Here is a 576,716-nt window from a genome sequence, read left to right as displayed (position 1 = left end):
TGTAAAATAGATAGCTAGTGGGAAGCAGCCGAATAACACAGGGAGATTAGCTCGGTGCTTTGTGACCACCTAGAGGGGTGGGATAGGGAGGGTGGGAGGGAGGGAGACGCAAGAGGGAAGAGATATGGGAACATATGTATATGTATAACTGATTCACTTTGTTATAAAGCAGAAACTAACACACCATTGTAAAGCAATTATACTCCAATAAAGATGTAAAAAAAAAAAGAAGCTATCACAATATTTTATGTGGTTTATTTTTGTAATACTGAAGGGAGACCACAGTTGTGATGGGTAAAGAACAGGAAGAAGAAAAACAGGTGGATACGGACATTTTGTTATTTCCTATCATCTCTTGATCTCAGCCAGGGCCCATTTCCATCTTCTCCAAACCCCTCTCTCAGTTGTGCACACACAGAGGAGAAGGGGTGTGGTCAGAAGCAGGGCACAGATGTAACCGACCCACAGGATGAGACCTTTACCCTGCCTCATACACTCCGAGCTCCACACAGGGAGCCAAGCAGACTCCACTTTCCTCACGAGAAAGTCTGCTCATCACAACCCCCAGGGTCACACATGTACCATATACCTGAGAAAGATGAACAATACTCTGGTTTAGAAGTGATAACCCAGCTGTGCTGTCATTTGTTATGAACTATCAAATGGCTTTGGAATGACTGTTCTGCAGTATTAACCCTCTTGGTGAGTAGGAGCTGGGGAGGAACCAGACGGTACTGTTTCGTGTCAACAGTTAGTACCTGGATGAGACACGAACACACAGGAAGAGTGCTCCAGGGCCTGCAGAAACCTGCAGCCTTCTGAGAACAAAGCTCCTGCCCTCAGAACTGCTTCTAAAGGTATGTCCATGACCAGCAAGATCAGAAATACCGACTCAGAGCCACGTAAAAGCCATCACTGATTAGAGCAGGCTAGGAATCTGCCAAGGGTGGCCATCTGTTTAGAAAAGGAGGTTCGGCAAGTATACTTAAGAATACCCTAGTCAGAAAGGAAACAAATGTGCTAAGCTTTTGAGTGGCATGGACAGGATGTCCTGCATCTCATGTGGGTCTTTAAATTACATGGTGATTGGTAGACATACATCAGAGCTGCTGTTTCCACTGCAATCTGCTTCACAGCCATTAAGTTCTGTGAATTCTCCTACTTACATCAAACTGAGGTGAGCTGGCCTGGGCATCCTGACCACACGGCTCCCTGAAGCAGTCACCGAAAGGAAGAAGGGGTCCCATGGCAATGATCCACGAGCAGAACTTCTCTGCTTCTTCTGGAGGCCCGTTCTCCTGCTGGCTGAACAGCTTCTCCAGCAGAGTTCGCCCTGCAGGGGAGACACGGTCGCTAAGCGGGTGCACTGGCGGGTCCCCTGCCTCAGACTCCCGGAGGAGAGGCCGACAAACACAGCTGGGGTAGCACTGTTGCCAAGGCTTTGCTGTGCACAGGAAAGATTCTGCAGGTGGGCCACACGGGAAAGGGCAGACCTGGGTCGCTCTCCCATACTCCAGAGTATCTCCTGCCCTCAAAGAGAATGGGCCATGTGATCAGCCCTACATCCTCTTCCATCTGAAGAAGACCCAGCCTTCTGGGTTTCACTGGAAATCCTCCTTCCACTCTTTGTCAACCGGCCGGCAGCTCTCTGAAGAGGCAGCGAGTAGCCACCATTTGGGCTAAGAAATGTCAGTGGCTGCCTCACAGTCTGAGAGGTGGCTGTCGGGGGGCAGGAACGGGGCGGGCAGGCACCAGCCACTGGAAGGGGACAGGGCTGGCCCACAGAAAATGACTCCCTGAAGACGAGAGTGACAGAAACTCAACATCTTCTCATATGAGCCTCAGAAACATCACTCAAGGGTAGGTCTACACTTGAGGTTTCTATTACTTCCCGAAGAGAGACAAGAGAAGAGAGGCACATGGAGAGAAGAACGCCAGCTGTGGCCCAGGCCCACCTTGTCCTGTGGCTCTGAGTCCCACACTCTGCGAGAGCAGGGTGATGATGGAGGAATCCAGGCGTCTGCTCTCACTGGTCACCCAGAGCTGAGAGCCACAGGCCAGCCCCTCATCCCTCTGATTCTCAACTCACTATCCAGAGAGCAGTTCTGCTGGCTTCTGCACTGATCATCTACTGTGGAGGAAACAGGAAGTCTCCAGGGTCACTCCCCACTGCCCCGGCCCTCCCTCTATCAGCAGGTTCAGTCTTCAAATTTAGAGTAAAGCCCCTTATCCAGAAAAGCTCCCAGTGACCCCCTTCTGCACTCTTCCGGCTCCCTTCAGAGCTCCTCTGTGTCATTAATTACTCTAGTTAATTATTTGTTTAATGTCTACCCCCCTCACTATAATATAAACTCTCTGACAGCCAGCAGACATCCTGCAGACGCCACTCGCACAGAAGAACCAATGAACACTTCCAGGAATTCTGAATGAATACAATGCTATGATTCTGTGACGAAGACTCATTCATGTCATGGTCAGAGCTGAAAACGAAATATCCGTCTAGACCAGGGGTCAGCAGACTTTCGCTGCAGAGGACCAAATAGAAAATATTTTAGGCTTTAAGGGCGAGTAAGGTGTCTGCTGCACATTCTTCCTTGGCTGAGTTTGGTTTGGTTTTGAACAACTTTAAAAATGTAAAAAGCACTCTCCGCTTAGGGCTGTGCAGGGCCAGGCGTCACTCCACACATCAGTCACATCTAAATTTCACACGTATAAACATTCAGCTCTGCAGGATGGTTTCCATGCAATTTTAGTGCCTCTTCCTATGTTTGTTTGTAAAAGAAAACTGAATTCAAAATCTACCTCTCATACGTAGAACGACAAAGCAGGGCAAAGAGGCTCTCTGTTTCCTCCGTTCCTGTAGGTCACTAGAGAGCATCTGCAGGTCTCCCAGGACATTTTCTGAGGGGAAATTGAACTCTTCTCCCTACATAACTTACTGGACCCACACACCTAAGAAACCACAGCTCCCGGTTCTCAAGTGATTAATTGTCATACACTAAACTAATCTTATGCAGACCACCTTACAGTAGCTCTGCTCATGGCCAGAAATCTAATTCGTTCCTCCCTACAACTCAATCTTGCATAGGACATAAAACAAAGGAGACAGGATCGCTTGTGTGTGTGTCCCAGAGTGAATGAATGTGTGTGTGTTCATCAAGCCGAAACACTATCAGCAGTGGTTGGGGAGCGGCATGCAAAAGAGGGAAGCACAGCCCCAGAGCTTCGTGCCCTGAGGGGCGAACACCCTTCACCCCGAGCACCTCGGCCACAGCCACGACCCTGTGCTGGGGGCTGGCCCGCCGCCGCCCCCCTGGGCCACACTTCTAGCTCTAACAGCCCTGAGTGTCCCCCTGGTGGCAAACTCGCCCTGGGCTGGGAGCCATGCCCTCACTTCCCTGCATTCACAACAGCCCGGGTGCCCAGGGGTTTCCTCCCACAGGCCTCTCGGATGGGGATGTTACGTCCAATCCCACACACTTAGGGACAGGGAGTGGGGGTGACTTCTTTATCCCACAAGAACTTTCAAAGGTTGTGACTCCTCCAAACCCTCTGCACCCTTGACACTCCCGCCGGCCCTCTCCTGCAGCGTCCACTCCTTCTGGCCCTTCCGTCCGTCACTAAGCCCTCCACCTCCTCACTCACCACCCTAGTCTCCACTCGACCCCATCATCATCGTCACTGATGCTCACGGAGGTAACTCACCCGTGACCTTGAGTCCTGCCTTCACCCCGCAGGACCCGGCCCGTCCATCCCCCGGCTGGGCCGCCTGCGCCAGGCCCGCATCCAAGTTCACTCAGCCCTCAGGGCTCCCTGTCCCCCTCGGGCTGAGGCTGTGACACAAGGCCCACCTCCTGCTGCCTCTTGCAGCTCCCTGGGCACCACCCGGCGCTCCCGCACCAGAGCACTCTGCCCCGGGACTTGCATGACCAACACTTTCTCACTCACCCACATCTCTCCTCAACTGTCACTTCCCCCACCCTCCCTAAAACAGCACCTACCACCCTGTCCCATTATTCCCTTCAGCCTCCAGAGCCGGGCCCTGAGCTCCTGTGAGCCCGTGGGCTACTCCTCCTCACGGAGTGTCAGCTCCATTTCAGCAGATGCTGGTGTCTGTTCACCACTTTCACCCAGAACCTCCAGGGGGGCCTGGCCCAGAGCAGGTCACCAGTGAACCAGTGTGTGGACATCTAATCCCCGATATGACACTTTCGGCTCTGCCTCTAGAATCCCCGCTAAACCTCCAGCCTCCACATGGGCCTTGAAGCAGTCATGGTTACACGGTTACTCCCACACTCACCAGTCGATCCCGGGCTCCACCACCACAGCACAACCAGGCCCCCATCCCCCTCTCCCTCTCTCACATCAGCCTGGAAACTCACACACCTTCCAGCCTGGCCCACCCTCCCCTCCGCCTGCACCTGACCACCTCAACACCCCAGGAGAAAGACACACACGCTGCCTGTTCTCACTTTACTATCTTGATTGTAAACTCCAATCAGACCCAACCCTGCTCTGCGTTCTCAGCTCAGCTTCCAGTTGCCTCCCTCATTCCACTCTTTCCAACCAGGAGATGATGACCCTCTCAAATAATTTACTGAGAAAATGCAAGAAGCCGGGACAAACTGTATATGCAGAACACCCGCACGTACACCCGCTACTGCCTATGCTTCAGGGTGGAAACCCTGCTCCAGACAAAAGCAAGTTCTTCCCTCTGTGTCCTGGATCTAATTCCTTGTTGCATGCATGGAACTTCACTCTTTAACTGTTCCTTCTCTCTCTGAATCATGAACACACCCTTCTTGACTGGACCTTACCAGAATCACAAATACATGCTTAACTGTAAAAAAAGAAATCTCCCTGAGCCCACATCATTCCCCACCGCCAGCTACTGTCCCATTTCTTGGTTCCCTTCACATCAAAACTGCCAGGTATATCATCACGAAGTATACAAATAACAAATGTCGAAGAGGATGTGGAGAAAAGCGAACCTTCATACTCTGTTGGTGGGAATGTAAATTGGTGCAGTAACAACAAACAACACTATGGAGGTTTCTCAAAAAACTAAAAATAGAACTACCATATGACTTAGCAATTCCAATGCTGGGCATATATCTAAAAAAAGATTCAAAACGATACGTGCACCCCAATGTTCACAGCAGCACTATTTACAATAGCGAAGATATGAAAGCAACCTAAATGTCCATGAACAGATGAATAGATAAAGATGATGTGGTACATATATATAATGGAATATTAATTTGCCATAAAGAATGAAATAATGCCATTCGCAGCTACACGGATAAACACAGAGATTATCATACTAAGAGAAGTAAGTCAGAAAGAAAAAGACAAATACCATATGATATCACTTATATGTAGAATCTAAAATATGATACAAATCAACTTATTTACAAAACAGAAACAGACTCACAGACATAGAAAAACTCATTGTTACCAAGGAAGGGGGAGGGACAAATTAGGAGTATGGGATTAAGAGACACAAACTACTATATATAAAATAGATAAACAACAAGGATTTACTGTATAGCATAAGGAATTATACCCAATATTTTGTTATAACCTATAATGGAATACAACCTCAAACATACTCACCTTGCTGTACACCTAAAACTAACGCAACATTGTAAATCAACTCTACTTCAATTAGAAGAAACCTACTAGCCAGAATTACCTACACCTGCCACCCCTGGCCCCTCCCTCCTGGCTCAGCCCACTCTGCGCTTAATCCCTCTGGAAATTCTCGCTGTTGACTCACTCTGACTCCTTAGAACACTTTCCTCTCACCCCCTGATGCTTCCTCTGTTCTCTCCACCTCACCAGCCACGGTCTCTCCAGGCCCCTTTCCTGGCTGCTCTGCTCAGCGTGTTCGGGCTCATTCTAAGGCCTCCTCTCAATTCTTCCCATTTTCTTTTCTATGCTATCTCTCCAGCTGCAAACGCTCCTCCCCTTAAAACCAGGCAGGCCGCTGTGACTGCGTCTGCCGGCAGAGGATGGGAGAAGCGGCATCCCCCTCGGGAAGAAGATGAGAAATCAAAGAACCTCCAACCAGGCACTGAGAGTTTTTCCCTCCAGGGTCCCTCAACCTGGACTCAAGGAAACCTGAAACCCAGAAGTGGGTATCAGAATTGACTGGGAAAACTCTCAGAGGCAATTTGGCCATCGTGTCAGTAATCTTTAAAAATTCAGCCCTTGACCCAAAACTTCCACTTTGGAAAACATGTCATAGGAAACTATCCCAGAGTGATGCATCGCAGGATTATTGAGAAAATTAGATGAGATAACACATGTAAAGTGCTCAGCACAGTTCCTGGTACAATAGTAAATGGACCTTACTAGTAAAAAAAGAAAGAAAGAAACGAAAATGTCCAACTGTAAAGACATATTTAAAAAAGGATAGCTTTATATAGATGACAGCTTACTATACAGCCATCAGAAGTCATGTTAGTATAGAAAGAATAATGACTCAATTAATTTAAACACATTGAATATATGAAAAGGAATAAGAAGAGTAAAACTAAATAGATGTCACTGGAGAATGCTACTGTACCAATCACCACAGATAACAGAGAATTAATGGGAAATAAATAAAGCATTTAATCTGCCTTTCCAGTACGAACTGGATTTTGGGTTAATAATCATACCTAGTGATTAAAGTTTTCAGTACAGGAAAATTCCAGCCAAAAATGCAAAGAAATGACAAAATTAGAAAATTGCAATCCCTAGTGGTTCACTTAATGAATAGATGGGAAACCCATTATAAAACAGTCAACTGAAAAATCTGCAAAGAAGACATCAAGCTGTCATCCCCAAAACCACAAGTCATTCAGAGTCAACACAGGATACGGGTAAAACTGGTAAGCCCTTCGATGGGGGGGGACTGTAAAGTCCACAGAACTGCCAACCAAGCACCCCACCTGTCCCTCCGAGAAGAGAGAGAAGAGGGCCGAGCATGGGTCACACCATGTCAGCCTGGACCTATTCTCGCCCAGGGTTTCAGACAGTCTGTGAATGCCTAGTTAACAGGTTAGTGTTGTCTGTGGGGTTAGGGCTACCCTAACACTAACCCTAAACAATGAGTTCTATGTGCCTTCAATATAATGATGCCATTGTAGCGTATTAAAAAGTACATTTTTGAGATGCAGACTTAAGTATGTGAATACTTAAGTATTCAAACAACATGATGCCAGGAATTTGTCCAAATTAGTCCCTAAAAAAAGGGTGGTGAGGGGTGGAGGTGATGAAGCTATTACAGGGTAATAATGCTGATAATTATGGGAGGTCAGTAGTGGGCCCATGAGACTTCATCACACTCTGTTTTATGTATGACCAAACTTTCACAGTTAATACCTTCAATCATGCTATTAAAAAGGTTTAATGACATGGAACAATGTATCAAAAATGTTATGTGGGGCTTCCCTGGTGGCGCAGCGGTTGAGACTCCGCCTGCCAATGCAGGAGACACGGGTTCGCGCCCCGGTCCGGGAAGATCCCACATGCCGCGGAGCGGCTGGGCCCGTGAGCCATGGCCGCTGAGCCTGCGCGTCTGGAGCCTGTGCTCCACGGCGGGAGAGGCCACAACAGCGAGAGGCCCGCGTACCGCAAAAAAAAAAAAAAAAATGTTATGTGAAATACTCAAGATTCCACAGTTTAACAAGGTATGCTCCTGGCTCCGCAAAAATAGCAGAAACAACTTCGCTTTAAAAGAGTCAAATCACTGCAGTAGGAATATAACAAGTTTTTTCCTTTTCTATGACTTGCACACCAGCTGGACTGAACTGAACTCCCTTTCTGACCAACGGGATGTAATTTGACCAGAGCAGGGGAACGGACAGAGACACGACCTTCTGTTTTGCTTCTTGCACTGATGGCTGGGGATTTAATGCTTGTGCATGGAGTGGTCCAGTTTCCCCAGAACCATTCATTGCAAAGGCTATCTTGTCCCCATGGGACCTTCTCACCTCCTTTGTCAGAGACGAATTGACCGCACAAGTGTGGCTTTCTTTCTGGGCTCTCCATTCTCTTCCCTGGATATACTGGATGTATTGTGTGCCAATATCATGCTGTCTTGATGATGATAGGTTTGCAGTCTAGTTGGAAATCAGGCAGCGTGGGACGTCCGAAGTCTGCACTTCTTTCTGAAGAGCGTATGGACACACTCTATGTTCTTTTGGGTTTCCAGACACATTTGGTAATTCTGGGTTATACTTGTCTGAGAAAATCCGTGGGTATTTTGAGAGGAATGGCATCAACTCTCTGGATTGCCTCGGGGATGTGGAATTATTTGCACAAGATGGACCCTTCCGATCCATGAGCACTGCCTATCTTTCCAAGTTGGGTGTGTGTCCTCTTACTTTTCTTTCATCAATATGTCTCTCACCCCATTTTCTGAGTTATGGGTCTTGTAGGTCATGGGTAGGATGGACTCCTAGGTATCTTCTTTGTGTTGTTACCGTCACTGTCCATGGGGTTGTCTCCTTCCTTTCTCATTAGGATAGTTTGTTGTGAGTGTACAATAAGGCAACCGATTTCTGTAGCATCAATGAAGCTTGTACCCTGCAACCTAACTGAATTTCCTGAGTTCTGTTTTTTCTTTTTTTGGGGGGTGGGGGGAGGGGGGTCGCCTTCAGGATTTTCTGTGCAGAGAATTGGTTCCATTGGAGTCCTTCCTCTGCCTTCGGATACTACTTCTTTCTTCTTTCCATGCCGTTATTATGGCAAGGACTTCCTCCACCCTGGTGAATGAAAGCAGCCAGCGTGCCACGGTTAAGAGTTATGCGTATGCAGTAACTGGCACTCTTCTGCTTCCACCCTCTCCATCTCTATGAGGTTTCCAAGAAGCGCAGGACTATGCCAGGGCCCCACGGGGCTCAGCTTGGTCAGCTGGACTGCTGTACATCTGCCCCTCCATCCCAGGTGTAATTTTCTCTACCATCTGTGACCCTTCTGTGGCTGGGATTGGGGGTGTGGGGGCCTTCAGACCTTTCCCTCCGTTGAGACCAATCCTCTGTTCATTATGTGTCAGCAAATTGCAGTCTACCAGACAGGTGGTCTGAGGCCAGCCTTTGGCCCAGGCCCAAGACCAGTCTCTGGGGACTCGTCCTGTGGGACCCAGCATTTAGCCCTAGCCTGCTCACCTTCGTGCTCCACCTTGGTGTGCTCCGGGTCCTGTAGCTGACACGGGGGGAAGCTTAGCACGATGCTCCGGGTCAGAACTGACCATGCTGAGCTCTCTTTGTGGCCCTGGATTGGGCCCCATAGACCCTTGGGCCTTGGTTCTGGGGAAACCTCCATGGCCACACTAATCCCGAGCCTGCAGTGGCCCTTGTGGGCAGTGAGGGCTGGGCGTGGGGTGGGAGAACTAGCCCTGCACTTGGGGAGATGCACTGGGTGTCCAGACCAATGAGCTCCTCGCCAATCTCCAACGTGGGGCTCTGCCATGACAGTGACCAGCAGATGGGTCTGCTCAGCTCTGAGGTACCAGGGCCCTTCCCGGCCATTATCACTGCTTCTTCTCCAATTGACCTTCTGCTTCCAGATCAGGCACAGACCTAGGCAGGATCACATATCCACCTGGGACAAAAGAGGTCCACCTAGAGGGCTTGGCATAAACCTTGGGCTGAAGGGCACTGCCTGGGCTTCTTCCTCCATCCCAATCAGCCAGCTTGGGACAGGGCTGTGGACGTTTCTGGCCCACTGAGTTTCTCACCCCTCATCAGCCTGCCCATACTGGAGGCAGACCCACCCCACAGGAGAGGAACACCCACCCTCAACACAACTCCACACATCCAGGCAAGGGACAGAGAGCTACCTGGCTGGCATCAGGGTGGTGGCCTGGCCTGGGGCTCCAAGGCTTGCCTTTGGGGTCCTCCTGGATAATGGCTCAAGGCAACTCACGTGAGACCTGACCCAACGTCAAAAGCCCTGGAGGAACACCCTGACTGTGCCCTTTCTTCAGGCCACAGCCCCAGCACATGGGGACACAGCAGAACAATGAGAAGACATTAGGCAGATAGACGTAGAAGCACCTACAGTGCCTGTCAGACCTATAGGCTGGTATCACATGGAGGGCTGGTATCACATGGAGTGCAGGCACACACTGCACAAAGGAAGGATTGCCTCAGGGGCTGGCCTAGCGCAGAATCCAGCTGAAACAGGCTTGGGCCTGCCCTAGGATCTCGGGAGAGTCACGCATCCTCTGGCTTACATCCCACTCCTGCCAAGGGAGGGCTGAAAGTCAAGAAATTTCAGACATCGCCCCCTCTGGCATACAACCTTCCAGGTCCTTCTGGTGCAGGTAGTTTCACTTCCACATGTCTTCTTTTGGCCTCTTGGTGGGCTGCCCCTGCATTGGCTCCCAGCTGTCTTACCTCCAGATCACATATCCTTGTGGAAATGCCCACCCCTCCAGAATGGATGGACATTGTGATTTGGTCCTCGCCTACAGATGGACTTAGGAAAAGTCTGTGACTTCTATTCAATTCCCCTCTCCTGTGATCGTGTGTGCACAAGTGCAAGCGTATTTGTATCTCTATGTAGGATACATAATATGTATGTATTATGTGGAAAATTTGATACATAATATATATTATACATATTGCCCTTAATATATATTATGTATACTGAACTTAGTCTACATATTAAATTCATGATATAGAATATGTTTATTATATATAATCTAGGTATATTATGTATAGAACACCTACAGGTGCACCTACATACACAAACACATATTGTTAGGTTAAGCTTCTGTTTAGGGTTTTTGTTCTCGAAGGTTTGCATTGTGCGACTTCTCGGTCTGTTTTCCAGATGATCCCTTCTCAGTTATATCGTTTGCAAATCAAGTTTTCGCACGTTCTCTCCACTGCCTTTTGGTCATTCGGACGCTTTGCCTGTGCCGTCGAAACCCTTTTCAGTCACCTGGAGGAGCCCCACCTGGCTTTTTTGTGCTTCTGTTTCCCTTGCCTGAGGAGACCGATCCACACACACGGTTCTAAGACTGAGGTCCAAGAACGTACTTGCCTATGGGTTTTTTCTAAGCCTGGCTTCTGGTTTTACATTTCGGTAGTCGATCTGGTGTTAGGGTCTTGTTTTAGGTGGCATGAGAAAGGAATCCAGTGTCATGCTCGTGCATGGATGGAGCGGTCAGTTTCGCCACCACTATTCATCTCACAGGCTATCTTGTCCCCATGGGACCTTTTCACCTCCTCTGTCAGAGACAAATTGACCTCACAAGTGTGGCTTTCTTTCTGAGCTCTCCATTCTTTTCTATGGATCTATGTGGATGTCTTGTGTGCCAATACCATGCTGTCTTGATAATTTGTAGGTTTGCAGTCTAGTTGGAAATCAGGCAGCTTGGGACGTCTGAAGTCTTCACTTCTTTCTGAAGAGTGTATCGACACTCTCCACGTTCTTTTGTGGCTTCTTCTGTCCCTGGGATGTTCTCTTCCTCTGGCGTCATTTTATGAGAGGAATGTTTTCACCTTTTTTGTACGGGGTTATTTTTCCTACTGCTTTCTTGCTTCTTTTTGGTAGTTTTCTTCCTTTCACGACAGGAAAAGCTCAGCATTTTCTTTCTTCTTCTGTCTTGAGTGTCACACTTCGACTAGCAGTGCCTCTCCCAACATTATTCACACATTTGCTAAAAGGGCTTTGGGCTAAATATCGTCTTTTTTCTGTTTTGTCCTCTAGAAAGCCTAGGAAGAGATACCAGGAGAAATAGTATATTCGTCTCTCCTTATAGAGAAAGATTCTTGGTCATCCCCTTGAGATGGATGAGTTTTCATGTACTGCTAGGGAAGAACTGGCTCTTCAGACAGGAATTTCAGAACCTCAGATCCAGGTAAGGCCTTAGTGGGTGGAACATGACTTGTCCCAGGACACGGCAGTGTTACCCCTGCTACACTATTGTGATGAATATATTGGGTTGACCAGTAAGTTCGTTTGGGTTTTTCTTTAAGATGACACAGAAAAACCCAGCCAACTTTTGGGCCAACCCAATACAGAGGCCTTGCGGGGTGTGGAGAGGTTTTTCTCTTTTCCGTACAATTCACCATGGGTGGCTGAACTGAAGGTATCCATTTGCAGCTTGAGTAGCCTGGGAAGGGCCATATATTGTAGCCAATCAATGTGGGCTCTCCTCCAAGCTAGGGACCTAGTGTTGCCCTGACATCACCCCTCTTTTTCAAAGGTCAAGGTGGGTAAAATTGCCCTGAGGGTAGGCCCGCCAGACTTTGCCCTCAGCCTGACAGACTGGATGGTGGTAAAGTGGCAGCCGCAAGTAGATCTAGATTGTTGCACTTCTGATGTGCCTGTCTCCTTTTGCTTCCTCACACATGGTTTCAGAACCAAAGAGCTCAGCACCTGAAGCAGAGCACAAGTCTGCCTGTGAATGCCCCAGCAGAACACCGAGGTGCCAGGTCAGCCATGACTGCTTGAGCAGACCAAAGCCCCTTGCCCACCGTCCACAGCAGCTCTCATCATTTCCCTCCCTCTCATCCACCAGAGAGCATGCAATCTTTTTTTTGCCTCAGCTGCGCCTCCTTTCTCCCCTACCTTCTTTGTGCCCAGGCCTTCCTCTGGGGGCTGTGCAGGCCAGCCATTCATGTTCATCATGGTCAATCCCAGTCTGGCTCAACAGCTCTTGAGGGAAGCAAAAACCCATAACCCCCTCTGGGAATACTGTGGTGGAGGGAGACCCATGGGGTCACCACCAGTGGGTAGTCTGGGCAAGGGGCAATCCTTCCACCTGCACAGCCTGAGACACACCTCTGGCGGCAGCAGCGACCCTCAAGTGAGGAGGTGTCCCCTCTGCTGGTGCAACAGCCTCAGCACTCAGCCCTTCCACGCTCATCAAACCTCCTAGATGAACTCTTGTTGGACACAGACATTCTGGAAAAGGCAAGACCTTTTCTGGATGTGGATTTAGAGGAAGAAGGGCCTCTTGGGACCCTCTCAGCACCACTCAGCAAGGAGCAATTCCAGGCCCTGCTCTACATCCTGTCAGTCTCTCTGGGCCTCAGGCTCAGGAGGAAGAAGGAGAGCTTTCCCCCAAACCCACCTCTTTCAGCTTCTTCCCTGGGATGCAGAGCTGTCAAGGAGAGAAAGGAGAACAAGAAGCAACAAGCAACACTCATGATACTGTCCTGCAGCAAGACCAAGAAAAGACTTGTCAGTGGCAAGCTCGCTGGCTCAACAAGCATGGCCAAGGTCCACACGGAGCGTCAAAAAGCATGGGCACCAGGCGGGGCACCTCCCTCAAACCTTCAAGAGTTCTAGCATTCCAGTGATAAACAGGATGATCTCCCCCACTGTATTGTACCTGACATTCCAGCACCCCAATAAGTAAATCTTGGCACTCAATACAAGTTTTTGGTTGTGTTTTGGTCCCCTTGTATTCTGCCCCATCTTTCCTGCCATTCCTCAGAGAGGTGAAATCCCTCTCATTGCTGGGACAGCTTGGGAAGTTGGTCCAGATGCCCATGTCCAGTCTAGTAGCTTCTAGCCACAAACACACCCTAGTGGAATCACTAAAACAGTCTTTCCGTGACAACCTGTGGCACGTGATCCCTCCCACTGCTCTTTTCAAAAATGTTTTCCAAGGTATTTCCCTTGTACACGCTGTGAGTGATTTCTCTACTCACTCAATCCATGCCCCATGTCCAGCATGTGTGTGTCAGCAGGAGTAAGTGGGAAAACAATCTGATACTTGCCACTTGAAGGTGTATACACCAAGGTATCTAAGTCTCTAGCTACAACTACATCCAGGTGTCTGGGTCTATAGGGTGTATCTCTGTGGATACATCTAGTCCTCAAATCCCTCCCAGTCACTCCCTTTTCCTAGGCTCCCCTTTCTCCATAGCTAGCTCTATAGCAAAGGACAGATCTCTGTTTTCCTTCGACAGAAAGGAAGTCTGTTTCAAGGGCCACACAGGGTGAGATGATACTTCTGGGAAAAGAGTCTGGACATGGTAACCTTAGGACAAGTAGGACTGGATATTTGGAAAGGGATACCTTGTGGAAAGGATGGCACTTTCAAGAAGGCAGGAGGAAGACTGGATCGGCATGTTCCAGGAAACACTCAGTTGCCCCTGGGCAGTGACACGTGCACAGACTGTAGCTAGAGCTAGGAGCTGTGGCTTAGCCCCTCTGGGGTCCAGTGCCACCTATTCCAGAGAAACCTCAGAGCCCAGAGACAGAGAGTAGAGCCCCCACAGACAGTCCACTGGTGGCCTGTGCAGAAACACAGCTGCGGTCTCCCAGAATACCCTGGCGGCCACGCAGAGCAAAACCACCACTCTCCCAAGCAACCTTCCACCACCTGGGCTGTCTATGAGGAAGCCGATGGAGGTCTGACAAAAAGTGCCTTGGTAGGAGGAGCCACCAAATCTGATGTTTTAGCAGATTTTATCAGCCCAAATTCCACCTTCTGGGGAAAACCACCCTAATCCAACAAGATGGTCCCATCACCCTCTGAACTCTGGCAACTGAGGAAAAGAGACCACAATCTGGACAACCTCAAGACATTCTCCTGGGACTTGCAGAGAGCTAACAGTCCCAGGGGCATCCAACCACTGGTACCACCTGACAACCACCTTTACTGTGTGTAGAAAATCTAAACACAGGGATCAACAAAAAGCCAATAAACACACACACCCCAGCATTATTTTAACAAACTGGTGCCATCAGTCCCACTCCCGATTGCTCCTGAATAAGCTCACTACCCTCATGTTCGTCTACATGACTCAGATTTATAAAGCTGGGTGGCGAAAAAATACATGAAAGCTGGTTATGTGTCTGTGTGTGTTCTTCCCTTCATCTTTTTCAATTTCCCAGAGCCTGAACATAATGAAGATTCAGGGCTGGCTGTGCTTTGAGTGCCCAGCATTCCTTTCGAGCCCAGCTGGCCGCCATCCGTCGTCTGAGCTGCTCTGACTGCTGCTCTTGCTTGTCGTTCCTGTGCCTTTCTTTCTTTTCGAAACCACACTACCTTCTCATGTAGATTGGCCCTTCAGGTCTTCTTTCTGTTTTCATTTCACAGAGCACTCAGTCTACCTTGGATGGTTATCCCTGTACTTCTCCTCTCACTAGAGTCATCTTTCCCTTCTCCCAGGTGGTTGTGCCATGACCCTTCTTCATTGCACTCATCTGTTTTGGGGTCTTTCTCCAACTAGAGCAGTCCAGACAAGGAGCAAGCACCTACAGGTAGTCTGGTTCCCTGCCAGCCAAATATGAAACGATTAGCTCTTCCTCCTCTTTGAAAGGTTTTGTCAGGGAACGTTACTTTTGAAAACATTGTATTGGCTGGGGATGGGGTCCCCTCAGCCACCGGCCATGTATCTTTTCAGTTCCTTGAGAGACCCTGACCTTGGTAGAACCAAGAGATGGACCCAGGCCCCTGAAGGCACCTCAACCCCCTCCAGAGCTTTTGGAATTGCTTCCCCAGGACAGACAGGCTTAACAATACAGCTCTGAGACAATGAGGTGGACAGGATAGGTGCACACCTTTGTGCAGTATAGGTGACCGGACCCTCTTCAGGTCTCTATAGAAACTTTCTTTAAGATGATGCTGGACTGGTGGGGGAAGACCTACTCATCTTGCGGCCACCCAGGACAAACATTGGAAATAAGTTCCTTGGCTTGTGACACCTACTTCCTAGCAATATAGCGTGGTCTACCCCTTCTCGAGTCTCTCCATGGTACATGAGCAAGGGGGCAGGCTTCAGATTACACTTGAAAAAGCCCCAAATTGTTGAGGACTAACAAGTAGACCCTGTCTCAGCAGTCAAACTTAGTATATGAGTTATCAGGAACTCAAAGCCCAGGAAAGGAAATGCTTTAGGGGTTGGATGCAGTGAGGTCCAGGAGATGATGAGAGATGTGGGAAACATACACAAGGAAATCTAGGCTTTAGGCTTTCTCTCAATTCTGGGGGCACGGGCAGCTGAAGGGTAAGGGGGTCACATGATGCCGCACTTGGCCTGAATCTTTGCAGCAGGGAGGAAAACCCAGTGGTAGACCCCAATTGCCAGACCCTTTTAACCCACCACCCAACCCTCCCACATGTCCACCTAGCAGCTGTAAGACAGGGTGTACTTTGTATTTTATCAGTTATCCGTTTGAGAATCCCCTTTAAAAGGAAAGAATGTTGTTCTTTAACTTGCACCACACACAAAACTCAACTCCATACCAATGAAAACCCGAATCAAGGACCTGAATCTGTAACATTCCTAAAATAAAAGCCAGTTCCTATGGTCCTTGACAAAACTGTCCATCTGAGGATAAATGGATTTTTAAAAAAAATTAACAAATACATCTTCAAAGGAAAACTATGCAGCCAGGACAAAGATGAAGTCTCTCTGGATTCCAAAAAATGATGGACTTAGAATGTAGTATGGTCCCAAAATAAGTCAGAAGCAGAAGACAAATTATCTATTATTTAAATGGTATGGGGACCACAAGAAAGAAAGAAAGAAAGAAAGAAAAGAAAGAAAAGAAAGAAAGAAAGAAAGAAAAGAAAGAAAGAAAGAAAGAAAGAAAGAAAGAAAGAAAGAAAGAAAGAAAGAAAGAAAGAAAGAAAGAAAGAAAAGAAAAAAGTAGTCATGAAAAAAATCAAACTACAAAAACACAAGTTTAAAGATTCACAGGGCTGAACTCTGCATTTCTACTGGGAAGATTTTCAAAGGAAGTGCCCTATGAGAAACTGGAGAATAACAGTATGATATCAGAAAGAAACAAAGTGCTTTTGTTTGCTTGTTTTGTTTTTGGTGAGCATGTATATGAAAAAAAGAATTTCAAATACAGTGTTGTAAAAATGAAACCTCTAGACGACTGTTCCAGGGATTCCTAGGTAAAAACATAATACCAAAAGGCGTTACTCCATTGCCTCAAGACACCTCACTACTTATTTTGAGTACTGTTCTACTTCTCTGAGGAATAAGGGGAACCACCTTATTTAGAAGAAACCAACCTTAAATGCACCTCGGCTTCTCCTATGTGTCAACAGGTTCTCAGAGAAGTGGGTGCTCTACCACCTCCACTGGAAATGGTGTAGCAACCAAAGGACTCAAGCAGGATTAACGGGGACACTCCTTGCCTAGCTGATTTTTACAGGGCTTTAAGGTCACGTGATCTCCTTGAGAATTTCTCACCCAAGGAACCTCATCTCTCACCTTTCTTCACACCTTACATCAAAGGATGGGACTGCAATTTGTGTTGCAGTGTTTTCATGACCTTTAGGCTTAGCCAGACAACTGTGTCTCATTTCCCCAGTACATTTATTTCCGGAAAGCGCAACTAATTACTTTTTACATAAGCCTTTTTTTTTTCTGAATTCCACAACGTTTATCATGGTAAAAATATACATAATATGATATTTACTACTTATGTCACTTGAAGTGTGTTTCACATGGCTTCCGTTATCTTCATATACTCCTGCAACCAGCAACATCACTGAGTTCCTACACTGTAACGACCACACCACCATCTAATTGAATAGCATTTTTATTCACAAAAACGGGAATCATAAAAACATGGGATGGCTTCATTTAATGTTCTGGCAAGGGCTTTTGGAAATCAGAGAGAGTATGCTTCCTTCTTGAAAAATAAGTCTTCCCATATGACATCAGAGTAGTCTACTGTCATTTACAGGCGTGCTTAAGGAAAGCTTTTCTCCTCCACTATAGACTAGTAGAGCTTCACAGCCATGTACTTGAACTCTTTCAATTGATCTTTTGCCTTTCTTTGCAAGTTCATTTCCTTTATCGTATGGTCGAATGAAGAGGTTTCAGGTAGGAATGAATAAACTGTGTTTTTGGCCTTTCAAAGTTTATAGAAAATATTTTCTCCAGCATTGCATCATGGCTCTTCCAGTGCCAGTTATGAATTGTAGTTGCTGATTTCAACGTCATTTCACGGCCATGATTCATGAAGGCAATGCCATGGAGAATGATTTCCCAATTACCTGTAAATAGGAAGGATTTGGGTCACACTCCTGCAACTACCCGAAACACACATGAAAGAAACTTAAGGCTGCAAACCGGACCAGAATCAGTACCATATCTAGAAGAAAAATTAGGCGATACAACCCTTCGTATGGCTGCCCATCCATGGATAAATGCATAAATGAAGAACTAGTAATAAAGTAGCCATGTTCATTATACTGAACCATAAGCAGGATGGAATCTAGCCTGATTTCAGAAAAACGAGGAACCTTGAATGGACGAAGACACATACATGCACCTTCACTGGTAGGAGAAACGCCAAGAAAAGAAACCATGAATTTAAATTCAATAAAGAAAACAAGCTTCCAAAAACAAGCTAAAGATACACAGGACAGAACTGGGCATAACTTCATGGAAGTGTCTGGGGGGGTGGACACAACGAGTAAATGTCTTGAAGAGCATGCTGTCAGGTCGTAAGTATGAATGATGGGTGGAGCGTGTGTATGGAAGAGAGACATTCAGATAAGCATTGTGTATATAAAACCATTCTTCCATTATAACAATAAGGCATACGTAAGACTTCAAAAACAGGTAAATATATTTAAAAAAAAAAAAAAAAGCAACACCCATAGTCCATTTCCCATACACAAGTCACGAACTAACTGGAGTACTCTTCTATTACTCAGATGCATAAGCTGAAGAGCAAATTTATAAGAAACCAACCTGAAATTCAGCCCTGAGTCTCCTACCCGTCATGAGGTCCTGAGCAAGGTGGGTGCTGGAAAACTCCCCTGAAGGAGGTGCAGCTTCCAGGGTGGCAGGGACAGTTTCAGTGGGGAACCTTCCTGACTGCAGACCTACAGAGGGCTTTAAGATCACGTGATCTCCGTGAGTCTTTCGCACCCAAGGGACCTTCTCTCTCACCTCGTTTTCACACCTTACATCAAAGGATGCGAGTGCAGTTTCATGGTCGGCTTGTCCGGACATCTGGGTCTATTTTTAGCCATATATGTATTTTCGGAAAGAACTATATATTTTTTTACAGTAGGTCTATTTTTTTTTTTCTGAATTCCACGACGGTTTTCATGGTAAAATATACAGAATATAATATGGACTATTTAAACATCACTTGGAGTATATTTCCCAGGGCCTCCCTTAGCTTCGTATACTCCTGCAACCAGCCACATCACCGAGGTCGTAAACTCTCAGGACCACACTACAATCTCCACAGATAGCAAAGAGTTATAGAATTTTTATTCTCCAAAACGGCAATTGTACAATCACGGGATGCCTTCATTTAATAATCTGGTACAGGCATCTGAACATCAATGACTGTATATGCTCACTTCTTGAAAAACAGGCTTTCCCATCAAGGTCACACCCAGGGGAGTCTAGTGTCATTTACTGGTTTACATAGGAAAACTTGTCTCCTCCTCCTACAGGCTAGTAGCTTTGTAGCTGGGTGTTTGAACTCTTTTATTTTTCACCTCTGTGTGTGATTACATTTCCTTTATCATACTGTCAAAAGTGGAAGTTTTAGGTAAGAACGAACCAAAAACTATTTGGCCTTTAAAGAATCGCTGCAGGATGGCATCATGACACTTTCAGTGCCACTACTGAATCACGATGTTGATTTTCTTGTCGTTGCATGGACGTCTCCATGAAATAAAGAGCATGGAGGACGACATACCTTATCAAGCTGTTTCAGAATTACCCATAAATAAAAAGAATTTCCATTATTTTCTGGCAAGCGAATTTTGGAATGTGAAAATGTGTGAAAACGGAACCCAATCACCAGGGACAAGGACTGACAATAGCAGCAGATCCAAAAATTCCTGTGAACCTCTGAATTTGCCTTTCATCCCACTGCCCCCTTGCTTCACAGGACTCCTTCCAGGTCCTCAATTTTGAAGGAAGGGTTTACCCTCCGTGGGCAGCTATTTACATAAATAGGAGCAGGGTACCCTGTGTCCTTTATAAGTCCTGTGCGTCTGGCCCCTGAACAGTCGGCCAGCAGTTTTTGTGCCATCTGTGTGAATCGTGGATTCACCCAGCTCATCAAGCTGTATGTTGATTTCGGCCTCTGGGCTCTGTGGTTGGGGTCATCCAAATGCCTTGATGCCCTCCCAAGGGTTGATCGTCAAGACATAAATGAGCACTGAGGCTGCAGGGTCAGATCTCACCAGGGCCGTGTTTCAGGAATCAGCCCGGCAACACGGTGGACAGTGGCTTCAGCACTTTATCTAAGCTGGTAACCCTGCTGCCCCTCAATAGCTCCTCTATTGATTTGTTTTCTTTTGGTTTGTTTTCCATTTGAACTGGCTAATTTCTATTGTATCACTGGAAATGCACAACATCCAATTCGTATGAAGATGGGAAGAGAGTGTTCCTTCAGTGAAACTGAAAACTAGAGCCCAAGAGACACAAATTCCAGAAGCACGTGAATTGTCTTCCCCTGGAGTACAATGTGGGCAGGTGGGGGAGACTTAGAAAAGCAATGTCTGCAATAAGATACTTCACTCCGTGGCTCCGTGAGTTATTTCCAAGAATTATCATTGGAGTTGGCAAGAGAAGGAAGGGCCCCTGTTAAGGAAGTCTTGGTTGGGGCCTGAAACCCTTGCCTGGCCCCTTCCAGTGAAGACCTTGAGACCATGGGTTGGCAGCTGCTAACAGGTATTCCTTGGGATAAGGGTGGTGTTGGTCCCAGAGTTGGATAGAGTTCAGGAAATTAAAGGTCTCAGGGATTCAGGGACATGCCTGAAACAACACCCACCTTGGTCATCCCGCTCGGCTCCCTTCGGACCACCTGAAACCAACACACTGCTATTCCTTATCACCACAAAGACCAAACATCAACTGGGAAAGCGTCCAGGACTTCAGGGCTTTCAAGGAGAAGGAACAGCACGTACCCACAGCAAGTCAGCATGACCTTGATGCCTACAAAGTGAGAGTCCGATTCCGAGGAGTACAGCAGGGGGTACCATCAGAAATGGTACCACATTGGTCCTTACCTTGAACATGGATCTTCAAAATAACTGAATAACACGTTCTGTATTTTGTTCTGTTTTTGGTTTTATTTTGTCTCCTTTCCTTTCAAATCGTGAAAGCAGATGTGCCCTGTACGTATGATATGCCATAAGACAGGCTTCTCTCATTAGCATAGAGATCAAAGTAAGTCTTGTAGAAGCCATCAAGGGTGCTTCCCAGGCATCCATAAGATGGAAACCTCCTTCTATCTTGTTGCCCTGTTTCTCTGGGCTTTCCTTTTTTGTTGCTGTTTCTGTTTTGGCACGGATTTCTGTGGATTATCAGTGAGTGGTAGGGATAACCTGACCCATAACCTCAATGATCATCTTGTCTAATAGTAAGCATAGCTTCAACAACCATGGTCCCATTCAGCATGGCTTTCACTGTACCCAACTTTGTTCCATATGCAGAGTCAGCTCTGGACCCAGCGGTCTTCCACAGGTCACAATGGCCACAGCTGAGAGGGCACCATAGTTTCACATCTCTATGGAGTCACCCCCCCCCCCCCACCATAGTTTCCCCTTGCCTCCTCTCAAGAGGATCACAAGAGAAGGAAGCTTGTTCTGAAGCTGAGTCAGAGGAACACTCTACAAGCACTCTTGCAACAAAACCCCTACCCTAGGATAACGGCCAGAGAATGACTGGCCTGAGAACCGGGCATTCCAGAAAGTAGGATGGATTCAGTTGCATTTGAGTGCCTTGATTCATTTCCTCTTAGGGTCCACATCCAGCTGCAATCCGGCTTAAGCAATGTGAAGTTCTTTCTCTTGATGCTTCCCTTCTGGGTGCCTGAGACATCATGGACTCAAATCTTGTTAAGGTAGTGCATCCCTTGTGTAAACGTTGTCAGAATGTGTTATGTGGTGAGAGGTCCATTTGAATGAGTTGCCAGGGAAAGGATCAGGGAACAAGAAGCTTGAGATGCCAATGGTGCCACGGAATTTCTCCTGTATCCAAGACTTCCCTCTTTGGTCAGGCTGGAGATCAGTCACAAGAGGAAGATGGCTAGCATTGGAGCACAGCACCTGGGACCTTACAAGGCCTTGACTTTTACTGGCATTCCAGTGAGCCAGCTTAAGCCATTGAAGTTTGAGAGTAGATTGAAAATCCTTTTTCTTATTTCCAGTAAAGCTTCCATGGGCCTTAGTGAGAGCACTAGCTTTCCTGATGGAAACTTTGAGGACCAGCTATTAGGTGGTTCGATTTGCCATTCTCCCCTTTACTGAGGTTGGAGGACCAGTTGGTATGTCAGGAATGCTATGGTCCTCCACCAGGCTTTCCTCTCGCTTCACCCTGCCAAGGTATCGTTCATCATCTTCAGTTATCTTTACATGTGCGCTCACGCTTCACCTCCCCAGCTTGGGTTTTTGACCTGGACCTCTGCTGCACATTCAGGATCCCACCTCAACCACCGAGCAGCCTTTCCCTTCATTGTGCCTTCTCGGCTTTCACCTACACCCTTATTCATACATGTGTTACACACTCTGCGGTTTGTCTCTCAAGACAGGTCATGCAGGTTTTCCAATATTGCGGCTGACCCCGTGTGTGCCCTTCACTCTCACTTTGGTCAGTTTCTAGGAAGGCATATATAGGACGGCATATATATAAGAACAGTCATTCTAGTGAGAGGTGGCCCAGCTCCCTTTGTGAAACAGGCAGGCACAGTCACTAGGAAGGGATAAGATTAGCTCCCTCAGCCACTGCCAGTGGGCCTGTAATACTCAGGGAATGGGCCTGCCACCCTTGCTCCTCTTGAGAAAGAGGAAAAGATTCACCCCCCAAACAACTTTCCCAGTGGCCTTCCAAGCTGTCCCAGAGCCAAATGTATTGCACTTCTGCAGTAGAAATGCACCTGAATGTGGCCAGTCACCCTCAGGGGGATGGCTCCCCACTGACCCCACCCTTGGCCCCAACCACCTACTGCCATAAACCCCAAACTCTAGGGGAGGAAATAGGAGGAGGGATCATTGGGAACAGGGACCAGGAAAGATGTGCTGGACCACCGACACAGCCAGAGATACCACTAGGTTGAATCATCTGTGCAGACCCCACCTGTTTACATCATAATGGCTTTGCTGCATTCTTGATCCTTCTACAAAGTTTTCATCTTTTTCTTACAGTACTTGACTATTGGTATCCTGCCAGCATTTAGCCTTAGAAAGAACTTAACTCCCACTTTGGGCTGCATGCCCAAGGCAACCTGATTCCAGGAAGACACAGGCCTGGGACACTTAGTGGCCACTTCCACCCTTACCCAATCCAGAGGCCGGGCCACAATCAGAAGCCCTTGAGGCCCCCATGGGCAACACTAGACTGTGGACCTTCTGCCCACCACGTTTCGGGGTCCCACTTGCCATTACTGAGGGAAGTCTGGTTACGTTCCTTTCCTCCCCTGACCAATGTCACTAAATTCAGCAAGTCTCTACATCTGACCTGAGGTCACATCTCAGAGGGCAGAGAGGATGGAAGGTGGGTACACGCACACCTGGTGCACACATGGACAGAAGGGGCTCCCAGTCACTAATCCATGCATGACTAAGAGAGCCCACAAGAGGGACAGAGAGGCTGGTACAGGCTTCAGAGGAGGACCTCCACATCTGGTGGCATACCAGGTCAAGCCACAATCAAACACCTTGGCCTTCACTCAAACACAGGTCGGGGGGGGAGGGGGCGGTGTCACACGATGCTGCACGTGGCCTGAGACATTGCAGCAGGGAGGGAAACCCAGTGGTAGACCCCAACTGCCAGACCCTCTTCCCACACCACCCAACCCTCCTACATGTCCCCCTTGCAGCTGTAAGACACCCCAATGAGCAATGAACACCAGACACCCCCGGTCCTGGGCTGGCAAGCATGAAGTGTGGTATGGCCACAACCGAGGGAACAGCATGTGGTGATGGACAGAGAGGCATCCCCCATCACTGCCAGCCACACAGCCCTGGGGCACAGCCATGCACAACATCAACATGAGACACCCACCCAAACAGGGCTCACCAAAGAGCGGGGGAACGCAGGGACTCTGTATGCACAGAAGACCTGGTCAGGGCTGACCGGATGCATGGCAGACAGGGCCAGTATGAGCTCTCTTCTCTTTGCAGGCACCCCAGGGCTTTATCACCCTTACCTCCCACATGGCACAATACCAAGCAGGCAGTAGTGTCACGCCAAAGGGAAACTGGGCATGGGTTGGGGGCACTATGGCTGTACTTATGGAGACTGAGGGCACAGAAACCCTCCAGTAACCACCACCCCCACAACCCCACAAAGGCACACAGCATGAGAGGGTAACTGATCACGGGATGTTCAGGCAGGTAAAGAACCCAGGCCACCAGTGTGTCTGAAGTGTCAATGACCATTGATTTTATCCTGCAATGCACATTAATTCTCAAAGCTGCCACATTTTAATGAACACAGGAGCCAAGTGATCCAGTGCTGATTTTACAAGCCCTTTTTATTTTGGCAGGGTCCCCCCAGAGGGGAAGCCTACCCAAGAATGGCATATCCCCTGGAGGGGTGCCTCTGCCAGCCACGCCTGACAAAAGTCAGAGCAGAGGGCAGAGGTTTCAGGACAGGGAACCCAGCCCAACCCCTGGGGTAGACTCTGATGCCCCACCAGCACCCTGGGGTCCCCACCAGCGTCCCCAGACAGAGAGCATGTATGCACACAGTGTGGCCCAAAGATGCAGTGTAGATCTCTCCCAGCGGTCACAGTGTGGCGCCCCGTGTGGAGGCATGGTCTGTGGGAAAAGGGACAGGCTTCCCAACACCCTTGGGCCAGACTTCCCTGACACCAAGGCAGGAGGGTGACCCTCAAGGGCTTTTAAACCTCCCTCCACACCTGGGTAATGCAAGGTCCCTAGAAAGAGGAAGACAGGCAAGGCAGGGCTGGCGGCACCCCACCGCCTCTGTCTCACCACTGACAGCCACACTCCTGTGGCCACCCAAGGGAAGCAGACCTCAGCACTGCAGGCCTGTGACAGGGACCCACCAGGCACTATCCAACCCCTTCCCAAGTCCTGCTGCTCTCCAGTGCCACCCCAACACACTAATGCCCGTACGCTCCTTTCCCCTCAACTCCCAGGCCTCCCTGCACCCACCCCCAGGTCTTACAACAGAGAGTGGGAGCTATAAAACAGGAAGTGGCACACAAGTGAGCAGGGCACGAGGGGAATACAGACAGACAGGCGCAGGCCCAAGGTTCAGAGGGCAAGGAGAAACGGGGGGCAGGATCAGAGCTGATGACCAGGGAACCAGCCCAGCGTGGGCAGCAGCAGGCAGTGGCAGCCCCATGGCAGTCAAGGCCCTGCGAGACCTCCACCACTGCACCACACAACGCAAGAAGTACTGAAGTCACCACATGGGTGGTCACAGCTCACAGGGGTGACCAGGCTAGAGACAAAGGTACAGGGGGCACAGCCCCCAAAACCTCCACCCACCTCCCAGGAGAGACATGCCAGACATGCCTCATGGACAGGGGGTCCAGGAGGAACAGGGGGAGACCGGCAGGGAAAGGCAAGAAGCCTTCTCCCCAGGCCCTTCACACCACCCCGTCTCTCCCCGTGTTGAGTCAAATTAAGACACAGGCTCCACTCCTCGTGGTATTCTCTCATCATTTTAAGTTTCAGCTTTGCAACCATACTCCCCCCAGAACCCAGAAACTTTGGTTTTCCAGAAGCTGCCCGGCACATCATGGGAATAATGCCACCACATCACCACTCAGCATCACTTATGGTCAGAACTATGACTATCTGGTCCTCTTTGAACCTCCGACTTTCATTCATGCTTAATGAAAACACTTGGCAAATGCTTTCACTCTGGTACATCTTGCACCAGTCCACGAATTTCACCTATAGTGGCACAATGTGAGCATCCCACGTGTCTCTTAATCATGGCCTGTTTTGAAAACCAACAAAATAAGACCACAGTCCCAGTCCATTGTTCCTAGCTCTAGCATTCCAGGGGATCAGACCTGCTTTGAACACTCAAGTTTTTTTCAAAGTAAATGCTTCTGGTCCCACAGACACTCAGCTAGGAATATTGAGGGAGCAGCGAGAGGCAAGGGGCAGGGGTGGGCAATGACTCTGTGTGGTGCACCACTGCCCGTTCCCAAGATCCAGCTACAAGCTTTTCAACTGCAGCATTAGCGCTGGAATTACTGCTTGCCCTCCAAGGGATCCTTGTGGAAGGATTTAAACTGGACTCGTTCCATTTATAGGCCTTGAAAGAGTCCTGTTTTATCTCTACTTTCCTGGGCCAGGGGTGTGCCAGTTGCACACCTGCTACCTTTCTTGGATGTGGTGGCCATTTATCAGGCTCCCTCTCCAGACTCAAACCCTGATTCCCCACCACCCATTGTAACCATGGTAGGTATGACAACTACCATCAAATGTTGATCAGGCAGGTGCCTGAATGAGTCACCACCATGGTGGAGGGTGTGATTGGCACGAGTTACCTAGTGTCACCAAAGCCAATGGCACCTGCCCCCCAGGGAGGGTCATGGGGAGGCTGAGTGTGGTGGTTTGGTCTGATAAATGCATGCATTCCCCCATGAAGGTGATCAGCATCCATTGGCAGGTATTAGCTCTGAAATTGCCTCAGTTATCCAAGTAGGAGAGGAGCGAGTGACCAAAGGAACCATACCTGATTTAATGGGCCATTCAGTTTCACACCCATGCATACCTCAGCATTCATGCCTTCATCTTTGAGAGCAGCATATGCTACTGGCAGAAACAACCAGGTAGATGGGCACACTGCAAAGAACCAGAGGGAGATAGCCAGCTCTAAAGCACATCAAGCATGTGGAACACAGGGCACTGGGAATCCAGCAGCGGGTGGCAGCACTCTCCTCAAGGTGAGGGAGGCCAACGCCCTGCCCAGGACAAGGATGGCTCCCCACCCACAAGCAAACAAAAAGGCCTTGGTGCATCCCCAGGCACAGCCCCCACTGTGGCATGGAGTGGGTCTGGGGCACCAGGCAGTCTCCTCAAGTCTAGCCAGCACATCCTTGCTCTTGTGTGGACAGGGGGCAGTGCAGCTATAGTGGCCAATCACAAAAACTAGCTGGAACCCAGCTTGCACGCACATTCAGGAGAGCCCACAAGAGCCAGGCAAGTCAGGGACAGCAGTCCTTCACCCATAATGCTGCCAGCTGTCCAGGGCAGCAATGGACATGGAGGGGGGCCATGGTGGGCCCAGGAAGCAAGATGCACCAGGCCACAGAACTGAGGCTGGCAGAGTGGACAGACGGAGAGAAGGCTGGCATTGAGGATAGGCACTGGGAAAGCAGTGGAGTAGGTAGGCTGAGTGCTGCTGCAAGGAGTCTGGGGCCATCTAAACAACCTGGACACAAGTCAGCTACCAGGGCACAACACCAGGTCTCACTGTCACAGGCCTCCAGCAGGGCACAGCCCAATCCATGCACAACCACAGGCTGTGACTCTGGACAGGAACAGGCAGGACAGCTGCTCACAGCAGTGGGACAGGGGAGTCAGGATGCAGCATTCCACCCCCCCCCAACACCAGCACAGCATGGGGGAAACACACATACATACAGACACACAGCCCTACACTGGATGCCAAGCTCTCAGAACCCTGCCCTGACTCAGAATGGGGAGGCACAGTTTAGTTTAGACAAAGCGCCATGCTCAGCCCCACCACAGGGCCAGCATACACTTCACAGGAAGGTGAGGGGCTCTGCCCACATGTTGTGCCAGTTGCAGCAGTGGCTACTGTATACTTTGGAAGGGAGAAGCAGGCAGGGCGGTTGTCTAGCACTCCAAGGCTGCCTCTCTGATCACTAGAGACTTTCTCAGCAAGGGCACATTTTCTCCTACACTCAATTCTCATCTCACAGGCCAGCAGAAGCACTTCAAGAGATGGCAGGACTGGGCTGCACCTGGGGTGCTTGGGGTATGAGTAAGCGAAGGGTCAACCTGAGTATTTATGGGGAGGACTCTGTGCTGCCTCAGGCTCACCTGTTTGTCACATGAGGGGGCTTTTCTGAAGTCTGACTGAACCCCCTCTGCATTGCCCAGCCTGCCACTATTGGTCACGTATCCTGGCAAAGGTACTCATGGCATTCACCTTGCCAAGTCAGTCCCCCCAGCACAGTGAGGATGACCACGATGAGGTACCTGTCCCACTTTTGTGCCCCCCTTACCTAGGCCCCCAAGAATGCTACTCACAGGACACACCACCACAGTTGTGATACAAATGGGAAACAGCACTGCTTGGCTTAGCACCTGAGGTACAACCTGGACAACTCCAGGATCACCACAGAGAACAGGTGACACAGGTTCACACACCAAGGGGGGCATGCTGCACAGCAGTGGGAGGGCTCTCCCCAGGACAGGGAAGGCCACTTGCAAGACACACACCAGGAAGGTGCAAAAAATCATCTGTTGTGTCAAAGGACCCCAGCTCCACTGATGCCCTGAAGCAGAGGACAAGAGACTGAGGTCAGGCTAGATTCTGCACTCCTGCCTTCCACACACCACCAACAGGCAGTGGGGAGAGGCCAGGGGCCCAAGGGCAAGACAGAAAATGTGGCCTCCTTTGCTTTGGAATTCCAGTACTCATCTTGTTCAACTTAGGCCCAGCCCTGGAGAGTGTGACCCCACCACCAATCCAGGTGCACGGAATCCCCAACGGGGAGACCCAGGGAGACCGTCACCAGCAGAGCCTGCTTCAGCCTCACCAGCCACATTTTCTCAGGTGACAGTACCCAACAATCCTGAAAATTTACATCTGATACATGGCCTGACACCTATGAGATGGAGTTCTCACAGTCACAACAGGGTAGAGGACCCACACTGCCTGGCCTCACTGCCCTTGGGTTGCCAGATATCAGAGACTGAGTATGACGCAGGGTTGGGTCAGCTGGAAAAGCACCTAAGAGAGCCAATGCACAAGCCCAGGCAGACAGCTCAAGAAACAAGGGCAGAGCCAGGTGTAAAGTTGTGGTCAAACCCAGAGCCCCATGTACATCCAGAAGGCCAATGTCCCTAGCAACAGGTACTGAAGAAGACTGAACTTATCTGGTGGCAAAAAATGTCCACATTAGGTGAAAAAATGACCACGTCCAGCAATGAGGCCTATTCACAAACTGCAGGGGGGCCTCCGGAACCTCAGTCCAGCTACTGGTCCCCAGCACGACCCCGTCACTGCCAGCTCCAGAGCTCTCAGGGCCATCTCAGAGTACTGTGGTGACAAAGGGGGTAGGGGTGGGGGAAGGAGGACATAAGGGAAACAAAATGGGCCAGGTATGCCCTCTCCAGTTTGCCCAAGTAGGCAGGTACCGGTCCATCCAAGTCTCTAGATGGGTGCTTGGGGAAAATTCTGCAAAGACACCTCTGACGACTGGGCCCCAAGTGTGACAGAGCCCAGGCTCTTGCTACCCTATCCAGGTTCTCTCATGGCCCGGGGCCGTCCCCACCTACTGAGGGCGGCTCTGACAAACCCATCATAAAGAATCCAACCACCAGGACTCAAACGTGCCCACCACTGAGCCCACTGCATACTCCACGGGCCACACAAAGGTTTTTGCCTCAGGAGCAGGAAGTGTAGAGGGAGTGGGGAAATTAATAAGGTTGACACAGAACACCCGGGCCTCAGGCATCTGAGGGCGGGACACTCTCCCTTCCCCCCTCAGTGGCCTGGCTATCGTAGGGTGGGTCCATGCAGCCTGAGGGGCGCTGGTGGATACTGGTAGACCCGGCCAGGTGGCCCCACAACCAGGCAGGAGCGCGGCGCCCATCACTCCCCCATAAGCCTGCACTCCCAGTCTCCAGCGAGAGCATGACACGCCCACGTCCCTGTGCGACCAGGACAGTTGCTGCCAGCGCCGCTGGCCTCCAGGAACTCTTCTTCGGTCTCGGTCTCGGAGGCCGACTCCCATCCATCGCAAAGATCGCCAGAGCTCCAGAGGGAAGAGACGATATAAAAGAGACCGCCAGATGGCGCCAGACAACCGGCGCAAACGTAAACGGGACAGATCCTGAACGCCCGGGGTCGAGGACGCAGCGCTGGCCGCCCCAAAGCCATAGCTTGTCCCGGGGCGGGTGGAGGGCGTCCGCCCCGGCCCTGAGGCATCGTCGTGGGAGTTAGCTCTAGGTTTGGCATGGCACATCACTGCACGATCCGACCCCGGCAGCAGACAGGGGGAGAGGGGGCAGGGGGAGGAGGCTGGGAAGATACTGGCTGGCGTCTGCCCCCGTGGAGACACACTCCCCACGCGATTCCCTGGCTCCGGAGAGGGAAGGAAGATGGGGACTGTGAAACAGAAACCAAACAAGTGCTCAAAGAACAACAATGCATGAGTCGGTTTTGATTCCATACTTTCCAACGGAGACAAGGTCTTTCGAAGGCAGACGGAAAGCCCAGAAGCTAGAAACGAAAAGACGATACGCTCAAAACCATACAAGTGGAAATAAAATCTCTCCCTGCATAGACCGTGACAAAGTCCAAAGACAGCAAGTGGGTGTGTGGGGGACACTGGGGAAAATACACCTGTGGTCATGAGAACATGGATTTCAACACGACTTACCACAATAACAGGGAGAAAACAGTGTGTGTGTGTCAACAGCTATCCACTATAAACCGAGTTCCAGTACATCTATATAATACAACACTGTGTGTTGTGTGCGCTTGAAATATGTTAAATGATGATGATAAACTGTAGTCCAATAAAAAACAAAACAAAACCAGCCAAACTCAAGTTGTAGAACTTCCAATGTCTGCCATTAAAAAGTAAAAAAATAAAAATGGAAAAAAATATATATCTGATAAGAGGTTCCTATCTAAACTTCCAATGACTGCCATTAAAAAATAGGGCCTCCCTGGTAGCACAGTGGTTAAGAATCCACCTGCCAATGCAGGGGGCACGGGTTCGATGGCCTGGGAAGATTCCACATGCCACGGAGCAACTAAGCCCATGCGCCACAACTACTGAGCCTGTGCTCTAGAGCCCATGAGCCACAAATACTGAAGCCCGTGCACCTAGAGCCCGTGCTCTGCACCAAGAGAAGCCACCTCAGTGAGAAGCCCGTGCACCGCAATGAAGAGTAGACCCCGCTCGCCACAAACAGAGAAAGACCACGCACAGCAATGAAGACCCAACACAGCCAAAAATATAAACAAATAAATGTATTTTTTAAAATAAATAAATATGGAAAAAATATGTATCTGATAAGGGGTTCCTATCTAAAACAAACCAAGAACTTACACAACTCAATCTCCAAAAACTAAACAACCTGATGGGGGGAAAAAAAATGAGCAGGAGATCTGAACAGACCTATACCTCACACCTCTGACAAACAGGGACCCCAAATGGATCACGCACTCCACATTCTCATTCGTCACACCATCTACAAAAATAAACTCAACAGGGATGGAAGGGAGACGCAAGAGGGAGGAGATATGGAGATAATATGTATAGCTGATTCACTTTGTTATACAGCAGAAACACTACATTGTAAAGCAATTATACTCCAATAAAGATGTTAAAAATAAATAAACTCAACAGGGATCAAAGACTTTTCCTGAGACCTGAAACCATAAGTCTCAGAAGAAAACACAAGCAGTATGTGCACTATTTTTCTCTTCTTTTTTATTGATGTATAGTTGATGTACAATATTATATAAGTTACAGGTGTACAATACAGTGATATACAACTTTTGTCAATCCTAATATCCCTAACTATCCCTCCCCCCATCCTTCCCCCCTAGTAACGGTAAATTCGTTCTCTGAGTCTGTGAGTCTGTTTTGTAAATAAGTTCATTTGTATCCTTTTTTTTTGGTTCCGCATATAATTGATATATGATATTTCTCTTTGACTTACTTCACTTAGTATGAGAATCTCTAGGTCCATCCATGTTGCTGCAAATAGCATTATTTCATTCTTTTTAATGGCTGAGTAATATTCCATTGTATATATGTATCACAACTTCTTTATCCATTCCTCTGTCGATGGATGTTTAGGTTGCTTCTATGTCTTGGCTATTGTAAACAGTGCTGCAATGAATATTGGGGTGTATGTATCCTTTTGGACCATGTTTTTCTCTGGATATATGCCCAGGCATGGGATTGCAGGATCATATGGTAGCTCTATTTTTAGTTTTTTAAAGAACATCCAAACTGTTCTCCACAGTTGCTATTCCAATTTACATTCCCACCAACAGTGAAGGAGGGTTCCCTTCTCCCCACACCCTCTCTAGCATTTGTTGTTTGTGGATTTCTTGATGTTAGCCATTTTGACTGGTGTGAGGTAATATCTCATTGTAGTTTCGATTTGCATTCTCTAATCATCAGTGATGTTGAACATCTTTTCATGTGTCTTTTGGTCTTCTGTTATGTCTTCCTTGGAGAAATGTCTATTTAGTCCTTCTGCCCATTTTTTGATTGGGTTGTTTGTTTTGATGATATTAAGCCTCACGAGCTGTTTGCAAATGATGTGTCCGACAAGGGATTAGTATGCGCACTTTTTGACATCAATCTGAGCGAGATTTTCTTTGGATCTGTATCTTAAGGCAAGGGAAACAAAACCCCAAATAAACCCACCCATGGAACTCCATCCAACTGACAAGCTATGGCACAGAGAAAAAAAAACATAAACAAAATGAAAAGGCAGCATGCTGAATGGGAGAGAAGATTTGCAAAATATATATCCAATAAGGGGTTCTTATCCAAAACAGACCAAGAACACACAACCCAACCTCCAAAACCCAAAAAATCCAATGGAAAAAAAAATGGCAGAAGACCCAAACGGACAGTTTTTTTTTGTTTTTTTGATTTTGTTTTTTTGTTTGTTTGTGTGTTTGTTTCCCAAAAATCACATACAGAAGGCCAACGAGCACATGGAAAGATGTTCAGTATCACTCATCATCGGAGAGATGCACATCAAATCCACGGTGAGATATCACCTCACACCTGACAGAATGGCTATCCTACAAAAGACAACAAATAAGATGGGTTGGCAGGTGAGGATGTGGAGAAAAGGAACACTTGTGCACTGTTTCTGGGAATGTCCATTGTTACAGCCACTATGGAAAACAGTATACTGGTCCTTCAAAACACTAAAAAATAAAAAAAAATTTAAATCTACCTTATGATCCAGGTAGATATCTGGATACTTTTCCAAAGAAAACAAAAACATGAAAAAAATACATGCACTCCTATATTCATGGCATCCTTAATGACAATAGCCAAGATACAGAAACCATCTAAGGACCCATGAATAGATCACTGGAAGAAGAGTAAAAAGAAGTTAATGTTTATAGAGCTTTGCCTATGGATCTCCCTCAGAGAAGAGAGATTAGTTTTATTCCCTGTAGTTCTTACTAAGGAAAAAATTATGTGAATCCAAGTACCTGTCAGTCTCTACTTTCTGTCCTTCTTAGAAAATAATCAGATTAAAAGAAAAAAAATGTGAAAACTGTTTTCGAAGTGTATTTGACACAGTTATCTAGATTCTAGTAACCTTCCCAACTCTCAACAGTTTTGTACGTAAACAATGAAGAACTGTATATTATGATGTAATCAAGAATCAACTTTCTAAATTGACACAATTACACACAGTCCTCACTTTGCAGGGTAGTTCAGGACCATAAAATGACCATGAAAGCTAAAGCTCAAAAAAGCAATTGTGTTAATCAATGGGAAAAATATAATTGTTCAATGATATTCAAAACTTTTGTCAAAACATTAAAAACCCTCTTACTTGCAATTAAAAATGTATAGACTATAAAAATACCAAAAATATTGTTTACTTATTATAGTATAATTGAAAACATTTCAATGAAATCATCTTATTAATTTATAAAAAATATATTAACAGTAGTTTGTACAGTGCTTGCCTTACTTATGCAATACCTTTTTCTATGGCTTGATGAACACACGTTCCTAAGTTAAGATCAACATTTTACCCTTTGGGCTTTCCATGTCCTGAAATATCTGTCAGTGCTCCTTGAATGGGAAAGTTTTCAGCAATGTCACCTCCCTGAGATGTCTTCAGCCTGTCCTTTTTCATGTTGTTGAGCTCTCTTGCAGTCAGTACTTCTGATGGCACATCTATAGCCTCATGCGTGGTGGCAGCACTGCCATATGCATGCTTAGCTGTCTCCTAACCACATCTAGTGTCATTATTTTTTGTTTCTTTGCTTCCCTTCCCTTTTCCTTGGGCAATTCTTTTCAGCTTCATTTTATGGTGGAGACAAGGTGGCAACACAATTCCACCTGGAAAACAGATACACACCTAGCAATCAACAAAAGGCTCTGAAAGAGGACTGCTCACTGATCATGTTACACATTTGTTAGTTATGTAGAGACTGCAGACTGAACAGGCAGCAGCAAGCTTTGTACTTCATGCAATTACAGATGATAATTTGTGGAAACTGAAATATGAACCACATTGTTAGGGTACTGGTGCCATTTAACTAAGCTACAGTTATTGAACATTTTGCACACTGGAACCATGCAAAGTGAGATACCTCTTTCTCTTTCATTTTCTCCATCTGTATTTATATTAAAACATCTGCAGGAATGTGTTTTAGAATTAACATTGTAATGAAGAATTACTAGGCCAAGATCTCAGGTAGACTAGAAATCCAGAGAGTTGAATCTGACATTTCGAAACTGCCTTTGTAAATATAGGAGAAGCTGATGAGAGACTGACCTTCAATTTTGACAGAGGCATAGAGCGAGGGGGACAAATGTTTGAATCAGACCCAGTAAGGCTGGAATGTCTGTGATCCCCTTTCCAGCAATTTGGAGTGGGATGCTGAACAACCACATTATCAAAGTAAAGGTGAACCAGAAATAACTATGCTCTCGTGAAGACTGCAACTCAACTTGACCCTTCTTGTTTCCCACAATAATCTCAAGTCTCCAAAGTTGGATTAAGAAGATTCCAGATTGATGGTGCCCCCCGCCAAAGACCTAAAGAAGATGTTTTAGGCCTCAACTTACCTCTACAAACAAATTTACAAAAAATTAGTTTTATTCGTGGTTTTTTTTTTTTTTTTTTGAAGATGTTGGGGGTAGGAGTTTATTAATTAATGAATTTATTTTTGCTGTGTTGGGTCTTCATTTCTGTGCGAGGGCTTTCTCTAGTTGTGGCAAGTGGGGGCCACTCTTCATCGCGGTGCACGGGCCTCTCACTATCGCGGCCTCTCTTGCTGCAGAACACAGGCTCCAGATGCGCAGGCGCAGTAGTTGTGGCTCAAGGGCCTAGTTGCTCCGCGGCATGTGGGATCCTCCCAGACCAGGGCTCGAACCCGTGTCCCCTGCGTTGGCAGGCAGATTCTCAACCACTGCGCCACCAGGGAGGCCCCAAAAAAATTAGTTTTAGATGAGGTCATGAGGGTGGAGCCCCCACGTGCAAATTAGTGATGAGGAGGAGGAAGAAGAGACCTTGTGAGAAGAGGAAGAGCTCATAGCCCCTCTCTACCATGTGAGGACAGAATGAGAAGATGACTGTCAATGAACCAGGAAGCAGCTCTTACTAGTAACTGACTCTGTAGCACCTTGATCTTGAACTTCTAGCCTCCAGAGCTGTGAAAAATAAATGTTTGCTGTGTAAAACAACCAGTCTAAGATATTCTGTTATAGCAGCCGGATGGATGAATGCACTGTGTGTGACGTTTTAGGCCTCACCACAGGTAATTACAAAGGCTTTTATCTAACTGGCCTCATGGTGGAAGCTGCCCTCAGGACCCTCTGGCCAGACATGCTCTTCCCATATTTTCTAAATTTATTTATGTATGTATGTATTTATGTATGTATGTATGTATGTATGTATTTATTTATGGCTGCACTGGGTCTTCGTTGCTGCACACAGGCTTTCTCTATTTGTGGCAAGCGAGGGCTTCTGTTATTGTGGAGCATGTAGCCTAAGCACACGGGTTTCAGTAGTTGAGGCTCGCAGGCTCTAGAGCGCAGGCTCAGTCGTTGTGGCGCATGGGCTTAGTTGTTCTGAGGCATGTGGGATCTTCCTGGGCCAGGGATCGAACTCATGTCCCCTGCTTTGGCAGGCGGATTCTCAACCACTGCACCACCAGGGAAGTCCCTCTTTCCATATTTTCATTTCCAGCCCTGATACCTCCATTCCCAGGTTGCTTCCTCTGAGGCTTTGCACATATGTTTTCCTTAGGCATTTCTCCTGAGGCTTCCATATGGGGGAAGGAGATAGGGGAAAGCCTGAAGCCATTTTTTATTGACTCTGAGTACTTTTCCACTCCTAGTCCTTCAACCTCAGCCTCTCCATTACCCTAGTGTCTATAAAACTGCTGGGCCATATTTTTGGGGCCCCCCTCCACAATGAGATGGCCCTCATGTCTGTGCTGATCCATATGACCCTCAACTAGTGTGCTGTTCTAGGGGGCCAAATTAAATAGAAGCAGTTGGCATTTTCTGCATTTCTGTACTACTGGTTACACATCAATAGTACACGTCACAGTATGCGATTAAAGGATTAACTCTTTCATTTTTGGCTTTTTCTTTTAATAAGCTACTGCAACAAAGCGTCCTTGAAGCAAAAGGACACTAAACAACCACACAAAAGCATAAGAAAGTATAAATTTTACTGGTAAATATAGAGACAAATAAAAAACAATGCAATACTGTAATGGTAGTCCACAAATCACTTTTAACCCTAGTTAAAAGTTTAAAAGACAAAAGTATTAAGAATAACTATAACTACAATCAATCATTAGTTTAAATTTAAATGGATTACACTCACTAATCATGTTTTTTTAATTTTTCTTAATTTTTTACTTTAATAACTTTATTTTATTTTACTTTCTTTTCTTTCTTTCTTTCTTTCCTTGCTTCCCTCCTTTAGACAATGAATCATCACAAATTGAGGAGGTGGACTTTGAGAGCAAGATTTATGATTTTTTTCCCCTTTTCCTCTTTTTGTGAGTGTGTATGTTCATGCTTCAGTGTGAGCTTATGTCTGTATAGCTTTGCTTCCACCATCTGTCCTAGTGTTCTACCCGCCCGCTTCTTTTTTTTCTTAATAATTATTTTTTTATTTTAATAACTTTATTATATTTTATCTTACTTTTACTTTGTCTTCTTTCTTTCTTTTTTTCGTTCCTTCCCTCCTTCCTTCCTCCCTCCCTCCCTCCCTCCTTTCTTTCTTTCTTTCTACTTCTACTAATTCTTTCTTTATACTTTCTCTCCCTTTTATTCTGAGCCATGTGGATGAAAGGCTCTTGGTGCTGCAGCCAGGAGTCAGTGCTGTGCCTCTGAGGTGGGAGAGCCAACTTCAGGACACTGGTCCACAAGAGACCTCTCAGCTCCACATAATATCAAACGGCAAAAATCTCCCAGAGATCTCCATCTCAACACCAGCATCCAGCTTCACTCAACAACCAGCAAGCTACAGTGCTGGACACCCTATGCCAAACAACTAGCAAAACAGGAACACAACCCCACCCATTAGCAGAGAGGTTGCCTAAAATCATAGTAAGTCCACAGACACCCCAAAGCACACCACCAGATGTGGACCTGCCCACGAGAAAGACAAGATCCAGCCTCATCCACCAGAACACAGGCACTAGTCCCCTCCACCAGGAAGCCTACACAACCCACTGAACCAACCTTAGCCACTGGGGACAGACACCAAAAACAACGGGAACTACGAACCTGCAGCGTGCAAAAAGGAGACCCCAAACACAGTAAGATAAGCAAAATGAGAAGGAATTAGAAAAACCAAATCCACATCTAAAGCCACACCAAATACATTATTTGATGTAACTAATATCATAAAATATGAATGGAATCATCTCTAGAAACCTTCGCATTTAAATCAATCTAACCATGGGATGCAAGTCAAACTCTGTGTTTGTCGTGCAGACTCAGGATGAGGCCACGGTCCCCAGCAGGTGGCCGGAGCTGAAATCGAGCCATTGGTTTCCGGGTCACTTCAGACACGCCCGCTGTGAAGGGAGGTCGGCCTGCGGCATTAGGAACACCCCACATCACGCTGAGCATGATGTTCTTTTTTTTTTTTTTTTTTTTTTTTTTTTTTATTATTTATTTTTTATTTCATTCTGTTTTTTTTTTTTTTTTTTATGCGTTACGCGGGCCTCTCACTGTTGTGGCCTCTCCCGTTGCGGAGGACAGGCTCCGGACGCGCAGGCTCAGCGGCCATGGCTCACGGGCCCAGCCGCTCCGCGGCATGTGGGATCCTCCCAGACCGGGGCACGAACCCGCGTCCCCTGCATCGGCAGGCGGACTCTCAACCACTGCGCCACCAGGGAAGCCATGAGCATGATGTTCTTGATTTGGGAGGTCCGCTTGCCGCAGAAACGGTGAAGCCCCGAGGCAGGGCTGCTGCGGAAGCCTGCACAGGAGGGGCTCGGCCCCCTGGGGTGAGGTGAGTGAGGCCCTGCACCCCGCCTCCTCCTGCCCCTCTGCCGGGTTTACTCAAGCAGGGAGGAAGGAACAAAAGAGAGCACAGCTCACGAGGGAGCCCCAGGCCCAGTCGGGGTGTCACTGTCTGTTCCTTGGTTTCTCTTCCACCCAGAAAGCCTGACCTGGGGTTCCTCACCCTAAGGAAGGTTTCCCTCCCTAAGGAAGGCTCCTAGGTGCTTTCCAAGTGCCTAAATGTTGAAGCCGTTTAAAACACAGGGCTGGGCAGCAGCAGACTGACAGGAACAGTACCGTTTCTCGTGTTCTGACCAGATCCCCAGTTTAGAAAAGTGCCGAGAACTGCACTTCCTCTACACGCCACCGGGGGAGCGCGTCAGTCACTGCTCCAGAGGCTGTTCTCTAGTAAGCCCAGGATGCGGATGCCAGGAAGGGCCGGCGTCTCCCCTAGGTCCGGGCTGTGGACACAGGGCTCCCTCTGCGCTGAGCATGGTCAGAACACGGCTCACTCCGGGGACAGCGACAACAGAGAGTCCTGGCTCTCAGCAGGGCGGCTCCTATTCCCCTGCTATCCCTGGGGTCTTCTTTCATGTCATCAGGAGTCTGTCTCCCCAAATCCCCTGGCCTGGAACTTGAACTCTTACAAAGACTTTCTTACATACACTTACTCAGCCTCATGCGTGATGGGCCCACGATAAGAGATTATTCTGTGATGCGATCTTACCATATTGATCCAGACTCAGTATTTCAAACCCGTGGTAATTTCAACATGACAAACAAAAGTTTAGTTTTCTACTTGTGAATAAGGACGTGCCATGAAAATTAAGTCTAAAGTCCAATATTCAGGAAACTGTAACTGCCAGTTGATTATGCACTGCATTCAAATAATAAATATTATTACTCAGTCCCTTAAAAATGTTTTTGTCACAAAGCAGATTATAAAGGTTTTAGAAAATACTTAATTTACAAAAATTGAAATAAAACATCCAGAAATAACCAAGTTTAAGTACTGGTGCCTATCTCCCCAATCTTTTTCTCATACATACACATGTACATTAGTATTCTTCAAACTGGGATCAGATGGTACACACTAATGCCTGGTCTGCTTTTGTAACTTTAAGTCATAAACATTTTGCCATATCAGTATATTTTTTTCTGTAACACTACTTTTATTTTTTTGGTCACACTGCGTGGCATGTGGGATCTTAGTTCCCGACCGTGCATCAAGCCTACGTCCCCAGCATTGGACGTGCAGAGTCTTAACCACTGGACCACCAGGGAAGTCCCGGTAACATTACTTTCAGAGTATGAAATAGAGACTGTTTAACCAATCCCCTATTTCATGTATTTTTCAGTGTAAGAGTATAAAAAACACCTTTGAATATGTATGTAAATTCCTATAAGGAGTATTTAATGAGTATTTAATCAAACGGTACATACCATTTTAAGGCTTTCCATATATAGTAAATGCCAAACTGGACTCCAAAAAAAGTGCTATCAAGTCACACTCCCATAGCAGTGTCTGAGGGGACGACGTTATCTCCCTGATCACCTCACAACAGGTGGTTCTTATCCCCTGCACTGAGAAGCTGTAAAAGCACAGAAACGCCCAAGCTTCCTTTCAAATCCCTACTAGAATCCACATAAAGGGACACAACCGCATCTCTTCAAAACGACACTCTTGCTCATCAGACAGCATCCGCCAAGGACACGAAGCCATCAAACACCTCCCGCTCCGGGGGCAGAGCCAGAATTCCAGCCCAGGACCGATGCTGAGGCCACGTTCCAGGCCGCTTCCACCAGGCCCTGGGGATCACGGTGGGCAGGTGGGCTCCGCAGGGAGGTGGACGAGGTGCTTGGATTCTTAGACATCCCGGACCCAATATAGGATGGCCCCCAAACTTAGCCCAGACATGTTCCCAAAGCAACGTGGGCCTGAGCAGGACCACCCAGGACAGCCCTCCACACGGCAGCTCCTTCCACAATCGCAGCCAGCCAAAGCATGTCTCTAAAACCCAGAGAGCAGGTTAAGAAGAGACCTCAACATCGGGAGATGTCAGTCTTGAAATAAGTTAATTTCTCAAATTATATTCTTTCTTCTAAACGGACTAAACTGCTATTTCCTGACCTAGTGATATTCTGCCCTGGGATACTTGTTCTGTACAGCAGCACCGTTGTCTCGCCAGGTCGCCACGTCTGCTACCTCCCCCATGGGAGGAGGGGCCACCCTCACTCAGCAGCTCTGAGCAGCTCTGCGGGAGCAACGGCTGAGGCAGACACTGAGCTGCCAGACTTGCGGACAGTCAGAAGGAGACCCGGCTTCGCCACTCCAAGGAAGGCCCCCTTCGGCCACGTCCATGCAGAGAAAACCTGAGCCATCCATAAAACAGTCCAAATCAGGTCTCCCTAAATGAACACTATGCAGAGCTGAGGGAAATTATATCTGGTTTTATGACATTTTAAAAATTGCATGTAGGGCTTCCCTGGTGGCGCAGTGGTTGAGAGTCCGCTTGCCGATGCAGGGAACACGGGTTCGTGCCCCAGTCTGGGAGGATCCCACATGCCGTGGATAGGCTGGGCCCGTGAGCCATGGCCACTGAGCCTGCACATCCGGAGCCTGTGCTCCACAACGGGAGAGGCCACAGCAGTGAGAGGCCCACGTACCGCAAAAAAAAAAAAAAAAAAAAGAATTGTATGTAAACTTACTTTATCATAGCAGATTTAAAACTAAGACATTCTTCACTCTATGACATAAATCACAGCAAGATCCTTTTTGACCCACCTCCTAGAGAAATGGAAATAAAAACAAAAATAAACAAATGGGACCTAATGAAACTTAAAAGCTTTTGCCCAGCAAACGCAACCATAAACAAGACAAAAAGACAACCCTCAAAATGGAAGAAAATATGTGCAAATGAACAACGGACAAAGGATTAATCTCCAAAATATACAAGCGGCTCATGCAGCTCAATATCAAAAAAACAAACAACACAATCCAAAAATGGGCAGCTGACCTAAACGGACATTTCTCCAAAGAAGGTATACAGATTGCCGACAAACACATGAAAGGATGCTCAGCATCACTAATCATTAGAGAAATGCAAATCAAAGTTACAATGAGGTGTCACCTCACACTGGTCAGAATGGCCATCATCAAAAAATCTAGAAACAATAAATGCTGAAGAGGGTGTGGAGAAAAGGGAACCCTCTTGCACTGTTGGTGGGAATGTAAATTGGTGCAGCCACTATAGAGAACAGTATGGAGGTTCCTTAAAAAACTAAAAATAGAACTACCATACAACCCAGCAATCCCACTATTGGGCATATACCCTGAGAAAACCATAATTCAAAAAGAGCCATGTACCAAAATGTTCACTGCAGCTGTATTTACAATAGCCAGGACATGGAAACTACCTAAGTGTCCATCAACAGATGAATGGATAAAGATGTGGCACATGTATACAATGGAATATTACTCAGCCAGAAAAAGAGATAAAATTGAGTTATCTGTAGTGAGGTGGATGGACCTAGAGTCTGTCATACAGAGTGAAGTAAGTCAGAAAGAGAAAAACAAATATCATATGCTAACACATATATATGGAATCTAAGAAAAGAAAGCAAGAAAAATGGTCATGAAGAACCTAGGGGCAAGATGGGAATAAAGACACACACCTACTAGAGCATGGACTTGAGGACACGGGGAGGGGGAAGGGTAAGCTGGGACAAAGTGAGAGAGTGGCATGGACATATATACACTACCAAACGTAAAACAGATAGCTAGTGGGAAGCAGCCGCATAGCACCGGGAGATCAGCTCAGTGCTTTGTGACCACCTAGAGGGGTGGGATAGGGAGGGTGGGAGGGAGACACAAGGAGGGGATATAGGGATATATGTATATGTATAGCTGATTCACTTTGTTATACAGCAGAAACTAACACAACAATGTAAAGCCATCATACTCCAATAAAGATGTTAAAAAAAAAACAAAAAACTAAGATGTTCTTTCCAGATTCCCAAAATGGTTGGTTACTGTTAACTCCGAAACGTATTATTCTCTATTCTGGTCACGTAGCAGAAGCGAGGGAAAGGGAAATCAGAATCCCTGTGTTCGAATCTCACCCCTGCCACCAGCGGTGTGGCGCAGGGCAGGTCGCTTGAGCTCCGCAGGGTCCGTACTGCTCTGATTGGGACAGGTCCTGCCCACGCGTCCTCCTCAGGACCACCATGATATCTGGCCCCGGACAGTGGGAGGCCAAAGGATGCATGTTAAATTCTTGAGAGACAAAACTTGAAGGCATGTTGTGTAATGCAGATGAGGAAATGTGCTCCGTTACTATTAACTTAGGCTAAAGAGTCCTAGATTATCTTCATTATACGTTATAAATCATCATTTAAACAATCAGAAATAGCTAGTTTTCCAGATTGGTGAGTCGCTACCACATTTTAACAGAAATCTCCGTTTTATAAAACTACTTACAAGTGTTGCTTCATTGTACGTAATGAGTTTTAAATTTTATCACCGCAACTGGAATTAATTTGCTATAAGCCACAGACAGGAGACAGGCTTCAAAATTCAAATATCCTGATTCTGATTTTAAAGTGTTAGCTTAACAAAATATTACATCCCATTGGAACTAACACTAGTGAGCACTGGAAGTCATCCATATACATTGGTTTTTACCAAACAATAGGAAAAAGACATAAAATAATTTTTCAGTTTTGCTGATGTTCCATTTCTTCCTCTTATCCTAAGCAACTGCCTCATTTCTCAGTTCTGCAGGGTGATGCTGAGATGGTGTTTATGATGTCCACCCACACAGGACAAGTGCAACTCAATCATGACGGGAATTATGATGCAGGATGCCTTTGGGAGGGTAAGAATGCAGGCCTGCCAGGACCTGCACCAGCTGTGACGTCCAAACACAAATGTGGGTCCTCACTGACTACTGACCCTGACGGAAGTCTCGTTTGCTTCTCCCCTTTCCAGAATGGCAGACTCAATGCACTGTGGAAGAAAGAACTGTGAAATGACAACTGAGACCACACCGGCCTCAGGGAGACACTGGGAGCTGGGGCAGCAGGACCACCTCACGGCATCACAGGGGCCAACTCCAGTCTCCATGGGCGTCATGACAAGGCCGCACCAAGTGCAGCCCGACCCCAAGATGCTCTGCGGGGTCCGCTCTGTGGGACAGAGGTAGCAGGAGGGCCGTCCTCACCTTCTTGAGCTCCAAGCACACGGAAACTTAAGTGCCCCAGGTCTGTTCCCACAGTGACATACTGAGCTGGAGACAGTGCCTTGGGGAAAAGTACCAGGCTCAGCAAACATTATCTTTGCCAATTTTGATTACTACACCAATTCGAAACACAGGAGGATTTTTACAACTTTAATAAGAAAGTTTAAAGTATGAATAAATAAATTTTAACTTTTGTTTTCAACGTCTTAAAGGCAAAACAAAGCAGACAGAATAAAGAAATAATATGAAGAAATGTTTATCCAACTGTGTTTCATTAATTCAATTTCTAGTTAAAATATTATAGAAGGGAAAGAAAAGTAAAAATACATAGGATTTCACTGCTGTGGGGACAGACACAAATGACTTAGAACACATCGCCCTACGGCCTCTTCGGGTCCAGACCAAAGTCCCTGAGCTCCCCGATCCCATAGGTGGGGTTACGACAACGCTGGGATGAAATACTGCAGGGAGACGTCTTCATGGAGCAGGTCAAAATGAACAATCTTGTTCTTCACAATATCTAGGCAGAGAGGAAATCCATTACCGTCGAGACCCATTCCACACACACACTTTCAACCCTGAACACTGTAGCAGCTTCTCCCCCGAGCCTCTCCTGGAGCACCCAGGCCCTCTCAAGGTGACTGGTCTCAACTGGCCCAGCCGATGCCAAACCAGGGGCCTGGCCCAGGCTGGCTCACCTGCTGCCGAGGAACAGGCCAAGGTCTCCAAGGAAAAACCCACAGGGCAGACTTCCCAGAAGCCACATGTACCCAGGTCATCATCCTTCCAGGAAAAAAGCAGCTTCCCATCAGCAGGTGCCCTGAGTGTGCTGAGAAGAGCCAAGCATGCAGGGCCTTGTTAGAGAGCAGGAGGCAGCCTGCAAGGGCAGGCACCATGCAGCCTAAGGTGAGCACCGAGGCATGGGGCCCAAGACCAAAAAGAGAAGCCAGACAAGAGGAAGAGGAGTGGCCGCAGCATGAAAGCAGCCCAGCTGCCAGGGCCACACCACTGAGGGCAGGAGCTGCAGGGGGAGCCATGGGGAAGGCCACACCTGAGGAAAGCTGGCTGAAGCTAGAACGAGCCAGGCAGCAGGAGAAAGGCAAACAAAGAGCACATGCCCAGGCTGCTGAGAGACCAGTCCCAAGAGAATGGGAGGTTGGGAAGGGACACAGGGGACCAGCAGAAGGACACTTCAGAAGACGTGCTGCACACACAGAGGTGGCGGTGGAGACTGAGGGTGGCGGGGAGAGCTCCCCAGAGGCGGGCAGCAGAGCCAACCACTGTTAAAAGTCAGGAGTCAAGAGGAAGCACAGATGGCAAGACACTGGACTACTGCAACAAGTCAGGCTCAGACACAGGAAGGAAAGAAATGCTTTGAGATGGAAACTTAAATCCAAGCCCAGCGGTATCAGAGACTCCACATACGTAAGGTTAGAGAAACACAGCAAGACTGGGCTGGATGTCCCTGCCCACATGCAGCTTCTCTCCAGGTGCAGACTCACACATGACGCCAGGCAAAGCAGCCCACACCCATTGGCCGGGAAAACCCAAATACCCGACCACCCCAGAAAACTGGAGTCCACCAGTGACCGAGCTGTTCCCTGCATTTACGAAACTGCACACAACGCTTAAGACTACAGTTGATTAAAGTACTTGAAGTGTGAAAAATGAATCAAAATGCAAACTTACTGCATGTGGCCTTTGTAGGATTTACTTGTTGTCCAGCAAGGAACTGTAGGAGCTTCCTAATGTCTATGTGCACTTCAGCCATTTGTTCTGAGTTTCTATATTGAGAAGCATTTTCAGAAGCTAAAATGACAGAATATTTTAAGATACAATTATCTTCAAGTGGAACAGGGAACCCAGAGATCGTACGATGACTGTTTATCAATAAATCATTTAAATAAATGATTTACATGACCACTCACTTTAGCAGCCTAGAGAAATACTGCATGATATAAATGCAATCACTCACTAAACAAACATTTATTAAGTACTGACTCTTTTAAGATGCTATGCTACAGGAATTCCCTGGCGGTCCAGTGGTTAGGACTCCATGCTTTCACTGCTGAGGGCCAGGGTTCAATCCCTGGTCAGGGAACTAAGATCCCACAAGAGTCACAGCCCCACAAAAATACTACGCTAATGTACAGGGAATCTTCGATTATAGGGACCTGAAATATGACCCAATCTCCTTCTTAAGGTCAAAGAAAACAGTTTCTCTTAGAAACATATACAGGACTTCCCAGGTGGTCCAGTGGTTAGGACCCTGCACTTTCACTGCTGAGGGCCCATGTTCAATCCCTGGTCGGGGAACTAAGATCCCACATACCTCATGGCATGGCCAAATAAAAACCCCAAAAAGAAAAAAGACCATATACATCTAAAGCAAGGCCTCTCATTATAAAGTGGAATGAATGGGAAGAAAACATCCTTTCATCTCTGGGAAGGTATCAAAGACCCTCTTTGTTACTTATTAAAATAAACAAAATGAGGAACACCAAAATAAGTCATTTCATACAACTGTCGTCAAAGCTTTATTCACATGGATTTCACTTTGCTCCAGAAGCATGCCCACCACTAGGAAGTCAAATTCCCTCGCAACGGTAAGCTACAACGTGTCTCTAATAAGCAAACTTGTAGTAACGAATTTTAATTCTAAAAGTGGCAGGAGCCTTACTAGATCTACTTTGGAACACACGAGTGACTAAAACAGCCTTCACAGAGTGAGCACCGTCCCCAGGGCCTCTGCCTCGCTCCCTGCTGGAGCTTCCCTCCCACAGCCTGCCCACCACCGTGAGCTCCACAGCACAGGGCTCTGACTCCTGAGCCGATCTGCTCAACCACCCCCTCATCCACTGCTTGCTGAACTGATTCCTAGTCCCTTACCACCTTGTATGGGACAAGAAATTTGATGATGCACGAAAAGCTAATATTTGCTAATATAGTTCTGTAAGTACCAAAGACAGTAAAGTAGGAAAAGTGGGTGGGGTTGGAGATAAGATAGTGGAGTAGGACTTGAGCACACCTCCTTACCTCCTCTCATGAAAACACCAAAATCACAACTAACTGCTGAAAAACCATCAACAGAAAAAGAATAGAACCTACCAAAATGATATTCTACATCCAAGGACAAAGAAAAAGCCGCAAGGAGATGGTAGGAGGGGCACATTCACAATACAATCAAATCCTACAACGGCTGGGTGGGCGACACACAAACTGGAAAATAACTATTATCCCAGAGGTTCTCCCAGAGGAGGGAGAATTCTGAGCCCCACATCAGGCTCCCCAGCCTGGGGGCCCAGCATCGGGAGGAGGAGCCCCCAGAGCACCTGGCTTTGAAGGCCAGTGGGGCTTGAGTACAAGAGCTCCACAGGACTGGGGAAACAGAGACTCCATCCTTGAAGGGTGCACACATAGTCTCATGCACACCAGGACCCAGGGGAAAATGCAGTGACTTCATATCAGCCTGGGCCAGACCTACCCGCTGGCCTTGGAGGGTCTCCCGAGGAAGTGGGGGGCGGCTGTGGCTCACTTTTGCGGAGAAAAGGACACTGGTGGCAGAGGTAACACTGAGTACTCATCTGCGTGAGCTCTCCTGGAGGCACCAAGACCCGGCCCCACCCAACAGCCTTAGGCTCCAGTGCTGGGACACCTCAACACAAACAAGCAACAGGATGGGGGAATGGCCCCGCCCATCAGCAGACACGCTGCCTAGTCATCTTAAGTCAACAGCCACCTCAAAACACACCCCTCCACAAGTCCCTGCGCACCAGATGGACAAGACCCAGCTCCACCTGATAGTGGGCAAGCACCAATCCCTCCCACCAGGAAACCTGCACAAGCCTCTAGACCAGCTTCACCCACCAGGGGGCAGAAATCAGAAGCAAGAGGAACTACAATCCCGCAGCCTGTGGGATCGCAAACACAAAAAGTTAGACAAAATGGGACAGCAGAGGAATATGTTCCAGATGAAGGAACAAGATAAAACCCCAGAAGAACAACTACGTTAAGTGGAGATAGACAATCTACCTGAAAAAGAAATCAGAGTGATGACAGTAAAGGTGTTTCAAGATCTCTGAAAAAGAATGGCAGCACACACCGAGAAGAGACAAGAAATGTTTAACAAACAGCTAAAAGATATAAACAACAGAGTAGAACAATTGAATAACTGAAATGAAAAATACACTAGAAGGAACCAATAGCAGAGTAAATGAGGCAGAAGAACAGATAAGTGAACTGGGAGACAGAATGGTGGGAAATCACTGCTGCACAAGAGAATAAAGAAAAAAGAATGAAAAGAAATGAGGACAATTTAAGAGACCTCTGGGACAATGTTAAAAACACCAACATTCCCATTATAAGTGTCCTAGAAGGAGAAGCGAGAGAGAAAGGGTCTGAGAAAGTATTTGAAGAGATAATAGCTGAAAACTTCCCTAACCTGGCAAAGGAAACAGTCACCCAAGTCCAGGAAGCGCAGAGTCCCATACAAGACAAACCCAAGGAGGAACTTGCCGAGACACACTGTAATCAAGTTGACAGAAATAAAAGACAAAGAAAAAATATTAAAAGCAACAAGGGAAAAGCAACAAATAACATACAAGGGAATCCCCATAAGGTTATCAGTTTATTTCTCACCAGAAACTCTGCGGCCCAGAAGGGAGTGGCACAATATATTTCAAGTGATGAAAGGGAAAACCTATAACCAAGAATACCCAGCAAGGCTCTTGTTCAGATTCAGTGGAGAAATCAAAAGCTTTACAGACAAGCAAAAGCTTAAAGAATTCAGCATCACCAAACCAGCTTTGCAACAAATGCTAAATGAAGTTCTCTAGGGGAAAAAGAAAAGGTCACAACTAGAAATGAGAAAATGAGGAATGGTAAAGCTCGCTGGTAAAGGCAAGCATACAGTAAAAGTAGGAAATCATCCACACACAAACATGACATGAAAACCAGCAATCATAAGAAGACAGAGTACAGTTTTGTATAAATGTAGCCTGCCATATCAAAACATCATGGGAACTGCAAACCAAAAATCTACAATACATATACACACAAAAAAGAAAAAGGAATCCAAACACAACACTAAGGGCAGCCATCAAATCACATGAGAACAAAAGAGGAAGGGAAGAAAAAAAACCGACAAAAACAAACACAAAACAATTAACAAAATGGCAATAAGAACATACATACCAGTAATTACCTTGAATGTAAATGGATTAAATGCTCCAATTAAAAGACACAGACTGGCTGAATGGATATGAAAACAAGCAAATAGAGAAAGAACAAACAAAACCCAAAGTTAGTAGAAGGAAAGAAATCATAAAGATCACAGCACAAATAAATGAACTACAGATGAAGGAAGTAGAAAAGATGAAACTAAAAGCTGGTTCTTTGAAAAGATAAACAAAAGTGATAAACCTTTAGCCAAACTCATCAAGAAAAAAAGGGAGATGATCCAAATCAATAATATTAGAAATGGAAAAGGAGAAGTTACAACAGACACCAAAGAAATACAAAGGATCGTAAGAGACTACTACAAGCAACTATACGCCAATAAAATGGACCACCTAGAAGAAATGGAAAAATTCTTAGAAAGGTACAATCTCCCAAGACTGAACCAGGAAGAAACAGAAAATATGAACAGACTAATCAGGAGTACTGAATTTGAAACTGTGACTAAAAATCTTCCAATGAACAAAAGTCCAGGACCACAGGTGTGTTCTATCAAACACAAAGAGGAGGAGAGTTAACACCTATACTTCTGAAACTCTTCCAAAAATTCGCAAAGGAAGGAACACTCCCAAGCTCATTCTATGAGGCCACCATTACCCTGATAGCAAAACCAAAGATACCAAAAAAAGAAAATTACAGGCCAATATCACTGATGAACATAGACACAAAAATCCTCAGCAAAATACTAGCAAAAAGAATCCAAAAACACATTAAAAGGATCATACACTATGACCAAGTGGGATTTATCCCAGGGATGCAAAGAATTTTCAATATCCACAAAACAATCAGTGTGATATACCACATTAACAAAAAATAAAGAAACCATATGATCATCCCAACATGCATCAACAGAAGCAGAAAAAGCTTCTGACAAAATTCAACACCATTTATGATAAAAACTCTCCAGAAAGTGGGCACAGAGGAAACCTACCTTAACATAATAAAGGCCATATATGACAAACCCACAGCTAACATCATAGTCAATGGTGAAAAGCTGACAGCATTTCCTCTAAGATCAGGAACAAGATATGGATGTCCACTTCTGCCACGTTTTTTCAACATACTTTTGGAAGACCTAGCCAGAACAATCAGAGAAGAAAAAGAAATAAAAGGAATCCAAATTGGAAAAAAAGTAAAACTGTCACTGTTTGCATATAACATGATTCTATACATAGAAAATCCTAAAGATGCTACCAGAAAACTACTAGAGCTCATCAATGAATTCAGTAAAGTTGCAGGACACAAGATTAATACACAGAAATCTGTTGCATTTCTACACATTAACAATGAAAGATCAGAAAGAAAAATTAAGGGAACAATCCCATTTATCATTGCATCAAAAAGAATAAAATACCTAGGAATAAACCTACCTAAGGAGGCAAAAACCTGCACTCCAAAAACTATAAGACGTTGATGAAAGAAATCAGAGATGACACAAGCAGATAGAAAAATATACCATGCTCCTGGACTGGAAGAATTAAAATGACTATACCACCTAAGGCAATCTACAGACTCAATGCAATCCCCATCAAATTACCAATGACATTTTTCACAGAACTAGAAAAAAACATTTTAAAATTTGGATGGGAACAAATAAGACCCCAAATAGCCAAAGCAATCTTGAGAAACAAAAATGGACCTGGAGGAATCAGGCTCTCTGACTTCAGACTATAGTACAAAGCTACAGTCATCAAAACAGTAAGGTACTGGCACAAAAACAGAAACACAGATCAATGGAAGAGGATGGAAAGTCCAGAAATAAACCCACATACCTGTGGTTAATTAATCTTTTATAAAGAATCCCAAAATATACAATGGAGAAAAGACAGTCTCTTCGATAAATGCTGCTGGGAAAACTGGACAACCACGTGTAAAAGAATGAAATTAGGACACTCCCTAAAACAGAAGTGAATAGGTGAAGGGGATGGATAAACCAGGAGTTTGGGATTAATGTATATAAACCAGTATATATAAAATAAATGACAAGGACCTACTGTATAGCACAGGAAACTACACTCAGTACTCTGTAATAACCTATACGGGACAAGAATCAGAAAAAGAAATATGTGTGTGTGTGTGTGTGTGTACACATATATATATATATATGTGTACACACACACACACACACATATATATAACTGAATCACTCTGCCATACACCTGAAACTAACACAACACTGTAAGGCAACTATATTCCAACAATTAAAAAAAAAAAATGAGAGGGCTCACGCCAAGGAGTACTTCCCAGAACTTCTCCTCTCAATGTCCTTGTCCCCATGGTGAGGCACAGCCACCCCCCACCTCTGCAGGAGACCCTCCAACATTAGCAGGTGATTTGCTATTATAAATAACGTAACAGGGAGAGGACTGGGGTTGGCGGCATGAACACAGCCTGCACAGAGTTAGTGCACCACGGCTAGCCCGGAGGGAGTCTGGGGAAAAGTCTGGATCTGCCAAAGAGACAACAGACTTTTGCTTCCCTCTTTGTTTCCTGGTGCGTGAGGAGAGCAGATTAAGAGCGCTGCTTAAAGGAGCTCCAGAGAGGGGAGCGAACTGCAGCTAACAGCACGGACCCCAGAGATGGGCATGAGACACTAAGGCTGCTGCTGCCGCCACCAAGAAGCCTGTGTGCGAGCACAGGTCACTATCCACACCTCCGTTCCGGGGAGCCTGTGCACCCCGCCACTGCCAGGGTCCCAGGATCCAGGGACAACTTCCCAGAGATAACTCACGGTGCACCTAAAGCTGGTGCAACGTCAAGCTGGCCTCTGCCGCCACAGGCTCGCCCCGCATCATGTCCCTCCCATTCCCCCAGCCTCAGTGAGCCAGAGACCCCGAATCAGCTGCTCCTTTAACCCCGTCCTGTCTGAGCAAAGAACAGACGCCCTCTGGCAACCTACACGCAGAGGCGGGGCCAAATACAAAGCTGAGCCCCCGGAGCTGTGCAAACAAAGAAGAGAAAGGGAAATCTCTCCCAGCAGCCTCAGGAGCAGCTGATTAAATCGCCACAATCAACTTGATGTACCCTGCATCTGTGGAATACCTGAATAGACAACAAACCATCCCAAATTGAGGAGGTGGACTTTGAGAGCAAGATTTATTATTTTTTCCCCTTTTCCTCTTTTTGTGAGTGTGTATGTATATGCTTCTGTGTGAGATTTTCTCTGTATACCTTTGCTTTCACCATTTGTCCTAGGGTTCTATCCGTCGGGGTTTTTTTGCTTTGTTTTGTTTTATTTACTTTTTTAAAAAATTTTTTTCTTAATAATTATTTTTATTTTAATAACTTTGTTTTATTTTACCCTACTTTATTTTATTTTCTTTTATTCTCTTCCTCCCTCCCTCCCTCCCTTCCTTTCTTTCTTTCTACTTTTTCTACCTTTTATTCTGAGCCATGTGGATGAAAGGCTCTTGGTGCTGCAGCCAGGAGTCAGTGCTGTGCCTCTGAGGTGGGAGAGCCAACTTCAGGACACTGGTCCACAAGAGACCTCCCAGCTCCACGTAATATCAAACGGCGAAAATCTCCCAGAGATCTCCATCTCAACACCAGCATCCAGCTTCACTCAACAACCAGCAAGCTACAGTGCTGGACACCCTATGCCAAATAACTAGCAAGACAGGAACACAACCCCACGCATTAGCAGAGAGGCTGCCTAAAATCATAATAAGTCCACAGACACCCCAAAACACACCACCAGACGTGGACCTGCCCACCAGAAAGACAAGATCCAGCCTCATCCAACAGAACACAGGCACTAGTCCACTCCACCAGGAAGCCCACACAACCCACTGAACCAACTTTAGCCACTGGGGACGGACACCAAAAGCAACAGAAACTACGAACCTGCAGCCTGCAAAAAGGAGACCCCAAACACAGTAAGATAAGCAAAATGAGAGACAGAAAAACACACAGCAGATGAAGGAGCAAGATAAAAACCCACCAAACCTAACAAATGAAGAGAAAATAGGCAGTCTACCTGAAAAAGAATTCAGAATAATGATAGTAAAGATGATCCAAAATATTGGAAATAGAATGGAGAAAATGCAAGAAACATTTAACAAGGACCTAGAAGAACTAAAGAGGAAACAAGCAATGATGAACAACACAACAAATGAAATTAAAAATACTCTAGAAGGGATCAATAGCAGAATAACTGAGGCAGAAGAACGGATAAGTGACCTGGAAGTGAAAATAGTGGAAATAACTACTGCAGAGCAGAATAAAGAAAAAAGAATGAAAAGAACTGAGGACAGTCTCAGAGACCTCGGGGACAACATTAAACGTACCAACATTGGAATTATAGGGGTTCCAGAAGAAGAAGAGAAAAAGAAAGGGACTAAGAAAATATTTGAAGAGATTTTAGTTGAAAACTTCCCTAATATGGGAAAGGAAATAGTTAATCAAGTCTAGGAAGCAGAGAGAGTCCCATACAGGATAAATCTAAAAAGAAACACACCAAGACACATATTAATCAAACTATCAAAAAGTAAATACAAAGAAAACATATTAAAAGCAGCAAGGGAAAAACATCAAATAACACACAAGGGAATCCCCATAAGGTTAACAGCTGATCTTTCAGCAGAAACTCTGCAAGCGAGAAGGGACTGGCAGGACATATTTAAAGTGATGAAGGAGAAAAACCTACAACCAATATTACTCTACCCAGCAAGGATTTCATTCAGATTTGATGGAGAAATTAAAATCTTTACAGACAAGCAAAAGCTGAGAGTTCAGCACCACCAAACCAGATTTATAACAAATGCTAAAGGATCTTCTCTAGGCAAGAAATACAAGAGAAGGAAAAAGACATACAATAACAAACCCAAAATAATTAAGAAAATGGTCAAGGGAACATACATATCGATAATTACCTTACATGTAAATGGATTAAATGCTCCCACCAAAAGACACAGACTGGCTGAATGTATAGAAAAACAAGACCCATATATATGCTGTCTAAAAAAGACCCATGACAGACCTAGAGACACATACAGACTGAAAGTGAGGGGATGGAAAAAGATATTCCATGCAAATGGAAATCAAAAGAAAGCTGGAGTAGCAATTCTCATAACAGAAAAAATAGACTTTAAAATAAAGACTATTAGAAGAGACACAGAAGGACACGACATAATGATCAAGGGATCGATCAAAGAAGAAGATATAACAACTGTAAATATTTATGCACCCAACATAGGAGCACCTCAATACATAAGAAAAATACTAACAGCCATAAAAGGGGAAATCGACAGTAACACATTTATAGTAGGGGACTTTAACATACCATTTTCACCAATGGACAGATCATCCAAAATGAAAATAAATAATGAAACACAAGTTTTAAATGATACATTAAACAAGATGGACTTAATTGATATTTATAGGACACTCCATCCAAAAACAACAGAATACACATTTTTCTTAAGTGCTCATGGAACATTCTCCAGGATAGATCATATCTTGGGTCACAAATCAAGCCTTTGTAAATTTAAGAATATTGAAATTGTATCAAGTATCTTTTCCGACCACAATGCTATGAGAATAGATATGAATTACAAGAAAAGATCTGTAAAAAATACAAACACACGGAGGCTAAACAATACACTACTTAATAACGAAGTGATCACTGAAGAAATCCAAGAGGAAATCAAAAAATACCTAGAAACAAATGACAATGGAGACAGGATGACCCAAAACCTATGGGATGCAGCAAAAGCAGTTCTAAGGGGGAAGTTTATAGAAATACAATCCTACCTTAAGAAACAGGAAACATCTCAAATAAACAACCTAACCTTGCACCTAAAACAATTAGAGAAAGAAGAACGAAAAAAAATCCCCAAAGTTAGCAGAAAGAAAGGAATCAGAAAGATCAGATCAGAAATAAATGAAAAAGAAATGAAGGAAATGATAGCAAAAAATCAATAAAACTAAAAGCTGGTTCCTTGAGAAGATAAACAAAACTGATAAACCATTAGCCAGACTCATCAAGAAAAATAGGGAGAAGACTCAAATCAATAGAATTAGAAATGAAAAAGGAGAAGTAACAACTGACACTGCAGAAATACAAAGGATCGTGAGAGATTACTACAAGCAACTCTATGCCAATAAAATGGACAACCTGGAAGAAATGGACAAATCTGTAGAAATGCACAATGCTGCCAAGACTGAATCAGGAAGAAATAGAAAATACGAACAGACCAATCACAAGCACTGAAATTGCAACTATGATTTAAAATCTTCCAACAAACAAAAGCCCAGGACCACATGGCTTCACATGCGAATTCTATCAAACATTTAGAGAAGAGCTAACACCTATCCTTCTCAAACTCTGCCAAAATATAGCAGAGGGAGGAACACTCCCAAACTCATTCTACCAGGCCACCATCACCCTGATACCAAAACCAGACAAGGATGTCACAAAGAAAATTACAGGCCAATAGCACTGATGAACATAGATGCAAAAATCCTCAACAAAATACTAGCAAACAGAATCCAACAGCAAATTAAAAGGATCATACACCATGATCAAGTGGGGTTTATTCCAGGAATGCAAGAATTCTCCAATATATGCAAATCAATCAATGTTATACACCATATTAACAAATTGAAGGAGAAAAACCATATGGTCATCTCAATAGATGCAGAGAAAGCTTTCAACAAAATTCAACACCCATTTATGATAAAAAACCCTCCAGAAAGTAGGCATAGAGGGAACTTTCCTCAACATAATAAAGGCCGTACATGACAAAACCACAGCCAACATCGTCCTCAATGGTGAAAAACTGAAACCATTTCCACTAAGATCAGGAACAAGACAAGGTTGCCCACTCTCACCACTCTTATTCAACATAGTTTTGGAAGTTATAGCCACAGCAATCAGAGAAGAAAAGGAATTAAAAGGAATCCAAATCAGAAAAGAAGAAGTAAAGCTGTCACTGTTTGCAGATGACATGATACTATACACAGAGAATCCTAAAGATGCTACCAGAAAACTACTACAGTTAATCATTGAATTTGGTAAAGTAGCAGGATACAAAATTAATGCACAGAAATCTCTGGCATTCCTATACAGTAATGATGAAAAATCTGAAAGTGAAATCAAGAAAACACTCCCATTTACCACGGCAACAAAAACAATAAAATATCTAGGAATAAACTGACCTAAGGAGACAAAAGACCTGTATGCAGAAAATTATAAGACACTGATGAAAGAAATTAAAGATGATACAAATAGATGGAGAGATATACCATGTTCTTGGATTAGAAGAATGAACATTGTGAAAGTGACTCTACTACCCAAAGCAATGTACAGATTCAATGCAAACCCTATCAAACTACCACTGGCATTTTTCACAAAACTAGAACAAAAAATTTCACAATTTGTATGGAAACACAACAAAACCCGTATAGCCAAAGCAATCTTAAGAACAAAAAACGGAGCTGGAGGAATCAGGCTCCCTGACTTCAGACTATACTACAAAGCTACAGTAATCAAGACAGTATGGCACTGGCACAAAAAGAGAAATATTGATCAATGGAACAGGATAGAAAGCCCAGAGATAAACCCACACACATATTGTCACCTTATCTTTGATAAAGGAGGCAGAAATGTACAGTGGAGAAAGGACAGCCTCTTCAATAAGTGGTGCTGGGAAAACTGGACAGGTACATGTAAAAGTATGAGATTAGAACACTCCCTAACACCATACACAAAAGTAAACTCAAAATGGATTAAAGACCTAAATTTAAGGCCAGAAACTAGCAAACTCTTAGAGGAAAACATAGGCAGAACAGTCTGTGACATAAATCACAGCAAGATCCTTTTTGACCCACCTCCTAGAGAAATGGAAGTAAAACAAAAATAAAAACATGGGACCTAATGAAACTTCAAAGCTTTTGCACAGCAAAGGAAACCATAAACAAGACCAAATGACAACCCTCAGAATGGGAGAAAATATTTGCAAATAAAGCAATGGACAAAGGATTAATCTCCAAAATTTACAAGCAGCTCATGCAGCTCAATAACAAAAAAGCAAACAACCCAATCCAAAAATGGGCAGAAGACCTAAATAGACATTTCTCCAAAGAAAATATTCAGATTGCCAACAAACACATGAAAGAATGGTCAACATCATTAATCATTAGAGAAATGTAAATCCAAACTACAATGAGATATCATCTCACACCAGTCAGAATGGCCATCATCAAAAAATCTGGAAACAGTAAATGCTGGAGAGGGTGTGGAGAAAAGGGAACACTCTTGCACTGCTGGTGGGAATGTGAACTGGTACAGCCACTATGGAGAACAGTATGGAAGTTCCTTAAAAAACTACAAATAGAACTACCATATGACCCAGCAATCCCACTCCTGGGCATATACCCTGAGAAAACCATAATTCATAAAGAGTCATGTACCAAAATGTTCATTGCAGCTCTATTTATAATAGCCAGGAGATGGAAACAACCTAAGTGTCCATCATCGGATGAATAAAAGAAGATGTGGCACATATACACAATGGAATATTACTCAGCCATAAAAAGCAATGAAATTGAGTTATTTGTAGTGAGGTGGATGGATGTAGAGTCTGTCACACAGAGTGAAGTAAGTCAGAAAGAGAAGACAAATACCGTATGCTAACACATATATATGTAATCTAAGAAACAAAAAAAGGTCATGAAGAACCTAGGGGTAAGACAGTAATAAAGACACAGACCTACTAGAAGATGGACTTGAGGATATAGGGAGGGGGAAGGGTAAGCTGTGACAAAGTGAGACAGTGGCATGGACATATATACACTACCAAATGTAAAATGGATAGCTAGTGAGAAGCAGCCGCATAGCACAGGGAGATCAGCTCGGTGCTTTGTGACCACCTAGAGGGGTGGGATAGGGAGGGGGGTGGGAGGGAGATTCAAGAGGGAAGAGATATAGGAACATATGTATAACTGATTCACTTTGTTATAAAGCAGAAACTAACACACCATTGTAAAGCAATTATACTCCAATAAAGATGTAAGAAAAAAAATGAAAGAAAGAAAGAAAAACTTTTTACTTTTTAATACACACACAAAAAAAGTAGGAGAAAATGAGTGTCATCTACATGTCTAACTCCACCCCACGTGAGAAACTACAATCTTTGGGAGAAGGCACAGGATGTGAAGAGCTGGAAGGGCTCTTGGAGACTGAGCCCAAGCCCAGGTTTTATGGATGAGGAACGAGGGAGCCCCAGGGCTCACCCTTCAGCCACTGGTGGAGGCACAGCTCCTCATGCCCAGGAGGCTCACCTGCCCACCACAGTGCAGTAACAAGTGATCCAGCCCCATTATTTGTTCCCTTCCCAAGCATGAAACACAGGCACCCAAAGTTCAACCATTTTCCATCTACAGACCTCGGTATGGTATGTCATCTGAAACAATTTATCAAAAGCAAAACATAACCCAGCAGGAAACTTACCTAATGGAGGATTTCCAAGATCTTTAAAATGAGTTGTAACACATACTAGTTCAGTTTCTATTTTCAAGTTCAATTCTCCATTTAGGTTTGCTTCAATAATCTGCAAATTGAGTATTTTGCAGTGTTACGAAAAGGAAAAAGGAAAAAAAAAAAAGTGAACATCAGCTTCCAACAAACCAGGTGACAAGGTAGCCCCCCCAGACCCAGGGCACTCCTGACAGCACCAAGCCCCACATGGCATCAGCAAGAAGACAAGGTCTGAGAGCCAGAGACTCAGAAATCCCCGGAGAGCAGCCCCTCTGCGTGCAGAGCGCCATGGGAAGACCTGAGAACAGGTGGGGCTGGGGGTCCCTGCTAGCAGCTCTGACAACACAGACACTGTGTGACTCCTGCAAAACGGAGGGAGGAGAACCGGAAGAGAACGTGAAGTTAGAAGCTCACCACCTGCCTTATTTTATTTATTTATTTATTTTGCAGTACGTGGGCCTCTCACTGTTGTGGCCTCTCCCGTTGCGGGGCACAGGCTCCGGACACGCAGGCTCAGAGGCCATGGCTCACGGGCCCAGCCACTCCGCGGCATGTGGGATCTTCCCGGACCGGTGCACGAACCCGCATCCCCTGCGTCGGCAGGAGGACTCTCAACCACTGCGCCACCAGGGAAGCCCCACCTGCCTTATCTTTATAAATGGACCAAACCATCTATTACAACTGCCAATTCCACATAATCAGAAAGCCTTCAGAATATCAGGAGAACATAACCATCTACCTGAAAAATAAACTCAGACATTGGGAAGTGAGATTTCCAAATTCAGAAAGGCCCGAAGATGCCGTCAGGCGTCCAGGACTCCAACAAGCTGCAGGGACCCGTGGCAGCTGGGCTTTCCACACTCAGAGGACAGCTGGGCTTGGTGACCAATTGCCGTGGCCCCTACTGGCCACACCTCTCCCCGCCCCAACAGTGCCTGGAACTTCTCCCAAGATCAGAGGGGCCCTTTCCTTTCAAGCTCTGCCCTCCACCAACCAACAGGGTCTATAAACGGGACAGAATCTAGAAATGAAGTTCAGAGAAAGATACAGGTACCACGACGTGATACAGGTACCAAGATTTGGGCAATCTGCCCAGGGCACGCTGCATTTCGCCTTTTACCGTCGGTATCTGGCCATCTCTAAAGCCTGGCAGGTCTTCGGAAAGCCCGTGCAGCAGCATGCAAGCCAGCATTTTGCTCAACCAACAATGCAAGAGGCCACCGAGCCGCCGCAGGTGATGGTGGTCATCTGGCCGAGGAGCCATTCCAGAGGCGCGGCAAGAGGGGCAGAGGCCGTGGGTGAGCGGAGCACGGCCTGCTCCGCAGGGCTCAGCTGCAGCTAAATCTCACACAGATTTACTTCCGAGTGTCACCTAGTAGACCTTATTCTTGTTCCTTAAAATCAGTGAACTCTGAATAGTTTCCATCCTAGTGACAAAATCAAAAAATGTTTTTAACTTGAGTGAGCTCTCATTTCTAAGGCTTTGACGTTACACAGAAAACAGCCTCTACACTTCCTTGCTGCATCATCTAGTAAACGTACCTCTGAATGAGAAGAATTCATTATTCTTTCACTACCCAGAAACACACGGTGATGTTTCTAAGCCTGCTCTCTTATCCGGACACAATACTTGACTGAAATATGTAAAACAATCCTTGTGCTTACTGGGACTCTAAAGCTAACACATAACACAGGCCCGTCTGCTTTGAGTAAGCACACACTCAGTGTCTACCTGTAGATTCTCCCCGCTTTTGAAAAACAGGTTTTATATAAATACAGATTTATTCAAGAAGGCAGCTTGCAAGGTTCTAGATTCACTCCAGACTTCAAACACTCACAACTTTCTTCACATCCCCACCGCCTGAGTGATCAAACAGTAGCTCCACGCCTCTGACCACACCCGGTGCCTGGTGTGGGCAGCGTTCAAACAGAACTTGCCAAGGGAGTTCAGGAGCGACACTCTGAACACTGGTCGCCGTGTTTATTTTGTGAGCGATGGCCAGAGTATTAGCCACATCAACATACTTTGCTTCTTAGGGACTTGGACAAAGTCCTACCTCTTTCGGAGATTCCCCAAATGACAATTACCCACCATTTACGGAAGAGTGGCTAAACGCACTGGGAACCTAACATAAATGATCTCGATTCACAAAAAGTCACAGAGCCACTGTGACAGTTAGGCTGCCATTCCCGTGCTGGATAACACCCAGCACCGGGGCGCACCGCTCAGCGGGGGGCCCAGGGTGGCTGCAAGGACTCGGCTCCCGTGAGGCTGAGACAACGTGTAAGGTGTAAGCAACAGAGCACCGCTCCGACCACCAAGCGCCGCCGACCCACGTGTCCACCACAGCAACAGCATCCCTGCGCACCCGTCAGAAACTCGGGCTGACCCCACCGCAGACCTCCTGAACCAGAACTGGCATTTGGTTGGAGGGGATCCCAATGCCTTAAAACCTGGCAGAGACTCCTGTCAGTCCATGCCTGTTTTTTCTGTTCCTACCTGAGTCGTACACGCAACCCACCCCCACTGGCCACGTCTCTCATTAAAGGAAGTAAGGTAAGGATGGCATCTCGTCAAGGGCCGCTGGGGCATCTGACGGGACAGGGATATTTTTAATGTGTTAAGTCCTAGTCATTTTCCTTAGTTCTCTTGCCTGTAATCTTCAGACACAGAATTCTGGTTACTCAAGTAGATCTCGTTATGCATTTGGCTACTCCAAATTTCCATATGCTTGATAACTTTCCCCTTAGTATTTCACAGTGCAGTAGCCACTTCCACAAAATTCTGGCTTTTAAACACTCCAGGGAAGAGGAAAACACCTCTGATGATTTTATCTAAGCGACTTTGCTGACTCATTTCCCTTGGACCAAAAGAACAAACAATCGGATCCTTGACTTACTCGCCCTGCCTTTTCTCTCCTGGGCCTCTCAAACCTCTCTGGAGGTCCCCAGGTTATCCTCAGAGGAAGCTCCCAGCCTGACAACTGGATCAACATCAAGGCAGGCAGAGCAGAACACCCATGTCTGCCCAGGACACACTGCTTCATCCGAAGCCATCCTAAATTAAAGTGAAATCTATAAAGATGAAGTCATGGAAGAAAATTACTCTCAAGCGAGCACACCTGCGGCGATAAAACAGCCCATCAACGTTTTCTAGGCTTCAGGAAACTTTTGAAATTCCGAAGATCTCTTGAAGCTAAGTTTCATTCCAGGTCCGTGCGCAAACACCTATTACCCACGTGCTAACTAGCAACCCCACAGTGGGTGGCTGTCACGCAGAGACGGTTAAGACAATTTCCCTTTTCAGGGAAAGCTGCCACTTTAGGAGGGGTTCCCAGGTGCTAGCAGGTAACTTATGTAGTGCTGAACAGAGCAGCTCGGCAGAGGAGGGGCTTACAGCCAGTGTGGTGGTAGAAGGTCTGGGAATTCTGACGAGCAGTGAGAAGGGCTAAGTGCTTTCCAGGGGACAACGGGAGAGAAGCAGCCAAGTGTGAACGGCAGAGACGGGGCCTGGGAAGAACCGGTGCTGTGGGGATGGACAAGAGTCTAGAGGGGTCCTGCAGGGAGGGGGCAGCCATGCGGCAGGTAACCGGCCTGCAGACACCGAAGAGCAAGGGTTTCACCAGGTGGACAGGGGTTTCTATAATGAAACATCCAGGGACACAATCGAATGAGTTTTGGGGGTGAGTGAAGAACTCAGGAGAACCCTGGGAGGGAAGGAGAATGACCCACACGATCCCCCAACACTGTCACTGTCACATATAGCGTTTCATGACATTGGCAGAAAACCTTCACAGAAGAAAACAGGGAAGTAAACATGACCTTCGACCTGACCTAAGAGCTGCCTACAGGAAAAGGGGTGTGTCCTGGGGGATCTCCGTCCTGGGCTCACAGAGACATCTGGCAAGTAGAGAGGCCAGCATCAGTGATCATAAGAAAATATGTACATTATCAGATAAAACATGTAATATGCTGTCCAGAACACATGGAAAGAAAGCCAGAACTGTTGAATATATCCTTAACATACTATTAATATAGATATGAGGGACTAGGGCAAATGCGAGTGAGGAAAGCTGAGAAGACCTGAGCAGGTTGCTACAGGCACCTGTAAAACTGCAGGCTCTCAACAACCAGCCAGGCCCCCAGAGCCGGGGGGTGAGGGACGCCCCACGCGGACACCACATGGTGAATGGCAGGGCACCAAGACTCCATCAGACGAGGCTCCTCCCAGGACACGCAGCCGAAACCACACACTTGGGAGCTCTTTTCCAAGCAGTTAGGACTTACAAGGTGATTGCTGATGTTTTTCATCTTCTCCACAATGCTCTTCATAGTCTTCAAGACTGGTAAATAAATACTAACCTATAAAGCAAATGAGAAAAATCAGGAGTATTAACACATTGACATAACATGGTCAAGTACTGACAGGTGCTCATTACCTGTTCGCAATGTGTGTACGCTTAAAAGCTCTGGAATCTTGTTTTTAAATTGCCTGAATACAGGTCCTTTTTAAAATATAAAAAGAAAAACAAGTTTACAACTTCACTCACTCATGCCTGCCTCTGGTGACATCAGTGACCATGTCCCTGTAGGCATTCCCTGCTTCCAAGACTGCAGCCCTGCAGCCAAGATGCCTTGCACGTGCCCCAGGGGACTAAGGCTCAGCACCGGGGGAGGCCGTCCTCCAGGGGTTCACACCCAGGCTCAAGGTCCGCCTCCTACCCTTTGCAGAAACACTGGGGGCCAGTCTCTGCAGCAGTGCCCAGACTGGGTTGCAGCAGTACTTGGTACGATGCTGGCTTTTTCCCAGCAAAGATGTCTTCGAGCAAAAGCCAAGTAAATATTCCATTCGCTGTATTTTCATGGTCTCTTCTTCAATACATCGTGAGCAAGAGTTTGACCCTTGGGCATCATCTTTACTTCCAGTGGCTCTGGGACTCCTGTCAGGAGAACTAAAGCAGGCTCTCCCACACACCCTGGGCATCACTCCTTACGAGACAAAGGAAAAAACCACGTTCTGTGAAACCCAAGCTGGCGCCTAGGACCGCTACTCCCGATACATGCGATGGTCCTCCAAAATACTACCTTAGTTTTACTTAAGCATTACTATTGGGCAAGACTTTCTCTCTCCTAACTGTAAAGAATGTGGCATTCCTATTATGTAAAACGCTACTTTAGGATGCTTTATGTGAACAACTAAAGACAAATACTGCAAATTTTTTTTTTTCTGGGAGTGTCCTTTAAAAATGACTATCTCTTGGGCTTCCCTGGTGGCGCAGTGGTTGAGAGTCCACCTGCCGATGCAGGGGACACGGGTTCGTGCCCCGGTCCGGGAAGATCCCACATGCCGCGGAGCAGCTGGGCCCATGAGCCATGGCCACTGAGCCTGCGCGTCCGGAGCCTGTGCTCCACAACGGGAGAGGCCGCAACAGTGAGAGGCCCGCGTACCGCAAAAAAAAAAAGACTATCTCTTTTCAGGCACTATACAACTTTCAAATAAAACCTACGGCAAGACTTTATCTAAGGTCAGAGAATTCAAATCACACCATTTAATACGTGGTGAGTGACAGGACGCCAGGCATCACTCACGTCAGCGTCCGGGACCGTCGGTTCTTGTAAGTCCTTCCACAGTTTTCGAGGAATAACCTTTACAGGGATGTCATGTGTCACAACACGACTACTGCTTGACACGGATAACTGCCAACAGAAAAATTAAAAATTATTTGTATCATCCCGTCAACACTTAAAAAAAAGAACTGAAAGACTAAAAAAGTTGATACCAAATCTAAGTGGAATGTTCTCAATTCAACGAATATTTATGGTGTGCGCATCCAGCTCGGGGTCCTGTTAGGAGCTGGGAAGTGTGGTGAACAAGAATAAGATAAGGTTCCCTCTGTTCCAGAGGTACAGGTGGGTAAGGAAGGAAACACAAACTATACAAGCTGGGTGCACTACATATAATCACTACAGATTTGAAGAAAGCAAAACAGCAACCAGGTGAGCGTGTGAGGAGGGTCTTAGAGTGGGAAGTCAGGAAAAGCTTCTCCGAGAGGTGACGTTTCAGATAGGACCAGAACAAGGACGAGCTGCCAGTCATGGGAAAATAGAGACGAGGGAGACAGTGTTCTCCCAGGCAGGGAGAAGAGCAGTGTAAAGTCGTGAAGCACAAGCTGACCTGCTATGCAGAAGCGACCAAGAGACCGTTCTGTGTGCACAGGACACTCGTGTGCTGCTGGAAGGATAAAACTCGACCTGTCTATGTGCATGGGCTCCTCTGAGACTCCACAGACCAACATATTCTGCACTTTAAGAAAGAAAAGCATGATATGTTACTCTCTTACTTTTCCCTAAGTAACTTTAGAACCACACCACACTTATATTGTGAGGTGAAATACAGATTAGCTCTGAGAACCGCGTGACTGCAAAGAGCTGAGAAAAAGGAAGGAAGGTTGAGGAAGAGAGTGATCAAGACAGTGGAGGAGCAGCATGCGGGCTCACCACCCCCCAAGATGCATCAGAACTACATCCACATGCAGAACGGTGCTCACAGGACACCTACTGAAACCTGGCAGAGGACCTCAGGCTTCAGAAAGGGCGAGAGAACCTCCACGCAACTGGGTAGGACAAAAGAAAAAAGAACAAAACAGAGAGGGGAATTGGGATGGGGCCTGCACCCCAGGGAGGGAGCTGTGAAAGAGGAAAGGTGCCCACACCCTGGATGTCCCCTCACAGGCAGGGAGATCAGCCTGGACAGAGGAGGAGCTGTAGAACCTTGGAGGAGAATCCAGCAACCAGTTTACAGAAGGCAGAATGGAGAGAGACCTACACACACGGGAGATGCCACTGCCCTGCACTGCCCAGCCTGAGACACGTGTCCACCGGGGCGGGTGGGGGCTGGGTGCTGAAGCGCAGGCTTCGGAGCTCAGACCCAGGGAGAGGACTGGGGTGGGCTGCCTGAAGGGGCTGGAGTGTGGTGTGGCCACGACCAAGGACGTACCTGGGCCCGCCAGAGAGGCAACGTGCCACTGTTGGAGGATGTGTGAAGGGAGAGGCGGGGCCGCCACAGGAGCCTCCTTCCACATGCACACGCACTTTCAGGCAACACAACACCACCTATATGCATCCCAGGGATGGGCGTGAGCCACCGCTGCTGCTGAGAGCGTCAGGAGTGGGCGCCAGCTGCCACTGCCATCGCAGGCTCCAGGAGCACGTGCAAGCCGCTGCAGGCTCTGGGAAGACACGTGAGCTTCTGTTGTGGGCTCTGGGTGGGCAGGTGCCAGCCGCCGCCACCGCTGAGAACTCCAGGAGGGGGCACCAGCTGCCCTCACTGCTGCGGCTCCGGGAACATGCAAAAGCCACCGCGTCTGCACACTCCCTATCGAGGGGATAGTGGCCAACACAGGCTGAGGAGCGGCGAAAGGCATCCATACTAAAAGCAGCCCTCACACCAAAACTATTGAACCTACACAAGCTACATAGGGATACTCCCGCATGTAAACAGCCTTCTAAGACCACAGTTGGTAACTGTTTCTCCTAAGCTCAGAGAAAGAGAAATACAAGTAAAATGAAGAAGCTGAGGAACCACTCCCAGTTAAAAGACAAAGAGAGAATTCCCCAAAGGAACAAACAATGAAACAGACTTCTTCAGTCTAACAGAGAAAAAGTTCAGAAAGGTGGTGATGATAATAGTGAAGGTATTAAGAAAGGCTTTTGACAGAAGTGCAGAGTACTGTAAAAAAGAACTAGAGACAACAAGGAGGAGCCAAGAAAAATTACAAACTTAATTTGCCAAGATGAAAGCTGAGCTCAAGGCAACGGATAACAGAATGAGTAACATAGAAGAATGAATAAGTGAGCTGGACGACAGAATAATGGAAATCACTCAATCACAACAGCAGACAGAAGGCCAAAAGAAAAAAAAAATGAAAGCAAGATAAGAGATCTATGGGATAATATAAAGCATGCCAATCAATGCATAATACTGATTCCAGAAGGAGAAGAAAGAAAAGTGGATCAAAAATGTTTGGAAGAAATTATGGCTGAAAGCTTCCCAAACCTAAAGAAGGAAACATATATCCAGGTACAGAAAGTACAGAGGGTCCCAAGTAAGGTGAACCCAAACAGACGTACACCAAGACACAATTAAAATGGCAAAAGTTGGGCTTCCCTGGTGGCACAGTGGTTGAGAGTCCGCCTGCCAATGCAGGGGACACGGGTTCGTGCCCCGGTCTGGGAGGATCCCACATGCCGCATAGCGGCTGGGCCCGTGAGCCATGGCCACTGAGCCTGCGCATCTGGAGCCTGTGCTCTGCAACGGGAGAGGCCACAACAGTGAGAGGCCCGCGTACTGCAAAAAAAAAAAAAAAAATGGCAAAAGTTAAAGAGAGGATTCTAAAGACAGAAAGAGAAAAACAAGGAGTATTACAAGGGAACCCCCGTAAGGCTATCAGCTGATTTCACTCTGGAAATGTTGCAGGCCAGAAGGGAGTGGCAAAATATATTCAAAGTCTTGAAAGGGAAAAAAATCTGCAACCTAGAATACTCTACCCAGCAAGATTATCATTTAGAATAGGAGGAGAAAAAATTTCTCAGACAAGCAAAATCTAAAAGAATACAGTGATACTAAACCTAGCCTAAAAGAAATATTGAAAGGTCTTCTCTAAATAGAAAAGAAGCAACAAGCTATAGGAAAGAGGGAATAACAAACGGAAAGTAAATCACTTAAGCCAACATACAAATTAAAAAGAAAAAAAATTTTTTAAATCTATCTGTGAAAGCGATAACCACAACAAATTACAAAAGAATAAACATGAAGATGTAAAACAGGACATCAAATTTATAAAACGTAGGGGAGGAGAATTAGAAAATGTAGATTTTTTTTAAAATGTGTTTGACCCTACAATAACTATCAGTCTAAAGCAAGTAGATATAGAAAGGGGTTAACATACTTGAAAAACAGGGTAAACCAAAAATCAACAACATACGATACAGTCACAAAAACCAAAAAGAACAGAACACAAGCATAAAAGGAATCAAACCACAAAAAGAAAATCAAGAAGAGAAATAAAGGAACAAAGAAGAAACATAAAATCAATTGGAAAACAAGGTTTAAAATGGCAATAAATACATATTTATCAATAATTTCCTCAAATGTCAATGGACTAAATGCTCCAATCAAAAGACAGAGTGGCGGACTGGATAAAAAAGAGCCTGCAATATGCTGCCTAAAAGAGACCCACTTCAGGGACTTCCCTGGCAGTCCAGTGGTTAAGGCTCTGTGCTTCCACTACAGGGCACAGGTTCGATCCCTGGTTAGGAACTAAAATCCTGCACACAGCACGGCATGGTGTGGCCAAAAAAAACCAAACACTAGAGACCCACTTTAGGGCAAAAGAAACACAAAGACTGAAAGTGAGGGAATGGAAAAAGATATTTCATGGAAACAGAATTGACAAGAAAGTGGCAGTTGCACCACTCGTATCAGACAGAACAGACTTTAAAACAAAGGCCATAAAGAAGGATAAATAAGCACAGTATATAATGATAAAAGGATCAATACAAGAGGAGGACTTTATACTCGTCAACATATATGCAACTAATATCAGAGCACCCAAATACATAAAACAAACACTAACAAACATAAAGGAAGAAACTGACAGGAATACAATAATAGTAGGAGACTTTAACACCTGACTTGCATCAGTGGACAGCTCTTTGAGACAGAAAATCAATAAGGCAACAGAGATCCTAAATGATACAACAGAACAGCTACACTTAATTGTTGGTTTTGGGACATTACATTAAAAAAAAAAAAAGAAAACACATTCTTTTCAAGTGCACATGGAACATTCTTTAGGACTGACAACATACTAGGGCACAAAACAAACCTCAACAAATTTAAGAGTATAGACATTATTTCAAGCATCTTTTATGACCACAGTGGCATGAAAATAGAAATCAACCACAGCAAAAGAAATGAGAAAAAAACAATTACATGGAGGCTAAACAACATGCTACTACGAAACCAACGGGTCAAGAAGGAAATCAAGAATGAAATTTAAAAATACCTTGTGACAAATGACAATGAAAACGCAACCATACAAAATCTAAGGATGCAGCAAAAGCAGTTCTTGGAAGTTCATAGCAATACAGGCCTTCCTCAAAAAACAAGAAAAATCTCAAATAAACCTAACCTACTGCCTAAAAGAATCAAAAAAAGAACACCACCTAAAGTCAGCAGAAGGAAGGAAATAATAAAGATCACAGGAGAAATAAATAAAATAGAGAGTAAAAAAATAGAAAAAAATCAATAAAGCCAAGAGCTGGTTCTTTGAAAGGGTAAACAAAATTGACAAACATCTGGCCAGGATCACCAAGAAGAAAAGAGAGAGAAACCAAACAAAATAAGAAATGAAAAAGGAGAACTATCAACTGATACTGCAGAAAAAAACATGAGACTGCTATGAACAATTATATTTGAACAAATTGGACAACCTAGAGGAAATGGACAAGTTTCGGGAAACATACAGCCCACCAAAAGTCAAATCAAGAAGAAATCGATAATTTGAACAGACTGATCACTAGAAGTGAAATAAAATCTGTAATAAAAAAAAAAATTCCCTACAAGCAAAAGTCAAGGACCAGATGGCTTCACAGGCAAATTCTACAAAACATACAAAGAACTTTTACAGATCCTTCTCAAACTCTTCCAAAAGACTAAAGAGGAGGGAACACTCCCAAAGACATTATATTAAGCCACCATTGACCCAATACCAAAACCAGACAAAGATACCAGCAAAAATGAAAATTACAGGCCGATATCTCTGATGAACATAGATGCAAAAATTCTCAACAAAATATTAGCAAACCGAATCCAACAACATGTAAAAAAATCAGACACCATGACCAAGTGGGATTCATCCCAAGTTAACAAGAATGGTTCAACATACGCAAACTGATGTTATACACCACATCAACAAAAGAAAAGACTGGGACTTCCCTGGCGGTCCAGTGGTTAAGACTCCACGCTTCCACTGTAGGGGCATGGGTTTGATCCTGGTCAGGGAACTAAGTACCGCATGCTACACAGCACAGCCAAAAAATTTAAAAAAAATTTTAAATTTAAAAAAGAACAAAAGAAAAGACAAAAACCACATGATGATCTCAATGGATGCAGAAAAAGCATCTGACAAAATTCAACATCCATTCATAATAAAAACTCTTACCAAAGTGGGTATAGAGGGAACATACCTCAACATAACAAAAGCTATTTATGACATACCCATAGCCAATATAATAACAATGAAAAGCTGAAAGCCTATCCACTAAAATATGGATAAATACAAGGATGCCCACTCTCACCACTTCTATTCAACATATTACTGGAAGTGTTAGCCACAGCAATCAAACAAGAAAAAGAAATAAAAGGTATCCAAATTGGAAGGGAAAAGGCAAAACTGTCATTATATGTAGATGACATGATGCTACACATAGAAAATCCTAAAGACTTGACACAAAAACTACTAGAACTGATAAATGAATTCAGCAAGGTAGCAGGATACAAGATTAACATACAGAAATCTGTTGCATTTCTTTACACTAACAATGAAATATCAGAAAGAGAAAGTAAAAAAGCAAAAAAAAAAAAAAAAAAAAAAACCTTTTAAAATTGCATCAAAGAGAAATACAATAAAATACTTAGGAATAAACCTTACCAAGGAGGTGAAAGACTTACATGCTGAGAACTATGAAACATTAATAAAGGTAATTAAAGATGATTCAAAGAAATGGAAAGATATCTCATGCTCTTGGATTGGAAGAATTAATATTGTTAAAATGGCCATACTAAGCAAAGCAATCTACAGATTTAATGCAATCCCTATCAAATTACCCATGACATTTTTCACAGAACTAGAATAAATAACCTTAAAATTCATATGGAACCATAAAGACCCAGAATTGCCAAAGCAATCCTGAGGAAGAAGAACGAAACAGGAGGCATAACCCTCCCAGACTTCAGACAATACTACAAAGCTACAGTAATCAAAACAGCATGGTACTGACACAAAAAACCAGCCATATGGATCAATGGAACAGAACAGAGAGCCCAAAAATAAACCCACACACCTAGAGTCAATTAATCTTTGTGACAAAGGAGGCAAGAATATACCATGGGAAAAAGCTCCTTCAGCAAGTGGTGCTGGGAAACTTGGACAGCTGCATGTAAATCAATGAAGTCAGAACACACCCTCACAGCATACACAAAAATAAACTCAAAATGGCTTAAAGACTTAGAAGTAAGACATTGACACCATAAAACTCCTAGGAAAGAGCATATGCAAAACATTCTCCGACATAAATCATAGCAACATCTTCTTAGGTCAGTCTCCCAAGGCGATAGAAATAGAAACAAAAACAAACAAATTGGATCTAATCAAACTTACAAGCTTTTGCACAGCAAAGGAAACCATAAATAAAACCAAAAGACAACCCACAGAATACGATAAAATATATGCAAATGATGTGACCGACAAGGGATTAATTTTCAAAATATACTACAATGAGGTACCACCTCACACCAGTCAGGATGGCCATAATTTAAAAATCTACAAATAACAAACACTGGAGAGGGTGGGGAGAAAAGGGAACCCTCCTCTACTGTTGGTGGGAATGTAAGTTTTGGTGCAGCCACTATGGAGAACAGTATGGAGGTTCCTCACAATACTAAAAACAGAATTACCATATGACCCAGCAATCCCACTGCCGGAAATATATCCAGACAAAACTATAATCCAAAAAGATGCATGCACCCATATGTTCATAGCAGCACTATTTACAATAGCCAGGACATGGAAACAACCTAAATGTCCATCGACAGATGAATGGATAAAGAACACGTGGTATATATAAATATACAATGTTATAATACTCGGCCATAAAAAAAGAATGAAATAATGCCATGGCAGCCGCATGGATGGACCTAGAGATTATCATACTAAGTGACTGAAGTCAGAAAGAGGAAGACAAATACCATATGGTATCACTTATATGTGGAATCTAAAACATAACACAAATGAACCTACCTTCAAAACAGAAACAGACTCACAGACATAGAGAACAGGCTTGTGGCTGCCAAGGGGGAGAGTGGGTGGGGTAGGGATGGACTGGGAGTTTGGGGTTAGCAGATGCCAACTATTACATACAGAATGCATAAACAACAAGGTCCTACTGTATAGCACAGGGAACCATATTCAATACCCTGAGATAAACCATAGTGGAAAAGAATATTAAAAAAAAAAGAATGCATACATATGTATAACTGAGTCACTTTGCTGTACAGCAGAAATTAACACAACATTGTAAATCAACTATACTTCAATTTAAAAAAAAAGTTGAGAAATCCTCTTCCATAAAGAGCATTGAACTGAATACAACATTCACCCGAAAAATAAAGTCCACAAATCACAAGGAGGAGAGGTGCCAGGATGAGGGAAGGCCAGGGAGGAGGCAGCACTGGCGCTAAAGGAAGTTAAGGCTTCAAAGAGTAAGAGGAGAGACTCCAAGGAGAAGACACAGCATCCCCAAAGCCTGGGAGTTGGGAAAGAACGGGACACACCTGGGGAACCACTCAGAGGGCAGGTGTTTACAATTTGGCTCTACAATGGGTTGGGCCACATGTCAAGGGCTTCGGACAGTAAGTTGGAAACGTGAACTTCATTCTGTGAGCAGTGACAGCCTGTGGGGTACACGTGTCCTGAAGAGAGCTGTGCATTGGATTCATCTGGTAGTAGCGTGGAAGAAAGATGTATTATTCCTCGAGAACCAGAGGTCATTTTAAAGGTGTCAGCAACAGAGGCGTGGGAGAAGGGAGGGACACACAAATGCTTCAAAAGTGAAAACAGAGAAACCATGGTTTCTAGACTAGGTGACAAAACCAGTAAAAGAAATGGAGATGCTGGGATACGCAGATAGAGAAGAAAGACGCAGAAGTGTTATTTCATAGGAAAAGGAGTATCCTCGTTGAGTATTATGGGATCACAATGCTATTTAAACATGAGGAGGACATGACTCCAAGGGAAAACAAATACTGACGTGCAGATCTTTCATTTTAATAAAACCAATTAGCTTTCCACATACTGTTAGAAAGCCTAGGCTTATAACTACTTTTGAATCCTCTGGGAAGTTTCAGAAACGCTCCCGTCGTACTCACCAGCTCTATAGAAACTGTGAGGCAGGGAAAGTGTTTATTAGTCAGCTTGATTTTCAAGACTCGGGCATTCTGGGCAGTTTTCAAGGCTCGAGATAAATTTTCCGATGTTAGCTCTAAATAAATCGCATTGTTTTCTGCGGAGACACCTTCCATTTGAAATTCGCTGAAGAAGTTCTCCTAAGGGAAGAAAAAGGGGGGACATCTGTGCTCTTTCCGTTGGCATTCGTGGCGGGCGAGGGTGGGGGCGGTTTGCAGGCCTCAGAGAGCCTCCGCTCACCTGCTCCAGTTCACACCACATGCTCACCCCTCCATTGGCCACCTTGTCAGAGAGAATGAAGTTCAACTTATCCGGGCTGATACGCAGAGTGCAGGTTTTGGCAAGCTTGGCTATCGTGTTACTAACTCCTACAGCGAAGGATTCGAGTAAGGAATTACTAAGAAGCACGCCAAGTATCCCAGACGCTAACTTAGCTCGCAGAACTCCCAGTTCGGCCCGACGAGCTTGCCGGTGGGAAAATCACGTTTACGCTGGTACCCACCGGGAAGCCTTTAATGCCGCTGAGGTCACGCCAGCCTCCCACCAAACCCTGCGCCGTTCACATCACCAGCCATCAGGGCTGGAATAAGGAAACCGCGGTATTCGGAAGTGAACTGGCGCCTACCGGCCACCTTCATCCCTCCCACGTCCACTCGGGGCCGCCGGGTGCTGCAGGGAGCGGGGGAACCAACGGGGCCGGGCTGTGAAGGGCGGTCTGCGCCAGATAAAGGTGTCTGTGCCGCCAGCGGCCAGGTTAAGAAAAGACACGAGATAGGACTCAAACTGCGGGGACAACCCTCGGCACCTGCGCCCGCCCCATCCTCCAACGGCCCGCCAGCCCAGCGCGCCCCCATCCTCCTCGCGGGGCCCCGGCCGCTTGCACTGCCCCTTCCGGGCCTCCCGCCCCCCCCCCCGCCCTCCTCCCCGCCGCCCTGGGCCGACACGGCCCCCACTCACGCGTGAAGTTGTTCAGACAGGCCGCATCCACGAGCTTAGCCCGAAACTTCATGGCGGGACGCAGCCCGTGCGGGGCACCCGTAGGCGGCCGACTCCAAGGACCCCAGCCTTACGCTGCCCGCCGGAAACGCCACCGCTGGCCTGGGTTCCGCCTGGCTCGGCCGGACGCCAGCCGCTGAGGGGAGGAGGGCTTTCGGGTCGCGCCCCTGGGTGACGCAACCTCTGCCGGAAGTGACGCGTCCTCCGCCCGCAGGTACCGGAAGTGGTTCTGACGATGCGGAGTTTGACCTCCGTGATCCCTGTTTCCAACTCTCTTTTACAACGTGAGAAATAAAATCAATCCCTTATTTATAAAGTATTGAGTAGAGTTACCGCTTAAATACACACCTCTCTGGGGTAGGGGAGCTTTAGAACCTCCCTCGGCTCAGACGTTCGCACTAGTACCCCAGCGGTGCGGGACCACGTTGGATGATGCTGTGAAATTGTTTCAGATCTAAACTTTTAAACTGTGCAAAACACAGGATGTTTAAAGAACACTGATGTTAAGTGGTAATTTTGTAGTCTTATCTCTAGATGAACTTCACTAGAGCCTGTTAAAAAAATCGCACAGCAGAGGGGCTTTCCTGGTGGCTCAGTGGTTAAGAATCCGCCTGCCAGTGCAGGGGCCATGGGTTCGAGCCCTAGTCCGGGAAGATCCCACATGCCATAGAGCAACTAAGCCTGTGCACCATAACTACTGAGCCTGCACTCTAGAGCCTGCGAGCCATAACTACTGAGCCCACGCACCTGGAGCCCATTGTGCTGCAACTACTGAGCCCGCGTGCCACAACTACTGAAGCCCCCACACCTAGAGCTGGTGCTCCGCAACAAGAGAAGCCACCACAGTGAGAAGCCCCCGTGCAGCAAGAAAGACCCAACGCAGCCACAAATTAATTAATTTTTTAAAAAAAATCTCACAGCACAAATAATATAAATGATATGGTAGAATTTTGAAAAACAAAACGAGAAATAGAACAATTGTCTCCGACTTGATTTTTCAGAGACAAGATTGTCCCTGTTAAGAATGTTTTATTTTTAATGTGCTTTGCAAATAGAAACCTACAACCTTGTTTTTACCTTGGTGTATAGAATCAAGATATGATAAACAGTAATAACAGATCCTTTTAAAAGTGCAAAATATGAAAATTACAAGCAGTTCTGCCTATTTTAAGACTATAACACAAGGTAGACTCCAATCTACATTGTTACAAGTGTTTGCCAAGCCAAACGTGATTAATGTCACATTTAAATTTTTTAGTAACAAAACATGCTTTTTAGTACTTCACAAGTTAATTTTAAAATAGATAAATCATTAAATGAGGTGGTTGCTATGGAGGTCATGAATATGATTAAATACTAAGTAAGCTTTGTAAACAATGTTTCATAATATATTGATATTTACTTCAAATCACTTATTTTTTTGCCATAAAATAAAAAACCTGATTTGTTTAGTCATAACAACATCAATGGTGTTGGGTGTTGTGGGGAAAATTGTCTAACCACGGATGATGAGTTGTTTTGTTCAAGAGGAAAAAAATTAAAGCTCTTTGGCAATATTAACCAAAAAAGATTTTTTTTAAACTTCCTAAGAAGATACGTCAGTATACATTCTGCACAAAGGGCCCAAATGATATAGGGGATTTTGACCCAACAAATATAAAATTAAGTTGAAATGATCTTTTCTTGAAAGATAATAGGAATCTTATGTTTTCTTGCAGTTTTCTTAAATAGGTTTGGCAAATTAATAATTCAGGCTAAGCCTGTCATTAGGACTCAAGTGCTATTGTTACTTGGTTCCCATTCTTGAAAGAGTAGCAAAGATTGGTGATCCAGAAACTAGATAATAGTCTTTGGTACAGGGAGAATTGGCAAGCTTAAAGCATTTGAAATGATTATAAATGTATTTGGATCAATTTTACCAAAGTAAACTATATTTTGATATCTCTCTAATTATAGGTATTAGTTGATAATCAATACATACTTAATGAACTGAGTTGAATTTCATTACACTAATGAGGCTGTGTCTTGCTTCAATCTTTTGGACCTTTTTGCTGTGGTTTGCTCTGTGCCATACCATCTCTCAGAGAGGCATGCCATCCTGGATCCATCTTTATTTATGAAGGTCATAATCCATACGATAATATCATTATAAATCAATAAAAATGGACTTTTTGCATGCTTCTTAGAAAAAATAATAATTCAATAATTTCAGTATTGATAATTAAATATATTGACACTACTTCCTTACATTTCTTCCAAACGTTTTGAAGGCAAGGAATGAGGTCACCAGAGCTCTCTAGAAACCTGTGTGGTACTGAGTTTTCTAATGCAATGTGTAGTCATCTTGTTGTCTGTCTAGCTAATAAATACATAGTCTTCTAATGTATATGATTATAAGATCCGGGGAGCAGTGTTGATGTTATTCATTATGTTTGTTTATTGTGCAAGGAAATGCCCTCATCTTGAAAACGGAAATACAATGAGTGAAGCATACAAAACATCAGTCAGGGTGTGGAGCTGGAAGTAAGGAACTAACCTCTTTATAGCTGCAGAGATGGTAAACTCCACCTAGGTAAGTATCATGCATTTAGTAGCTGTCACCCAAAGCTGCATCTGCCAGTGTCTGTCAGGTGCCTGCTTCCCCCTGCAGTCCCAGGGGAAGGCTATTTGCAGTCCTATTGTTACCAGTTAATGTTGGAAAAATTACCCAAGGGGAAAGATACTGGCATAGCTCAGAGGTTCTACATCAGTCCTGATGGGCAATATTTGTCTTTTTTTTTTTGTTTTACATGGGAAAACTGTAAAATGGGGAAAGCATACTGCAGAGGTGGCATGAGTGAATCTCCTTCGAGAATTATACTAGTTTAGGGGTGGGTTTTACTTAAACAATTCTTCAAAGACTCTTGTCATCTTTTAGATGTTAAAAGAAAAATACTTCAATACATTTCATAATTTTTTAAAAATTGACATCTGTGGAGCCTGTTAGAAGTGTCAGGTACAGTGCCTGGGGCTCGTGCTCTGAGGAGGCAGCTCCTCCACCCAGGAGAGGGAAGACAGACGTTTGTTGAGTGACTCTGTGTTTCGTTTTGATGTAGTAGAACTTTTTTTTCTTTTGTGACTCCTGAAGTCTGAGTCATATTCAGAAAGGTGCTTCTCTATCCAATGCCATACAGGAGTTTTTCCAAGTTTTCTTGTTATATTTTTATGGTTTTTTATGTTTTTTTTACACCTGTAAATCTTTTCCCATATTGGGAATTCATCATGTTTCAAACGGAGAAGTATGGATGCAATGTTCTTTTCTTAATGAGGAGATAATTGTTCCAAGCCATTTGTTTTTTCCCATCCCTTTTGAGATGCTACCTTTATCATGTATACTATGTTCCAACATAGATATTAATCTATTTCTGAATATCAGAAACAGAATTTTTTGTTTGTTCCATTGGTCTGTCAATGTTCCAGTGTCACACAGTTTAAATTATTTATATCTATGTCATTAATAATTCTGGGACACCAATTCCAATGTGTGGGGCTTTTTCCCCCACCCCAAGAAATTCTCCAAGACCAGCTGGGTGTCCTATGATTCAAGTCTGACACTACCTACCTGGAGATAGCATCAGAACCCACAGGTCCCACAAGACTGCCTCCCCCCATTCAGATGACAATCACAGTCCAGATGTCATCTGTGCTTCTGATCAACTGGCTGTAAATTGGGGTACCATGATCCCCTCCTCGGATTTGAATGTTTTGCCAGAGCCACTCATGGAACTCAAGAGAATCATTAGTAGTTACATTACTTACTAGTTACAAGAGAAACATTTTACTCACTGGTTTATTGTAAAAGGATATAACTCGGGAACAGCCAAATGGAAGCAATGAATAGAGCAAGGCATGATGAAGGGGCTCAAAGCTTCCCTACTGCCTCAGAGCTGGCCATTGTTCCCTAATCTCCATGGGTTCACCAAACCGGAAGCTCTCCAAACCCCATCCTTTTGGATTTTTATGAAGGTGTCTTACATAAGCGTGATTGATTTGATTTAATCACTGGCCTTTGGCATTTGATTCAGCATCCAGCTCCTCTCCTGTCCCCAGATGTCGAGGGTTGAGACTGAAATTTCCAACCCTCTAATCAGTGGTTGGTTCTCCTGGCAACCAGCCCCCATCCTTCCCAAAAGTCACCTCACTGACACAACAAAGACACCTTGATCACTCTTATGCTCAGGAAATTCCAAGGGTTTTAGGAGCTCTGCACCATAAACTGGGGAGAAAAACAAATGTATATTTCTTACTGTAAATCACAGTATAACAGTCTTAGAGCTATTTCCCTTTGCTGATTGTCTTAATTTCAGGGGTTTCCTAGCTTCTCACTAAGTTTATATTTCCATGGAAACTTTAGAGTCAGTTTGGTTGAAAACACAACCCTTTGGTTTCTTATGCATATGTGTTTTAATCTTTTTAAACCTTTCTAAAACTGAAAATGTCAAACATGTATACATGTAGACAGAATAGTATTCAGTGAAACCTGTGGACCAACACCTGACTGCAATGATCATTTCATGACCAATCTTTTTCATTGATCCTCCCACCCATTTCCTCCTATATTATTTTGAGACATATCCCAGGTATATCATTTCATTTGTAAATTTTAAAACATATATTATAAATCTAAGTGATAAGAATTCTTTGTTGTAACAAAATCATAATACCATAATAACCTAAATATTGTTTTTAAAAACAATTCCTTAATATTCCATAATTGTCTCATAAATACCGTACTTTTTTTCTGGCTTTTAACTGAGATCAAATTGAGTTTGTAGATCAATTTAGAGAGAACTGACTTCTTGACAATGAAGTTTTTGCATCCACAGATGAGTTAATGAAGTTATTGAGTTATGAGTTATTGAAGTCTTTTTTTCATTATCCACTTCTCTTTCATTGGCTCTTCATACAGGTTAATTCTTTCATTTGATTTTTTTAAATCTTTGTTGTGGCTTTTGTAAATTATATCCTCTTACTGGCTGTGGTTTGCATTTATGAATGATTTTGATTTATATACGATAATTTTGTCTCCATCTGTGTTTGTAATGTATTTTTTAATCGAATTTATTGCATTTCAAGGAATTCATCAAGTCATCTGCAAATTAGTCATGGTTGGACTTCCTCACTAATTTTTACCTCTAATTTTATTAGCTTCTCTAATTGCGCTGACAGTGTATCCAGATCAGTGTTAAATAACAGTTTTAACAGCAAACATCCATTCCCGGTATGGATGAATAATAAATGAAGGCAAAGATGCTATTATGTGAAAGACTGTTGAACAATACTATCTTCTTCTAAATGCAAACTCATTTTTTAGTGCTTCAACAACATGATTCATCCTCAGAAGCTACACTAACATGGGACTTCCCTGGCGGTCCAGTGGTTAAGACTCTGAGCTTCCTCTGCAGGGGGTGTGGGTTTGATCCCTGGTTGGGGAGCTAAGATCCCACATGCCCTGTGGCTAAAAATTTTTTAAAAACACAGTAATGCAGAGAGATTGAATTTACTTTTTTATTTTTTTATTAGTAAAATTCATTCACTTTTTACTGGCAGGTAGCAACCACTTGGAGGTTTCTTTCTCACTTCTGATTTTTTATTCCTATAGGTGTGGTGTAAACTAAGGGAATCACTTGAATATTTTGGACATGTGGTCATGGGCTTCTGCACCAGTTCTTCTAGGTGTCATCTCTTGGGGTGCCATGAACCCTGAATCTATATAAACAAGTATACTTCGGGTGTCCCCAATTGCTAAGGATTTTAAGTTTCATATATAATAAGAATTCAGAAACTTCATGCTGAAAATACAGAAAAGATTGAAATTAATGTCTTATAAAATAAACCTTCTCAAAGAACCCTGAGTCATGCTGATGTAATAAAAAATTAAAACACTGTCTTTCCTTCTAAGTCAAGTACTTTCAAGTGCCAGTCTAATGGATGATGTAATGAGCTACTGTCAGTAAAGAGCTCGTAAAAAGGCAAATACAGGGGAGGGAGATAACATGGTGGTCTATACTTCGAGGCCTCTCACTGCCTTGTCCAGCGTCCGTGGTGCTCCTTGTTGGCTGCCCCAGGGAGGGATGTGGGTATACAACTGAATGTGAAACTCTACAAGTACATTCATTTCTGACACATATACTGCTTTCAGCTTAGATTTTCTCACCATTGGCCAAGAAGTGTAGTAACACACTTGTTTTTACATGGTTTGAGATGCCTTCTGCATCTCTTCATTACTTCCTGTGACTAACGAGAAATGCTTAAATATATCTCATATGCCTTAATGACTTTCAAGGGTTTCTAAGTTACCAGTTGGTATTCTTTCCCCATTGAGTTAGGGTGAGAAGTGTTACTTATATTATTTGGTATTAAATATTTATTCTCTCCAAGTTCCTCTCTGCCCCCAACCATCTCATTTTGTACCATCATCATCCCCATCCCTTTTACGGAAAGAAGATGATAGTGACCATCACACCTAATCTAATCAAGGGAATCTAACAAGTAAGATAAGGATGAGAAAGAGAATATATATATATATATATATATATATATATATATATATATATATAAGTGATAGCAAATGATGACGAATTTGGCTTAGAAATAAATTTTATATTTGCCTATTTTTTGCATTAAAACTTATGTACATGATTGGAGCTAAGAATTTAAATTCAGACAAGCTTTGCTTATCGCATACTTTTGTCATAATTATTCTCACACACACCACTTTGCATCAAGCAATCCCAACAAATCCCTCCCTGGGATGGAGTCACTGATACCCTATCTTTTCCCAAGGGTCTCATTACCTGGAGCACAAATGTTTGAACGGTGGTTCCTGTTTTATTATATATAAACTGACCTAGGAAAATTTCTTCTCCTTCACATTGTTTCGAGACTCCCTGTAAAGAAAACAACAGACACAGAGGTTGTAATGAATGGGTGTTCAGTTACAGTAAATGGAGGCAAGGGTCTGTTCAAGTAGCAACTATTCTCCAGACATCTTTGGGTGTCCTCCGGGGCACAGCGCTATGCTAGCTGCCAGTACTGCCCTATAAACCCAAAAGGTGTTTAACTCTGGTGGGGGAGCCCTTAGGCAAGAAACAGGCTAATCAAAGGGCCGAATAGATTCAGATAGAGAGATAAGCAAAGAGGTGAGAAAGAGAGATGACAGAGCAAATTCCAAAATTGACTTTGGCCTCATAAATGTATTTGCTATACTTTGAATAAAATAAACACCAAATGAGTCCCCATATTGACCCAATATGCGTGAAACTTAACCAGTTTGCCAAACTTTGATCACACAAATAGCTCCATCCAAAAAGTAAGCTTTTGTTGATTTGTGTATGCAATTACCCTTGTGCTTTTGACCTTCCTTCTCTAACCTTTATTTATTTTTTTCCACTATCAAATATTTTTTTTCTTATTAGTCATCCATTTAATACACATCAGTGTATACATGTCAATCCCAATTGCCCAATTCATCACACCACCACCCCCACCCCACTGACGCTTTCCCCCCTTGGTGTCCATATGTTTTTCCTCTACTTCTGTGTTACAATTTCTGCTTGGCAAACTGGTTCATCTGTACCATTTCTAGGTTCCACATATATGCGTTAATATATGATATGTGTTTTTCTCTTTCTGACTTACTTCACTGTGTATGACAGTCTCCAGATCCATCCACATCTCTACAAATGACCCACTTTCATTCCTTTTTATGGCTGAGTAATATTCCATTGTATATATGTACCACACTTCTTTAGCCATTTGTCTGTCGATGGGCATTTAGGTTGCTTCCATGACCTGGCTATTGTAAGTAGTGCTGCAATGAACATTGGGGTGCATGTGTCTTTTTGAATTATGGTTTTCTCAGGTTATATGCACAGTAGTGGGATTGCTGGGTCATATGGTAATTCTATTTTTAATTCTTTAAGGAACCTCCGTACTGTTCTCCATAGTGGCTGTATCAATTTACATTCCCACCAACAGTGCAAGAGGGTTGCTGTTTCTTCACACCCTCTCCAGCACCTGTTGCTTCTAGATTTTCTGATGCTGCCCATTCTAACTGGTGTGAGGTGATACCTCATTGTAGTTTTGATTTGCATTTCTCTAATAATCAGTGATGTTGAGCAGCTTTTCATGTGCTTCTTGGCCATCTGTATGTCTTCTTTGGAGAAATGTCTATTTAGATCCTCTGCCCATTTTTGGATTGGGTTGTTTATTTTTTTAATATTGAGCCACATGAGCTGTTTATATATTTTGGAGATTAATCCTTTGTCCGATGATTCATTTGCAAATATTTTCTCCCATTCTGAGGGTTGTCTTTTCGTCTTGTTTATGGTTTCCTTTTCTATGCAAAAGCTTTGAAGTTTCATTAGGTCCCATTTGTTTATTTCTGTTTTTATTCCCATTACTCTAGGAGGTGGATCAAAAAATATCTTGCTGTGATTTACCTCAAAGAGTGTTCTTCCTACTCTAAGAGTTTTATGGTGTCCGGTCTTACATTTAGGTCTTTAATCCATTTTGAGTTTATTTTTGTGTATGGTGTTCGGGAGTGTTCTAATTTCATTCTTTTACATGTAGCTGTCCAGTTTTCCCAGCACCACTTATTGGAAAGACTGTCTTTTCTACATTGTATATCCTTGCCTCCTTTGTCATAGATTAGTTGACCATAGGTACGTGGGTTTACCTCTGGGCTTTCTGTCTTCTTCCATTGATCTATATTTCTGTTTTTGTGCCAGTACCATATTGTCTTGATTACGGTAGCTTTGTAGTATAGTCTGAAGTCAGGGAGTCTGATTCCTCCAGCTCCGTTTTTTTCCCTCAAGACCGCTTTGGCTATTCAGGGTCTTTTGTGTCTCCATACAAATTTTAAGACATTTTGATCCAGTTCTGTAAAATAATGCCATTGGTAATTTGATAGGGATTGCATTGAATCTGCAGATTGCTTTCTGTAGTACAGTCATTTTCACAGTATTGATTCTTCCAACCCAAGAACATGGTATATCTCTCCATCTCTTGGTATCATCTTTAATTTCTTTCATCAGTGTCTTATAGTTTTCTGCATACAGGTCTTTTGTCTCCTTAGGTAGGTTTATTCCTAGGTATTTTTTCTTTTTGTTGCAATGGTAAATTGGAGAGTTTCCTTAATTTCTCTTTCAGATTTTTCATCATTAGTATATAGAACTGCAAGAGATTTCTGTGCATTAATTTTGTATCCTGCAGCAATGCCGAATTCATTGATTAGCTCTAGTAGTTTTCTGTTGGCATCTTTAGGATTCTCTATGTATGGTATCATGTCATCTGCAAACAGTGACAGTTTTAGTTCTTCTTTTCCAAATTGTATTCCTTTTATTTCTTTTTCTTCTCTGATTGCTGTGTCTCGGACTACCAAAACTATGTTGAATAATATTGGTGAGAGGGGACATCCTTGCCTTGTTCCTGATCTTAGAGGAAACGCTTTCAGTTTTTCACCATTGAGAATGATGTTTGCTGTGGGTTTGTCATATATGGCCTTTATTATCTTGAAGTACCTTCCCTCTATGCCCACTTTCTGGAGAGTTTTTTTTATAAATGGTTGTTGAATTTGTCAAAAGCTTTTTCTGCATCTGTTGACATGATCATATGGTTTTTATTCTTCAGTTTGTTAATACGGTGTATCACATTGATTGCATATATTGAAGACTCCTTGCATCTCTGGGATAAATTCCACTTGATCATGGTGTATGATCTTTTTAATGTGTGGTTGGATTCTGTTTGCTAGTATTTTGTTGAGGATTTTTGCATCTATATTCATCAGTGATATTGGTCTGTAATTTTCTTCTTTTGTATTATCTTTGTCTGGTTTTGGTATCAGAGTGATGGTGGCCTCATAGAATGAGTTTGGGAGTGTTCCTTCCTCTGCAGTTTTTTGGAAGAGTTTGAGAAGGATGAGTGTTAGCTCTTCTCTAAATGTTTGATAGAATTCACCTGTGAAGCCATCTGGTCCTGGACTTTGGTTTGTTGGAAGATTTTTAATCACAGTTTCAATTTCATTACTTGTGATTGGTCTGTTCATATTTTCTATTTCTTCCTGGTTCAGTCTTGGAGGTTATACCTTTCTAAGAATTTGTCCATTTCTTCCAGGTTGTCCATTTTATTGGCATAGAGTTGCTTGTAGTAGTCTCTTAGAATGCTTTGTATTTCTGTGGTGTCTGTTGTAACTTCTCCTTTTTCATTTCTAATTTTATTGATTTGAGTCCTCTCCCTCTTTTTCTTGATGAGCCTGGCTAATGGTTTATCAATTTTGCTTATCTTCTCAAAGAACCAGCTTTTGGTTTTATTGATCTTTGCTATTGTTTTCTTTGTTTCTATCTCATTTATTTGTGCTCTGATCTTTATGATTTATTTCCTTCTGCTAACTTTGAATTTTGTTTGTTCTTCTTTCTCTAGTTCCTTTAGGTGTAAGGTTAGATTGTTTATTTGAGATTTTTTTTTTGTTTCTTGAGATCAGCTTGTATAGCTATAAACTTCCCTCTTAGAAAGGTTTTTGCTGCATCCCATAGGTTTGGGATCATCATGTTTTCATTGTCATTTGTCTCTAGGTATATTTTGATTTCCTCTTTGATTTCTTCAGTGATCTCTTGGTTATTTAGTAATGTATTGTTTAGCCTCCATGTGTTTGTGTTTTGTTGTTGTTGTTGTTGTTTTTTGTTTTTGTGGTATGCGGGCCTCTCACTGCAGTGGCCTCTCTCGTTGTGGAGCACAGGCTCCGGACATGCAGGCTCAGTGGCCATGGCTCACGGGCCCAGCCGCTCCGCGGCATGTGGGATCTTCCCAGACCGGGGCACGAACCCGTGTCCCCTGCATTGGCAGGTGGACTCTCAACCACTGCACCACCAGGGAAGCCCTGTTTGTGTTTTTTACATTTTTTTCCCTGTAATTCATTTCTAATCTCATAGCGTTGTGGACAGAAAAGATGCTTGATATGACTTCAATTTTCTTAAATTTACTGAGGCTTAATTTGTGACCCAAGATGTGATCTATCCTGGAGACTGTTCTGTGCACACTTGAGAAGAAAGTGTAATCTGCTGTTTTGGGATGGAATGTCCTATAAATATAAATTAAATCTATCTGGTCTATTGTGTCATTTAAAGCTTCTGTTTCCTTATTTATTTTCATTTTGGATGATCTGTCCATTGGTGTAAGTGAGGTGTTAAAGTCCCCCACTATTATTGTGTTACTGTTGATTTCCTCTTTTATAGCCGTTAGCAGTGCCTTATGTATTGAGGTGCTCCTATGTTGGCTGCATACATATTTTTAATTGTCATATCTTCTTCTTGGATTGATAACTTGATCATTATGTAGTGTCCTTCCTTGTCTCTTGTAACATTCTTTATTTTAAAGGCTATTTTATCTGAGATGAGTATTGCTACTCCAGCTTTCTTTTGATTTCCATTTGCATGGAATATCTTTTTCCATCCACTCTCTTTCAGTCTGTTTGTATCCCTAGGTCTGAAGTGGGTCTCTTGTAGACAGCATATATATGGGTCTTGTTTCTGTATCCATTCAGCAAGCCTGTGTCTCTTGGTTGGAGCATTTAATCCATTCACGTTTAAGGTAATTATCGATATGTATGTTCCTTTGACCATTTTCTTAATTGTTTTGGGTTTGTTTTTGTAGGTCCTTTTCTTCTCTTGTGTTTCCCACGTAGAGAAGTTCCTTTAGCATTTGTTGTAGAGCTGGTTTGGTGGTGCTGAATTCCCTTAGTTTTTGCTTGTCTGTAAAGCTTTTGATTTCTCCATGGAATCTGAATGAGATCCTTGCCAGGTAGGGTAATCTTGACTGTAGGTTCTTCCCTGTCATCACTTTAAGTATATCATGCCACTCCCTTCTGGCTTGTAGAGTTTCTGCTGAGAAATCAGCCGTTAACCTTATGGGAGTTCGCTTGTGTGTTATTTGTCATGTTTCTTGCTGCTTTCAGTAATTTTTCTTTGTCTTTATTTTTTGCCAGTTTGATTACTATGTGTCTCGGCGTGTTTCTCCTTGGGTTTATCCTGTATGGGACTCTCTGCGCTTCCTGGACTTGGGTGGCTATTTCCTTTCCCATGTTAGGGAAGTTTTTGGTTATAATCTCTTCAAATATTTTCTCTGGTCCTTTCTTGCTCTCTTCTCCTTCTGCTACCCCTATAATGCGAATGTCGTTGCATTTAATATTGTCCCAGAGGTCTCTTAGTCTGTCTTCATTTATTTTCATTCTTTTTTCTTTATTCTGTTCCACAGCAGTGAATTCCACCATTCTGTCTTCCAGGTCACTTATCCATTCTTCTGCCTCAGTTATTCTGTTATTGATTCCTTCTAGTGTAGTTTTCATTTCAGTTATTTTATTGTTCATCTGTTTGTTTGTTCTTTAATTCTTCTAGGTCTTTGTTAAACATTTCTTGCATCTTCTCGATCTTTGCCTCCATTCTTTTTCCGAGGTCCTGGATCATCTTCACTATCATTATTCTGAATTCTTTTTCTGGAAGGTTGCCTATCTCCACTTCATTAAGTTGTTTTTCTGGGGTTTTATCTTGTTCCTTCATCTGTTACATAGCCCTCTGCCTTTTCATCTTGTCTATTTCTCTGTGAATGTGGTTTTTGTTCCACAGGCTGCAGGATTGTAGTTCTTCTTGCTTCTCTCTACCCTTTAAAATTGAAGATTTTTGAGAGGAGAGCACACTGGTGGAAGTTAATTTACCCTGTAAATCTAAAGTTTATTGTTAGGTTCCCTGAATCATAGTAACACAACAAAATAAAGATTTCATGAGTTCAGTCATTTTATTCAATATAATGAAAATCATAATATCAACATTTAAACTATTTATAAATTAATTTATTAAAAGAATTGGATACATAATGACTAAATAATGCACTCACAATTTTATATAATATATATTCAATTATTTCTAATATATCTTATATTCAATTATATATAATATATTCAATTATATATATTATATATAATATATACATTCATCTATATATTGACATATCAATATACATATTTCACATTTTATATATATATAAAGTCTCATATAGTTCCTTTAGCCTGTTGAGAGGCATGCTACTTTTATTTCCACCTTCTTTATCATTCTATTTTAATTTCACTTGGTTCAGAAATTCACTAATATTAGAGAAAAACAATGAGAAGTAATTTTTCTTACTAAAGGATTCTTGCCTGAAGGATTCATCCATAAAATCCCTCTATAATGAGCAACTGTGCACACTTTTGTGAGACAGGGTTTGATCTGCTCAAATCCAACATAGCTCAACTATAGGTGTCTGCAGACACTGACTGTGGATGGCATCAGGCTTGCATCAAAGGACAGTAGTCTCTGTGTTTTATAACTCCAGGACCATGGCATTTAATGGTTTGAATGACACACAAGGCAGGCTGAGCACCCTTGTTTAACTCTGAGCCCTCCTTTGGATAGGAACACGAAGGGACTGAAGTAAGGCATAAACCTCTGAGGAAAACATGGGAGCAGACACTGAGAGAAAAACATCTGGAGGTGGCCAAATGGTGACTGGTATAGTGGCCTGGAAAAAACTCACGCTACCCTGGCTGTAGGGGGAATCAACAGCATGCTGGTGCTGATGTTTACTGCAAGGGCCCAGAAGGGGCCAGAGCTGGGGCCGTGCAATGGGGCCCAGCATGAGGTTGAGGGGTCCCCACATCTGAGAGTGGGCTAACTGTCTTTTTAAGAAGCAGTTATACCCTGGTCATCACCCCTGCCCTTGTCCAGAAAAGGATTATCTTTTTCCCCCCAGCTCTAGGAATGTTAACCTCAGGAGCACCCTGCAAAACTAAGAGATGAAGGTATAACCTCTGCATGAATGGTGGGCTGTGCACCTCCACACCCAGCACATTGGCCAAGCTGAAACCCCCCTGGGCACAAGGTTGCAGGATTCCTGGGGTCAAACTTCTGGATACCACACTCTGCAGTCTCCAACCAGACCATCTAGCCGTGAAGCTCACTGTTGACTTGCCTCTCATGTGTGCAGCAAAAGCCAGCCACCAGACACATGTGGAAAGCAACTAACAAGAAACATGGAGCCCCTGTTAACAAATAGGAAAGGGGGTACTTGGGAGTAAAGATGTGAGGGAGCTAAAAACATGGAACAAAACTGTAATTGCATCCAGTAATATAGGAAAACATATACACTCTAGAAAAAGGAATATTTATAGAAAAAGAGTCTTAGAATAATCATGACAGCAGAAATGAAAAATTTAGCATAGGGTTTAAAATATAAATTGATAAAATATTCCAGAAGGTGGAACAGAAAACAAAGAAGAAAAATGAGATAGAAAAGATTTTTAAAATAATAGATTAGACAAAACTACAATGAGGTATCACCTCACACCAGTCAGAATGTCCATCATCAAAAACTCTACAAACAATAAATGCTGGAGAGGGTGTGGAGAAAAGAGAACCCTCTTGCACTGTGGGTGGGAATGTAAATTGATACAGCCACTATGGAGAACAGTATGGAGGTTCCTTAAAAAACTAAAAATAGAACTACCATATGACCCAGCAATCCCATTAATGGGCATATACCCTGAGAAAAACATAATTCAAAAAGAGTCATGTACCAAAAGGTTCATTGCAGCTCTATTTACAATAGCCAGGACATGGAAGCAACCTAAGTGTCCATCTGCAGATGAATGGATAAAGAAGATGTGGCACATATATACAATGGAATATTACTCAGCCATAAAAATAAATGAAACTGAGTTATTTGTAGTGAGGTGGGTGGACCTAGATTCTGTCATACAGAGTGAAGTAAGTCAGAAAGAGAAAAACAAATATCTTATGCTAACACATATATATGGAATCCAAAAAAAATTTTTAAAGATGGTCATGAAGAACCTAGGGGCAAGACAGGAATAAAGACACAGACCTTCTAGAGAATGGACTTGAGGATATGGGGAGGGGGACGGGTAAGTTGGAGCAAAGTGAGGGAGTGGCATGGACACATACACACCACCAAATGTAAAATAGATAGCTAGTGGGAAGCAGTCTCATAGCACAGGGAGATCAGCTCGGTGCTTTGTGACCGCCTGGAGGGGTGGGATAGGGAGGATGGGAGGGAGGAAGATGCAAGAGGGAAGAGATATGGGAACATATGTATATGTATAACTGATTCACTTTGTTATAAAGCAGAAACTAACACACCACTGTAAAGCAATTATACTCCAATAAAGATGTTAAAAAAAATAGATTAGATAAGTCAAATCCCCAGGATGTGGACATGAAACCCCCTGACAACAATTGTGCATTAGGCCTGGCCAGCAACCAGGTTGGAGCAGATGAGCAGTGCTCCAGAGGATATCTTTAAAAAATAAAAAAGAAATTATTTATAAAGTATCTGACATGAATGGGCAGAATGGGAGGATATTTACACATCTGAAGAAGAGGTTGGAAATGTTTTCATGATAGAAATATAGATAACTAAGCAAATTAAATTAAAATGAGGCAATTATCCTCAAGAACATCAAAATTTTCATGTAAAGAAAATAGTATTCCAGTGCATTGTATGACTCAACTAAAACAATATTGTTCACAGAGTCACAGTGAAAATGTTGGCTATGGATTGAAACTGAGATAAGCCGTCTGGCAGTGTCTCACACATGAAACACGGATTCATCATGTGATCTAGCAATTCCGCTCTGTGGCACAAACCCAAGAGAAATGAAGCCTGAGGTCCACAGAAAACCTTGTACACAGCTCCTCACAGCAGATTTATTCATAATAGTCAAATGGGTGGGAACCATTCAAATGTCCAGCAACTGATGAACAGATCAATAAAAGGGGTCTATCCATATAAGAAAATATTATCCAGCAATTAAAAATATGAAGTACTGACATATTATAACATACATGAACCTTGGAAACATGCTGAGTGAAAGAAGCCATTCACAAAAGACCAGTACTTCCCTGGTGGCGCAGTGGTTAGGAATCTGCCTGCCAGTGCAGGGGACACAGGTTCGAGCCCTGGTCTGGGAAGATCCCACATGCCACGGAGCAACTGGGCCTGTGCGCCACAACTACTGAGGCTGCACTCTAGAGCCCGCAAGCCACAACTACTGAGGTCTGTGTGCCTAGAGCCCACGGTCTGCAACAAAGAGAAGCCACCACTCGCTGCAACTAGAGAAAGCCTGCGCACAGCAACGGAGACCCAAAGCAGCCAAAAATTAAGTAATTAAAAAAAACAAAAGACCACATATTATATGATTCCATTTTATACAAAATATCCAAAATAGGGAAAGCTACAGGTACAAAGTAGATTAGTGGTTGTCAGCGGCTGGGGGAGTGAGGTGGGGGATGGGAAGTGACAGCTAAGGGGTGCAGGCTTTCTTTGGAGAATAGTAAAAATATTCTAAAATTGATCGTGTTGGTGGTTACACAACTCTGTGAATATACCAAAAGCCACTAAGTGTACACTTTACATGACTGAATCATCAGAGTGTGAATTATATCTCAATAAACCTGTTTGGTTTTTTTTTAAGTTAAGACATAAACATTTTGGGAGAATGGGAGAGGCATGGAAGAGAACTAATCTCCATTTTCCATTAGAGGAAGTCAGTAGATAATAATCAAAACTGAAAAATCAAGGAATAACAGTAAAAGCAAACATGAAGTCAGTAATGACATAAGCAGCTAAGACTGTTGCAAGTGGAAGCTTCCAGAGAGTAAAAATTGGGGTGGGAGAAGTGAGACAAGGGGAAATCATGTTTCCTTATAAACATCGAAATGTTTCTTTTTAAATTATACTCGTATAACTTTGATAAAAGTAAACAATAGAATTAAGTAATAGTAATCATCTGGTCCAACCCTTTTACTTTGTAGATGACAAAACAGAGATCCCGGAAGTAAGTGATTTTCTTACAGTGATACAAATGGTTAGCTGCACAGTTCAGATGAGATCCCAGCTCCCAATTCCTAACCAATCATCTACTATAACCCCTTCTGAATGAAGATTTAGACAGCTTCTCACATAGACAGAAAATTCCTTGGGTGCGCTGGAGATGTTTCCTGAGGGAGACACCTTCTCTGAGATGTGTTCCATGGTGACAGCAGTTGGTATGATCTTCCTGGCAAGCTTGATTAGGGCATGACCCTGGGAACCTGGAAAGGCCCAGCACATCCCAGGGTGGACATCCGGCTGGAAAGAAAACACTGCATTAATCTTTTACCTGCTTATATAAATCCACTCCTACAATGTTGGCCAGCTAATCACTATTGACCGAAGAACTTGCTTATGCCTATAATATGAAGGCACTGCGTGGGATGTATCAAACAAGATAGCTTCCATGATACCCATAGTTTTGGTTGTGCTGATGTCAATCAGAGCCTTTTATTGTGTGAGTATGTTTTCTTTTATTGCTCTAACTGGACTGTAAGTTGCTACAGGCAGCTAGTTGGTATGAGTGGTGAAGGCACTGGTGAAGACAGTGCCGGTGGTGGTAATGAAGAGGGTGGTGGCAGTCACTGTGGTGACAATGATGGCAGGTGATGATGGTGATGGAGGTGGTGACGGTAGGAGTGGTGATGATAATGGTGGTGATAGCGAAGCTGGCTATACTGGTGGTAAGGAAGAAAGATGATGTCTACCATTTTCTAGATCTAGACTGTACTCTGGAGTGAGATCTATATATTTGCCACTGAAGATATTTCTAAACAGGAAATAAATGCAGGTGTGTAGTTATAGGTAAGAAGAACTGCACTGTCAGTTGGTGTCTAATGCCTTTTGAATTGAACTGAAATGACAGTGAAAATCTTACTTGGAAATTTCTCCTATTATAATTGGACTTTATAAGAATGTGTTGGCCTGAACAGCACATAGCACGGTACTTGCACTTAGGGGTCATGCGTCTTCAACAAGTGTTTGTTGAGTGACTGAAGTTTTCAGTGGAAAAGGAAGACCACAGAATCAACTTAAAGAAAAGATATGGAATGTGTATGTTTTATTTGAGAAGTACATACTGTAGTTCACTGATCTTAGAATAATAAATAATTATTAATTAATTAATTAATCATAGTTCATTTCCCATAAGTAGGAAATATTTCACGTACTTTGATGACTGTAAAAATGCAAGAGTACAGTTTCAGTTTCCCTGACAAGTTCAGAGTTGTTGCCATTTCAGACATTAAAATTTTTCCTGGTAAGTGATAGGAACAGAATCCTAAAATATAAACAGGTTATTTTAAATCTAGCTTTTACCTGGAGAATGATATCTGGAGGCATTTCATAATTTAAGAACCCAATCCCATGCCAGTAGAGTTTTGCTTTATTATTTTTGTAACTTTCTGAGGTCCCAGCTTCAAGAACAGAGGCTCCTGAAATTATAAAATAATTTTTAAAATTAAAAAATCACACAATTCAAAACACCATTTAGATTTTAATGTTGTTGGGAAACTATTACCGGGCAACTTACAAATAAGGTAAAATTCATACCAGGAAACTGATAAGAAAAGTATGACTTTCAGCTTTCACTACCACTGAAATTTTGTCACTTTGAGAAAACCATTCTTACTATGTGTAAGAATTCCAAAATTTCTGGAACTGATATTACAATAAAAAATTGAAATCTGGAGCAATTGATTTAGATATGGAAATATTATGTGTACTGTATTTATTAGCTAAGGAGACATATGGATCCCCATACTTCAACAAGTCATGTGATAAATAAGCCCAATTCAATCAAAAACAAAAGCAGAATGACCAGCAATGTCATAAATGTACTAACAAGTTGTATTCATAACAGCCATTCTGCAGATTTATTGAGCTTTCATTTTAATCAAAGAAATATAAAATATACTCATCAAATATTATCCCTTCAGGTTACTTCATTTTAGAAGCAAAATGTATCTGATACATAAGAAATAAAGAAAATGCAAATCACTTCCTTAAATTCCATCTGGATATCACAATGCAACATTAAAAAGACACATACGTGGTGAATATCAGATCACCAGTGCCTTTTCTAAGATGGTAGGATTTGAAATAGTGAATGTACCCAGGGATGCAGGACTTAGCAAGTAGAAACACAAGATTCCCAGTTAAATTTTAATTTTACATAAACTATGAATAATCAGTTACGTCCCATACAATATCTGGGACATATACTAAAAAATTGTTTGCTATTTACCTGAAACTCAAATTTCACTGAGCATCCTTTATTTTACCTGGCAACCCTGTGAGTACCTTGTTTTTGAGTGCTGATACAGTCTGCTTGGTCAATGAATTTTCCTGCTGGACTGACTGGTTGGATGGGAATTAAACTTCCACATACTGATGTGAGGACTGACCCCACCCCAGCCATAATCTAGTTCAGAAAATGCTAATTGTGGCAGGTAGAGTTTTTAAGTAATTCAAATTCACTTTTCTCATTCTCATTTTTTAAGTTTCTATTAAGCTTTATTGAGATACACATACTACCCAATTTACTCATTTAAAGTGTACAATTCAGTGTTTTTTAGCATATTCACAGAGTCGCACAACCATGACCGCAATCAACATTAGAACACTTTCAATCAGCACCCAAAGAAACCCTATTGCACTCAGCGGTCACTCCCCCGAACCCCACCTCAACCCTAGGCAATCACTGACCTACTTGCTCTCTACTTTTGCCTATTCTGGACCTTCTCTCTTGCCGTCTCTTTGTAGTCAATCACAGTAGTAGCCTTTTGAATATGGCTACTTTCACTTAGCACAATTGATACATTTGAGCTTCCTGGCAGGTATAATGAATGTGTTCCTTCTTATTGCTGAGTAACATTCCACCGTATGGATACATCACAACTAGCTATTCCTTCATCTATTTCCAGTTTTGGTGACAATGAATAAAGTTGCTGTAGACATTCTCAGACAGGTTTTATTGTGAACATAAGTTTAAACTTCTCTTAGGTAAATATTGATACATAGAGGTGGAATTGCTGTCTCATACGTGTTATGTTTAACTTCATAAGAAATTGTCAAATGTCATACCCTAGTGAAGTAAGTCAGACAGAGAAAGACAATTATTGTATGTTTTCACTTATATGTGGAATCTAAATAATAAAACGAGTGAGTGACTATAACAAAACAGAAACAGACTCATTGATACAAAAGAGCAAACTAGTGGTTACCAAAGGGGAGAGGGCTGGGGGGAGGGGCAAGATAGGGGAAGGGGAGTAAGAAGTGCAAACTACGAGGTATAAAATAAGACACAAGGATATAATGCACAGCACTGGGAATATAACCAATATTTTATATGTAATGACTTTAAATGGAGTATAAGCTATAAAAATATTGAATGACTGTGTTGTACACCTGAAACTAATGCAACATTGTAAATCAACTATATTTCAATTTTTAAAAAAAAAAGAAAGAAAGAAATTGGCAAATGGTTTTCCAAAAATGGCTGTACCACCGTTACGTTCTCTCCAGCCCCGTGTAAGAGTTCTGCTTGCTTTCCATTGCTGCCGCCATTTCACGTGTCAGGTTTTGTTTGCTGTTCTAATGGGTATGTCTACATTTCACTAATGGATACTAGTGATGAGCATTTTTTCATGTGCTTTTTTGACATGTATATATCTTCTTTGATGAGGTGGCTTTCAAATCATTTGCTCACTTTTTATTGGATTGGCTGTTTTCTTACCACTGAAATTTGAGTGTTTATAAATTGTGGGTATAAATCCTTTGTCAGGTATTTGGTTTGCAATCCTGTCTCCCAGCCTGTGAATTGTCTTTTCATTCTCTTCAATGGCTTTTTCCAAGCAGAAGTTTTAAATTTAGATGAAGTCCAAATTATCCATTCTTTTCTTTTTCCGGATCACATTTTGGGTATTGTGTCTAAGAAATCTTTTCCCAACTCAAAGTCACAAAAACTTTCTCTTATTTTTTCTTCTAGAAGTTTTACAGTTTTAAGCTTTATATTTAGATCATACTTTTTACATTTAACGCATTTTGAGTTAACTTTTTTAAAGTGTGAGCTGTGAGTCAAGGTTTATTTTTGCATACGAATGTCCAACTCTTCCAGCACCATCAACTTGCTTTTTCTCCTTTGTCAAAAGTTAATTAGTGTGGGACTATTTCTGGACTTCTTATTATGTTTCATTAATTTAATCGACATCACATTCCCTCATTACTGTAACTTCATAGTAAGCTTTCAAATCAGTGTGAGTCCTCCAAATTTGTTCTTCTTTTCAAAACTGTTTTGGCTATTTTAGAAAGAGCTTGTAATTTCTACAAACAATCACGCTGAGATTTTGACTGGGATTGTGTTGAATCAATAGACTGGTTAGGAAGAATTGCCATCTTACCAATATTGGTGCCTCTAATACACAAACTTGGAAGATCTGTCCACTTTTTTAGGTCTTCTGTTATTTCTTTCATTAGTGGTCTTTTGGGTTTTTTTTTTTTTTTGCTTTTAGCATGTTTTTCACTGCTGTTGTGAATAAGACTGTTTTTAAAATTTATTTTTCCAATTTCTTATTACTAGCATCTAAAAATTATATATATACAGTTGAACTTACTAACTTCACTTATTAGTTCTAATAGATTTTTTGATGATTCTCTACATAAATCATCATGTTGTCTGTGAATACAGTTTTTTATTTCTTCCTCTCCAATTTGCTTGCTTCTTTCTTCTTTCCCTCTCTTCCCCTCCTCACCCCCACTCTTCCCTCCCCTTCTCTCTCTGATTCTTGTCTTAATTTACTGTTAGGAATTCTAGTACAGTGTTGACTAGGACAGAGTATAGTTCTTTCATCTTCTTAGTTAAATTTATTCCTAGGCATTTTATTCTTTCTGGTGCAATTGTAAATGGAGTTGTTTTCTTTATTTCTGTTTCTGATAATTTGTTATTAGTGCATAGAAATGCAGCAGATTTTTATGTATTAATTTTGTATCCTGCAACTTTACTGAACTCATTTATTTGTTGTAATAGTTTTTTGGTAGAGTCTTTATGGTTCTCTGTATATGGTATCATGTCATCTGCAAATAGTGACAGTTTTATTTCTTTTTCTCCCATTTGGATACCTTTTACTTCTTTTTCTTCTCTGATTGCTGTGGCTGGGACTACCAATACTACATTGAACAAAAGTGGTGAGAGTAGGCATCTTTGTCTAGATCCTGATCTTAGAGGAAAGTGCTCAGCTTTTCACTGTTGAGTATGACGTTAGCTCTGAGTTTGTCACATATGGCTTTATTATGTTGAGGTGTGTTCCGTCTGTACATACTTTGTCTCTGTATTTTTTTAGTGGTTGCTCTGGCAATCTTAATACACATAACTAACCTTTCAAAGTCAATTTAGAGCTAATATTTTACCAAGAGGTCCCTTTAACTTCACCCATTGACCTTTCCTTAAGAATTGTCCATCTACATATATTAAAACCCCATCAGCTAATGTTATAATTTTTCTTTTCAACAGTCATACCTATTTTAAAGAACTTAAGAAAATTGTCTCATAGTTATAGATATTTGTCTTATCTGTTGTTCTTTCTTCTTTCCTGAAGTTCCAAGTTTCATTTTGGTGTCATTTCCCTTAGCCCTGAAGAACTTCCTTTAGCAGATCTGTTGACAAAGAAGTCCCTTGGTTTCCCTTCATCTAAGAATGACTTCATTTCACCCTCATTCTCTTTTTGTTTTTTTTTTAATTTGGTTGCACTGGGTCTTGGTTGTGGCAGGTGGGCTCCCTAGTTGCAGCACACTGGCTCCTTAGTTGTGGAATGTGAGCTCTTAGTTGTGGCATGTGAGCTCTTAGTTGCAACATGCATGTGGGATCTAGTTCCCTGACCAGGGATTGAACCTGGGCCCCCTGAATCGGGAGCATGGAGTCTTAAGCACTGCGCCAACCAGGCAAGTCCCTCATCCTCATTCTTAAAGGATATTTTTACTGGATCTGCATTGGCATTTCCTTTATTTCAGTGCTTTACAGTGTAGTTCCCTTCTCTTCTGGTCTCCTTGGTTTTTGATAAGAAATCTGCAGTCATTTGTATCATTATTCTCCCATATTAATGTGTGTGTTTTGTTCCTCTAGCTGCTTTCAAGACTTCCTCATCTTTGGTTTTGTGAAATTTATGATGTGTCTGGATATAATTTTCCTTGACTTTATCTTGTTTCTGATTTCCTCAGTTTCTTGACTCTATAAATTTACTTTTTAAACAAAATTTGGGATGTTTTCAGCTATTATTTCTTCAAATAAATTATTTTTCTGCATTTATCTCTTATTTGCTTCTGAGACTACAAGGATGAGAACGTTAGACCTTTTCATATATGTCCCATAGGTTTCTGAAGCTGTTTCATTTTTTTCAAAATTGTTTCCATTTTTTCCCACTTCTTCAGATTGGATAATTTCTACTGATCTTCAGTTTCACTAATTCTTTTCTCTTGTCATTGTCCTATTATTAAGCCCATATAATGAATTTTTTTCAGATGTTGTATTTTCATTTCTCAAATTTTCATCTGGTTATTTTCTATAGTTTCTCTGTCTTGGCTGAGAGATCATATCTTTTCATTCATTTTAGCTGTATTTACCTTTACCACATGAAGCCTAGTTACACTACCTGCCTTCAGAGTCTCTGTGTGATAATCCAACATCTGTGTCCTGATGGAGTGGGTTGGCATCTGCTGGTTCTCTTTCCCCTTGCAAATTGGTCACACTTGCCCAGGTCTTGGTATGTCGCCTAATTTTGAACTGTATCCTAGACATACTGAATATTATATTGGGAGACTCTGGGTGCTTTTGTTTGTTTCATCACACAATCAACCGGAAATGTTCAGACCATAAATGCCCCTCCTTTTCTATGGGAGGTGGTAACAATCTCAGTTCCATTTTCAGAGCCTTTACAATAGGCATGTTCTGCCCATGTGCCCCTCAGTGGACAGTCTAAGACCCGAGCTGTGGCTAAATCTTTGTCAAAATCTCAGAGCCGCTGCTGTGCTGCCGTGGGTCCATCTCCGTGAAAGAGAAGCTATGAGGCAAGCCGGCATCAGGCCACACGCATGAGGTCAGGGCGTCTGCTCTCCTGTCCGGCCTTCTCAAGCCTTCCTCCTACACTCTCTGGCCAACAGGACTATTTTGTTCTGGTTCTTTCTAGAACGGTGGAGTTTCTCTCATAATTTTAGTCACCCACCGCGCTGTCACCACCTTGCGGCTCTGTCACTGCAGCTCAAGCCTCAGCTCAAGCTTTGAGAGAAAAGAAAAACAGTAAACTCACCCCCGCATGGGCCACATTTCCAGTCTTTTACTTCCCTCCACAATCTGCCTCCTTTTGTTTACTTTTCATCATACTCAGGTAGCAACTTTTTATATTTTGTCCAACTCTTTTAGTTGTATGTCATCAGCAGGGAAGAAAAGCTACCCTGGGCTTTTCTCCATCTCATCCTAACCAGAAGCTGGCTGTGCATCACGCTAACATTTATTCAAAAGCCATAACGTTTTCTGCCATTCCTTGTTTTACACAGGGTATCTACGGACCTTTGTCATTATGGTTTTTCCAAATGGAATTGTAAGTATATTCAACAGAATAGGAAGAAGGCATCAAAAGGCTGTATCAGAATGCCAAGACTCGGACTTCCCTGGTGGTGCAGTGGTTAAGAATCCGCCTGCCAACCCAGGGGCCACAGGTTCGAGCCCTGGTCCCGGAGGATCCCACATGCCACGGAGCAACTAAGCCCATGCACCATAACAACTGAGCCTGAGCTCCAGAGCCCGTGAACCACAACTACTGAGCCCACGTGCCACAACTACTGAAGCCCACGCACCTAGAGCCCATGCTCCACAACAAGAGAAGCCACCGCAATGAGAAGCCCGCACACAGCAACGAAGAGTAGACCCCGCTCGCCGCAACTAGAGAAAACCTGTGCACAGCAACGAAGACCCAATGCAGCCAAAAATAAATAAATAAATTTATGCCCAAGGAAACAAACAAAAAAAGCATGCTGTGAGTTACCTTCCCACCTTATTTAAGCTCATGCCTCTCAGGCTTCAGGGAATTCAAAGTCAGACGTCTGTCCTCTTGCTCTGTCTCTCAACACACACACACACGCGTGCGCACGCGCGCACACACACACACACACACACACACACACGACTAATAATCATGCTGGTTCAAATGTTCTCTGCTCCGTGCAGGACACAAATTTATTTCTGCAATATTAGTTTGACTTTTGTCACTTGATAAAAATTAGCGCTCCTCTGTGTGCTTTGTATTTCCCCCCTCTTTCTCTTGCATCCTTTCCCCCTCCTCCCTCCCACCCCCCCCCCCCCCACAATGCTTCACTGAGCACATGGTCATACACTGCCACAGGCAGGGGCTTCTAGGCAATATTAAGATTAACGATTCACAGCCTAAGCACTTAAGAATATATTTTTGGAGGATACTAAGAACATTCTATACAGTCTTGAGACACTATCACTTAATCACTAATAATGCATTTAGATTAGTCATTAGTAGTCGTTTTAGTATATGGAGGATAGAATGTTGTAACGTTTGTGATGCATCCCCAGCCTCCCTGTGGCAGGCGCACTTTCTCTGTGGTGCTTTTACCCACACATCTGCACTCACAACCATTTCTATTCTCCTCTTCATTGTCTAGGTTTGTTAGTTTTTCCTCCCTCTCCAGTTACCAGATAGATAAACACCAGATAAAGTAACACAGAGGACATAGATGCTTTTGAAGCCTCGACTTTTTATACTGGCCTTGTCACTCCTTCACTCACCTGCAGACTTAAGGGCATAATCGGCCATCTGGACTTGATCTCCTCTCCACTTTTTAAGTACATAATTTACCAAGTTTGACATTTCCTGTACAAATTTTAAAAAGAGTTTCCTGTTAACAATCTCTGTCAACTGCTTGAGTTTTGACAATTTACTTTGTTGATTTGGACCCAAATTCCCTAATCTGCAAAATGATAACAACACTGAACATTGACCAAGCTGCAGATGGAGCCCAGCACCGCATACAGATTCTTAACATCACCTTCCCAGGTCAGTGGGCTCGGTGTTTCTCAGGCAGCTGAGTTATCTAACCTGCGATGTTCGGCCGTTCACCAAGGCCACAGAGCAAGGCTGGACTCAAGCCCCTTCTGAAGGCCTGACAACTACTCCATCACGCTGTCATGGAGGGGCAGTCAAATGTGGATGCGTGTGACCTGCTGGGTGCCCCTTATAGTGTCTCTGCTTAGTAATAAAGGCTTGAATGTTCTGTAAATATTTGGTTAAATATATATATATATATATATATTTTTTTTTTTGAAGCTTGCGGGATCTTAGTTCCCCAACCCAAGATCGAACCTGTGCCCCCTGCAGTGGAAGCGCAGATTCCTAACCACTGGACCGCCAGGGAACTCCCTGTAGGTATTTGGGGATCAAGGCAGTTTACATAGAGTACATGATTGCTTGTGTGAGAAATTATTCATCATTTGGATTAATATTGGGTTCTTGAGGATGTTCTGAGTCTAGAAAAGCAAGTGTCCTGAGAGAACATAACAGTCTGAGTTCTAACTGAGGAAGCACTTTGTCCCAGGGCCGTGGCAGTGGGGGCCTTGAGGCAGTGGTGGTCAGTGTCAGCTTTCTGTGTCTTTCAAAAAGCAGAACCTAAGGAAAGGAAAGAAGCTAGTGCTAATAAGGGGGGAGAAGAGGCAAAACCAATCTCATTGGTCTTCATCATAATGTTGCCCGACCTGGTGCTAAGTAGGTCAAATACACGAGCTTTAGGTCCCTGAATAAAAATATTTTACTATATGAGTATTTGTGTATGGACTTTCAGAGACTGTCATTTCTGAATGAGCTTTTGTTTGTCTTCTTTCGTTTTTAACTGCAAAATAAGACAGAATCAGTTACTTATTTGGGTGGGAAGTCAGTTTTCTTGAAATACAAAATCTTCCCTGTGACACAGCAATTATGAAAAAGTGTGTTTCCAGGGGCAAGCTTTAGTGAATGTAAGCTACTGCCAGGGAAGAATTTTCAAGAGACCACAGCCCAGCTATCGCTCCATTCCCCACTCACATAAGCTGTGGATGTGACAACTGAAGGTCGGACGAGCCCCGCCTCCCTGCCAATGCCCACATCACCTCGTCCACAACTTCAGTGTGGTCCCAGCCTTCAGCGGAGTCTCCATCTGCTGTCCAGCTGTAACTGTGCAGACCATCCTGTATATCACTAAGTAAGGCCTTCAGAACGTCTATTTCTTCAATTAAAAATAGAATTTCGCGTAAGTTGTTTTCCAAGGTCTGGCTTTCCTTCCTGTGAATGGAGACCCTCACTGTGAAAGGAGGAAGCTGTGGGCTCCCTGCCGGCCCCCAGAGCTGGGCTTCAGGGCCAGCAAAACAAAGAGGTGCTTTACGTTGCAGAAGAGAGAAACCCCAAGTGAGGGGCGCTCAGGAGATGCCCCTTCGTCTAAAGCACCGCCCTTCCCCACATGTGAAAAGCAAAGGCTTTCAGGGAAGCTGTCCTGCGGACATCCCAGGGCTTGGGGCGTGCTCTGTGTAGGCACGGCCCATCCCTCCCTTGGTGAGTGCAGCCACCCTGACCTGAGCTGGGTGATCTCACAGTGTGGATCTTAAATCCCCCTCTCACCTCCTTAGGATGGGGAACACCTTGTACTTTGAGTGGGATGCGGAGCTGGAGATTCTCAGACAAGCCCTGAGACTCTGTGGACCAGCCTCGGGCGTGCGAGGCGGGGGGGGGTGGGGCTGGAGGATCCAGCCATGGGTGGAGGTGGGGGGCAGCTGCCTTTCACCAGCTCCAGGGTGCAAGATTTTACTTTCCAAGTATGGACTCTGCTACTTGTACAGTTTGAAGGTTTTTAGAAAGAATAAGAAAATGTCAAGCCAATGGGTATTTCTTTATGCTGAAAAAAATGGAAGCACTACTTATCTAGTATTTCTCCCAATTTGTGAAACAATATAAAATTTTGAAGAAATAAAAACTTAAATTTTGGTGTGTTTGTAACAGTTTTTATTTCATGCAAAAACATTGTTACAAAATAATTTTGTGTCCCACTGCACTTCCCAGATCAGTAAACATATTTTAGAATTATTTTAATGGCTTCATAATTCTCCATTCCACATGCTTAACCTTCGACCTGTTTTTCTCATCTTGGTTGTTTCCTTTTTTAAAACAATAATAAATAATATTGAAAGCACCTCCCAGTGTACATTTCCTTAAAGAATGATCCACAGAAGTAGAAATTAGTTTTATAATTTTACAAAAGCATTTCAGTGTTTGGACCCACACCAGAAAGTCCCACACATGAGAACATCTCACTCACTTTAAAAGTTCCAGTTGCTCTTTTGGCATTCGAAGCCTGGCCTGAAAGAAACAAAACAAAACAAAACAAAACAAAATCATTCCAAATCCTGCCTACTCAGGTGGAGTTATTTTTTCTATTTGTAAAGGGGAAGGAAATCACACTGCCACCCTCGATAGAGACGTGTGGCAAGTGGGACCCACAGCCTCTAAGACACCTGCATCTTCCTGCAAATAGTTATATTTAGAGGAGATGTGGAGGCATCCAGACCTGAGGTTTGTTCCTGTAAACAGTGAGGGGCATCCCCTTTCTCTGTAAGGAAGCCGATGGCTGGATTCCATTAGCATGCCCTCAAACACATTGCGGGCCCTTACCTCATGCCGGCAGGGTGTCCCAACAGGACCGTCTCACGTCTGAACAGGGGTGCCCCGCCAGTCTGGCGACGTTGCTACCATTTAGGATGCACATGGGGCGTGGCAGAGGAGGTCCACATGGGACAGCGGACAGAGGGTCTGCTCCCAGGCTGCAGCCCCTGCCCACCCAGCTTCCTTCTGCCAGCTCCTCTGTGTGCGAAGTTCCACGAACCTCGTGGGTTCCAGGCTCCCCCACCAATGGCTGCAAACCCAGCAGCTTAAAATGACAGAAGTGGATTCTCTTACAGCCCTAGAGGCCAGAAGTCCGAGATCAGGGTGTCAGCAGGGCCGTACTTTCCTCTGAGGCTCAAGAGAGATTCCATTTCTTGCTTCTTCCACCTTCTGGAGGCTCCCGGGCTTGCTGTGGCTGCACTGTCCCCACATGCCCTTCTCCCCTAGGTGCTTCTCCTCTGTGTGTCTCTTATCAGCTGTGTGACACGTGTCAATGGGTTTAGGGCCCATCTGGGAAATCCAGGATGACTTCATCTCAGGAGCCCTAATTACATCTGCAGAGACTCTTTTTTCCAAATAAAGGTTCCATGCACAGGTTCTGGGGGTCAGGCCATGAAATAGCTTCTCGGGGGTCACTTTCAACCCACTGCAGTGACCAACCATGAGTTATCTGGGAAATAATGTTCCATCCTTCTAAACGGACAAGTTTGCTTTTTTGTTTCAAAGACTCTGACTTCCCATCAGTTTGCTCTGCCAAAATGGTGCAAGGCAGGAGGGACGTCTCATCCACACTGGTGTTTGACAATGGAGTGGAGTGGAACACAGCACGCCACACAGTAAGCAATTATCTCGCTTTTGTTTTTCTGCTGAGCAATTAAATTTTTAAAAATATTTTATTGGAGGGCTTCCCTGGTGGCGCAGTGGTTGAGAGTCCGCCTGCCGATGCAGGGGAGGCAGGTTCGTGCCCCGGTCCGGGAGGATCCCACATGCCGCGGAGCAGCTGGGCCCGTGAGCCATGGCCGCTGAGCCTGCGCGTCCGGAGCCTGTGCTCCGCAACGGGAGAGGCCACAACGGTGAGAGGCCCGCGTATCGCAAAAAAAAAAATATATATATTTTACTGGAGTATCGTTGTTTTACAATGTCCGGTTAGTTTCTACTGTGCAGCAAACCGAATCAGGTATATGTATACATATATCCCCTCTTTTTTGGATTTCCTTCCCATTTAGGTCACCACAGAGCACTGAGTAGAGATCCCTGTGCTAAACGGTAGGTTCTCATTAGTGGACAATTTCATTTCTTATAGGCTCTCCTCAACATTTTTCTTTTGATGTGGATGTGGATGTGGGAGCTTATTTTTGGTAGGGAGAAATTCTTATTTCTAGTTTTTCAGTTTCCGTTTGAATAGGTTTCCTGTCGGTAGAGGAAGTGTGTTGCACTTCTGTTACTTTTATTCTGTTCTAACCTTAAAAGAACATACAGAAAATATGCCTTCATTAATTTGCTGATAAATATATTTGAGAGTTCTTTGAAAGCTAACATTTTCTGGATTTTTAAAAGCATTTTTATTTGCCTCATTTCCAAAAGGATTTTAGGTGGCTGCCACTATAGGAGCAAATATAGTATAAAAAGCCATCAGACCAGGGCTTCCCTGGTGGCACAGTGGTTAAGAATCTGCCTGCCAATGCAGGGGACACAGGTTCCAGCCCTGGTCTGGGAAGATACCACATGCCGCGGAGCAGCTAAGCCTGTGTGCCACAGCTACTGAGCCTGCGCTCTAGAGCCCACGAGCCACAACTACTGAGCCTACACACTAGAGCCCATGAGCCACAACTACTAAGCCCGTGTGCCACAACTACTGAGCCTGTGCTCTAGAGCTCGTGCTCCACAACAAGAGAAGCCAACACAATGAGAAGCCTGCACACTGGAACGAAGAGTAACCCCCACTTGCCGCAACTAGAGAAAGCCCGTGCACAGCAACAAAGACCCAACACAGCCAAGAATAAATAAAGTAATAAATTAAAAAATAAAAAGCCATCAGACCAAAAAAAAGTGAGGAAATGAAAGTGAAGAGAAAAGAAGGACTGGGAAAGGAAGATAACACGTGAAAAATGGGTCAGCATCCACAGGGAAAAATGAAAACCTCAAAGATGCAGCAGAGGCTGCTTTGGGTACGGCTGGTGATCCATCCCTTCCACGAGGGTCCTGTGATAAGAATGGTGCTGGGGCTCCTAAGAACCTTTCTGGAGCTTCCTTCCGGGCAGGTGTACAGAGCCCCATGGAAGGTTAGGACAGATGTCCAGTGCCTTCAGTAGGACTGCACAGCATCTCCAACAGAGCTCCTGATGAAACACCTGCTGCCTGACCCAAAACATGCCCATTGAAGGAGGACCAGTTGGCACCTGCAGTCAACTGGACAGGTGTGGAATCAACAGCCTCCTGAGAAAGGACAGGGCTGAGTAGAAAAGGCAGAGAAACAGCTGTGGGCAGGGCCACAGCCTTGTTAGTCATTGTTAACTATTTTACTCTTAAAAATATGGAAGCCTTTATGAATCTGCTAGTCATCCTTGCTCAGGGGCCGTGCTGATCTTCTCTGTACTGGTCCACTTTTTGTATGTGCACTGCCTCGGTGAGCACTGTTTTGTTTTTACAGGTAATGTCGACTGAGACCCAAAGCTTTATGCCTTAGAATGTGGCTCCAATACTTCGAGCTGTGACAAATTGGATGCAAGTGTTCACAAATGCCTCACGTGGCCAGTACTTTTTTTTTTTTATAACAAAACTGCCACACGTTATCTAATTTTAAACCTTATAACTTCCAGGGAAGAGGGCACCAGCTCAGGTCCAAGGTCACTGACTGGATGGAGTTCATTGGTCTGTCCCTTCTTTCTGTGGAGCAGTGGTTGACTTGACCGAAGCTCTTGTCCTTCCTCCTTTCTCTCATCTTCAGAGGCCAAAGCATAGGATAGACGAGGTAACATCTGGAGTGCTGGGGTGCACCAGAGAGAGGACACCAGTGTCTGATCTCAGGCTCAGTCCCTTTTGCTCTAACTAGCTTCAGGACAGATGGGAGACCATTCTGTCCACAGCTCCAGGCAGTGGTTAACTGAAGTGTTAGTTGCCATTTTCCATGTGCTGAAGCTTCCCTTGGGGTGCTGGTTTAGTTTGTTCAGGCTGCTCCAGAATACCAGAGACTGGTTGGCTTATAAATAACAAGTTTATTTATCACAGTTGTGGAGACAGAAATTCAAGATCAAGGCACCAGCAGATTTGGTATCTGGTGAGAACCACTTCCTGTTCATAGACAGTGTCTCCTCACTGTGTCCTCACATGGCAGAGAGAGGGCAGGGAACCCTCTGGGGTATCTTTTTTTATTTTTTGTTTTTATTTTTTGGCCACCCATGTGCCATGCAGGATCTTAGTTTCCCGACCAGGGATCGAACCCACATACCCTGCAGTGGGACTGTGGAATCTTAACCACTGGACTGCCAGGGAAGTCCCTGGGCTATCTTTTTTATAACGGGCACTAATCCCAATCATGGGGGTTCCACCCTCATGACTTAATCACTTCTCAAAGACCCCACCTCCTAATACCTGGGGTTAGGTTTCAACATATGAATTGGGGGGGGGACATAAATATTCAGCCTGTGACATTCTAACCCTGGTCCCCCAAATTAATGGCCTTCTTGCATACAAAATACATCCATTTTATCCCAACAGCTCAAAAGTCTTTGTTCATTCCAGCATCAACTTAAAAGTCTAAAGTCCAAAGCCTCAACTAAATGTCATCCAAGTCAGATATGGATGAGACCCCAGGTACAATTCATCCTGAAGCAAATTCCCCTCCAGCTATGAGGCTGTGAAATCAAACACATTAACTGCTTTCAAACATAGCAGCATAGGATAGACATTGCCATTGCAAAAGGGAGAAACAGGGAAGAAAGAAAGGGTAATGAATCACAAATCTAGTGTATTAGATTTTAAATGAGTGACAAACAAAATGATTTAACAAAACATCACCTGGTAATTGTAAAGCTGTGAACCATATTCTGCAATTACAGCATAAAATTGTCTGGATTTCTGAGGAAACTCTTTTTCTTTAAGCCTCATGTGATTTCTAAATCCTGTTAAGGAAAAGATTGACTTTGATTAAATAGTTTATCTGGAAACAGTTATAAGATATTTTACATTGATGAAACAAAATTTATATTTTCAGGCAGGACAAAAAAAAAATTTAAGTTCTTTCTCTGTGTCCATTTGGGCCTCCTCCCTCCCTCCCTAATATGCAGTGTGCATCTGCATTACACATTATCCAGGGTTCCTCAAAGACGGGAGTGAACTTTATATAAATATCAGCATGTCATTTTGACGTATGAGCTTTTGTCTCAAAAATGTATATGTGCCTTCGACTTCTAACAGGTGGAACAGTTCTCAGAACTACTGAGAGTCTGTCTCCTGAGATATAATCCTCAGTTTGCCTTGAATAAAATTCCTCTTTTTCCTTCTTAACCTGATTGTTAATTGAATTTTTGCGGACAACATATGTTAATAGAGATTTCTCTAAGCAGGGAAGCTATATCAGATTCTTGGGTGACAATAATTTTAAATGGCAGCATAAGGGGCTCAAGAACTTGTTCCTTCATTGAAACAATCATAAGCTTGCAAAGACTAACAGGACCAACTTTATTGGGATTCTGAAATCTAATCTCAAACTTACAGCAACCAGAGGACTGAAGAAAAGGGCAGATTAGTTTTGGAAAGAGAACAGTGCGGCATTATTGCTCACCTGCCCTACCATCTCCCACTCCCCAGAATGGTGGCAGTGGCTGTGCAGATGGCAGCCAATGTTTCTGGTGCAGATGTTGTGCCAGGGGTCTAATACAGACATTGTTCTTCAACTAGTGTGACTCTGAGTTTTGACCTGCCTAGTGTTCCCCTGATTAGCTGGTGCAGAGGCTGACCTTTGTTTCTACCCACTCCCTTGGGCTAGAACAGTTTTCTGGGAGGCTGCAATGTCTGTTGAAAGATTTCAAGACATAAACTGGCCATGACATCTCTGAGGAAGCCCAAACATTGGACTAACTAGACAAAAACTTTATAACACATCTGTCTTAAATATGCTCAAAAACTGAAGGAAACCATGGACAAAGAACTAAAGAAAACCAAAGAAATGAAGTATGAATAAAATGATAATACCAATAGAAAAATTATAAAAGGAACCAAATACAAATTCTGGAGCTGAAAACTACAATAACTGAAAAGAAAAAATTCACTGAAAGGGCTCAACAGCAGATGTGAGTAGGCAAAAGAGAGAATCAATGAACTCAGAGACAGAACAATTGAAATTGTCAAGTATGATGATGAGGAGGAGAAAGAAGAATAAAGAAAGTACACAGGGCTTGAGAGACCTGCAAAACAGCCTCAAACTTAACAATGTACACTATGGGAGTCCCAGAAGAAGACAGAGCAAAAGATATCTGAATAAATAATAGCTGAAAACTTCCCAATTTGATGAAAAGCATAAATCTACACATCCAAGAAGCTCAACAAACTCTAACTAGGATAAACTTAAGGAGACTTATACTAAGACACACTATAATCAGTCAGTCAAAAGTCAAAGACAGAGAATTAAAAAATTTTTTTTACATCTTCATTGGAGCATAATTGCTTTATAATGTTGTGTTAGTTTCTACTGTACAACAAAGTAAATCAGCTATATGTATACATATATCCCCATATCCCCTCCCTCTTGAGCCTCCCTCCCACCCTTGGTAGTGTATATATGTCATTGCTACTCTCTCACTTCATCCCAGCTTCCCCTTCCCCACTGTGTCCTCAAGTCCAAAGACAGAGAATCTTGAAAAGAGCAAGATAAATACTACTTGTCAAGTACAAGGAATCCTTAATAAGAATATTATCAGATCTCTGAATATTATCAGAAACTATGGAAGCCAGAAGTTGGTGGGATGACATATTTAACATGCTGAAAGGAAAAAAAAACAAAACATGCCAACCAAGAATTCTATATCCACCCAAATTATCCTTCAAAATGAAGAGGAAATTAAGACATTCCCAGAAAACAAAAACTGAAGAAGTTATTGCCAGAATACCTGCCCTACAGTAAATGCTAAAGGGACTCCTTCAGGCCGAAGTGAAAGGGCACTAGAGAGTCAATGTCATCTGGAGAAAATCAATATCTCCAGTAAAGGCAACTATAAGTTTTAATAAGTAAATATAAAAGCCAGTATTATTGTATTTTGGCTTCGTAACTCTTTATATTTCCTGCATGATTAAAAAGACAAATGCATAAAAATAATTATAGATCTATGTTAGTGGATACAAAATATGAGGCCACAACCACCCTGATATGAAAAACAGACAAAGATGTCACAAAGAAAGAAAATTACAGGCCAATATCACTGGTGAACATAGATGCAAAAATCCTCAGCAAAATACTAGCAAACAGAATCCAACAGCACATTAAAAGGATCATAGACCATGACCAAGTGGGGTTTATTCCAGGAATGCAAGGATTCTTCAATAAATGCAAATCAATCAATGTGATACACCATATTAACAAATCGAAGGAGAAAAACCATATGATCATCTCAATAGATGCAGAGAAAGCTTTCAACAAAATTCAACACCCATTTATGATAAAAACCCTGCAGAAACTAGGTATAGAGGGAACTTTCCTCAACATATTAAAGGCCATATATGAAAAACCCACAGCCAACATCATCCTCAATGGTGAAAAATGGTGAAACCATTTCCTGTAAGCTCAGGAACAAGACAAGGTTACCCACTCTCACCAATCTTATTCAACATAGTTTCGGAAGTTTTAGCCACAGCAATCAGAGAAGAAAAGGAAATAAAAGGAATCCAAATTGGAAACGAAGAAGTAAAGCTGTCACTGTTTGCAGATGACATGATACTATACATAGAGAATCCAAAAGATGCTACCAGAAAACTACTAGAGCTAATCAATGAATTTGGTAAAGTAGCAGAATATAAAATTAATGCACAGAAATCTCTGGCATTCCTATACACTAATGATGAAAAATCTGAAAATGAAATCAAGAAAACTCTCCCATTTACCACTGCAACAAAAAGAATAAAATATCTAGGAATAAACCTACCTAAGGAGACAAAAGACCTGCATGCAGAAAATTATAAGACACTGATGAAAGAAATTAAAGATAATACAAATAGATGGAGAGATATACAATGTTCTTGGATTGGAAGAATCAGCATTGTGAAAATGACTCTACTACCCAAAGCAATCTACAGATTCAATGCAATCGCTATCGAACTACCACTGGCATTTTTCACAGAACTAGAACAAAAAATTTCGCAATTTGTATGGAAACACAATAGATCCCGAATAGCCAAAGCAATCTTGAGAACAAAAAATGGAGTTGGAGGAATCAGGCTCCCTGACTTCAGACTATACTACAAAGCTACAGTAATCAAGACAGTATGGTACTGGCACAAAAATAGAAATATAGATCAATGGAACAGGACAGAAAGCCCAGAGATAAACACACGCACCTATGGTCACCTTATCTTTGATAAAGGAGGCAAGAATATACAGTGGAGAAAAGACAGCCTCTTCAATAAGTGGTGCTGTGAAAACTGGACAGGTACATGTAAAAGTATGAGATTAGAACACTCCCTAACACCATACACAAAAATAAGCTCAAAATGGATTAAAGACCTAAATGTAAGGCCAGAAACTACCAAACTCTTAGAGGAAAACATAGGCAGAACACTCTATGACATAAATCACAGCAAGATCCTTTTTGACCCACCTCCTAGAGAAATGGAAATAAAAGCAAAAATAAACAAATGGGACTTAATGAAACTTAAATGCTTTTGTGCAGCAAAGGAAACCATAAACAAGACCAAAAGACAATCCTCCGAATGGGAGAAAATATTTGCAAATGAAGCAACCGACAAAGGATTAATCTCCAAAATTTACAAGCAGCTCATGCAGCTCAATAACAAAAAAACAAACAACCCAATCCAAAAATGGGCAGAAGACCTAAATAGACATTCCTCCAAAGAAGATATACAAATTGCCAACAAATACATGAAAGAATGCTCAACATCATTAATCATTAGAGAAATGCAAAGCAAAACTACAATGAGATATCATCTCACACCAGCCAGAATGGCCATCATCAAAAAATCTAGAAACAATAAATGCTGGAGAGGGTATGCAGAAAAGGCAACACTCTTGCACTGCTGGTGGGAATGTAAATTGATACAGCCACTATGGAAAACAGTATGGAGGTTCCTTAAAAAACTACAAATAGAACTACCATACGACCCAGCAACCCCACTACTGGGCATATACCCTGAGAAATCCATAATTCAAAAAAAGTCATGTACCAAAATGTTCATTGCAGCTCTATTTACAATAACCAGGAGATGGAAGCAACCTAAGAGTCCCTCATTGGATGAATGGATAAAGAAGATGTGGCACATATATACAATGGAATATTACTCAGCCATAAAAAGAAATGAAATTGAGTCATTTGTAGTGAGGTGGATGGATCTAGAGTATGTCATACAGAGTGAAGTAAGTCAGAAAGAGAAAAAGAAATACCGTATGCTAACACATATATGGAATCTAAGGAAAAAAAAAAGATCATGAAGAACCTAGGTGTAAGACGGGAATAAAGACACACATCTACTAGAGAATGGACTTCAGGATATGGGGAGGGGTAAGGGTAAGATGTGACAAAGTGAGAGAGTGGCATGGACATATAAACACTACCAAATGTAAAATAGATAGCTAGTGGGAAGCAACCTCATGGCACAGGGAGATCAGCTCCGTGCTTTGTGACCACCTAGAGGGGTGGGATGGGGAGGGTGGGAAGGAGCGAGACACAAGAACGAAGAGATATGGGAACATATATATATGTATAACTGATTCACTTTGTTATAAAGCAGAAACTAACACACCATTGTAAAGCAATTATACTCTAATAAAGGTGTTAAAAAAAAGAGTGTAATTTTTGACAACAGCATAAAAGAGGAAGGGATGTAGCTGTATAGGAGCAGAGTATTTATATGCTGTTGAAGTTATGTTGGTACCAATTCAGGCTATATTTTATGAATTCAGAGTGTTAGTTGTAATCTCCCTGGTAGTCACCATGAAAACTTCTAAAACATATCCACAAAATGAGAAGAAAATCAAAACAGTACACTACAGGGACATCCCTGGTGGTCCAGTGGTTAAGACTGTGTGCTTCCATTGCATGGGGCACAGGTTTGATCCCTTATCAGGGAACTAGGATCCCACATGCTGTGCGGCACAGCGAAGAAAAAAAAAAACAAAAAAAAATAATTAAACACAAAAGGTAATAATGAATAAAATGAGGACCAAACAAAGTATAAGACAGAGAAAACAATAGGAAAATGGCGGAATTCTTTTCTTATCAGTAATTACTTTACATGTAAATGGATTAAACTCTCCAATCAAAATAAAGACTGCCAGAATGGATTAAAAAAACATGATCCAACTATATATTGCCTACAGGAGACACATTTTACAACTCAAACTGAAAACTATAAAAGAATGCTGAAAGGTATTTTTTAAAGATGTAAATAAATCAGGATGCTTACTATTGTTAAGATGACAATACTACCTGAAACTGTCTATAGATTCCAAGCAATCCCTGTCAAATTCCAACAATGTGGTCCAGGCATAAAGATAGACATATAGACCAATGGGATAGAATTTCACATCCAGAAATAAGCCCATACATCTATGGCTGACTGAATTTTTTGACAAGGGTGTCAAGACCATTCAATGGGGAAAATAGTCTTTTCAACAAATGATGCTGAGATAACTGCTAAAAAATGAAGTTGGATCCCTACTTCATGCTATATACAAAAATTAACTCAAAATGGATCAATGAGCTAAATATAAGAGCGAAAATCATACAACTCTCAGAAAAGACATAGAAGTAAATTGTCATGACTGAAAATTTAGTAATGGATTCTTAGATATGACACCATTAAAATTAAAACATTTTGTGCATCAAAGGACATTACTCAAAAAGTGAAAGGGCAACCTACTGAATGAAAGAAAATATCTGCAAATTATATATCTGAGAAGGGTCTAATATCCAGAATATATTAATATACAGGACTCTTACAAGTTTAACCACAAAAAGACAAAAGCCCAATCAAATGGGCAAAGGACTAGAAGAGACTTTCTCCAAAGAAGATATATAAATGTCAAACAAGCACATAAAAAGTGGCTCAATATTAGTCAATATCAATCATTAGGGAAATGCAAATCAAAACCACAATGAGACGGCACTTCACATCCACCAGGATGGCTACAATCCTAAAAAATGGAGAATAACAAGTGTCGGTGAGGATGTGTGGAAACTGGGACCATCGTACATTGCTGGTGGGAAAGTGAAATGGTGCAGCTTCTCTGGAAAAGAGTTTGGCAATTCCTCCCTAGCAATTTGCTAATAGGAATATAACACAAAGAATTGAAAAGAGGTACAGCAAGTCCACTACACGTGAACGAGTTCTGTTCTGAGAGCCAGTTCGTAAGTCCAAGTTTTTCATAAGTCCAAATACTTATAATACTTTTCCCACAAATGATACATAAAAAACAAACAAACACAAAAAATACAGAAAACATTTTAAATTCTACAGTCCAGTGCCTTGAAAAGTACAGCAGTACAGTACAAAAACTGGCACCCAGGGGCTGGCATCGAGGGAACAGGCAAGAAATAAAGCTACTGTACTACAGTACTCTATACAGTACTGTGTAGTACACAAAAGCACAACCACTTATAGAGGATGCACACGCATGACAATGTACACCAGACATGCGAACTAAGTTATGTGATTGGACATGTGAACGCACATTCAAACCTTTGGAAGTTCACAACGTGAAGGTTCGTATGTAGAGGACTTACCGTATTCAAACAAGTACATCTATGCACATGTTCATAGAAGCACTATTCACAACAGCCGAAAGGTGGAAGCAGTGGGTGCCCATCCATAGTTGACTGGATAAACAAACTGTGGTCTATTCATACAACGGAATGTTATTCATCCACAACAAGGAATGAAGCACTTATTCATCTACAACATGGATGGGCCTCAAAAACACGATGCTTAGTGAAAGAAGCCAGACAAAAATGGTCATACATTGTATGGTTCCGTTTATATGACACATTCAGAGCATGTTAATCCTTAGAAACAGAAGGCAGATCGGTGGTTGCCAGGAGATAGGGGAGGGGGAATGGGGAGTGACTGATTCATGGGTGTGGGGTTTCTTTTGGGGTTGATGAAAATGTTTCGGAATTAGAAGTGGTAGTTGTACAACACTGTGAATGCACTCAATGCCACTAAACTGTTCACTTCTAAATGGTTAGTTTTATATTATGTGGATTTCACCCCAGTAGATAAAAGAAAAGGATCTGAGGGGCTTCCCTGGTGGCGTAGTGGTTAAGAATCCACCTGCCAATACAGGGGACACAGGTTCCAGCCCTGGTCCGGGAAGATCCCACATGCCGCAGAGCAACTAAGCCCGTGCGCCACAACTACTGAGCCTGCGCTCTAGAGCCCATGAGCCACAACTACTGAGCCCATGTGCCACAACTATTGAGCCTGCGCTCTAGAGCCGGTGCTCCACAACAAGAAAAGCCACTGCAATGGGAAACCTGCACACTGCAATGAAGAGTAGCCCCTGCTCGCTGCAACTAGAGAAAGCCCGTGCACAGCAACGAAGACCCAACGCAGCCGAAAATCAATTAAAAAAAAAAAAGGATCTGAGTCCACTTTAATTCCATTGAAATCATTCACACATCAGTGGTGTCTAAAATGGATCTGGCCCCTTTGTGGGCAAGTGGGCAAGCTTACAGTGGGGAAAGACAAAGAAGAAGTTTGCATGCACTGTGAAGATGTATCTTAAAAGATATCAAAGGAATATACGGTATTCATTTCCAAAACAAGGAAAATCCTGGGCCCAAGTAGTTCTACCGTTCACATGGCGTGTTCCTGACACAGGCAGGGAGGTGGAGCCCAAGAAGAGCAGACGTGGATCACTGTACATGGGGCTAGGGTGGAGCTGTGGGAAATCTCACCACAGAGGGTTCATGAGTCAGGGGCGGGCAGCAGCAAGGGGTCGGGGGTGCGGGGGCGGCCCCCTGAGGTTCACAGACTGAAATCAGGAGAGATGAAGACCAGGCAGCTGGAAGCAGCAGAGCCAGGAAGCGTGCAGTTCTCGGTAGGAACTGGAATATTCAAAGTCTAGTCTAGAGGTCTGCTGAGATGGGGTGGGTGCTCAGGGCACTAAGATGCAGCTAAAGGAAGGCTGGTGCAAGCTTCACAGAGCCCTCGGTCCAGGTATCTGCATGCAGTCCCAACTAAATAGCCCCCAGTGCCATGTAAGACAGCATTTCGTGGTGAAACTGGGTGGAACTCTTTCATGGGCAGTCTACACTTCAGGTTGTCTGCATACCACAGAGCAGTTTTCCGGTGTGCTAGGGTTTGCGATGGGTGATATTTACAGTCAGAAAACTGCAAACTGCATGCTCCATCATTTCTTCAAGAATCCTATGATAAGCCAGAGCCTTTGGTTGTCAAAATCCCGTAAGATGAGTCACCCAGATTTAGAAAAGGTCAATTGTATGTGTTTGCAATAAAAATATAAAGGATTCTTAACTTCACAGCAACTTCTTTCATTTTAAACTGTGATTCTAAGAGAAATAAAGTACTTGCTAAGTTTTCACAAAGATGCCCATATTACTTTTACGATCAGAAATAAAAGACAAAAAAAAAAAAAAAAGGAATGGTTCAAGAGCGTGCAGTCACTTCCAGGCTCCTGTGGCATCTATTACAAATGTGAGTCATTCCACGGTGATGTCTCTCACCACACACATCCTGTGAAATGGCTTCAAGGATCATTATTTAGGAAGACTCACCTAGAAGAAGAAATGTCAGTATAAACACCATACTCGTGACAGTCTTCCATGATCGAGTTAACCTAAAAAGAAGAAGAACAGCAAAAAGAATTTAACAACACACCACCCTTAACCTTTAATTTGAACTTTAACCTCTACAACCAAGTCAAGAAACATGACTAGGCTGAGTATGTGAGTTAATTTAATTCCTAATCCACTATCTGTGAAATTGAGGGAAAACAGGATTCAGGCTGGTGTATATACATATTCACACATACATACATACCCCTCTCTTTCACACACATTGCTGTCATGCTGTTGCATGTTTTTATGCCTATAAATGCTTATAAAGAAGAAAACAGAGGTCTGTTTTCTTAGAGGTCTGCAATGTAGCGTGAGCCAAAGAGAAAAAAGAAAAGTCAGAGTCTGATTCTGTGGAAATTCGGTATTAAGCTAAAGAACTATGACAATGAGCAACTATCTGATAAAATTCTTGAAAGCAATCCTAACCTTTTTCCCCACTTTTTATTGAAGTACAACATACATACAGAAAAGAGCACAAACCATCACACAGCTCGGTGGACCTTCACAAAATGAACGTATCCATGTAACTTCACCCAGAACAAGGAGAGAGCACAGCGGCTGGTCAGCAGCCCCTCTGGGCCCCCATCAGACCCTGCATTTCCCGCCCCTAAAGGGCACCTTTCTCCCAGACTCTGTGCCCACTGAGTAGGCTTCCTGGTTGGGAAGAATCGTAAACGGAACATATGTGTGGCTGATCCTCTGAATGTTTGCGAGCCATCCATGGCCTCACGCTGCGTGGCTGGAGCCCCTTCATTCTCATCACTGCAGAGTACCCCACTGTGTGAGTACACAGACGGGTACCATCCTGATGCTGGTGGGCGTTAGGGGCCGTGATGCACAACACCGTTGCAGTCTTACAAACGATGCTGCTGTGAGCGCTCTTGTCCGTGGCTTTTGATGAACACACCGTGTGTATTTCATTTAGGTGAACTCCCAAGAGAGGAACTGCTGGGTGGTAGAGTCTGTGCATATTCGGCCTCAGTAGATTTTTCCAAAGAGTTTTACAATGTGATCCCAGTTATAACCTTTCCACATCCAACTTTAAAGATTGTTTAAAAAGAAAAAAAAAAGAAAATGGCTAAAATAGGCGAATCACGTTAAGACAGAAGGCTAGGAGCTTTGGGGCAAAGTACTCTAAGGTGGCAGAATGAAATTTCTATTTAAAACGTACGAAAAACTAGGTAAAGATGAATCACTCATTAATTACAGATGGCACCTTGACGTAGCAGGAGAGGCACTGGGTCTCAACTTAGGAAAGGGGGCGTTGTTACTGAACGCAAGTCTGTGTGCCCGATGCACAGTGAGGGCAGACAAAACAGAAACGTTGGAGCGTGGAGCAGAGAAAGTTTTATTTCAGTGCCGATCAAGGAGACGGGTGGCTCACGCCTTAAAACCTCAGAACTCCCTGAAGCCTTTCAGCTAAGCCCTTTCGTAGGAAAGGCGGGGGATGGGCGAGGTTGGTTGCTGCAGGCTTCTTGGTGTCAGAGCCTTTGTTCTCGCAGCTGTCTGGGAAGGTCAGGTCACAATGTTCCTATAAACCTCCATCAAAACAAATGTTATCCTCTGTCCTGCAAGTTTTTATCTAAAGGTGTAATGCTCTTAAAGGTCGTAGACAATAAAGAGAAAGACAGGCATCAAATTCCTTCTCCACGCGTCCTTGCGGCATCATCACCCCACATCTTACTTGTTCAGGTCCCACGTCTTGACTTTCGCCCTCCGAGGTCCAGGCCATGGCTGAGGGGACGGGGGTCCCTGGGCGGGTCGGTCACCCTGCCAGGGGGCGCTCATCCAGCACACAGTCTGGGTCTTCCTGCCGGTGCCCAGGCCCCGCTGAGGAATCTCAGCTGGCTGTGCCCTCAGGGCCAGGTTCCCAGGCCTGCCCAGCCATCATCACTGAGGAAGCCAGGTGCCCAGGACCCCGCCGGCCCTCAGCCTCCTCAGGCCACGCAAATGGGGACCAGGCCCCTCGGACCCTTGGAGACGGACGTGTGCCCACAGTCTGGCCACAGCGGCCTGCTGCCCGCCCCGCCCCTATGGCACTGCTGGGCCTGCGTTTCAGCAAGTCCCTTGAGCAGTTTGAGTTTGGGGTTTTGACCTGTTATGAGCTAGCTGCCATCAACAGAAAGGCAGAATTCCCTGCTCCAGGCGAATGAAGAATGGCTGAGCAAGGGACCTCAAGTCTGGAAGCTGCTTCATTCATAGCGCTGCACCCTGCTCATGAGAGAGACGGGGCAAGAGGCCACTGACAAATGAATGACTCGAGAGGCTGCAGTCTACAGTCATAATGTCACACTGCTGCCGAAGAGCATGTTTTAAAAAAGAATGTCTTTCTCTTTCATAACCCTTGTCCCCCACTTGCTGTAATTAACCTAAAACCCCAGGCCACAGAAAGTAACGTTGCTGTTTAACATTATGCGAACCAGACAGGAAGCAGGTTTCCTGAATTCGTTTGAGCTAGTTGACCAAATGGACAGATTTACTCCCTCAGGGATCTGCTCCTGAGCTGTACTGTCCATTGGGCTTGTAACCTGACGGCTCCCGAAGCAGCTCAGACCCCGCGGGGAGTATAGACTCAGGACCCTCAGGGAGGAAAACATTTTCCTCTCCCCTCCTAGATTCCTCTGGCTGGTCTAAGAATTAAATGGACCTGAGACAGATTAAGCAAACACAAGTTTTATAACAGGTACGTGTGAGGGAGGCCAGGAAAACGGAGTCGCTCGCCCAGATGGCTGAGACCCTCACCTCAAATACCATCTTCAGCTAAAGGCAGAAGAGGAGGTCAGGGTTGGGACTTCAGAGGGGAGGGAGGCAGTTCACATGGGGATGGAAAAGCAAGTGTCTGGTACATAAAAGCGGAGACAGTGGGACACAGAGTGGACTCTGATGTCTGGGCCCTGCCGGTCCCCACCCCTTGCCCCAATTCTTTGCAGACATCCCTCCCTGCTGATAGCTCTGTTCCAGGGACGGTCCCTTTATCTCAGTTCTTTACACAGCTAAGGGGAAGGTAAAAAGAACCTCCTGAGTCTTCTGTTTCTTCAAAATAATTGGCCTAAATGAACCCTCATGCCAAAGAGACATATTTTATGGGGGGGGGGCAAATTTTGTTCCTCTACAGAATGAGCCACCTAATTTCCCCCATATAGAATCTTTAAGTGGCTTATCCATCTACGAAAAGCAATCATGTCTATTGTCCATCCAGGGTGGTGAGAATGTGCTGAAAGCAACAGAGAGGAAGGTTTTCCCAGCCCTCTTCTCCGAACGTGCATTCTTAAAACCACCATACCCCTTGAAATCTCACTGGTCACCTGGGGGATCCACTGTCTAAAGAGAGTTACTCAGGTCATGGACCCCTCCCGAGGGACTGGCTTAATGAAAATTACCACATACCTCATTAACCAAAGGTTAACTAAGCTTTTTGATTAAACCTTAGCTGTCACCATGGGGACCGTTACTTCATTACTCTTTGTTTTGTTTTCCCAGCAGGCAGCTCCAAGGGGGCAGGTGAAGGGTCTTGGGTCTTTGGGCCACCCAAGTGGCCGGGGCTTTCCTGCTCTCTCCTCACGTGCTCTAACTAGAGGAGACAGTTATTAGCTCAAAATGTGTACCCACTAACAGCCTGTGTAGTCAATTCTCACCCAAGGACGTAACAAATGCCCTCTGTGTCCAGAGTCGTAAAGCTCAGCGCTGGACCCTGCACACGACAGAGACCGGGCAAGAGGCCACTGACGAATGACCGGAGATGCTGCAGGTTACAATCACATAATTTCACACTGCTGCCAAAGTGACATTAAAAAAGAATGTCTTCTCTTTTATAACCCTTGTCCCCCACTTGCTGTAATTAACCTAAAAACCCTGCCATAGAAAGAAGACAGCAGTCCACAGAAAGTACTGGGATTCAGAGAAACGTCAGAGGCTTTCTCTATAAAGGAGGGTTATTTTCCAGGTGAACAGAGCACATAGGACACATGACACGTACACCACCAGATCTTACGGAATCCCCCCTGCAGGTACGTACCCGCTGGCGTCAGGGTTTTCCTGCTCGGAGAGCACAGTGCTCCTGCCCGGGCCGCTGCTGGCCTCCTCAGAAGGAGCCCTGAACAGCCAGGCACCCCACCTCGACCTGGGTCTCCCACTCATTTTCCCCACGAGGAACAAATTGCTGGTAGATGGAACACCGTCCGCTGTCTCTTTGCTACTTGATGGAAAATGTGATGCGATCCATAATGCGCTTTGTGTTGGTTTGGGTTTTGTCTTCTTACTTCTCAGGTGGCTGTCCTTCGAGGAGGAAACCGAGTGAACAAACCTTGAGATGCCTCAGGCTCTTCTGTTGCATCACCTTCTGTGACACATCACAATGGCCCAGCCCCACACAGCAGGTGCACGCGGCCCCCTCCACCAGCCAGCACACATCCTTAGTGTACATCACAGTGTTTTACGGCAGCAGCTCCCAAACATACCAGGAAATGCCAGGGTACCCATACCCACTGTTCTCAATTTTTTTTTATTAAATTTTTTTTTTCTTTTGGCCATGCCTCACGGCATGTAGGATCTTCATTCCCCAACCAAGGATCGAACCCGTGCCCCCTGCAGTGGAAATGCAGACTCTTAACCACTGGACTGCCAGGGAAGTCGCCGTACCCACTATTCTGCTACAACAAATCAATGTTTCACTGTGTTTGCTTCAGTACTTTTTAAAATTTATTTTTGCTGCGTTGGGTCTTCGTTGCTGCTTGAGGGCTTTCTCTAGTTGTGTCGAGCGGGGACTACTCTTCGTTGTGGTGCGCAGGCTTCTCATTACGGTGGCCTCTTTTGTTGCTGGGCATGGGCTCTAGGCGCTTGGGCTTCAGTAGTTGTGGCATGCAGGCTCAGTAGTTGTGGCTCGCGGGCTCTAGGCACACGGGCTCAGTAGTTGTGGTGCACGGGCTTAGTTGCTCCGCGGCATGTGGGATCTTCCGGGACCAGGGCATGAACCCGTGTCCCCTGCATTGGCAGGCGGACTCTCAACCACTGAGCCACCAGGGAAGCCCTATTCCGCCATCTTGAAGCTTCTCCTCTGTGGCTCTTTTCTTATGATGGCCCACCTGCTGACATTTGTGACTTCCTATTGTTTTATTCTCCATAGCGCTCGACTGTCCCTTTGTATTTGTTTTTGATTTTTTTCTCTTTTTTGGTTTTTCTGTCTTTGCTATGCTGATTTCAGGGTAAATTTGTAAATGCTAGTATATAATTCACTGCTTTTCTTTTTTTTTTGGTTAATTTTTTTGATGTGGACTGTTTTTAGTCTTTATTGAATTTGCTACAATATTGCTACTTTTTAAAATGTGTTTTGGTTTTTTGGCCATGAGGCACGTGGAATCTTAACTCCTGGTCCAGGGATCGAACCTACACCCTCTGCCTTGGAAGGCAAAGTCTTTACCACTGGACCGCCGGGGAAGTCCCACTAATTTTCTTTTTAACTCTGTGAAGTATAGACCTATCCCAAGAAATCCCAAGATTCCTGATTTTTTACCTAATGGTCCCAAATTCAAAAGATACAAAATGATACATAGCAAAGTGTTGCCTTATTTAACCCACTTCTGCCTGGTAGTTATCAGTTCTCCACCCTCCTTGCATCCATGGGACCATTTTCTTTCAAAGATATGGTATGCATGTACAAATACATATGTAAAATACATATACTTATGTACAAATATATGTGTGTATATATGTGTGTATCTATCTCTCTCCATCTATCTGTCTATTCATCTCTTCACTTTGTTGAAAGTAAATGGTAGCTTGCTAGGAACCATGCTCTGCATCTTGCTTTTTTCACGTGAAGATATATCTTTGTGACCATGATAATGGTGGTGGTGAGGAAAAAAGAAGAAACGTAAATAATAGCTTTGATTTTAGGGTAGTAACTTTTCTCTCTCAGTAAATGGTTTATGAAAGTTCCAAAGAGTCTTTAATCTTTTAAAAATGTATTCTAAAATCTGCCAAGTATAATAAATTAATTCATACTAGGAAAAAATATATCCTGGAAGTTTTTCTGACTCACTTTGAGATGATCTTCCTCCTTCTTTCATGTCTGCCTAGGAATTCATTGTACGAATGTGCACTGAACAGTTTACCCTGATAACCATCTTTATGCTGAAAACAGTGTTTAGTAAATAAGCACGTGCTGAAGTTATTCTGAGGGTACGAGTACATCTGCAAGAATGCACAGCCAGAGGAAGAACTGCTAGGTCAAAGTCTCTGTGTGTTTGTAATTTTGTTAAATGTTGCCTTTGTCCTCTGCGGAGACTCTACCAGTTAAGTTTCCACTAGGAATTTATGAGATTTGCTCCTGTTCGCCAACATGGTGTTTTATCAACCTTTTTATCTTTGCCAGTTGAATAGCTTTTAAAAAACTGTACCTCAGGACAGTTTCCTTTTGCATTCTGATGAGTGAGTTTGAGCTTTCTTTTTCCCACATGATTAAGACCCAAATTCTCCTGGGTTCTGCTTTTTTTTGTTTTGTTGACCTGTCTTTTCTTTGTTTCTTTTGCTTGGAAATTTATTTTTAAAATCATTATCATTCTTTCATTTATGTCTTTAAGTGTATACTTATTTCTTTAAGTGTGTACTCATTTTAAAACCCTTTTCAAACAACTGGATTAAAAATAAAATCTGTCTGGAGATCATTCATTTCCTGATTAGTCACCATCTTTCCATGGCCTGTTTCCTCAGTGACTTAGAGTTTTGGATGGCAGACTTATTTTGAGTGGGGAGTTTCCTAGTTTCACTCCCATCTCTGATCTTCCGTGTTTATTGGCACCCCATGACTTCCAGACTTGTTAAATTTTTTCTATTTGTATTTTGTCTATTGTTGTTATAAATTTGGAATAAGGAGGTACTTGAGACCACAACCCCAAATCTGATATTTTTCAGAAGACCCCAACATATATATATATATATATATATATATATATATATATATTTTTTTTTTTTTTTTTTTTTTTTTTTTTCGGTATGCGGGCCTCTCACTGTTGCGGGCTCTCCCTTTGGGGAGCACAGGCTCCGGACGCGCAGGCTCAGCGGCCATGGCTCATGGGCCCAGCCGCTCTGCGGCATGTGGGATCCTCCTGGACTGGGGCACAAACCCGTGTCCCACGCATTGGCAGGCGGACTCACAACCACTGCGCCACCAGGGAAGCCCCCCAACATATTTTTAAAAGCAGTATTGTGACACAGACCTTTCAGCCTCCTACCTGCAAGTGGGTTTCCTTTCTTCTATGAAAACAAGTCAGAAAAACCTCATTTTAAAGGGAATCAGAGAACTCCTGAAGGGGGAGCGCTCATGAAGGTGCCGGGAGGAAAGAGGGAGGTAAGAATTGCTGTAACAAGGTCTGTTAGTGTAGAATTGTCTTGGTCTCAACTTCTTATCCATGATAATAAGAATGCTACTTTTCTTCTGGCACAAGGAGGGCATTCTTCAACATGGGAATTTCTTCTCCTGATTTTAAGGGAAGGAAGATCCCTCCCCACCCCAGTAACAATGCAGTAACCACAACTTGCAGCCAACAAGAAACTGGAACTCTTGTTCTTTTCTAATGAACTTTTATTCAAAACAACCCTCCCCAATTTCCGCCCAAAACCTAATAAAAACTGACCTTCCCTTTGTCTCTTGGGGCTTGCCTATGGCTCACCACAGTGTGGACAAAGAATGTCTCCTGCCATGTCAGTAAACAGGACACGTGGCCCTCAAAAGCCATCAGCCACTGCAGTCTCATGCACTGTGCACCCTGAGGGGATCCAGAAGGGAGAAAATCTGGACACTGGCCCTAGACAGCTGAGGTGCACATCAAAGGAATGATTTCAGGGAGCCCAGACTCTTGTATCCTCCGATACATACAAAAGCGCTACATTCATTACCCTGAGATATCTGGTTTTCTTTAATTAACGGTAATCTTTCGATGTTCTGACTACCTGGTCTTTGTTGCAAAAACCCCTACATATTCTGGCTCCCCGCTTACCTTTTTTGGAGCAGTCCCTCAGAGCGATCTGAGAGGCTGTCTTCTCTGCTTAAGTCCTCAGCAAGTCCACTGAATAAAACATAAATCTCGACTTTTAGGTTGTGCTTTTTTTTTTTTTTCCAGTCGACAACAGCTTGTTTGTCCCAGATTGCAATTCCTCTGCTATTCCCAAATAAACTCAACCTGCTTTTATAATTTGTCAATTATTTTATTTAAGATTACAGTTTCTTTGGTTCAGAAGGAATTCTGATTGGCCATAATTGATATTAACATTTCTCTTCCTCAGCCCTGCTTGGCTGTGCCCTCTGAGACCCTTTCTTTTCAGGACCTTCCCAGCCCAGTTACTAGCTGTTCCCAACTGAGCCAGGAGCAAGAGAAATATGCCATCCCTGCTAAAAGTTGGGGAGTGTTGACGCTGGAAGTAAAAATTTGGGAGTCATCTCATATGGTGGGGGGGGTGGGGGACCTGGAGGAGATTGAATAACCAGTGAGTATGGATAGCACACAGAGATAGATGTCCAAAGACTGAGGTCTATGGCACTCCAAAATATAGATGCCAGGAAGAAATGTAGGATCCAGCGATGAAGACTAGCTTGCAGAATTAGCTTGCGCGTTATAGTGAAAACAGCAGAGTCCCAGGGCTTAGAAGGCAAGTAAAGAAGGTGTGCGGGACCACTTATCCAAGCAGTCGTAACTGTTAGTCTCCAGGTGCAACAGTTTCAAAGCTGTGAAAGCTATGGGAACTTCTGGTTCAGATGAATGATCCATAGCTCTAAAAGCCAGCTCCTCCTGAAATCCTAAACATGATGCAAAGCCTTTGTCTTAGGCCATGATGAAGGCCACAGACTGGGTGATGTATAAGCAGCAGGAATGCACTTCTCCCAGTTCTGGAGGCTGCAGGAGGTCTGGTGAGAACCTACTCCTGGTTCCCAGACGCCATCCTCTCTCTAACCCTAATCCCTGGGCAAACAATGCTGTGACTTATACAAAAGGAAGCCCTGTTGTTCTTAGTGACAGTCTACGTGCCTCTACCTGCAGTGGAGCAAACATTGGACATTGAAAAACAAAGTCTTGATTACTTCCAAGACTGGGCCAGCTGAGGATCCTGAAAATATTACATGAGAGCTGGATAAACCTCAGTTAGGGTTAATTCCCATCACAAGAGTTATCCTCTCGTTACCCAATTTGTACATCACCTGTCTTCTGCTAGATTTCTAGGGCTTTACTTGTGTAGCAGAAGCAGCACCTTGTTTACTTCAAGTTGCCAAATGACCACCTTTAAAGACATTTTGATTTTTCTTTTCACTGCTAAAGGAAACCTTAGCTCCATACTACTGCCCGGGTGGTGGGAACCACAGGGTCTCCAGCGGCTAGTCCTCTCCATCATTCTGTCTGATGACCACGTCGTGGCCCCTGCTGCGGCCTCTGGGCTCACGGAGCAGAGTGGGGAGCACGACTCACAACAGAGACCGAATCCAGGTGGGACAAAAGTTCGCACTGAAGTCAAGCGTTGGGACTTTGAACACTGTTCCGAGGAAACACCGCCAAAGACTTTTTTAAAAAGGATCTCTCAATTTCCAAACCAGAAATACTGAAAAAATAAAGTGTGTGGAAGACGTTTACATGGTAATTTTACTACTGATACACAGTTGGCAGAAATGGCTGTGTGCTGAGTTTTCCCAGGTACTTATTTGTCCTTTTTAAAAAATAATTAATTAATATTTATTTTTGGCTGCGTTGGGTTTTCGTTGCTGCGCATGGGCTTTCTCTAGTTGCAGCGTGGGCTTTCTCTAGTTGCAGAGAGCAGGGCTACTCTTCGTTGGGGTGCACGGGCTTCTCATTGCAGTGGCTTCTCTTGTTGTGGACCAGGGGCTCTAGGCATGCTGTCGTCAGTAGTTGTGGCTCGCGGGCTCTAGCGCGCAGGCTCAGTAGTTGTGACGCATGGGCTTAGTTGCTCCGCGGCATGTGGGATCTTCCCGGATTGGGGCTCGAACCCGTGTCCCCTGCATTGGCAGATGGCTTCTTAACCACTGCGCCACCAGGGAAGCCCTCTCCTCTTTTTTTTTTAATGCATTAAATGGATGGGAGATTGACAAGAAAATCTCTGACGAATTTCTTGGACGGCAGGGAGGGGAGGGCGCACCAGAACTCTGAGGCCGGCCTCGCCCCGAGCACGCCCCATGCCTCGCCCCGCCAGCAGCGCGGCCTCGCCCAGGCCAGCACCGAGGCAACGCCTCTGTCAGCAGCTCAGTCACGTCCCCGCCACGCCCTGAGGCCTCAACCGGCCAGCAGCGCGGCCACGCCCAGGCCAGCACCGAGGCGACGCACCGGCGCCGGGCAGTTGGTAGTAGGAGCCCGAGTTCTGCCCCTGGAGCTGACTGGCCGGCTGCGGCCCCCTCACACTGCCCCGATTGGCTGCCGCTGCTCCCGCTGTGACCTCCGGTTGGCCCAGGCCGTTGCCCCGGAGACGCGGGTTGCTGTGGTTCCGCGCTGCGCTGGGAGTTTGGGGTTGGTCCCAGCCGCCCGCTGGAACAGAGGGGCCTCGGACGCTGCAGGTGGCAATCACCCAGACCCTAGGCCGGCAGGTGAGCGGGGTCAGACGGCCAGTGGGGTCGGGGCAGGGAGGGGGCCACCCGTCACCCGGGCCGGGGGCGGGGTACCTCGGGACCTGCTGTCCCCTGCTGTCTACTCGGCGTGTGTGTGCCCCTGCTGTATACCCTGCCTGGACGTGTGCCTGCTGTATACCCGTGTGGATGTGCCCCTGATGTATACCCTGCCTGGACTTGACCGCATGTCCCGAATAGTGAGACGCCTGCATACCTGTCAGGTGGAGGAGGACAGATAGAGCAGGAACGGGGACCCGGCCTCTGCAGCTCAACCCCCGCGTCGGTTCCTGGTTCACCCGAGAACAGAGAACAGCCGGTCCAGCGTGTCTCCCGGCATGAGGAACACGAGCAAGGAGCTGCACGGCGCCACGAGCCGCTATGCTCCCTGCGGTGAGTGACCCAAGGAGAGGAAACCCGCGTTTGCTCTGCGGCTGGACTGGCTCGGCTGGACTGGCTCACACCAGCGGGGGCTGCCGGGAGGGGACAGGAAAACAAGGGGTACCCTCAGAGAAAGCTGCGCACTGCCCCTATGCCCCAGTGTAGAAGCAAGGCTTAAAGGGTAGCATGGGGGGGAAGGAAACTAGGTTTGTTAGTTTGCTTGTTTGTTTTTTCCCTATGTTCAACAAAAGAAAGCCAGGCTACCCACTGCTGTTGGAGCTCCTCAGTTTTTGGAGTGATAGCGTCTCTGAAAATTTCTCTGTTTCAGCAAGCCTGTTTAAGTCTCACAGGGGTCTCCCTGTATGTTGGCTTGGGCACTTTCATTTTCAGCTGCATCCCCATGTATTTCATTGATCACCTATCTCTTGCTCCTAATTTAGACCCCAACCAGGGTAACTATGTCTCCTGCTTTAAGCAGTGGGACACAGGAAACAAGCCTCTGGTGGAGGCTCCCACGGCGCTGGGCTTCTCGCTGTGAAACTGGCAGAAGGGAAGGAGGAAGACCTGGGTGCTGGAGTCTGATTTTGCCTTGATTTTTACGCTGCCCCATCTCGAGAAGGGCTGGAGAAGGAGGGAGGAGAAGAGAGCCCCAGAGCTCTGCTGGGAAAGGCAGGGTGAGGGTGGCAGGGGGTGCTGCGGGCAGTGGGACCAAGCGTGGTCTTCTTCACAGTCTCAACGTGCTTCTTGCCTGGAGCTCTGCTGTGGCCACTATGGGTGGGTCCGTGGCTGTGCTGGGGATGGGGCAGGGGACAGGAGGCCTGGGTGTCCGTCTCCACGGTGGGCTCTCAGCCTGGGTCTGACGTCTCAGTGCCTTAGTGTGTGGCCCCCCCGTGTGAGCAGCGCAGAAGACGGCGACACTTGCCAGGTGCTCTGCTAAACACTGTCACGCTAACACTGAACTTCAGAACAACCTGCCGAGGGGCCCTTAGCCCTGGTTTATAGGTGAGGAAGCCGAGGCTCAGAGTTTCAGGAGGCTGCCCTGTTCTCCAAGGCCGCGGCGGCCCAAAGGCAGGGCTCCAGAGCCCCGTGGGCTGTGCCCTCAGACACCAGAGAGCTATGGAGCTGAGTCACTTTGCGGTCTCTCTGAGCCTGGGTCCTTATGGATGAAGCAAGCACGCAAGGGGGCAAGGGAGCTCGTAAAGAAATCTACATGGTAGTTAAGTGATCTGGTGCCATACAAGTACTGATAATGTTTGAGGACAAGACAGTTCTCTTTAACCCTGTGTGTGTGTGTGTGTGTGTGTGTGTGTGGTGACAGTTGGTTCACAGTGACTCGCGTGCTGGCTCTCTGAGCAGGGCACGCAGTGATAAACAGCCAGCTAGGTTAGAGCTCAGTGCCTGCCCAAAACTTCCAGTAATGAGAAGTAGAAGCTACTCTGTTCTCTGTGGATTAATTAGTAATCAAAACACAGAGGAAAAATAAAGCTGGAACCGAATGCCTTCCCTCTAAAGGAAAATATTTGAGCTGAATACAATCAGATAAGATGGTCCTACCCATCCTCCTAGCTCTTACATTTCTTCTCTGTGAGCTTGGGCACACTTCTTTAAAGCTTTCCCAGGGGGTGGTTTCTCATTTTCAAAACTACAGTGTTTCCACTATACTGTTCATCTAATTACTGTTCTTTAGATATATAAAAGATTTTCCATGAACATTCATTGTTATGCAATGAAGTAGCTTTAGTTCCAAGTACAGATTGGGTGGCTAACTTTTAGCTTCAGAGGACGGTGACTTCTTGTTCCTGGGATCCATGTGTGCTTGTGTAAAGGGATCTATTCAGCACTGCTTTCCTGTGCTCCTACTGTACCAGCCAGGGTTCTCCATAGCCCAACGATGTGTGTGTGTGTGTGTGTGTGTGTGTGTGTGTGTGTGTGTGTGGAGAGAGGGAGGGAGATTGACTGGGAGATTCATTTATTTTAAGGAATTGGCTCACACAGTTGTGTAGCAGGCAGGTCCAAAATCTGCAGGCCGGAGACCCAGGGAAGGGCTGATGCTGCAGTCCTGAGTCCAAAGGCTGTCTGGGGGCCGAATTCCTTCCTCCTCAGGAGACCTCAGTCTTTTCTCCTAAATCCTTGAACTGATGGCATCAGGCCCACCAACGTTAGGGAGACTTATCTGCTTTAGTCAGAGTCTATTGATTTGACTGTTAATCTCCTCTAAAAAGCACCTTCACAGTAACGTGCCAGACTAAATATCTGGGAACTGTGGCCTAGCTAAGGCGACACATAAAATTACCCATCACACCTGCCAGGAGCCAGTTTTTTTTTTTTTTTTTTGGGCCACGACGCACAGCTTGTGGGATTTTAGTTCCCCGACCAGGGATTGAACCTGGGCTCTCGTCACTGAGAGTTCAGAGTCCTAACCACTGGACTGCCAGGGAATTCCCTGAACGCCATGCATTTTTGACAGCTGGTTCCAGTAAGCTCGTAAATGCAAGAGTTACTTGTGGCATCTTTCTTATTTCACACTCCTGGATTTTGTGTCCAGAGTTTTCAATCAGCTGTGGTATTTGTTCTTATATTTGGACATGCGGTTAATCAGTCTCGGACACAAAGAGTCACCAGAACACCAAGAGCCCGAGTGTCCCAGGGTCTTCTCTCTGTGGAGCCACAAGTGGGCCTGATCACGACAGGTCCCTGGGCTTCTGCCCACACCTCTCGCTCCTGGCAGGGACCCTCACAGGTGGTCACAAAGCAGCCTTCAGGGCTGTGACTTGGGTGTCCACTGAGGGGGCCTCAGGGCTCTGACAAGGCCAGTTCAGCTCACACACACACCGCCCCCACCCCACCCCGCGGCCACTCTGGGTGGGGCGGGGGATTCAGATCGATGGGGACGGAGGGCAGGGAGCAAGCTTGCCTTCATTCACCACCCCCGTTTGTCCTCCCACCCTCCTCTTCACGGGACCCTCTCCCCTAGAAATCCCACACCTTTATCTACACTCACCGCGCTTCACCCTTGTGGGACCAGACTTGATGTTTCCATGGAAGCCACACGCAGCCCACCCCTGCCAGTCTGCGGCCCCAGACGCTTCCCACAGCGTGAGGATGCCCGGGACAAAGCCCCGCCCCCCTGCCCCGCCCCGTTTCAGCCACCCTCCTGAGTGCTGCTCTCCCTTCCTGTCTGACGACTCGGGATGTCCCGCTTTGGCCTCAAGCAAAAGGAAAGCGGTGGGGTTCAGATAACATTGTTTGCCAGTGAAGCCTCCCTGATGGCGGCGCGCAGTCCTGCATCTTTCTGCTCCTGTCAAATAAGCAAACCTGTTCAGTTAGGCTCTTACTTCTGGTTCAGTGTTTGTTTGTTTTTCCAATTGGAGTATAGTTGATCCACAATATTGTGTTAATTTCTGGTGTACAGCAAAGTGATTCACTTATACATATATATCTATTCTTTTTCATATTCTTTTCCATTATAGGTAGATATTTAGTAGAGTTCCCTGTGCTATACAGTAGGTCATTATAGATTATCTATTTTATATATAGTAATGTACATATGTGAATCTCAACCGCCTAATTTATCCCTCCCACCCACCTTTCCTTTTTGGTAACCATAAGTTTGTTTTCTATGTTTGTGAGTCTATTTCTGTTTTGTAAATAAGCTCATTTGTATCTTTTTTTTAGATTCCACATATAAGTGATATATGTGGTATTTGTCTTTCTCTGACTCTGACTTACTTCACTTAGTATGATAATCTCTAGTTCCATCCATGTTGCTGCAGATGGCATTATTTCATTCTTTTTTATGGCTGAGTAATATTCCATTGTATATATGTGCCACATCTTCTTTATCCATTCATCTGTTGATGGACATTTAGGTTGCTTCCATGTCCTGGCTATTGTAAATAGTGCTGCTTATGAACACAGGGGTGCCTGTATCTTTTTGAATTAGAGTTTTCATCTTTTCCGGATACGTGCCCAAGAGTGGGATTGCAGGATCATATGGTAGCTCTATTTTAATTCTTTTAAGGAAACTCCATAGTGTTCTCCGTAGTGGCTACGCCAATATACATTCCCACCAACAGTGTAGATGGGTTCCCTTTTCTCCACACCCTCTCCAGCATTTATTATTTTTTAAAATAATTAATTAATTAATTTTTGGCTGCGTTGGGTCTTTGTTGCTGTGCATGGGCTTTCTCTAGTTGCATTGAGCAGAGGCTACTCTTCGTTGTGGTGTGCGGGCTTCTCATTGCAGTGGCTTCTCTTTTTGCAGAGCGCGGCTTCAGTAGTTGTGGCACGAGGGCTCAGTAGTTGTGGCACGAGGGCTCAGTAGTTGCGGCTTGCGGGCTCTAGAACACAGGCTCAATAGTTGTGGCACATTGGCTTAGTTGTGGGATCTTCCTGGACCAGGGCTTGAACCCGTGTCCCCTGCACTGACAGGTGGATTCTTAACCACTCCACTACGAGGGCAGTCCCCAGCATTTATTATTTGTAGACTTTTTGATGATGGCTATTCTGACTGTTGTGAGGTGATAACTCATTGTAGTTTTGATTTGCATTTCTCTAATAATTAGTGATGTTGAGCATCTTTTCATTTGCCTATTGGCCACCTGTGTGTCTTCTAAATGTTTATTTAGGTTTTCTGCCCATGTTTTGATTGGATTGTTTAGATTTTTGTTATTGAGTTGTATGAGCTGTTTGTATATTTTGGACATTAAGCCCTTGTCCATCACATAGTTTGCAAATATTTTCTCCCAGTCCATAGGTTGTCTTTTCGTTTTGCTTAGATTTCCTTTTCTATTCAAAAGCTTATAAGTTTGATTAGGTCCCGCTTGTTTATTTTTGCTTTTATTTCTATTGCCTTGGGAGACTGACCTAAGAAAATTTTGCTACGATTTATGTCAGAGAATGTTTTGCCTATGTTCTCTTCTAGGAGTTTTATGGCATCATGTCTTATATTTAAGTCTTTAAGCCATTTTGAGTTTATTTTTGTGTGAGAGAGAGGGAGTGTTCTAACTTCATTGATTTACATGTGGCTGTCCAAGTTTCCCAACACCACTTGCTAAAGAGACTGTCTTTTCCTCACTGTTTATTCTTGCCTCCTTTGTCACAGATTAATTGACCCTAGGTGTGTGGGTTTATTTCTGGGCTCTTTATTCTGTTCCACTGATCTGTAGGTCTGTTTTTGTGCCAACACCACACTGTTTTGATTACTGTAGCTTTGTAGTTTTGTCTGAAGTCTGGAACAGTTATGTCTCCAGCTTTTTCTTTTTCCTCAGGATTGCTTTGGCAACTCTGGGTCTTTTGTGGTCCTATATAAATTTTAGGATTATTTGTTCTAGTTCTGTGAAAAATGTCATGGGTAATTTGATAGGCATCATGTTAAAGCTGTAGATTGCTTTGGGTAGTATGGCCATTTTAACAATACAGTAAGTCCCCTACATACAAACAAGTTCCGTTCTGAGAGTCCAATTTGTTCATAAGTCCAACAAAGTTCGCCTACGTACCCAAATAACACAATCGGCTATATAGTACTGTATTGTAATAGGTTTATAATACTTTTAACACAAATAATACATAAAAAACAAACAAAAAGTAAAGAAAATATTTTTAATCATACAGTACAGTACCTTGAAAAGTACAGTACAACAGCTGGCATCCAGGGGCTGGCATCCAGTTAACAGGCAAGAAGAATTACTGACTGGAGGATGGAGAGGAGGTGGGAGATGGTAGAGCTGAAGGATCATGAGCAATAGGAGTTGGAGGGCAAGCTGCAATTTCACTCATGCCTGATGTTGATGGCACAGGTTCTGGTTCCTTGCTGGAACCAGATGCATGTTCACATCTTTGAAAGTGTGCAACTTAAAAGTTCGTATGTAGGGAACTTACTGTATTAATTTTTCCAACCCAAGAGCATGGGATATCTTTCCATTTCTTTGAATCATCTTCAGTTTTCTTTATCAATGTTTTATAGTTCTCAGCATATAAGTCTTTTGCCTCCTTGGTCAGGTTTATTCCTAAGTTCTTTTTTTTTTTTGTCTTTTTGATGTGATTTTAGAAGGGATTTTTTTTTTTTTTTTTTTACTTTCCCTTTCTGATATTTCATTGTTACTGTAAAGAAATGCAACAGATTTCTGTAATCTTGTATCCTGCTACCTGGTTGAATTCATATATCAGTTCTAGTAGTTTTTGTGTGGAGTCTTTAGGGTTTTCTATATATAGTATCATTTCATCTGCATATAATGACAATTTTACCTCTTCCCTACCAATTTGAAAACTTTTTATTTCTTTTTCTTGTCTGATTGCTGTGGCTAGGACTTCTAATACTATGTTGAATAGAAGTGGTGAGAGTGGGCATCCTTGTCTTGTTACAGAGTTTAGTGGGAAGGCTTTCAGCTTTCTACCATTGAGTATCATGCTGGCTGTGTGTATGTCATAAATAGCTTTTATTATGTTGAGATATGGTCCCTCTGTGCCCACTTTGGTAAGAGTTTTTCTCAAGATATCTCAGTGTTTTTAAAGTTCTAAGTTGATCAAATCTTGGCTAACATTTGGTCACATAGTCCAGAGGCTTGCCCACGTTTTAAGTGCTTTGGGATCTTTCAGGGATGTGTACTCCCGGAAATGCAGTCTAGTCCCAATTCATGGAGGACTGAAGGAGAAGAGAGAGAGAGCTGCACATGTAGGGGATTTGGATACCTCACTGGGAGGCTAAAAACCCCAGGGAAAGGCTCTGCTCTCACTGCTTTGGGACAGAGGGGCAGCCAGCAGCAGAGGGGCCGGCAGGCCTTCTAGAAGGTGCTCGTCATCTGCCGGGCGCCGTGGCTGCTGCTCGTGGCTTTTAGGGACTGTTAACTACACGACTGGCAGGGTTATGCCTCGGGTGACAGGCGTTTACAAGAGGGCAGTTTCGCCTGTGCTGGTGCCCCGTGTTGACGTCCTCTTCTGGTGTCCTGGGAGGGTGTGACGCCCTCCCTGGTGTAGTTATCTTCTGAGCAGTGGACCAAACCAGCCTGGATTCCGTAAGTAATGACCTGACCCTTGGCCTCCTCTCCCCTAGATTGGTATTACCACCTTCCTGTGAAGCGGTCTGAGAAAGCTGTGGATGCCCCGCCAGCGTCCCAGATCCCAGGCCTCAGTGACCTGAGGGCAGCCCCCAGTGGGCACACGCTCGGGGCAAGAAGGTACTGGGTGAAGGAAACGGACTCAGAGTACGTGAAGCTGGCGAAGCAAGGCGGCCAGCCCGGTGAGCACCGCAGCCTTGTGCTTTGTAGCGGGAGTGACACGGTCGTCTGGTCATTGTGTCTTCCCTGTAAAAATATGTGAAGTGTGTGAGCTTTGCCCAAGGCCGTAGGAAGTCCAGGTCAATGGATACAGTTCAGGGTACAGACTCTTCAGGGGTGTGCTGCCGTTTATGGGAAAGACCCACTAGGCTGTGAGTTCACCGAACTGGGATTTTCCTTCTGAGAGACACCCCTGTGGTGACTCCCGTGCCTACCTCCCTGTCTAACTGCAGTCTCTGTCTCTGCGCTGCAGCCGCCCAGCTCAGGGCCACCCCTTCCCCAGTCGCCTGTGAAGCATCTTTGCTCCTGTTGCTCTGTCTCGTCATCCCTCATCCTGTGTATTAATATCTTCTTTGTAATGGAGGCCAGGGATGAGTGTCCATGGTGATGTTTATGAACACCACGCTTCTATCCATGATGTAACCGAGAAAGGCCTGTTCAGCTGTGCTAATTAAAGTTGCTGGTCAAGTTCGGAGTCACATCTATCTAGCACACCTTCTGGCTGGCCTTTGCGGTGAACGAGCCTGAGAAACGCTGACCTTTCTCTCTCTCTTTCTGACCCCTGTTCCTGCTGTGGAGATTGTCACGGGGAGAGTGGGCGACATGGCAGAGGGCAGCACCTGGCTTTAATGGTCAAAAGCCCGGAACAGACCATGTGATTCACTGCGTGTAAAGCACAGAAGGTCCACCACCTCCCCACTCCCCAGCCACCAGTTAGGACATTAGTGGGAGTGCTGGCAGAATCTGAACGAGATCTGTAAACTGGATAAAAGGATTGCATCACACTAATTTCCTGATTTTGATCACTACACTGTGATTATGTCATAACTGTCTCTGGAAGCCTCCCAACGGTCCCCCAAACAGCAATGACAGTGACAATACTAATGGGGGGGGGAGAGAAAGAGCAGTAAAGCAAATGGGAAACGAAACGCAGCATTTGAGGAATCTGGGTGAAGGGTTTAGGGGAATTCATACCATTTTTTGGACCTTTTGTCTAAGTCTGAAATATTTAAAAATGGAAAGTTCAAAAAAGAAAATAGTTAAACATATCTTTCTAATAGTAAGAACAGTCGAACAGTCGATGCTGGCCGTCGCGCCCGCTTAGCAGGCAAGACCGGTCGCTCCCGCTTCCCCGCCTGACTGACCCCGGCCTGGGAAAAGCCCTCAAGCCGGGGGAGGGGGACGAAGACCTGGCAGCAAGTGGGGGGTCGGCGGGAGCTAAAGCCTGAGCGCGTCTCTGACCCTCTCAGCCTGGCTCCAAGCGGGGCACCGGTTAACACTCCCCCTGCCCCCAGGATTTAGAGGGGCCGGTGCCCCGCTTCCCACCGGAAACCTGGAGGGGGCGGCTCACCCCAGAACTGCCGCGTGGGGGGTGGAGAACAGACTGTCCTGGCCAGAGAGAGGAGCCAGGGCGCAGCCCCCCGGGGGCCCCGAGGAGTTCTGTCCCCGCAGATACCGCCCTGGGGCAAGGACCCCTCCCCCTCCCCCCCAGAGACAGGGAGGAGGTGGCCTGCGGCGGGGCAGGGGTACAGGAGGGATGTCCTCTGGGCACCAGGCAGCACGAGCACTGGCGGGTGAGGACACCGCGGACACCCCGGCGTGCTGTCCCCCGGCCCAGTGGAGTCCAGGAGGAGAGCCGGTCCCCTCGTCGCTGCGACCTGCCCGCTGGTAATGCGCAGGCCGCTCACAGCCGTGTCTTTTTGGCCTCGAGATCTGCTGAAGCACTTTGCCCCCGGGACCAGTAGGGGCTCCCCCGTGGCCTACTCCTTGCCAGACTGGTACGTCCACCACAGCCAGCCGCCGACGGCCGACCGGAGGCAGTGAGTATCCAGACCCCCGCGTTGCGGCCCCGCCCAGGCCTGCGTCCCCAGCCTCCCTGCAGCCCGCCGCCTCCCTGCAGCCCACTGTCTCCGGGAGGCTGGGCGCCCTCTTCCGTCCCGTCCTTGCTGGGGGTCGGCTGGTTGCCCAGCTTCTCCCCGCCGCTGCATCCCGGAGGGCCCCTCCTTGGAGGGGAGGTCAGGAGGTGGCCCTAAGCCGCGGGCCGGGGCCCTTCCGTCCGTTTCTGCAGGGTCCCCGCTGTGTCCATACCGGATTACATGGTTTATGAAGAGTCTAACCCCGATCACGCCAGTGGCAACTACGAGTCCAGAAGGGGGCCCTTCGACTTCGACATGAAGACGGTTTGGCAAAGAGAGGCAGAGGGACTGGTAAAGGAGAAAAGAAAGGTGACTGGAGCCCCACTAGATGGCATGGCTTTGCTTGCCGCCCGGAGCACGCCCCGCGATGTGCTTGTCCGCAGGGTGTGTCTCGTGGCCCCGGGATCTGCATCTTAAGTTCGATCTGCTGAAAGGCCAGAGGCCACGGGAAATTAGCTTCCTTCTTCTCCTTATGAATGCGACCCTTGAGGGAAGATTGCCTTTTACGGAGTGTGTTTTAACCAGCTGACACTCATCTCTGGGAAAGTTGGCCGTCACTTCTCATCTGCCCAGATAGAAAGGACATTATCCAGTTTCTGAGCAAGCCCGTTCTGTTTAAGGGTTTAAGTTAAAATTCCCCGGAATACTCTGTACGGACAAGAAGGGAAGAGGAGACGCTGCTTTTCTTCTGTGCAAACCCTGGGTATTTGTATTTGACCTTGAAGGAGCACTGACTGCAGGGCACACACTTTCAAGGCATTTCTGTTTCAAAGGCACCCCGTGAAGGCCATCTCGGGTCAGTGGCTTCCTGGTGGCGGTGTCTCGGTTCACGGGGCTGGCGTGGCTCCTGGGACGTGGGGATCTGTGGGTGAACTGGTGGCGTTCATGTTAAAACCGGCAGTGGGTCCTGACGATGAGCAAGGTTGGCCGCCCTCCCCCCGCACGACAGGGGAGCGGCCTCGCTGGCTGGCAGGTTCCTCGCCTGACCCCAGCCCGCTTCGCAGTGTCTGCTTGGAAGAGAAACCCTGGAAGTTTATTCCGGGGCTCGCAGAGTCGAGCACTGTGCAGTGTCAGCTGCGTGCAGCAGGCCGGCTGTCTGTCCTCAAGACACCCTGTCCCAGCCCTGAGCCTGGCTCTGGGGGGTTGGCATGTTCAGTGAACGGGCCGCTCCCGGCGACACTTCCCAGCAATAAACAGAGGCTTCGGATGCTAACCAGGGTCACGGTGTCCATGCCCTATAAAAGGCTGGACGCTGTACTGCCGCCAAACCGTTGACAGAGCCATGCAGGGGCTGAGAAAGTGCAGTGAGCAAACGCTTCTAAGTCAGGGATTCGTGTGTCTCTCTGTACAGGTGAGGCTACCAGCCATCGAGTCCAAGTATCCGAGCAAAGCCGGGACCCCGCTTGGCCCCAAAGACCCTGCAGGAAGCAGACTGTCCTTTCCCCCCATGTAAGTGCACAGGCCGCGCCAGCGTGGTCTGGGTTCGGTTTGGGTTTGGTCTTTGGTCCAAGTGACAACAGTGACAACCACGGCTCCAATACTCGATGCTGATGCCGGCCTAACAGTATTCGCTTCCCAGCAGCAGGTTGTGGTGATGTGACTTCAGTGGCACAACTTCGCATGGCCTGGCCCTGTCTACTGGCCTCCTCTTCCATTTTCCCTTCCCTCTGGGTGCCCCCCGGGCCCCTGTGGACCCCATCCTCCCCCGCCCTGAGCGCCGAGCTGAGCTCTCTCCTCTGTCAGCCTGTGTCACCCAAGCTCACCCTATAAACTTGGGGCCACATGTGTGTGCTACTCAGTCCTGACGTTCTCTGTCCCCAAGGCCTGGACCCTGGTGTCTGCGCCTAGTGAGTCCTCGGCTCTGCATTCAGCTGGAACACCTGTCAGGCGCCCTGACACTTCATTACTCGCCCAGCTGGAGCGGGGGTCCCCGAGGCCTTCTGTTTCTCTTCCCTTCCCCAGAATCTCACTGTAGTGCTAGAATTAATGCCGTTAATTGTCTGACTACTTCTTACAATCGCTTCTCCTCTAGTGAGGCTGGGGGAGGAGCAACCAATCCGTTACATTGTGCGACAAATGCCATGAAAGCACCACACTCAGACTGGGAGGGCAAAAAAATTATATCTATCTATCATCCATCGTCTATCTATCTATCTACCTATATCTGTATACCTCTATGTCTTTCTGTCTATCTATATCCATCTATATTTCTATATCTACCTATCTATCTATATCTATATATCTATATCTATCTATCTATATATATATATATATATACAGAGAGAGAGAGAGAGAGAGAGCCCGCCAGAGCCATTAGGAAGACTCTTGACAACAGAGTGATTTACAAGTAAGAAACCCAAGGGTCGGAGGGCACAGGTGATATGTGTCACCTGTTTTACATCCGATCTCCCTGCCTCTCCTAATGGAGGTTATGATAAGGTCTTCAAAGATGTAAATGACAGAGAGAAGACAGAAGTGTGTAAAGAAGCAGCAGATAATCTTTCACATGAACAGGGAAGAACTAATTAAGAAAGTAACAATTTGTTTGAAAGTGGTAGAGTCTGAGTCACTCATCCCTCCCCAGGGAAGGGGCAGTGCTTTCAGAAGAAGGCATCCCTGGGAAATGCTGGAATTCTTCTCATTGGCTGTTCTGAAGAAAGGTTTTGGAAACTGAACTAAGTATGCGCTCACTGTGTACAAGGATGCTTGGAGGTTACTGCCTTATGCTTAAAAGTGGAGAGAGATTGAGAAAGAGAGATAGAGGAAGAGAGGGAGAAGCATCTCTGTTGTGTCTTCAGGGACAGTAACGCATCTAATTTACCATCAGTATGTTCGCTGAGAACGCTTCTGGATTACCCTTCACCTTTGTACTTAAGTACTTAATTTTTCTCTTTTTGAGGCCTGGTCAAAAAACCAGTTCACCCACAAACTTTTCCAAATGTATTAGCAATGGATATAACGCTGAGTGGTCACAGCAGCAAGCAGACCCAGACAAGAGGACCCCGCAGACATCCAGGGCCTCTGCTTCGTCTCCGTCCCAGTCTCCGTGGGACGCCGAGCCGCCCCCAGACCCGGAGGCTCCGGAAGGCGCCAAGGAAGGCCCAGGTGAAGTGCACGGCCCCTGAGACCCCTTGTCTCATTGCCTATATCATAATGAGTGATCTAAAAACCACATAAAAAGCCTACAGAGTTATTGAGGTTACAGTTACACATGAGGATAATATATATTGTGCTTCTTTCCTCTTTATTCAGATGAATAGCAAAAGTCATTATTTCTGTGGCTTTGCATTTTCTTTTAGTTGTCAAAAATTCTGATGCTTTATGTGTTGTACCACACACATGATGTCAGTTTTAGTCTCCTGGGTCCAAAAGATTCTGATCCCTGCAATGCTTGGTCCTCTCTGAGGCAGCTTCAGATAAAGCCCCAGTTCTTGGAAAGAATTCACAGTTCAAGCTTGAATTTGTTCCATTATCAGCATTTCTTAAACTTTGTCATTAAACTTTGAATAGCTTAGACATTTCCCTGAAATTAACTGTTCAAAAAAGTTTATTAGTTTGATTTTCAACAATCACCGTCACAGGGACAATTAGTCTTATTTGGGGCCGTGTCCATCATAAGGTCTATCGAGTATGATATTTCGTTTCCGTAGCTCTAGAACTTATTGACCATTTGCCTTTAGGAAACTTATTTTCACTCCGAGGCTTCATTTCTCTGATTGAGGAGGAAGGAGCTGTGTCTAGAACTTATTGACCATTTGCCTTTAGGAAACTTATTTTCACTCCGAGGCTTCATTTCTCTGATTGAGGAGGAAGGAGCTGTGTTGTGTCTCTTCAAGCATCTCAAGTGTTTTATGGGATGTTTTGTAAACATGAGCTCTGCCCGTCTTCCAGGCCAGTGGGCACCACGCTGGCCTGGCCAGTGTCTTAATGATACCCTCTCTCCATTGTCATCATGATGCCGTTTTAAGTCATACAAAGTTTTACTGATTTTTAAGGAATTATTGAGAGTAATTCTTTTACATTTAGCCTCATTTATTAAATTGAACAACTAATGCACTTGTCCTTTATTACAGAGTCTTCTCCAAGTGAGTATTTATGGAGAAACTGACCTGCAGCCAAGTATAAAAAGTGTCTCAGACACAAAAACAATTGATGGACATTCTTCATTCTGACGATGATGTATCTCGGAATCCTGTGAGGTCCCTCTCCAAACCACCTGTGTTCTAACTACAAAAGCTGGGGACATCTATGTCTTTAAAAAGTCAGAGTTCTAGGACTTCCCTGGCGGTCCAGTGGTGAAGACTCCGCGCTTCCATTGCAGGGGGCACGAGTTCCATCCCTGGTCCGGGAACTAAGATGGGCATGCTGCGCAGAGGGGCCGAAAACAAAAAGTCAGACTTCTAGAAACACAGTTTGGGGACAGCAAAAGAAGGACCGCTTACATTATTGCAACAGAATTACTCTTTTATGCATATCACACAAGATAAAGCATATTTCAGTTTACTTCAGAGGCATACATTTTATTAGACACTACGTGAGAAATGTGGGTTTAAATAATGGTAAAGAAGTGAAAGGCCAGGAGAAGCCTCTGATTTAAATACAGGTGCCCCTATATACACTACCAAACGTAAAATAGATAGCTAGCGGGAAGCAGCCGCAAAGCACAGGGAAATCAGCTTGGTGCTTTGTGACCACCTGGGGGGGGGGGGATAGGGAGGGTGGGAGGGAGGGAGACGCAAGAGGGAGGGGATATGGGGATATATGTATATGTATAGCTGATTCACTTTGTTATACAGCAGAAACTAACACAACATTGTAAAGCAATTATACTCCAATAAAGATGTTAAAAAAATACAAATACGTAAATAAATACAGATGCCCCAGGCACACAGACCCACCTGCACAGGGTCTCTGAGGGTTTTTAGTATTGTTTTTCTGCATGGTCTTAAGTAGATAGAATTTACCTCACCACCACCAAAATATCTGATCTGGTCAAGGAACTGTTGTTGGACATAAAGGTGATACACTTTCTACTGGGAAATAAATCACTGCAGTGCTATATAATCCACGTGTTTAAATTAGCAGCAAGACCCCCTTAATCTCAGAGGAAATTTTTAACAGTTCAAAATTAGTGGAAGACCAAGTAGGCTTGGTAAAGCCCCTGTAACCCGGAAGAATCACCGTTTGGCTGAGCAGACCTGCCTCTGCGCATGTTCTGGGTCGCCGAGGTGTCACTGCCCGGGTGCCGCCCCGCCCTCCCCAGAACTTCAGATCCGGCCGCGGCGCGCTGGGGCTGACCTCGGCCACTCGCTGCCCTCTGTCTCCCGTACCTCCTGCTCTGTCCATCCTGGATTTTAACGTGATGAACAGCAATCGCCCACCGGAGCTTGCCTTTTCCGACCCGAGCCGGCCGCTGCAAGTGTCCGGACCTCAGCAAGGCTTCTTTAGTGTGTTTTCCCTCCACCTGTCGCAGGATTGTCATTTTTCACTGCAATTTTTGCAGCCGCTCGAGGTGTTTCTGACACGCCAGATAGCTAGCTGGCCTTTTAGATGAGTGGCACCGTTAACGCGGGTGCGCAGGGTGCGGTGTCGGGGTGCACGGTGGGGGCCGCGGAGCATCCCCTGGGGCCGCAACAGCCCGGTGGAGCTGAGCCGCCCCACTGCGCGTTCAGCTCCGCCCTCCTGTGTCAGCAGAACCTTCCCGGCACTTGCAGGCTTGACTCAGCGATCACCAGCCGCCTGCAAGTTGGAGGCTGATGTTTCCGACGTGCGATTTTTGGCTGCGGGTAGGACCGTGCACTAGACTTTTGTGTAGACTTCAGTAACAATCCTTATAAATAGATGCAGAGGTACATGTTTTCTTTTAGTTAAAATTAATAGGGTCAATTTTTTAATTTATAAAACGCGCCATCTTTTGTCTCTTTGCCCTTAAAGTCTTATCTTTATTTTGCACTGCAGGTCCAGTAGCACCTCCATCTGCCTCAGCGCCCGCGGAGCGCAGATAAACCCCGCTGTGATGTGCAGCTAGGACCTATGTAACAGCTATAGTTATAAGGCTCCTGTTACAGTTTGTTAACATAGATTCTCACGAAATGATCCATCTTAGAACAGATTTGACGTCACTGCTGCGTAGATGGTGCCAGTGTTGGGTTTTGTTTCTTGCATCCCTCTGGGACGCCAGGCGCGTGGGCTTTGCGCCGCTGCGCCTCGCTGGCCTGGGAAGTCCCAGGGTCTCGGAACAGGCCACTTCCTTCCCACCCTCGGCCGACGTCACCACCCGCGTGTGAGCCTCTACTGGCACCACTTCTGCTGAAATCTACGGTTTAGACTCTTAACTGGAAATAACTCACCCAAAAGCTTTTTCACTATTTGGTCCCGTAATCTTTGTAGGAATAATTTTTCTGTTACAAAAAGAATTTAATTCCAGAATATTGTGCAATAGTTTATATTAAGAAATAGATTAATTTGTTATGCCTTGAAATGTTAAACGTTTAGTATGAAAACATTGTAGCATTTGCTAGTTTTAAATGTTTGAAAATATTTTTGGTATAAACTGAAATCCATAATAGTGAACATTTATTATTTTGTATTAAGTAAAAATATGTTTAATTTAAATATTTAATTTAGTAGTCTTAACAAAAATGTTTTACTACTCAGACAATTCTCTCAGTTTATAAATTTCATTGCTATTTATATGTAATTAGCATAAAATGTAGTTTTATATTTTGTACATTTAATTCACTCATAAAATAATAATATTCTGCTGGAAGATTTTCAGAGAGCCAAGTAAGTTCAGAGATGTTTTCGCTTCTTTCCCAGAATAAACTTATCATGCATTTGCGCACATAAAATCTAAACGTTTTCACTTAATTCTTTAAACGATATACTGAACTGAACGCATGGATGCGTGTGGTTGGGTAACTACGCAGCTCAGAGGACGTGAGTGGCGCGTGCGGTGAAGGGAAAGAGCCTGCTCTAGAGGAAGGTGCCTACTGTCCCTGGTTTCTCCCCTCCCCCTTCCTTTCTCTACTTCAATCCCTACCTCCTTCTCAACCCGCCCCCCCCCAAGAAAAAACCATCAGGAACAGGTATCAGTAGCTTAAGACCCTTCGATCCATTTTGAGGATATTAGAGTAGCAGACCCCTGGTTTTAGGGAGAGGACAGAGTTTGGGGCAGAGACCTGTGACCAGATCTCGGCTCCATGCAGGGCACCTGGGGTCTGTTATTGAAAAAGCCAGTCGTGCAGTTAACTTTCTGCTTGGTAATAGAAAACAAACGTTATGAAAACAGAAGATTTGCACATTCCATCTAATTGTTCTGAAGTAAAGCACTTTTGCCAAAAGATCAAAAATATAGCTAGATCATACTAAATATAAATTGTCAGTTAAAACCAGCAAAAAAAAGTGTTTAATGAGATAGTACTTTCACACGTATGTGCGTGCATGCACACTCACACACACCCTTCCAGTGTCGTGATGTTTTTCTGACAGGCATCTGGCAACCTCAACTCAACACGGCCCAGCTCACAGAGCTTAGCTCTGAGCCTTGGTTTCCTCCTTTATCAAAAGGAGATACTTCTGGGACTTCCCTGGTGGTCCAGTGGTTAAGACTCTGCGCTTCCAATGCAGGGGGCACGGATTCCAGCCCCAACGGGCCATCCCACAAGCCATGTAGTGCGGCCACTAAATACATACATAAATACGTAAATAAAAAGGAGATACTTCCTATCCAAGGGCTGTCATGGTGATTAATCAAAATAAGTTTCAACAGGGTTCCTGACACAATATCTGACACTGTACTCATTCTCTCAGCTTTCATAAATCTAATATTCAATTTGGTGGTCGACTTGCCCATGAAGGGAGCCCCAGATACACATAGGAAAGCCAGCATCCCTGGAGAAAGCTGGGATTCTAACCTCTGTTAACTGATTTAGTACAGAGCCTGAGATCTGCCTGAAATGGGCCCAGAGGTCACGCTCTATGAAAAGCAAAGTAGAAGTTAGTGGAAGAGAGGAAAGACAGAGAATAGCTTCAAGGAGGAGAATGCAGAGCAGTGCAATAACAAGTAAGGCACCATGGAAAGAAAGTGGAAATAAATGTCAGGAATGAGAGCAGATATGATGACGGAAGAGAATGAGGTACTTCGCACCCTACAAAGGGCTTAACTCGAGCCCAGGAAACATCTTCAAAAATTGGCCAGATTGTACATTAAAAAGCAGCAGAGGAGCTTCCTGGTGGCTCAGCGGTTAAGAATCTGCTTGACAACGCAAGGGACAAGGGTTCGAGCCCTGGTCCAGGAAGATCCCACATGCCGCGGAGAAACTAAGCCCGCGCGCCACAACTACTGAGCCGGTACTCTATAGCCCGTGAGCCACAACTACTGAGCGCATGTGCCGCAACTACTGAAGGCTGTGCGCCTAGAGCCCGTGCTCCACAACAAGAGAAGCCACCGCAATGAGAAGCCCGTGCACCACAACGAAGAGCTGCCCTGGCTCGCAGCAACTAGAGAAAGCCCACGGGCAGCAACGAAGACCCCAACGCAGCCAAAAATAAATACATTAAAAAAAAAATCATAACAGGCTTTTGTATCTCATCTGACCCTCGTCGACCCCTGCAGCAATGGGCATCGTTCGCATCTGAGGGATGAGTTCAGCAAGTCACCGGCCAGCACGCAGTGCGGCCAAGGGCAGCAGGGTAATTCACATGAGGGAAAATTCACTACAGACAGCACCAGTTAATGGTTTAGAGTGAAAGCAATGGGGCAGAAAGCTGGTGGAAAACGGCCTGCAGGCAGAGCCATGTGGATAACCCTGGGCTCTCATGCGCCTCTGTGTGTGATGTCCCAGAGGGGACACTGGGGGGTGGGGGGGCTGCCCTTTCCTGTGTATCTGCCCGCAGCACTCCTGCAGGTGAAGGCCCAGTGGGCGCCAGCCTGTCAGCAGGTGGCATCCATCAGGTGCCTGGGGGCACTCCTGAATGTTTGGGTGGGCGGCCTGAGAATACCCTGTGTGACACGGAGGTACCTTACCCCCCCTCCGCCCCATCGCGTGTGCCAGGAGGGGTGCTTTTCTCCTCCATCCTGTCTCATTAAGGATCAAATGCTGGCTCTGCCCCATGATGTTGGTTCATGACCTCCTGATGGGTTTCTTCAGGGTCTCCACCGTCACTCTGAGAGGCATCCAGGAAGTAGGGCAGCCCTGGGCTGGAGAGGGACTTGGCCGGTGGGAAGCAGCAGGAAGCCTCACTGAGTATCTCTGAAATACTCTCAGCTTTGGGAGAATCCGAGCTTGGAATCACTCTGGGGTTTGGGTGAGCCCGACTGAGTGGGTGTCACCACTTGGTGCAGGGCGACCAGTTCTGCAGAAACCTTTGGAGTTCTCTGGTGGGTTGGGCTGGCCTGGGGCGGTGACGGCGGGGTGTCCTTGGCTTTGCTAGCTGAGGGAGCCGCGCTGGAGCTGGCCGGGGCTGGGCTGGGTTCACCCGTGTGGTTTAGAGAAGGCTGGACACAACTTGTTTCCAGGTGTCACATTTACCAGGTGTAACTTAACAAATAGGTAAGTCTTTGGTATTTGGTTTTCTGGCTCGTGTGCAGCCTGTTGGAAAGGAAGGAAAAGGAGGCCTTCATCCCCCAGGGGTAGCAGGCCAGTGCCATCCACCGCCCCAGAGAACAGGGCTCCCCGCACCTCCTCCCCCCACCCCTGTCCGGGTACGTGACGGGACAGGCAGCGCTGGCAGGAGACCCGGAGGCAGTTCCGCCGCCTCAGCTGGTGGTTCTGAATGAATGAGTCATTTCCTCCCGGGCCTTCCCGGGTGCCGGGTGCTCCCAGGACCAGGATGGTCCCAAAGGGAAACCCAGCGCACCGCGCCTGGCCTGCCCGGCCCCACTCCTACCCCGGGGCCCAGGGCTCCCCATCTTCATCCTCTCTGCCACTTTCCCCCGGCCCCCCGGCTCGCGCTCGGGGTGGGCCCCGCGGACAGCCGGGCTCTGGCATGAGCGGTGACCTCGGGTAGTCACCTCCGTCCCCCACGTCTCTGCTGTCAGGCGGGGAGGAAGCCGCAGGGAGGTGTCGTGGGCGGGGCTACTGGTTTCAAGAGTAACTTGCTGGTCATCCGCCGCCGCCCGCTGCGGAACAAGAAACCAGGCGGGGGTGGGGCGGGGGCGCCGGGAGGGGAGGGGCCCCGGGAGAGGAGGAGGGGCTGGCGGGCGGGCGGGGACCCCCGGGCGGCCCTACCTCACTCGCTCGCCGGTAGCTCTCGGCAGGCGTCGGGCGCAACCCGTGGCGGTCCCTGCACGGGAAGTGTCTGCGGCCAGCGTCCTGTTTTCAGGAATCATCGACCTGCCGGTGAGGCGACTCGGGCTCGCGGACGCGGGGCCATCTGCGGGGAGGCTGTGCGTGGAGGGGGCGCGGGCAGAATGTGCAGGGAGGGCGCGCGGGGAGGATGTGCGTGGAGGGCGCGCGGGGAGGATGTGTGGGGAGGGTGTGCCGGGAGGGCGGGTGGGGAGGATTGCGCGGAGGGCGCCGTCCGGATGCTGGTCCACCTGGCGGAGGCGATTCGCGCGTGGAGGAGCTGGGCAGGTCTTCCTCAGTCCAAATTGAGCGGGAAGGGAATCGGGAGCATTTGGAACGTCCCCTTCTTGTCGGGGGAGAGGGGAAATTACGTTTTGGAGAATGAGTGTTACCGTACTTGCAGAGTTCAAATGGACTCAGGTGTGCGCCTTGAGCCAACAGACAACAAAGTGTCACAGCGTAAAATACTGGCGTCGAGGTGTCCGGCAGGTCAAAAGAGAAACTTCAGTCACAGAGTATCTGACACAAATCCGATTTGCAGCGGGGAGCGGGTCCATCTGCAGCTCTTGTACGCAGCAGGCTGTTCTTAAGACTGGCACCTGGGGCAGCCTCGCCGGCTCCGGGGTCGGGGCGTGACCCGGGGACTCAAGGTCACCGGCCCGAAGTCTCCCTGCCCCCACCGCCCTTCCTCCAGGACTGGCGGTCTTTGGCCCTCCCCGCCAGAGGTCGGGCCTGCCCTGGGCGGCTGCCCGCCCATGGTGAATTGCAGAGAAACCCCGTCTGAAATCCAGGTTAGAACAGGGCCATTTCCTGGAAGGCCTTCGAGGCCGGCTCCAGGCGTGGCGACCCTGCGCTCTGCACTCCCCTCGGCTGTTTTCCGTCCTTCTGTCTGCCTCTCCGCCACCTTGCCCGGACTAGCCTGGCCTCACTTTGGCCCATCTTTCCCCACTTATTCTGTTTTCCGGGTCAAAGAGACCTTCGGTTCTATTCGTTGGCTGTGACCTTGGCTTTTAAAAGACTTGCGATTTCCCTGAATAGAAAGATTGTCTCCATCTGGGTTTCCCACCCTGCCAACCCCTCCCATCCTGTCTGCTTTCACTCTGCCAGGCTCTCAGCACTGGGCTCCACTCTCCCACTTCTCAGCCAGTCTTCCATGACTTTTTTCCCTTTTCAGAGGCCAAACTGACCTTCTAGTTATCTCTCTACTAGACTCCTTAATTCATCCAGGTTTATCGGGCATGAATTATAGTCTTTTCTAGGACTTTCAGCCCTGGTGGGCACTGAAGTAACACTTTAGTTGAAACAGACAAAGTAGTTTTTCTTTACATTGGCTTTTGTCCAAGTGGACTTTTTCGTTAATCAAAAAATTAATACAAACTCATTGTTAAAAAAAAAAAGGGGGCTTCCCTGGTGGCGCAGTGGTTGAGAGTCCGCCTGCCGATGCAGGGGACACGTGTTCGTGCCCTGGTCCGGGAGGATCCCACATGTAGTGGAGTGGCTGGGCCCGTGGGCCGTGGCCGCTGAGCCTGCGCGTCTGGAGCCTGTGTTCCGCGGCGGGAGGGGCCCCAACGGTAAGAAGCCCGCGTACCGCAAAAAAAAAAAAAAAAAAAAAAGTTATAAACGTTTACACACTTAGCTATATGCCAGAGTAACCCATCTGTCTGAATTTGGTTTAGTGGGTTAAAACTAAAATCAAACAGAACAACAACAAAAACAAAACAACAAAACCAAAACCAACTGGAGGGTGTTTTGATTTTGCAAAGTTAGTGTTGCTGAGACAGTCTTAAGTAAGGAAGGAGTGGGGTCAAACCAGATAATGTCGTATCTCATGGAAGTAGAACAGGCAACAGAGAAATTGTAACGTGCGCGCCGACAGGCCCACATTAAGAGCTAGAGTGCGAATTTCCGGTTTGCACTGTGTTCCCTTCACTGGTGGTTGGGAGGAAGGTGAGCGATGGCCTCCTGTGTCTCAGGTGGAAACAAAGAGTGGTTCTCAGTAATTAATGATTTAAAAAGGAACAAATAGTTCAGGAACAACCAACTGTTCTCAGGCAAGAGAAGTCACCATAGCAAAGACAAGAAATCAGTCATAAAGACTCTCAGTTCTGTTTCAAAGGTAAAGATGGCCTGAAGCACATTCTTGAGCTGTTTTGCAGGATCCAAACCCCTTTAAGCGCCCAACCACCAGATTAACTGGTGCCTAAGGGATGGTGATGCTGACCTTTGGGACCCACAATCAGGTGCCTGGATTTTGTCAATCTAGAGTGACCTTTACCTCTTTTTAATGCTAAAATATCTGCCCCAAGGGTGGGATTGCCGCCATGTTTGCACAGGCACTGTGTGTTGGGGCATGTTGTCCGCTGGGCAAGGGCGTCTAGAACTCCCGTCTACATGGAAGGTCACGTGTGCCCTTTCATGAGTACGCATGTGCCCTTGGCTTAAAGCATCCCCATCCTGCTGCTGGGGAGACGGTGCTTGGACGGCTAGCTCCCTGTCTCCTTACTTGTTACCAGCGGTAAAGGCTCCTGCTTTAATCAGAAGTACCTGGTGTGTTTATTGGCTCAGCGCCCCAGGCAGTGGGCCCATCGGGTCCCCTAGCAGTCGAGGAGCCTGAGACCCCAGAGCCAGGATCAGAGTTCTCTGGGAGGTGGCACCTCCCGGCCAGAATCTAGTGAAACCCTCCTGTTTAGAGAACATGGGGTCCTGGAAAGTGAGAGGGGACACCTTTAGGACACCCGCGGCCCTTGGGACAGTGTTTGTTAGAAGGAATGCTTTCTGAGACAGGCTCCAGGTCGGGGGGTCTCACGCCACTGGTCGGCCGGGCTGTGGGAAAGCCGTCAGCTCTCCTGGAAGCCCTGTCTCTGGACCAGGGCTCAGCTGGGACCCTGCTGCCCCCTGAAGGACAAAGTGGAAAGTCCATGCTTCTCTAGTACTGGACTCGGCCCCAGGCGCCCAGTTCCTACCGGCGGCCCCGTATCCCCCAGCACTTCTGCCTCGGGTGACGGCTGCAGGCACCTTGCGCAGGAACCCAGTGCCTCTGACGAAACGTCCAGCCTCACCCCTTGCTTGGGACATCACACTGTGGCCTTCTTTCCCTGTCCTCCCACTCGACACAGGCATCCCTGGCAGCCTCACCCTGATACCACCTTCCAGCCCTTTGGATTCGCCTCCTGGATGTGGAAGGTGCCACACTTTGCTGTTCTGATTGCATCTCTGCTCACTCTGTGTGCCCTTCAAATCCAACTGCAGGGAGGAAAAGCTTCTATCCTCTTAGATTCAGTTCTTGGGGGACTGCAGGTTAAAAAGACTAAAGACAGATTAGCAAGAGAAAAGACAGATTTTTATTTACATGTGTATGGGAGAGTTCAGAAAAAAAACGTGATTTCAGGAGGTAGTTGGAATTTGGGGCTGATATACCATCTTAAAAGGGGGTGGGGAGGGCTTCCCTGGTGGCGCAGTGGTTGAGAGTCCGCCTGCCGATGCAGGGGATGCGGGTTCGTGCCCAGGTCCGGGAAGATCCCACATGCCAAGGAGCGGCTGGGCCCGGGAGCCATGGCCGCTGAGCCTGCGCGTCCAGAGCCTGTGCCCCGCAACGGGAGAGGCCGCAGCAGTGAGAGGCCCGCGTACCGCAAAAAAAAAAAACAGAGAAAAAGGGGTGGGGAGAGGCACTTCTGGGAGAGGAAATGACAGAAGGGGGTGGGGCCAAAAGGGCACTTAGGGAAACACAGAGGACTTCTGAGAGACAAATGGTCCCTTAGAAAAAGAGATGAGATATAAGATAGGACAATATCTATTTGGGTGTTTTTCAGAGAAAAGAGTTTTTTTCCCAGGAGGGGTGGTGACATGTTTGGAAGTCTCTAGGTTCAGGCAGGTACGGGCTTTCGGGAACTCAAAGTCTTCAGCTCAGAATAGTTGTTATGTGACAGTGGCTTATTCTGGAGCCCTTTGTGTGGATCCAATATACAAACCTCTGACTGTCATTCCCTGCTTCCAGGTTTTCCAAGTCCCCCGGTCAGCCCCAGGACGGTGTCACGTTGTCGGTGGTGACACGCGGCTGTCTGGGCACCTGGCCCCTAACCAGCGCCCGAATCCCATCTCCCCATGCTGAGCTGGCTGAGCTGTTTCTTCTGCACCCTCCACATATCTCATGGGGCTTCACGTCTCCTTGTTGTAAATACCGTTAGTCCTGTCCTCTCTCTGCCACATCTTTTCCTGGCTATTCCTAGTCAGGGACCACTAAGAAACAACCCATTCCTCACGCTGAACTAGATAGACCTCCGGGCGCTGTTTGCACCTTTCCCTGGCTCTCCGTCAGCCGACCTGCACTGGAGCTCATGGTCACTCATGTTTGCGGCAGTGGACTCCAGCTTCTCAGAGCCCTGGGTCTTTCTCATCTCCCTTCAGATCACACACACCACAGCGGGTGCGGGTTCTAACCTGAATAGGTACACCTTGAGGAGCCAGGACAGCTACCTGTTGGGAATTTTACACATTGGATGACTAATGTGTGCAATGCTTAGCACTTTCTGCTCTCTTACAGATAATACTTAATTAGAAAGGCATTAAGTTACTGAAAAGGTGAGCTAAAAGTAGCAGGCAAGTGCCCGAATCCCCCCTGATGTTGCAGTTCCACCCACGGCCATAGGGGCTGAGGCGGGGCAGACAGACCAACCACCCTGAGTCTTTCCTGGTTGGACAGCGCTGCGACGCTAATTCAGTGATGGGGTTTGGCAAGCTGGATTTCCTCGGCCACAGAGGAAACGAAGTGTATGCTCCACGGGTTTCGTCCTGGGATGATGTCCAGGCTGGAAGTCCGCTGTACGATGTCAAGCGTGTGTCCTTAGGAAATGCACATACATATTATCTGTTGGAGGAAACAGGTCCAGGTGCATGATAACATTAATTCAGTAAAACAATTGAAAAAGCGGTTGTCAGAAACATTCCCTAAATTCTCTGAATGAGCTCACCTATGAATGGCCTCGCCTAGTTAGCACTGCACAAGGGCGGTGCTGGACAGTGCCCGCCCTGGGCCTCTGCGTGCAGAGCAGACGGTGGGGCATCCCCCCACGAGTGTTTGTCTAGGCCTTAAGCTGTGACCCGGAGTTGAACAGACTGCAGTGGACCCTGGGGGACTCCTCCTCTCCGTGTTAAACCCCCAGTGGACCAAACTTTGGCCTCGTTGGTAAAGGGACTGCAGCATCCCCTGGGCCTGTTTCCTGATTCCTTTGACTGTTGGAAAAAATAATGCAGCTTGCTGACTGAAAAAAAAAAAAAAAAGCACAACCTAACATTTGGGAAGTATGTTTTATGCGGTGGCCTCACTGAGGACTAGCCCAGCACACAGCCTCTCAGAGAGCTCTGAGGGACTGCTCCGAAGAGGTAAGGGGGGAGCCAGGATAGAGAGGGAGTTTTGCTGAAAAACAAACAAACATGTAATTAAAAGATTACTGCTAATCAGAAAAGCAGGCATCTCAATGATTTCAGTGCTATTCTGTGTATGGGAAGATGCAAGAGTCGGGGCTCATGGAAATCATTCCTTTGATGTGCATCTTCACTACCTAGGGCCAGTGTCCTTCTTTTCTCCATCCTGAGTCCCCTCGGGGTGCACCATGGGGGCTGCTGCAGTGGCTGATGGAGGTAACATTCCCCGTTTACAGGAATGACTGGTGCCATTCGTTTGCCTACAAGTTTATGCACTTTTTTTTTTAACTTGAAAATTTCTTCTGAGATTCCACCATCGCCCTGTGCCCCTGCGTGGTTATCACTCCCTTCTTAATCATCACCAGGGTCTCCTTTCACAGCAGTGGGGCCCGCTCCCCTCGCTAGTGGCCTCTGGAATAAGGGGGAGTCTGGGTGAGCAACCAGCCTGCCAGTGAGAGTAGAGTGGCTCTTGGGCTCCCCCTCCTGCTCTAACTGGTCTCAGGGCAAGTAAATTGAGAGGTTCACCTCCTCCCCACCTTTGACCTTTTTCAGTGGGCGGGGTGGGGGCTGGGGTGGGGGTGGGGGTGGCCATATCATTGATCCTCCACACCCAGGTCCTTCCGAGAGTGAAATGTGGCTCTGGTGACTATACCGGGACTCCCAGGCCAACCTGCCTGTGTGCTCGCCCCACCTATAAGTGTCTTAAGATATTTAGTGGGGAAAGTTCCAATTAGGACATTGCAAAAGTCTGCGATTTCCTCTGCACAGAGTTGGTTCAGTAAAGCCTTGCTGTCCCCAGGATGAGGCTCAGGCCCAAGGAGGAGTTACTTTGGGGGTGGGGGTTGGGCGGGGTCGCAGCCACGAGGGGAACAATCACCTGGCACTGAGAGTACCAGGGGAAGCAGACCCCGAGCAGACTCGGGAAGGAGCCCAGGTCTGGGGCAGCAGAGGGCAAGGCCGAGGCAGGGAAAACGGTTCTCTGGTTCAGGGGCAGGAGAAGCCACCCGGCCTAGAGAGCCACACTTTCTCTGCAAGGCCAGACAGGATGTCTTCTCTGTGGCTGAGCTTCCTTTCCTGGAAAATAGGGGTTGGGGACCTTCTGGGGTGCACTGTGCACCTCTGATTCAGCCTCTGCCCCGTGGGAAGGTGCCTCTAACTCTTCTTCTTTCTGAGCTCCCCACCCCCTACCCACAGAGGAAGAGCCAGCAGCCAGGAGGGGATGCATTGCAGGAGGAGGTGACCCCAAGCCCTACTTCATCTCTCAGTGGACGAGGGAGAGCCGATAATGAGGGCTGTGGGCTGGCTTCGCCGGAAGGCACGTCTGCACTTACTGCAGACAGTGAGGTGGATCCCAGAGGGATAGCAGCGGCTGACTGCAGGGCGGAGGTGCCCAGGGTTGCATTTCCTGGAAGCCAGACTTCTTCAGAAGCTGGGCTCTCTGCATCAGTCTGTCTGATGGATGCTGTAAAGGCAAATTATGACCTAAGATTCTGATCACCAAGTACAATTCTACTTTGTTTTCCCCACACCGTCAAGCAATTCTCCACACCAGCTCCTACACCAGGGGGTCCTACAATCCAACTCAATTCTGACACTGTCTACCTGGGGACAGTGTCAGACCCCAAAGGCTAAGGGCTCAGTCCCATAGGACTGCCCGCCTTCCCCCGCAGCCGCCCCCCATCACAAGTCCAGGTTATCACCCGTGCTTCTGACCCACTGGCTACAGAGAGGAGGTTCCCATAACCCCCCTCCTTGGGTTCAATCAATTTGCAGTTGACTCACAGGCTGACATTTCCTCAGAAGTGTCCTGTAAACGCTAAGGGAGCATGAAGGCTAGGTGAAGAGAGACAAGGCAGCACTGCAGGAAAATCTGTGCTCCAGACCCAACTAGGACAATACGCTTTGGTTTTCAGAATTTGCCAAAAATGGTCAGTATCTGAGTGTAACGGTGGCCGTCAACCCTTTTTTCCAAAAAGCGGGCTTTGGGTTTTAGCTTTGTGAGGCTGGTTTTCTGGTAAGTGGCTGGTGAGGTAGCAGGTTGAGAACCTGACCTGGGGATGGGGGAGGTAGCTCCACCATAGACCACTCACCGAGTTCAACCAGCAGGTGCTCGGGCTCAGCTCCGCAGGCACTGGTGTCGGGTCAGCGCTCTGGTGGCTGAGCCCCAGTAAGAACTGTGGTTGTGTCTCATGGTTTTCCCTTCCTCTGGTTCTGGAGTGGGACCAGGGCAGGGATTGATCCCTACCTGCCCCAGGTCTTTCCCTTCCCTTCATGGCAGGCCCTCAAGAGCTGGTGCCTTTGCCGGGCCCCTCTCTGCCCCCTGAGCTGTCCTTGAGGCCTGCTGGAGGAGAGTTAAAATTCTGGAAGCGTGAGGCACCCAGGTGTGGTCTGTTGGGTCAAGGTAGTCTTGTCTGAGGGACCAGGAAGTGAAGAAGGGTTTTCTACCAGAGTAGGAGATGCCAACCCAGGCACGCTTTGGGCACATTTCCGCCAGCTCCTCTCTGAAATTAGCAACCCTCCAGGTCTTATGTATGTACGTGTATGTGATGTGAATTTGTCGAGTTCCTCTTGATGGCACTGACCTTCCACAGGTTAGTGTGGCCTTGCTGACGGTCCAAGTGACCTTGGTTCCTATTGGGGGGATCCACTAGTGTTCAACTAATTAAACGAGGAGCCCATTGGACTGAGGTGTCTCTAATGCCGAGGCAGCCTGTGTCGGCACACTGAAATCTAAGCTGTAAATGCCTCCAGGCTACAAAATCAAAGTGCTATGAACAACCAATCATCACACAGGCCCCCTGGGCCTCACGCTCTGCCGCTCCCCTGCTCCCTTGTCAACCACTGACTCCAATCGAAGTGCGCTCAAATAAGCTCATAAAATGTTGACTATTACTTCTAACAGACTCTGCGCTGTTTTCTCCTAGGGTCCTGCCTCAGCTGAGGGATGGCCTCGCCAGGGGCTGAAACAAAGAAACCTGGAAATCACAAGTAAGGCTCTGACCTGCACGCTGCGGGGCTCGGGCTCGCTGTGATGACTTTGAGCCATACAGTGTTCTAAGAGCTGACACACGTGGACACCTTGGTTCTCATGTCAGAGCCTGAAGCCTGGAGGACTGACCACTCGGTGGGCATACAGCTGAGCTGGCTGAAGACCCCTGGCACCTGGTGCCAGGGCCGCTGCTCGTAGCCTTGGGATGTTTGTTTCCCAAGGACGTCTGGGCACTTGCTTGGGGTGCCCAGACCTGTGTCCAGTGGGGTTTCTTTACATCTGGACACTCTTCTGAGTCACAGTCCCTGCTTCTTTCCCAGCTCTCTCTTGGTTCTGACCTTTCAATGCTTTCCTTATTTCTTTGCAGTTTTTCATTATTCCACTATGTGATTCACATGGCCACTCTTTTATGTATATCTGTGCATTGCTGGTGTTGATGAAAAAAAATTACTCAGTAGTTGATCTAAGAAAGAAATGGAAAATTTTATTTGAGCCAATCTGAGGATTATAACCCAGGAGACAGTTTTTCAGAAAGCTCTGAGCATTGCTTCACCCATAAGAGGTCAAAGCACGGTTATATAAGCTTTTGAGACAAAGGGTAATAATACCAAATGATGTGTTACTGACAGTTTACACAATCCAGATCTACATGTACAGAGTAGTGGGCATGGGTCATCATGGCCCCTCACAAGATTAAGAAGGAAGGTTATCTCTTAAGGAGTTGTGACCCTTGATGAGATTAAAAAGGAGTGCTGTCTCCTAAGGAGGTCTGGCTAGTACACATGCACAACCCACACTAAAGGGAAGGGAGGAGATCCAAATGGACAAAGGAAATGTTATGTTTAAATTTTTCTCATTTTAAATTTTAAAATATGAACTTTTTCATCAATTTTCCCATTCTGATCATTAATCTTTTGATAGAAAGCCTCAGGTGATCGAATATTTGTTCCTTTGATGCCAGGGTGGTTGCTTACCTGCCCTGGGTTCATCATGTCCCTTGATGTCCAGACCTAAGAGCCTGCTCCTTTCTTTCCTTTTAGGGGGTTATATTAGTAAGATGTCTGGCAAGGACTGTCAGTTCCAAGTTGTCCAGTAGAAGTTATGCCAATTTAACCTTGCATGTACCTTGTGCTTGTTCATTAATTTATAGTGAGCGATAGATGTGATCAAAATTGACGGTAAAATTAATGTCATTAGTAAGGGTTTAAGCGAAGATCCTCCTAAACCAAAGCATTTTCCTAGTATTTTTACTAAATTTGGAAGATGATCATTCAGAACAGAAATTTGATCCTTCATATGTCATAAGACGAGTTAACAAATATCTCGGCCAAATGGTCACACCACTGGAAAACTGATAGGAACCCAGAGTCCTCATATTAAAGGCAGATTGGCAGGGGTTGTTTTCAAGGATACCTGCAGGTGAACTTAAGCCCAAGGGAAAGCAACTATGCATCTTCCTAACCAACCCAGGGAAAGCCAAGGCCATAAACTTTTCTGTAGGTCTACTGAGTCCTGTTAAGAGCTACCCAATATTTAACATCTAGTGAAAAGGAGTATTTATGGCCAAGTTCAGAACAGGTGTCATTAAATTGGCCAGGTAGGATGGTCTCACTTAGTGATATTGGTGATAATGTTAGCTTGAATGGTGTTGATATAGTGTTGGTCTCAGTGGAAGTCTAAGAAGGCCTGATATGGTCCCTTCCAAGGTGGCTGTAAAGAGTCCTTTATCTGATATCTTTTCCCGTATGCATAATCCCCTGGTTGCAGGTCATGGCACATGTGATCTTCATCTGAAGATAGATGACTGAGATAAGTTTCAGAAACAAACTCTACAGTAATGTAACATAGCAACAAGGAATCATCTGAGAAGTGAGTCTGAGGCAGTAAATACAGACCTCAGTTAACAACTATCAGGTAATTAATTTTATTACCTGATAAAGCTACTGGGAACCCAGGAGTTCCCAATTTCTGGAGAGATCAGGTAGAAAGAAAAGATAAATGTCTCAATTCCACTTACATGGGAGTAATTTACCCAAATTGCTGTAAGTCATAATTAGCTTGACGGGAAGAGTTTCCTTATATCTGGAAAACAGATTCAAAAACCACCAATCAGGGAATTAATTCCCCGGTGGTCCAGTGGTTAGGACTCTGTGCTTTCACTGCAGGGAGCACGGGTTCAGTCCCTGATTGGGGAACTAAGATCCTACAAGCTGCACAGCGTGGCAAAAAAAGACAACAAAACAAAACCCGGAAAACAAAACCACCAACCAGGGATTGAACCCAGATCCCCACAGTGAAAGCACCTAGTGCTAACCACTGGACCACCAGGGAATTCCCCAAAAGTCCTTTCTATGAATCTTTTGAAGATGAAGCAGTCTATAAATGACAAAAGACTTAAAAAAGCAAGGTTAAAGATCTGATTACAATGCAATTGTCAAAGAAACTTGGTTATTACTTTGTCATACAACATTTTAAGACAAGAACTAGAATTATGACTATAAACATTTACCAGGACGTACCAGGTTCTTAGGAGCTCCATATAATTTCTAGAATATGTATATTAATAATATTTACCCATCCAATATAACCTAAGAAGGTTTATCACCACTCATTTGACAATGCTTCCCATGTAATTTAACATACCAAATAAGCCTAATTAGTTTAATATTCCTCTCTCTGAGATGCTTCAGGGGTCCTCTCTGAAGAACCCCAAAGTTAGCTAGAGGTCAAAAGAACTTCAGGGAGAATTTGATATTTGGGAGTTTGTCAAAATATCAAAAAAGGTTTAAAACACTTGGTCAAATAGGATATAGGTCACTGAGGAACAATACTTAATTCACTTAACCAAAGTGACAATAAAATATTTCACAGGCAAACACAGCTCACTCAGAAGGCTCACTTAAAAGGCAAAGAGGGCTTCCTCGGTGGCGCAGTGGTTGAGTCCACCTGCCGATGCTGGGGACGCGGGTACGTGCCCCGGTCCGGGAGGATCCCACGTGCCGCGGAGCCTGTGCGTCCGGAGCCAGTGCTCCGCAACTGGAGAGACCACAACAGTGAGAGGCCCGTGTACCGCAAAAAAAAAAAAAAAAGGCAAAGAAACGTACATAATCCATTACCAAAAGCAACTCAATGTTCCAAGAAAACTTTATTCTCTTAACAGAGAGAAAACCAAACTCCAGCCTTGCATCAGCTACTCTTAATAACAAATGTATTGTATTCAATTCAATGCAATCCTAGCCTCACCACACACAGAACTCTTTTCTCAGTGTTCCCTTTTCCACACACCTTCCATAATGTCCTGTCTTTTGTCCCTTATTGATTATGCAGAAAAAGACAGCTCTAGGACAGAATTAATTTCTTTCCCTTGAACAAAATGATTTCCATTCCTCATACCTTCTTTGGCTGAAAACATGTCTCCTACTTTCCTTGCATACTGAAATGTTTCCCTTATTTTAGTGGCTTTAGTTACATATATATTATAATTCTTAACCTTAAAACCTAGTATCCAGCAGAAACTAACAAATAGGTAATTATGAACTGTCTTCCCAAACATTAGCATCCCACACGTTAGCAAACGTATACATACTATTTACCATTTCTAGAAAACACATGGTTTTTTTGTCTAACAGAAAATGTCTTAGTGTGGCACCAAATGTATTTTTATTAATAGTCCTAAATATCTTTAGTTTCTCTGTAAAAGGAAGCTTATGTTCAGTAATTAATGTTTCAGTATCTTATTTGGAAATAAATTCTGGATAGTCATTGAATTCCCATCATTTAACTTAATCTAACAAAACTCTAAGGTTTCAAGTGATCTAAATCTGGAGAGACTATTTTTAAGCAGACATTACTAAAACATAATTATTCCTTTAGAGTTTACACCAAAACTCTCACCATTTCCATTTAATTCACTTAAAAGTTTAGCATACCAAGTCATTTTTCTTGCTGACAAATTTTGTAACAGGAATAATATCTTATGTGATTTCTAGTGAACCTGGGTACAGTAAGAGTATTATACTTAATGTTGGTGACTGTAAAGACATGTCTGTATTAATTAAACCATTTGCTTTCATTAAAATTAATTTTAATGAAATTAAAATTAATCCTAGCTCACACGATTCTGAAATTCTTTCGAGACAGTTTCTTTTATATTTCTAGGTATGTATATAAGTAGCAGCTAACTTCCTTTAAGCCAATTACATAGAGCTCTTATACAAATTAATTTTGGCAGTACTACACATCGACAATACGGTTAGACACATACAGACACACAGACAGAGACCCCATGGTTCCCAAAGTTCCGCAATTTCAGCCCTGAGTCAGGAACAATAATAGAAATCCCTTCAGTTACAAAAGAAGTTGGATTCAGATTGGGTTTCTGGCAGATGCAACAGGGTTGCCTGTCTAGAGGGCCAAACCCTTTTTACTAATATTTATGAAGAAGACACTTAAGATTTGCGTGTCCTTGACAAGTCAAGTTCCAAATTACCTATCCCCCTTTTGTTTTTTTCTCTAGATAAGAGTTGCTTTCCTGAAATCTGCATTTTAAAAAGATTACGAATCTTTCTGGAGGTGATCAGGTAGAATATTTGCATCTCAAAGGCATAGAGGGAGAAAGGCAAGTTCCTCCTAGGAGGACTTTGTTCCCTTAAGGCCAGGATTATTTTTTTTCTTCTTCAATGCCTACAAGCCTCTGAAGATAAATAGGGGAGGATTTTGGAGTGGTGAAAGGATTGGTAAGCTTTGAGATGTTTCTGAAGGCACACCTCAGGTCCTGTAAAGACTAGATTTGTAAAACAAGGGCAGCTGTTTTTCGTTCCTCAAAGAATTGGGTGGCCTTCTCAGTGTATCAAAGGACTGACATGCCCGTTCATGTATGTTGGAATGTTTGACTTTCCCTCACTTAGCTTAGGGGAGAAACCCCCCACCCCCCAAAAAAAAATTTCTCTCAAGCTCTGAGTATCAGCTCTGGTCAGTTTCGTCAGACCACAGACCAGTGCTCTCCCATCTTGGTAATCCGTTCACAAAAAATTTGAGGATCTTCCCTGGCTTTAAGAAATTCTTTAACTATGGCCCTCAGTTCCAACTTTTTGAGACAAAGGGTTGTATGTCAAATGATGTGTTGCTGACAGTGAACACAATCCAGATCTACAGGTACAAAGTGAGTAGTGGGTCATGGGTCGTCATGGCCCCTCACGGGATGAAGAAGGAAGGTCATCTCCCAAGGAGGTCTGGTTAATGCAGATTCACAATCGACAGTAAAGTGGGGGTGGGGGTGGGGGGTGGCGGAAACAGGCAGAGGACAATTTTATATTTAAAAGGTTCTCATATTGCCCTAAAACACAAATTTTTGTCATCACTGGAGAAGCAAGAATTTTATGTCTTAATCCCAATTCCTACATGGACTTGAAATCCACTACTTTTCCCAGTTTCCTCCCCACCCACCTCTGCTGGGGTTCCCTGGGAGACCCCATCCTGGGCAGTGGCCTCTCCTGGTTCTGGTGGCCTCTCGCCTTGATGATGTCCAGGGCTGTATGCTGCCCTCTGGGGACCCAGCTTAGGGCTCCTTGGTTCTCTTCTGGGAGGTCCCTCAGGAACTGTTCTGGATACTTGCACGTGTGGGTCACCTAATTTCACACGGACACCTGTCCCCCCCTTTCCTTCCCCATGGGTTCTGAGGTCCATTTTCAAGTTTTGGAGCTGCCCTGAGAAGAGTACTTGCAGAGAGAATTTTTAATTGAACTAGTAGGATCGCTGGTGCTTTTTTTTAAAAATAAATTCATTTTTGGCTGTGTTGGGTCTTTGTTGCTGTGCGCATGCTTTTTCTAGTTGCAGCGAGCGGGGGCTACTCTTCGTTGCGGTGCGCGGGCTTCTCATTGCGGTGGCTCCTCTTGTTGCTGAGCACGGGCTCTAGGTGCGCAGGCTTCAGTAGTTGTGGCTCGTGGGCTCTAGAGTGCAGGCTCAGTAGTTGTGGCTCACGGGCTTAGTTGCTCCGCGGCATGTGGGATCTTCCCCGACCAGGGCTCGAACCCATGTCCCCTGCATTGGCAAGTGGATTCTTAACCACTGCACCACCAGGGAAGTCCCTCCCTGGTGCTTTCAATCATTGACAAGCAAACACGCCCTGTCCCCACTTTCCGAGCCCCCCCGCCCCGCCCCTCCCTGCCCCACCCCCCTTCCCAGGTTGAGGATCCTGGAGGCTGGCTGAGCGGGTGGTTGAAACGAAGGCTGGAGAAGGGAGGCCTGGCGTCAGGTGCCCTGGATGTGACTCCACTGAACAGTGACCCCTCCCCGTTGGTTAGTCATTATCTTCCCCTCCCTCCGTCGTTTTATGGTCAATACCAGCTTGTATGGTCCACCCTCCAGAGGCCAGCGTGTCCTGTGAGGAGCCCTGAAGTCCAGCTCATGAGCACAGCCTCTTATTAAAGGTGTGACCCTGAGCCTTTACAACGGGGACTGGTAGAACCTAGCCTCTGTGGCAGTTGCGGTGTCGAATGACTTATACGCACCACCACTAATGACGTGGTCTCCACCGCTTCCAGCCTGCTGATCTCTGCATCCCTTCGGCCTGGCACAGGGCCTGATGCGTGCTTGTGTGAGGTTCGGCTGAGGGTCCCCCTCCTCCCTGCCCCAGAGCCCCTTCCTCGTTCTCTGCCAGTCCCTTGAGCATACAGCGCAAGATGTCTGGGCCAGTTCGTCTAATGGTCAGTCGTGTTTTCCCTTCCCTGCTGATAAACTCCTGGAATCAGAAGCCGAGTTTCATTCATTTTGCATCTCACCCAATTCTTTTACAGAGTAGGTGCTCAACGAATATTTGTTAAACGAATAAAGTGACAGAGTAAAGCAGGATAAAGTCACTTGACATCGTGTGTAGACTAGGAAAATAGTTTTCCAAGTAATATATCTGTGACTTGTTATTTTAAAATCCTTTAAAAAGTGGAGTTTAATCTATAAAAAATTGAATCACTATGTTATAGACCTAAAACTAATACAATACTGTGAGTTATCTATACCTCAGTAACAAAACTACTTGTTCTATTCACTGTTACGCGTCCAATTTACATATTTTAAAATCCTTGTTGGTCTTCACAGTTACGCCATATTTCCTTCTCCTCTTCCTGGAATGAAAGAGGAAAGAAACGTTTTCTATTTTGAAATATGACACAAATTTGTTTTATCTCATTCTGTTTCGTCAGTTCCAATGCTCGGCCGTTAGCCCTCCTTCTCTTTGTACTCTTTGTTCATAACATCCTGAAGGAGAACAAGTACCGTAATTACAGTAAAATAGTTGTCTTTAAAGGAGCTTCAGATGCTCTGGCTGTGTTATGACTTAGAATTTCAGCTTGGTCTGGAGATCAAGAAGGCATTCTGGGAAAGCTTGGGGTTTGTCCGAACTGGATTTGGTCCCTTGAAAAGAGACCTCCCTGCCCCAGGAGAGTAAGCCTGGTCAGGACTGGTCGGGGTCCAGTGCAGACTCTGGCTTGGGCAGGTTGCTTGCCCCTCCTGAGGGAGACTCTCGCATCCCTGCCCCGGTGCCAATAACACAGTCTGCTAGTGGTCCTGCTGCCAGTTTAGTGATGAGCTCAGGGTGTTGGCCAGTCCACCAGCACCCTCCCCTTTAGAAAAAGATCTGTCTCTCTTCAGTATTTTGTTCGCATCTTTTCTACATCAGCCTTTTGAGACTGTTTGCCTGTGAGTTAACTTGGATGCCATTCTAGGGAAATCGGAGGGAAATGTGAGAAGCACGAAAGTAGGAAGCGAGGAGATGCAGGAGAGAGAGAAGCAGTGCCCTCGGTCTGGAGCCTGGGCATCTACGGTTGACGACCGATGGACTCCAGAGAGAATAGGTGTTTACAAATCACAGGCTGTTGAGAACTTCTCTTCCTGTATGGTTTTTTTCTCACAGAGTTAGATTGAGAAGGAAATGTGATCCGTGGGTTCGGGGCGGAAAGTGTGACTCTGAAGGAAGAAACAGAAAGTCTTGATTGCTGGGGACCCATGGCTGCTTCCCTCTGTGCCAGTGGCATCTGGCATCACACCTGTGAGTGGAGTCAGGAAGGCACAGCTGTGGAAGGAGGCGTGTCTAAGGCTGGAGATGCAATCTAGACCTGGGCATCGTGTTTGTAAATAAAGTTGTACTGGAACACATCCACACTCATTTGCATGTTGTCTGTGGTCACTTTCATGGGCGAACAGCAGGGCTGAGAAGTGGCAACAGAGCCCCTATGAACTGCAAGGAAACAATATTTGCTATCTGGCCTTTTATGGGAAACGTTTGCTAACCCCTACTGCAGGCCAGCAGCGTGCTGTGCAAGAGAAATATAATGTGAGCCACACAAGGTTTCGAGCAGCCGCGCCGAGAAAAACCAAAATGAAAAGATGTCTTGTCTCTTTACTCCCTTGGGACATTGTACCAGCGAAGTGCTGGCTAGTGAAACAAAACGAAAAAGAAAGGCCTCAGATTGGAAAGGCTATCTCTGGGTGGGAGAATTAGAGGCTATTTTTTTTCTTCTCATCCATCCATATTTCCTGTGATAAATGTATTATTTTTATTCATTTATATATTTATTTTTTTTTTTGCGGTACGCGGGCCTCTCACTGTTGTGGCCTCTCCCGTTGCGGAGCACAGGCTCCAGACGCGCAGGCTCAGTGGCCATGGCTCACGGGCCCAGCTGCTCCGTGGCATGTGGGATCTTCCCGGACCGGGGCACGAACCCGCGTCCCCTGCATTGGCAGGCGGACTCCCAACCACTGCGCCAACAGGGAAGCCCTACTTTTCAATTGAAGCCAAGTTTATATGTTGAATGAACCTGGGTTGGGTAGCAACTGGCTACATGCTTTATATGGGATGATTTGGCGTTTTGATCTTTGTACTTTTTTTTTTTTGTGTGTGTGGAGCCTTTCGACTTCGGGGATCTTAGTCCCCTGACCAGGGATTGAACCCGTGCCCTTGGCAGTGAGAATGTGGAATCCTAACCACTGGTTGGTGTTCTTCTGAGTCCTTCCTGATCATCCTCCAAAGAAGCCATGGGTTTGGAGAGCGGGTGAGGGGAAGGAGAGAGGGAGGAACGGAGACAGTGTGGGAGCCTCTGCAGGCTGGGATCGGCCTGCCCGCTGTGGCGCATGCGCCTCGCTGGCACAGGGTGTCGCTGTGGTCCTGCCGGCCCCTGGACGCTGGTTCTCTAAACTGCCTCCTTTCCTGTTTTGGGACAGTGACTTTGTACAGCTTTGCAATCCCCACGTGGCTGCAATGAAAGAAGATGTCCTCTACCATTTCAGCCTTAGCACCAGCACGCACGACTTCCCGACTATGTTTGGAGACGTGAAGGTAAAAGCAGGGGTTTTGATTCTGGGCATTTGGCCCAAGATTACCCCCCTTTCAGGTGACACAGGTAGACTGCGCCACACAGGGCGGAGGTGACAGAGGACAGGCTCTCGAAGTTATATGTTGATTGGAGTTTTGCAAATTGTTACCTTTCAAGAATATGAACTATTGAGTGAAAGAAAACTATCATAAAGAAGTATTGGTTCCTATAACTGAAACAATGTAAAATAAATTTCCTAATGCTTCACTGAGAGACTAGAAAGGAGCAGACACTAATCCTTTTCTAGGGGAGCAAGGGATACCCAGGAGGGGCAGTCGCATGTGTCTGCTGTCTCTCATTTAAGATGCACATCCGTTTAGCTAGTTTGGTCCTGACTTATCCTCGCAGAGGACTTTTAAAGTGTCTAATCCCCGTGTGGAAAAGTGGGCTAACGTTTAGAATTCAAAACTGAAACAAGCCAGTGACCCTAGATCCGGGGCTGCCTCATGCGATCGTAAAGTCATAACCAGGTTACATCCTGTCAGCCACCCAGATCTTTTGTGCTGTTCGTTTCAAACCGAGGGACGACTTTCCACGTGTTGTTGTCTTTTCGTTTCTAAATTTTTATTGCAGTCTAGTCGATTTACAATGTTGTATTAATTTCAGGTGTACAGCAAAGCGAATGAGTTATACATATACACATATCCACCCTTTTTTAGACTCTTTTCCCATATAGGTCATTATGGAGTATGGAGTAGAGTTCCATCCACGTGCTATACAGCAGGTCCTTAGTAGGTATCTGTTTTATATACAGTAGCGTGTATATGTCAATCCCAATCTGTCAATTTATCCCTTCCCCTCCTTTCCGTGTGTTCTTAGCTCATTCTGTTTTCATTCTCTCCTTAAGTTTAACCTGTAGTTTTTTCTAGGCTATAGAGTTTTTCCTCTTTATGTTAAGAGGCTACTAACTCTTTGATCACCAAGTCCTTAAGACTGGCTTATTTACCTGTTTTCTTTTGACGCTTTCGCGTACGACACTTTGCAGATGAAGGTTCGACTTCTCTGAGAGCACCTGCTCACCGCACAGCTGCGGCTCTCCGAGCCCCCACCGGCCCCCGGCTCTTTCCACAGGTTGGCCATTTGGGCCTCTGCCAGCCGGCGAAACAGCAGTTAGAAGCCCATGTTACAGATGGGCTGTGGGGCCCTGGTTGCACACTGAGGGGCCCGCAGCATCTTATTCCAAACGCCGGCTCTCTCCAGTGCAGTGGGCTGCTGTGCACACGAGGCACGGAGCCTGGGCAGGCGTGAAGCCTGGGCTTTCCTGCTGGAGAGGGCGAGGGTGTGGTCGTCCTGGCTTGTGTAGAGCTGATTGCTCTGCACTGTTGGGGCCTCTTGCACCGAGCGGTGAGTGCATGAACTAGTGCTTCTTAAACTCAAGGGAGTGTCAGAATCAGCAGGAGGCTCCTTAATGCACACATTACTGGCTCCCCAGATGCGGGGGGGGGGGGGGGGGGGGGGGGCAGGGAAGGGACCTGCATTTCTAGCAAGTTCCAGGAGATGCGGCCGCTGCTGGCGGGGGGCACTTTGAGGACCCCCGCTGTACAGACGGGGTGCAGTGCCTGTGCTGATGGGGGCTCTGTTCTCTGTCTGCAGTTTGTGTGTGTTGGGGGAAGCCCTTCCCGGATGAAAGCCTTCATCAAGTACGTGGCCGTGGAGCTGGGCCTTGACCACCCAGGTGCAGAGTATCCCGACATCTGTGAGGGCACCGACCGCTACGCCATGTTTAAAGTGGGCCCGGTGCTGTCGGTCAGCGTGAGTACCTGCCCTCGTGGTGGGCTCAGCCCTTGGCTCTGCAGGCCCCATCCCTGCCCTGCACACAGCCTGACAGAGGAAACAGGAGTCGAGGAGAGCCTGGGGCTGGGCTGCAGAGGTAGTGGAGCCCATCTCCAGGAGAGACAGCTACACACGTACAAACACACGCGCACACCCACCCAGCTGTGCGCACACAGTGAGCGCCCAGGTTGGAGACCCGGGAAGGTGGTGCTCTGCCTGGACCAGGGCCACGAGGAGAGCCGGGCACCAAGTGGTCCCCACACCATCCGCCCGTGTTACTTCACACACATGTGATTCAGCAATGGGTGAACACAGAAACCTCTGGTGTTCTCGTTTTCCAGTTTTGGTTCCCTTTGCAGAGGAGAACATTTTTAGAGGAAGTGCTGCCTTACAGTAAGGCTGCCCCTGAGGCTGGGACAGGGGCCCAGCCCTCTGGGCAGCTGAGACGTCTGGTGGTACTAACCACCCGCAACACACCCAAGAGTAAGACGTATTTAGGTCCAGATAATCCATGGAAGCACTTCCCACAAGTAAGACTGCAGGACGAACACGTTCTCCAAAGAGGGCTTGGCCACAGGGGCAGCTCCTGGCAGACGTGGCACCGGGAGGGCCTCTGAAGAAGGGCGGTTTTGGGGATGCGGAGGTGGAGGAAACGGCACAGGCAGAACCGCGGCGGTGGAGCCACCAGCCAGTTACTGAGTTTGGCTGTGGCAGAGCGTGTGGAGAAAAGGGAAAACGTGTGCGGGGCTTCCCACGCCAGGGGATGTCTGTTACCTAGCAACAGCAGCCCTCTGGTCCTCAGCTGCCATCTGTTCCACGGGTGGTGTGGATCAAAGGGGTCATCCATTCGACAGCGTCGTGCAAACCTTTACACTTCCCCGAGTGTTCATAGTTTCTAAATGTACGTTAGGAAGTTCATCTTCTTTACCACCAGTTAGCAATGCAGCACAGAACACACAGAGGTGCTACCAGAGTGTGACGCTGGCATTTCTCCCTGGTTCTAGCACGGGATGGGCATCCCCTCCATCGCCATCATGCTGCACGAGCTCATCAAGCTGCTGTACCACGCCCGGTGCTCCGGCGTCACCCTCATCCGCATCGGCACCTCTGGCGGGATAGGTTAGTGCGCAGAGCGCCACTGGGACCCGGTGGGCAGCGTGGGGACCCAGAGCTCCTCCCTGGGCCGTGCCCAAGGAGCGCTCAGCAGCAGCAGGCATTTTGTTATTTTTTTCTGGTCCAGCTACTTCTCCCAACCCATACCCCAGAAATAGGCACAGAAAGGCACCAGGCCACGCGCACCTGAAACCCCGTCCTTTCGGAGTTATACAACATGTGCCTTCTTGTTTGCTTGATTCTCTTTTTATTCTTGCTAATCCCTCTTTTCTCTGCCTTTCTCCTTCACTTTGCTCACTCCTCCTCTTTATTCCTGCAAGGATGTGAAGCACCTTATGAGAAAACCTACAGGAAAACCAAAGGGGGAAGAGAGAGATGCAATACAAAATTAAGATGTGTCCTTAAGTTGCGTAAAAGCCCCCCGTTCGCAACATAATTTTTTTAACATCGCAAGGACAACAAAGAAAGAAGAGGATGCAATGAGAAAGTAAAACGCTAAACGTCATGTTGAGTTTTCAGCCAAAGTCTTTGAGGCAAACCTGTTTTACTCTGATGTCCCACCTCTGGGCCGGTTTTTCTGCAGAAAACTGGGTTCTAGTAATTCTCGCTCCCGCTGAGGAGCTGGAGCTGCTGGAAGGAGGTCTGCTGTCATCAGCCTGGCCTCTGTGCATTTGTTTCTGATTGCCTAGACCTGACCTCCCCTGCATTTATGGTAATTCGAAAATTTAGGTTTTCTCGCTGTGATAGAGGATCGCTGTAGGTCCTAAATCTTCTCAATACGTTATCTCATTTTTCTTTTCACTATATAGACAGATTGATGGTTAACATCCGTGTTTGCAGATTGTAATTCAAAGTTGAAAGGAGTTGTTCTCGGGAAAAAACCCCAATGACCACGAGCTCCCAGGCTGTGCACACTTAGTCTGTGATACCATCGACCCAACGGACTCGTGGCTGTGCACATCGCATCAGCGTGGGCGAGGAGCTCCAGCAAATCCTTCCTGAGTTCTTGCTTTGGAGGGATTTTAAAATCAATAATCAGAGAGAGAATTCTGGAGGGAGTAGGGTGGATTTTGAATCTCCCAAAATTGCCCCATAAAAATGGAGAGATCAACTAGAGAGCCAGACCCCAAACCCCCAACAACAGTGTGACATGGTGTCCCCACAAATCCCAAAATAGGAACAGTGGGTGGCTGGCATGGGTCGCCACTCGGGAGGGCGAACTGGGTGGCTCCAGCATTTCTGTCAGATGTGAGAATTCTGAAATGGCCAACAGGTATCCCGGGAGAGGGCAGGGCCTGTGTGAGGAAGAGCAGCTGACACTGGGAGGGGTCCTGCGCCCTCCAATTTGAGGTCTGAAGTGGCTTGAAAATTCTAGGCCCCATGAGTTCATGAAAGCCGCCATCTGAGCTTTTTTCCAGGTCCACACTCGGTGTGGGGAGACACCTGAGGAGAGTCTACGTTGACCAGAACAGGGACAAAGCAGCAAGGGAGAGAAAGTCCAGATGAACATGCAGGGGGCAAGAAGAGCCAGAGCTTGGCAATTGGCCACGTTTTTTGTTTTTTAAACTAGAGACACAATTTATACTTTATTTTTTTAAATTTATTTATTTTTGGCTATGTTGGGTCTTTGTTGCTGCGTGCAGGTTTTCTCTAGTTATGGCGAGCGGAGGCTACTCTTCCTTGGGGTGCCCAGGCTTCTCATTGTGGTGGCTTCTCCTGTTGTGGAGCACAGGCTCTAGGTACGCAGGCTCAGTAGCTGTGGCTCGTGGGCTTCAGTAGTTGTGGCTCGTGGGCTCTAGAGCGCAGGCTCAGTAGTTGTGGTGCACGGGCTTAGTTGCTCCACGGCATGTGGGATCTTCCCGGACCAGGGCTCGAACCCGTGTCCCCTGCACTGGCAGGCGGATTCTTAACCACTGTGCCACCAGGGAAGCCCATGGCCACGTTTTTTAATGTTTCATGAGAGCGGCTGACGTGGGGCTCTGGGACAGATCTCCTGGCTCCTTCCTCCTCCCTAAATGTTTAGGAAAACCAATATCACATTAAAGTAAGTAGTAGTGTAGTAGTAGGAAAGGCTCCTGGTCAAATCCCACGCAAAGTTATTACAAAACCAAAGAGCAAGGAGCAGAGTAACGCCTGTACAATCTTGGAGATGTCCAGGGAGGCACAGGAAGCAGGACCTCCGGTGGGTCAGTCCTGGAGGGAAGCCAGGGTGTCAAGAGCTGGTGACCGCAGGAGCCAGGTTTGGGGTGCCCCAGTGTTCCTTACTCAAAACCTGAAATGATAAGGTACAAAACAGGGAGCAGCTGAACACATACTGGTAAAGGGAGCCCCAGACAGTTCCAGCAGCGACAGAAAGACGCTGCTTTGGGGATGGGCCGCCCATCAATCTCACTTTCTTCTTTGCACTTTTCTGTATTTTCTGCAGCGTCTACGCATTCATTACCTTCAGGAAAAAAAAAAAAATCTGGTGCTGAAAAGAGATCCTTACCTATTTCTTTTTAGGGCATGACTGACCCTTCAGTGTCACAGTGCGTGGACGGGGCCCTCCCCTCCCTAACCGCCCCTTGCAGCCGGGACACCCGCTTCTTCCTGCAGGTGTGGAGCCCGGCTCCGTGGTCATCACCCGGCAGGCAGTGGATGGCTGCTTCAAGGAGGAGTTCGAGCAAATTGTCCTCGGGAAGCGCGTGGTCCGGAACACGCACCTGGACGATTGGCTGGTGCAGGAGCTGGTGCGGTGCTCCGCGGACCTGGGCGAGTTCCCCACGGTCGTGGGCAACACCATGTGTACCCTGGACTTCTATGAAGGTGAGGAGTGCGCTGGTCTCCCGCCCGGGGGTCCGCACCGCTGCGGCCCTGCGTCTCAGCACCGGTTCCCTCGCGGGCCAGTGGGTCGAGGACAGGCGGGGCCCGTCGGGCTGGAAAGCATCTCTGTCTGGGGGGCGGGGAGGGCATGCAGTAGGCGCTTACTGAGTGCCCGGGGGTGGAGGGCGGTGGAATGGGAGGTGGGCGCTCCCGGGCCAGCATCGGCTCTCCACGTTCCCAGGGCAAGGCCGCCTGGACGGGGCACTCTGCTCCTACGCGGAGAAGGACAAGCAGGAGTACCTGCGGGCGGCCTACGAGGCCGGCATCCGCAACATCGAGATGGAGTCGTCCGTATTCGCCGCCATGTGCAACGCCTGCGGCCTCCGAGGTTGGGTCCCTAGGCTCCCCCAACTGCCCCCCCATCCCCCCCCCACCCCCGTCCTCCCGGGCCCGCCCATTGACAGCCTTGGCCTTGCACCCGCCCTGCCCCCAAGGCATGTCCTCACGGGCCCCGCCCATCGCCAGCCTTGGCCTTGCATCCGCCCTGCCCCCAAGGCATGTTTCCTCCCAGGCCTCGCCCATCGCCAGCCTTGGCCTTGCATCCGCCCTGCCCCCAAGGCGCGTTTCCTCCCGGGCCCCGCCCATCACCAGCCTTGGCCTTGCACCCGCCCTGCCCCCAAAGCATGTTTCCTCCCAGGCGCGCCCAACGCCAGCCTTGGCCTTGCACCCGCCCTGCCCCCAAGGCGTGTTTCTGGACCCCTGCGTTGGGACCTCCTTGGATTGTCACGTGGTCCAAGGCAGGGTCCTCAGTGTCTCTGCAGGGATTCACGTGCCACTGAGAGGCCAGAAAGATGAGAAAGTCCCACTTCGGGTCTGGGCAGGCTTCGCTGCTGACTCTACAATGAATCTGGCCTTCAAAGATCTTGGGATTTCTGAATTGGGGCTAATCCACCGCAGTTCCTGGCCATACCCTTCGAGGTCCAGCTCTGCCTTCCAGAATACCTGCCTCACAGCTTTCACGTCACCTTGCCTTTCAAGGCAGTGCAGGGCCCCCCGAGCTGGTCCTGGGGTTTGCTTGGGAATCTCTGGGAACAAAGGCAGGCAAGGATAAGGACAGAACAGGATAGTGTGGCCCCCTCAGCTTTTTCGTGTTCTCCGTCTATCAGAAGCCACTGTCGGCCCCTTCCCTTGAGGCCTGGACGCTGGTCTCTGTGAGCTAAGCTAGAATCCCGCTCTTTGCACTGACCTGGCGTTTGCTCTTTGCAGCGGCCGTGGTGTGCGTCACGCTCCTCAACCGCCTGGAAGGTGACCAGATCAGCAGCCCCCACGAGGTGCTGGTCGAGTACCAGCAGCGGCCCCAGCGGCTGGTGGGCCACTTCATCAAGAAGTGCCTCGCGGCAGCCTGAGGTCCCCAAATCTCCAGACGTGAGCGTTGGTGTTTGCAGCAAATAAAATCATTGCCACAGTCTCCTTCTGTATGACTTCCTGCATCCTTTGTAGAAGAGTCTGGGGAACTGATTGTGTTTCAGAGGCAAAGAATCCTGCATTAACTACGCAGGAGTTTTTGTTTTTTGAAAGCTTCATGGGAGAATTTCCACCACATTAGCCTCATTTGGGTTTTCTTTAAGAACGCTCCTCTGAGTATTTGAAATATTTTTAGGGAGGTTTTTCAGACTTGTAAATTCTGATAGTTGTCAGATTTCACTCACTAAGAGAGAAGTCACGTCTGCCCTGGCCTGACACCTCCCCTGCATCTGTGCCCCCGTGTCCCTTGGCTTCTTCCTGGGGAGTCAGGACCCCCCAGCTGGGAGACTGGGGGACAGGCAGAGGGAGAATCCAGGGTGTCCCCTCCTATCTCAGGTGGGTCTGGCAGCTGCTTTTGGGCTGTCCCCGTGTCCCCCCAGCCCAAGGACAGTTGCCCCAGTTGTCTTCTTGGCACGTCTATACCCGTGTGACAGTGTTTAGTGTTCCACTCTTTTAAGTGCCCAAGGCGTGCTATTTACTGATTGCACATATGTGCTACTTGGCAGGTAGCTCTGTGACTTTTCGGGGTGCGGGGAACCGCGCGGGGACCCTGGTGTTGACGTATGAGTATGGTCCACACACTCTTCAAGAACCCTCTTCCCTGAGATTCTTAGGTTCACCCCAAAATGAGGGTGGGTAATCAGGTCATTCGAGACCCACTGAGCCAGGCACCGGTCCAGATGCTAGAACCCCCTCCTGGCCCCGCTTCTGTGCTGGAGGCTGCAGTGTGGAGAGGGAATGCCTGCGGTTTCTCCCTCGGCACCCTGGAGAGGTGTCTGCTGCACCCCAAAATTGAGGCTGCCCAGGAGGGAGCCGCCTGGAGACCCCCCGGGAGGCTGGCAGGTCCTAGAATGTGTGTTTCCACCAGCTCTTGGCGGCCTCCAGCCCTGGCACAAGCTGCAGGAGCTATGCCCAAGTTCCTGTCACCGGGCTCCCATCTGCCCCCAAAGTCCGAGTGCCCCCAACTTCAGCGAGACATTGCCGGTCCCTCTGGACGCGCGGCTGCCCGGCTGACCGGTGGCCCCTGCAGCCCACGTGTCCGGTTGGGCCCCCGGTGCTTGTGGTCACTAGGCCCCAGGCCTGGGTGAGGGGCCGTGGGGGACCTGCGGGCTGGTCCTGTGTGCGCCCCTCCCAGGCAGGTGTGGCCGCGGGGTTCCTCGTGGTGAAGCTGCGGGGTGGGGGGCTGGGGGGGAGGCAGAAGCTGGGCGGTTGGCAGCCCAAAGGGCTGTTACAGCCTGAGAACGGCCGGTTCTCCTTCGGCCGCTGTCGTTGCGGCATCTCCCCGGCCACGGCCACAGCCCCGCGTCCACTGCTGGGACGTACCCCGGACCTGCACACCGACCCCCTCCTCTGGGGCGAGGCCGCGGCAGATGAAGTCTGGACAAGGCTCTTCCTACAGATGCTGACGCCCCGCGGAGGCGCCCGGGTTGGCCTGCGCCGCCCTCTGCTGGCCATGGCGGGGAGGGGCCCTGCCCATCCGTCGGGGGAGACCCCGCCCTTCCTCACCCCGGGTGGGGGGGGTGGCTTGTGAGGCCGCGTGACGGCCCCACGAGGGCTGAATGGTGCGCACCCGCGGGGAACACCGGTCGGACTCTTGTGACGGGATGAAAGTAATGATCACACGCATTTCCACCACGACAGCCTAAGTTGTGGACTAGTGTGGTCTCCGGGAGGACTCCGGGGCTGACGGTGCTTCCCCCGCCCTCACCGCTCGCCAGCAACCGGGTCCGTCTCTCCCTCCATCCTGGGCCAGAGAGAACTGGGGCCGGAGCTGAGGACCGGGGCAGCTGGAGAGCTGGTTCAGGAGGTCTGAGAGACGGTGCGGCCGCGCTGGTGTGGCGTGCTCTGCGCACACGCGTGCGCACGTGCACACACAACACACACAGGCCCGCACAGAACACGCCCCCGTGCAAACGGGCACACACAACACATGTACCCACACACGCGCAGGCCCCGTGCACACGTGGGTGCGCAGACGGACATTCACCAAGCAGGAAAGGAATGGCACTCAGTTGCCTTGACCTCCCGGGGGGACTTGAACAGATGTTTGTACAGCTGTGTTCACAGCAGGCAAAATGTGGAAACGGCCCAAGTGTCCACCAACAGATGACTGGATAAACAAAGTGTGTCAATCCATACAATGGGAATGATTCAGCCTTAAAAAGGGAGGAAACTGTCACGTGCTATAACACGGATGAACCTTGAGAACATTGCTGTGTGGAATAAGCCCATCACAAAAGGACAACTACTGTAGGATTCCACTTACATAAGGTCCCTAGAGTGTCAAGTCCGTAGAGACAGAAAGTAGGATGGTGGTTACTGGGTCTGGGGAGGGAGATGGGGAGTTAGTGTTTAATGGGGACAGAGTTTCAGTTTGGGAAGATGAGAAAGTTCTGGAACCCTCCCCCTAGTGTGCTTCTCTGACAATCTCCAGCACTGGGTGTGTGGGTGGCCTACAGATTGATTCGATTCTGACAGTGAACTACCTAAAATTATGTCAGATCCCACAGGTTGAAGGGCATGGTCTTGACTTGACAATACTGCTCTTGTTTTAGACGCCAGCTGCAAGCAGGGTCCCCAGGCTACCCACGCTTCAAACTGGGGGCTTCCCATAACCTTTCAGGTTTGATAGTTTGTTAGAATGGCTCACAAAGCTCTGGAAAGTGTTATACTTACGACTACCATTTTATCATAAAGGCTGTAAGTGAGCAGCCCAACAGGTAGGCCAGGTCCAGGAGGGTCCCGGATGCAGGCGCACCTGTCCGCAGGGGTCAGTGTGAGCTTCCCTCTGTACATCCACATTTTCACCAACTGGAAGCTCCCTTAAGCCTGGCGTTCAGAGCGTTTAAATTGAGTTTTCGGTATCTAGGCATGATCCAATAAACCATTGACCACAGGATTGAACCCGATCTCCAGATCTGCTCCCCTCCCCTCCCCGGGGGTCAGATACGGTGGAAAGGGGTTTGTTATTATTCAGTTGGCTGGGGACTGCCAAAACAAAATACCCTAGGCTAGGGGCTTAAACGATAGGAAGTCATTTCTCGCAGGGAGCGAGGCTGAAAGTCCAAGGTCAAAGTGCCAGCCGATTCAGGTCCCAGGTGAAGGCCCTCAACCCAGCCTGCAGATTGCTTCCGATAAGGACATTCATCTCCTCATGGGGGCCCCACCCTCATGAACTCATTTAACCTTCATCACCTCCCAAAGGCCCCACCTCCAAACACCATCACGTTGGGAGTTAGGGTTTCCAAACATGAATTTCAGGGGGACACAGACATTCAGTCCATGGCAGTTGTAACAAAAGACATTGCAAGGGTTTCTGAACCAGGATAAAGGCCAGATATATATGCTTATTATCTCACAACACCACCGAGGTTTTTTTCTTTTTTTTTTTTTAACATCTTCATTGGAGTATAATTGCTTTACAGTGTTGTGTTAGTTCCTGCTGTATAACAAAGTGAACCGGCTATATGTATACATATACCCCCATATCCCCTCCCTCTTGCGTCTCCCTCCCACCCTCCCTATCCCACCCCTCTAGGTGGTCACAGAGCACTGAGCTGATCTCCCTGTGCTGTGCAGCTGCTTCCCACTAGCTATCTATTTTACATGGATAGTGTATATATATGTCCATGCCACTCTCTCACTTCATCCCAACTGACCCTTCCTCCTCCCCGTGTCCTCAAGTCCATTCTCCACACCTGTGCCTTTTTTTAATTTTAAAATTTTATATATTTTTTATACAGCAGGTTCTTATTAGTTATCTATTTTATACATATTAGTGTATATATATCAATCCCAATCTCCCAATTCATCACATCTGCATCTTTATTCCTGTCCTGCTCCTAGGTTCATCAGAACCTTTTTTTTTTTTTTTTAAGATTCCCTATATATGTGTTAGCATACGGTATTTGTTTTTCTCTTTCTGACATACTCCCCTCTGTATGACAGACTCTAGGTACACCCACCTCCTTTACATTGCCCCTTTGCTGAAATTGCTACCAGAATATTGGAGGGAAGATGACAAGATTATCAGAAGGCTAGTCTGGAAGGTTGTTTCTAGGACGGTGGGTTTGTGTAGCTTCTATGAAAAAAAAAAAAATCAAACACCCAAAAATCACAAAACAAGCCGCCTCCTTCTTACTTGGTGGGAATCCTGTTGTTTCCCTGGTTTATTTATTAATAGTTGCTTTCTTTGGCCCAGATAGGCCTGGTTTTTCAAGTATAAGAAAGATTAAGAAAACCAAACTAACCTCCTAGTAACAGTAACGGCAGAGAGAGAGGCAGAGGACCTCGAGGTTTGTTTGATGAGGTTGTATTGTAGCTGAGGCTGTCTCCTGGGCAAGCTTCTAGACCAAAGAGCACGTTTTCCAGCCAGGAGCTCCGAGGACCGCTTTGCAGGGCCTCGGTCTGAGGTCAGCTCTGCGCTTTCCACTCAGTGTGCACCCTTCTCTCCCCCTGGTTCCCGCCCACTGGGGACTATTGCTTGCTGCAGCCATATCAGCGCTCCCCCGAGGGCCTCCACGGTGCCTGTGCGCCCTGGTCCCCGGGGTGCGCCCACCAGCAGGGGTTGGTATGAAGCTGAAGCTCCTGGCAGAGTCTGACCTGCATACCCTAGACCCCTTCCACCACCAAAGGGGAGGGGAGGCGTGGTGCCTGCATCCCATCTTGACCTTTGTCTCAGACTTAGAGAATCACCTCTGGGTGTGGGGCAAGGGGCTGCCATAAAAGACTGAAAACGAGAGTGAAAGCAGAGTTGCACTGGACCTGGGTGGGCCTGTGAGCATGGAGTCTCTCCACTGCCAGTCCCCCCTCACCTGTGCCTGGGTCACGGCTGCCAAGCCCAGCGGGGTCAGACCATCAACTTCTTTAGACCAGGATCGGGGCTCGCCTGGTCTCCCCTCAGCCTGCCTGGTGGGCCTTCCCGGTCCCATTTCACCGCCTGGGTCTGGTCCACGCTGCCTGGAGCCCCAGGGCTCTCTCCCAGGTTGCTCCAGGGAAGAGCTTTGAAAAAACACGTGTTGGGTATATTTGTTGAAGACTAGCGTGGCTGAATAGGACAAGACGCTACAAACAGCAAGGATGAGGAAACTTTTTTTGGCTGGGGATGGTTTGGTGGTCTTTCCGAGGGGCTGCTAGAGGGACCCATCTCCAGCACAGCCTTGAACTCTTGTCAGTCACGCAGCTGGTGTGGCGTGTCAGCCCCAGACACAGGCGGGACTGAGCTCCCCTCTCGTGGGGGCTGCCTGGTTCCCAGCCTGCTTAAAAGCAATGGTCTTAGAATAAATCCGAAATAGTAACATAAGCCAAAGGGGGCTCAAATTACCATCCATCTCGATGGTTCGTGCTACCTGTCAGTGGCTTCTTTCCAGAAGGGATGTCAAGCCCCGTGATGCCTGCTGGTATGTCCAGGCTCTGTCCTCTGGCCCTGCAGTGGTTCTCCAGCTGTGAGGGTGTGTGTGGTCTGTGCTTTTGCAGGTTTAGTACCTGGGCAAGTAGCTTATAGTAAAGCTTATTCAATATTCTATCTTGAGTGCTCAGTGTAAGAAGGAGCATTTAAAAAAATATGTATCGTCCCTTATATTAACTGCACATCAAACTCTCTTCCAATTTCACAATTAGAGGCTTGGCATTCTCTCTTGCTGTTTGGTTATTAAGACCTTGCTACATGTATTACCAGTGTTTCCACAGCTACTTGTTCTTTTTTTTGTGTTTCCTTATTTTTATTGTTTAGATAAAATTTGTATATCTTATCATCTCTCCTTCTCTTTGAAGTACATCTTTTGTAATTCCAAAATGGCAGGAATTACATGCTTCATTCATCATAGGTTTGACCAATATTCTCCTCCTCTCTTCTAGTATTTCTACTGTTAAATTTACTGTTCTGGACTTCTGTCTATGGAGAGTGCACTTCTGAGCACTGTGTAAGGCTTTAGTTTACCTTTGTGACAAGATCCGAATTCAGGTGGCCTGACACCATGGGTGAATTCTTCCTTGCTTCATTGTATCAAAAAGGTTATTTTGTCACGTGTTTTGAAACGCAGTAGAGTCTATTTTTGGGCTTCCCATGCTGTTTCATTGACCTGCATTTTTGCACCAGTTTCATTTTTTAAAAAGCATCGATGCTTTACTATGTCCTACTATTTTGTAGGATTATAATCTTTCATAGCTCTTGGTTTTCATTCAGAATTTTCTCTGCTTTTGGAGCATATGTGCTCACCAATTATATTTTAGTATCATTTTTGAGTTAAAAAACAAGGCCAGTTGGAATTTGGATCAGGGATGTGTTCAGTGTGAGCAGGTGCTTGGGGGGAGAGGGTGGGCTCAGCCCTCCTCTCTTGTGTGCGCTGCGGTCATCCGGGGCCATCTGTGTCCCTATGCACAGAGCACGCCGTCCCTGGATGCTGGTCCCCTTGCCCTTCTCCTCTTCCGCGACCTCAGTCAGCCTTTTGGCTGTAGCCTTCTGTATGATCACTGGACTTAACTGTGGAAGGAAGCAATATCAAAATCACTTTTTGGGGGGAGTACGTATTTTTCAATTGTCTCCTTAGAAACATCCATTGAATTGAAATCTTTGTTTCTAAAAGTCTACACATCTACTTTTTTTTTTTTTTTTTTTTTTGCGGTACGCGGGCCTCTCACCGTTGCGGCCTCTCCCGTTGCGGAGCACAGGCTCCGGACGCGCAAGCTCAGCGGGCATGGCTCACGGGCCCAGCCGCTCCGCGGCATGTGGGATCCTCCCGGACCGGGGCACGAACCCGGGTCCCCTGCATCGGCAGGCGGACTCTCAACCACTGCGCCACCAGGGAAGCCCTTCATCTACTATTTTGAAACATACAGTTCACCGACTTCCAGAAAGGTTGTACCAGTGTGCATCTCCTACCAGTATTCCCTTTAACGTGGATGATTGCTTGTTTGCTTCGAGTCCTTGAGGGAAGAATTTATTTCTCATTCAGCGTTACGACTCACTCTGAAGTCCCCCGAGCAGTGCTGGAAAGAGCGAAGTGTTAAATGAATGTTTAATGCATGTTTGTTGAAAGAAAAGCAACTGTTTTTCAGTATAAAGCTCAAAAAAATTAAGGAAAGGGAGAGTTTATTCATGTCTTACTCTCAGTACCAAACTAACTCCATAACCAACATAAAGGTTTGGAAAAGGTCCTCTTGGGGAGGGAAGTTCGGACTGTGAGGGAGAGATAGTCAGAAGCCCCGGTTCTGACCTGCGGTGGACTTGGACCAGCTCAGCTGGTGGCTGCCCTTGGGCTTTGGCTCTCACTCTGTTGGAACCCGCTTTTCTTGCAGTATTTTATGGCGAGGACCTCGTAATACTTACGGGAAAGTCTTCTCTTCTGAGCGGCGGGCATCCAGAGGCCCAAGCGCCCCAAAGAGACACAGTAGAATTTCACGCTTATTGCAAAGCCCTTTGTTTCCAAGGAGAAGGGCGGCAGGCTGATTCTACCTTGGACTGCAGCTTCCTTCCCCAGTGTGTAAAACGGGCACAGGGTTCCCTACCTCACTGATGTTGGGAGGATGAAGTGATGGATGAGCGAGAGCTCGTAAGCACTCAGGGGATGCAAACGAGAGGCGGGAGGAGGGCCTGGCCCTCTTTACAGCTGCGTCCCCAGCAGCACCTCCTTCAGGGGCTCTGGGCTCCAGGGAAATACTTCACAGGCCTTCACACCCCCTCCCCCGTGTGTGTTCTCTGCTGTTTCCCCAGCGCCTTGCCTGAGGAAGGAATGAGGTCACTTGTTTTACTGCTCTAGTGCACAGCATTTATCGATCCATCCTCGATTTCCTCAAATTTTTTTCGTTCACGAATAATGCTATTGTCAGCAGGATTGAGCACACCTTTGGTTCACACTTATTTATGCCTTCTCAAAAAGTAACTATTAGGTGGAACTTTTTTATAGGTGATAGCTAGTCTAATATAGGTAAACCAATACGGTTCAACCTCTTACATAGCTGTCGAATTGCTGAGCCATAGAATTTGCACATCTTCAGCTTAACAATGTTGTCAGGCTGCCTTCTGAGATCCTGTTGATCTGTATCCTCACCAACACTTCTTACTTTTCCCAAACTGGTAGATGTAAAATGGTATCTCCTGGGGATAATTTGTGTCTGCCTGAGTCCTACTGAGATCGAATATCTGCGAGTATATTTCTGAGGGCCCATCATTTGCTCTTCTTTTCTCCTGTTTTTTGGCTGTTTTCTATTGGATTATCTCCTCATTGATTTGTAGGCATGTGTATATATTCTGGATACTATCTTGTTGTTGTGTATGTTGAAATAGATTCTTCAAGTCTGTGGTGAATCTCACTTTTCAAATAGCTTCTCTGAGGATCAGAGATTTTAATTTAACATGGCTTATTTTCCTTTGTGGTCTATGGGTTGTGTGTGTGTGTGTATTATTTAAGACAAAGAAAACTGAAGGAGATGCTCTATGTTTTCTTGCAAACATTTTAAAAATTTCTTTTCTCCGCGTTAAGAGTTCTGTACCCTCACTCTGAGGATAACCAATTATGTGGCACAATTTGTTGAATAGCAAGTTTTTCTCCTATTGGTCCGTTGACCACCTGTTTTCCTGCATCAAGTTTCCAAGTATACAAACCTCTGTTCCTAGGCTCTATGCACTGTTCCCTAGGTCAGTTTCCATATTGTTGAAGTAATAGCAAGTGGTCTTACTTACTGTCATTTTATATAAAGTCTTGATGTGTGGGAGGACAGATTCTTTTAATCTGTTGTTGAAAATTGTCTTGGACATTTTTTGGTCTTTGTTTTCTTTGCTTTTTTTTTTTCTCACACTCTCTACTCTTCTCCCTCTGTTTTTTTTTTTTTTAATTATTTTATTATTATTATTATTTTTGGCCATGCCACGTGACAGGTAGGATCTTAGTTCCCTGGCCAGGGATCGAACCTACACCCCCTGCCTTGGAAGCATGGAGTTTTAACCACTGGGCCACCAGGGAAGTCCCTTTGTTTTCCCCAATAATTTTACGCATTAAAAAAATGTCAGCTCATTAAAGTTGACAACAACAGCAAAATCAAAACAAAACAAACAAAACCTTGTTGGAATTCCCTTGGAATTGTATTGAACCTATGGATCAATTTGGGTAGAATTAACATCTTTATGATATTGCTATTTCTTATGCATTAACAATGCTTATTCATTTATTTAGGTTCTCTCTGGTGCCTTTTAATAAAGTTTCATAATTTTCTTCATGAAATAATTACACATATTTTGGTTAGATTCCCCCCACCCCCAGTTACTTTAACTTTTCATTGATAATATAAATGGTATCCTATTTTATTTTTGTATATACTGCAATTTTATTTCAATTGCACAAACAAAGTTAGCGTGTAGGAAATTTAAATGAAACAGTATGGTAAAAATAGCAAAGAATGAAAAACTCTAAAAAAGGAAATACACCTAGAGCATGAGAATTTAACACGCATTAGTGTCTCATCTTCCGTTTTGATTGACTCTTAGGAAACAAACTTTGAGATCACGATGACTATTCTGAAGAGATTTCAGCACCAGCACTAAGGTTGGTACATTCAGTTGGTTTGTAATTGACTTATTAGCCATTTACATAGTATATAGTACAGATCTGTCACACATTGGATCACAGTGTTAAAAGAAAGAAGGACCTTCCTTTAATTACAGAGGATCCCCTAAACCGCACTCAGCTTAAGACATCTGACGTATAAGAGCACGAAACCATCATAATATTGTAGCTCCAAGGAGCACAGTTTTGTTAAGGAAAATAACCTAAGCTTCTGTTTCCCGCTTTAATTACTGAAATATCTAGCAATGAAAAAGCTGTCACATAGGAAAGTAAACGTATATAGTTGTTCACTCAGGCTTCTCAGAAAGAACACATTTAGCAATCTGGGATAATGCAGAATGACAGGAAATATAACGTGATTCAACACTGGTTCTTTTTGTCATTTTACACAGACATCGTGTTAATACTAAACCAAGGCACAAAACGTTTAGTGCATATACCAGTTTCTTTTTTAAGATCTAGCATTTTTATTGTAGTCTTTTATCTTGCTTCAGACCACTTGTACTCAGTACTTTATCCTACTATAGACTGTTTCACTTAGTCAACAAAATCAAAAGTGATTTCTGACCAGATTTGTGGGGGACATAAAGATTTATATTATCAAAATGTTTGCATGACCCAAAGTAAGATAATAAAGATGAAAATTCCTTCTATTTCTTTTAGAAAATAGTACTTTATAAGCTTGCTGCATCTTTAATGTCTTAACTCTTGGATGACAATGAATAGGTGATAGAAAAAAAGAACTGTAATGGTGTTTTATTTTAAAAATACACTTTCGGGACTTCTCTGGTGGTCCAGTGGTTAAGACTCCCTGCTTCTACTGCAGGGGGCACAGGTTTGATCTCTGGCTGGGGAACTAGGATCCCGCATGCCGTGTGGCCAAACAAACAAACACTTTCTTACTGAAAATTATGAGAATGATGGTGAGATAGGATTGAATTCTCCTACGAAAGTAACTTTGGAATTTTCTTTCTGTAGTTCTCTCAGTTGTTGCTTTATATATTTTGATTACATTTATTAAGCATATAAATGCATAAAATTATTATATTTTCCTATTGCATCACTTATTTTATTATGTAGTGATCCTCCCTGTATCTAATAATGCTCTGTGTCTTCAAGTCTCCTGTCTGATATTACCGTAGTTAATTTGTTTACTATTTACCTAGTATATATTTTTTGCCTCTTTACTTTCGTCCAGTCTGTGTCCTTATGTTGGATAACTTGGTTTCTGATTATCTGAAAATATTCTTTTACCCTCATTTTTGAGAGATGAGTTTTCTGGGTACCCAATTCTAGATCAACCAAATTTCTCCAAGTAATCTAAAGATATTTAATTGTCTTCTGGTTTCCTGCTGTTAATGAGTCTTTGATAAGTCTAATTATTCCTTTGAGTTAGTGTGTCTTTATTTCTTGAATTGCTTATTGGGATCTCCTCATTGACTCTTGTGCTGAAGCTGTTAATGTGGATTTATGTTTCCTGGTATGTTATATTTCTTTTATCAGTGAAATTTGTGCACTTTATATGTTTTGGAGAATTCTCAGCCATTAGCTATTTAAATGCCTCACCTGCTTTCTCTCCATCCCCCTTGAGGGGTATGCTCTCTTTTGTAATTCAGCCTTGCAGTTAAAGATTCAACTCATGACTTCTTTATTCTTTTTAATTAATTTCTTTTGTCAGTTCTCTCCTCCGAGCTCTTAGGAGATTTCTTTTACTCTCTCATTTCTGTAAGATCAGCAATGCGACAAAACTATATTCTTCCAACAGGCGTTGCCCTATTGTTGCTGGTCAGTGTATTGGAAGCAGAGTGATATTAATCGGATTTTTAGTTTTGTCCCATTTTCATTTCGGCTGGATTTCATTGCTAAGCCTTTTTCCCCTTAGGGTTCATGGTTAGTAATCATCTGTGTTCTTTTATGGTTGAGAATGTATGTATGCTGGTTTTATTTAAGGGTCATTTTGGCTGGGTATTGTATTTTTATCACACTTCCTTTCTCTTAGAACTTTGTAACTATTGATGCATTGTTATCTAGCATTGAATATTTTGAGGATATATTTGAGGCCAGGTAGAGGTATTTCCTCTTGTGTGGCTATTTGTAGTACATTTCCTTTATCTTGGAGGTTCAACAGCTCTAGTTCAGCTGCAGCTTAGTTTTCAGACCTATGGCATACTCTTTCAGTCTTGAAATAACGTTTTCTCTGTTTTAGGGAAATTCTCCTGTGTTATGTCTTTGAGCATATTTTTTGTTCCATTTGTTGGATTCTCTGCTTCAGGGATGGCAATTATCTTTATGCTGTGGAGTCTTTTGTTTTTCAAAGCTGATTCTGTTAGCTTTTTGTGTTGATATTTTTGCCTTTAAAACTGTTTTATTTTTTTAAAGCAGTGTTGTTATCTTTGTTTTGTGGTTTCTAAGTCATTTAGAGTTCCACAGTAATGAGATTTTTGGTTATTTTTATCCCTTAGTTCTGCAACTTCTCTTTTCATTTATTTATTTATCATCTTTTTCATCAGCTCTTGTTTTCTGAATGTTTGTTCTTACTAAATTGTTCTTCTTTATGAAACAGTTGTAAAGAAATTCTTCGTTTTATCTGAGTTGTTTCTTTTCCAGCCATGGCCATGGCTTTCTTTTGCTGGCTTTGTTTGTCTGCTTCCCTCCGGAATGTTTAGATCGCTGTTTCACTTTTCGTTTTCATGTGACTGATGCTTGGGCCGCTTAGCCCAGGTGTTGTATTTGTCCTTGACTCTCTTTTCAGTAATCCCGAGACAAGTTTGATCTCTCCTTCAAACTCTGATGCAGTGTTTGAGCACATCCTATATGTGCCAGTTTTCTCCAGCATGAGGGATGGTTGGGATGATGGTGGGCATGAGATGCAGGCATATTAGCCTAGCCAGGCTCCATGCTCTCCTTTGAGATTTTGTTAAAGGTTTTATACCACATTCACCCATCCAGTTAGGGAAGTGGATCTCCAACTTTGGATTCTTTTTCTGTTTTTATGTGTGTCCCTGGGGGTATCTCCAGCAGAGTCAGGCTCCTTGTTCACTTTCTGTGTGTCATAGTTTGAATGTTCCAGCAGCCATTTTTCTACCTCCACTGTCAGAAGAAGGAGAAAAGGGGTCCTTCAGGGCCCCTGACTCCACTGATGCGTGTATGGGGGAGAGTCCCTTGCTCTGCAGATTTCGGGCCGAGTTGGGACTGACCCGGGTGGGCTTGTGAGATCCCCACCTCCCCCCACAGCTGTCTCCTCTGACTTCATTTCTTTTCCTTTTCCTCCCTCTTATTTTGTCTGGGAAAAGAAAAAGTCTGTGAGAAGATTTCAATACACCATTTTACCCAGGGCTCCTTTATTTATGTATTTGTATGCATGTATTGTTAAGGGCCCCCCAAAATGCAGTGGTGTCTCAGCTGTTCTGAGGGAACCGAGGAAAGGGCATCCGTAACCATTGCTGTGGGATGTGGAATTTGGGGGTGCAGGACTGGCACTTCTGCCATCTCCCAGGGGATCTTCCCTCCTGGGACTCTTGGCAGGAAGGAGGGGACTTCATGGTTGTTTGGAAACTCATGATAGCACTGGCCCCAAACAGAAAACTTCGCAAATTCCATAACTGGGTGATTGGTTAAGTAACTTAAATTCTACAGTAGATTATTATATAGTCTTCAAAAACAATGAGGCTGATCTATAAGTGCTGATATGACAAATAATTTCCAAAAACACTTGTTATATTTATTTATGTCTTTAAAAAAATGAATTAAGAAAACCGTTCGAATAATGTATCTTTTGGGAGAGTGGTTGCATTCTTCCTGTACTTTTTGAATTTCCTAACCATACATATATTTACTTATTTATAATATCAAAAGTAGCTATGTGAGTCTTGGCTCTGTTTTTCTTGTACTTTTTTGTCTTAAAAATGGCTCTTATATTATTAAAAAATTTAAAAAAATCCTAATTAACTATATATTGACTCTTCTTAATGGTGTCAAGTTATTGTTTAATCTGAGGTATATTTTCTATTTTGCACATTTATATTCAGCCAGAATTAATTAAGGACTCTCCCCTGCCCCAACCCGTACTCCAAGAAATGACTCATTTGTTACAGAGAATGAACAGGTGACTTAAGTTTTATGGTCTTCTGTGTGTTTGTGACCCTTATTTCTGGTTTAATTGCTACCTTTGAGCCAGAGGGTGCCCTCTTGTGGGCATTTTCTCTGTTATCAGGGTGGATGGTATTGGATATCAGCACTTTCGAGAGAACTTTCCGTAATGATGCACTTTCTGGCACAAGAAATACTTCCTCGTGACCCGTCTCCAAGAGGGTGATTTCTTTTCTTCTTTAATTACACCAGGGATGGAAACATTCTTTCCCATCTGGGTTTTGTCTTTATGGTTTCAGGCCACATAACACTCACCTGGGCACACGTAGGTCTGTTTGCTCGACCTTACCAGGAAGGGCTGGGACAGGGGGATAGGCCTGGCAGCTCAAAGACCAAGGCAGTAAAGTGACAGGAAGTTCACTTTAGTTCAAAGCATCATGACTCAAGAGTCTGAAAGAACAAGACATGCTTTTTAGTGTTGACAGCGTCCTTAACCTAACCCGCAGATTTTTAGGGTTTTGTTTCTGTGGTATTAAATGCCTTGCTTGTTCTGTGTCTGGCTGTAAACTTTTGAATTTGTAAACTGAGTGGAAGCCAATAGAAGAACACTGTCCACCAAAAAACAAGTGAAGAATGATGACAATAAAAATAATCTTGTGATAATTGAGGATTTTCTATTAATTAATTTTTCACTGAGCTATACCTTAGGTATTTCTTTCTCAAATAATTAAATTCTGTGTATAGATGGCAGTTCCTTTTCTTTCGACTTTGAAAATTCAGGGTTACACAAATTATTTCAATCCCTATGGGTAGCTCTTTTGCAGTCTGTGTCGAGAGATTTGACTCCAATAACCTGATTTTTCAGAGTTTGTTCCAGTCTGAAGAAAGTAATTTAAAAGAAAAATTATTTATACACAAAAAATGAATTGATAGAAAAATGTGAATTATGATATATTCATTTGTAAGAGTGTTAGATAACCAGTAAGATGATGGTTATGAACCTTGTGTGGCATCGTTAGAAAATATTCATAAAATGAAGGTAAGTGGCTGCCACCACCAACTTTGGGAAAATATCTACTTGGATGGAAAAGTCAGGAATGTTAAAATAATTAGAAAAATAAACTAGTGAATTTGTTGGAGTGTGAGAAATATGGACGAAGTTGTTTGTTTAGTGTCTTTAATGTCATAAAGTCTGCAATAAATAAATATGTGGAGAAACAGGGAAGGAGCAGAAGCCAGGTCTGGTGGGAGAAGGACCGGGAACTGACGGTCGTGAATCTGGATACAGTGATGAGGGAACTGGGGCCGTCTCCGTGGGGCCTCGTCTCAAATGATTGTTCTCAGGGACACACAGTAGGGATGACAATGACCTCCTTTAAAGGAAGCCTGGTCTGGCCTGTAAACCCTCCTTCAAGAGATGGAGATACTGTAATGCTTTTCGGCTCATTCAAACACTAACTATTTTTTTGCAACTTTCCAGGCCCTCTCCCTGGCTGAATTCTCCTGGCCGTGTATTCTGTTTATGATTCTGATGGTACTTCGTTTTCAAGAACCTCCCAGACACAGAGACAATTGTGAGTTTTACTTTTATTACGCTTTTTGAATTACAAACATCGGAAGAAGAAAACGCAGCCTTCTTTTTTTGTTGTTGTCCTTTATAAATTCTGCATCCTGAGTGAAATGAATGGATAGAGTTCTGTTGTAATATCGTAATCTCTGTTTCTGGGGTATTCACACATGTTTGCTCTATCTAGCAGATAGATTTATTCCTTGAACTAAACTGCCTTAATCTGGGAATAGGTATATAAGTCATTATAAATATAGAAAGAATAGAGGGAGAGGTAAAAGGGGGCAGATGCATTTCAGTTTTTCAACATGATAGTGGTGATGGTGGTGGGATATTGAGGATGGCGATGATGGTGGTGATGGTGGTGATGATGGTGATGGTGGTGATGGGATGATGACGATAATGATGACAATGATGGTGATGGTGGTGATGGCGGTGATGGTGGTGATGGGATGATGACGATAACGATGACAATGATGGTGATGGTGGTGATGGTGGTGATGGTGGTGATGGGATGATGACGATAACGATGACAATGATGGTGATGGTGGTGATGATGGTGATGATGGTGATGGTGGTGATGATGGTGCTGATGGTGGTGATGATGGTGATGATGATGGTGATGATGGTGCTGATGGTGGTGATGATGGTGATGGGATGATGACGATAAAGATGACAATGATGGTGATGGTGGTGATGATGGTGATGATGGTGATGGTGGTGATGGTGCTGATGGTGATGATGATGGTGATGATGGGATGACGACGATAACGATGACAATGATGGTGATGGTGGTGATGATGGTGATGGTGGTGATGATGGCGATGATGGTGGTGATGATGGTGATGGTGGTGATGGGATGACGACGGTAACGATGACAGTGATGGTGATGGTGGTGATGATGGTGATGGTGGTGATGATGGTGATGATGGTGGTGATGGTGATGATGATGGTGATGATGGGATGACGACGATAATGATGACAATGATGGTGATGGTGGTGATGGTGGTGATGATGGTGGTGATGATGGTGATGATGGTGATGATGGTGGTGATGATGGTGATGATGATGGTGATGATGGTGCTGATGGTGGTGATGATGATGATGGTGATGGGATGATGATGATAACGATGACAATGATGGTGATGGTGGTGATGATGGTGATGATGGTGATGGTGGTGATGGTGCTGATGGTGATGATGATGGTGATGATGGGATGACGACGATAATGATGACAATGATGGTGATGGTGGTGATGATGGTGATGGTGGTGATGATGGCGATGATGGTGGTGATGATGGTGATGGTGATGATGGGATGACGACGATAACGATGACAATGATGGTGATGGTGATGATGATGGTGGTGATGGTGGTGATGATGGTGGTGATGATGGTGATGATGGGATGGTGCTGATGGTGATGATGGTGGTGGTGATGGTGATAACAGTGATAGCAGTGATGCACTGAGGAACCATTCTTTTTTTTTTTTTTTTTTTTTTTTTTTTTTTTTTTTTTTTTGCGGTACGCGGGCCTCTCACTGTTGTGGCCTCTCCCGTTGCGGAGCACAGGCTCCGGATGCACAGGCTCAGCGGCCATGGCTCACGGGCCTAGCCGCTCCGCGGCATGTGGGATCTTCCCGGACCGGGGCACGAACCCGTGTCCCCTGCATCGGCAGGCGGACTCTCAACCACTGCGCCACGTGGGAAGCCCCTGAGGAACCATTCTTAATCACTTTCTCTGCTCCAGGCGCTTTGTCGTCAAGACCATTTTGTTTATCTGGTTTGAAACCTCAACAGCATCCCTCCTTGAGAAATGTTTGCCTATTTTGTTTCTATGAGACTTACGCCCACTTGAAATATGGATAATGTGGTTAATTCTAAAAATGTTACATGAATAAAAATTACTAAGGGATGGTTTTTATCTAAAATAGTATGTCACCATTCACAATAGTGAATTAATGTATTTATTCATTTGGCAAATACTGTTTTGAGTGCCTTCGTGTCCCAGGCCTTGCTGAGGATGAAGTTGTGGACAAGGTATTTTCCCTGCCCTTCCGGGACTTACTGTAGGGCCAGACTATTATGATCAGTGGGACAATGGCATGATAGGACCCTGTAGAGGGTGCCTGTGAGCACAGAGGAGAGGTGGCCGCTCCATTCTAGGGAAACGCTTCTGAGGAGTTAGCAAATGTGAAAATTTTTCAGATAAAAGAGCTCAAGGGAGGAAGGATCTGGGCAGGGCGGACAGCGTGGGGAAGATCGGAACTAAAAGGAGTTCAGTATGACTAAGGAGCAGAGTGTGGATGGAGGGACAAGCAGGCTCAGGTCAGTAAAGACTTTGAAGGATGTTGAGGGTGGTGACTTCCCAAAGGGCACCGAGCAGCCACCAAACGGTTTCAGGAAGGTCCTCCTGGGAGGAGTACGTGGGGCAGTGCTCTAGGTGCAGGCAGAGGTGCATTTGAGATGGGGGGCTGGGCACCGGGGAACACAAGGTGAGTCATGGGGCACTGCGTCACCAGGCCTGGCCTGAGTGGGGGGAAGAGGACAGGCTCCTTAGAGGCGAAGCAGGGACCACAGTGGGCTGGGGCTCGTGAGGAGAGGGGGCCTCCCGCTGGGACACCTGGGTGGAGGGGCACCCTTCTGAACCGAGGACACACAGGAGGGGCTCGGGGGCTGTGCTCCGTGTGGCCGGGAGGACCCCCGAAGGGGAGAAGCTCCTGGGACCAGGCCTCGTGAGGGGCACATGGGGGGCAGGCCAGAGGGACAGGAGGAGGCCATGGAGCCACGTGGGGAGCACTCAGGTTGGCCACGGTGAGCAGTCACAGGTGTTGTTGCCACGTGGGCAGAGGGAGGGCTGACATGTCCTGTCGGGGGCATTGGTGCCATCGCCCAGGGCAGCTCGGTGGGTGGGGACATGGAAGACAGGCTGCAGTGACATGAAGAGTGATGTGGAATTTGCAGTGAGAAACTGTAAGGCCTGAATAAATAATTCCTTCTCAGTTATACCAACTGTCAGTCTTTTTTTTTTGTTTTTTTTTGGTCGCGCCGGGCAGCTTGTGAGATCATAGTTCCCTGACCAGGGATCTAACCCACACTCCCTGCAATGGAAGCATGGAGTCTTAACCACTGGACCACCAGGGAAGTCCTCAACTGTCAGTCTTGATCTAAATATGCATTCTGAAAGTGGACAGGGGTATTTTGGAAAAGTCTTTTTAAAAAAATAGCGTGTCATTTATATACTTTAAAAATGCAAGGGTACAAAGCTCCTTTCACAAGGTTGTGTGCATACATATTTGAGGACCTGTAGCAAACGCACTGGGTGTGGCTTGCGTCAAGGGCTGGGCAGGAAGTGGGGAGGCAAAGGGGAAAGTGAAAAGAGACAACAAACAGAAGGGCCTTGCATGGGCCCCGAGGTCAGGAGAAGTAAGGCGGGACCGCTGCTGGGGGCAAGACAGCAGGGGGGAACGTCGGTGTCACAGGTGGATGACGTGCCATCAAGGACTGAGGGCCAGACCCCGGTCAGCAGTGGCTGATGAAGATCTTGAGTGATTTCATCACTGATAACAGAGCATGAAATCTACAGCGCCATGTGTTACAGGGCAGCCCCGCACGTGGGACCAGCAGCCTAGGATGTTCCTTATGCTAAAGGATGATGCCCATGCTGCAGCATTTACCCAAGCTCTTATTTTTTGTCAGGAGTACAGTCCCGACGAAGAAGTGGCCTTGGGAACATTGGAGATGTTTTTTAGAGGCTGACGCAGATGAGCGTGTGCAGGGAAGAGAAGACTTTCTCTCAGTCTCAGAGGGGTCCTGAGCCCAAATCACTGAGGACCACACTTTGAAGCCCCATCTGCCACACCCTGATGTGTGAGCCCAGGCGAGGGGTCTAGCCCTGTGAGTCTCTTTTCCATAAAGGCAGCTGATTTTACCTGCCTTCAGGGCTGCACCGACGACTCAGTGAGAAAGCTGGTTCCGAGCCTGTGCCCGGCACAGGGTGTGGCCCAGAGGAGATGACCAGCAAACATCCACACCCGTCTCTTGCACGTCCGCTGTCCTGGGGTGGCTGGTGTTACTGTACACCCCATTTAGGTGACCACCGTTCCTGTCGTGTCCCCGAGGGAGACGGGAACAGAAATCACAGTTACTAGCTGGAATGTGACCCCATCCCTTCGTGGTCTCCAGTGCTAGGACAGGGCCGGGTCCTGAGTTGAGAACTCCCCTGCCCCTTCAGCTGAGAAGCCTACTCATTTGTCTTTCCTTCATTCATCGAACATTTACTGACTGTCATGGACAAAGCACTGAGCTGAATGCTGGGCGTAGCGGGTTCCCAAGTCCCAGAGAGTAAGATTATCGCCCAGACCAAACCAGACTGGAGGGGAAAGCCTTTCACCAGGGTTTTACGAGCTACAGCATACTGGGTTAGTGCTGCTTGAGCTGTCTGCACTCGTCAGCACCCCGACTCTTCCGTCCATATGGTGATGTGAAGGGGGAGTGGGGGGCCCATGTGACCAGCAGTTTATGGAGGAAAGTGGCTTATTTTAATTTAATTTAATTTTTTAACTGAAGCGTAGTTGTTTACAATGTGTGTCAATCTCTGCTGTACAGAAAAGTGACTCGGTTATACACATATAGACATTCTTTTTTTCATGTTCTTTTCCATTATGGTTTATCCCAGGATATTGAATATGGTTCCCTGTGCCGTACAGTAGGACCTTGTTGTTTATCCATCCTATATGTAATAGTTTGCATCTGCTGAGCCCAAACTCGCAATCTATCCCAATCCCCCCACATGCTTGGCAACCGCAAGTCTGTTCTCTATGTCTGTGAGTCTGTTTCTGTTTCACAGCTAAGTTCATTTGTGTCATATTTTAGATTCCACATATATGTGATACCATATAGTACTTGTCTCTCTCTGTCTGTCTTACTTCACTTAGTATGACGATCTCTAGGTCCATCCATGTTGCTGCAAATGGCATTCTTTTGTTTATTTTTATGGCTGAGTAATATTCCATTTTAATATATGTACCACATCTTCTTTATCCATTCATCTGTCAATGGACATTTAGGTTGTTTCCGGGTCTTGGATATTGTGAAGACTGCTGCTATGAACATTAGGGTGCATGTGTCTTTTTGAATTATGATTTTGCCCAGATACATGCCCAGGAGTGGGATTGCTGGGTCATATAGTAATTCTATTTTTAGTTTTTAAGGAAGCTCCATACTGTTCTCCACAGTGGCTGCACCAACTTACATTCCCACCAACAGTGTAGGAGGGTTCCCTTTTCTCCAGGAAGTGGCTTTATTGTACCAACATTTGTCCCGAAAGACCTTGGACCCTATCTGTTTTTTCTAAACATCTTTGCATTAAATCATCTTTAGCAACTACACTTAAACATTAAGAATCCAAGGTGTGTGAGACTTGAAAAACTTCCCAGACTAAGAATTCCTCCGTTTTTTGTATGAGACGAGAGGAAGTGTCTGCTCTGATTCTTCCCGCCTACGGCTTGTTCACAGCATCCATAGGTGAGGGTGCCTGACAGATATTGACACTTCTCTGGCAGGAAGATGTGGCCAGGCAGAGCCGTCCTGGCTTGAAGCCTGTGTGCAGACCCTGGGGGAAAGCGGTTATTGCAAACGGTTTCTTACCTTTTTTCTTTTTTCTGTTGGACTGCTCAGATCTCCTTTAAATAAACAGCAGGATTAATAATATAACAACATGGCATTACATGTTACTGAATTCACTAGGTATTCCATTTCTGGGACCAGTCATATGGACTCATTTCTGCCTTGTATCCACATCCAGGTTATTTGCAACCCTGGGATCTGCCCAGCCGGGGCATTTCCCCCTTTGTCCAAGGCCTTCTTTGCAACACCAGGTCTAGGTGCAGGAACACAAGCCATCAATGGGCCACAGAGCAGCATTTTTGGTAAGAGAAACACAAACATCCTTTTCAGAATTCATGGGAAGATGCTGTATAGAACGGGCATGAGGCTTTTCATACAGCTTCCATCATTTGGGGTGAGCCAGAGATCATAAACAACACAGAATTTAGAGTTACTAGAAAATCAGTTTTATTAAATTCACACTCATATGAAAACAACTCCAGGTAACGGTTCATTTCCAGTAGCAGGACTTTCCACTGCTGTTCAAAGAATCACAAAGTGATTACTGATTAGCAGATGCCATTTGCTTGTCATACTTTGTTTTCTGTAGGTTAAAACTCTGACCTTGAAATCACCTGCTTAGCCAGCTATTCATTTTGGTGCCAAATGCCCCCAAACAAGTATGTGTTTGAGTTACCCGCTGGGCTTTTCCTGCTGTGCTGTTTTGGACCAGCACCCTGTTCGCAGCTGAGATACAATCGAGCCACTCACCTGGACCAGGTGACAGTAGCTGTTGTGACTCTAGATGCTGAACCAGACTTGTGTTTGCCTGTGGCGACAGTTTGCACCAAAGACCAAAAAGAGAAAGAGGGGAGGTATTTTGTGTGAAAAGAGTCAAAATAAAGGGGGTTTTAACTTAGAGCACCCTGAAGGCTCTGGAAACTTCTCTCAGCGGAGTTAGGAATGAAAGGAAGTGACCGATTCATCAGATAGTTTCAGTTTTTCTCGTGTGAATAATCTGGCTTTGCTTCCTCTCTCCTTTCTGGTGTTGAACAATCTAACATATTTAAGTGTAAAGCCTGTTAAAATATGTGATCTTTACCTTTCAACTCTAAGTTACAAGAAGAGAATGAAAAATTTCTAGATAATTTTGGACACATCTGGTACAATATTTGTCAACGGTTCTTACAAATTTTTGAGAGAGGTAATATAAAAGTATGGTATTAAGAAAATCATCTGGACGTAGTCTAAAATCATAACCCTGAAATACTTGGTGATCTTTTTGCATGTGTGGAGAAGAAAGTGCCTTCCTGGGAAAATTAGAAGCAATTGAGGCTGATCAGAGTTGCCATTTCAGGTCTCTCTTATATCTCTTCGTTGCTCAGAGTGGGAAATTTGAATGTAGTTGAAGTCGGAAAAGTGGGGCTTTGCACCCAAACTCTACCTGCCCTGTCACTTCTTGTGTGCATTTGTGCAACTTCCTTACTGTCTCTGCATCTGCTTCTCACTCACCTTCTGTTGTGAGTGTTAAAGTAGGTGGTAAGGAAGCCCTCCCGCGGTGGGAGGTAACACTCACCCATCCTTATTGCTCTGGCTGTAGCAGTCACACTGGGGTCTCCACATCGGGAAAGAGCTCGGCCCTTGTCCTCCCCGTCCACTTGCTGACACCAGGTGATCCCACAGGCTGTTTCAGAGCCTTGGACGCTGATGGCCAAAAACAGGTCCTCCCGGGCCTAGTGGTGTCTGAGGCCGAGGTCTTTTTTTTTTTTTTTTTTTAATTGAGGTATAGTTGCTTTACAATGTTGTGTTAGTTTCTACTGTACAGCACAGTGAATCAGCTCTACATATACACAAATCCATCTTTTTTGGATTTCCTTCCCATTTAGGTCACCACAGAGCACTGAGTTCCCTGTGCTCTACAGTAGGTTCTCATCAGTTACCTATTTTATACGTAGTATCAATAGTGTATATAGGGAAGTCTCTGTTCTCCCATGTAAATTTTACAAACTTGTTGTCAAGGTCAATGAAAAAACTGTATTGGGATTTTGATTGGAGTTGCGTCAAATCCAATGACATGACACATCCTTTAATTTACTTTATAGCTTTATAATATTTTTGCATAAAAGCCATGCATATTTTTTGTTAAGCGTGATATGATTATAGTTTTACTTTGCGTTTCCTTAATCATGAGTGATGTGGAGCGTCTTTTCATATGTTTATCGGCCCTTTGAATCTTTTTGTGTATAAAGTGCTTGTTCAAATCTTTTTACAATTTTTTTAATTTAAAATTTTTGGTTTTACTGAATCCTTAGAGTTCTTTACATATTTTGATTGTAAATCATTTATCAGAAAGATGTATTGTGAATATTTCTGTCAAGTTTCTGACTTGTCTTTTGAAAAGCAGAGGTTTTTTCCATTTTGATGAAATACGGTTTATCACCTTTTTCTGGTTTGGTTTGTGCCTTAAAAAAATCTTTTTTGAATAGAAATATAGTTGATTTATAATGTTGTGTTAGTTAGGTGTACAGTAAAATGATTCAGTTATACATATATATATATATACATGTATATAAACGTGTATATTCTTTTTTTACGTTCTCTTCCATTATAGGTTATCACAAGATATTGAGTTTAGTTGCCTGCGTAGGGAACTCTAGTAGGTCCTTGTTGATTATCTATTTTATGTATAGTAGTGTATATATTTTAATCCCAAACTCCCAATTTATCCCTCTCCCCCCTCTTTGGTAACCATAAGTTTATTTTCCATGTCTGTGAATCTGTTTCTGTTTTGTAAATAAGTTCATTTGTATCCTTTTTTTAGGTTCTACATATAAGTGGTGTGATATGATATTTGCTTTTCTCTTTCTGACTTACTTCACTTAGTATGATAATCTCTAGGTCCATCCATGTTGCTGCAAATGGCATTATTTCATTCTTTTCTATGGGTGAGTAATATTTCATTGTATATATGTACCACATCTTCTTCATCCATTCATCTGTTGATGGACATTTAGGTTGCTTCCATGTCCTGGCTATTGTAAATAGTGCTGCTTATGAACATAAGGGAGCATATATCTTTTCCAGTTAGAGTTTTCATCTTTTCTGCATATGTGCCCAGGAGTGGGATTGCTGGGTCGTATGGTAGCTCTGTTTTTAGTTTTTTAGGGAACTTCCATACTGTTCTCCATTGTGGCTGCACCAATCTACATTCCCAGCAACAGTGTAGGAGGGTTCCCTTTTCTCCACACCCTCTCCAGCATTTCTTCTTTTTGATGATGGCCATTCTGACTGTTGTGAGGTGATACCTCATTGTAGTTTTGATTTGCATTTCTCTAATAATTAGTGATGCTGAGCATTTTTCACGTGCCTTTTGGCCATCTGCATGTCTGGTTTGTGCTTTTTGTATTTTTCTCTAACAATGAAGTATTTGCCTAATTGAAGATCATTACAATTGCCCACTACAGTTTCTTTTAGAAGTTTTGTAGTTTTAGCTTTTGTTTGGGTGTACAATCCATTTTCAGTTAATTTTTATATATAAGTGTTGAGGTTTATCTTACATATGGTTGTCCCGTTGTTCTAATACCATTTGTTGAAAAGACTATTCTATGCCCACTAAATGCTGTCGGCACCTTTGGTGAAAACCAACTGATGTGATAATACCATGCAGATCTGGTTTTGCCCGCTTTTATTTCAGTGGTCTTTAGGACTGTCCTTAGGCCGATAATCTAACTATAGCTTTAGGGCAAATGTCTTGAAATCAGGTACTATGAGTCCTTCGGCTTTGCTTTTGTTTCCCCCCAAAATATTTTAGCTCTTCTTTGAATTTCCATATACATTTTAAAATCAGCTTATTTAGTACTACAAAAAAGCCTGCTGGGATTTTGATGAGGATTACATTAAAAGATAGCCTTATAGAGATTTACATCACATACCATAAAATGACCCATTTGAAGCATAAAATTAAATAGTTTTTAGAATATTTACAGAGTTGTGCAACCATCACCACAATCAACCGTAGAAAATGTTCAATCACTCCGAAAAGAAACCTGTGTGAATTAGCACTCACTCCTTTTCTACCGTCTCCCCTGCTCCTGGCTCAGGCGTCTGAAAACTGACTTTCTGTCTCTGTAGAACTGACTGTTCTGGACATTTATGGAACTGGAATTATGCAACTCTGGGTTTTTGGTAACTATCTTCTTTCATGTAGCATAATGTCTCAGGGGTTCATCTGTGTTATAGCAGGTGTCAGTACTTCTTTTTATTGCTGATCAGTTAACGTCCCATTGTATACCATATTATTTTGTTTATCTGTTCAGAGGTTGATGGTCCTATCAGTCGTTTCTACTTTTTGGCTATTATGGATAATGTTGCTATGCATGCGCTACCCTTGGACAGTTTTTTGTATGGGCATGTGTTTTTTTCTCTTGAGTATATGCGAGGTCATATGGTAATTCTATACTTAATATTTTAAGGAACTGTCAGGCTGTTTTCCAAAGGCTCCGCCATGTTACCCTCCCACTGTCAGTGTCGGGGGTTCCGTGTCTTTGTATGCTCACCAGTACGTATGCTTCTTTCCTTCAGATTATAGCCGTTCACGTGTGTGGTGCCATGAGAAGTGGTAACTCTTGTGGTTTTGATTTACATTTTCCTAATAGTTAATGATGTTGATAGTCTTTTCATGTACTTATTGACCATTTGTATATCTCCTTTGGAGAAATGTCTGTTCAAATTCTTTGCCCATTTTTAATTGGGTTATCTGTCTTTTTATTGCTGGGTTGTAAGAGCCCTATATATATTCTGGATACAAGTCCCTGAACAGATATATGATTCACATGTGTTTTTTCCTGTTTTGTTGGTTGTCTTTCCACTTTCTTAATTGTATCCTATGAAGCACAAAGTTTTGTATTTTGTTGATGTCCCACTTATCTATTTTTTCGTTTGTTGCTTGTGCTTTTGGTGTCATATCTAAAAGTCTTTGGCTAACTCATGATCATGAAGATTTACTCCTATGTTTTCTTCTAAGAACTTTATACTTGTAGCTCCTATATTTTGGTGTTTGAGTTGACTTTTGTGTATGGTGTGAGTAAGGGGTCCAGCTTCATTCTTTTCCATGTGGATGTCCAGCTGTTTCAGGGGATTACATTTAATCTGTAGATTAGTTGGGAGAGAACTGATATCTTAGCAACACTGAGTTTTCTAATCCATGAGCATGATAGATATCTCTATTTATTTAGGTTTTCTTGAATGTCTCTGAGGAATGTTATTGTAGTTTTCAGTTTTATACACATTTTGTTAGATGTATTCCTAAATAGTTTGTGGTTTTTGGTATTGTTTAAAAAACTTCTAAATATGGACAATCAGTTCTAGTGGCTTTTTAATATATCTCCTAAGATTTTTTACATACATGATCACATCACCTGGAAATGCAGTTTCACTTTATCCTTTCTTACCTGGATGCTTTTTCTTTTATGTACAATTTAATTTACCTTCTTTCTGTTCAAACTTAGATCATTGATTTTAGACCTTTTCTAATATAAAGATTAAAAGCCTTATCATTCTTTCTGAGCACTACCTTAACTTCATCTCACAAATTTTGATTTGCTGTATTTCTGTTTGCATTAAGTTAAAAGTATTAACTGATTTCTACTGTGGTTTCTTCTTTGACTTATGGGTTATTTGTAGGTCAGATGTTTAGCTTCTAAATATTTGAGGATTTTCCTGAAATCTTTTTATTACTAATTTATGCTTAATTCCACTGTGGTCAGAGAATTCTATGTGATTTAGGTCTTTTTAAATCTGTTGAGACTCATTTTATGGCCGTAGCGTCTGATCTCCTTTGATAAATATTTAATGTTACCTAAAGCGACTACTTGCCTTCTGCTGTTGTTGGGTGGAGTGCTGTTTAAGTCTTCAGTATCTTTACTAATTTTCTGTTTGTTCTATAAATAATCAAGGGAGGATTTGAAATCTCCAATCATAATTGTGGATTTTTCTGTTTTCCTTTTCAGTTCTACTGGTTTTTGCTTCATTTACTTCGGAGCTCTGGTATAAGTGCATACGCATTAGGATTGTTAAATCTTTCTTATATTGACGCATTTATCATGATATAATTTTATCCAATTATCTCCATTATACATTACGCATACAGCACATTATATATGCAACGTGTCATGTAAAATACAATATACACATTACATTACGTCCACTATATAAAATATTATAATACATAATACATAATATGTTATAAAGTGATATATAATCTTTTTATCCCTGGTTGTATTTCTCTGAAGTCTACTTTGTTGATATTTACGTAAGTACTGTAGCTTCCTTTTGATTAGTGTTATATATCTTTTTCCATCTTTTTTACTTTTTGGCTATCTGTTTCTTTATATTTAAAATGCAAACACCATATAGTTGGTTCTTTCTTTATTATTCAGTCTGACAGTCTTTGCCTTTTAGTGTTTAGACCAGTTATTTTTAATATATTGGATTTACATTTTGCACTTGTTTTCTACTCTCGCCGTCTCTTTTGTACTCCTATTGTCCTCTTTGTCGCCTTTGTTTATGTAAATTGAATATTTCTTATTCTTTAAAGCTTCTCTACTATTGACTTATGAACTGTACCTTTTGTTGTATTTTTCTAATGGTTTATGCAATTTCATACTAGTGTACCTGTATCTGTAGGAGTCATTCCTAGAAGTAGAGCTGCAGGTCAAGAGGTAGATACATTTTTTATCTTAATGGCCTTGTCTAAATGCTCCTATGTGGGGATTGTAATATATTGCACTCTATCTTCCAAGATATGAGGCTATCTCTTTCTCTAGTAAGGCCAATAGAGGGTCTTGTCGAAGTTTTAGATTTCTGCCAATCTGATTTCTCATTAATTTCTTGATGAGAAATGATATCTCAGTGCAGTTTTAATTGCATTTTTCTCATTATGGGGGATGTTGAACCTATTTTCATATCTCTGTGTACAATTTATACTTACTTTCCTGTGAAATATTTTTCATGTCCTTTGTCAATTTTTCTCTCATTTATTATATTTCTTCTTGATTTCTAGAGACTCCTTACATATTAGGGAGTTAAACCCTTCATCTGTGACATGAGTTGTAAATATTCTTTCCGGAGTTTGTCATTTATTATTTGACTTTGTTCATGTTTTAACTTTCATTTTGAAATAATTATAGATGCAAAGGAAGTTGTTAAATAGTACATCAAGTTCAGCTTCTTCAAATAGTGAGACCTTATATAACTATAGGACAATATCAAAACAGGCAATGGGGGCTTCCCTGGTGGCCCAGTGGTTAAGACTCTGTGCTTCTAATGCAGGGGGCCCGTGTTTGACCCCTGGTCAGGGAACTAGATCCCACATGCATGCCACAACTAAGGGTTTGCATGCCGCAACTAAGGGGCCCGTGAGCCGCAACTAAGGCCCAGCACAACCAAATAAATAAATAAAATATTAACAACAACAACAACAACAAAAACAGGCAATGGACATTGGCACAATACTGGTAAGTACACTGCAGGTCTTATTTCTCCAGCCTACCCTGAAAACAAACACAGGAGCTCTTCATTTTGGGGACTGGCTTGGAAATCTCTGGTGAGAATTGAGAATTGGCTCCTGGGGTCCCTCACTGGGCCTCAGTTTCTTCATCTGAAGACTGAGGGAGGACCCTGAGCAACTCCTCCCACCTCTGCTCTCCTCAAGTCCTTCACTGAAATCGCACAGGGGTTGCTGGATGGTTCCTGGCCCTTTGAGAGGGTCGTCTCCTACTGGTCTGAGGGCCACCAGACCAGTAGGAGACCTTTTCTTGTCTTCCTGCATCAGATCTTCTTTGCCCCCCTCTTCCATTCACAGCTCTTCCCATACCAGGCAGGGAGCAATGTCACCTGATAAAAAGACCACAGAAAGGGACTCAGGAAGGAGGAAACTGGTCTCCTCCCAAATCCTATTACAGCACTGGGATTTCCCTGGGGCTGCAGAATTCATTCTCTCTCTCTCTTTCTCTCTCTCTCTCTCTCTCTCTCTCTCTCTCTCTCTCTCTCTCTCTCACACACACACACACACACACACACACACACACACACACACACATTTAATCCAGGATTTACTATGTATTGTTTTCTGCTATAAACATTTCTCACGTTAGTAATAGTTCATAACTGGTCTTAAGGACAAATTGAGGTAATTTTGGAATAATAATTAGAAAAATAACATAAAACCAGGTCGTTATCACAGGAAAACTCCCCTTGAATTACATCAATCTCTATGATCTGGTGATTCTGTGGTTCCCAGGGTGCGACCAGGTGTGGGTGAGGCAGGAGAGTGTTGTCCACAGCCTCCAGGGGTCATTTTTATCCTTTAATCCGAGGCCACAACAGAAGTAATAACTGATTCCTTGTGCTTCTGGAATTCTGAGTCACTCACCGTGAAGACCACACTTTAAACAGCGAGATTTCCGTCAAGTGTAACCAGCGCTGGGCTATCAGGGCCTAGCCCTGGCTCTGCCCTATCCAGCCCCTTGCTTTTGGCAAATTCATTTTGGTTCTCTGGGCCTCATCTCTCTGTCTCTGAGTGGACTGACCTGAGAGGCACTGAATTTATATTATTCGTCACTAAACCCTTGTGGACCCTCCTTTACTTCCTTATAGGTGGTGACAGTCTCTGGTGGGCTTGGGGATGATGAAGCTTTGCTTTTCTTCTGTGGTGGGTTTACCTGTTGACGACTCTTCCTTCAGTCACCGTGTTCGGGAATTTGTAAAATAAAGGGTTTGGGAGTTTAAAAAATATCTCATGGGTTCTATAATCTTTTAATCAAGAAAAGTTTCCCCCTTTTTTTCCTCTCGGATATGCTAAATGTGACCGGACACTGGCTTTCTTTAACAGGCTTTCAGCAACTTGTGAAATGAGTCCCTATTTTATTTTAAATCAGTGTTTTCTTTCTGATTAAGATAAATCCCCACTGAATTTGAGATCAGACGTAGACATGGTAGATGGTGCTGACTTTCAAGGTCGTGAGAATGTTTTCTCTTGTTTACTAGAAAAGAAATATTTTCCCCCCATACATGGTATGTGTAAAGTTAGGAAAAAACATAGCAATTTAATCATCATTTTTCCATTAGAATTACATAATGTTTTTAAAATAAAAATTCACCCAGGTATATTTTAAAGGTCGAGTTGGCTTTATTGAATGATTCATGAATCAGGCAGCTTCCCGTATAGTAGGTAGAGGGGCTCCAAAGGGCTACAGAAAGGGAGAGGCTTTTAAAGGCAAGACAAGGAAGCCACAAACAAAGAAGATTATTTCAGGCTTAGGTCGCCCACCTGTGTCGGGGACAGAAGGGGCCTCTGTGGCAAATTATCCTTCTTTGGAGGGTGGAAGGGATTACCTCTTTGGTGTTGATCAGAACATTTCACACTGACCAGGGTTATATTCCTAGGGAAAGCTGTAACTGCAGTTACGTTAGGTATTAAGTCTTGGTTCTAGCACAGGGGACTCCATCCAGGGCCTGTCATTTCTTTTCTAACAGCGTGCCTTTCCCCACACCATGGGATGAGCGCAGGATCGTCTGTATTAGAACCACTAGGATGTGTGGGTTAAAATGCAGGGTCCTGGACAGGTTCCAGGCAGCGGATGGGAGGTGAGGCTGAGAGTCTGTATCTTCACATGCTTCCTCAGTGGTCCATCAGCCCACTAGAGTCTGACTCTCTCTGCAGGAGTCTGTTTCCAGGAGCCCCATTTTTAAAGACAAAAGGAAACCCTTTCACAAGCATGTGCTGTTATGCGCTTACCTCTTCTCCTAGAACTGGACGTTTACCTTGTGTCTACATCTTTCTCTTTTAGATCGTTGCTTTGATGGACATTATTGTTTACACATTTCACATTTACTAGTGTCTTCTAGTAGTCAAATTACTCAAAGCTAAAATAAAATTAAAGGCAAAAAACCAAAACAAAACCTGGAGAGGATGTTTCTTACAAATTCAATAAAGGGAAGCTGTGTTTCAAGCGTGAGAAGACAGGGAATATCCCAGCAGAAAACCGGGTCATGGCCTTGACCAGCCAGCGTGGGTGGCACCCCCTCCTGCTTGCCAGCCTGTGTGACCGAGCCTGACTTCTGTCCTTGGTGTCCAGGTGACCGTGGACTTGGGTCTTGGCCACGCCCCCACTTCTGCCCCCCCAGCTGACCCCTCACAGGGAGCTGCCCTCTGACCCTCCCTGGACGTCCCCCAAGGGTCCCTCTGCCTGACACCCTGTCTTCCCTGTGCCATGGCAGGGGGCGGCCCACCCTCCCTCCACTGCAGACTTTCCTGCTCACTCCCTATCTCACTGCGTTTGACTGTCCTTGGGGCCTCGACCCAACGGCATTTGTAATGACCAGGCGTCACTGGGGGCTCATCCCATCCCCTCCGCGTGCGGGGCCCCTGTTCACTGCTGGGCTGGCTCCCAGCACCTTGCTCAGGGGAAGTGGTATAATATGTGTTGAATAAGTGAAAAAAGATGAAGTAGCTAGTAAACATATAAAATGGTTGAGCCTCACAAATAATAAGGCGATTGAGGACAACTTTCTAATTTTAAATTGGCCACAGTTTTTTAAAATGACAAATTCCATTCTGGACGAAGATCCAGTAAAGTGGGCTGTTGGGGCGTTGGTGGAAGTGTACACGGGCACAGGGTTAGCTGAGAACACTTTGGCCTTGGGTGTGTAAAGCTCCTTAAACTGCTGAGGAAACTTGTGCCTGTAGAAGAGTTCTACTCGGGTATTAACTCCATTTATTTAAAGTTCTTCTAGGCTCCCAACTGCAGCAGCCTTCTCACAAGAAGGCTGACGACCTGGCCTTCTTAAAAGAGGTATAGGCCCTTGCCCAGGAAGTTTATGAAATGATGGACAAGGTGAGAAACTTACAAAAACTTTGGGTAGAAAGATCCAAGACTCCAGGCAAGTAAATCTCTGAAACTCTCCACCCCGTCCCTGGTCACAGGCTTAGGTGGGGCCCTGTGACAACCCAGGATGTCTGTAAAATCCTGTTAATGCTTCATACCCCCTCCAGCGGCCGTTGCTGTGAGACTTAGAAAAAGCCACCCCCGCTCCAGGGTCAAGGCCCGGCACCTGGGGCGGGTGGGGAGCCTGGGCTGCATTTCCGCTCCCTCACTCACGGCCCTGGGGCACAGCCCTCAGAGGGGCTGCAGCCCTTCCCCCTTGTCTCCGAGGGTCCAGGGCCCCTCCCTCCATTGGTCCTTCTCCTTCTCTTTCTTCTGTTGCTAACGTCCTTTCTCGTTCCCTCTTCCTCTGTGTTTAAAGTCTGTCCCCAGGTATCACACACACAAACACACATACACACAGAGACACACAGATACATACAGACACAGACAGACAGACACACATACACACACAGACACAGACACAAGCACACACACAGACAGAAACACAGACAGGCATGCGCACAGACACACACACACTTCTGATTCCTTTCCTCCGCCCTGTAGACTTGGTTGGTCTTTGTTGGTAACACTGTGATTCTGGCCTCACGATTAGCTTGCTTTGATAGCAGACCTTTTGGATTATTGGGCTGCATTATTTCTGTTCACGATGAAGCATGTCCACAGTCTAGGCCAATTCTTATTTGTAAGTCCCCAGTAAAGAAAGTTCAGTGGCTATAGGTTTTGACGAGCTTGGTTGACAAGTGGAGAAGCCCCTCAGAGGGGCAGCTCACTGCCTGTCTTCACACAGCCAGGTTAATACCTACAGACTTCATCAATAAACGGGGCACAGCTATCCTGCCCTTTCTTTTTTTTTTTTTAACACTACCCTATCTACAGTACCCAGAAAACTAGAGGACATTCAGTTAAATGTGAATTTCAGGTAAATAACAAATAACTTTTTACTGTATGTCCCAAATATTACATACTTAAAGTAAAAATTTAAATGGGCATCTTATGTTATCATTTGCTAAATTGGCAACCCTAAGTACCCACCTTGAATTTTTATACTTATACATACATATATATATATATTTCCCCCCCATGGAATATATACAGGAAAATGGAATGAAGCGTTTGGCAGAAAATACAGAAAGAGCTCTTCAGAGGAGATAATAAACATTACGTGTTATTCCTACGAGAGGAAGCAGTGCCTTTGTCCAGGGTGGACCGCTTTGTCCACAATGGACCCAAATGCAACAACAAAAAACCAGAGTAGCTTAAACACCCAAGGATGGGTTTCTTATATGAGGTGCTGTCATGGGGTCACTCTACCTTCATAAAATTTTTTTCCAGTGAGGTCTCCAACGTTCTGTTAGGGGGGAACTAATGTTTTGAGGTGAAGACCCCACTTGGTTTTCAGTTTGCTGCTGTCTGAGCCGTTTCCCGTGGTTTATGTGTAAAAGAAAACCCACTCTGCTCACAGCACTTCTGACACCAAATGCCTGGGTTCTCCAAACCCAGTGACTTCCCAGTTCTCGTGGACCCCAAATGGGTGTGCTGTGACTTAATCCGGTTCTAACAGACCCCATAGGGGAGGCCTCAGCCCCACAGGCTGCTCTCACTGCAGAGTCCAATAGCAAGGAGTGGGTGCCCGGGGTCTCCACACTTCAGTCCCGTTTGGCTATAAATCGGGGGTTCTCACAACCCTTCCTCAGGTGCTGTGATTTGCTAGAATGGCTCACAGAGCTCAGGGAAACACTTTACCTGCTTTTAGCAGTTTATCATAAAGGCTACAGATAAACAGCGAGATGAGCAAGTTACAGGGCGGGGCCTGCAGGGTCCCGGGGCTCGGGGTGTCTGTCCCTCTGGACTTAGTGTGTGGATGTGGTCACCAGCTAGAGGCTCTCTGAAGCCATCATTTCGTGTTTCTGTGGAGGTTCCATTAGGCAGGTGTGACTGGTTAGATCATTGGTGGTACACTGCGTCTCCAGCCCTTTTCCACTCCCTGGAGGTTGGGGTTGCGGGGTGGGAGATGAAAGTTCCAAGTCTAATTGTTACTGACGTGGGCTCTTGGACTCTTCAGTCAACAGGAATGGACGAGGGGCCAGGTGAGGAACCCAGGCAAGGCTTTACTGGGGCTCCGGCTGCACCAGGGGGAGCAAGAACAAATAACCCACGACCTTGCTCGCTCCTGCTGGCGGGGGCAGGTGTTGAGGGTGGGACCGGGTGCTGGGGTCGGGCCAGCGGGGCAGCTTGGGTGGTCTGCCCGCCCCCCTGGTGGGGCCCTGCTTTTGCTCCTGACACCTCAGAAGCAGCAGCTGGGTTTTGGCCTTTCCATATCTTGTTCATATTTGCCCCAACTGTGCAGGCCTGCAGTTATTTTTAGTCCCTTATAGTTTCTTTGTATCTGTTGCTCCAGGAGATGTTGGTGCAGTTGCAAGCACTGCAGCAAAGATCTCAGGTCCCAGCCTGTCTCAGAACTGAAGCCAGCTGGGGGCCCCAGCCCCAGGCATGTCATTAGCGTTCAGAGGCACTCTTGTCACTTGGTAGATTGCAAGAGCCTTAGAAGCTCTCCTGTAGGGAACAAGGACTAGTATAAAAAGAGATGCTCCTGTCTCACCCATCCCTCAGGAAATGGTGAGAATTTAGGAGCCTGTGTTAGGAACTGAGAACAGAGACCAACATACATTTCTTATTTTATCACAACCGGATTCCAAATATAATCTGAAAAATCGTATTTTCACTCTTCTCTCCCCTTCAACTTCTTTCTCTCTTTGTTTTTCTTTATTTTCCTTTCACCCTCTCTATCCTGTCCAGAATGCTCACAACGCCTGTGGATTAGAGATTGATAAGATAATAAATACTTTTTGGCAAATTGTTGAAATTTGGTTTACTAGTTAAATCATTTTCCAGGAATTTACTTAATATCAATGTGTTTTGGAAGTCGAAAGTGACTGTTTCCTTCTGATTTATTCTTCGGTTTTGTGTAATCAGGACTCTGTGATCATCCATTTGATTTTGGAACTAGAATAGCTGCCCGGCACATGCTTTCTGGTTGCCGAATGAGCTGATACCTCTGACACCTTTATTGTAGATTCTTCTTATGGTTCCAGTTTTTTAACAGTAAGTATTTTAACAAAAGTTTGAAACTTAATCTTCAGAGACATAGCGGTGTCAACTGAAAAAAAAATGCATGACCTAGAAGTTGAGAATTATGTTTTATTTGTTGGATTTTCTGAGGACTTAAGCCTGGGACACAGAATCTCTGATCACCCTGAGGGACTCCTCCAAAGAGGTTAGGGGGAGCCAGGATGTATAGGAGTTTTTGCAACAAAGACCAGGTAGTCGGAGCATCAAAAGAGTACTGTAAATTAAAGAAAAAACAAGTATCTTAAGTGAACGAACTCAGCACTTTTCTATGTATGGGAAGATGCAAGAGTCTGGGCTCACTGAAATCATTTCTTGGATACGCGCCTCAGCTACCTGTGGCCAGTGTCCTGCTTTTCTCCACGCAACGCCCCTTGTTTACCGATATGACAGGCAACATTTTTCATCCACAATGGTTAAGTTCAAAACATTGATTTTAATTTATTTTTCAAACATGCCTTTTTAATGCTTTGATTGTTAGTAACACTACGTAGAAGCTGTATTTGAGACAGCCGGAATCACTCAAGAGATGAATGAGTGATGAAAGACGAGTTTTACTTTTCTCAAGTAAGGCTCTGGGTTTAGAAAAGCAGAAGGTGGACATTGAGGCCGGACGGTGGTGGGTGACCCAGAGAGAGTGGCTTTAGAAGACAGGCGTGTGGTCCAGCTGATCTCATTAGGCTGGAGATCCCTGTGTTTGGCGCAAACCCTTGAGTAGCGCTAGGCACACAGCCTTCAGTTAAGGCACTAGTTATTGATGGGGGGATGTTTTGCTTTCCCAGGGGCATTTGACAATGTGTGGACATATTTTTGGTGTCATGGTGGGGATGGAGGAGGGGCTTTTGTCTAGGTGGAAGTACTCAGTTATATCAGTCATGACCGTCTTCAGCTGCAATAACAGAAAGCCCCCAAATGACAGTAGCTATTCCAGTTTTGTCCAGATATGAACAGCTTATCATTTATTTACAAAATCTGTCTCAAAATCTTAGAAATTCATTCAGCTTGTTACAAAAACAGACCTCTACATCTCTTCTCCTGTCCAAACTTCCACAAAATTTGAAAAACCAACCTAACAGAGTAATTTAAAAATCGGGTCTGTTCAAAATCGTGACCTACTAGGCATGACTCTGGACCCCAGGGGTTCTGCGTTCTTACAACTTTTGCAGCCTTACCCCCACCCCATCATCTACTTGGTGTTTTGCCCTATGAGATGGATCTCAGTAAGACTGAGGAGGTGATCGCTAAGCTGGAGAGTCTTCACTGGCAGCCCCCCAGTCTGGGATTTTCTACTTTTACTGCCGAGACTCTATGCAAACAATGTCCGTGTTGAAGACAGCCTCCTCGGGGGAGGACACCTACTCCACTGGGTTCTGAGGTAAGTGAAAACGAGAAATATAACTAATTACAGATGATTTGGTTTTTCCTCCTCACTTTTTAATGGCAAACTATTTCTCTGAGTGATTGATACAAGAAAACCATGCAGAATGATGTCACTTGAAAATGCATCTCCACGCCTGCCCCTCATCTCCCTGTATAAATATTTTACGTAAGTGCAGTGATGTTCAGAGCACGTGCTCCCTGATTAAAAGAAAAAATCAACATTATATCATTAATGTTTCCTATGTCCTGATAGTCTTCAGATGATCATTATTAGTATAACTTTCCATTTTGATAAGGTATCATAGACCGTAATTTTCTTGATAACGTATAACTGGTCTTTGGTTGTTTCTAAGTTTTTCATTATTGGAGATGTCACACGAACGTGATACCTTAGTTTCTTAGTAAAAGCTGCCGCAGTGGCCCCAAGTCTTACCCAGAATTGCTAACTCAGTTCTTTCTCCTGCGGTTCAGTGAGCAGCACGTTTGTCTCCTTCGATGGGCCTGGCCCCACGTTACCCAGGGGTGACCTTTGAGATGACCCCTTCCCATGGTGGGTTTCCCACATTTTAATAACATGGTCTGTTTGCTCTCCAGTTGAACTCTTTTGTGTAAACCTGTTGTATGAATATGGTGTTTTATTAGTAAAAGTTGATATTCTTTCCAGATTTTTAACTGTTACTTGTCTTATCTGCCATCAGTGGGAGTGGCCAAGACCACCCCAGGCCAGGGCGAGAGGGGTCCTTGCTCCAAAGGGGGCCCTACTCTGGCCTCTGAAGCAGCCATGGCTCAGGAAACCCATGGGGCAAGGGCGTGTGTCCACAGAGCCCCCCACCCTGGAGCTCCCTGCCCCTGGGGCCAGAGCCCACCTAGGGCAGCTCTCACCACTGGAGTGTGCACCCAAGGCCTGGGGTGTCCAGTGGCAGCTAGTGGCAGGAGTGTGGATGGTGCTCGGGTGTGCAGGCCGAGCATCCACACATGTACACGAGGCCTTTGAGGTGCAGTCAGAGCTGGGGGCCAGGCTGGGGAGGGGTGGCTTTGGGACCAGGACTCCCACCCCTGGTGTGTTACATTCTGAAGTTGAACAGGGCTTCCCAGTTTGTTATGAAGGTGTGCTTGCCAACATGGGACAGTGGGGCATATTTGACATTTGTTGGTTTGATTTATAACGTGAATATCTGGACGTGGTTGGTGTGCTTCCCTTGGTCTCTTGCCCCGAGCCCTGGACGGTCAGCAGTAGACACGAGAGCCCGAGGGCCCCCATCAGAGCAAGACAACCTTTGAAATTAGAAGGTATTGGTGGTAGCTGTTGAACCACATAAGCTCCAGCATTAATTTTATTTCTACACTTTACTTTGGTGGCACAAGTATCAAGAAAGTGCGCGTTCATAGAGATTAAGTATTTGCACGTGGAACGAGGTTCCAGACGCATTCTGTTATCTAGGGAGACTCTTCCCTACACAGGGATGTGCTTCCTCAGTGAGAAGTGCCGGCAAATAGCCTCTTTGAAGCACAGCTTAGGCATTACTGGTGTTGCAAAGAACTAGACATGTTCCCACTTGGATTGAATGGATTTTCTAATTTACAAGTTTCATTGTAATTAGTTATAAGATATTGATTCTTAGGAAACAGAATGAACACTGTAGACACGTGGACTCCCTTGTTCTGTGAAGCAGTGTGAAAACTGGTGACTGAAGCCTTGACACAGCCAGATGCGGGGGTGCGGGGGGAGGACAGTGGGGGGAGGGGGAGGGGCGCTGCAGCAGGTGTCCCACCCCAACCCCAGTGTCAGGCTGAGAGTGGGAACTTGGAGCGGGCAGGCTGCTGCGCATGGGCTTCTCTGAGGGGACGGCACTTTGCGCCCATCAGCTGCCCGGGTGAACACAGGAGAGCATTTACCTCTCGTGTCTGGCTCCTGGTCCAGGGACTCAGGGTGGCACCGACAGCCCCGGGAGTGGGGAGTGTGGACGTGTGAGTTGCAGCTACATCCTGCGCAGGGCGGGGCGGGTCAGGGGGATGCCACCTGTTTTGCTGATGGTGTTCTGGTTCTGCTTTGCTTCTAGTTCCTTCTCAGCTTTGGAACATTTAGACTGGCTGCCAGTCAGCCACACCTTTTCCAGGGTCTCTGCAATGGCGCTGCACGTGGCCATCTCGACGCTGGTATTTCTGCAGGAGAACGGAGCAGCGGCCATGGGTGTGGGTGTCTTAACAGCTGTTGTTGTGACATTTCACTGTTGCACTGGTTAAATTCATCGGCAGCCACCACAGAGCGAAAACGCTGTTCAGAGAAATGATTTAATTAACATATCAACTGCAAGAAAGAATTGGTTGGGCTTCCCTGGTGGTGCAGTGGTTGAGAGTCCGCCTGCCGATGCAGGGGACACGGGTTCATGCCCCGGTCTGGGAAGATCCCACATGCCGCGGAGCGGCTGGGCCTGTGAGCCATGGCCGCTGAGCCTGTGCGTCCGGAGCCTGTGCTCTGCAATGGGAGAGGCCACAACAGTGAGAGGCCCACATACCGCAGAAAAAAAAAAAAAAAAAAAAAAAAAAAAAAGAAAGAATTGGTTGTTTCTGTTCGTAAAAGAGAGACCGAGACTGAAAATTTGGGAATCAGAGCAATTTGACCTCCTACCACTGTCGAAATTCTGCAGTCGCTGCAAATAAAAATGTTATTTATAATTAAAAAAATAGCTGATTTTAAAGTTATTGGACTTGATGGCCTCTAAGCATAGACCTGTCATTGGTTCTTTGATTTTCACATTTCCTCCCTTCTGAACGCATATTACTGAATTCCTATTAGGAAGAAATATTTGAAAATCAATAAGGCCAGTGAGAGGGGGCGGGTGATGTCGATTTAGAAAGCCCCCAACTGAATAGACAGCCTTTCCACAGGGGAAGGTGGGATTGTTTAGCTCTATTCTTGACCCAGGTGTCCTTTCTCTCTTTTTCTCATTAAATATTCATTTTATTGTATTTTGCTGACAAATAAAATTATATATATTTCAAGTGTACAATGTGATGATTTGATATATGCATACGTTGCGAAATGATTACCAAAACCAAGTTAATTAAAACGTCCATCACTTCACATGGTTGCCCTTCTCGGGCGATCACGATCTCTGAGTCAATCTCGAGTGTACAATGGGGTGTTACCACCTGTAGTCACAGTGCTGTGCGGGAGGCCTCCAGAACTCAATCCTCTGAAACTGAAGGTCTGTTCCCCAGCCGGGATTCCCGGGTCCCCCACTTCACCACCTCCCCGGAGTTCCCTGTGACTGGGCCTTTTCTGTTGCCCCCTCAGCCTTAATTTCAGGGCACGTGGGGTCACGCAGCAGCAGGTGGGTTTGCGGTGCTGGCACGTAGTGCTCAGCTGATGGCTGTCGAGTCGTGATCTGGACACCTTGAGCTGGGTGTTCAGATGAAGGGCCACCTTGGAATTTATGTGCTGTTAGGTTCGCAGGTGCCAGGCCACACTCACCAGAGGTCATCTGACCTTGGATGTCTCGGATGTGTATTCTGGGGGTGCCACTTCTGCATGGCATGGCTGGGTTGCTTGGGAAGCTTTATGAGTTTTATATCTTGATTTACTCTGTTAGGGGAAACTTTTCCTTTGGTTTAAAATAGTTTTTATAAATACGTTTTTAAAGACTCCACAGAATATATTATGCTATAAATATACCGTAATTTATCCTTTCTTCCCAGTGCTAGACACTGTACTGGTTTTCAATATTTAATCAGTACAAAACCAATGCAATAACATTGTGGTACATGACTTTTCCCTCAGGTACCTTATTAGGTTTCTTGAGATAGATATGTTTAAAATAAAATTACTGGGTCCAATAATGTGAACTTCATATGTTTCTTGAGCTACGTTATCGAATTAACCTCTAGAAATTTGCAGTCATTTATGTCTGGAAGCATGTGCCATGTTACCGCACTATAGCATCCCATACCAGCTTCTGTTTGTTTGCTTTTCCTGTTCGACCGTCCAAATGGCCTTTGGTCTGCATTTGCCTTTCCATTCGAAGTGGAGAAGACATCATTTTCCGAATGACTTTCGACCTGTGACAGTGTTATTTTAAAATTATTATTTATTTGTTTTTATTTTTGGCTGTGTTGGGTCTTTGTTCTGTGCGCGGGCTTTCTCGAGTTGCAGTGAGTGGTGCGCGGGCTTCTCATTGTCGTGGCTTCTCTTGTTGCGGAGCACGGGCTCTAGAGTGCAGGCTCAGTAGTTGTGGCGCACGGGCTTCATTGCTCCACAGCGTGTGGGAATCTTCCTGGGCCAGGGATCGAACCCGTGCCCCCTGCATTGGCAGGCAGATTCTTAACCACTGCGCCACCAGGGAAGCCCGTGTGACAGTGTTATAGCAGCTGACAGTATAAATCATTAGTTGTCTTGCAGAGTCAGGATACAGCCTGTCCTTGAAGGAGCTGGTGTGGGACCCACAGAAGGTTCAGGCTGACCTGAAATCCCTATTTGGTTTTGATGACCTTCACGCAGAACGAATCCTGAATTATTCCGCTGTTTTCCGTGTTATCCCTGCCTCAAAGGCAGTTTGGAAGTAACAGGGCACCTTACTGCTCTCAGCAGCAGTGGGGGAGAAGCCAGGCCCTGAGGCTGGGAGGTTCTGGAGGCCAGTCGGGGGCCAGATGGGGCGGGGGCACGAGAGGACTGCTTTCCAGGCAAAGAGACGCTTGGGGAGCAGAGGTGGAGGTCCTCGGGGCAGCTGGGGTCACCAGATTTGAGCCTCACTCTCCAAACTGTGTAATCAGGGCGTCGGGGTCAGACCAGCTGACCCCGTAGACCCTGCTCGCTGCAGCTCCCGAGGTTCGGAGGCCTTCAGCTGACGTCCCTTTAGTCACCTGGCACATCCGTGGACATTTCTGCTTCGTGTGGGGCAGGACGCAAGCATGGCACACCTGTCTCCCTTCCCTGCACAGACTGCCCTGCAAGACCCCCTTCCCACCTCAGGGGGACACCCTGGGTCAGGGTCGAGGTCCTTAATGTCTGGGGAGACCCAGGCCCTCCCTCTGGGCTCGGGGTCTGCACTCAGGGCATGGATTTTGGTCACGTTTCAGGATTCCCACGACCTGGTGCTTCCCCGACAGCACTTTTGGGTGCAGACTGAGGCTTTCCACCTCTGGGCTCCGGGCCAGGGCTCTTGGTCTGGGTTTAGAAGTTGGCTCCCCTCCCCCAATGCACTGCTGACTCCTGGGCTGGCCTGGGGTTTGGAAAGACCCTCCTGCCGGGAAGGTCGTAGCCTTGGCTGCTGTATAAGGAGTTTGATGTCTCTGTCTCACACCTGGTGCAATTTTATTAACCATCTACTTCCTGTTGGGCTTGGAACTGTGACCCTGGCATTTCTCACAGGTGCTTTTGTAGGTGGGATGTGAAACCCCAGTCGGCTGACTTTTTTATTCCAGTTTTCTCCGCACTTTGTGACCTGTCTTCACGTTACTTTTAGGGTATAGTTTGAGTTAAACTATGTAAAACTTTTATCTTAGAAGGGTAACTATTTTGAGATTAGAATTAAAGGAAAACGATCAGGACATACCACGGAATGTCCACAGAGCTCCATGGACATCATGTATCGCAGGTGTGTCTTCTACGGCTGCTGTAACAAACGACAGCCCAGGAAGGAATCAAGGGGTCTGCATGGCTGTGTGCCTTCTGGAGCCTCCCAGGCAGGCTTCGTTCTCTTGCCTCTTCCAGTTTCTAGAGGCAGCTGCTTTCAGTAGCTGGTGACCCCTTCCCATCCTCAGAACCCGTAATGTCTGGTTGAGTTTTTCTCACAATGCATCACCCTGACTCTCAGGACCATCATAGTTTCCTCAGGTCATTGGACGATCCAGGATAATCTCATCTCAAGTCGGCAGATAGGCACCCATCATTCCATCTGCAACCTCACGGCCTTTCTGCCAGGCGACATGATACATTAACAGGTTCTGGGGATTCACACAGGAGCATCTCTGGGCTCCACCACCTGCCTTCCAACGGCATCAGTGTGGGTCCCCCCAGTCCTGCCGACTCCAGGCCCTGCTGCTCCCGGCCTGCCTGGGGTCTCTGCGTCTGCTGCCCTGGGAGAGGGCGTCTTCCCACTGCGTGTCGTCAGACAGACCGCTCGGGTCCTGAGGGCAGGGACAGGGCTATATTCCTCTGACAGGCCACGTGGTATTGCTGAGTGTTTTGTGTTTTGTTTTTTAATTAAAAAAAAAAGAAACAATACAGAGACCACGAGGGAGTCTGTGCCTTGATAGTCACAGGGAGTAGCTTTAATCTGGATCCTGAAGGGAACTACAGAGGGAATGAATGGGGCTTCGATGCTTTGTGATCATTGCCGCCAATGGGATTTCTGAAAGATGATGCCACAATCGTAAAACTCTGTAATAGAGGAACATGGTTTCGTCCAACATGAACGGAAGTATTTTTATGGAGCCATATTAGAGAAGTTCATTTACAGAAATAAAGGAGGTTTGGTTTCAAAATATTAAGCAATTTCTGACTCACAGCTCCAATTTGAACCCTTCCAACTTCATCCATCTTTGATAGATAATTAGAAAAGAAGATGTTTTTGGCAAAGCAAATTTGTTAGTCCAAGGTATCAGTTAAACTGGGCCGGCCCATGGTTGCCTTTGGCCCGAGAGTGGAGACAAACAGTATCTGAAACCATCCCCGAGTCCTGGAGAAACAGCAGCTCTCCTGAAAAATGTCATCAACTTATTCCTTAACTCCAAAGGCCTCCCTTCCAGGCAGATTCACACGGACGTTATCACTCTATCACCCTGTTACGACTTCAGTCAAGCAAATGTCGGAGGTTTTTCTTTGGCAAGATTGGGGTGTTATTCGGAGAGAAACATCCCAGGATAAAAGACCCTTGATTTCTTAATATTTTCCGTATCGTTGCCAGATTCCCACAGACAGTTCACTGGGGCGGATGCCGTGTTCAGCCTTGTCCAGCTGCCATGAGGATGAAGAGGAACGGGGTGGGGGGGTCACCCTGCAGACTGCAACCCCAGGTGGTCAGCGGCCAGAAACTACCTGCTCTGCACCACCAGCCAGCTGCGCCTCTGCAAACAGGTGCCGCCCCCCAGCAGACACCTGTGTCGTGGCGTGTCCAGACCGTGCACTTTCCTCCTGCATCTTTCCCTGCTTGATTTTATTTGTTTGTTTATGTATTTATTTATCTTTTGGATTTTTTCCCTGAGTTTGACTTTTTTTAAAAAATAAATTTATTTATTTATTTTTTGTTGTGTTGGGTCTTCATTTCTGTGCGAGAGCTTTCTCTAGTTGTGGCAAGCGGGAGCCACTCTTCATAGCGGTGCACGGGCCTCTCACTGTCACGGCCTCTCCCGCTGTGGAGCACAGGCTCCAGACGCGCAGGCTCTGTAGTTGTGGCTCACGGGCTTAGTTGCTCCACGGCATGTGGGATCCTCCCAGACCAGGGCTCGAATCCACGTCCCCTGCATTGGCATGTGGATTTTTAACCACTGTGCCACCAGGGAAGCCCGAGTTTGACGTTTTAAAAAAAAAATTAATTGAAGCATAGCTGATTTACAATATCGTGTTCATTTCAGGTGTGCAGTGCAGTGATTCAGTTATACACACACACACACACACACACACACACACACACACACATATATATCTATTCCTTTTCAGCTTCTCTTCCATTATAGGTTCTTACAAAATATTGAGTATAGTTCCCTGTGCTATACAGTAGGTCCTTGTTGGTGATTTTATTTATTTTAATTTAATTTTATACCCTTAACATGAGATCTACCTTCTCACTGATTTTCAAGTGTCCAACACAGCACTGCTGACACTAGCACAGGCTGTACAGCACAGCCCCAGAGCCAGCATATCTTGCTCACTGAAGCGTTACAGGGGCCAGCCCGTTCATTCTGCGCCCCCGCTGCGACATTCACTCTCTGACTTCACGTCCTTCCCGGGGAGAAGCGTGAGGACCCCGCAGGCTGGACACCAGGTGCACCTTCTCCACGTGCATCTGCCGGCCTCGGCTCGCTGGGCACTCAACACAGCCGGCACCAGAGAGGCCCTCTTTATTGATTTATTTTTAATTTTTATTGAAGTATAGTTGATTTACAATGTTGTGTTAATTTCTGCTGGACAGCTAGGTGATTCAGTTCTACATATATATATATATATATATATATATATATATATATACATACATATATATATTCATTTTCATCTTCTTTTCCATTATGGTTTATCACAGGATATTGAATATAGTCCCCTGTGCTCTACAGCAGGACCCTGTTGTTTATCCATCCTATATGCCGTCGTCATAAAGTCCCTCTTGGACTTAAACATCACCTGGCAATTGCAAGAACCATAATCTATTTTTGGCATGTGCGATTTCCATCGGGCTCCTTTGACGCCCTCCTTGGGCGTTTGGTGCAGGGATTCGGTACCCCTGGGCACTGGGTGCTGAAGGGCCTGCCTCTTCACTCTGGTTTCGATAAGCCCTTTGCTTGAATAGTGACTGTAACATAAAGGGAAACTGTCTTCCCAGGATCGCTGGTGTGTGCGGAGTGCCAGAGTGCTCACACAGCCAGTGGCCTCAGAAACTGCGGGACCCTGGCTGGTTCACAGCTTTCTGCTTTGGGGGAGGCCAGGGAGAGGTGTGAGGTAGAGGCCTGTTACCACCCACCCACCCCCCCGTTCACTTTACTGGGCACTGCATTTCCCATCACATGTTTTCTCAAAGAGCACACCTCTGTACCTTTTTTCCTAATATGTCTCACCGGTAAAGGTTAAACTCTCAAATAACGGATAAACGTCCTTAAAAAAAAAAATACAGGTCTGGCTGTCCACTTGGAGGCACTCAGTTTATCTGGTGCTAAATGATCAGGGGACAGCATCGAGCTGACCAGCAGCAGCACGGTCAGTGGAAGCCCTGGCCGTGCGTATTGTCCGGGTGGTGAGCTCGTGGTGACATGAAATCTGTTCAGGGCACATCCCTGTTCACCCTGCATCCCCCGCTCTCTCAGTTTGGGCAGGAAGGACCTGTTTTGGTGCAATGTTGACAATCCACAATATGAATTGCCTTTAGTATCCCCAAGTTCATGACATGAAATGGTACTTAGTAACTATGTATTAATTATGATAGAATTCTAAGGCATGTGAATATACTTATGCTATCCCATGTCAGTTTAGTTTTTAAGGTATATTTCACTTGTTTGGAAACGTATGTTATCACTTTTTCTTTTGAAAATGGGAAGGGGGGAAGGAAAGAGAGAAATCGGACCAACAAAAAAGTTGCATGCACCCATTGTTGCAATTTGTAATCTTTAATTTCTGAGTAGAAATTAAAGCATAATACCATTGTCAACAGGTGTCTCAACCTGCCAACCACATAAAATTGGGCCGTCTGTCACCTAGAATAGTTTGTTACTATTTCTTAACCAGACACTATTATTTCCAGTATTTTATTGTTGATAACAATGTCCTTGCTTCTCAGTGTGCAGGTGTTTGACCAGTGGCAGGAGGGCAGCCTCTTCCAGACGATCCTGGCGGGGACTGGCCACGGGCTGGAGGCTCTGGGGACTCAGTCTGGGGAAGGGAGCCAGGCCTGGACGGTGGCGGGAGCTTTGCAGGCTGCCCTTCTCCTCCTGAACGACAGTGTGGCAGTCGACGGCCCCCAAGGCAGCCACACACCTACCAGGATGTAAGGCACATTTGCTGGTGGATTAGGCTAGGCAACCCTGATTTTAAAGTGTGCGTGACAAGACTGTTACGAAGGCATTCCAGGTAGCCCCGGTTAGACAACAAACTGCTAGTCATTAGCAACTGGAAAATGCAAGGCTTGCGTTGTGGACCCTGGTAGGACTGTTTGCAGCAATCTGGATGCCTGTCCAGATGTTGAAAAGCAATCGAATGAGGGCACGATGTTTGAGAGGGTTTTCAGATTGTGGACCTTAGGTCTTAACGTCTTTGACATTCATTTAAAAATGAAGAAAGACAGTTTAAAGGTCCTTTCCTGTAAGGAACTACTTGTTTTCCTATTTATTTAAACTTTTTGTGTAGTTGAAATGTTTACATAGGGTCCAGAAATATGTGAGAAGTAGGAAAGGTGGGACGTGTGTTTTTATTTTTAAGGTAGAGAGACTGACTCACACACACCGTGCAGTCTAGTGCACACGGGGTCTGTTTCTTCGGTAGGTGCGGCTGTTTGAAGTAACTTGATGAATCTTAGTAAACTCCTGAAGGTAAGGCTTTCCTTGGAAGAGGACAATAAGATTTCTTCATATTGTCACAAAAGGTTCATTTCAAACTGTGTGTCATAGAAAGTATTGCTCCCCGTACGGTGTGGAGAGGGAGTTGTGATGTGCGAATTGTACGGCGCTGTACGTATGTCTTTTTCAGGCTCAGCAGCCATGGCTCACGGGCCCAGCCGCTCCGCGGCATGTGGGATCTTCCTGGACCGGGGCCCGAACCCGTGTCCCCTGCATCGGCAGATGGACTTTCAACCACTGCGCCACCAGGGAAGCCCGGTATGGGGTTTTTAACGACACACCTAACAAGTGGTAACTGAAAACACTGCCGACCCTTTTTCTTTTTCTGAAAGCCAGTTAGGAAGCGGGGCGTTGCTTTTGAAGAGATTGCCCGGGGCACATGGGGACTGTGGCGGGGGAGGCAGTGCGGCTCCCTGCGGGCCGAGGGCGCTGAGGAGGGGTTGCGGGCAGCCGGCCACGGACGTCTGCAGGATTAGCTGGAGAAAGGACGGGGTACACTGTTCTGTCACATGAGAGCTGCACGTGCAGCACAGCGCAGGGGGCCGGGCGTGGGCGTCGAAGGCTTCCCTGCTTGGTTACCCGTTTTGAAGCTGTTTGAAAGTAACATCTCTGTTACTTAACACACAGTAGTAGAGACGCCACGCTAGGTCGCCCTGGACCATCCTACACGCCTCCAGCACGTCGTGGCCCTTCCGCCCTGGGTCCCGCTGGGGCCCCCATAGACCAGGAGCCCCGGGGACCCTCCCCGTCTCTTGGCTCCTTGGGGATCAGAGGCCTCAGTGGCCACATCCTGCTCTAAGTACCTACCGAAGCCACTCGCAGGTATCCTTCTCCCGATCCTGACCCAGAGTTGCAGGGACGTGACCCGCCTCCGGTCATCCCGCCCGGCCCCATTCAGGGGGCCGGAGTCTGGTCGGAGGCGGGCAGCCTGCACTCGGCCACACGCCGTCTGGACACTGAAGCGCTCTTGAAACACGCTTCCGTATAAAATATTTTCTAGTAACCGCAGGTTTCATGGCAAATATATATATATATATATATATATATATATATATATATATATATACACATTTATTTATTTATTTATTTATTTATTTGTTTATTTTTGACTGCGTTGGGTCTTTGTTGCACGCGGGCTTTCTCTAGTTGCGGCGAGCGGGGGCTATTCTTCATTGCGGTGCACGGGCTTCTCACTGCGGTGGCTTCTCTTGCTGTGGAGCATGGGCTCTAGGCACGTGGGCTTCAGTAGTTGTGCTCATGGGCTCAGTACTTGTGGCATGCGGGCTCAGTAGTTGTGGCTCACGGGCTTAGTTGCTCTGCAACATGTGGGATCTTCCCGGACCAGGGCTCAAACCCGTGTCCCCTGCACTGGCAGGTGGATTCTTAACCCCTGCACCACCAGGGAAGTCCAAGAGCTGCAACTTGATTTCTTCCAAATAGCCACAGATTGTCAGATGTTTCCAAAAGATTGGTTAAACCCTCCATTACTCACCCACACCACCACTGACTCAAGTTACTTTCATCTTTGTGTTCTGAATTCCTATTTACATTTGGATCCATTTCTGGATTTCTCTGTTCTGTCCCCTCCTCTCTCTACCTTGGGGTCATATCATGAACCATAATCATGGCAAATATTTTTAAAACTCACCTGGAGCTTTATCCTAACCCTCGCCTCTTCTACCCACTACTTGGGATATACGTTTCTGTTTTGGGGTAAAGAGAGTGTTTAATCCATATTCAGTACCTGAAGGAATCCCCAAATCAGAGAATTCGAGCGATACGACCTGTCAAGAACCTGGTTATCTGTGTACGTGGGGAAAGTGGGACTTTGGTCTGTGAAGTCCCAAAGCCGTGGGGTACTTTCCTGTGAGTGGAAGTTTTGTTTCCCAAGGAGGCATACTGAACTGCTTCCCGTTACGTTTCATTTATTTATTTCTGCCCTCAGATTACTGCCCCTGCAGAAACTGCAGCGCCTCCTTTGGGAGCTGCCCCCGTGGCCGGCCCTGACGAGACTGCTCCAGCTCGACGGGGCTCTCAGGAGTGTGGCGGCCCAGAATCTACACCTTGTCCGAGGTAAACCAGCTCCAGGGTTATTTGTCCCCAACTCAAATCACGGCGAGCATGGGAGCGGCTGGAAGGCAGGCTCGAAGCCGCCCGTCAGCTTTGGAAGTGAGGTATGGGCGTGCATACATATTTGTGCTTGTCGATGGTGCCCAGGGATGTCTCAAATCCAGCACATCCTGGCTGCACGAGTAGCGTGTCATAGTGGGGACCACATCCTGCTGTTCCTGTCAGCCGGCCTGCGGCCTGGACAGGCTCTTCTCTGCCGTCCCATCCACACCCCGTCCTCTGCCCACTCCCTGCCCCTCGGCATCTGTGGGGATAGCAGGTCCCCCTCGTCTGCCCCAACGCCCTTCCTTGACTGCGGTCCCGGGCGGTGGCCGTCTGCACTCTGCTGCTTCTCACGGTGGACGGAGGAAGTGAGACGGCTGATGGAGCAGCCGCCTGAGGCTCGTGTGTCTGCAGAAAGAGGGGCCGGAGTTGGGTGACTTTGTCAGGCCCCCCCCTCGGGGGGACGTGAAGTGTCTGATAGCAGGTCCAGAGGCTGACTGGCCGGCTGCCAGGATTCAGCCTCTCAATTGACAGCCACTTGAGGGAGGGGTCGGGCATGGAGCAGCTGGCAGGGGGTGAATGGTAACCCATCTGTCTGTCCATCCTACAGAAATCCTCATTCGCCTGGAGACATTTTCCAAGGACTCTGGACCCGCTGGGCCTGGCCAGTCAAAACTGGAAAAGGACGTGCTTTTTGGGGAGTTAAATCAGGTAAATCATAGCAAAGAATCACAAGTAAGCACCTGGGATAGCACATTCCAGACGCTCAGGCAGTATTTCCTTTTGCTCTTGTTATGAATGGTGCTAGTGTAATAAAGAGCAGTGTTTGAAGCACTTTGCTTTCTTTTAAAGCTCTGGTTTCTGTTTGCGGGGCTCTGGCTCTCAGAAAGCTATGTCAGCCCCTCTCCGTGTGGCCCCTCAGGCTCTCGTTCGTCTTTTAGCTGCGGTTGAAGAAGAACGCCACTGTTCTGTACCTGAACGGACGCTTGTCCCAGACGGAAGCTCCCCTGCCTCCCGGGACCACCCGAGGGGCGGGGCTGTGGTCACCACTCCTCCAGTGAGGCCAGTGCTTTACATGAGCTGCTTGAGTCACTGGAGGATGTGGTGAGTATCCACTGTCTGGTCTCTTCCGGGCACTGGGGGCTCATTTCTGAGGTAGATTCGATTCACCAAAGATGCTCACACTGGAGCCTCAGTCTTACAAGACAGCTGCCCCTGGGCGCCCCCTCCTGTGAGGCCACCTTAAGAGGCTGTGTGCCACCCACATGGCCAGAATCTGCTTGGTGTTAAATGAGCCTCCCCAAGGGCACCCAGAATGTTTCCCCAGGTCGCATCTGATTCCCTGTGTCCAGGTTCCCCGTCCTGCTCCATTTCTAGCTGCAGAGGCTACAACAGGAGGAGGCATGTCTGGTGGGCAGTCGGCTTGGGGCTGAGCTGTAGCTTCCAGGGGCCGGAGGCCTGGGGGGGGCGTGGTCTCCCCACGTGCCCCCCAGCCCCCCAGTGTAGGGCTGCAGGGTGTCGAGAATTAGTGCAAAGGATCATGTCCACTGTTGCCTGCACTTCTCTTACTGAGCACTAAACATATTGACGTTCACCTTTTCGTAGTTCATTTCATTTTCAGTATTACCTGTTTCATGTTTATCATCTTCTTCCTTATAAACCATGAAATAAGATCAATGGAACGATGAAACTAGTGAACTATGAACTGTGCCAGTTAGGGCAGTGGTGTGTCAAGCCAGTCAGCGTTTTCTCAGCACATTTGCTCTGTGCGTATTCATGCGCAGAAGGGTGCGTGCTGCCCCGGCCGAGGAGGGTGGAAAAGCTTGGGTCCTCAGAGGGCGGCATCTGGGAATCTTCCCAGATGAGAGCATGAGCCCTTAAGGAGGCGGGTAACTTGAAGCAAGGAGAACTCGGGAGGGCGCCGGGCAGAGGGAAAGCGTGTGCAGGTGGGAAAACCATCGCCTGCTGGCACGGTTGCTTTTCTTTTCTTTCTGGGTACACGGGCCTCTCACTGTTGTGGCCTCTCCCGTTGCGGAGCACAGGCTCCGGACGCGCAGGCTCAGCAGCCATGGCTCATGGGCCCAGCCGCTCCGCGGCATGTGGGATCTTCCCGGACCGGGGCACGAACCCGCGTCCCCTGCGTCAGCAGGTGGACTCTCAACCACTGCGCCACCAGGGAAGCCCTGGCACGGTTGCTTTTGTGCTCTTGGTTTGTAAGCTCTCTCCTGACAGAAAGCCACCCGAGTTTCTCTGTATCTATGAAGCCTCTGTCACGGCGCAGTTATGTTTCTGTATTATGTGCAGGGTAGGTATCCTTTCTGCTGGGCCTTAGGTTGTTTATCACCAAGGGATGACCCCGCAGCTCGGCGGGTAGTTCTGCTGGTTCTAGCAGACCCCTCCCTCGTAGCTGCGGGACTCTGCGTACGCAACTAGGGCACCGGGAGCAGGGGCGGTGCGGAGCTGGTCCCGTCTCCTCCAAGCCCCAGGGTCTCTCCATCCTTGTGGCCTCTCTGTGTGGTCCCCCAGCAGCCCGGGGATCCCAGGCGAGAGAGGGGTTGGGAGCCGCTCCTCAGAAAGGGGCTGTGTCCCTCCTTCTGCACCGTGTTGGTTAACAGGGGCCCCAGCCCAGCCTTGATGAGCCATGGGGTGCGGTTACAGGGTCGTGGTGCTGGGACGTCTGCCCCACTGGGGTCAGGTGGGGGACAGGCCAACACAGACGGGCTTGATGCCTGGGTGCTCTCTGCTTTGTGGCTGTCTGAGGCTGTATGTGGGGTCTGTTCACCTGAACAAAGACTCAAGTCCAGGACCAGGACCAGGACCAGGTGGTCCCAGCCGTACGGGGCACAGTTCAAAGGGACCCCCAGCTGAGTAAGAATGGGTAGAGGCTGCATCACAGATGCCCACAGCTTCATTGCTTTATGTACCACAAGCAATGTTCTCTCTGCCTTTTAAGGGTCATCATTTGCAAGAGGTCATTACTGGGCCCACAAATATGCCAGTTTCAACATGGGAATTACATGCCCTGGTTTCCCATGTGTTCCACGGGCTCTGTCCCATGGGGTCATAGCATCTCCTTGGAACACCTGTGTCTGGGACCTCTAGGGGGTTTGGGGCTGGGGATGGGATTTCCTGTTCCTTTTCTGTGCTCATGTCCACCTAACACTCCTTCCTTCATTCCTCCTCAAACTTGTCTTAGGGGCTGCCAGAGACCCTCTCTCTCTGGCTCTTGGTATCAGACTCACCACCCACGAGAGGGGTCCCTGCATTTGCTGTGGTTACACTGCCAGGCTCAGCGTCCTGTTCAGCAGTGCTGGGTCTGTGTTGGCTTCTCCAGTGGGCTGGCTGTGTTCTCTTGAGTTGGGTGCTCATCCTACATGTTAACTTTCTGCTTTACCACCTTGCCCTCCTTTTGTTAATCACTTATTTCTGCCCGGTTTTACCATTTCCAGAAATACAGGCTACAAACTGTTACATTCATCGTCAGCAAGGGGCTCAGGTTCGGAAGTCCCAATAATCACACACATTTGCTGTGTTTTGAGGGAACTGCTTTATTCAATCCATGTGGCAGCCTGTAAGTTGGGTACAACTTCATTTTCAGACGAGAATACTGGAGCTCGAGGAGATAGTATTCTTGGAGTAGGTCACGAAACTGCTAAGTGTCCAATCCGGGAAGGCTCGCTGTGGAGCCTGTGAGCTTGACCACCCTCTTCCCTTTGGACGGATCCTTGCTAGGGGCTTAACTCTGCCCAAACACGCTCCATTGCAGAAATATGGCTGACTCCTCTTGACAAAGAACTGAGTTTTGTTGTTTTCTACTGCACATTTATTTTCTATTTCACTAATTTCCCTTTTAGTCTTTATTTCCTTCCTTCTAGTAAACTTAGTTTGATGTTCTTTTTCTAGATTCTTTTTTTTTTTATTAGACATCTTTATTGGGGTATAATTGCTTTATTTCTAGATTCTTGATTTTCAGATTTTCTTCTTTTCTAACATATACTTTCAGGGCTATACATTTTTCTGTACGCAAAGCTCCGTACATATTCCACACATTTTGATACGTTGTGTTTTACGTTAGACTCACAGATCTTTCTATATTGAACTTACTTATATTTTAAGATTTTGGGTAGGGAGTATAGTGTAAAGCAATTTTGATTACCACGCGGAGACATGGGTAGTTACCACTGGGGGGATGAGCAATAACCGAGGGAAATTCGTGGGCTCTGGGCCCTTTACTGCCTGTGTTGGATGAGTACACAGACCTGATTCACTTACATCCTTGCTACTCAAAGTGTGGTCCCTGAAACAGTGGCATCAGCACCATCTGGGAGCCTGCTAGAAATACAGAACCTTGGCCCCATCTCAGACCTATGGAGTCAGAGTGTGAACTTCAGGACGACACCCAGGTGGTCTATGAGCATGTGGAAGTGTGAGGAGCTCTGGGTTACACGCACAACTAACCTGTTGGTCAGCATTTAACTCTCGGTTATACGTTCTGTATTTTCCCTTCCTCCTGTAGAAAACAAAACCAACTGCACATGATAAGAACTTGTTATTTATCTATAACAGAAACACGAATTACGTTTTCTAGTAACTGGATTCTGCTCTAAGTACTTAAATCATGGATTGCAGTGAGTTTTGCAGGCAGATGGAGCTGGGAGCAGACCCTGCTTCTGACGCAGATTTTACTGAGTGGGTTACTGGCCTCCCATTGCGATCAGTCTTCTCCTTGGTGACACAGAAATTATATGGCCTACTGTACAGGGTTCTTATTAAGTAAGCTAATGTACGTGAAATTCCTAGCGCAGTACTTTTGGGCAGTTTCCATAGACACTAATTCCTTTTTCTCCCCACAGAAATGATTCTAGAATAATAATGTACCACAAGGAATGGCCACGGAATTCACTGTGGTGGATTATGTTTCTTTTTTTGTTTAAAAAAGTTATTCCAAGTGGCTTGGTTTTCTGGTAGCATTAGCTTTAAAAATATCTGATATTAATCACACACATCTGCGCTAATTTTCAAGATTGTTGCCACATTTTCCCCCCTTAAACACTTATAAAATTATATATACATAAGTCAGTCTATTGCAGCAGGAACTCAGTGAAGTATAAAAAGTGCAAGTTTTATGTAATTTTGCCTCTGAAATGGGTGCTGGAGAGGTTAAATTACTTGTTTTAAATTAGAAGGATTTCTTTCTTTAAAAAAACCAGCTTTATTGAAATATAATTGATGCATGCAACAAATCACCTGTGTTTAAAGTGTACGATCTGTTAGGTTCTGATGTGTGTATCTGTGAAGCTGTCATTACAGTTGAGACAGGGAACGTGTCCACCTGTCCCCAAAGTGTCCTCTTGCTCCCCTGTAATCCCCCCTCCTGTGAATCTGGCCCCTGCTCTGGTCCCCAGGTAACCATTGATTTGCCCTCAGTCATCATCAGTTAGTTTTTTCCTTTTCTAGAAATTTATATAAATGGAATTACATAGTATGTTCTATGACATCTTTTACTTCGTGTAATTAATTAGTTTCAGCTTCACTCATGAGGCAGTGTGATTGCTGAGAGCTATTCTGCTGCGTGGATGTATCACAGATTGTTTACTCATTCACATGACTCACAGTTTGGGATGTTTCCTGTTTTGGGCTATTGCAAATAAACCTGCGAGGAACATTCATATACAATTTTTAATGGAAATATGTTTTCTTTTCTCTAGAAGTAAAATGGCTAGATTATATGGCACATGCATGTGTAACTTTTTAAGAAACTGACAAACTGTTTTTCAAAGTTGTACCATTTTACAGTTTCAACCAGAGCCCCTTCTGCCAGAGGGTTCTGATTCCTCCACTTGGTATGGTCGGTTTAGAAAATTTTAGCCATTCTAATAGGTGTGGTATCTCGTAATGGATTTCATTTGCATTTATGAGTAGTGATTTGAACATATATCTTTTCATGCGCTTATATATCGTCTGTGTATCTTTAGTCATGAATTGTGTATTCAAATCTTTCCCCCACTTTAAAAATTGGGCTGTGTGTTTCTTTATCACTGAGTTTAAAATTTCCTTGTAAAGCAAGATAGAAGCCCTTTATCAGATACGTGCTTTGCGAATATTTTCTCCTGGTCTCAAGCTTGTCTTTCCATCTTTCTCAACAGTGTCATTCAGGAGCAAAAGATTTAATTTTGATCAAGGTCTATATATCTTTTTTTTTTTCCAGTGGATCATGGTTTTGGTAATATAGCTGAGAAATCTTTGCTAACTCTTGAGGTCACAAAGATTTTCACCTGTGTTTTCTTCTAGAAGGTTAATAGCTTTAGGTTTTAAAGTAGATCTGTGATGCGTTCTGAGTTAATTTTTGCATATGATGTAGGTGCATATCAGATTTTATTATTTTATCTTTTGCATAGGGAGATCTAATTGCTCCGGAATAATTTGTTGTGAAGATAATCCTTTCTCCACTGATTACCTTTGTACTTCTGTTAAATAAGTTGTGCAAATATGTGGGTCATTTTCTTCACTGTTTACTCTGTCCCAGTGATCTCTTTGTTGATCTTTACACCAGTATCATCTGATCTTGATTATTATCGTTTTATGGTAAGTCCTAAAGTCAAGTAGTGTAAGCCTTCCAACTTTCTTCTTCTAAAAAAATTGTTTTAGCTATTCTAGGTCATTTGCATTTTCATATGAATTTTAGAATCTGCTTGTCAATGTCTCAAAATTCTGCTGGAATTTTAACCAGGACTGAGCTGAATCTATAGATAAATTTAGGGAGAGTGACTTTTTTTCTGGTAATAATGAGTCTTCTGACTCATGAACATAGTATATCTCTCTAGTTATTTATGTGTTCTTTATTTCCTCTTAACAACTTGTAGTTTTCACTGTAGAAATTTAAATATTTCTATGCTATTGAAATGCTAGCGAAGTATATATATAAATAAAATGTTAAAACAACCTTGCATAACTGGGATAACTCCCAGTTGGTAAGATATATCTCTTTTTCATATGTTACTGGATTCAACTTGCTAAAATTTTGTTTAACATTTTACATTTGTGCTATGAGGGATATTAGACTGTAGTTTTCCTTTCTTTTAACATCTGTGTCTTATTTTGTTATCAGGGTAATCCTGGCCTCATGAGTTGAAGAGTACTTTCTCCTTTTCAGTTTTTTTAGAAGAGTTTGTGTTGAATTGGTATTGTTTCTCCCTCACACATTTGGTAGAATTCACTAGTGAAGCCATCTGCGCCTTTAGTTTTCTTTTTGGGAAGATTTTTAACTACAAATTCAATTTATTTAAAGGATATAGGGCTATGCAGATTATCTATTTCTTCTTAAATGAGCTTCGGTAGATTGTGTCTTTCAAGGAATTTTTCTCTCTCATCTGAATTGTCTAATTTAGTGTCATCCGTATCTCATAATACAGCTGACCCTTGAACCACATGGGTTTGCCCTGCGCTGGTCCACTTGCGTGTGGATGTTTTTCAGGAGTAAATACTACAGCACTCGTGCCATCTCTTGTTGGTTGAATCTACAGATGCAGAACCGCAGGTATGGGGGATGTGATTTGGAGGGCTGACCGTACGTTATAAGAGGATTTTTTACTGCATGGAGGGTTGGCATCCCTGACCCCCACGTTATTCTCTTAATATTACAGAATCTGTATAGTCTTTACCTCTCTCATACATGATATCAGTGATGTGTGCCTTTCTTTCTTCGTGATCACTCTGCAGAGAGGTTTGTCAGTGCTATTGATCTCAAAGAAGTAGCCTTTGGTTTTGTTCATTTTCCCCTAATGTTTTTCTTTTTCCTATTTCCTTAGTTTCCACTTTTATTATTTTCTTTCTTCTACTTACTGTGGGTTTAACTGACTCTGCATTTCTAGTTTCTTAACTTGGAAGTTGACTTGGAAGTTGAAGTCTCTGAGACCCTTACTCATTTCCCATATAGGTACTTAATTTCTCCCTAAGTACTGTTTTTTTTTAGTGGCATCTTACAAATATTGGCATATTGTACTTTCATCTAATTTTAAAGTACTTTTTAATTTACCTTTTGATTTCTTTTTTGACCTACGAGCTGTTTAGTTCCCAAATATTTGTGATTTTCCAGTTATATTTAGTTATTGATTTCTAATTGAATTAGTCAATGAACATTCTTTGTATGACTTTAATCTTATTAAATTTATTGAGACTTTTTTATAGCCTAGAATATGGTCGCCTTGGAAAATGTGCCATTGCTTTTGAGAAGAATGTGTACGATATTGTTGTTGGGTGGGGCATTCTTCAAACATCAGTTAGATCAAGAAATCTGTATCCTTACTGATATTTATCTTCCTGTTCTAGCAATTATTTGGAGAGGGGTATTGAAATCTCCAGCTATAACTGTGGATTTGTCTATTTATCCTGTATTTCATCAGTTTTTGTGTCGTGGTTTTTTTTTTTAAATATTTATTTATTTGGCTGTGTTGGGATCTTTGTCACAGCATGCAGGATCCTTCTTTGCAGCGCCTGGGCTTCAGAGTTGTGGCGCACGGGCTTACTCGCCCCACGGCATGTGGGATCTTAGTTCTTTGACCAGGGGTCAAACCTGCGTCCCCTTCACTGGAAGGCAGATTCTTAACCATGGGACCACCAGGGAAGTCCCTGTGTCATGTGTTTTGAAACTCTGTTATAATGTGCGTAAAGATTAAGAATTGTTATGCCTTCTCAATTAATTGATGCTTTTATGATTATGAAATAATAATGATATTATCATCTGGAATCTACTTCACCTGAAAGCTTCCTTTTGATTAATGTAGTGTGGTATGTCGTCTTTTACATCTTTTTACTTTTAAGTTATTTATGTCTTTTATTTCAAGTACATTTTGTACATGCAACATATAATTGGTTCTTGTTTTATCTGACCTGACAAGTTTTGCATTTTTGTTGGGTTATTTAAACTATAGAGTATAGGGCTTCCCTGGTGGCGCAGTGGTTGAGAATCTGCCTGCCAAGGCAGGGGACACAGGTTTGAGCCCTGGTCCAGAAAGATCCCACATGCCGCAGAGCAGCTAAGCCCATGAGCCACAACTACTGAACCAGCACTCTAGAGCCATCGAGGCACAACTACTGAGGCCTGCGTGCCTAGAACCCGTGCTCTGCAACAACAGAAGCCACTGCAATGAGAAGCCTGCGCACCACAACGGAGAGTAACCCCCGCTCTCCACAACTAGAGAGAAGCCCACATACAGCAACGAAGACCCAATGCAGCCAAAAATAGAAATAAATCAATAAATTAATTTAAACAAAAACAAACAAACAAAACTATGCAGTATAAACTAAATAGTATAAACTGTTTTATGTGATTAATGCTCTTCTCTAGTAATTCTACCTGAATTCTGTCAGTTCTGGGTAAGCTCTGATTGATTAATTTGTTTCCTAGCTATGGGTCACATTTTCCTGCTTTTGTGCACGCCTGGCAATTTTTGATTGAATGCCAAATGTTACGAATTTAGCCTTGTTTTGTGATTGCTACGTTGTTTTCCTACGTTATCGAAAACATTGCTTGAAACAGTTTGATCCTTTAGGGTCTTGCTTTTAAGATTTGTTAGGCGGGGCTGGAGCAGTGCTCAGAGGTTGTAGATATTGCCCGTCACTGAGTCAAGACCTTTTTGGCATCTTCTCCTCGATGTCTAACAAATCATGGATTGCTCTAGTCTGGATAACAGGAACAAAGTTTGTTCCTGGCCCTGCGTGATCACTAGCCCCTTATCTTTAATTTTGGGTGGTTCTTTCCCTGGTCTCAGGGAGCTCCTTCTCATGCATGGCGCATTTGTCCTCAGCAGACAGCAGATGCCTCCCTGGGCGGCTACTCTGTCCTGTGAACCCCTCCTGTCTTTCGGACTCTAAACCCCCTCCCTTCAACTCAGGAAGCCTACCAGACTCCAGCTCTGCCTTCTGAGTCACGGGGGGGAAGGCCTCACCTTGTTCATTTTCTGCCGTTTGTTCATGGGTCTCTGTCCTACACTCCTTGACGGTCAGTGGCACTTCATCTTGGCCAGAAGCGGAAGTCAAATCAGAAGGACTTCTAATCCTCTCTTGTTATATTTTCAACCATGTTAACTGAAACACTGTAGCATTTCTCACTTTACTAGACTTGACTTTTATACTCAACTCGAAATCAATATATGAAATGCCTTCCTATTTAGCTTTCTCTGAGGAATCTCCTTGTTATGAAGAAATCATGGATTGGAAAATCATTGGTGATAATTATTTCGCATTTTTGAATAACTTGATCAAGACTCCAATAGCTTCCATATCTAGGTGAGTTTTCAGAATTCAACTTCTAGGTCTTCACTTAGCTATTATTTGAAGATAAACAAAACCTAATTATGGGAGGCACTTGCTTTAAGATGTGAGATCCTGATTTAGCTCTCAATAAAGCACTTCATATGTGTTTGGGTCTCAATAAATATTTGTGTCATAGAATGTATGACTCATGTTTCCATGGATTTTGAAAAGAAACAGATTACGGTAATAAGATTTCCCCTTGAGAGCATAATTTATTATAAAATACTCCCAAAATAAAATCCTTCTTTGAAAAATAGTCTTATCTAGTTGCTCAGAGTTTAGACTCGGGATCGATGATTTAAGAGCCTGGTAGTTCTGGAGACTTTTGAGAGAGAATTGATCTTTGGAGCTAAATCTGCCAGATTATATACCGCTTGGCTATTTCAGCACATGTGTTGAAATGGACATTTTTATGTATAATTATGGATATTGTGTATAGTTTAAGAGCATACTTTATTGTCTGTGGGGTGTGTTGGGATGTGATGGGACAGAAGCTTTGTCTTAGAGCAGTAGTTCTCAAACTTGGGAATGGATCAAATTTATCTATGAAATTTGCTAAAAATACAAACGCTTGAACTTCGCCCCAGACATGCTAAATCTTGCTTGTGTGTAGTACCCAGGTTTCTGTAGATACGAAAAATTCTACAGGTGGTTTTGGTGCAAGCCAAAGTTTAAGCAGCACCCCACAGCATCTGTCTAGACCCAGGATTCATCACTCCTGGGGAGACTTTAAGCTCAGCTATTAATGGGTACAGGAGGAAGAGAAGGTGATGGACTCTCTGGAGAATCAGTCCTTTGATCGTGTTGGATTTATAATACCTCACTTCCCCGAAATTCACAGCTATTTAATAGCACAGAAAGATGGCAATGAAACTAGTCTGTATATGCTCCAAGGACATGTTTAATTTTATATTTGTAGACTCATAGCAGCTGGCACAGTATCTTTCATGATAGGGGCTAGGTAACTAGATGTTGACTTAATGAATGAATGAATAAGAATGGACAATAAGTACAGAGTTCATATTAAGAAAGCTGAGCTTGAAATGAGAAAACCCGGCCCATATTCCAGTTCCTGCCATACAATAGCAGTTTGAATTTGCTAATTAAAAAAAATCCTGAAATGTTTCTTTTCACATGGAATAGAAATGATGATGTGTACCTCAAAGGGCTGTCATAGGCATGAACCAAGAGTATAGTGGTGAACGTGCTTTAAAAATTGTAAAGTGATATAAACGTGTGTGGCAATATCACTACCAGTAGTACTAGTTCTGCTTCGGCCCTTACTCATCCTACTATTACTACCCCATGACCTCTCAGATCCTAATGAAAAACAAGACCATTTGCATTCTGCTCTACCAATACACGATTACTCACATAGTAGCTGTGCATGTATTTCTACGCAGGGCTGGATTTGAGTAAGGTTCATATTGAAGTCTTCAGAGTGTAGCTTTCTCTTTCCTGATCTAATTTTTTCCCAGGAAATGTTTTCGATGTTCCATGGTTCAGATTAGCCGCTGTCTGTTCTACAAATGACAATAAAGTAAATTAAGCCTGTATTTTTCCGGCTTTCAGATCTCAGTTGTGAGAGAGGAAAACAATTCCTTGCACTTGACCCATCCTCTGTGTATTCTATGCCAGACTGTGTTACACAACAGAATTACAGAGTTAAGGAGGTTTAGAAAGTAATTCACCCTTTAGGGCATTAAGAGACAATACAGGTCAAAATCCTGTATCCAAAATTCTGAAATCTGCAGAAGTCTGAAAATGGAAGCTTTTCTCAAGATCGGCATCGCAACTCATTCTGCAGACGTAAGTGTTAAGGGGTCTGTTGCCCCTCCCACTGAACCTGTTCGGAAGTGTCCCTGCAGAAGTGTCAGTGAGCTGATACAGGGTTGCCCCGGTGCCCCTGGTGGAGGGGCCATGAATGCATGTGTGATACTTGCACAGGCTCCCTTTCTAAAGTCTGAAACACACAGGGCCCCAAGGATTTCAGAAGTGGACTTGTAGCTCCTGAGTCAGTCAGTTCTTCAAGTGAGGGCTCCTATTATAAGTGTGGGTTTGTCTTAATTGTCGAGCTGCTCCTTTGAGACCGCTTTGTATTTAAAAAAATAAACCCCCGGAGAGGACGTACGCCATCTGAAATGATGAGTTTCTGATAGTGGGAAGTACAGCATTGTTTAAAGATCACTGCAGTTGCTTTCTAGAATGAGAAATCCTAACGCTTGTCCTTAGATCATACAGGGGCAATTTCAAACCATCTTGCAATTTGGACGAGCTCTTTCACCAAGACATTCTGAGATGTAATAAGGAATTGAATCCTAAGATGCCTCTGGCATAAACAGCAAACTTATCTTTAATGATCACACATATGTACTCACTGAGTAAAGGAACTTAAAATGCATTGTTTTTGGTGCAAGAAGCAGATTTTAAGCTAAATGTATGCAACTGCATTGTAGATTTCTAAAAGATTTTCAAATGTTCACATGAATCCCTGTTGGGAAAATATAGTGCCTAGTAAATATTTCATTTATGTTTTACTATAAACAAATCTGAGTATTATCTAAAAATTTGATAAGTTGAATTTGTCTTGAATTTATTTATTTTTTCTGACACTGCATCAGTTCTGTTAATACTGTAGGGTCTTACATTTCACAAAGGCACTTCTAATGACGGAAAAGAAGTTTTAGACCCTTGAGGATGAGCAAATGAACTTCTTTTTATCTTTAACGGGATTTTTGGAGAAATTATTATCGCCCAGTCCTTTCGGCTCACCCAGTATTCCCAAATTCCATAACCTCTCATCTCTCCCTGAGACGATCCTAAATATAAGTCATTTGTAGATAAATCATTTAGAGAGTTTAGAGAGAGACACACCTGGTATTGGTACTCAGAAACTTCCGGAATTCGGCAAAGAAATGATTGAAAAGGTACAAGCTCTTGAAAGTCTCTGGATAAGGAAGGAATCAAGAAATATATTGAGATTTATGGAACTAATACTTTTGGGAATGAATCCCAAGATCCTGGCATTGTGGATGCATGGCGCTTCAAAAGGAGAAAGAGCTAAACTGGGAATCTTGTCTACACTTGTAAATTTTTCTGATCCATAAAATGAGAGGATTCATAGTAAAAGCTTTAAATTTTCCCAGTTGTTCCATTCAGATTGGCCTCAGTCGCCAGCCAGGAAAACGGATTTTGTTCATTTAAGTGAAGTGATAATAAATAATCTCTATGAATTAGGATTTCTGAGGCAGGAACAAATCACAGAAGCTGTAGGCACAGTCTATGCTATGAGGAATACATCCAATCTTTTCTCAGCCCTTTCTGAACCTCAAAAACAAGACATTGATAACATTTTGACTCATGTCTATCTAAATGTCTTCCAGGACAAAGATTCAGCTTTACTTCTCTAGATTTACTCTTCATTTTACCAATATATTTATAAATTCTTGAGCATTCAGAGGAGAGGGTCTTTGCTGTCTTTCCTTACACAAATCTCAAAACACATTTTAGATATCATAAAGCAATTTAATTTCCAAAACATCAGTGAAGCATTTGCATTTTTTTCTTTTTCTTTTTTTCTTTTTTTTTTTATGAAGGAAACGGGAGAAGGAGATAGGGAACTTGTTATTAAGCAGCTAATCTCAATCTTGCCTGATATTGGAACGGATTTCAGGTGTTGAATATATGTATGTGGGTGTTTGAGTTTTTTTTTTTAATTAATTAATTTTTGGCTGTGTTTGGGTCTTCGTTTCTGTGTGAGGGCTTTCTCCAGTTGTGGCGAGTGGGGGCCACTCTTCATTGCGGTGCGTGGGCCTCTCACTGTTGCGGCCTCTCGTTGTGGAGCACAGGCTCCAGACACGCAGGCTCAGTAGTTGTGGCTCACGGGCCCAGTTGCTCTGCAGCATGTGGGATCCTCCCAGACCAGGGCTTGAACCTGTGTCCCCTGCATTGGCAGGCAGACTCTCAACCACTGCGCCACCAGGGAAGCCCCAGCATTTGCATTTTTATATGAGACAACAGGGTTTCTTAGGGGAATTTCTGAAGTATCTTACTGTCAACAGTTGCTTTTAATTTTTAACGTTTTGGAGCTTCAAGTCCAATCCCTGTTGTCTACAGAGGGCCCCGCAGTGGAAGTGATCCACTCTACTTTTTCTTTATTTCAGTATGTGAGCCAACTCGTCAATGGCTCAGCAGAAGCCCTGCTGGGTAGTGAACGCTTTGTTCTGGATAATAAAAGCGTTTCTTCCGTGAATTATTCAATAGATGAGGGGTCTTCATCTATTCTCCCGTGGGCACAAATCCTTTCAAACCTCTCAGCAAACGGCAGTGAGTTCCATGAGTTTACGGCCGTTCACTGTACCATTTCATGGCTGCAAATGTGGGCCCAGATCTGTGGACGACTGGCTCAAATATTTCAGCTGGACACGAATGTTTTCACTCCTCTTCGTGTTGGTCTCACTCAGATTTTGGCTGCACTGGAAAGTGATGTGAAAATTCCCAAAAGCTGCCAGGGAATATTTCCAGATGTGGAAAACAAAATGAACTCTCCTTTGAAGCTTGTTACTTGGATGTTGACTATAATGATGGGACCTTATTGTTCATTGAATATGTCAAAAATAAATTGTGTGAACGTTTACTTAAAAAATGTGACTGACTTTCTGAACGTTATACTTAATGCAGTCTTTGAAAAAGAAAAGGTACCAAAATCTGAGATTTTATTAACTCTTTTAAATGATTCCACAAACCAAGTAAGGATGGTTATCAACAACTTAACAAGGGACTTTGATTCTGCGCCTCAATCCAACTGGAAACGTTTTACTGAATTAATTCTAAAACCCATAGAAATGTCAGATGAAATGCCTCGTCAGTTTCAAAGTACTTGGCTGCATTTAGTAGCTCTGGGGAAGGAAATTCAAAAACTTGTGAAAGATATTTCCCCTAACATCCTGGAAAAGAACACCTCTTCTAAAACTGAAAAAAAAATTAAACATATTTGCTACCAGTCCAAAGGAAAATAGTATACACAGATCAGGCTGTTCATTTTATCAGTTAGCTAGTTACCTTGCCTTCAATTTATCTCATGATCTCCAAAATTCACCCCAGATAATTTCTCATGGATTAATGAAAGCCGACGCCCTCAGTTTATCACGATATTCCACAAGAGCCAGGTAATATTCAAGTTTTAAAGAAGGTAACTTCTCTCCTGTGCATGGTCAAGAAAACAGACATACACCTGCTAGTAGACCAGCTGGAACAGATAAGTGAAAACCTGATGGATTTCTTTTCTTTTTTTTTTTTAAAACATCTTTATTGGAGTATAATTGCTTTACAATGGTGTGTTAGTTTCTGCTTTATAAAAAAGTGAATCAGTTTTACATTTACATATGTACCCATATCTCTTCCCTCTTGCATCTCCCTCCCTCCCACCCTCCCTATCCCACCCCTCTAGGTGGTCACAAAGCACCGAGCTGATCTCCCTGTGCTATGCGGCTGCTTCCCACTAGCTATCTACTTTACATTTGGTAGTGTATATATGTCCATGCCACTCTCTCACTTTGTCCCAGCTTACCGTTCCCCCTCCCCATATCCTCTAGTCCATTCTCTAGTAGGTCTGCGTCTTTATTCCCATCTTGCCCCTAGGTTCTTCATGACCTTTTTTTTTTTTAGATTCCATATATATATGTGTTAGCGTACGGTATTTGTTTTTCTCTTTCTGACTTGCTTCACTCTGTATGACAGACTCTAGGTCCATCCACCTCACTAAGAATAACTCAGTTTCGTTCCTTTTTATGGCTGAGTAATATTCCATTGTATATATGTGCCACATCTTCTTTATCCATTCATCTGTTGATGGACACTTAGGTTGCTTCCATGTCCTGGCTATTGTAAATAGAGCTGCAATGAACATTTTGGTACATGACTCTTTTTGAATTACGGTTTTCTCAGGGCATATGCCCAGTGGGATTGCTGGGTCTTATGGTAGTTCTATTTTTAGATTTTTAAGGAACCTCCATACTGTTCTCCATAGTGGCTGTATCAATTTACATTCCCACCAACAGTGCAAGAGGGTTCCCTTTTCTCCACACCCTCTCCAGCATTTAATGTTTGTAGACTTTTTGATGGTGGCCATTCTGACCGGTGTGAGATTTCTTTAAGAATGTCAGTAGGTTAGGTACTGGCAGTTTGGGGGTCAGCTTCTTTGTTGACTTGATGGAAAAACTTGTCAACAGCTCACATTCTTGGAGTGTTAACCACCTGCTGAGGTTCTCACGCCTGCTTCCTAAAGAGGACTCCGATGTCTCCGTCGACATGTACTGTGTGCTCCCTTGTGCCATGAGGCTCCTGTGGGACGTGGGTGACAAAAACATCATGGAGGCCCTCAAGGACGTCTGTAACTTTACGCTCCTGCATGGCATAAACCTTTCAGACGTCACCAAGGAAGACTTCACTATTGTGATTAAAATTTTTTGGACACAATTGAATTAATATCAGATCAACCAGGCATCCTTTCAGAGGCTTTAACTTGTCTTCCTGTGTTTTGGTGCTGGAATCACACAACTTCTGGATTTCAGCAGAATCCAAGGTCAGGAGCCTGTGATGCCCACAAGCTCACGTCTCCTTCCTTTTACAGCAAAGTGGCCAGCATCCTTGACCACCTCCACCTGTCTTCCCCAGGTGAAGACTCACAATGTTGGAATGAAAGCTCACAGGTGGAAATAACTAGGAAAGTAGCCTGTGTAATTCATGAATTAATGGATTGGAATTCCATTCTTCTAGAGCTGTCCAAAGTCTTCCATGTTAAAACTTTGCTTGTGAAAACTGTGCAAGAATTTTGGCATAAGGTGTTACCATTTGTCCCATTTTCTGGAAATTAAAGCAATAGCAGCATCTCTGAACTTTGTCCCGGCGGTTCCATAAAGCAAATTGCTTTGCAAATCATAGAAAAATTAAAAAAAGGCAACTTTACAAAAGCCACATCAGATGAAAACCTCCGTGATAAACTAGCTAGTTTAAACAAGATTCTTAACGTTGATGAAGGAACAGAATCATCTGTTGAAATATTTCCTTACATTTGGAAAGGATACTAAACTTGCTTTCTAGGGATGAGAGCCTAGAAAATAGTGCTAATTCTGTAGTCTCTCCATTCATGACATTTCTGAATGAAATGGTTGTAGTTTAGAAGCACTATCACATTTTATTAAAAAAAGTGAAACAACTTACAACTTTGAAGAACTATGGCTTGAGTTTGAACAAATCATGAAAGATCTAACCCATAACTTTAGTATCAGATCCCTGTTTTCTGAAATTAACGAAGAAATACAAATTACTAATTCAGTGGCTCTTCAAAACCTAACTTTGCCACTTGCCCATTTTTTCGAAAGCCTGGATTCATCATCCTTGAAGACATTAGAAATCATTGAAGAGTTTTTATTGGTCATAAAAAACTGGTTTCATAAATATGCAAATGAAGATTACTCCAAAATGATACAAACATTATTTCTTCTTACAGCTAACAACTGATGATACAGCTTTGTTGCCTAAAGATATTGCTACCATTTGGGGTAATCTCTAAAATGTTTCCGGAGAAGATAATTTTGATGTTGCCCTACTTCTTCGCCTGCTAAACCAAGAACAGCTAATTAATTTCTCAGTTGTTCAGCTGCTTTTTGAAAGCTTCCTAATTAATTCAATCAACAACTTAGCTGACAGTGCTCGAGAAGCAGCCTTGAATTTAAGTGATACCAACCTTCAAATAATGAATTTCATTAACCTCGCCTTGAACCATACACAGTCAGAAAATGATGAGAGAATCATTCTCCCTCCAAGAAGCATAGTGGATTTCTTGGAACAGCTTTTGAAAACATTCTTCCCCTTTTTACTAAAGGAAAATTCTAGGGACAAAATATCTCTTCTGCTGAAAGACTTCCACAAAAATGTCATTGCAGAGATGAGGTGAGTTTACTTTTGCTTTGTATAGTGCTTGTAGTTGCACGTTACAATCCAGTTTATTTCCTGGAGTTTATAGTGTCAATGACAGCACTTGTACCAACACCTTTGAATGATCTTTGAAGTGAATTTTGTCTTAATGAACGTTTTATAAAAATCAAGGTAAAATAACTTTGATGATTGTCATCTAACTAGTAAATATATGTATATAAGCCTAGCCCCTGGGAATTAATCACTTATTATGCCTTATTACAGTTTTGGATTATGAAAATAATTATAAAATTCTATTTTATATGGAACTGAAAAACTGTTATTATATATGTATATGGATATATGTGATGGTCATATTAATGCATTAACTGTCTAATCACAAATGAAGAGCTTAAGTATTTTCATTCCAATAAATCTACTGATGTTTATATTTGGAATTGCTAAAACTCCAAAATTTTAAAACTCAGAGTCACATTATGTTTTTTCATATATTATTTTTTCATTCCTTTTGAAGCTTGCCAGTGAAAAGGCTGGAGGGAGATTCTACCTTATTCTGTGATGTCCATATCAGTCAGGTCTCAACCTCAGAAGCAGAACCAGAGCAAAGACTTCATACAGGGATTGAATTGGCTTCCGCAGTTTTGGGGCTGGCTGAGGGAGTCCAGAGTCAGCAGGGCAGGCTGTTAGGAAACAAGCTGGAGTCCAACAGGCAGGAGCTGCAGGTGCCCATCCACAGGGGGCCGTTGGGGGGCAGGGGCGGGGCGATGGGGAAGGAGGTATCCAGCTGCACATGAGAGTGGGCTTGCTGGGTCCGGGAGGTCCTAACCTTCTCGAAGACCTTGTGACTGGTGAGGTCAGGCTTCCCCAGGGCAGCATATCTTCTCCCTGACTTAAAGCTGGTTGTCTGGGGTCTTCAGTCACATCTGATGAATCCCCTCCAGCTGCACCTAGGTTAGTGTTTATGATGCTACAAAGTGGCTGTCATGCACTCTTATGAGCAAATCACCTGTGAAAACCACCAGACCAGAAGCACACAAGAAAGGGGCTCTGGGGCTTGAAACTGGGGCTCGGCCCAACCGAGTTGACAAGTCACAGAGCCCCTGCCACACTGAGTGGCTCGCTAGGTCTTGGAACATTCAGAAGGACATTACCTGTTACACTGAGAATCATTGTACGGTCATTTCACATTCCTTTCCTTTCTAAAAGCAAAGTGCATGGCTTTTTAAGATGTTAGGTTTGAGGCATTGCAATGGATTTATACATGAAATCCATCCAATCTTTTCATTATTTGGCAACAAAACATTAATTTTCATCTGGGATGTATTTTAGCATTTCAGTATTTCAGTCAGTATTATCCTCCCATGATGCTACTGTAAAGCAAAAAAAAAAAAAAAAATCACTACAGTTCACCCTTGAACAACCGCATGGGCCCAGTTATAAGTGGCTTTTTCAATAAATAGGTACTACAGTACTACCTGATCCACAGTTGGGTGAATCCGTGGATATGGAACCACAGACATGGAGGCTGGCTGCAAAAGAAAGTCAGTTCCCATAACCTTCGGGTTGTTCAAGGGTCAACTGTGTATGTTTTCAATCTTTTCATTACTAACCATGAAATTTAAAATATATATATTTAGAGTTTTGTCCCAAATGATAAAATTCTAGAAAATTTGAAACTGGATCATTTTCTTATCTCCATGAAAGAGGACAGACTGGTGAACATTTTTTCATCTTTAAAGGAAGCTGTGTATCACCTAATCAAAAGCTCATTTATGTTAGACGGTGGAGAATTTTATTTTGATAATCCTCAAGGATTGCGGTTAATGGGAGATTTATTCCACACTCTTCTAAGGGAAACCTCAATGAAAAATGAGACTGAAAATAATCTGGAGTTTCTTACGGTGGTGAATCAGTTGCTTTCCCATATGAACAGTTCTGAGGACCTTTTCAAACTCAATCAAGATCTCAGGTCTGCTCTTCACCTCGTGAGAGAAACGTCAATAAAGATAGCACATCTCGTGGACACTCTTTTAAACTCTCCTATTAAGGACTTACATGCCCTGTACCCTGCCCTCCAAGAAGTTATACTCACTAATCTAACCGATTTGCTTTCCTTTATAAATAGTTCATCCCCCTTAAGAAACAGAGTAACGTTAGAAATTACCAAGCACTTACTTGGTGTTATCTCAAGGGCAAGAGTGGGTGGAGACAGTCATGCCCTGGACCCCCTCTCAGAAATGTCCAGAACTCTGACCATGCTGGTGGACAATGGAGCCAAAATGAGAGGTCTCGCCACCTCCATCACCTCCACCGTGGACCTTCTTAAGCTGGCTGAGAAAACTTCAAGAGAGGTGGCTGCCATGTTTGAAATGCCTTTCTTCTTCACAGCCAATGACACCATGAACTTCTTGGACACCCTTTATTCCATTTTTCAACAAAGTGTTCGAGATGTTGCCAATGAAATGATTACTTTGAAAAAAGCAGATCGTTTAATATTTGAAAATATAGATGACTTGTTGACACCATTTCTTGACTTGGCCTTTGGGATGATTGGAGTCAAACCTGCTGTTTCCCAAGACTCTGATATTTTCAATGTGTCATCTAGCATATTTACATATGTGATCCAGTCCAAAGATATTTATGATATTAGGGAAGAAATAGCTGAATTTTTAACTTCTGTGAAAATCAATTTGGGAGACATAGAATGTCTCGTGGCAGCATTTAATAATGGGACCCAAATATTTTCTGTGGATTCTGTCAACTTATGGGAAGAAATCCTGGATTGCTTAGTTCCTATAAATAACATCATCAATCACAAAGACTTTTTATATTCTAATCCAATTTCCACTCATAATTTGCCTCAAGATACAAAAGGGGAAAGAACTCGTGAAGTGATCCTGTTTTTGCATGAAATACCATCACGAAACAGCATGGAACTAGGGACTTACTTGAGAAAGGTGACGGACCTCACCTCAGAAGCGCTTTGGCATAAGTTAGGGAAGGACAACAAGGATGTTCTTAGTCTGTTGCTGACATTGGCTCCACATCCAAATGACCTTTTGAAAACCGTAACAGCAGTTGGAAAGGCCTCCAGTGGGTTGAAAAGTGACAACAGAGGTGGTTTGAGTAAAGCTTTGCTTTTCAGCACTTCTTTGATTCAGGACGTGACTCACCAACAACTCAGAGAAGCAGTCCAGAGCGTGTTAAGTAGACTAGCTCTCGTGAGTCAAGAGCTTCTCCTCAACAGCTCTCAGAAGACACACTCCTTGAGCACTTTGTTTTAGCACATTTTTGAAATTTTTATTAATGCAACCCCTGGAGAGGATAGCAGATCAAGAAAAGATGAGAAGACCAAGGAAGAGCTGGTTGACTTTCCTGATGTCCTCAAACCATGATCACGTTTTGAGAAATACCAGAAGGGATTGATTGCATTGGCTGGATACTGGCAAAAGGTCTCACTGATCCATCCAAGGTAATGAAACAGTGAATTTGCTTCATTTTCCCCTGCAGTAACTATAAAACAGAATCAGGCAGGAATTGCACTGAACCAGGGTAAGCAGTACTCCTTGAGCTCAACCTTCCTTACACTCTGAAGCTGGCTTCCCCAGGGCATGGCTCATGCCCAGTCTCTTTTCGCTATTTGCCTCGTTATTTGGCATTCAAATATGATTTGAATTTATCATAAATGTCTCCACAGTAAATTATTTTTTCAAAAGTAAAAACGTCTTATTCTATTCATGTGCCCCAAGACTAGGCATGTAACCAGTTTTTCTGTTCCCCTGCTCTGGCAGCCGAGGGTTCTGCTATTTGATATGCAGATAAAAATCTGAGGCCATTCACATCACACAGAAAACTGTGCTGTCAAGGGTAACTGCCCCCTGGACAGGGCCGGGCTTCTTCCCTCCTTAGATTCAACCCGACTCTGTGGTTGATCTATGTCCAAGCACTGGCTGCCCACCCCGAATAGTAGGTCAGGGAAACCCTGCCCTCGGAAGGCCCAGCGCTGTTGGCTGTCATGCTCCGGGGGTCATCTGCTGCCTTAGGATGAGGGCGTGTGCAGCTGTGTCCCAGCCCATCCTCTCTGTGTGACAGTACGGTTCTGGTGGTCTGTGGTCTCTGAGTCCCACAGGGAGATTGAAAGTGAACCCTCTCTCATCTGCCAGGTAGCCTGACTTATTCTCGGTTAGTCCTGTTGCCACACGGCTGCACCTTGAATCCACTCCTTTTTAATAACCTGGAAGGATCTCCTTGGATACTGAAGCATGTGTCTGTTGGCACAAAGAACTATTGGTGCCTTGGAATTTGAATGATGGCTTTCAGAGCCTCATTGTTTCTGATCCTAAACTGTGTTTGACTTGACACTCGGCTCTGAATTTTCATTTCAGCTGGAGTTGGTCCTGGCAAGCCCTGCTCTTCACCAGTCCTGGCTTTCACCTACTGTTTCCAGTTCTCCACGGAGTGGATTTACACTGTGACCCCAAGACTTGAAAGTGGGCTGTGAGCTGACTGGGTGTAGTCACCACCCCAGTTTTTAAATTTGCAAGGCTTGGTGTCCAGTTTCATTCTACTTTAGTGATTACTTGCTTCCACTCTTCCTCCTGTATTCACTATTCTTTGATCATGGCCTTCTTGAATGAGGAAGATACAAAAAGTCTAAAACAGAAAATGCACCTGTTGTGGGTTTAGGGTCAGACTAGCCTGACTTGGATGTGAGTTTTGGTTCTACAGTTCACTAACTTTCTGAATCAAGGCAAATTCTTTAAACTTTCTGAACCTCCCTTTATTTGTGTATAAAACAGGGATAACACTGATACCTTTTGGGGGTATGGTAAGGATTCTACAGTAAAATAAACGTAAGCTATGCATTTAACATGCATATTAATTTGGGTTTAAGACATGAAGCATATTAGGGATAAAACAACAACCACAGACATCTAGGCAAAAACATTAGCTTAAAATTAAAATAATAAGAACAACAAAACTCCTAAAAAAGTAGAAAGGTCCATTAATATCCTAAAGATTTACTACAAGTTCCCAGATGGCAGAGGTCAGGGATCTAGAGCAAATTTGGGCAGAATTCATTTCTCCTGCCTCTGCTTCAGTGCCTGCAGTTATACAGAGAAGAGAAGCTTGGTCGTCCCAGACCTGAATCCATTGTTTTTGTCCCAAGGAACCCTCTGGCCCTATGTCATCTCCCCGCTTCTGGTCGGGCCTCATTCAGCAGCGAGTGTCACCACCTGTGTTACGTCCCATTAGAGCCCAGCCCCCTGTGGAAGTGAGTGCTGCTTTTAGGCTCTTCCTCAGTCCCTAAATCTATCATAGCACTAAGGCCAGTGAGCTTCAGGGGCAACGGGGGTCAGAAACAGAAGGCAGTACCTGGCTCTGTTTCCTCCTTGTGTCTGAAGCCTTTGCAGCAAGTCCCCGGAGAGGGGTGGGGGACGTGCACCCCACCCCCAGAGGCCCTCTGCCCCCGTGTGAGGTGGTGGCCCTGCAGCCTCACCTGGGAGCTGGTTGGAAACGTAGGATCCCAAGCTGCCTTGTACCTGCCCCGTCACAGCCTGCGATGGGCCGCCAGGCGGTCCTTAAGATGTGAGGGTTTGTGAGCCTCCTTCTGGACCACGTTCCTCATCTTAGAGGCTGAGAGACCAGGGCCTGAGGCAGCTCTGCTGAGCAAGGCCGGCAGTGGCCAGTGGCGGCCGCACAAGGACCGTCAGATCTGACCCTTCCTTCCAGGCCCACAACGCTTGGGGCACAACTAAAATGCTGTCATTAAAATCCCACAATTTACTCAAAGTCTATATATAACATTACCTGATGGGGATTAATAAATGGCCCTACACATCATTATGGTTTTCTTCTGGCCAGAAACAAAAAATTACATGTAAGCTCATCTTTCTCTGGGGCTAAAACAAGTTGCTAATAACTATTTCCCATCCCCAGTTATTTTCCAATTCAGCTATATTTTTTTATAGTTGAAAAATTAACTTTATGTTGTGTGTTGTTTGGAGTAATCCTTTGCTCTTGTATCTGGCTTCCCTAGAGGATTTTTTTTTTTTTTTTTTTTTTTCCTAGAGGATTTTGTATAATTCCACCTGACCTTCAAAAGCGCCAAATGGCTTCCTACTCTCTTCATCCACAGTTAATTGCCATAACTGTAAAGAAACCAGTTTTCATCACCTCAAGCATCCCAGCGCCCTGTCCATACGTGCATTTGGTCACTGAGCTTGCTTGTGTCCTGATAGGTACACACAGCTCCACCACGCTGAAGTTTCCGAATTAGCACATGAGAATTGCATTCTTTAAGGACGGGCTGGACTCTGACAACCAAGACACAATAATCCAACGAAGGAAAATTCACGTTTGCCGAGGGAGGTGGCCCTGCTAAGCCCTCAGGTGTGTTGAACTAAGCAAGATTGTTCTGTGGTCACGCCAACATCACAGCAGAATGAAAAGTTAAACATTTTTATAGAAAGTTTCATTCTTCCTCTGAGGAGAGCAAATTTAGAACAACATGCTGTAGAAATATTGAATTGCATATAAAAGAATGGAACTTTGCTGTGGTCCCCGGAAGCCATGCTGCAGGCTGTCCCAGCATCCTGGTGCCTTCTCCAGCGCGGTGATGTTTTCTCAGACCAGTGATGCTGCTGTGTCCGCCCCAGCAAGAGAGCCCAGGACGGGGTGACTCAGCCTGATGTCGAAGGGGCTGGCCCGTTGAGAAGCCAACGGGCCTTTGTTTTTTTTTTTAAATCAATCTCCAGGGCTTGTCAAGGATATTTATTTTCAGGGAATGTCCTTGGGCAGCTGTAGCCTTAATGAGTCGATGTGGCCCACAGTTAAAAAAATATATATATATATTTTTCTTTTCGAAGTGCTTCCCAGATAATGTTATTTATATGTTCAGTGTGTCTGATGTTTGGGATGGTTTTGAGTTTTGTAAAGAATATAGAAACTCATCTGAGGGAGGAACAAAAGCCATGGGGGGCTTAAGATGCGACAGTTTGTGAGCTGCTCTTCTGGACCACGTTCCTCATCTCAGAGGCTGAGAGACCAGCGTCTGGGGGGTTAGAAAGATAAGGGTTAAAGCTGAGAGCTGCTGAGCCCATTACCTCAGTGGCGTTAGGACCTAAGTCTGAAGAAGAATTCAGCGCTTCTGAGCCAGGGCAGCTTATTACAAAGTTGGTCGGGAGGCTTTTTTGCCACATTACCGGAGCTGGCTCCATAAAGACCAACACACACAGGTGTATACACACAAGTACACCTATGCACGCATGCGAACACAGAGACTTGCGCGCACGCATACACACACACACACGCACACACACACTATGGCACTCCAGGAGTCTGTTTAAAAATAAGAGTCTTCCTTACGTAAAGGTGGGTTTCCATACCCACGTGGAAAACGTAAGAATCCCCACCTGGCTTCCTCCTTTCTCTCTCACACTCTGACCATGTACCTTTGCATTTCGAGAGGACGGCCTCAGACGAGAAGAGAGAGCAAATGTCACGTTTGTTGGCAACAAAATGACGCTCTGAACGAAAACAGGAGACCTGCCGTTTCCTAGGCTGTGTCCTCGGACGTCTGTGGAGCGAGCTGGCCCAGCAGGGGAACGGTTCGTTCACGAGTGTTACGACGTGTTCTCGCACAGAGAAGCAGATCCTCACCTTAACGCCGCTGTTTCCCCCTAAGTGCCGCGGAAGCGTGTCGGGCTTTCCCGCAGCCTCGGAGCCCCCAGGACCTCGAGGTGATTCTGTGGAGAGTGGAGATGCTGGTCCAGCATGTCCTCGTCCTTCTTGCAGGTGGGCTGCTTGGGGAGAAGGGCTGCCCAGTGGCCGCGCCGGGCGGGCAGCGAGGTGGTCAGGTGCCCCTGAGTTTCTCCTGGGCTCAAGCGCAGCCTTCTTGCCGGTTTCCAAGGCCCTGAGTCTCCCCAGCCTCCCCACCCCCAGGCTGCGACCTTCTCCAGTCAGCTGAATGGCGCTTCCCTGCCCGAGTTCGGCTTCTGGGCTGTGTCTCTGCTCCTGGAATGTGCTTCCCTGTGTTTGTGGCCTGACCTTCAGCTGTGCCCTGCGGCTGGAGCCGGGCGGCTCTTCCCGGAGGGATGCCTGCATCCCCTTCGCTGGCAGTGACCTTGAGTTGACCTCTATCGAATGCAGTGTTAATGCTATTTCTTTTTTTTTTTATGGATATAGGAAACAAATTTATTTAATAATAAATATTATGTTTAGTGGTATTACAGAGAACTACAGTCTATGGCGGATATCCAAACACTGAATAAACGTGGGGGAACATTAGTAGGAAGTATTTGAATAAGGTAACAGTCATATCTCCCAGCAAGGTTAACAGCACTGCCAGAGTCACGTGAAGAAGCTGCCAACTTAAGCATTTGTTTTGCTTCCCAGATGTGTTATTTTTTGTAACACCACTCATAGGATTTGTATAACGTATATGATGTATTGATCTTTATTTGCAAGAATGACTCACCGTTAGCAGCAGATGGGGCCATGAACACACACCTACAACATGGCAACAGCTACAAGCAACATGGGCTGATTGGATGGTGACCACTTCTCTCTTGACTTCAACCTTCAGCTCCACATGTCAGCAAAACCTTACAGAGCAAAGCTCAATGGAATTCTGGCACAGACATGGTAAATCAGGGCAAGTGCAACTAACTCCCGTGCCAGGACTAGCTCGCTCTCACTGACTGCCAGTCCCCTGCCTGCTGTGGCCGACCTTTGATGAGTCCTTTGCCTTTTACCCTCTTCCCAGCGCTGACTAGTTCCCATTCACTTGGTGAGACCTCCTGAGCTCTAAATGCTGCTTCCCTCTAGTTGTCCCTTCTCAGGCTTCTCCAACACACTTCCCTGATGCTCCTATTTCTTAAGTCTCCCCCCTCCCCCGGCATCAGTCTTCCTTGAAGGCAGCATCCTTGTCTTCCTCTCCTGCGTGTGCCCAGTGCCTGGGGTAGAAGATCGTTCCACTGACCGGGGCTGGGTGACCCATGCAGTGACCCGAGTCCCAGAACATGTTCTCTAAAGTCCTGGCACTCAGTGCTTGTAATTTAGGTTTTTGTGGCCCTTCCTGCAGTCGTCTGCAGCTTCACTGAGAGCAGGATCTGTCACTCATTCAGTTCTGTCTCCATGATACTCAGAGTAGAGTCTATGCTAGTGAGTCATTAATACTTATATTGTAAATGAGTTCACTCGTTTGAGACCCTGTTTGTCAAATCCACTACTACAGATTTCAGTGAAATTTCCTCTTCATGCCATTGCTGAAGGAAAGTGCCATGAGCGGCCTTACAGGGCTGCTGGGTGATTTTCAGGACTCTCTCTAAGGTGTAAACTCTGGTCTCTGAGCACTTCTGAGTCCGTAGACTGGGCCAGCAGTACTGGAATGACTCTGCCCATGCACGTGTGTTGCTGCCTTTTCACGCCTGGTCTCCTGAATGAGGCTGCAGAGAACCCTCTCCTTGCTGTCGGGCCTGAGGTCCTTGACAGCAGGGGCAGCAGGAGTGCTGCGGAGACGGGTGTGAGCGCAGAGGACGACATGGGTAAGCCAAGGGTGGGCTGATCAGGAAAAGAGAGGAGCTGAGGTCAGCGGAGCGGGCCGTGAGCCCTGGGCCCTGCGTGGAGCCCACCAGGCTGGCCCTGCACCCGTCCCAGGTGCATCCGACACACTGTCTATTCTGCTTCCTCCTCCTGACTTACTCTCAGGCTGTTGTTATTATCTAGATAGGTGTTACCTCCTCTGGGAAGCTCTTCTTGGCCTCCACTCCTGGGGTCAGGGGCCCTGCATTAGGCCCCTTGGCTGTGCCCTGCGGGGCGGCCGGCCCATGGTCTCCTCACGACCAGGCCTGCCTGTTGATCAGCAGAAACCCAGCGTGTGGGGACTGGAGCACATGCTGGCAGATGTTTGCTGAATGACGGAATGAGCACATGCCAGGAGCCCTCACTGCTTGTATCTCTGTCCCCTGGGACTCCTGCCTGTGCAGGATCCGTGCGGTTTTACGCTGACGTCCTGGAGGGAATGTCCGGCCACGGCCAGCAGTGGATGGGCCCAGGTGTGTCACTGAACGGGTGTGCGGGGCTGGAGGACACCGTGGAGAGCTTGCTCGGGACGCAGGGCAGGCGCGGCCAGGTCCACCGCAGGGAGAGCAGTCCGGTGACCCAGGGTGGTTAACTGGGGGATGCAGGCGGCAGAGACTGGGAGCCAGGAGTCGGATCAGCTCCCACCTGGGGCGTCGGGAGGAGAGGCCAGCCTTGGGTAGGAACCAGCATGTCAAATACCTTCGCAAACAAACGTAAACAAATGAGGTTTGCTCAGGGCAGTCTTGGTTTTCACCTACGGCCTGAGTAGAGATGAGCAGAAGGGCCGCAGTTTGAAGGTGGGTCGCAGGCCCCCCATCCTCCACTAGGGGCGCCACCTGCCCGTCACAGCCAGCCTACGCCTCCGCTGTCACTGAACACTCCTAACGCCACTGCGCCTTGACCAGGTCACGCCCAGGATGTGGGCCTGCTCCTCACAGGCCTGTCCCTCTGCCCCCGCCCCACGCCGCCGCCAGTTCGCTGCCGCCCGGAACCACGAGCTCTCCCTAAAGGAGGCGGCTGGTGATGGGGTCAGTGATGGACTCTGGCCAGCAGCCTCCACCCCGCCGGCACTCTGCTCTCCTCACCCGTCTTCCCAGGACCACAGGTGCCTCCCGCAACCAGGCTGCCCCCCTCTGCGCCCCCCCGCCCCTCCCTGCCCCGGCGCTCGGCCCCGCCCCGGCGCTCGGCCCCGCCCCGGCGCCCAGCTTCCAGCAGCGCGGGGCCCGCTGGGACCACGAACCCCAAGACGCATGCGCAGACCCAGCGTGTTGGAACCGGGTGGGCCAGGGCTGACACGGGCCTGCGGGCGCCCAGCACGCAGCTTTGCACGTGCCTGTAAGTGTCTTCATGTTACAGAAAGCGAAATGGACTTTTATGTGTAACAGAACTAATATTTGTTTCAATTAGAGAGAAAACGTTTTGCCCTGACAGGCAGGCAAAGGGCACAGCGCCGCTGTCCGTCTCCAATATCTCTACATAAATGCTCTAACGTACGGTTGTCTCAGTGCCAACGTGGAATCCCATGCGCAGTGAGAGTCTCCAGAGGTTGAGTCGATACGATGAAGGTTAGGGGTGCCAGCTCCTTACCCCCTTTCACTCCTTGCTCTAAATGGTTGAAAACAGCCGTAAGGAGCTCGATGGGGATCAGAAATTACGTTAAAAAGTGGCAGCACGTGCTCTTCCGGGGTGAGCAGAGTCGGAGAAAGTGGCCGGACCTCAGGTTGAGCCGCGGGTCTCCTACCACCTCCCAGATCTGGACCTTCCATCCCCGCTGTGGGCAGCGTTGCGTCTGGATGGTCCAGTGCCTGGACGGTTACAGACCTGCCCCAGCCCGAGAGGGAGAGTCCACTGTGTGGTCTCCGCCTCAAGGGCGCCGGGCTCAGGCTTCCCACCGACATGGCGCCGCCCGCCTGGAGCCCCTGTGCCCGTGAGGAGGGGTCGGAGCTTTCCTCCTAGTGTCTCTGCTGCTGGCAGGGGGGTGCTCTTTCCTCTCTACAGCCTCCTGCATGTCAATATTATCACGGTGTTAAATTTAAGAATAAAATCCTGCTATAGCGGGAGTGCTATAAATGAGTAGAATTAGATTTAATTTGCGTATAGGTACAGATTATGAGCCAGAGGTGCTTTTCTACGAGGGAACCCTCCCCAGTGCAATACACTCTGTTCAGCCTGCGTTCTCGGAAATGAGGCTCCTTGTTTGTACCTGCGGCTCTGATCCGGATGTATCTGGGCACCTGGGGGCCAGGATGAGGGCCTCCGTGGAGGAGGGAGAAGGCAGGGCTGTGAAGTGTAGGGGTGGAGGATTGGGGGTGGCTTGGAGAGCTCCCTGCCCAGAAGGGGAGCAGAGAGTGAAGGCCCGAGGGGCTTCTACGAGTGTTAGAATCAGACGCACAGACCTGCACCTGGGAGGGGGCCTGGGCATCCCTGGGTCTTGTGCCCCCTCACCCATCCTTCCCCTTCTGCTCTCCTGTGGTCGTGTCGTGGTCAGTGGAGGAGGGGTCTGTGCGCCTGTCTTAGGGGCAGTGACCGTGTGGGAGGGAGCAGCCTGTCTCCTGGGGTGGCAGACGTCTGAGGGTCCAGCAGGCAGAGGGGACGAGGGAGGAATGAAGCCACGTGTCCAGGAGTCCTGCCACCGAGTAGGAGACAGAGAGCCTGGCCCAATGGCCCGGCCCCTCCCCGCTCTGTCCTCCCCGGGGCGTCAGATGGACAGGAGTCCAGCCAAGGCCTCGTGCTCTCTACACGCTGGACCCTGGCTTCCCGCCCGCCCTGGTCCGCGATCCGGAGGTTCCGTGCTGCTGGTGGCCCCACGAGGCAGCGCAAGTTTGGGTGCTCGGATCACATCCTGGGAAGCTCCCCTGTGCCCGGGGACCCCCGAAGGGGGGACTCAGAGCTCAGGACCCTCGACTGTGACACCTCAGGATTCTTCACGTTTAGCTCACTTGGAACATACACTTGTTAGTTCTCTGATCGTCTGAATGTTCGTGATTTTCCTTTGCAAGAGCGACCAATGGCACTTTTGAGAAAAATATTTAGAAGTTTTATTTATTAAAATATTATGTATTGATTTATGTTTGATGCCTTCACGTAATCACCATAACCTGGGACTGTGCTTCCAACATCAGGAAGAACTGGGTGATGAAATGAATAAATTCTGATGATGTGAAATACATGATATACGGCAGGACTGCCGTGTCCAGGGAAATGTATGTAGATTTATATGAGTGTCTGCTGCTTTTTGGCATGTTTTACATTTTAAATTACCTATACTTGTCAGTTAATTTAACAAATGATAGATATTTTACCTTTTTATCAATTTATAGGTATACATATATTTTGCAAAATGATTGGTCTTTTATAAAACTGTTTGTGCTTGTAAAAGATGCTGATAATGTATCCATGCAGTCGGGCCGAGACCGGGGGTTCCTCCGTGGTGCTTCTCCAAGTCCTCAGGGCTGCACCCCCAGCCGAGGGGAGGCCTGGAGACTTCCAGGCTGCCCTGCAGACCTTCAAGGTGGGCAGACCTATGGAGAAATAGACGTGTTTTCTTTTCAGTCATCGGTTTTGTGGCTGTGGATTTTGAAAGGCTTCAGTTTTCGGGCCAGGAGGCCATGTGCCAGGTCCTCAGCTGGGCGGTGCTGGTCCCTGCCGTGTCCTTTTGTCCTGTGGGTAAATGGCAGAGCCAGCTGAGAGCTGGGCTCTCCAGGTTCCCGGCCAAGGGATCCCTCCAAAGCCCAGCAGTGCCCAAGGGCAACTGGACAGGATCAGACATCCTCCATCTTCTCTGCGGTGCTTTCTGAGACTGAGGACAGTAGGCTGACAGCTTACAATCCACGTGATGCCCGGCGAGGATGCATGCGTGTCTGGTCTCCAGACTTCAGCTCATACCGACGAGTAAATATGTTTCTAACTGTATCGTTGCTGTGTTTTCTAGGAGCTGGACAAGATAGGGACCTCTCCCCATCAGCTGAGTTGTGAAGGTCTTATCAGGAATCTGTCCAGTGCCTTGGAAAGCTTCAGGAGCAGCTTGGAAGATGCCAGGGAGCAGGGCTGTGAATGCCAGCCTGGACCAGCCTCCATGCTGCACACGCACATGTATGTGCCCTCTGGCGGGGCCCCCACCTCCTCAGTCTCCCTTCATGAAGACAATGCATTTTCAGTTATGAGTTTCAGACAATAATGTGTACAATATACCATTAACACATGTGTTTTCTCACCAACACCAAAATTTCCCCTGACTTTAACTTTCTAAATTGTAAACTGTAGGAGCAGCATTAGTGCTAAGGCTAGCTTTACTGGGGATCAAGAAGCTGGATCAACGTGTCGAGATCTGAGATTACAATATGGTATTGGAATGGTTCTATAAGAGTAGTCAGCGATTTTTCAAATGACCTTCACGCTGGATTCATTTTGTACTGTGTTCTCAAAAGTGTGAGCCCCCAGAAGAGGAAACTGGGGTCTTCGTGTTCTGCAAGTGACTTATTCACAGAAGGAATGATGTTCTTCTGACTTCTCGATACCCCGATTTCTCATACTTGCCACGGTCTATCCTATGGGTTCCTTTCGCATTTGTGAGAAGCCGTTTGTTACCCAGCCTTATTCCCCTGACTCATCTTGCCTGGCAGGCACCCGGTATTGACGGGTATTCGCACACAGAGACATCGTGTGTCGGAATCTCTGAGGAATCTTATGGAGAGGCAGTATTGTTCTCTAGTTCATTTCCCGGGAACTGAGGCAGCATATTCACTCCAGCACTGTTCCTGGTGTTTTATCTTACCTAAATTAGCTTTAATTTTCTGCTATTTTAGGTTGGCCCAAAGCCTCGAGAAGACTTTATTGTCTGGGAATCCCATTATGACTTTTCTTCGCAATTTCACAGTAACTGGGGGTAAGTACGTAGTTCCTCCAAGTTTGCTTGATTAAAAATTAAATTTAGTTTCTCACACAAATATATTATTAAAATAAAACTTATTAAGGTAGAGTTATGCTATCTATATATGATAAATAACAATTTAGAGCCTGCCAGGTCTGATGTATTTGGGGTTGAGAAGGAAACCCTAAAGTCCTGGGCACCAAAACCAAGACGGGGAGAGAGAAAAGCTTCTGTGGCCTGGGTGTCTCCCTGGCCCTCCCTCCCTGCACATCTGGGAGTCTCTGTTTCCCCGTCTGTCCAGTCTTGCTATTCCTGAAGCGCTTGCGGCATCAACAAGTCAAGTCTGAAGAATCCTGGCAAATCTCCTCTTGTTAGGAAAAGTGAGATGAATGGATACGTGGAGAGAAGTGCGTTTCCTTGGTCACTGTTCCCTCAGAAAAAACACCTCCTTCGAGAGTTGAGTGTCAAATGCACAGGTCTTAGAGGAAGCAAGGGAGTAGAAATACCCCATAACCTGGGGTTTTGTTTTACTTCCGGTAGAATGATCTCAGTTCCTCCCAGAAGTGTAAGAGGTGACTTTATTTAGTGCTTATTATGGGCTGGATGTAGTGGAGGAAACGTCCTTGCCAGGTTTTCTTTTTTTTTTTTTTTGTGGTACGTGGGCCTCTCACTGTTGTGGCCTCTCCCGTTGCGGAGCACAGGCTCCAGACGCGCAGACTCAGCGGCCGTGGCTCACAGGCCTAGCCGCTCTGCGGCATGTGGGATCTCCCCGGACCGGGGCACGAACCCGTATCCCCTGCATTGGCAGGCGGACTCTCAACCACTGCGCCACCAGGGAAGCTCCTTGCCAGGTTTTAATGTCAAATCTTGTCTTCACAGTCAGGAATAGCCCGAACGCCTATTATAACAAGATTTCCTTCCTTCTGATTATTTTTCAGACGTAGAAGTAAAAGAGTTGGTGCAGAACACCACCAAGTTAACTGAAGAGCTTCGATCTTCTCTCCACATCTCAGATGAAACTATCAGCAGCGTGTTAGAAGCAAACGTTTCCCGCTCAGAGCTACAGTTTGCTGCTTCTCCCGCCTCACAAGCCCTCGGCGTCCTGGAGCTGTCAGCCTCGTGTGGTCCCTTCTCCCCTCTCCCCCCGTGGCTGGGGGTTGAGTGGGAATGATGTAAAGAGGCAGACAGGAGATCAGAGAACAAGCTGGCCACCCAAGGGCGTTATCGTCCTCTGCCACCACCGTGGGGTCTTCAGTTTCGTAATGTTGTCTTCGTTGGGGTTAGAAAGGATAAAATTGGTGGTGATAATTATTTCACTGATTCCCAGACTGACGCACGACAGCCTGGGCGCCTGATTTCCTTTCAGTAGGGAGAGCCGGGTCCAGTCTGACTGCTCCGTGGGAGCCGCTTAGTGTGACAGCAGCGAGCAGTCAGGCCGTGTCATCCCCACGGTGGGTGAGGAACACTGATTAGGGCCCCAGAAATAAGGAGGTGGGGACGCGGGCTGTGGCGGTGGGCTGGGTTTGCCCGCGGAGAGAGGAGCCGGTGAATTCACCTGGATCCTCGGCAGGGACTTCGCTGAGATGACCTTTCAGCGCATGGCGTGGGGATTTACTTTCCTGTGCAGACGGCCTGCCAGAAGCACTAGCCACGAAGATGGCTCTCAGGTGACTATTTTTATTGACAATCACCTGGGCCTCAACGGACATTTACTTTCACGTTGATTCCTGTCACCTGGGGCTAAACGCAAGCCCTGACAAGTAGATGAGTTACTCAAGAGTTAACCTGCATTGAGAAAGGAACGGATTAGAAGCTAGGAACCCCAAATTCGAGTTACGGTCTCAAGTCGTCTGCGGTAAGTCACATGGGTCTTCAAAGAAAATGTCAGAGGCGGCTTATCGGACGGCACGCGTTACGGGTGTGCGGGGGTCAGGGTGGGGTGAGGACACCGCCTCGCCGGCCGCCTTAACTGTGAACAGTGGTCAGATCTGGTTTGAACTCTTTATTCAGGGAACTTGTGATGGGAATGGAGCAGTGAGTTGATTTCAGTAGCTGACCCACAGGGCTGTACGAGGAGCGTCAGGTTAGCTGACTTCCAGCCCTTGTAGATTCAGAATGTTACCATCTTCTCAGCCCGGTGGTTGCTGCCCGATTAGCAAGTGGCCACTGGGGGTCGCTGACGCTCCGTGGTGGGAGCGCTGGGCCTGGAGAAGGCTCGCGTTCTGAGGTGCCTTTGCTGCAGGAGCGGCTGTGCGGTGCTTCCTGCTTGCACGTGTCTCTCACGATGTGAGTCGCTGCGGGCGGTCCCCTGAGTGGCTGGACGGTTTGGTCGTTGGCGGGGGCGTTAAAAAAGCTTGCATTCTTGGCATTCAAATAAGTAACGAAGTTACTCGCTGGGGTAAAGTGTATCCATGAACCCACATGTGTCTTAGGTTACAAATTCATGTTTGGTAGGTGACAGTTTGGGGCCTAGGTTTTTCTGCGTGGTGAGGTTGGCAGCACATGTTATGTGTCACTACATATAACCTGTAGTGACCTTTCACTGTTTCTCTCTCTGGGCGCCTCCGCCTTACTTTCAGTCAGTGCTGAATTGACCACGTCAGAGCCTCAGTGTTCCCGGGGGGCACATTTCCTTGGCACGAGGTCCTGGGAAAATGGCAGGAGCTCGCACTCATTCACTCACGGCAAATCTCCCTTCCCGCTGTGTGAGCTTCCAGAAGCTGGAGCCCCCAGCCCCCGAAGGGAGCCGGTGCCTGCGGGCTGGCTCGCCAGATCAACAGACACGTATGGGCAGCGAAGTCCAGAAGCGCGTGTGCCGTGGAATTTCAGTGTACAGTGTACAGCAGTGGGGCCACCGGGCCCAGGAGCCGCCCTGCAGACGGAGCTGGGGGCTCAGACGGACGTGATGAGAAGCCGCTGGCTGTGAAGAGCGACGGGAGAGTCGCAGGGTGGAGGCCTCGGGTCCAAGGGCCAGAGGCAGCAGGAAGGGAAGGGGCTGGGCCAGCTGTTCCGGGATGCGGTGCCCCTGGGAAGCTCCCCTCTGCCCGCGCTCCATCCTGAACCCTGGCAGCTCCCGTCAAAACCAAATCTCAGACGGCCGGACCCTGGAGCTCACCTCCCCCACTGCCATCCTGGACTGAATCCCCTCCACCCACCCTGGATGCACCCAAGCCTCGTAGGCTGCAGTGCCGGATCAACAGCGACTTCCTCCCTCTGTGTTCCAGGCCACATTTTTATTCTTTTAAAGGCAGCAGTGAGGTCGAAGAGTCAGCACCAAATAGACCGAGAGGGCGACCAGAGGGTCTGTCTCCCCCTATCCTCCACGACTGAGCGTGTTCGGAGGGCCTGGGAGACAGGCTCCCACCATCCTCAGCAGACTTGCCCACCCACCCTCCAGGTTCTTACAGACGGAGGTGTGGGAGGGATGCCTGGGAGTGATGATCTCTTCTGTGCGGGCCCCCCCGGAGGGAGAAAGCATCCTGACACCTTGCCTTACTTCCCTTGGGCAGGAACGAGTGCCTTTGGTGGATCTGGCCCAGCCTCTCTCAGTCGCTTGAAGTGGTTCCGTAAAGCATCAGGGACGCCTGGCTGGCACACGGTTTGGTGAGAGAGATGCCTTGCAGGGATTCGCCAGCACCTCCAATTCTGTTGGGTAAAAGCTGCAGTGGATGGTTGCTGGCGGGACTCATGTCAGAGTAGACACTGGTAAAAACTGGCTCATTCTGGCTTTTTCCCTCCGTGAGAGGGAAAGAAATAATCAGTGTGTGAGCGGAGCTAAGGGTTTCTGGCCCATGCCGAAGAACCTGGCCCCATGTGCCCTGGGAGGTACCGCCGGTCACTGGGAGCGTCAGATCCTGAGGGAGCTCGTCCTGGGCTCTGAGTCCTGCAGACCACCCTGCTCCCACAGCATCCGGATGGGCGTCATGGTCCTTTTAACTTGGGGAACTTCAGACCCTCCACCACCAGCGGAAAAAAGTAAGTGGCTGTTTCTAATGGGGCCTCTGTTTTCCTACTTACACTTAGGTAAATATTTTTGAGCCTGAGTTTCAGGATTGAGTGCACTGACCTCTACAAAGAGTACTTCTTACTGGTTCTGGCCAGTTATTCTAACCTTAGAGGTATCTTTGATCCGGATCTACTTTGCAAAGTGTCACTTGTCTCTCAACTTGGCCAGTCTCAAAGGAGACGAGCACGTCTTCTATTCAAGTCAATCGTGCGGAAGGATGCCCACAGCCTGGGGATGCCCACACCTGTTTAATACTCTGGGCTTTTAAATGAGCCATAGCACGTCTGGGGTCCTGCTAACTCATTAGTCTGATAACTTTGCCTTCGAAAGAAAATGACTTTGTGTTGATCTGGCCCGTTTATGGCGACTCTCTCAACATGGTTTTGGCAACTGCCGTTTTCTTGAAGGGCTCATGGAGAACCCAGGATCAGGATTCACACGAGGAGTGACATTATCTGTGGGTAGTAGGACTGTTATCTTGTCTGAAGCCCTGGGAGGAGGGGGTTAGGGTCTGGTTTAGGAAGGAGGAGAGGGAGGGGAGGGCACTGGGGTTGGGACAGAAGGGCCAGTGGGCATCTCAGTGGGTGGGCACCCCATTACGCCGCCCACCCTGGGCCAGTTTGTGGGCTGGGTGCAGGGCAGGGGGCGAGGGTAGGGCAGGGGTGCACGGTGCTGACCCACAGACTTCTCGGTGGAGTATGGAAAAAAGGAAGGAAGCCCCACGATTGAGTGAGCCAGTTCCTTTAAAAAATCTCCCAGAATATGCACATCCTATTGGTTCCCTTTCTCTGGAGAACCCCCATTACTCTCTCTCTGTCTCTTAAATTTAATACTTTTCAATCAACAAACACATCTAATTTTTATTCATCTTTCTTCAGATTTCCTATTAATCAAAACTCTGTTTGTGCCGGTAGCCTCCAGTCAGTCCTGGTGGATGTTCCTGGGCTGTGTGTCTTTCACAGTGATCTCCTCTGGTCCCCCTGGAGCACCTGTGGGTCTTATCGCCGCCTCTTCCGCACAGACGGGCAAGCTGAGGCTTGCAGGTGCCACCAGCCGCTGGGCCGTCCCACGGCAGGAGCTGGAGTCGCCCTCCTCCTGGGCCCTGCCTGAGTCCCCCCTGCCTTCCTCCCACTGTGTGGGGCTGCAGCCCTTCCACATGGCCCTCAGAGCCGTCTCCTGCCCTCTGGGCTCATTCCCATCCAGGCCTCTTCATTGTGTGAGCCGATCCGAGCCCGCTGGGACACGGGCAGCAAGGCCCGGCTCCTGTCTGTCACGTGGAAGGTGGCTCTTAGTATCGATCCCACTTCTTTGCTTCGACAAGGCCTGACCTGCCACAGTCACCTCCCCCGCTATTTCCAGTTCACCCCCGTCACTGTTGGTGTTCCTTTTCTGGTCATAATTAGGTTGAGAACAGTGATCGCTTCCAAAGCTTCTCTGCACCTCTGAGTCTAAACTTGTCAGCTGGGCAAAATGGGGACCATCTCTGGGATGCTGCTCTGAGCACAGTAAGGGTTATGGCAGATGCTCAGTAAACAAGCTCCTGCTAAAAATGCAAATGCTTTGCCTAGGGATCACTTTCACTTTTACAGGGAGTCTGTGATCTCAATTATCAAATTGTCTGAGTGTGTGTGTGTGCATGTGTGCTGGGGTCACAGTGGTGGGGAGCTGCCTGCCCTAGATCCCTGGCGCCTTGAAGTTTCCCAAGCCGGACATGGACGTGTAGGAAAGGCACCAGCAGCACGGCATCCGTGTGTCTGATAACTGACTGGACCAGCCTAAGCGAAGCCTGAGCTGAAAGATGCCTGCCTCACTTTAAAACAGATTCACCCGTGATATTTCCAGCCCAACAAAACTGAGTATTATCTCTGTTTTTCTTATTCCCCGCCTGCTTCAGGTGCCTTTCAAACAGGGAAAATGGTCATAGTAAGATTAAATAAAGATAAAGAGTAAAGTAGAGAAGCACAGAGAAGGTGCGGAAGCAAACACGCTGCAAGGCGCTCCTCTTGCGTGTGGCGTGACTGTGGGGTTTCCGCGTGATGGCACCCGGGACCTCCCTGTTGGTTGAAAAGAGGTGTACACAAGTTTTAAGAAAATGTTTGCCTTGGGGCTAAATTCTAAGAGATGCGTGGAACGTGATCCTGCTTGGGGACCCCGGGTGATGCTGAGATGGTGGCTAAGACCAGGGTTCCATTGCAGGTGCAGAGGGACCCTCACCAGCCAGTTCTGGTGCCCACACGAGACCAGGAGCAATGATCCCAATTTAAGGAAAACTTCCACAGAAGCCCGTTTTACAGAACTGATCAAAGAGGGGCCTCCCAAATCAAAGCAAAGGGTGGATGTGCATACTCCCCCCACTCCTGCTTCCGCTTTGAAACCCTCTCTCAACCAAAGGCATCCACCTTCCCTTAGAGACCACGATGGAAACAGTGGAATAAGGAAATCTTTCCCAAGGTACGTCTGTACCACATAAGTCCCCTGTGGAAAAAGGGGTTTTGGTTAATTACGTGTGAAAACAATTAACATCTCTCTCAGAGATTGAAAATGTACGTCAGCATATTAGATTACCTAACCATTTGTGATGGTTAATTTGTATGTCTATATGTGTGGGCCGTGGTACCCAGACATTTGGTCTAATGCCAATCCGAATGTCCCTGTGAAGTTATTTTTTAGATGAGATTCACATTGAAATCAGCAGACTTTGAGCAGATTACTCTCTGTGATGTGGGTGGGCCTCGTCCAATCAGTTGAAGGACTGAGGTGACCCCAGGGTGAGGGGATTCCTCCTTCAGACGGCTGCTGGGGCTAAGCTGCCACGTCAGCCCCGGGCCTCCCAATGCCGGCCGACCCTGCAGAGTTTGGTCTCGCCAAGCCCCACGATTGAGTGAGCCATTTCCTTTAAAAAATCTCCCAGAATATGCACATCCTATTGGTTCCCTTTCTCTGGAGAACCCCCATTACTCCCTTCTGCTATTTCTTAATGATTTTGGGGGCATTTTGTGGCATTGTATGAAAGCATCTGATGAGTTCTCCCTGTTGACAAGGCTCCTAGTAAGGGAACAGTAACTTCTGTTCACAGAAGGTCTTGCTTGGTCCGAACAATTTCGCAGTAATCACACCCATCAGAGTATAAACACAACGGGAAGTCTGTTTTTTTTTTTCCTTTTTTATATTCTGCTTTATAATTTTTCTTATTACAAAGATGTTTAATCAAAAGTCATTGCTAGGCAGAGACGCAGCCCTGGCCCTTTCATGGAGGGAACAGTGATGCACCAGACACTAGCACAGCTGTCCTCAGCCCCTCCTTTTCACTTGGTTTGCTTTTTCTTTTCAAAAATGATAACAGGCTTGGAAATCTGGTTTTCAATTTTGGAGATGGAGGAGAAAAAAATAGTTCACACTGATGCCAATGAAAAATGAAAACTGATAATCTGAGAGCAAAGGCTAAGACTTAATGTCAGGAGGGAGAGGGTCTTCTCCTGAGAGCATTGTGGGTGGAGGGCGGACGCTAGTTCTGAGCGGCTCCCAAGCCATCATAGAGGGTAGGCTGCTTACAGGGTCAGGGAATGACGTGCACATTTTAGAAACCTTTCCATTCAAAGTGTTTGAAATGGAACAGAGGTTTGGGATCCATGAAACTTCAGGTGAATCCTCAGCGTTTTGGGAAAACAGGTCTTCAAGGGGCTCGTCATTAGGGGAGCTCTGAGTCTGGGGGCCACACAACTCGGCTGTAGTCACGTCCGACCCTCGTGCTTTGACACAGTTTCTCTCCAGTGCCCCGACGGTGGCTTTGTCTCGAAGGCGCGATGGGGACATTCTTTGTCTGCTGCTCAAGTTCCCTGAGGATGGAAAGTCTGGGTCTGCAGCGAGGGAGCTGTGCCGGCTGCCCGGGGCCCAAGTGTTTTCCCTGATTGTGCTGATGGGTTGGAACCTGGACCTGCGGAATTTCGTATACAAAGTAAGGGGAAGACGGCCGCGGGCCGGGGTCGGCCAGCAGGGCCCGTGGGGATGAGTCGGGGGCAGCAGGGCAGGTGCAGACCCCGCAGCCTCGGGGTGGGGCTCGGAATCGAGGGGTGTCCGGGAGACTTTCCAGGGTCCTTGGAGTCAATGTGCTCAACAGGGAAGGACCAGTGATCAAAGTCCCCACCGGAGCCCAGCACCAGGTTCCCTCCTCTTTGACCAGCACTTGACTGGAGTTTACCTGGGAGGCTGGCTTCTGCTGTGGCCCCCGCCCCAACTCCCTGGCGGCCCCTCTGAGTCAGAGCTACTCCCCCGCCTTGGCCATGGCCGCCTCTGCCCCCTGTCATGTCCTGGGGCCCGCGAGCTCTGTCCCGAGAGGGGATGTGCTCACCTTTGCCGAGGCCTGTCCGGGAGAGGGGTGCAGATGGCGGGGGACATGGGGCAGCCCCTCCCTGGGTGAACCAGCTGTTCCCTGCCCTCCACATGCCCACACGCATGTGGGTGTGCGGGAAGGGGCTGAAGTGGCCGCGGGGACAGCTGCCCCGAGGGCAGGCCCAGTTACCTTCTGCAGACAGGAGTTGTGCCCTGGGCTGCACACCGGCTCGCGGCCCTGTCTCTGCCTCTTCTTGAAGTCCCTCATCTTCCAGCCTCCACTGTTGGAATCATTACCTGTGTCTCCAGACCCTTCACCTTTGACCCTTAGGGACTTTCTTGCTCCAGGTTTCTCCCCAGGGATGGATTTGCCAACACCTGGGCTCATCAGCGACGGCTTTGGTGCCCCACATCCGGAAGGACAGTTTGGGGACTCAGGAAAAGGGTAGATCTGCCCTTCCAGCCCAGTGTCCTTCATGGTCTCCCTCTCCTCAATAACTTCAGGAATCCGGTGGGTGATATACACGCTGAGAACAGAGATTAATTTTCAGAATGAGAATTAATTCTGAAAATTTCAGAATTTTCATTTCCAACCCATAAGCAGGAGGATGGACGTTTCCTAAACGTCCCCACGCTCTGCAAGGCCACGTGCCTCGTGGTGGGATCCGTGCCTGTGGCTCACACGTAGGCCGGTGAGTCCTGCATCCACTCCCACGGCCACTCTTCTGCTTCACCGCAGGCACCCCTGGCGGCCAGTTCTGTTAGGTCCACAGAAGCCACCGACTTGAGGCTGGTGCTTCTCAGGCCCCGATAATGCCTTGGACAAAGGGCCGAAAGGATGAGACACTGGGTTGGAGTTGGTCTCCGACACACAATGGAATCGACACCTCCATTAAGAACACCAGCCCCTCCTACCCGCGCAGCTCCAGGGAAGCTGATGGGTACACGGTGTTGCTCAGAGGTGTCAGCCGTCAAGACACACTCGGGGAGCCACACCAGCGCTGGGGTCCAGCAGGCTGGGCTCACTCCCAGCTTCCCTCGGCTGACAGTGGATTTGTGATGCCTTTCACAAAGCACAACGTCCAGTGCGTTCCTCTGGCCGTCAGTGCTGGGACTCCATGCAGGTCGGTCCCATCGGTCAGTGCCCCGAGGGCCACTTTTGATGTGCAGCTGCAGTTAGAAAGGCGAGTGGGAAAACGATAGGAGCCTGCACCCCTGGCTCCTGCCGAGGAGGCTGTTGCCTTAACTGACGACACGGGCACATTATTGTGTGCAGGGAGAGTGAGAGACGGAGCAGGGGTCTCAGTCCAGCAGGTCAAGGGCAGAGCCAGCCGCTGAGGGGCAGGTGCAGAACCCTAAGGGCCCAAGTTTGAAAACCTGGACATTCAGAATGCAGATGAAAGCAGTGGGGAGGGTGGCTGTGAGTCCTCCCCCTCTGTGGGAAGGGGCAGTGTGTGCTAATTTACCCATTCATCCAACACGTATTTCCTAAGCAGCTATAATAGTATTTTTGGGAAATGTTTATTGATTTTTTTGTTATATTATTACTATTTTTAATAGGTCTTTATTGGAGTATAATTGCTTTACAAAGTTGTTAGTTTCTGCTGTATAACAAAGTGAATCAGCTATACATATGCATATATCCCCATGTCTCCTCCCTCTTGCATCTCCCTCCCACCCTCCCTATCCCACCCCTCTAGGTGGTCACAAAGCACCAAGCTGATCTCCCTGTGCTATGCGGCTGCTTCCCACTAGCTATCTGTTTTCCATTTGGTAGTGTATATATGTCCATGCCACTCTCTCACTTCGTCCCAGCTTTCCCTTCCCCTACCCCGGGGCCTCAAGTCCATTCTCTACATCTGTGTCTTCATTCCTGCCCTGCAACTAGGTTCATCAGAACCATATATATATTTTTTAGACTCCATATATATGTGTTAGCATACGGTATTTGTTTTTCTCTTTCTGACTTACTTCACTCTGTATGACAAACTCTAGGTCCATGTACCTCACTACAAATAACTCAATTTTGTTTCTTTTTATGGCCGAGTAATATTCCACTGTATATATGTGCCACATCTTCTTTATCCATTCATCTGTCGATGGACATTTGGGTTGGTTCCATGACCTGGCTATTGTAAATAGAGCTGCAATGAACATTGTGGTGCATGTGTCTTTTTGAATTATGGTTTTCTCTGGGTATATGCCCAGGAGTGGGATTGCTGGGTCATATGGTAGTTCTATTTGTAGTTTTTTAAGGAACCTCCATACTGTTCTCTGTAGTGGTTATATCAATTTACATTCCCACCAACGGTGTAGGAGGGTTCCCTTTGGAAATGTTTATTAATTGATTGACATTTTCTCATAACAGAATCTTTTCTTTAATTTTTTAGTCTTTTAAATTGAAGTATAGTTGATTTATAATATTGTGTTAGTTTCAGGTGTACAGCAAAGTTATTCACTTACACATCCATACATATCTATTTTTTCAGATTCTTTCATGTTACAGGTTATAACAAAATATTGAGTAGAGCTCCCTGTGCTAAGCAACCAGTATTGCCAGAGGCCGTTCTCGCAGCTGTGGCCACATCAATGACCATGACAGGCAAAAATCCCTGCCTGTCCCCGAACAGAGAGGATGCAGTGAATAAGTAAAACACAGAGTGTGTCAGTGGTGACAGCACAGGTGGGTCCCAGCATCCGGAGGCACTGATGCTTCTAAAGCACCCAGGGTGCATTCCTGGCCCTAATCTTCCAGCTGGTGATGGTGCGGGAAGCCTTTGAAGCTCTCTGAGCTCAGTTGCTTCATCCACAAAATCAGCGCTGGCACACAGCCCACAGGGGTTCGGAGGACTGTGCGCTGTGACACAGGGAAGCTGTAGGTAGATGGAAACTTTCACACATAAGAATCATTTTATTGTGACCCTCTTCTTAAATAGCCACTCCGGGCACCTCAAAGACAGAAAAAAATTGTTTGAAAGTGATTTGACTTTTAACAGCCAGTCATATCTGCTCCTGGCATGTTCTGACGATACCAGTACGGTTGAGCGTGCTCCCAGAACGGAGCCAGTAGAGAGGGCTTTATACGGCACAGCAGAGGTGTCTCCCAGGCTCAAGAGAATAAAATCAAGTAACGCTCTTCATTCTCTGCCCCGCTCCAGTGATGCTTGTGAGGCACCACGTCCAGCGCTGGTTAGGTCGTGTTGTGTTTCCCTTGGAGACTCTGCTCCCTGTGGAAGCCAGCGGCCCGCTCAGCTCCCTGCTGGACGTCGGGTCCAGCCTCGGCCATCTGCTCCCCGGAGCCAGCCGCGTCCTCGAACACCTTCCCGAGTTCCCCCGAGAACTTGAGATCGCTGCTTTGCTGGACACGCCCGACTTCCCACAGGTGGGTGCTTGGCCTTGGCCCCGGGGAAGGTGCGGATTTGCTGTGTCTGTGTTTGCTCCTCTGCCTTCCTTTCTATTCCACTGTCTAAAATGCGCATGTGGTGACAAAGCACAGGGACGAGGGTACCTCTTAGTGGTTCTGGAGGCAGCAGCCTGACGAGGAGCAGGGCCTGGGGTCCCCTGCAGAGCCAGAGGAAGCGGGACGCACAAGCACCCACGTGGAGGTGGCAGTCCAGGCGTTCTCTGTGATGTCAGAAGTCACTGGATGGATTACCCTCACAGAGGAGATTCCAGGGGCCTGTTTAACTGGACTCAGAGAGTACCTCGCTTTCAGAAACCTTAATACGTTTATTTGCACACAAGTAATTGGCTTGCAGATTACAGATCGTTTGCTGCGAATACAAACTCGAAGTTGAATGAGGTCAGTAGCCAGATGTTCGTTGTGCCTGGACTCTCTCTGCCTGGAATGGAATCGATGGGGAAGGGGGTTGTGTGTGGGGCCTGTGAAGGGCGAGGCGCAGGGTGAGGGGCGGATGGTGCATCCTCGGACCTGCCTCGGACGCGGGACATGGGGTGTTCATTCAGCCGAGGGGTGAGTTGAGAGCCCTCGGGTAGCTGGGAAATTTAGCTGTAGATATTCATACTATTAATTAGTCTGAGTTCGTGGTACTTTATGGATTAATGATTTATCACTGGACAGACAGCAGAGATTTGCTGGTGTGTGTGTGTGTGAGTGTGAGACATTTGTCTCTTCAACCGTATAGACCAGAAAAATCACTGCTGTGATTTGCATAGCATTTCAAGGACAGAAGGACTGTCACTGAGATTTCATACTTTCGACTTGGTGACAATCTTATATAATCAGTTGGAGGAGGGACCGAAGTTTCAAGAGCCTGGGAGGGAGTCCCTCTAAGTCACTGTTTGCCTGTGGTTTATTTTTCTTATGTTCTCAGGCATCAGCCTTTGGTCCTTTCCAGTCTGTGATGAAGGTGGTTTGCAAGGACGAAGCCTCTTTCTTTAGGAACTCTGACATCTTTCTTCACTTGCCTAGAGTTAATGAATTCTTAGGAGACGACAAGGAAAAATTCAACATTCCTGAAGATTCAAGTAAGAAAACTGTAATCCATATTTGTTTAGATTAATTTGCATTTTGATAATTAGCCCTGCTTTGTACAAGATATTCTGTCTGTGTAGAAAGTGGGTACATATGAGCAAAGAATTTCCTACCTGCACCCTCTAACCTGTATCCTTCATTTTCTGTAAGGTCAGCAAATGCTGGCGTCGCAGTTGGATTTGAAAGACCCCTGCACCCTTGAGCACGGGCTAATTCTCTCACCTGTGACGCCGAGGAACTGGGTCTTAAATTCCAGTGCACCTGAAGCCCCAGCCCTTTTGGGACCCCTGGGTAGCCAGTAACAGCGAGAGGTCCGGGCCCGGAGACCAGGGGCAGCATTTTGGTTCTTGCAGAATGGCTCTCTCACAGCCAGGAGAGCCATATGTGGTCCCCTACAGATTTGCCTTCTATATAATGCTCCCTAGCAAATAACAGCAGACTTAAAGGTGATGCCCCGGCCCCACTGTAAGTTGGTGCATTTTGATTAGGAAGAGAGACGAAACGCACAGCTAAGGGTTTGGGTTTAGACTGCTCAGCCCCACCACCAAGTTGCGTGTCTTCGGTCCTGTGACATCACGTCCCTGAATCGTGTTCATCTCATGTATGACATGGAAACATAGGACCTGCCTTGTAAGGTTGTCGTGAGGAGTGATGGGGGTGATATCTACCGACTGTTGAGGACGGTGGTGTGGTTGTGTCCTAGTGTATTAATCACTCTTCTGCGCCGTACGGCAAGTCAGTGGTCTGACACACACCTGTCATCTCATGGTCTCTGTAGGTCACAGTCTGAGCACTGATTAGCTGGGTCCTCTCTAGGGATCGCATGAGGCTGAAGTGAAGGTGATGGCCAGGGCTGGGGTCTCATTGGAGGTAGTTGTTGGTAGAATTCAGTTCCTTGCAGCTGCAGAACCCCAGGAGGCTGCGTCTTCAAGGACAGCAGAGTATCTCTGTGATTCTGAGGCTTCTGGTCTCTTAAAGGGTTTAGCTGATGGCTCAACCAGGATAACCTCCACCTCAATCAACTCCAAGTCAGAATCCCTGCGCCGTGGCCGTGTAAGCTAACCAGGGATGTGGCGTCCATCATATCTACAGGTTCTATCTGCAGAACAAGGCTACGAGGCTGCCTTAGACTTCTGCCTGCTGTGCCCAAGACACCTCTTTATGTACCTGTGCCTGGGATGGACAGACGTGTTGGTGGGACCAGGGAGGAGAGGGGAATTATGTAGAGATGGGGCTGCAGGGTGTCCTCAGAGCTGCCCTAGAGACAGTGTGTCGTTGTGTTCATCAGCTGATGGATAATTTGGAGAGCTGTCGAACAAAATATAATGTGGCAGTATAGATACACATTAAGGCTATTCATATGGAATAATTTTGTTGTCTTCTTTCCTAATCCTCATTTCCTCTTTTCTTCTTGCATATGGGTTTTTTGAGGATTATTAATTTGTTCATCAAATCCAATCATCCAGTTATCCATCCATCCTGCATCCATCCATCCATCCACCTATTCATCCCTCTATCTTTCCATCCATTGCTCCATCCATCCATCCATCATCTGTCAATTAATCCACCCATCCACCCATCCTGCATCCATCCATCCATCCATCCACCCACCTATCCATCCTTCTATCTTTCCATCCATTGCTCCATCCATCTGGTTGTTCAGCTAACACTGAGGACCAGTTTTTCTTTGTCCTTTCATACATTTATTTTAAATGACGGTCACACGAACCATAGACAATATTAGTACCCTCATTTTTCAGGTGACACGAGAGGAGCTCAGAGAAGGTTAAGTGACTTGACCAAGTTCACACAGCTCACAAGTGGCAGATATTGGGATTCCTGGTTTCAGATTTCTTGTTCTGTTCATATGTATGATTATGTCTTTTCCAAAGTAAAAATTGCTACCGTTTATATTAAGCTTATAATTTAAAGTGTAAGTTGTTAAAATATCAGTAAGAACAACCTCTATAATTAATGCTATAAGAAGTCATTATGTAGTCATGCCCTTAATTTATATTTTACGGAATTATTTCTATCAATTTTATTGTATTTGTTGAATAAAAAGAATTTGTTTTTCTTTTCAAATGGGGAATTTAGGAAAATGCAACTGATAGTGAAAATTACCGCAACAGTAATTTTCCTACCTTGTGTGTTATGGATTGTGATATCAAAGCTAAGATAATATTTTCATTTTAAATGTTCTGTTCAGGAGTAAAAGAACTGGTTATACTGAAGTATTTGTCACTAACTGGCTTAAAACCTTTCTTACTTGATTAGTAATCGTAATGGTGGTGAAGGGTCCACCTTCATTAGTACCTGTTGGTTCGGTTGAATAAACCTTCCATTGAAACCAACCAGCACCACAGCAGTATGATTGCCAACATGAGGAACTGATGTTTGGGTGAAAACAAGGTGATTTAATGTAACAAAAGCAGTCAGTGCAATAGTTCTGTATAGGTGCAGCAAAGGAAATTCTGTAGCAATTTATAAAGCTAATTTCTTAAGAAAAACCTAATTGTAGTCTCAATACAGTGACTGTTGAAAAGAAGATTTTCTAGATTAAAACCAGATGCATTCCTTTTGCATTACTGTTTTAATTTTTAGTTGTCTTTGTCATTATTTAGTACTCTTACCGATGACTTAGTTTAAAAATGTGAAGGTCATACTTTCCTCTCTTTCAAATTATTGAAGGGGACATGGTGTCTCAGAGTTTTGAGACAAGAGCTGCTAAAGACAAGGACAAGAAAAATTATTTCTGAACTTACTGCCCCAAATCAGAATTGAGTCATGAAAAAAATATATAAGCCACTCATCGGAAATTGAGGCGTCATGGCTCTGTATGTGAATGTCCTTGTTATCCTGGACATCCCCAATCATGAGCAACACTTTTTTTTTTTTTAAATTGTGACAGCACCCTTTTGCTTGAAGCTTTATCAGGAAATACTACAGTCTCCAAATGGTGCTTTGGTGTGGTCCTTCCTAAAACCTGTATTACATGGAAGAACACTGTACACACCAAACACTCCAGAGATTAATAAGGTCATTAGAAAGGTGAGTTTGAATGAATGAGGATGTTACAGACCATACAAGCAGTACAGTGGGAAGCAGTCTGTTAAAATATTTAACGTGATTGTTGTATAGCTTGGATTACACACAGTTTTCTTATGCTGATTACAATTTATTTTCCCCTGGGTATTTTTTTCCTGTTCGTGTCGTTGTTGAACTCGGACATGCCGCGTCGTTCTCTCAGAGGACATTTTGGGGGCAGGAGGTATTATTTGGAGTAATTAATGCAGGCAGGACACTTAGACAAAGGAGGCCGGTTCAGGTGGTCCCAGGAAGATGTGGAGAACACATGCGCATCTGTTTTGCTTGGTGCATCTGGTGGTGAAGGAGGAGTCTGACCCAGTGTTCGTGGCCTGGGTCTGGTAGTGACATTTCCCAAGTCGGCGGCGAGGCTTTGTCGGCCTCATCTGTGGCGGGTGAGCCCAGGTGAAGAAGCCAAAGAGCTTCCCTGGAGGCGTCTGGACATCGCACAGCTCTGCATGTTTTCCTTTCCTTATGTTTCTTACCTTCTCAAACCCGTTAGCTTCAGGATTTATCATTGTTCATATTTGTACTTTCTTTTGACATGGTGGTGCTGTGTCTTCCCAGGGTCTTCTCTCCTTGTCTGACGGTGGCTTATGAGCCTGCAGGCACCTGTGAGGGACTTCAGGAGGCCATGGGGTCTGTCAAAACCAGAGGAGGAGACATCAAGCCCTATTAATGCTAAACTTCCGAGCTTCAAATAGTACTAATAACTTAAAAGCTAAAAAGTTGGCGATGGGGTGTGGTCATCCGAGCAGTTGGGTTATTTTTGTCAAAGTAGATTTTACAGATTCATGTTTCCTGCCCTTGTGGTTGCCACGTGGCCTCTTGCTTCCTGCCTGGGGCTTAGCTCAGGGGCTGTATTTGCCTCAGTTTATTCTGAATGTGCTTAATAACGTCTGCTTTATCTTGGGACTGTCCATTTGGACTGGGCTGTCACAGTGAGATGACATTAATCTAGACGTACGTCAGGAGCTCATCCTTCCAGGGCTGGGCTTCCGAGGGGCCTGGAGCCAAAGCCAGTGTCGTTCCGATGATCTCCCTGCGTTAAGCTTGCAAGGGCTGTGGGAAGTTCAGAAATTTCACAGAAAATGGCTCTGTAGCACAGCTTTATTTTAAATTCAAATTAAAAAATGGGCCATGACTTTATTATTATTATATTATGTATTATTACACAAAGATATTATTGATGATATATAAAATGTACTGTAGGATTATATACCGTGCTATATTCTGTGATACAACAGTTAGTATGACAGTCTTGCTTTTGAGGAGCTCACCCTGCGGTGGGGAAAGAGAAGACAAACATCTGAAGAAATAATTCAGAACTAACGTGATCAGAGATTCGCTCAGTGTGGCACAGGGCACAGGAGGTGAGCTTCTAGTCCCCCTGGAAAGGAGGGTTTAGAAAAGCCTTCCGAGGGAGGGCATGTGCAGGCCTCCATGGGGGCGGGAGGAGGGGGCTTGGCCACGACAGGGATGTGGCAGTGAGTGTGCCCAGTGCGTTCTGAGAATGACGGAAGTTTTGGAAGAACAAGCAGACATTTCCCTGGCTCTTGCTTGGTCCCCCGTACACGTCATAGGCAGTGCTGTGCGCTGGTGCCTTTTGCACGCATTCGCTGTGGCTGACGACTTTGCATGAGGGTGTCCTGGTTTGTACGTATGAAGCTAAACTTCGTGGCGCTGGAGCCAGGCCGAATGATTCTATTTAACTTTCGGGAAACCGGTTCTGCTCATTGGACTCCCGGTCCAACGTTCCACGTGGCTGGGAGAGCCTAGAAGCTCTGCCAGCTTACGGTGTGTGAAGCACATCACCTGTCATGGTGGAAGGGCCTGTCTTGCATGTCATCTACTACTTGGTCTTACTCTCCCCATTACTTCCCATTAGGTGGAACCACGTGAAGTTGCCATTTTTTCGTGGGAAAAAAATGTATAAAATGGGTCATCTCCTCTGGTTGGACCTGTAACTCTGAGGGTAAAGCACCAAGCGGCACGATGTCGTGAAGAGAAACACGTGTGCACGGGGCTAGGCCGGGGGTGCCCCCGCGCCTGTGACCTGTCCCTTGTCACCGTCCCTCTCAATAAGCCTTTTCCTCCCAGTAACACGGAGGCCGGAGGGAGAGCCCCGGTTTCTGGGAGCCACGAGCGTAGTCCGAACCTTCTCCTCCACCAGCGCTGTTTCCGGAAAGGCGTTGCCCCCAGGGCGGTGGGGACTGAAGGTCACCTCTGGAAGCAGGAGCGGCCGGGAGAGCAGCGGCTCTCAGGGCCGGGGGGTGGCAGCTTTGCCTGCAGAGCGCCTGCCGCAGCGTCCGGCGACGCTCCTGTCCCCGCCCACAGCCGGGGCTCACTGCCGGCATCTGGGGTGGAGCCCGGGGAAGCCGCCGGCTGCCCCACGGGCGCGGGGCTGGCCCTCAGCGGGGAAGGTCGGCGTGCTGAGGCTGAGGGACGCCGGAACGAAAGGGCTTGTCGGGCCGGGTGGGGCCCCGGGGAGCAGACAGACAGAGCAGGGGCGGCCGGGCCGGGGGGGTGCTGGGCTGGCGCGCGCCGGCTGCGCCCTCCCGGGGGCCGTGCTGCGCCGGGGCTGGGGGCCGGCGGGCGGCCTAGGGCAGAGGGGCCTCGGCCTGGTGTGTGTCTGGATGAGGGGCGGCCGCTGGTCCCGAGCCCACGGGTGGCCCAAGCGCAGGGCTCAGGCGGGAGGGGGAGACGGGGGGCGGGAGCCGGGCCTCCCCTGAGGACCTGCTGTGGCCGGGCAAGGCCGGGCAGGCGGCTGCAGGGGAGGCCAGGCCTCCCAGGGGCCGCTCCCGCGGGTGAGGCCGGCGGCCCCCTCGGCTGCCAGACAGGGGCCTGGTCTGTCTGGCACATTCATGAAATGAAAAATACGCAGCTTACAAAAAAGACTGATCTAGATATAGACTGGCCTCCAGGACTTACTGTTAACTGTATTTCAGGGCGGTGGGGAGGAGCGTGGGGTGTCCCAGTGACGAAAAGCGGGTCACACACGTGGGCACCTGTGCTCCTAAGTGTACAGACAGCTTCAGGACGATGTCCAGGGAGCTGCTGGCAGCGCTTCCTCTGCGTTTGGGACGTGGTTCCTGGGGCGCAGAGTGGAAAGGGGGTTGAGCTTTTCACGAAGCCCTTTGAACACTCGGAATCGGCTAGAAGCAGCAAGATACGCACGTCTGACAGCGTCCCGGGAAGTCTTTCCATCTTGCTGTCTTGTGTGGCGGTGGATTGGCGTGTCAGTGGGGAGGAGGCAGAGCGCCGCGTGTGTGCTTTGTCGTCCTGAAGATGCGGCCAGGCCGCTCGACCGAGATGCCCAGTCCAGCCGGCCCTCTGTTCTGGGGAAAGTCAGGCCCAGGTCCCTTTGTTTCTGGGGCCCCAGGGCGACCTTCCTCTCTTCTCCCAATCCTGCCGAGATGCGGAGGGAGGACCTCTTTAGAGAGAAATGGGCTGTGGGGAAGGGGCTCTTCCCTCCCGGGTTCTGCCCTTCCTGATTCTGGCCAGGTCAGAAAAAAATCCTTTCTTTTATTTAAATCTTCAGATTCCTCTGTCTCATTCCCCTAGCAATAAGCAAATGGTCTGAATGCTGAGGAGGGTGATATAAATAAGAAAATGATGAATACAACAGGAAAAATAAACCCATAGCTAAGATCTTATGCTCTGACCCAGTCACCTTCTTCTTTCTTTTTTATTTTTAAACAAAAATGAGCTGTAAGGAAAAGAGGCTTAGGGCATTTTCTAAAATCAGCAGTTATTAGGTGGTACGTAGGTGAAAACAGAGCCCAAGTAGTTTCTCCCAGTGGTATAAAAGTGAAGACAAGACTTGAGGTTGTGGCATCTCTGAGATTTGTGCCCCAGCTCTGGGCGGGGCTCCGAGCTCCGTGCGCGTTGTCTCCCTATAATCTTATGAAGGTTTTTCTCAAGTTCTTGATTCTGTAAATTTTTGTATTTCACCAGTTTGGGGAAGTTTTCAGCTGTTACTTATTCTAATAGCCTTTCAGCCCTACTCTGTTTCTCCTGTCTTTCTGGGACTCAAAAGTTATAAACGTGGACTCCTAGTATTGTCCTGCAGGTCCCTGAAGCTCTGGTTACTTTGTCGTCTGTTTTTCCTCTTGCTCGGATTGGGTGAAGTGTAGTGACCTGTCCTCAAGTACACTGGTTCTGTCCTCTGTCATTTCTACTTGAGACCATCCAGCAAGTTTAAAACACTTTCTGTTATGGCATTTTTCAGTTCTGTATTACCCCGTGCTTAGCTGTCTTTTTAATAACTTGTATTTCTTTGTTGAGCTTTTCTGCTACTTAATTTGTTTCAAGACAGTTTTTAATTGCTTGTTATTTCTTTTTTTTTTTTTTTTTTTTTTTGCTGTACGTGGGCCTCTCACTGTTGTGGCCTCTCCCGTTGCGGAGCACAGGCTCCAGACACACAGGCTCAGCAGCCATGGCTCATGGGCCCAGCCGCTCGGCATGTGGGATCTTCCCGGACCAGGGCGCAAACCCATGTCCCCTGCATCGGCAGGCGGACTCTCAACCACTGCGCCACCAGGGAAGCCCTAATTGCTTGTTGAAGTATTTCTATGATGACGGCTTTAAAATACTTGCCAGATCATTCCAACATCAGATTTATTTCACTATTGACATCGGTTGATTCTTGTGAGTTCTCCGGTTCTTTGCATGGTGGCTGATGCTCAGCTGTATTGTGGGCATGTTGGCTGTAAGAAAACCTTTCATTTTTGCAGACAGTCTCCTGTTCATGTTTAACAGGTCTCAGCGTCCTTTGTGGGCTGCGGTTCCAAGGGCAGTTTAATCATCACAGGCTTAGTGCTTGGTTCCTCTGGTGCCGTTGAAGCTTCCACGGGTTCCCGGTGCTGCCGCCTGAGGGGCAGAGGGGTTTCTCCAGGAAGTTTGTGCCTCTTAATCCCCTTCACCTGTTTCACTGGAGACTACCAGTTTGTTCTCTGAATCTATGAGTCTGTTTCAGTTCTGTTATGGTGGTTCATTTGTTTAATTTTTTAGATTCCACATATAGGCGATACCATATGGTATTTGTCTTTCTCTGTCTGACTTATTTCACTTAGTATGACAACCTCTAGGTCCATCCATGTTGCTGCGAATGGCAAGATTTCATTCTTTTTTATGGCTGAGTAATATTCCACTGTATATATGTACCACATCTTCTTTATCCATTCATCTGTCGATGGACACTTAGGTTGCTTCCATGTCCTGGCTATTGTAAATAGTGCTGCAATGAACATTGGGGTGCATGTGTCCTTTCAAAGCAGTGTTTAAGTAACTTGGCTAAGACCACCAAGCGAATAACCCGGGATGGGGAGGCCTTGTTCACCACTTCATTTTTAAGTGCTCTCGGTGTGATCTTTCAGAGGCTCAGTGCAGTGCATATGTTCATGTTGTCTACTGTTCAGTTCTTACAAAATTCTACCTTATTTCTAGTCATATTTACTTTGTATCTTTTATTGATGTGTTACAGTGTGTAGAAATATTAGTCACTGTAAATTCTGAATTTATTTCAGAATAAAATGATCGTCATTCCATTTATCCTTTTTGCAATGAATTTGATTTTTTTACTGTTAACATTTCTAGTTTTTATGTTTTTGCTTGATTTTTGAGATCTTTTGTTTTTGATTCAGTATAGAAATACAGTTGGCTTTGATAGTTTTGTCTCTGCCATATAACATAATCTTAATTAAGAAAAGCGTTTTATTTTGTTCATAGCTATAATTTTAGCACCTACACTTATGCCTGGCTGAAAGACCTTTGGTAAATGTTTATTGAGTAACTTGATGGGATGGGTCTGAAAATCTTAGCCTTTGAATTACGATATTTTAACCTACTTGAAGTTCTTTTCATAACTCTGATAAGTTTAGAGCTATTTTGTCATCCTCCTCTATAGTTTTGAAATGTATACCTGTCCTGGTGATTACCGTTTTTCCTCTCTTTTGCCAGAAGAATTTGTTCTGTAGGGTCTCTTTTCCTCCTTTGTTTTCTGTCTTCTGTTTTTTAATGTCATGTCTGTCCTCTTCCCAGTTATCAATGCCCAGACTCACTTCTTTCTTACGTGAGAACCTTTGCTGTCACTCCATCCTCTCCTCCCGCACCATGGCTCTCTTGTATCGACAGAGTCTGAAACCAGTCAGACACGTTAACAATCGTCAGAGTGAGCAGCTGGTGTTTATAATTTTACTGTAACTTTTCTATTATAATTTTTTTCTTTCAAGAATTGTTATTGGCATTTGGATTCAATTCAGAACCTTGCTCACCATTATTTAAAATTAATTCTCTATTTGAGTGGTTTCATGGCTCATCATCATTTCAGTGTTCTCATATTGATTGAACTGTTTACTCAGGTGTGTTCAGGTAACTTTTTCAGGAGCATTCATAGGTAGCATCATTTCTTTGTCCTTGGATATCTGAGGTCCTCACCTTTGTACCATAGCTCAGCTGGACATAAGAATTCCTGGCTGGGACCTTGAAGATGGCGGAAGAGTAAGACGCGGAGATCGCCTTCCTCCCCACGGATACACCAGAAATACATCCACACGTGGAACAACTCCTACAGAACTCCTACTGAAGGCTGGCAGAAGACCTCAGACCTCCCAAAAGGCAAGAAACTCCCCACGTAACTGGGTAGGGCAAAAGAAAAAACAGAGACAAAATAAGGACGGCACCTGCACCAGTGGGAGGGAGCTGTGAAGGAGGAAAAGTTTCCACACACTAGGAAGCCCCTCCGCGGGCGGAGACTGCGGGAGGCGGAGGGGGGAGTTTCGGGACCGCGGAGTAGTGCACAGCGACGGGTGCGGAGGGCAAAGCGGGGAGATTCCTGCACAGACGATCGGTGCTGACCGGCACTCACCAGCCCGAGTGGCTTGTCTGCTCACCCGCCGGGGCGGGCGGGGCTGCGAGCTGAGGCTCGGGTTTTGGTTTTGGACGGAGCTCAGGGAGAGGACTGGGGTTGGCGGCTTGAACATAGCCTGAAGGGGTTAGTGCACCACGACTAGCCGGGAGGGAGTTCGGGGAAAAGCCTGCACCGGCCGAAGAGGCAAGAGACTTTTTCTTCCCTCTTTGTTTCCTGGTGCGCGAGGAGAGGGGTTTAAGAGCGCTGCTTAAAGGAACTCCAGAGACGGGCGCGAGCCGCGGCTAAAAGCGCGAACCCCAGAGACGGGCGCGAGCCGCGGCTAAAACCGCGGACCCCAGAGACGGGCGGGAGACGCTAAGGCTGCTGCTGCCGCCACCAAGGGGCCTGTGTGCGAGCACAGGTCACTCTCCACACCCCTCTTCCGCGGAGCCTGTGCAGCCCGCCACTGCCAGGTTCCCGGGATCCAGGGACAACTTCCCCGGGAGTACGCACGGCGGGTCTCAGGCTGGTGCAACATCACGCCGGCCTCTGCCGCAACGTCACGCTGCCTCTGCAGCCGCAGGCCCGCCCCGCACGTAGTGCCCCTCCTACTCCCATCCCCCAACCCCCGGCCTGAGTGAGCCGGAGGCCCCAAATCAGCGGCTCCTTTAACCCCGTCCTGTCTGAGCAAAAAAACAGACGCCCTCCAGCGACCTACACGCAGAGGCAGGGCCAAATCCAAAGCTGAGCTCCTGTGAGCTGTGAGAACAAAGAAGAGAAAGGGAAATCTCTCCCAGCAGCCACAGAAGCAGCGGATTAAAGCTCCACAATCAACTTGATATACCCTGCATCTGTGGAATACCTGAATAGACAAGGAATGATCCCAAATTGAAGAGGTGGAATTTAGGAGCGAGATCTATGATTTTTTTCCCTTTTCCTCTTTTTGTGAATGTGTACGTGTATGCTTCTGTGTGAGATCTTGTCGGTATACTCTTGCTTCCACCATTTGTCCTAGGGCTCTATCCGTCCATGACTTTTTTTTAAAAATTCTTTTTCTTAATAATTAAGTTTAATTGTAATAACTTTATTATACTTTACCTTCGTTCTTTCTTTCTTTCCTTCCTTCCTTCCCTCCTTTAGACAACGAATCACCCCAAATTGAGGAGGTGGTCTCAGGGAGCAGGATTTATGATTTTTCCCCCTTTACCTCTTTTTGTGAAGGTGTATGTGTATGCTTCTGTGTAAGATTTTCTCTGTATAGCTTTGCTTCCAACATTTGTCCTAAGGTTCTATCCGTCCCTTTTTTTTTTTCTAAATATTTTTTTTTTTTTTTTTGCGGTATGCGGGCCTCTCACTGTTGTGGCCTCTCCCATTGCGGAGCACAGGCTCCGGACGCGCAGGCCCAGCGGCCATGGTTCACGGGCCCAGCCACTCCGTGGCATGCGGGATCCTCCCGGACCGGGGCACGAACCGGTATCCCCTGCATCGGCAGGCGGACTCTCAACCACTGCGCCACCAGGGAAGCCCTCTAAATATTTTTTAATTCAATAACTATATTATACTTTATTTTATTTTTACTGTATCATCTTTCTTTCTGTCTTTTTTCCTTCTTTCCCTCCTTCCTTCCTTCCTCCCTCCCTCCCTCCCTCCCTCCTTTCTTTCCTTCTTTGCTTCTTCCTTCCTTCCTTCCTTTCCTCCTTTCCTTCTTTCTTTACTCATACTTCTACTAATTCTCTCTACTTTTTCTCCCTTTTATTCTGAGCTGTGTGGATGAAAGGCTCTTGGTGCTCCAGCCAGGAGTCAGGGCTCTGCCTCTGAGGTAGGAGAGCCAACTTCAGGACACTGGTCAACAAGAGACCTCCCAGCTCCACATAATATTAAACGGTGGAAATCTCCCAGAGACCTCCATCTTAACACCAGCACCCAGCTTCACTCAACGACCAGCAAGCCACAGCGCTGGACAACCTATGCCAAACAACTAGCAAAACAGGAACACAACCCCACCCATTAGCAGAGAGGCTGCCTAAAATCATAATAAGGCCACAGACACCCCAAAACACACCACCAGACGTGAACCTGCCCACTAGAGAGACAAGATCCAGCCTCATCCAGCACAACACAGGCACTAGTCCCCTCCACCAGGAAGCCTACACAACCCACTGAAACAACCTTAGCCACTGGAGACAGACATCAAAAACAACGGGAACTACGAAAGTGCAGCCTGCAAAAAGGAGACCCCAAACACAGTAAGATAAGCAAAATGAGAAGACAGAAAAACACACAGCAGATGAAGGAGCAAGATAAAAACCCACCAGACCTAACAAATGAAGAGGAAATAGGCAATCTACCTGAAAAAGAATTCAGAATAATGATAGTAAGGATGATCCGAAATCTTGGAAGTAGAATGGACAAAATGCAAGAAACAGTTAACAAGGACCTACAAGAACTAAAGACGAAACAAGCAACGATGAACAATGCAATAAATGAAATTAAAATCACTCTAGATAGGATCAATAGCAGAATAACTGAGGCAGAAGAACGGATAAGTGACCTGGAAGATAAAGTAGTGGAAATAACTACTGCAGAGCAGAATAAAGAAAAAAGAATGAAAAGAACTGAGGACAGTCTCAGAGACCTCTGGGACAACATGAAACGCACCAACATTCGAATTAGAGGGGTTCCAGAAGAAGAAGAAAGAAAGAAAGGGACTGAGAAAATATTTGAAGAGATTATAGTTGAAAACTTCCCTAATATGGGAAAGGAAATAGTTAATCAAGTCCAGGAAGCACAGAGGGTCCCATACAGGATAAATACAAGGAGAAACACGCCAAGACACATATTAATCAAACTGTCAAAAATTAAATACAAAGAAAGCATATTAAAAGCAGCAAGGGAAAAACAACAAATAACACACAAGGGAATCCCCATAAGGTTAACAGCTGATCTCTCAGCAGAAACCCTACAAGCCAGAAGGGAGTGGCAGGACATACTGAAAGTGATGAAGGAGAATAGCCTGCAACCAAGACTACTCTACCCAGCAAGGATCTCATTCACATTTGATGGAGAAATTAAAACCTTTACAGACAAGCAAAAGCTGAGAGAGTTCAGCACCACCAAACCAGCTTTACAACAAATGCTAAAGGAACTTCTCTAGACACGAAACACAAGAGAAGGAAATGACCTATAGTAGCGAACCCAAAACAATATATAAAATGGAAATAGGAACATACATATCGATAATTACCTTAAATGTAAATGGACTAAATGCTCCCACCAAAAGACACAGATTGGCTGAATGGATACAAAAACAAGACCCTTATATATGCTGTCTACAAGAGACCCACTTCAGAACTAGAGACACATACAGACTGAAAGTAAGGGGATGGAAAAAGATATTCCATGCAAATGGAAACCAAAAGAAAGCTGGAGTAGCAATTCTCATATCAGACAAAATAGACTTTAAAATAAGGACTATTAAAAGGGACAAAGAAGGACACTACATAATGATCAAGGGATCGATCCAAGAAGAAGATATAACAATTGTAAATATTTATGCACCCAACATAGGAGCACCTCAATACATAAGGCAAATACTAACAACCATAAAAGGGGAGATCAACAGTAACACATTCATAGTAGGGGACTTTAACACCCCACTTTCACCCATGGACAGATCATCCAAAATGAAAATAAATAAGGAAACACAAGCTTTAAATGATACATTAAACAAGATGGACTTAATTGATATTTATAGGACACTCCATCCAAAAACAACAGAATACACATTTTTCTCAAGTGCTCATGGAACATTCTCCAGGATAGATCATATCTTGGGTCACAAATCAAGCCTTGGTAAATTTAAGAAAACTGAAATTGTATCAAGTATCTTTTCCGACCACAACGCCATGAGACTAGATATCAATTACAGGAAAAGATCTTTAAAAAATACAAACACATGGAGGCTAAACAATACACTACTTAATAATGAAGTGATCACTGAAGAAATCAAAGAGGAAATAAAAAAATACCTAGAAACAAATGACAATGGAGACACAACGACCCAAAACCTATGGGATGCAGCAAAAGCAGTTCTAAGGGGGAAGTTTATAGCAATACAAGCCCACCTTAAGAAGCAGGAAACATCTCGAATAAACAACCTAACCTTGCACCTCAAGCAATTAGAGAAAGAAGAACAAAAAATCCCCAAAGCTAGCAGAAGGAAAGAAATCATAAAAATCAGATCAGAAATAAATGAAAAAGAAATGAAGGAAACAATAGCAAAGATCAATAAAACTAAAAGCTGGTTCTTTGAGAAGATAAACAAAATAGATAAACCACTAGCCAGACTCATCAAGAAAAAAAGGGAGAAGACTCAAATCAATAGAATTAGAAATGAAAAAGGAGAAGTAACAACTGACACTGCAGAAATAAAAAAAATCATGAGAGATTACTACAAGCAACTCTATGCCAATAAAATGGACAATCTGGAAGAAATGGACAAATTCTTAGAAATGCACAACCTGCCAAGACTGAATCAGGAAGAAATAGAAAATATGAACAGACCAATCACAAGCACTGAAATTGAAACTGTGATTAAAAACCTTCCAACAAACAAAAGCCCAGGACCAGATGGCTTCACAGGTGAATTCTATCAAACGTTTAGAGAAGAGCTAACACCTATCCTTCTCAAACTCTTCCAAAATATAGCAGAGGGAGGAACACTCCCAAATTCCTTCTACGAAGCCACCATCACCTTGATACCAAAACCAGACAAGGATGTCACAAAGAAAGAAAACTACAGGCCAATATCACTGATGAACATAGATGCAAAAATCCTCAACAAAATACTAGCAAACAGAATCCAACAGCACATTAAAAGGATCATACACCATGATCAAGTGGGGTTTATTCCAGGAATGCAAGGATTCTTCAATATACGCAAATCTATCAATGTGATAAACCATATTAACAAATTGAAGGAGAAAAACCATATGATCATCTCAATAGATGCAGAGAAAGCTTTCGACAAAATTCAACACCCATTTATGATAAAAACCCTCCAGAAAGTAGGCATAGAGGGAACTTTCCTAAACATAATAAAAGCCATATATGACAAGCCCACAGCAAACATCATCCTCAATGGTGAAAAACTGAAAGCATTTCCACTAAGATCAGGAACAAGACAAGGTTGCCCACTCTCACCACTCTTATTCAACATAGTTTTGGAAGTTTTAGCCACAGCAATCAGAGAAGAAAAGGAAATAAAAGGAATCCAAATCGGAAAAGAAGAAGTAAAGCTGTCACTGTTTGCAGATGACATGATACTATACATAGAGAATCCTAAAGATGCTACCAGAAAACTACTAGAGCTAATCAATGAATTTGGTAAAGTAGCAGGATACAAAATTAATGCACAGAAATCTCTGGCATTCCTATATACTAATGATGAAAAATCTGAAAGTGAAATCAAGAAAACACTCCCATTTACCACTGCAACAAAAAGAATAAAATATCTAGGAATAAACCTACCTAAGGATACGAAAGACCTGTATGCAGAAAATTATAAGACACTGATGAAAGAAATTAAAGATGATACAAATAGATGGAGAGATATACCATGTTCTTGGATGGGAAGAATCAACATTGTGAAAATGACTCTACTACCCAAAGCAATCTACAGATTCAATGCAATCCCTATCAAACTACCACTGGCATTTTTCACAGAACTAGAACAAAAAATTTCGCAATTTGTATGGAAACACAAAAGACCCCGAATAGCCAAAGCAATCTTGAGAACGAAAAAAGGAGCTGGAGGAATAAGGCTCCCTGACTTCAGACTATATTACAAAGCAACAGTAATCAAGACAGTATGGTACTGGCACAAAAACAGAAAGATAGATCAGTGGAACAGGATAGAAAGCCCAGAGATAAACCCACGCACATATGGACACCTTATCTTTGATAAAGGAGGCAGGAATGTACAGTGGAGAAAGGACAGCCTCTTCAATAAATGGTGCTGGGAAAACTGGACAGGTACATGTAAAAGTATGAGATTAGATCACTCCCTAACACCATACACAAAAATAAGCTCAAAATGGATTAAAGACCTAAATGTAAGGCCAGAAACTATCAAACTCTTAGAAGAAAACATAGGAAGAACACTCTATGACATAAATCACAGCAAGATCCTTTCTGACCCACCTCCTAGAGTAATGGAAATAAAAACAAAAATAAACAAATGGGACCTAATGAAACTTCAAAGCTTTTGCACAGCAAAGGAAACCATAACCAAGACCAAAAGACAACCCTCAGAATGGGAGAAAACATTTGCAAATGAAGCAACTGACAAAGGATTAATCTCCAAAATTTACAAGCAGCTCATGCAGCTCAATAACAAAAAAACAAACAACCCCATCCAAAAATGGGCAGAAGACCTAAATAGACATTTCTCCAAAGAAGATATACAGAATGCCAACAAACACATGAAAGAATGCTCAACATCATTAATCATTAGAGAAATGCAAATCAAAACTACAATGAGATATCATCTCACACCAGTCAGAATGGCCATCATCAAAAAATCTAGAAACAATAAATGCTGGAGAGGGTGTGGAGAAAAGGGGACACTCTTGCACTGCTGGTGGGAATGTGAATTGGTTCAGCCACTGTGGAGAACAGTATGGAGGTTCCTTAAAAAACTACAGATAGAATTACCATATGACCCAGCAATCCCACTACTTGGCATATACCCTGAGAAAACCAAAATTCAAAAAGAGTCATGTACCAAAATGTTCATTGCAGCTCTATTTACAATAGCCAGGACATGGAAACAACCTAAGCGCCCATCATCGGATGAATGGATAAAGAAGATGTGGCACATATACACAATGGAATATTACTCAGCCTTAAAAAGAAATGAAATTGAGCTATTTGTAATGAGATGGATAGACCTAGAGTCTGTCATACAGAGTGAAGTAAGTCAGAAAGAAAAAGACAAATACCGTATGCTAACACATATGTATGGAATTTAAGGGAAAAAAATGTCATGAAGAACCTAGGGGTGAGATAGGAATAAAGACGCAGACCTACTGGAGAACGGACTTGAGGGTATGGGGAGGGGGAGGGGTGAGTTTTGACAGGGCGAGAGAGAGTCATGGACATATACACACTAACAAACGTAGTAAGGTAGATAGCTGGGGGGAAGCAGCCGCAAGGCACAGGGATATTAGCTCGGTGCTTTGTGACAGCCTGGAAGGGTGGGATGGGGAGAGTGGGAGGGAGGGAGACGCAAGAGGGAAGACATATGGGAACATATGTATATGTATAGCTGATTCACTTTGTTATAAAGCAGAAACTAACACACCATTGTAAAGCAATTATACCCCAATAAAGATGTTTAAAAAAAAAAAATTTAAAAAACAACAACAACAAAAAAAAGAATTCCTGGCTTATGTTATTTCTCCCTGAAAACTCAGTAGATTCTGCTTCATTGTCTACTGACCTTTAATTTTGCAGAGAAACTCTCTGAAACGACATTATTGTTTTTCCTTCTTCACAGGCTTCTTGTGTTCTCCCTGAGGCTGATATATTTATTCTTTTAGTTAGAATTCCAGTTGTTACAAGGTATGGTAGCACTAGTCTCTTGTTAATATTGTTTTGCTGTGTAAGAAATGTTTATAGCACCGTTATTCACAGTAGCCAAGATATGGAAGCAACCTAAGCGTCCATCAACAGATGAATAGGTAAAGAAGATGTGGTGTGTATACATATACATACATACGCATATATATCTATATAGATATAGATATAGAGATATAGTACAATGGAATATTACTCAGCCATAAAAAAGAACAAAATTTTGCCATTTGCAACAAGGTGGATAGACTTGGAGGGCATTATGCTAAGTGAAATAATTCAGACAGAGAAAGACAAATACTGTATGATATCACTTAAATGTGGAATCTAAAAAAATGAAACTAGTGAATATAACAAAAAAGCAGACTCACAGGTATAGAGAGCAAACTAGTGGTCACCAGTGGGGAGGGGAAGTGGGCAGGATGGGGTAGGGGATTAAGAGGTACGAACTCTTACGTATAAAATAAGCTAACAAGATACATTGTACAACACAGGGAATACAGCCAATATTTTACAATATCTCTAAATGGAGTATAGACTTTAAAAACTATGAATCACTATATTGTACACCTGTAACTTATATATATACATAGTGCAGCAACTGAACTTAAAAAAAAAGAAAAAAAAGGGAAACGGTCTTCAGGTTTGCACACTTGGCAGCGGTGGGTCTTCTCCCTCCTGTGATAACTGACCCTGTTCTTGGCCCCTTCTGTGCTCTGGGTTCTGCATCTTGGCTTAGATCTCTTGCATCTGTCCCGGACTGTCTCTGATTTGTCCTTCTTTGTCTCTCTGCCCTCCTCTGAGGGCTGGGGCGGGGTCTCCACTGCCCCGTCTGTCCCCCTTGTTTTGATTCCCAGCCTGTGTTCAGTCTCTGGGTCTCACCGCCTCACGTGGGCTGTTTTCCTCCTCGTTGCCACCTCCTCTGTGCTCCTGGATGTTTCTTGAAAATACAAAGTAGATACTTTCTACATTTCTCCTGCCTTTCATTAGGTTTATTTTGACCAGAAAGGGTCTTTTCATGGGCCTCTGGTGTTTCCCTGCTTGCTCGTCCTTAGCAACAGAGGATCTCACGTTGGTGGGTGGGCGAAACACAGACGTCGAGTGAGTCCACAGCTCAGGCTCATGTGAAGGCGGAAGGGCGGCGTTTGGACAGGCTGCGGCTTTCCTTTGCCGGTCAGACCCCTGGCAGCTGAGTGGGGGAGGGGCAGCAGCCGAGGCAGCCGTGCCCGCGACGGGCTCTGTGCTGTCCTGGGCTCGTCTTGGGAACTATAGCAGCAGGAGCCTCTCTTCTCTTTCTAGCCCCTGAGCTGGTGTGACCTGTGCCATTGTGACCCCAGGGGGCTGTGGCTGGACTCCAGACCCGCCTTAATCTTATCTCTTTGCATATAGACTGTTTTCAGTATAAAAACACAGTAACGTTGCCATAGACATCTTCATGGGTGTAGCTTTGTATTTCACTTAAATGATTTCCTCAGGATGGCGTCCTTTTATTTTGAGAGAAAAAGGCAGGGGTGTTTTTTTGTAGGTCAGTGACCATAAATATTTTTTATGACACCAAATTATTTTACAAAAATCTTACGCTCATTTGCTCTGCCAGCAGCCATAAATAAATAACTGCGGTTTCGTTTTATCCTAAATAGAGTTGGGCATCATAAAACAAATCGTAGATGCTAGTTGAGAAGGTATTGTTGAGACGGAAGTGTGAGCAGGTGTCTTGTTTAGTCAGTGTATACTGGGGACGTCTGTTGCCCGTGAGAGTGACCTATACACTGAGGACACCACGGTGACCACGTGGACAGCACCTGACGGAAAGAGTCTGGGGGGAGGGCCTTGGGATGGTCACCGTATCCGGGTAGGTGGCCTTGGAAGATCTCCGCTCTGATGGCTGAGCCGCACGCAAGGCTGGTCTCCTTGTTGTAGCAGCCACAGCGCTGAAGAACCTTCCTAATGCAACAGGGCTGAGCTAGAGACGTACCCAAATCTTCTTTATCTTGCAGGCAAATCGTACTTTTGATTTTGTGGACAAGCTGAAGACTTTATCTGAAACACTGCCGAGCTTGTCCAGTGTTTTTCAGAGCAGCAGAAATGGTCAGATGCTCCGTCAACTGCAGGTGAGGGAGGGGTGACCCCTTTGCCACCGAGGGCTGGGGGAGCCCACGCTCAGGTGCGTCTGCAAAACCAGAGTGGTCCTTTAGAGGACTCTGCAGAGCCACCCGGGGCGTGGCTTGCCCAGCTGACTGGTAATGTTGACGTAAAATTGGATGTGTGTGAAAACTTTTTGTAAGTGATCAGTTGTTTTGCCCAGGCAAGATGTTACTGTTGTGGGAAGGATCAATAATTCATTAGTATTTATTTGTGCTTTAAATTCCATGTTAAATTAAAGCTTTTTGGGGTGGGTTTTTTTTTGGGTGCTTTTCAACTGTGGGTCTATTAAAACAATTATCATTCCCCAATATTCTGTACTGACAATGTAATATATTCCAAAATACGTGGGCTGTAGTTTCAAATGGCCTGACTTCTTCTCAGCAGGACAGTCATTAGTTACAAAACTTTCATCAAGGTAGATCACATGAGAACCTTTTGGGGCATCTGTGTAACTCTGGCTTAACCTGCGTCTGATAGCCCGAGAAAATACAACTACATTTTTATTCTTGTTTGGCTTATTTTTAATCCACTGACCAAGTAGTTCAAGGTGGTTCCGAGCAGGGACTCAGAGCCAGATGGTCTGGGTTTGATTCCCAGCCCTGCCCCCACTGCTGTGTGATCTTGAGCTGGTCACTGAACTTCTCTGTGCCTTGGGCTTCTTACCTTTGAAGTGAGGAAATAACCATAGTTATGAGCTGTAAATTGACTTAAATTATGTAAAGCACTTGGAATAGTGTTTGGTACGTAGGAGATGCTTCTGTGTCTGGGTCCTCCCAAAAGCAGACACCGAGATGAGTTTACATGTGTGAGAATCTTGTCAGGGAAAGAGCTGTTGGAGCCGAGGCTGGGGAAGCCGGGGAGGCCAGGGAGGTCTGGTCCTGAAGGGACGGGGGGTGGGTTGGGGGCTGGGTGGAAACATCCCACAGGGCCCTGCATTTAGAGGACACCTCTCATCCAGCTGAAGTCGGGTATCATGGGGGATCCTCTGTCAGGGAGCCGTGGCTCCTAGGAGTGGCCTCGGCGTGGTCACGGCTAAGAGCAGCCTGGGAGGTGTGGCCTCCGGGCAAACTGAGATGGATTTCAGAGCACAGCGGAGGGCCTTGGATGTTGCCGTTCCTGGAGCTGGGAGTCTGGGAAGCTTATTCTCATGGTGGCCATGGCTATTATTGTTATTCTTCTTCTTTAATTTGTTTGCTCAGTTAATTGGCTGATACAGGGATCAGTAGGCGTTTTCTGTAATGAATCAGTTGGTAAATAGTTCAGGCTTTGAAAAGGGGACTGCTGTAACTACAGATAATTATATGCAGTATAATAAACAGCAGGTTGAGTCTCTACAAAGTAGTGTGAGAACGTAACAGTGCCAACTCCGTCTCAAGAATCAGGTGGTTTGTGGGAAGAAGGATAAATTAGGAGTTAGGGATTAACAGATGCACACTGATATATATCTAACAGATAACCAACAAGGATCTACTGTGTAGAACGAGGAACTATACTCCATATCTTGTAATAACCTATAATGGAAAAGAGTCTGAAAACGAATATATATATATATATATATATATATATGAATTACTTTGCTGTACACCTGAAACTAACACAACATTGTAAATCAGACATATTGATACTTCGATAAAAAAAAGAAGCAGGTGGTTTGTTGGAGAAGTCTTAAGTTTAGCTGAGTGCTGTTTACCGAGGAGTCAAGTTAGAAATTAAAGCCGCTTATTCAATCACTTGAAGACTTTTTTACTTAGAGAATGAATTGTGGTGAGTGGCTCTATTTCTTAGCCTCGAGATCACATTCAAGAGTATCTGTAGTGCCCTTGGATTTCCAGTAACTGGTGCCTGGGCTCTAGGTCAGGCTCTGCCCTCAGGGGGCTAGATTAGCATTTCACTGATGCCGGCGACCCTGACTTACTTTTTCCTTCAGTTAAAAGCATCTTTCCATGGAGATGTTGCCGAGATTAAATGACTAATGCATATGAAGTGCATCACATAATGTTGGGCAAGTAGCTAGTGCCCAGTGAAAGAAGAAAAATAAGATTAAAAAAAATCAGACACTGAGGTTTCATCATGAAATCTTGTCGTCTATAGACAAGAGTCAATAAAATCATCAGATATCAGGGAGATGTGAGAAATAAAAGAGCTAAATGTAGAAGGTGGGTGTTATTGAAAATTCCTCATCAGAAGTCCCCAAGTTATACAGTTGTTTGGTAAAACAACTGTTTGCTGGGAAAACTGGACAGCTACATGTAAAAGAATGAAATTAGAACAATGCCTAATACCGTACACAAAAATAAACTCAAAATGGATTAAAGACCTAAATGTAAGGCCAGACACTATAAAACGCACAGAGGAAAACATAGGAAGAACACATTCTGACATAAATCACAGCAAGATCTTTTTTGACCCACCTCCTAGAGTAATGAGAATAAAAACAAAAATAAACAAATGGGACCTAGTGAAACTTAAAAGCTTTCGCACAGCAAAGGAAACCATAAACAAGATGAAAAGATGACCCTCAGAATGGGAGAAAATATTTGCAAGCGAAGCAACTGACAAAGGATTAATCTCCAAAATATACAAACAGCTCTTGCAGCTCAATATCAAAAAAACAAACAACCCAATCAAAAAATGGACGGAAGACCTAAATAGACATTTCTCCAAAGAAGACTACAGATGGCCAACAAACACATGAAAGGGTGCTCAACGTCACTAATTGTTAGAGAAATGCAAATCAAAACTACAATGAGGTATCATCTCTCACCAGTCAGAATGGCCATCATCAGAAAATCTACAAACAATAAATGTTGGAGAGGGTGTGGAGGAAAGGGAACCCTCTTGCACTGTTGGTGGGAATGTAAATTGGTGCAGCCACTATGGAGAACAGTATGGAGATTCCTTAAAAAGCTAAAAGTAGAGCTACCATATGACCCAGCAATCCCACTACTGGGCATATACCCTGAGAAGATAATTCAAAAGGATACATGTACCCCAGTGTTCATTGCAACACTATTTACAACAGCCAGGACATGGAAGCAACCTAAATGTCCATCAGCAGATGAATGGATAAAGAAGATATGGTACATATATATGATGGAATATTACTCAGCCATAAAAAGGAACAAAGTTGTGTCATTTGCAGAGATGTGGATGGACCTGGAGTCTGTCATATGGAGTGAAGTAAGACAGAAAGAGAAAAACAAATGCCATATGTTAACACATATATGTGGAATCTGAAAAAAATGGTATAGATGATCTTTTTTACAAAGGAGAAATAGAGACACAGACATAGAGAACAAACGTATGGATACCAAGGGGGAAGGGGGAGATTGGGTTGAGTTGGGAGATTGGGATTGACCTATATACAATATTGATACTATGTATAAGGTAGATAACTAGTGAGAACCTACTGTACAGCATAGAGAACTCTACTCAATGCTCTTTGGTGACCTAAAGGGAGTGAAGATATATATATATATATATATATATATATATATATATATATATATATATATATATATACAGAGAGAGAGAGAGAGAGAGAGAGAGAGAGAGAGAGCTGATTCACTTTGCTGACCAGCAGAAACTAACACAACATTGTAAAGCAGCTATACTCCAATAAAAATTAAAAGGAAAAGAGATCCCCCCTTTGCTTAATCCTGGCATTGGCCCCACTGCATCTGTGTTCCACCCTCAGTAGATTGTTGCTTGTTGTAGGTACGTGGCAGCACACTGTGGGTGTATGCGTGCCAGCTGCAGAATTAGTATGCAAGGTGCCATCAAGCTGATGGGAGTAATCTTGGAGAACCTTCCACAGTGCAGCCTTTGACAAATGAGGTGGAGTTGAACCATCAATAGTGAAAGAAGAAAGATACAGATGATGATATGAAACATGCTTCCAAAGATAAGGCTTTGAATATTGCACGTTTAAGAGAGGGTGTGGGAAAATGCTGAACCTTTCATCAGTGTTCTTGTAACAGTGACCCCCTCTTTATAACCGGCCCACAGAAAAGGCAATATAAAAGATTTATGTAAAGGGTCACGATATAGTTCTATTAGAAAGTTTTACCAAAAAATCAACACTTAATTCATTCTTTGTTTTCAGTATTAGTGCATATTTATTCATACAATTATATCCCCAATTGTTTACTTTTCAAGATAAAGTCCTAAGCAAATGTAATCCTATTTACTGGGATGTTTTAGGACCTCTTTGCACTTTTTGTGCCTTTTTCCTGTATCATGAAACTTGGAATAAACCTAACAAGTATTATTCAACAAGAGGAATGGTGAGATTAGTTTTGTTAAACTACATTATGTTCCTTTAGGAAGCCCTGAAAAACAAATTTATAAGAAGCCTTTGTAGAAAGCCAGCTGCACATTGATGTAGACAAATGGACGGAAAAGCTCCAGACACTCGGTAAGTGCAGCGGGCGTTGTGGTGGATCCATCATCAGGCCATGAAGTTTCTGGGTGACACTGATGAGTCACTGCTTCCTCCCCCAGTTTCTGGTTTCTTGTCTTTGAGATGCAGAGCTTGAGTTAAATATACTCCCAAGTTTGTTCATAACTGAAGTTTTCTGATTTGCTGACTCAGGGCTCGAATAGTAAGGAACTTAGTTAAAAAGGAAGGCCTCTGATGTAAATACAGGAATTGTGAGTTATAACACAATTTTATAAAAGAAATTGCTATCCTTGAGTTAATAGTCAATTGAAAGCAGTTAATTGATTTGAAGATCTGAAACTTAGATTAAAAAAATTCATCAATCAGCAAACGTTTATCGCATGTTTGTAGTTTATTAATCGGTGACTTCATTTAGATGTTCAACAACCATTTTCTGAACACGCAGGAGAGTCAGGCTCTGAGCGAGAATCTGGAGACCCCCAGCCCCCGTGCGGTGGTTTGGCAGGCGCATCCCAGGGATGCTTCTAGGGGGCTAGGCCAGAGGGATGGCAGAATGGAAGAAAGAAAGAGCTCCGGGAGGGAAGGAAGGGTGTCAGGCCATCTGAGGCCCCCGGCACCTGCCACTGTGCCTGCACCCAGGGCGAGGGCTGGCGTCCGCTTGGAGCACGAGGGTTAGTGGAGGGCAAGGTGATATATTAGGCACAATACTTCCCTTTATGAAAAAAAAAATTTCTGGTGAATTTACTACTTTAGAAAGTTTAATAGTATTTTAAAATAAATGTTACTGGGCTTCCCTGGTGGCGCAGTGGTTGAAAGTCCGCCTGCCGATGCAGGGGACGCAGGTTTGTGCCCCGGTCTGGGAGGATCCCACATGCCTCAGAGCGGCTGGGCCCGTGAGCCATGGCCGCTGGGCCTGCGCGTCCGGAACCTGTGCTCCGCAACGGGAGAGGCCGCAGCGGTGAGAGCCCCGCGTACCGCAAAAATAAATAAATAAGTAAGTAAATAAATAAATAAATGTTACTGCCTTGAATGGTGTTTTCACGTAGCTAAAGCACACTTACAAACGCAGTAGTTCTGGAAAGCTCATTACAGCAGTGGCTGCATCCTGAGCGGTGGGGTGAGGACCAGAGGTTTCCTGTCGCGCCGCAGAGGCTCTTATTACTCTGCACCTGCAGCCCCGCTGGCATGTCACCTCGGGGCCAGAGGGCCCAGGGATCCTCCAGCTCCTCGCTGAGAACGCACACCACCTTTGAACAGGTTTTCCCTCATGTAAACTTCTATTATAAAGTTCGCGGGAAAAACAGTAACAGAAATTCAGACACTGAGCTTTTCCTACAAATGTGTCTGGAGCCAGAGTGTGGGATTCAGATGGAATTTTGAGACCTGTGAGGTGTGATTCCTCCCTTCTCACTGCCCCACCCAAGGTGAAGCCCCTCTTGTTGAGGTGGAGAATGATGGTCATCTTCCATCTGACTCTGCACAGCCCTCTGGGGGCAGGCCAGGTGTGAACACAGGCCTGTCCGTGGCGCAGGTGTGCCGGGGGCTTGGGCACCCTCTAGATGCACGTCTCCTTTTGTAACTCCCTGGTTAAAGAGTTAACTCACCTTACTCTGGGCATCCTTCTGAAATTGCCTATTCCTAGTCGATGGAGACTGGGGCAGAATGACTACTTGAAGGTTCGTTAATGCGGTTCCTGGGAATGTTAGCCAATCATGCTTTTGTTTTTCTTGATTATTTAACTTTTAAAAAATAACTTTTTGCTTATCACAGAAGTAATTGTCTGTTGTGGAAGTGATAGAAAATACAAATAAACCAGAAAAGCAATCTACCCATAATCTCATCCTCAGAGACAGTCATTGTAGAAGCCTTGGAGTAATTTTTCAGAAGTAATTATATGGCTTATATGAACTTAGGTGCATGTATTTTTGTAAAAATGGTTATACTGTCCGTATCATTTTGTAAACTGTTCATAGAAATTGGCTCTGTTACTGAGGGTCCCTAGCGGGAACTGCTTTAAACTTGTGTGACTGTTTCTTCTGGATTGGTTGCTACATCTTTGAACACTGCGCTTACACTAGTGTTTCTCGATCTATTCATTTTAGGAATAATCATCGATTTCTCCAGGTCATTTTCCCCGCCCCATGAAGTTATGTGTCCATTTTAGTTACATCGTGAAGCGTTGGACTGGATACATGTCACCCAATGCAGAGCCACGTGGTACATAGAATGAAATTTCCTTTTCCCGGGGTTCCCCTTCCCCAGAGGTTCGTATTACCTTGTTCTCAGGTGTAACATTTGCTGTCCATTTGCCCACCCCTACCCCCAGTTTGCCAACATGTCCCCTTGACTTGGGGTCCTTTTGTTCATGCAGACACCCAGCCAGGCCCCCCCCCTCCCCTCCCACTGGGCCGGCCTACCTCTGTGTCCGTCTCTTCTCCCACACTGGAGGCTACGTTTCCTACCTTCTCCATCCTCCCATTTTTCTTTATTACCATGTTTTCTTGCTTCATATTCAGAATTATGGAAAAGGGTGCGTGAGAGGAAAATTTCCTGAGTAATTTTACTCAGTAAATTCACTTTTATATCTGAAGGATATGTGAAAAACATTCCGTATTTCATTCTTGATAAATTTAATTTGTGTTTTCTGTCTCTCCCCTTTTTTGGTCAGAGAATTATCAATTTTATTAGTCTTTTCAAAAAAATGAATATTTGGCTTTGTTGTTTCTTTTTTGCTTTCTATTTCATTGATTTCTGCTTTTTTCTTTATTGGTTCTTGCCTTTTACTTTCTTTGGTTTGTCACCTCCCCCTGCTCTTTTCTTGGTAAGTTCTTGAGATAGATACTTAGATGATTGATTTCTACCTTTTCTTCTTTCTCATGTATTTAAATTTATACTTGTATGTATTCATGACCCTTCTTTTCCCTCTGAGCATTGCCTTAACTGCATCTCACAGGTTTTCATATGTTCTGTTTTCATTATCATTCAGTGGAGTGTAATTCTTTTGATTCTCTAATTATTTGAAATTTTATAGCTTAATTTAGAAGTATTTGGGATTTTCCGTTTATCTTTGTGTTACTTCTAGCTTTAGGTCTCAGTGGTCAGAGAATGTACAGTCAGTATGATTTCATTTGTTTGAAATTTGTTAACGTCCCACATGGTCAGCTTTGCATCCTGCGTGTAGCGGTTCTAGGTTGGAGGGTGCATCTCCTCTGTATCCTTGCTGATTTTTGTGTGCCTGTTCTATCAGTTATTAGAATTGTGTGTTTTTATTTCCTATTTTGATTGTGGATTTGTCTATTTCTTTTTAATTCTGTCATTTGAGGCTTTAGTTGTTTTGAGGCTGTATTTTATTTTCTACTGAGAACGTGAGATATTTATATTTTCTTCTGTATTTAAAATTTTTCTTTTTTCTCCCCACAGCATCTCACTCTGACTTACTGAGGTGTGTTTTCCATCACGAGTTTCCCGCTTTGGTTTTCCAGCACTTCTTGAATCAGTGTCTTGATATCTTACATTTTGGGAAAGTCTTGGTCATTATCTCTTAAAATATTACTTCTGATCAGTTCAATCTCTGTTCTCCTCTGAAACTCCAGTTAAATACGATAAAATGTCTGTGTCCATATGCTGGTTATATCCTATTCTCTTGTTTTCCCATCTTTTTCTTTCTCTCTGTGCTTCAGTTTGACATATTTTTTTCTTACCTTTTAAAAAATCCACTAATTATCTCCTCAGCTGAGAGTTTTTCATTTCAGTTATCACATTTCCCAATCTAACCTTATAATTCGATTCTTTTAAAAAATAGTTTTCAGTTCTCTGCTGAAATTCTCCCTATTTTCATCTAACTTTCGGTAATTGTGTTCAAAGATTTCTGATGTGCATATTTTTAACTGCAATATTAATCATATTTAATAATTCAGAAATACTAATCATATTTTCATTGACTACCAGACGTTGTGTATGAAAATTGTAGAAATAAATTTTTCTTCCTTGATGGTGCTGTTTTCCTCTTGATGCTGTTTTTCTGCTCCCTGCAGAGAGCTAGGCTGGGACCACGTCCTTGAATCTGATCAGAGGCTGAGTTGATTGATGGAGGTTCAGTCTTACTGGGAGCTTTTCCTCTGCTGCTGTAGTCCTGTCAGGGTGAGGAGGGGTCTCAGATAAAACTGGGGTGTTTCCTAGACCCTCAACACCCGAGACCCTGAACTCAGGCCCCGCAGGACCCAGTAGGCTCAGGTTCTCCATCCTCAGGATCCCACGTACCAGACTCCTGTGCCCTCTCCTGAGGACCTCAGACCGTCAAGTCCTTGTAGCCTTGGTAGCTGTTGGAAGCTTTCACACAGATTTAAAAAAATCATCCATAATTTCTAGTTGTTTGTCTTCAGCAAGTTGTCCATCATTCTGACTTTAATAATGGATCTTTTAAGTCTGTAGATAGTCTTCTTTCACGTATCAGGTATTTTCCTGTCATTTCCTTGAATTTCTCACCTGTATTAAAAAAATGTCATCTCTACCTTTAGGTTCAATTTTTGATCATTGTTTTTTATTTTTATTTTTTTAACATCTTTATTGAAGTATAATTGCTTTACAATGGAGTGTTAGTTTCTGCTTTATAACAAAGTGAATCAGATATACATATACATATATCCTCATATCCCCTCCCTCTTGCGTCTCCCTCCCACCCTCCCTATCCCATGCCTCTAGGCGGTCACAAAGCACCGAGCTGATCTCCCTGTGCTATGCGGCTGCTTCCCACTAGCTTTCTATCTTACATTTGGTAGTGTATATATGTCAGTGCTACTCTTTCACCTCGCCCCAGCTTACCCTTCCCCCTCCCCGTGTCCTCAAGTCCATTCTCTACGTCTGCGTCTTCATTCCTGTCCTGTGCCTAGGTTCTTCAGAACCATTTTTAAAAAAATTCCATATATATGTGTTAGCATATGGTATTTGTTTTTCTCTTTCTGACTTACTTCACTCTGTATGACAGACTCTAGGTCCATATGCCTCACTACAAATAACTCAATTTCATTTCTTTTTATGGCTGAGTAATATTCCATCCTATATATGTGCCATGTCTTCTTTATCCATTCATCTGTCGATGGACACTTAGGTTGCTTCCATGTCCTGGCTATTCCATGTCCTGGCTAGTCATGTACACTGGGGTACATGACTCTTTTTGAATTATGAACACTGGGGTACATGACCTTTTTGGAATTATGGTTTTCTCAGGGTATATGCCCAGGAGTGGGATTGCTGGGTCATACGGTAGTTCTATTTTTAGCTTTTTAAGAAACCTCCATACTGTTCTCCATAGTGGCTGTATCAATTTACATTCCCACCAACAGTGCAAGAGGGTTCCCTTTTCTCCACACCCTCTTCAGCATTAATTGTTTGTAGATTTTAAGATGATGGCCATTCTGACTGGTGTGAGATGATATCTCATTGTAGTTTTGATTGCATTTCTCTAATGATGAGGGATGTTGAGCATCCTTTCATGTGTTTGTTGGCCATCTGTATATCTTCTTTGGAGAAATGACTGTTTAGGTCTTCTGCCCATGTTTTGATTGGGTTGTTTGTTTTTTGATATTGAGCTGCATGAGTTATTTGTAAATTTGGAGATTAATCCTTTGTCAGTTGCAAATATTTGCAAATATGTTTGCTTTTATTTGTTTGCTTTTATTTCCATTTCTCTAGGAGGTGGGTCCAAAAAGATCTTGCTGTGATTCATGTCATAGAGTGTTCTGCCTATGTTTTCCTCTAAGATTTTGATAGTGTCTGGCCTTACATTTAGGTCTTTAATCCATTTTGAGTTTATTTTTGTGTATGGTGTTAGGGAGTGTTCTAATTTCATTCTTTTACATGTAGCTTTCCAGTTTTCCCAGCACCACTTACTGAAGAGTCTGTCTTTTCTCCACTGTATATTCTTGCCTCCTTTATCAAAGATAAGGTGACCAAATGTCCGTATATTTATCTCTGGGCTTTCTATCCTGTTCCATTGATCTATATTTCTGTTTTTGTGCCAGTACTCTACTGTCTTGATTACTGTAGGTTCGTAGTGTAGTCTGAAGTCCAGGGGCCTGATTCCTCCAGCTCCGTTTTTCTTTCTCAAGATTGCTTTGGCTATTCGGGGTCTTTTGTGTGTTCATACACATTGTGAAATTTTCTGTTCTAGTTCTGTGAAAAATGCCAGTGGTAGTTTGATAGGGATTGCATTGAATCTGTAGACTGCTTTGGGTAGTATAGTCATTTTCACAATGTTGATTCTTCCAATCCAAGAACATGGTATATCTCTCCATCTGTTTGTATCATCTTTAATTTCTTTCATCACTGTCATAGTTTTCTGCATACAGGTCTTTTGTCTCCTTAAGTAGGTTTATTCCTAGATATTTTATTATTTTTGTTGCAGTGGTAAATGGGAGTGTTTTCTTAATTTCACTTTAAGATTTTTCATCAGTAGTGTATAGAAATGCAAGAGATTTCTGTGCATTAATTTTGTATCCTGTTACTTTCCCATATTCATTGATTAGCTCTAGTAGTTTTCTGGTAGCATCTTTGGGATTCTCTATGTATAGTATCATGTCATTTGCAAACAGTGACAGTTGTACTTATTTTCTGATTTGGATTCCTTTTATTTCTGTTTCTTCTCTGATTGCGTTGGCTAAAACGTCCAAAACTATGTTGAATAATAGTGGTGAGAGTGGGCAAACTTGTCTTGTTCCTGATCTTTAGTGGAAATGGTTTCAGTTTTTCACCATTGAGGATAATGTTGGCTGTGGATTTGTCATATATGGCCTTTATTATGTTGAGAAAAGTTCCCTCTATGCCTACTTTCTGGAGGGTTTTTATCATAAATGGGTGTTGAATTCTGTTGAAAGCTTTGCCTGCATCTGTTGAGATGATCATATGCTTTTTCTCCTTCAGTTTTTTAATATGCTTTATCACATTGATTGATTTGCATATATTGAAGAACCTTTACATTCCTTGGATAAACCCCACTTGATCATGTTGTACGTTCCTTTTAATGTGCTGTTGGATTCTGTTTGCTAGTATTTTGTTGAGGACTTTTGCATCCATGTTCATCGGTGATATTGGCCTGTAGTTTTCGTTTTTTGTGCTATCTTTGTCTGTTTTTAGTATCAGGGTGATGGTGGCCTTGTAGAATGAGTTGGAGAGTGTTCCTCCCTCTACTATATTTTGGAAGAGTTTGAGAAGGATAGGTGTTGGCTCTTCTCTAAATGTTTGATAGAATTTGCCTGTGAAGCCATCTGGTCCCAGGCTTTTGTTTGTTGGAAAATTTTTAATCACAGTTTCAATTTTAGTGCTTGTGATTGGTCTGTGTACATTTTCTATTTCTTCCTGGATCAGTCTCGGAAGGCTGTGCTTTTCTAAGAATTTGTCAATATCTTCCAGGTTGTCCAATTTTTTGGCATATGGTTGCTTGTAGTAATCTCTCATGATCTTTTGTATTTCTGCAGTGTCAGTGGTTCCTTCTCCTTTTTCATTTCTAATTCTACTGATTTGAGTCTTCTCTCTTTTTTTTCTTGATGAGTCTGGCTAGTGGTTTATCAATGTTTTTTATTATCTCAAAGAACCAGCTTTTAGTTTTATTGATCTTTGCTATTGTTTCCTTCATTTATTTAAATGATACATTAAACACAATGGACTTAAATGAAATGTCCTATAAATATCAATTATTTCTGGTCTGATCTTATGATTTCTTTCCTTCTGCTAACTTTTGGATTTTTTTTTTTGTTCTTCTTTCTCTAATTGCTTTAGGTGTAAGGTTAGGTTGTTTATTTGAGATTTTTCTTGTTTCTTGAGGTAGGATTGTATTGCTATAAACTTCCCACTTAGAACTGCTTTTGCTGCATCCAATAGGTTTTGGGTTGTCATGTTTTCATTGTCATTTGTTTCTAGATATTTTTTGATTCCTCTCTGATATATTCAGTCATCTCTTGGCTATTCAGTAGTGTATTGTGTGGCCTCCATGTGCTTGTATGTTTCACAGATTTTTTTTTCCTGTAATTGATGTCTAGTCTCATAACATTGTGGTTGGAAAATATACATGATATGATTTCAATTTTCTTAAATTTACCAAGGCTTGATTTGTGACCCAATATATGATCTATCCTGGAAACTGTTCCTTGAGCACTTGAGAAGAAAGTGTATTCTGTTGTTTTTGAATGGAATGTCATATAAATATCAATTAAGTCCATCTTGTTTAATGTATCATTTAAAGCTTGTGTTTCCTTATTTATTTTCATTTTGGATGATCTGTCCATTGGTGAAAGTGGGGTGTTAAAGTCCCCTACTAAGAATGTGTTACTGTTGATTTCCCCTTTTATGCCTGTTAGCATTTGCCTTATGTATTGAGGTGCAACCCTTACGTTGGGTACATAAATATTTACCATTGTTATATCATCTTCTTGGATTGATCCCTTGATTATAATATAGTGTCCTCTTTGTCTTTTGTAATAGTCTTTATTTTATTTTATTTTATTTTTGCGGTATGCGGGCCTTTCACTGTTGTGGCCTCTCCCGTTGCGGAGCACAGGTTCCGGACGCGCAGGCTCAGCAGCCATGGCTCATGGGCCCAGCCGCTCCGCGGCATGTGGGATCTTCCCGGACCAGGGCATGAACCCGTGTCCCCTGCATCGGCAGGCGGACTCTCAACACCTGCGCCACCAGGGAAGCCCAATAATAGTCTTTATTTTAGAGTCTATTTTGTCTGAGATGAGAATTGCTACTCCAGCTTTCTTTTGATTTCCATTTCCATGAAATATCTTTTTCCATCCCCTCTATCTCAAGTCTGTATGTGTCCCTAGGTCTGAAGTGGCTCTCTTTTAGACAACATATGTACAGGTCTTGTTTTTGTATCCCTTCAGCCAGTCTATGTCTTTTGGTTAGAGCATTTAATCCATTTACATTTAAGGTAGTTATTGATATGTATGTTCCTATTACCATTTTTTAATTGTTTTGGGTTTGTTATTGTAGGTCTTTTCCTTCTCTTGTGTTTCCTGCCTAGAGAAGTTCCTTTAGCATTTGTTGTAAAGCTGGTTTGGTGGTGCTGAATTTTCTTAGCTTTTACTTGTCTGTAAAGGTTTTATTTAATTTCTCTGTTGAATGTGAATGAGATCCTTGCTGGGTAGAGTAATCTTGGTTGTAGGTTTTTCCCTTTCATCACTTTAATTATGTCTTGCCACTCCTTTTTGGCTTGCAGAGTTTTTGCTGAAAGATCAGCTGCTAACATTATGGGGATTCCCTTGTATGTTATTTGTTGCTTTTTCCTTGCTGCTTTTAATACTTTTTCTCTGTATTTAATTTTTGATAGTTTAATTAATATGTGTCTTGGCATGTTTCTCCTTGGATTTACCCTGTATGAGAGTCTCTGCACTTCCTGGACTTGATTATTTCCTTTCTCATATTATGAGAGTTTTCAACTATAATCTCTTCAAATATTTTCTCAGTCCCCTTTTTTTTCCTCTTCTTCTTCTGGCACCCCTATAATTTGAATGTTGGTGAATTTAATGTTGTCCCAGAGGTCTCTGAGACTGTCCTCAATTATTTTCATTCTTTTTACTTTGTTCTGCTCTGCGGTAGGGGGATATTTCCACTATTTTATCTTCCAGGTCACTTCACCGTTCTGCCTCAGTTATTCTGCTATTGATTCCTTGTAGAGAATTTTTGATTTCATTTATTGTGTTGTTCATCCTTGTTTGTTCACTGTTTAGTTCTTCTAGGACCTTGTTAAACGTTTCTTGTTATTTTCTCCATTCTGTTTCCAAGATTTTGGATATCTTTACTATCATTATTCTGAATTCGTTTTCAGGTAGACTGCCTATTTCCTCTTCATTTGTTTGGTCTGGTGGGTTTTTATCTTGCTCCTTCATCTGCTGTGTGTTTCTCTGGTCTTTTCATTTTGCTTATCTTACTGTGTTTGGGGTCTCCTTTTTGCAGGCTGCAGGTTCATAGTTCCCATTGTTTTTGGTGTCTGTCCCCAGTGGCTAAGGTTGGTTCAGTGGGTTGTGTAAGCTTCCTGGTGGAGGGTACTGGTGTCTGTCTTCTGGTGGATGAGGCTGGATCTTGTCTTTCTGGTGGGAGGACCACATCGGGTGGTGTGTTTTGGGGTGTCCATGACCTTATTATGATTTTAGTCATCCTCTCTGCTAATGGGTGGGGTTGTTTTTCTGTCATGCTAGTTGTTTGGCATAGAGCGTCCAGCACTGTAGCTTGCTGGTCATAGAGTGGAGCTGCGTCTTAGCATTGAGATGGAAATCTCTGGGAGAACTTTTGCCATTTGATATTATGTGGAGCTGGGAGGTCTCTGGTGGACCAATGATCTGAACTCGGCTCTCCCATCTCAGAGGCTTAGGCCTGACATCGAGCCGGAACACCAAGAACCTGTCAGCCACATGGCTCAGAAGAAAAGAGAGAAAAAAATAGAAAGAAAGAAAGAAGAGAGCAACCAAACCAAAAAACAAATCCACCAATGATAACAAGCAATAAAAACTATACTGTAAAAAAACGAAAAAAGAACAAAAGAAAACAAAGAGAACCGTAGGACAAACGGTAAAAGCAAAGCTATACAGACAAAATTACACAAAGAAGCATACACATACACACTCACAAAAAGAGAAAACGGAAAAAAATATGTTGCTATATATAAGAAAAAACAGAAGAGAATAACCAAATCAGTAAACAAATCCACCAATGATAATAAGCTCTAAATATTAAACTAAGGTAAACATGAGGCCAGAAACCAGTCAGTCGCAGACAGCAAATCCCAAGTCTACAGTTGCTCCCAAAGTCCACTGCCTCAATTTTGGGATGATTCGTTGTCTATTCAGCTATTCCACAGATGCAGGGTACATCAAGTTGATTGTGGGGATTTAATCCACTGCTCCTGAGGCTGCTGGGAGAAACTTCCCTCTTCTTTGTTTGCAAAGCTCCTGTGGTTCAGCTTTGGATTTGGTCCCACCTCTGCATGTAGGTCACCTGAGGACCTCTGTTCTTCACTCAGACAGGACGGGGTTAAAGGAGCAGCTGCTTCGGGAGCTCTGGCTCACTCAGGCCGGGCGGAGGGAGGGGTACGGATGCGGGGCAAGCCTGCAGCAGCAGAGGCCGGCGTGACGTTGCACCAGCCTGAGGTGCGCCGTGTGTTCTCCCGGGGATGTTGTCCCTGGATCACGGGACCCTGGCAGTGGTGGGCTGCACAGGCTTCTTGGTGGCTGCAGCAGCAACCTTAGCGTCTCATGCCCGTCTGTGGTGTCTGTGCTGATAGCTGCGGCTCGTGCCCGTCTCTGGAGCTTGTTTAGGCGGTGCTCCGAATCCCCTCTCCTCGTGTACCCCAAACCAATGGTCTGTTGCCTCTTAGGCAGTTCCAGACTTTTCCCCAGAATCCCTCCTGGCTAGCTGTGGTGCACTGGCCCCATTCAGGCTGTGTTCACACAGCCAACCCCAGTCCTGTCCCTGGGATCTGACCTCCGAACCCCGAGCCGCAGCTCCCAGGCCCGCCCATCCCGGCAGGTGAGCAGACAAGCCTCTCGGGCTGGTGAGTGCTGGTCGGCACCGATCCTCTGTGCGGGAATCTCTCTGCTTTGCCCCCTGCACCCCTGTGGCTGCGTTCTCCTCCATGGCTCCGAAGCTCCCCCCTCTGCCACCCGCAGTCTCTGCCCACGAAGGAGCTTCCTAGTGTGTGGAAACCTTTCCTCCTTCACAGCTCCCTCCCACTGGTGCAGGTCCCATCCCTATTCTTTTGTCTCTGTTTTTACTTTTTTCTTTTGCCCTACCCAGGTACGTGGGGAGTTTCTTGCCTTGTGGGAGGTCTGAGGTCTTCTGCCAGCATCCAGTAGGTGTTCTGTAGGAGTTGTTCCACATGTAGATGTAGTTTTGATATATTTCTGGGGAGGAAGGTGATCTCCACATCTTATTCCTCTGTCATCTTGAAGGTCTAGCTCTATTCATTTATCTTGAGTTCTCCCTTTCATGTTGGAGAGTTTGCTTAACTGTCTGTTGAGGTGAAGAATGAGGCACTGAAGCCTGATAGGATGTTTTTCATGTGCAGGGAGCTTATCGGGACTCTGTTTCCATCAGTGGTTCTCAGCTGAGGGGGAGTTTGTCCCCTGGGGCATTTGGCAAGGTCTGGAGCCATTTCTTGTTGTCACAGCTGGTGAGATGCTCCCAACCAGGAATGTTCCTAAACACCCTGTGATGTACAGGACAGCCTCCCCTAACATATAGCTCTGGCCCCAAATGTCGAGAAGCTGTCCTTCATTTAGGAGAGACGAAATAGGATGGACGCAATTGTTGGACGTCATGTTTAGGGCTAGAAACAGGGGATCTCAAACCCCCTAGTTGGCCATGGCTAACGCCAGCGTGTCTCAGGTCGTCAGCTATAGATGTCAAATGGGGACAATGCACAGCTTCTCGTGGCCAGAGCTCGGCTGAAATCCTTGCAGAGTCTTTTACCCCGTGCATGTGTGAGCCTCCGATTCTTGCTGCCCTTGCCAGCTGGGGCCTTCCTACACCTTCTGCTCCACAGACCTGTGTGTTTCCTCTTGGCCTGTCTTTAACTACCTCTTACGTTTGATGGGGACACAGGAGAGAGAAGCGGCCTGGTCTAGTCCTCTCACGATGGACCTTTGTGTCCCTGTCCTGTTTTCCATCCTTTCCTGTGGAGGTGCCCCCCACCCCAGCGCCCCTGTCAGGTCGGGGAGGGCACTGAGGAGTCCAGAGTCAGAGGACATGTGGTGGAGACTTGAGCAACTACTTGTGTTACATTCACTCCACTGAGCGAGAGCTCTTACCAAACAGCTGCTGCCGCCTTCTTCTCGGGCAAGGACCTCTGCAAGGGGTGCTAAAGCCCACGGAATTTTTGTGTGGAACTGCTTTTCTAATTCCTGACATTACACATGTACACACACACGCACACGCACACACATATACACACACATGGATATAGTCAATTATATGAACGATTCAGCTATGCAAAGCCTTTTCAAAGCAGCTTTGGTTCTGTCACTGGAACACAATTAAAGCCACACTCTGCGGAGGCCAGGTCACTCCTTATTCCATGAAGCCTCTGGAATTAACACAGTGAAGTCGTCAGCAAACTTACTGGGTGAGCCTGTAGAGCACACATTCAAACGACAAATGATCAGCAATATAGAAGTGCTCCCGGTTTGCCCCATCCTGTAAAATTGAACACTTTCCAGTTCTCTATCAAAAACGAGAAAACAAAAATCCCAAACACTCAGAGCCCCTCAGAGCGTGGAATGCACTTTTTGGTCTCCTATTTTCTAGTTGTTTAGCTTAGTTTCATCGGGAGGAATTAAATTAGGATAACTGGCTGGCGCCTAGCTCTCCTCTTCAGCAGCTGTAACCATGACAACAGGATGCCCTCAGTAAGCACTTACACACACGAGGTACTTGGCTTAATCCTTAGGACAATCCCGCAGGGGATTCTGCTTTCTTCACACTGCAGATGAAGAAACAAACTTTGACGGATAAGATAACTTTCCAGGGTAAACATGGAATCACAGGAGAGCTGCTATGGGGGCAAAGCTGGATCTTGTCCCCTTTGCTGCCACCGCTGCCCAGTGGGCAGGTACTGAGGGGGACAGGGCCACCCTCTCTGCTTGGAGCTGGGATACTCCAGCCGTGTCTCTCACACGTCCTTCCCTCTGTTGTTCATTCTTTCCAGCTCCTGCTGTTGACCTAGCTGCGGTCTGCAACCTCACCCTCTATGATTTAACTGTTTTCTTTCCATTTACATGTAAGTATCAGCATTACAGGGACCATATAGGAAAGGTGGAGTTTGCACTCAGCAAATAAGTAGCAGATTTTGCGTGGAACGGAATTTGACTCTTCTGAATAAATTTTCTCATGAAGAAATTTATTTGCAAAGTCCCTGCCTTGGGAAGGATACGCGCTGTGCCCAGAGAAAAGTTGCCATGTCCTCGTTTCCATGTCCTCAGGAGGGAAGCTGGGCCAGATGCTGAACCTCATGGGCGCTGGACGCCTCCGCTCCCTGGGCCGCATCCTGGCCAACCTGACCTTCTGTGTCCTACTGACCGTCTTCCAGGGCCTGACCTCCGCCACCTGCCTGGAGGCGATCTCACAGGCCCTCATGCGGAAGAACAGCTTCTTGGCCAGTAAGTATTCAGTGAACACACATGCTCATAAAGGCAATATTTGCATATTTCTCCCCAAATGTGTCTTATCACCAATAGAAAACAGTGCTTTCTGAGTAAAATGAACAAAGCAGAACTGGTCCCCTTGAGTTGGTGAAAAGATGGGCCTCGTACGTCATCCGAGGCCCAGTGCTATTCCCTGCATCCATGTTTACCAGTTTACGGGACTAGTTTACCAGTTTATGGTTAAATCTCATGTGATAGGTTATATTTTTCTTGATTAAAGCTGTACTCTGATTTCTTCCATCCCTTTTATTTTTATCAGGTATATCTGGATGTCCTAGGGTCAGGGGAGAAGAGACAGTGGCCAGTTCAAGTCTTTCAATCAGTTGTTCACTTATTCAACATAAATATGATGTATTCCTTTTGAATAAACAGTGAATTGTTTTTATTTGGCTTTGTATTAGTTTGCTAAGGCTGGTGTGACAAAGAATTGCAGACTAAGTGGCTTAAACAGCATACATTTACTTTCTCATAATTCTGGAGTCCAAGTGTGGGCAGGCCTGGCTCCCCCCCGAGGCCTCTGTCCTCGACATATGGATGGTTGTCTGCTCCCTCATCTTCCCTCTGTGCGTGTGTGTGTCTGCACTTCCCTGTCTTCTAAGTACACCAGTCATGCTGGATTAGAGCACATCCCGTGACCTCATTTTCAGTTGGTCACCTCTGTAAACACTAAATCTCCCAATAAGGTCACATTGTGAAGTGCTAGGGGTGAGGACTTCTACTTGTGAATTTGGGGAGGGCAGAATTCAGCCCACAAGCAGCTTTGTACATGAAATGCGAAGAATTCCTGTGGCAGAACACAGAATCCAAAGACATCGGTTCTTAGGGACATCTGTAATCACAGACAAGGAAATCCTATTATTTGTGCAGCCTCATGTAATTTTTCAAGTCCTGCAAAAATGCAAAACAAGTAATTTCTTTGTGTTAATGACACCACTGTGTGTTTTTGTTAAAATAAAAAAGAGGATTTTTAATTTTAGGAGGGAGTTGGGAATTGGGAGGCCTTAGTGCTACCTCAGCGCCGAGGGCTTGTGTCACACAGAAAATCAGCCTCCCCTCCCTGGGGTGCGGCCCCTTTCTCAACGGGGGCACTGAGCTGAGTGTCCTGGGGCTTCCGGTCAGACCCATGCTGATGTGGTGTGAGCCGCTCCTAGGTTGTGCTGACCCCTTGTTTGTCCTTTTCTGACCTTAGGTATCATTTTTAACAGTTCCTCAGCAGGTAAGAACCTCAGCTCAGAATCTCTCCAGCTGCCACCCCAGGTTACGTACAGCATCCGGACCAGCATTTTGTACAGGTTGAGGACGGATCTGGTGCAAAACCCTTTCTGGAAGTTCCACCCTCAGAGCCTCCCAGCCAATGGGTTCAAGTATAACTACATCTTTGTCCCGTTGCAAGACATGATCGAAAGAGCTATCATCTCAGTGCAGACAGATGGGGCAGGAGGCCCTGAACCTGGCCGTGCAGGTGCAGGCCATCCCGTACCCGTGTCACACCAGCCACCTGTGAGTACTCGGTGGGACCGAGCTCCTGAGGGCCTCCGACAGTGGGAGAGGCCCTGCGTTTGGAAACCAGGTGGAGAAAAATCCTGGAGCTTTTGTATAGCCATTGCACCAAAGAGCATTTAGAGACGATCCATTCTCCTTTTTAATTTCCTAAGGCTGAGCCATCCAGATAGAAGAACAATTGTGGAGATAATGTGGTCAGTTAGATTTGACACCAGGCACCTGTAGCTTCAGACACCCTTGAGAATAAATTTGACGAATAATATTCACGGGGGATTCCTCCCATCTGAACTAGGGAATCAGAGGAAGCTTATTTCCTCTTCAGCCCAAATCCTTACAGTTTGGGCCTGTGCCACCCACATGCAGGGATGGAGGGATTCCCAGAGGCCTGGGGCGGGTGACCTCGTAGGTCGCGTCATCCGAGAACACGAGTTGAATTGGGTGATTCAGCGGGTGACTGCAGCTCCGACACCCTCAGGGTGAGAGTGAGGGGAAGCTCAGTTGAAGGGACTTGGGGCAGCGCTCACCCTTGGGACGTCCTTCCGTGTAAGATGCTTCGGAGCCGAGACCCGGGCAATGTTCCGGGCGGTGCTGTGTTCAGAAAGGGGTGCATTCACGAGCCCCCTCCTCCCTGACTTTCCCAGACGGGTCAGCAAGCAGGACTGGGCAAGAGGAGGATGACAGCACACCCTGCCCTCGGCTGGGGAGCCGCACTCTTCTGTGCGTGACTCCGGCACAGGCTGGTGGGAGGACACAGCCCAGACGTGAGCCTGAGGGTCCCTGATTCACCCCTTCCCGTGCCGGGGAGGGCGGTGGAGACACAGGACCTGCATCAGCCCGCTGGCCCGAGGTTCGGGGTGGGGAGAAAGCTTCAGTCCTTCTCAGCAGTAGCCCCCCCCCCCCCGCATAGTCCTGGGCCCGGGATCAGGGTCCTGGGGGCGGGGGTGGATGGAGGGAGAAGGGCAGGAGGCAGAGCCGGGGTGATGTGGGGAGGGGCTGGGGGTTGGTCACCACCCTGCACTGGCACCGGAGTCATGCATCTCAAGAGACAAAAACAAAAGCTGAGTCACTTTTTTCTTTTTTAGAGTCCATATGTATGTGTTAACGCATACAGTATTTGTTTTTCTCTTTCTGACTTACTTCACTCTGTATGACAGACTCTAGGTCCATCCACCTCACTACAAATAACTCAGTTTTGTTTCCTTTTATGGCTGACTAATATTCCATTGTATATATGTGCCACATCTTCTTTATCCACTCATCTTCTGATGGACACTTAGGTTGCTTCCATGTCCTGGCTGTTGTAAATAGAGCTGCAGTGAACATTGTGGTACATGACTCTTTTTGAATTATGGTTTTCTCAGGGCATATGCCAAGTAGTGGGATTGCTGGGTAAAATGGGTCTGAGGAACCTAGGGGCAGGACAGGAATAAAGACACAGATGTAGAGAATGGACTTGAGTACATGGGGTGGGGGAAGGGTAAGCTGTGACAAAGTGAGAGAGTGGCATGGACATATATACACTACCAAAAGTAAAATAGCTAGTGGGAAGCAGCCTTATAGCACAGGGAGATCAGCTCGGTGCTTTGTGACCACCTAGAGGGGTGGGATAGGGAGGGTGGGAGGGAGGGAGACGCAAGAGGGAAGAGATATGGGAACATATGTATATGTATGACTGATTCACTTTGTTACAGAGCAGAAACTAACACTCCATTGTAAAGCAATTATACTCCAACAAAGAGGTGTTAAAAAAAAAAAGCTGATTCCTCCACATGGCTGTCCCTGTATGTGGGATTTTGATACAACAGGCTCATCCTTTTCTGTCTGACGTGGCTAATAGAGACAAGCCACCGGAGGAACACTGTTAATAAGAGTTATTAAAAATGCAAGTCAGGGATTTGCCACCTTCAGAAAAAGACGTGGAGACAACGAAATGTTTATGAAGATCAGAGTCACCTTTTGAAAAGGTTTAAACAAATGAGAATGTTGGATTTCCTAATTTCCAAGTTTATTGACGGGCTTCTGTTTGGGTTCCAGAGTAGGGATAAATACACGGAAGAATCTGGGGCATGTTTGTTGGATTCATGCTGACCTGATAACAGGGCGGTGACAGACAGTCCTATTTCTGAGGTCACTTAGACATCCTGGATTTAATGTATTTCTCCTTTCAGTGTTAGTTTTGTAAACAAATGGTTATCAAAAGTTGAGAAAGTAGAGAAAAAAGGCATACTTCATACCCTCTTCTAAAGCATCAGTTGTTTTTTGTTTGTTTGTTTGGTGACCATTTTTCCCTTCCGTGACCTTGAACTCATGACATCTTGCTAAGAGAGAAAGTTTTTGGGCTGTTTTTTCATTTGAAGCCATTTATGGAGTGTTTGCTATGTGTCATGTATGCACGTGACTGTCATACTTGGTGGTGAAAAAGGTGTCGTCCTTGCCTTCTGGGAGCTTGCAGACCAGGGGTTACCAGGACCGTATGAGCCTGGAGAACCGCAGTCACCCTCCCCTGTGGGATTCCCCAGGGATGGGAGTCACAGGACCTCTCGCCGCCCATTTGGGAAGTTGGTGGAGGGGCACACGCGTCCACGTCAGACACCAGTCTCTTCCCTAAGGTCCGAGGGAGGATTTGAGGTCGAGCAGAGCACTTGTGTTCCTCTCCCTCTCCCTCATCCCCTCCTTCTGTGGTTAGTCTACCTTCAACATGCTTCCTCCTTCAGCATTTTAAAAATTCACTTGGTGCACACATAGTTTCATTATTTTCTTGTTCTGTTGATACTTTTTTCAAAGGACCACACATGGACTTTATTTATCAATTCTCTTTTTTTGTCTTTTCTAACTTACTTGTTCTGTCTTTATTTTTATTACTTCCTTACTTTTATATACCTTCAATGTGTTATGCTGTTTCTCTGATACCTGAGACCCATGTTTGATACATTATTTTTAGTGTTTTTTTCCTTTAATGTGTGTAGTGACCTAAGGTGATGACTTTTCTTTTCAATCATTATTTCAACTATGTCCCATGGATCTGATATATGACTAAAAGTTCATTGTTTTTCTAGACACTTGCAATATGGGTTTCTGCTGTCTTCTTGACCCAAGAGCTGTTTAAGTGTCTTTTAATTCCCAAGTGGAAATTCTCAGGAATTTTAAGCATGTGAAGTTACTCAACTTACTCATAGTAAGAAAAATTCAAATTAAAACTAGTCTGCGACAGCATTTTAAAAATCAGATTGACAAAATCCAAAAATCGCATCATACCCTAAATTGCCAAATACTGCTAATAAATCCTAATTTGTACATTGCCATCAGAAAATACTGTGTTTATCATTTCCACTTTTTGAATTTATGGCATTTTTCTCTGGCAACTATTATATAATCAACTTTTGTGAATGATTTATGGGCTCTTGAAAAGAAATTTCTGATTTCCTATTTTTATAGTACAGAATTTATCCACATTAACTTTGTTGTTTAGGAATTCTCTGTCCTTATTTGTGTCCACTTCATCTGTGCTGAGCTAAGGTAGATAAACTGTAGTCTCCTGTTACTGGGACATCCCCTTGCTTTTGCCTCTGGTGTTGGCCTTTCGAATCTTGGGGCTGAGTCACTTCGTGCAGAGCCATGAGTAATTGTGTTCTGGGTCTTCCTTAATGCTTTGTGGACGTAATTCTACCTTGCATAAAATTAAATTAATGACCTCTGCTTTTTCCCCCTTTCTTCTCTCTGGATTCACAGTTTGCTTGCCATGCCTTTGCCCATCCTTGCATTTTAAACTTTTCTGAAGTGTCTTGTTTTAGGGGCGTCTCTTGTGTGCATCACATAGCTTCATACACAGGGGAGGTTAGCTGTTTAACAGTATGAAATGGAATTTCAGGTATATATGGTCCTAGTTATGTAATATATTTTTCTATACTTATACCATTATTTAGGAATGTTCTGCTGTTGTTCTAGTGGTTCCCTTATAGTTATAACTTTGTACAAATAATATCAGCCCTTTCTTTTTTTTTTTACCATGACCAATAAAAAAACAATGTAGTTTCTCTTCTTCCATCACATCTTTTTTTATCATGCAATTTTAGTTAACATTATTATCTCAGTGTCCTCCTTTGTACGTTAAAGATGCCTATACTTATATCCTACATTTGTCAGCGTTAAAAAGCCTTTGATTTTGGCTTTTACCAACTCATTGTTCCTCTTTGAAGAATTTCCCCAACCTTCCAATTTTTGTTTGTTGTATCATTTTTACATTTCAGGGAACAAAACATTTCCAATATGTCTTGTCATCTTATTTTTCATTCTTGTTTTAGTCTTATTTTTACTGGAAGTAAATCCACTTCTTACCATTATTCTTTCACTGTGATTTACCAGTCACCCCTCTGTGGGCTGGTTTGTCTTCTAGTAATTTCCTTAAGAAGATCTCATGAGACAATTTAACCCGAGTTCTTACATACTTAAAGTTCTTCGCAGCATTTATATTTGAAAGACGGCTTGGCTGGACATGAAATCCTGGGCTCACTCTTTCCTTGAGTATCTTGTAGAAATAGCTCCATTATCTTTGGCTTTCAGGTTATTATAAAGAAATCTGAGGCCACCTTGATATTTTCACTCTTTTATCTGACTTGGTAATTTTGACAAATTGCTAATAACTTGAAAATTCAATAATTTACTAGGATACACTTAATTGTTGACCATTCTAGAACAGTTTTCCAAGGCACAGGATGAGTTCTTTCAATGTGTAAGACTTAAGCTTTTTTTTTTTTTTTTTTTTTTAATGGAAACTCTTGGTGTGTTCTAGCATTACAATTTATTCTCTTGCAGTATTTGGTTTTTCTTCTTAAGGGAATCCAGTTGCATGACTTCCCCCCTGTGTTTCTTATCAACAAAATCCCCTTAATTCTATTAAGCTCCTTCTTTCTTTCTGTCCCTTCAGCTGCGTTCTCACATGTGTTTTATGGCTCTCACTGGGTGTGTGCAGTGTCGTTTGCCGTTGTTGTGCCCCTCATCCTGTCTCTACCCATCTGGCGGCTATCTTCCACCTTCTGTTTCTCCCCAGCCTCTTCCAGCTCACATTCTGTGTCTTCCTGCCACCTCAGCATCTCATCACTGAACCATAACACTCCTGTGGTATGGTGTTTTTATAGGGGATTGCCTTAGTAAATAGTTTTAAACTGGTGGCAGAGATGTTGGCTATTTTCATCTGCTTCATGTCACCATCGTTTTGGCATGTGTTCTTCATTTGTTAATAATTCTGAGACTCTCAACCTACTTTTATTTCTCATGTGGCTGTTGTGCTAGATTTCTGTTGCCGTTGTTACTCATCTTGAATGACTCGGGTCTTCCTGGCCAGTTGTTTGCAAGGGGCTCCAGCCAGTGGTGAGGACCAGGGACATGAATGCCCCCAGAGCTCAAAGGCTCTCTCCCACGGCCACGAAGACTGAGTGCTTCCTGCAAATACACATACTCTGAACATAACCCTCCTCCTCTGTCTCCCTGGAGACCCTCTCTAGGTGGGAGTGGCTCCTGACACCACCCAGTTTAACAGGCAGTGGACACCCACTTAACACCTGCTATTCTCTGTACTGTGCCCCTAGAGTGCCCCTGGGCTTTAGGAAGTGTAGTGTTTTTTTTTAAACAACAGACGTTTATTTCTCACTGTTCCAGAGGTCCAGGGGCTAGTAGGTTTGGTTTATAACGAGGGCCCTTTCTCAGGTGTGAAGACTTCCTGCTGTGTCCTCAGAGGCTGGAGAGAGTGACAGCTCTCTGGTCTGTCTTCCTCTGCTTCTGAGGACGCCAGCGTCATCCTGGGACCCCATCCTCATCACCTCATCACAACCTAATCATCCCCCAAAGGCCCCACCTCCAGATACCATCCCTTTGGGGGGCTAGGGTTTCAACATACAAATTTGGGGGTGACACATTCAGTCCATAACAGAGACATAGGAGATACGGGAACATAGAGATATTCCTTCTAGAACAGAAAGAATCACTTTTGTGACTACTTACTTAAGTATAGTTTTGATGGCACATTCTAGACCTCCAGAGGGTGGGGTTTTGCTGCTGACGCCTCTCGTCTCTACTTTTTTGTGTGACTCCTATATGAGCTTGATTATTTTTAGCAGCTTTCTCAAATATTTGGCCATCGCTCCCCAAACACGTATCAGAATTGCAATGGCAGTTTTTCCTTCTCTTGTTGATTTGGACTCGTTTCCAGGAGCAGATTAGGAAAGGCCTGAGCTATACACCATGTACTGTGAGTTCTCTTCTGTAGTTTCTTATTGTCTTTAATTTGTACTAAATGGCCTCACTCAGACAGGTATGTGCAGAGCGTCCAGATTCTCTGGGTCCGGGGTGGTTGCTCCAAGGACCCCAGAGTCGGGTTCATGCGATACCAGGCCCCTCATGACTCTCTCCTTTACAGACATAGAGGAGGTCCTCTGCATCTGTAAAGTTTCCAGGTCTTGGTCCTGAGCGAGCCCTGGGGCCGTAAGGACAGCGGGACGAAGCGTGGGAGCAGGACTCACCGCGAGCATCTTAGGGCCGCGGTGGATGCTGACCGCACTGTCCCCACAGGTTCTTGAACAGCGTCGGCTCCTTCTTCCCGCTGATAGCGGTGCTCACGTGGATGGTGTCCGTGGCCAGCGTGGTCCGCAGGCTGCTTTACGAGCGGGAGATCCAGCTGGAGGAGGTGAACAGCCTGGGGGACGGGAGGGGGCGTTGGGGGGTTGGGGGTTGACGGCTGCCCTGTCACGGACGGGATGCCGCGTGCGCTTGGTTGGGTCCCGCCGTCCCAGGAGACTCGCTCTGCACGGAAGCCCAGGGCCCTGGCAGAGCTGCACAGGTGACACGTCTAGTCCGTCCAGGACAGGAAAGGAGGCTGAGGACGGGCCCACGAGAGTCCCTCACTCAGCAGTGTTTACGCGACCCAGACAAACACGTGGACAGAATTCCTGTCTTTGTTTACGGCTGGAATTCTTTATGTACAGCTTTGCTGTTTTTGTCCCAGTGTTGTTAAAACTTGAAACTATCAAAACTGCTTTTAAGAATGAAAGTTCATAAAAGCGCCTGGTAAAGACCTGCCTTCTCATTCAGCCGGGCAGACACGCCGGCACATGGTATCCACTCATTTATTAAAGCAAAGGACAAGTGCAGAGAGTCACTCAGTTTCGACTAGAGTTGCACTGTTGTACAGCGTGGTGTTCACCCGTGTAGCACGAACGCATTCCTGGATTTCTGTGTTTCTTCCCCATCCAGCTGGGCCCCAGGTGTAAGGCCTGGGACTGGGCGCTGGTGGTCCTGAGCTCCCTGCCCGGGGCCACCAGCGTGGGGCGTGCATATGAATTGCTCTCACTGCCAAGTAACCAGCCCTACACCCTGGTGTATCACCATGTTATAGGTGAGCAAGCGGTCATTTCAGTGGATGGATTAATTTTAGTGTTATTACTTCAAACTGAATTACTTTGCAAAACACATTCTAGAACCTGAGCAGTCACCCCCGAAGTGAAGAGCTTAAGGCCCAGTGTTTCCTCCTTCATTTTTCTCTTTGTTGTTATTAAACAAAACCAACACAAACCAAATGACAAAAAAAAAGAGGGAACAAAACCGACAAAAGCTCTATAAACCAGGAAATGCAGCGAGACTGCGGCCGGTCAGGCTGGGGTCTGGGGTCTACTCCCCTTCGCAGCTGCCTTCTCACAGCTGTGAGGTTGTTCTCAGGCCACCTCGTCCCCCTTCTTCCCCTCCTCATGGCCAGCGACCTGCTCTGCAGGGGGTTCATTCGCATCAATGACTGACTCTGGAGGAAGCGTCCAGCGTGGCGTCTCCGAGGCCGTGTTTCCACACTGGCGGCCACAGGGAGGGATGAGCCCTGGCTCGACTGTCCCCCCGGCCGCACCTGCCCTGTCCTCTCTCAACCCCGTGATGACCGGTCCTCCCTGTGTGGACAGTATGTGAAGATGATGGGCCTGTCCCCCGCCGTCCACTTGCTGGCCCGGCTCCCGGAGCACGGAGCCAAGCTGACGGTGAGCCGCGCCGCCCTGGCCCTCGTCCTCGGGGTCAGCGGCGTCTTCACCTCCAGCAGCACCTGGATGGCATCCTCTTCCTCCTGGACTCCGGGGTGTCCGTGTCAGCTACCTCCTGAGCGCATCCTTCGGCCGGGCGAGCTCAGCCGCCCTGCGCAGCAGCCTGCCCTACGCGGCCAGCTTCCGGCCCTACATCGTGCCGGCCTGCAGGCCTCCCTCGTCGGTGCGTTGTTTTGTGAAACTGCAGAACGAGGCTGCCGTGTACCCCGCGGCACGTTTCAGTGCATCACTGTCGGGTGTGCGGGGCTTCCCCACCTCGCCGGTGTGTGCCCACCCTCAGCTGCAGCCTCGCGGTGGTGGGCTCACTGACACCACGGAGGGTTTGCTGAGGGGCGGCCCATGAAAAACGTGTTTTTCATGGAATAGGGACTCTCCTCTGAAGACTTGGAGAAATCGGGAGCGTCCTAAAGGAAGCGCATGACTTCAGTTTCTCTTTGTTTCACACATGGAAGGAAACAGATCTCCAAAGCTATTTTAGAAGTAAAAAATAAGCATTTTTTTGGGAAGCATCACAAATTACATCACATTAGCTGGAAAGATCTCTCCGTTGGCAGTGTCAGAGTCACCTATCCATTTAGAATGTACCTCCCCAAAAGCATTAGAATATGTCCAAGTCTGTGCTATAAATACGTAGAAGACAGAAACTCATCCATTCTTGGTGACTGTTACCTGGTGAGCTCAGTGCCAACACACAGTAGGGTCACACAGTACACAGCACTGGGACACACAATAGGGACACAGTACACAGCACTGGGACACACAATAGGGACACACAGTACACAGCACTAGGACACCCAGTAGGGACACAGTACCCAACACTGGCACACAGTAGGGTCAGCACTGGGACACGCAGTAGGGCCAGCACTGGGTCACACAGCAGGGACACAGTACACAGCACTGGAACACAGTACACAGTACTGGGACACACAGCAGGGACATAGTACATAGCACTGGGACACACAGCAGGGACACACAGTACATTGGAAGGGATGGTGGAGCCACGTCTCAGGGCCTGCGTCACAGCCCTGTCATCACGTAAACATCCCTGAGCTCAAGGGCAGGGCACATCCTCATGGCACCCTGCGGGGAGTGTGATTGGAGTCCCTGAGGGAGAATCTGGGGTGGGACCAGGTGGGAGAAGTCAGAGAGAGAGAGACAGTCGCTGTATGTTTTCACTCAAAGGCAGAATCTAAAATATCCAGCAGACGACCGAATATAACAAAACAGAAGCCGACTCACAGATACAGAGAGCAAACTAGTGGGTACGAGGGAGGGGTGGAGGGAGGGGCACGATAGGGTAGGGAGTGAGAGGTGCAAAGTACTAGGTATGAAATAAGTGTTCCGAGGATGTGGCGTGCAGGGCAGGGAATATAGCCCCTGTTTTACTGTAACTTTATGTGGAAGATAATCTATGAAAACATCGAATCACGATGCTGTTCACTTGGACTAACACCTATACCTCAGTTATTAGAACAAAGCCGCCCAGGGTTGCCAGGGGGCCCCTGAGGCCTTCAGAGGTCACCCGTCCTGGGCCAGCCAGCCTCACCGCTGTGGGTGGGGTGAAGGTCTCTGCTCATTTCGGGCCTCGGGGTAGAATGCTTCCATGAAAGCCAAATTAACTCTTCTCCAGCACCAGTAAACCCTTCAGCCCGCCCTGGTTTCCACGGCTCGACTCGTATGCCTAGATTTGCATGGTATTCATCAGTATGTTATCCAGTTTGGGTTAGTTTATGTCACACCGGTAGTCAGTAATTTTGTGTGTTAATTGGTTGTTTTCAGAATAATGAAAACAACTGGGACCACTCAGTGCCCCTACCAGGTATTCCTTACATACAGAAAAAGAGCCACTGACCACCCGGCCTGAATTTCAACAGATGTTTTTTGTTTTTTATTTCAATCCTTAGATTTAAGGTTTTATGTCTACAAAGTCTGATTTCCTTTTTACATGTTGAAATGGTTTCTAGCAAACAAAGGATCTAACTCTGGTACATTACATTTTTAAACGTAAGACACTTTTCCAATGAGCTTCCTTTTTTTTAAACACCAGACCTCGCTGCTGGAAATGAAATCACATTTTTCTCCAGTGCGCCCTCTTCTTGTGTGCAGTCTCCATCAGTCTGCCTGCAGTGTGCTCCAGGGCGTTCACTTAATAAAAATACATAGGAAATTGCTCTATTCCATTCGCCACTGTTTTGTGTTATACATTTCCGTGTACGGTGCATTGGATTTACCACACTTCAAGCACTGCAGTAAAGAGCGATAATTCCTTTTAACATTAAAAACTGTCTTGTTATTATGCTTTTCGGAACAGGCTGATGCGCGGCCCAGTCTTGGGCTCAGATGTGGAGTGGCCGCCTGGAGCGATGGTTTGGCATCATTAAGAGCCTGAATGTGCTGTGGTTTCATTATTTGAACTTAGGGCTGTGGACTTCCTGTGGCCCAATCGGGCACTAACTTGCAGTTTTTCTCTTCTCCCCCTCCATCTGCAAGCAGTACCTCCTCTCCACAGCTGCCTTTAGACAAGGAGTACTTTTGGTTACATTCCTGGAAGGGCAAGAGGCAGGTAAGAGGATGCAGATTTTAAAAATGTGACTCAGGTTTTTGGAAATTTAGTTATCGTGTTGCAGGCGATACAGTAGAGAGCATTAGTTACAAAGCGGAAGGTTTGGAAGGAGATCCTTGCGTTGGTTTAGCTGATGTAAACCCCTCCCTCCATCCAGTTACCCTGGTTTTAGGAACAAGGACAATCCTGGCCTCCTGTGCTCCAGGTTGGCCGCTGAGCCAGTGCCTGGGGCTACCCCGTGACACCCCTGAAACACACTTGGTCAATTAGTGACCCTCGGAATTCTCCCCTGAACGGGCCGTGCAGGGTCTCATCTCTTAGACAGTTATTGAGCTGCAGTCTGTCTTCCTGGATTTCCTGCCCACTGTTCCTGGTTTCTCTTTCTAACCACCTCTTTCACATGACAGCTGTTTATATACCTCCAGGGTTTCTGAATCCTTCTTGAAGCCATGATCCAGAAGGAGATCTAACCAGCATAGAGCAATTATCTCTCCTCTTTTCTCTGTATTTTATTCCTATTAATTCAGCCTATGATAATTAAAACAAAAATTCGTTGGCAACGTTTTTCACTTATATTGAGATTTTGTCAACTAAAACCCTAGACCAGAACAGACACATATTTCTTAGATGTTTATATAGTTTTTTTGTGGTGTGTTTTTGAAAACACAGGGAAAATACATGCCACGTATGAAACTGAACTCCAGATAGCATTACATTAGCTCATTAATTTGTGCCAGTCCTGAAATTCTCCGACTTTTCTGTAAAACATGTTGAACTGTTCTGAACGGTACTACACTAAAAATGTATTAAAACAGATGAGTAATCCTGAAATGACCTATCCTGAATTCTTCAAACTGATTTTTAAACAAAATTGGATCATAAGGATATGGCAGAAAAATGGTCACTGTTAGAGTCTTTGAATATTTTGGACCAAATTCCAACAAGTACACAATGTTAAAACATTTATTTTATCGAGTTCTAGGTTAGTACCATAGGAAAATTGAGAAAGATGAATATTTTTCTTAAAACAAATTATATTTTAATCCAGCAATAACTTGCAAACATATTGTAATAAGAGAATGATTCTTTCCTATTGCAGATCCTATATATCCTGTTTATATGTTTTCCAAGAGCGAGAAGAATAGTATAATTTAGAGTTTGGGTTCTCAAGGAGCCGTCATCTTTTTTTAAAACATGCTTATTTTCCCTAAATATAGATTGTTTTAGTTAAGCAAGTAATATATATATATATGTACATATATATATACATATATATAGTATATATATGTATATATATACATATATATATACTATATAGATAGTATATAGATATAAGTAAGGCAAACTTTAAACTTTTTAAAATGTTAGGTATTCAGGCATTGATAATGGTCACCCACCTGCTGTCCCTGAATCAGGGTGAGATGAAGCTACCATTTCACAGGAGGTACAGGGCCCATGGCCTTGACCTTCCTTTTGTTTTAGTTGTGCTCAGCTTTGCCTCCAGAACTGATGAATTCACCTCACCAAAGTCTGCCTGAAAGAGGATGAGCAGTTCTGACTCTGACCTTACTCTTCCTTCCAGGGATTCAGTGGGATAATATGTACCAGTCTCTGGACCTAGTGGGCATGACATTTGGCTGGGTTTGCTGGATGATTCTGTTTGATTCAGGCCTTTACTTCTTATGTGGATGGTACTTGAACAACTTGATTCCTGGTAAGGATTCTGCACTTTATAAGATGACAAAATCAACTTAAAAAACAGTTTGAACTGATGTATGTGAACATTAAGATAATTATTTATTCTTTAAATAAGACATCAGAAAGGGAGTTGATAGGATGTGTTTTATTTTATTTTTATTTTTTTTTAAATTTATTTAATTAATTAATTAATTTATTTTTGGCTGCATTGGGTCTTCATTGCTGCATGCGGGCTTTCTCTAGTTGCAGCGAGCGGGGGCTGCTCTTCATTGCGGTGCATGGGCTTCTCATTGTGGTGGCTTCTCTTGTTGTGGAGCACGGGCTCTAGGCATGCAGGCTTCAGTAGTTGTGGCATGTGGGCTCAGTAGTTGCGGCACACAGACCCTAGAGCACAGCCTCAGTAGTTGTGGCATGTGGGCTCAGTAGTTGTGGCTCGCGAGCTCTAGAGCACAGGCTCAGTAGTTGTGGCGCACGGGCTTAGTTGCTCCACGGCATGTGGGATCTTCCCGGACCAGGTCTCGAACCTGTGTCCCCTGCACTGGCAGGAGGACTCTTAACCACTGCACCACCAGGGAAGCCCAGGCCTTGTTTTAAAGGGAGCTGTGGATGCTTGAGGAAAAGGTGGTGCTTCTGAATCCTGACAGCACCGACCCTGTGAGGACAGGTGCTGGAGGGGCCTACTGAGCTCACCACGCAGCTCCCCAGCAGGGGCCTCCTGAAGACGGAACAGCAGACACCCTGATTCCCCAGATCCTGTGTCTGAGGAACCCGGGGGTGAGGAGGTGAGGGCAGGAGAGTCTGGGCCCCTGGAGATCGAGGTCAGGGGTTCAGAGAGTGCCATGCAGCAGGAATGAAAGGACCTCATTCTCAGCCAGGTCAGCGGGTGGCAGAACCTGGAGGGAAGCTGGGCTGGGAACGAGGCAGCTGAGTGGGGGGGTGGTGGGGGTCGGCAGCCCCTCCAAACCAGAGCGTCAGTGGCGTCCTGTGTGGAGGTGGTGAAGGGCCTTGTTCTTGTAGAATTGTTTTTAATTTTTACTTTATCATTATTATTATTTTTTTAACCGTGCCACATGGCATGTGGGATCTTAGTTCTCCCACCAGGGATTGAACCCGCCCCCCCTGCAGTGGAAGTGAGGAGTCTTAGCCATTGGACCGCCAGGGAAGTCCTGAATTTTTTTATTTTTTAAAGAATCTTAGTTCCCTCTCCTCTTCTACCTGAATCATTTCTAGATTTTTATCTTTGGGCTCAGTAATTCTTCCATATGCTCTATTTCCAGAGCTTTCTATTGCATTCTTCCTCGCATTTATTGAGTTCCTCAGCTTCAGAATTTCTGTTTGGTTCTTTTTTAGAGTTTCAGTCTCTTTGGCGAAGTATTACTTCTGTTCATTAATTTTATTCCTGAGCTCATTAAACTGCCTTTCTGAGTCTTCTTACAGCTCGTGGAGTTTCTTCTTGACAGCTATTTTGAATTCTCTATCAGATCACAAACTTCTGTGACTTTAAGTTTGGTTTCTGGAGAATTGTCACCTTTCTCTCTGTGCTGTCATGTTATGGTTTTTTGTGGAGCTGGATGAATTTCTTCTCTGCTGGCACACTTGAAGTAGCGAACACCTTTTTTATTTTGGTAAAGCATTTTTAAACTTTGATTCTAACAGTTCAACAGATTGGTGATTAGAGGCCCTTTTTTGTTTTTTCAGTAGGTGGTGCTGTAGCTCAAGTTTTTGGTTTCTCTTATCTGAGCAGCCCCCAGCTGCATTTGAGACTCAGAACTTCCCACCCGTCCACGGCCTCTGCCAGAGGTGTCCCCACTGCCCTTGTTCCTGCTCTTTGCGTCTCTGGAGTCCTGGTTCCTTCTGCCACTGGCATTGCCACTGGGCGGCACCAGGTTGGAGGATGCCTCCCCTGCATCCCAGGTGGCCTGCCATGGCGAGGTGGGGGGGGGGGGAGGGAGGGGCCTGGGTGGCAGATGTCTCCCCCAGGTCTGGGGTTGTCAGACGGGGCGGCTGGAGTCATGGGTGCCACCGTGGCTGAAGGGCCCGGGGCTGTCGGTGCCGTTCTGTGGCTGTGGGTGCCTCTGGGCTGCGAGCCTGGGATCCTGTGCCCCATCTCCCAGGTGCTGTGGTTCTCCGGGCTGTGGGCTCAGCTGTTGTGGCCCCAGTGGGGATGAGGTTCGCAGGCCCCGCCTCCTCTATACCTTCAGACAGGCAGGTGTGAGGGTCTCTCCAGGGTCCTGGTGTACTGGGCAGAAGAACCTTTGCTGAGTCGTGGGTGTTTTACGAATTGCACATTGAAGGGGGTGGACAGAGGGAGCATATCATGCCCCCGTGGTGCTGACCTTGAATCAAAGTTGGCATTTTTAATCGAGGAGAAAAGATACGTAATTCAGTCAATCTATTAGGGAGAAAATGTTTTGCTCATTCATAAATTCATCAAAATAAGTAGCATTAAAAATAATGAAGAAATAGGAAAAGTATGATTTTAAAGAGAGGAAAGGCCTTTGAAAACACCATGCCAAGGACATAAGCAATAAAAATCACTAGTTTTCATTATAAGAATTTAAATGAATATTTCAAAGTTTCCAAAGAAAAATGGCAATATGCTTTGCAAAGTTATGAAAGAAAATTGAAATTCTCAGGTCAAAGTTTAAAAACATAATTCTCAGAGGAAATCCTAGCAAATAACTTGAACCAATCATTTATTAAAAAGGAAAGTTTATATTTAGTGAATTTATAAAAAGGTTTAATGAGCACGCAGGAGCATAAATTTGCACATACATAGAAGACAATTTTTTCTTCTCTATGATAAAAATTACAATAACTAGTACAGGAGATAGACTGTAAAAATTGACTATATGTTTGTTTTTTTTTTCTCAGAATGCTAAATAATTTAAGAAGAGGAAAAGATTGGAGGGGTGGTGGTGCATACAACAGCGTAGAAGAGAGAGAGACATGTTTTCGGAGCAAAGCAGCCTGGTGTTGGCCGAAAGAGTTTACTTCAGCGGTTTTGTCGATGAAATGCTCTTTCTTCCCACTCTTCCTTTAAAAAGTGTGAGAGGCTTGGTTCTGTCTTCCCGGAGGAACTGAAAGAACAGACCCTTGAGTGAAATGTGGACGTGCTGCGAGCAGGTATCTTTCGAAAGGTGACGATGTGCCCTGGAGGTGAGATGGACCGCGCATGTGCGCTGAGATCCTCCGGTTTTGAGCTGGTCCTGTCTGCTCGGCGCTCCCGCCCGGCTCCTGAGAACTCACGTGTGTGTTCCCCCTCTCCCCTCATCCCGGTCTGTGCCCGTCCCGCCACCTCCTGGCTCTGCTTCCTGCTCCAGTGATGAGTTTGCATGTTGGGCTTGTAGAGAGATGTGGTCCTTCTTGTTTGGACCTCCGGATCTCCTCAGAATGAGGTTTTCACTAATTTTCCAAGTTTTGCTGCGTCTGGCAACTCTGGACACTGGGAACCAATCATCTAGCCATAGGCTGTGTCCAGTTCCCCAAGCACTGCCTCGAGGGAGGGGAGGTTTGATGAATGGGTGCAGGGTGGAGAGGTGATGTGACCACGACTTTCCAGAAGATGCCCTGGAGACCAGGGTCTGGGAGTTGGTGGAGAAAGCTCAGGGGCAGGACAGACCAGAGAGATGCTGCCATCAGAAGAGGCTTCTTGCAAGAGCAGCAAACACCCAAAGCACTGAGCCCGGAAGAATTGAAAGCAGGGTCTCAGAGAGATATTGGGGCATCCACGTGCATAGCAACGTTGTTCACAGTGACCAGAACGTGGAAGCAGCCCAAGTGTCTATCGCTGAATGAATGTGTAAATAAAGTGTGGTCTATACATGCAATGGAATGTCATTCAGCCTTAAAAAAGAAGGAAATTCTGACATTTGCTGCAAGATGAATGAACCTTGAAGATATTATATGCTAAATGAAATAAACAGTTACAAAGGGATAAATTCTGTATGATTCTACTTATATGAAATACCTAGTGTGATGGTTAATTTTATGTGTCAACTTGCCTGAACTAAAAGACGCCCAGATAGCAAGTGAGACATGTTGCTGGGTATGTCTGTGAAGGTGTTTCCAGAAGAAATTAGAATGAGTGGCCCTCAGCAATATGGGTGGGCATCCCCCAAGCTGCCCAGGGTCTGAATAGAACAGAAAGGCACAGGAAAGGTGAATTTTCCCTGTGCTTAAGCTGGAGCATCTCTCTTCTCCTGTCCTTGGACGCTGAAGTGCCTGGTTCTTGGGCCTTCAGACTCAGACCAGGACTTGTACTAGCAGCCCGCCCTGGTTCTCAGGCCTTCGGGTTCAGACTAGAACCGCACCACTGGCTCTCCTGGGCCTCCAGCTTGCAGATGGCTGATGGTGGGACTTCTCAGCCTCCGTGATTGCATGAGCCCAATGCGTCATAGTAAACTTCTGTCTATGGACACACACACACACGTATGTATATATGTCTCCTTGATTCTGTTTCTCTGGAGATTGCTGAGTGACATACCTGCAGTAGCCAACTCATGGAGACAGAAGGTAGAATGGGGGTCACTAGGGGCTGGAGGAGGGGAGGGTGGGGATTGGTGTTCAGATGGTACAAGGTGAAAGCAGTTCTGGAGGTGGTTACACAGCAGTGTGAATGTACTTCACATTCCTGAATTGTTTTCTTAAACATGGTTAAGGTGGTAACTTGTGTGATACATACTTTACGATAGTTAAAAAAAAAAGACTGAGCCCTTGAGGGACGTGTCTGGTGCTCACAAGTCCCGCTTTGTAGATCATGTTTCAGGGGGAGAAAAGTGAGCTTGGGTGAGCTCATGGAGGAGGGGAAGTTGGCCCAGAAAAGCTGAGCGATGGGGGGAATGCTGGTTGGTGAGGAAGTGCTGAGTCATCCCTTATCATGTGAGTCAGCAGACTATCAGCCAAGCTGGCGGTTCCCAGAGAGCATTTTATTTTTTTCTGAAAGGTAAATCAGGTCAACTTGGGGCTCAGAAGGGAAGGGAAAGCTGTCTTCCTTGAGAGGCCAGGAGACCTAAGAGCCCAATTTGCTTATCTTTTGGAAGGACCAAGGCCACGAGGGCCACGTTGCGTCCGGGGTTTGCCGGCATCGGGTTGGGGGCCACGCTGGGTGGTTGAACTACTGGCTAGTTAGGAAGGCCAGAGTCTATTCCAAAATCAAAGATCAAAACTCCGAGATCTTTGTAACACAGGTATAAAAACAAAAAGACACAGTCGGCCAAAGATGGCAATAAATATTTCTCCTTTTTTTAATCATGAAATTCCTGATGCTTCTGTTTCAAAAGTTAAAAGAACAATTGTAGTTGGTAATTTATATATCCTTAAATAACACATAGTATTTATTTTCAACTTTGACAAAGTCTGCCAATAATAACAAAAAATAAAATTGCTAGAAAATATCGGTGGGCTCTCAGATCCATAAGTAGTAATTACAATTTCTAGGTGCTCCCTGACTAAGTTTGCTCTTTTTAAGACAAATATTTTGTAACACACCCTTGACTGTCTTGAGATGAAATTCACAGATAATAAAGCTTACCTGCACACGTGATACCTGCAGATGATTTAAAAATCAGTGTAATGTCTTAACTGTAATATAAAAGAGAAAGAAAAAGTAATTCGTAATGAAATAATATACGAATTCTCAGTGCTCAGCGATGACTTTATTAAAACACAAAATGAGGTAGGTACTCGGATGCTCGGAGTAAGTTTATATGTTTAAGGGAAGAAAAATGATCAAAGGGCTTCCCTGGTGGCGCAGTGGTTGAGAGTCTGCCTGCTAATGCAGGGGACATGGGTTCGAGCCCTGGTCTGGGAAGATCTCACATGCCGCGGAGCAACTGGGCCCGTGAGCCACAACTACTGAGCCTGCGTGTCTGGAGCTTGTGCTCCGCAACAAGAGAGGCCGCGACAGTGAGAGGCCTGCACTGCGATGAAGAGTGGCCCCCGCTCGCTGCAACTAGAGAAAGCCCTCGCACAGAAACGAAGACCCAACACAGCCAAAAATAAATAAATAAATAAATTTAAAAAAATGATCAGAAAGCATTTGGTACTAAAAGTAAAAGAAACAGAGGAGATAAAGATAGAGAGTAGAATAAAGCTAACACTCAGGTAAGTAATGACAGATAAGACTCACTTGTATATGATAAAAAAGATGGAAATAACTTTAATTAAAGTAGGAAAAATTAGACACAAATGGACCGGATGAAAGAATATTTGGTAAGTGATCTGGGTCTTATTTAAAAGTGTACGATCAGATGATCCCATGTCATCTCAGGGGGCTGATAATGATGAAACGGCAGATACATCCGTCTTACAATTCCACCCCATGTCAGGGCCTCCATTCAGACTCTAGATTTTTAGACTTTGGTTATCATATTCTGTAGTCAGTGTCAGGAAATGGAGGGTAGACTGGACGAAAGAACAGTAATAAAGAGGGTTCATGGAGAAGACACAGGGAGATCCCTGGGAACAGCATCAGAACAGGATTGAAATCTAACAGGAAGCCTCCCTATGAATCATTTGAATGTGTAATTTTTATACAATGGATTTCTTATTGTGCTATAATGCTTATATATATATATAATGACAGCAACGTAAAATAGTTTTCAGAAAACCTTTATTAGTAAAATTTAGCGCATTCATGAAACTATGCTAACTTTAAGAGCATTTGGTTCCACGTTTGTTGGAAGCGTCTCAGCTCTAACATGTATCCGTGGGTCACGGGCTATGCCGTAGCCACAGCTGTGCTGAACCACAGACTCAGACAGCGAGCTGGCATCACACCCATGATGGGATGAGGTTTTCTGAAATGATGAACAACTTCCCCATCAAATAATCTTCCACTGGGTTTTAAAGTGGTTGCATTCCTGGAAAATTCAGTGTATAATGGAACTGCCCAGGAACTTTGGGTTTATGTGTCCTGCACTCACGTGACCATAAGAGCTTGTCCCTTGCGCGAGTGTGTGCGGTGGTCTCACAGGATGCAGGCCAAGGACAGGTCTTTGCTGGGTTGGGTTCTGCGCCTTGTGGGACTCCTCCCTTCCCACATGCCTGCCCACTGGAGGGGATTTGTGCAGCCCTTAGTCACTCATCAGACCTTTTCATTTTCTGTGTTTCTACTAATCTGACATCCTGGGCTTCCTGACTGTGGAGGGATGGCCCCCCAGGGCGAGCTAATCCCTGGAGACAGTGAAGGCTTTGCCCGTGGGCACGCCTTTCACACTCAAGACAGCCTCCGCTGCAGGTTCCCACACTCAGGCCACTGTCCCCTGCTCTCCTCACCCAGGCCAGGGCCAGGCGACCGGGGCAGCCCTGTGCCCAGAGCCCACGGGCATTACTCAGACTGGCCGGTCCTAAGCCTGCTTGCACTTTGCTGCCACGGAAACCACAATAGAGGCTGTTGCCCACGATTTCCCTGGCTTCCTCTGCCCCCCGACTGACCCTGCTGCTTCCCTGTGAGGCCCTGCAGGGTGAGGGACATCCCCTCCTCTTGAGAACTGTGCCGACCAGAGACTCTGCTGGCCTCATTTGCCTGAATAATAATAAAGTCTACGTTTAAAACTACTCGTTCACGCTGCCCACCCAAAGCCCCCCTTCCCACGGGTCCAAGACAGCCCTGGGGGCTCCTAGCCACTTGGGGATCAGGACAGTCACCGTATAAGGGTCTCCCCGGGTAGGAGGGTCTCCCCAGGTTGGGGGCAGGGTGGGAACTTCCTGTCTCTCTCACACACTCACACAGGTATATACACCGCCACACCGGTGCTTTCTCTGCATTCCCTTGTCTTTTTGTTGAAGCGATGGTCTAGGAACACAGACCAGTGTTTCCCAGGCTCAGTGTCAGATGGGGGCGCCCTGCAGACCCAGTGTCATACATCACATGGTCTCCCTGCCTGCAGGCTCAGTGTCCCCTGCAGGGCCGTGCACTTCACTCAGCTCAGGAGCAAGCATCTGGTCCTCCCGGAGTCGGGAGTTTTGTTTCATAAACTCTCTTTATATGCCTCCAGTGGGATCGGATTCTGCCCTATCCGTCCAACATCCCCGGCTTCTTCCTTCGCCACCGTCCGCTTGGGGGCAGCGCTGATCAGCCTCCCGGCTCCCTGGGCTCCGGTGTCCCCCCTCGGGCAGCAGAGCTCGGGAGGAACTGAGGGCCTTGGCATGCGTTAAAGTTCCCGCAACACTTGGTAACGCGAGCAGGTGCCCAGAAATGAGGCATGACTTTAGGAGCAAAAGCCCAGGGTGGAGGAGCGCCGAGTGGCCTCTGTGCCAACTGGGACTCGGCAGCTCCCCATCCGCTTAGATTAATAGGTTAATTAGGAGCATTTAAAAGTCCGGGCAGACCATTAATATTCAGTTTATCTCTAACCTGGTTTTCTAACTCGGCACGGCCTGCAGCCGGGACCCTGGCCCGGGCCTCGCGCACCAGACCTGGTCCACCCAGCGTCCCCCAGCGCTCGCCAGGCCTCTGGGGGCCTCCCCGCCTCTGCTGATCCACAGTCTACTCCATCCCCAGCGTCTGACCCCGCCTGCTCTTCTACCAGGCGGTGCCCCTCCCACTGGCCGGGTTGTCTCCGGCGATCGCTCAGCCGGGATGGGAAGCGGGGGTGGGGGTGGTGTGCTTCCAGCAGGAAACCGCTTCCAGAAGGCCAGAGGGAGAGAAGGCGCCGCCGGCCCCGTAGACCGGGTCTCCTGATGCGTTCGCTGCTCATCCTCTCCTTCTGTTTCCGCAAACGCATCATTCACACGAGTGTCCAGGACCTGACTCTCGCTCCCACTGGGTGGTTGAAGAGAGTGGGGCCCAGGAGCTGAGGCAGGCGAGGCTCCCTGCTGACTTGAAGCGGCAGCAGCCTGTGTGCAGGTGGGCAGGTGCCACCAGAGGCCGCCCGGAGGTTCCCCGAGTGGCTTTTATTTATTTATTTTTTTTTTAGCAGCAATAATTTTATTAATAAAAATGAGAGCGATCGCTTACAGTATTTGCTTTGTCTGGTAAATATCAACTCATTTAGGTACTTAATGCTCATTATCATCTCCATTTTTACGATAAGATAACTGAGACACAGAGAGGTTATTTAAAACTTAAATGGCAGAACTGAGATTCAGACTTAGTCTGGCACATAGCCAATGCTCTTACCGGCTACAGTGCCTTGCCTTTCGTTTGGCCCGAAGGATTGCGTTCCACCCAATGAAATAGGACATTCCAAAATACTTTTCTTGATTTAGATTTTAAATACACAAAACCTCAGTAATATAAGGCCTAAAACATTTAGGAGAGTAGAACATTTTAATATAATTGCTTTTCGATAGAAGCTGAGAGGATTTGGCATCATAATCTATATTATTGATGTTAATTTGCCACTCTAAGTCGCCAATGCCGTTTTAAAAAAATTTTAAATTTCATTTATTTTTTTATACAGCAGCTTCTTATTAGCCATCCATTTTATACGTATCAGTGTATACATGTCAATCCCAATCGCCCAACTCATTACACCCCCACCCCCACCCCCCACCCCCGCTTTCGCCCCTTGGTGTCTGTACGTTTGTTCTCTACATCTGTGTATCAATTTCTGCCCTGCAAACCGGTTCATCTGTGCCATTTTTCTAGTTCCACATATATGTGTTAACATACGATATTTGTTTTTCTCTTTCTGACTGACTTCGCTCTGTACGAGTCTCTAGATCCATCCACATCTCTACAAATACCCAATTTCATTCCTTTTATATGGCTGACTAAAATATATATATATTTAGTGAGTACATATATATATTCCATTTTACATATGTACCACATCTTCTTTATCCATTCGTCTGTCGATGGGCATTTAGGTTGCTTCCATGACCTGGTTATTGTAAATAGAGCTGCAATGAACATTGGGGTGCATGTGTCTTTTTGAATTATGGTTTCCTCTGGGTATATGCCCAGTAGTGGGATTGCTGGGTCATATGGTAGTTCTATTTTTAGTTTTTTAAGGAACCTCCATACTGTTCTACATACTGGCTGTATCAATTTACATTCCCACCAACAGTGTAAGAGTGTTGCCTTTTCTCCACACCCTCTCCAGCATTTGTTGTTGGTAGATTTTCTGATGATGCCCATTTTAACTGGTGTGAGGTGATACCTCATTGTAGTTTTGATTTGCATTTCTCTAATAATTAGTGATGTTAAGCAGCTTTTCATGTGCTTCCTGGCCATCTGTATGTCTTCTTTGGAGAAATGTCTATTTAGGTCTTCTGCCCATTTTTTGATTGGGTTGTCTGTTTTTTAAATATTGAGCTGCATGAGCTGTTTGTATATTTTGGAGATTAATCCTTTGTCCATTCATTCATTTGCAAATATTTTCTCCCATTCTGAGGGTTGTCATTTCGTCTTGTTTGTAGTTTCCTTTGCTTTGCAAAAGATTTTAAGTTTCATTAGGTCCCATTTGTTTATTTTTGTTTTTATTTCCATTACTCTAGGAGGTGGATCAAAAAAGATCTTGCTGTGATTTATGTCAAAGAGTGTTCTTCCTATGTTTTCCTCTAAGAGTTTTACAGTGTCCGGTCTTACATTTAGGTCTTTAATCCATTTTGAGTTAATTTTTGTGTATGGTATTAGGGAGTGTTCTGATTTCATTCTTTTACATGTAGCTGTCCAGTTTTCCCAGCACCACTTATTGAAGAGACAGTCTTTTCTCCATTGTATATACTTGCCTCCTTTGTCATAGATTAGTTGACCATAGGTGCGTGGGTTTATCTCTGGGCTTTCTGTCCTGTTAGATTGAACTATATTTCTGTTTTTGTGCCAGTACCATATTGTCTTGATTACTCTGGCTTTGTAGTATACTCCGAAGTCTGGGAGTCTGATTCCTCCAGCTCCATTTTTTTCCCTCAAGACTGCTTTCACTATTCTGGGTCTTTTGTGTCTCCATACAAATTTTAAGATATTTTGTTCTAGTTCTGTAAAAAATGCCATCGGTAATTTGATAGGGTTTGTATTGAATCTGTAGATTGCTTTCTGTAGTACAGTCATTTTCACAACATTGATTCTTCCAATCCAAGAATGGTATATCTCTCCATCTGTTGCTATCATATTTAATTTCTTTCATCAGTGTCTTATAGTTTTCTGCATACAGATCTTTTGTCTCCCTGGGTAGGTTTATTCTTAGGTATTTTATTCTTTTTGTTGTAATGGTATATCGGAGTGTTTCCTTAATTTCTCTTTCAGACTTTTCGTTGCTAGTGTATAGGAATGCAAGAGATTTCTGTGCATTAATTTTGTATCCTGCAACTTTACCAAATTCATTGATTAGCTATAGTAGTTTTCTGGTAGTATCTTTAGGATTCTCTATGTATAGTATATCATCTGCAAACAGTAGCAGTTTTACTTCTTCTTATGCAATGTGTATTCCTTTTATTTCTTTTTCTTCTATGATTGCCATGGCTAAGACTTCCAAAACTATGTTGAATAATAGTGGTGAGAGTGGACATCCTTTTCTTGTTCCTCATCTTAGAGGAAATGCTTTCAGTTTTTCACCATTGAGAATGATGTTTGCTGTGAGTTTGTCATGTATGGCCTTTATTATGTTTAGATAGGCTCCCTCTATGCCCACTTTCTGGAGAGTTTTTATCGTAAATCGGTGTTGAATTTTGTCATAAGCTTTTTCTGCATCTATTGAGATGACCATATGGTTTTTATGCTTCACATTGATTTATTTGTGTATATTGAAGAATCCTTGCATCCCTGGGATAAATCTCACTTGATCATGGTGTATGATCCTTTTAATGTGTTTTTGGATTCTGTTTGCTAGTATTTTGTTGAGTATTTTTGCATCTATGATCATCAGTGATATTGGCTGTAGTTTTCCTTCTTTATGACATCGTTGTCTCTTTTGGTATCAGGGTGATGATGGCCTCATAGAATGAGTTTGGGAGTGTTCCTTCCTCTGCAACTTTTTGGAAGACTTCGAGAAGGATGGGTCTTCACTAAGTGTTTGATAGAATTCACCTGTGAAGCCATCTGGTCCTGGACTTTTGTTTGTTGGAAGATTTTTAATCACTGTTTCAATTTCATTACCTGTGATTGGTCTGTTCATATTTTCTATTTCTTCCTGGTTCAGTCTTGGAAGGTTATACCTTTTTAAGAATTTGTCCATTTCTTCCAGGTTGTCCATTTCATTGGCATAGAGTTGCTTGTAGTATTTCTGCGGTGTCTGTTGTAACTTCTCCCTTTTCATTTCTAATTTTATTGATTTGAGTCCTCTCCCTCTTTTTCTTGATGAGTCTGGCTAATGGTTTATCAATTTTGTTTATCTTCTCAAAGAACCAACTTTTAGTTTTATTGATCTTTGTTATTGTTTTCTTTGTTTCTGTTTCATTTATTTCTGCTCTGATCTTTATGATCTTTCTTTCTGCTAACTCTGGGTTTTGTTTGCTCTTCTTTAGTTCCTTTAGGTGTAAGGTTGGATTGTTTATTTGAGATTTTTCTTGTTTCTTGAGTTTGGCTTGTATAGCTATAAACTTCCCTCTTAGAACTGCTTTTGCAGCATCCCATAGGTTTTGGGTCATCGTGTTTTCGTTGTCATTTATCTCTAGGAATTTTATTTCCTCTTTGATATCTTCAGTGATCTCTTGGTTATTTGATAATGTATTGTTTAGCCTCCATGTGTTTATATTTTTCACTTTTTTTCCCAGTAATTAATTTGTAATTTCATAGCGTTGCGGTCAGAAAAGATGCTTGATATGATTTCAATTTTGTTAAGCTTACTGAAGCTTGATTTGTGACTCAAGATGTGATCTATCCTGGAGAATGTTCCATGCACACTTGAGAAGAAAGTGTAATCTGCTGTTTTTGTGTGGAATGTCCTATAAATATCAAGTAAATCTATCTGGTCTGTTGTGTCATTTAAAGCTTGTGTTTCCTTATTAATCTTCTGTTTGGATGATTTGTCCATTGGTGTGAGTAAGGTGTTAAAGTCCCCTATTATTATTGTGCTACTGTCGATTTCCTCTTTTATAGCTGTTAGCAGTTGCCTTATGTATTGAGGTGCTCCTATGTTGGGTGCATATATATTTATAATTGTTATGTCGTCTTCTTGGATTCATCCCTTGGTCATTATGTAGTGTCCGTCCTTGTCTCTTGTAAAATTATTTATTTTAAAATCTATTTTATCTGATATGAGTATTGCTACTCCAGCTTTCTTTTGATTTCCATTTGCATGGAATATCTTTTTCCATCCCCTCACTTTCAGTCTGTATGTGTCCCTAGGTCTGAAGTGGGTCTCTTGTAGACAGCATATATATGGGTTTTGTTTCTGTATCCATTCAGCGAGCCTGTGTCTTTTGGTTGGAGCATTTAATCCATTCACGTTTAAGGTAATTATCGATATGTCTGTTCATATTACGATTTTCTTAATTGTTTTGGGTTTCTTTTTGTAGGTCCTTCTCTTCTGTTGTGTTTCCCACTAGAGAAATTCCCTTAGCATTTGTTGTAGAGCTGGTTTGGTGGTGCTGAATTCTCTTAGCTTTTACTTGTCTGTAAAGCTTTTGATTTCTCCATTGAATCTGAATGAGATCCTTGCCGGGTAGAGTAATCTTAGTTGTAGGTTATTCCCTTTCATCACTTTAAACATGTCATGCCACTCTATTCTGGCTTGTAGAGTTTCTGCTGAGAAATCAGCTGTTAACCTTATGGGAGTTCGCTTGTGTGTTATTTGTCATGTTTCCCTTGCTGCTTTCAATAATTTTTCTTTGTCTTTAATTTTTGCCAATTTGATTACTATGTATCTTGGTGTGTTTTTCCTTGGGTTTATCCTGTATGGGACTTTCAGTGCTTCCTGGACTTGGGTGGCTATTTCCTTTCCCATGTTAGGGAAGTTTTAGACTATAATCTCTTCAAATATTTTCTCAGGTCCTTTCTGTCTCTCTTCTCCTTCTGGGACCCCTATAATGCGAATGTTGTTGCATTTAATGTTGTCCCAGAGGTCTCTTAGGCTGCCTTCATTTCTTTTCATTCTTTTTTCTTTATTCTGTTCCACAGCAGTGAATTCCATCATTCTGTCTTCCAGGTCACTTATCCATTCTTCTGCCTCAGTTATTCTGCTATTGATTCCTTCTAGTGTATTTTTCAGTTCAGTTATTGTATTGTTCATCTCTGTTTGCTCTTGAATTCTTCTAGGTCTTTGTTAAACATTTCTTGCTCTTCTTGATCTTTGCCTCCATTCTTTTTCTGAGGTCCTGGATCATCTTCACTATGATCATTTTGAATTCTTTTTCTGGAAGGTTGCCTATCTCCACTTCATTTAGTTGTTTTTCTGGGGTTTTATCTTATTCCTTCATGTGGTACATAGCCCTCTGCCTTTTTATTTTGTCTGTCTTTCTGTGAATGTGGTTTTTGTTCCACAGGCTGCAGGATTGTAGTTCTTCTTGCTTCTGCTGTCTGCCCTCTGCTGGATGAGGCTATCTCAGAGGCTTGTGCAAGTTTCCTGATGGGAGGGACTGGTGGTGGGTAGAGCTGGCTGTTGCTCTGGTGGGCAGAGCTCAGTAAAACTTTAATTTGCTTGCCTGCTGATGGGTGGGGCTGGGTTCCCTCCCAGTTGGTTGTTTGGCCTGAGGCGACCCAACACTGGAGCCTACCAGGGCTCTTTGTTGGGGCCAATGGCGGACTCTGGAAAGGCTCACCCCAAGGAGTACTTCTGAGAACTTCTGCTGCCAGTGTCCTTGTCCCCGTGGTGAGCCACAGCCGCCCCCTGCCTCTGCAGCAGACTCTCCAACACTAGCAGGTGGGTCTGGTTCAGTCTTCAATGGGGTCTCTTCTCCTTCCCCTGGGTCCCGATGCGTGCACTACTTTGTGTGTGCCCTCCAAGAGTGGAGTCTCTGTTTCTCAAAGTCCTGTCAAAGTCCTGCAATCAAATACTGCTAGCCTTCAAAGTCTGATTCTCTAGGGTTTCCTCCTCCCATTGCTGGACCCCCAGGTTGGGAAGCCTGACATGGGGCTCAGAACCTTCACTCCAGTGGCTGGACTTCTGTGTTATAAGTGTTCTCCAGTTTGTGAGTCACCTACCCAGCAGTTATGGGATTTGATTTTATTGTGATTGCGCCCCTCCTACTGTCCCATTGTGGCTTCTCCTTTGTCTTTGGATGTGGGGTATCCTTTTTGGTGAGTTCCAGTGTCTTCCTGTCAAAGATTGTTCAGCAGTTAGTTGTGATTTCGGTGCTTTTGCAAGAGGGAGTGAGAGCACGTCCTTCTCCTCTGCCATCTTGAACCAATCCCACCATGTGGCTTCTGCAGCCTCATGTCCTCAGACAGCCTTGCTGTCCCCCTTCTGCTTGGGGAGGAGAGGAGACAGCCGTGTGCCCATGTCGTGTGGTTGTAGGACCCTGGATGGTGTCTGGGACAGAGTGCAGGGGCAGTGCCGGCTGTGATGTGATGTAATTACCCGCCTGCTACTCCCCCTCATCCCCCGAGGGATGGTTATTAGTGTGTGGGATCTTGGGGTATATTCCACCTGCTCTAGTTGGTTAGGGCTGCATCACAAAGTACACAGATTGCAGGGCTTAAACAGGAGACACATATTCTGTCATAGCTCTGGGCTCCAGACTCCAGGTGTGAGCAGGGCTGGCTCCTCCCGAGGCCTCTCTCCTGGGTGTGTGGATGGCCGCCTTCTCCCCGGGTCCTCACATGGTCATGCCTCTTTGTGTGTCTGTGTCCTGATCTCTTCTTCTAAGAACACCAGTCCTATTAGATCAGGGCCCACCCCCGTGACCTCATTTTACCTTAACCACTCTTTAAAGACTGTCCCTCCAAATACAGTCACATTCTGAGGTACCAGGGCTAAGACTCCAACAACCTGTAACAGGTGGTAAATACTGGACCAAATACCAGCTCAGCATCCTCCGTCACATCAAAAGACAAGGGACCCCCATGCTTTCCTTTGCGGTCACCTCTTTGAATCTTTTGAGTCGTGTGTGTGATTGTGTGTCTCTTCTGTGCTAGATGGTCAAAGTGCTAAAATATAAAACAGTCTGCATGGAGGCCTTTATCTCTTCAATCACTTGTAGAACTTAGACCACGCATCAAACATAAGCTAGGCTGTGTTAAAAGAAAAATTATAGGCATTAATAATTAAATCCACTTTCATTTCAACATATAATGGGGCAAAGTAACCATTAAGTGGATGAAATTAATTTGGAGGATCTGTTTGAAGAATGGCGATATACCTCATATAGAAATGTTAGCACTGTGGGTTATCCTTCTCTGTAGGGTTTTTTTTTAACATCTTTATTGGAGTATAATTGCTTCACAGTGTTGTGTTAGTTTCTGCTGTATAACAGAGTGAATCATCTATATGCATACATATATCCCCTCCCTCTTGCATCTCCCTCCCACCCTCCCTATCCCACCCCTCTAGGTGGTCCCAAAGCACCGAGCTGATCTCCCTGTGCTATGCAGCAGCTTCCCACTAGCTATCTATTTTACATTTGGTAGCGTATATATGTCCATGACACTCTCTCACTTCGTCCCAGCTTAACGTTACCCCTCCCCATGTCCTCAAGTCTATTCTCTACATCTGTGTTTTTATGCCTGTCCTGCCCCTAGAGTCATCAGAACCATTTTTTTTTAGATTCCACATAGGGTGGTGGTGAAAAGGCAGATCATGGGGGTCCTCACCTGTTCTTCTTCAGTGGGGACGTGGACAGTCAAGGCTGGTAACAAGGAGTGTAGTTGGAGGCGTGTTTCTCCTTCTGGCCAGTTTGGTTTTGTTTATCATTTCTGGTTGAGCCTTTGTAACCGTGTGTGCACCGCTGCCCAGAGGCCCACTTTCCACCCCTCGTGGGCAGGAACCCCAGTGTTAGTGTTACTGTTTACAGCATCCTCTGTGCATCATGTGCATTTGTGCATCTATTGTAATTCAGCAAATGAAGCTTCATTTCTAACATGAATTTGCGTAATAACTAGAAGCAAGAGTCCCAGGTGTAACACACTTCAGAATGCTCAGAGTGTTTCACAAGTGCTAGGTTATTCGAGGCTCCATGAGAGAGACTATCGCTGCCCCTACAAATGGGGATGTGCTTCCCAGGAGACTGGCGGGGGGCGCTGGTCCCCACCCCAGTCCTGTCGGGGCCTGGGGCTTGTCCACAGAGCACAGCTTAGCAGGAAATCTATGGATAAACAAGCTCCCATTGTGACGGTTTTATACTGTAAGTCAATATTGTAATTTTTTTTTTCTGACTGCCCAAGTAAAATACGAATCTCACAGAAAATTTGGGACAACACCACCTAGCAATGGTCACCTTCTCTGGAGACTGTCAGTCGTGTGTGTAACTAACCTGCCTGCCATCATTCCTCTGCATACGTACAAACACCTGTGTGCGTGCGTGCTTGTTTTTATTTTCTTGCAAAATGTGTAGCATAGGGTACAAAACTTTGTAGTCAGTGATTTCACTTAATTTTTGCCATCGTATAATCTGCCTCTCGATTTTGGTAGAGAAAGATTTTTGAATTGCTTTGCAAGTTTCACAGAACTAGAATTCAAGCCCGAGGCAGCCACTGAGTTATTAACTGTGAACGTTACTTTGGGGGCTTTTGAACTCCCCTCAGGGTGAATTGCATCTTCCTCACAGGCTCATCCCTTCAAAATGGGGAAGGAGAGCTGGAAGGAGGCCTCCCAGGTGTTGTCCTGCTTTCTGTGACCAAGGAACATGATCACCACCAGGCGGGGTTCTGGGACCTGACCCTGACCTTCCACAGGTACCAGATCACTGCCCTGCTGGGGACCAACGGTGCTGGGAAGACCACTGTCATGTACGTCCCACTCCCCTCCTGAAACCTGGGGCTTTGGTTCTTACAGATACCAGTTTACCTGTGAGACAGAGGCTAGATCCCTTTTCTTCTTCTTTTTTTTAATTTTGGCTCAGTACAGAGTTTAATGACACAGCAGAAAGACAGACTTCTCACTAGAGGTGCCGTGGGTCTGAGCAGACTCAAGGGTGGGGGAGGGACTTTTAAAAATAAATTTAATTATTTTATTCCCTAAAAGATATTCACAGTTTCACTTTGGCCTTTGAAAGTCCTATGACATTTTCTTTTCTCCTACTAAGTTTAACTCTGCTTGCATATCTAGAGGAAGATGAAATTTGCAATGATGTTTGCAAATTTTTTAACACCTGAGTATTTTTCTTTTTCACGTTCTGCTTTTTGTGTGGTTGTGTTTGTGTGAAACCTTTATTTTTGATTTGGGATCCAATGGCTCCAGATTTGTTTAAAGAATCAAATCATGTGATCCCAGAGAAAGGACGAGCTCAAACATTCATGGCCCACAAAACAGCCCTGAGCTGACTGTGGAAATGGGGCGTGTTTAAGGGCAAACCACCCAAATTACTGAATGTCTCTTTTGAACAAGTGACTGTCTTTCTGTTCTTTATGAGTAGGACTAAAGTATATGCTTAGTTAAAGCAAGAAAAGGGAGTATTTGCTTCAGAGTTCTTATAGGTAGAAAACATAAAGCTTCAGAAATCTTTTACTGTGAAAACGTGGAAAGGTTTCTACTTTCCTCGGATGCTGAAATAGAGTTGAAGATTTCACTGAGTAGTTTTTTAGTGTTTTCAGATCAGGAAAGGAAACGTCGCTCAAATAATGACTCAGAAAGCCAGCCTCCACACTGCGCTTTTACTAATGCACATTTCCTACAAGAAAACCTGGAGTTTGTGTTCAGCACAACGATGAGAATTAGATCAGGAGTTTCTCGATGTTTCGAGGGTCGCTGACTGCGGCATTTTTTGTGCCTGTTTGCAGCAGGCTGTGAGTCACCCCAGGGATGTCTCTTCCTGGCAGGTCTCAGAGGAGAGGCTCAGAGGCCTGTTCACTGGCTGGTGGTCACTGCTTGAAATGAGAAGCTCTGAGACTCATCCAGATGTGTACACACGGTCCCATTGCATCCCCCGAAGAGGTCTGAACATTATAGAGCACACAGTTGTCAGTCAAAGTTACTGAGGCGCACTTCACGTGCAGCAAACCGTATGTGTCCAGGTGTGCATCTGATGGGCCGACAGGCTTAGCTACAGCTGCACAGCAGCCGGGGGAGGAACAGGACTCCGACGTTTGTGCCGCTCCCCGCCCCAAGGCCCCTGTGCCTCCTGGACCCTAGCCCCCGAGTGACCAGACCTGCTGTTTGTTGCTGTTACACAGTTTGCATTCTCTAGCGTTTCCTATAAGTGGAGTTGTGCTGGGTCCCCCGTTGGCACGCCGCTCGAAGACCCATGTGTGGTACTGTCGCATCAGCTGTCTGGTCCTGAGGATGCCACGTGGTGGAAACCCCACAGTTGGTTTATTGTTTCACCTGTTGGTGGCCGTTGAGGTTGTGCCCAGGTTTTGGGGATTAGGAACATTCACGTAGACCCCTTTGTGTGGACACACATTTTAATTTCTTTCTGTAAGTTAGTTAGGAGTGGTTTGCTAGGTCTTGTGGTGGGTGTATAGCTCACTTTGGAGAAAAAGAACATAGTCTAAAGCATGAATAATAAACTCCCTGAACTAGCAGACTGGGCAGTCCGCAGGTGTCCTGTGGGCAAGGCAGACAGGAGTTTCTGGAGACGGGCCTCGGCTTGTCGTGGATTTGACGTGGCAGACAGGTGGCTCCAGCCACCTGTAGAGGAATGAGGCCTGGCTGCAGGTCTGGGGGCCGAGGTTGCATCTCTGCTCGCCTCACATCCAGTGAGGACTTGGGTGATTGGCTGTATCTCCAGCTTGCTTCCTCGTCTGTGACGACAGACTCGGAGTCACCATCCTACACTTGCAGCTCTGAGGTCGGTGGCCACAGCACCTCCCAGGGGAGCATGAACAGACCGCAGGCCCACGTCCCGCTGAGCTCCTGCCATTTTTTGCCTCCGTGTGTAGGAGGCAGCAGGCGGGAGGTTGGGTGCGACCCCCCGCAGGCTGCAGGCGTCCCCGGGACCGCTGGGGGTCAGGGCGGCACCCCCCCCCCCCCACTTACGTGTCTTCTTTCTCTGCAGATCTTTGCTGAGGGGGCTCTACCCCCGCTGCCATCCGGAGCCATTGCAGTCAATGGCAGGAACCTGCAGACAGAGGCACCCTCGGTCAGGGCAGAGCTGGGCACGTGTCCGCAGCGCCACGTCCTGTTTGCCCCCCTCACAGTGCTCGATCACCTGCTGCTATCCCCCTCCCTGAAGGCACCACGGGGGACCCATCAGGAGCTGCGTGGCCATGTCCGTAGGTGAGGGGCAGCCACCTCTGCCCCCGCCGCCTGCCCTGTGTGGGTGTGTAACAGGTGTGGGTGCTTCTGGGTGTCCCAAGGTGCAAAGGACGGGCGGAGGGGGTGAGGAGAGGGCGGAGGAGCCTAAGCGGTCCTGCCGAGGAGCCCGGATGCTACCCTGCGGGCAGGTGGTTACAGGCAGCAGGGGCCGAGCAGCCTGCAGCGCCGCGGGTGTACCGGTGGCCCTGGCTGGGTGCCAGCCCTGAGAGGGACGGGACGCAGAGAGGCCGCTGAGAGCCTGGGTCATGGTTGCGACGGAGGCCCAGGCTTGAGGGCTGTTCAAGACCACGTTGACCAGCTGGGTGTCCAAGGTGGGGCCAGGAAGGGTCTGGGGTCAGGATGCATTCTGGGGGGACGTGTGTGGCGAGCGGAGGAAGGGCTGGGCAGCGGGGCGGGCTGGGAGGCCACAGAAGCTCCTCCCATTTCACCGGGATGCGCAGAAGCTGAGCCCAGAGGGCAGAGGGGACCTGAGTTCCTGGTCAGGACACAAAGTGGCGTCTCTGGGAGGTGGGTGTGGAAGGGGGCGAGGGGGAAGGACAGGGCCAGGTGGGGCCTTAAGCCAGCAGGGGAGCCACTGATGTAGAAGACACGGCCGGCGTGGGTGTGAGGGCGTGGCCCACGCTGGGCTTGGCCCTCGGGGGGATGCATAGCCGGGCCAGTGTGGAGGCTCCTTGTTCTCAGGCCGACTTCACGAAACAGGACGTCAGGCAGGCCTGACCCGCAGCGGGGAGATGCTGCTTTGGGGCCGGGGTGTGAGGACGGATGGTCAGTACTGCACGGGCCTCAGAAGAAAACGGGCATCTAAGGAACTGTCACACGTGACCGCGTATCGCTGCCTTGAAATAGTTTTGCAAGATTCATTTTGTAAAGTGAGGGTTTACAGTCAGCGGGTAGTGAAGGAGAAAGCGTGCAGGGCTTGGGAGTGCTCCGTCCCCAGAGACCCTGTTCCTCACCACGTGAAACAGAAAAACCTTGCGGTTGGGAGCAGTGCTGGAGAACAACCCCCTGTCTCTCCAGCAGCGCCCGTCTCCGGGCAGGTGTATTCTCCACGCCTGGAAGAGAGCAGTGCTTCTTTGGATGATCTCCCTTGAAACGGGGGACTGTGTTTAGGGACAGCGGGTGTGGAGCAGGTCAGATGCAGGTGGACGCTCACGCTCGCAGGGTCAGATGCGAATTAAGTCTGAACCGAGGCAGCCCCAACCTCAGGGAACACGAGTCCTTAAATCAGAGATGGTGCCCTAGTTCACATTGTTGGCCGGTAAGTGGCGTCTAGAGGCTGTTCTCCACTGCAGGGGGTGGGCTCACAACACGTCTTCAGAAGTGGCTGCTGATGACAGCCACGCCAGTGACCGTGGGGTCTCGAAGACACAGGAAAATATCTCCTTTGCACTAGTCAAGCCCATCCTAAACGACAGCAGGTACTTGCAGAGAAGTGACGCGTGTTGCTAAAGGACAGATTGGTTACGTGCCACCTACATTTTTATAAAAGTCACGGGGCACCAATTTTCATTCAAAGTGTGCGCCTACCCTGGACCATGGCAGACTCTGCTCTGCTAGTGGCTGGGTCCCAACGTAGCTCCTAACGACGCTTTGCGGGCTCCGTCTTTTGATGTGGGTGCAGCAACCTCGGTGGTTATCAGTTTGCTGCGTGTTACCTGGCAACGAGGCTGCTGTGCACAGAGGTGGTCGGGGTGCGATCATGTTTTAGGACAGCTGTTCTCAATTAGAGGAGCGGCGGCTGAAGCCCCTGACTCGCAGCTGAACTCACTGTCAGCTCCCGTGGCAGTGCTTGGTTTCCTTAATGAGGAGCTTCGTTACAATCCTGTTCAAGGCAAACGGAATCCTGGGTGGACGCCTCAGAGGGAACCTTTGTCAAGAGTCAGGTCTTTACTGTTCTGCCTTTTATTTGGAGGAGGAGGGAGGAGAAGTCAAGGAGGCACTTTATCAATGGGATGCCGTGATGCAGGTAGCGTCAGTGTCGAGCATTCTGGTGAGCACCGCAGGGCTCCAGCTGCAGGCTGGCTTGTTCAATGGTGAAGAGACCCAAGAGGACAGGTGTGCAGGTGGACATGGGGAGAGGACAGGGCACCGAGCCCTGGACCCTGCAGTGTGAAGAGGATGGAGGGATGAGGAGGGACCTGCCAGGGATGAGGGGGAGGGACCGGTGGGGACTGAGGAGGGACCAGTCCATTGAGGAGGGTCAGCTAACATGAAGACTGAAACACGACCTCTGGACTTAGGGTAAGGAAGTGGCTGGTGACTTGGGCAGAGACATCTCAGTAGCACAGTGGGGAGGGAGATCTCTCTGGAGTCTGTAGAGAGAGGACGGAAGGAGGGGGCTGGAAACCGCACTTCTTCCCCGGAGTCTTGCTGCAAAAGGGAGCAAAGAAATGGGACGTTATCAAGATGGAAGAGAAGAGGGTGTTTCGAATACGGAGTGAACCACTGAGGCAGATGCGGGCGGTGGCTTGCTGGGCAACGTCCTGGGAGTGGCGGGGAGGGTTGTCGTGGGGGGGGCGACTCTGCGGAGGGCAGAGCCTGTGGACGCAGAGGGCAGGGAGGGGCTGGGGGGCCCAGAGGAGAGTCGGGTTTTGTGGGTGAGCGATGGCTGGAGAAAGGATGTGGTCAGAGGAGGACGCGTGGGATCGAGCCTCTGGTGGAGCTGCGGCTGCCGGAAGCAGCTGGGTCCGGGGTGTGGCCTGGCGTGGATCGCATGAGTGTGCTGAGTTCAAGGTGGAGAGAGAACGGGCAGGGTTTTGGTATAACATAGAAATGGAATTAGGACCTGCGTGTTTGAGAACATCTGACATCTCACTGCCTTGTTTTGCTGTTGGTTTTCTCTGCCGGTCCATGTGGGACTAACGTGGGCTTAATAAATTCACCTCCTCTGGTGTTGGAGTCACCTGGCCGGGGAGGGGTTGGGGGTCTAATGGGAATGATGGTGAAGGCAGTCCCCTGCTGAGATGGACCGCTTGTCCTTTTCCTCCCAACTGGGCTGCTGTCCACAGTGGGAGCACCTGAAAAACAAGGGCGAGAATGGCTCCAAATGTAAGTTGAGGTTCACCCTGCAGGGAATGCACGGGGACGCTAACCAACCGTCAGGCGGGCAGACCGACAACCAGACCTGAGAAGCTCTCCTGGGCTCCTTCTGGGTCGGGATGAGAAATCCTCAAACAGTGAAACGGACACGAAGCATTTCCTCGGTGGTCAGGCGGGCGGGTCCCTGGGATTTTACCAGTCAGCCTCTTTGCCTGGGGGTTTGCAGTTTCTAGGAGCTGACCGTCTTGAAGCCAGGCTGAGTGGTACCTTGTGATCCCTCCCACGCCTCGTCCTCTCTGGCTGCTCCGTGGCCTCCAGGAAGTTGTGACCCACCTGCAGCTCCATGGGAGGGAATCCACTGGCTGTGGGTGCTCAGGGGAGGGTTTCGGGGGGGGGCACTGCTCTAAGAGGGGCTGCACAGAGAGTGACATTAAGTAGGTGGGGGGAACTAAGTGTTCCCAAGAGTTCACGGGACTCAGAGTGAAAGGTTACCTGTGAGGAAAGACGGCGGTGGCTCCTCTCGTTGGGAGATGCCGGGCGTCTGAAATCAGCGTGGAGACTGAAGGCTCCCGGAGGTAAGAGGGGGCCGATCCCCACTCTAACGGCGTCTGGTCATTCCTCAGTCAGGAAGGGGCTGCTCCAGATGTAGCGCACGTGGACCAGAGTCCAGACCTTCCGCAGACGCGCCTGGTGGGCTGCTCTGGCCACCCCACCGGCCTCCACAGAGTCCCGAGGGAACTGAGGGCCCTCGGCAGCAGGTGTGAGTGAAGCCCAGAGAGGAGACAGCACGTATTTCCTACAAACGGGACCTAAGGGAAGGTCCTGCTCACGAGGCCCCGCGCTGGGTCCCCTGACGTGGCTCCATCTGGGCCCCTCGGAGGCCGGTGCTGTCGCCTCACGACTCGTGGGCAACGTGGGTCCTGGGCCTCCTCCGTGTTTCTGGGCCACTTAGAAAGAGCTCGGTCCTCACAAGGCATTGTTTGTGGAGTGGGATTAGGAGTTCGGGGAGGTGAGGGCTGTGTTCTCGTTCCAGAACTCTCCAGGACGTGGGGCTGGCACAGCACCAGCCCCAACACGCCCGCGCCCTCTCAGGGGGCGCGTGGAGGAAGCTGTCCCTCGGCATCGCCTTCCTCGAGGCGTTGAGGACCGTGGTCCTCGACGAGCCCACCAGCAGGGTGGACCCCTGCTCCTGCCGTGGCGTCTGGGACATGCTCCTCGAATACCAAGAAAGCGGGACCAGGCAGCGCTCCGCGTTCTCCTCCCGCTGTACCGCCGTGGTGGAGGGGAGCGAGGGGCGTATCCCAATACGTCATCCTTCTCGGGGAAAGAAATTTCCCAGGAGCGCACGGAGACACACCCGTCGTGCAGCATCCCTGTGGTGCCGGGCTTCTGGGGGTTGCTCAGCCAGCTTAGCAGTGGGGCCATCCGAGCTTGTCACGCCTGATGTCAGTGGACACTGCACGCATCCACGTTGGGCTCCATTCTGGAGTAATTCTGGGATTACAAGGAGGGGTGTCCCAGCTATAATCTGGAAAAGGCCCTCCATTTTCTCGGGGAGGAAACCGAGTCACAGAGATAAGGGCTGGGGTTTGCTTACGGCCACAGAGGAGGTTCCCCGAGCCAAGGGTGGAGCCTGGGCTGGGCTTTGGAAGTTTCGTGTTTCTCACCTGTGTTATTGTGTATAGTACTTCCAACTTAGGGCGTTAGATGGGTAGTTACTGACTTCCGGCTTCTGATTTCCTGCTGTGATTCTGAAGCACTGCAGCCAGGAAGCACTGCATTTCACACAGAAACACCGGAGTTTGGAGAAAGCATCGGGAAGAGAGAAACATACCCAATGCTGCTGCTAGGCATGCATGGGAGCAACGGCGGCAGGGTTACCATGGAAGCTTTTAAAAGGTTTTCTTGGGCTTCCCTGGTGGCGCAGCGGTTTAGAGTCCGCCTGCCGATGCAGGGGACACGGGTTCGTGCCCCAGTCTGGGAAGATCCCACATGCCATGGAGTGGCTGGGCCCGTGAGCCATGGCCACTGAGCCTGCGCATCCGGAGCCTGTGCTCCGCAATGGGAGAGGTCACAACAGTGAGAGGTCCGCGTACCACAAAAAAAATAATAAATAAAAAAGGTTTTCTTTTCTTTTCGGACTTTTGAGTACAAAGCCTTTTTGACTTAACCTGGGACCTTCACCTCCCTGGGGGAGATTAGGATTTGCTTCTTAAGAAATGCAGGGAGAAGGGACCAGAGAAAAGTCGTCATATTCTCTCCTTAAGGCAGAAAAGATGCACCTGTTCATCCCTTGAAGCTTAAAGGCCGGGGTCGGGGAGGACACCCGAAAGGACCACCCTGTCCTTTTCTGTTGCAGAAACCTAGGGGGGTCGTGGAGGGAGAAGACAGAAAAGGCCACAGACCGCCCTGGGCTGGGAGACCGCTCCGGGACCGTGAGGTGGTCAGGGGTGAGGGGTCCTCCCGACCCGGTGCAGCCACATCAGAGCTCATGAGGCCTAGCGGGACGCTGGCCCAGGGCTGCACCCGTGGCGCCTGTCCCGCACTTTCACAGTCCCCGGCTTCTGCACTGGGAGGGCGCAGAGCCTGCCAGGCATGCTGCCTACAGGGGTGAGGTGGGCCCTGGAAGCCGGGGGAGACTCGGGGGCTGGCGGTCAGCAGGACCGAGGGGCCCGGGGGAGCAGAGGGCCCCGTGCCGTGGGCTGACCCTGTCCGAGGCCCTGCTGCACAGGGGCGGGGACAGGACCAGGTGGTCCTGGTCATCACCCGGGGCCAGAGGATGCTGACCACACCGGGCCCGAGCCCCTCACCCTGCCCACTGCCCTGAGATCACAGCTCGCCCCTCTCTCCTCTTACCTCAGGCCCTTTGGGGAGAAAAGTAGGATGAGAAATCGTGACCCTCTGTGCAAGAGACTTTGGACACCGCTTAAAGGGACGGGTGATGTTTTGAGATAAAATGAACATAAATCCTTTCCCTGCCCCGGTAGTGGGGTTGATGAAGAGGACGGGTGAGAGGCGGGCAGGTCAGAAGATATTGTTACTCTGCTCGCCTGAGTTGCAGTGCGCAGTAAACACCACAGGCTCTTGGTTCTTGTTTATTTTAAAAATCAGCTGGGGCCTTCAGGGCTCAGCTGACAGAACGTTTGAGTCGTGAGCATAACTGTAACTTTGCACAGAAAACCAGATATGATAAAAGTCCCAGAAACAGGCAGCTTCTTCAAATTCCGTTGTTATAAATTAAACATATTCTTGCTGTTCTAGGTCATTTGGCAATGGTTGTCTTTGGAGGCTCCTTTGGAAGAATCTGCGCACTGACGGACATGTGAAATCAGTAGGATAAGATGGGTGGGACCAGCAGGGAAATAGGTTTTCAAGCATCAGCATGTAGCAGTGTCTGGAAACAGCCCCAAACCTCCAGGCTGCTGTGCCACAGCTTTGTAAACCAGAACTAAGGGCGGCACAAAAGCAAGTGATCCCTGCTGAATAGAAGGAGGCTCTGCTGGCAGAACACGGGGCGTTGGGCGCTCTGACTCCCTGGGATGCGATCCGCGTTTCCTGCTGAGTGATGCTTGGTGCTGAGGTCTGGTCAACCCTGGGACCAGCGATTCCAGGCCTCCCTTGGAGGACCAATAATGACGGAAAAGGTACCAGAGCAAATTGGTCCACTCCTCCCCCTCCTGCTCTACACATCCTGGACGACCTGGGAAATGATCCCACGCCTCTGGACTCCAGTTCGCAAGCGGAGACAGTCACGCGCCTTGTGGGGCTGTGTGTGAAGTGAGTGTGTGGAAGCGCACAGCTCAGTGCCTGGTACGTGGGTGCTCGGCCAGTGGCCGCTCATCACTGTTGTTAAAACAGGCAAGAGAAGTGGTTGGGGAAGGACCACTTTCCGAGGAGAGGGGACCAAACGCACCACCTGACCTGGGGGAACGCTAAAGTGGTGTCTTACTGAGCGACACTTGTCCTTTGAGGTTTGGGGGTGTCTTGAATTTCCTAAATGTCCACTGAGAAGCATCAAACATCTGTGAACTTAATCTACATTTTTTTGGAATTTACATTCCAGCTAACTTTCATTTTCAGATGACTTGATCGTCTGGAAACACATCATCTGGCCTCTAAACTGTCTCTAACCTCAGATCAGGGACTGAGCACATTATCTTAGCCTCGAAGGACCTCTCATGCCAGGGGGTTGGCCTTGGTCTTTGGGACGCATCTGTGGCGATATTGGCCACTGTGCTCTAGGGTCTATATATCATGGTTTCTTTTTAGATGCAGTTAAAAAAAATGAATTGAGAATCTTGGTCTTTCCATCTTTCTCTGCTATTTAAAAATATAAAATCTGGTAGAGTTAAAAACGTGTTTGGGCTTCTCTCTTGGAAAATTTGCTTTTGAGGTGAGAATCAATCAATGGGTTTATTTCTATTCAGTAAACTAGAATAGGTAGCACGGGCTCGATGTAGGCCTGAGGGCTTCCCTTCAGGTGGCTGAAGTGAACTTTATGAAAACACCTTGTAGGGCCTCTGGCCTTCTGAGGTCAGTCTGGCCCCTTTCCTCCCCCAGCAAACGTAGTGAAACTCGACAAGCGAGAGAATTCATAGAGGACACGTATGAGCCGAACGTTCGTTTCTGCAAAAAGGGGCAACGCGCCCTGTGCTCGGTGGGGCCTTTCTTCCTGGGGAGGGCCCCCCCACCTGCCACCTGCCACCTGCCACCTGCCACCTGCCTGAAACACACTCTCTGTGGCCACAGCTGCCGTGAGCTCTTCCGGATGGGGCGGCTGGACCCGGGGACTCCCTGGCTTGTCTCTCAGTGTCACCCTTCACGATGGAGGGTTTGCAGAAGCCGTGTCCTAACCCAGAGGCGTTTCCGGGCTTCTGATTTGGGGGGTGACCTCGGCTAACCTAAAACCCTGTGATGCTCTCGACACCACCCACTCCCGCATGGGCTTCCCCCACCGGAGGTTCGAGATGGACCCCTGGCATGCTGTGTGGGTCTGATGCCGGACTGTCATCTTCACCACCCACCACGTGGACTAGGCCGAGGTGCCGAGTGACCACGTGGCAGTGCTGCAGCAGGGGAGGCTGCGGTGCTGTGGCCCCCTCTCCAGCCCGACCCAGGCCCACGGGCAGGGGCTCTGCCTGATGCTCAGCAAGGAGGTGAGACCCCAGGGGTAGTTGCAGGGAGACACGTACCTCCTCGGGGGGCAGAGGAGACAGATCCAGACTGCTCCCCGGTCACAACATTTCCACGTTGGGGTCAGGTCGCTCAGCAGGTGTTTATTCCAAATCCAGCCTGGGCCTTGCCTGCTGTAGGTCTCGGGGAGGTGACAGAACAGGACACAAGGTCCTTGGGGTCTCAGTCCTTATGGAGGAAACGATGTGCCTGCGAAAGGGAGAAACAGATTATGGACACTGGTGGGTGTGGAGCAAGAATTGGAATTTCAAAATAATTTGCTTAGGGATAGATGTGAAATCAGTTGATGTAAATTTGGTATGTTTGGGTTTACATTCCTTGCTGTTCCCTGACTTTTTTTTGGATAGCCTTCTGTTCTGGAGGCCGGGACCCGAAGGACACAGCTTGTGCCATGTCTCCGATGCAGACCTACATCCCACAGGCATCCCTCCGAGGCAGCAGCTGGGGCGAGCTGAGCTACACGATCCCTGAGGATGCAGACAGAGCCTGCTTCACAGGGCTTTTCCAGGCCCTGGACCAGAACCTTCACCACCTGTACCTGATGGGCTATGGGATCTCAGACACCAGCTTAGAAGAGGTACCTTCTGATGAAAGCTGCTCGAGCAGGCTTTTCTGATTCGTGCTTTGCCTCTCTGGGCATGATGGGGACGCTGTGCATTTTCATTCATTTCCCAGCTCTGACTGGCGTTTAATACACCCGACAGGTGACTGTGGTTCTTTAGGGGAAATAGCATTTCTATATTCGAGAACTTTGGTGTCTTTAATCCAGAATCACTGGCTGTCCAAACAGTTTCAGTAGCGGGAGTCTGCCTGGTCATATTTCCTCACCTGGAGGCGCCTTTCTCTTTCCACTGTGGACCTAGTCCTGCCCAGAAGTCCCGGCCCACGGTGGGCAAAGATGTGCAGAAGGTCACGCAAGGGAGCAATGTGCCCCCCACTCTGCTCCCCTCTCCCTGGGACAGAGCCGGCCGGCACCAGCCCCTCGGGGTGGGTGTGGTTTCTTTGCAGGCATGTCTGGTCTTTGGAGGAGCAGGTCCTGGGACAGACAGCTCACTGATGTGTCACAGCCCCAGGTGCTGTGTTCAGGATATAGTTTTAAGAGAAGAGAACTTTTTAAAGGAATCTTTAAAAAATCACCCGGGGCTTCCCTGGTGGCACAATGGTTGGGAGTCCGCCTGCCGATGCAGGGAACACGGGTTCGTGTCCCGGTCCAGGAAGATCCCACATGCTGCGGAGTGGCTGGGCACGTGAGCCATGACCGCTGAGCCTGCGCGTCCGGAGTCTGTGTTCCGCAGTGGGAGAGGCCACAACAGTGAGAGGCCCACGTACCGCAAAACAAAAACAAAAACAAAAACAAAAACAAAAACAAAAACAAAAACATCACCCGGATGCTTTTGTGTGTGTGTGTGGAATCTAGTTCCCCGACCAGGGATCGAACCCCTGCCCCCTGAATTGGAAGTGTGGAGTCTCAACCACTGGACTACCAGGGAAGTCCCCTGGGTGCTTTTTTTTTTTTTAAAGCTTTATTGTATAATTGATATAAAAAATCTCCATATACTTAATGTATACAGTTTGATTAGTTTGTGACATCATCACTACAATCAAGGTAGTAAACATTCACAAATCCAAAAATGTTCTCGTGCATCTCCCTCTTTTTTTTTATGTGTGCTAAGAACACATTATGTGAGAGCTGCCCTCTCAGTAAACACTTTAAGTTGGTTCTGGGCACGGTGTTGCCTGCACAGCTCTGGAATCTAATCATCTTGCTTAACTGAAACTTTATACCCGTTGAACGACAAATCCCCTATCCCCTCCCGCACCTTGGCAACCACAATTCTATGCTCTGTTCCTATGAGTTTGACTAGTTTATTCCTCACATAAGTGGAATCAAATTATTTATCCTTCTGGGTCCAGCTTATTTCACTTATTGTAATGTCCTCCGACTTCACCCATGTTGTCACACGTGATAGGATTTCCCTCCTTTTTATGGCTAAATAATATTCCATTATATATATATATATATATATATATATATGTATATATATATATGAGTGTACAAGGGCTCTAACCTTTCCATATTCTTGCCAAAAGTTTCTGCACAGCAAAAGAAACAACAGAATGAAAAGGCAACCTACAGAATGAAAGAAAATATCTGCAAACCATATATCTGATAGGGGGTTAATATCCAAAATGTATAAGGCACTCCTACAACTCAATAACAAAGAAACAAATAACCTGATTTAAAAATGGGCAAAGGACCTGAACAGACATATTTCCAAAGAAGACGTACAGATGGCCAACAGTTACGTGAAAAGATGCTCAACATCACTAACATCAGGGAAACAGAATTCAAAACCATGATGGGCAACACCACACGTGTGTTAGGATGGCTACTTTATATATATATATATATATATATATATATATATATATATACACACACACACACATATAAAAAACAAGATAACCTGATGTTTATTAAATTGGCAGTTTCTTAGGCCCATTTTCCACAAATGTTGATTCCAAAGACTTAGACATTTACATTTTTAAGCAAGCACCCCAGTTTTCCTTTGGTTTAGGTGGTCTGTGGTCACTGCTATGAAAAACACCCTATAAGCATCTCTTTAAGTTCAAATTTGATGTGAAACTTCGCAAACCCATCTGATAGAGAGTGAATCTGGGAAACTGTTGTTTTCTGCCTGTAAGACTCTGCTGTGCCTTTTTTCTAAGAAGCCATGTTTCCACCCCCCCCCCGCCGTGCGAGATCTGAGATGCACTGAGACTCTTATAACGCTATGGTTGCCCGCATCACTTCACCTAAACTTCTCTTCTCTCCCTCCGTTTAATCCTCTGTATTTCATTCTTTTTTTTTTTTTTTTTTTTATTTTGCGGTACGCGGGCCTCTCACTGTTGTGGCCTTTCCCGTTGCGGAGCACAGGCTCTGGACACGCAGGCTCAGCGGCCACGGCTCACGGGCCCAGCCGCTCCGCGGCATGTGGGATCTTCCCAGACCGGGGCACGAACCCGCGTCCCCTGCGTCGGCAGGCGGACTCTCAACCACTGCGCCACCAGGGAAGCCCTAATTCTTTTTTTTAAGCCACTTTATTCAAGTATAATTTACATACTGTAAAATTAACTGACTTTAAATAGATAATTCATTAATATTTAGCAAATGTACTGAGTTGTGCAGCCATCACCATAATGCAGTTTGAGAAGTTTTAGTTTGTTTTTCGTTATTATTCATTTTTAAAATTGGACTATAGTTGCTTTACAATGTTGTGTTAGTTTCTGCTGTACAGCAAAGTGAATCAGCCACATGTCTACATATGCCCCCTCCTCCTTGGACCTCCCTCCCGTTCCCTGAACAGTCTCACCCCTCTAAGTCATCACAGAGCACCGAGCTGAGCCTGTGCTTCATGTCTACATATGCCCCCTCCTCCTTGGACCTCCCTCCTGTTCCCTGCACAGTCTCACCCCTCTAAGTCGTCACAGAGCACCGAGCTGAGCCTGTGCTTCATTCTTAATTGCCCCTTCCTGTGATTATGGGAAGTGATTTCGGCAACGATTAATCTGGAGGATCTGCAGCCTCTCGTTTGCTTTCTCAGACCATCCTGTTTGCACAGCCCATCCTACCCGGGAGGCCATCATTCTCTGCCTCTTTACAGAGCTGTTGCAGATTCTGTGTGTCTCCTAGGCTTGGCTGTGGCGTTAGACGCAGAGCTGTCTTTGCTTCTTCGTCCCCATTTCCTCAAACTTCAAACATATGCAGGAGAGGTGGAGAGGAGACGTGTCTGCTGCCAGTTATACACGCCAAAGAAGGTTTGTGTGCCGTGTTCGCTAAAATCAGCAGAGAGCTGACCGTGGGTGCTTTGTAGAAAACCGTCTGCCAGAATGAAAATGGGAATGAAATAGACTTGGGCGGGTTAATGCTGGTGCCAGAAAGCAGCAGCTTCCGCTGAGGCCTCGGGAAGCAGGGAAAGTGTGTGGAGACGGAGTTCTCGCCAGCGCGCAGATCAGACCTGCCAGAGAAAGTGCCTAAGGCTGGTGGTGAATAGTTACAATCCTCACTTCCTGAACTGGAATCACATCTTCTCATGAAATATTTGACAAAGAATGTGTTTTACTTCTCTTAGGGTAGTCACTGCCTCAGACTTAACGACAGGACATCTTGGGGAAACCTTTGTGGGCCTGTCAGTCTTCAGGAAGCTGAAGACAGACGTGCCCTCCAGGGCACCCTCCTCCACACTCACCTCCTGGCCAGAGCAGAGGCGGGGTGAGCCGGGCGTCCTGAACCGGTACCTCCGTTCCCTCCTCCCTGATGGCATGAGATGCCGTGGGGTGTCTGAGCAGCTCTCTTTGCCTCTCTTAAAACCACAAACTCATCTCTTTGCCTCATCACCCACTTCAGCGTTCTTGTTTACACTGATTGAAATCAGATTGAGATGGGCCCACAGCTGGTGGCTTGAAGACGGCTTTGTGTGAGGCCCATCAGGCATGACTGTTACAGCCGAGAGAGGACGTCGGGGGTGGGGGTCTGGGGAAATGCACAGGGGGTGTTTCCCAAGTAGGAAGAATGGCCTTGGGGTGGGGTTGGGGAGAGCCTCAGCTCAGTGAGGTGAGAAACAGACGGGGGTGCTGGGTACAGCATTTGGTCAGCGTCCATCCGTCCCTCATCCATCTGACCCACGCAGAGCAGAACCAGAGGTGAGGGCCAAGGCTGAGGTCGCGATGGGGATGCAGCCGGAGGTGTCCCCAGGTCCTTTTCCTAACCATCTGTTAGAACTTTGGAGGGAGCTCAGGTTTGAAAACCCAAGTGTGAGGCTGTTGAGAAGCTTCAGGAGGACCTGTCTTTGGTGCATTTAAGAGAAAGCCCAAATTCTGAGCTTGCGACCAGCCCAGGGGATGTATGTAGTTGGTGGCAGAGCCAGGCTGTACCCTGGTTCTCTGAAGGTCAAGTCACTATCTTTTCAAGGCAGGTTTAAACAAAGGAGTTTCAGCAACCTTTAAATTATTCAAAAAACGTGGCTAGGTGTAAGGGATGACCCTATTCCAAAGTGAAATCCTAATTTGATTCTTTTAACATTTTGGGTGTCACGATCATAATGCTTTTTAAAAAATTTTTATTGAAGTATAGGTGATCTATAGTGTTTTGTAAGCAAAGTGATTCAGTTATACATATACATACATTCTTTTTCATATTCTTTTCCATGTGGTTTATCACAGGATATTGAATATAGTTCCCTGTGCTCTACTGTAGGACCTTGTTATTTATCCATCCTATATATACTAGTTTGCATCTGCTGACTCCAAACTCCCAGCCCTTCCCTCCCCCAAACCCCCTCCCCCTTGGTAACCACAAGTCTGATCTCTACGTCTCTGAGTCTGTTTCTGTTTCATAGGTAAGTTCATTTGTGTCATATTTTAGATTCCACATATGAGTGATATCATATGATATTTGTCTTTCTCTGTCTGACTTAATTCACTTAGTATGATCACCTCTAGGTCCATCCATGTTGCTGAAAATGGTATTATTTCATTCTTTTTTATGGCTGAGTAGTATTCCATTGTGTATATATGCCACATCCTCTTTATCCACTCCTTTGTTGATGGACATTTAGGTTGCTTCCATGTCCTGGCTATTGTAGATAATGCTGCAGTGAACATCGGGGTACATGTATCTTTTTAAATGGTTTCCTCTGGATATATGCCCAGTAGTGGGATTGCTGGGTCAAATGGTTGTTCTATTTTTAGTTTTTTAAGGAACCTCTATACTGTTCTCCATAGTGGCTGCACCAATTTACATTCCCTCCAATAGTGTAGGAGTGATCCCTTTTCTCCACACCCTCTCCAGCATTTGTTGTTTGTAGATTTTTTGATGGTGGCTAATCTGACTGGTGTGAGGTGATATCTCGTTGTAGTTTTGATATGCATTTCTCTAATAATTAGTGATGTTGAGCATCTTTTCAACAATCATAGTGCTTTTCAAAGAATCAGATCAAGGATATATACCTGTACAGCAATTGGAACCTTCAGTGGCTTTTCATGTAGAAAATTACACTATCACCTATTTTTCTCTTTTTTTAAGAAAAATCATGTACAATAAAATAGTATGATTGTTACAAGAAAACAGGTAAAGCATCATAAAAGTTGGGTAATATAGAGCTGTGAGATTATTATTAAAACAATATAGATAAATATAGTCTACTTGTTAGCTTTTTAAAGAATTAAACATACTACTCCTTTTACTTTTCAAAAGCAAGGTTACAGTAATCTAGCATGGTTTTAAATTTTGTATATTTTTATATCACCATGTTTAATATTTAAGAAATAATTGTATTTTGTTGGTTTTTGTTTTTTTGTGTTTTTTTTTGCTGTATGCGGGCCTCTCACTGTTGTGGCCTCTCCCATTGCAGAGCACAGGCTCTGGACGTGCAGGCTCAGTGGCCATGGGTCACGGGCCTAACTGCTCTGCAGCATGTGGGATCTTCCTGGACCGGGGCACGAACCTGTGTCCCCTGCATCGGCAGGCGGACGCTCAACCACTGCGCCACCAGGGAAGCCCTGTATTTTGGGTTTTATGTTATATTAATAAGCAAACCAATGTGTCACAAAATTTCTCCTTTCCTTTTACTTTTTTCCCATTTTTTTCGATTTTCTCTTTTTTCTCTTTACCTCTCCTTCCCTCCCCTGTCCCCCCCTTCCTTCCTCTCTTAATAGGAGGATATTTGATTTTGTTAGTTTTTCTTCTTTAAATGGTATGAATTATTATTCATAATTCAGTCATAATTTGCATAAATGTCATACAATTATAGTCTTTACCAGGACAAAGATTGGGGACCACCCCACCTACGTCTTTTGTGCCCTGAATGGGGTCACTGGCGGCACACTGCCTGTGCAGACGTCAGTGTGTCCACACGAGGTTGGGATTCCCGAGTCCTGGTGCTGGGACACATTTTCAACATTAATGCCCATCTGCAGGTGTTTACCTGTTTGATTAAAAGCCTACCCCCCAGGAGCCATCTGGCACTGTTAGTTTTCCATACAGCTTGCTGATTCTGTTTTCTGGATTGGTGAGAACAGATGAAATGATTTAAGCCTTTTCCTGTCTGCTAATGATTTTGGAGTCCCAGATCATGACTGGGGCGCAGTAGAAAATATAGTCATCCCTCAGCATCTGATGTGGGATTGGTTCCAGGACCCCTGTGAATACCAAAATCCCTAGATGCTCAGTCCCTTATATAAAATGGTGTGGTATTTACATATAACCTACACACATCCTCCTGTATGTTTTAAATCATCTCTAGCTTAGTTATAATACCTGATACAATATATATGCTCAGTAACTAGTTACCAGTGTGTGACAAATACAAGTGTTGCTTTTTGGAACTTTCTGGAGTTTTTTTTCTTGAATATTTTCTGAGGCAGATATGGAGGGTTGGCCATATCCCTAATACCTGATGTACCATGTTTCTGACTCAGAACCCATGTCTACTCCACGGAGATCTTCCCCACGCCAAGCACCCTCCCTACCTGTCAGAGAACACCTTTTACTCCTTGAATTCCTGGCAGTGGCAGCCCCTTGGAGAAGTCTGACCCACTGTTAAATACAGTACACTGTGTTGGTCAATTGTCATGTTTCATTACGTTTGACTCTATTAGAAGATTAAAAGCTTTGAGAACTTTATTCAAAGAGAAAACCTAAGGAACTAGCATAGCACTTAACACGTAATAAATGCTGTGCTTTGTTCTCCCAAGTTAACTCACTTCACAATTTCTCCTGAACTGTGTGTATTTATAAATAAGTGAAAGGTTTGAATTACATTATTTTAAAGATCCACAACTCTAAAATTCTCTTAACTCAGTGAACAAAGAAAGATACTATTTCTATTTCACAAAATCGTGCATCTCCCAAATAAGTATACAGTCTTTACAGAATAATTATTGATTACAAGATGCATAAATATTCATTGTTCAAAAAACCAGAAAACTGTGAAGAAGAAAAAGTAGCATGATCTCACCACACAAATAAATAGAAATTTTTAATCAGTAGGTTGAAAATGTATATAGTACTTTAACTTTTTTAAAAAGATATTTATTTATTTAGTTGCACTGGGTCTTAGTTGTGGCAGATGGGCTCCTTTTAGTTGTGGCTCGTGGACTCCTTAGTTGTGGCTTGCGAACTCTTAGTTGCAGCCTGCATGTGGGATCTAGTTCCCTAACCAGGGATGGAAGCTGGGCCCCCTGCATTGGGAGCACAGAGTCTTATCCACTGCGCCACCAGGGAAGTACCACTTTAATTTTTGAATCTAAAAAATCACTTGGTCAAATTCAAATAGTGTACAGAGTGTAGAAATTATTTCATAAAAGACAACAACTTTTCACTAAAGTATATACACCAAAACAGTAATAATTTTTCTAGTTTAATATTAGTATTGTTAGTAAATTATATTCATTCTATATGTGTTATTTTGTAACACATTTTTCTCCATTGAGTGGTTGTATTTTAAATTGTTCAATTAATCCCCTGTGTCAGACAACTTCTTGCTACTATTCTTATAAGATGTAACAAACCACCTTGTTTGCTATATTTGATGAATTTCTATTGCTTTTTGACAAATCCAGCTCTTGGATTGGAATTAAGCTGATCAAAGGTGGTTCATATTTGCCTCCCCCAGAAAGACTGAACAGGTCTGTTCTCCCAGCAGCACTGTTAAGAAGGCCCATTTCCTAAAACACTCAGTAATAATAGGGATGGACATTGTTTTTAATCCTTACCATATTGATAATCTGAAAATTTATTTTCCAGATACATTTTCTTACATAAAATATCTGATTTTGCAATAAACATATATTAGTTATTTTGTATTTTTTTTAAAAGGAACTGCATATTCAGGCATGCTGTTTGCCCTGTTTTCTTTTGGAACATTCATTTTTCAAAAATTGACTTGAAGGCATTACATTTATAATGCTTTGTTTTAAAATCTTCACGAATATTTGGATGAACTTGGCAACGTGGAGATCGCATTCTGGGCTGGATGCTGAGTCTTTAAGTAATCTTTTAACGATTGAAGCCACCTGACCAAAAAGAGTCTTTGGACATCTTCCCTAAGTAATTTTATGGTCAGTGTAAATGGGAATGAATAATTATGGATGTAACTGGAGTCCTTGAATATAATTGCACTCATAAGTCAAATGAGATAATTTGTAACAATTTGGTCCAGTATTCCAGTTTTGTCTGTTCAATTATTCATACGAATACTTACATGAGTTTAGCTGTGAATATTTGATTGGTGGTTGGATAACTGACATCAACTATCTTAGCTCTTTATTTTTCCAATTTGTGTCTAATTAACATATATGGGAAGGTGGGGAAAATTTGTTTTTCTTAATATAAGAAACACCTTTCCCCACGGACTTACTGAGGCTGTCTGATGAGCATTTACTAGGACTGGTAGTTTCATAAATGTGGTAATAATAATCCTCATTACCTCAAGGGAAAATACTACAAGTCTCTATTTTACAACTGGGGGAAATGGCATCCAGAGAGGTTAGGTAAGCTTTCAGAAGTCACACAGCATGTTGGTGGCTGAGACTGGATTCAAATCCTGGTTTACATGGATTGAAAGATGGAGCCGTCCCCATGCCACAGTGACGCTTGTGGTGGTCCCCTCTGGAGCATGGCCAGAGGGCACAGGGACGTAGTCTGACCCGGGCCCAGCTCCTCTATCACCAGGCAAATCCACCACCCAGATGGTCACGTGCTTTTTCCATTTTGTAGCGCCCGCTGTGACTTGAACAGGGGTTTGCAGTCACGGCCTGTGGTGCACGTATGTGAGAAGGTGCACAGTGTGGTAGCAGCTGCGGTGGCCAGATGTGCAGTCGAAGGATGCTGACCCGAGGGGTGTGGCTTCCGGCGGGCAGTGACCAGAGGTGTGGTGGAGGCACAAGCCCCCGGGCCCACCGGTGACTTTCAGGTCCTCTTGAATGGAAACAGTGAGGCGTCTGTCTTGGCGGTGAAACAGCTCCTGAGCCAGAGGCCGTGAGGACAGCAAGCAATCATCTCAGCAGTCATTTTGGAATCTAGGGGTTTGGCAACCAACATCTCAGTTATTTCTGCTTGAGTTAGATAATTCATGTAATTGCCCTAATAGGTCTGCATACATAATGCCATGCATCAGTGTTATCCGGCATTAGAATCTCCTAAAATGATCAGTAAGGGGGTATTTTGTATTCGTGTCTACGTTTATATGATGAAGGATCGAATTTAGCTTAATATACCTTTTCTAGCACTAGAGTCTCTCTATCTGCTGATTTAATAATGCTTTATGAGAGTTATATGTGAATCACCATTAGTTGTGCATTAAATCACAATTCTTTTTTTTTTTTTTGCGGTACGCGGGCCTCTCTCTGTTGTGGCCTCTCCCGTTGCGGAGCACAGGCTCTGGATGCGCAGGCTCAGCGGCCACGGCTCACGGGCCCAGCCGCTCTGCAGCATGTGGGATCTTCCCAGACCGGGACACGAACCCGTGTCCCCTGCATCGGCAGGCGGACTCTCAACCACTGCGCCACCAGGGAAGCCCAAATCAGCAATTCTTTAACCCAGCTGAGCATTAGAATCCCCTGGGAAGTTTTGTTTTCTTCTTTTTCTTTTTAAAGCAGATTTTAATCTCTGAGTCTGTGAAAATCTGATTCTGTCTGAGGTGGGACCTGGAAATCAGCATTTAAAACAAGGTCCCCAGGTGAATCTGAAATGTAGCCGGAAGTATTAACCACTATTTTCACCACAAGCCCAGCCTCATGAGAGAGCGCTGCTTGTTTTATAATAAAATGTTACTTTGTATCATAATGTGCCTCTCATCATGTGACCTTCAGTGCAGTAAAGCCTGTCAACCCTAATCTTCAAAGCATCTGGTAAAGGGCTTCACCTTCTTCCACCTGCCACGCGTACTCAGCGCTTCACACAGTTATCCGCCGAATATGCCACACTGGTTAATAGCTCATGTGCTGGTCTTTAAACATCCAGATTTCCTTGACTGCCTTCAAACATCTCCTGGTGGGTCTTAAGGATTCTGCCTAAATGTCCCCACTTTCCCCCAAACCTCCCAGGACTGCGTCTTTGATTCCAATCCTTGAAGCACTGCCCACCACATTACATTAGTTTACAGTGTGTTGGGTTGTTTACATTTTTATCTCAATCCCTGTGTTACACCTTTTTTGAGGACAGAAACCAAAGAGCCAGAGCCTGTACACGCTGGCTCTCAGGGAGGATCTACAGATGAGGGGGTTCTTTCAGATACGCATTTTCTTCTCCAGCTGTGCCTCTGCAGCTCTGCTCTCAGTGCTATTATCAATCTTTTATCTTTCAAGATGGTAGTTTCTTTAAAAATGTTTTCTTCCGGGACTTTAAACTTATTCACTGCTCTTTTATTAACTGTATTTTAGTTTGATGTTTGTAAGCAGTACAGTCAATTTAGCATATCTGTTCTTTGTTTCTTCCTTTTTTTTTTTTGGCCGCACTGCATGGCTGGTGGGATCTCAGTTCCCCGACCAGGGATTGAACCTGGGCCGCGGTGGTGAAAGTGCAGAGTCCTAACCACTGGACCGCCAGGGAGCTCCCACATCTGTTCTTTCAGAGGCCGCTTTTCTTGTGCGATACTTTAGGAGGAACCAGTGGGGGGGTCCGTGGGCCTGGCCGAGGTTCAGTGCGTCGTCCTTTAGATGTGCCTGGCTGGAGGCTGCAGTCCATGGGCCTCTCTGTTTGCTCCCAACTTTGCATCATCAGCTGTATACAGAATCTGCTCTCACGGGCTGTTTGGCCGGAATGGGGGCAGGTTCACTGCACAGAGTCTGTGGACCCCAATGACCACCCTACGAGGGAGCCTGGCAGGAGGGCCGGGCCAGGTCGCCCAGTTCGTGCTGTGCTTTCCGGGTTTACCTTTTGCCTCTCTGTTTGAGGAGGGCTGTTATCAGATTTGCCGCGTAAGGAAGGGAGGCCGGTGCTGAGGCGAGGTCGGGACCCCCTGCCCTGGCCCCGTGAGGCTGCCCCAGCTCCTCCTCACCGGGGATGCCCCGGATGTGGTGGAGGATGCAGGGTGCGGGGGTTCGCAGGGACCTGGGGAGAGGCAGGCATGGTGCCGCCCGAATCCTGACCAGGATGTAACCTGCGAGGGGGAAGACACGGGGTGAGAACAGAGGAGGAGAGCCAGGAGAGGGGGTGCCCTCTCTGCCACCTCCCACCCCTCCCTCGGGGACCTTGGAACGTCTTGGTTTTCTAATTTTTTTTTTTTTTTTTTTTTTTGCGGTACGCGGGCCCCTCACTGTCGTGGCCTCTCCCGTTGTGGAGCACAGGCTCTGGATGCACAGGCTCAGCGGCCATGGCTCACGGGCCCAGCCACTCTGCAGCATGTGGGATCTTCCCGGACCGGGGCTCGAACCCACGTCCACTGCATCGGCAAGCGGACTCTCAACCACTGCGCCACCAGGGAAGCCTTGGTTTCGTACTTCTTGTGCGAGAATGCAGGCTCATGTCGCAGGCTTTGTTTTAACCCGTGAGAATAAACACAAGCCCCGTCTCCCCATCCTTTTGCGTCTGCCTGCCCCCCTTCAGAAGTAGGAGCGGAGTGGGGGCCACCGAGACTTCTGTCCTTGAGTTTCATATCGTGAGACGCCCCGTGTGTGTAACTTTCTGGTGTGTCCTCAGGGTAGAGTGGGAGCTGCTGGTGCTCCTGGGCTCAGGGATCAGTGAAGGGACCTGCACGACGGGCGGCGTGTCGGGAATGCCACGTGGGCCCCAGGCACTGACCAGCCGTATCTTCCCGTCCCCTCAGATGGCACGCCTGCTGGGCCCCCCTGGTGCGGGGCGGTGCCCTGCTCTGGGCACAGACGGCCGCCCTCCTGCTGAAGTGGCTCCGCCACTCGGGTCGGGCCTGGAAGGGCACCGCCTCTGACCTGCTGCTTCCCGTGCTCTTCGTGGCCTTGGCGATGGGCTTGCTCATGGTGAGGCCTTTGGCCGTCGGCTGCCCTCCCCTCAAACTGACACCTGGCCATTATGACATGGCCAAAACCTACTTTTTCAGGTAAGAACATTTTTTGGCTTCTTCCCTTCTATTTCCAAATTATGTCAGGACAGATTAGGAATAACAGTAGCTCTGATTCTTTAAGAATTTCAAACATACATGCGTTGTCATCGTTTTGGAGGTCAGTGTTCCCGAGGGTGAGCACTGAGAAGCTCCTGCTTCTTTCGGGGCCTGTCTTACGACACATGCTGAGGACAGATGCGGCAAGCCTGGTCCAACCTCTGTGCCCCCCGGGCTCCCTTTGGTGGAAGGGGACACGGCCGCTGACATGCAGAGAGTGGGGCTCACAACCGCCCACGGGCCCTGAGCTGGGACTGGGAGGGCTGCATGTGGTCCAGAGTGGTTAGGACTTTAGAAGAATATATACATTGTCTATTTCACAAACCCTCCAAGGCTGCTTCTGGGACACTGGCCCTTAGCTGCACGCCCCTCTCTGCAGAGAAATGTCTGGATTTTCTCTCTAAACAGGAGGGGGCCCCGGCACAGCCCCAAGCCAGATTAAGTCCTGTTCTGCCAATACGTTCAGGCCAGTCTGAGTGTTGCTGCCAGATGAGTTTATGTAGGAAATTCTCAGAGCCTCCAGGGGTGTTGTTTCACCCATGGGGGGCTGGGGACCCGAGAGAGGTCCCGGCCTCCTGAGAGCCTCGCCCTGGGTGGGCTGGTCCCTCTGGACCAAGTTCAGAGCATCTTCGCTGAGCATCTGCCGCGGCCGGGATCTGGGCGTCTTTACACCGAGTGCCGACCCTGGACCATCTTCCTTCCAGCAGGCCCTGCTCAGTCCCATCGGGGCCAAGACCTGGACTCGGGGCGCCTGGTCCACGCTGAGCAGGCATCTTCATCGGGCCGAGCATGGTGTGGGCAGCCAGGAGGTCGGGGGTAGGTTTGCTTTTGTCAAATGCATATCTTGATGAAAGTACTGAGCTGCATTGTCTAGGCTCTGAGTCCTTGCTGATCTTTCGCCACTTTTACAACGGTATGTGTTGCGGAGTTAAACAAATAGAGGCACAAAAGGAAAAGTCGAGAATGAACTGTTTGGTTGGCTTCTATCTCCGTGGTAACGGGATCCCCCCACCCCCCCAGCCTTGTGTGAAGAACCATGCATCTGTCCCGAGCATTCCTTTCCAAGAGGGGTCCTCCTCTCTGGCCCAGTGCTTTATTTACCTGCTCTCACCCCTCATTTATGGAATGGTTAAATGTGTGAGAATGTCCACTAATGCTTCTTACCGGCCAGATGTTCAGATTTCTGTTGCACTCCTCAGGTATGTAAGAGCTGTGACTATTTTGAGCTTTTCAGTTACAAAATTGCAACTGTCCGTTGTTTTCCACCTTCATACATTTCCATCACAAGTTTTTCAGGGGTAACGTCAGTATTTTCAGGATGCATATTACCAGATTATCCTTATAAATGTGCACCAATTTACAGCCCCATAAAACCCTTGATTCTTTTATCCAACAAGTATTTATTATGCACCTACTACATGCCACGTACCGTTCTTGGTAGTCACACGCGTATGAACAGAACAGGCCCGAATCCCCACATTCGTGGGAGAGAGGAAGCTTATTTCTCTAAATCTGCACTCTTGCGTTTGAGGCCCAGACCTGCTGACGCATCGCTTTGTTAGGCGGCTCTTAGGTTACTCTTGAGACTGAATGTTCTCAGTCACTTTATGATTGTTTTAAATTGCACTTTACATGTTGAATGGATTGAGCATCCCACGCGATTAAGTCACATTCTCAGTGATCTCCCTTCCCCTCTGCCCCGTCTTCCCCTCTTCACCTTTTCTTTTCAGGCAGGTGAAGATTTCTCTACATGGCGTTCATGTCACTGAAACCATTTTCAAACAGCATTGAGATGATTGCAAATAGCCATTCACTTTCTCCACTGCGTTATCCATTTGGTAATTATGTTTTTTTTTTGTCTGGGAGCATTTTTCCTGTTCTCACAGTATTAATCTCTCATAGAAGGAATGCACTCCAAATTACACTGAGTCTGAGAATGATAGATATTTTCATATTTCCTTCCATTTCTAAGAAGCTGAGGAGGCTTCTTACATATCTGTTGCTCATTTTCTCATCCTTACAGACGGGCCGGGCCATAGGATAGGGTGTGTGTTCTGTCAGAAATTGCGTATTTCCCCTCTTCTAACCTTTAGTTTCAGACTAAGCAGAAAGAACGAGTTTCCGTGTCGTTAGTTTTTGTTTCGTAGAGTAGCAGTCTACCTAGTTATGAGGGGAAACTATAAAACGCTGCCCGAGATGGCTCATGCGGATGCAGACTCCCCTGCTCTTCTGGGCTCTCCTCGTGGGCGAGGAGGGGCCTCTACCCCTTCGGGTTGCACAGCTGCTCTGCTTAAGGCTCAGCATGGACACCACTACCTCCTTCTGTGTCCTCCTTCTGCTCTAGTGGGGTGACCACGTGTCCCGCTTTGCTCAGAGCTGAGGCCTGTCATCTTGGCATCCATATCAATCATGCCCTTTCACTCTCAGAAGTGTCCTGGGAACCGTGTCTTAGTTTCAGAAAGAAAGTCCTGTGTAGGCAAGTGACTCTCAGTTGCTGTTACTTTATTTATTTAGTTCTGGTTCAAGGTGTCTATTCATCCAGCGAATTTGCTTTTATTGTGGTGAAATATATACAACACAAATTTTACCATTTGAGCTATTTTTAAGTGTATCCACATTATATTCACTGAGCATCTGCGCTGTTTGAGTTTCTCTGGCTGCTGGGACCCTCGGCCGTGTCTGTCCTGAGATGCCCAGGCAGCCACGCTCCCTGGCTCAGGAGTAAGAAGGCGTCTGCTTTCCTCCTTCGGGCCAAGAGACCAGGGAGGCTGAAGTCCGCAGGTCTCCGAGGGCCACCTTCTGCAGGATGGCCCTTTTTCCTCCCCACTCCGGGTGCTTTGCACCTGTTCTTCAAATGCCGTCCCTGTGTTGCCTGGCCTGAGGCACCTCTGCCTGTGGAAGCTCCCACGGAGCCCGCGGACCCCCGGAGCCGTTGCCAGTCAGTCCAGGGCTGGCACGGGGCAGGGGTATGGGGGAAGGCCCACGCAGGCTGCTTTCTCGAGTTGGTTTGATCTCCATCTGCGTCAGAGTCATCTGGGACTCTTGTTAACACGAAGCCCCTTGGGGCGCTGGTGAAGAATATGCGCTGGTTCAAGCAAGCCCCTGATCACGCTGCTGCACGTGGAGTTTTGAGAAATTCTGACGTGGAGAGGAAGAAGTGCCCCGTGTAGGAAATGCCTCAGGAATCCCAGTCGAGCACTCTTTCCAATCCCTAGAGTCTGGTAAGGACAGGCTTCATGTGCTTCTAACAGCACTTTAAATACAGCCAAGAGTTTGAAGACAACCAAAAAGAAATCGTTTAAGAACAAGCATTTGTATTGTATGGCAACAGGGCTCATTTAAAGCGAGTTCTTTTTTCCTTGTTTTTCAAGTGACCTCTAGACCTAAGCCAAAAAGTAGTAAAAAGTAAACCACAACTTTGAAACTTGCTCTTAGTAATTATTCCAAGTAAACTACTTTGTGGATCAATATTTTTTTTTCAGAAAAAAAAACATTTCAAACTTTCATATTTGTTCTTGGGTTAATGGGCCAAAAGAGAGCTATTCAGAGTATTTCCACAGATGCCACAAATAACGTTTTCATTTTATGGGCAACATTTCCATGGAAAATACGTCCCTTTCCTTCTAAAAGTGTGTTCTCATTTGTCAGAAACAGAGGTCACGCTGCCTACTTATGAGACATAGCTTTGTTGTAAATTTCAGCATCTTTCATCGCTGTGTGTTTCTGGACACAGCTGTATGGAATCAGATTAGGCCAGTTGTAAACCACCTGGATATTTAAAAATCTTGGTTGTATTTCATGCAGTGGGGAAGAAGGTGTTTTCCTATAAATAGTTATTCTTTTCTTTTTTGCGGTACGCGGGCCTCTCACTGTTGCGGCCCCTCCCGCTGCAGAGCACAGGCTCTGGACGCGCAGTCTCAGCGGCCATGGCTCACAGATCCAGCCGCTCCGCGGCATGTGGGATCCTCCCGGACCGGGGTACGAACCTGTGTCCCCTGCATCAGCAGGCGGACTCTCAACCCCTGCGCCACCAGGGAAGCCCGTAGTTATTCTGTTTGGTTTTGGATGCTATAGCGGTGTTCACATTCCAACTAAGGCCTGAAAGTAAAGTTGTCCTCAGCTCGGTGTAGTGAGCTGTTCTTTCTTTTCCATTTATAATCGGTCCTTTCTGAAAGGTAAGAGGTCTGGGAAGATCACATTGCGGGAAGTAAAATAACTGGGTAGAGATGAAGGAGTAGGCCTACGATTTCAGTGCATTAGCAAGATGACAGTTTGTTCCACAGAGTGCTTTTGAGAATCGGCTGTGTTCTGACTACTGTCCTAAGCCTTCCCATTTCTCTCATGGATTGTTTTGTTCTGCGATGAGAAGCCCACAGTTAAGCCAGTGGAGATGTTGCAGCCACTGGGAGGAAACGGGATAGAAGAGGTGGCAGATGGGGGCTCACAGGAGGAGGAACTTGGGGCTTAGTGGCTGGAGACGGTGTCCAACCAGGTAGCAGGGAAGAGGATGCCCTTCAGAGGGAGCTGGTCTGCCCCGTCAGAGGGCGGTTCCACTGGGCTGGACCGGGGTGCCTTCTGGGAGAGAAAGTCGGGAAGAGCAGGGAGGGACTTGAATACTCTTTCAAGGCTCATAGGTGACAGGGAACCAGTGATATATTTTGAGCAGAGAATACACCAGGTTGCTGCATGAGAGGCTCACTGCCGATTATGGAAATTGGGAATCTCTGTAAAGTTCCCGTCTGTGCTGCGGCTGCACTGCTCGAGGATGGACATTGCGCCTCATTCTGGGCTTTGACGTGTACTTTCAGGAAGTGGGGTGCACGAACCTCACCTACCCAGACCTCCCCAGGTTTAATCGCTGGTAGAAGGTCAAAAGGTGTTCAGGGGTCAACTCTGCTTTGTCTATAAACAAAGAAATCGATTAGAAGACTCAGTGGTTGAAGGTTACTTTGCAGTGTCTACATTTCTTCAGAGAAGCTAATGTTGACGTTCTTTAGAAAAAAAACATTTATGCTCATTTGTTAATTTATATACTGCTTCTTTCCAAAAATTTGAGGTCATCGTTCACATGCAAATGATCTATCATTTTTTCCTTTATTTTGAGGATAAGTGTTCCCAGCGATGTCTATTCAAAAGCATTTTGTAAATTACATAAGTTCTAGAAAGTAATAAATCTCTATTCTTTCATAAACACTTATCATCCAGAATTTTAATTAATTGAAATGAGCCCCACTCCTAATCAGCCAGGTTTAAAATATCGTCTCCTTTACATTTTCTCAAGCCGAGATATTTCCTACAATTGATGGATAAAATTTAATGTAGAGTTTGTTTCTGTATCTCTCCCAGACTATAAGAATAGTGTGTCTTATCTTTGATGGTGTCTTCAATAAGGAGATTCCATCTTGGTGGCCTTGGTTCCCATGGATGCTGCTTGAACTGTGAACAGACTTCTGAGATTTGTGCCAGTAAAAGAGATACTATAATTCATTGTGTCCTTAGAGCATACATAGGACTTCTTACCAAGAAGATGTTCAATATAATTCACATATAGAAACACACAAGAAAACAGATAGAAGAAGTTGTTTTGTGGGACTTCCCTGGAGGTCCAATGATTAAGACTTCGTGCTTCCCCTGCAGGGGATACGGGTTTGATCACTGGCCGGGGAACTAAGATCCCACGGCTGTGCAGCGCAGCCAAAAGCATAAATAAATAAAATAAAAAAATTAAACTACTTTATGAAAAACAGAAGTTGTTTTGTTGCAGGGCTATGCTATAGGACACGTACTGATAGCATATCAGAGCTCTAGCAGTCAGAGAATAGTTTTATAGACTTTAATGTATTAACATGATGTAATACAATGCAGCCTTTAAAATTAATTTTTAAAAAACATACAAAAATGTCAGAGTTGGTAATATTATAATTTTAAGTGAAAGGATGAGAAAAATAATACACTTGAATGCAAGTATATAAAAATGCATTATCTGTGGTGGTAAAACTGTGCTTTTAAGACATTTCTTCATCCGGTTGCTGGTTTGGCTTCATCATAAAAAAGGTGAACGATTAGCTCTATATGTGCTGCTAGGAACATGTGCCTGGACAGTTGGCCTGGGCTCTCTCTGACAGACTGTCCTGTGAGCTCCCAGGCAACTACTAACCTCCCACCTTGTTTCCTTTGTCTCATGACAAGCAGCAGTGAGAACGGTGACATGGAGCTCGGCCGCATGCTTTTGCAGAAGTTTGGGGATCAGGACCTGCTCTGTGCTGACTTACACTCAGACCTGTAAGTGTCCGATGCAGAAATGCAGCCTCCAGCCAGCCGCCCCCAGGCTGGCAGGACTGGCTTCTCCAGGACTCTGTCACCTGTTCTCGCTGTAGGGCTGAGACTGAGCAGGCCTGAGGGTGCTGCCGTCTAAGATGACCTGAAATAAGCTTCATCATCGCCCCTTCCCTTCCTTGGTGAATACATGCTTTATATCATTGCAAAAAACATTAATTAATAATGAATAACATTCCCTTTGCTAACTAAAACCCCCAAAGAACAAAGCTAAAAGAATAAGGTGGCAATTAAGTATGAAATATGTAGTAACTGTTGTTTGCTTTTGGGGTAAACTTGTACCTATGAAAAGATTAATTGTACTTTTTTTAACTAAAGGGAGTGAAAAAGTCCGTAACATCAGTGTGGGTGTGAATTACTTTGAAGACTTTGTTTTCTAGGTTTTGCAAATGATACTATAGAGATGACCTTTCATGAAACCTTGATAAAACATGCCTTTCTTCATAAACATACCTTTCTTCTCTCTTTCTTATTTTGCTCGACTGTTATTTATTGAGGATCTACTATAAATATCATGTTGTTGTAGGAACCAGGATTGATGGAGCACATGGCCCCCGCCTCAAGAATTTACAAACGGGGAAAGTGATAAAAACCATAATGATGTATTAAGTATTAAAGTGTATGGTTTTCGTAATAAATATACAAATCCAGACAGTAATACAATATTGGCATATGTTTTCCTAATTTGGGATGACATTCTGTGCATTAGTCATGTTGGTGATTAGCACAAGACCGAGTAACTGTTAGCAGTCTCAGTGAGGAAGAATTAATAGAAAATTAATTACATTGTTTCACTTTAGTTTTCTCTTGAAAAAGAAAGTAATTTTTTTTAGCTAAATAAAAGCTTCCATAGTGATGCTTTTATTTCCCTTCTGTCCAAAGAAACACACAGGATGTAAAAAGCGTCTACCTTTGAGAAATTGAAATATAACCTGTGGCCCTGAAGGGTGTAGTCTGGGCCCAACCTGGCAACAAAGAAAGAACAGTTGGCAGAAAAAAAGGTATATATATATTTTATTGGAGTATGATTGCTTTACAATGTTGTGTTAGATACTGCCAAACAGTGAAGTAAATCAGCTATATGTATACATATATCCCCTCCCTCTTGGACCTCCCTCCCCCTCCCATCCCATCCCACCCATCTAGGTCATCACAGAGCACTGAGCTGAGTTCCCCACCTTCTCCCATGTGTCCGCACATCCATTCTCTATGTCTGTGTCTCTATTCCTGCCCGGGAAATAGGTTCATCTGTACTATTTTTCTAGATTCCACAAATACGTGTTAATATATGATATTTGTTTTTCTCTTTCTGATGTACTTCACTCTGTATGACAGACTCTAGGTCCATCCACATCTCTACAAATGATCCAATTTCATTCCTTTTCATGGCTGAGTAATGTTCCATTATATATATGTATCACATATTCTTTATCCATTCCTCTGTTGATGGACATTTAAGTTGCTTTCATGTCCTGGCTATTATAAATAGTGCTGCAATGAACATTGGGGTGCGTGTATCTTTTTGAATTATGGTTTCCTCCAGGTATATACCCAGGAGTGGGATTGCTGGATCACACAGTAGTTCTATTTTTAGTTTTTTTAAGAAACCTCCATACTGTTCTCCATAGTGGCTGTATCAATTTACATTCCCACCAACAGTGTAGGAGGGTTCGCTTTTCTCCACACCGTCCAGCATTTATTGTTTGTAGATTTTTTGATGATGGCCATTCTGACCAGTGTGAGGTGATACCTCATTGTAGTTTTGATTTGCCTTTCTCTAATGATTAGTGATGTTGAGCATCTTTTCATGTGTTTGTTGGCAATTTGTATATCTTCTTTGGAAAAAATGTCTATTTAGGTCTCCTGCCCATTTTTGGATTGGGTTGTTTGTTTTTTTGATATTCAGCTGCATGAGCTGTTTGTATATTTTGGAGATTAATCCTTTGTCTGTTGCTTCATTTGCAAATATTTTCTCCTGTTTTGAGAGTTGTCTTTTCACCTTGTTTATGGTTTCCTTTGCTGTGCAAAAGCTTTTGAGTTTAATTAGGTCCCATTTGTTTATTTTTGTTTTTATTTCCATTTCTCTAGGAGGTGGGTCAAAAAGGATGTTGCTGTGATTTATGTCATAGAGTGTTCTGCCTGTGTTTTCCTCTAAGAGTTTTATAGTGTCTGGCCTTACAGTTAGGTCTTAGTCCATTTTGAGATTATTTTTGTGTATGGTGTTAGGGAGTGTTCTAATTTCATTCTCTTACATGTAGCTGTCCAGTTTTCCCAGCACCACTTATTGAAGAGGCTGTCTTTTTTCCATTGTATATTCTTGCCTCCTTTGTCATAGATTAGGTTACCACTGCTGCATGGATTTAGCTCTGGACGTTCTATCCTGTACCACTGATCTATATTTCTGTTTTTGTGCCAGTACCATACTGTCTTGATTACTGTAGCTTTGTAGTATAGTCTGAAGTCAGGGAGTCTGATCCCTCCAGCTCCATTTTTCCTTCTCAAGATTGCTTTGACTATTCAGGGTCTTTTGTGTTTCCATACAAATTTTAAAACTTTTTGTTCTAATTCTGTGAAAAATGCCATTGGTAATTTGATAGGGATTGCATTGAATCTGTAGATTTGGTTTGGGTGCTACAGTCATTTTCACTATATTGATTCTTCCAATCCAAGAACATGGTATATCGCTCCATCTGTTTGTGTCATCTTTGATTTCTTTCATCAGTGTTTTATAGTTTTCTGTGTTCAGGTCTTTTGCCTCCTTAGGTAGATTTATTCCTAAGTATTTTATTCTTTTTGTGGCAATGGTAAATGGGATTGTTTCCTTAATTTCTCTTTCTGATCTTTCATTGTTAGTATATAGGAATGTAAGAGATTTCTGTGCATTAATTTTGTAACCTGCAACTTTAGCAAATTCAGTGATTAGCTCCAATAGTTTTTTGGTAGCACCTTTAGGGATCTCTATGTTTAGTATCATGCCATCTGCAGACAGTAACAGTTTTACTTATTTTCCAGTTTGGATTCCTTTTATTTCTTTTTCTTCTCTGATTGCCATGGCTAGGACTTCCAAAACTATGTTGAATGATAGTGGCGAGAGTGGACATCCTTGTCTTGTTCATGATCTTAGAGAAAATGTGTTCAGTTTTTCACCATTGAGAATGACGTTTACTGTGGGTTTGTCATATATGGCCTTTATTATGTTGAGAAAAGTTCCCTCTATGCCCACTTTCTGGAGAGTGTTTATCATAAATAGGTGTTGAATTTTTCCAGAAGCTTTTTCTGCATCTATTGGGATGATCATATGGTTTTTATCCTTCAATTTGTTAATATGGTGTATTACATTGACTGATTCGCATATATTGAAGAATCGCATTCCTGGGATAAACCCCACTTGATCATGGTGTACGATCCTTTTAATGTGCTGTTAGATTCTGTTTGCTAGTATTTTTTTTGAGGATTTTTGCATATATGTTCATCAGTGATATTGGCCTGAGTTTTCTTTTTTTGTGTCATCTTTGTCTGGTGTTGGTATCAGGGTGATGGTGGCCTCATAGAATGAGTTTGGGAGTGTTCCTCCCTCTGCTATAATTTGGAAGAGCTTGAGAAGGACGGGTGTTAGCTGTTCTCTAAATACTTGATAGAATTTGCCTGTGAAGCCGTCTGGTCCTGGGCTTTTGTTTGTTGGGAGATTTTTTTTTTTTTAATTGGAGTATCTAGTCTTTCAAGAGGGATAAAGAAGTAGAGTCAATGCTCAGGGAGCGGAACATTTTCTGAATTCTGCTCAGACGTCTGTTTTACCTTCAGATACTGTTGGAGGAAGGGCAGCGGTCCCCAGAACTGTGCCCCCCCCTCCCCCAGCCTGCGGACCATGCTCACTGTTCCGCCCTCAACTTTCCTCTGCCTTCCTGGTCTGTTTCTGTTTCTGCCTCTTCCTTTGTGAAATCCTCATCTCTTAACTCATTCCTAATTTGTAACCATTTCTACTCTTTTCCTTGGTCAGCATGACAAAAAGCTGGGGGGCAGGTTGCCTTATACAAGGGGGTGCTTTGGATCCTTCTATCAATAATAATTTCTGTCCATGTTACACAAAAAGGCTTGATTTACTGAAGTCCCAGATCGAAGCAAAATGTTTTATTTAAAACAAATAGGTGTCCTTCTGTAAGTGTAAAACATTGAATTCAATATCTACATATTCCGTTTTAGGCAGACTTTAGTCATCGTTTGATTATAAATTAACAGAACATTTTAAAACGATAGAAGAGATTCTGCGTATTGACTGTTTTTCTGTTCAGACTCTGAGCTCAGGCTGCGGGAGCCAAGTTGAACTCCTGCCTTTACCTCCTTTCACACAGAAGGCAGCAAAAATCTCCAGAAAAAGCTATTGTGGTATAAACATGAACTAAACTTTACATTTTCCCATTATAGTAGATGATGCCTAATTTAAATTTTTTTTTTTTTTTTTTTTTTTTTTTTTTTTTTTGCGGTACGTGGGCCTCTCACTGCTGTGGCCTCTCCCACTGCGGAGCACAGGCTCCGGACGCGCAGGCCCAGCGGCCATGGCTCACGGGCCCAGCCGCTCCGCAGCACGTGGGATCCTCCCAGACCGGGGCACGAACCCGCGCCCCCTGCATTGGCAGACGGACTCTCAACCACTGCGCCACCAGGGAAGCCCCACCTAATTTAAATTTTAAAATGCGCTGAAGTTCCCAGCCTTTAGAAGCAGACTGGGAGATTTCAATACCAAGGCTTATGTCCCAGGGCTTGTGTCTGGTGACACTCCAGCCGTGATTTCCCTACTACCCCTGAAGTAAAACAGTCACTTTTCCCACTCATTCTTGATACTGCTTTGTATAGAACAGAGTGGTAGTGAGCAAATCGTATATTTCTATTGCATGTTCAAAGCCGAGTGGGGAGATGGGTCGGGTTCGTGTCCATGGTCAGACGGCAGCAGTTTGAGGAATGATCTCTGAGATGCCAGAGTCCCTGGCTCACGAGGTCGGGCCCTCGCTCCTGGCACGGCTGTGACAGCTTCCCTCAGATGGGCCTGGGGAGATGGAAAGTTGAGGTCAGGGAGCAAAGGCACCCAGAGGGCACATGTCCGGCACTCTGGAAAAGGTGGGACCCAGATTCTGGGCAGGGCTGCACGAGCCCACACCCCAGCTCTGCCTCGTCCTCCCTGTGTGATCTGGGTCCTGACTTACCTTCCTCTGCTCGATTAACATCACCCTGTGCCCACTTCTCAAGAGAGAGCAAGTGTCACCTTGGACCACAGGGTGGCCCCGTGCCAGGCTTTGGCTCCTTTAGGAGAGTGTGTGTCAAGACTTCCTCTCTTAGGAGTAGGTCCTGAGAATGCCTTCCTCATGCTGAGATGCAAAGTGCACTCCGACAGTTGAAACTGCAGGCAGCGGGCCTGTGTCAGAGAGGCCAGCCTTTGATCCAGCCTTGCCAAACCCAGCGGACGGAGGGACTGTGTCAGGCACGTCACTCGGGATGACTGTCACTGCTCGTGTGTCCTGCAGAGCCCGGCCAGGTGCCACAAAAAGCTGAGGGGCTGGGCGCTTGGGGTCCTGACACCGGAGGGAAGTGGACGTGTCTGATCCTCACGTTTCCTCCCCTCCATCCTCCCCTGTGAGTGCAACTTCACGTGGTTCCTGCAGCTCAGAACTTCCTGGAGGCTGGGCGGCTCCCAAATCCAGAATCTGTTAAGTGCTGTGGCTGGTCTCTGTGCAGCTCTGCGGGTCACATCTTATTACTCTCTAACAGGCAGCCAGGAGAAGAACTAGTGGAGGATTTGGAAGGGACAAAGAGGACTTTTTGGAGAAATTCATTATGCTGTGAACACTTGCCCACAGTCACTGAAGGCCTGCGGCTAACGCAAGGGAGGCCCTGAGCTCAAGAAGTGTAAATGGAGTTATTTTTTTCCCCAAGTAATTATCAGATACAGCAAGCAGTCCGATGAAACACATCACTGCCTTAGGTGATATTTCCCTGTTCACTTTCAAGACTCAAACTGGAGTCCCCATTGTCTGCTTAACCAAGAAAGTCACACCAGCAAAGCCTTGAACTTATTTTTGTTATTTCAGAAATTTACATGGAAACTGTACTTTGCTAACCTTGTTAATAGAAATGGTAGGTTTCTTTTCATGGGACTGGATGTGTTTCACCTTGATGTTCTCACGTTGGAGCATCAAGGTCTGAAGCAAAAAGTGAGGGCTCAGAGGACAAAAGACCGCCTTCCAAAGTGTGATGCTGGGTGAGCCCCCGGCCTCTGACAACCCCACTCCCTCTTCCCAAAAGTGAGGCTGGCAAGCGGTTGTAGTAAAAGCACCTAGCAGGGCACCTGTAGTTCAGTAAATGTCAGTTTCCTCCCTTCTCCCCCAATTTTTGAGTAAAACACAATTATCATTACTAAAGCAGATTTTGATTTACAAACATTAGTGAAAAAAAAAAGTATGAGGCCTAACAAGGAGAAAAGTTATAGGGAGTTTTGGAATAAAATGGGTGGACCTGGAGATGGTCATGCTAAGTGAAGCAAGTCAGACAGAGAAAGACAAACACCATACGATATGGCTTATATTCGGAATCTAAAAAAAAAAAAAAGGTACACGTGAACTGATTTACATAACAGAAGCAGACTCATAGACTTAGAGAATGAATTTATGGTAACCGGGGGCAAGGATGTGGCGGGGGGAGGGAGTTTGGGATTAACATACACACACTACTATATATAAAATAGATAACCCACAAGGACCTGCTGTAGAGCACAGGGAACTCTGCTCAATATCATGTAACAATCTAAATGGGAATAGAATTTGAAAAAGAATAGATACATGTATATGTATAACTGAATCACTTTGCTGTACACCTGAAACTAACACAACATTGTTAATCAACTCTGCTCCAATATAAAATAAAAATTAAAGAAAAAAATAAAGGGTTCTGAACGTCTGCTGTAAGTTGTTTTCATAGCAGTTTCTGCGGCACTGTGGTTCTTCATGATGGAAATTTAATACCAGTTACCTTTCTTTAAATGATGATTCAATTACAGTGTCACACGATGAAAAGGAATTAGCAACCACCTGTGTTTATTCATTGCTACACTGGTGCTGAGGGCTCCCGGTTTAGCCACCAGGAGCCCCAAGGTTCACGACAGCCCCCCGAGTCCCTGCTGAAGGTCCCAGGAGCCTCGGTGATACATTCAACGCACGAACAAAGTGAGCATCATTTAATATAATGGAAATATTGTCATTGCAATAGGACGTTATCCTCAGATTAACAGCTCAAGCTGTGAAAACAGATGTGAACGCTTGGCCTTCTGCAGTGCGAGATGATGCTCTCATGAGCTGTGCTCCAGTCTGGGGGATGCTTTCATGGGAATACAGCAGCTCTGTGATCTCAGGATCACCCCATCTCTCCTTCGCTGTGTCGGGGGGAATTCTTCCTGCTGGTGCATGGACCCCTTCTTCTCTCACCCAGAAGTCCAGGAGTCCTGCGGCTACCTGGTAGGTTTCCACCGTGTTTTTTATTTCTAAAAAGTCTAAACCTCAAGGAACAAAGATGAGTTCACCCCCATCTGAAAAACCTTCACTTTTGTTAACTAAATGAACTTTTGAACTAAATGACCTTTAGGGTTACTCGATTAGCTGCTTCTTGGAAAGGTGTTGTGACATGGTTTCCAGTGTGGTCCTCCTGTTCATTGCCCACTGGTCATGATCGGTGACTGTCCAGCAGTGTTCACGAAGCAAAGGATCTTCTCCAATTAATGCTGAGGAAGCTAGGATTGCCCTTTGGGGGGAAGTTTCCCAGAATTTCAAGGCAGGATGACCTCAAGCTCTTGTTGTATTTTTATTTGAGTTTCGAGAGCTAGATTTTAAAAGCTAAGATAGCACTAGGCTCTTCTAACTATGGTTTTTTTTTTTTTTAATTATTTTATTTTATTTTATTTATTTTTTGCCTGCGTTGGGTCTTCATTGCTGTGCGCGGGCTTTCTCTAGTTGCGGCAAGCAGGGGCTACTCTTCGTTGTGGTACATGGGCTTCTCATCGCGGTGGCTTCTCTTGTTGTGGAGCACGGGCTCTAGGCGCGCGGGCTTCAGTAGTTGTGGCACGTGGGCTCAGTAGTTGTAGCTCGCGGACTCTAGAGCGCAGGCTCAGTAGTTGTGGCTCACGGGCTTTGTTGCTCCGTGGCATGTGGGATCTTCCCGGACCAGGGCGCGAACCTGTGTCCCCTGCATTGCCAGGCAGATTCTTAACCATTGCACCACCAGGGAAGCCCCCTAACTATGGTTGATCAGTACAAGAGCACACGGAAGTGGGTTTTCCCCTGTCTAGTCTGTGGAGGAGAATGGAGTGAAACTTCTATGGAAAACTGGTTGGAACTCATTTCAAAGGAAATCTCAAAAGGCAATTCATAAAAGGCACAAGCTGATATGGCAATCTTAATTTACTGAAAAAGGAAAGGCAAAATCTTAATTGAAATTCAGGATCTATTAAGAAAACGGCCACTTGGACATGTTGACATGGCCTTTCCGTTTAGTGGCCTGTGGGAAACACTCCTCCTAATAGTTTAGTGACTTTAGGAAGTCTTCCTTTCAATGGACCTGGTCTGCTTTCTTCTCCTAGACCAAATGTCTGGATGTAAGTGAGGCAGTTACACAGCAGTGAGGGGGATGTCCAGGTGGGACCCACCAGAGACGATTGACTGGTGCTCCTTTGCAGTGACCAGCTGTTCTGCTCAAGTTCTTTTAGGACACAGTGATTTATTTCTTCCCCGTCTTGTTTATTCCATTAACTCATGAACCCTGTAAATTTTCACTCCATGCTCTTATTCTGTGGCTTTGATCTAATCATCCTGTTAGACTGGTACCTTTTGTTACCAGCTCCCTAAAATTTACTGGAACGAGATTGAGTGTCAGTGGCAGAGGAATGAATGAACAAGTACCAAGTGGTTGATGTGAATTCACTGCAACTCACGTGAACCTCATGTGAGACCTCAGTGATATGTGTGCAAGAAGAAAAGCATTTCCCATGAAAAAGCTCCATAGCCAAGGCAGCTTCAGAAATGCCAGATAAAGCCCTGGTTAACAGGTCTCTTTGCTGTAGCTCTTGCAAGATGCTGTTATCATGTATGAATCATTACACAAGGGGTGGAAAAGATGCAGCTTTTCCTGCAAACGACTCAACTGAAGAATCCGTTTTTTTGTGGCATTGTGTGCTTGGGCAGAAATTGTGGTCCCTGTGTTAGGAGTCAGAGGCCCTCAGGAAAGGGGGAGTCGGGGTGGTCCCTGCTTGGCAAATATTTCCTGATTCTAAGCCTGTGAGGCATTTAGGGAAGAAACACGTTCCTTTGAATTTTTTGCCCATCATCCTCTGACTCTCTTTCTGGTTCGTCAAATGCGAGGTCACCCCAGTGAAACCATTTTTCATCTTTTGAATTCTTACAAATCTGCCCAAGCTTACATACAGGAAAATGTTGGGAAGTTCCCAAATCTGACAGCAAAGGTTGCAGTGGAATTCTAGCATAGTTCTCAAATGTTTCAACAGGTGACTCTTAAAGAGATTTGAGGACATGTAAAGAGCCACTGATGATTCATTGAAAACGTGACAGGGAGGAAAAGTCACGTTTACTTTAATGTCAGTAAACCTGTGTGTGGGTTATGAATAAGCTTCTACTTGACGTCTCTGGAAACAATTGCAGAAGTGCCCCAGTGGAAGCACCAGGGCTCCCTACCTGACCAACCGCCTGGGCCACAGGCTGCTCAACCTCTCCCGCCTCCCCCTGGAGGAGTATTTGCTGGCGCCGGAGGAAAAACCAAGGTGGGTTTGAAACCGGCGCTGGCTCTTCCCTGTTTCCAGAATTACTTCAGAAATCCGAGTGTTTCAAATGCTGACGCTCTTCAAAACTCAGAAGTCTAGTACCAGCTTTGATGCTCATAAGAATTCCAAAGAAATGCTGCAGGCCTTAATCAGATTCCTCCTGCCGACTTTCTCTCTTGCCCTGGGGGAATCCCGTCCATGGAGAGTCACCTGGGGAGACAGACGCAGCTTGAGAGCTTTAGAGAATGAGCCCAGAGACGTTAACAGCATAATGAAATAATGGTCTCCCTGGTGTCTTAAGATTCCTCTCCTGCGATTTTGGGGAAAGCTTTCATTCTGTGCTGCATTTCCGTGAGCCTAAGAGGGTGAATCCAGGTTGAGGGGGTAGGGATGAGCTTCTCATTGCTTTGAATTGATATCACGTTCACCACCCCATCAAATTTCCTGAGACCCCAACGCAAAATCATTGCATGGTGTGTCCAAGGTGCCTGAAACAACCCCCTTGCCCCCAGGCTCTCTTTATCTCTGGGCCTTCCTGGACCATCTCCGGCCCCCACTGAACTTTGCCTGAATCTCCCCTGCTGCCCACTCCTCAGGTCTTTAAACATGTCCCAGAATCTCTGCGTTTTGCAGGTTGGAGTTTGTGTAGCCAGGACTTAGAATAGTATCTGTCATGCAAAAGACACTCAATCAATGTCTCTGAAAGGAGTGAATGGATGCATGAGTTAGATGGAGCCGGGTGGGAATGCCCCCTTATTCCTGTGCCCCCAAATTTCTGCTGAGAGTCCGGGCACGACGGCGGACGTTTGTTTTTCAAGCTCCTTTTATCAGAGACTGGGAGACAAAGTTTAATATGTGCTTTTATTTCTAAGGTCCAATATTTTTAGAAGCTTCATGAGTGCCAGATACTACACAGCCCAAGGGATAGGGAGACAAAAGATGAAATTCCCACCTGTTAGAGGCTCACAGACCTGCATAAGAGATAAATTAGCAAGAAGACAGTTAAAACCCAGTGTAGCAATTGACACTGTACCCGCGAGAGACTCACGGAGCCTCAGAAGAGATAAACTAGCAAGAAGACAGTACCTACCCAGAGTAGCAATTGACAGGGTACCCGGGAGAGTCTCATGGAGCCACATAAGAGACAAACTAGCAGGAAAACAGTTAAAAGCCAGAGTAGCAATTGACACGGTACCGGTGAGAGACTCACGGAGCTGCATAAGAGATAAGCTAGCAGGAAGACAGTTAAAACCCAGATTAGCAATTGACACAATAGGTGGAAATGTAGGGTATTGCGAGAACCCCGAAGAGAAGGAAATACACCCCAATCAAAGAAGCTGGGGATGCCTTCCTGAAGGAGGCCTTGTTGCACTGAGGATTAAAGAAGCAAGAGTAGGAAAGAGAAAACAATTCAAAACAGGGTAACTCAGAAGAGCCCCACAGACTAAGTGATTCTAAAAGCTGATTTGTAGGAGAAACAACAGTTAATTAAAATAACCGTGGTGCAGGGGACCACAGCCGTGTCCTTACATGGCATGTGTTTCCTAACACGTTGGTAAGTTCAGAGCGGCCAGGCCACGTCCTCCTGCAGGCTGAGCCCCGTGAGACCACGACACGGAGCCTGGGGGCTCAGCAGCTGCTGTTCTGAGGCTTCTGTGACCAGTGGGTGGGGGAGGCCCTCTGCTAGGAGGGTGCTGCCTGGTTCAAACACTAACACCGCCTTTACTGTCAGCAGGCTTGGAGGATGGTCTTTTGGAGTGAGAATCCCTGATTAGGTTCAAGACGCACATTCAAATATATCAAAACCCAGAACTTTGGCAAAGGTAATATTTTTTCTTTTTTTCTTTTTTCTTCTTGTTTTAGAAAGCAGTCAGAGAGACTTGCTTTGTAAATACCTTTGTGGATGCAGGCAGAATCAAACCAAATCCCGGTGTTTTTACTGAGAAATAAAACCGGTTGTTCATAAACATTCCCTTGAAAGAGAAAATGAATTTACTTTTAGTTTTCCTTTAGGCTGTATAGAAATATATGAAATAGGTCACTGTCTTTTGTTATGATCAGAATGCATCTGATGGATCTAAAGCAAATGAGAGAATAATCTGTGTTTAAAGACATTTGTTGTCACGATAATGGTGATCTTGGTACGTGCACTTAAATTCCTCCTCTTCCTGGTGGCTGGATGGACCCAGAGCTGGATGGACACAAAAAGAATGGTGGACTCCTCCCAGGCGCTGGATTTTCAAGCCCTGTGGAGACTGTCCCTGTGAATGAGGAAAGTTTCCCTGGCATCACCAAAAGTGGCTGGGAGGGAAGGAGGGCTGGGATAGAGGAAAGATGCCCTTACCCACCAGCGGGAACTTAGAAGTGGTGAATCAGGACAGGTTTCTCCAAGGAAAGAAGTCAGTACAACCTTAAGATGGGAAAATATCCGAAGCTTTCAGTCTTCGGCGATTGGGGAAATAGTTGTCTGGTGTCGGTCCCGACTGAGAGAAAAACTGGGAGAGCGTAGATCCTGGGAGTGAAGTGTCTGCTTGTAAACCTGTCATATCACTAATGAAATGTCCCTACCTTGTGCTGGGCCTTCATGGTTCCTGGGGACACGGAAAAGCTTATCAAGATCTGGGCTTGTGCCCAGTGCAGGCTTACTCATTGGAATAAATGTTCTTTACAGGTTTTCACAATGTAATCCCTGAGGAAAATGCTAACATTCATACTTCACGATGCAATTCCAGAAAAAAGTGTTAACAGTCGTATTTCACAACATAATCCCTGATGAAAAATTTTAGTCCCTGTGTGGACTGTTCAGAAACCCCTCTTTCAGCTGAGATTTGTTCAGACCTCTTACCTTGTAGGCCACACGCGTGAGATTTATAGCTTAATACAAAAATATCAAGATTCATAGCTTGATAGAAAAATAAACTAAAATGCGTTTGCTGGCTTTTGAACACGGGATGTGGCTGTTATTAAAATCAACCCAAGTTGTAGAAGGAATCTACTCATTTCCTCTCAGAACATTTTAACTTTCTAATCTGTCCAAATCCCAAGCCCTCTCTTGACAGTGGGCTGTCGTGTCCTTGCTTTCAGGGTCTGGGGTCTCCCTGCATCTCTGCTTCTGTGATGAGGGCACAGGATCCCTGTGTCTCCCTGGCACCTGTTCTTTTCTCTCTTTATTTGTCTTCTGTATTGACATGTTTGACTAGTGACTTTTGCAGCTTTTAATGTTGTTTGATGTGGACTTGGCCAGGCACGGGCGTGCAAGCCAATGGTATGCAGCCCTCTGGGGATGGAGCTTCTTTCCAGGAAGCCCAGTAGTCATGATACCGCACTGGCTGCAAAGGGCATCTGTTGTCTGAAATCCCTCTAGCACTGTTGGTGGTTGATATTGTGTCAGATTATTGCATTAACCTTTCAGTAATTAGCCACCAGCCTTTAACTTTGGCCTTTGGGGTACAGTCATAAGACATGGAGTGATTTTCATGGTCTTTCTGAGGAGAAAATGGACAATTTGCATAGGAACAGGCTTAATACTTATAAATTCATTGTATTGTAGAAGGTCTCTCGTGGAACCTTTATGAGTTATTTCATTCACATCTTGAGTGTTAGACTGGTTTAATTAAACACCCTCTAGAAGGTATGCACTTCAGTTAAAAAGGCCAAACTCCTGGTGTTTGGCATTCGTTCTATTCTCACATAGACTTTTAGCCATTTAAATATCCATCCAGTGATTTTTTTCCCTACAGTTACTCAGTTGCCTTTCTGAGGAACTCTTACTCGGGATCCTGAGATGGAAGGCCTGTTCTGAGGTGTCAGGATGTGTCCCTAAAAGGAGGCTGACTCCCTCCTTCGGTTACTGGATTTCACTGTGTCCTGACTTACGGGCCGGCAGGGAGGGAAATCCCACGACTTACTTCCAGAGAATGGTCCAGTATTTCAGGGAAGCATTCTTGGAAGAGAAAAAAAGAAAAAGAAAAGCTCTTCCTTTGAACTGTGCTTAACCTTAAATGTTAACTTAAAGGTCATTATGAAACATCTATTGCTTAAAGAATTTATAAAATTTCTCCCAAGCGAAGGTCAATTTATAGAAGAACCAAAATGAAGTTCAGGCTGTTCCTTGAAACTCTGTGCGCCAGTCACCCATCACCAGAAAGATGCTGTAGGGCGGGCAGTCACGGCCAACAGGGCCGTTGGCATCTGGCCTTCACAGAGCAGGGCTCAGCAAAGGCCTCGCTCCCGGGGGTGGGGAGGTGTCCCCAGCCAGACCCCGCCGGCCCCCTGGGATTGTCCTCACGACCACATCCTCGGTGCCCCTGACTCTGCTGGGCGCTTCTCCCATCTTCCCTGACAGCCACGGGTGGAGATTTGGAAACAGGCCATTGGAGCAACTCCTTGCCAGTCTCCTTCCTGTAGAGAGCTGGCCTGGAGCCCTCTCGGTCCAGCGTGGCAGCGCCCCTGCCCTCTGACTTCGCCCCCGTGAAGCACCCGGGCCTTTCCATCATCTCACTGAGGTCCACAGGCTGCATCGTGGATCCTATTAGTTCAGGCTGCACCCTCTGGAGTTAATCACTGGTATTTGGTGAAGTCAGGGTTCTCCGGGTTCAACCCCTTCGTCCCCTGAGAGGGTCACTCAACACCACCCCTCCGTCAGCAACTGTCACAGAGTTTCACGGCCACACCTGTGACTTGGTCTCTATACGGAGGCGTCCCTCTCGACCTTGGGCCTGGAGACTGGGGACCTGGGCGGAGAGGTTTGCTGGCTGCTGGCCTTGGCGGGCATGGCGGTGCGGACCCAGTCCTGGCGGCCAGGCTGGGCGCTACAGTGACAGCAGAGGCGTAGGGGCTGAGCCTGGACCAGAGGGAGGACATCAGAGTCCCTCAGCCAAGGGCGTAGAAGAAGTGGGGCATAAACGGGACCTGACACAAAAGCCACAAGCCCACGGGGAGGGGCTGCAGGGTGCCCAGGATCCCGGGTCCCCCAGGCCCACACAGCTGCCCCACTCCAGTTTCCACGTTTTTATACAGTGTCATTCTTAAGCTGGAAAAAAAAATCTCCCTGCTTTTAAAACAAAAATTAAAACAAAAAAATGAAACAAAACAACATCTGAAGACCCCAGATCCAGGGCAAAGACTACCATTGCCTTTTTCATACATTTCCCTCCAGTGAAGCAGTTACAGGAGCCAAGATTGGGGGTCGGGAGGTCATGGACCGTGGTCCTGGGGGTTCCCGTCCACACGCCGGGGTTCCGACTGTATCAGCCTGCCCCTTGACTTTAACAGAGGCTTGCGCTTGTATCCTTTCCAAAAACACGGCTAGATCCTCAGTGTCAGCACATCTGTGGCTGTGTGGGGTTGAGGTGGGAGCGCCAGGGGCCCGGCCCAGGCCTGCAGGACCCAGGGTCGCTGTGCCGGGCACAGGAGCGGGTGAATACCCTGGCAGGCGACCTCAGTGCAGGGAGAGCTGCCCCGTCAGGGACACCCACACTTTTCCCTGCTTTTCAGAATCGCGTGTCGGAATTGCACACACTGCGAAACTGTGGCGGCTTTTGTTACCAGTCTCAGATCCACCTGGATGCCCCGGGTCTGTGGATAGTTGGTCTCAAGTGGCATTTCTTCTTCCTTGGAGTTGGGAAGAATGACTGCTAAGGTTTCCCTGAACCTAAGAAAATATTTGAAGAAGGGGGTGTGTAGTGACAGCTGCCGTGAAAGAGGGAAGGGGTCTGCTGCTTCCTGCCTTGCCTGGTGATGTGGGCTCTCTGAGGAATAACCGGGGTCGCTGTCCTGTGTAGACTGGCATTTTCATGAGTGTTAGCCCAGCTGTCCCCGTGAACACAGGACCCTGGCGGAAAACGACTGGTCACCCTGTGACGAGAGTGGGGGGATTGGGTCGGAAGCCGAGGGACTTGAGATGTGGCCCTGACCTTGCACAAACTGTGAGAACCTACGCAGCCTCCTTCGAGCATGAACTTGCTGGGGAGCAGCTCTAGTCCCACAAAGAAGGTTGTCTGTCACAGAAGGTGGTATCATCTAGAGAAGTGAACTTGAATTAGGGTCAGAATTTTAAAGACACTCACCAGAATTCCAAACCGAGTACATTTAAAAAGTTTTTATTAAAGTATTGGTCTTTTGAAATATAGATACTGATGGTTCAATTAGTATTTTTTATGCTACTTCTTATTTCAATGTTAATAGCATTGTCTGTCTCCTATTTCTGCTTCACCTTTCTCCTGCCTGCCAGGCCTGCTGCCTTATTCTCCACGCTCAGCAAATGTTCACTTCAATTTATTTTGAGAAATAACGTTCCACGTTCAGTTATTAATTTGAAAGTAATCATTTTTTTCTTATCATTTGCTTGCTTTTAATTTGCAGGTCAAATTTCATTAGCTTATCAACTGAGAAAGAAAAAAAATGATGGTCTTAGATTCCCTTTTTGCTGTGAGAATATAATTATAGAGCAACACTCAACATTTGTTCTGTGGAAAATTAATCTATTTTTAGCCGTAAATTATATGCTGGAGATAAATACAGAATTAGCAGGCTGGCATTCACCGCTCACTATCAGCCATGCAGGACCAGTACTCCGAGGCCTGCGTTCAGGTGCTGGTGAAGTTAGTTTACATGTGTTCCTCGCATCCAAGAACCGCTGATGAATAGACGTCAGAACTAATTTCATGAGGGCCATTAAGTTCTCTTTCTTTGTTGGGTGTGGTACAATCAGAAGGGCTTTCATTCCCTGCCATCCTACCTAAGTCTTCTCAACAACCTTATTTTGTGAAGGCTCTTACCCCCTGTGGCAGACTGCAGGCAGTACGGTAAAGTTATTTTTAATGCAGTTTGTAATTCAGTGCTTTCCAAAGACAGTGTTTTTAAGGGAAAGAAACAGAGGAAATTCTGAATAGGGACGTGAAGCGTGGTGAGAGTTTTCTGCTGGCAGCCAGTCCATGTAGAAACGGGTACAGATTGGGAGGCCCGGGCTGCTTTTGTGTGTGTGTGTCTTTCGGTGTCTTTACCTTCCTGGAAGTTGTGACCTCAGGTGACTAGAGAGTTCGCTCCTAGCGACTTAGCGTCTTCCAGAAGCAAGAAGAATTTCTCTCTTTAAAAAGACACTATCGTACAGAAAACTGTTATAGATGACCCAGATCACCATGATTGTTGGGAAGGTGATCATAATTTATCATAATTTACTTTATGCCGAGCCCTCAACTCATAAGTTATCTGTGTTGACTTTGGATTCACTACCTGTGCTTTCTTATTTCTTACCCGTGTAAATGACACAGGTGCATTTCTGGAACCCAGAGTGAATTTACTGGTTTAAGGGGATGTTATATGTCTCATTTGGGTGGGCTAAGTTGTAATTTATCAAATTCATTCAGTTCTTTAAAAAATAAAGAAAGAAAGCAAACAGATGTATAAATACCAGCAGGCCATAGCCATCATAATTGATTCACAAGATATATTTGTCGAAGCATTAATTCACATGGAAATAAATGCTAAGCGGTTACCCCGATATGCTATGACTTTACCCCAGCCTTGTCTTATTCTTCCATATTTGTTTTCCCTTCTCCACCATTCTTTTTTTTTTTTGGCTGCGTTGGTCTTCATTGCTGTGCGTGGGCTTTCTCTAGTTGTGGTGAGCGGGGGCTACTCTTCGTTGCGGTGTGTGGGCTTCTAATTGCGGTGGTTTCTCTTGCTGTGGAGCACGGGCTCTAGGCGCACGGGCTTCAGTAGCTGTGGCTCTCGGGCTCTAGAGCGCAGGCTCAGTAGCTGTGGCGCACGGGCTTAGTTGCTCCGTGGCACGTGGGATCTTCCCGGACCAGGGCTCGAACCTGTGTCCCCTGCATTGGCAGGAGGATTCTTAACCACTGCGCCACCAGGGAAGTCCCTCCACCAATTTTTAAAATAAAACATTTAATTATTTTGTGGCACTGTAATTGTTTTGGAATGACAGTAAGTAATATGAAAACGTGTATGCCCAAGTAAAGTACCAAAGAGCATAAAGTTGTATGGATGAGGGAGAGCAGTGATGTTTGTTGTGTCTGAAATGTCTGAGGGACGTTAGATATTTTTATATCTATGGTCTCATTTAGTCTTTGTGGCAGTTTTGTAAGGTAGGTGCTATTTGCCTCCTTCACTGATTAGAAAACGGAGGCTCAGAGGAATTGCCCACCGGCTGTGGCTCTGAGAAGGTTGGGTGAGGGGGCCTTGGTTTGATTCTAGGCCCAGCTGATGACACAGCCTTTGCTTTTCTACTGCAATGAACTGAGAGGGCGCTTCTGATGGGCACGGATAGGACATGCTTTGTGGAGGGGGGTCACTAACACTGGACCTAACACATCAGCAAACGTTTGATCAATGTCAGGAAGCTACTGTGGGTACTAGTGCTGATGTGAGAGAAATCCGAGCATCTGTTCGGGTTCCGTGGGGAAGTACGGTTTGACCTCATTGTGAGGGTCGTTGTAGAGAGACATTGTTGAGGGGGTGTCTGAGGCCACATTCTGCTTGACCTTGCCTGTCAGAGGGAGGAAGCTGGCCTTTACTTAATAGGCAGCAGATAGGCTTTGTCTACAGTTGAGAATGAGGATGACGCCGTCCCAGGAGTATCTTAGGAAGAATAATCTGGATCCACGTGGTAAAGGGAGGGTCCCTGCTGCAACCATGGGACCTGTCGGAAGGATGCCACTCACAGTCTAGAGGTGGCCCAGGCAAAGCCAGGATGCATCGGGGCAAATAGTGAAATTGTCAAGTTCAAACAGGTGGGAGAAAAGGTTGGGGCCTTGGGGATAGGGAAAGGAAGAAAAATAAAGAACCTGACACAAAGAAGTTTAGAGTAAGAGTTTAAAGGGTTAAAATGTAAACGTGAGCTTTTAAGAATGAAGGACTTTGTGGTCAGCGCTGACGACCTGAGAAATGATTCAGGAGAAGAAGACGGAGAAAGGGATTTATACAGGTTCCGAGGTGGTGGGTTTCATGTTAGATGAAAATAAGTGTGTGGCGCGATTCAGAGAACTGGAGAAACAAGGTCAGGAGAGGGTCCTGAGTAAACCATTTAGCCTGAACCTTCACACAGGTGGTAGATTCTGCTGGTCCTCTGGTCAGATCCTACCGTGGTCGAAGCTGCAGAGACAGGAGGCTGGGGCGGGGAAGGAGGCAGAGGGGCTGCAGCCCCCCTGAGGCGGGAGGGTCTCGGCACGGAGTCCAGGGAAAGGTAGAGGTCAGGAAGAGCAGAAGAATTTTCCCAAGTTCCAGAATCTCCAGGGAGAACGAGGATGTGGTGCCTGGGACGTTGGCTTCTGCGGGGCTGGTGACATGCAGACGGGATGGGGTGGAAGGAGGTGGGAGAGGCTCTTCCAGGGATTTAGGAAGCCAGGTGGAAGCTTTGCGGGAGGTCAGTGAAGAAGGGCCAGCGGGGAAGCGTGTGTGCGTGTGTGTAGCATAAGGAGAGCTTGGACCTGAGAACAGCGTTGACTGGCCCGCAGGTGTCTGCCAGTTGTGTCTCGTCTGCCCTGTTTCCCAGACGTTCCTGGTGAAGCTCGGCTGAGAAACACCCACTGGTAGGAGTGGACTTCGTGTTCCGTTGTTGGAAAGTTGTGTCGACTTGAAAAAGACATGTATTCTCAGCTACTGGAAACTTCTTTAACAGTATTTTATTCATGTCAACCTTCCGATTCCCCTTGGCGTGTGTGCGCAGCCCTCATGAGAAGGAGGGTCTGTGCAGTAAATCGGGAGCGTGCAGGTCGCAGCCCCTCAGGAGAACACGTGGTGACTTACTACCTGAGTATTGAGTAAGGGCTCCGATGAGCAGGGCTCCTCATGTGCCTTGGTGCCCATCTGTCACAGGCGGACATGGAACTGCTAGCTTAGCCCTCATGATGAAACAAGCACTCACGGGCCGTGGGACTTGGGTGGAGCCTGTGCTGTGGGCCCAGCAGCCCGGGGATGGGACTCAGTGGGCATCCCGGCAACAAGGCCGAAGGAACCGCTTTGCAGACGACATGCCCTGCTGCTCGTCCCTGCAGTCCTGTGCTGGGGCCCCAGCACACCTGGACGTCCCTGCCTTAGATGGAGGGACTTTCTGAGCCCTGACCCAGCCAGGCCACGCTGCGGAGCCCCAGCGACTGTGCAGCTTGTCAGGGCCCCCGATTTTAAGCGTAAAACTCAACGTCAAGCAGGTTACTAGCCTAGCCAGCATTGGAATCATTGTTAAATCCGCTAGGAGGCTGGAACAGCCCTGACTGAAGAGACGTGCTCGTGCAGTGACCCTCCAGGTTGAGTCTTCCAGCTGCGTGAGTCCACGTGCGGGCCGGGTGTCCTGTTCCACCGCCATCGAAGGTGGCCAAGACGCCCATGGGTTATAGGCGTGGACGCGGCCTTAGTTCACCCAGGGGTGGGGGACACAGAGTACATGTCACCTTAGAGGCTTTGTTCTCATGTCAGCGGGTTAGTCACACGTGATGTCATGAAATGATATATTTCCGGGTCCCAAGGGAAATGAAAGGCCCGTTGAGGGCACACCGCAACCTCAATGGCTTCTTCCTGTGCCTTGCACGGCTAGTCGGCGAGTCTCTCTGCCCTCGGGACCCCGAATCGGCACGTTTCAGTCGCTTCACCACCTGCTCCTGCACAGCCTCTTGGCAGGTGCCTGGGGTCCCGTGTGCCCCCAACCCCACAGCATCACACGCCCCAGTGCCCAGGGCCACCCGCAGAGCACGGCCCTCAGCTCACGCACCCCCGGCTTCCTGTATCTGCTGTAACCGAATAAAAGGCTCCTCCCTGAGACCTGTACCCCCGCTCCACTCCTGTCTGGCCTGGAAGCCCCCCTCCAGCCTCCCCCAAAACTGCTTCACCCCTCCCCCCGCGTGCAGCCTCTGGCCCACAGGCCCCTTGCTGTCTCTCCAGGTATCCCCTCTGTGCTCACCACAGGTCCCGCCTCCCTTGATCTGTTTGTCACACCCTCCAGGAAGAAATAATAATAATTAATAATAATAATGAAAATCCCCAAACCCAAACCCAGGTTCAGTCCCGCTTGCCAGTCACAGGCCACCTCACCTCATGCTTCGATCTTGTGTGTACGTCTGAGTCCCCCCTATTCTGGGTGCTCCCCTTGGGCAGCGTTTTTGTTAAGATTCCACTGATATTGATTCAAGAATAAAGACACAGTAAAGATGCTGACACGTTGCTGGGAGGAGGCGTTTCTAAAGTGGTGAAATTGTCCTTGCCCCATATTCAGGGCACCAGGGGTCACGTTTCCTCCCGTGACACAGGCCATCTTCTCACGTGCTGCTGACCTGTCACTGCACCCACTCCCGCCGTGTTCCCCGTCGGTGCAGCCAGAATGTCCCCCCGACGACCTGCCGCCCCCACGGGCCCGGATCCTGCTCTGCCTTGTCCAGAGTCCCTCTCCTACCCTTCTTCACCTTAAGCATTTCTGCTCAACTTTCTACATTAAAACACCTTTACTGAGGCAGGATTGACATAGAACAACTTGTAAATATTAATATACACACCTTGATGAGTCTGGGGTAAGTATACACCCTGAAACCATCATCACGATCAGAGTCATAACATTTCCTTTGCCTCCAAAAGTTTCCTTCTGCCCCATCCATCTGTCTGTCTATCATCTATCTATCTATCTATCTATCTATCTATCTATCATCTATCTATCTATCATCTATCTATCTAACATCTATCTACCTATATCATCTATCCATCTAGAGTCTATCATCTATCTATCTATCTATCATCTATCTATATCATCTATCCATCTAGAGTCTATATCTATCTATCTAGCATCTATCTGTCTAGCATCTATATCATCTGTCCATCTAGAGTCTATCTATCTATCTATCTATTTATCTATCTATTTTGTGAAAAGAAACCAACATAAGATCTATGCTTTTAGCAGATTTTCAAGTACACAACACAGTGTTTTAAACTCTCGGCTCTGTGCTGCACCGAGCCCCCTCCCCCAGCCCTTGGTAACCACCATTCTGTTCTCTGCTTCTGGGAGTTAAACTATTTTAGATTTCTTATGTAAGTGGGGTCATGTAGTATTTGTTCTGGGTCTGGCTTAATTCAACGAAACAATCAAGAAAATGAATTATGACCACATACATGCCTCTAAGCAGGAATTTGATATAGTGGAATAGCGTAGAGAGACAGTATGTGTGTGTATATATCTACACACACACACACACACACACACACACACACACACACAAACACACACACATCCAATCAGAAATAATAATGGTGGCTTTTTCTCTGGGTAGTGGACTCACAGGAAATGTTTAAAATTTTCTGTGTGCCTTGCAGTACGTTATGAATTTTCTCCCATATATGCATAACTTTTATAATTAAAAAAAAAGACTGCTTGGAAAAAAATCAATGTTTCACAGTAAAGAGCATTTAGGTAGCTCTCCACAGAATTTTTATCATACAGAATTTCACTGTTCAAAGCCTGGAATAGAGCAGTAAGTACAAGGCCATTTCCTAAGAGCTATCAGGAGAAAAATTTGTTTAGCAAAATTACTTCACTGCCTTACTTTTGATGGAATAAGATACACACTCCCCGGGGATAAACCCCCGACTCCTAGTGGGAGAGCCCATGCCTGAGAACAGGAGGTCAACTCAGGTCTGTTTATCAGAGCTTCTGCATGAAGAGCTGTTGGGTATCAGGAACTGGCCGTCAGTAGTGGCCTTCAGTCTATACCTCAGGGAGATGGAGATATTTGAGAGAGAGGATCTGGTCGCACTCGAGTGGAGGTGACCAGTACCCTGGGCTGGGAAGGCTTGTGAGCACTGAGGTGTCAGGACCAGCCCTTGCCCCCATCAAGGAGGAGTTGGAAAAAAATACAAATAAAACCAGCTGTTGACCCAGCATGGGGTCAAGGACCTGCCCCACGCCTCGTGGGAGGAGCACGCTGAATACACTAAGAAGGTGTTAGCACAGGAGCTGTCTTGATGTGAGCTCACATCCGTGTAGACACAGGGAGATGTGTGAAGTCCATGAAACAGAAGAGGAAGGATGAAGGAAAAGCCAGCCTGAGTTGCAGGGTAGGGTCAGAGGGAACTGCTGAGATGCAGGTGGTGACATAGATTTTCACTGGATGCAGAGTCACCATATTGATGGCAAATCTTCCTGCCCCATGTGCAGTCTTCTCAGAACACAGAGGGAAAAGATGACGTCATAAGCTATTAGGATTAGGTAGAGGAAGAAAGCAGACAAATAATAATTAAAGTAACAAGGAACAATGAGAGAAGAAAACGTGCATCAAAAACAAAACAACACAACTCTGGGCCAGTGGAAGGGTTTGCCATGATTCAGGCAAAATTCCTGAACTGGAAATTATGAGATAGCAATTATTGATTAAAAACAAAGGCTGGTGAGTTTTCTAGAATTCAAAGATAAAGGACAATCTCTTTTACAAAGCTGTAACAGATTACTTTTGCAGGAATACAAATAAGATTGGCTTCTGACTTCCAGAAATTTCCCTTGAGACCTCTTCTTTTACTCAGGGATTATTTAGAAGTGTGTTGTTAAAATTCTAGGTTTTTGAAATTTTCCTGTTACCTTTCTGTCACTGATGTTTTGTTTGATATATCAGCGCTAGAGAACACACTCTGCGTATTTTAATGATTTTAGCTTGGCTGAGGTTTGTGTTGTGGTCCAGGTACGGTTTATCTTGGTGAAGTTTCCATGGAGGATGAAAAAATGAGTGTTCTGCTGTTGTTGGGTAGAGTGTTCTATATATATATCAATTAGGTTTTATTGGCTGGTTATGTGGCTCAGTTCATCAGTGTACTTGCTGGTTTTCTGTCTTGTAGTTCTGTCATTTGCTGAATGGGGGTTATTGAAGTCCCCAGGTATAATTGTGGATTTGTCTGTTTCTCCTTTCAGCTGTACCCATTTCTCCTTCATGTATGTTGAGGCTCTGATGGTTGGTACATAGTTGTGCCTTCTGGGTGGACTTATTCGTTTGTCATTGTGTAACATCCCTCATTATTGCTGGTAATTTCAGCTGCTGTGAAGTCTACTTTATTTGATTTTAATATAATCTTTCCTACTTTTTTAAATTAATGTTTGCACAGTATATCTTTTCTATCCTTTTATTTCTAGCCTATGTCATTATATTTGAAGTGACTTTTGAGTAGACGGCATATAGTTGGATCATATTTTTTCATCCACTCTACCAGTCTCTGCCATTTAATTGGTGTATTGAAACCATTTACATTGAGTGGATTTACATATCAGTGAGCTTAAATCTGACACTTTATTGTTTTGTTTTTTCTCTCTTTTTTCTTTTCATGCCTTCCTGTGAGTTATGGAACAGTTTTTTTTAGGATTCCATCTTGATTTGTTTGTCGTATTTTGAGTATATTCCTTGATCTAGCTTTCCTGGTGGTGGTTCTAGGTATTACAATGTATGTGGGTGACTTACTACCATCTACTGGTATTGGCGTTTGCCACTTTGAGTACTGTGTAGAAACCTTGCTTGCACTTAGGGCCCTTAGCCCTCTCCACTTCTACGATATAACAGTCTTAGGTATTTACTTATACCTTGAGCACCACCTTGGACCGTGTTCTAATTATTGCTTATGTCACTGAGAATGACTTGAGAAACTCATGAGATAAAGGCTGGTCTGTTATATTTACCCCCATTTTATTTATTTATTTACCTATTTATTCATTATTTTCTGCCATATTAGAGACATTGGTTGGTGACAAACTAGGTTCTCTTTATTTTTCTTTTTTTGGCTGTGCCACACGGCATGTGGGATCTTAGTTCCCCAACCAGGGATGAAACCTGTGCCCCTGCAATGGAAGTGCAGAGTCTTAACCACTGGACCACCAGGGAAGTCCCTGCCCCCATTGTAAACACATTCTGCTGTTCTCCTTTCCTTTTGGAAGTTCTAAGCCTTCTTCTGTTATGATCGATTTCCTTTTGGTTTAGAAGACTTCCTTTTGCTATTTCACAGTAGGTTTGCTAATGGCAAATTCTCTTAGTTTTCTTTCCACTGAGAATGTTTTTATTTCTCCTTCATTCTTGACAGATAGTTTCACTAATATATAATTCATGGTTGTCAGAAAAGAAACATCCAGCACTTCGAAAATGTACCAATTCCTTCTGGATACCATGGTTTCAAATGAGAAATCCACTGTATTTTGAGTTTGTGTTCCCATCTCTCTCTCTCTGGCTGGTTTTAAGGCTTTTTTTATTGTCTTAAGTTTTGGGAAATTTAATTATAACATATCCTGGCATAGGTTTATTTGGGTTTTTCTATTTGGGATTCACTTAAGTTTCATTAGCTCTTGAATTTGTAGATGTACACCTTTTGGCAACCTTGGAAACTTTTCTGTCATTATGTCTTCAAGTACTTTTTCAATCCCTCTGTCTCTCTTCTCCTTCTCAGACTACAGTAATAAAACTGTCAGCTCTCTTGTTATTTTCCCATAGGTCCCTGAATTTCCGGGGTTTATTTTCTTTGTTTTTTAGGATGGGTAGATTCTGTTGTTCATCCTCAAGTTCACTGATTCTATCATTCTATTTAACCCAACTGTTGAGTACATCTAGCAAGTTTTTTATTTCTTTTTTAATTTCTGTCACTTTATTTTCAGTTCTAGATCTCCCATTTGATTATTTTTTTATCACTTCTGTTTCTTTACTGATACATTAATTTTTTTTTTACATTTAAAGAGAATTCACGATTACTCATTGAAACATCTTTATGCTCCCCGTTGTCAGATAACCTTCACATCCTGACTCGTCCCACTGTTGGCATCTGTTCATTGTCTTTTCTCTTTCAAGTTGTGATTATTCTGGTTCTTGTCATGAATTTTCTCAGTTGAATCCTGGGTATTTTGGACGCCAGATTATGAGATTCTGAATCCCATTAAGTGGTTCTGTTTTGTTTTGAAGCAGGCAATCTTTCTGTTGAAGTCTCGCCTGAGAACTAGGTAGATATGTCTGTTTAACCTACCAGCGGGCTCTGCTGATGCCCTCCTGGAAAAAGCTGCAGATCTGGGGGGTGGGGTCCTTGCTGGCACATACATGGCAAAAGAAGGCACTGACTCGCACTATCTCGTGGCTCCTCAGTGGGGTTTACGTTCATCCCCCAGGGCCCGCCCCTGACACTGGGGGCAGGTACTGGAGGACCAGCTGTACCTACCCCCTCCACGTGGCCCCCTTCAGTGTCAGTGATGCTGGGTGGGAAGTGGGCACAGCTGGATGGCAGGGCAGAGGGTGGAGGTGAAGCGGTGCTGACAGCCCTGCTCCATGCGGCCACGTCGTTGGTGCCGCCAGGTGGACACGGGGCTGGGCTTCCTGCTGGTCCCTCCTGAGGGGCAGGGGCTGTGCAGCATGGAAAGGTGACTCTCCTCACTCTGCCATGCTCGTCTCACTGGCCAGGTGCGGGAGAAGGCTCGGCTTGCCTCTGGATGCGAGTGGGGCATTGTGGTGCTCCCTGTCTCTGTCAGGTGGGCAGGGAGTCCACTTCCAGATGGGACCTGCTGAAACTGCAGAGGGTGGGGCAGTTTCCCAGCGGAGTTTGGATGGACTGAGGGGGTGGACATTGCCAGGAGGGTGCTCTTTTGCTAGGCCACATTTTCTGCTCCTTCAGCTTTCCTCTCGGCCCCGTCTCTCTCCTGGGGTCTGTGGGAGGAGCTCTGATTCCTAAAGCTTCACTGTCTTTAGGAGCAAGGGTTGGGATGGAGGGAGCTTTTCTTGTTGGGATCCGCTGGCTGTTCCCACTTGGAGGCTTCCGTAGGCTTTCATGTGTGGGAGGCAGTAAGGAAACCAGGGGACACACCGAGGTGTCCTTCCCTGTGTCCCGAGGTCCTCCTTCCCACCTGTCAGAACCTTCCTGTGTGTACTGTAATGTCCAGGGTTTGGGGTCACAAGGGAGAGGACCTGGGGGGATTGGGACTACTCCACGTGGAGGGACTAGAGTCTGGTCTCTGACTCCTTAACCACAATCTCCAGAGGCAGCGGGCCCTGGAATGCTGCCTACAGAACATGGCAAGAAAAAGGCACACACCCCAAACTCCCTACCTAGTGAAGGCGTTTGCTCATGGAGAGAACAGACCACAAAGATGCCCCCTGTAGGGTGCAGCTCAGAAGACATGCCGCCAGTATCCCCAGTAAAAATGGGGCCCAGAGACAGTCCCAGAGGGACTCATCAAAAGTAAGATCACAAAAATATTAAATCCAGAGAATGAATGAATCAACTGGTGAACATCAATTCTCGTGAAGCACATAGATTATGCAGATGTTTGCATGCATGCAGTGAAAAATTTATTTGAAGGTCATGAGTGATCCATGAAATAGAAGATACATAATGTGAAATATAATTCAATAATAATTACGTGCATGTAGAGAAAACCCCGGACATTTTGAAATAAGTAATGTCAAAATGCAAATACTGATTAACTCTGGTTGGTTTGGGATTGGATTATGGTTTATTTTAATTTTACTCTTTTCCCTGTTCTTTATTTAAAACCTTGTTACCATTGGCATCTACTACTCAAGAAGCATTAATATTGAGAACAAAACCTTCTTTTCCAGGAGAGATTAAGAGGAGGGAGAGAGAGAAAGCCATCAAAATGCCTTCTAGTCGGGAAAGTGCATGCATTGCTCTCAATACTCTGTCAGATTAATTGAACTCTTCCCTATCTCACTAATGACTCATAGTGAATTATTTAAAAGAACACAAACTCTTGCACATGTGTTGATGCCAAAGTCAGTCTTTTCTTTAGTTGTGGATGTTTACAGACATCTGGGCATCAATACTTGCAAAGATATATTTTATAGAAGGAGTGAACCTAAAAGTGACCACTTGAATTGGAGACAAGATAAGTGTTTTGTTATCATAATGAATATTGGAGAAAAGCACAAATGTGCATTTTTACAAATGACAAATATACAGAATCTGGAAACCATAGAAGACGTACTCTAATGAGAATACTAAATCAGAACATTACTTTTATACATTTATACATTGCCGTGGGCCAATTCTTAGAAAGAAAAGCTGGAATATAAATGACAAGAGTAATCAAACAAAAATCATTCAAGCGTTTTCAGAATGTACATTTGGAAACGTCGTTTCTGAAAACCGTTGGAGGTGACACTGAAGAGAGATTTGAGTGGTTTCCTTTGCTCCCTTGTGGTGCTGGAACTGTGGTCCTTCCCTGATGGACTCTGGGCCTTTCTGTGGTGTCATCAGCCCCGAGATCCTATTACACTGCAGTTGTTACCTAAACGGAGCTCCGACCACACACAATGCGATGGAAACAGCCCAGTTACAGAGATTGCCCATTGCAGTAGTGTGTCCCTGCAACTAGGGCAGCACAGGCTGTAAGGACAGAAAATGCATAAACTGGGGTCCGGAGAGTCAGAGTTGTGCCTCTCACTCTGTACTGTGTTTGGCCTTAGAGAAGCTGCCAGAACGTCCTCTGCCTCAGTTTCCTACCCCCAGCACTTTCTCTGTCCCCGGGGAGTTGCACTCTGCAGTGTTCCTGGTGTGTGACATGGATCCCAGGCCCCGTCTCTCTCCTGGAGCCTGTGGGAGGATCTCTGTTTCCTAACGCTTCACTGTTGTCTGGATCAGGGGTTGGGGGAGAAGGTGGTGGGAGTGCGGGCCTGGGCAGGCATGTCCACTGCCACCTGCCACCTCTCCTTCCCGGGTCCTGGGGCACATGGACCCCAGGGAGAGGGGTACCTTCCACCTGTGGTCTCTCATGACTCTTCTGTTTTGAGAAAACAGGCATACACATCCCTATTGCAGTAACTCTAAGTCCCTTCCCGCTTTTGCAAAATACAAACAAAATCTCAGCACAGATGTAGAGGAATGTTAACCTGATTTTGAAATAAGTTTAATCCTGCAGAGCCACTTCTACCTTTAGAATATCTGTGGTTCTGAAAGCATCTGACGTAGTGATAACCAAATGGAAGAATCAGAATTAAAAGCCTGCCAGCATTCAGAAACCCCAGAGCTGCAGGAGCAGATCCTTCCCCAGGGAGCCCCCACCTCCTTCCCCATCCTGCTGCCCGATTCCTTCCTTCATCTTTATGGGGGTCCTATGAGTGGACCAGGTGCCCCCAGGGCTGGGGAACCCTGCCCACTGGCTGCTGGGTCCTGGGGTCCTGTGAGGTGTGTGTCAAATGAATTCTCAGCCCTTGGAATGAAGAAGTGTCCAATCGCTCTTTACCATTGGTGAAGCGCCACTGATGTCTGGTGCCCAGATTTCCACCCCAAATCAGAATAAAATCAGAATGTCGTTTGACTTGGGGTCCAAAGTGGGGAGCTGCTGTCTTAGAAAAGCTGGTGGTAAATGCCCAGCAGGAGAGTTGGGTCTCTGAAAGCCTGTGGAGGGATTTTCCTGCTGATGTAATGGTCTCCATTCTCAAACACTGTGGTCTCAGGCCCTTTCTTTCTCCATCTCTTACTTTTAAAGAGAATTTCTAATTTCCGGGTGGATGTGAGATTCAGTCTCCCTGTGGCCTTGAGCACCAAGCAGGTGCCAGGTCCAGGACTGGTAGGACTCCCTGCAGGTCCCTGGAGAGGACCCCAGGCGTGCGAGTCTTCAGGAGATTAGATTAAAATATTTACTCTGTAAAATATGCAAACGATGGGACTCGAAAGCCAGTGCTGAATGGAAAGCTGGGGCCTGAGAGATTTCTGAGCAGAGGCCCCGGGGAGGGAGGGCAGCCTCTGTACCATGTGGGTCAGGCTGCTTCCTGCTTCTCACTGGTGCGTTGTTGGCACCCAGTGCAGCTCCCGTGTAGACACAAGGTTCTCTTTGTTGACACAAGGTTCTCCGTGCAGACGCAAGGTTCTCCGTGTAGACGCAAGGTTGTCCGTGTAGAGGCAAGCTTCTCCCTGTAGAGGCAAGCTTCTCCATGTAGAAGCAATGTTCTCCGTGTAGCCACAGGGTTCTCCGTGTAGACGTAGGGTTCTCCGTGTAGACACAGGCTTCTCTGTGTTGACGCAAGGTTCTCTGAGTAGAGGCAAATTTCTCCTTGTAGACACAAGGTTCTCTATGTATACACAAGGTTCTCTGTGTAGATGCAAGGTTCTCTGTGTAGATGTAAGGTTCTCTGTGTAGACACAGGTTATCCGTGTAGACACAAGGTTCTCCGAGTAGAGGTAAGGTTCTCCTTGTAGACACAAGGTTCTCTGTGTAGACACAGGGTTATCCGTGTAGACACAAGGTTCTCCGAGTAGAGGTAAGGTTCTCCTTGTAGACACGAGGTTCTCTATGTAGACATAAGGTTCTCCGTGTAGACCAGGGTTATCCGTGTAGACACAAGGTTCTCTGCGTAGAGGCAAGCTTCTCCGTGTAGAAGCAAGGTTCTCCACATAGACGCAGGGTTCTCCATGTAGACGCAAGTTTCTCTGTGTAGACGCAGGGTTATCCGTGTAGACACAAGGTTCTCTGAGTAGAGGCAAGGTTCCCCTTGTAGACACAAAGTTCTCCGTGTAGACACAAGGTTCCCCATGTCCTGTGATTTGGTGAGCGAGCCTCCCCTGGGACTCTGGATGCTTGGCTGCTGCCTGTGTCAGGAGCAGGTCACCGGCTCTTCCTCTGCTCCCTATTCAGCCTCTGGATAATAGGGGTGAGTCCAGGCTGGGCCGCTCCCTGGGAGGCCCCTTCCTGGAGGATCTGCAGGCTGTGCACGCTGTCCTGGTCTCTGAATCACATCATCTACCACCAGACACTGAATGAGGAGATACTGAAAGTGTCCAGAACATGGCCTGGCACATGGTGGCATTGCCAACGCCAGGAGTACTCAGTCACTTCATTAGTGAGGAAGGGACTGGGGTACCCTCGACTCCCAGACGATAACCCTAAAAGGATGACAAAATCCAGGATGTGGGCGAATATGAAGGGTCATAAATTCATAACAGAGGAAAGAGGGCACAGAAAGCAAATATTAGAGAACATTCATAAACTTTCCATGGTTACTCTAATGGTTTAAAGCAAGTACAGATATTTATGCAGCTGGATGAAAATAAAGGTCCAGCCACAGTCGTTTAAAATTTCATTGTTGAACTCGCCACAAAGTGGCCTGCAGCTTCTCACTGCAGAACCAGCAAGGGAGGGCCGTTCGCCCTCCGCCACCTCCTGCCCTGCACAGATGCAGATGCAGACTTGCAGAACCAGGAGTGCACGGGACACGCTGGCGGGGATGTGGGTTGTGGTGCCTGCAGCCCAGGGCTTGAGTCCTGGGAAACTTTCACAAACCTCCGCGTTCCAGAGGCTGCTTCTGTCCTGGCTGTGACAATGCTGCTCTGTAAGAATTTAGACTAATAGCCGAATGTCCTGACCACACACATCACGTGACCGCAGGTTGACCTGCATTTCCTTTGGGAACCAGCCTGTCCTCTGCTCACAAGGATGTTGAGCACCGCATCCACCTCTGTTCCCTCTATGTCTCTGGGTCCCTCTGCAGGAAGGTGGTCAGAAACAAACCCTGTCCCGGGGCAGACGGAGCAGAGGTACGGAGGGCTCGGGGTGGTGAACACGGCAAAGGTGAGATACACCTGGGGTTGGCGTGCGGGAACATGACAGCAGTAGAGTTCTTCAGGTGGGAGCAGTGGGAGAGCAGAGTGACAAGAGCATCCATGTCCAGATAAAGAATACGGACGCTACATTTTCTTTTTCTTACTGGAAATTCTCTAGGGCTGGAGGGAGGGTGGTGATGCCAGGGGAGGAGAGCTGACAGGCGATGTGGGTTAGGATGGCTCAGGGGCTGCGGCGTGGAGGGGATGTGGACTGGCCACAGTGCAGGGACTTGTCGGATCTGTGGGGTGCAGGAGAGGGGGGACGATGATGACTCAGTGCTTGAGCCTGTGGGCTGGGAGGACGCGGGACACTAACAGCCGTGGAGAAGCTGAAGGAGGAGCACGTCGGCAGCTGACACAGATTGTTCTGGAAGTAAGACCCTGCGGTGTGCGGGGCAGATGTAGGGGACATCCGCAGCCAGCAGGGGAGGCTGGAGAAGCCCCAAGGAGAGTGGGGGCAGAGCAGGGAACCCAGGGGGGACCCCATGCCTGCCTCTGTGCCCTCTAGATGCAGAGCCGAGGAGTGTGCTGTGTGCCGTCTGGCTGCATGAAGGGCAGCTCAGTGAGACTCCAACCACTGGAGTTGATGCAGACCCTACAGGTCAGAGGGCACCGTCCCCAACAAGGCCGCCTCACCTCTGACACCAGCCTCTCTTCAAGGGTACCGAGGCAGCCCCACTTGTGACCTCCTCACTGTAGCCTTGAGGGTTTGCAGGACTCCATCCCCTTACAGAATTCACTAGAAGCTCACAGAACTCAGGGAAGCAATGGACCTACAGCCACAGTGTTATTGTAAAGGATGCAAGTCGGGAGGGCCAGACAAACACAGAAGCGCTTAAGACTCACCCTCTCCCCTCAGAGGTCAGGCTGGCCCAGAGTTTCAACCCTCTAGACCACATGCTTTTTATTTTTTTAATATCTTTTGAATCTATCTCCCTGGACTGTCTTCTTCCTCCAGAACGTTACAGATCAAGTCCGTCATCTGTGCTCATGACAATCCTGTAGCTACCTGAAGGCATTTTCCAGCTCCCTCTTGCCCCAGGGGTATTTTCAGATTAGGCAAGTCCAATATACTTTCGTGTTCCCAAAATAATATAATTTCCAAACCGTCCCTCAGCTAGCTGCATTGCTCTGGATGTTTTCTCACCTACAGCACGCTCATTCATCCACGTAGCCCCAAGCAGTGCACAGCACTGCAAACTCGCCCCCTCAGCCTCTGGCGTGCCGTGGGGCACTTGCTGGGTTTCGGCAGCATCTGAACATTATAAAACTGGTCCTCAGTCCCTTAGCTATGGGGCCGCCTCCTGACAGGGCTGGTGGGTGCTGGGCCGCTTGTCCCATGACTGGAAGCTGGAAGGAACGGGAGCTTGCAGATACCTAAGGAGGGAGTGGAGGCTCGTTCAGGGAAAGAAAGGTGTCAGTGGTCCAGAAGGGCAATTCAGCTCGTGGCAAACGTGCACTTCAAGTGTCGGAGGCGAAGAAAGGCATAAAGGTGGTGTCAGTGGTCCAGAAGGGCAATTCAGCTCGTGGCAAACGTGCACTTCAAGTGTCGGAGGCGAAGAAAGGCATAAAGGTGGTGTCAGTGGTCCAGAAGGGCAATTCAGCTCGTGGCAAACGTGCACTTCAAGTGTCGGAGGCGAAGAAAGGCATAAAGGTGGTGTCAGTGGTCCAGAAGGGCAGTTCAGCTCGTGGCAAACGTGCACTTCAAGTGTCGGAGGCGAAGAAAGGCATAAAGGTGGTGTCAGTGGTCCAGAAGGGCTGTTCAGCTCGTGGCAAACGTGCACTTCAAGTGTCGGAGGCGAAGAAAGGCATAAAGGTGGTGTCAGTGGTCCAGAAGGGCAATTCAGCTCGTGGCAAACGTGCACTTCAAGTGTCGGAGGCGAAGAAAGGCATAAAGGTGGTGTCAGTGGTCCAGAAGGGCAGTTCAGCTCGTGGCAAACGTGCACTTCAAGTGTCGGAGGTGAAGAAAGGCATAAAGGTGGTGTCAGTGTTCCAGAAGGGCAGTTCAGCTCGTGGCAAACGTGCACTTCAAGTGTCGGAGGCGAAGAAAGGCATAAAGGTGGTGTCAGTGGTCCAGAAGGGCAGTTCAGCTCGTGGCAAACGTGCACTTCAAGTGTCGGAGGCGAAGAAAGGCATAAAGGTGGTGTCAGTGGTCCAGAAGGGCAATTCAGCTCGTGGCAAACGTGCACTTCAAGTGTCGGAGGCGGAACCCACTGTGGGCGTTCAGCACACACCCTGGGAGCCTTCAGCAGAGCGCTCAGACGGTTTGAGTTCAGAGTCCAGAAATCATTCTGGAAACTGTGCAGGGGGCTTTTTGCTGCACCATAGCTCCCACTGTTCTTTTTGCTGTGAAAGAACTTGCTGTGGTGCTTGGCTGAGCCCAGGATGGAGGAGAAAAGGGCTGGTGTGGCTGGAGCGGGAAGGGGGATGGGTGGAGGGGGGTCAGGATGCCCGGTGGCAGAACTGGTGGGACCCCGAGTTCTGAAGTCCGTTCCGGCGCCAGGCCTTTCATTTATTTATCTTCACTTCTACCCCGTGTGTTTCTGTAAAGATTTGATGTGCCCTCGTAAGAGAGTGCAGAATGCGACAGGGCACATTTGAGCCACAGGAGGAGGAGAAGCGTAGGGGAAGCACGTGAGGTGGGGCAGGGATGCTGGGATGGCTTCCATGCGCCTGAAACGGCCAATCAGAGCAGGAAACGTGATTGGTCTTATCGTTGACAATAAGACGAAGTGCCTGAAGCCCTGGAGTTCTTCTCAATACAGCATGGCTGGAGTTTGTGGGCGTCATGAGCGGCCTTCACGATGAAACCGTTTTAATTGGTAAGTTGATGGCAATTTCTCCATATTGCCTGCTATCATTACACTAATGCAGAAGCCCCAAAAAGCAAAACAAAACTCCTAAAACAAAACCAGACCCGTGAAGTGCTTCAGTTTTCTGTCTACACCTGGCTTGTTCTAGAGGTGAATTTTTGAGTATTGCCCTGGTTTCCATCAAATAATCCCATTGGTGATTGTTGTTTGGCCTTCCTGAGTCTGTTTCCGCAGAGTACATTATGGATGATACATCACTTAAGCCACAGGGACTGGACGGTACAGTGTGGTGACATGTTACCACAGTGCCTGTGACGTAGCTCAGGTGTGTTCAGTACATGAGGGTGATTTCCGGGAGAGGCGACTACAGAGGTCCCAGCACAGAGTGGCTGAACTGCTGGATGGGACCTTCCATTTGGGGGGGTGGAGGGACCAGGCTAGGCGGGCGGGTGACACTGGGCACAGTGCCCCGGGTGTCTGGGAGGGGGGCTGTCCCCGGACAACAGGCAGAGACTTGCAGGCTCACTTTCAACTTGTCTTTCATAGGAATCACGCTCTACAGCCACCCATATGGAGGAGCCTTGCTGAACGAGGACAAGTTGTGAGTTAAAGGAACACTTGGTGGGGGAGCCGAATGTGGATCAACATCTCTGGGTTGTTAGGGGTGATTCTCATCCCTTTTCTGCTTCTGCACTGAGTGAGGTTGGCAGGTGCACCTAGTGGAACAAGGCTTGGGCATTTCTGTGCAAAGTTTGAGGACAGGGATGGTTAAAGGAGAAAGTGCATTGACTGAGTCTAAAATGGATGAGCAGGGCTTCCCTGGTGGCGCAGAGGTTAGGAGTCTGCCTGCCAGTGCAGGGGACATGGGTTCGAGCCTTGGTCTGGGAAGATCCCACATGCTGCGGAGCAACTAATCCCATGCGCCACAACTACTGAGCCTGTGCTCTAGAGCCTGTGAGTCCCAACTACTGAGCCCATGTGCCACAACTACTGAAGCCCACCCACCTAGAGCCTGGGCTCTGCAACAAGAGAAACCACCGCAGTGAGAAGCCCACGCACCGCAACAAAGAGTAGCCCCCGCTCGCCACAGCTAGAGAAAGCCAGCGCACAGCAACGAAGACCCAATGCAGCCAAAACATAAAAACAAAAACAAAAACAAAACAAAACAAAAATGGATAAGCATGTCATGCAGCTTATTTCTAAGTAGCAATAGTTCTAAGGGGCTGATTTGCCAAAGCTCATGGGACCCAACATCTTTTTCAAGTTAAAGTTTTAAACGTGGCATTTACAGAGGTAAACATAGTGATGCCTCCTGACAGTTTCTCCTGTAAGTCTGTCCTCACTGTCCAGACGGACGCGGTGCTGATGAGGCTAGGGTCCTTTATGTGCAGACCTAAGTGTCTCCTCCTTTTCCCCATCTCCCTTCCTTGCCATAAGGTGGACAAACTTTTAGCTAAAAATTGATAAGTAGAAGTATTTTTTATGTACTTTCTGCGACCTACCTGAAAGAGTGGGAGAACACAGATCTGGTTGATGGGTGATCTCCCCTCTCATCCCGAATGCAGCAGGTGGTCCTCATATTCATATACAGACTCTCGGGGTCCTTCCTTTAGCTGACACCTGTCGGGATTCTAAGTATGGGCGCATCAACTTTGGTTATGAAGTAAGACGTGATGGAGGGTTTGAGCTGAGCCGTTGCATCCGTGCATTACCAGAGGCAGCTGTGCCCTGACCGTCCATTGACCCTGGTTATGAAGTAAGATGTGATGGAGGGTTTGAGCTGAGCCATTGCATCTGTGCATTACCAGAGGCAGCTGTGCCCTGACCGTCCCCAAAAGGGAGGCAGTGATGGACCAGAGGTGGTGGTGGTGCTCCAGTTAAAAGTGACACAGAAAGTGCAGTGCATGTCATCGCCAAGCACTTCCATCTACTAGAGAATATTCTGGTGTTTTGAAAGACTAGATTCAGAGGTGGGGCTGCCATGTGTGGAGCAAAACACCACCCTTGCCTGCAAGAGCTATTGTCCAGCAAGGTGGCCCTAAGAGGGCAGAGGCCACGCTCAGCGTGGAGGCCACTAGGCAGGAGCCTTTCATTTTGCCTAGGAGGTGGGTTCAGTGTCAAGACTGGGCTCCAGGTGGGCAGACAGGGACCTGCCTCTTACCTTCACTCTCCTCTGTGTGTCCTCTAGGCCCCTGGCAGTGTAACCCAGGCCTTGAAAGGTCATTGAGGGGATTTAATGAGAGAACCCACACCCTTAGCCAATATGCTGGCTGGTCCTAAGTACTTTTTTTTTTTTGAGGAAATACATTTATTATTACAATGTTGACAGAGCTCACTAGGCATTTGAAAAATAAATGAGTAAATCTGCATTTTTACCTCAAATAAACTTTTTTTTCTTTTGCGGTACACAGGCCTCTCGCTGTTGTGGCCTCTCCCACTGCAGAGCACAGGCTCTGGACGCACAGGCTCAGTGGCCATGGCTCACGGCCCCAGCCGCTCCGCGGCATGTGGGATATTCCTGGACTGGGGCAGGAACCCGTGTCCCCTGCATCTGCAGGCGGGCTGTCAACCACTGTGCCACCAGGGCAGCCCTCAAATAAAATTTTTACCTAAAATAAAATCCACATGGAAGAGATATACCATGTTCTTGGATTGGAAGAATCAACATTGTGAAAATGACTATACTACCCAAAGCAATCTACAGATTCAATGCAATCCCTATCAAACTACCAATGGCATTTTTCACAGAACTAGAACCAAAAATTTCACAATTTGTATGGAAACACAAAAGACCCCAAATAGCCAAAGCAATATTGAGAAAGAAAAGTGGAACTGGAGGAATCAGGCTCCCAGACTTCAGACTATACTACAAAGCTACAGTAATCAAGACAATATGGTACTGGCAAAAAAAACAGAAATATAGATCAATGGAACAGGACAGAAAGCCCAGAGATAAACCCACACACATATGGTCACCTTATTTTTGATAAAGGAGGCAAGAATCTACAATAGAGAAAAGGCAGCCTCTTTAGTAAGTGGTGCTGGAAAAACTGGACAGCTACATGTAAAAGAATGAAATTAGAACACTCCCTAACACCATACAAAAAAATAAGCTCAAAATGGATTAAAGACCTAAATGTAAGGCCAGACACTATAAAACTCTTAGAGGAAAACATAGGAAAAACACTCTATGACATACATCACAGCAACATCCTTATTGACCCACATCCTAGAAAAATGGAAAAAAAAACCAAAAATAAACAAATGGGACCTAATGAAACTTACAGGCTTTTGCACAGCAAAGGAAACCGTAAACAAGACAAAAAGACAACTCTCAGAATGGAAGAAAATATTTGCAAATGAAGCAACTGACGAAGGATTAATCTCCAAAATTTACAAGCAGCTCATGCAACTCAAAATCAAAAAAACTAGCAACCCAATCCAAAACTGGGCAGAAGATCTAAATAGACATTTTTCCAGAGAAGATATACAGATTGCCAACAAACACATTAAAGGATGCTCAACGTCACTAATCATTAGAAAAATGCAAATCAAAACTACAATAAGGTATCACCTCACACCACTCAGAATGGCCATCATCAAAAAATCTACAAACAATAAATGCTGGAGAGGGTTGGAGAAAGGGGAACCCTCTTGCACTATTGGCGGGAATGTAAATTTATACAGCCACTATGGAGAACAGTATGGAGGTTCCTCAAAAAACTAAAAATAGAACTACCATATGACCCAGCAATCCCACTACTGAGAAAACCATAATTCAAAGAGTCATGTACCACAATGTTCATTGCAGCTCTACTTACAATAGCCAGGACATGGAAGCAACCTAAGTGTCCATCGACAGATGAATGGATAAAGAAGTTGTGGCACATATATACAATGGAATATTATTCAGCCATAAAAAGAAACGAAATTGAGTTATTTGTAGTGAGGTGGATGGACCTAGAGTCTGTCATACAGAGTGAAGTAAGTCAGAAAGAGAAAAACAAATACCGCATGCTAACACATATATATGGAATCTAAAAGCAAGAACAACAAAAAAAATGGTTCTGAAGAGCCTAAGGGCAGGACAGGAATAAAGACGGAGATGTAGAAAATGGACTTGAGGACACAGCGGGGGGGCAGGGTAAGCTGGAACGAAGTGAGAGAGTAACATTGACATATACTTACTACCAAATGTAAAATTGATAGCTAGTGGGAAGCAGCCACATAGCACAGGGAGATCAGCTTGGTGGTTTGTGACCACCTAAAGGGGTGGGATAGGGAGGGTGGGAGGGAGATGCAAGAGGGAGGGGATATGAGGATATATGTATATGTGTAGCTGATTCACTTTGCTATAAAGCAGAAACTAACACACTATTGTAAAGCAATTATACTCCAATAAAGATGTTAAAAAAATCAACATGGAACAAACAGTTAAAGGTAAAGCATTAAGAGAATGGAAGAAAAGGTCTGAATATTTTTGTAATTTTGGCTAACTGAAAGTTTTCTATGCAAAGCCTACAAAGTGAAAGTAAAGAATGTGTTATATAATTTATATAAGTATAAATCTATAAATGGAAGTTAATTCTGTGTTGAAAAATAAACTTTAAGAAGTGAAGGGAGAAACAAAAATATTTGCTACATATCTGACAGCAGCTAATTTTCTTGACATCGTGAAACCTTCTTATAAGTCAGTAGAGAAAGGATGCCTGATCTATCTTGTTCAACATTTTTTCAAAGTGAATGAAAGATTCTTTTTTAGACTTTATTGAAGTATAGTTGATCTACAACGTTGTGTTAATTTCTGCTGTACAGCAAAGTAACTCAGTTATACATATACATATTCTTTTTCATCTTCTTTTCCATTGTGGTTTATCACAGGATATTGAATGTAGTTCCCTGGGCTCTACAGTAGGACCCTGTTGTTTATCCATCCTGTATATAATAGTTTGCATCTAATTAATGGTTCCGGCCGCTGTGACCCTCATCACTTGACGGGGACGGGTCCCCGCCAGCCTCTGATGGCCGTTCTGCTCTGCCTGCAGCCTGGAGAGCTTCCGCCAGTGCGGTATCACCCTGTGCATCGTGCTTGGATTCTCCATCCTGTTCACGTCCATCAGCAGCTCCGTGTGCAGGACAGGGTGACTGGGGCCACAAGGCTCCAGCACATGAGCGGCCTGGGCTACAGGACCTACTGGCTCACGATCTTCCTGTGTGACATGGTAGGACTCGGGGCCATGTCCCTCTGTGTCCCTGCACCCGGGGGACATGTGTGTGCACATACCTGCATGTGTGTGGGTGTGTGGCCGCCCCACGTGATCCATAGAAGCAGGGCGGTTTCCTGGACGTGTGTCTCAGGTCTTGGGGACAAAGCCATGAACAAAGCAGAGAGGGTCTCCGTCTTGAGGAACTTGTGTCCTTATGAGTGGAAGCAGAAAACAAATAACCAAGTAAAAATAAATAAATACACAAGATGCAATTGGCTTGTGACTAGGTTTATCAAGAGAATGAAAGTGGGTCATGGGATCGAGGGTGACTTCAGAGCAAAGCTGGGGAGGGTTCCTGCAGCCAGAGAAGGGGGGCTGGCGAGCAAGCCCCCAGGGGAGACCGGGGTTTGTCAGCCCGCGGTGGAGAGGTGCTGGCTGCCGGGCGGGGGGTCTGCCCTTGGTTCTGAGTGTGGGAAGAAGCTGTGTGTCCTGGGAGGGGGCTGGATTCCTGCCCCTTCCCCGTGGGAGGTGGGTGTGGGCGGCTGTGTTAGGGGCCCCCCGGCTTGCAGAGAGGCACAGACATTTATCTAATCACCTTCTGGAGACTGGAAGGCCTGCATCCAGGTGTGGCAGGGCTGGTGCCCCCTGAGGCCTCTGTCCTGGGCACGTGGACGGCCGCCCTCTCTGTGTTCTCACCCTGTGTTCTCACCTCCTCTTTTCACGAGGACAGCAGCCCTGTGGGATCCAAGCCCACCTTAATGACCTCATTTAACATGGATCTGGAAGGGGACTCTCCAGGCCCGAGTCTGCTGCTGCAGACCGTGTGCCGGGCCACACAGGACACAGACCTAAGCTGGAGCTGACCTGAGAGCCGGAGGGTCCGGAGATGGTGGTATACAAGCCCCTGACGTAACAGGCCCTCTTCCCTTGATTTACTCAGCTCTTTTACTTGGTTTCTGTCTGCCTGTGTGTCGCTGTGATCCTCACCTTCCAGTTAACGGCTTTCACTTTCCGGGAGAACCTGGCAGCCACGGCCCTCCTGCTGGCACTTTTTGGGTATGTGATAAGAAGCACAGCTGCAGAATTATGGTGTGTTTTCTGAAGGACAGAACCCCCTGGGGCGGCTTTGAACCTGCTGTCGGCTTCATGGTTTTCTCTCTTTCCAAGCAATTATGCTGCTTCTTCCGGTGGCGTGGAGCCGACCAGCCTGAGCAGGACGCCTGGGGCCCCTGCTCGGGGGGTGGGTGATGGCAGCGGCTTTGGTTCCAGCTCAGTGTCCGTTACTCACTCAGCTCCAAAACTGTCCTCGGGGAGCCCGTGAAGCTCTATGTCTGCTGTAGTTTTCTCTCTCCTGACATTAGTAGTTTGGAAATGTTTTGTCTAACTTCTATCACTTTTTCCTTTTCTCGCAGGAAAAGTAGCAAAACCAGAAAAGTCATTTTACAAATTTCTTGTTTGAACACACTAATAAGGATCCTTGTTAGCAGTCCCCAGATTATACCTGCTGGGTATCAGGAATGCATAATGTCATCCTCTCTTACAGGTCATGCATATTTGGCTATAGATCTAGGCTAAGTATGTGAGAGATACTTGCTAATAGTAGGGGAAATAATTAAAGTGCTGATTTATTTTAATTTAAGGCTAATATATATATTTTAAACAGAGCATTCTGCTTTTTTCTAAGCCAAAGATTACAAGTAAAATGATTTTTACATAGATGACAGTTGTATCAGTGATCCAGACTTATTCAAAGCATCTAATTAGGGACAAATTATATCATTATTGGATAAATAGATACATGGATGGGTGGATGGATAGATGGGGTGCAAAGAGAGAGACAGAGAAACCTTTTTAGGAATACGGACATTGCCACTAACTCTGTGACCTTGGAAGTGTTCATTTCTCTCTCTAAGCCTCGCTTTCTTCCATGTAGAATACAATTCTGTTGCTGTGAAGAGGATATTAGGTCATTCAGAAAAACCTCCTCTACAGTGGCCGTCAAGGGTTCCCATTAAATTACATTTAGCTGTTATTGTTACTATAAGAATTATTTTAATATTTAGAGGCTATTATGTCTTAAGCTCTAAAGCATGCCTATAGTAGAGACATGTTTTCTATACTCAGCTGGATATAACGATCTACATACGTGGGCTCCTGGTTCTAACGAAATGATTTGATTTCAGTTTATTGATCCAGCTGAATGCACACTGTGGTCATGTTTCCTTATAGTGTGAGTAAAATATGTTTTGCTGTAAATTATTTTTGAACTTTAGAGAGCAGATTTCAAAAATTAAGGTGAAACTCAGACAAAGTCACACGGTGAGAGGCTCTTTAAAAAAATGTAGTTTTAGGAATTTTCCTTAACCTTGTTTTGCTTGTTTGCTTTGCTTCCTTTAAGAATCTGAATTAAGCTAGAATTCTGTCCACATTCATGATTACAGCACTTTTCAAACAAGTTCAGGGGACTCACAGGTCTCTCGAGTTACATTCATGGCCCAACATGGTGGCCATCTCAGATGGAGGGGTCTTAGGTGAGAGGGGCCCAGAGGACCTGGAAAGGTGCCCCAGGCCGGTTCCAGTGGACGAGAGCAACGGGGGAGCTGACCGGACTCTTAGGGTGACCCGTCCAGGGGCTAGTTCAGTTTTAAAGGGTGGTCCTTCCTCCACTGGAGGCCAGGCCTGCACACAACCTGACACGGTCCCTTGGGGCCCCAGTGGATGAGAGTGCTGGCTCGCAATCCTGTCCCCACGAGGAGCCCAGAACCATCACAGAAAGGCTGCATCCCAGAATAAGCTGAGACTGAGAACACGGTCAGGCGTTAAATGGGGCTGTTTGTCTGGAATCTGGAAACATTGGGGAATGTGTAAATGAATAGACTCTCACAAGACATAATAGGACAAAGTGCCCAGTTACAATTTTCCTTTATCTTTTCTTTATTTTCTTTCTCTCTGTGGAGGAAAATTTGATATTCAAGCTGGAAAGGGAGGAGAATTCACATCAAAAGAGGAAAAAATAACACCTGAAAATCTCAGACAGAAGAGAATCTGGCTTATATAAAAAACGGAAGCCTTAACTGCATAGTTGGTGCACATTTAGTACTAAAGGATTATGAAGATGAGGTCACAGAATCCTGGTCCACGTCTGGAAAATCCTGCAATGTGGAGGTGGGACCGGTTTCAGAGGGAGGAAAACCCCATAAACGGTAGAGTAGTTATGAGCGGGCTGCCACCCTCCAGGTTTAATCGTTAAAATACGGTAGCTTGAAGCTACCGTATGTTTTACCAAAAAATAAATTATGCACTTTAAGCCAATTTAATTCTTTCCTTGAAAAGAAAAAAACAGGAAGACTGGAGCCACCAATATGTTTATTTGAACCAAGCATTGATATTTAAGAGCAGTTGCATTAAAGCACTCACCTCTACCTTGTATGCTCGAGAACCATTTTCTTCACGCCTGAATTATGAAGCAGACTGCTGTTGACAGCTATATGGTTTTATGTATACTATTACACACACACACACACATATATATATATATATATATATATATATCTCCTATTTTCTGAAATACAAGGGTGTATCTTTTGACCCAGGGACGAATACCAGAGATTTCATGTGGAAAAGGAACCGTACTCAAATCAAAAGCTATCTCAAGGGCCTAGCATCATTTTGAAGTCTCATGCTTTTCAGAGCTAGTTAACGTATTAACGAAACCTCAGGCATTTAGAAGCTGCCAAGGTATTTCAAGCGAAACCACTAAATCAGCCTGAGAAAATGGTGACAGGTCTGCACTGAGCGTGCAGAGAGCACATGGGAGCACGCGGGGTCTTCAGGGAAAGGTCGTGACTTCGAGTCAGTGACTTCAGCTGTTTCATACATTCTGTCAATAAAGCAGACCGTATTCATAAATGTATACATATATCATCCTGGTTCTTATAACGACCTAATATATTTTCAATTGATAAACTTTTGTTGACTGTTCCTTTCCATGAAAATGGGAAGAATGCTGCATAAAGAATAAAAATAAAGACAATAAAGTAAGTGACTCTTCTGCCGGTACTTGTGGCTCCCTTTCCTGGGGCGGGGCAGGGTGGGGGTCACAGAGGAGCCTGAGGTGAGTCGGCCGCGAATGAGCCCTGGCTCTGTGCTCTGGAGAAGGAAGAAGGAAGAGGTGTTTTCTTTAGAGGACCATTTTGGGCATCTTCTTAGAGTGTGAGGTCATCTGAGACTTCCGGGGGCCGCTTCTCGGATCCAGCCCTCATGCCACGGCTTCGGGCTCACACACAAATCACCCCCGCTTTCAGCTGCTGCTTCTCAGCCGTGGGTCCTCGGTCAGGTATCTTAGCCGCGTCCATCCCGTGTCCTATCTGTGAAATGGGGCTGTGCACCCGCCTTCAGGGCTGTAGGATCACGGAACACCCTGGAGGCATACGGCATGGAGCCCACGCACAGGGCACCCCGGAAAGGAAGCTTTCCAGTTCTATGGTACGTCCTCTTTTTATATAGAGCTTCCCACCCTTGGTAGCTTTAGTGATTTAATCTTCTCTGAAAAACAGGTGTATCCCTGCTCTGCTGAGAAGGCTGTGAGCAGAAAGGGAGGCCAGGCCTGCCCTGTGCGGGAGGGGACACTGGGGTTTTCTCCAGGTCGCACATCCTAGCCCGGGTTGGACCCTGCCCAGGGCTCTGCCCATATATTATGGAAAATGTGCTTTGTCTTTAGAAAATAACTGCCGGGTTTATTAAGTAACAATTGCTCCTGTTCACTGAGGGAGGAAAAATAACCAGGCCAGCAAAATCTCATCTTTAAATCAATGTATAGAAGTAAGTGTTACAGGACAAGGAACACGACTTTTCACTTGACATTTCAGATGAGCGTCTCTTCCATGGATGTATCTCATCTCCAGAATCTTCTTCAGTTCGGACGTGGCTTTCATCTCCTACATCTCCCTGAACTTCTTCCTCGGCCTCTGCACCATGCTGATGACTGTCACGCCCTGGCTGTTGGCCTTTGTCTCCAAGGCTCAGGTTAGTGACCTCCCACAGGCTCTGGGACTAACGCCTAGACTACTGTTGCTTTTCCAGCTGGAGCTCAGCGCAGATGTGCTGGTTTCCACTGTCTTTACCTCCAGAAAGAGACACTGACTCTGCTTCGCAGAAACCCCTGTGCCTTGATAAGCCCAGAGCCAGGCTGGCCGCAGCGGGCACAAGATGAGCAGTTTGTGTACCTGCTTTGTGAGTGGAGGGTAGGCTGAGCCGCGCGTTCACAGCGCATCCCTGTTTGCGGGTGAATTGCCAATCGATGGTTGGAAGAGTGGCTGTGTGTGTGGAGTGTGTCCTGTGCTGGCGTCAGGGGCACAGGGGTCAGACATTCCTCTCTACGGGGTCAGCTGCTCCGGCGTGGGATTGGCCCCCGTGCAGACCACACTGTCAGGCCACAACAGGTCTGGATTGTCCGGGCGACTCTGCCCTCTGAGCCCCGGGGCATGTTTAGATTTGCTGCTTTCAGGGTGTTGGAGCAGAGGTCTCCAAGAGACTGGACTCCTAGTCGAGGACCATTACTCCTGGTGAGGAAGTACCTGTCTCAGGGAACCCCTCCAGCAGGCCGTTTGCGTCGAGAGGCCCCTTTTGGGTGTCATCCCAGCAGGCGTCGAGGTCCAGTGGAAACCAGCTCTTCTGGCACCCCGCTCTTGTCCTTCCATGCTCCTCCCGGTGAGGCCTGTCGGGGCCGCGTCTGCTTTAACTCATCTTCTGTCTTGCTCAGCCTCCCCTGAGCTGCCTGTGGGAATGAATTTCAGTCTGCACCCTCCTTTGCCCCGGATTTCCATACTTTTCTTTCCTGCTTTCTTTCTTGGCTCTGACCACACAGGTCTCTCCTGACCCCTGCTGTCCATGTGGATGCTGTACCTCTCTACTCCTGGGGCTGGATCGACTCAGGGGCTGAGGAAACAGCCTGGGAAAGGCCCAGCCTCCCAGTTCTGGAGCGGTGTCTGGCGAGTCCGGGACGGAGGCCTGTTCCCTCGGGACGGGCTCCCTTCCTGGTGCGCGGACGCGCCGGGAATTGGTCAGCTCTGCAGCGACGGCTCCTCTTATTTGCTGTTGTTGTGTCTCACGTTTGTACAGAAGCAGTGAGCTCTGTAAACATTCGTTATGCATCCAGTGAAACAATTTATTTTGGTGATTTTTATAGATCTATTATTGACACTAATCTGTATTAGTGTCTTTAGCCTTTAAATAGCAGCTAGCAAAATGAGTCACTGGCTTTAGCTTGAGGAGAACATTGAAACTGGAGGAGGCAGAACAGGGTTTCCCTCGTCCCCATCGGAGCTCAGGTATGACGTGGGTCCTGGTCACGAACTAAAGGGGGAGGAAGACAGACTCAAGGGAGACAATCCCCGCCCCAGGGGACGGGTCACACACAGAAGAGAAGGGTCAGGAATCTTGAGATTCTAAGGCTAAGGTGAGTGGGAGGCTTTGTTCCCTCCTGTTATAAGTAGCATCACTCACCTGGAGAGAAATCAGCAAGCAGGAAGTTGTTTGCAAAAAAATGGGTCAAACTCAATTGTTAACAGATAATAAAAGGCATTTCATTGCTGTTGCTAAGGTCTTTATTTTCCTTTGCTCTTTATTTTGATATAGTTTGCTTAAAAAAGTCAACGTGATAAATGGGTGATTTCAAATATTCCTTTGTAAGTTCAAGGGGCAATATATTCTTATGAAATCACGGAATAAGACAAGAAAGGTGACTAGATTTTCAGACCAGTATCAAATGCCAGTGTAACTGGTATTAACCATTGTGTATACAAACGACAACATTAATATGAGCATTTTACTTTTTACCAAATCACAGTTTCTAAGCTGATGTGTACAGAAAAGGCATTTTGGGTTCTAACTCGGGACGTGGAGCATCTCTCTCTCCCACCGCCGAGGCTGTCTTTTGACGGGAGGGCGATGTAGGTAGATGAAAAACTCATAGTTTCAGTAATTTATTTCTCTACTTGATCAGTCGCCACATATTGTGAATTAGACACTCATAAATTGCTGTTCCGTGAATTTGTGTAGCCACGCCCGTCACGCGTGTAGATTATTTGCTGAGTGTCATGCCTTAGAACAGCTTTGTTCACATGGGAATAGACACCAGTGTGAATCCCTTACAGTCAGATCTAAGTCCTCATTATTAATTATTTCCTGAACTGTAAGATCCTGACTTAAAAGCTGTAATAGTCTCTTATTTCCACCTTATAACTAGGAAGACAAAAATCTTTCATGTCATACATTATTTGATCCAGGGACATAGTTTTATGAAAAGTGGGATTAATACATTCCTTTAGGACTGGAGGAAATCTGTAAATAGTGGTAGTCAGTGAAGACCAGAACTAAGGGAAAATTAAATGAACCTTTCATGGTTTCCCCATGTCTATAATGCAAAAGACAATAAACTGTAATATAATAACAATACATACCCCTAAAAGTCTTCATTGAATTTTCTATTGTCTCCAGATCACACTAGTTGAGACTACACATTGTGGACAGCTATAAATTTGCATGATAAGGGAGAACTGGACATTACTGAGTATGAGATATATAATTGGCGGTTTTATAATCTTTCTTTACAAAGAGCTCTTAATTTGCTTTCTCTTTCATTGTACAGAATTTGCAGAACATCTGCGACGTCCTCAAGTCGGTCTTCACTATTTTCCCTCAATTCTGCCTGGGTCAGGGGCTGATAGAGCTCTTGTTACAATCAGATCAGCTACAACCTGACCCACAACTTTGGCATCGGTTTGTACATGAGCCTCTTCGAGATGAGCTTCCTGGGCTGGATCTTTGTGCAGCTGGCGGTACAAGGGATGGTCCTTCTCCTCCTGAGGGCCCTGCTGCATGGGGGCCTCTGGCAGTGGCCCAGGTATGTCCCTCGGGGCCCGTCCTTGATGGCCACTCCAGCCTGGAGGCTGCAAGACAAGAAACGCTCTGATCAGTGTCATACACACTTCTGCTAGTTAGGATTTTATGGGGTTTTTTGTTTGCTTTGTTTTTGTTTATTTGTTTTTTTATTAGTGAACGAACGGCATTAGGAAGGAGAATGTCAAGAGCAAGGTGTCAACCTGTGAGATAATCGGTCCAGTTTTTCAATTGCCTCGATGAATTTTCTCCTTTAGTATTGCTCAGTTTTCCTCTTATTTTGATTGTAGCATCTAAGGTGAATTTGGTTGATGCCATAATATAATTTACTTTTATGGTGAAATGGCATCAACTCTTAAAAGCAGGAATGTATGGAAACCCAGTGCCGATAACCACTTACCCTGTTGCTACTACTGCTTACCATGTACTTCTTATTGATTTAATATTATTTAATTAACGATGCTAATAACGTTCTCCTGTTTTTTAGCTGAGGATGAAAGCCCAAGGGGTATACGTGCGTGTGTGGGCTGACCACACGCATCTGTGTGTACCTGTGCCACACAGCATCCTTACACCCACCTCCCTGTATCCTCGATAGGGTTTCAGGTGGTTTTGCAAGGAGATCTGAAGTACTGTCAGATAACGCATTTTAAATATTAAGGAAGGAATGTGCTTTCCTGTGTAGGGTCCACAATGCGTGTCTCTCCCTCCGTAATGCTCGTGGCCTGAATCTGTCGACTTGCTCTTTCCAAGAAAGGGATCCTTTCTGGAGAAATCACTAATTAGGGCCATATCACAGGAGAACCTATTAACGATTATAGACACACTGTTAGCACTTTGTGGTGATTTCCTTATAGGATTTCCCTGTCTCAGTCACTTCATAGACGTACCTCCTTTAGAACCCCTTTAATCTGCTCAAGTGGAGAACCATTTTGAACACACATCACAAAGCTCTAGAATTGGCCACAATCCCTCTGGAATCTGTAGATTTCCAATACTGACTGCGTTTGAAATAGAATTCTGAGTGCCTTTCAAGCGTAATTGGTTCAGTAATTGGCCCTCACTAGTTTGATCTGTTGTGAACGCTGTTCTGTAGAATCCCCTCCGGCAGATTTCAGGGTGTCCCGTCCTCCCGCAGCACTGAAAGATCTTTCTTTCAAGACTTCCGGTATTACCTTTACTTGGTAAAGTATAAGTGAAACCATGTTTTAGGATAACGTCCTCAGGGCTCCCCTGGTGGCGCAGTGGTTAAGAACCTGCTTGCCAGTACAGGGGACACGGGTTCGAGCCCTGGTCCGGGAAGATCCCACATGCCACGGAGCAACTAAGCCCGTGCACCACAACTACTGAGCCTGCGCTCTAGAGCCTGTGAGTCACGACTACTGACCCGGCATGCCACAACTACTGAAGCCCATGCGCCTAGAGCCTGTGCTCCGCAACAAGAGAAGCCACTGCAATGAGAGGCCTGCATGCTGCAATGAGGAGTGGCGCCTGCTTGCAGCAACTAGAGAAAGCCCGCGTGCAGCAACGAAGACCCAACACAGCCAAAAATCAATAAATAAGATAAATAAATTTATTTAAAAAAGAATAACATCTTTGTTATTCACAGTAAATAGTCAATATTTATTGTTCTTTGCCAATGTGAAGGTTACAGAGTTCAGAAAGTTAATGTAATTTGGACATTAGTTGCCTATCACTCCTTTATGAACAACTGCCACAATAATGGTCTGACCAAATTCATGTGTTTTGAAAATCCAGATCTAACCAGGTCACTAATCATTGGCTGAAGGATAGGTCCACGGTTCTCAGCCAGGCCCCTCCAGTCTGGCCCCTCACACCCAGGGATGCTGCATGGGGTGTCCCCTCTGCCCCCACCCCCGACGTTGGCGTCTGGTCCCCTGCCTGGGCTGGTCCTTTGTCAGGACTGACTGCCCCGCCTCCAGGACCCTCCTCGTGCCCCTCCCGTCTCCCAGGCCAGGCTTGATGTCCTCCCCGTGTTTCCAGTAGAGCCTGTTTTCTCCATCAGGGCCGTCTGTGTTTTTCTTTTTTTAACATTTTTATTGGAGTGTAGTTGATTTACAAGGTTGTGTTAGCTTCAGGTGTACGGCAAAGTGAATCAGTTTTACATATACATGTATCCACTCTTTTTTAGATTTTTTTTCCCATATAGGTCATTACGGAGTACTGAGTAGAGTTCCCTGTGCTCTACAGCAGGTCCTTATTAGTTATCTATTTTATGTATAGTAGTGTGTATATGTCAGTCCCAATCTCCCAATTTATCCCGCTCCCCCTTACCCCCCAGTAATCATAAATTTGTTTTCTACATCTGTGACTTTATTTCAGTTTTGTAGATAAGTTCATTCGTAGCCTCTTTTTAGATGGCACATATAAGCGATACCATATGGTATTTGTCTCTGTCTGACTTACTTCACTCAGTATGAGAAATCTCTGGGTCCATCCACGTTGCTGCAAATGGCATTATTTCAACACAGTGCCGTTTGTGCCAGTGTTGTTTCACAGTGTTTGTCTGTTACTCTCCTCTGCTTGACTCCGCGTTCCTTCACGCAGGAACTGTTTTACACCGTCGCAGTCAAATCATGGAAAGAATAGGAAGACCCTGCCCTCTGCATCTACGCAGATGCTTCCTGTGTCCCCTCCCAAGCGGCATGTCCCCCACCTGCCCAGGTGCCCTTCCCTGCCCGGCACCTGTCCCCGTCCTGCAGTCCTGCTTCCGCCAGCGTTGTCTGCTCAGATCTGGGTCTCCATAAGAACCTGAGCTCCGGCCACACCCGAGTCAGGTTGGGTGGGCTTTGGGGGGTTCCTGTTTGTTCTCTCTCTGGTCTGGGGCTGGACTCTGCTCTCTGTACCCCAGGCCCTGGCTGGGTCCGAGCAGCCACACAGCCCAGGGCAGCGTCTCCCTTCAGATACATCAGCTGCACCGAATCCCTGCAAAGTCCTGCTACACCAGCGCCCGTCAGAATCCTTCCTTTGTAACGCAGATGCCATTTTTCATGATCGGCAGTTGGAAGATGGCCAAGTGGCCCATTTCTGAGCGCAGGGGCATGAGCTGCATGTGTGTTGCTGAGAGGAGGCTGACAAGCAGTGACCTTGCTCAGTGCCCCTCATCCGCCAGAACCACTTGAGATGTAACCAGTAGGCATCTGTACCTGAACCCTGGGGGCAGACGCCCTCTGGGGACAAGACTAGGGAGCAGGTGTAAAGCTTCCCAGGTGACGCTAATGAGGAGAATTAACTGATGCATCTCGGAAACAGGGATGGGTTAGATGGCACCACATCCTGGTACAGGGAGAGACGACCTCTGGACAGCCAGGCCAGGCTGAAGGGCCAGGGACGCACCCTCACCTGGGAAAGGGGGGGACAACAGTCAGGAAGAAAAGTGTACAATTCAGTGGATCTTCATAAACTGAGCGCACCTGTGTTCCCTTCTCCCAGACAGGAGCTGGAGCAGCCCCGAAGCCCTCCACAGTCCCCTACGGGTCAACCCCACTCTGTAGATAAGCGCTGCTGTTTGTATCACCACTGATTCCTTTCTCATGCTTTTGCATATTACGTAAATTACACCATATAACACATACTCCTGAGTAGCTATGTCTTCTCATCATCTACGTTGGGTCTTGAAAAATTATATGTTTGTCCAGTGGTGATTGCAGGTATGGAAAAAATAATACAGGGAAAGGAGCTGGGGCCACTGGGATCTAGATATGGATATTTTATTTTATTTTTAATACCTTTTAATTTTAAAATAGTTTAAAGCTCACAAGAAATAGCAAGATTAGTGCAGACAGAGCCTATGTGCCCTCCCAGTGATACTGTGGTAATGTAATAATACACTACATCACAATGTTACATTGATAAAGCCAGGAAATTGATGTTGGTACAATACTGTCTCATTGTCTGTACTCATTTGGTTATTAAAATTTGGCATATTACAGTTTGCAGAAATTGAGATTTACTTGAAAGCTAAAATTCACCAGAAAGAAAATCATCAGGAAGATTGGAAAGTGAGCTAGCTCAGATTTTGAGTCAACAAATCAGAGGTGAAACTTCACTTTATGTTCATCTGACAGGTGTCTGCTGAGTGCTTGCTGTGCACCCTTCTACACCATCCAGCACGTGCTATGGAGCCGTAGTGTTTGGGGACTTTTGTGAGTAATCTACTTTATTAAAGAGCCTGTTTGCTAAAAGGGGTCAAAGTTGATTTCTTATAACTTTGCGATAAATTACTTGTCCTCTAGCACAAAAGTCTGGCATGACTTTATTGCTCATAAAATTGAAAAGTAGTTTGAGTTTGGTGTCCATCCACGTCACTGTCTTTTAGGCTGATGTACATTTCCTTTGCGTTAGAGGATGAATGTTGACCCCTGATAGTAACCGGCCAACGGGATGCAGAACTCGGGTGCGTGGGCCAGAGCCGGTACCGCAGACTCTGGGGACCACGTCTTCTGTTCAGATGACCTATGACCTTTCTCTCCCTCTAGATTCTTCCAGTCCATTTCCCAAATGTGAATCAACTCTGACTTACCCTCCCAGGGGCCACTCTGCCATTTGAGGCACAGTCACATCTTCCAAGGACGTAGATGTTGAAAAAGAGCAAGTGAGGGTGTTGGAAGGCAGAACTGGTGGAGACATTCTCGTGTTGTACAACCTTAGTAAGGGTTACAGAGGCTTCTTCAAGAGGGCCACCGCTGTGTCAGATATTAGCTTGGGCCTACACAGGGGAGAGGTAAGAGAGCTTCTCTTTGTACCTTTTCTGTTGCAAACCGGCGTCACTCTAATTGTCCATCTGTTCGTGTTAGTCTCAGGATATCCGAAATGGAAACTAAGAGCAGCTTCACATTTCAGGAATCTCTGCAGGGTCTAGGTGGAGAGTCGGTTGGCTCTTTCCCTCGTGAAAACTCTGCTGATTGAGTGATGGGGTTTTTTCTGTTTCATAATTTTTAAAATGTAAGTGATCGGGGAGTTTTAATTAGTTTGGCTTATGGGGTGACTCTATTGAGTGCAAATATTTTATAAATCCAATTAATTAAGGAAACCACTTCTAACTCCTGCTTGGACTTCAGTACTCTTTAAGTGGCCAATTAAGCCCGTCTAGTAATATGCTATTCTGGAAAGGTAGAAACACTCACACACTATAGCCATAGCTCAGAGTTGTTTTTCCATGAATGTGTGTGTCATTAATTCTAGTAGAAATGTTTAATCTGAACTGACAGAAGCCATACAAATTGTTCCCAACATGTGTTTAATGCATAAAGGGAAATCAGTTCTGGAAATGATTACCTTTAATTAACTGTTAAAAAGAAAAAGAGTATCTCGCATTCACATTGTACCAAGCTTCTGAGAGATTCAAAGTATGTTATATCGTTATCTGATTGGCATCCATGCTCTACTTGTGAGCGGATCTGAGGTGAAGAGAAGCCAAGAGATGGGTCTGGATCCATCCAGGGACCCTTAGACCCTCACCGAGGTGTGTGGTCAAATGGGACAGAGGTTAAAGAAGTGGTTTGTGCAGTTGTGGGCTACTCAACTCTAAGACTAGCTATGTGATTTTTGCCATCTTATGGAAATGTTTTCTTACCCTTGCTTTAAAATATAAACTTCTGTCTTGCTACTACCTCTCCTTTAGTTTTAAACTAAAGTGCGAGAGAAAAACTTGGAAAACTTCCTATGAGAGATGCTCCAAGTCTCTGAAATGATCCAAGATGCATTTACCTTTGGGTTCTCTTCACTAGGCTGTTTATGAGCATCTGAGTTTAACGACTTAGATGTAAAGTCCTATGCAAGAGCCTGCAGAAGAGACGGGTGGCTAAGATGTGTCCCCATCCCTCTAGGAATTAATAATCGGGTGGGAAATGGGAGATCACAAACATACACAGTGTTGTGTAACAGCAGGGCAAGGGTCAAAGGCACAGAGTGAATAGCCTCGGAGCTGTACGTCCAGAGAGGGGGCCTCGAAGGAGGAACGGGAGCACCGTGGGAGTGGGGAAGGCAGGGGGTGTGCAGAACTTTATGAAAAAGGACGGTTCAGGTAAACTTAAGCCTAAGCCAGGAGGGTAGATAGAGTTCAGATAGGCTGATGGTTTGTACCTGGGATAGCAGCTCAGGTGTGGTCCGTGACACGAGTGACATGGGACAGGACGGGTCTGCAGCAGGATGGACCCCTATATCAGAGTCTGGGAGAGACCCAGTCAAGGTGGGGGAAGCATGAGTGTTGAAGCAGGTGGCACCTGGAGCTACAAAATAGGGTTCTGTGATAATCAGGTGGGCTTGGCCAGAAGAAATCCAGAACAGTCTCTTTTCCAGGGTTCAGGGAACCAGGAAGCCAGCTTAGGTCAGGAGACATCGGAAAACAAGTGTTCTGGAAGGAGATCAGTAAGAATGAAAACGTCTCAGCTTCCACCACAGAATCCCCAGCTAAGGATATCCAAAGGTTCAAGGTAGAGGCTGGGGCCATGAAAGAGCGAGGCCATTGTTTCCTCCACGGAATGTAAGACAGAGTGAAGCAGATGTGACCTGGTGCTGAGCGAGAGTATGGGAATAGAGGGCCTTCTTGATTAGTGTCAGCGTTGGAGTGAGAGGAGAGAGCCAGAGAGACGGAGAGATTCAGAGACAGAGACAGAGAGGAAGGCAGGGGAATAATAATGATAACGATGATGTGACTCCTAAAAAATATTGCGCTTACCAGAGGGACATAGTTGGGAGCCTGTTGGATGTACCCTGGATAGGACAGGAAATTTCAGCATAATTTGTGGTAGTTGGCCTTTACTTCTCATCCTCTTGAGTTTTCCAGACGTGAATTTGCTTACTCGTCTGTGAATTAACACTGAAATTACACCACTCAAATGCCACGGTGATTTCAGAAGTACTGCATGAGCTATAAAACGCGTTATACATTTATTTTACGATTGTAAAAGTCTACAAATAACACAAACCAAAAATATCAACTCAGAGTTGGGTGAAAGCAAGTGCTGTTTCCGATATAATTTTGATTTTATGGTTTGTTTGTTTTCTCCTCTCAGTACTTTCGGCTTCTACAGGTGAACGGAGCTGGGAAAACCACCACATTCAAAATGCTGACCAGGGACCTGCCTCCGAGCTCGGGACACACCATCCTCAGGACTCCCATGGGGTAAGATTTAATCAGATTTAATTGTTTTGCTGCCTGTAGAGATAATCATCAAGGCCAGAGACCCCCAGCCTCCCTTCAGTCCTGTGCACTAAAGTCAGAGGAGATCATTTCCCTCCAATTTACTTTCCAATGACCACTCCTCACAAGGGGGAAAAGAGCCTCCAGATGGGAATGAAATGAACTTGACGTTTCTGGCCAGAGGGTAGAGGAGGTGTTGGCAAAAGCTGCCCAGGGCTGACCCCTTCCAGGGGCGCTGGCTGCTCTGCCCCATGAACCCAGGTGAGCAAGGAGTAGTCAGGGGCTGGCTCTTCTTGCTTTGCCATCTGTTGGAGCTTCAGACACCCTCCCCCCAGTGCAGGGACCAGAAGGGGCATGGTGGTTTCATCGTTTCCCCACCCGGACCTCATCTTTCGGGCAGTACAGCAGTTTTCCAGCTAGTCTTCCAATAGCGTGCCCTTCGTGTGCGTCCCAATCCTATCACTGCTCCCAAATCCCGTCCTCTACCCCGCTCTTCTGATTCTCAGTGCTGTGTGATGACGTCCTGGCCTCTATCTTTCTGCTTTTCCTACTATAGTGAATTCATTGTAACTTGATAACAGATTTTAGAAATCTGTCGTTGAACTGACATAAAGAAAGAGACATGCCTTGTGCTACATTCTCTGAAGGTCATGATATAAATAGCCACCAAGTCCTCAGTGCTGGACTTGATTTCACAGTCTGTCTACCTGGGATCCTCGAGTTACTCCTAAGTAGACTTGGAAGTAATTTACTTGAGATTTTTCTTATATAGGTTCAAATACAATAATTGAAAAAAGTTCAAAAATATCATAATTGAAAAAAGTTCAAAAATATCATAATCATCCATTAATTAGCTGATTCTTGGCATCAACAAATAGTTTATTGTCCATCTACGATGTGCCAGGCACCAGGAGGACAGAAATTGTTCCTGTGATCCTAAAACCCAGTGTTAATATTCGTGTCTCCTACTAGTTTAATTTAAACATGCATAGATATCTGTGTGTATATATCTAATCTTATCTATTATCTGCGTGTGTGTGTGTGTGTGTATGTATGTGAAATGTAGGTGATTAAATATATAGAGAAATGTGTATTTTAAAATCAGACACGATCATAAAGATCATTGTGTAGACTTCATTTACACTTATTGCATGAACATTTCATAATCCTCTTCAACAATATTTATTAAAAGATTTAATTTTTTAGAAGCCTGGTGGGCATGCCATTTCATTGTTAGATTAATTTGCATTTTCTTGATGACTCATGAACTTGACGGAGTGCTCTCCCCACATTTAGCTGTTGCCCGGGGTTTCTTTCTGCCAGTCGACTGTCATGACCATTGTTCTTTTCTTATAAGGTTGTCTTTTTGTTACTCATTGTGTACGAGTTTTTAATACATTCAACTAGTAATTAATCCTTTGCGTGCTTTATATGTTTTAAGTATTAGCTTCAGTGGTACCTTGTATTTTAACTCTGTTTTAAAAGTTTGTGTGTGTAGAGGTTCTCAGTTTTGATAAGACTGATTTATTCTTTTTTTTTCCTTTGCTATTTCTTGCTTTTTGAGTCTCAGGAAATTCTCTTTCTAAAGTAATAAAACTATTCTCCATAGTTTCTTTTCAGAGGCTTCTATTCTGCATTCATGTTTCTAATTTATATGGAGTTTATAATTGAATATATGGTGTAATGGAAAAACAATCTGATTTTTTTTTTCTGATCCCGAATTCCAGTTTGCCTAAGGCCATTTTTACAGCTATGTGTCTTTTGTCTGTCAGTTGGAAGTATCTTCTGCTCTGTACCGAGTGCTCAGCCAGGCTGGGACTCAGCTTTACCATCTCCTGCTTCAGATGCATCCTGGTGGGTTGCACCACCTATCTGTCTTCCTGGTTTTTCATTTCCAGGACAGTCTGGATTACTTTGGGCCCTTTACGAGGTATTATTTTTAGAATCATTTTGGTAACCTGTATAAGAATGTCAAAATACTTGAATCTTGATTGGAATTGAATCAAATTTATTTTATAATTTGAAGAGATTTGCATCTCTATGATATTTTGTCTTCCTTATCCTTAAGTCTGGTAGTTACCCATTTATTCAGGTCATTTAAAAAGCATCAATTCAGTATGTTGCACTTTTCTTTATAGAATCCTTGCATATCTATCTTAGATTTATTCATCCTGATAAATTTGTCTTCATCAGGAGGTAATTCATGTCTTAATTGTTTATTTTTTGGGACTTTCTTCTTTGGTTTTTTCATGGCTAGAGAATTTGCTGGTTTACCTCACGAGTGAGTTTATGTGATTTTACTCTCGTTCTCTCTTTTGCTGTCACCTGCTGTGTATCAGTTTGCCACTCTTTCCACAGTTTACTCCCTAGATCTCTCGTCCAGGGCCAGGTTGTATGTTGAAAGTTTGGGGTTCCCGTCCTGCGGCCACAGGTGGATGGCCCATGTGAGTCCTTGCATCGCCAGATCCTGGTCTCACTCTGGGACCTGGCCTGGAAGATGAGCAGCCTCCACGTCACCTTCAGCCTCCTCCTCCAGAGAGAGGTGGGGCTCTAGACCCAGGTGTCACACACTAAGCTGGACTCTGGTCCCTCTGCATCCCTATTCGAGTGCATTTAGTCCCCGTTACCTCGCAGGGGCCCGATTCCTAGCTGCTGTGTGTAATTCAGGTCAGAACGCAGTGACCAGTGGCTTCAGACCCTACGTCCTGTACTCTTGTTTCTGATGCACAGAGATATTTATTTTTGAGTGTGTTTTTCTATTCTACACGCTTGTTACAGAGCAGTGAATGAAGTAGATAAATATCTATTAGTCATTTCTTTTTAATTTAAGTATAGTTGATTTACAATGTGTTAGTTTCAGGTGTACAGCAAAGTGATTCAGTTATACGCATATATATATATATATATATATATATATATGTTTTTTCAGATTCTTTTCCCTTATAGTTTAATACAAACTATCGAGTATAGTTCCCTGGGCTATACAGCAGGACCTTGTTGTTTGTCTGTTTTATACATAGCTGTGTGTTTATGTTAACCCCAAACTCCTAATTTATGCCTCCCCCACTTTCCCCTTTGGTAACCGTAAGTTTGTTATGTCTGTGGGTCTGTTTCTGTTTTGTATATAAGTTCATTTGAATCATTTTATTTTTTTAATGTGGAGAAAAAAGTGTAAAGCATCGTGTTCACAATTCTCACTGGAATTTTAATTGATTTTATGTTGCATTTATAGATTAATTTGAAAAGAACTGGCATGTGAATGCTGTGTCTTCTTTTCTGCAAACGTTGTATATTTTTCATTCACTGAAATAAATCTAATTCCTTTTAAAAAGTATTTTAATCCATCTAGGATACAATGCTTATCCCAGTAATTCATGAAACATCTCCTTTTCCTCCTGTGGTAATGCCTCTGATTCCAGGTTCCTTTTTGCTTTCCCTAAAACCGTTGAAACAATGTTAAATAGCAGTGTATCTTATAACTCACTTATTTTTTTTCTTTTGGTTTCATTGAGATATAATTGACATAACAGTATAAAGTTATAAACGATATATGTTTAAGGAGTACAGCATAATGATCTGACTTACATACATCGTGGAATGTTTATCACAAGTTTAGTGAACATTCATCATTTTATTTAGGTATAAAATAAAAGAAAAAAACATATTTTCCTTGCGATGAGAACTCTTAGGAAGTATTCTCTAAACAACCTTCATATGTAACACACTGCAGTGTTAATTGTATTAATCACGTGGTACATTACATGCCTAGTACTTATTTATTTACCTTATAACTGGAAGCTGTACCTTTTGACGGCCTTCACCCAGTTCCCCTTCCCCCTATGCCCTCCTCTGCTAACCACAGATCTCATCTCTTTTTCTGTGAGTTTGTTTGTTTGTCTGAAGTATAATTGACCTGCAACACTGTGTTAGGTCCTGGTGCAAAATATAGTGATTTGATATTTCTATACATTACAACAGTATCACCATTATAAGTCTAGTTACCATCTGTCACCACACAAAGTTATTACGTTATTGTTGACTATATTCCCCACACATACATTTCATCCCTGTGACATGTTTATGTCACAAATAAAAATTTCTGATTATTGATCTGTCCTTATCTTTCTGTGGTATACTTCCCGGACCGGGGCACGAACCCGTGTCCCCCTGCATCAGCAGGCGGACTCTCAACCACTGCGCCACCAAGGAAGCCCTCTGTGGTATACTTTATTTTGTCATGGATTTAAATATTTTCTTATTTGCTAAATTTTATATAGCATTTTAAACTTACGATTCATCATGAAAATTAGTTTGTTGTTGAAAAATCTCATTTTAAATCCTTACTATTAGATTACTCTTGTTTTTAATTTTTGTTGTTATTTTGACAATTTAAGTTTTCTAATAAACTTATTTACTTAATTAAAAATTTTAAACTACTTACATGGAGTTAGAACTATCATTATCTTAATAGTTATATTTTTTCTCTTCTCTGTGCCTGTATAACTTGTGATTTTTTTCCTATAAAAATGTCTTTGTACTTCCCAGACTTTGACTATTTTATTTTAAAAAGAATGAAAGATTGAATTTATTTAGCAATTCAATTTCTTTTTCAGTTTTTCAGCAATTCAAATTTTTTCAGACAAATTTATTAAATGTTGTCATTTTTATTAACCTCTCTACCGTGCTTTTCTCAATCTAGTTTTGTGGTTTTATTTCTAACTTCTTGATTTGAACGATTTTTAAAATCTTTTTTTCTTTAAATAAAGTATCAAATCATTGTCTATAAATATGATTCTTTGTACAGCTTTACTCTGACCCTAAACATTTAATGTGTGATATTATTGCTGTCATTATTCTATAAATAACATATATAATTTTCATTTTGTCTTTCCAAAATTTACATAGAAGAATATTTATACTTACTCAAAATCTTGTGTTTCTTGGTTTAATATATTTAAAAAAAATTCTTAAAAAAATTTTTATTGACGTTATAGAAAAGAACATCTCAATGAATCTTCACAAAGTGAAACCCTTTTGTAATCTGTGTCTCACTCAAGAAACAGCACAAGGCCCCTTAAGTCCCTATCCAGTCATTTCTCCCCTTCAAAGGTAACTCCTATCCTGATTTGTTTAAATGTAGCTTAGTATATTTTTATAAGGCAAACTTTTATAACCAAGACTCAGGCCAAGACCCAGAACTCTGGCAGCTAACTGGGAAGCCAGTCAGCCTGCCCTGCCTCAAACACACCCCTGTACCAGAGGATCCTGTGCGGCTTTATCACCCCAGAGTGTCCCTGGGCATCAGCGTTTGACCTTGCTCATTTGTAAAGACCTCGTAGGACTTTCAGACCCTCAGTCTACAGGTCCCCTCTTCCTTTTTTTCTTTTCTTTATAGTCTACCTTTGATCCTGGGCCACTGGACTCGGAGACCTGCCTGTGAACTGTGCTAATTGCATACAATCGTTGAGGTCTAACATGCTCTGTCCTGTTTCTTGCAAGTTGCAGCTGGATACAGAGGTATAATCAGGCTTGAGGTCTATCCTTTGACATAAATAAGCAGGAGGTAATGTTTCTGTTTCTTTCTTTTTTTTTCTTTTTTTCCATCAAGAACCATCTGATATCTGGTCTTCACTCCTTTTTTGATGTCTAATGCCAAGGTTAATGCATTAATTCATTGGAGATTGCAAAATGGTAGTATTCTAACTCTTATCATTTTGTTTTCATTTACTAGCTGGAATAATTTTATAAGGAGTTGCTGTCACTACATTTTATTTCACTACCCAGAGGTATAGTTTATATAAAAAAGGACAGATAAACGCTTGTTTTTGTTTTCCCTTTTTATCTACTCAGTTTTCAAGATAATCAATTGATTTCCAATCACCCTCAGAGGTGAAAAATTAGGAGTTATTTGCTTGTTTGTTGTATTATTCTGATAGATTTAAAATATATCAGAAGGTTACTTTGTGCTTCATTATCCCTTTCACTTCTTAAGGGGGCATTTTCTTGCCTCTCCCCTTCTCCCCAGTCTGGTTTCATCATCCTTGTACTAGGAATGATGATGGCTCAGACATGGAAGATTCAGCAAGGTCTCAATGTCCAGCAGCTGGCATGCACTCCTCACGTAAGGACTGTTCCCTTGCTTAGCTTCCGTGAGGACAGCCAGAGACCTGAAAGCATATCTGTCTTACTCCAAATTCTGCATGTTTGAACGTTGTGCTATCTGTTGGCTCTTGTTTGTTTGTTTTTAATTTAATTTTTATTTTATATTATAGGTGATTTATATGGTTCTTAACTGTTATAATCATTGCTATCTGTGGGCAGAGAATACAATTAAACTTCAGTGAGTCTATGACTATTGATAAAAAGTCAATATTTGGAACTAACTATGTTCAAGAACAGAAAATAGAGAGAACTGTTCAGTTGAGTGAGTGTATGAGCTCTGTGGGGTTGGGGTCGTAGATCCCAGCTACCATCCGGAAAGGGAACCATGCCACGTGCAGTTGAAGCTCTCTCAAGTGTTATGTTGCTGATTTTTCTCCGCAGTTTTTGCTGATTGTCTGGTGCATTTTCTTTCCCCTAATTTCTTTTTACAAGTACATATGGACAAAAGGATCAGAATGTCAAAAGGAAACAAAAGTATATGGTTTATTTTTTCAGCCCTGGAAGGCTGTTTCTCTCCTTAATAATCCCATTCCATCATTTGTCAAGTAATTGGAAAATGAAATTCAAATAGCTGGTCTTGAAAGGAAGAATAAATTTACATCCCCATAATGGTCTATAAGACCCTTATTATGCTACATGTCTGTGTAATTAGTTTAATTATAACTAGATCACTCTTGCATTAATTATATTTTTAACACTGATTATTTGTAATGTTAATTACACATTGGTATTCAAGGGATTAAGTGGATAATTAGAACACAATGGAATTTTTAACTACTTAGAGAGTTGGTATGTATATTTCTGCCCAGGAACCTCATAACTTAACTGCTACCTAATTGAAACAACAGCAATTCAGTCATTTGTTAGATTAGGGTTCCTTTTGTCTCTTGTTTGAGGACATGTTATTAATTTTTGTGAATGCTTATCCTCAAACCTGAGACTATGTCCTGACTATTCCAATTTGGTTTAAAGTGTCACGAGCTCCTGGTATAACGGCAGTGGTCACAAATTGGAAGACCACAGGCCAAACCCACCTGCCCTGTTGTTTGGCGAGCACAGTGTTAAAATGCTCACCAGCTCTGTGTTAGGGGCTTGGCTTTCTCAATATCACCTAATAATTGTAACAACTTTGGGAAAAGGCTGTTACCCTAATTTAGCAAATTGGGAATCTGAGATTCAGAGGATTGAGTGGAGCGCAGACTTCCAGGGAGGGGCAGAGGATTCGAACCCATGTTCACAACGTACAAGTCACCAAACAACTGATAGTTGGGATTTAGGCCAATGATCATGGCACTGGACTAACAGGAGGACTGAGGTGCTGACTCAGAGCCCAGCCGACCTGACTGGTCCCTCCTGAGAATGAGCTCGGAGGCTCATGAGATTTTGGAGGCTCCTCGGGGGGTGTAAAGCAGCTTTGGAACAAGGCCCTGTGCGTGTTGAACGTGTTTGTAAGTGTCATATCCCGTCAGCATTGTGGAGGCTGCATCAGTTTCTGCTGGTCCTACTGATTGATGATTATCCACAAGTAAATATTTACATGGTGGAAAAAAAAGAAACAACCCCAAATCCTGTTTGCATTTTTCCTTTCATTTCACCTCTCTTATCTGTTCTTGATCCTAAGACCAGCCTCCTTTTCCACACCCTAATTATTCTGATCTCAGTAATACCTTCTGATCCCAATAACTACATATATGTTTTTATATCTTAAATATATTATATATATTTATATATCATATACTTATGTATTAAATATATAGTATATGTTAAAATGTATATATTTAAATATTCCTTTCAGAAAGATATATACCAACACTTCTATCTTTCTCATAGATACACTTAAATTATAGTACTTATCTGAATATATACTCGTTATGAATTTTTTTGGTAAAACTCAGACACTTTTATTTGCACTTTAAAGAGTGAACAGGCTGCCCACAGAAATGGTTATGAAACTTGAAGTGTTTTATTTTGTACTTAAAAAGTGTAGGTCAGGGCTTCCCTGGTGGCGCAGTGGTTGGGAGTCCGCCTGCCGATGCAGGGGACGCGGGTTCGTGCCCCGGTCCGGGAGGATCCCATATGCCGCGGAGCGGCTGGGCCCGTGAGCCATGGCCGCTGAGCCTGCGCGTCCGGAGCCTGTGCTCCACAGCGGGAGGGGCCACAGCAGTGAGAGGCCCGCGTAACGCTAAAAAAGAAAAAAAAAAAAAAAAAAAGTGTAGGTCATTGATTCATCTTTATAAATAATTTCTCTGGTAACAGCAATTAACTTCTTTTAACCTCCCACTCAAAAACCTCACCACTTCATATATTCCATGTTACTAGTACCTTGGTAATAGAGTTACCAAATTTTCCTGAGACCGGTGTGTAATGTTTCTCATAGAAACCTAGAAATAATGCAAGTAAATATAAACATTCATTATTCAATGGGGAATTATTTCTGAACATTAATATAAAATTCTTAATATAAAATATGGATATATTTAAATGTGGAAGTTTTACCTTTTTTTGTATGTGAAAATACTGAAATTTAAAGGCAAAAACAGTGATCAAAAAAGACAGAGAATAGAGAGACATAATATATAGAGTAGTTACAAAGTCAATTAAGCAATATTTAATGACAGTTAAGGTGAAAGATTAGCATGACCTGAAAATGCTCTATTACTAGATGAAGGTTAAACCACAGTTATTTTATAAGTGCCTATCTGAGGCCGCAAGAAAGAAAGGGAATCCTGGTTCTATAAAGGAAAAAGAAGCTCACAAAGTGGAGTGATAGCCTGGGCTGGTGCTGTGGCTGCCTGACAAAGGGGCAGAGCGACTGTGGGTCTGGGAATTGGAGGCTGGGGTTTTAAGGTCCCTGAAGGTGAAGAGATGAGGCTGCAGCTTTGCACAAGGGGAAACTTTGAACCGAAACCCTGTATAAATCTAGCATCACTGAAGGGCTGCATCCTCACTGGTAAATGGGCTCTTGAAAAAATGGCAGAGAAAGATGATAAGAAAACTTGTTGGCTTCTATTGAGGCTCAGAGTTTTAAAGGCAAGGTCTCCCCTGGATTTTGAAACCCTGGGATTCTACCTCCTGTGAGGAGGGGAGTCTGAAGATGTGGCACATATATACAATGGAATATTACTCAGGCATAAAAAGAAACGAAATTGAGCTGTTTGTAATGAGGTGGATAGACCTAGAGTCTGTCATACAGAGTGAAGTAAGTCAGAAAGAGAAAGACAAATACCGTATGCTAACACACATATATGGAATTTAAGAAAAAGAAATGTCATGAAGAACCTAGGGGTAAGACAGGAATAAAGACACAGATCTACTAGAGAATGGACTTGAGGATATGGGGGAGGGGGAAGGGTAAGCTGTGACAAAGCGAAAGAGAGTCATGGACATATATACGCTACCAAACGTAAGGTAGATAACTAGTGGGAAGCAGCCGCATAGCACAGGGAGATCAGCTCGGTGCTTTGTGACCGCCTGGAGGGGTGGGTTAGGGAGGGTGGGAGGGAGGGAGACGCAAGAGGGAAGAGATATGGGAACATATGTATATGTATAACTGACTCACTTTGTTATAAAGCAGAAACCAACACATCATTGTAAAGCAATTATACTCCAGTAAAGATGTAAAAAAAAAAAAATTAACTACTGTGGCCAAGGACCCTCATCTCTCCTTACCCAAGAATGTAACATAAAGAATGTAACATAAAGAATGTAACATAAAAAAAAAATAAAACATGGTCCCCGTGGGCACCTGGAAGAAGAAAACACAAAACTTATTTGAAAGGAAGCTCCCACAACTTACACTTTATGGGAATTTCAATTTAAAAAAGAGAGTGCCACTAAAATGGAGTTTGCAATCAAACATTACAAAACTCACAGAAAGTTATCCACTGAGGATATACATTGATGGATATGACAAAGGGGAGAGTTGGCCTACTAAGAATCTAATACAATAGAAGTGCAACCTCACACAGAACGTACAACATGAAGGAAGCAACATGACATCATAAAAAAGAACAGATTTGAAATAAACACCTTCTAGGATTGAAAAAGATGGTCATTGAAATCAAAAAGAAAACCTAGTTCTTGTGTTGAAAACAAGTAATACCCAGCTTATGAAAAATATGTGAAAGAGACATTAAGAAAGATGAGGGATAGGAAGAGAAGATCCAACATGTGTTTAATCAGATTTGTGAACAATAGAACAGGGAGAATGGAATAAAGGCACTGTTGAAAGAAATAATAGCTAAGAATTTTTCAGTACTAATAAAAAAGATGACTCTTTAGGCTGAAAAGCATAACAGAGAAGAAGATATTCATACTTAGACATTTTATAGTAAAACTGCAGAATTCCAAAAACAGAGAAAAAAAGAGAGAAAACACAGATCATCATAAGGGTGTGGAATTAGACTTGTCCCTGTTCAAAATAGTCATTACTAAGCACCCATGGCTTCTAAGCTTAAATTTAAATAAATTAAATTAATTTTAAATTTAATTTCTTGGTAGCACTAGCAACATTTCAAGAGCTTACAAGTTTCTTCTGTTTCAGACGGCACAGATGCAGAACGTTTCCGTGGTTGCAGGAATTTCTGTTGGAAAGTGAGGAATTTCACCAAAGGCACCTCCTTAGCAGTAGGAATATACACAGAAATCATGGAATAATAGCATGGATGAAAAAGCTGGAATTTCTGGACAGGTCAACAGTCATTACATCTAGGTAGGGAATTATCAATTATTTGTATTTGTTCCTTATTCCTTCTTGTGTTTTTCAAATCTTGTATCATGATCACGTGTTAAATTGTCAGGTAATTAAATAAATAAGCAATAGGAAAACGCTTTTAAGACACAAGGCTTTCTCTTCACATTTCAGACCAGCATTTTTGGAGCCTGCTCTGCTTTCATATGTGCAAGTGGGATGGACTTTTTTTGGCCTTAGTTTCCTCCTGTCTTAAATGATCATTAACATAGAATTTGTGGGAGCAGTAAGTATTAAGTGCTGTAACACCATCAAATTGATCATATTATGGGTACAGCACTTAGGAATCGATAAACAGATTCCTCTGCTTCATTTAAGCTACTGCAATATCTATGTAAAATACATAGAGCTCCTTTATTGCTTATAAAATCCTTATCTTCCTTTAGACTGACATGAATCCCAAATTGAAGTAGGTCAAATCATAACCACATCAGCTAGGAATGACATGAACATGCCTTTCCATTTTAAATTAAATGGCAATTTAACAACACTAATACAGCTAGGAAAACAATGAAGGAAATCCCTCTTTAATCTTACATTAAAGTTATTTTTATTCTCATAGTCTCAGTTTTGCAAAAGAAATCTATTTATCTAACTATACATATGCATGCATACATAAATACATAGTTGCAATAATAGTATTATTTTGGAGCTGAGACTGTAATTTTTGTAATGAAAAATACCTTCAAGATGTAAAGGACTGCTGACCTTTCATACAGAGTGTGCAGCGGGATTTATTATTTCTTGATATAGCTTTATCCTATGCCAACAAAATTGCTCTGCACTCCTGGCCTGATATGCCACTATAATTGCCTCATCTTGGGTAATCTCCGTGTTTCATTACAAATCCGTATTAGAAGAACTCTGAACGTCCCCTGGCAGAGCTGTGTCCTTAAGCATTTTGTTCATTAAGGTATAATGCTCACTGAAGAAGGACATTGGAGGCAACCGCTTCCTTTCTCAGACACTGAAATACAAAAGCCTGCTGGAGGTCTCTATAAATTGAGAATATGTTTTTTTCTAAGGCTACTGTAACATAGAACCATATTTTCTTTAATAAATAGAATAGGCTGCTAGGGGTAGGGGGTGGTCGGAACAGCAGCTTCGGGTATTTGATTTTCATCCAGAGAGTTTTAAATGACCAAGACAATCACAGAGGAACTCTGCTGAAGACTCTGTAATAACCTAAAATGGGAAAAGAATTTTAAAAAGAATAGATACAGGTACATGTGTAACTAATCACTGCTGCACACCTGAAACTAATACAACATTGTTAATCAACTGTGCTCCACTATAAAATAAAAAGTTAAAAAAAGTCACAAACTTACAGCTTATATATTGAGCTGTACGAGGGTTCAAATATGAGCTTCGAATATTAAACTCAGAGTTAGTCAACTGTCTGAGCTCACTCGCTCTCCGTAAACTGCCCTCCCTGCAACTGTGAACCCTTCTCCCCGCTGCTGGTCTCCCACCACATGGTGGCTGAGCCGGCCCCAGCATCCTGCGGGTTCTGTCTCTGCCCCTTCCTCAGCACTCTCTCTCTATGTTCCCCACAGGCCCCCTTCACCCGAGGAGCCCTGATTCCCCACCAATGTCAAGCACAAACAGGTCAGCAGACTCCCATTAGGACGGTAGGACTATCCCCAGCTCCGTCCTAGGACTGGACTTGAGCGTATCCCTGTTGAAATGCCCTGTCCCGTTGTGTCTCACCTTTGGTCGTCCATTTATTGGAGGGTGAACTCCCTGATGAGTGTCGTTTTCCTCAATAAATGATCAACCCTTTCATTGTCCAGGTGGAGAAGCGGAGGCCAGGGAGGCGGGGAGACTTGCCTTAGTCGTAGAGTTTGAAGTGATACCCAGTGCCTATTCCCTCCCAGCTGCAGTTTGACATTTATGGAAATAAATTTTAAAAATTCTTTTTCTTTTCACAGTGGATATTACCACTGGTTGAATAACAGTATGTGTGTGTTTGCGTATGTGTGTAATATTACGCTATTATATATGTGATAGTTTGCTAGGACTGCTACAGCAAATTAACAGACTTAGGCAATAGAAATGTGGGTGGCTTATGCAATAGAATTTTATTTTCTCAGGGTTCTTTTTTTTAAAAAAAAATTTATTGAAGTACTGTTGATTTACAATGTTAACTTGCTGTACAGCAAAAGTGACTCAGTTATACATATATATATATATTCTTTTTTCATATTCTTTTCCATTATGGTTTATCACAGGGCATTGGATATAGTTCCCTGTGCTCTACAGTAGGACCTTGTTGTTTATCCATCCTGTATATAATGGTTTGCATCTGCTAACCCCAAACTCCCAGCCCTTCCCTCCCTATTTTCTCACGGTTCTGAAGATGAAAAGTCCAAGGTCAAGGTGTCAGCGGGTTGGGCTCTGTGGAGACCTCCCTCCGGGGCTTGCAGACGGCCCGCCCTCTTGCTGCGTTCTCACGCTGCCTGGGGCCTGTCTGTCTCTCTTCTTATAGGGACACCAGTCCTTCTGCTCCACACTTATGACCTCATTCGATCTTAGTTACTTCTCCAAGGGCCCATCCCCAGTGCAGCCGGCAATCCCATTCTGAGGCCCTGGGGGTTAGGATTTCACATTTTCTACGTGGAGACAAGTCATCGCTGCTCTGTGCCCCCAGCCGGCATCCCACAGGGCTTCACTCAGTCACGTGGCAGATGGGGATAAAAGAACCGTCCGTGGAGCTCTCTTCTCTCTATCCTCCTCCTCCCTGGACCCACCATTCCCTCCTTCCCTCTTCTCCACTCACTTCTTCCTCTTTTCTGGAAAAGCTAAGGTGTTGAGTGTGCACCACACAGAAGCCACATCCACTGGGAACTGAACAGACGTTGCCCTTTCTCTCTTTCTGCTTCGATCTAATCACGGTGCGTTTCACACTGTCACTTTAGTGCAGATAACGTTCATACACACTTCATCTTTCGTCTGCATCAAACCTGGCGGAATAAACCCAACACTCAAATGTCTTGCAGTGCAGTGGTGAAGGGCAAAGCCTCGGTCCGTGCCTGACCACAGTGCGTGGGCTCTACAGCAGAGCTGGGCAACCTTCTAGAACAGGGGCCCACACATGTCACTCTTCACACCCACCCTCTGCAGCAGGAGCACTGGAAATGCATTCTGAGAGAAAACAAATAATATAATTCTAAACACTTCTAATGAACCACAAAATTAAGCCAACTAAACGCACACCACTTTTTTTGTTTAACATCCACATGGGAGCAGTTGACATTATCAACAGTCTGAATTCCCAGATATCCCTTTATGATTAGAGATGAGTTGATGTGATGAGATGATGAGATGAGATGATGTTAGTTAGTTTTTCCTTTCTAGTTATTCCAGTGGCTTGATCTCTACCTGGTGTGGTTGATTTTTGACCCTAGAGTAACGCACAGGAAGGCATAGTACTGACCTCCCCACCTAAGGAGGGATAGTCACCCAAGATAAAATTCTAGTTCCTTGTTTGTTTATATCTAAATTCTTATGGATCTGTATCTTATTCAGGGTTAAAAGAGTGAGACAGAATTAAGATTTGAATTAAAAAAAAGGTTATCCACTTATTACCTACCATACCCTTTATTCAACAGTCTGTCTTTATTGATTTGAAATGACCCACTTATTTAATACACTGTTAGGTATGTTTATATGAACTTGATATGTTTATGTGCTTTTAATTTTGAACTTGTTTGCATTTTCTGGCACAAAGTCTACCCTATTTTTTAAGCTACGGTTTTATAACATGTTTTACTATCAAAGCCAGTCCCTTCATTATTAGCCATGAGAATTTTCCTGTTGTGAAATCTACAGAGATAGAAACAGTTGTCAAAATATTGAAAAGATTGATGATGTTGAGTCTCCTCATTTAGGACTATTGTCACTAAGAGTCTTCTAGCAGATTCCTCATTAAATTTTAATATAACTTATATATTTCATGTTCTGGATACTCCTCCATATTTCATTTTATGTAATTTGATAGTGCCATGAATGGAACTTTCCTTCTCTTATATTTTTAATTGGTGAATGTTGACATACAAGGAAACTATCTTTTTTCAAGCTTTGACCAACCATTTTGTTAAATTATTCTATTTGATCTAATATTTTCTTAGTTGGGTATCTCCACTTTTTTGGTAGAGAAAAATATTACTTCTTAAGTTCTAATATTTATACCTCTATATATTTTTCATTGTTTTATTTAAACTAGAATTATGCTTAAACCTGCATTGGTAATAAGTATCTTTTACTAAGAACTCACTTTTTCTGAATTTTTTCAGAAAAAAATTTTCTGGATTTTTTTCCAGAATTTTTTCTGGAATTTTTTTCAGGAATGAATGCTGATTTTATCTAAATCATGACTGTCAGTGATCTTGTTTTCATCCTTTGGACTATATTATTTTTTATATTTTTTAAGGAATACATATAGACAGTGGTTAACTTATTCAGTGTTTATACTATTACGATTATATACATACTGCTCAGAGTTGAGCCCTGAAGCCCCACGACATTTCCTTTCTTGCACTAAAAGTCCTCATGAAGACTCTATATGGGTTCTCTTAATCAGTGAAAGCTTACTTCCTTTGGTGCTAAGACATCGTCTTGATTTCTTTTCTTTTTCCATTCTCCCGCTTGTGTTTCTTTATTGTCTCTTCCTTGGTCTCCATTATTCAGCTGTCATGTTTCCTAGAATGAAACATTTTCTCTTCTCTGTTCAATAACTTCATCATCTAGTTCTACTTTCTGGGAGATTTTCTCAACTTTACCTTCCAACTGTTTATTGAGTATTTTATATTAATCATAGTTTTTACATTTTCACTAGCTCTTTGTTCTCTGTGGTTATCTTTTTATGAAGCATGACATTCTATTTGTTTTTCATAAATGTGGCACCATCTCTTACCTCTGAAAATATTGATATACTTTTAAAATCATCTCTCTCTCTTGTCTCCAATCCAGGTTCCTGTTCTGTTTGCTTGTTTGCTTTGGTTTATGTTGTTCATGTCACATATTTCCTTCAAATGACTAATGCTCATTGGATATTTGCTTACACTTTATACTTGAGCACTATAAATCTTAATGAAGACTCTATATGGACTCATATACAGTGTATATTAACTGGGTTTCATGTAATTTAGGGGGGCAGTAAAGGCAAATGTAAATTTAATCCCCATCTTTAATTGGATGTCTAGATTTACTAACTAGGAACTACCTTTGCATTGCCACTGTGACCCCATTTAACCATGTCCTATTTGTTTGAACCTTTCAAAAACTTGAATTACCAGAACCAGTAGTGACACACTTTTTGAATTCCATTCCCTTAATTCTAGGGGTAACCAGATCTTTTTCCTCTTCAGGCTTGATCACATAAACTGGGATCTTTGTTTTAATGAAGGATAACTGAGGTGTGGAGATGTATGTTCTGATTGCTGGAATATCAGAGAGTTACTTTAGTTTCTTTCACTGTGAGAGACAACCAGGGTGCACAAATGTTTCAGAAGCTTCTGAATGTTGCTCCATCGCCTTCTGCCCGCCAGCCTCACTTTGCTATCCGTTCAGATATTCATATCTTTCATTTTCTATGCTCTGAAATTTACCAAAACAAGCAAGAACACAGACCTACTAGAGAATGGACTTGAGGATACGGGGAGGGGGAAGGGTAAGCTGGGACAAAGTGAGAGTGGCATGGACATATATACACTACCAAACGTAAAATAGATAGCTAGTGGGAAGCAGCCGCATAGCACAGGGAGATCAGCTCCGTGCTTTGTGAACACCTAGAGGGGTGGGATAGGGAGGGTGGGAGGGAGATGCAAGAGGGAGGGGATATGGGGATATATGTATATGTATAACTGATTCACTTTGTTATAAAGCAGAAACTAACACACCATTGTAAAGCAATTATACTCCTATAAAGATGTTAAAAAAAAAAAAGCAAGCAAGAAAACAAAGCCCATTAACTATTCTTCAGGAATTATTGTCTTCATAATATTTTCATTTTGGGGTTATTTTTAGCCCTCTTTTATACATTTTTTTATTAACTTCTAGAAAGTGGTTTTGGTTTCCTCACAGTCCTTCTTTATTTTGAGTTATTCTTATCCTAGGAGACTTTGAATTTCATTTGGATGCTACTTTATCTGTCAGTTCCCCCATGGATTGATGTTTCTCATTCGCTAAGGGTGCCGCATCTCACGTTCTACTAGGGAGTGTCTACATGTTTCCTGAATTTTTCAGACACCCTCTTGCTGAATTTTCTGTCTGTTGCTCCCTTTCCACTCTTCAACACTATTTTTAGGGGGTATCATTTTACTTCTCTTAGACAAGGCCTGATCTTTCTTAAGTTGATGTTTCTCAACTGCAGGATTCCCTCTGCACAGGTGGGGATGGCTGTGTATAGAGTTTAGAGATGCAGCCGGAGGTCTGCTGGAGTTGCCCAGCTCCCCGGTCAGTGTTGGTGGCTGGCAGGTTTTTACCTCTTGTTCGTCCTTTGTATTGAGGTAGCATCATTTCTCGCCTTCACTGCCTTTGCCTGCAGCTCAGAACCAGGGTGGAACATAGACACGGGCTGTGTCTCAGGGCAGCCCCCTCTTCCGGTGCGTGTGCCACTTCTCAGAGCCAGGATCCAGGTGCTGCGTCTGTGTTGGGGGACGGTGGGTGTAAGTTTGCCTTCCTTTTCCCCCGCATACTCCCTTGTATGATTTGAATCCTTATTATGAGCTGGTTTTTTAATAGTTTTTTTTTTTTTTAAATCTAAGTCCTTCTGTCTTATAACTATGAAGATGCCCTCTAAGACTATTACATTGCTTCTCTGTGTGATGAAATTTTGTTGAATTTTATGGGCATTTTAAGGTAAACATTAGAGATGTAATTTCGAACTGGAAGTTTGACCTCTGCTTGTGATCAGTAATTCTGATAACAAGGTAAAGTGAGAATTAATGTGGGTTAATATGAATTAACTTTTTTTTTTTTTTTTGCTTTTTCTCAGAGATGTAGGCAAGGTTCAATGGAAACCAAACCAGGTGAGAAGGGTTGAGGGTCAAGGAGAAAGGAAATAGGGCAAATTAGTTTTGGGATCATGGTGCTGTAAATTCTGAACAAGGGCATTGAAAAAAGTGGAGTCAAGTATGACTTTGAGGTTGAGAAGTTTGCGACAGGATTTTCTGAAGAATGAAGTGTTAACCAGCAGTAGGGGATGCAGAAAAGGAACCATTGGGGGCAGAAGAGGGGGTCTTTCTTCTTCTTTCTTCTTCTTTTTGTTTTTTTTTAGTTTTTTATTCAGTTTGGTTTTTATTCAATTTTATTTTCCCTGAAATAATGCTCTTTTTTTAAAGGAACTAATGCACCATAATTCATGCTCTTTTTCCTTTTCCTTCATAGAAAAAACTGTAAAAGGTAAATATGCATCCCGAGACAGGGATGAAGTTGTGCTTTTGATATAATTTGTTGCCTTTGAATATGGCAGATGATGACCCAAATGATTTAGCATAAACAGTAAACATTTGGTATTACCTGTAACAACACTAATGTATTATAATTTCCATGGGGAAGGAGGACGCTTTTTAGCTTCGAGCTATTACATAAATCACAAAGGAGTGTATTTTAAAGGCTGTGGGCTCTTTGAATGGATACGACTTTGGTCTCAAATATCAGTTTCCTTATTGCATTCCCTTTATCAGATAAAGAATTTTTGTAATGTTGCTTTAGCATTTGTCATCCTCATTTTAAATATTTTTGGATATACACATGATGGAAATATTCCAAGACTATAGACTATAGTGTACCTGGGTACCCCAGTGGGCCCGTCCCCCTCCAGGGCCTTCTTGCTTACATTTGTGCACCTGTGTGTGCAGATCTACATGGCAGGAGAGGGAGTGAGCCAGGGTCCCTTGTCAACATCAGCTTCTCAGTTTCTGAAACGGTCATTGGTCTTCGTGTCGGCTGCCAATCTGGGGTCAGGGAGGACATTTCTGTTTCCTGGAAAATAATTTCATCCAAATATAAGTTTATTTGCTTTGATATGTGCAAAATAATGTCTTCTTATCGTTTTAATTTCCTCTATATTTGTAATGTCACCATTTTTATGTCACATTTTGTGATGTTTACTTTTTTTTTTGCCCTAGAGGAATGGCTGATTTGTCTACTTTTTTTCATGAAATCACCTGTTTATTTGTTCTACAATGTTTTGTTTCCTAATTTTTTAATTTCTACTTCAGTCTTTCCTCCAAATTTCCTTTATAAAATTTTCTAGCTTTTTTAGTATGATGCTTAATTAATTAATTCCAATTTTTTCTTCTCTGTTACTGAAAATATTTAAATCCATGCACTTTCCTCTGACCGCTGTTCTCGATAATTTTCCACATGACTTCATTTTTGTTATTTTCCAGATAGTTGGCAAAGTCATTTGATTTTTCTTTTTCAGAAAGAGCTTTTACTTTGACATTTCAAAGTTGTATGATGTTTTGTTTTTGGCTGGTTTTATTTCGTTCAACAGGAAATTTTCGTATGTCCTGTTTCTTCTTGGTCTACTTTTGTTTGTTTTTGTTGAATGCTTGCTTTTTGTTTTCTGCACGGCCCCCCATTTCTTTTGACAGTTTGGAGGGCTTTCAGATGGTCTTTAGCTTCTCCAGTTTCTTCTACAAATATAACTATGTATAATGCTTAATTTTATACTTCTTTATAGGGACTCTATTATCTCCTCAGAATAAACAATAGCAAAATTCGTATATTCTCAATTCCAGACATCACCCCTTCTCTTCTTTTGTAATGGGTTTTCTCCTTTCATCTTTTTACTCCTAGCATTTTTTGGGGGAAAGGCAATATGGCATCGCTGATCTCGGAGTGAGAACTGGACAACAGCCAGAGGCTTTGGTGGGACTTGGCTCCCAGACCTTTACCGGCATCTCCACGTGGGGCAGTGTACCTCTTATACAGGATACACTGTCTTCTAAATATGTAAAATAATAACAACCTTGAATTCTCTATGTTGTATTTTTTCTTAAGGAAAAACATGTTAACATTTCTGAAAGACTGAAAACTTTAAAGAATGCTATAAAATTGAGGCATGGTCGTCTTGTAGCTACTGTTTATCAACAGCTTATTAGCAGTTTGAAGTTTTCTTGCTAACAGTCTTATTTGCAACTTGTTTTTTTGTTATGATAGTGACTCAGTAGATTTTGACACATGACATAGTAAAATAATTTATACTTCTAATGTAGGAATTTTTTTAAAATCTCACTTTGAGAAAATAAAAACCATGGCAAATTTGCCTGTTCCTGCTTAAATATTCAAAATATTAAGTAGGGAATAGTTATACCAACATTCTCAATCTGTCAATTTTTAATAAATGACCTAGATTTTAGTATTTATATGAAGATTCTTTGTATAATTTTAAACATTAGAGATACCTACCACTAGAATAATTTGAACTGTTTAAATTGAAAAAACACTCTTCCTGACAATATCTATCATGGAATTCATAGTACATTTAATATAATTTGAATCCACGTAAGTACAAACAAGTGCAGGGCATATTGCAGAGAATTATCCTATGAACCAGTGACCCTCAGGTCTACTCTCCTGATTCTGTGACCTCACCGATGACTTACTTGACCTTTACCCCTGACCTAAGGAGAAGGTGTGTTTGGTCAAACAATGCTGAGGACTGAGTGGTGCTACTGGTCTCAGTGGGATTTTGAAGTGGACAAGCATGTGTCATAAATAGTGACATATCAAGTGAAAAAGCATCCAATGGACAGTCTGAGTGACAGTTGAACAGGTGACAGGCAGAAGCCAGCGTTTGTTCTTTAGAAACAAGTCTTTGATGCATTAACTTCATCTCTTCCTGGAGTGAGTGAGTAGATGGAAGGTCTTTGCACGAGGAATGCATGTAAGGTAACGAGCCACTTTGTTGCCAGAAGTTCCTAGCATTGTCTTGGGCAAGAAGGCAAAATCTCAGCCATATGAAAATATAAATAGGTATCATTTTACTGCTTTGAAAGGACATTACTTAAAATGTGTGTGTTTGTGTTGTGTGTCTGTGTGTTTAAGTTTGAACCCGGGTAATGATTTTATTCTGGTCTTCAGAGAAGGAGTTAAAACAGCTTATTAATTTCTATTTAAGGAACAAAGCAACACGTCAGCATCGTATTCTAAAACCGTGTCAAGTCGTTATGGGGGTTCGGCTCCCGGAAGTCCAGTTGTTGGGTTTGTTCTCGGGCTCAGGGGCTTCTCCTGACTCAGGACTCACGCCCAGGTGGCAGTGAGACTGGCTCACAAACAGTCCAGTGACTCGGGAGCCAGTCGGGAAAGCAGCCCTGCACTTACCTGACAGCAGGACATGGGGTGAATTCGTGGGTAAACCTGCAGTGAAATGTGGATGGTGGCAGCAAAACATCAGGCATTTTGAAGACAAACAGGTTTAAAATACTGATGGGAAAGCAAATCCAACCAGGGCCATTGCATGGTTCTTTCTTGGCTCTTTCTGACCTACTTTGGCAGCTTACAAACTGCTGATAATACAAATAAAATTAGATGCCTGAAGTGAGGAGTGGAACCTCAGTAAAACCTTTTCAAATATTAAACTATTGGTTTGGCAAAGGCCTCTCAGAATGCTCCAAACATTTTATTTAATTTCCAGAATTTATTGATCTGTTATATCATTAAATAAAGAGAATAAAAGCTAGTCAGCATGCATTGTGATAAAAGCCACTTAAAGTTCATTTTTGTCAGACCTCCGACTGAAAAATGTCTTGCCTTTCTGATCGGTGCTGGAGCATAAAGCATACAGAAATGTTATGACCTCCTTTATGAGGTTGAGGTAGCTGAAATGCAAGCATGTGGAAACTGAAAAATAGATGTGAGCATTTACTAATAGCACATAGATGTGATTGACAGTGATTTTGATTTAGAAAGTGTTTGATTAGCATCACTGGGAGATTTATATCCATGAGCTCATCTTTTAGGTCGGTTAGAATGAACTCTGGTTTGGTCCTGAAACTCTGGCTTCACTGCAGAGCTTCACTGTCATATGACACCCTTTTGTTCGCACATTGTCACAAGGCTGTGCCCTCTTAGTGTGTCCGTCTGGATTATAACATGACATCTTTGAAAATGAACCTTGAGGTGTCAGGTTGATCTCTTCTAGACCCTTATTTTCCCCAAAATTTTGATAAAAATTTTCTCTATTCACAGAGCAGCAGGTATTTAAGCTAATGAAATAGAGTTAGGGAAACCAGGACATGCTTTGACTTCATGTGTCTTTAATGCTCTTTGAATCCCTAGCTCCACCGTGGTTCAGGAGCCCCACAGGGATGGATGCCAATTCATAATAAAAACTATAGGACTGATAGATGTGAGTGGGGAGGTGATTCCTACTACCTCAAAGCAAATGCAAGGGTCTTAATTGCATAGCAGATGGGAGATGCCCCCCTCCGAAAGGACAGGGAAAAGCTCTTTATTTCACTCCATGTGAAATCTTGTCCTTGGTTAAAGACTATACTCCCGTGTAACCAAAAACTAGGCAGCAGTCACTGCACTAGGTGATGCGTAGACACCAGCCTCTTTCCATCACTCCCTGCACCTGCCTCAATCACCTCCTTGGAACTGTTCACCTATTCTGAAGTGCAGAGACACCAACTGGAAAGGGACAGGCGCAGGTGTGGTCCATGCAGTGCAGAGGCAGGAAGTGCCCTGGGGCCACTGAACACTGAAAAGGGTAATTTAAAGAGTTATCCCATCTCTGTAAATGGTTTCGAATGTTTAATTTTGTACAAGCATCGTATCTTTAAACTAGCTGAGATGGGGAAAGTTGTTACAGGAAACCATGAAAACTTTTTCCAGCAGAACTTAAGGTAGAACTTTTTAAACACTAAACATTGTGTTAGGAGTTTTGTAAATTAACATGTACAGCAATTTTTAAAATATAAACTTTAAATTGAGATATTTAAAGTTACCTAAAAATCCTCAGTGTAAGGCTTGATGGATTTTCATGTTAGCCCATCCATATAAGCATATAAGCAAGAAATAGACCATTGCCAGGACCCGGAAGTCCCCATCATGAACTCAGTCAAGACCCTATGAAAACTAAAGCACTGTTCTGACATTTATCATCATATATTATAGTTTTGCCTGTTTGTAAACTTTGTATAAATGGAGTCATGCAGAGTATGCTCTTTGGTGAGTGGCTTCTTTTCGACAATACGGCATTTGTGAGATGCATACATGTTGTTACGTGTTGCACTAGTTCGCTTTGGTTAGTATTGACGGATATGCACTGTGGATGTTCTTGAGCATTTGCTGGTGAACACATGAAGGTATTAAGGTTGTATACATATTAAGGAACACAGTTATTCCTATAGAGCAGGTGCATTTTCAGCCTCTGTAGATACGGACAAACTGTCATGATATGATTCACATAGTATAAAATTCACACTTTTAAGTGTAACAATTCAGTGGTTTGTAGTAATTCACAAAGTTGTGCAATTATTTCTACTAATTCCATATCATTTTTATCACTTTGAAAAGAAACTCTGTAGTAACAATTCAGTGGTTTGTAGTAATTCACAAAGTTGTGCAATTATTTCTACTAATTCCATATCATTTTTATCACTTTGAAAAGAAACTCTGTAGCAAACATCAGCCACTCCCTGTTGTCTGTCCTCCCCCAGCCTTTGGCAACCATTAATCTACTTTCTGCCTCTATGGATTTGCCTATTCTGGACATTTTATATAAATGGACTCACACAATATGTAGCCTTTTGTGTTTAGCTTCTTTCTCCTGGCATGTTTTCAGGTGTATCTGTGTTGTAGCCTGTGTCACTACTTCACTTCATTTTATGACTGAACAATACCCAATGGTAGGAATCTACCAAATTTTGTTTATCCATTCATCCATTGAAGGACATTTAGTTCTCTACATTTTTGCTATTATGAGTAATGCTTCTATGAACATTATTGTACACATTTTATCTAGATATAAATGTTCACATCTTTTGAGCATATAACTACGAGTGGAATTACTGGGTCGTATAGCTAGCTAAGCATAATATTTGAGGAACTGCCAAAGTGTTTTCCAAAGAAGCTGCACCATCTTATATTCCCAATCGTAATATACAAGTGTTCTAATTTCTCCACATCTACACCAACACTTATTATGGTTCATTTTTTGGATTATAGCCATCCCAGTGGATGTGAAGTGGTACCTTATTATGGTTTTGATTTGTGTTTCCCTAATGATTAATGAGGCTGACGATTTTTTCTGTTTATCGTCTGTTTGTACATCTTCTTTGAAAAAATATATATTCACATCCTTTTACCATCTCAAAAATTGAGTTCCTTTTATTTTTCTTTTGAGTTGTACTAGTTGTTTACATTCTAGGATCAGCCCATTATTAGATATATGATTTATAAAAATTCTCTCCAATTGTACAGTTGTCTTTTTATTTTCTTGATAGTGTCCTTGGAAATAAAAAAAAATAAATTTTGATTTTATACAATTTATCTTTTTTTATATTTTTTTCAGCTTTATTGTGGTATAATTGATGAAGCTGTAAGATATTTAAAATGTGCATGGTGATGACTTGATATCCATATACATTGTGAAAGGATTTCTGCCATCTACTTCATTAAAACATCCATCACCTCACATATTTATTATAGTTTGTTTGGTAAGAACATTTAAGTTCTACTTTCTTAGCAAATTTTAATTATATAATTGAACTGTGTTGTAGCTATAGATACTATGTTTTACATTAGATCCTTGAGCTTGTTCATTTACAGCTGAAAGTTTGTACCCTTTTACCAACCTCTCCTTATTTTTCCCTACTTCCAGACACTGGGAACCACTTTTCTACTCTCTGAGAGTTTGCTTTCTTTTTTTCCCAAATATTTCACATGTAAGTGACACTGTGGAATATCTCTCTATCTGACTTATTTTACTCAGCATCATATGCCCCCGAGGTCCATCGATGTTGTTGCAAATGGCAGGATTTCCTTCTTTCTCATGGCTGGATAATATTCCATCGTGTATATGGAACATTATTATAATAATATTCCTATACCTATATATTTTTTCCAAATTTATCTTTTGTTGGACACTTAGGTGGTTTCCCTATCTTAGCTATTGTGAATAATGCTGTAATGCACAGATATCTCTTTGATATCGTGTTTTCATTTCATTTGGCTATATACCCAGAAGTGGAAATGCTGGCTCATATAGTAGTTCTGTTCTTAATTATTTGAGGAATCTCCATACTGCTTTCAGTGGCAGCTGTACCAGTTTATATTCCTGCCAACAGTGCACAAAGGTTCCCTTTTTTCCACATCCTCATCAGCACTTGCTGTCTCTTGTCTTTGTGATGACATCCATTCTAAAGGTGAGAGATGATATCTCATTGTGGTTTTGATTTGCATTTCCCTGATGATTAGTGATGTTGAGCATCATTTCATGTACCTATATGGCCACTTGTATGCCTTTTTTTGAAAAATTCAATTCCTCTGCCCATTTTAAAATCAGATTGTTTTTTGGCTATTGAGTTGTGTGAGTTCTTTATGTATTTTGCATATTAACCCCTTATCAGCTTTATGATTTGCAAATATTATCTCACATTCAGTAGATTGCCTTTTCATTTTGTTGACGGGTTTCCTTTGTCGTGCAGAAGCCTTTTAGTTTGGTGAAGTATTACTTGCTTATGTTTGCTTGTGTTGCCTTTGCTTTGGCATGAAATCCAAAAAATCATTGCCAAGACTGATGTCAAGGAACTTATTCATCATGTTTTATTCTAAAGGTTTCATAGTTTTAGGTCTTAAATTTAAGTCTTTAATCCATTTTGAGTTGTTTTTTTTTAATGTGGTGTAAGATAGAGATCCAGTGTCATTCTTTTTGTTTATTATACAGTTTTGCATGTCTATATAGTTTTTACAACACACACCTTTTATTGAGGGGACTGTCCTTTCCCCCATTGTATAGTTTTGGCTCCTTTGTCATAAATTAATTGACCATATATGGGTGGGTTTATTTCTGGGTTCTCTGTTCTTCCATTGGTCTATGTGTCTGTTCTTATGCCAATACAATAGTTTTTTTGATTACTATAGCTTTGTAAAATAGTTTAAAATCAGGAAATGTGATGCCCCCAGCTTTGTTCTTCTTTCTCAAGATTGTTTTGGCTATTCAGGGTCTTCTGGGGTCCCCTACAAATTTTAGGATTTTTTTTCTATTTCTGTGAAAATGCCATTGGTATTTTGATAGGGATTGCATTGAATCTGTAGATTCCTTTGGGTATTATGGATATTTTAACAATATTAATTTTTCCAATCTATTAACATGGAATATTTTTCCATTTATTTGTGTCTTCTTCAATTTGTTTCATCAATATCTTATAGTTGTCATTGTATATCTTATACTATACAGATCTTTCACCTCCTTGGTTAAATTTATTCCTCAGTATTACATTTTTTTTGATGCAACTGTAAATGCACTTGGTTTCTTTCTTTTTCTTTTAATTTTTGAATTTTATTTATTTTTTTTACAGCTGGTTCTTATTAGTTATCCATTTTATATACATCAGTGTATACATGTCAATCACAGTCTCCCAATTCATCCCACCACCACCACACCCTGCTCTTGGTTTCTTAATTTCTCTTTCTGTTAGTTTATTGTTATTGTATGGAAACATAACTGACTTTTGTATACTGATTTTGTATCCTGTAACTTTACTGAATTTGATCACTCGTTCTAAAATTTTTTAGTGGAGTCTAGATAGACTCTATCTTATGCTATGCTTTTTGTGTTGTGTCTAGAAACTATTGCCTAATCCAAGGTTAGGAAGATATAGATATGTATGTTTTCTTCTAAGAGTTTTATAGTTTTGGCTTTTACATTTAGGTATTTGATTGATTGTGACTTTTATTTATAGGGTGAGGTGGGGATCTAATTTTTTGTCATGCAATCTTTTTTTTTTTTTTTTTTTTTTTTTGCGGTACACGGGCCCCTCACTGTTGTGGCCTCTCCCATTGCGGAGCACAGGCTCCGGACGCGCAGGCTCAGCGGCCATGGCTCACGGGCCCAGCCGCTCCACGGCATGTGCGATCCTCCCGGACCGGGGCACGAACCCGCGCCCCCCGCATCGCCAGGCAGACTCTCAACCACTGCGCCACCAGGGAAGACCCTGCAATCTTTATAGTGTTCCTTTATAAATCTTTCTATTTCTGTAAGTTTAATATTGAATAGCAATGTCTTCTCTTTCATTTTTGATTTTAGTAATTGGAATCTTCTCTCCTTTCTTATTGGTCAGCCTAGCCAAAGAATTGTAGATTTTGTTAACTTTGTTTTCAAAGAACCAACATTTCATTTTATTGATTTTCCCTATTGTTTTATTTTTCATATTTTCTTTTATATTAATTTTTGTTGTAAGTTTATTTTATTTTTTCTTCAGATTGTTTTAGATTTAGTTTTCTGTAATTTTTCTAATTTCTTATGGGGAATGTTAGGTTATTGTTTTGAAATGATCTTTCTTTAATATATACATTACAGCTATATCTTTCCCTATATGCACTCCTTTGGATGGATCCCATAAATTTTTATACATTGTGCATTTGTTTTCGTCATCTCAAAGTATTTTAGAATTTTCCTTCAGTTCTTTCTTTGGCCTATTGTTTTTTTGGGGGGGAGCATGTTATTGAATTTTTACATATTTGCGGTCCTCCCGAATTTCCTTCTATTACTGATTTCTAATTTCATTCTATTGTAGTCAGAAAACATATATTCTGTGATTTCAGTTCTTTAAAATTTATTGATGTTTGTTTCATGAGGTCACAAATGTTCTATCTGGAAAACGTTCCATGAACATCAGAAAGGAACATACATCTGCTGTCGTGGGCAAAGCGTTCTGAAAATCTCTTAGTCCAGTTGGTTTAGAGTGTTGTTCAGGTCCTCTGTAACATTCTTGATCTTCTGCCTGACTTTTCTATCCATTATTAACTGTGATGTATTGAATAATCCAACTGATATTGTTAAGTTGTCTATTTCTTCTTTACTTCTGTCAGTTTTTCCTCATGTATTAAGGGGCTCTGTTCTAAGGTGAAAACATGTTAATAGTTGTTATGTTTTCCTAAGGAATCGATGCCTTTATAAACATTTTATAAAATGTTTTTCTGTGTGTCTAGTATCAAGTTTTTTGCTACAATCTATTTTGTCTGATACTAGTATAGCCACTGCAACATGCTTTTGGATACTGTTTACATAGCATATCATTTTTAAAAATTGTTGTAAAACACACACAGCATAAACTGTACTATCCTAACAATTCTTAGGAGTACAGTTCAGTATTAAATGCATATTACTAAGAAAAGGAAGCCAATCTGAAAAGGCTACATACTGTTATAATTTCAACTATATGATGATCTGTAAGAGGCAAAACTATGAAGACAGTAAAAGATCAGTGGCTGCCGGGGAAGAGGGAGGCGTGACCAGGTGGAGCACAGAGGACTTGAAGGCAGTGAAACAGTTCTGTGTGATGCTGTGGGTACCTGACATCATGAATCTCACAAAACCCATAGGATATTCAACACACAACCCTTAACGTGGAGTATGGACATTAACGTGGAGTTAATGAGAGTATCGATATTGATTTACCAGATTTAACAAATGTGCCATAGCAATGAAGATAATAACAGGGGCGATTCCAGGTGAGAGGAGAGGGTTATATGGGAACTTCCTGTGCTTTCTGTTCGGCATTCCCATAGACCTAAACTGCTCTAAAAATTAAGGCTATTAATTAAAAAAATAATTACCTCTTCTCTTCCTTTTTATCTAGTTCTTTTATGTTTGTATCTAAGTGTCAAAGAATGAAAACAATGGTGGACTTGTATGGGACATATAGAGGTGTTAGAACCAGTTCTGTGGTCAATTTGGGGCCAGCTGTGCCTTGTTGGGTTTAGTTTTAACATGTACAGAATGGAAAGTAGTGATTTAAAAAAAAATGCAGTGTGCATTTTTACCATTAAAAGACAATATAATAAAGTACTGTATTGTTGATAAACCTTGAAAACATGCTAAGTGAAAGAAGCCAGATATTTTGTCATTCAGTTTACAGTGAATTATCCAGAACAGGCAAATCCACAGAAGCAGAAAGAGGATTAGTGGGTGCCAGGGGCTGGAGGGACAGGGAAGTGAGGAGTGACTAATACATGCGTGTTGACCTAAAACAAGTAGAACAAATAGACTGCTGGTTATTTCCCCAGCAAGGGTGGGTTTCTCGGGATCATCAGGGAATTGCAATTTGGGGTCTGCAGCCCTGGCAATCCATTTGCAAGTTCCCCTGCAGAAATGGAGAGAACACTATTATAGAGCGGAAGGGAAGGGAAGGTGGGCGGGTGTAGTAAACAAAGAGCTCACGACTTTCCATTGGCTGAATCCTCACCTGGAGAGAAGAGGAGTCTTTCTTCTTCGGTCAAGCTCTGCTGTTGTCACAGGGCGCGAGAGCTTCCCCTGCTGGTCTTCTGACTGTTTAATTAAGGCTTCTGTTGTTTTTTTGTATAGTTGCGGGTTTTCTTTTGGGACATTGAAAATGGTATAGAACTAGATAGCAACGATGATCACATAGAATCGTAAATTCTCTTAAAACGCCACTAAATTTTACACCTTAAAATGGCTAAAATGGTAAATTTTGTATTATACGTATATTACTGCCATGAGAGATAAAAGAGAGGATAGAAAAATAAGGTTACTGAGTGAAATTTTTCCAGAAGTAGTGGTTCAAAACAGAGCCTGATATTATATATTGAGATCACAAAATTGTAGTATTCCAGTAAAGTTCCTGAAAAAGATGCACGCCAATATATTTCTTGTAAAATCTCTTAAATACACTGATACAGAAAATTCCTAAGAGTGATTGAACAGAAAAAAAAATATTTTCTGTAGAGTAGCAAAAATCAGGCTGAAATAAACTTTTGCTCTATGAAATTTAGGGAAAAAATGTTTGAGGGAATAATGTTTACAAGATTAAGAAGAAAAAGCAAAATGAAGTGGGGAACTTAAAATTTTACACAAAATTTTACTCAAAGCCAAGTTTTCTTGCATTGTTTGCTTGTCACCAGGTGCATGTGTCACTTTAAAAAAACTTATTGGGTTGGTCAAAAAGTTCGTCTGAGTTTTTCTTATGGAAAATCCTAACAAACTTTTTGGCCAACCCAATAAACTATTAATAAACATTGAATTACTAGATTTACATTTTTTTTTTTTAATGAGAGATGCTTATAATAACCTCTGTAGCAGTCATGATTTCTCAGCAAGTCTTTCTTTACATTATTTTCCATTTAGGAAATAGGAATTTTCCTTTCTGGAGCATTCTCAAGAATCTTTACAGACTTTATGATTTCATCTGTGTAGAAATGCATAGAAACACGTCAATGTTTCATGTGAAATGTGATGTTGAATAGCTTAAAAGTTTAAATGTGATCACATTTGAGTAGTTTACAAATTTCCATGATGAGTATATATTAATATTAAAATTAGAAATAGAACAAGACTTCTTTTCCTTTGAGTACATACGGTTTTGTATAATCCTCACTCTGCACTCGTGGAGCATAGCTGCACTCAACGGATTAACACTAAAACGTCAATGGTAGATGTTACTGAGGGCCGGGACCACGGATTTTTCTTTTTAGGTTCCTATTTTTCTGTATGTTCAATGACATATATATTATTGTTATCATAAAAATGATTTCTAAAACATCTGATACTGAATGATTTATGAGGTGTTTGGCTGGGGAATAATAGCCATGATGGCCATTTATTGAGCTGTAGCCATTGTTGCCAGATGACGGCTACGAAGCTCAGTGTCTTATGCATGTTCTTTAACATCCAGAGCAATCGTGGCCTCAGAGCCGAGTCTATTCTACTGACACAGGGGCTGCTACTCATTCCTTGAGCCCATTTAATTGCGTTAGACGAACTGCAACGAACTTCTGATTGATAAGCCAGATTTAAGAAATGGGTGACGTTTGTTGGGAAAGTCGAATTTTCTGGACAGTGCTGCTGCTTCTCTTGGCAGAGAGGATGTGGATCTGGCTCTTGCTGGCACAGCCGGCATCCACGTTGGCTACTGTCCGCAGCAGGACGCCCTGGATGAGCTCCTGACCGGCTGGGAACACCTGCGTTATTACTGCAGCCTGCGTGGGATTCCAAAGCAGTGCATCCCCAAAGTAAGAGCCTCTGAGGGTGTCCAGAAAGAGGGACCCGCAGAAGAATGCTTGGCGACACCCCCAGTCCCAACAGAGCTCTCTCATCCTGTGGTAAGGAACTGCAGTATCAAATAAATGTCCCTGAAACATATTTCCAGTATGATGATGCTGAAGGAAACACAGTCAAATACGTCTATGTCATATTTATGTTGTATATTTAGAATAGGTCCCTGCACGGAGAGGAAGTGGTGGGTAGGAGGGAAAGCATACCGTCGTCTGCAATTTTATTTCCTACACAGTTTCCCCACGAAGCATCTTTTACGCTTACTGGGCTCTTAATTTGTATTCAGGAGCAAACATCATAGAGTAGGATGCCCAGGCGCGGCGGAGAAGGGCTCATAGCGCATGTGGACTTGGTGGGTGGCTGGAAAGGATGACTTCCGGCGGGTGGGCTGCCAGCGCGCGTGCCTGGCCTCCTTTGGCGGGATGCGGGGTGGCGGCCTCAGGAGGACGGAGGCCTGGGGTAGCCGTAGAGCCAGCCCCCGTCTGTGGGAGGTGGGGAGGGCAGATACCACCGAGAGAACCGGAGGCAGCTGCCCTTCTGTCTGGCTCCAGCCGCAGCCGGCGAGGCGGGGCTGACAGCCTTGACTGACAGCTCGGTCCAGTTGGGCGGCCTCGGACTGGCAGGTGCACAGGAGAGGTTTTACCTTCACCACCTCACTGCGGGCAGTGTGCGGTGCTGCTTGCACGTCTGGATTCTGAACTTGGAGCGGAAGTAAGGGGCGTATGGGACGCATTTTCAGTGAGCTTCTGCAGGACATGAGCGTCGTGGGGTCCCCAGGAGACAAAGCCACAGCCGTGTCCTTCACCAGTCCGTGAAAATACATTCTGGCTGCTGCTCTGCAATGCCTCAGCCTTCCTTTCTTATTTTTGTTCTGTGACTCTAAGTGAAACCAGAATGAGATCTCTCCACGTCCCCGGAGGGGTCCTGGTCCATTCACCACCTCCCACCTCAATAGAGCCAAGACAGGTGTCCACCCACAGGACCCTGCTCACTGCAGTTAAGCAGCTCTTGACATCTGGGGCTACGCGCTGGCTCTGTCTTTAATGGGTGTTTGTCTCCATCAGCTCTCCTAGCTGGTTTCTGACTAAAGAGGTGGATGCTTGGCAGACGCTCTAAGCTGCCCCTCCACTGTCCCGGGGGCAGCGTGCCCTTTGAAAGTGTTCTTGTTAATACAGTAAGACTTGCTGCTTGCTGTCATCCAGGGCAATTGCATGTGATCCTCAGCTGTCTAACGGCTTAACGGTCGCCAGTTAGGAACTGGCTTCACTTCTTTCAGGAAACCGCAACTGATTTTGCAGACAGGGTTATTGCTTGCTCAGAGGCTTCTAGGACATCAGCACATGCGTTTCCAGAGGAGTTAGCTCCCTTGATGGCAAATTTCCCTTTCCTGTAGATTTTGGAAATATTTTAAATATAGAACAGGCATATCTGTTCCACCGGGCTTATCACTGGGTGACGAGAGGGATTATTATAAAATAACAGAAAACAGTAGCTTGTTTATGCTGGGTCAGGCACTGTTCTGTCTTACAGCAGCCATAGGAGGTGGGTAAGATGCTTAGGCCGCATTTCAGAAGTGGTGGGAGTCCCATGCCAAGTCCCTGGCTGGAATGTGGGAGTTTGTTTTGAGGGCAGATGACCTGGCTCCAGTGTGGTGTTCTTGGCATACTCAGGTGGCTGGTTGGGTGAGGAGATGCTTCCAGTGTGTTGAATGGCTCCATCTGGTTTTCTGCACCCCTTTGGTGGCTGAAGAAGTGGAAACCACATGAGATTATGTGTGGGCTCCTTTGACTGGCCCTGGGTTTCAGGACTCCCAGATCTGGCAGGACGCTCTCCCAGCCTGTGTGCTGTCACCTGAGTCCTCTTCCCCAGGTGCCACCTGTCCCCAATGCCACACAGCACCCACAGTTGTCTCCTCTGTGATTCTGGAGACAGAGCCCCTCTTGCTGTGGGGAAGGTCCTTCGGGATGGCCCTCCTCCAAGCGTCCCTGCTCAGAGCTCACCCAGGGGCCTCACTCACATCTGGCTCCAGCTGACTGGTCTCTCCTACATATCACTCACTCACTTACCCGACCCTCCAGAAGTTCAGTTTAGGTGAGAAAAGGATGCTGTCTTCATTCAGCTTGAACTTAGGCTTGGCAGGTTGGTGTAATCATTCTAATTTTTTTCCCCACTGTCCACACTACATAGTGTTGGACGGTGTCCACGTATGAGCCTGAATTCAATTAACCTGATTAAACAAACCTTATATCAAGTTATAACAAAGTGATTATAACAACATGGTCTGGATTGCTAGAGGAGCATGTAAGATAATTTCAGGGTGAGAGTCATACCAAAAGCATCCCATTGCCAGTGGGACGAGGGCTGGAATTTCTGTAGTTTTTTTTTCCCTGGAAGAGACGAGGTACAGCCCTTAGCCATCTCGCCTTTGTCAATACCTACAAATACCTATCAGGGAAACTCCTGCTGCATCTCGCTACTTATCTTCTCTACAGATATTACTTTTCTCCCAAAGCTTTCTTCTATTCACGGTTTTGTTAGAAGGAGCTAGAAATTATTACAGGAGAGATGGGGGCCAGGAGGAAAGAGTCAGAGTCAGAAGAAAGGTGTTTCTGCCTTAAATCCTTAAATTCTTACTAACACTTCATTTTGATCTTTAATCTCATGGAGAATTTCAGTGTGGCCAACACGTGTGCTAGTGGAAAAATTTTGGCTTTGGGATCAAGTGGATGAACGTGGGAATATCTGGGCAATTTATTTTGATTCCAGTGATATTTATAAACGTCCCGTCATGTCTAATCATCTCAAAGATGATTAGAGATTGGGGCTATAGAAATGAATAATCCCGAACTCTTGCCTTAAGTGCAGTACAATTTCTAGAATTTCTGGCAAAAAAGCGCCTAATAGCATAGAGAGAGTCCATTAACTATTGACAGTTTGGCGTTTAGATAGTATTTTCCAACCACATTTGCTAAGGCATTACGTTTGCCATTATTTTGACAAGAATCCTGTGTGCAGGAAAGACTGCAACAAAACACTTCTTATTAGACCATTTTCAGATATTTTTCTGAAAACGTGACATTCAGAAAGCAGATCAAACCAATATCTGTTCCTGTATATTCTGGATTCCTTCGTGTGGTTAACCAGTCCGGAATTTGCAGGCTGTAACACTTAACCTTTTGTGAAATTGGAAAAACGTGACACATGTTTCCTGGTTTCATAAAAATAATCAATAATAGTTTGGCAGGTTTATTCCAAAGTTTGCTTATTCTGAAGTGCATTTTCTATAGAAACAGGCTGTACTTTTATGATTGTTTCATTTTTCTGTTTATCAGTTTTTATTTATGTATTACTAGCCTTTGAATTAGGAGGATGGAAGTGAAATAACATTTCTTTCTAATACTTACACATATTTCCACTCTTTTCTGGTACAATTTCTATGGATCTAAAATTAACCTAAAATGTCATTTTCCCAGTGTGTCACTCTTGCTGCCCCACAGCTGACTCTGACCTGGAAGGTGGCACTGCCTTCCAGAAAGGTGAGCCCCCCAACTGGCTCTGACCTGGAAGGTGGCACTGCCTTCCAGAAGGTAAACCTCCCAGCTGGCTCTGACCTTCCTGGGTTCATCCTTTTTCAGTGAACAGAGCCTCCTCTTCCAGGAAGCCTCTCTGGCTGCCTTCCTTCCTCTTCCATGTGAATGTCCACCTGTGGGCTGGTCTTATTCTCTGGAAGACCCTGTCCAAGGGAAACGTGACCACAGTCTACACCTCTCTGATTCTCTCAATGCCAGCCGTCACCTCTCTTCATTCCTCTCACAGCAGTGCCTTTCATACATTTTTTTATTTGCTTGTCTTGAATCACTTGTTTTGTTTGAACAACTTTTTATTTATTTCAATCCATTTTATTTACTTGATGTTAATTGAAATTATTGAACTGAATGGAGCCGTGGTAAGGATAGTACCTATAAACCAATCTGGGAGACCGACGCTATTTCCGAGAAGAACAAACTACTGACCCCAAGATGATGTTCTTTAGCAGATATCAGGGGACTTAAGACCATCTTCAGGAATCGCTGGGGCCTTGAAATCTGCACTTCCTTGACTTATACTTTTTGACAGCTAGGCCAGTCCTTGAGACTCTTAATTCTTTCAGGGTCATCTTGAGGCTGCACCAATAAAGTGATAGAGCAGTTTATGTTGGGAGTTCTTCATTGGGTAGCATAAATATTATCGTAATCTTTTTAGAAGTCCTTAGTATTTCATCGTTGTAATTATCACTATTATTATTACTATCCCAACTTTTATGCATTTATCCCAAAAAAGTGTGTACATTGGTTTAAAGTTCTGCTGTACTGGATCGTTTAGGATGCGTACCCGTTAGCCCACCGCCAGAGTCCTGTGGAGTTTTTCCCACTTCTCTTATATTTGAATTAAGATACAATCTTGACCAATTTGGTTACATGATGATATTGAGAAAACCGAATCTTTGTTAATACTTCTAGGGTCACAAGAGTTAAATAAAACAGTTTACAGCATTTTAAAATCACGCATAGATGGAAACAAGGAAGTTTCTTCATCTCAGCTCCCAGAGGAGCCAGCCCAGCCCGGAAGCAGACAGAACTGAGTGCAGAGCAGCTAAGGTGGGGCTGGGGGGCATGCTTTTTTCTTCTAAGGAGAGAGAATGAAAGGATCTGGGACTCCAAGGGCGTATGAAGAAGTGGTGAGCCGCTCGACCAAGGAGGAAGAGGAGTGGTGGCCGTGCCCGATGTACGGGGGCCGGGGCGTCCCTGGGGCCGAGGGGCTCTGTTTGGTGATGGACAGTCACCATCCTCTGGTTTTGCTACGAGGATGCCCAGTGGTTGCAAATAAGCAGGACCCTGACTCTTCTTTGTAAACTGAACTGGGTGTGCAGTGTCCTGAGAGGGCTCTTTCTTTCCTGGGGGATATTGAAGGCTCCCCCTTGCTCCTCTGCCACCTGAAGCCCCCTCTCTCGGGGTTTCATCCCCACTCAGATCCTCCTTTGTCGTTGTTTGCCTCACCTGTGTCTGCTCACCTCAGTGTGGAGGTGTGTCTGGCCCACCCCGGCCACCACATTTCTCTCCCGGGGTGCTCCCTGAGCACCAGCCCTGAGCTCAGGGTTCTGGCCGTCGCTTCCGTGACTCACAGGTGCAGAAAACCCAGTTTCAACCAGGAGAGCCCCGTCTGTTCATTCTCAGCATCCCTGTGTCCTGGAGGGGGTGTTTCAGGAGCTGGGCTGAGTGTGGGAAGGTGGGCAGGGGAGGGGCCAAAGGGAGCAGGGTTCCAGGCCCAGAGCCACGTGTCACAGGGTGGCGGGTCCCTCAGAGAATGGGGGTGCCTTCAAAGAGAGCCCCTCTCCTTCAGGTGGCCGGGGATCTCGCGAGGCTCCTCCACTTGGAAGCCCACGTGGACAAACCTGTGTCCACCTACAGCGGGGGGACCAAGAGGAAGCTGTCCACAGCCCTGGCCCTGCTGGGGAAGCCCGACCTTCTCTTACTGGCGAGTAGCTGATGTATCGGGGACATGCCCGTGTCTGCAAATAAGACGCTTTGACCTACCAGAGTTCCTCCGGGGAGGACGTTCAAAACTGGCAACATTGGCATTTTACAGAACCAAAACAGACTCTTTGACTCCCTTTTATTTATCCAATTGAAGATTTGATACAATTTTAACGTTAAAGACAATATTTTAAAAGAATACCAGAATTCACTTGTAATCTGAAAACCGATGCACACTTTTCCTCTGGTCTGTTGCTTTAAGTCTTTTCCTACCTGCAGATATGATGGTCGGAGCTGTAGGGACTCTGTCCATGGGGAATCCTGAGGGTGGGGGTCAGGGTGCCGAATGGATCTGAGGGGGGAGGGGAGGGCGTCTGGCGGGAGAGCAGAGCACGGGCAGTGGCCTTGGGAACAGAAATTAATCCAGTTTGGCTGGATGCAAACATGAATTGGAGGTGGTCAAGTGTCAAGAAATAGAGCCAGTTGTTTTGCATTTCAAAAGAGCGAAAAGTAGTATCATTCAAATAGTAAATCGAAGTCATCATTTGTGAGCCATGGACTGGATTCTAATCATTAGAGAGCTCCCCAGGGCTTTGCATTGTAGAAGGTATGAGGAACATGGAAAAGTATGGGAAACAAGATACATTCTTTCTTTTCCTGCTCTTGTTCATTAACTGGAAACAGCATTTCAGGGCGGGGAGTTAAAGGGGACTCAGAAGACCTGTGATGGAAAAATGACCCCATGGTTCGTGGACTGTCTTCCGCAACCTGAGCTGAAGTTTCCTCTCACTTGCACCAAGCTTGCTTTTTTGCAAGGTCCGAAATCAAGGACTACTGTGTAATTGCATCTTCTGAAATCGGGTAATGAAAACCTAACACTTGCATGATTTTGCAGTTTGCAAACGCGTTTTCCTTACCAAAGAAAGCCAGCTTGCACTGAAGAGTTCCCGACAGGGCCATTCCTTACCTTCAGCAGAACTGCCCGCTCAGCCTCACCCCCACGTCTCCTGGGTCGGGATGGGGCCTCCCTCCTGGAGTGGGTCCCCGGCTCACCGCAGCCAGTCAGCTTCTCCCGTCCTGCAGCCCTGCTCTCGGCACCCTTGTTCACCCAGGCCTGGGCGTGGCGACCAGGGTGGGGACTCACACGTTGTGTGGACATTTTCTCCTCGTGTGAAATGGTCCTGATGACAGTGTCTGTCCATCAGAGTCCTTGAAGGCAGCCCATGAAATCCTCCTCATTGAGCTTTAGTGACGGTGGTGACAGTGAGTGTTCAGAGCATCTGGTGGCGGACATGCATTGAAGGGCCCTTAGCGTCCTCCCCTGAGACCGGACAAGCATCTCCCCGACGACACCCGTGGGGGAACGATGCATCCAACTCTTTCAGGGAACAATGCCTGGTCACACCTTCCGTCCACTTGGTTTATAACTAACTGTACACTGTATCACGCGATTTGCAGAAAAGACCCATGTTTGCTGGTGTCTGCTTTCCTGCTCAGTGCCATTTTGTGTCCACTTTCCTCTGTTTCTTTCTTTGGGGCAGTGGACGACCCTCAGCTCTTAAGAAAAATGTGTCCGGTACTTCCTGACTACAAAAGCACAGAAACGCATCATGCAGCCTAGAAGCATCTCTCTCAAAAGTGGTTCGGATAAGTAGTGCTTCAGTGTTTATTGAAGGAGAAAGCTTCGAGTTTCAAGAAATGTCAATTTACTTGACAACGTGAAATCAACAAAGCCTTTTTCTGCTCTCCTACGTCTTTCTCGGGTAGCTCCTTCTGGAATTTTATAGAGGTTGGGGTGCATCCAGGCCGGCCTAACTCCCCAGATCCCTAGGCGGGCCCGGCTGACATGAGGGGCCCCGGCCTCTGCTGGGTGTGGAGCGTGGCCTGGAGCCGAGGCAGGCATTCCCTCCGGGCTGGACCTGCTGCCCTCGCAGGCCTGGAGGGCAGCAGGTTCTCCCTGCGCCCCTCACCCTGTGTTTTCTGTCCTTCAGGACGAACCCAGCTCGGAGATGGATCCCTGCTCGAAGCGGCACCTGTGGGAGGTGGTGACGAATGAGGCACAGGAGGGCTGTGCCGTGATCCAGAGCTCCCACAGGTGAGCACGGCCCCTCAAAGCCGGGGGGCACCCAGGCCAGACGCAGTGCTCCCCACACGACCCGCTGTCCCCATACCACCCTGCCAAGGAGATGTCACTGCTCACCCCTGACATAGGTCAGGACACTGACCAGAGAGAGACCGAGGGACACAGCAAAGGCCGCTCCACCAGCAGGTGGCTGAGCTGGACTCTGAAGCCAGTGGTCCCTCATCTACTATACCCTGTGTGTCCGTAGCTGCTGGACAGCTGGGCGCCTTCCTCGGGCCCTCCTGCGATCACATTTCTGCCCCTTTATATCAGCACTAGACTAACCCGAATTGAAAACCCAATACATTTCTGAATTGGGTCTCATATTTTCATCCCCACAGAACTAGTCCTGTAGTGAGATTTCAAAACCGTTGGGTTGTTTTTAGCCGTACACTGCACTGTTCCAGGCCACATAGCAATGCAATTCTTAGGTTTCTTAAGCCCCCCGATGGAGAGTGAGTGCTGTGAGTTGGCTCATAAACATTCTTTATTTTATTTTATTTTTAATTAATTTTTATTGGAGTATAGTTGATTTACAAGGTTGTGTTAGCTTCCGCGTACAGCAAAGTGAATCAGTTCTGCATATAGATATATCCACTGATTTTTAGATTGTTTTCCCATATAGGCCATTACAGAGTACTGAGTAGAGTTCCCTGTGCTCTATAGTTATCTATTTTGTATACAGTGTGTATATATGTACTAAAGCGGAGATCAGGCTTTAGAGTTTACACGTGCTTTCTTCCTACCTGTGAGTCAAATGTGCGAGGAGCTAAGTGTCAAGAACTGAGGGTCTGGGATTCTTCCTTACTTGCAAGCTTACAGATTTGGCGCTCGGGGTTCTTGGATGCTTCCAGGAGACAGGTAACTCGTGGGTCAGAGACAAAAGGCCGATTATTCACAGCGAGAACAGCCTCTGGTGTCAGCAAAGTCACCTGGTTCCCTAAGCCCGAGTCACCCAGGGATGCTGCAGGCACGGAGGGGGGCCTCTTGGACAGGAGATACACACCAACCTGGAGACCCTCCTCTCTATAGCAGCTGGCAAGCTGGCCGGCTCTGTGTCTGGCCCTCATTCTGCGAGGTTGCTTTTGCAGCCACAGCTGTGGCCAACGGCCAGGTGGAGACCAGCCGGGACCTTGCAGGCTGAGGGTTCCTAGCAAGACCTGTGGGGGAGGAGGAACCCCCAGATATTCCGATAAGTCTGAGCTGGCGTGAGCGGCCTGCTCCTTGTTGCTAGACGTGAAATGCAAAGCCGGACCATCATTCGAAATGGGAGGTCCCTGAGGGGGTCTCAGAGGCTTTGCTGATGGCTCCAGCAGTGCCAGTTTACGTGAAAATAACACTGGTGCTGTCAATCCACGAGCACGATCCCATTGCAGGAAATCCCAGAACCAGATCCCGTGGTGAGTGCCGGTGGCCACCCTTCAGGTCCAGGCAAAGTCGACCCACTGTGAAGGAACCATGCCATTCACACCACTGCTTCCTTTTTTTTTTTTTTTTTAACTTACACTCATTCACTGATGGTTTGCCCGTTGCCAGACATTCCTGAATTTTTTACTGTCAGACTAACCACTAACCATTTTTTTTTAAGTTTCTTTGAGGTATAATTGACATACCATGTAATTTCCCCACTTTAAGTGCACCTTTCTGTGAAGTTTTAGTCAGACTGCGGACCTGTGCCTGGGTCACCACCACCCAGTTCAGGACATTCCCATCACCTCGGAGTGTCTAGTGCCTGTTGTCAGTTAACCCCCATCCGCCGTTACAGAGACTCTTTGTCTCTATAAATGTGCCTTTCCTGCATACTTCATCTGCATGGAATCACGTGACCTATAGTTGTGTGTATGTGACTGTCACTTGTCATGTGTCTGAGCGTCACCATGTGGCACTGAGCAGTGGGCTTGAGTCCACTGGACAGCAGGGCAGCATTTGTCGTCCACTCACCCATCGTGGCCCTTTGGATCATTCCCAGATCGGCTGTTCAGTACGATGTGCTGTGAACAGTCTCATACATGTCTTTGGACACACGTTTCTGTTTCTCTTTGGGGTCTCTTGCTGGGTTGTGTGGTAGGTTGTGTTTAGCACTTGAAGAGGTTGCAGAGCTCTTCTCCAAAGTGTCTTTATCATTTATTATCCCTGGAAACAGTGATGAAGTTGTTAGTGTTTCCACACCCCTGTCAGCACTATCTTCCTGACTGTAGCCATCCTGGTGACGTGTGGTTTTAATTGACATTTTCCTAATGAACATGTCACCTTCTGTCTTTTCACCTGCGTTACTTCTTATAAGAAGCCAACCACTAATGGTTCCGACATCATCAGTCACATATGTCTGACTCTTTCAAGATTTCTCAGTGACTCTCAACATCTCAACTTTGATGTGTCTGGATGTAGATCTCTGTTGTCCTACCTGGGGCTCGTTTGCGTTTCTTTGGGAGGGATCTATGACAACTCTTTCCCCTGCAGTGAGTAGGTCCTGGTGCCTCTGCCTAGTTGGTTTTCTCAATTTTGTTTTCATTTTTTAAAGCCTGAGTTTTTCAGAGTCACGCTGTTTGTATACAGGCCAGTTGCCAGGCAGAGCCTGTGCTTTACCACCTCAGGCCAACAAGGGTTCTCTTCTGTCTCTGCCACGATCTGCATGAGGGTGGGGCAGAGCATTCCAAATTCAGGCTGTTTTCTCGTTGGTTCAGTTTTCTCTTTCCTGCTTCCTCTGGTCTCTGCAGGGTGCACGTGGTTGGCAGGAGGAGGGCCTCTGGGCTCACGCGGAGTCTGTGGCTGGCTTGGGCCTCTCCAGCCTCTCATGCTGTACACGCAGCCTCACGGTCTCCGTGCATGACAAGGCCACAGGCCAGACCCTGAGTTGTTGGCCCTTCCTTTTGCTGGACTCTGCAAGAGCCGGGATGCTGACCATGTTGTTGGGTGTGGGCATGGCCCGGTGGTCCACAGTGTGTGCACCCTTCAACAGGGGCAGAGGGGCTACTGAGCTTTGCAGCCTGGCCCACCTGCTAGGGCTGCATGTTGTAAGCCAGAATGCTGCAGACCACCTCCTTCTTACCTGGTTCAGCAGTTTGTCGGCTGTAACTGTCTCTTATGTTATCATATGCCTTTGGTCAGTTTCCAGAATTCTGAAACATATTGTTTTTGTTCATTTTGTCCAGTTTCATAGTTGTCTTCTGTCCATGTCTACCCTTGACCATAGCCAGAAGTCCTGACCTTGTTTTCTTTTTTTTGTCTTTGTTCTGTTTCTCTTCTGAAAAGAAAATTTTACATCGAAATGAATTAAATTTGGCAAATTCTCTACTTTATCATAATGTATACACGGTTCTTGCTTCCAGTGTCCCTCTTGCTGTGCCATTTCAGGAAACTCTGTATTTCTGTAGTCATTCTGCCAGCACTGAAGTCCCTGTGCTGGTGTGTCAGTTCTGAGATTGGGTACGCAGGTGTCATGTTAAAAATTCCTGGTAATTTTCATATAACGTATAATTATTGCAGACAGTTCTCATATCACTGTAATTTCTTTTTTATGTCTCCCTGCTCATTTGGTTTCACATTAATGATGTATCTTTATTTCCAAAAATCTGTCTCTATTTGTACAACACAAAGATCTAAATGACTCAGTGAAAATGAGGAGCAGGGCAGCCTTGGATCGATTCCCTGATCCTAAAGCAGTGCCGTCAGCTGAGGAGTCTCTGAACTGCAGTTCCCTCCCCCATGCCTTATCTTGGGGGCCACGGGGGGAGCAGGGGGCAGGGCACCAAGGGCAGGAGTGCTGGGTCCCAATTTACTCTATATGAGGAATTAAAATCATCCCAACTAAGAGGGACCAGGACTGCTTCCTCCTCATCCGTCAAACGCTCATCTGAGAAACTCCAACATAAACCCTTAGGCCTCTGCATCACCTGCCCTACTTCTGTCCTGGTCAGCCTAACTGCCAAAAGGAAACATCGTGTTTATTTTTGAGTAAATGATCAGAGATTCCTTTCTTTGTTGTAACACCTTGACTTTGTTTATTTATTGTGATGCTGAAGACCATCAGAATCTCAAATCTCTGCCTCTAGGCTGAGACTCAGCAGAATCCCACGTGTTTGGAGCATAGCTGTTTGATAGCTGATACTCATTCAATTGGAAATTCCGAGTCATTGCTCTGCAGCCTTAATTAATATCGGTCGTGATTTGGGATCCGTGTTTAGCGAGGTAATATAGAAGTGACTACATATTCTCCCACTTTAATTAGAGACCTACTATGCATTAATAAAAATGGTAAGTTTATTTTAAATTGAAATTAATTGAAGAAACATACGTGTGCACAGAAAAATATATAAAGCACATTAGGGATGTTTATAGCCCTAAGACTTCATAACAAAGACCCCAAATGACAGTGGCTGAAACCAGACACACTTTTCTCTCCTGCATTCACAGTTTACGTTGTTGAGCTGTGTCGGAGCCTAAGGTCGTCCAAGGACTCAGGTTCTTTCCACCGTGGTGCTTACTCATCAGCTTCATGGTTGAGTTGACTCCTTAGCTGTGTCCCCATCCCAGCTCATGGAATGTGGAAAGATCCAAAACCCAGGGCAAGTGACTTGCCTTACTTCAGTATGACCCGGAAATTGTCCTTCGCATTGACCTGATGGGTTGCATGTCCACCTCTGGCTGCACGGAAGTCTGACCAGTATGATCTTGATCTGAACATACACTGACCCAAGAAGCAGACTGTTGTATGTCCATTCTCCAATAGGAAAACTACCATACTTCCTGTAGAATTTGTATAGTACAGCACGGTAAAAGAAGGAAAGAAATTCCACTATTAATTTCAATTTTTCGTATATTTACAGTCATACGTTTTTTTGTTTTCCTTCCCAGTATTTTTATTGCATATTTTTATTTTTAATTTAAAATTTTTTTATATCTTTATTGGAGTATAACTGCTTTACAATGTTGTGCTATTTTCTGCTGTACAAAAAAGTGAATCAGCTATATGTATACATATATCCCCATATCCCCTCTCTCTTGAGCCTCCCTCCAACACTCCCTATCCCACCCCTCTAGGTCATCACAAAACATCAAGCTGACCTCCCTGTGCTATGTGGCTGCTTCCCACTAGCTATCCATTTTACATTTGGTAGTGTAAATATGTCCATGCCACTCCCTCACTTCGTCCCAGCTGACCTTTCCCCCACCGGCCCCCTGTGTCCTCAAGTCCATTCTCTCCGTCGGTGTCTTTATTCCTGCCCTGCCACTAGGTTCATCAGTACCTTTTTTTTTTTTTTTAGATTCCGTATATATGTGTTAGCATACAGTATTTGCAGTATTTGTTTTCTCTTTCTGACTTACTTCACTCTGTATGACAGATTCTATGTCCATCCACCTCATTACAAATAATTCAATGCCGTTCATGTTTATGGCTGAGTAGTATTCCATTGTATATACGTGCCACATCTTTATCCATTCATCTGTCGATGGACATTTATATTATTTCCATGTCCTGGCTATTGTAAATAGTGCTGCAATGAACATTGTGGTACGTGTATCTTTTTGAATTATGGTTTTCTCAAGGTATATGCCCAGGAGGGGGATTGCTGGGTCATATGGTAGTTCTATTTTTAGTTTCTTAAGGAACCTCCATACTGTTCTCCACAGTGGTGGTATCAATTTACATTCCCACCAGTAGTGCAGAAAAGGTTCCCTTTTCTCCACACCCTCTCTGGCATTTATTGTTTGTAGATTTTTTAATGATGGCTATTCTGACCGGTGTGAAGTGATACCTCATTGTGGTTTTGATTTGCATTTCTCTAATGATTAGTGATGTTGGGCATCTTTGCAAATGTTTGTTGGCAATCTGCATATGTTCTTTGGCGAAATGTCTATTTAGGTCTTCTGCCCATTTTTGGATTGTGTTGTTTGGTTTTTTGATATTGAGCTGCATGAGCCACTTGTATATGTTGGAGATTAATCCTTTGTCATTTGCTTCATTTGCAAATATTTTATCCCATTCTGAGGGTTGTCTTTTCATCTTGTGTATGGTTTCTTTTGCTGTGCAAAAGATTTTAAGTTTCATTAGGTCCCATTTGTTTATTTTTTATTTTATTTCCATTACTCTAGGAGCTGGATCAAAAAGAATCTTGCTGTGATTTATGTCACAGAGTGTTCTGCTTATGTTTTCATCTTAGAGTTTTATAGTGTCTGGCCTTACAGCTAGGTCTTTAATCCATTTTGAGTTTATTTTTGTGTATGGTGTTAGGAAGTGTTCTAATTTCATTCCTTTACAGGTAGCATTTTTCCCAGTACAGCTTATTGAAGAGGCTATCTTTTCACCACTGTATATTCTTGCCTCCTTTATCAAAGATAAGGTGACAGTATGTGCATGGGTTTATCTCTGGTCTTTTTATCCTTTTCCATTGATCTATATTTCTGTTTTTGTGCCAGTACCATACTGTCTTGATTACTGTAGCTTTGTAGTATAGTCTGAAGTCTGGTAGCCTGATTCTTCCAGCTCCATTTTTCTTTCTCAAGATTGCTTTGGCTATTTGAGATCTTTTGTATTTCCAAACAAATTGTAAATTTTTTTGTTCTAGTTCTGTGAAAAATGCCATTGGTAATTTGATAGGGATTACATTGAATCTGTAGATTGCTTTGGGTAGTATAGTCACTTTCAGAATGTTGATTCTTGCAATCCAAGAACATGGTATATCTCTCCAACTGTTTGTATCACCTTTAATTTCTTTCATCAGTGTCATAGTTTTCTGCATACAGGTCTTTTGCCTCTTAGGTAGGTTTATTCCTAGGTATTTCATTCTTTCTGTTGCAGTAGGAAATGGGAGTGTTTCCTTAATTTCTCTTTCTGATTTTTCGTTGTTAGTGTATAGGACTGCAAGAGATTCCTATACACTGTGCTTTAATTTTGTATCCTGCTACTTTACCAAATTCATTGGTTACCTCTAGTAGTTTTCTGGTGACATCTTTAGGACTTTCTATGTATAGTATGTCATATTCAAACAGTGACAGTTTTACTTCTCTTTTTCCAATTTGGATTCCCTTTATCTCTTTTTCTTCTATGATTGCATGGCTAAAACTTCTAATACTATGTTGGATAATAGTGGTGAGAGTGGGCACCCTTGTCTTTTTCCTGATCTTAGAAGAAATCCTCACAGTTTTTCATCACTGAGAATGATGTTGGCTGTAGGTTTGTCATATGTTTTATTATGTTGAGGTAGGTCCTCTCTTTGCCCACTTTCTGGAGAGTTTTTATCTTAAATAGGTATTGAATTTTGTCAAAAGCTTTTTCTGCATCTGTTGAGATTACCATATGGTTTTTATCCTTCAGTCTGTTAATATGGTGTATCACATTGATTGTATAATGAAGAATCCTTGCATTCCTGGGATAAACCTCTCTTGATCGTGGTGTATGATCCTTTTAATGTGCTGTTGGATTCTGTTTGCTAGCATTTTGTTGAGGATTTTTTCATCTATGTTCATCAGTGATATTGGCCTGTAGTTTTCTTTTTTGGGGACATCTTTGTCTGGTTTTGGTATCAGGGTGATGGTGGCCTTGTAGAATGAGTTTGGGAGTGTTCCTCTCTCTGCTATATTTTTGAAGATTTTGAGAAGGATAGGTGTTAGCTCTCCTCTAAATGTTTGATAAAATTCACTTAAGAAGCCATCTGGCCCTGGGTCTTTGCTTGTTGGAAGATTTTTAATCACAGTTTCAATTTCAGTGCTTGTGATTGGTCTGTTCCTATTTTCTATTTCTTCCTGTTCAGTTATGGAAGGTAGTACCTTTCTAAGAATTTGTCCATTTCTCCCAGGTTGTCCATTTTACTGGCATATAGATGCTTTTAGTCGCTAATGATCCTTTGTATTTCTGTGCTGTCAGTGTTACTTCTCCTTTTTAATATCTAAATCGGATGAGTTGAGTCTTCTCCCTTTTTTTCTTGATGAGTCTGGCTAATGGTTTATCAATTTTGTTTATCTTCTCAAAGAACCAGCTTTTAGTTTTATTGATCTTTGTATCATTTCCTTCATTTCTTTTTCATTTCTTTCTGATCTGATCTTTATGATGATTTTCCTTCTGCTAACTTTGGGTTTTTTTTGTTCTTCTTTCTCTAATTGCTTTAGGTGTAAGGTTAGGCTGTTTATTTGAGACGTTTCTTGTTTCTTGAGGTAGGATTGTATTGCTACAAACTTCCCTCTTAGAACAGCTTTTGCTGCATCCCATAGGTTTTGGATCTTCGTGTTTTCATTGTCATTTGTTTCTAGATATTTTTTGATTTCCTCTTCGATTTCTTCAGTGATCTCTTAGTTATTTAGTAGGGTAATTTTTAGCCTCCATGTGTTTGTATTTTTTGCAGTTTTTTTTTTTCCTGTAATTGATATCTAGTCTCATAGCATTGTGGTTGGAAAAGATGCTTGATACAATTTCTATTTTCTTAAACTTATCAAAACTTGATTTGTGACCCAAGATGTGATCTATCCTGGAAAATGTTCTGTGTGCACTTGAGAAGAAAGTGTATTCTTTTGGTATGGATGGTATGTTCTATAAATATCAATTAAAGCCATCTGGTCTAATGTGTCATTTAAAGCTTGTGTTTCCTTATTTATTTTCTGTTTGGATGATATGTCCATTTGTGTAAGTGGGGTGTTAAAGTCCTCCACTATCATTGTATTACTGTCGATTTCCCCTTTTATGGCTGTTAGCATTTGCCTTATGTATTGAGGTGCCCTTGTGTTGGGTGCATAAATATTTACAATTGTTATATCTTCTTCTTGGATTGATCGCTTGATCATTATGTAGTGTCTTTCACTGCGTCTTGTAATCATCTTTATTTTAAAGTCTATTTTGTCTGATAGGAGTATTGCTATTCCAGCTTTCTTTTGATTTCCATTTACATGGAGTATCTTTTTTCATTCCCTCACTTTCGGTCTGTATGTGGCCCTAGGTATGAAGTGGGTCTCTTGTAGACAGCATATATATGGGTCTTATTTTTGTATCCATTCAGCCAGTCTGTGTCTTTTGGTTGAGGCCTTTAATCCTTTTATATTTAAGGTAATTATTAATATGTATGTTCCTATTACCATTTTCTTAATTGTTTTGGGTTTGTTTTTGTAAGTCTTTTCCTTCTCTTGTGTTTAATGCCTAGACAATTTCCTTCAGCATTTGTTGTAAAGCTGGTATGGTGGTGCTGAATTCTCTTAACTTTTGCTTATCTGTAAAGCTTTTGATTTCTCCGTCGAATCTGAATGAGATCCTTATTTGGTAGAGTAATCTTTGTTGTAGGTTTTTCCCTTTCATCACTTTAAATATATCTTTCCACTCCCTTCTGGCCTATAGAGCTTCTGCTGAAACCTCAGCTGTTTATCTTATCAAGATTCTCTTGTATGTTATTTGTTGCTTTTCCCTTGCTGCTTTTAATATTTTTTTCTTTGTGTTTAATTTTTGTTAGTTTGATTAGTATGTGTCTCGGCATGTTTCTCCTTGGGTTTATCCCATTTGGGATTCTCTGTGCTTCCTCGACCTGATTGACTATTTCCTTTCCCATGTTGTCTTCCCAGTTTTCTAGCATATATGTGCAATTTTCCTATAATGCATTGTCATTTTACCATTCCTATATCATTACCTTTTCCACATACAATTAATTGACTCTAGAAACCCTCATTTTAATGGCTAACACACACACAGATGCACCCTCATTTATATGAGTATTATATTATTCTACTGTGCAAGCTGTTTCTAGATTTTTTCATATTCTAAGTAAGTTGTTATACGCATTTATATTTTCTGTGTTTCCTAAGGTAATTTCCTAGGTAAGGAATTATTGCCAAATTGGTTTTCAGAAAGGTATGTCCATATTTCATTCCCAGCAGTAGTATATGAAATGACATCTTTAATTGAGAGAATATCTAGCTTTTGGGGTATTTTTTGGATCTGAGAATTCTTGTTCTTATTCACACTGGAGATGGGGGAAAAGCATTTTTCTCTGCAACACACACTGGCATACATGACAAATGCCTGCCTGGCTAGAAAATAATTTTAAGATTGCTTATTTGCTGCTTAAGTTTGTAATTTATTGTTATGTTTATTACCTATGAACATTTTTTGGGGGGAAAGTCTCTATATGTTATTTACCCCTTTCCCTCTCTTGAAGTTTTGTTTATTTTTATGCTAATATATATGAGTTCTTTATAATAAGTACATCAAATGTTACCCATTGTGTTTGTTGCAGTTTTTTTTTAATGTTAATTTGCTGCATTTTGACACACTTATTAGAAGCTTGTCAGAATGGCCATCATCAAAAAATCTAGAAACAATAAATGCTGGAGAGGGTGTGGAGAAAAGGGAACCCTCTTACGCTGCTGGTGGGAATGTGAATTGGTACAGCCACTATGGAGAACAGTATGGAGGTTCCTTAAAAAACTAAAAATAGAGCTACCATATGATCCAGCAATCCCACTACTGGGCATATACCCTGAGAAAACCATAATTCAAAAAGAGTCATGTACCACAATGTTCATTGCAGCTCTATTTATAATAGCCAGGACATGGAAACAACCTAAGTGTCCATCATCGGATGAATGGATAAAGAAGATGTGGCACATATATACAATGGAATATTACTCAGCCATAAAATGAAATGAAATTGAGCTATTTGTAATGAGGTGGATAGACCTAGAGTTTGTCATACAGAGTGAAGTAAGTCAGAAAGAGAAAGAAAAATACCATATGTTAACATATATATATATATATATATATATATATATATATATATATATATATATGGAATTTAAGAAAAAAAATGTCATGAAGAACCTAGGGGTAAGACAGGAATAAAGACACAGACCTACTAGAGAATGGACTTGAGGATATGGGGAGGGGGAAGGGTAAGCTGTGACAAAGTGAAAGAGAGGCATGGACATATATACACTACCAAACGTAAGGTAGATAGCTAGTGGGAAGCAGCCGCATAGCACAGGGAGATCAGCTTGGTGTTTTGTGACCGCCTGGAGGAGTGGGATAGGGAGGGTGGGAGGGAGGGAGACGCAAGAGGGAAGAGATATGGGAACATATGTATATGTATAACTGATTCACTTTGTTATAAAGCAGAAACTAACACACCATTGTAAAGCAATTATACTCCAATAAAGATGTAAAAAAAAAAAAAAAAGAAGCTTGTAGTTTTGCGTTGTCAAGTACATCATACTTTTCCTTTGCAGTTTCTTCCATTGCTCTTATGCTTAGAATGTTTCCATCCTCTGGTCCCCTATGTATTTAAAATACTAATGTCTCATCTGCAGTGTCTTATCTTGTTCCAGTGACCTGTCTTGTAATTCCTTAGCATACTGTCTCACTTTAATTATTTAAGAAAATATTAATATTTTCTGGGGTGAGTCTTCTTTCACTTCTCTTCTCGTGTGACCTTCTTCTGCCTCTTAATTTTTCTTATGGGGAGTGATAAGCTTAAAATGTTGATCAATATTATACTAAATCCTTCTTATAATTTGTATCATACTTTTACATACTTATAATAATAAAATTGTAAATTATAAGTCTTGATAGAATACTTTATATCAACATAATATTAAATTATATTACAAGCTAAATTATAGTTACAAATTACAATGCTATTTATTATGTATTATATACTGTATTATTTATTATTTATGTATTACATACTGCATTAAAATATGATTTTTATTTATATTGTATACAAAATTTATTTTATATTTATACTTATATTTTAAACTTACAAATTTATATTACAATAATTTTTATACTATAATAATTTCCCATTTAAAACATGTTCATTCTTTTCCCTTTTTCTGACACATCTTTCCATTGATTCAAGATTTCATTTAGGTCCATTAGTAAATCTTTCTTTCCATAAGACTTTCACATTTTTTATGATGGTCATTCTGATCTATTTTGCTCTTTTGGATTATTGCTTAAAGGTTCTCTCCTACATATTTTGTAACTGGTCTTCCTAGTATATGGAAAGGCTACTAATATTTTGTTAGTTGTGTAGTTGGCCACCTAAATAAAGTCTTATCCATTTCCAAAGTACTTCTTTGGGTTTCGTGAGGTCCCTCTATGGGAAATTAGCTGCTTTTCAGTAATGGTATATCTGTCTCCTTGCTCATCTCACTGTTGATTCAAGCCCTGTGCCTGGGGCCATGGCTCACCCCTGGGTCTTGTCTCCCCAGCATGGAGGAGTGTGGGGCCGTGTGCCCAAGACTTGCCATCATGGTCCATGACAGCTTCCAGTGCCTGGGTTCCCCACAGCACATCAAAAACAGGTGCGTTGCCATCTTTCCACTGAAATGTTTCCTGTGAATTTGTAGCTGGATGTGGTTATAACCGGAGGTCCAGGCACCTCAGGGGCACAGAAGGGGAGATGGAGGCTGAGAGGGGAGGGGCATGTTTGTGTGTGAAACACCATCACCAGGGGTGCCCACCATCACCCTGCAGCGCCCAGCTTCCCCCACCACCCAACCAAGGTCTTACTGTCTTCTGCCCATGAAGACACATGCTGTCATTGCGGTGACACTGGGAGGGTTGGAAATACCATTACACAGTCAAGGTGAAACAAGGACCAAAAGTTTCCTCATTGATACAAAATACCACATAGAAAGATTGTTCTGACACATTCCTCACCCAGAGCGGGTCAGCAGCCAGTGCTGCACCTGGAGAAAGGCCCCCATTGATTCAAGAGGGTGAAAGACGGTCCTTGTGGTTGCTTCTTAGTTCAACTAATAGACTAGAGACCTAGCACGCTTTAATCGCTTAGATTTCTTCCTGGTTAATTGTCTTTTTTTTCCATTTACCTTTTGGAATCATAATGATTTTGTTATCAAGTTGTATGAATGTTTTTGTGTCCCCGTATAACTTTTTTTTTAAAATTCAGTGTTGCCTAAGCTATTTTCAGAGTTTACAAGGCATACCATGTATTATTGTGCTTTGCTTTCATTGCACTTCACAGATACTGCATTTTTACAAGTTGAAGGTTTGTGGCCACCCTGCATTGAACAAGTCTGTTGGCACCATTTTTCTAATAGCATTTGCTCATATTCTGTCTCTGTGTCACATTTTGGTAATTCTTGCAATATTTCAAACCCTCCACCAGCAAAAAGATTATGACTCACTGAAGGCTCAGATGACAGTTTGCATTTTTTAGCAACAAAGTATTGTTTTAAATTAAGCTATGTACATTTTTTAGACATAATGCTATTGCACACTTATTAGAAGACAGTATAGTATAAGCATAACTTAATATGCACCAGGAAACCAAAAATATTGTGTCACTCTCTTAATTGCGATATTTGCTGTATTGTGGTGGTCTGGAATGGAACCTGCAGTATCTCCAAGGTATGCCTCTAATTTCTTTTAAATTTGTTGTTTAATCTGTTCCTTTTGATATAATTTATTCATATATGTTGATACATCTCTTTTCATTTTCAGTTATTCAATGTGTTTAAAGTAAGAATTCCCAAGTAGAGATTTGTTAAATTCATATATATATATATTAGGTTGAAATATTTTTATTTTATGGAGAAAATACCATGAATGTGTGGATGGAGATGCCGCGTTGGGGAGTGGACGACAATTCTCCAGCAGCTGAGAGCCGGGCGCTGCTGGTTGGTCATGCTCACTGTCGCTTCATGTCAATCCTTCATCAGATAAACCCGCTGGAAACTGTTCTCAACACGGGCTCTGCTCACCTTTAATGAGGGTCATCAAAAGAAAATAATATTTCACGCTCCCTCGCCTTTATGAATGCTCACATAAAGTTCCATAGTCCTTGCCTGATTGTCAGGTGATGTATGTCTGAGTTTAGCTACTTGCCTTTCAAGAGGTTTGCCGACGTCTCTGGAAGGGGCGGGGGAGGGGAGGCTGTGGGGAGGTGCATCCGCTTGCTGTTCCGGTCTGTGTGCTCATCGCTCTCGTCTGCCTCTGAGTTTTAGGTCTGATCGTGTGTAATAGGGGTGAGGATGGATCATTAGTAAATATGAACCGTAGAATTCTTTTTTTCCCCCTAGGATACATTTTTTTTTCAGTTATGCATATACGTGTATCCATTCCTTTTCAAATTCTTTTCCCACCGAGGTTGTTACATAACATTGAGCAGAGCTCCCTGTGCTCTACAGTACGTCCCTGCTGGTTATCCAATTTGAACATAGCAATGTGTACCATAGAATTCTGTTAACAGATGGCTTGTGGGTTAGTCACTGGAACCTTGAACTTGATACATTTAAAAATAGTTTGTAAAGTTGGTATTTTCCTATGACAAACTGACTACATGTCTTTCCATAATATTGAGATGGAGAACACAGGATTGATCATTTTTATGGAATGCTGGATTCCTAAACCTGGGGGTCATCAATGTGGTGCCCACTTCCATCCCTGGGGTGTGGGGGGCTGCAAGAGGCTCCTCCCTCCACCCGGTCCCTGCCCTTCTGCCAGCATCCCCCAACATCCCTGAGGCCCTCAGTCCCTGCACTCGCTTGCCCTGAGGGTGGTGAAGCAGACAGGGGACCAGCTTCCTGGCTTCCAGCCTTGTTGCCCTGACTACATGAGCAGGCTTGTTACCGGGGCAGAAGGAGATTTCTTGCCCGGTGTCTGCTGTGACCTTGGGTGATGAGTCCAGAGGTATGATTTGGACCATTTTGTGGATGCCCTGCTGGGTTCCTGCAGGGGGATCCCTGGCAGATGAAGGCCTGGTCTGGCTGCCCCTGGATGGAGCCTGTCACAGGGTGTCTGGGTCTCAGTCTCCCCAGCTGTGGGATGGTTGTTGTGAGGACCACACGCACGTAAGAGAACTTAGAAGAGGGCCTTGCTCGGTCATGCTGGGGTGCCTGCTGCTGTTACTGCCACAGGCAGTTTGACCCGAGTGACCCATCCCACTGTGCCCCCAGAGAGAGTCAGGATATAGGAGGGTCAGAGAGAGTTTCTGTGATGGGTTTTGTGAGAGACGATGAAAGCCAGGATGAAGCCGTGGGAATGAATGTTCCTGAGTCCCGAGTCCAGACAGTGTGATGCTAAGCATGTCAGCAAAGGCAGCAGCCGAGGAGGAGAGTCCAGGGTGATCCCGTGATTTGGGGACAGAGGGAATGTGTAAAGAGTGAGGAGAGAATGAAGAAGAGAGAGTAGGGGTGGGGGGTCTCTGAGGAGAGAACTCAGGATGAAGCGATGTTTGAGAGATGGACCTGAGGTTGGGCTCAGACCTGAGTTAGGGGTTTCCCTGTGGAGACATGGAGGTGGCTGGGCTGGGTCCTGCCTGGGTCAGGAGACATGGTCTGAAGCGGGAGCTGAGGGCGGGAGCTGCAGAAACCCTGTAGAGGGGCGATGCCGGGGTGTGTCCTTGGGAATCCCCTAACCACGAGGGCAGGTGCAGGAGAGCCCACAGAGAGAGACAGAGGAGTGGGGAGCCAGGAGGTAGTGAAGGTTTAGCCCCTGTTCAGCTTCCGAATCCCAGTGCTGGTCTGGACCCATCATCAGCCACTAGAAACCCTCAGGAAAATCCCAGAAAATGCAATGCTGATGGCAGCCAGGGGCCCCGCTGAAATAAGAGCTCACTGTGCAACCCAGAGCGGGGTCTGGCTGCTTGCTGCTCAAAAGCCAGCAAAGAGGCAAGGCTGGTGGAAAGGAGGGTTTGCTTTATTTCAGAGGCCAGCATCCTGGGGAGGGGGAGGGTGGGCTCCTGTCCAAAGGCTGACTCCCCGCCAGCGACAACCAGTGGGCAAGAGCTTTTATAGACAGAGGGAGGGGGCTACGTGCAGAAACAGCACAGTCAGCTCTGACAGTCACCTTGAAGTTGGTCATCGGTGGCCTGACCAGTGTCATCTTGATTGTTTTAAGGACATTTAGTCTTCAGTTCCAGGATTGGTTTGTCCCCATTTCTTTGAGGCCAGTTCTCGGAATTGTGGCGGCTTATGTCATGGCTACAGTCTGGTCATCGTGTAGTTCACTTCTTCCATCTGCTGGGGGTTTCAGTATCTACAAGACAGCTCACAGGACATGGCTCGGAATATTATCTGTAGCCCTTGAGGAGCAACTAAAGGTCCTTGATTTTGCCTAATGACCAAACTATCATTGTTTAGTCTTGTTGGACTGTTTTCCTTGGTTTCTGCATTTTCTCACTTCTCTGATTAAACTTACTCTTTGGTTAAAGTTTTTCCCCAGACAAAAGGCAGGTGGAGGACACGGTGGGAACGGACCATAGAGTCCTGCTCCATTTCAACTGGGCACAGAATCCATCTTCCAGGTGGGGCGGGAGGGGAAAAGGATGCAGGGATGGGTAAAACCAAGAGCCACAGAAGTAGGAAGGGTGGAAGAGCATGTGGGCAGGGTGTAGGAGAGGTAAACAGACAGAAAAAGAGACACAGAAGGAGAGCACAGGCCCTGCCCTCCCTGCCCCATCCGCTGGGACGGCACAGCCCCGGAGATGGTGCAGGGGAGAGAGGTGCCTCCCAGACCTCAGAGCCGCCATGTCACCCCCAGCCTGCAGGCGAGACCAGGTCCAGGCCATCCCGGGCTGCACTCCCTCTTCTTGGGTGCTTTTCATCCACTCTCGACTCTCAGTGCCCTGATTCTTTTCCTTCCACCTTTGCTCGTTTGAATTCCTTTCCTGGGCCCAAAGGGCAACCCACTCATCCTCCCCCATCAGAGAATATTCCTCCAAAGGACGCGAGTCCCTTCCCCTACTCCTTTCTGAGCGTCACAGCCCAGCGTTCTGCTGCCCACCCAGACTGCCTCCGCCCTCCGGGATCCATTAACTGCATTTGTAGGAAATGTGAGGTGTGTAAGGCCACCCTATCAGGAGATGATTGGACCGAAGAGTTTGTCAGAGCTCCCAAGAGGAGGGGCCGTGCGTGAGCCCAGTGAGGAGGGATCAGTTGGTCCCATGGAGTCTCTCCCATTGGGTGCCCGTCACCCGGGGAGCGAGGCTCACATCACCTGTGGTGTCACAGGCCTAATAGGTATGCATCACAGGAGAAGTACCAACCGTGGCATCTGGCGGCGGGGAGGTTTGGTTGAAGGATGTAGGGAAGTCTCCGAGTAAATCTGGTTAGGAGGGCACTGAATTCTTGCTCGGCTCTCCAGGCTGGCAGGGGAGGGACAGTGAACGGGAGGAACTGGGAACAGGCCTGAAGAGGGGCCAGCTCTGCACATGGGGCATTTCATCCCACAAGTCGATCCCCTGGGCCCTGGGTGACCTCATTTTGCAGAAGTTTCAGGGTCTGAGTGAGAAAAGCATCTTCCTCTCCTTCCAACCTCAGTCTGGTCCCAGCTCAGATGTAAGAAATGACATCCAGGAGCCCGTGGGCCTGGAGGGCACTGGGAAGTTGACAGGTAGAGGTCACCAGGATGCCCCCCACATCCTCTGAATATCTCTCCCTTGCCCCGTTGTCCCGCCTTTGCAACCTCTCTCAGACACCTCCCAGCCGTGACTGCATCCCTGCCAAGCTGCCAGCACCGTCCTCCTTCCTTGTTGGGGGAACCCATGGCCTCTCCAAGGCTCTGCACTTCCCTTCCTTGTTTTCTCCTCACAGCGACAACCTGTCCTCTTCTTTGGCAGGTAACTGCATCCTCCCTGCCGGGAGGTCTGTCTGTGCCAATCCTGCCTGGTTCCAATTAGACCCTACGCTCCTGGAGAGCACAACCTCTGTCCTTTGTCCGCCCCAGGATGGCTCTGTGCTCAGGCATCCTTACTGTCTCAGGGATGGAGCCTGGGGGCAGCAGCAGCTGGCCCTGGACCCCCGGGCCCAGGGAACCCAGGAGAACTATTCCAAAGAGGATGCACAGGGTCCTGAAGTGTTTAGGCTTTGATCCCCCAGGAGGGTTAATGTTGCCAGACTCTAAATTCACTCCTTTCCTAATTGGCCGTCCTATTTTTTTTTTTTTTCCTCAACTTCAAGACTGTCTTCTTTTAACTTCTTAAGGTGTCTTAAGTGACAGCTGTAAATAATTAAACACTGTGTTTAACCGTAGAGTTGGCATTCTAATATATTTTTGAATGTTCTTTGTGTTCATAAACAAAGAACCAGCCAAGTTCAAGTTTGATAATCATGGAGTCATACTTTATCGTTTCAGGAAAGAAGCCAATGCTAGATTTCAGTTTCTGGGAGTTACTAAGGGACTTTTCCTGGCTCTGGCTCGGGGCTGCGTCCTGCTCATCCCAGCTTCAGACGGCGTCCCATCCCGATTTGTCTAAAAGTGGGAACTGGTTGGCCAGAAGGACAGACAGGGTCTAGAGTAGGGAATTTCCGTGGCGTGGTCTCTCTGGGGAGAGTGGCATTTTCTCCCCCTCCACGCCCCCTATCTCCCCCCACTCTGAGCCCTCCAGCCTCTGCGTCAACCTTGTGATGTGCGATGTGGTCCCTGCCCTGTTCCACCGCAGGCCTCTTGCCACTGTGAGCTCCTCTCAGACCCTCCTCAGCTGCGTTCTCACTCCGTCCTTCTCCGCGCTCGGCTGGATCCCCCCATGATGACGTCTTCCTTCCTCCTGGAGGACCTGCCCTCCCCTAAGCCTCCCCCCACCGGCCTCCACTGCCGGTGCTCAGTGACCCTGGAGCCTGGATGCCGTCTGCGGCTTTCCTTTCCCCATTTCCAGTCGGAACAGGAGAGGTGCCAGTGCCCCTGGGTGACCCCCTTCAGGCTCAAGAAATTTGGGAATATGTCCCTCCCCCTTTTGCCCCGGCTAAGGAAGTTGTCTTTTCTGAAATTTGTAGAGCACAACCATAACCTGCAGTCTCAGACCCCCTCTCCTCGGTGATCGGGCCCCTTTCCAGGAGTCACTCCTGTTTTCCATTCTCACTTCCACAGCCTCTGGAACAGCCCTTCTCCTATGAGTCCCAGGTCTCACCCTTTATCTGGTAGCCATTGGTTACATGTTCTCTTCCCTCCTGGAGTAAGTACTGTGTGTAGATTATCTAGCATGAGATGACACCTATATAGTGCGTTCCAGACACCAGTCCTGAGTGTTCTACACGTATCAGGTAGCTTATTCCTCATGACCACCAACCCAGTAGCCATCGTTATATGACCCCTTTTTACAGACACAGAAAATAAGACTGGAAAGGCTGAGTGTCATTCCCAGGGTCACTGGTTAGTAAGTGGAAAGGTTGGATGAACCCAAGCACTCTGGTTCCACTTTGTTCTGCAACGTGTATCTTCATGATCACCCCTATGTAACAAGTAAAGGGAGTGAAGCCATCATGGGGCTGGGACTCACCTGTGGCCCATCTGACTCCTGAGCCCCCAGGACGGTCGCCTCACACCCAGCCTGCTTCCCGCTGGGGTGCATCTTGGGGCTGTGCAGACGTGTACGGATGCAGACCCTGCCCGGTCTACAACCACATCTGGGCCAGTTGCTCTCCCCTGTCGATCTTCCTCTTGGCGGTGTTTCCGTGTGTTCTATTGTCGCTAAGTTTCTGACACCCACCCACTTACCATGTTCCTAAGCTGAGAGATGCCTCAGTGAGGTCTCACAAAATACTTATTTATTATCATTCTTCACTTTCTTTGTCCCTATTTTTGAGGGAGCAATTCGCTCCTTTATCAAGTGTATTTCTTTTACTCCTCAGAAAGGAGGTAGCTCTCCTCAGCCTGTGGACACCTGGCTGATCCGCGGAATTCGTCATCACGTTTGCCTTCATGACACCGCATTGCGTGAACACGGTCAGCGTTGCCCTAAGAGTTTCTCATCTGCGTGCTCTTCTCCTGCTGGGCATTCTGGGTGGATGCCTCTGGTCTTGGGCGTTCAGCTCATGAGTGATGTCATCCAGAGCTGTCACCTTACCAAAGGGGGCACCGTGCTGTCATTTTCCCTCAAGAACGAATAGACTGCTTCTCACCCACAGTGAAGATGGGGAACGGAAGTGATGAGAGATTTCTCCCTGGATTCAGACTCACATCGTGATTCCTGTTCATTCACGCACGTTTGCTGAGGGCCTGTCTCAGGAGCCCAACGCAGGTGTGGTTCCCCCGAGTCAGTAAGTCTGGTGTCAGACGGACAGGCATACACAGAAACGTAAACACAACACGCTGTGGTGATTTGGTGAACAAAACGCTGTGTGATGCAATAGTCATCAAATGTTTTGGGGTGTCTGTGTAGTCACAGGGTGTTGAGCTGGAGAGATGAATAAGGCATGAACCCTAAAGAACAAATCAGAAATTATACAAGAGACTGTAAGTGCTGCACCCAGTAGGGGTTAGGAGGAGACAACACTAGCCCAGTGTTTTAAGTGATGGATTGGTGGGGTGGCTTCGTGGAAGAGGGGGCATTTCAACCAAGTGTATTCGTGGGGGGTGACTCAACTATGCATGCGTTTCTGGTGCTGGGAGAGACCTGGAGGTAAACAGTACAAATCGCGTTTGACAAGAGCTGGACTGTCACACAGGCCCAGGGCGAATAGCGGGGCATCCACTTGAAGACAGTCTTTGGGGTTAAACCAAGGAAGACTTAAACGCTGGGGTGAAACGTTAGGGAACAAAGGGAAGGAACGAGAAACAGGAGCAGGAATGGCAATTAAAAGGCGATTCTTGTTCTTTAGCTGGATGTTAATTAAGATGGACTGGAGTTGGCTGGGGACAGGGCGTGTGGGGAAGAAAGCTTTGGTGGGGGGCTTTGCAGAACAATAGAATAGAGCTTTACAGCCGGCTGGTCTGGGGAGTCAGGGAGGGAGGAGCCATCATGGTCACTAACCCTCGGGTTTGGGAAATGGAAGATGGGGCTGTCGGGGAGAAATCAGGGCGCCAGGATGGCTGAGGTGGGGGGGAGCAGAGACATGTCTCTGTGAGCTCCAGGAGCTGCCTGGGGGCTTCATAAGGAAGAAACTGCTCTGTGTTCTGCCCTGTGCCCTTCGCCCTGGCAGGAGCCAGGGAAAGAAGCCTAAAGCTGGTGGTGACGGCTGACTCTTGGGCAACAGAGGGAGAGGATAGCCAGGCTCTTCACACCTTTGCATCACTGTTTGTGAACACGGATATGACAGGTCGGGGCCCTCATCCATGCTCTTACATCTATTGAAAGGTTACCAAACTCAGGCCATTTGCCAGGTGCTTTTTGTGCATTATCTCATTTAATCCTTACAATGTGATAGCTATGAGTTTACCCACTTCACTCTAAAGAAACTCAGACCTAAAGAATTTAGGCGGTTGGCTCAGAACACAGAGTTACAATTGAAAGAAGCAGTTTTCAAACTCAATGCTCGACTCCTGAGTTCCGTATCCCTTTCATACTACAGCTGTCATCCCCACTCACCTGACCCCAAACTGATGGATCGACAAAGCGCTGCAGCAGGGGAGTGGACCCTTATTCTGTTGCGTCTACTGAGAAAACAGACTCCCCTCTTCCTGAAACACAGACTGACCCCCTTGGATGAGACAGCTGAGATTTAGAGTCAAACTTGTAACACCACCTCTAGAGCTTGTAAAAGTTCTTTCACATTTCTGAAAGCTGGTTTTTTCTCTTAATGGAGACAATCATACATATTTGGTAATACTGTGAAAAGAAGTAGACGGATACACCAGTCATTTTCCCACCTGAGGCCGTGATGTCCTCTTTTCCCGAGATGAATGCGTGGTTTATTCCCTCAGTTCTCTCAACAGTTACCACTCCAGAGGGGTCTCCAGTATCTAGTCCACCCGCCCATAGCAGCGGAAGAGCCCCTGGAGGTTAGCTGGCATCACGGCCACCTGGAAATAAGAATGCATTTTCCAGCTCTCACGACCAACCGCTATGTGTGGGCACAGAGATAATAGAAGAGGTGCCAGAAACTTCAAGGATATGACTTTGTAGGAAAGGGCATACACTTTTTCTGCCCTTCCTTCCTTCCTTCCTTCCAACCTGAATGCAAATGTAATGGCTAGAGATGAAGCAACCTCGGCAATGGAGGCCTGTGAACAGAGCAATGGGACAGAATGGGCCACAGGAAGGCCTTACCCCTCTGCACTGGCTGACCTCAGACTATAGGCTTGTTCATATCCTGCTGCTTTGGGTTTTCTGTCACTCATCTGTAAATCTGAACAGACGTACTCTGACATGTGAAACACAGCATTGGTGTGTTTACCTGATTATTTTCAACTTCTTCCCAATGGAATATAAATCTTCTGAGGGTAGACCTTTGTTTCTGTTTATTACTGTATGTCTGACATTTGGGACAGTGCCCGATACATGACATGTGCTCAGGGTATTCGTTGAGCAAATAAATAAATGAGTGAAGGAATGTAAAGTCCAGAGTGCATGGGGGGTCTTTACTAAACGCTATCTTCTTCCAGGTTCTCCGACTGGCCTTAGAAAGAGGAATCAGAGGAGGCTGTGGAGCATTTGGGGTCTGTCCAGCTTAATGAACAACTACTAATAACAGCAACCAACCCCTTTGATAAAGACTTCCATTCCGGTCCCACCGATCTCTGGATGGGGTGAAACCTGCTTTTCTCTCAGAAGCTTCTGTGTTATTCGTCCTCCGTTGGCTGCTTTTAGAAGCAGGCTCTGTCTTACTCAGTGTCCCCATTAACAGGAGCCATCAGGTGCATGATTCAGGCCTAATTGCTGCCACAGCCTTGGCAGTATTCTCCTGTCACTTCTCTGCGGGGTAGCCAGACTCAGCCCTGATGCACCCCGACCTGCCAAGAACTAACGTGCGATGCAGACAGCGAAAACATGCCTCCAAAGCTTAACGTGCACCACGGGATGGTGAATTCTGATTCTAAACACGGTCTCAGCACGAGAAGACCCAGCCTAGCCAAGGAAATGGATTTCTCTTAGGCCAGAACTATATTTCCATTTTCAAATAATTCAAGATTGGAGCTTGGGAAGTTTATTTACTCTGGGTTCAGTTAGCTTAAAATTTAGATGTGTGTGTGCACTCAGAGAAAAATGCATGAACTTGTAACATTTCATGGTTTCATAGTTGAGAAGCATTTTACAAATTTGATTTTGGGTTCTCTTTTATCAAAAGCATTAAAAAAAAAAACAAACTTTTCCCTGAGTTAGATTTTGTTACATAGAGCAGCAAAATGAAGTTTATAAGATGCAGTGGCTTATACGATCATCATTCGTCCTCCTGAAGCTGCAGGTTGGCGGCTCTGTCCCAACGGTCTCTCATCCTTCTCCTGGGATAAGCCTCCGAGCAGTGGGGCTACAAAATGGAATGGCCAAACTGCACAAGTACGATTCAAGCCTGAGGTCACATCACACCTGCCAAACCAAGTCATGTGGCTAAAGAAAAAGAGTAGAAAAGTAGGGCAAGAACCTCTTAGGGCAAGAACACAGCAAGGTTATGCGGTGAAGGGTGTGAGTATGGGAGGGGGCAGAGAGTTGGGGCCATGTTTACAAACTACTACAATCCCAAACATTTGTCACTAATTTTTTTTTAAACAGCAGCCACCCTCTTTCTTTGCTTTTTCACAGATGAATTGAGATATACTTCACATGTCCTGTAACTCTCCCATTTAAAGTGTATCATTCACAGTTATGAGCAGCCATCTCCACAGCCAATTTTAGAACATTTTCATCATCTCAAAAAGACACCCTATCCCTTTAGCTAACCCCCTTCTATTCATTCCAGTTCTAAGCCCTCACTAGTCTGTCTTCTGTCTATTATTAACATATTAATGGAATTACGTAGTGTGTGGTCTTTTCTGACTGGCGGCTTTCACTATTTCTTTGGGCATATACCTTGGAGCGAAATTTTTGGGTCATATAGTAACTCTGTGCTTAACCTTCGAAGGAACTGTCAGACTGTTTTCCAAATCGGCTGCACCATTTTACATTCCTGTCAACAGTGAATGAAGGTTCCCTTTTCTCTACAACCTTACCGTTACTTTAATTCTCTGACTTTTCATTCCAGCCATCCCAATGAATGTTAAGTAGTATCTCGCTGTGATTTTGAGCTGCATTTCTCTGATGACTAACGATGTTGAACATATGTCCGTGTGCTTGTTGCCCATTTGAATGTCTTCTGTGGAGAAATGTCTATTCATATCTTTTGCCCATTTAAAAGAAATTAGGTTGTCTTTTTATTATGTATTTGAAAGAGTTGCATACTCTGGGTACAAGTCCCTTTTCAGATAGATGACTTGCAGATATTGTCTCTTGATACATGGTTTGCCTTTTCACTTTGATAACATCCTTAGAAGCACAGTTGTTTTTAATTTTGAAAAGGCCCAACTTATCTATTGTTTCTTTTGTTTTTCATGTTTTTTGTGTCATATCTGAGAATCCGTTGTGAAATCAGAGACAATGAGGACTTTCCACTCTGCATGATTCTAAGATTTTCATCATTTTAACACTTACATTTAGATATTTGATCCATTTTGCATAAGCTTTGGTATCAACTGTGGGCATTGCATGTGCATCCAGCTCTCTCAGAACTATTTGATGAAAAGATGATTCTTCCATTGAATGGTCCAGGCCACCTTGTCAGAAATCAGTTGGCCACAGGCCCACAGGCTTATTTCTGGACCGAATTCTGTTTCATTGACCCATGTATCTATTCCTGATGCTACCACTCTGTCTTGATCACTGCTTTCAAGTAAGTTTTGAAATTAGTGTTAGTCCTTGAGCTATTTCCTCTTTTGTAAGATTGTTTTAGCTAGCCTAGGTCCACTGCAATTCCATATGAATTTTAGAATCAGCTTGTAATTTCCACAGAGGATTCAACACGGATTCTTACAGAGATTATGTTGAATCTCTAGACCAATTTGAGGAGTATTGTCGTCTTAACAATGTTAAGTCCTCTGAGTCATGTACGTGGTGTGCTTTTCTGCTTATTTAAATCTTCTTTAATTTCTTTTAACGATGTTTCCTAGTTATAAAATATAAATTCTGCATTTCTTTTGTTAAATTTAATCGTGTTTTATTTATTTTGATGCTATTATAAATGGAATTAAAATTTTTTTTCATTTTCTGAGTGTTTGTTGCAAGTGTGTAGAAGTCATTTTTATGCATTGCTCTTGTATCTTACAACCTTGCTGGACACATTTATGAGTTCCTACAGTATTTAGTGGATTCCTTAGGCATTTCTATATATACGCTCACGCTGTTTATAAATGTAATTTTACTTCTTCCTTTTCAATATGGATGCCTTTTATTTATTTTTCTTACAAAATGGCTCGAGGTAGAAACTTCCTTTTTATTCTTGTGTTGTTGAGTGTTTTTAATCATAAAAAAGTGTTGGCTTTTGCCAAATGTTTTCTCTGCATCTATTGAGATGATCATATTGTATTATATTAGCTGATTTTCAGATATTAAACCAACCTTGCATTCCTAGGATAAATCACACTTGATAATGGTATGTAATTGCTTTTTATGTTCAGTTTGTTAGTATTTTGTTGAGCATTTTTGTGTCCATGTTCATAACAGATATTGGTCTCTCAAAAACAGATATTGTTTTTCTCTTTTGATACTTTTACCTGGTTTGGTATCCTGGTAATACTGGCCTCATAAAATCAGTGGGGAAGTACTCTTCCTCTTCTATTTTTTAGAAGAATTTATGATCCCAATTAACATTTTCTTTGATATGGATCATCTAGTTTTTAATTCATGTTTGGAGGAATCCAGGGTAATACTGAGAAAATATTTACTGTCTTGATGACTTGTTTCACAACCCATGTATCATTAGGGTCTTCTCTGCCCATGGGGAATGGGAATACCTGCCTGAATTCATGGCAGCAAGGGTTCAGAGTCCCCTGTCCGAGGGGCCCTGTGAGTTCCTGGTGCCTCATCACCTTGTCACACGCCCCACTGTCTCTGTGCACCTGTGGGCCCCCCACCCCATGTGCTTGCTGGTGGGCCTGGGACCACGTCGGCTCAGCTGTGTGCCCCTCTCATTATTCGCCCCCCAAACGCGTCAGGCTCCAGTGTTCTGTGAACTTCGTCTTCTTCCTGTTGTTGTTGAACGTGGAGCTGAGGGGGAGGCGGGCCCAGCGCAGCACAGAGCTTCCTGTCCACCCGGTCCCGTCCTGCGCCCTCTGTTGCTCACTGGCCAGACTCCTCTGGTGGTCAGTATGTACCCATCCTGCTGTCCAGCAGGAATGTTTCAGCCATGTTGAGGCCCCAGAGACTTCCTCCCTGGGTCTGGCTTCTTGAAGCATTTTCTCAGCAAAGGGAGGGAGGCTGCCTCTTAATTCCTCTCTGCTAAGAAAATCATTCATTTTCCTCATTATTCCATTATTGTTTTAAAGCCTGTATTACATGGGATCTGACTGGAGTCCACAGAGATTATCTGGGAAACGAAATTCAGAAGAGCTTTAATTGCATCTTCCGAGAGGATCATCCCTTCTATGCCCCCTCCACTCCTCCAGACCGCGGCCAGTCAGAATCGAGTGCATTTGCTTGTGGGCAGGGAGCCGAGCCCTCGCCCTGCCCGGAAGGGCTTTACGAAGCCGTGATCACTGCCCACAGGGCAGCTGAGCGGAGTGCAGGCTCTGAGGTTCCCCATCTTAATGATGCTGTTTCCCTCCCGAGGTCTCACCTGTGAGTGCTTGGGCCGCCTCTCCAGGCAGCACTCACCCAGCCGGGAGGAAAACTGCCCTGACTTTTTTCCGTGGGGCATTTGCTTAATTACGTTGAAAGGCTCAGAGAGAAAAATCAAGGTGAGAATGACTACTTTAGTCCCCACCACCTCTGCGGGGGCGGTGGAGTGAACACAGTGAGGCCGCTGAGTCTGTCAGCAGGCAGACCCCCAGGGTTTGCCGTGTTATGAAGTCTGATGTGACAGGACATCCATCCAGCTGCTCGAAATGTCTCCTTTTCCCAAAGACTCTTCCCTTCTTGTACTGATGTCACCCAGGATGGACAGGTACCTAAACCACAGAAATGCCAGTCTCTTTCACGATCAAGCTTCTGATCGTGTTTGCTTTAGGAAAACGTGCCACTCTGTAACATTTCCAGGTTAGGGCCTGTATTTCCTACTGAGATTCAGTGGGGCTGTGCCAGGAATCCCACCCAATGCTAGGACATTTGTTTTCTATTTGTTTTCAGATGGCTTATGTGGTTTTCTACTAAACTGAACCAACCTGCTCAGTGAAATAATTTTTGTAGTTTGCTATTGGCCCCTACTTTTTTCTTTTTTTTGTGGTACACAGGCCTCTCACTGTTGTGGCCTCTCCCGCTGTGGAGCACAGGCTCCGAACGCGCAGGCTCAGCGGCCATGGCTCATGGGCCCAGCCACTCCACAGCATGTGGAATCTTCCCGGACCGGGGCAAGAACCCGTGTTCCCTGCAGCGGCAGGCGGACTCTCAACAACTGTGCCACCAGGGAAGCCCTTGGCGCCTACTTTTATGGAGGAGGATTTTTACACATTTAGAAGCTTTTTTATGCTTCTATTGATCAGAAAATCACATAAATAATTTATTTCAACAATAAAGACCTCTGTTGACTCCCCCCTCCACACTCTGAGTGAAAGTTATCTTCTGTTACTCAGAGTAGAAATCATGGTGTCAGGGCTTCAACTTTATAGATAGTAGTTAAACTTATATCTCAAGTTTCTCTTTAAAAATGAAAAGAGTAAAAAAAGAAATGTCTACTGATCAGGATTGAGAAATATAGAAAATCACATGTACTACTACCAGCCTTAGAATGTATCTTTTATCTATCTAGATTCTAAGGCATTTCTGAAATGAAGAAAAATGTTGAGAGATCGTGAAAAAAATGCAGGAAGCTGGATGAGGGCCCTGGTCTTAAGCTGAAATCTCAGCATCCTGAAAACAACGTGGTCCATGGTGCTGGCTGGGCAGGTGACAGGGGTCTAGTGCTGCAGGAGTGGGTGCTTACTTTACCATCCTTCTGACCTGACTATTTCCTCATGCTTTAAAAAGGGTCCTTTTCAACTCTCCCCCAAAGAAAAGAAAACCTATAGAAATATTCAGCCCATTTTGCTTTTCATTTAGGAGAGAAATTTTAACAAAAAATTTAATCCACTCACTGATTCATCAAACAGTACCTGGACGCCAGGCAGGAGAGCTGATGGGCCTTGCCTTCGAGCAGCTTTGCTGTAGCAGCTGATCAAATAGGAGGATGCTCCACACATGGGAATGCACAGGAGAAGGGCATCCTGACCCTGAGAGCCCAAGGGAACCTTTGGAGGCAAAGGCCTCCACACTCAGCATAGGACCTTGCACAAGGAGCACCAAATCAACACATTGAATAAATGGAGAAAAGGGATCAGGTATGAGCAGAATGAAAAGCTGAAGGCAAGGGTATGCTTCAGGTCATGGAGAGCCTGGCAGGCTGAGTCCAAGAGTTTGACTTTATTTATTTTTTTAGATTTCATTGGAGTTTAGTTGATTTACCATGTTGTGTTAGTTTCTTCTGCAGAGCAAAGTGACTCAGATATACATGTATATATATCCTTTCTTTTCATATTCTTTTCCATTATGGATTATCCCAGGATACTGAATAGAGTTCCCTGTGCTCTACAGTAGGACCTTTTTGTTTATCTCTTCTCTTTACATAATAGTTGCCTCAGGAGTTTGACTTCAGAGGGAAGATGTCCAATCTTTCGGTGAAGGCTTCGTGGCCTCCAAGTTCTGAGACAGTTCTGCTGGCCTTTGCTCGTGGCAGCTTTGACCTGTGCTCTGAATTCTGGATCTGAGGCTGGTGGGGTCATTTAAGAACCTGGCATCCTGGCTGTAGAGAGGAATCTTCATGCTCAGAGGTGTGTGAACATGGATCAACCTTCTCTTCACTGTGAGGCTGTGTCACCTGCCCCCCGAGATCTTGCCTTTAAACTCAGAAGTTCACAGAGGCTCTTTCCAAAGTCCCTTTCTTCCCTGGGAGGAATGCTGGTGCCAGCTGCCAAAGGCTGCTTTTCATTCGTTCGCTGTCAGAGGCTCTCTTTTTTTTGTTTTCCAACATCTTTATTGGAGTATAATTGCTGTACAATGGTGTGTTAGTTTCTGCTTTATAACAAAGTGAATCAGTTATACATAAACATATATCCCCATATCTCCTCCCTCTTGCATCTCCCTCCCTCCCACCCTCCCTATCCCACCCCTCTAGGTGGTCACAAAGCACCGAGCTGATCTCCCTGTGCTATGCGGCTGCTTCCCACTAGCTATCTACCTTACGTTTGGTAGTGTATATATGTCCATACCATTCTTTCACTTTATCACAGCTTACCCTTCTCCCTCTCCATATCCTCAAGTCCATTCTCTAGGAGGTCTGTGTCTTTATTCCCGTCTTGCCCCTAGGTTCTTCATGACCTATTTTTTTCTTAGATTCCATATATATGTGTTAGCATGTGGTATTTGTTTTTCTTTCTGACTTACTTCACTCTGTGTGACAGACTCTAGGTCCATCCACCTCACTACAAATAGCTCAATTTCGTTTCTTTTTATGGCTGAATAATATTCCATTGTATATATGTGCCACATCTTCTTTATCCATTCATCTGTTGATGGACACTTAGGTTGCTTCCATGTCCTGGCTGTTGTAAATAGAGTTGCAATGAACATTTTGATACATGACACTTTTTGAATTATGGTTTTCTCAGGGTATATGCCCAGTAGTGGGAGGCTCTCTTTATGTTAATGCCTTCCCTGCATACTTCTCAGGACCGTTCAGATTTGCATCTGCAGTGGTTAGAAAGGTTTCTGAAACAGACTTAACTGAAGTGGAAGTAATAAAGGCCCTGGCCCTGGAAAGACGTGGTTTTGAGTCAGAAGGCCTGGGTAGTCCCGTCTCTGCTAGTGATAAGCTGAGTCATGGTGAGAAGCCCAGACCTCTTTGGGGCTCACAGTATTATTATAAATATGTGATATGATATGATATGATATCATATCATATGATCTAATCTAATCCTAATCTAATCTAATCTAATCTAATATATAGTAATTCCCCTACATACCAACCTTCAGGTTGTGAACTTTCAAAGATGGGAACGTACGTTCGCACGTCCAGTCACATGTTAGTTCAGGTGTCTGGCGTACATTGTCACGTGCGTGCATCCTCTACAAGTGGCTGTGCTTTTGTGTACTTTACTGTACGGGACTGTATAGAGTACAGTAGTATAGTATCTTTATTTCAAGCCCAGGGTGTCTGGAAGCAAGCGTAAAAGCAGCAGTGATGTAGCTGGTACTGCTAAGAAAAGCCAGCTCTTGTACTATACTAGTGTATACTTTTCAAGGTACTGTCCTGTAGATTAAAAATGTTTTCTTTATTTTTGGTGTTTGTTTTTTATGTGTTACTTGTATGAAAAGTATTATAAACCTATTACAGTACAGTACTATATAGCCGATTGGGTTAGTTGTGTACCTAGACTAACTTTGTCGGACTTAACGAACAAATTGGACTTATGAATGAGCTCTCAGAATGGAGCTCATTTTTATGTAGGGGACTTACTGTAATTAATATAACATAATATAATATAATGAAGTACTTGATGTGAAAGTATTCATATCAAGAATGCCATTGCTCGTGGGCGATTAGAGAGGACTGTTTGGAGCTTGAATGTAACCGACAAGTATCCATCACTCAGCCAGCCCTCCTTATTCTCTCATTGGCTTTTATAATACACGTGTGTGTGTTTGTTATGCCATTAGTGCGTTGCCTGCTCCCCTGTTTTAGCGTCTATTAGGTGTATTACACTGAATGTTTGTGGTACCTAAATGTTGTATCCCAGCAGTGGTCGAATGCTTCTTACAGGTGCCTTCACTGGTAGATGACGCTGTTTATTTATCTTTATGTAATCGTCAACTTTGCAAATGATGTGGACATGATCTGTTGTCTGGAAATGTGAGAGGAATGAGAGACTATATAAGCGAATAACTCCTTGGTTCCTTTGAAAGCTTTTAGACTGGAAAGCACATGAATCAAATAAATCCTTTGTGGAATTTAGATCATTGGCATAAATGTGTGTAGGTTATAGGCAGAAATGAGAAAGGAAGGCTAACATAAATTAGATACTCGCATCGTGAATGCATTTGATAATCTGCAAAGATTCTCTTAGTTATTGAAGATGCTGTGCTTTTATAAGTTTCTGTCTACATGTCTTGTTGAGTATTCTAGAGAGGTCCTCAGGAATTTGCCAACCAATTTCAGAAACATATTCTCTTGAGTTTTTTTTTTTTCCTAAGAACTGTGTAATTCAGATTCTCTAGAGTAAAGCTGAATTTTAAACATTAATATGTATATATTCTTATAGTGAGAACTTGTTAGACAGTTATTGGAATTTAGTGTGCATTTTTTAAAATGAATTAGGAAAATACGCCTGGAGGGCTGCCATTCCTGTGAATGTGAATTAGATCGTAGCATGTATGAAAGAGCAAAGTCATTTCTGCTTACTCAGTGTTGCCTCTCACCCTTGTATTTTTATGTAGCAAATGCAGCAAATATGTGTCCTGATTTTTAAATTTTATTTTATTGAAGTCTAGGTGAGTTACAATGTTGTGTTGATTTATTTCATATTCTTTTCCATTGTGGTTTATCACAGGATATTGAATATAGTTTCTTGTGCTCTACAATAGGATCTTGTTGTTTATCTATTCTGTATATAATAGTTTGCATCTGCTAATCCCAAACTCCCACTCCATCCAACAACCCCCACTTGGCAACCACAAGTCTGTTCTCTATGTCTGCGATTCTGTTTCTGTTTCATAGATAGGTTCATTTGTGTCATATTTTAGATTCCACATATAAGCGATAACATATAATATTTGTCTTTCTCTGTCTGACTTACTTCACTCAGTATGATAACCTCTAGGTCCATCTGTGTTCTGATTTTTCATTTGCTTTATCTAACTTCCCCAGATAAATTGTGAGCATCTTCACACCAGAGAAAGGGCTCCTTCATTTTGGCCACGTCCTGGGCAGAACCTTGGTTTCACTGCACATTTATTCACCTGCTTCCTCAGTTCCAGGTACTGTCCCACCTAAGCTACAGGGTTTCACGCACTCTGTTCTCTGACAGCCGCCTCGGGGAGCTGGTTTCATGATCCCATTTTCTAGATGAAGGAACCGAGGTGGGAAAAGTTGACTCCCTGGGGTCAGAGGTCTGAAGTGAGCATGGGGGTTGGGGAGAGAGGGCTGGATCACACCCAGGCTATCCAGATGCTTTGACCTTTGCCCCCAGGATCGTCATCACCACCTGACCAGGAGCACCTCTCCATCCTTCAGGTGTCCCCCTCCAGCCTGTCCCCCCCAGGACAGCTGCGAGCTCTCTGATGGGCAGCAGCTCCTGAAGCAGCCCCTCCCCGTGGGGGCCATTCAAGGATCTGGGCTTCAGCTCTTCCCTATGGGGAATATTAAATGCGCACCTGCCCCGGATGCTGTCGTGGACATGGAGCTGGGACCCTTGCACCTCGGCAGCACTGCGTCTGACACGGGCCCGGAGCTGGCGGGGCGACAGAACACACACGTCCTGTGCTGACCCGGGTGGGGGTCGGCCTCAGAGAGTCCCGAGAGCGAACTCAGGCGACCTGCGTCTCCGGCTGCTTTCACCGATGTTCTGTCCTCAGCAACCTGTCAGCCCTGAGTGGCCTGGAAACCGTTAGCTCGAAATAGCGGGAGACCGTTGGAGTCACACAGGTCTCAGGGGATCTGAAAGCAGGGCAGGACGCTGGGACACAGAACCAGGACGAGGATCTCTGGGTGCTCACAAGGCTGATCCATGTCCCTGAAGCGTGGCCACACTACCTTTGGCCTCTTCTTCACCAGGTAGATTCACCGGAAAAGTGCTTTACCCATAAACATGTTAGTCAATCTCACCTACGGAAAACTTCCTTAAATGTAACCATTTCCCCAGCAATGCTTTGTAAATGAAGGTGCTTGTAAGGCTCTGAGCATGCCTTTTTTCATCCATTCATTCATTCATTTGACTAATATTTATTAGTTCTAGGTACTTGGGGTACATACATCAGTGAAGAAAACCAACGAAAAATTGCTAACATCTTGATATATTTGTGCATTTGCTTTCATTCAATAGATCTTTACTGAGATGCGGGGCATCTGGGGTATGCAGTAGAATAAACACTCATGGTTTTGGGAAGCCCTATGCATTCTTGGAGGTCACTGTTTGAGGTTGTGTATGGTACGAACGTAACCTCGGGTCTGGTCGCTCAGACCCCAGCAGACCTACCGCCCACAGCTCTGCAATGTCAGGCCGAGGGGCCCCTGTAGTCACAGGGCCCGCAGGGTTAAGTACAGTTGGGAGAGTTGTTTCCTGTGATAAACGAATGCCTGGCTTCATCCCGTAAGCAGCCCCTATTCCCTTCCATCCTTCCCAGCCACGCTGTCATCCCTTGAAGCTGGGATGTTCTCAGGGTCTGTCTCCAGCCCAGCTCTGTCTTCTTAACTCAGTACGTTGCTTTCACACTTTCACCCTCCCTCTTGTATGGACTAGGTGTTGATTCCAGAATTTGCTGATTTTTTGAAAAGATAAATCAGTCTCTGTGTCAATGAATTACAGCAAACTGCACAAGTGAGTTGTAATTACTTCCTGAATATTCTATTTTTGAGAACACAAAATTTTCCAACAATTTGGAATAGTTACTTTCTTTTTCTGCCTTCTTGTGAAAATGGACTTAGAGTTTATCGATCTTAGGGCTATACAATAGTAACCTTATTTTTAAAATTCAACTCTCAGGTTTGGTGATGGTTATACAGTCAAGGTTTGGGTCTGCAACAAAGCAAATCAACACAATGCTGTTTCCGACTGCTTGAAGCTCTCTTTTCCAGGAATCCAGTTTAAGGTAGTGCTAATATTGTACATTACTTCTTTGTTTTGAGCTAAAAACATCTTATGAGTGTACTTGTATTTTCCCCTGTTTTAATTATTTGCTGTCAAAAGATATCGCTTATCGTTCTGGCCTCATTGCAAAGTATAGGCCACACTTCTCCCCGCAAAATAGCAGGGGTGGTGGATCTCACCTGACCTTGCTGAAGGACGACAAGCCTGCTTTTCCCCTTGTTGGGTCACCCAGAGCAGATGGTGGTTACTCATCCCCCCTTTTCTGTGGGAACAACTTCATTACACAGTTTGTTTTGTTGAGGACGGAAGATACAAAAGTTAATTTCTCCCATGCATTTGCTGTGGGGTTCGTAGACTCAGGGATTTCAACATTAATTCACAGGAAGGGCCCTGGGCTTGAGATCACAACCCTCTACACACTTGATGCAAAGTGTGGTCCCTGAGCCAGCAGGTCTTCATCACCTGGGAGCAGGTGAGAGCTGCAGCATCTCAGTCCCCAGCATACTGACCCCAAATTTGCACTTTACCAAGGGGACTAGGCAATCCTTGTACACACAAATGTCTGAGAAGCGCCACCTGCAGTTCTCTTGGATGACCCCATGATTCCAGTTTGTCGTAACTTTTAATAGATTGTAGTCCATAAAGGAGCTACGCATTGTGTGTCTATTTCATCCACGACCATTTGGTAAAATCCTACCTGGCGAGAAGCATGCCCTCCAAGTCACAGTGGTTCAAGGGTCACTCTAAACTACCCCATGAATCGTTGTTGGGATCTCCATGTGCACCCGTGGAAATGAGGCTCAGAACAGTTAAACATCTCACCAGGAGTTGGTCAGCTAACGATGGGGATGGCCGGGTGCTCCCGTGTGAGGTTCAGGCGTCTTTGTGCATCTCTGTGATGTCACATATACCTCCTTCTTCTCAGCTTTCGATAGGTGTCTTCTTTCCCCTAGAGAGGGCTTTCCAGGTTTGTGGCAAGGCGAGGGGGGGCAGAAAGGGGCAGAGAGGCCACCCCACCCAGGGGGACACCTCTTATCAAATATGCCTTGTGGTGAATTGTAGCCCATGACTGTTCTCTGGAGACTCACAAAACTGACCCCCACACCTAGTTAGTATTTAAAGGTGTGGTTTGCAAAAAGATAATTTATTTGGCAATTAAATACAGTGTGATCAATTTTGCTTAAGATTCCAATCCTGTGATCCAATTTTTTTTTTTTTCTTTTAGGGGCAGCGCCTTAATTTATCAGAATACCATGTGCCAGAAAGATGGGCGTGCTTAGCCTGTTCAGAGTTCTGGAGGACAATAAAAACTTCCTGAGTATCAAATATTACTCCATCAAGCACACCCATCTGGAGCAGGTCTGGTACCTCAAAGGTGTCACCACGTGGTTTTGCTTGAGGCCTACTCCAGCCGACTTAAAAATGAGCCAGATTATACTTCTTGAGATCACCATTTCTTTTATCAATCACCATTTGAGTTTGCAAAATTCTGATAAAGATGGTGAGTGTGAGGGGCCCCATTTATTGTGTGCTCTCCACTCAAGGTAAATATTCGACGTTCAGGGCTTCCATCTGCTCATAATTTCATTGGTCACTCAGTAAACAGATCAGGCCCCATCAGCCTTCCCATCCCCACTTACCCACCGGCCCCCGCCAATAAGTAAAGGGGCTCCACTGTAAGTGAGCTGACTTCGGGAAGAAAAGTGCTTGGTTCCCTGAGTCCCAGAAGGTGAAATCAGATCACAGGTTCAATCTAAAGCCGTGCTTAAGGCATCGAGAATTTCCTGACGATTTATTAATTTTCCAGAAATGTTTATCATTCCTGGAGTTGGGTCCTCAGAAGACCTACCTGTTGAGGGTGATTTAGGAAGGGGTGCTATGAATGAATGGTTATGGGTCTTAGGAAAAGTCGGGCAGGGCTTGGAGAAGATGTTCCCTGTAATAGTTGAGAACAAAGGGTTGAGTGTTCCTCGAAGTTAATTATTTTCATCATTTCTTTCAGATATTTGTTAATTTTGCGACTGTGCAGCAACAAACTGCACCACCTCCTGATCTGTCCACCGGCCGTGAGCACCCACAGAACCTGCCTGTGTAAGCGCTGAAGAAGACGCTGTTCAGAGAAATAAAACCTCGTCGTTTGTTATAATTAAGATTCAAAGATCAAAGGAGCGAGTGGGCGCGCAGAGGAGCTGGAAGACGCAGGGCAGGCAGTCCAATCTCATTCTCTCCTTCATTTTCTGTTTTGAAGCTCTTTGTTAATTACACACTGAAAGGTCATTCTTTTCTGCAGACTTTTGGGCAGTTCCTCCGATTCAGTTACTGTCTTTGCCAAGGCGAGATGGGCCGGCTTCCTGGGACATGGGAAGGAATTGACATTCCTTCTGGAGCTGGAAAGGCTGTCAGAGTTTGTCCAGGTCAAACATTCCATTTTAATTTTAAGGAAACTGAGGCCCCCAAGGCTAATCTATTTTTTGTTGTCCTTTTACTAGATTATGCTTACATGTGTCTAAATAACAATTCAGTGATTTAAATGTACCGTTTCTCTAACCCTGGATGACACTATATGTTATGAGATGAAAGCGTACCATTTTTTCTTACAAAAGATGCTTTTAAAAAAATAGGAATTAAAGAGCTTTTCAGTCAATGCTTTAGCAAAATTAAATAATTTGAACTGGGTACTCTGTATCATTTACAAAAAGTGTGACCAGAATTTCACAGATTATAAATTTAGGGGAATATAGAAAGAAATATAATATAGATGTATTTTCTTTTTATTAATTTGGATTAATAATTACCGTTCTTAAAGTCATTCTAAGTCAGTGGTTTTCAAAGCGTGTTGGTCCCCATAAGAGCTGCATTTGCATCTCTTGGGAGCTTGGCAGAAATGAAGGTTCTCAGGCCCAACCCCAAAATCTAAAACTCTAGGGTAGGAGCCCTGCAGTCTCGGTTTAAACAAGTCTCCCTGGTTTCTGTAGCACATTCCAGTTTGAATACCAATGGTCTAAGGAAATATCTAGGTACCTTCTAATTATACAAGCAAAACTAGCACCATATGTAGTAAACATTAATTTTCAAACAATTTTTATATTTCTAAAACTCTGTCATTCTCAGAATTATTGTCCTCAGAGTATTTTAAAATATAAAGTGCTCAGATGTGGCTCTAAAAGTCTTTGTAAACCTCACCGTTTGCATTTTATAGTTAGTAAAACACATCAAATCACCGTGTCTGCTCCTCAAAATGGTTTCCAATCAGACACTTCAGAGTTGAAATATTTCTCAACCTGCTTTGAGTAACATTCTTCTAAAATCCCAATGGAGGACTGCACTGATTTTATTTTACAACTTAACCATATCCAATTAAGTTTTTGAGTGACAGTAGCTTGTGATCAAAGAAAAACACTTTCTTGTGGTATTTCTTTGCTGAAGCCAGATTTCATTAAAATATATCTTTCCTGAACATAATTCTGTACTAGAGATATTTTTAAATGTTAAGGATTAAGCCAATTATGGATCGTTTTGATTGAATGATTTTGATTCACATATATCACATGAATTATGCTTTCTAAAAGAAGTTACAATTTAGGGTTTTATGATTTTTCTCCCAATTCTACCGTTGTCTCATTGTCAAAATGAAAGATGTAATCTTTTGTTGTTGTTGAATCAATAAGTAACATTTGTGAAACACAAACATGTTTATACTGCCATGAATAAATGAAGTGTGCTTTAATGTAATTGTGTTTCTGCCAGTATATTTCCTTGCATCTTTAGGAATCTAATTTAATTTTGGTAAGGAGGAAATGAAACTACTAGGATCTTTTAAAGCTTGAAAGGTTAAAATTTAATTGTGTTTTACTCTGCTATGTTCTGCTCTTAGGGATCCTTTTCTAGGCTTTGAGTTGCTGTCCTCATGAAGTTCATGCTTCAAGGTATGCCTTTGAACAATAAACAGGAAGAAAAAGAGAAACCCAATGTGCTAAAACACCATATCCCAGAATTCGGGACACAAAAGGTCAAATCTTCTGTTAATGTTGAAAATGTCATTGCATTTATAAGTCATGCAGATATGTTATGCCTTTGGAGTTAAACATTTGTCTTAAGACCTTTGGGCTTAATGTCACCCAGCTGAGACTTTTAAACAAACTACCGTCTTTTGAAAGCATTCTGAGTGGAGTACTTTGTAAGGCAGAGACAACCTTGACGATTCCACTTCCACTGATCTGGCTCTTATTATATAGTTTATCTTTACCCAGATGTTTAAACAGATGATGTAGTAAAGCCCTCATGCAAAGTCAAGAGTGTAAAATTCAAACAAGAAGTATAATTTTGGAATGGTAAAGAGTAAGGCCTTAATACTTAGCTTCGCTTAGTGGATATTGAATTAAAAAACGGCTCAACGTTATCCCTCCAAAGCATCTTACAAAATACTTGCACCACACACACCCTCCCCTCAATATTTAGTGTTTGTAAGTAGGACGTGCATACTTCAGCTTAATCACAGATTCTTCTACCCAAATGGGGGATATAGACATTTTAAATTTCCAAACGGGTGTGACCGTGTTCCCTCCTTTGGCTATTGCTTGGGTGTTGCATTATCCAGCTCAGTGTTGGTTTGGGGCTGATATGTTTACAGTATGTTTCAACTCAGTTTCACAGCCTTGAATAGTCCAAGCCTTTTCAGTCACACACGTGTGCGTGCACATGAGGGATTCACAGTGCAAAGCCCCAGCCTCTGTCCTTGAGAAGCAGGCAGTTCGGTGGGGATGGCAGGTGAGGTCTGTGAGCCCTGAGCACACCCTGCTCTCCAACCAAGGGTGTGGGTACAGACCTGGTGGAGTCCCCGCCATCTGGATGGGCCCGCACAAATGGGGAACAGGAAGAAGGATATTGGAAGGTAAGAGAATTTCAGAGCAAATCAACACTACTCAGTGAGCAGTGGCTATTTGCCTACGACTCTGGAAGGAGCTGATGTGATGGCTCCATAGCACGGAGAGCGCAGCTCTGCCACCTCTAGAATTTCCCTTATGTTCCAACGTAGCCGCTGGAGCTCTAGCTATCGCAAAATAGTCAACACAGACAAGAAAAAATACATTGGATTAGGGGGAAAATCACACCATTTAAAGAGGTCTCCTGGCTTATATGACATTGGCCAGAAATAGTCACGTGGCCATATCTTAGCTTCAATTCTTTGGGCAGTACAGTTTTAGCTGTGGACCTTAAATGAAATGTGGCTTCTGATTCTATGCAAGAAGAAAAAAACAGATACTGGATAGGCAGCCAGCAGTTTCTACTACAAGAGCACATAACAAGTTTTGTGGTCGTTTCATGTGAGAACAGAATGAAATCAATTTTGGCCATGTTGCGTGAACTAGGTAATTTCAAATTATGTGACTATTTTTGGGCAACCCAGGTTCTAAAAGTATTATTATTTTCAGAATTAGAGTAGTGTATTAAAATCTGTAGATCAGATGCCATTTGGATTTATAAGCATTATCAAATTGAAACAATAGATAAAAGAATTTTATGGATATTTTCAATTTGGGCTAAATAAATGACACTGTCATTTTCTCACTGTGAGAATTCCTATTGAGAGCTTTAATGGATAAATTTTTCTTGCTGGAAAGGGTTTCAAATTGCTGAAAGAAGTCAGAAGCATTTTTCTTAATTATTTGCTATTTCTTGTCATTGCATGGGAGACATTTCACTATTTTTTTTTTTCTTTTTTTGCGGTACACGGGCCTCTCACTGTTGTGGCCTCTCCCGTTGCGGAGCACAGGCTCCAGACGCGCAGACTCAGCGGCCATGGCTCACGGGCCCAGCCGCTCCATGGCACGTGGGATCTTCCCGGACCGGGGCACGAACCCATGTCCCCTGCATCGGCAGGCGGACTCTCAACGACTGCGCCACCAGGGAAGCCCCATTTCACTATTTTTATCAGTAAATTTATCACATGTTTCTTTACATTCAAGTGTTTTAAGAAAAAAATGAATTCTACTGCATTAAATGCATGTCTCAAACCTAGCAAAATGTACTGGTTAAAAAACACATCTAGAAGTTTCACGAGCCCATCTTTTAAATGGAAGGCATCGTGAATACCATATTTGCCGTGGCACTTATGTCCCATGAGTATGGCTTTGTATGCTGAATTCCATGTGTTACCAAATTGTGGGGATATAGTTGTGGTTTTGTTCATTAAACACTGGGAAGTAACTTCAGACAAACCCTTCGTGTAGTGTCATGATGGTTGATTGGTCACTGCTTTTCACCTATTCATAGTTACCCTCAGTGTTACATTGGGGCTTGCTCTACCCAAACATAAGCTAATGAAGACTTCATTTGCCTTTGCAAAAACTAAACCGAATCAGGGTGATGAGCTGGGGTCAGGCAACATGTTGAGGGAAGGTCACCAGCTGGGCATAAGCAGATCTGGCTCTGCTTCCAACTTGAGTGAGATCTTTTCCAGCCCATTACTGAAGGACTCTGCCCTTCCGTACCTCAAAGTATCTGAGTATTTTCTCTGTAGTTCCTCTGTTTGAAAAGCATGTTTTCCCCTCTCCTTGTTGAAATGCTGTAAAATTTAGGGCGGTGGGAAGATGGGTTCTGAAATAAGAAAGACCTACTCTCAAATCTTGCCCCTTTCACCTGAGAATAGTGGGGCGTCTCTGGCTGTTATTCCCACCTCTATTACCCAGCCTCTGTTCCTCTTTGTGATGAACATGGAGGGCATCTCCAACTCAGAGGGCTGTTCTGAGGATCAAAATTTTTTTTAATTAATTTTTATTGGACTATAGTTTCTTTACATTGTTGTGTCAGCTTCTGCTGTACAGCAAAGTGAATCAGCTCTACGTATACATAAATCCCCTCTCTTTTGAATTTCCTTCCCATTTAGGTCACCACAGAGCATTGAGTAGAATTCCCTGTGCTCTACAGCAGGTTCTCATTAGTTATCTATTTTATACATCGTATCAATAGTGTATCTATGTCAGTCCCAATATCCCAATCTATCCCTGTCCCCCTTCCCCCCTTGGTAACCATAAGTTTGTTCTCTACGTCTGTGACTCTATTTCTGCTTTACAAATAAGTTCATCTGTACCATTTTTCTAGATTCCACATATATGCGTGAATACACGGTATTTGTTTTTCTCTTTCTGACTTACTTCACTCTGTATGACAGTCTCTAGGTCCATCCACGTCTCTTCAAATGACCTAGTTTCGTTCCTTTTCATGGCTGAGTAATATTCCATTGTGTATATGTGCCACATCGTCTTTATCCATTCCGAAGATTGAATTTGATCATTAATGCTGAAGCTCTCTTCACCACTGTCTGGCATGGAGTGAATGTTGAATGATATTAGCTGTCCTAGGAATCAATCCTGAGGCAGGATCATGCCGTCATGAATAGCCTGGGCTTTGGCTGTAGGTACTACAGAAAGTTTATTTAATTGACTGTGATTATACTCTTACCTAAACTATCCGGGTGCTTGGGGCCACTGTGGGAATTCAGCAAGATAGCAAAGGTAGAGCTGGCTTGCAGTGAGCGCTTAATAAACATCATTGTTATTACTACTTGCATTACTCCATTAGGGCTAGGGCTGCCGTAACAAAACGCCATAGACAGGGTGGCTGAAACCACAACCATTTACTTCTTCCAGTTCTGGAGGCTGGAGGTCCCCAGTTGAGGTGCCTGCGGGTAGGTCCGATTCTGGGCTCTTTTCCTGGCTTGCCTGGCTGAGCTCTCAGCTGGTGTGAACTCTCTGAGAGAACGAGCTCGCTGGCTCCTCCCTCTAAGGACACTGATCCCATCGACCAGGGCCCCACCCGGTGCCCTCGTTTAACTGTGATTACTTCTGTAATGGCCCATCTCCAATGCAGCCATGCTGGGCGTGGGGCCTTCAACATTTGGGGGGGACACAAACATTCTGTCCAAAACACTGTTGTTATTGTTATTATTATTTACAGTCCAACACAGATAACATCCTATTTTTTTTTTTACTTTTTAAAAAATTAATTTTATTGACGTATAGTTGATTTACAATGTTGTGTTAATTTCTGCCATACAGCAAAGTGATTCCATTATACATATATATTATTTTCCATTATGGTTTATCACAGGTTATTAAATATAGTTCTCTGTGCTATATAGTAGGACCTTGTTGTTTATCCATCCTATATATTAATATAATAGTTTTCATCTGCTAACCCAAACTCCCAATCCTTCCCTCCTCCATTGCCATTGGATACCATCTACTTTGAAGCCTTCCTTTACTTCCCAGAAATGATTTCCTCTTTGCTTTTGCCCAGATGATTATGCATATAAATCACTAGGCACATATATGTATTTCCTGCTGTGAGACTTAAGTTACTTTCATCCTGAGTCCCTGACCTCAGTCACATAATTGGAAATATCCAAACACTACTGAAGACCCAGGCCTGCTCACTGAGGCTCTTCTGCTTTCAGTCTCTCTGTGTGTCCTTTCAGATGCTTTGCTGTGTCTTCACTTTTGCTAATCTGTTCCCTCTGTGTTGAGCAGAAATGTGCTCTCACTTTTACCCAGTTATTTTTCATCTCAGACATTGTAGTTTTCCTTTCTAGAAATTCAATTTGGGTTTTATTTTTTATGTCTTCTATGTCTCGTACTTTGCTGTGCTCTACTTTCTTGAATATATCAAATAAAGTTATAATGAGTGTATGAATGTCCCTACTACAATAATTCTGTCATCGGCATCTCTTTCTGGATCAGATTTGATTGATATTTATGCTTCTTTCTATGTCTGAAAATGTTTAATTAGATGCCTGATGACATCGTAATTTTACTTTTTTGAGTTCTGTATCTCCTTTTACTTTAAACGATTCTTCATTTTTATTCGGTTAAATTACTTTGAAACAGTGGGATATTTTTTGAGACTTGTTCTTCAACTTTGTTAGACTGATCCAGATCAGCATTTAGTGTGGGGTGTATTTTCCCCACGACGGAAGCAAAACCCTCCCATGGGTTACTCTTCCCAATCCTCTGTGTATTATGATTTCTTTCCACTTTGTACAGTGGAAGCACCAAACATCCTGACCTGTGTGAGCACTGGAGATGGTTCTACCTGCTCCTTTGGGGTGGTTCTCCACAGGCTTCAGGCATCTTCCCCAGTGCGTGCCCCAGTCATCCCTCTGCTAAGTGCTTGGAGGGACCCTCTGCAAACTCTGGAGACCATGCACCACACACCCTGCTCTCAATGGTTCTCGGCCCTTCAATCTTGTTCTCCCCACACTCACCACTCCATCTCCTGACATCCGGGCAATCGCTAGTCTCCATCTGTGTTCCTACTCCTGCTGCCACGACCCAGAGTCCTTCCCCAGGTGGGAAGCAGGGGCAGGTGTAGAGCTTTTATGCTTTGATTCCCTTCTCTCAGGGATCTCTCGTGTCTGAAAACCATTGTTTTATATACATTTTTTCTCATTCCTTTTAATTCTTTAAGGTGGGAAGGCAAATCTGGTTCCTGGTTCCTGGTTCCTCCATCCTATCAGAAACAAAAGTCTCTCTGTAAAGATCATTTGGACTGAGGAGAATAAAAACCAGGTAGTAAGAATACCAGAGCTTTCCAAACAACAAGGTACAATGACTCTCACTTTGAGGTATGAAGAGGATATCTTAGAAGCAGAGTAAACAAGATCCTTGGAAGAGAGTCCACAACTACTTGAATTGCACCTAAATTAAGTAGCAAAACTTATGTCAAAATGTCCAGCATGGATTTGACCCAGATTAAGGACTCTGACATTGCAGGGCAGGGGCAGTGGTGATGTCCTGCGATTCTGTGCATGGCATCCCATTGAATTCCCTTCACTTTTTCGGAACCAATAATACTCTAGAACTACTGATCCCGCATACATTCATGGAGGTTTCAATGCAAGTGTGTTTGAACACTGAGTTGTCTATTTTTCTCTGCCTAGAAGAAATGCTCTCAAGATTTGAATTCTGTTATGAAGTAAGCGATGGACAAAACTAACTCTGATACAATTTTTATTAATCTGAAATCAAAATCAAAACACAGGTTATTTGCAATATTTAGGTATTTCCAATATATAAAGAGTTAAGCTTCATTTGATTGAATTTCCTCAGAAGAATGTTCATCCAGTAGACACTAGCACCCTCATCTTTGCACTGCTTTTAATTAATGAAGCAATGCAAATTGTTTTTCATGCATATGGATTAGAACGTTCAATTAGATTTCAATTATGTACCTGACTGCTTTTAAGAAACTCCCAATTTGTACTGTGCTAACACCAGACCCCTCTTCTTTTTCTTTTTAAACCTTAACCAATTTTAAGAAATCATCTAGCAATTTTAAGACCGCATCTTTTGAACTGAGGAAGGGAGAATTCATGAGGCTTCGGGATGAAAGAAGCCTCTCAGAGCTCAGACTGTCTTTTCTGCTGGATTAAATTCCATTAATGGCATTATTTGCTCAGAGTTTAAGGGGCATCTCAAGGTGTTCATGATCTGGTAAGAGAGAGAGCCCTTCAGAGGGGTAAGTGGAAGTTGCTAGAAAAGCACAGAGACAAGATCAGCTCAGACAGGAGACCATGAGACACATCCAGAGGTTTGTTCTTTCATTCACGTGCTCATTCCTTTAATGGTCACACACTTTTGTACGGTGATGATAAGTACCGGGTAAAGAGCTGAGGCCTCAAGGGAGGAGAGTATGATGGTAAATCAGACACAAATTCAAATTGTAAGTCGTCTGTCTAGAGAGCTGAAACCAAGCATAACTAACCAACTGCGTTACCTGCTTGTTCTGTGCCAGGCACTTTATATGACTTAACCGACCTCGTATTTCCTACGACACTGTCCAGAAGGGGTTATATATGTCCATTTTACAGATGAGGTAACAGAAAAAAAAATGGTATTCACTAGGTTACCTAGCAAATAGTTGAGACGCAGCTCAAACTAAGATGTATTTGACTCTAAAACAATTCTTTTTTTTTCCACTATGAGGCATAATTTCCATTTTCTCAAGATTTCTCTTCTGAATTAATAATTCTACATGAAAAAGAAAGCAAAGGGCAAGATGCAAGGGGTCAAATTTGCCATATGTGCTCTCCTCAGCCTCTCTTTGCAAAAGGCTGCCACGCTCACCTGTACACCTGGTCACTTGTTCACCTGCTCATCTGGTCACCTGCTCATCTGCTGTCAGCTCTTGAAAAACAGTTTGTGGCACTTAGCAGACGTATTTGTTTCCTGGTGTTGCTGTTACAAATTACCACGAACCGGATGGCCTAAGACAGCAGATATTTATTCTCTTATCAAAATCCATAATGAAGGTTTGGCAATTTCTTGCTCTCTCTGAAGGGTCCTGGGTGGGTCTCTTCCTTGTCTCTTTCTGGCAGCTCTTGTCAGTCCTTGGTGTCCCCAGCTTCCAGCTCATGATCCCAGTCTCCGATTCCCCGTCACATGGCACATTCCCTGTGTGTCTGTGTCTCTCCTCTTTAGGACACCGGTCGTTTGATTTAGGGCCCATGCCAATCCAAGATGACCACTTTTTAACTAATTACATCTGCATCGACCCTACCCCCAAATCAGATTTGTGGTTCCAGGTGGACATAAATTTTGGGGGGTGACTTATTCAAACCCCTACAGTGTAATAAACAAGTGTAATGAACTCTTGCTGAGTGAGACACTGAATGAATATCCTGTAATCTGCGTGTCCTGGGCTCCTCATCCAAAGACACAATGGTCCATGGAATGTCGACTGTGGCCATTTGATTGAAGCAATGAGCCTGATTTGTCCAGACTTAGCTGCATCCACACCTGTGAGCCTGGTCTCGTCTGTGGCGCTTGCTCTGGACAGTGAAACATTTGCAGACACAATGCACCAACTTGGACGTGCTCGTGTGTTAGGACTGGTTTGCTGTCCTCATCTGAGCCTCCAGAAGACACATCTCCCAGGGGATGAGTGGCCGTGTGGACCTTGAATGGTTATTCTAGTTTATTAAGAATATTCACACACACACACATGTCTATGCCTATTTCTATATCCTGCTGACTTAGGAATTAACCTTCTTATAATTTTACTGAAGTCCTCCAAGTAGAGACATGGAATTAACGGTACATGACCCATTTAAATTTTAATTATTCTGATTCTTAAATGCATTGCACACAATTTCTAAGATGGGAGATTTTCACAGAATTACCATTTTGAGATTCATTCACTGTGAATAATTCTGAAACGCATCCACTTTCTTGCCCAAGGGATTGTCGTACACAAAAGAGAACATTTACCCTGCTGTCGTCAGATGACATGTAATTCTGTAAACACGTGCATTTGCTCAGTTACAGAAGGGAGCATTCTTGATTCCTCTTTTAGTAATCTCAAGAATAATCACTTCTTGTAAAAACCACATTATACAATGAATAGAAAATATAATTCAAATTTCATCACGTGGAAATTTCAGCATATCCTTTAGGTACTAACATTTCCCTAAAAGACAACACTGTCTTAGCAGATAAAAAATGGTGTCTGCAAAAGTCTAACATAACTGATAATGTTAACAAGATTCATCTAGTTAGTAAGGTATTTGCAGCAAGCACAATTTTGGTGAAAGGGATTTTTGGAGGTTTAGTCCTTTTCTGGAAATTTTTTTACAGACAAAGCCAAGATGCTTCATTGAAGCCTGAACACTGCTTAGGTCTCCATGGATGACTTCTTTTATTTACTGTAACCAGAGATCAGCTCCATCAAATTGCTAGAATGAAAAAATGACAGAGAAAATGCACATTCATTGCCATGAAACTTTTCTCAGGGAGAAAAGTTGACTCATGGAATCAAAAGAGGCGTCCAGACTTTCTGACAAGATTAGAATTCAAAAAAGTCATGTGCCCACCTCCGGGGAAGCCCAGAGGCAGGCACACTGCCCTTTGGGTGCATTCAGTTTGGGGACGTTCTTGCCAAAGGGCAGCTTCATTGGAGCTGCTCTGCCCTGGCTACTCTTTGTTAGAGGGCCTTGAAAAATCGCCTTATTAAATAAGCAATGTTTGGAGCACGCGTTCAATCTATTTATCTCCTATTGCAACTAACGGCTTGTCTACATACGTAGGAGTTTGTCTAAGAAAGGTGTTTTCACATAGTTTTACCGTAAAAATGATTTCTGCAAAATGACATCCACGGAAAGTTATTTTTCTCTTTATCAATCTTGTTCACACTTTTATGAGAAAGGGGCAGTAAAGAACATCTTGTGTTTTGTTTGTTTGTGCTGTGTTTGGATCAGCTTAGTACTGCCTGAATATTTGATGCTCTAAGTGCTTGTGGCTGGTACCATTGTGGGGCTGGGACGTGGTTCTTTCTGATTTCAACAATCCCATCTGTTCAAGATAAAACTTCTGTTTTTCCTGATGTTTTGGCTGGGGAGGATGTTGAAGCCAAACCTTGGAAAATGCTTACTTTGTAGCCTCTTCCTGAACTCTAAACCACTGGCATGGGGCCTCTGCACACCATCTTTCTGCAACTGGGGTCTCTGTGACCCACAGGAGGCTGGATTCTGGTTAAAAGATAGGAAATGGACACTGCAGGCAGGCAGTCGACTGGTCCAGTGTGATAAAACCAGTAACACGTGGACGAGCATTGAAATAGTGGTTGCTACAGGCAGCACTGAAGTCAGAGTGAGCATCCGATATCCAAGAGAAACTCCGCTCCTTACCAGGTTGTATAATGCTTTCATAAAAACATGTTTATGGAGAAGCTTCAAGATGGCGGAAGAGTAAGATGCGGAGATCACCTTCCTCCCCACAACACATCAGAGATACATCTACACGTGGAACCACTCATACAGAACACCTACTGAACGCTGGCAGAAGACCTCAGACCTCCCAAAAGGCAAGAAACTCCCCGCGTACCTGGGTAGGGCAAAAGAAAAAAGAAAAAACAGAGACAAAAGAATAGGGACGGGACCTGCACCAGTGGGAGGGAGCTGTGAAGGAGGAAAGGTTTCCACACACTAGGAAGCCCCTTCGTGGGTGGAGACTGTGGGTGGCGGAGGGGGAAAGCTTTGGAGCTGCGGAGGAGAGCGCAGCCACAGGGGTGCAGAGGGCAAAGCGGAGAGATTCCCGCACAGAGGATCGGTGCCGACCGGCACTCACCAGCCCGAGAGGCTTGTCTGCTCCCCGACCGTGGCACGTGGGGCTGTGAGCTGAGGCTCAGGCTTTGGAGGTCAGATCCCAGGGAGAGGACTGGGGTTGGCAGTGTGAACACAACCTGAAGGGGCTAGTGCGCCACGGCTGGCTGGGAGGGAGTCCGGGAAATGTCTGGACCTGCCAAAGAGACAGGAGACTTTTTCTTCCCTCTTTGTTTCCTGGTGCACGAGGAGAGGGGATTAAGAGCACTACTTAAAGGAGCTCCAGAGATGGGCGTGAGCCGCGGCTAAAGCGTGGACCTCAGAGACGGGCATGAGATGCTAAGGCTGCTGCTGCCGCCACCAAGAAGCTTCTGTGCGAGCACAGATCACTGTCCACACCGCCCCTCCCGAGAGCCTGTGCAGCCCGCCACTGCCAGGGTCCCGTGATCCACGGACAACTTCCCCGGGAGAATGTACAGTGTGCCTCAGGCTGGTGCAACATCATGCTGGCCTTTGCCGATGCAGGCTCACCCCTCATCCATACGCCTCCTCCCCCCCGGCCTGAGTCCCTGAATCAGATGCTCCTTTAACCCCTGTCTGAGCAGGGAACAGATGCCCTCAGGCGACCTACAAGCACAGGGGGGCCAAATCAAAATCTGAGCCCAGGGAGCTGTGTGAACAAAGAAGAGAAAGGGAAATCTCTCCCAGCAGCCTCAGGAGCAGCGGATTAAAGCTCCACAATCAACTGGATGTCCCTGCATCTGTGGAATACCTGAATAGACAACGAATCATCCCAAATTGAGGAGGTGGACTTTAAGAGCAAGATTTATTATTTTTTTCCCTTTTTCTCTTTTTGTGAGTTTGTGTGTGTATGCTTCTGTGTGAGATTTTTGTCTGTATAGCTTTGGTTTTACCATTTGTCCTACCATTTGTCCTAGGGTTCTGTCTGTCCGTCTGTCCGTTTTATTGTGTTTTTTGTTTTTTTTTACTTAAATTTTTTTTGTTACTATTTTAATAAGTTTATTTTACTTTGTTTTATTTTATTTTATCTTCTTTCTTTCTTTCCTTTCTTTCTTTTTTTTCCTCCCATTTATTCTGAGCCATGTGGAGGACAGGCTCTTGGTGCTCCTGCCAGGCGTCAAGGCTGTGCCACTGAGGTGGGAGAGCCAAGGTCAGGACACTGGTCCACAAGAGATCTCCCAGCTACACATAATATCAAACAGTGAAAATCTCCCAGAGATCTCCATCTCAACACCAAGACACAGCTCCACTCAATCACCAGCAAGCTATAGTGCAGGACAGCCTAGCCAAACAACTAGCAAGACAGGAAACCCATCCATTAGCAGAGAGGCTTCCTAAAATAATATAAGGCCACGGACACCCCAAAACACACCACCAGATGCGGACCTCCCCACCAGAAAGACAAGATCCAGCCTCATCCACCAGAACAAAGGCATTAGCCCTTTGCAACAGGAAGCCTACCAAACCCACTGAACCAACTTTAGCCCCCGGGGTCAGACACCAAAAACAATGGGAACTACGAACCTGCAGCCTGAGAAAAGGAGACCCCAAACACAGTAAGTTAAGCAAAATGAGAAGACAGAGAAATACACAGCAGACGAAGGAGCAAGGCAAAAACCCATGAGACCTAACAAATGAAGAGGAAATAGGCAGTCTACCTGAAAAAGTGTTCAGAATAATGATAGTAAAGATGATCCAAAAACCTGGAAATAGAATGAAGAAAATACAAGAAAGATTTAACAAGGACCTAGAAGAACTAAAGAGCAAACAAACAGTGATGAACAACACAATAAATGAAATCAAAAACTCTCTAGAAGGGATCAATAGCAGAATAACTGAGGCAGAAAAACAGATAAGTGACCTGGAAGTTAAATAGTAGAAATAAATACTGAAGAGCAGAATAAAGAAAAAGAATGAAAAGAATTGAGGACAGTCTCAGAGACCTCTGGGACAACATTAAATGCACCAACATTCGAATTATAGGGGTCCCAGAAGAAGAAGAGAAAAAGAAAGGGACTGAGAATATATTTGAAGAGATTATAGTTGAAAACTTCCCTAATATGGGAAAGGAAATAGTTAATCAAGTCCAGGAAGCACAGAGTCCCACACAGGATAAATCCAAGGAAAAATATGCCAAGAAACATATTAATCTAACTATCAAAAATTAAATACAAAGAACAAATATTAAAAGCATCAAGAGAAAAACAACAAGTAACACATAAGGGAATCCCCATAAGGTTAACAGCTGAACTTTCAGCAGAAACTCTGCAAGACAGAAGGGAGTGGCAGGATATATTTAAAGTGATGAAGGAGAAAAACCTATAATCCAGATTACTCTACCCAGCAAGGACCTCATTCAGATTTGACAGAGAAATTAAAAGCTTTACAGACAAGCAAAAGCTAAGAGACTTCAACACCACCAAACCAGGTTCACAACAAATGGTAAAGAAACTTCTCTAGGCAGGAAACACAAGAGAAGGAAAAGACCTACAATAATAAACCCAAAACAATTAAGAAAATGGGAATAGAAACATACATCCCAATAATTACCTTAAATGTAAATGGATTAAATGCACCCACCAAAAGACATAGACTGGCTGAATGGATACAAATACAAGACCCATATATATGCTGTCTACAAGAGACCAACTTCAAACTTAGGGACACATACAGACTGAAACTAAGGGGATGGAAAAAGATATTCCATGCAAATGGAAATCAAAAGAAAGCTGGAGTAGCAATTCTCATATCAGACAAAATAGACTTTAAAAAAAAGACTATTAGAAGAGAAAAAGAAGGACACTACATAATGATCAAGGGATCAATCCAAGAAGATATAACAATTGTAAATATTTATGCACCCAACATAGGAGCAGCTCAATACATAAGGCAAATACTAACAGCCATAAAAGGGGTAATCGACAGTAACACAATCATAGTAGGGGACTTTAACACCCCACTTTCACCAAAGACAGATCATCCAAAATCAAAATAAATAAGGAAACAAAAGCTTTAAATGATACATTAAACAAGATGGCCTTAACTGATATTTATAGGACATTCCAGCCAAAAAAACCAGAATACACATTCTTCTCCAGTGCACATGAAACATTCTCCAGGATATATCATATCTTGGGTCACAAATCAAGCCTTGGTAAATTTAAGAAAATTGAAATCATATCAAGTATCTTTTCTGACGACAATGCTATGAGACTAGATATCATTTACAGGAAAAATCTGTAAGAAATACAAACACATGGAGGCTAAAGAACACACTACTTAAGAACGAAGTGATCACTGAAGAGGAAATAAAAAAATACCTAGAAACAAATGACAACGAAAACACAATGGCCCAAAACCTATACAATGCAGCAAAAGCAGTTCTAAGAGGGAAGTTTATAGCAATGCAATCCTACCTCAAGAAACAAGAAACATCTCAAATAAACAACCTAACCTTTCACCTAAAGCAGTTAGAGAAAGAAGAACCCCAAATTTAGCAGAAGGAAAGAATTCATAAGATCAGATCAGAAATAAATGAAAAAGAAATGAAGGAAACGATAGCAAAGATCAATAATACTAAAAGCTGGTTCTTTGAGAAGATAAACAAAATTGATAAACCTTCAGCCAGACTTATCAGGAAAAAAAGGGAGAAGACAAATCAATAGAATTAGAAATGAAAAAGGAGAAATAGCAACTGACATTGCAGAAATACAAAGGATCATGAGAGATTGCTACAAGCAACTATTTCCCAACAAAAGGGACAACCTATAACAAATGGACAAATTCTTAGAAATGCACAACTTTCCAAGAATGAACCAGGAAGAAGTAGAAAATATGAACAGACAAATCACAAGCACTGAAATTGAAACTGTGATTAAAAATCTTCCAAAAAAACAAAAGGCCAGGAGCAGATAGCTTCACAGGCAAATTCTATCAAACAATTAGAGAAGAGCTACCACCTTTCCATCCCAAAGTCTTCCAAATTATAGCAGAGAGAGGAACACTCCCAAACTCATTCTATGAGTCCACTGTCACCCTGATACCCAAACCAGACAAAGATGTCACAAAGAAAAAAAACTACAGGCCAATATCACTGATGAACATAGATGCAGAAATGCTCAACAAAATACTAGCAAACTGAATCCAATGGCACACTCAAAGGATCATACACTATGATCAAGTGGGGTTCATGCCAGGAATGCAAGTATTCTTCAATATATGCAAATTAATCAATGTGATACAGTATACTAACAAATTGGAGGAGAAAAACTATATGATCATCTCAATAGATGCAGGAAAGCCTTTTGACAAAATTCAACACCCATTTGTGATAAAAACACTCCTGAAAGTAGGCATAGAAGGAAATTTCCTCAACATAATAAAGGCCATATATGACAAACCCACAACAAACATCATCCTCAATGGTGGAAAACTGAAACCATTTCCACTAAGATCAGTAACAAGACAAGGTTTCCCACTCTCACCACTATTCTTCAACATAGTTTTGGAAGTTTTAGCTACAGCAATCAGAGAAGAAAAAGAAATAAATGGAATCCAAATTGGAAAAGAAGAAGTAAAGTTGTCACTGTTTGCAGATGACATGATAACATAGATAGAGAATCCTAAAGTTGCTACCAAAAAACTACTAGAGCTGCTCAATGAATTTGGTAAAGTAGCAGACACAAAATTAATGCACAGAAATTTCTTGCATTCATATACACTATTGATGAAAAATCTGAAAGTGAAATTAAGAAAACACTCCCATTTACCACTGCAACAAAAAGAATAAAATATCTAGGAATAAACCTACCTAAGGAGACAAAAGACCTGTATGCAGAAAATTATAAGACCCTGATGAAAGAAATTAAAGATGATACAAATAGATGGAGAGCTATATCATGTTCTTGGATTGGAAGAATCAACATTGTGAAAATGACTGTACTACCCAAAGCAATCTAGAGATTCAATGAAATCCCTATAAAATTATCACTGGCATTTCCCACACAACTAGAATAAAAAATTTCTCATTTTATGGAAATAATAAAGATCCCGAATAGCCAAAGCAATCTTGAGAAAGAAAAACAGAGCTGGAGGAATCAGGCTCCCTGATTTCAGATAATATTACAAAGCTACAGTAAACAAGGCAGTATGGTACTGACACAAAAACAGAAATATAGATCAAGGGAACAGGATAGGAAGCCCAGAGATAAACCCATGCACATATGGTCACCTTATTTTTGATAAAGGAGGCAAGAATGTACAATGGAGGAAAGACAGCCTCTTCAATAAGATTTGCTGGGAAAAGTGGGCAGCTATATGTAAAAGAACAAAATTAGAACACTCCCTAACGCCATACACAAAAATAAACTCAAACTGGATTAAAGACCTAAATGTAAGGCCAGACACCATCAAACTCTTAGAGGAAAACATAGGCAGAACACTCTATGACATGAATCACAACAAGATCCTTTTTGACCCACCTCCGAGAAAAATGGAAATAAAAACAAAAATAAACAAATGGGACCTATTGAAACTTAAAATCTTTTGCACAGCAAAGGAAACCATAAACAAGATGAAAAGATAACCCTCAGAATTGGAGAATATATTTGCAAATGAAGCAACTGACAAAGGATTAATCTCCAAAACATACAGGCAACGCATTCAGTTCAATATCAAAAAAACAAACAACCAAATCCAAAAATGGGCAGAAGACCGACATAGACATTTCTCCAAGTAGACATACAGATTGCCAAGAAACACATGAGGAATGCTCAGCATCATTAATCATTAGATAAGTGCAAATCAAAACTACAATGAGATAGCATCTCACACTGGTCAGAATGGCCATCATCAAAATATCTAGAAAAAATAAATGCTGGAGAGGGTGTGGAGAAAAGGGAACTCTCTTGCAATGCTGGTGGGAATGTAAATTGATACAGCCACTATGGAGAACAGTATGGAGGTTCCTTAAAAAACTACAAATAGAACTACCATACCACCCAGAAATCCCACTACTGGGCATATACCCTGAGAAAACTATAATTCAAAAAGAGTCATATACCAAAATGTTCATTGCAGCTGTATTTACAATAGCCAGGACATGGAAGCAACCTAAGTGTCCATCAGAAGATGAGTGGATAAAGAAGATGTGGCACATACATACAATGGAATATTACTCAGCCACAAAAAGGAATGAAACTGAGTTGTTTTTAATGAGGTGGATGGACCTAGAGACTGTCATACTGAGTGAAGTAAGTCAGAAAGAGAAAAACAAATACCGTATGCTCACCCATATATATGGAATCTAAAAAAAAAAGAAAAAAAAAAAGAATAAAGAATGGTCAGAATACCGTAGGGGCAAGACAGGAATAAAGATGCAGACCTACTAGAGAATGGACTTGAGGATACGGGGATGGGGAAGGGTAAGCCTGGACAAAGTGAGAGAGTGGCATGGGCATATATACACTACCAAACGTAAAACAGATAGCTAGTGGGAAGCAGCCGCGTAGCACAGGGAGATCAGCTCGGTGCTTTGTGGCCACCGAGAGGGCTGGGATAGGGAGGGTGGGAGGGAGGGAGATGTAAGAGGGAAGAGATATGGGGACATATGTATAACTGATTCACTTTGTTATAAAGCATAAACTAACACACCACTGTAAAGCAATTATACTCCAATAAATATGTTAAAAAAAGTTCAATATGTATAACTGATTCACTTTGTTATAAAGCAGAAACTGACACACCATTGTAAAGCAATTATACCCCAATAAAGATGTTAAAAAAAAAAAAGAAATGTTCAAATCAGCGTGCACACGGTGAGATACTGATGTCTGCATGAGAAAAAATTCCTTCCTCTGGGAAAAGAATGATCACAAAATGTTGTAAAACAATATTTTATTATATTGTAGTCATCTGTGAACACTTGCTATGAGGCAGCTGTGAACGGTGCTGTTACATGCCACAGTGTATATTATGTCCATGTTACACTGGCCCTGCTGGACAGACACAAATACACCCATTTTCAAGGTGAGAAAACTGACGCTCAGGAAGGTAGAGTTTCAAAGATCACACTTTGAAAAAGAATAGATACATTTACATGTATAACAATCACTGTGTTGTACACCTGAAACTAACACAACATTGTTAATCAACTATACTCCAATATAAGGTAAAAATTTTAAAGAAAGGGGGAAAAAAAAAAGAATACATGGATTCTCATTGTGGAATCAATTATGGAAGTGAAAAGAGTTATCATAGTCTTATATATCCAGTACAGACCTATGGAGATTGGGACGAGAAAGCACTAGAATATTTCAGAGTTTTATATTAGGTGACGTTTTGTTTTCAAGTCAATAAACAAAGAAGAATTGAAACACCAAAACACAACAAAAACCAAAACAAAAATCACACGCCTGGGGGTGCACAGCCTAAAGTTGGACATGTCAGTGGGTCTAACCATTTCATTCTCTGTGCTATTTTGCTTTACACTTAGACATATATCTTGGTATCCTTTCCACGTTTAATATTTACTCTTAAATTTTGTTTTTTTCCTTCATTTTCCAATGTAATAATAGATGGAAACCAGTAAACCATGACCAAACACTCAGCTTCAGCGAGGTTAGCAAATTGCTGAAGGTCACACAGGGAAAGATAGAACTTGACCCGAGTTCTCTCTGACCATGAACCTCATCAGATGTATCATAGTGTGCCCAAGGCAGCAGGGTCTGCAACGAAATTACGTCCATAGTTTAGGAATATTGGATCCTATGGGGAGGTTATTTTGGCACAACTTAATTTTGTTGTTTTGCTTTCTCCTTTAGGTGGTGGATTTAGGGGAGAAAGAACAGAAGGACTCAGAGGCAACGAAATTTTGACATTTTTGAACAGCAACTTTCCTCACTTGGGGTCTTCAGTAAATTATTTAAGCTCTCTCACCTCAAGTTCCCCCTCCTGCACGCGGTGACCTCTTTTAGAGTAAGAGCAGTTGCCAGATGACTTCGAAGAAGTGTAACATTCCATGATAATACATTCTGATTCAGGAGGCTGTACTGATGTTTAACGAAAATCAAACGAAATGATCATTGTGGATCCGTCTGCAATCTGATAAAATGGAGAAAATGGCAAAAAATAATATTCTCAGAAAAAAGGGATTTTTATGATAAAGTAAGTATACCACATTCGTATACAGTATATAGTTATCAGTCTATTTTGGGTTTTTCCCTATTGCGTGCTTATATTTCTTTTCTACTAATTCAAAAAAAAAAAAAAAAACACCAATGTCAAGCATCACACATTCATATAACTCTTATAAATCAGGGTAAAAAAAAAACCCAGAATGATCATGAAAACATTAAAAAGAACAGATCATGACATTTTGTTGAAAAAAAAATACAATGCATTATTTCCTACTCTGAAAATATAAGAGCATCTGATGAACATCAGCACGTGCCATCAGAACGATTGTGCCAGCTTCGTGGGTTGGCTCCTTTTGTTCTTCACACCATCTTGGAAATCACAAGAGCAGAAGTATTTGGAAGCAAACATTGCCATCCATTACTTGCCTGTGTCCTCACGCATTCTAGGTGTCTTCTAAGTGTACCTCAGCACCACAAAGATACACGTCTGACTTTGAATTTCTAAAGGTAACCAATTAAACGTAATAGGAAGGTGTTTTATAAGAACATATTTTGCTGAGGTCTAAAAGGCATCCCTATAAGCATCTTATGACAACACACTTTAATCACCTGTTCAGGTGTCTACCCTGAAGGTATTCAGCTCATCAAAGAGGATATGGATTTGTACAAAGTCTCTCCAAATTACACATGAGCAAAAAGCCATTCAAAACACCTACATTTCAGCTTTTTAAATAAAATTCATACTCAGGGATAGCGTGATAAAAATGGCTGCATTTAACACATTTCTAGTCTGTTTGTAAACCAATCCAGATCTATCATGATCTACTGAGCATCTGTCTTGAATCAGGCTCAATGTTTCCTAGGTCAAAAATGTTCTGAAAAATGGCATCTATTCACGCAACAAATAACGCACTGGGGTCCTATGAGGTCACGGTCAGAGCAGTGATTAGGAAGGTGGGGTGTCTGCAGCGAAAGTACATGAATCCAGGACCCAACCTTGTGTGGGGGGATGTGCCCCTTCTCCCCCCCCCCCCCCCACAGCACGTTCTGTATCTGCTTCACTATAGCACACACAGCCTTGCGTTTTAATTTTCTGATTATACCTTGGTTGTGAGTGACAAAGAGACTGGGTGTTTCATTTCTCTTGTTTTTATCAGCGTGTCTATGCATGTTTTTATCAGGTGGTCAGTATACTTTCTTAAACAGAAGTTAACTGTAGATTATACAGCAAACTTGAAAATCAAGTGTCCTGTAAGCTAGTGGGCTGGGATAGATAAATAATTCCATCTAGATTTTTTCGCTTTCTCCAGAATGGTTTTTAATCTCAATAGCAGTATTTTTTGTAGTAATGTAGAAAAAACTGTTACCTAACACTAGTTCATGTGTCAGTGGCCACGGGTTAGAGATTCCCTTCCCAGATAAACAAACCTCAGGAAACCAGTATTGAGGGTCTGCTTTAAACTTCCCAGGGTAACCGAGATCTTGCCACATTTGGACAAATAGCAATAAAGAAAATTGTCTATAAAACTGCTATAGGATTCTGTTTGTCTTTTAACAAATAAGGAGAAGAGTCAAATTCACATAGGTTGGGATCTGTAAACTTACTTAAGGAAATTACTTAAGAAATCCTCTCAAACACATGCTGATTAGAAATGTTGCTTGGAGAGAAGGATGCACAAAAAGAAAGTTATGATGGGGAGCGGCTCCTCTGTGGCAGGAACCCCACACATGGTCTAGGTGAGGGCTCTCCCCAAAGCAGACCCTGAGACAAGCAACCCCGAGGCAGGGGTTTGGGTGAGAGGAGCTGATTTGGCTGGGGTTCATCAATATCATGACGGATAGAGCAAAGATTCAAACCGAACTCTGCAGAAATCAGGACTTTGGCTTCCCAATCTATTTACTATATCTGTTATACAGAGATTAGGAGGAGGGAAGGCTATGATCCTTCATCAAAGCACAACTACATTAGAAAATGCTTAACCCAAAGCCTAAAACATGGAAGGAAAGTTCTATTCCAATATTGTAGCACAATGATGGGACCAAAATCCAATGACTGATGTCTTTATAAGACAGCTATTAATTAATTTCACTCATAATATTTATGAGAAGAGGAATTTTATTTAGATATGAACAGAACTTTGGGAAGGAAAACAAATGAAAGAACCCTAATTAGAAGAATTTGAGCTTTATATAAGCTCAAAAGTGATTTTTAAAAATCCATGTGTTAGAGAACACACCCGTGGTTGCCAAGGGGTATGGGCGGTGGGGGAGAGATGGCCTGGGAGTTTGGGATTAGCAGAAGCACACTAGTATATATAAGATGGATAAACAACAAGGTCCTACTGTATAGCACAGGGAACTATACTCAATATCCTGGGATAAACAATAATAGAAAAGGATATAAAAAAGAATGTATATACTTATAACTGAATCACTTTGCTGCACAGCAGAAATTAACACAGCTTTGTAAATCAACTATATTTCAATAAAAAATAAATTAAAAAAATTCATGTGTTAATTCATCATATGGCATTGAAAGTATCTTCTTCACTTTCTTTGCTTATTTTTTTTTAAGAAACCCAGGGCTCTTTAAAAGAGGTATCCTTCTTGATCTTTCCCAAGTAATTATTTGAAATTTGATGGTAGCAGTAAACGTATCTTTACCTTCCTTGTGAGTCCCTGTTACAGCTCCTTGTCACTATGATAATTCATACAAAGAGGCATCTTTATTAAGCTATTTGTTATTTTCCTCATTAAGTTATTGGACCTCCTGCAAAATCAAGGTGATGTTAGCAGCGACAAAGGCATAACTACTGGGCAATATTGATGCCCAGACCCAGAAGGAAAATTGCTGTGCAGGTGTGATGGAGTGGGACATTTTACCTTAATAAATAGCCACTTTGTCTTTTCCTAGCAGCTGTCAAAACAATACACCTTAGAGGGGGTAATATCTCTTTTCACTAGAACTTTTTATTGCTTGTAATTTAAAGCCACAGTAATTGAGATGTTGAGTGGAGAATTGGTGACAGAAAGGTGAGAGCTTGGGGGAAGAAGTTCAGACCCCAGATGCTAATAACACATGATCCCAGCTTGAGGAACTGGTGTGTCTTGTTACTCATGGTGGGGGGGAAAAATAGTTATCTTTTTTATAGACTAGAGTCTCAGCCTTGGGTACTGCGGGGGCAGGGCTAGACAAATTACAATGAAGACACTGGGACTGTATTTGCTGCGAATGTTGCATTGTCTTAGGAACAGTGAAACCCATGCACTTGGTTTATGTTGCCAGTGAGACTCTCTGAATAATATTTGAGAAGATCCTCCCTCTTCTCTGGCTGCTGAGAAGCTAGACCTCTGTTCCAAATATAGCACATGTATGAGAAATTATGGTATTTATTTTATGACTAATCTTTCCCTTGAATGAAACTTAATTTCCTTCTTTCATTCCTTCATCTTTTAATTTTTTTTTGATACTGTGTGTACTCCTTGTCTAAAATTCTTCACAGATTTATTTAGGGTTTTTCTTTTTTCCTATAAACTGTCAAAGAGGGATTTAGTAAATAGTTCAGAATGATTGATTTTGAAATTGTGAAGATACAGTTGCAAATTTCATCGAAGATGAAGCTTTCGGATGCTGAGATCCATTTCAGACAAGGGTGAGAGGATGCTCTGAAGTTGTGGTGAACCTTGGCTGTTTGCCAACATTGCAGCCTTCTGCTCCAGTGTCTCTGAAAGCTGGACCATAAGAATGGTCAATTTGGCTCAGTTAGAAGGCTTGTACCAGTCTTCTTGTGATAGCCAGTTTGTGGGAGGTGAGGAGGATTGTTTTTTCGTACATCAGTTTTGTTGTGAGGTAAGGAAGGAAGAGCAAATTGCAAAGGAAAACACTTACATCAGTTACCTGGACAAGTTCTTTAGCAGAAAAGAGGATACTGAAATGCTAGAAACTGAGTGGGTAGAGGATGGGAAGCTTAGGGAGAGAGGAAATGAGGAAGGATTTCTAAACAACAGTGGGGAGTTCCTCTTTAACAAGCAGCTTGAATCCATAAGCATCCCAGAGTTTCACAGTCCAGCTGGGTCACCACTTAAGTCAATACAGACCACACTAACACATTCTGCTATGAAATCTTCCCCTCAGATTCCTCATAAAACATACAGCAGCATTCTGAAACATCTGAACTAAAACACTCAGTAGACATTTCTTTTTGTATTCTTCATGAAATGTGTTTTGTCTTCTTTTACTACTAGTGTTTAAGTCATTTTTTTACTTGAATCAGATGGTGTCATTTAGAAAGGATTTTTTCTTGGTTTTTAAAATCCAGACTTTTTTTCTACACGTGAGATGGTTTTCATTTTAACTGGCATATTGTTTACACACAAAAATAAAGAATAGAGCAAAATAATGAAACACAGGAGGAGACAAAAGAAATGCACTAAGACAAGTAAAAAACATTCTCTCATAGAACAATGATCTGTTTTACGGGAAACAAAAATCTTACCTTGAAATTTACACAGTGAGACTGTATATAATTGCATGAAAATATCTATTTTTTTCCTAAATATTTTTCACTCATGAGTATTTTCAAGTTTTTCATACTGTACACATTTATTAAAAACACATGATACCATGGAGTGTCCTGCCTATGTTTTCCTCTAAGAGTTTTATAGTGTCTGGCCTTACATTTAGGTCTTTAATCCATTTTGAGTTTATTTTTGTGTATGGTGTTAGGGAGTGTTCTAACTTCATTCTTTTACATGTAGCTGTCCAGTTTTCCCAGCACCACTTATTGAAGAGGCTCTCTTTTCTCCACTGTATATTCTTGCCTCCTTTATCAAAGATAAGGTGACTATATGTGCATGGGTTTATTTCTGGAGTTTTTATCCTGTTCCATTGATCTATATTTCTGTTTTTGTGCCAGTACCATACTCTCTTGATCACTGTAGCTTTGTAGTATAGTCTGAAGACCAGGAGCCTGATTCCTCCAGCTGAATTTTTCTTTCTCAAGATTGCTTTGCCTATTTGGGGTCTGTAGTGTTTCCACACAAATTGTGAAATTTTTTATTCTAGTTGTGTGAAAAATGCCATTGGTAGTTTGATAGGGATTGCATTGAGTCTGTAGATTGCTTTAGGTAATATAGTCATTTTCACAATGTTGATTCTTCCAATCCAAGAACATGGTATATCTCTCCATCTGTGTGTATCATCTTTAATTTCTTTCATCAGTGTCTTATAGTTTTATTTTTATTTATCAGACTTGCATTTTATTTTATTTTTTAACATCTTTATTAGTATATAATTGTTTTACAATTGTGTACCAGTTTCTGCTTTATAACAAAGTGAATCAGTTATACATATACATATGTCCCCATAACTCTTCCCTCTTGCATTTCCCTCCCTCCCAGCCTCCCTATCCCAACCTTCTAGGTGGTCAAGAAACACTGAGCTGATCTCCCTCTGCTATGCAGCTGCTTCCCACTAGTGATCTATTTTACGTTTGGTAGTGTATATATGTCCATGCCACGCTCTCACTTTGTCCCAGCTTACCCTTCCCCCAACAAAGCCATATCCCCGTATCAAGTCCATTCTCTACTAGGTCTGCATCTTTATTCCCATCTGCCCCTAGGTTCTTCTGACCATTTTCATTTTTCTTTCTTTCTTTTTTTTGATTCCATATATATGTGTTAGCAAACGGTATTTGTTTTTCTCTTTCTGACTTATTTCACTCTGTATGACAATCTCTATGTCCATCCACCTCACTAAAAATAACTCAGTTTTGTTCCTTTATATTACTGAGCAATATTCCATTGTATATATGTGCCACATCTTCTTCATCCATTCATCCAATGATGGACACTTAGGTTGCTTCCATGTCCTGGCTATTGTAAATAGAGCTGCAATGAACATTATGGTAATGACTCTTTTGGAATTATGGTTTTCTCAGGGTATATGCCCATTAGTAGCATTGCTGGGTCATATGGTAGTTCTATTTGTAGTGTTTTAAGGAACCTCCATACTGTTCTCCATAGTGGCTGTACCAATTTACATTCCCACCATTCCTTTTCTCCACACCCTCTCCAGCATTTATTGTTTCTAGATATTTTGATGATTGCCATTCTGACCGGTGTGAGATGATATCTCGTTATAGTTTTGATTTGCATTTCTCTAATGATTAATGATGTTGAGCATTCTTTCATGTGTTTGTTGCCAATCTGTATATCTTCTTTGGAGAAATGTCTATTTAGGTCATCTGCCCATTTTTGGATTCGGTTGTTTGTTTTTTTGTTATTCAGCTGCATGAGCTGCTTGTAAATTTTGGAGATTAATCCTTTGTCAGTTGCTTCATTTGCAAATATTTTCTCCCATTCTGAGGGTTGTCTTTTCCTCTTGTTTATGGTTTGCTTTACTGTGTAAAAGCTTTGAAGTTTCATTAGGTCCCATTTGTTTATTTTTGTTTTTATTTCCATTTCTTTCGGAGGTGGGTCAAAAAGGATCTTGCTGTGATTCATGTCATAGAGTGTTCTGCCTATGTTTTCCTCTAAGAGTTTGATGGTACCTGGCCTTACTTTTAGGTCTTTAATCCATTTTGAGTTTAATTTTGTGTATGGCATTAGGGAGTGTTCTCATTTCATTCTTTTACATGTACCTCTCCAGTTTTCCCAGCACCACTTATTGAAGAGGCTCTCTTTCCTCCACTGTATATTCTTGCCTCCTTTATCAAAGATAAGGTGACCATATGTGTGTTGGTTTATCTCTGGGCTTTCTATCCTGTTCCATTGATCTATATTTCTGTTTTTGTGCCAATACCATACTGCCTTGATTACTGTAGCTTTGTAGTATAGTCTGAAGTCAGGGTGCCTGGTTCCTCCAGCTCCGTTTTTCTTTCACAAGATTGCTTTGGCCATTTGGGGTCTCTTGTAGTTTGTTTTGAATTTGTTTTCATACAAATTGTGAAATGTTTTGTTCTAGTTGTGTGAAAAATGCCATTGGTAGTTTGATAGGGATTGCATTGAATTTGTGGATTGCTTTGGGTAGTAGAGTCATTTTCACAATGTTGATTCTTCCAATCCTAGAACATGGTATATCTCTCCATCTATTTGTATCATGTTTAATTTCTTTCATCAGTGTCTTATCGTTTTCTGCATAAAGGTCTTTTATTCTCCTCAGGTAGGTTTATTCCTAGGTATTCTACTCTTTTTGTTGCAATGGTAAATGGGAGTGTTTCCTTAATTTCACTTTCAGATTTTTCATCATTAGTGTATAGAAATGCAAGAGAATGAAACTACCTATTAAAAAGAGAAGGTAATATATTATGACATGGGTAGGAGCTATCTAGTTTCCAGGGATTACAATTAAAATACTTTGGGTGTTTCTTTCTTAGGTGGGTAATGGGCTTGCAAGTTTTCATTTTAAATGTTTCTAATTTACATATGTGATATATTTCTTCTGTGCATGCCAATGATTACATAGTGAAATGTTTCATTGAGCATCGATATGAGGAAGCCATTGCTGACCTCTGAAGGACTACAGAAGCAGTGGTCCTTCTGTGGGTGTCTGGACGTGACATGGAAATCATTGCGGTATTGAGGAGATGGGGGTGACGTGAATAAGGGGTGGTCCCTGACCTCACTCATAAGTCAAGGAAGGGCAGGGATGTTGTGATTATTTGACTGATTGCTATCCAAGAAGATAAGGGACGGTCGACTTCCAATCTCAGTTGGATATTTTTGCATTTGAGAGGAAGGAAAGAGGCAAGTCCCGAAGGCATTCAGTCTCAGATGGTACTTTTCTCCCCACATCCAAAGTTTAGAGGCTGAGAGAGAGGGAAAGGTCAGGGTCTATCTGAAGACCAGAAACAAGTGAAATAGCTGCAGGGGGAGGAGAACAAAAGCCACCCAGGAGCAAATAAATGGTGACTGAGGCCCCAGTGGGGTTTAGTCTACACAGAGTGCAGGGGGGTGTATTCTATTTGCATTTCTGAGGGAAGCTGGACAAGGATAGAGGATGGACCAGTCAGGAATCTGTGTCAGATGATACGAGTTCCATCACATGGAGACTGAGAGGAAGAGACATTAGGTTGACCCATCAGTTGGGGGAGGAACTTACCTCTCACATGCATTGTGTGGTGTGTGGGTGAGGACACAGAGGGGGATTTGCCAAGCTGAGTGGTGTTGAAATGCACATGCTTAGTGGACAGAAGAGTATTCTTGAAGCTCACTATGTGCCCAGGCTGCCTTCACCCCAGGCTATGAAGAGAAGGTCACATGGCAGCCTCGAGAAAAGTGGGCCTCAGGTTTGATGAAAAGAGAAGGGGACGATTGCTCATGGACTCCAGGTAGTAAAGGACATGAGGATGTGTGCCTGGGAACTGACAGCGGGCACTTGGTGGTGTTCCTGGGAGGTTTGATTCAAAGCCCATTTCAAACGTGGTCTCCATCCAGATCATACACATTTGTATGTATATGTATATCTACTATCTATCTATCTATCTATCTATCTATCTATCTATCTATCTATCTATCTATCTTTCTATCTATCTATCTATCCATCCATCTTTCTGTCCATCCATCCATCCATCCCTCTATCTATCTACCTATGTAATATATTTTTTAAAATAAATGCTGGTGTAATGCCCAGTTTTAGGCCCTAAAGGGTGATGAACAAAATTGGTGCAGAGAATATCTCTGACTTTAAAAGATGCTCACAATCCAGTAGGGGAAACAGATGGTAGAGGAACAATTTAAGAGGGTCTAAAAGGAGCTGGGTATGGGTTGTGGATAAAGGTGACCATCCCCAAACTCACAAAAAAATATTAAAAACTATAGTAAACACAACAGGTACTATTTCTGAGCACCTGCCTTAAATTGGGTGCCTTACAAAAGCCTCTCAACAATACACCCTTATTTCATGCTGTTGAAAGCTTCAGTCCTCTGTGGGCAGATACCAGGTCTGTTCTGTTCCTCTGGCTCTACCTGGGACATCCTCTAATGGCCTTGCTATCTGTAAAATAATAATCATATTATTAATACATAATAAATAAGGGAACTGAATCTGTGCACCACCCCAAGCTGGGCTGCTAGAGTGAAGAACTATGTTAATTTCATGCTGCAGCATGGACAGTCCTCACCGGCCACCTCAGCCTGTGGCAGCTGAGCAAGTAGACAGTGCTAAACCCCCTCCTACAGGCGCTGTCCTGTGGGTGGCCTGCCCCCTTTAGTTAGACCCTTGAGAATGGCCAACGCCAGGCCACCTGTAAGCCAGCAGGACCCTATGGGGTCTTCCCATAATAGACTCCCATCCACATCCTCCGTCTGACTTTCGTCTGTAGAGAAACTTTAGTCAAAGAGTACATTTAATCAGAGAAGTGAGAAAATGCAGAAAGAAAGGAGAACAGTAATAATAATAGTTCAGCAGTTAAACAAAGTCAAGGACATTTAGTTCCTCCCTGAGAACTATAGATAACATTCTGAGCCATGTCCTTCGAGCTGTTTTGCGGATACTGAGGCCCCCACCTCAGTATCAGGTGGGAGATGTTAGCTGCAAGCTGCCCACCGGCACGGAGACTCCAGACCGGTTGGAACCAAGAGGTTGATGATGCCGACTCCCCGTTACCTCACCACCAGCCAATCAGAAGAATGTCCATGAGCTGACCACACCCTGCTTCTTGAACACTGTAAGACTCCTCACTGCCCCCTCCAGGGCGGGACACAGTCTGGAGGGCATTAGCCCTCTATGGCCCCCTTTGCCTGGCAAAGCAATAAAGCTATGTTTTTCTACTTCATCCAAAACTCTGCCTCCGAGATTTAATCAGGCCCTGGTGCACAGAGGCTGAATTTCAACAACACACCCGCGTTAGCTCAGTCACATGGTGCCTTGTGACAGAAAACTAGCTACGAGCTCATTTTCTTCCCCAGCTTTAGTTGGAATTTAATGTCACTTATCATCTGTCCTATTCTCTCACTGCCTTCTTTTCTACATAAACAAAGGCCCAATTTTAGCAGCCTTTGAAATCTACAGCAAAGCTTCCTGTTTAGGCTCATCCTCAGACCCTTTCCTCAACCTCTTCAGATAATTTGGTCATCAATGATTGGAGCATCTGCTTTGTACAGAAAACATGCTATTTCAACATCTGAAAGAGGCAGGCTGATTGGGCCCGGAGAACGGCACTCGTGTGGCCGGTCCCTTTCAGCGAGACTGGGGGACAGAGAAAGAGCTGCTCTGCACAGATGTTCTCTGAATGGCACTCAGGACAGAATGGAGACTCGAACAGTACATGCTGTCTGAGGCTAATGAACGTCTTGAGGAAAACAAATAACCCAAGGCTTAAAATTAGAAGGGGAAAGAGCTATTTATTGGATTTTCCAAAATCTGTTATTCATGCATTTCCTTTAAAATCATGCTATGCATTTGTCATGTCTTTGCTAGTCCCAGTTGCCCCTTTGCTTCGAAGCCTCCTGGCAACCTATATACCTTCACATGCACAAAGCACCATGTTTATTTTCAAGGCAGGGATTGGGGTGCGGTCTGCGAACAGCACACCTGGTTGCAAGTACCTCTTCCATCGCTGGCCGTTCACCTGTGGCCCACCAGTGCGCATCTCCCAGCTGGAGCATAAACACCCACTGCTGATGAGGAAGCTGCATTTGCCGGCTTGGACCCTTTATGTGGGCAGAGTCTCTGGATGGAAGTGATGCTCCAAAGGGTCCCTAAAGAGCTGTCTTCAAGGAAGAGTCCCATGCAGAGGACCCCTGGAGGCTGATGTTTCCAGACAGATACTCCATGAGTCTTAAACTTTGGTCAAAGTGGCTTCTGTTGCAAAAAGGGTTGACATTGGGGAAAGAAGTGGGGCCTGAAAACAAAGCATGGGAAAGTCAGCTGTGCTTAGGGGCCTGACTTAGTGCCAGGGTTGGACTCCAAGGTCTTCTGAGGCTTCCTCTTTGGACTTTGCTTGCCTAGAACAGGGATCCTGGCCCATAGGAAAGTCTACTGACAGCTGGGCTTCTGACACTGAGACGTGCCTGGTCTCAGGCGTGCTCCTGTTTTGATGCCCAATGTGTGAGGGACTTTTAGTCATAAAGACAGACTCCAGCCAGCAGTTGTGGGTACAGATACATGTTCAGTTCCCATGAAGATGGGATGGGGTCCTGAGACCCAGCAAAGTGGACTTCTGCACAGGGTCACACTTCCCAGGGGCAGCGAGATCTAGAGGAGGGAAAAAGTCAGAAACTGACGTGTGCTGAGCACTGTGATTGCATCATAGTTGGGTTACTCCGTGAAATCCCTAAACCCCCTGACAGGTAACGTGCACGAGGTGTTCCTACCAGGTGATCTGGTCACCAGGGTGCAGCAGCACACCTTCCAATCCAAAACAATGGTGATTCAAAGACAGGTCTTTGGGTGGCACTGGTGGTACCAGCAGGTGGTAAGCAAGCTTGTTTCTCAGGCAGTTGAGCCTGTAAACAAAAGGCCATCTCCAGCCCCTCGGTGCACTGAGTGGAGCCCCCGGTCAGCCGATCCTATGATAGAAGCAGAGCCAATGGTGCATTTTCTCCACTGTGATCCAGGATGTGGTCTTGCTGAGGATCAGCATTTGGTAGACAGACTCATCAGTGGCTTCCCAAGTCCAGCAGCCAAGTTCCAAGTGAACACATGGCTCCTGTCCTGCAGACAGGGAGTGCTGACCCATTGGCCTTCTCGGGAGGTGATGGAGAAGTTTGGGGCAAAAAGACAACCCAGGTGGGAAGATTCCTGCACTGAATGCTCCATGTGGATGCACAACGCCCAGCCAGCCTGCTCCATGGGCAGTGCTCAATCTACTCTCATTCGGGCAGGTTGGAAAATAGTTCTAAGTGACCATGAGGTTCTGGGAGTGTAAGAAAGCCTCATGTTTCATTCCTCTTCCTGCAAACATGGCTTCCTCGGTCACCCAGCTGAAGAGATTGGTTAGTGAATGTCTGGAGCCCCTTGAGAGAAATATGGAGGTTGATAAACTCAGGTGCAGGAATCTGGGTCCAGGTGTCCTCAGGGCAAAGGAGGTCCCTCTTCCAGAAACGCTGTAGGGAGGAGCCCTCCTACATAACTTCCACGAGGATGTAAACTCTGAGCAGTGACGTAGTGAGCCAAGACTCAGAAGGAAGTAGCTCCTTGGAAGCATTTATGCAGAAATGACTTGAATTTCTACCCTAAACATTTGAAAGAATTACTTCCCAGATGCAATGCTATACCCTGAGTCTTGATACCAGCTTGGCTTCTTCTGCCCCTGTTTTTGGTGGGACCCTTTAACCAGCACCACCAGCAGAGTGGACTCTTTCCTGACTTTTCCAAATCCAGGGGTTCTCGACCTCAGGACATTTGCCTCCCCCACCAAGTGGCCGTTTGGCAACATCTGCAGAAATTTTTGGTTGTCACAACTGTGGCAGGAGGATGCTAGTGGTGTCTGGTCTGTAGAGAACAGGGATGATGCTAAATGTCCTATAATGCACAGGACAGACACCCACACCAAAGAACCACCCAGTTCATAATGTCATTGGTGCCAGTGTGGAGAAACAATGCCCTAACTGGGGTCTCCACACTTAGTATACAAAAATAAGTGATGCCCAGTTAAATTCTAATTTCATATAAACAACAAATATATTTGTAATATATCTATGTCTAATTGCATGGGACATTTATATGCTTAATACATCTCAAATATTGAATGGGAGCATACTTACATTAAAAAATTATTCATTGTTTATCTGAAATTCAAGTTTAACCAAATTTCCTGCACTCAATCTGGCAACCCTGGCTCTATCCTTTGTACAGGAGTGTGTCCTATGCTTCGAATTCCAAGCTTTTCTATCACAAGATGGAACTTTCTTCAGTTTGGGACAATTATTACAAAGAAGGCATTATTGTGTAATAGCAAAGGCTTTGGAATAAAGCAAGTCTCAAAGCCCACTTCTGGCAAGCTGTATAATCTTTAATTTCTCTAAGCCTTAGTTACCTTATGTATGTTATGGGAATATGCTATGACTATTCCATGGGATTATTGCAAGAAGCAAAAAAAATAATGTATGAAAAGTGACTGACATTCATAAAGGATAATTATAATTTTTAGTATTAATTTATCCTTTCTTCAGTGATATCTTGAATTTCCCTTTAAGTTCAAGTTTTATCAAGACAATTCTCCCTTCCAATATATTCAGTGGAATTATGGTAACTTGCTGTACTGGATGAGCTCAAAATGAGTTGACTCTTTTAATTTCTTTTTAAGAGTTGTTGAAGTAAAGCAAGCATACAATTGAATTAGCAAATCTACATCTCTACATCTCCCAAATCTACATAGATTGAGAGTTATACATCTCATTATTGATATTTTTTTCTTTTTTTTTTTTTATAAACTGAACATACCCACGTAACTATCACCCAGATCAGGACATGGTCAGCACCCCAGAAACTTTCTCATGACCTCTCCCCTTCATTACACATCCGAAGACAATTGCCATTTTCATGTTTATCACCACAAATTAGTTTTTGCTGTTTTTGAATTTACTATAAATTGAATTATGTGGTAAGTACTTTTTTGTGTCTGGATTTTATTTTTGTTTTTATCTCTTTTCTCAACACTGTATCTGTGAAATTTCTTGTGCTGCTGCATGTAGCAGTCATTTAATGATTTTTTTGCTGTGTGATATTCCATTGTAGAAATGCACCAAGATTTATTTATCTCTTCCACGGCTGATGGGCATTTGGGTAGTTTCAAAGTTTTGCTATTGTCAATGGTGCTTCTATTAATATTTTGCAGCAATTTTGGTAAATATATGAATGCATTTCCATTGCATGGAGCAGCTGTGTCACTGTGCATGCATCAATTAGTGCTAAGCAGATTGTTACACAGTTTTGCCAATTTCTCCCCTACCAGCAGTGTCTGGAAGTTCATGGTCCCACATTCTCCCTGCACTTGACATTGTCTGTTTTTATAAATGTCAGCCCTTAGGGTGACTGTAATGTTATCCCATTGTTTGTTTGTTTTTTTTTTTTCTTTTTTGGTTGCATTGGGTCTTCATTGCTGTGCGTGGTCTTTCTCTAATTGCAGCAAGCAGGGGTTACTCTTCATTGCTTCCCACGGCAGTGGCTTCTCTTGTTGCAGAGCACAGGGTCTAGGCATGCGAGCTTCAGTAGTTGTGGCACAGGGGCTCAATAGTCATGGCTCATAGGCTCTAGAGCACAGGCTCAGTAGTTGTGGTGCACGGGCTTAGTTGCTCCGCAGCATGTGGGATCTTCCCAGACCAGGGCTTGAACCAGTATCCCCTGCATTGGCAGGCGGATTCTTAACCACTGCGCCACTAGGGAAGTCCCTCCCATTGGGTTTTGAATAACATTTTCCTGACTAACAATGGTGCTGAGTACCTTTACAAATGTGTATTGATCACTGTAATATAGGTTTTAAAAAAATTCTGTCTTGATCCAGTTTCAAGGCCCTGGCCAACATTTGTTATTAACAATTAAAAATGGTGTTTTAAACCATATTTTAGCTTAATTTCCCTGTGATCAGACTAAAATCTCTGAATTTCTGAGACTTCCTTTATGGCTCAACATCTGATCAACTTTAGTAAGTATGCACATGAAACAGAGTCATCTACTCTTGGTTTCTGTACAAGTTTTAGTTCTACTAATTATACCAACTTAGTAATATTATTGCTCCAATCTTTTATATTATTTGCATGTTCTTGTTGTTGTTGTTGTTGTTGTTTTATTTATTTATTTTATTTTTATTTTTTGTGGTACGCGGGCCTCTCACTGTTGTGGCCTCTCCCGTTGCGGAGCACAGGCTCCGGACGCACAGGCTCAGCGGCCATGACTCATGGGCCCAGCCGCTCCACGGCATGTGGGATCTTCCCGGACCGGGGCACGAACCCATGTCCCCTGCATCAGCAGGTGGACTCTCAACCACTGCACCACCAGGGAAGCCCTGCTTGTTTTTTCATTGACTGATAATATTATTTAAACTTACAGTTAAGATTATAGGATTCTCTACTCTTTATTTATTTCCGTCAACATTTTTCCAATTCTACAGTAGCTTTACTAGTCATGAGAATAAGTCTGTAAGCTAAAAAATTGTATCATTAGAGAGCCAAATGTATTATTATTGGTTATTATTTTTTTCTTTCAGTAAAATTCAGTATTCCTCTTTAAAAGTTGACAATATTCACCCAAATCTTTCTCTAGCACACAACACTGATAATTGTTAACCATACCTGGAACCCAGATAACCCATTAATATGTTTCCTGGGGCTGTCTTTGACAGAAATTTTGACACTTTTAAGCTTGTCAAAGTTGATTGAGTTAGCAGGTGTATAAATTTTCTCTGCCTCTAAATAGCATCAGGAAAGGCAGAAACATTTGATTTCTAAGCAGATAACTTCAGTTACTAGAATCTGTGTTATATCAACCTCTTAGAACATATTTATATTATAAATGCCAAAAAGGGATTTCAATGCTAAAAACTTTAACTACAATTAAGGCAACTGGTATTTTTTGAATTACGTTTGCATGATATATCTTTTTCCATCCCGTTTCTTCTTTCTTCCAATCTACCTCTGTTGTTGCATTTGAAGTGAATTTCTTGTAGATAACATATTGTTGGATTCAGTTTGTTTATACACTCTGAATGAAAATCTCTGTCTTAATTGATGTATTCAGACCATTTACCTTTAAGGTAATTACTGCTATATTAGAGCTTAAATCTGCCATTTTATTAGTTTTCTGTTGGTTCCCTTTATTTCTTATTTCTCTGTTTCCCTTTTTCTGCCTTCCTGTGGATTATTTGAAGTTTTGTTTTGTTTTGATTTGTCTTTCTTTTTGGATTCCATCTTGACTTATTTATAGTGTTTTGGAGTATATCTCTTTTATAGTTTTCTTAGTGTTATTCTAGGCATTACATCTACCACCCGTGACTTATCACGTCTACTGGTATCAACATTGCACCACTCTGAGGGCTGTGGAAACCGTACTTCACTGTACTTGTGCTTTTTGATTCTTTCTTCCTTTCTCAGCTCCAGTATCTTTCTTTTATTATTTTCTCTCTTTTTGAAGAAATTCCTTTACTCAGTCTTTAACAGTAAATCTGCTAGTGAAAAATTCTTTAACTTTTCCTTTGTCTGAGGTTGTTTTTCTTTCTTCAATTACTTAAGGGTAGTTTCACTGGATATAGAATTCATGGTTTACAGTCATTTTCTTATATCATTTGAAAAATGTTGTGTCACTTTCTTCTGGTTTCTCTGATTTCAGCTGGGAAATCTACTCTCATAGCAAATGATGTTCTCTTATAGGTAATGTCATTTTTCTCTTGCTACTTTCAAGTTTTTTCATTGTCTTTCATTTTCAGAAGATTACTTATGATATGTCTTGGTGTAGATTTCTTTCCTGTTTGGGGTTTACTCAGATTATTTAAATCTGTAAGGTTTACGTCTTTTGCTAAATTTGGGAAATTTTTAGCCATTATTTCTTTAAATAGGCATGTTGAAATTTCTATTATTGTCCCATATATTCCTAAAGATCTGATCACTTTTTGGGGGGAGGGGTCTATTTTCTCACTGTTGTTCAGACCGGGCAAGTTCACTGATTTTGTCATCTCTACTATGGAGCTCATTCAGAAAGTTTAAAAACATTATTATATTTTTAGTTTTGTAACTTCCATTTGGTTCTTTTTATACCTTTTACTCTTTTGCTGAGATTTGCTAACATGTCATTTGTTTCAAGGGAATTTGCAACTGCATATTGAAGCATTTCTGTGACGTCTGCTCTAAAATCCTTGTCAGGTTCCCCAGCCTTGGCATCATCTCAGGGTCTTTTCTCATTGATTCCAGTTCTGATGTTCTTGGTTCTTGGGATGACTGGAGATTTCCGATTGTATTTGCCGCATGTTGTCCTATTCAAATTTCCTCTTTTAGCAGGGAGGATCCTTGTCTTAGTTTCTTCTAATGCTTTCAGATAATGATTCCTGCAGTTGTCACAACTTTCTTGTTTCGGTAGATGGGCAGGTGAGTCAAACAGCAGCTATCCTGGTACTGATGGTAGCAGAAGTCGGCTCTGAACTCTTGTCTCTGAAGTTAGGTTTAAGGGGATGGAGTGACTTAGTATGTTCTATTCAGTTCATTTTTGATCTCCTTAAAATTTGTGAGCAATTATTACCTTTTATCCTCAGAGTCCTAATACTATGAAATATCCAATTTAAGATCTTCTAAGCATTGTGACTAGAGCCGAGAAGGACATGTGTGGAAAGTTAAGGAGTTATTCCCATCCTAGACAGATAATAATTCTTATATGAGCATAATAATTATTATTACAATTAGTTTTATTGGATACTCACAATAGTATAATAATGTTCTAGGCATTATTCTGAGTATGTATTATGTGTTTACTCACTGAACTCATAACAACCATTCAAGCTACTTACAGTTATTTGTCATATCTTATAAATGAGACCAGAGAGGTTGAGTATTTCTTCAAGGTCACACAGAGAGTAAGCAGCAGAGCCTGGGAAAATGATCAGAGCAGAGATTGTCACTGTGAAAATGAAAATGCAATATATTTTTATTACCAATATTTACTGTATCGTTTTTCATTGTGCCTGTAGATCTGCATCCACTAAAGTCAAGACACTCTCTGCTTCACAGCAAAGGTACAATCTGTAAGAAAGAAGGTGGAAATAGCTGTGTTCAGAAGATATCCGATCTGGAAAAATCAGGCTGCTGACCTGCCTCCTGGAATAGAGCCTGGGGTCTGTGAGCTCTCGGTGGTCTCACTTTCAGAATCACCATTCTTTCATCACAGGAGTAGTGGTGACGGCTGAGGCAGGTGTCAGGTAGGTGGGCCTGATGAAGGTTTACAGGGCCCAGTATGTTTCACCATAGGGCCAAACAAGTTGCTAAGAGTGCCCAGCAGGACATCCCAGGGATGAGAGGTCACCTCCAGGAGCTAAGCAAGGGCCCAGGCTCTCCCTGGGCAAGAGCTAAGCAAGGGCCCAGACTCTCCCTGGGCAAGAGCTAAGCAAGCGCCCAGGCTCTCCCTGGGCAAGAGTTAAGCAAGGGCCCAGGCCCTCCCTGGGCAAGGTCAGCTCTTTCCTGCAGTCACTACAGCCCTTTGCTGGAAATGCACCTCAGAGGGTGGGGTGGTGCCTCCAGCCTTGCTCCCTTCCCCCTTTAGTGGAGAAACTGTAGAGTTACGTGGCAAAGGGTGTAAATGTACAAAGGAGTAAGGAAGTAGGGAAATCATGCCTCTGTCACCCTGGGACTTGATTGTGAGATCAGGCAAAAGGGTAAGAGGAAAAAGTACCCTGAAACCTCTGTGCCCAAGTGACCACTTTGAAACAGAGTGTGACTGTGATAATAATGTTTGAATTTAACAGAGGATCTGAGGAACTGAACTGACTGTGCAGAGATGCATTATATGTATTTGAAGATGGCGAAAATTGACATTTGGATGAGTGGCTCCTGATCTCTGAATTACCTAGTGTCAGAGCAATGGAGAGGAAGAGACAGAAAAAAACAGATGATACCAGGGGGTGGAAGTGGGGTCTGAACAAAGAGCAACTGAAGATGATGCTCTGTTTTCCAGGTGGGTGTTGGGATCTTAGGAGTGAGATTAAGAAAAGTAGAAGAAAGAACCATTTTGGAGAGAAAGCTGAGCTCAGTGAGGGGCTCTATCATAGCTGGATTGCTAATGATTTCTCACCTATGACCAAACTCTTTTCTGTGGCAAGGTCTTTGCACAAACGGTTCATATCCACATAAAGTGTCCAGCCTGACCCAGGCTTCTGGTTCCGTCCTGCACATCCACTAAGTCTCAGTTAAATATCACTTCCTCTGGGAACCATGTTTTCACCCATATATTGGATGAAATATCCCAGTTTCATCCCACCTCCCTCTTTAATAATGTTTTCCTTTTGTTTGTTATGACTTTCTTCCTGGCTGTTTTTCCAATTCAGTTGTAATATCCATGAAGGTGGGTGTTACGTCTGTCTGGCTCACCATGTATTCCCTGTGCTGAGTTCACTGCCTGTCCCATAGTTAGCACTTACTGAATACATTCTGAATGAATGAGTCAATGAAAGAATGAATAAACGACACTTTTATTATAGTCTGATTGGACCATCCTGAACCTGTTTTTTCAAGAGATGACTTTATTTCACACAAATCTTCCATCCTTGTGCACCAGGGATTATTTTTACAGTCTAGTCTCAGAATATTGCATTCATATTAGAACTACTAATAACATTTTCCCCTTGCCTTTTGATTATACAATGAGTTTAGGAATAACTTCTGAACAATCGAATCCTTAAAAGTTTATAAGCAAACAGCATGGTGTAAGGCAGGGATGGCAAATATCCCAGACTTATGACAGAACTTATTGTGCTTCCTCCAAGCCAGACATTGCTGGTCAATAACCGCTGTCTTTCTGTTGGAACAAAGAATGTTTATTTTGCAAATTGAAAATTCAGCAAGCCATAAAGAAAAAGCATGAGGAAATCTCTTTATTAAGGAATGATCACTAGGATCAATTATTTGCTTACAATTTGCAGAGAAAAAAACATTTCAAAGGATAAACTAAAATCTGGTTCAAATACTTACCTAGCAGGCAGGGAGAATTTGGACAGAGGATATAGGGATGAAACCAAGACTTTCCTGCATGTATCTTTTAATATAGTTTGGACTTTTGAAACATATAAATATTTTACATGTTAAAAAAATAAAATTTATTTAAAAAGCACACCCTGAAACTGAAAACAGAAGAAACAAATGAACCCATAGTTAATGTGAACACAAAAATGAAATAATTATTTTAAGTATTAAGTACACAATTTTAAATGCAGTGATCTTATTATAGACCCTTTAGCTGGTTACATCCTATGGGTTAAAAAAAAACTGAAAAGAATTTTATAGTTCTATTAATCATATTATGTAAGTAGTAATATTGATACTGTAATTAAAAAAACCCTTTTAACAAACAACCCAATCAAAAGATGGGCAGAAAACCTAAACATACATTTCTCCAAAGAAGACGTACAGATGACAGACAGGCACATGAAAAGAAGCTAAACATAGCTAATTATTTGAGTAATGCAAATCAAAACTACAATGAGGTATCACCTCACACTGGTCAGGGTGGCCATCATCAAAAAATCTCAAACAATAAATGCCGGAGAGGGTGTGGAGAGAAAGAAACCTGCCTACGCTCCTGGTGGGAATGTAAATTGATACAGCCACTATGGAGAACAGCATGGAAGTTCCTTAAAAAACTAAAAATAGAGCTACCATATAACCCTGTAATCCCACTCCTGGGCATACATCTGGGGAAAACTCTAATTTGAAAAGATACATGCATCCCAATGTTCATTGCAGCAGTATTTACAATAGCTAAGACATGGAAACAGCCTAAATGTCCATTAACAGATGAATGGATAAAGAAGATGTGGTACAATGGAATACAATGGAATATTACTCAGCCATAAAAAAGAACAAAAAAGTGCCATTTGTAGAGATGTGGATGGATCTAGAGATTGTCATACTGAGAGAAGTAAGTCAGACAGAGCAAGACAAATATCAGATGATAACACTTATATGTGGAATCTAAAAAAATAGATACAAATTAACTTATTTATGAAACAGAAATAGACTCACAGACATGGAAAACAAACTTCTGGTTACCAAAGGGGAAAGAGGGGGAAGAATAAATTAGGAGTTCTGGATTAGCAGATACACACTACTATATATAAAATGGATAACCAAAAAAGACCTACTGTATAACACAGGGAACTATACTCAATATTTTGTAATAACCTATAAAGGGAAAGAATCTGAAAAAGAATATATATAAAAAACTGAATATTATGTATATATGTATAAAGAATATATATAAAGCTGTATATATATGTGTGTGTATATATAAAAGTGAATCACTTTGCTGTACACCTAAAGCTAACACATTGTAAATAAACCATACTTCTGTACAGCAGAAACTAACACAACACTATAAAACAACTATACTCCAATAAAAATTTATATTAAACCTCATCACAAGAAAAGGAAATAAAATGTAACTTTGTACAATGACAGATGGTAACTACACTTATTGGGGTGATTATTTCTCAATATGGAATCATTATGTAGTACATCTGAAACTAATATAATGTAATAGGTCAATTATACTGCAATAAAAATCCATCAGTCCAGTTTAAAAAAAATTTTTAAAGATTAAAAAAAACCTCTTTTGATGAAGGTAAGCTCATGTTTTGTTTTAAAGAATAATTCTAACTCATAAATGTAAGAAGAATGAGAGAATTAGAAAAATCACAATTTTCCAACACTCTGGAAAAATTCAATTAAGGCAGAAATTTCAACAGTTGCTAAATCATGGTGGTTGCTGATGAATAGAATTTTTGTGGCACAGAAAGCAAACAGAATCTCCAGAAATAACTTGCTCATTGCAAAGGAGAAAATGTGACTTTCACTGAAGATCTGAGTGTGACTGGTAGTGGGGAGTCCTGACTAGCTCGTGCCCATGGTTGTGGTTTCGTAGAAAAGATGCAGCATCACCTGGGAATCTCTTAAGGCAGATGTTTAACGTGAATCTAATCAAATCTCTAGACCTAACTTTCTTTCGGGAAAGACAGGGATAGGGCAAGATTTCCCAATATCTGCTGTGCATTAAGATCACTCTACAACGTGAGAAAATACTGATGCCTGGGTTATAGTAGAACTGGAGAGATGGGAATGTGGATGGATATTAGAAAATTATTCTTTAATTAGCTGTGATCATGATATTATGATTCTACACAAATGATAAAGCTGTCTTAAATACCAAAAGCATGGAGACTACTAGTAGCTTTTAATCCATATTAGATATCAATTAGAAATAATCCTTTAAAACAGCATTTGAAAACATACATTTAATTAAGATATAATTAAGGCCTTTCCTTAATGCCCCAGAGTCATCAGTTTCTGCTAGTGTTCAAGTTTCCATAATACTTACCAGTCTCTGCAATGATGTGATTAATTTTCTTGTATGTTCTATGTTTGTGTGTCTAGTGACTTCAGTTGCCTCCGTCTCTACAAACAGTAAACGGTAACCAACACCACGGCCCTAGATGACTTGCAGAGACCAGCGCCACCATCCAGATCTTAAAACTCACGGGGATGCTGATTCCCACCACATCTGCATCCAACTTCCTTTGGCCGCGCAGAGGCAGACAGATCTCGGGAACGACTCACCCAGGTGATGAGTCCAATTGTGGCCCTGTTCCAGATGTGGTGTGTTGTGTCAGCAAAGTAACAAGTTTCTGGTGCCCGGCGTCCTGCTACTGATCCTGTGAAGGTTTGCTCTCTCTACCCCTGTTAGTAAAGGTCACCAGTATTTTCCCTGTATCTCAATAGTAATATGTTTGTTTTTGTATTCACAATATTTTATATATATATATATATATATATATATAAAATATTGTGAATACTATTATTTTTATTTTTATATATAACATTTGACTGTTTTAGTCAGTTTGGCTACTCTACTAGAACACCATACACAGGATGCCTTACACAACATGATTTATTTCTCACAGCCTGGAGGCTGGGAAGTCCAAGAGGCGAGTCTCCAGCAGGTCCAGGGTCTGGTGAGGCCTCTTCCTGGTTTGTGAGCCTCTTCTCACTGTGTCCTCACATGGTTGGATGCCAAGCTCCCATGTCTCTTCTTGTCAGGGCAGTAATCCCGATACCTGAGGGCTCCACCCTCACGACCTAAGTACCACCCACAGGCCCCACCTCCTAACACATCCAGCTGGGGGTTAGGATTTCAACATGTAAATTTTGGGAGTATACAAACATTCAGTCCATAGAATATAGGATATAATTTATATATGATAGTTTTGTTTTCTTCCTTCTTTCACTCTCTTATCATCTAACGTAAGACATGCTAATTATAGTTAATTTTACATCTTGGCATGTAAGTCGCGGGCTGTCACAGAAGAGTGAACGTTGCTCAAGGGCTTTGCATCCCTGCTGGGGGAGGGTTAACGTACTTTAGGTTTGCACACAGGACAGTTGTGTCGTGTCAGGCAGACGTGTGACTCTGTCAGTGAGGGTGTGTAGAGTGCGGGGTTAGGAGTGGTGGGTGAGTTCTAAGTTGACAAAGGGTGGACGGTGATGGCTGGTGGACTGTCAACCTTTTCAACTCAACCAAGTCCTCCAGAACCCCCTTTTGGGCTTCTTTCTCAGGAGGATGCGAGAGAGATTCCTTGTGAAAGCTGGAAGGTGGAAGGGAAGCAGCAGCCGTTGTGAGGTTCACACACACCCTCACCTGTTATTCAGTCAAATGCGAATCTAAGCGCTGGCATGAGGGAGTCTGGTGGATGTAATCAAAGTCCCTAATCCCAGTTGATCCTAAATTAGGGAGATTGTATTGGCGGGACTTGACTCAATTAACCAGAAGGCTTTACAAATGGATTTAGACCCTCTCTGGGGAGAGCGAAGGACTCCAGTCTTCTGCCGTGGACGACTGTGTCCTGTGGCTTTGGGGTCCCACCAGCTTGGGCACTTCCATTTCTAATCGTCCACATGACAGACACTGGAATCCTTAGCCGGCCTCACAGTTTCCTAATCGCATAAGTCAGTTCCCTGTAATAAATCCATATATGAGTGTGTGTGTGTGTGTGTGTGTGTGTGTGTGTGTGTGTATCCCTGTGTATGCACATGTGTGTACATGTGTATGTGTGTGTGTGTGTGTATATATATATGTATTATACACGTGTGTGAACACTGGCATTGAGCCCATTTGACAGAGGTTTGGGTCAGAAATCCATTCATCTTCTGACCCCCTTGTGCCCTCATTCACACTAATGGTGGATGTCTTTGAACCCCAGGTATTAGTATTAACCAAGAGTCACTCCCTCAAAATCCTCCAAAAGTCCTTAGTACTGTTCTTTCCCTGAGCACTGCCGCCCTGGGACATGGTTGCAGGTCAACTTGGGAAGAGCAGAGAGGAAGGTTTACACGTGATATTTATGACAGTGTTTGAGGAAAGGAAGTTCCTCAAGGACACCTAGCCTCTTCTTCAGGCAAGGAGTCCAGATTTGTAAACTGACTTAGATGCGTGTATTGGGAAAAAAGTGAGTTCAGTTTCCATTGTGGTGACTTATAAATGTGTTTAAGATGTTTATGGCTCATCGATGTCTGGAGATTATTTTTTCTACTTTTCTCAATTATAAAGTCAAACCGTAGTAGGTTGCTCATACATTTTATTATTAGGGCTACCAGCATAGATTCCCTGTGAGTAAAACCAGCTTGAAGACTTTATTCCTCCTGCTTATTATGGAAATCTTGCCTGCCTTGTCTTGGGGGGAGGGGGAGCTAAATAGTGCCACCTGGACTCACCATTGTAACATCTTATCATTATTTATAAATCAGAGCACAGTACCATGCAGCCTTTCTGTTTTCTGTTTTCGATTAAACACAACATTTAAGTTATAGCAAGGCCAACAGACCAGGAGACGATTCCATTGCAAACATAGTTTATTACTCACAGTTCCCAAGATGAAGGGGCATGATAAGCCTTGTAGGGGATCACAGGGAGGTACTAGGGCTGGAATTTCCCAGGAGGCAGAGGGGGAAGGGAAGTCTGGGCAAAAATCTTCACTGTGGTTTTACCAGAAGGAACAGGCGAGGCAAGGTAAGCAGGCTTAATGTTGTCTGTTTTAAATGAGTTCAGGAGGCTCTGTAGTGTATGGACAGCACTTGATGCCCTGCTACCTGGTCCCAGTGTTCTTGGGTCAGCTGTTTAGCATCTCTGAGAGCTGGTTAACCTCGGGAGGTGAAGTCCCTCCAGAGTCAGCAAGGCCCCAAAGTCAAAGCCATAGAAAATCAATGATTTATGGCTACTACTCCCCTCCCGTCATTCCTACAGAGCACAGCCATGCAGGGTGCTTCTAGAGTGTGATCCACCCTCCCTGATGGAGGTCACAAGGCCTCCATGAAGGCTGTGTCCTCTGGGGCCCCGAGGAGGTGTAACATGTTTACGTGATGCACCCAAATCCTAATACCTGCAGGCCTTTTCTGTTCCTTCCTAAATATTATTATACCGTGGAATTTCTGATGTCTTCAACTTTATTGAATATAGGACATCACTGAGTCAAGTCTTCAGCCAACCAGTCGAGTGTACTTCTAACCTCAACTTGCACATTAAATGCTGAATTTTGAGAAAGGGCATGTGTGTTGACTGATTCAACCAGACCTAGCTTTGCATCATTCTCTCCAATAGCCTGAGAATCTATTCCCACATGTGTTCTATGTGATCTTACCAATCTCTTTCCTTATTAGACTTTATTCGTGTTCCACTGAGGGTACTCGTGTCTAGCCCACATCACGAGTCAGAGGCTCTTAAGGACGGTGACTGTAAGTATGAGGACAGTCAGGATCACCTGATGAGGGAACTTCCTCAGGTAAACTTGTTACCTGAGCTTCATCAGCACAAGAAAGCCAGTCTTCAGACAAAGGAAGTGACCCGGGGTGTCAGGGACTCAAGCTCTCTGCTCGATTCAGTGTCATTCAAACTTGCCATCCATTTCTCAGGTTTTTAGTTGTTTCCAGTTAATGCCTCAGTTTTTTCTAAGACTTGGAAAATATTGGGATTCTTTTAAGTCCACTAGGGAGATCTTGTTTTGCTAACTGTGACCAGAGCTAAGAGTTTAAAACCTTGAGCTTATTATTATTTTTTTAACATAACCTCTCCAGCACAGTTGGAATAAATCAATCTCTGTTCAGTCCTTGTGGTGTCATATAGCTACCTTATTAGTAAAACAAAGTAGTTACCTGACCCGCAAATCCATCATCATAAAATACTGCTTTATCTCAAGCATGCATGGTTGATAATTTAAATAATTGTGATGCCACTGGTTGCTGGCATCTCATTTTCCAACCACGATGAGGTCATAAGTAGTTAAAATTGAGATGTTAAGCCACCAAATCTCTAAATCTTATCTTAAAGGTCTGTTTTCTGAGATGACTCCTAGGACCCAGATCATGTCAACCAAGGTGTAGCAAGGGAAAAAAAAAAAAAAAACACACACCTGTGTTGGAGAGTCAACAAGAGGAAATTTAATAGGAGGAACTGCTTCCCAAGTTATCGGAAAAGATAAAAATGAGACAGCGAGGCAGCCCAGAGATGAACAGTTTAACAGATTAACAATTAAAAAAAACAGTAACTCAAAACCTCTGCCATCCCTAGGGCTGGAAGGGTATATGAAGAAATGGCTTTATCAGGCTCCGGGAGTGGGAGTTAACTGGTGGAGGCTGGGGCAGTAAGGAGGCTGGGGGAAGGTGAGGTGATGTGTAGACATCCCAGCAAGACGTTAAACCACAGGAGAGACAGGGACACACTGGGAGCCATCCTGGACAGAGAGCGGGCAGAGACAGCCTCCGTCTCTTTCCCTCCAGTCACCACTGATGAAATGTGCCTGAAAACCAGTGGGATAGGGAGCCTGGGAAATGTAATTTTTAGGCCCCAACTCCCTAAATTACAGAATAGAATGGGGAAACTGGATCTGAAAGTCAATGACAAGCAAATAATCAGTATGTTTCTTTTTATTTCCCATCAAACCCATAGAGCATGGGTGAGGAATCAGGGCTGGACATAGACATTTCTATTCCAGCTATTATCCTCTCTCGGTAAGCACCCACATGGGCACAGTATTTATTTGTTATTACTGGCTTGAAAGAATGCACATTCATGATCTTACAGTTTTGGAAGGCAAGAATCCAGGCCTGGCTGAACTGGGTCCTCTGTTCAGCTTCAAACAATTAAGGTTGTCTGGGCTGCGTTCCCGTCAGAAGCTTGCCCGGGGTTAGGTCCCCTTCCAAGCTCCCTCACTTTGTGGAAGAATTCATCTTCTTGCAGCTGTAGGACTCACGGTGACTTGCTTCTTCAAAGCTGGCGGGAGAAAGCACCTCTCTTCAAGGAAAACCCTGTCCCACTTTAAGGGACTTGCATTCGATTAAGTCAGACCCCTCTACGATGATCTCCCATTTGACTAAAAATCAACTGATTTGTGAGCTTAATTATTGAACATCTGCAAAATCCCTTCACCTTTGCCACATAATATAACCTAAATTCCAAGAATGACTTCCATCATATTCAAAGGTCTTGCCCACACTCAAGGGAGGGTTTACACAGGGTGTGTATGCCAGGGAGCAAGAACCCTAGGGGTCATCTTAGAATTCTGCCTATCACAAATATTCTTTGTATGATCTTCATCATTTTCTACAGATGTGAGTAATCCTTCAGAAATGCTGTCACTGAGTTTCTTCCCAGTTCTATCAGCTGAAACTGTTGTCTTTTTTTCAAAGGCAACTTGCAGCCCACAGTCTCAGAGATAATGATCGAGGACCCAGTTCATGGCATGCACAGCTCTAATTTCATTCTACACTCCTTGGTAACAGATGAAGCCGTCAGACTCTAAGAAATGACTTTGCAATGTACCACAGAGTTATTCAGTTACTGGCAGGAGATTTGCGGTTGAATGATTATTTCCAGTGATTGCTGAGTGAAGTCCTCTAAACTCGACATGAGCACAAGGTGTTTTTACAGAATTGGTGGGGGATAGACATCCATCATTTGAATAGTCTGTATGCAACCCCGGGGGAGGGGTTGTGGAGACCTTATTTTGGGAGGCTGTGTAGCACAATGGATATTATAAAAGGTCAGATTTCTGGCCATGATTCTGTGACCATGGCTGGGTGAATTTGAGCCACTTCCTGTATTCCTTGGGTCAACCTCTCCATCAGTAAGTGAATTGATTAAGTCTAAGCTCTGAAGCTCTAACATCCTATGTCTTTAACAAAGTGTCATAGACAAATATCATATGTTATCGCTTATATGTGGACTCTAAAAAAATGGTACAAATGAATTATTTACAAAGAGAAATAGACTCAGAGGTATAAAACAAACTTACGGTTATCAAGGGGGAAAGGGGGGGAAGGGATAAATTGGGAGATTGGGATTGACATATACACACTACTATATATAAAGTAGATAACTACTATATATATGGTAGATAATTATATATAGATATACTATATATATAGTAGATAACTACTACTATATAAAGTAGATAGCTAGTAAGGACCTACTGTAAAGCACAGGGAACTCTACTCAATACTCTGTAATGGCCTATATGGGACAAGAATCTAAAAAAGAGGGGATATATGTATATGTATAATTGCTTCACTTTGCTGTACAGCAGAAACTAACACAACATTGTAAATCAACTATACTCCAATAAAAATAGATTAAAAAAAAGTGTAATAGAATTGTCATTTTGGTGACAGAGTCCAGACTCCGTGTTTATTTTTTAAAAGTGTGATTTTGAGTGACCTGGGTATTGTTAGCTGGAAATAAGAAAAAAAAAAAAAAACCCTCAAAGAACACAAAACCAAAGGGCTCCACTGACAGGATGGTTCCACAAAGGACCCTCCTGTTTTCACGTGACAAAGTGAATCCCCCCAGTGTGATTTTCAAGCCTTTCCTGCCTTCCCCTCCTGCTAAAGAAACAGGAGCCCCACTTTACCTTCTGATTCTCGGAGCTGTCACCTCTCCCTGCTTCTGATTGAAAGCCCAAATCACTGCTTTTTAATCTGACAAACTCTTCCTCCTTTAATGTGGATGCCTGTAGTTTCGGCATCTGTGAAATAGTCCCTACTTTTCCCTTCTCTAGGCTCCAAGCTCTGCTCTGCTTTTATTTTAACAGTTCTGTGGGGTGTTCTCCCTGGATGATGACAGGGACCCTATTGTATTGATATTGGCTTAAACTGTTGACAATGGCCATATTAGCCTTTACCCCACATTTGTGTGTGCCAGAGGCAAGATAAAGGCGTTTTCTCCTGTCTAGTAAACCACATGCTTTCAATAATAGAACTTTAAAACTAGGATATTTATTACTTTTAACTAATTATAATTATTTATTTGATTTATGTATTAGAATGTTTATTCCTCCTTAATTTAACACACACATATATAGCACTTACTGTGTGTCTGGTATTATCCTAAACACTTTACATGTACTAATTTATTTAATCCCTACAATAACCCAATGTGGTCATTGCCATTATTGCCATTTTACAGAAGAGAAAAAGGAGGCACAGCCAGCTTAGGTAAGGCAGACTCCGATGTCTTATGATCAAAACAAGTGTGCTGTTTCCCCCTTTTCAAATGGTCTGTATAGTAAAGCAATTTTAAAGGACAGCAACAACGTATCTTTTCTATTGTATGTCCAACTGAGAGTCATTGCTCTTAAATCAATTATGAGATTCTGGTTTCAAAGTTCAGCCATACTGCAGAGGGCACTCAGATAAACTGCTGAGAGCAGCCCCAAATGTTGGCTCTCTCCAGATTGCACAAGGAAAGATAACTGAAATTCGAAACCAATTACTTACAGAACTAAATGAAGAGCCTCTTCATTTAGAGACAACATGACATGGGAATGGGCAGTTACCTTTGTGGCTCTTTTCCTCCAATACTTCCAAGAAAATGTAAAGTCTTTTCAATTCTGCTTTGAAAGAAATATTGCTAATCTTAAATCACCATGCATGATAGAGGACAGAAATCGCACTTTTCAAGTTTTCTTTTATTTGCATTTAATGGTGTGACAAAGTGCCCGAAACCCCTTTCCCAAGATCTCCTTCTCAAACTGGTGCCTCAGATCAGAAACACACACACACACACACATACACAAGCAAACACATGTCTGTTTTGAAATCCAGCTGTGTTTGTGATCATGGCAATGGCACTTTCTGGCACAGCAGCAGAGCACTTCTTTGATGACCTAGAACTAGAAAAGATTCAGCACCGGGAAGGCAAAACGAAGTGGGCAACACACCACACAAACAATGAATGGGCATCGACATCAGTGCAGCTCATAGAAGCGATCGGTGTTGGACCTGCAAGAAGTACAAGGTCACGTCTCTGTGGACCCCCAATTCTAGAAACAAGCTTATGAGAGGCATTCAACAATACATTCGTTCAGCAAATAAATTTGCAAAATGACTTTGCTAATGAGGGAATTAACTTCCTAATGTCACACAAGTGGGAGACAGCAGAGGAGCGGTGAATTGGTCCTCTTGACTTTATGTCTTATGTTCTCTCCAAATCACCATGGTCACTGTTTTCATACAGTGTGGATTCATTCTGGCTTAAAAAGTAATGTGTAACAGGAATAAATGTTGTGTAACAGGAACAAATATAAAGCTGTAGGTCAATTATACTTCAGAACAAACAGACAAACTCACAGAAAAAGAGATCAGATTCGTGGTTAGCAGAGGTGGGGGTAGGGGTGTAACCAAAAGTGGGGTCCGGCTGCTCGCTGCTCAAAAGCCAATAAAGAGGCAAAGTTGGTGGAAAGGAAGGTTTGCTTTATTTCAGAGGCCGGCAACCAGGAGAGGGCAGGCTCCTGTCCAAAGGCCGACTTCCCCCACTGGCAACATGTGGGCAAGACCTTTTATAGACGGAGGGAGGGGCCTACATGCAGAAACAGCACAGTCACCTCTGACGGGCATCTTGAAGTTGGTCATCGGTGGCCTGACCAGCATCTTCTTGATTGTTTTAAGGACAGTTAATCTTCAGTTCCAGGGTTGGTTTGTTCCCATTTCTTTGAGGCCAGTTCTCGGAATTGTGGCGGCTTATGTCATGGCTACAGCCTGGTCATCATGTAGTTCACTTCTTCCATCTGCTCGGGGTTTCAATATCTATGAGACAGCTCACAGGACATGGCTCAGAATATTATCTGTAACCCGTAAGGAGGAACTAAATGTCCTTGACTTTGTCTAATGACTAAACTATTATTATTTAATCTTGTTAGACTGTTTTCCTTGGTTTCTGCATTTTCTCACTTCTCTGATTAAACTTATTCTTTGGCTAAAGTTTTTCCACAGACAAAAGGCAGGCAGAGAACATGGGGGGCAGGGACCATGGGATCCTGCTCCATTTCAGGGAGATGGAGAATTGGAGGAAGCGGGTCAGAAGGTACAAACGTCCAGTTATGAGTAAGTAATAGGGATGTGATGTACACATGACAAGTATAATTAACACTCCTGCACATTATATATGAAGGTTAAGATATTAAATCGTAAAAGTTCTCATCACAAGGAAAATTTTTTTCTATTTCTTTAATTTTTATATATACATGGGATGATCGATGTTCACTAAACTTACAGTGGTGATCATTCCATGATGTATGTACATCAACTCATTATGCTCTATACCTTAAAATTCTACAGGGCTGTATGTCAATTATATCTCAATAAAACTGGAAGGAAAGTGAAAAAAATAATAAATTAAAAAAAGAGATCTGCAGCCTTGGAGGATCCAGGTAGGAAAGGTGCCATCAAGAAAGCCAGCTGTGTGGGGACTGGAGCCCGATGTCTTGGTCTTAAAGGGAGCAGCTGGTCCTAGAGTTTAGCTGATCATGGTCACACCGGAATATGAGCCCAGATTTGCCAGAACTTCCAGTTTTCAGAGAGAAGCTGGAAATCCAGTTTTTTTTATGAGCAATTCTTAAATCCAGGGATTCATTCAGCATTGTTCTTGAACCCTGGGTTAGGCCACATAACGATTACAGCCACCAGTTTATGGTTTTATGACGTTGTACATCATAAAATTAAGTTGGCCTGATAAAAAAGGACACCCAAGAAGAAACCTGGCTTGTTGGAATGTCAAAGAGTTGCTCTCAAGGCTCATGTATTTTTTTTTTTTTCGCTGCACCACGAGGCTTGTGGGATCTTAGTATCCCGACCGGAGATTGAACTCCCGCCCTCCGCGGTGAAAGCATGGAGTCCTAACCACTGGACAGCCAGGGAAGTCCCAAGGCTCATGTATTTTGAATCTTCTGTTCTCTTCAGCATCAAACACTGCAAACATTCGATGGCTGGGACTTGGTGATACCCACGCAAGTAACCCTAGGCCAAAACACTGTGGAATTTCACCCAATATTTTAATTTTCCCTCTCTCCTGCCCTGATAACTGAGATGGGAGAAGAAAAACCAATCTTTTCTTATTTTGCTTAAAATTTTGCACTTTTTGGGAGTTACCCAAGTTAAACACATATTCACAGAAATATGAAAGACATTATTGGCTGGAATAATGTCTCCTAGCAGAGTGAGAATTCAGAAGGCTGACAGTTCTGGAATTCCCATTCTGTGGTTTCTGAACTGGTCCAAGCTGTTAACCATGTTGAAATATTGGAAGCAGAGGCAACTTCCTGACTGTGTCCAGAGAACATTGTTGGGTCAGAATCACTTGCACTCAGTCCTCCGGTCATGATCTGTGTGCCAAGCATCCTTACCTCTTCCAGTTCTGCAGTCCTCATGCTTTGAGAAGACTAAATCCATCAGCCATCGTGAGGTGCAGGTAAATGAGTCAGCTTGGTGATCGTTTCAGTTGCTTCTACTCCACAGCTGCTCTCCAAATCCCCTGTAATAAGAAGCTGGACTTAAAAAAAGTTATAATACAGTAATCTTAGTTGAACTGATAAAATATAAAAGACAGAAACAAATTTTTGTGTAGATATTTTCTTGACTGCAAGGGTATAACTCCAGCAGAAATAGACCTCCTGGTACAGAGTGGGCATTCAATAAGGAGAAAGGTCTGAGGGTTACAGGAAACAGAACACGATATGCTCGTGTTTGTGGGAAAAAAGTAATGTGAAATGCCCTAATGGTGGAATATAAATCAATTTGGTTATTCTAGGTTTACCTGAAAGAATTTCTGGCATTTATTTTCATGTAAAAATTTCCTGAAGAGTAAAGGTAGTTCTGTTATCATTACTTTAAATTCCTTTGGTGACCCCACCTTACGCCACTCCTTAAAAATACGTAACTGCAAGGATGCCTGTGCATGCAGCCTGGGTGGTGGGCAGAAAGGACTGTGGGATAAAACATGTAAACACTAGATTTGAATATGACTTATGAAAGAGATGCGCCTTATTAAGAAATTTCAACAGGAATAAATGAATGTCTTCACAGTATTAATGACATGATCGTGTAATTTCTTTCCCTTTGGCTATTGATTTATTGGATTATTTTGATAGATTTCTTAATTGAAGACTATCAGTGAATTCCAGAGTGATTCCCTAGGTGACCATCATACACTACATGTCAAATGGGCTTTTAGGACTCTGCCCACACTCTGCCCAGATCCCCTGGGCTCCCATTTGCTGGTTCTGTTCACCCTTCCTCCGGCTTCTGAACAGCCCACCCCTGGAAAGTGTTTTGGGGCCTTGCCCTTGGGCTACTAGAACCTCCTGGAGCCACTTAGTAGATCTACGGAGAGCAGGGTGCCTGCGATTTTACATTCCCCAGAGCAGTCAGTTCCTCACCTGGAGCTGGGACGCATCCCTGGGATGCCAGTAGCCCTGGAGTCTCCCTCTAGGATGTGGCTGAAGCCACTGTGCCTGGGACTCTGCCTGAGCTGTGCCCTTTTTGGCTTCCCTCTCCCCTTTACCTTTCCCTCCTCTCGCACCTGTTTTCCTGGAAGCATTTCCTAAGTAAGTCACTGGCCTCAGAATCTGTCCTACTGTTTGCTTCTGGGCAGATGGCCTTAAGTAAGTGCACTAGAGGATTTGGTTTGCTAATGTTAAGCTTTGATTTTAGCTTGCGAATGAATTTTCTGTTGCTGCTGTTACAAAAACAACTACAAGTGTAGTGGAGTAAAGCAGCGGAAATTTATCCTCTTACAGATCTGGTGCATCCTCACATGGGTCTCCATGGCTGCATTCCTTCTGGAGGCTGCAGGGAGAATTCCTTGCCTTTTCCTGCTGTGGTCCTTCCTCCACCTGGAAAGCCCATGGCTCCAGCCCCTGCTTCCCACATCACAGCCCTCCTGCCTGCACTTTTCTTCATGACAATGGGCCACCTGGATGATCCAGGAGCATCTACTCATCTCGAGATCCATACTTTAACCATCTCTGCAAGTCCCTTTTGTCATGTAAGGTGATGTATTCACAGGTCCTGGAATTAAGATGTAGAAATTTTGGAGGGGGATGTTATTCTTCCTACTATAAAGCTATGCTTGTAAGTGAGATTGACCTATAATTTTTGTGAGTGCTTTGTCCAGTATCAGTGTTAGGATAATAGCATTGATGAAAAAATTATTTTTCTTTAGTCTAAAATTTGTTATATAGCAAAATATGATCATTCCTGGAAACTATGAAAAAAATATTGCCTATAAAAAACAAAAGAGATAGACTTGAAAGCTGCTTCTTAAAGTCTTAAAAATATGTATTTTCCCAACTATTTCCAATGTTGTTTTTTTTTTTTCTATTGGGTTTTTCTTCCACCATGTGTCAGTTCTGGAAATATATTTTATTAGATTGTTTAGATAGGGCAGATGTTTTGAGGGGGGACAGTCGGGTGTTGGAGCACCTCCTTCCCTTTGCTTCAGCGCAAAGATACTCCCACAAGTCTCACTTTCTAGGTTAGCAGCTTCTGACCAGCTCCCACTTGCGTGCAGCCCAGGACTCACGTTGGTGTCTGGGGCCTGGGGGTGCCCACTGCCCTGATCCAACCTTGCTTCATCTCGCCTGGCTTCTCCTTCCCTGGCAAGGTGTCCGGCCTGGGCCAGGGACCGGCATCTGTCCTGAGTCTGCAGGTGCCCATCTATCTGCGAAAACTTCTGACTCTCTGCCTCACTGGTCTTATTGATTTGCCAGGCTAGTTACTAAACTCAGCTTTTCCTTTTCCTTTTTCTTTTAAACTTCGGAAGGAACTCTTCCCTTTCTTGTTGGCTAAGAATTTTGAACGAAAATTGAACTTTATCAAAAGCTTTTAATCTGTCTCTTAAGATGGTCATATATTTTTTCCACTTAGATGAAATAATATTTTAACATTGACTGAATTGCCAGAATAAAGACAACTTGGTCATTATATGGTTTCTTTTTATTTTTGCTGGATTTAGTTTGCTAATATTTTGTTTAGAATGTATGCATCTTTATTTATAAAGGAGATGAGTTGTAAGTTCACTTTTGTTGGAGAATGTATGCCTTTATACTTTTTTCCCCCAGTTTTCTCTAAGTGTTGTTATAGATTGAAATATTTCTTTATTGAATATCTGATACTCTTTGCCAATGACACCGCACAGTGCTAGAGTTTCACTGTGGGAAGATTTTTGATTACTGATTCTAGTTCTTTAATAGTTAGAGGATTTCCCAAGTTACCTATTTCTCTTTGAATCAATTACTTTTATTTTTTTTCATTACAGGTAAAATTTAGAATGATTGCCATAAGGTTATTCATAAATCCTTTTACTATCTGTCTAATATATGCAGAATCAATAGCAATCTTTCTTTTTCCATTCTTTATATTGGTTATCTTTGCCCCCCTCTTTCCTTTTTCCTGCTCAGTCTGCTAAAAATATGTTACTATTCTTTTCAAAGAACTTAATTTTGGCCTTATTTACCATCTCTTTATGCTCATTTTCTATTTCATTAATAGCTACTCATCTGTTTAATAATATCTGCTTACTTATTGAGCTTTGTTTTGTTGTTTTTATTTTTTTATTTTATTTTTTTATTTTTTTTTTTTGCGGTATGTGGGCCTCTCACTGTTGTGGCCTCTCCCGTTGCGGAGCACAGGCTCCGGACGCGCAGGCTCAGCGGCCATGACTCACGGGCCCAGCCGCTCCGCGGCATGTGGGATCTTCCCAGACCGGGGCACGATTCCGTGTCCCCTGCATCGGCAGGCGGACTCTCAACCACTGCGCCACCAGGGAAGCCCTGTTTTTATTTTTTAAATTATCCTTTTGTGAGAGATGCTTCACTCAGAGACTTATAGGTTTTCTTCCCTTATTTTTTTCTAATAAAGTCACGTAAGATTCTAAAGTTCCTTCTAGTTAAGGCTTTAGTTGCAAACAATTTTGAGATGTATTATTCTGATTATCTTTTGTTTCACAGCTATTTACATTTTTCTATATTAGTTCTTTGACTATGTGTTATCTATAATTATGGATTCAATCTTTTAAATATAAGAATTTCTAGTTATTTCTCTTTTATTGATTTCTAATTGCATTGTGCTAAGGAGATACAGTCTGTAGTATTTAATTCTATAAAATTTAATTATAAAATAAGTAGTCTTATTTTGTTGATGTCATATATTCTATGTGTATTTTGCAATAATTGAATTGAATTTATTTTATTTTTTATGATGCTTGGGCAAGTTTACTCAGATCTCCTGTGTACTTTGTTGTACCTCTTCCTCAGAAGTGTGTTTTAAAACTACCATTATGTTATATTTTTCTAGCAAACTGAATGTTTTATCAGTAGAATGTGGTCATCCTAACACTTGTGATTATTTTTGGCATTAAAACATTGGATAGCATGCCACATTTTCTTTTTATGTTATTTTCTTTTCTTCTATAGTTTACATGTATGTTTTTATTTCTTTTATTTTTTTCACAACTTTATTGGAGTATAAATGCTTTACAGTGTTGTGTTAGTTTCTGCTGTATAACAAAGTGAATCAGCTACATGTATATATATATATATATATATATATATATATATATATATATATATATATATATCTCCACATATCCCATGCCTCTTGAGCCTCCCTCCCACCCTCCCTATCCCATCCCTCTAGGTCGCCACAAAGCATCCAGTTGATCTCTTTGTGCTAAGCAGCAACTTCTCACTAGCCACCCATTTTGCATTGTGTACATATGTGTAGTGTGTAGTGTATATATGTCAGTGCTACTCTCGCACTTCATCCCAGCTTCCTTTTCCTTCACTGTGCCTTCAAGTCCATTCTTTACATCTGTGTCTTTATTCCTGCCCTGTCACTAGGTTCACCAGTACCACTTTTTAAAATTCCATACATATGTGTTAGCATATAGTATTTGTTTTTCTCTTTCTAACTTGCTTGACTCTGTATGACAGACTCTAGGTCCATCCACCCCATGACAAATAACTCAATTCGTTCCTTTTTTATGGCTGAGTAATATTCCATTCTTTATGCATTCACCTGTTGATGGGGATTCAGTTTGCTTCCATGTCCTGGCTATTGTAAATAGTGCTGCAATGAACATTGTAGTACATGTATCTTTTTGAATTATGGTTTTCTCAGGATATATGCCCAGGAGGGGGATTGCTGTGTCATATGGTAGTTTTATTTTTAGTTTTTTTAAGGAACGTCCATAGTGTTCTCCATAGTGGCTGTATCAATTTTCATTCCCACCAATAGTGCAGGAGAGTTCCCTTTCTCCACACCCTCTCCAGAATTAATTGTTTCTAGATTTTTTGATGGTGGCCATTCTGACGGGTGTGAGGTGATACCTCATTGTAGTTTTGATTTGCATTTCTCTAATGATTACTGATGTTGAGCATCTTTTGATGTATTTGTTGGCCATCTGTATGTCTTCTTTGGAGAAATGTCTATTTGGATCTTCTGTCCCATTTATAGATTGGGTTGTTTGTTTTTCTGATATTGAGCTGCACAAGCTGCTTGTATATTTTGGAGATTAATCTTTTGTCCATTTATTCATTTGCAAATATTTTTTTCCATTATGAGTGTTGTCTTTCGTCTTGTTTACGGTTTTCTTTTCTGTGCAAAAGCTTTTAAGTTTCATTAGGTCCCATTTGTTTATTTTTGTTTTTATTTCCCTTACTCTAGGAGGTGGGTCAAAAAGGATCCTGCTATGATTTATGTCATAGAGTGTTCTGCCTATGTTTTCCTCTAAGAGTTTTATATGTCTGGGTTACATTAGGTCTTTAATCCATTTTGTGTTTATTTTTGTGTATGGTGTTAAGATGTGTTCTAATTTCATTCTTTTACGTGTATTATCTATTTTTCCCAGCACCACTTATGAAGAGATGTCTTTTCTCCACTGTATATTCTTGCCTCCTTGTGAAAGATAAGGTGACCATATGTGCATGTGTTTATCTCTGGGCTTTCTATCATATTCCATTGATCTATATTTCTGTTTTATGCCAGTACCATTCTGTCTTGATTATTGTAGCTTTGTAGTATGGTCTGAGCTCTGAGACCCTAATTCCTCCAGCTCTGTTTTTCTTTCTCAAGATTGCTTTGGCTATTCGGGGTCTTCTGTGTTTCCATACAAATTGTAAAATTTCCTTGTTCTAGTCCTGTGAAAAATGCCATTGGTAATTTGATACGGATTGCATTGAACCTGTAGATTGCTTTGAGTAATATAGCCATTTTCACAATATTGATTCTTCAATCCACAATCATGGTATATCTCTCCATTTGTTTATGTTACCTTTGATTTCTTTCATCAGTGTTTTATAGTTTTCTGAGCATAGGTCTTTTGCCTCCTTAGGTAGGTTTATTCCTAGCTATTTTATTCTTTTTGTTGCCATAATAAATAGGATTGTTTCCTTAATTTCTGTTTCTGATCTTTCATTGTTAGTGTACAGGAATGCAAGAGATTTCTGTGCATTAATTTTGTATCCTGCAACTTTACCAAATTCATTGATTAGTTCCAGTAGTTTTCTGGTGGCATCTTTAGGATTTTCTATGTAGAGTATAATGTCATCGGCAAACAGTGACAATTTTACAACTCCTCTTCCAATTTGCGCTCCTTATGTATCTTTTTCTTCTCTGATTGCTGTGGCTAGGACTCCTAAAACTGTGTTGAGTAAGAGTGGTGAGAGTGGACCTCCTTGACTTGTTCCTGATCTTAGAGGAAATGCTTTCAGTTTTTCACCATTGAGAATGATATTTGCTGTGGGTTTGTCATCTATGGCTTTTATTATGTTGATGTAGTTCCCCTCTATGCTCACTTTCTGGAGGGTTTTTATCATAAATGCATGTCGAATTTTGTCAAAAGTTTTTCTGCCTCTATTGAGATGATCATATGGTTTTTGTCCTTCAGTTTGTTAATATGGTGTATTGCATTGATTATTTTGCGTATATTGAAGAATCCTTGCATCCCTGGGATAAATCCCACTTGATCATGGTGTATGATCCCTTTAATGTGCTATTGGATTCTGTTTGTAGTATTTTGTTGAGGATTTTTGCGTCTATGTTCATCAGTGATACTGGTCTATATATACACATTTTTTGTGATCTTTGTCTGGCTTTATTCAGGGTGATGGTGGCCTTGTAGAACAAGTTTGGGAGTGTTCCTCCCTCCATAATTTTTTGAAAGAGTTTGAGAAGGATAGGTGTTAACTCTTCTCTAAATGTTTTATAGAATTCAACTGTGAAGCCATCTGGTCCTCAGCTTTTGTTTGTTGGAAGATTTTTAATCACAGTTTCAATTTCAGTGCTTGTGATTGGTTTGTTAATATTTTCTATTTCTTCCTGGTTCAGTCTTGGAAGGTTGGGTTTCCATGAATTTTTCCATTTTTTCCACGTTGTCCATTTTATTGGCATATATTTGCTTGAGTAGTCTCTTATGATCTTTTGTATTTCTGTGGTGTCAGTTCTAATCCTTCCTTTTTCATTTCTAATTTTATTGATTTGGGTCCTCTCCCTTTTTTTCTTGATGAGTCTGGCTAAAGGTTTATCAATTTTGTTTATCTTCTCAAAGACGAGATCTTAGTTTTATTGATCTTTGGTATTGTTTTCTTTGGTTTGTATTTCATTTATCTCTGCTCTGACCTTTATGATTTCTTTCCTTTCATTAACTTTGGGTTTTCTTTGTTCTTCTTTATGTAGTTCCTTTAGGTGTAAAGTTAGATTGTTTATTTGAGATTTTCTTGTTTCTTGGTGTGAGCTTGAATTGCTATGAACTTCCCTCTTGAACTGCTTTTGCTGCATCCCATAGGTTTTGGATCATTGTGTTTTCATTGTCCTTTGTTTCTAGGTTTCTTTTCTTTTTTTTTTTTTTTTTGTGGTATGCGGTCTCTCACTGTCGTGGCCTCTCATGTTGCAGAGCACAGGCTCTGGATGCGCAAGCTCAGTGGCCATGGCTCACAGGCCCAGCCACTCCATGGCATGTGGGCTCTTCCCAGACTGGGGCACAAACCGGTGTCCCTTGCATTGCAGGCGGACTTTCAACCACTGCGCCACCAGGGAAGCCCTGTTTCTAAGTTTTTCAAAAATTTATTCTTTGATTTCTTCAGTGATCTTTGGTTATTTAGGCACTGCACTGTTTAACTGCAATGTATTTGTGTTTTTACTGTTTTTTCTTTTCTTTTTTCCTGTAAATGATTTCTAATCTCATAATTTTGTGGCCAGAAAACGTGTTTGATAAGATTTCAGTTTTCTTATATTTTCCCTGGTTTGATTTGTCACCCAAGATGTGATATATTCTGGAGAACGTATTGTGTGCACTTGAGAAGAAAGTGTATTCTTCTGCTTTTGGGTGGAATGTCCTAAAAATATCAATTAAGTCTATTTGGTCTATTGTGTCACTTAAAGCTTATGTTTTCTTATTTATTTTCTGTCTGGATGATCTGTCTATTGGTGTAAGTTGGGTGCTAACCTCCCCCACTATTACTGTGTTACTGTTGATTTCCTCTTTCATGGCTGTTAGCATTTGCTTCATATATTGAGGTGCTCCTGCATTGGGAGAATATGTATTTACCATTGTTATGTTTTCTTCTTGGATTGATCCATTGATCATTATGTAGTGTCCTTCCTTATCTCTTGTAACAGTCTTTATTTTACAGTCTATTTTATCTGATATGAGTATTGCTACTCCAGCTTTCTTTTGATTTCCATTTGCATGGACTATCTTTTTTCTATCCCCTTACTTTCAGTCTGTATGTGTTCTTAGTTCTGAAGTGGGTTTCTTGTAGACACCATATATAAGGGTATTGTTTTTGTATCTATTCAGCCAGTCGGTGTCTTTGGTTGTAGCATTTAATCCATTTACATTCAAGGTGATTATCAATATGTATGTTCTTGTTACCATTTTCATAATTGATTTGGGTTTTTTTTGTGGGTCTTTGCCTTCTCTTGTGTTTCCTGCCTAGAGAAGTTCCTTTAGCATTTGTTGTAAAGTTGGTTTGGTGGTGCTGAACTCTTGTAGCTTTGCTTGTCTGTAAAACATTTGATTTCTCCACCAAATCTGATTGAGATCCTTGCTGGGTAGAGTAATCTTGGTTGTAGGTTTTTCCCTTTCATCACTTTAAATATGTTCTGCCACTCTTTGTGACCGGCAGAGTTCTGCTGAATGATCAGCAGTTAATCTTTTGGGGATTCCCTTGTATGTTATTTGTTGCTTTTCCCTTGCTGCTTTTAATATTTTTTCTTTGTATTTAATTTTTGGTAGTTTGAGTATTATGTGTCCTTGGTGTGTTTCTCTTTGGGTTTATCCTGTATGGGACTCTCTGTGCTTCCTGGACTTGATCAACTATTTCCTTTCCCCATGTTAGGGAAGTTTTTGACTATAAATCTCTTTAAATATTTTCTCAGGCCCTTTTTTTTTCTCTTCTTCTTCTGGGACTCCTATAATTTGAATGATGTTGTGTTTTGTGTTGCCCCAGAGGTCTCTGAGGCTGTCCTCAATTCTTTTTCATTCTTTTTTCTTTATTGTGCTCCTCAGCAGTTATTTCCACGTTTTTATCTTCCAACTCACTTCTTCATTCTTCTGCCTCAGTTATTCTGCTATTGATCCCTTCTAGAGTATTTTAAATTTAATTTATTGTGTTGTTCATCACTGTTTGTTTGCTCTTTAGTTCTTCTAGATCCTTATCAAATGTTTCTTGTATTTTCTCCATTCTGTTTCTGAGCTTTTGGATCATCTTTACTATCATTACTCTGAATTCTTTTTCAGGTATGTTGCCTATTTTTTCTTCATTTATTTGGTCTTGTAGGTTTTTACTTTGCTTCATCTGTAACATATTTTTTTGTCATTTCAGTTTTTTTGTTTTTGATGGGTGGGGTTGTATTCCTGTCTTACTGGTTGTTTGGCCTGAGTTTTCAGGCAGTTGAGTAGAGCCATGTCTTGATGCCAAAGATGAGGACCTCCAGGTGGCTCCACTTCCAAATTAATATTCCCTGGGGTCTGAGGTTTCTCTGTTAGTTCAGCGGTTTGGACTCAGCACTCCCACCAGACGTCTGGCCTGGGAACAAAGATCCTGCAAGGGTGTGTGGTGTGGCAAAAACAAAAAAAAAAAAAAAAAAAAAAAAAAAAAAAAAAAAGGAGCAGTACAATAACAAATAAAAAATAAAATAAAATTAGAAAGATAAAATATATATTAGGAAAAATAAAAATGTAATTGAAACAACTGGTCACTGGGGGTTCCTCCCATCCCCTGTGTTGTCCATGGTCCCCCACTGGTGTCTGGTAAGTGCCCTAATTATGTAGAGACATGAATGTGTGTCATCCTAGTCCACCATCTTGGCTCCTATGTTATTTTCAACTAAATTATTCTTATATATTATTTGGGACTGATGGTAATTAGATTGGCTTCAGAAGGATACTGGGTCATGTTCTTTTTAAAAATCATCTCTTTCTTTCACCACTGAAAACAAAATTAAAGTATCATAAATTGCTTTTGTTTCATTTTATTTTATTTACTGTGTTCATATTTTATACACATTGCTTGAAAACAATATATAGCTGTATTTCAACTCCAATCTGACAGTCTTCATATTTCCATTAGAACTTCTAGTTCAATTATATTTGCTGTAATTATTGATATATTTGAATTTTTACTCATTAATCTATCTTTTTATTCTTCTTTATGTTTTTCTCATCCTTTGTTGCCTTCTTTTAGACTGATTATTTTAAAATATTTTATCTTCCCTGTAAAAATGGAAGTTATACACTTTATTAGTATTGAGAAGCATGCAGGAGTAACCAAGAAGGGCCCTACAGGGCCTTCCTGGAACAAAGCCCGCATGTCCTCCACCTGCCGCTTTTTTTGTAGAAAAACTTTAGCCTCCTAGACCTTCTCCAAGTTCAAAAGAGCACATTTAATCAGAGAATTGAGAAAATGCAGAAACAAAGAAAAATAAGCAAGATAAAATAATAATAGTTTTTCCATTAAACCAAAGTCAAGGACCTTTAGTTCCTCCCTAAGGGCTATAGAAAATATTCTGAGCCATGTCCTTTGAGCTGTTTTGCAGATACTGAAGTCCCCACCAGGTGGAAGAATTTAACTTTTTGCTGCCCAGAAGCACGTAGACCCCAGACTGGTTGGAACCAGAAGGTTGATGATGCCAACTCCCAATTACCCTCACCCAACAACCAATCAGAAGAATGTCCACAGCTGATCATGCACCGATAACACCCCCTCCCTCATCCTCTCTTTAAAAACATTTTCCTGGAAGCCAGCAGGGAGTTCAGGTCTCTTGAGTTTTAGCTGCCAGTGCCTCCTGTTTGTCACTTGCAATAAACTCTGCACTTCCCTCCATTACAACCTGGAGTCAGTAGATTGGCTTTACTGCCAGCAGGTGAGTGGACTGAAGTTTTGTTTGTAAGTAAGAGTTACTTTATAAATTTAATATTCATACTTAGTTATAACCTCAGATAATAACTTTATGCTCTTCCTAGATAATAAAAGCACTTCAAATTATAGGTTATTATCTTGATTAGATCTTAGGTATGTTTAAGTAAATATTTCATCTCCCACAGCAGTATTATTTTTTGTATTTTATTCATCAATATTCATTTGGATTTACTCATGTATTTTTCACTTTCTCTGTTGCTTGTCATTTTTGCCTCCAAGGTAATTCTCCTGGGATCACTTTTCTTTTGTCTAAGTGTATCCTTAAGGTTTAGAATTACCTGGAGGGAGTGCATTAGCTAGGCAGTACCAAACTAAGTTTAGTTATAAATCAAATGCGAATATTGGTAGCATCACACTGTTAACTTTTTTCTCACTGCTGTCCTGTCTGATGCTGACCACGTGGCTTCACCTGGGCCAGTTTTGCCTGTGTTGCATCCCAGGGATCTGGGTTCATCACATGACATGAATATCCACCTCCACAGGGGAGAAGACAGTGTGGGTTATTATTTTTCCAGTACTGTGGCCAGGTCTGTCCAGAAACCATGCATACCACTCCTGCCCACGTTTCATGGGTCAGACCCCAATTATATGACCCCAGATATGCACAGGAAAGCAGGATACACAGACGTCCTACATAATCTAGGAAGTGGAAGTAGGACCTGTGTGCCTCCAGACAGGCCCTGCACGGTGGGAATGTGCTGGAGGAAAAAAATCTCTATTTTATCTGAAAATGCTGAGGTTACAGAAGTGAATAAGAAAGACAAAAATCTCTGCCCTCATGAGGCTTACATTCTCACATGAGGAGGAGGATAATTAACAAACTATCGATGGATCAATAAATAGCATAGTTGGTGAGTATCATGGAAAACAACAACAGCAGAATCATAGACTAGACAGTACAGGAGTCATGGGCTTACAACTGAGCTGCACCGGTCAGTATGGCCTTACTGAGAAAGTATATTTTATTATATATTCAGAGGCATTTGGAGGGTGAGAATGAGCATATATATATACATACCTGGATGCAAAGCAAATACAAGACCCCAGGAACAGCAAAGCTGGAGCAGAGTGAGAGGAAGGTAGGGATTTGGAAAATGCAGCAGGAGAGAAGGTGGGGAGAGGTCATCAAGGGCCTTGGAGAACTTGGTAAGTAATTTTGCTTTAGAAAAATAATAACTGACTAAGGAGTAGATATTAAAAGTCTCATCACAATAAAACAAATTCATAATTCTGTGTGGTGATGGATGTTAGCTAGATTATTATGGTGATTATTTTACAATATACACAGTATTGAATCACAGTGTTATATACCTGCCACCAACATAATGTTATATGTCAATTATACATCAATACAAAATAATTAGGCTTTTACGTGGACTAAAATATGTAGCTACTGGTTGTGTTGAGTAGAAGTTTAATATAATGGGATGTCTCTTTTCATGATAGATTTTTGCTACTCTCTTGCTGACAGTGGGTAGTGGAAAAGGAGTAATTGATCAAGGGTGGAATTAGGGAGGTGTGATGCTGGCTTAGAACAGGGTGCCAATGGTGGGGGTACTAAAAAGTGACAGAGTTCTAGATAGCTTTTGATACTGGATATTTTGTGGTTAAAAACAGAGAAGAAAATTATGGCTCCCAATGTTTTTGGCTTGAACACCAGACAGAGTTACCACTAACGGAGATGAGGATCTCAGTGTTGGACATGTTAAATTCATGGGTTCTATTACAGATCAATGAGAAATGTTGGCTCTGATACTGGACATGCAATTCTGGACATTAAGGGAATCCATGCTGGAGACAAGTATGTAGAAGTCATTGCTGTGTAGAAGGAAGACATTTACATGTGAGGCCACATGGGACCATACAGGGAATAATGTAGAAATTGACAGTAAGAAGCCTTGGGGATTGAGCCCCATGACACGTCACTGTGAAAAGGCTGAAGGAAAGGATGATGGCCAGCAAAGCAACCTGAGAAGGAGTGACGAGTGAGAAAATTAGAAAAGCAAGCAAGTACAGTGCTCTGGAAGCCACGTGAAAATAATCCACTAAAAAGAAAAGGAAAAATCCCCTGTGTCAAATGGGATCCGACCAAGACATGACTCAGGAGTTAGCAGGTGCCAGTTGGTGCCTTCACAAGTGCAGTGTCTAGGGAAAGGGGAGTGGATGTAAGACAGGATGGGGATGGGGGTGCAGACAAGTCAGAAAACTCTCCATAACGAGAGTAGAGGAGTATAGTCATAGCCAGAGTGTAATCGAGATTTTGCGCGTTGTGGTTTTAAAAGAACAGGTAAATGAAAACATACTTGCATCCTGATGTGCGTGATCCAGTAACACTGTAAACACTGCTGCTTCTGGGATTAGATGGGGAAAGTGCCCCAGAGATGCTTTGGAATGGGGAAAAGAGGGGTGATGTGTGAGCTTGGGTCTGAGGTTGAGTCAGTGGCAGTTGCATTGGAGCATTTCCCCTGGTAGCCAGTGAAGGAAGACTACCTGCTTAGAGATGCTAGGGGTAGAAGGTTGTGGAGGTTTTCTGTCAAAAGCTTCTATTTTCCCAGTGAAATAAAAAGCATCGTCATGAGCTGAGAGAGAGCCTGGGGTCAGGGAGGATTGAGATCATGAGTAATGAGAGAGTTGTTTTGGAGAGTGAGAAGAGGAATTGACCAGTGAAAAGTGGAAGTCACAGTCTGTGCAGGGGTGGAGGTGAGGAGTCAGATGCAACTTGAATTGAGAATTTGGCATCTAAGAATGAAGAGGTCAGGGTGCTAGATTGGACCAATTATCGATAAATAGAGAAGACTCATGTTCTTTGGCTCCATTAATACTTTATATCTTCATTTTTCTCTTATTTGATAAGGACTTCCTTATGAAAGGACCATATGAAAATATGAAAGGACCATTCTTTCATTTTTGCTTTTTATTTTTATGCATTTCACTATATTTTCATTTTTTTGAGCATTTTGGGCCGTTTGGTTTTATAAGACATGTCTCTTACAAATAGCACAGAACAGGTGGTGATGCACTCTTTCTTTACTGGAGTATAATTGCTTTACAATGGTGTGTTAGTTTCTGCTGTATAACAAAGGGAATCAGTTATACATATACATATGTTCCCATATCTCTTCCCTCTTGTATCTCCCTCCCTCCCACCCTCCCTATCCCACCCCTCTAGATGGTCAAAAAGCACTGAGCTGATCTCCCTGTGCTATGCGGCTGCTTCCCACTAGCTCTATATTTTACGTTTAGTAATATATATATGTCCATGCCTCTCTCTTGCTTTGTCACAGCTTACCGTTCCCCCTCCCCATATCCTCAAGTCCATTCTCTTAGTAGGTCTGTGTCTTTATTCCTGTCTTACTGGATCTTTTTTTTTTTTTAATCAAACACAGTGATGTTTCTGATTTTGAAAGCCCATCCCAAGTTTAATAGTTTGAAATATCCTCTTAGTCTTTTCAAGATGCATTGCATTAGAACGAGCTGCGTTTTAAAATGTGCCTTTTTATCTCACCTGCTTTCTACCCTTTGCTCACCTTTTATTCATGATATATTGGCAAAGGATGGTTTTAGTAATTTATATTTTCAGACAAAGGCTGGATATTGCCTTTAACAAATTAAATATTACACTATAGCATGGCAGCAGCCACCGTTGGAATGCATTGTGAGAACAAGTGTACCTATCTAGGATTATTTTCTGGGTTCCTGTATCAGACTTTAAGTTGTTTTAGACCAGGAAATCACAAAGTACATTTTTTATCATGTAATTTTTTTTCTTTTAGTTTGCATGCACAAAATTTGAATGGACACACACACACACACACGCTTTAGGGATTATATTAAAATGAGCCTCAAACACAAGCAGGAAATGACCTTGCTGCTGAAATTCCTGCCTGCCCTCTTTGTTCGTATCTCCCTGTCCTCCCACAGAGAGAAACACCGTCCTACATTCTATCTTAAGTATCCCCTTGCTTTTCTTTGTTCTCTTTACCCCACCAGCAATACGTGCATCTCTAAGTAATATATTGTTTACTTTTAACAGGGTTTGGGCTTCATCCAAAGGAATCATACTGTGTGCATTATTCTGAAACTTCTTCTTCTTTTTTTTTCTTTTTTTACCAAACCTGTTTTGGAGATCCTTTTTCACATGTGTCAGACACACAATTTGTCTTAGAAAGGAACAATTTAAAAATTGATTGGTAGTGGAATCACCCACTTCCAACTAAATGGACAATCCATATTGCTGGGAAAATTACCAAACGGGATAAAAGTTCCAATTATACCTGGCTGAATAACAGCTTTTAACAGTGCTCGGGGCACAGGTGGCCTGGATTTCTGGAAGCTTCAGTCTTGTGGATTTAAGGTTCTATCCAAGGGCTTCAGCCACTGGAGGTCCCACCTCACCTGTCTGTACTGTGCATGATCCACGCTCCCGACCATCCACGCTGGCAGATGAAGTTGGACCCTCAGGCTGCCTTCTTGATGCGAACACGCGTGTGTTAGTCAGGGTTCTCCAGGGAAACAGAAACTATGGAGAGTGAATATACATGTGTGTGCATTTATATATACTATAAAGAGATTTATTATAAGGGGTTGGCTCACGTGATTTTGGAGGCTGCCATGTCCAAGTCTGCAGTGTGGCCATGGCCTCAAGACGCAGGAGAACCGATGGTGCAGGTGAAGTTCAAGGCCGGCTGGCCACTGTGCAGTGGTGCGGAGGCCAGTCTTTTTGTTCTATTCGGGCCTTCAACTGATCAGACGAGGCCCACCCACCTTCTGGAGGGTGATCTGCCTACTCAAAGTTCACCAATTCAAATGTCAGTCTTGTCCAAAGACACCCTCCAAGTTGGCACATAAAATTAACCGTCACAATGTGCAAGGACAGAAATTCAGGTTTTGAAATGCTTACTTGAAATTCTCATCTTCTGCCGATCTACAGCTCTAGTTCAGCCCTGTGCCACCTCCCTGATGCCTTCCCTGTATCCACTGCCTGCTCTTGCCTGTACTTTGGAATGCTGTCAACACAGTCCTCTCCAGTGAGGCTCAATGATTCTAGGCCAGACAATGAGTCTCGTCTCCTTGTGCATCCCGGGGCCTCAGTGTGCATGGCCTGGGACAGGCATGCAGCCATTGCCAGCGGAATGCAAACCAGCACAGCCTTGGTAGAGCACACAATGCATCCCAGTAATAATTAAGTAGAGCTACTGAATTGAAATAGTCCCGTTTCATAGAGCATTCTGGAAGAAAAGGCTGTTTTCTTCTCTTTTCCTTTCTGGAATTAAGAGCTTGATTAAGTGTCTTGAATGATCTGCCCAATTCAGATCCTGTCTGTGAATAACACGGCTGGACAAGGACTTCTCTAAAGTGCATCTTTATAAAAAGGGCAAAGGGATTTTCATCCATGACAGACATCAAACTCCCAAACAGAATTCTTTGTGCTTTACTTGTCAGTGACCTAGGCTGGACTCCAGACCAGCTGCATCCCTGTGCACTCCAGCCCTCCCACCAAGGAGTCTACCAGGACCACGGTGGCACAGAGAGGTCTGTCCTCACCTGTCCCTATTCTCCTGATTCTGCCCCTGGCCCCTCATGTACTACCTGACTCCAGGCTCTGGGATGTCCACTTCCATCTCACAAGGCTATGTAGCTAACTGCACGGTTTCCAGGCTGTGTTTATATACGTTAGGCAGCCTGTGCTTGGTCGTGGGTGTTTCCAGGGTTAACCCCGTACCCCCTGCCCTCTCCCGCAGCCTGCCTCATCCCAGACTCAGCCCTAGAGGCCTGCAGCATCTCAATCCGAGGGTGGCCTATGTCTCCACACTCTGGCCAACTTAGCACCGTGACTGCAGCATCCTCTGTGTCAGGTAGAGTTTTCTTCATCAGCCGCGGATGCAATAGGGGCATCAAAACACCCCTGGGCATGGAGAGCAATTTAGTTTAAATTTGTGAGGGAGGACTGTTGACCCTGCCGTGCAGGTGACGGAAAAGAGGAGATGTCGGGACGGCTGGTTCACCTCACAGAGCTCGTGAACGGTGATGTAAGCTCGTATAAAGGGTGGATCAACCACAAGTTCCTGCTGTACAGTAGAAATTCACGCAACATTGTAAATCAACTATACTTCCATAAACAAACAACAACAACAAAAATAAACGGTGGGGCCACAGTCCAAATCCAGATCTGCTCCGAGGTAGACAGGAGGATGGGTCCCTGGGCTCCAGAAGATTGCATTGTATCACCTCATGTCCTCCTGTATGTTCTCATCTGGCCCCGAGAGCAGGAGAGCAAGGACCACGGTGTTAGCATGACTCCCGTGACGCCTGACCACCCTGCCTGCTGACTGCCACCCCTGCCCCTCCCAGCAGCACCCCAGACGTCCTTCTACCATGTCCCCAGGATGGGGGCTGCATCGAGCAGACCTCTGTCCCTGACCCTCCCCGATACCCCTGGCTGTCACCATCCTAGGCAAAGATTCCTGACGGGAAACACCTGAACACTCAGCCTGAGTGCCTGCCTGGCATCCCCCAGGCAGCAGCCCTCACCTGATGGGCTGGCTCCAGATTCCTTCGCGCCCCCATTTCCATCCAGTTCCTATCAAGAGACAGAAAGCACACTGCGGTTTAAACAGTTGGAGGGTAATTATTAAAGTGTGACCAAAGAGTAACTAGAAGGTATAAGGACGCTCCACAAGGCACCCCGGGTGGAGGGAGAAGACCTGACGGGCACAGACTTGTCAGGGACCCCCGCCCCATGGCTGAACTTCCCTGGAGCAGGTACAGGTGCAGCCTGCAGGATGGTTTCCCGGGGTCAGAGTTGATCCCCTGTTGCCGAGCAACCAGGAAGCAATGGCGCAGGGCCCTGGCAGATGTGGGGGTATGTGGGAGGGTGTGGGGCACCCAAGTGGACAGGTGTGCGTCCACAGTGAGAGGGGCACGGAAGGTGATCACCCGGCTGGGCTGGAGCTACAAGGTCACTGAAGGATCACGTTCTGCATGCGTAGCCAGGGCTGGATGTCCTCGCCCACACGCTGCTGAGAAGCCGTACAGCCCCGGCCACTTCAGACCAGCCCTTTCCTTCTGCAGGGTCCCTGCCAAGCGGTCTGCTGACAGCCCTTAGGGTCCGTGCTGATCAATGTCAAGGAGAAAGTCTCAGAGGAATTCTTCCCAGGGTTGTGGCACTGGGATCGAGAGTGAACTTGGACCAGAGATGTGCCGACATCCCCCACTGGTTGCAATGACTCTCTGGCGTACTGCACGTGTTTTCCAGAGTCCCCTGGTGGCTCACAGCTCAAGTGTCCATTCTTTATGGGCTTTCCTCATTTTGTTGACTTATTTTCCCCTACCCTTGCGTTTGTTTACTGGGATGACTTACACACACATTCTTGGTTCTTTATGTGCTTCTGGCGAAGCACATCCTTAGCAGACAACTCAAGCACAGAACTCAAGGATGAGTATTATGTTTCAGCTTTTTACAATGACCAGCATGTGAGGTTATAATGAACAAGTATAAAGTAAGCAAACAGACACATTGGGACTGAGGAATTGAGAGTTACTAGGTAAGTGTACAATATTGGAAAATCATACAAGCTATGATTCCGTCACTTGCAAAATGCGGACGCTAACTCAAAGGGCTGCAGGGAGGATGAAATGAACTTGTAAATGGAAAGAGATTAGCGTGCTCACCCGCAAACCTCTACCTGTGATCAAACTCCCGTTGGACTAAACCCATAGGCATACCCTCAACTGTAACGAGAAAGAAAGACATTATCCAAGTATGTGACTAAAGCAGGCAAAGTGTCTTGGTGTCATAGGTTTGGAATAGGCAGCGTGCTTCGTGGAAAGTGAGAGAAACACAACCCAAATGAGTTTAAAAACAAGAGGCCATATTGGCTGACAATGCTGAAAAGTCCAGGGCTAATGGCTTCAGGTACACATGGATCAAGGTGGCTAGAAACATCTCTTCTCTGTATTTCTGCTTTTCTTCATGTTGGTCTTAACCAGTTTCTTCCTTCGTGGGGCCTCACCACGACTATAATTCCAGTGAAAGGAGTGCACATCCTCTTCAGTGATATAGCAAACACCCTTAGAGTGTGAGTATTTAGATATCCCTGCTTCAAGGGTGTGTGTACATCAGCCTGTGGTTACACTATTGCCATTTTGGATTCAGGCATGCTGTTTTACATGAATACACATATCGAAATTTATCCCACAAAGTTAAGCTTATTAATTAAGCTTTTGAGGAAGTTTCCAAACTGACCTATGAGCAGAAACTTATATTCTTTCCAGACTTCACAATAGCCAACAATTTGATGATGGTCTTCTATTATGACGTCAAAAATGATGATGTGAAAGTTGAAAAAGCTCAAACTCATAGAAGCAGAGAGTAGAATGATGGTTACCAGGGAAGGAAGAATTAGGGAGATATTGGTCAAAGGGTACAAACTTCCCATTAGAAGATGAATAAGTTCTGGAGATCTAATGCACGGCATTGTGATTATAGTCAACAGTGCTGTTTTATTCCTCAAAGTTGCTAACAGACTAGATCTTAAATGGCCTCACAACAAAAGAGAAATGGTAATTATGTGACGTGATGGAGGTATTGACTAATGCTACAGTGGCAATCATATTGCAATATATAGATACACACACACACACACACACACACACACACACACATATAGATGTATCAAATCAACACATTGTACACCTTAAACCTACATAACATCATGCCAATTATCTCTCAGTAAATCTGGAAAAAAATTGGATGCTCGAGAAAAGAAAATTGAACAAGGTCAAAGATATAGCTTGGGGGCTTCCCTGGTGGCTCAGCGGTTCAGAGTCCGCCTGCCAATGCAGGGGACGCGGGTTCGTGCCCCGGTCTGGGAGGATCCCACGTGCCGCGGAGCGGCTGGGCCCGTGAGCCATGGCCGCTGAGCCTATGTGTCCGGAGCCTGTGCTCCACAACAGGAGAGGCCACAACAGTGAGAGGCCCGTGTACAGCAAAAAAAATAAAATAAATAAAATAAAAGATATAGGTTGGCCCCAGGACTTCTGTAACAAAGCCTTGTCCATCCTCACTCAGCTCAGAGCTTGCTGTCATTAATTTGTATTCTGATTTACACATATATCAATCCGATGCAAGCAATTTGTAATCTTCACAAATATATCTCTTTTTAATGATAAATGGTGGTTACATACCAGTAAATTTCGTGCCAGTTCTTAGTAGCTATAAAGAATAACGGCCCCTCAAAGATGTCCATTTCCTGGTCTCTGGAACCTGTGACTATCTGTCCTTATAGGGTAAGAGTAACATTGCAGATCTGATTGAGTTTATGATCACGAGATGGAGAGATTGTCTTAGAATATCTGGGTGGGTCAAGGATCCTTTCAAGTGAAAGAGGGAGGTGAGAATTAGGGAGAGAAAGGGATGAAGAGGCTACCTCCCTTTCTTTGAAGCTGGAAGAAGATGCCAGGAGCTAAGGGATGCAGATGACACATCGACGTGGGAAAAGACAAGAGTACGGATTCTCCCCTAAAACCCCTAGAAAGAATGCAGCCCTGCCAACACCTTCATGTTAGCCCAGTGAAATATATTTTGGAGTTTTGACTTCCCAGTCTGAAAGAGAATAAATTTTTGTGTTGCTTTAAGCCATTAGGTTTGTGACCATTTGTTACAACAGCAACATGAAACTACTACATTACATTTAGAAAAGGTTCATTGCGCCGTGGTTTGACTGTGTTGGGATAGGTTCCTCGCGTGCTCTCCGCTGTCTGGGAGATCTTATCATGCATCCGTCAGCTCTCGGTCAGGCGCTTTAATAAGATTATTTCATTTAATTTTCACAACAAACCTATAAGCCATAATAACTATGCCAATTTTAAATTCTATTAAGCTAAGTTTAGGAAAAGCCCGCGAACCACCGTGCGTTAGGAGGCCAGAGGGACCACAGCCCGGTTCTCCGCTCTTTGCCCAGGGCTTCTCCTCTACGGCACTCTACACATTATGCTTGACCAGAGGTGTAGGAAACAACCTGACAGAGTTATTTTCTCGCACCAGGAGTCTCACAATGCATTGCTATGTCGCAAAAGAAGAATCCGAACATTTTACCATGCTATATTAAAAAAAGAGATTTCTCAACTAGAAAAAGCATGGCGTGACACAAAACTAACAATCGAAAAAAAACAAATTCAAGCCAGGGTCATTCACCTGACTGGCTTTTTTTAACCTTAGATTATAATTCTGTTTCCTTATCATAAATGGTGACAATAGAATTGCTCTCTAAATTTCACAGAAGAATGTTGTGACATTTAATTGAGAAAAATTATGTAGAACTGTTTTATTTTATGATACTTTATATATTTATCTCATTATGGTGATAATTTAAGGTATTATTAGGATCAGTTTAGTTCCTTATTATTAGAGAAATTTCTAAGCATCTGAGGTTCACAAACGTTATTCAGTGATGATGGTAAGATAGCAATATTTGTGTATCTTAATTATCCATATTGGAAAATTAGTGCTACTTTGGAATTAATAAAATACCAGATTGCCCAATTAAGGGGAGTGTTAAATTCATCTAATGAGCATTGCCTGTGCATCAATTGTTCTGCAAAGAACAGACGTGATTTCACCGGAAGAGTTACATATATTAAACAGAAAATTTATAGCTATCTCTGAGATGTTTTTGCTAAAATTAGTTTGAGAGGGTTCACCTAATTGCAGCTATTATCTTTCTCCACTTCAAATTGCAGACGCCACATGGCCACAATCACCTAATAAACTGTGACGCTTGGGGTGCTGATTATAGATTTCAGCAGGACTCATTTTCTGTTTTTTTAAAATTTTTTTTCTTTCTTTTTTTAAATAGAAACTATGACATTTTTGACCTGGTGATTAATCCCCTTAAAACAATTGGCAATCTTCTCCTAGGAGGAACAAAAAGATTTGCCCTTTGTGGTTTTAGCTCCTTTTTGAGAGATGCGGCAGCCTGGATGTAGATCTGAATTTAGGGGATCAGATGCTCCCAAGTGAGGCTGCTCGTGTGAGTTTGTGGCAACATTGGAGTCAGCCACGCAGCAGAAAGGAGAGGTGCAAATACTGGAGAAGCGGCTAAGATGGGCAAAACTTGACATAATGCTGCTAATGGAACAGCCTTGAATGTAATGGCAGGAAGCAGTGGGAATAGCAGCAAAAAATAACAATAATTTACCTTAAAAGGTACGCACTTAAAACTGTTTAGATGAAAATTGGATAGGGAAGTTACCAAAAATGAAATGATAATCGGTGAACATTGCTTTGGAGTCAGACCCACTTGGCTTGCCATCCTGGATGCCCTGTGGGACCTGGACCCGTGTTTCACATCTGAGGACAGTCGTGACCTTGACTCACAGCGCAGGTGACAGACAGGGGACAGGCTCGTGCAGTGCCCTATGGGGCACGCGTGCAAACCAAGGTGCTGTTACTACTGTCCCTGATGGTAGCACGAACACGGGTGGGAAAAGCTGAAATTATAATGACACTTCCTCTCCAATCGGGCCTTCCAACTGGAAATTAAACTAACGTCCTGAATATTGACTTTGAGGTAAGTTGAGGTTGTTTTCTATTGTATGGAAGCAAATACATCTACAAGAGCCCAGGGCAGGCCTAACTAAAATCTCTGTGGATCCTTGAGCCAAGCCGTGCTTCCTGCCAGGGAAAGGTGGGAAACTGGTCAATTCTGTGTTCAGCTTCTCTCAGTATCTCTGTCTCCGCCCTCACCTCCACTCGTACTCATTTAGTGCCCTTATTATCTACCCTTATTCTTTAAAAAACCTAAAAATACAAGTTTTTTCCCCTTTGCATGCTTTTATTTTTTTTTATATTTAAAAAAGTTTTGAAGTATAGTTGCTTTACAATGTTGTGTTAATTTCTGCCATACAGCAAAGTGACTCAGTTATACACGTATATGCATTCTTTTTTAACATTCTTTTCCATTACGGTTTATCTCAACATATGGAATATAGTTCCCTGTGTTCTACAGTAGGACCTTGTTGTTTATCCATTCTGTATATAATGGTTTGCACCTGCTAACCCCAAACTCCCACTCCATCCCTCCCCTACCCGTCCCCCTTGGCAACCACCAGTCTGTTCTCTATGTCTGTGAGTCTGTTTTGTTTCGTAGAAAAATACAAGTTTTGTCTTATGTTTTATTAATTGTCACGAAAAATATGTATTGGTGATCCACCTGGGCATTGAGCTGGATCTGGAGGCCCTGGGAAGACCCTGGTTGGCATGTCCACCTTCGGGAGACAGACAGACAGATATTATTCAATTAACAACTGCTGACTGAGAAAGTCCAATGAAGATGGATTCTAGAAATATCCTCAGAGGCCTTCACCTATGGGAAGGCTGTCTTCAACTGGCCTATTTAGAGGATTAAATGAAAGGAAGTAAATTTGTATAGCAATCCAAAAAATGGCAGAGCGATAATTATTTAAATGAGTGTCTAATACATTAAAGGACTGTTTACCACTAAAATTTTAGCTTATACATTGAGCATCTCCTATGTGCCAGACCCTGAGGGCAGCACAGAATAACTGAACGATACACGTATTCTGCCCAGAACATTTAGCTTTGTTATCAGATACAGGTCTCTATAAAACACTTATTTGTGGACTATGGAATATACACCCCGTTCCATCTGCTAGAATCTGAGTATCTGAAATACTATTCCTGGAGACATCCTACGTCACCACGTAGCTAACATTGCCCTCGTGTAACCATTCTGTTCACTTCTGGGAGTGGTTTTCCTGAACATCCTCCCTGGCTTACGTGTAGGATTTTTCAGAGACACAAACATATCAACTTGTGTTCCCTTTATAACAGCCCACGGAAGGAGCTTCTCTTTTTGATTGTTGGTTTCTTGTCTCAGCACAGAAAGCGTCTCCTTTTTTCTGTACAAATGGTTGGTTTTTGATATTCAGGGCATTGAATCACAATTTTATTTACCTCTTTGCTTTAGCCGGGGTTGTAATTCATATTGAACAGTATTTCAACACATTGTCATATGCACTTTTATGTATTAACTTTTAGCAACATTTAGGATATGGGTCCTGGGGAGCTCCTACTGTACTGGTATTAAAGGAAATATGGGAAAAGTGTTGACTTACTCAAGAAGTCCGGAGCAGTGGTGGTTCTGGTGCTGGTTAATTCGATGGCTCAATGAGACCACCTCCTTTCCGTCTGCGTGTTTCTGCCTCAGCATGTTGGCTTTTGTGGTTGGTTTCTCTTCATGGTGCTGGACAGCTCGGGCAGGTGTACCCATCACATGAAGACGTGACCACGCTGAAGCCTGCAAAAGGAGTCTGTCCACAGACTTCTGCCCATGACTCTGGGCAAATTGTATCACACGCTTTTTCATAATCTAATAACAAGCAGAAGGGGATGGGGTGACCAACCCTGGGCTAGACTTATGGGATGGATCCCCCTAGAGCTGGAAGTCTGTTCCCTTCACACATGACTTGGTAGAGCAGGTAAATGAAACAGAGTTCTGTTAGCAAAGAAGAATGGCAGGTACTGACAAGTATGTATTAAATTTCCTTTACGCCTCACCTGTGGTTTACCTTTCTCTCTTTGATGCAAAGTTCTCAGCTATTCAATCTATTCTACTGTATGCAAATGCCTCAGATCCTTTTTTTCTAAACAACGTGCAGGCATAAGCAAACAGACGAATCATAAATATTAAATACACCCTCCATGCAGTCAGGTGACAAGCCCTGTGCTTGAGCATGGAGACACAGACATTGAAGAAAAGAAAAGCGGGAAGTATATAAGATTGGGGTTCAAGGAGGTAAAACAGGCTTTGCTGATGGCCCTAAGGCCGGGGAAAGGGGGCGTCTGTCATCACTGAGGCCTGGGAGACCCTACAGGCATGGCTTCTCATCACTGTGGGGACACTCCGGAGATGTTCATGAGCTTAGATTCAAACATACCCTGTCGGGGGTGCTCTGAGGAAGAAATCCCAGAGGTGACTGTATGCGTGTGTAAAAGTACTTTCAGGAAAACACTTTCATAACTGTTCTCTCATTTGCTCTTTCCAGTCCTGCTGAGAGAAATATATTTGATCTGTGAAGAAGCTGAAGCTGCAGAGTACGTGGGCTTTCCCCAGCGTCACGCAGCGAACAGGGGACCAGGTGTCTTAGAAGTGCTGTTTAGGTAGAGTCTGAAGCCTCGGGCTACAGTTTAGAACTCGACACCCACAAAGGCTTCAGTTGGGTGGAGAGACACTTTGGTGTGGAATCGGCAGCACGGGTGGGTGTGGGGTCTGTTGTTTCTTCGTGGGTCAGAAAATGGAAAAATGCCGCAGCACATTGGTCATATAGATTTTCTGATTTTTGCTCATGTGTCCATTTCTTCATTCGTTCATTTGTTTCCTCATTCAATAGACACTGAGCGAACACAGCTGTTTTAGGTGTTGCCCTGGTGCTGTGACACAGACACACAATTCGGGGAGAAGGCACATAAGCTGCGTAAAGGAGGCCTGGAATTTGGACCCAACTGTGACTCCTGAGCTCTTTGTCTTCTAGACTCTCGATCCCCCCGAGTTTGCTACATTTGCTGGATATGATGGCATAAAACTATCTTCTCTTGTGTTGGGAGCACATAGCTGAGAGGAAATGAAGGCAGACACCACTCAGTGCTGTCCCCTGTCACCCAACAGGGATGTACGTGTCACAGCATCCTCGCGACATCCGTGTGCAGGGATGTTATTCCACTTCTTCATTGACTAGGTAACTGGGGCTCAGGGGAGTGAAGCACTTTGCCCAAATTTACAATCATTAAAAGTAAATCTATTACCTGCTGTAGAGCACAGGGGACTCTACTCAATACTCTGTAATGACCTATATGGGAAAAGAATATAAAAAAGAGTGGATATACATATATGTATAACTGATTCACTTTGCTGTACATCTGAAACTAACACAACATTGTAAATCAACACTACTCCAATAAAAATTAAAAAAGTAAATCTATTAATATGCATTTTAATATAAAGCAGTATAATATAATATAACGTAACATAGTATAATATAAAAATGTAATATAATATAATATGTCTAAATTTCATTTCCTGCATCATGTCTGTTGACTTTTCCTAAACAGAATGGTTTTAATTTAGAAGATGCAAAACAAAAATTGGAAGTGGCAGGGGAAACGTTGGCTGAGTACAGAACATATTTTAAAGAGCAGAGAACGTTTCCAAGTAGAACCTGATGCCCAGGAGTTCCTGATGTTTTTCTCGTGTCAGCTGCGGGGATCCTGGGGACAGAAGGGTTTGGAACAAGGGGTGAAGAAGTGGGGAAGGCTGAGAGTGAGGATTGCAAAGCCGTGTGGGGAATGAAATAAATTCTCCTGGAGTGTGCCTGCTTCCAGGGACACTGCCACTGTCCCTCTGTATGCATCTCCTGCCCTATTCCCCTGTTCGTGAGTCAGAATGCGGAGCAATTTGACAAAATGAAAGCCTTCATGTCTCTGGTATCAGATTGAATTTTCTCAAAGGTTATATTAGAAACACTGCTGTGGTTACAGCAAATGTCACAGCGAGCTTGTCAAGTTTCACTAAAGTTCCTGAAATATGGTAACTGGCTAACAGGATAGCAACTGAGAAGGGGGTGGGGTGGAGAGCATCCCAGGGCTCGTTTCAGCAAATCTTTTCTGAGCCTGAAGCTTGCATCGCCTCCGACCCTCCCACCCTCAATTCTGCAGGCGCGGCTGAGACCTGTGACTTTGCTCTCCTCAGTTTTATTCGCCTCAAATCAAAACAGTGGGACAATTCCAATCCGACAGCCCGTCAGTCAGGCATTGTAAGGTGACCCTGTCAAGACTGGCCTACTGGGTGCTACTGGACGGGACGATCACAGGCCACACCAGCCGGCACCCTGTGGGTGTCTCTGGCCTGCTTCTGTTGACTCGGTGACTTGGCCTTAGGCTTTCTTGCCTGTGGCTCTTGAGGGCATCAGGCTGACTTCAACAGAAGAGTGGATACAGACACCTGCCCACAACCAAGCATTTTGCTTGTATGAGCATCGCTGATTTGCTTTTGTAGGGAAGGGAGACTGGCAGAAATAGCATGCCCATCCTGTTCCTCCTGTCACCAAATTTCAGATGCTTATCTTCTTTTAAAAGGCAAGACTTTCAACCTTTGCCTCAATCATGAACATTATCAGAATTTCTTTCCCTTACTCCCTCTTCATAAGTTCTTTCTTGCAGCCTATGACACACTCAGGGCTTCTCATCCAAGTGGCTGTGAGTCTCCCAGCCACCTTACTGTCCTCCTTAGGCTCCCACTCTCCAAAATCGCTTAAAAAGCGGCCCGTATTCCTGGTGTCACACCCTGATCACACACTGGTGCCTTGTTCCATAGCGATCAGCTTCCTGTCTGCTGAAATCATACACTTAAAGGCCACCAAGAACACGGTGGTTGCACATTTGATGGGCAGTTTCTCAATCCCCCCTCTGGACCGCTGAGCAGGAAAGAAAGTGTTTCTCCTGAAATATCATTTTGAGTAGTGGTTAAAGCATCAGCTCTCGAGTCTGCGTCTGGCACTTGGGCTCCACTACTTTCCAGGTGAGTGAGCCTAGGTGGGTTATTGAGCCTTATTAAACCTCAGTTTTCCTCATCTGTACAATGGGAATACCGATTCCTACTTCAAAATGTTCTCCCGAGGATTCACCTTGAGATCCCTTCAAATTCACCACAAACAAGTCTGACTCACCACCCACTTTCCAGACTGTTCTGTGTCCTCTGGATGCCGGGAATAAACCATTACTCAACAGCCTTCGGTCCTCATGGGACACAAGTTCCTTCTTCGGCTTCACCTTCTACAATATTATTTTTATAGTCTTACTTCTTTTTACTATCATTTTCTAGCTCAATGTCTTATACTCTCTTGTTTTGTCTCTAATAGTTGTGCCTAAATTATTTTCCCCATTTTCAGCCTCTGCTTCCCTTTCGCAAGTTCCCTTGGATTGTCTTCCTGGTTGTAGCTTCCATCATATTACTCCTCGTGTGATAACTATGGAAACTGCCCCTCAGCCACAAATAAAATCAAGACTCCAATATTCCATTACTCGATAGGAACTGAATGTCCCAGGTTTCAATTTCAAAATGTTCCACCTGACACCATCCCTGGTCTTTGCCCCAAGCTGCTGCTCTCCATGACCTGAACAACCCCTGACCTCAGTTCAGTTGTCACTCCCTCAAATTCTCTCCCCCTGACCTCACCCCATCTCCGTCCTCAGAAATCTCTCATGTCCTAAACAAACAGGCCCCTCTTCCCAGAAATTATCCAGAGAGGGACCAGTGCATCTTCCTCTCTTCCCCCTCTGCTCTGCAGCTGCTGTTACAAGGGCTTCATCACAGGTATTAGGACACGTGTCTTTGCGTTCATTCTCCAACACATTGCATTTGCTTTGTGAATGTGGAATTCATTCCTTTACTTAACAAATGATGACTGAAAATGAATCATGGATTTTACTCCCTGTGCTGGAGAGAATCCCAGTCTTCAGGTGAGTGGTTCTCAAATGTTGGTTTGTGTCAAGACCACCAGGAAGGCTGGTTAAAATCACCAGAGTTTCTGATTTAGCAGTTCTGGTATGAGGCTCAGGAACTTACATTTCTGCAAGTTCCCAGGTGGTGACGCGCCCAGGGACCACACGTGGAGAACCACTGTCCCAGACAGTGAGTTCACAACAAGCTTCACTCCTCTTGGTTTGGGTGCAGTCACGGCACTGCCTACATCTCAGTTTCACTCTGTAAAAGGTAATTGCTGGCCTGAGTAATGACTTTCCCAGCTCTCCCATTCTACAGGTATGTGAGTAACACATTTTTATTTTTATTATTATTATTTTTTTGCGGTACGTGGGCCTCTCGCTGTCGTGGTCTCTCCCGTCGTGGAGCACGGGCTCCGGACGCGCAGGCTCAGCGGCCATGGCTCACGGGTCCAGCCACTACGCGGCATGTGGGATCCTTCCGGACCGGGGCTCGAACCTGCGTCCCCTGCATCAGCAGGCGGACTCTCAACCACTGCGCCACCAGGGAAGTCCAAGTAACACATTATTAATGAATAAATGCAATCTAGAGATTTCTGCTGAACCAGTGATATTTCTGTCAGTGCTGATATATAAAGGATGATGAAGAGCTATCTTCACATACTGGGTTGCGGGTTAATTCCCAAAGATGACCTTTGGGAAATCTGGATTGTGTTCCAAGGGCAAAGTACCATTTTAGCTTTGATTTTGAATAGTTTTTTTAAATAAAACTTTTTAAAAAATTAATTAATTAATTTTTGGCTGCATTGGGTCTTTGTTGCTGCACACAGGCTCTCTCTAGTTGCGGCGAGCGGGCGCCACTCTTTGTTGCGGTGCGCTGGCTTCTCATTGCGGTGGCTTCTCTTGCTGCTGAGCACGGGCTCTAGGCGTGCGGGTTTCAGTAGTTGTAGCACAGGGGCTCAGTAGTTGTGGCTCATGGCCTCTAGAGCACAGGCTCAGCAGTCATGGCACACGCAGATCTGCGACATGTGAGACCTTCCCGGATCAGGGCTCAAATCCGTGTCCCCTGCCTGCATTGGCAGGCAGATTCCCAACCACTGCTCCACCAGGGAAGTCCCCAAATAGATTTTTTTTTTAGCAAAGAGGCGGTTGTTTCTAAAGAAACAACAACAAAGAGGCGGTTGTTTCTAAAGAATTCAATATGAGTAGAATTTGTCTCAGTTTTTGCGTTTGTTTAGGAGTAAAATGGAACCCATGACAAGTAATTCATGGATTACGAACTCTGGACTATAATCGAGCTGCAGTGTCTAGGAAACAAACTCAGAAATATTGGAGGTGGAACAGGTAGAATTTACAGAAACTTGTCAGACAAAGGCTCAGTGCTATTTATTTATTTAGAGAGGCTTGGCCTTGTTAGAACCAACATTTTACTTTCCATGGGTTTGCCAGATTAAAAAACAAGCAAACAAACAAACAAACAAAAAACCCATCACTCTCAACCCTGTGTCAACACTGGGAGGGTCAAGAGATGGCTTTGCAGAGACAGCCTTATACCCCTGGGCAAGAGGACTTTAAATACTAAGTTTTTTTAGACACCTGAGTTTTCAAGCTGACCTGAGCCTCACCCTGACTCTTAGTAATTG

General features: G+C 44.6%; 5 protein-coding genes and 1 non-coding gene across 17 annotated transcripts; 3 read left to right on the top strand and 3 right to left on the bottom strand.

The window, feature by feature from the left end:
* Positions 1-43,734: 43,734 nt before the first annotated feature.
* On the bottom strand, positions 43,735-73,747 carry HUS1 (HUS1 checkpoint clamp component). Of its 4 annotated transcripts, XR_004351491.1 has the most exons (9): positions 73,515-73,714; positions 72,798-72,925; positions 72,521-72,697; positions 65,309-65,540; positions 63,901-64,008; positions 62,599-62,673; positions 58,285-58,384; positions 45,288-45,407; positions 43,735-44,118 (listed from the first exon to the last, which is right to left on the bottom strand). XR_004351491.1 is itself a non-coding variant. In XM_032643565.1 (8 exons), exons 1-8 carry the CDS (start codon positions 73,564-73,566, stop codon positions 44,036-44,038), a joined length of 843 nt encoding a protein of 280 aa, XP_032499456.1. In that variant the 5' UTR covers positions 73,567-73,747; the 3' UTR covers positions 43,735-44,035. The 4 variants fall into 4 exon arrangements, 3 of the variants coding, with proteins under 3 accessions (XP_032499456.1, XP_032499458.1, XP_032499457.1); XM_032643565.1 differs by lacking the exon at positions 65,309-65,540 and having other exon boundaries at positions 73,515-73,747; XM_032643567.1 differs by lacking the exons at positions 43,735-44,118; positions 45,288-45,407; positions 65,309-65,540 and adding an exon at positions 49,777-49,908.
* A 5,328-nt stretch (positions 73,748-79,075) lies between these two features.
* Positions 79,076-119,373, bottom strand: SUN3 (Sad1 and UNC84 domain containing 3). The gene is made up of 10 exons (XM_032643557.1): positions 119,252-119,373; positions 115,174-115,235; positions 106,229-106,332; positions 101,868-101,908; positions 100,669-100,840; positions 99,316-99,400; positions 91,830-91,945; positions 90,603-90,770; positions 80,390-80,482; positions 79,076-79,384 (listed from the first exon to the last, which is right to left on the bottom strand). The coding sequence occupies exons 1-10, from the start codon at positions 119,371-119,373 to the stop codon at positions 79,265-79,267; spliced, it is 1,083 nt and encodes a 360-aa protein (XP_032499448.1). The 3' UTR covers positions 79,076-79,264.
* LOC116759960 lies at positions 104,739-104,845 on the bottom strand. Its single transcript, XR_004351616.1, has one exon. It is a non-coding gene; the product is annotated as a U6 spliceosomal RNA (small nuclear RNA).
* Positions 119,374-125,675: 6,302 nt separating the features above from the next.
* Positions 125,676-142,240, top strand: C9H7orf57 (chromosome 9 C7orf57 homolog). Of its 4 annotated transcripts, none has more exons than XM_032642905.1 (9): positions 125,676-125,815; positions 126,058-126,226; positions 133,266-133,451; positions 135,200-135,308; positions 135,557-135,713; positions 136,756-136,853; positions 138,352-138,509; positions 139,478-139,489; positions 141,363-142,240. In XM_032642905.1, the coding sequence occupies exons 2-9, from the start codon at positions 126,172-126,174 to the stop codon at positions 141,407-141,409; spliced, it is 822 nt and encodes a 273-aa protein (XP_032498796.1). In that variant the 5' UTR covers positions 125,676-125,815; positions 126,058-126,171; the 3' UTR covers positions 141,410-142,240. The 4 variants fall into 4 exon arrangements, with proteins under 4 accessions (XP_032498796.1, XP_032498793.1, XP_032498795.1 ...); XM_032642902.1 differs by having other exon boundaries at positions 138,304-138,509; XM_032642903.1 differs by having other exon boundaries at positions 125,736-125,815; positions 126,035-126,226; positions 138,304-138,509.
* A 3,348-nt stretch (positions 142,241-145,588) lies between these two features.
* On the top strand, positions 145,589-170,626 carry UPP1 (uridine phosphorylase 1). 6 transcript variants are annotated; one of them, XM_032642896.1, is made up of 9 exons: positions 145,653-145,747; positions 154,039-154,102; positions 163,002-163,085; positions 163,317-163,431; positions 165,062-165,220; positions 166,246-166,360; positions 168,950-169,159; positions 169,398-169,544; positions 170,423-170,626. In XM_032642896.1, the coding sequence occupies exons 3-9, from the start codon at positions 163,066-163,068 to the stop codon at positions 170,560-170,562; spliced, it is 906 nt and encodes a 301-aa protein (XP_032498787.1). In that variant the 5' UTR covers positions 145,653-145,747; positions 154,039-154,102; positions 163,002-163,065; the 3' UTR covers positions 170,563-170,626. The 6 variants fall into 6 exon arrangements, with proteins under 6 accessions (XP_032498786.1, XP_032498790.1, XP_032498787.1 ...); XM_032642898.1 differs by having other exon boundaries at positions 163,002-163,147; XM_032642895.1 differs by lacking the exon at positions 163,002-163,085 and having other exon boundaries at positions 145,589-145,747.
* Positions 170,627-233,818: 63,192 nt separating this feature from the next.
* On the top strand, positions 233,819-493,969 carry ABCA13 (ATP binding cassette subfamily A member 13). Its single transcript, XM_032642592.1, is given in 71 exon segments — positions 233,819-233,842; positions 234,100-234,612; positions 234,614-234,765; positions 234,767-234,911; positions 235,781-236,099; positions 236,102-236,692; positions 236,695-236,796; positions 236,799-237,150; positions 237,152-237,589; positions 239,214-240,954; positions 245,293-245,433; positions 245,519-245,597; positions 246,946-247,122; positions 247,564-247,733; positions 248,065-248,179; positions 248,257-248,494; positions 248,911-249,086; positions 249,862-250,087; positions 250,562-250,670; positions 251,091-251,257; positions 251,965-252,044; positions 252,968-253,098; positions 259,796-259,990; positions 263,582-263,746; positions 264,699-264,852; positions 267,771-267,910; positions 284,429-284,542; positions 288,902-288,931; positions 288,933-288,993; positions 302,952-303,128; positions 304,363-304,604; positions 304,606-304,673; positions 311,241-311,355; positions 312,614-312,755; positions 312,758-312,790; positions 312,793-313,044; positions 315,210-315,311; positions 316,894-317,025; positions 317,760-317,827; positions 331,594-331,756; positions 334,599-334,779; positions 335,564-335,573; positions 336,999-337,207; positions 341,319-341,515; positions 345,284-345,441; positions 345,826-345,841; positions 345,844-346,055; positions 355,453-355,517; positions 358,306-358,554; positions 364,804-364,895; positions 372,376-372,449; positions 374,643-374,761; positions 376,497-376,584; positions 381,432-381,567; positions 399,676-399,730; positions 404,175-404,254; positions 404,257-404,351; positions 405,277-405,392; positions 409,205-409,361; positions 411,985-412,068; positions 412,070-412,239; positions 416,787-416,979; positions 419,273-419,382; positions 450,373-450,523; positions 455,946-456,080; positions 458,071-458,174; positions 470,388-470,480; positions 491,770-491,875; positions 493,100-493,151; positions 493,154-493,233; positions 493,877-493,969. Coding segments are annotated over 71 exon segments (12,219 nt in total).
* Positions 493,970-576,716: the final 82,747 nt, after the last annotated feature.

The sequence above is a fragment of the Phocoena sinus genome, chromosome 9, assembly GCF_008692025.1.
Source record: "Phocoena sinus isolate mPhoSin1 chromosome 9, mPhoSin1.pri, whole genome shotgun sequence".
NCBI classification, from domain to species: Eukaryota; Metazoa; Chordata; class Mammalia; order Artiodactyla; family Phocoenidae; genus Phocoena; species Phocoena sinus.
The sequence above is the reverse complement of the archived record's forward strand: the minus strand, read 5'-3'. Positions and strand labels throughout refer to the sequence as shown.

Excerpts from the sequence above, each read along its gene's own strand:
- HUS1 (XM_032643565.1), bottom strand. The coding sequence starts at position 73,566 with ATGAAGTTTCGGGCTAAGCTCGTGGATGCGGCCTGTCTGAACAACTTC. Across the intron at positions 72,926-73,514 it reads CTGTCTGAACAACTTCACGC|GAGTTAGTAACACGATAGCC; the intron begins GTGAGTGGGGGC and ends CCTTCGCTGTAG. Across the intron at positions 58,385-62,598 it reads AAAACATCAGCAATCACCTT|ATTATTGAAGCAAACCTAAA; the intron begins GTAAGTCCTAAC and ends CTCAATTTGCAG.
- SUN3 (XM_032643557.1), bottom strand. The coding sequence starts at position 119,373 with ATGAGTGGGAGACCCAGGTCGAGGTGGGGTGCCTGGCTGTTCAGGGCT. Across the intron at positions 115,236-119,251 it reads GAAAACCCTGACGCCAGCGG|GTTAACTCGATCATGGAAGA; the intron begins GTACGTACCTGC and ends TCTTCTTTTTAG. Across the intron at positions 80,483-90,602 it reads CCAAGGAATTTTCTGTCTAT|GGAGTCTCGAAACAATGTGA; the intron begins GTGAGAAGCTGT and ends TTTTCTTTACAG.
- C9H7orf57 (XM_032642902.1), top strand. The coding sequence starts at position 126,172 with ATGAGGAACACGAGCAAGGAGCTGCACGGCGCCACGAGCCGCTATGCT. Across the intron at positions 126,227-133,265 it reads GAGCCGCTATGCTCCCTGCG|ATTGGTATTACCACCTTCCT; the intron begins GTGAGTGACCCA and ends CCTCTCCCCTAG. Across the intron at positions 135,714-136,755 it reads TGGTAAAGGAGAAAAGAAAG|GTGAGGCTACCAGCCATCGA; the intron begins GTGACTGGAGCC and ends CTCTCTGTACAG.
- UPP1 (XM_032642895.1), top strand. The coding sequence starts at position 154,059 with ATGGCCTCGCCAGGGGCTGAAACAAAGAAACCTGGAAATCACAA. Across the intron at positions 163,432-165,061 it reads CTATGTTTGGAGACGTGAAG|TTTGTGTGTGTTGGGGGAAG; the intron begins GTAAAAGCAGGG and ends CTCTGTCTGCAG. Across the intron at positions 165,221-166,245 it reads GCCCGGTGCTGTCGGTCAGC|CACGGGATGGGCATCCCCTC; the intron begins GTGAGTACCTGC and ends CCCTGGTTCTAG.